General features: G+C 41.7%; 11 protein-coding genes and 1 long non-coding RNA gene across 13 annotated transcripts; 8 read left to right on the top strand and 4 right to left on the bottom strand.

Annotated features, from left to right (window-relative positions):
- The first annotated feature begins 51,358 nt into the window (after positions 1 to 51,358).
- On the top strand, positions 51,359 to 54,905 carry id4 (inhibitor of DNA binding 4). Its single transcript, XM_079562133.1, has 3 exons — positions 51,359 to 51,926; positions 52,456 to 52,521; positions 54,061 to 54,905. Exons 1-2 carry the CDS (start codon positions 51,525 to 51,527, stop codon positions 52,501 to 52,503), a joined length of 450 nt encoding a protein of 149 aa, XP_079418259.1. The 5' UTR covers positions 51,359 to 51,524; the 3' UTR covers positions 52,504 to 52,521; positions 54,061 to 54,905.
- Positions 54,906 to 127,899: 72,994 nt separating this feature from the next.
- LOC306966847 lies at positions 127,900 to 141,238 on the top strand. The gene is made up of 3 exons (XR_013793125.1): positions 127,900 to 127,978; positions 140,132 to 140,241; positions 141,077 to 141,238. It is a non-coding gene; the product is annotated as an uncharacterized lncRNA (long non-coding RNA).
- Positions 141,239 to 143,174: 1,936 nt separating this feature from the next.
- Positions 143,175 to 171,772, top strand: ncalda (neurocalcin delta a). The gene is made up of 5 exons (XM_079560966.1): positions 143,175 to 143,504; positions 160,739 to 161,159; positions 165,987 to 166,092; positions 167,441 to 167,560; positions 169,941 to 171,772. The coding sequence occupies exons 2-4, from the start codon at positions 160,782 to 160,784 to the stop codon at positions 167,536 to 167,538; spliced, it is 582 nt and encodes a 193-aa protein (XP_079417092.1). The 5' UTR covers positions 143,175 to 143,504; positions 160,739 to 160,781; the 3' UTR covers positions 167,539 to 167,560; positions 169,941 to 171,772.
- A 2,433-nt stretch (positions 171,773 to 174,205) lies between these two features.
- LOC306967173 (grainyhead-like protein 2 homolog) lies at positions 174,206 to 183,133 on the bottom strand. Its single transcript, XM_079562090.1, has 15 exons — positions 182,989 to 183,133; positions 182,147 to 182,330; positions 181,289 to 181,651; positions 180,437 to 180,492; positions 180,154 to 180,355; positions 179,875 to 179,986; positions 178,772 to 178,866; positions 177,361 to 177,519; positions 176,985 to 177,042; positions 176,236 to 176,375; positions 175,851 to 175,888; positions 175,684 to 175,772; positions 175,517 to 175,602; positions 175,339 to 175,403; positions 174,206 to 175,204 (listed from the first exon to the last, which is right to left on the bottom strand). The coding sequence occupies exons 1-15, from the start codon at positions 183,000 to 183,002 to the stop codon at positions 175,090 to 175,092; spliced, it is 1,776 nt and encodes a 591-aa protein (XP_079418216.1). The 5' UTR covers positions 183,003 to 183,133; the 3' UTR covers positions 174,206 to 175,089.
- A 2,684-nt stretch (positions 183,134 to 185,817) lies between these two features.
- LOC306966356 (14-3-3 protein beta/alpha-like) lies at positions 185,818 to 190,805 on the top strand. Its single transcript, XM_079561080.1, has 6 exons — positions 185,818 to 185,955; positions 187,064 to 187,370; positions 187,758 to 187,884; positions 189,186 to 189,343; positions 189,428 to 189,523; positions 189,927 to 190,805. The coding sequence occupies exons 2-6, from the start codon at positions 187,071 to 187,073 to the stop codon at positions 189,966 to 189,968; spliced, it is 723 nt and encodes a 240-aa protein (XP_079417206.1). The 5' UTR covers positions 185,818 to 185,955; positions 187,064 to 187,070; the 3' UTR covers positions 189,969 to 190,805.
- A 2,056-nt stretch (positions 190,806 to 192,861) lies between these two features.
- On the top strand, positions 192,862 to 199,751 carry LOC306966205 (polyadenylate-binding protein 1A). The gene is made up of 13 exons (XM_079560878.1): positions 192,862 to 193,620; positions 194,318 to 194,511; positions 194,626 to 194,741; positions 195,000 to 195,139; positions 195,212 to 195,306; positions 195,388 to 195,525; positions 195,629 to 195,724; positions 195,790 to 196,153; positions 196,236 to 196,358; positions 198,306 to 198,448; positions 198,528 to 198,612; positions 198,709 to 198,839; positions 199,225 to 199,751. Exons 1-13 carry the CDS (start codon positions 193,428 to 193,430, stop codon positions 199,312 to 199,314), a joined length of 1,908 nt encoding a protein of 635 aa, XP_079417004.1. The 5' UTR covers positions 192,862 to 193,427; the 3' UTR covers positions 199,315 to 199,751.
- An 8,521-nt stretch (positions 199,752 to 208,272) lies between these two features.
- Positions 208,273 to 217,126, top strand: LOC306966166 (E3 ubiquitin-protein ligase RNF19A-like). The gene is made up of 9 exons (XM_079560821.1): positions 208,273 to 209,239; positions 211,996 to 212,204; positions 212,514 to 212,658; positions 212,770 to 212,932; positions 214,132 to 214,246; positions 214,506 to 214,667; positions 214,864 to 215,074; positions 215,149 to 215,292; positions 215,375 to 217,126. The coding sequence occupies exons 1-9, from the start codon at positions 208,596 to 208,598 to the stop codon at positions 216,153 to 216,155; spliced, it is 2,574 nt and encodes an 857-aa protein (XP_079416947.1). The 5' UTR covers positions 208,273 to 208,595; the 3' UTR covers positions 216,156 to 217,126.
- Positions 217,127 to 219,012: 1,886 nt separating this feature from the next.
- Positions 219,013 to 233,311, bottom strand: LOC306966935 (sperm-associated antigen 1-like). Its single transcript, XM_079561795.1, has 19 exons — positions 233,285 to 233,311; positions 232,582 to 232,729; positions 232,344 to 232,503; positions 232,164 to 232,286; positions 232,021 to 232,091; positions 231,818 to 231,930; positions 231,584 to 231,689; positions 231,261 to 231,391; positions 230,746 to 230,852; positions 230,206 to 230,338; positions 227,112 to 227,552; positions 225,514 to 225,613; positions 224,941 to 225,093; positions 224,210 to 224,367; positions 222,665 to 222,806; positions 221,843 to 221,969; positions 221,567 to 221,743; positions 220,649 to 220,960; positions 219,013 to 219,876 (listed from the first exon to the last, which is right to left on the bottom strand). Exons 2-19 carry the CDS (start codon positions 232,725 to 232,727, stop codon positions 219,748 to 219,750), a joined length of 2,829 nt encoding a protein of 942 aa, XP_079417921.1. The 5' UTR covers positions 232,728 to 232,729; positions 233,285 to 233,311; the 3' UTR covers positions 219,013 to 219,747.
- A 1,603-nt stretch (positions 233,312 to 234,914) lies between these two features.
- On the top strand, positions 234,915 to 237,081 carry fbxo43 (F-box protein 43; the record flags this gene model as incomplete). Its single annotated transcript, XM_079560979.1, has 5 exons — positions 234,915 to 235,113; positions 235,194 to 235,928; positions 236,000 to 236,102; positions 236,384 to 236,572; positions 236,833 to 237,081. The coding sequence occupies exons 1-5, from the start codon at positions 235,067 to 235,069 to the stop codon at positions 237,079 to 237,081; spliced, it is 1,323 nt and encodes a 440-aa protein (XP_079417105.1). The 5' UTR covers positions 234,915 to 235,066.
- An 812-nt stretch (positions 237,082 to 237,893) lies between these two features.
- Positions 237,894 to 259,070, top strand: rgs22 (regulator of G protein signaling 22; the record flags this gene model as incomplete). Its single annotated transcript, XM_079560683.1, has 24 exons — positions 237,894 to 237,915; positions 237,979 to 238,007; positions 238,337 to 238,399; positions 238,523 to 238,696; positions 238,768 to 238,853; positions 239,660 to 239,745; positions 239,855 to 240,458; positions 240,747 to 240,908; positions 241,004 to 241,175; positions 241,455 to 241,577; positions 241,724 to 241,825; positions 242,972 to 243,166; positions 245,020 to 245,112; positions 245,482 to 245,666; positions 246,681 to 246,843; positions 250,736 to 250,903; positions 251,612 to 251,686; positions 252,476 to 252,634; positions 253,003 to 253,182; positions 253,259 to 253,435; positions 254,402 to 254,533; positions 256,877 to 256,976; positions 258,749 to 258,850; positions 258,927 to 259,070. 24 exons carry the CDS (start codon positions 237,894 to 237,896, stop codon positions 258,953 to 258,955), a joined length of 3,381 nt encoding a protein of 1,126 aa, XP_079416809.1. The 3' UTR covers positions 258,956 to 259,070.
- A 1,034-nt stretch (positions 259,071 to 260,104) lies between these two features.
- Positions 260,105 to 525,588, bottom strand: vps13b (vacuolar protein sorting 13 homolog B). The gene is made up of 68 exons (XM_079561422.1): positions 525,466 to 525,588; positions 524,819 to 524,977; positions 524,078 to 524,221; positions 512,596 to 512,713; positions 508,249 to 508,416; positions 507,903 to 508,084; positions 507,510 to 507,684; positions 504,334 to 504,596; positions 504,068 to 504,163; positions 503,332 to 503,454; positions 502,754 to 502,891; positions 501,211 to 501,298; positions 498,501 to 498,686; positions 497,015 to 497,184; positions 496,746 to 496,940; positions 495,557 to 495,681; positions 485,114 to 485,298; positions 478,175 to 478,309; positions 476,324 to 476,503; positions 443,294 to 443,403; positions 441,721 to 441,853; positions 432,292 to 432,425; positions 419,396 to 419,630; positions 418,117 to 418,331; positions 414,245 to 414,448; positions 409,795 to 409,966; positions 406,860 to 406,974; positions 402,656 to 402,797; positions 401,924 to 402,196; positions 401,550 to 401,706; positions 401,092 to 401,206; positions 380,792 to 380,995; positions 375,628 to 375,754; positions 371,963 to 372,106; positions 354,977 to 355,315; positions 354,478 to 354,895; positions 354,108 to 354,245; positions 345,454 to 345,837; positions 334,266 to 334,468; positions 332,561 to 332,774; positions 330,639 to 330,823; positions 322,298 to 322,494; positions 320,763 to 320,944; positions 319,873 to 320,093; positions 319,657 to 319,788; positions 313,748 to 313,909; positions 297,842 to 297,997; positions 293,783 to 294,049; positions 289,805 to 289,888; positions 289,552 to 289,727; positions 285,945 to 286,115; positions 282,808 to 283,015; positions 280,177 to 280,365; positions 278,560 to 278,706; positions 276,794 to 277,074; positions 275,925 to 276,052; positions 275,646 to 275,842; positions 274,066 to 274,184; positions 272,320 to 272,770; positions 271,730 to 271,876; positions 271,125 to 271,353; positions 267,530 to 267,706; positions 266,966 to 267,136; positions 266,124 to 266,300; positions 264,043 to 264,145; positions 261,012 to 261,180; positions 260,859 to 260,939; positions 260,105 to 260,449 (listed from the first exon to the last, which is right to left on the bottom strand). Exons 2-68 carry the CDS (start codon positions 524,963 to 524,965, stop codon positions 260,201 to 260,203), a joined length of 12,150 nt encoding a protein of 4,049 aa, XP_079417548.1. The 5' UTR covers positions 524,966 to 524,977; positions 525,466 to 525,588; the 3' UTR covers positions 260,105 to 260,200.
- A 2,974-nt stretch (positions 525,589 to 528,562) lies between these two features.
- osr2 (odd-skipped related transciption factor 2) lies at positions 528,563 to 535,084 on the bottom strand. 2 transcript variants are annotated; one of them, XM_079560732.1, is made up of 4 exons: positions 534,995 to 535,084; positions 529,486 to 530,165; positions 529,149 to 529,248; positions 528,563 to 528,826 (listed from the first exon to the last, which is right to left on the bottom strand). In XM_079560732.1, the coding sequence occupies exons 1-4, from the start codon at positions 535,073 to 535,075 to the stop codon at positions 528,752 to 528,754; spliced, it is 936 nt and encodes a 311-aa protein (XP_079416858.1). In that variant the 5' UTR covers positions 535,076 to 535,084; the 3' UTR covers positions 528,563 to 528,751. The 2 variants fall into 2 exon arrangements, with proteins under 2 accessions (XP_079416858.1, XP_079416857.1); XM_079560731.1 differs by lacking the exon at positions 534,995 to 535,084 and adding an exon at positions 531,551 to 531,802 and having other exon boundaries at positions 528,563 to 528,908.
- Positions 535,085 to 576,716: the final 41,632 nt, after the last annotated feature.

Below are 576,716 nucleotides of genomic sequence, written 5' to 3'. Positions count from 1 at the left end.
TTTTCACATGCGCTTCAAATGATAATTGAAGGACAAAGCCGTGATGACAGCTCTAAAGGCCATGATGAGGCTGGGCGCTGGGTAATTAAAGCTAACACAAGTGTTTTATGGATGGATCATGCAACTGAGTGTCATGTCAACAGAGCCAGATTGCATTTGTTACCTGAAAACTCTTTTTTACATGTGGGCAGTGAAAAGAGTCTCCTCGACCAATTCTGCATTTCAAAGCTCAAGAACTATGACTGGAAAATACTAGTCACATGCACAGATGTTAGTAGAAAAAGTACGTTGTCAGGATCAGGGCAGCATGGTATAGAGTGGTTAGCGCTCCCAGCTCAAAGGTCCTGGGTTCGATTCCCACCTGGATGGGGCCTTTCTGTGTGGAGTTCGCATGCTCTCCCTTTGTCTGTGTAGGTTTCCTCTGGGTACTCCGCTTCCCCTGCCACTAAAAGCAAGTACAATGGCCCTCATTTATCAAACTTGCGTACGGTGAAATCAGAGCTTATATGGGGTGTACGAAAAATCACCGCCTGTTTTGGCATTTATCAATCTGAGCGCACCGTACACCTGTCGTACGGTGCGCTCAGATCCTACACCAAGTCAGGAGGTGGTGTACATGATACACCAATTTTAACTAAACACTAAACAGCGCTGGAAAACAGTTTTTAACAGCATGAATTGCATTGCCACACCGCATAATCCACATTGATGATTTAAACATGAAACAAGGCTACAGCTTTAATGTTTATGGGCAGACTTGATTCAATGTTCCTCCACGCCACGGGCCGAGCTCAGGCTCAGCCCGGACCAGAGACACTAGAACCTGGACTGCGGGCCATAGACACTCATGGTGTTCTTTTTTTACATATTTTCTTTTTTTTAACAAAAAACACCGCTGCTTTGTGTGGATGGCTGCCCCGCCTCACGTGCGGCTGCCGTCGGGACACCGGGACTCACCTGGGTCTCCGCGAGGCCCTGCTCCGTGTTCTGGCTGGTTTGAGCGTCAAGTCTGTGGACCGTATTCCGTGGCGCGAGCAACACGAGTGTCAAATAAATCCCTCGACAGCACCACAGCTTTCTTCGGTCCGGACGGGTTCGTAAGGTCCAGGAGCGGCGCGCGCAGGGTCTGCTGACCGCGCGCTCTCCTCTCCTCAGGGGGAGGCTCGAAGCTCGTCCCGTCGTCGGGCTGTCGTCGGTCCGGACGGGTTCGTTAGGTTCCGGTTGGCTGTGAGCTCTCCGCGCACCTGTTCCCTCCGGAGGAAAGCTCTGCTCGGCCAAAAGACGTGCAGTTCTGCCCCGGCTCCAGCGCTGAGTCCGCGGAGCTGACAGCTGCTTTTCGCTGGTTCAGTTCATGGTCCAGAGTCTGCTCGGACTGCAGCGTTAGCCTACATCCACACTTTTCTCTTTTTACTACACATTATTATTTTTTTATGTGGTTTCATTTTATTCCCTTTTTATATAGGCTGTTTAGACCTAAAGCGTATTTAATAAACGTGTTTATTATTATTATTATTATTATTATTATAAACCTATTTCTTTTTAGTGAATGTGATCTTGGATTGGCTATAAGGTTATTGTGGGTTTCTAATAGATTCTTTAATTTTTCTCATGCGCAAAAATCTCATATTTGTTGTGTTAAAACAATTCTTTATCATTTCCTGGTTGGAGAAATGTTCCTTTTTTGCCGTGTTTCGTGCGTGCGTGCCGTAAAACCCGTGGGTGAGGCCTCCTGATTATGAATATTTTTGGGCGTTTCATTCAAATGACGCTAGGATTTCTCCGTGGCATTTACCATCAGATGCTTTTGCGTACGGAAAGATCTGAGCGTAAAGCACGGGTTCCTAAATGCCACGCGCACTCTGGCGTATATCGCAAATACACCTACACTTACACCGTTTTTGTACGCAATGTTGATAAATGAGGGCCATTAGGTGAATCCTCCAGCCAGGTGATTCTGACCATCAGCCTGGCTCCACATCTGGAGATGGGTCTCCGGAAGGGTGGGTCAAATGCAGAGGACAAATTTCCTCTTGGGGACAATAAAGTATACCTTAACCTTAAAGAGGGGGTATTTTGCTTTTTTCAATCACATAGCACCAGTCACTACAATGATGACGAAACCTTCTGTTGGCCTGTAAATGCAGTAAATTAAAATAACTGCCTTGTAGAAAATTGCTCAAAATGGCTGTGAATGTGAATGTCTTGAAATAGGCCTCTGTCTCTTTAAGAACCTCTGACCCTTTCCGACACGCCCCCTCCACACGCTGTCTGTGGCATCAGTGGGGAGGGGGTTCTGCTGAGGAGCAGTGGTTGGTTACTCGGCTGGTGACGAAAGCTCGGAGGCGTCTCCAGGAGGTGGGGGCGTTCCTAGGAGGACTCAGGCAAACCTATCCCTAAAATGGCCGCCATCAGAGTTTTTACAGATTACTCAAAAATACGTGAATGAGCCAAGGCAACACTTCAGGCATGTTTTTAATGAGGGAATGACATAATAGCATGATGTAAAGCTTGAAAAAGTCGATTTTGCATAATACCCCCACTTTAAAGGGGCTAGATGCAAGTTGGCCATTTTATGCTCACTACTGCCATCTCAGGTCATATGTGTAACTGCAGCTTCTATATTAAGCTTGTGCATGACGACAATTCAGACCCAAAGTAAAACTTTTTGAGTTTTTTAGAGGCAGCTGTGGTGAATAGGTCTGGGCTCATTCTACACTTTAGGACATGGGTGGAACATGTAGGGGGATGAAAATACATAATTTTAACATTTTTAAACTCTGTATAGACCCTTTAACTTTTGGAATTTTCCATCAGTTGCCAAAAGTGCATGCTTCTGGAACGATCTGTTGAACTGAGACTCACTTCATTGTACGCACTCTTGTTGTGGTTTGGAAAAAGTGGAACACAGATACAAGGAGAACATGCACAGAAAAAGGCACTGCCATGTGGCCATAACACCTTTTGAATGCTGTTCCCATCAGCTCTTGAAAGTTAGGCTATAGATCAGGCCTCATTAGTACCCAAAACTATGAGGAAATACCAGCAGCACCCGGCTTAGGCATTCTGGGATCTTCTTGCTAACCGCTGCACCATCATGTTGCTAAAAAGCTACAGGACTGTGTGGTGACCATGTCCTAATCCTCTGAGGACAAATGTGGTGCTGATGATTGTTCTCACTGCCATGTGTTGTATTTACACTTCTGTCTGGTGCCGCTCCGTCTCTTCTGACACCTCCACACGGCAAACCTGTCACATCACATCATCTCATCTTGTCACTGCCAAATCTCTCCCCTCTCTCTCTCTGTACCGCAGTGAGAGGAAACAGTCACAACTTCAGAAGACACATGAGCCGGCGTCTTTGTTATATTTGTGTTATATTGTCCCTTTAGTAAATCTCGGCTGGTTTGTTTAGCAGCTCCGGCAGTGGTTGCACATCTGTTTGGGGCTGATCCTGGTTAGCACAGGGGAGGAGAGCAGCGGTGAAAACACACACACAGTGCCTATTGTCTATTCTGTTCAGCTGTTTATCAGAATGTGCTGGAGATACTACATGATTGGCTTGTGTTTTAGTGAGACTTGATTGAAGGACTAACTGAAAGACAAAAGTTTCATTGTTTTGACTGGTACTGTGTAAACATCATGAGCACGTAAAGTTGGGTTGAATTTATATTACATTTGCTGTTGTCAGGGAAAATGTCCATTTGATACGACATGGCAATTCATCGCAAGGTTATGACTGTGCCACAGGTAAGGTAGTTGTTACATTAAAGGAATAGGCCACCGTTTTTACATACTGAGATATGTTCTTACCTAACCTTAGTCGTGTTAATATATCCCCGTCTGGTCTTTGTCCGTGCGCTCTGTCACGCAAACGGAGCACATACGCAGCCTCTCCCACATGTCATATAGCTCCAAAAAAGCTCACGATAGAAGCTACCAAGCTCTTCCACGTGTTCCCTATTTAAATAAAGTTACGTGAAGTGTTTTCATGGAAAGTATATTTACACAGAAATGTAACATGTCGATTTTATAAGCAGATAAAAAGGGGAACTATATTGTGAGGCGTAATGATACGAGGAGCACAGCGTCCGCGCAGTAACTCCTAACGGAAGTGAGCGGGGGAAGTCTTCAGGAGTTACTTGGTAGCTTACTTGGTTGCTTGGTAGCTTTCATCGTGAGCTTTTTTGGAGCTATATGACATGTATGTGCTCCGTTTGCGTGACAGAGCGCACGGACAGAGACCAGACGGGTATATATTAACTCGACTAAGGTTAGGTAAGAACATAAGATAAGATAAGATGGTACTTTATTGATCTCACAGATGGAGAAATTGCATTCGATGAGAGAGCATCCGGCAGCAGCACCCATTCAGTGCGCACCACTCTTTTTCCACTCTTTTTTTCTTTTTCTTTTTTTTTATATCTCAGTATTTAAAAACGGTGGCCTATTCCTTTAATGTACACATTCCTTGATTATTTTTCCACTTATAATGTTTGTTGTACAGCAGATGTCGATGTTTTTAAACGTGCTATGTAGTTAAGTTGATAATGACACTTGGGGCAAGTCTAGTATCTTGCCCAACAATACATGTCAACATATAACAACAATATATTTCCATCTCATTCTTGACTTAAAGAATAACTATGTAACTTGCTTACCTTAATAAATCCTTGTCAAAGTCCCTTGGGGGGTAATACAAGTGTTAATGGGATGATTGTGGGGTCAGAAAACCACAATTGCAACTTCCCTGCCACCGAGCCAGAGCCACCAATACACACAAATGGAATCACAAAGAAGAAGCTAGCAGGCTAACGGGAGCGCCACTTAAACAGTATTTACAGCCAAGTTTGAGTGAAAAAAAGTATCTCCATTGTGTCATTGGATGTACAATATCCCTCTCTCCCTTTGTCTTTTCCGTCAGCGTAGTATTTACTCTCATGGACAATTAATGAGTAAAAAAAACACAACTTGCTACGACACCTGCAGTGGCGTTTATGGCCTCTACTGGCATGATTGACTTAGTTCTGCTTTAATGTTTCATTGATAGATCTCTCTCTAGATAGTCTCTTCCAGCTACGCTACGGCCTTGTCACCCTTTTGTGAAAGCACTGTGTGAGTAAGTGATTGGTGGTGGTCGTTGGCGCAGACTGGCGGCCATGTCGCCATCAGTCACGCCGTTAAATCCTCATTCTTAACCTCTTAACCCCAACCTGAACTGAGCACTTTTTCACCATTACCCACATCTAAAAGCTTCTTGAAAAAAAGTGTCAAAAACAAGATGAAAATGAGGATGAAAACACACAAAAAAAGTCAAAACGTGACCCAAAAAGCCACAAAAGAAAAAAATGACAAAAATAAAAATAAGATGGAAAAGAATGCAAAAAATGACAACAGTAAGCTTCAGTTGAGAAGAGGTTAATAAGTATAATAAAAAGCAAATACAATGCAGTAAATGGCACAAAGTAAATACTAATTTTGACTATATTATATTATTATTATGATTATGCTGCAGCAGTTTTCAAAAGTTAAGTACTGGAGACGTATACTGTACCTACACCATCTTGTCCAGAGCTTCTTGGCAGCTGACAGCTTTGGTGAGCCAGCAACTGAGAGTGAACAGGCGGTCTGTGAGGTAGAATAACTGGGCCCATTCAGAGACGTGCACTCATAAATCACACACACACACACACACACACACACACACACACACACACACACACACACACACACACACACACACACACACACACACACACACACACACACACACACACACACACACACACACACACACACACTTACAGCAGAGCGCAGACAAACTCTTCCCGCGCCTCCATCTCATCTGCAGGTGAGACAGCCATTACTCACCACCAAACACCGGGCGACAGCAGCGAAAGGGGGACGATTAACTGGTAAACTTCTCCACGGGCTTCACGGGACAACACAGGAGGAGACGGGACACACACGGATCACTGTATGCGCCGTGGAGTGAACAGTGGAAAGGTCTTTTACAAGCTTTGCTGAAATAGACAAATGAATCAGAAAACAGATAATCGTGTGTGTCAAGGGTGTGTTGGACGAAGTGCAACTCAAAATTTACATTTGATATCTTGTGTACACTCGTGTAATGTAGGAGCGAGACAAAAAAATAGAACTAGATGGAAAAATGTCCATAGAAGAAAATGCTTGAGCAAGAAATATCAGTCCTTGTAGTGAGTAAAATAGTTAATGGTTTAGTGTCCTTTTCTTTGTTGTGTACTTAATATCTGCACTTCAAATGTACAACAACACTTGTAAAAAAAAAAGTTATAGAATTTGATAAAGTTACAAAATAAAAGTTCACAATAAAATTTCTGGATGTGACTTTCACTCATCTAATGTCTTTAAGTTTGAAGCGTCTGTCCTGGTAATAATCCGGTAATAACCAGTGCAGTTCCTCATCTGTCTGTCTCCACGTATGGCCCATGCATTCTCATTAATGACCTATTTCATGGCACATTGATTTAAATGATTTTAGGCGATGCAACATTAGCACTTCCCTCTGCTCATAAGTCTTTCTCAGGGGGCAATATTTGGACGTTTCATTTGGAGGAATCCCTCGCAGCTCCCGACCACAATGAGCTTTTGCATTACAGATGAATAAATAGCTCTAATTTCTGTATTTTATGTTGCTCCGAGCTTTGGCAAATTAGCTTTTGTGAAACAGAGTTTCTTTGTCAGCCCGTCAAAAGATCACAGCTCTCAAACAAAGGCAGTTTCTATTTATTGCAGACGCCATGCTGCTCCCGAACTGGAGGACTGCGGTAAGCTTCAGTCGCCGTGTGCCACGCGTTTCCTCCTGACAAAGATGATTCACACTTCGAGAGCGCAAAAGAATTCTTAAGCACTATAATATCGTACTGAAAGGTTACGTGACTGATCGCTTCTGAAAGATGTAGTGAAAAGAATGGAAGTAATGAAGTAATGAAAATTATAATGTTTCACATTTATGTTTTAAATTTGTGTTTGATCATTTAATCTGTCGGCCCAGTGATACTTCACCTTCATACTGTATTTCTGAGCATTACATCATGAAAAGTTCAATCTTGAAGCTCTGCTCTGAAGTGTTTTAATGCGGCTTCGGGACCTCTCTGTTTGATATATTGCTTCACTTTGCGTCAGTGCCCCCTGATAAAATCTGAATCTCACCGCATCCCACTTTTCTCTGTGAACCAAGCTGCTGAGTTTCTCTTTCTTTCAATCTCTCCCTATAAATTTCTTTCTATCTTCCTAGTTCCTAAATTCCTTATCTGCCTCTGCTACTCACTGTTTCTCGTCGTATTTCAATCAGGCTTGACTGATTATTTTGACGATTGGACAAACTACTCTACTACACAAAATATACTGTACTTGATGGAGGTTTAACTTCCTTAAAAAGGCATTTTATATTTATATGATCAAAGTTTGTACTGGGCGAGACCATTGCATGTCTTTTTAATTGACTTGTAGTGTCACAAAATGTCTCAAAATACGTCCGAGTTCTGATGAGAAAACCCCCAGAGGAGAGTGGTGGCATCACGCCTCTGTTCCCACGTCTCAGGAAAAACAGCCTGGACGCCATTTTTATCCCGCTGATATATTTTGACATTTTATGGGTTTACGATCAGCAGTTTGCCCCGTAACACCATAACTCACGTTAAAATTGGGCAGTAAAATTATAAAATTGTCGAAGTCGGGTATCGCTGGTCCCCATAATGAGATCCAGGAGGGAGGATCATGGAGGATTATGGGCCGTAATTAAAACGGTTATTTAATGTGGGCTGTCATTTGTGAGAGGTGGTCTTCATAAAATGCCAAAGACACTCAGCCATTCAAACTATACATACATACACAGCGATCTATTAAATGTAATATGAGGGGTTTAATCCTCATGTAGGCTGCTTTATTGCGACATTTTGGAATAATTATCAGGGATCGTGAAGATGGATTATTGGATTTAGTTATTTATTAAAGGAGAGAATGTGGCTTAAAGCAATGTAAGGTATTTTTACCTCTATATTTAATTGGTTAATTGCATGTTGAGATTGGAGACACATGACAAAGTGACATTTTAGATTTGAGTAGAATGGGTAACCGGTTGGTCTAATCTGCTTGTTTAGTCAATATTACAAAATAATAGCTTCATATTTTAAAAAGTAATACGGAAAAAGATACTGAAAGTACTTAAAAGGGATGGGACTTTTTGGACAGGCTGATCTATGTGCAAAAGATAAGCAGCATTGTTTGTCCTCAGCTGTAAATGTATTGAGCTGCACATTTGATATTGAGCTCACAACTGCCTCAATCATGGCAGGTAGTATTTTGTGTTCAAATAAGTTTCTGTTTTTATGTTTTGTTTATGGTTTGAATAAATATTTATTCATATCCAATCAAAATAATTAATGACAGGCAACAAACAAGACTGTGTTTTAAATCACAAAACTATTCAGCTGAATTAGATTCAAACCCATGCTGAAATAGGTCTAAAACTGTATTTTTGTTCAAACATGTCAATGAAGCTTAGTTGTAAATAACTAGACACTGTATTATTCTTTCTCTATGTTAAAATGAGCCTTTTTGCATATTAAATGAACACTAAAAAACATCAGATGCTATATTATCTACATTTCCACATGATCATCACTTCCCTTCAGTGAGTGAGGTCACTTGTCGGTCGCCCCAAGTGAGCATGGGCGGGGTAAAATCAGCGGATATGGGGGCAAATCGGGGCAGAGGCGGATTCTGTGTCATTTATTTCCTTAATGCTCACTCAGCTGCATATTCTGCCTGTCAGGACTCATGTTCATCCGAGGCAGAGATGTGGTTTCAGGGAACAGGGTTATTTGGTCATCGGTCTACAACAGGGATCCTCTGTGTGCCACGTGGACCAGAAGACACTGGAGACAATAGCAAGTATATAAATGTCAATATTTTGGATAGAGCCACTCATGTTCAAGCTCTAGTGTGGGGGCTTTGTTCATTCGGGATTAGGGAGTTCAGATCAGACCACCGACTGTCATGTTCATGGCGGTGAAATGAGTAAACTGCATTATCTTGCTTTGTGAACCAGTTTCCATCTCAAAGTGTTAAAAATAGACAGGGGTGTTAAGCTTCTACGCTCATCTCCCTTTACTTAAAATGAGTAAGAGAGTTGAGGAAACTCACGTTGGGCGAGATGCTGTTGTGATCATTTTGAGTCATGGTTTCGGACGTGAGCTTGTCAGCTTCATGTTGTTGAAAGGTAAGAGTTGTTGGAATGAAATTACTGCGTCCTTGTTGTCAAGTCAGAAAGTATAATCACAATGAGGCATACTGTATAAACCCCCGGAAGGGCTCCAGCCACATTGGAGTCCAATGCGAGTTTGGGTTTAACTAAACTCCATCTAGGTTTTTCAGCTCAATTCATGTTCAAAATCCAACCTCTGAGCACAACTGGAACACAGCATGAGTTCCCTTTAAGCATTGGTCTCAAATTATGAAAAAATTATCCCGGTTGTCATGGCACTTAGAAAATCCCACACAAAATAATCTGTCATTTGTTCAATGATAAAAAGAAGAATCACGTGACAGAAATCCATGAAAAAGTCACAAAGAAAACGCATTTGTGGCCATCTCCACTTTAACTTTGCGTGAAATAATTTAATAATAAATAATTTAATTTCACAGCCGCACATGGATCTGCCGGACGCATCACCGATGTTCAAAGCTCGATCAGTCAAGGCAGTAGAGTTCTCCCTGGACCTCTTTGTGCCGGCAACCCTTGTGAGCTTTACAGAAGGACTTTTAACTTTGCAGATCAAATAGCGAGGAGGGTCTCGGAGGAGCCGCATGTCACAGTGTTTGATGGTAAGAGTCGGTAACAAGTGGAAGAATGCAATTAACTTAGCCGGGCCTCTCCGGAGACGCTGCGGCACTTTGTGATTCTTTACCAACATAAATTAAAAGGATGACGCCCCAGGCAAAGTTAGACACTGACATCCTCCTAGGCCTGACAGCACGACCGCCTTCCCATCATGCAACGGGCGGACGGCATGGACCAACGCTTCTGCCAATCACCGATGTGCTTTCATAGGCGAAATTAGCATACAGCAAGACTATTACCGTTACAAGTTGTTCCTGAAATGTGACACAGATGTACTGCAAGTGAAAGTCGACTGCAGTGAATGTAATATCATTAACAACAGTACACAGTGTTTTATGTTTCCTTGTTTGTCTGTGCATTGAGCCCGGTCTGAACAATATGCTGTCGATTTCAGCGGTAGGAGCTCGACAACTGTTCGGGAGATCTTGGGGGAGCAGCGACAGTATGGCAGGGCTTACAGATAAGCTCCCTCCACAGAGAAGACAAACAGCCGAGACCAGTGCTGAGCTGGAGGCAGTGCTGCTGTTGACTTAGGATTTATCATCAAACACATTTGGACGAGAAAGAGATAAAAGACCAATAAAGTGAGTTTAGGGGTCTTAGAGATAAGGAAATGGTTTTGAAAAGGGCATTCATGAACCATCATTTATTCATTAAAGCTTGACTGGTTAGAACATGTGGAACAGAAGTCACTCTCACGTCCTTACAGTTGGAGTCCAAGTCATTTAGCACTACTGGACAGATCTTAGTGCAGGTCCATGTCTTTGTTACAACACAATGGACCCGTTGAGGCCTGATCTAGTCCTGTCTCAGGCCAGGGTTGAGTCCTCAAGTCTGAACATCAAATTGTTGCCCCTCAAAAACTCACAAGTCCATGATTCACAAGTTCCAGTTGGGTCACGAGTCCCAGAAATCACTTGGAAAATTAATCCTGGACTTAAATTTATTGCAACTCTGGAATGTTTATTCAAAAACTATTATCTAAGAGCCAGGGTGAAGGCGATGGATACAGCACACATTAGCTGCCAAAGGTTTGAAATATCTGTAAACATTATTACATGCATAGTACGCAGTTTCAATGCAACTCTAAATGCACTTGCCTCTTTTCAAGTCTAATGTAATGAGACTGATAATGGATTTTCTGAAAAGCCCATTTCGACTCCTCCTCAATAGCCCTCTATGGTTCGGGTATTTGTCACGTTTTCTGTGTGAGGAGGCTGAGGAGGTTATTCTCCGCTCTGATTTGCGATCAATAAGTCATATCTCCAAACACTACAGTCTATTCACGCTCGGATGAATACTGCACTGAACAGGCTGAGCGCATTTATGAAGAGCGTTTTAATCTTTTCAGAGCACAGTGACTTTTATGTAAGTTATTGATTAGAGCAAACTCAAAGGCGAACCTCTGCCACTGCCTCTGTGTGGCCGTCCTTGAAACCAGCTGTTTGTGATTGGCTTTTGTAAAGAGGGCAAATCTGATGTTAATGCACTGGCATACTAAGGAAACCCAGCCTCAAATGAAATGATTTTACATTCATGGATTACAATGAGGCGAGAAGGAAAGGAGGTGGAGACTCTTTTGAATAACCAAGGACGGCAAGGACGGCAGTGTGTTGAGAAGTGAAGCCACAGCAGGAATGTTGAAGGAAATTAGAACTTGAAGAGAAAGCATGTCATGGACAGTATCCAATATATACATTTCGACAACAGAATCATTTATAAACTGGTGCATAGATAAGACTTAAATGTGTGTTTTATTCACTCAAGAACCTTTGACAGCGTAACAAAGAATATTTGAAAGTATTTTACTTTTGCCAAGGAAAAATACTTATACGTGATTATTAAACACACTGTCAATTTCAGTACGTTCATACTGTTTTACCCCACCACAACCTTAAAATATTTTGAGGTAAAAGGCATTTTTACAAGTTTAAAGCATTGGCCGCTGGTTGCAGTGCCTTATGACCGCCCTTGCTGTAGTACCTCCATATGTGGGTGGCAAAACAAGCTAGTTTTCCATTAGAAAGCATTGCACTTTAGACACGTTCTTTAACGCCTGGTGCCTAATTTTTTAAAAACTTTCTACAGCTAGATATTGGTCCTGTGATAACGTTGGGTTAGTTACAATCAAATAAACCAGCCTGGTTTTCATAAGAAACATCTTAGAAATCTCATATACTAATGAGGGCAGGACTTTGACTGACAGGCCGGTAGCATTAGAGCTAATGGCGCAGGCGTGGCTACAACCGAACTATGCACCCCGCGAGGGCCGAGTCTACAGTGAAGATCCCGCCCTCGTGCCCTTTTTAGGAACATGCTCATGCTGGGTAGGAGGAGTCTGTAAATCCACCTTGATTTCCCTTTAGAACATGGTCATTATGGTAAACTAGCCTGGCATCCAGACTAATCTCCGATGTTTATTAATTAATAAACAGGAGACTAGTCTGGCGACCCTGTCGTAGAAAAGCTACTGCCTGAGGCGGGACTAATGTGGGACAACCGAAGCGCATAGCAGCCAATGAGAACATAGCGGATGTGACGACAGAAACAGCGGAGTTCAGTTAATGACTTCTGTCGTTTATGTCAGAAAAACTTAAGAATACAAGCATACCGGAGCATTACGTGAAGTGGTTGCTTGTGTTGAAAAACTACAAAACAAAGGCGCAACAACGTGATGCCCGTTCAGGGAGCTGCTCTGATTGGTCGGTAGGCTCCATATCGCTGCGTCACTTCCTTTGAAAGCGCGCAGTGGAGTGTTGCCAGACCCTCTTCTGTAAAGAAGTGGAGTCTGGTTGGCGAGACTAATGGTAAACGGGGAGGGGTGAGGAAACGGAGTCTATTAATTCTATATGGTTTAAAGTCCAGGACACACAGGAGAAGATTGTGTGCATGGACCACAGACATAAGGACATTTTTCTATAATCTGACACTTGTATGAAGGCACAGACCACACAATTCTGATGAGGTACGAGACCACACACCTGAGTGAGTTTTATGTTCCACAGTGTGGTTCGGGGGCAAGCTGGAAGTGAGCAGAGAGGAGTGAAGGCAAATAGCAGTGCCATAGTTTTCCAGATCTAATCTCTGCCGTATGGTATTCAACTCTTTTCTAAATCCATAAGATTTACCGATACCAATCTTTTACAACTGTTTTTGAGTCATAATTTGCCTCTGTGCATGACGCTTCCTGACTTAATTAATAAGGCTGAATATATGTGTTCATTTTTCCTCCCCGAGTCAATGTTTGTGTGTCGCCTAAAGTGAAATGTGTGTAATTAGCTCAAAGACTGAGCGCTGAATCCTCTCAGTGCGGCGCGTCGGAACCGGTGCCAAAAACACTTCTCACGTTGTTATCAAGCTGTGGATTTCTCTGTCTCCAAATGAAAATACCTCCGCTGACAAAAGCTCTGTAATCCCGATCACACACTACCACGGCTGCTCTCTCTTCCAAAAAACCCAAGCGCTATCGAAATTACCTAATCATCACGGAATAAAATTTGGCAGCGGTACACACACTGCGCATGGATGAGACTAATTTACTAAACATACCCTCCAGTCTGGTAATTGCATGTAATTTTACCGGCATAATTAACTAATTTAATTACTACTCCTCAAGAGCATCAATTATTGATATTACAGAGCATTCAGATGGCAGCAGGGCTCTCCACGTGGCACGCGCTCAGAGGGTGTAAACACATGCTGCTCTCCAAACGCCTTGGCCACATTCCTGCATACCATCTCTGAGCACTGAGCATGGGCGAGGAGGCAGAGAGCAGGGGACGAAGGACAAGACACAGAGAACAAGCAAACAGGGAGACGAGATTAGAAGTGGCTGGCAAGGGGAAATGGAGCAGAGACGAGTCAGAGTGCAAGGGAACAAGGAGAGGACGGAGGAGAGAAGACGCATCTTCACATCAAGAGGATACTTTGTGAAATTGGGCTAAAATTGGACAAAACTATTTTATCTTTCTGTAACACCCCTTAGGTTCAGATTAACGGGGTACAAGGAGACCACGACAATTGGAAAATTGGTTTATTACAAAAACTGTTTGGAAAGTCCATAGGGTTTGGAGCAGGTACTGTAGAAGCGAGGCGTGAACATTGGAGCTTGGAGGAGCAAGACATTGGTGGAAGAAGGAACTTTGTGACAGAGGGGCTCTTCCCCAGGAGTCCAGGCTGGCTGGTCGGCGTGCTCCACAACATGGCTCCTGCTCAGGTGCTACGACACCACGCGCCGTCCCACCGGAGCTGCCGACTTAATGCCTTCAGACTGGCCTGGACCGCTGGTGGACAAGACCAAGAAGGATGAGAGTGAGAGCATTACTGTGCAAATTAATGAGGGTGACTGCTGTAACTGACCTGGTGGACAAGATCAAGCAGAACAATGAGAGGGAGAACAAAGGTGCACAAAGTTTTTGAAAATAATAAATACGGGAAGGAACACGTAAAAGAAAACCATACCCAAATTAATAAAGTGTCCGTGGACTGGTTACAGCAAAACCTGTTATATTTTCCCCTTTTGGTTTTTGATCAGGAAAAGTCAGATAGAGTCAAAATCCCAAATCAGCAGCTTATAAGAAATAAGGAAATGTGCCTAATGAAACACATACTTCACTGCAAGCACTTAATAAGAAAATTCAAATAATTATCAAATGTATTATTATATAATCATATAATGGGGTATTGACAGTTTCTATGGATGTCAAGGAGAAGCCCCATTTTCAAGTTTCTAAGTGATAACACAAGGCGGGATGTGCTGGATCCTTTTGGGACCAACCAAAACAGTTTTATAGTTTTATTTGTGTATTTTACCAACGATTGCTTCGTAAACAAGGACTTATTGAACAGGGGGAAAATACGCAGTTGGTGTCAAACCTGGCGCAGTTCCAAAATATAAGACACTGCTGCTCCCCCAGAGCCCTACAACAGTGAGTAAAACCAGAAAAATTGTTACGTTTGGGTAATGTAATAAGCATTGAGAGGTTTGATGCTCCAGAAACGACTTCTCATAAAATTATTTTTTAAGTTGTTTTTGGTCAATATTGCCTCTCTTCTTAATTAATGTTGTGCAGGTAATAGATTTTTGACATTGATTTCACCACTCATAACAACTCAATTTAATTAAAATTTAAAATTGTAGAACTTCTTTTTGTTCTCTAAAAGCCTCTGCTCCACTTTGGTCTTTAGAAACAGCTGTTTGTACACTACATGAGAGATTAAGATGATGAACTGATTATGCTTTTTGGCCTGAGTGCGGTGGACACCTGCCCATTCCTTAAACACACCAATCATGTCTCAAAATATTCCTGATCCCCTTGTCAACTCCTCCCCGTGTTTCTATTAAATTTGACAAAGTAATCCGTGTTTGGAAGACGTCCCAGCTCTCGACATAAAGCCGATTTACCTCGTGTTCATTATTTATTCTCAATTGAGCGGCAACAAAACAAGTGAAATGGTATGCTTACGGTACTTGATCCTTTGCCAATGCGGTGCCCTGTCGATTTCCGCCATAATGGAGTAAAAGGGACCAAAGGCAGGTGTGAGTGTTGTCTAAACAGAGCAGTAATGACGGGTATTGGCAGAGCGCTCATATATAATATCCATATTGAAGTGTCGTGTGGAGGGCTGCTCACAGTTAAAGGAGCAGTTCGCAGTGTAAACAGCAGCATCTGTTGTGTTGGCAGACTGAGTAATGAGAGCCGCAAATCTGTTAAAGCGCCGCGACACGGGACTTTTACACCAAGCTTTAAACCCGCCTCATTACTGCAACAAGGAGACCACTGTTCCATCCATCTGCTCAAAGAGATAGTTGAATATTTTCATCATTTTTTATTGAGAGGGGTTGCACTTGATACTTACGCGTTAGATCGGGTTGATTTGCTGCAAAGTGAGTCTGGTTTGTTGCTCAGATTAGCCGTCATCAAAGCGGACATATTGGACAGTATATTTAGAGAGATGTAGTGAGAATTCCAATTTTATTTGTGAGAAAAGGTTATTACCGGCATTCAAGACACTGGTCTGTTTGATACGGTGACAAATCGTATTCAAACTGCCATGCTCCGGCTCGATCGGGGGATCAAGCACATTTGTCCACATGTTGGGCCAAAGTGCAAGTTTAGTGAGAAGTTTGAAAGACGAGCAGCATGAAATAATCAGAGTTTAGAGGCATGTCTGTGTGGAGCGCTCCTCTGCTGAGTTGTTAAAGCAAAGCAGCGAGGGCGAAGAATACGAAAAGTTTACCGTGTCGCTGTTCGCGATCTTCGATCAATACAAGTTATGCACGTTCATTTGTGCATGAGCTCGGACATGAGTGCTGTGCTCTCGCCCCCTTCCTCCAGAGCCGAGGCCTCACCTGTACACTTACACTTGACAAAACCAGGGCTTTCTGAACTTGAGGACAGTTCGGTTGGGCAATTCAGAGTGGACCCTCAATTAACTTCTATGACTCAGAAGAAAGATATGCCATTGTTTGATTAAGAATTTGTGCATCTGAGGTGTAGTCACAGATGATGATGAAGAGACTGTTGATTCTACTGCTGCAGTGGAGGGCAGTGTCTTTTTTTCATAATTTTGTAGTGTATGAGCTCTTTTTTATCCTCATAAAGGCTTTTACATGTATTGTCTGTGTTGTCTTCTACTTTCCTTGGCATTGCAGGATGGTCCTGTGGCTGACCAGCGTGAACTTGACTTGGAGAGGTGAGGATGCATGTTATATCATGTAATGAAGAGACTATACATTTTTAAATCACCATCAACAACATCCATCCATTTTCTTCCACTTTATCCGGGGCCGGGTCGCGGGGGCAGCAGTCTCAGCAGAGATGCCCAGACTTCCCAATCCACGCACACCTCCTGCAGCTGTTCTGGGGGGACCCTGAGGCGACACCAGGCCAGCTGGGAGACATAGTCCCTCCAGTATTTCCTGGGTTTTCCTCGAGGCCTCTCAATAGGACATGCCTGGAGCACCTCCTGAGGCAACCAGGAGGCATCCGGAGCAGATGCCCGAGCCACCTCAGCTGGCTCCTTTCGAGGTGAAGGAGCAACGACTCTACTCCGAGCTCCTCCCGAGTAACTGAGCTCCTCACCCGATCACGAAGGGTGCGCCCAGCCACCCTGCGAAGGAAACTCATTTCGGCCGCTTGTGTCCCCGATCAGAGATACTTGAACTCCTCCACTTGAGGCAAGGACTCCCCACCGACCTGAAGAGGGGAAGCCACACCACCTACAGGTCCCATACTGTATACATATACAGTATAGGACTGTATATACAGTACTTCTGAGGTATTCTGTATAGTCTTATTTGTTTTTTACCATGTGTTGTTTATGAATTAAATTAGTGTTAAATTAAGATGGAGCAGCTAAAATGTGGTCAGAAGATTATGGGGTAAATGAGCAAAACAAACACTGGCCTCTGAAATGACATCACTTTACTATGTCATCTTCCTAATATTTTGTTTTCATTAAATCAATTTATAAAAATGTATGCACAAATGTCTCTAAAATGTTCGATTAGCATATGGTTAATTAGTTGGTGGTACGTAATTGTATACAATGCTGTATGTAATAGCTTCGCTTGTGTTTTGTACTTTGCATGCATGACACTATCCGCAGCCTGTGACATATGTGTTTGTGGGCTGGCAGATGACTGAGGCGCCCTAACATCTCCTCCCTGCTCCTCTCTAATTATATTCATAACAGCAATCTGAATGTGCAGGGTCCATGGTGAATGTGCCACCCAAGTGTGACTGTCTCCTAATAGGATTCTGGGAGAGCACGACAACGGAGGGGCCCCGAGCGGCAAAACCTCTCTACATGCACTACTCCTATGCACAATGCCGCTAAAGTCACAGACAGTGGCAGAGATGAGCTTCATTCTCACTTAGTTTGCTCCTCATTAAACTTTTCTCAATCGCACTTTGACGGATACACAGTGTGATGTTCCCATCTGCAGATTGTTACACTGCTGAAAGGAACGGGAATGCACACGCAACATCAATTAGTATCATTATAGCATAGCATAAAAAGTTGAAAAAAGAGGTGAAAATACTAGAGTATGGAGTAACTGTTTAAGTTACTAATACAACATAAAATAACATAGAAACTCTTACAGAATGGTTTTGTCACTGATTAAATCACAATGGAAAGATTAGCCAAATACAGTTACTGTTACCTAAATATAATTTCACTCAAATTGTCAGAAAGTAATAGAGTAATGGAACGACTACCTAGCTTTAGTACTAACACGTGATAGCTGAAACTGTACACCTTCCATTGAGGTCCACATCCACTGTAGTACAAATCTGTATAAAAAGTGTTTTTAAATGGGCCGTGACACGGTGGTACAGCTGTTAGCGCTCGTGCTTCACAGCTAGAAGGTCTGGGTTCGATTCCCACCAGGGACGGGGCCTTTCTGTGTGGAGTTTGCATGTTCTCCCTCTGCGTAGGTTTCCTCTGGGTACTCGGGTTTCTCTACCACTAAAAACATGTACAATAGGCGAGGATGAATGTGAGTGTGTTTGTGAGTGCGCATGGGGGACGACGGATGGAAATTAGCCCAAGGCTACAATCCGGTGTGGCTTGTTTACATGCATGAGACCCATGTATGTTCATTAACATGCACTGTCCTGACCAAATAAACCAATAAATAAAATAATTATGACTTTCTCTGTCAGCAACATGATGGGGACAAACCTTCCTTGGTTTGTCGGCAGCATTTGGCAGTACATCTGCACAGCGCCACCTACTGTTATGAGTGTGCATTGTTTGGCTTTTGTTTTGGAGCTTTGGAGCCTTATAGAAATGTAATGGAGTATAAAGTGTTATAGTCAATTTTCAAATGCAGTGGAGAAAAAGCAAAAAATTCTCAACCAAAACACTATTCAAGTAAGATCCTCAAAAACTCCCCTTAACTCCACTTACTCTGCTACTGACCATCTGTGCATCTAAATAACTTTACACCTTACACCAGCTTACAGTGGGAGGAAAAAGTATGTCAACACTTTGGAATTTCTCACATTTCTGCCTAAATTGGTCATAAAATGTGGTCTGATCTTCATCAAAATCATAAGAATGATTAAACAGTGTTTGCTTAAACTAATACCTCCTACATTTGATCGTATTTTTATTGGCCATAACATGTAAACATTCACAATACAGCGTATTGTGAATCTCACTGAACTGCAACAGTTTTGTGAAGAGGAATTGTCCGAGATTCATCCTGATCGTTGTGAACGTCTCATCTGCAACTACAGAAAGCAGTTATTGCTGCAAAAGAAGAGTCAGCCAGATATTTAATACAAGGGATTCCATGCTGTTGTGAATGTCTCAGGTTTTTCTGCAAAATATATTCATAAACTTGTGAATAAATTCTTCTATTGATGATAGCGCGTTGTCCAGGCCATGAGGCAACAAAACAGCCCCAAATAATTCTCCTCCACATACTTCACAGTGAGCATTGTTGCGGTGACCTGCCCTCTCCTCTGCCATCCCCGTTTGGTTGCCGCCCTCCTCGTCTGAGGCCAGGTGGGACCAATTGGCAATCAGGTGCACACACCTGGACTGTTCAAAATGACTCTCACTCACTCCACTGTCATGCACCGGGAGCAGCCCAACACCACGGCAGGAGCACAGGAAAACTCCTAAAAGACTCTAAATCAACACAAAACGCTGAGCGGGAACGGACTCATTTTTAAAACCTGAAGAGACTGCCGGTAAGCGCCAGCGCGTGCTTCTGTTGTTAATCCTGTGTTCAGTGCTATTTTGTAAATATTGATTTTCATGTGGTTTACCTGGGTTTCATATATAGTTTAGAAATTCATCACTGCATTTAATGTACTGTGTATAAAGTTTAAGTCATAGTTTAAAATAGTGTAAAAGTTAAAATCCTTAAAGGCTTAAATCATTTATAAAAGTGAAGGGTAAAATGTGCTATCCGTATCTACATATAAAACGCTATGAACTCCATAATTTAAAATGCATGTTAAAAATGTTAGCTTTCGTACTGAAAACTTGTGTTTGTATTTTTACTTATTGAGAATTTCTTTTCTGTTTTCACCAAGGTTTTTTACTAAACAAACCAACGAATGAAGTAAATAAAAGGAGAAAGACAACTTCTGTTGGCCTAGAGTAAATTCCTGTACATGACTTCAGCAGTGAGCCCATCTCACGTCAGGTGTGGGAACCCGCCCGTTAAAAAACTAGTAAAAGGCTAGAAAAACCTGACAGTAAAAAACCGAGTCATAGAGGATCCAGAGGTCAGTGGAAGTAGCTGCAAGACGGATCTACTATCCAGACCTGTGGAGATCACCCAGAGTGCCTGCCGTGGTGTTGTCCCAAAAAAGTGCATCCTGTTCCAAAGAAGATGGCCGGAGTAAAGGCACTGGAGCAGCTAAAAATAGACAGGGCAAATGCCAAGAGACAATTTACCCGCCTTGCCAATACCATAACCCGCACCTATGCAGAGATGTCCGAGGAGGAGCTGAGAAACAGCCATTCGAAAATCATGCAAGCAGCAACCACAGTATTTGAGGCAAATGATGAAATAGAGGCCACACTGTGCTGTGCAGAAGATGCAGAGAAGGCACAAAGTGGGCAGCTTCAAGCCGATGTGGAAAAGGCTACAAAAGAATGTGAAGAGAGGCTGGATGAGCTGAAGGACATTCTAAAGAAGACTCTGTGGGCCAAATTTGGTGAGTGTGCATTGATGGCGGCTGTGAATGTGGCAGAGAGAGAGTGTGGTAAAGTCTCGTCCATTGAAGTAAAAACGGGCTTGGAGGCGTATGACTACATGCTATCCAATCTGGAAGTGTTGGTGAAAAGGGCAAAAGAAGCACTTTCCTGCTGGAGCAGATGGGCCCCTCCTGCAGAAAGAAAGGTCTACTACAGCAGATTAGAAGAGCTCGAAGTGAACTACCTCGAGCTGGTCTCCAGAAAAGCACTTTTCATAGAAGCCAAAGTGAAGGAGAGGGAAAACATTAAAGCGCGACAGGGAATCCCATCTGCCCATCCAGTTCCACTAATCAAGCTGATGCCAACCACTCTGCCAAAATTCACGGGCGTTAAAAGGGACTTTTACCGGTGGAGGAAAGAGTGGGAAGCGTTACAAGCTCAAGGCGAACCCACAGGCTCCAAAGAAGTGAGGAAGTTTCAGCTTCTGGACAGCCTGGATGAGAAGGTTACCCGGTCACTTCACCTCTCCACCTACACATCTGCAGATGAGATCTTCCGCGTGCTGGAGAACCGCTATGGTAATAAAACCTGTATTGCAATGGAGATTATCGAAGAGCTTCAAGGCATACCACCAGTTAGAGGTTTCCAGCCCCGCAAGATAGTCCACCTCATTCAAGCAGTGGAGAAGGCGCTGTATGATCTGTGGGAGCTTGGAGAGGTCGGAGCAATAAAGAATCCTCTCACCACATACTCCATTGAGTCCAAGCTCCCAGACATACTGAAGAAAGACTGGCTCCAGTATGCTGCAGATGATGGTAACGCTGTAAACATCCAAAACCGCTTTGACAAGCTACTTTCCTTCCTTAAAGGTCAGGAGCAAATCTATGAAACACTGGATCAACTACAAGACGAGGAGCCCAGCAGGAAGGACCCCCGATCAGAGCCCAAGCACGCCCGAACTAGAGCCACAAAATCCGGTGACTCTGCAAACTGCGTAGTCTGTGGGGACTCTAAGCACAGAAGGAAGCTTTATTTCTGCAACAAGTTTAAAACCCTCACACCTTCAAAGCGAGTGGAAGCAGCAGAAAAGCTTGGAGCCTGCAAAGAATGTTTAGAGGTTCATGACAAAAATGAACAATGTAAATCCTCAACCTACTTGTGCAAAAATGGTGAGTGTGATGATGAAGACATCCCCGACCACCACTACCTACTCTGTCAGAATGGAAACACATCCAAGAGGGCTGGATCAGGTTCAGTGGGAGGTGGCTTAACAGAAGCCCAAGAAGAATTCCTCTCACGACTGTCTCCTGAATTGGCTTTTCAATGTAGGAGAGCATTTTCCAACTCTGCCTCCAGGGTGACCAGTGTCTGCAATTCTGCAGAGAGTAGGCTTCTGACAGAGAGTGGACTCACTGAAGATCCTGTCCTAATGATGCTGTTAAGCGTCACAGCAAACTCAGGCAAGAAATTGGGCACCCTGATTGATCTTGCTTCGGATACCAATTACATAACCCATAAAGCTGCAAGAAACTTAAACCTTCAAAGTGAGTTAGTAACCCTCATCGTGAATGGAGTAGGTGGGATGAAGACGTCCATTAAAACCAAAAGGTACCTCCTAAAGCTGCGAGTCAAAGCATCTCAGGGCACACTGAAACCACATCAACTAGTGTGCTATGGCCTTGACAACATTGCGGAGGTCCATCAACATGCGTCGGCTCACAAACTCCGGAGCTTCTTCCCTGATGTCCCACTTCACGAGCTAGAGCGGCCCAGAGTCATCGACCTACTGATCAGCCACAAAGAAGGTCAGCTGGCACCCAAGAAGCTTCACTCCGTCGGGGACCTGGTGCTCTGGGACAGCCCGCTGGGCAAGACCGTGGGGGGCACGCATCCTGCCCTCTTTGAAAAGATAAGTAACGCAGCGCACCCGTCAATGACTCATTTTGCCCAGTGTATGAAAATCTCTGCCATAAGAACTGATCTCGCTTGTTCTCTCTCCTCCCAGATGCCCACTGGCCCAGCCATCCAAGTCACCTGTAAAGCAGAGTGTGGAGGCGGCTGCAGTAGCAAAACCTGCAAGCCAAAGGCAAAGTACCGTGCATCTAGAGGTGGGAAACCAGAGAGAACAAGCTGTGGCAATAGAGAACGTTGCAAGAAGCCACACGATGTCCAGGCCTCCCGCAGATCCTCGAGCCAGTTAAACCCTGCTATGGCTGAGATCTGCACAGCTCAAAGTGGGAGGACAAAGCCCAAGTCAAAGGTAACCAGAATAGTCCAGGAAGCAACTTGCAGCGCCAAACTTCATCCTGGCCCAGCTGATCGAACCTGGCTTCCAACTCAGCAAATGGAAGTGCAAGCGTCATCTGCCAATCATCTGCCCTTGCGTCCTGAGTGGCAGACGGGTCAAAGGTCCAGTCGTCCATCTGTGAGTGCTCGACTGTCCACACAAGATCCTGCTGTCGCCGCTGTAACGTATTCTAAGTTGCCTACCTGTCCTAGCCCATACTTACCTGTCCCGGGTCTTCACCTGAAAAAAAAAAAAAGAAAAAAAAAAAAAAGAAAAGGATACCTACCTGCAAGTCAACAAACTGTCCCTGCTGCGGATCTATCGTCAATCCCTCAAATAGAGCGGTGGGCAACAGATCACCTTGGGAGTCGTGCGACCTTCAAGAGGAAACCCCAGAAGCTCGAGTGGGAGGTGTTGCGGTGACCTGCCCTCTCCTCTGCCATCCCCGTTTGGTTGCCGCCCTCCTCGTCTGAGGCCAGGTGGGACCAATTGGCAATCAGGTGCACACACCTGGACTGTTCAAAATGACTCTCACTCACTCCACTGTCATGCACCGGGAGCAGCCCAACACCACGGCAGGAGCACAGGAAAACTCCTAAAAGACTCTAAATCAACACAAAACGCTGAGCGGGAACGGACTCATTTTTAAAACCTGAAGAGACTGCCGGTAAGCGCCAGCGCGTGCTTCTGTTGTTAATCCTGTGTTCAGTGCTATTTTGTAAATATTGATTTTCATGTGGTTTACCTGGGTTTCATATATAGTTTAGAAATTCATCACTGCATTTAATGTACTGTGTATAAAGTTTAAGTCATAGTTTAAAATAGTGTAAAAGTTAAAATCCTTAAAGGCTTAAATCATTTATAAAAGTGAAGGGTAAAATGTGCTATCCGTATCTACATATAAAACGCTATGAACTCCATAATTTAAAATGCATGTTAAAAATGTTAGCTTTCGTACTGAAAACTTGTGTTTGTATTTTTACTTATTGAGAATTTCTTTTCTGTTTTCACCAAGGTTTTTTACTAAACAAACCAACGAATGAAGTAAATAAAAGGAGAAAGACAACTTCTGTTGGCCTAGAGTAAATTCCTGTACATGACTTCAGCAGTGAGCCCATCTCACGTCAGGTGTGGGAACCCGCCCGTTAAAAAACTAGTAAAAGGCTAGAAAAACCTGACAAGCATAGTGTAAAGATGTTGATGTGCCGTTTCTTTGTTCCTCCTCACATGACATGTGTGTTCCTCCCAAGCTATTCAATTTTGGTTTGCAAAAGAGCACTTGGATGCTCCACAGCACTACTGGAAAAATATTTAGTGGACAGTTGGACCTGAAGTTGAATAGTTTGGGAGGAACACACAACGTCATGTGTTGAGGAAAAATGGAACAGCACATCAACATCTCTACACTATGCGCACTGGGAAGTATGGTGCAGGAGAATCATGGCACTGTTTATTCATTCTTATGATTTTGATAACCAATTTATCATCATTTAGTGACCAATTTAGGCAGAAATGTGAGAAATTCCAAAGTGTTCACATACCTTTTCTCATTCTTTCATGTTTGTTTTAAAGTCCACAACCTAATCATTTCAATGCATATTTTGCAAATAGCTCTTTTAACTGCATCAATGCGCTACCTGCTGCCAACAGTGTTTTGAGTGCATTCAAAAATAATACAAAATTAACAGTTATGTTTAACTTAAAATACCAACAAAAATGTATCCAAAGGTATTTCTAACAAATCATGCAATCGAACTTCAATAACAACAATACTACGATGATATTAATGTCACTTTGACAACATGCATACTGTATAAGACGACACAGAGAGAGATGATTGTTTCTCTCACTTAGTTTGCTCCTCATTAAACTTTTCTTTCACGTTTCCAATAACAGTGTAACAGATACAATGTGATGTTCCTGTCTGCAGCTTAAGAGCTGCTGAAGGGACTAAAACACCTCTCACTGCCACCATTTTGATTAGCACCTGTCTCCGAACCTGATAACTGCATGTTTCTGTGGAGCCTTGATGAAAACTGTAAAAGAAGTGTTGTCACTCTCCGGGTTTAGACATGATTCAAATACATTGTTTTTCATACGAACAACAGCCAAACTTACTATACCATGTTATCTTTATCCACCAATACCAATACGTACTGTATATCAAGTATTTCTCTAAGTTGAGTGCAGCTGATTTGCACTTTTGCACCATTATAGCAGTCGCGTCATAAATAGCAACCCGATTCAATATTTGTTCTCATTGACAAATAGGTGCAACTTCAATAAAGCGGTCACTTTTGTGGAGCCAGTGCTGTAGTGTCAAAGTGCTGCCTGGACCTGAGTCCTCACTTGACCAAGACATTTGAATCCTCTGACATGTGGAAAATCAGACATTGCGATATTTTCTATTAGTATAGGAGATTACTGTGACTCCCCATTGTCTATTGTTCACCCCCTACAGCCAGAAAAGAAAATGTTGATAAATTGGAATAACGAATCAAAAAGTGTTAAAAAAAAAAAAGTATATAGACAAAAAACAGTCTTCTACGATTGCCTGTGCGATATAGTCTCAGCAGACGTGTGGAAACACTGCATTGAATACATATAAAACCGTGTCTTTTACAAGTGACACAGGCAATAAAACTGGAGTTGAGCTGAAACAATAAACAGTCCTGTTTAAAATCTCCACCATATTTTTCATTACCATCTTCATGAATACCACAGTGTCCCTGTTGTATAGCCTATACCTCTGATATGGCATCTGTCTAATCTGCTGTATACATTGTGCTCAGTGCTTGATTACCATAAGAAAGAGCTTTGGGTCTTCTACCTTCAGCCTCAATTATGAAGGCGTACCTTTTATTCAGGTGTGTGGATGTATGGGGTAGTCCACAGTCCCAAGGTCTACCTCAGGGATGTCATTATGCCCCGGTGCAATGGCTTCATAAACACACAGTCTTCATATCCATCCGTCAAAATGTCAGCCGCATCGTCTCCACCGTCTCCTGTAGGAATGATCACAGAGAGGGAGAGCGACTGGAGTGAACTGGAGGGACTTTATGGAGAACAGGGCCGGGCCATATCCCCACAAATCAACGTCAAGATTAATTGGACACATTGATAGCAACTCATGAATGACTGTGTTGTGTATCTGCTCTTTTATAGGCTTGCACACAAGACTACTCTTTTTAAGTTTGGACTATTTCTCTTTTTCGGGGGTGGGGGGGCTATGATTTTGATTGAACTGCTTAACGGCCTATGGGTTAAGCTGCAGCGCACATAATATGTGGCCTGTGTCGATGCCGTCTATCCAAGTTCCAGCTCCAACAATTCGCTGATTTAAAGAATCGAGGTCAGGCCATTCATCATCTTTTGTTTCCTTGATCGTGGTGTTCTCTAGCAACCACCTCGTGAGACAGTATTGCCTTAAAGAAAAAATATCATACAAAATCAACTGTTTTCAGCTTTTAATCATGTTATAATGTTGTTGCAAACCTTTACAGTGGATGCTCTGATCTGTATTCCCTGGATTATGTTGCATCATGAATAGAATCCAAAAGTGGCCCATAAAACATCACCAAAGCCGATTTGCACTCAATGCTAGTTTATCGTGATGCCATTGGTTTGTTTGCATGCTGCTTGCATAATGTTTTAGCATATCTAATTCCCACGCCTACCAGCGGAGGGCGCTCCGACCAAACCTGGAGATGCAAATCAACATAGCCCAGCATGATCACAAACTCCACTTTAAAACAATATGTAGATACAATTTAATTTCTATCAAATTCCTGCTTGGGACAGATATGGCACAATGAATTCTCGTTCGTGTCCACATGTGTTTGTTGTCTAGTTGGTCCCAGCTGATCGGAGCAGAAGGTATGGAGTTGGTCTCTCAGGCCCCACAGCCCCCTCCACAGGCCCCCTCTGTGGTGCTGTGGCATTGATAGACCATCTGTAAGAGTGTCACATAGGATTACAGTGAGTGGCAAAGCTACACAAAGACACATGAAAAAGGAGAGGAGAGAGGAGAGGAGGGGAGACAGGGATCAAAACATCCCAGGACCCTGTGTGTGGCTTTCCCTCCGGAGAGCTGTCCTTATCCCTCCAGAAAAGGCCTAATCCCCAACACCCCTCCAAGCTGAACTGACCAATTTACCCCAATGGCAGAGTGTGGAAAGTGCCCCCAAACTTGAAATTATAGAAATGCGTCACAGGATAACTTAAGCGGTTTCATGCAAAATTATAGGCATATAGCAATGGTACAATCAAATACTACTAGGTTTTTACTCTGATATTAAAGATCTATATCTATATCTATATATCCGGACAAGGTCTTTTCAAAGAGACACTGAATGACAGCTGTATTGACAGATTTTTAGAGACTCTATTAGTCCCTATTAGTGTCTGTATTGTGTTTCAGAATCAATATCTCCTCTGTGTGACTTTTGGGCGTCATTATTCCACAATGACAGGAAACATGTGCCACTGATCCCACCATACTTTATATCTATATCATAAAGATGTCTGTGAACAATGTGATTGCACATAGTGGAATTGATTAGATACATTTAATAAGGTCACAAATAATTATTTGCTGTAGCATCATACAGTGATTGCATTATTTCATGGGTACAGTATAGCGCGGTCCCTAATCAGAAATGCTGACCTTATCCTCTGTATGAAAAGTTATACAGAATGTGCTTTGTACTGGATTAGATAGTATGTCATTTGTTATATAAAAGTCAAAAGAAATATTTAAATAATGGAAAAATATATATATTTATAAAAGTCCAAACCGTGTGCAGCGTGCCTGAATTTTGACCCATTTTGTGACCTGCCAACATTGTTTGGTCACGGATAATTGGACATTGGGTTTATGCAGATTTATGAGTCCATTAGGCTGCCAGTCTGCTTTGAAGGACAATATATGGGCTGCATCTCAGTGTCCTGATTTGCACCCGGATTATTCTTTCCACATCTTATGCAAATGTACCGTCAGGCATAAGGCATCTACCGAGCACCCATCTACTTGCCGCATAGTGTCTTTTTAGGCATAATTGGAGAAAGTTGCCGACTTCCCAGCTATTTCTTGTGATTAATTCCAAACTTTGCCTGGCCTAAAAAAAATCCTACATTAAGGTTTTATTTCATTCTCCTGGGGTCTTTTTAAGTACAGCTCACATAATTTGCTCCTTGACCCGCACACCTTGCTTGTAAATGCATGTGCTGCTGCTGTGTCGCCCACACACAGAGGGCTAAATAATAAGCACCTCGCGGCTGTGCCAAGGCCTCAGCCGCGAAGATAGATGGAGCTCCCTTTTCTCTATTCCACCTCTTTCCACTCTCTCCACTTTCACATCACACACACACGCACCGAGCTGAGCGCACATTCACATCTCTGCAGGGGCGGAGAGGCAAATGTGGGCAACCGCCCGGAGCCCCCCAACAAAAGAGGTCCGGTTGTCCCAAGACAGTAGCGCTATAGACTCTCACAAACATTTTTCCATTCATCTACTCGTATATAGATTACTTAACCTCCTGCATCTCCTCATGCTTTCACACAAGAGTGTCTTAGTTCTTGCAGTAAAGCGGCCAAGAGTGTTAATATTATGGTTTTCCTCCTGTAGACTTAAAGCCACACCGCGTAGAATTTTACCCAATAAATAAAATTAAAATACAAGCATTTATTTTATGACAGATGTTTTCATCATTGAAAAATACCTCATGAATGTCCAAACAAACATGTGATTTTCAGCTCTCCTAAGACGTGACTGTGACTTTGCTGGGAGCGGGACATCTCCGGCTCGTCTCCATGGAGATGTCGACTAAAGTCAGTACAATTTGAGATTTAAACAGGTTTGCTCCTCATCCAAATCCATTCTTTGATAACCCACTGCAATAATAGCATTAGGAGCATGTTTTGTACTGATGGCAACAGTATAGTCCAAAATGTTACGCAGTGTGCCTTTAATAATCATATATGCAACACTAACGTAGTCCAAACACTATGGTCATTCTGTTGTGTGGCACCATTTTGGTTTACACTTGTCATTGTCGATAGCATCTTGCACAAAAAGCTATTCAAAAATTAGAAGTAGTATTCGGTAGACTTTGACCTCACTGTTTCTACACAGCAAACTGATATGTTGATGATCAAACAGAGATGTGTAATTGTACAAGCCACCGTTACTTTATGCTTTGGTTATGAAAAGCCTGACAGTATTTTGAACTGTAAGCAACTGCCTTTCCTATTCTGCAAAGCCATTTCTAACTAAAACTCAAGTCCACATGCTTATTTGTTGGCTGATGTATCTAACATTTTTTTCCCCGCTGCTGCTGCCGTATTGTGAGAGCGGAGATAGAGGCCTGTCACTGAGAGCACAAGGTCACCAAACACATGAGCACAAAGGATCCTATCTGCGTCCCCCTTTTCCTAGCTCCTATCTCCTCTCTCCTAGCTGCTATCTCCTCTGCAGCGTCTCGTGTCTCTTATTCATTCACTCGACGAGTCATGGAGCAGACAGTCCCTTCAATGCGCTGACCTCGAATGTGCTCAACTAGGCCACAATAGGGCCCCTGACTACGGAATATCAGGCTTCTCTATCTGGATTTTGTGACTCGCGCTTCTATTTATCAGGCAGAGGAGAGTGTAGAGGACTGATCACATGGGAAGATTGGAGTTTGCGAGGGTTCGGAAGGGAGACAGAGGCGCTGTACGGGAAAAAGGTTTATCATAACAAAAGTGTCGCTTTGGGAGATGATGAGATCGAAAACAAGGTGAACTTCACTGAGTAAACTTCTGCCATAACAGTGCAAGATGGAAGAGATGTAATGAAGAGTAAATTAAACACTGGTTGTAGGTTTCAAGGAAAGATCTATGAGGGGAGTATATAGATCTCTGTGAAGGCAGTGGCCCTATCTTAGAATGAGGTTAGTGTCCAGACTGGAACATGGAGAAATTGTGATATTCTCGCTTGCATCAGGCAGCTAAGAATAGAGTTAAAAACATAAATTCATCACTTGAACATACTAATGATGGTTACCCCATTGTTTGCATATTTAATAATTGAGCAAGTTGATCATATCACTGTAGAAATTAATAGCATCAGGCTGATAACATTTCAGATAAAACAGGGTCACTCTCTTGTCACAGGGATAAAAATGCAACAAAAATATGCAGAAAAAGCAACAACAACAAAACAAGTGACAAAAACGCGACTAAAAAGTTAACCCAAAAACCTCAGAAGAGCATCAAAAACTTGACAAAAACGCAATTAAAAAAAGCAATGAAAAATCTACAAAAAACAAACAAGAAATACTACAAAAATGTTAAATAAACATGGTGACAACACAACAGAAATGTTGCAATCTTATTTGTAGGTCTTAGCTTTTAAATGGGGCGTTACATTGGCCTATAGGCTGTAAGCTCTGAGGTCAAGAAGCTTTTAGATTAGGGTAAAACGGTTTTACGGTTAAGGTGGGGGGTAAGAGGTTAAACTAAATCAGTCCACACAGAATGATCTATATTTCTAAACTAACATTTTTAAGTTATTTCTCTTTTTTTTTTATAAAGATTCAGTTTCCTCTCATTATCTGAAATGCTTGTGCCAGTGCTTTGCAGTGTGGACCATGGCCGAGTGCTGCCACAGGGTTTTCTCTACAGTCTGACGCAACATTTAACAATGACTTGGAGCTGAGCCAAACTGACCTGCCTCATGCACCTGTCCCACCTGGGACAGAGCACACATTTCCTGGGTCAGTGGACTTCTGCTGACATGGACTCACCCACCGTTCAGGCACAAAGCACCGGGAAGCACTGTGTGAAGAAGTGTCTCTTCTTGGACCTACACTACTCGACTTGATTACAAACTTTAGACGTAATTTAGAAAAAAAAATCCTTTCTGATTCATTGTGAAACATAGCATGAAACAACTGTGTTGCAGTGGTATAAATAGCAGCTTTAAAAATGTAATAAAAGCATCAAAGCCTCAGGCTCCATTGCTGACAGGCTTAGTGGACCAGACCATCTTGATATGTTACTTTGAGTAAATTCCTGACCTAAGATTGAAAGGTTGATAGTTTCAGAAATGAAAAACACTGAAGAGGCACCAAGAGCTCCTACACCTGCAGCATAGTGGAGGCGTCACAAGAGGAGCACCTGGTAACAAGGCAGGGGCAAACGAGGAGGTATCCGAGCGAGACTCACAGCTAAGCCACACATGCCTTCTTAGATTCTATTGTATTGTTCTGTCTTATGGACATTCACTGGAGAATAAAACAGATTAACAGCTAAGCTCTTCCCAGAAGATGGTGAAAGACTGTTGTGGCGCGGAGGGAGCTGTGCAGGAGGAAGAGGAGGTGGAGCTGACCAGTGCTGGACACCACGCTCTGAAACAGGGACAAACCCAGGTGGCCTGCACCGTTTCAGAGGATCAGAGGAGACTAAAGGCAGCCAGCCAAGTTTCTTCCGGGTTCTACGGTTTCCCCGACTTCCAAAAACATGCAGGTCAGGTTGACCCACAGTGAAAGGATATGAAGGATAAAGCACTCACTTACTTTTTTTTTTTCTTTTAGTAAAATGGCAAGTGCCCAAAATTATTCTTTTGTTTTTTGTTGGTTTTCTTCTCACTTCTGATAAGATGACTCATCAAAGATCATCAAGTACTGTATATGAATAGTTTTCCATGCAGTCTGTGCAAAAAAAGAAGAAACCCATTGCTTAAGTTCTATTGAAGCCACCCCACGCCCTTGCTCTTTCTTCTCATTACACAAACCCCGCAGCCATCTTTATGATCATTTTGTGTGGTGCAATATCTACACCATTACCTTCCACAGTACATCGTTACCATTAATGATGTGTAGAGTTAAACCTTGCTCTGTTACACTGAGAAGCATGTTGCACTACACAGACCACATAGGCTCCAAGTCCTTAATCAAGCATGCTTCCCAGGCCTACTCAGAAATATATTTAGCATCTGGGCTGTGTTCTGTGTCTCCGGCTTTCAAATAGATCATAGCAGAAGAGGGAGAAGCTGATCCTACTATACAAGTCCCATGTGAAGACGCCTGGAATAATGGCTGGCCTGGAAAGTGACATGAATGTGGGCCAATGCCTAAGAGAAAGTGACAGTGCTATAGGAGATATAACAGCTCTAGCATCTCTATAGAGCACCATGTCCCGCAGCCAAAGCTATGTACAAAGTGTATTTTGTAAACATGTGGTGAACCAGCTCCCCTAATTTTGTCACACCAGATGATTTATGAGACTTTCACAGTAGACAGACAGTTCCGGGAGACTGAGAACTTCCCACTGGAGCCGTCACCGCACGATGTTGACGTTTGTCCTGGTTTCGTTAGAGATAAGTTTGTGTTTACTGCCATGAAAAACTTTAGATATTTACAGGAATTGGTTGGTCTCAAAACCTTGCGACAAGACGGTCTTTGGTTCGATCGACGACTGTTTCAAGTTGATGTTTTCTTTGTGTCTGGGTGGAAAGACATGCACACACCGGTTGATATGAAGTCTTTTATCCACAACCTGACGCACGATCGAAACAAGGGCCCGTCCACTGCTCCTGACAGTTGTTTTGAGTCTCTGAGACAAGGCCAGCTTTTATTGCAAACAGTAAATCAAAAACCCTATGTACAGTATGATTACTTGTGTACCACAGTTGCAATTGTGGAGAAACAGTACAGACAATATAATATAAAACACTTTAACCTGGAACCAAATAAATTTACGATAAGCTGTTTCACTTATTTCACTGATTCACAGAGAAAGTAAGCAAAATAAATGTAAGTCGCTGATCTACAGGAGATGTTCCAAAGTGATATTTACATTTTTTAATTGTGTTTATTATTCCCCCCCCCATTCACTGGTCTGGGCCATTTCCCACTTTAGTCGCCGAAACAAAGCAGGTTGAATACTTGAATACTGTTTGTCCACAGCACTTTGAGGGGGATATGTGTTTACTGTCCATATGGAAAGTTGGCAGCCTATACAGTGTTTCATATTTTTGTGTGTCTTCACTGCTGCACGCCACATAAATATTGTAGTGGCTTCTTAACCATTCTCCAGAGTCTCCTCCTGGCAACTGCCAGTGAATAATGCATAATGGAGATGCAGGAAAGATAGTGCTTTATTGCAGATTTGAAGTATAATCTGAGCGGCTGGCCTCAGCTGGGGAAATGGTGTTACGTGTTGTGGACCTTTTTACTGTCTGTGTTTTGATACATTTAAATAATTGAGTTTATCCGCGTTTTCCCTGAAGCTAAAAGAGAATTGTTTTTATGTGGTAAAAGTAGCACACGTCGATAGCATCAGAGAGAGCTCTAATCAGAAATGAGGCGGATTTGGCATTTTGTGTTTTATTTCTCGCTGCGATTGGTGTTTCCATGGTGATATAAATCATTTTGTTTCCTCTTAACAATGGATCAAATGGAGCTAAAAACAGAACGAAAACAGCCTTCTGCAACTGGGCAGCTGTGTGCTCAAGAAAGTAGAACCAATATTTCTGTAATAAAGGATATAGATTACTTTAGGTAGCCTCGAGTGGCACTGTTACAAAGTCTTCAGTGTTATTAGCATGTGGCAGTACCTGTGAACATGTGACTGTCATGAGCAGAGAAGTCAAAGTCTTCGAGTACAAATCTAAATGCATAGTTCGAGGTTTGTTTGTTTGTTTGTATTTGTTTGTTTGTATACTTTATTGTCCCCGTAGGGAAATGTGTCTTCTGCATTTAACCCATCCAGGTTTCCATAAAAAACTGCCATGACATTAGCGAGAAATAAACACTTCATGTATTTTCAATTTTTGCACACTAAAATCAGCAAGCTTTTCAGCACTCAGTAAATTCTCACATTTAAAAGCTTTCCCATCTCTGTCTATAAGTCTACATTTCCTGTTTAATTTAAATAATCTCCCACAAAGCATCTGTGATTTATTTTTGCTTCTATTTCCGGATCATAACGGGTCACCCAATTTGTGCAGCAATATTTTCCCCATCCTTTATTTATTATGATACAGAATCCCACTTCCCCCACACACACACACACACCACTTCTGAGCAACATATCTTTAAAGCGCGATAACAAAATCAGCAGAGAGGAAAATAAGTGCATGTAGGGAAATTAACTGTGCGGAAATGGGTCGACACTGGGCTGGTGTGAGCTCAAATTGACTGGGTCCTCCTTGAGATATAGTGGCACTCTCTCTCTTTCCATCTCTCACTCACTCTTTCATCTAGTAAACAAATGTCGGAGATCTGAAGCTTTCCCATAGTTGTTATGCTAACCTTGGAGAGCACCGCCACTACATTAGCATTTGAAGGAGCTAAATATTAGCTAAGAAAGAGAGCGGCTCCCATTTAGAGGCATGAGAAAAAGTGAGCTGCCTTTGGTACCTCACCATCTGTGCTGGCTCCTGGCCCCGAGCTGAGAATACAAGAGGAGACCCGTAACCAGAAGAGGAATAGAGAAGGGTAAGAGTATTATGTACTCATGTAAAGTGAACATTGTTTTACTCACATACTTGTACACTGGTTGATCCTAATCAAGGAAAACAAGTTTTAAAGTCTTTACTAACTGTGGGACCTTTGATGTCTATCTGTAAACTTAAAATGAATTAGTAAAACTGTATGAAGTTGGAGTTTGAAGATTCAATCTGTCATCACATAAACAAGCTGTTCATCACAATTGCATTGCAGATTGCATAGATTTGTCTCTAGTCATGAGAAATTATACTATAACTAAGTAACTTGTTTACCTTGATAAATCCTTTTCGTAGTCCCTCTGGTGGTAATACAAGTGTTAATGTTGTTGTTGTTTTGATAATCTCCCTCTGTGTCTCTGGCCAGAAAACCCCACTTGCAGTTTTCCCTGCTCCGACCCGGAGTCACCAATACGCACTAATGGAATCACAAAGAAGAAGCTAACAGGCTAACGGGTAAAGCAGGGGTCACCAACGTGGTGCCCGCGGGCACCCAGGGGCCCTTTGGGGCATGTCCAGTAGCCCTTGGGACTTTTTCTAAAGTGTAAAACACTTCATTTTCTTGAATCTAATTCTTAAAATTACAGTTATTTCGGTTCTTGTGACTCAGTATGAGTTTAAAATAAAGCTATTTTAATATAATATGGGGTCAATATCCTATAAGTGAACAGTGTTCGTTTAAGTCTTTAGGATTTGTTTTTAACTGGTAGCCCTCGAACAACTTAATGCTTTTAAAGTAGCCCTCAGCTGAAATAAGGTTGGTGACCCCTGGGGTAAAGCAAACAGCGGGCTAGCGCCACTTAAACAGTATTCACAGCCAAGTTTGAGTGAAAAAAATGATCTCCATTGTGTCACTGGATGTAAAATATCCGTCTCTGCCTTTGTCTTTTCTGTCAGCGTAGTATTTACTCTCACGTACAATTATAATGGGTAAAAAAACGCAACATGCTACAACACCTGCAGTGGCGCTTATGGCCTCTAGGGGCATGAGTTACTTTGTACTGCTTAAAGAGTGGTTCTATCACACCATCAGTTGAGTTACACCTTAAAAAAAAAACTACCTCAGACCTTTTTAACTAAAATACTATTAACTAAGTAAATATTATGTCTATTCTAAAAAATAAAAATTCTCAAAAACAACTTAGAACGTCCACAGTAACAGCTAACTGCTAAATCATTTGGAAAACATAAAATCCCTAAAACCAGAGGAAGAAACCGCCTTGGAAGCATTCCTCGTGAAAAGGATGTTTTTGAAAAGGCTTCCTGCCGCTTGCTCCAGCGACACATCCAGCATTTCTCTAATTGGTTGATCCCGTTTGTCAATCACGGCCACCGGGAAATGGCTGAGATCACACTCGCTCCCAGATTACATCTTTGAAAAATCTTTGAAAAGAACGTAGTTCGGCAGGACAGGCAAACAGGCCACATTACGATTCAGGAATCAAACTCACCATCTGAGGCGAGAATATTCATCTCTGTGCCACGGTATGAGATTAGAAATATAAATACCTTTCATTTTAAAAGGCTACTCAAGTAAAAGTAACTCTTCTGCCCCCCTTGCCTCTCCCCTCTGTCAAAATAAGCCACATGTATTAAGTGAAGACAGGCTCCAGTGCCTCTCTCCATCCAAATAAAGCTGTTTGGACTCAAAACCAAGAAGGCAATTTTCCATGACAAGTGTGCTCTGGAGAAGGAACTGTGCGATAGTGGGAAGGCTGCTGGAATGTGCGGGATATAAAACTCTGAAATGAGACAGAAAGATACACACACTTCAAAGTACGTGGAAATGTTTAAACTCAGCTGGCTTTGAGGACATGCCATATTGTTTGGGCTTCACGGAGGAGATACTAGCTTTAAAACGCAATTCAGATCGAATTATTAAAAATGCTCCTTTTTTTAAAGTGCAAATGTATGATAAAGCTCATAATTTGTCATGTGCATTTGACCCATCCTACAATGGTGAAGGCGAACCCCACGTTTTTGATGTGCAAGGATAGTCTGGAAAATAAAAGGACATTCATTGATACATAGCTACTACGAACACTTGTTATAAATATGTATACTTGTATTTTAGAGCGTTGTCATCTGTCCAGGCCAGTATTGACACAGCGTGTCTGTGCTTGATGGTTTGACCTGACAGCGCCATGAGCTCCCTAATTATCTTCCCTGTTTGTGTTGTTTCAGACACAGACCCTGCAGCCATGAGAGCTGGTGAGGGCCCGGTGTGGGGGGTCAAAGACTACAGCCCTTCAGCTGATTACTGCTGCATCTACTACCACAGTGGACACACCTGTTACACTGCCCCTGGAGGTGTGGAGGGGAAGGGAGCATGAACACCCCTGAAGCATAAACAATGAACACATCCGACCAGGGGCACGCGGCAGCCACCCACCCACACACACACACACAATATAAAGGCTATAGGGCTGGTTTTTACTAAGAGGGCACAGACCATGATCCAATCTGTGCTGTATTCTCACCGCATTCCTATAATGGGATTTAAAAGCCCCTCCCCCATGATGTATGATCTTTGTAAAGGCAATGAGAAGAGGTGGAGTGCCTAATGTTATGCAGTCAAATTAAATACAAAAAGGAATGCCTTATTCTGTTGTTTTTTTTGTCACCCTCAAGGTTTTATTATGAAGGAACTAATACAGTGCAGTGCCACTTATGTCCATGGTCTTTGATGCAAATACAATCTGCCTATTGCAGATGATGAAGATTTGCGGCATTGTCACCATTGCAAAAAGTGAAAACATGTATAGAAAAATGATTGAATTATCTATAGACTCTTCTCTTCTTGTACGATGTCTCTTGGCACAGTTGCCCTTTTGCCGACTGCTGAACAGTGATAAATCAAAGACAGTGTTTACTGGCCGGACCAAGGATCGGTACGTCAACCTTCTGGTTAGAGCCAAAAAACACTCTAAACCCAATGATCAAGCCCAGATCTATGAATAAACTGCCTGGCCAGCCCGACGCTCCTCCTTTCTGTTCAAACGAAGAACCGTCTGGGCAGCTGCTGGCAGCCAAACATTTCACGATTTTACCCGTATTGGTCCACTCACGGACCGAGAGGTGAAAGTTCATTGCACCAAGTGATGGTCATCGCACTCTTTCAAAACATCAAAGATGGCGTGCTACTGATACACTGTTCTTCTGTCTTGATTTAAAGCAACAATCAACGTTGTATTGGCAGACATTAATATTTACTGAAAAGGCTTCCTGCAGCTTGTTCCTGTGTCATATCCGGTGTTTCTTGGTTGATGCCGTCTGTCAATCACGCCCACCGGGAAATTGCTGAGATCACGCTCGCTCCCAGACTACATGTGTTTAAATAAGCATGTACTTTGGCAGGCCAGGCAAAATAAACTTCATGACAAGGGAAAAAGATGGGATGTGCCCCCCTCAATGGGGCTAAGCTCTGGACTCTGTGGTGGCCATGTGAAAATGATGTGTCATGCTCCCTGAACCACTTTTTCACAATGTAAGCCCGATGAATCCTGGAATTGTCATCAGGGAATATGCCCGTACACATCGAACCCGGGACCTTCTTGCTGTGAGGCACGAGCACTGGGCTGCACCACTGTGCCGCCCAGGTAGTCAGCTGATCATTCTTAGAGCACATAACTGCAGACACCCCCGATCAGAACAGTTAAATCCAGGTGGCGACTTTTATTTTTTTGGTCAGGCAGTGTATTTTGAAGCGGTCAACTGAAGTTTGTTTATTAGTAAGAAGACAGTGTGTTCAAATTACTCACGAAATATTTCAAATTCCTTTCCTTTGACAATAATATTCTATTGGGATTAAGTTTAACCTATAAATCTGAAGTACTTCTGATGCCACGTGTTTGCTTATCCACGCCCTTCGCTGGGAAACAGTAAACCACCAGACCATCGAAGGAGCAGATTCAACTCTTCTGAGTTCACCTGCATGAAATAACACTTTGATATGACTCAATAACAACAATATGCATAACAGTATCCATTAGTCAATAGTTGTACACGATGTGCCGCAGTGGTCCGTAGGTGACTGGACACACAGTGTCAGTGATATAATGCAAAGTTTTCTTTTCTTGTCCTCTCTCCCCTTTGGGCTTCCTCTTTTCTCTTCTCAATGACATTCCTGTGAGCGATCCGTGGTGGTATCATGGAGAAGCCGGGTGTGTGTCCGCGTTTAGGGGTCGCCTCTGAGAAAGGCAGGGAGCAGATGGCGGGCTTTGTCATCGCTCCGTCCTTTCAGCCCTCTGCCAAACTAACCAACTCTCTCTTCCCTTCTGTGTTCGTCTTTTTCTCCTGCGTCGCGGTGGCATTACAGGCATGTGAATGGGCCCCAGCCTGGTAGGTATGGACCTCCGCGACCAGATGGTGAGATTATTTAGAGCAATTAATTCTTTGAGTGAATCAGTGGGAACATGTTTGCAGCAGGGATTTTAGGGGGAGCACAGCTGAATGTAGTGAATGGCATTCCTCCTTAAAGTCCCTCCAAGGAAAGGAAAGTTTAGAGAGGACATGGGTGAGATGGGAGGGAGTTTGTGGAGAGGACAAGAGGAGCGGGGCAAGAAAGCGCGCGCAAAGTATGAGGCGCCTATGGGAACTTTTCTTAATGAAAGGGACTGAAGGGAATTCCACATTCCACAGATGCATTCAGTAAATACATACATGGGGAAGACGGCTGTGAGAATGACGTGTCCCAAATGTTTATCAGTCAAAATGATGAATGTTAATTAAATAAGCGACGTTTACAAGTAGCATCTCGGTATAGTTTGTTTTGTTTGTTTCAAGTTTGGAGGTGGTGGATATGTGCAAACTTTTAACATCACAAAGTTGGTGGAATATCATTGTTAAATTGAGTTTGTGATTAGTTTAGCTAAACTTACAACTGGTAGCTTCTCTGTTGTTTGTACTGTGTATGAGCATAATACTTTGCATGTCGGCTTGTGAAACTTTTTAATGAATTGTTCTTGCATAATTCATTTGAATTTTGAACATCAGAACCATGCACTATGAGAGTAACTAGAAGCTGATTAAACTCTCTCTGATTTTAGAAGATATGTTTACTGTATATGCAGCATAGGGAGAGGTGTGGGGAAGGACAACGAGCAGTAAACCAGATTAAACCCAGGTGACCTGCTGTTTTACACACACCACCAGGTCAGGGCTTTAGCCGTTTGTGCTGCTTTCACTGACCTTGTACATGTTTATAAACCTACAAATAAAATACATTGATTTACCTCAAATAATTAACTTTGTCTTTTATCTCTGATTAATGACTAAACCAGGTAAACCATCAGAGAGGCTGCAATCATAAATGTATCAAAAACAGCAAGTAACTTTCAATGTTGAACAGCCACAGAAAATATCAATCCCAAGTCTTTAAAAACATATGAAGCCCATGTGAAGAGCTGTCCACTGTGATCAATCAACTTCTCACTCACCCAGCCTGTCATGTGCCAGCCTTTCACTGCGGCGTCTGTTGTGCTAAGTATCTGCGCGCTAACATAAGGGCAGTAATCCGTTTGCACAGGGCTTCATAGACCCCAGATGACACACGGGTCGTGGGGTCGAAGCCCTCATTGACTCCTGCAGCTCGTCCTCCTTCACAGGACACTGGAGGAATTAGCATCTTTTTGTTTCTGATGGCGTCCCACTCAAACCTACTGCTGGGGCTGAGAGACCAGGGTGATGGACAGACTCACTGAACAGGTCTACGGGAATGTGTGCGGCGAGATTCGCTTGATCATCAAACTGATATGAATGTATTTGAATCGAAGATAAGGCGATATTTTACCTACGAGTAAGCCCTGACTAATGTCTTCAATAAGATACAATCCTTTTCCCCTTTGGATCACTGTACCAAGATTTTGAAATCTACTTTAAAACATGTTCCACAATCTAAAATAATCAATAATAAGAACTTAAAGCCAGGAACTCTTTTGTTACTGCTTATTTCGAACTGTTGATATGTTGCATTGTTGAATTTGGCGTTAGGGTTTGGGTCATTATGTTATATCATATACTGTATATTATGTTGTGTCCACTGTAATGTGTCAATGTCTATGATATTTCATTTTCCTCATTAGGGGAAAAATAAAGTATAATATATCTGTCTGAAATACAAAATTCACTTGCTTTTAGTCAAGCGGACAATTTCTGTGTGAAACAAATCTGGATTTATAGGGGTTTCCCGTTTCATAAACAGAAACTGCTGAAATGTCACTTTCCACTTCAAGAAAGAACCTAAAATATTTGTAACAATGAGTTAATCCAAACATGTCCGACACCAAACTTACCGGTCCAATGTTTTTAAGAACAGGTTCAAAAGCAACGTGGGCTGCTGGGCAGGTCAAACCAGTCAGGCAGATACTTGAGCATAACACACAAAAAGGTGCATCGTTTTATATCGTTTGTAGAACAGGTTACTTTCTTATCCCAATGATGACATTTCCATTCAAGGTTCAAATATTTTTGTTCTGCTCATCTTCTGGAATTAGCTTAAGTTTATTAACTTAGTCCATTGTTCACTTTCAGATAATGTTAGCTGTCACTAATAATTAAGTCTTAGACAACATTTCTACAAATGACAAACTCATCGAGATTAATACATGTAAAACTGTGGATCTCAATCTGTGGCGCAAGTACAGGTTGTAATCTTTTATTTCATCCTTTTATTATTCTTGTTTTTAATCATTATGTAATCTTTATGATCTGATTCTTTTGAGAGTTCACACTTTGCCGTTGTGTGTCACTCACTCAGACCATAACTGAGACCGCTACAAAGGAACGAGATCATGATGTAATTTTACCATATCGCCAATGAAATCTGGATGAAACAGTGTGTTTTCTTTTGTTTCGTTCATTTTAGTTTGAATGGTCTTGGTTGAGACCACGAAAGACTGGCGTTTCATGAGGTGGTGCTCTCTGTTTAGAAAGTCCTGACAGCTTTCTGATTCATTCAGATTACTTCAAAGCTCAAATTACCTTCACTACAAATCAGTCCTTGTTAATCTATCCATGGTGGCAATAACATTCGATTTATCTTTTTGCCTTTTATAGACTGCCTCCTTTTGAGCCAGCAGAGTCCAGGGATGTTTTGTGGTCCTCATTACTCTAATCTGTTTTACATACACATTAAGTTACAAAGCATAAAATTCTAGGGCTGAGGTGAAGATACGTTTTAAAAAGCTTTGGGTGAAAAAACAGAAGATGTAAAGCGTTTTCTAGCGTTGTTTCTTGGTTTGGAATAAAAAAGCACTGGTCTTAAGTGCAGTGCCCTCACATCTTTTGTCTGAAAAGTAGGTTATGTGAAATCGACCTATTTGGTTTATGACGTATTACTCAGTGCTCTCAATGCAATACAAATCCAGCGTGCGCTCGACATGTCCTCCTTTCATCACGCGTCTCACGTGAACATGGCATGGTGTTCATTTTTTTGCATTTTTTTCTCACACATGTAGTGGATGAGTCAAAAAAAAAAAAAGAAGCAGGCCAAATTACAAAATGTTTCCTGGAGAAAAAGAGGATTGAATAGTGGCGTGTGATACCAGGCAGAGCAGCAGCTGTCCACGGGATGCAACAAAGAAGGTGCACCTGTTCAGACAGACCAAACAAAAGGCCATGCACCTCCATGTGGTGAGGTCTGCGCACAGTTTAGACTCCAAACAGACAGAGTATTACAGAGACAACATCCTGAACACCAGGTCAACAGAGTGACGAGGGCCCTGGTACGGATCTAGTTTTGGTCCGAGCTTCGTCAGAGTTTTAGTGTTGGTCCTGGTTAACTTTCTTGCTTTAGTTACCCTGATATACTCCTCATTCAGACAAGGTTATGGCTGGATTCAGTTGGTTTAATCCCAGCTAGTTCTGGTATGGGCCTATAGCCTTTTCTTCTTTTCCCTTTGGCGCAAACAAATCACCATGTTTCGGAGGTCTTTGAGAACAAAAAGGCCAAAATATTAGCCATCTACCACCCAAAGAGTTGGCCCACTGCAGTGAGTGATGTGACCAGGCCGGCTGGGCACTGGTGGATGCGGGGTGGTAGCAGCTGGGGGCATTCTGCAAAACTCCCATAGGCTCTGACACAGAGGAGAGCGGTGAAAAATGCTTTTAGACCGGACTGACCTAAATGAGTGTGGCCCAGAACTGCAGCTCCCAGTTTGAGCGGGACTTAGATGAGAATAGATCATGGAAACTAAACACGAACCCCACAGGTAGACTGCTGTCTGAGGTGGCTACTTTCTCTGTTCGAGGAACCATAGATTTTCAGTCAGTTTCAGTGATGAACAACAGAAACCGAAACCTTGACTGGAACTTTAGCTACGTTCAGACTTTTCATGTGTGGTCCTAAATCCGATGCCTGTTTTTATACGTCATCGACGCACGACAGATGTAATTCATTCTGTGATAGTCAACGCCAGCGGGAAGGAAAACAACATGTTGTCCTTGTCATCCAAAATTAAGTCTTTGTCAGTGAGGTCGCCTATCCCATCTCTGGACTCTACAGCTCCACGTTTCCCAGTACAGACCTCGCTGCCAAAGCCTTACAAACAGCCATAGCCCAAAATCCTGTTTCTCTTCCTCCTTAACACGATTTGCACCTGAATGTGTCCACGCCATTGGCTTCACATTTTGCTCAACTGTTCGACCCCCGGGGCTGTGGTTCCATCCATATTTACTTCTTCAAACACAGCACGCCGTTGTGTTCTCTTCTGCACATACGGCTCACTCTGGACACATGTGTTCAGATGGGAAATCATGATACAAGTCGCATTCAGTTAGAATTGACAGTGACAAAAGATTCTATTTCCACTACAAATACAAAGGTGGGAAGTACTTCTGAGCTAAATGGACACTGGTAGGCACTGTTCTTAGACTTTGCAGGATCCAGGTGTCGCTTTGAATAAACTCCGGCCACCTGTCGTATAATTTGGTTACGTTTCCTTTTTTGGATTACCTGTGATTGGCCGTCAGCTACGAACAGTCCCATAGGCTATACACAAAGTAGGTAGATTCAGAGATCTATTCATTCTAGGCCTACAGGCATGTCGTGGACCCAAAGGACAAAGGTACATTTTAATATCACTTCAGTAAATGTGTACCATGCAAAGTAGGACGCATATAATTTAGCAGATGTTGATCTGACCGAACAACCTGTTACTGTTTTGCAACCAAACTTTAAATCAACTTTTTAAAACAACTGTTTGTAATTTCAAGTGTTTGGTTGAAATGTGGTTGTTGCCATAGAAATAGTCTGCACTATCTTATTAGCTTGTTATTCGGCTCCATTTGAGAGTGGGTCATTGTGCAACTGTAAAGTGTGGCTCTGCGTAAAATGATATGAGGGATACTGTTCATTCTGATCCTTCACACTTGTATCCCTAAGTCTAATTCATACGTTTGGTAGTGTGTATAAAGTAGGTGTGGATGCGGCGCTGGTTACTCCGGTTGCGCAGTGTAAACAGTGGATGCACCTGTGTAAATGACAGAGGAGCCACGGTGTTTAGCCGGAGCCATGAGGGAGTAAGACATGTTGTGCAAACTGTGTCACCTGCAGAGGACAAGCACCGCCGTCACAGCTGAGGCGGACACACAGCTATATCCGCAAAGAAAGTCTACATTAATAACAACTTAAATGGAGAGACTCTGAAAATTCTTTTCAAAGTTATGTTTTCTGGGTTTATTTGAGGACATGTGCATAACCAAGGATTCCGAGCATTCTTTTGGGTACCAGCACGTTGATGTTTTCCATTTTAAAATTTTAAATAATTTAATTTATGAAAAAGCAGTACAGAGTGAGACTGGATTGGTCAGGATTTCAAAAAGGCCTAAAGCGCCTTCTGCAAGCAGTAATGGAAATGGCACGCTAGAAAACAATGAAAACAAGCTTTCACTTTCAGCCAAGTTTGTGGTGCCATGATGAACACATAAGGATTTTGGGCTTTAGGCCTTGAAAACACTGTTCACGTTATTGGAAGTGTTTTGATCATAGACATAATATTAATAGAGTCTGTCCCCTCACCCGTCCACGTTTGCCATAATAACTACGTTTGAGGGGGAAATCATGGTGGATTTACAGACCTCTCCTACAATGACGTAGCATGTTCCTAAACAGGGGATAAGGACGGGATCTTCACTCTAGACTCGGCCCTCGCGGGACACATAGTTTGGTCGTAGCCACGCCCGCACCATTAGCTCTAATGCTAACGGCCCGTCAATCAAAGTTAGTATACTTTAGTATACGGGAAAAAAATTCTTACAAAAAACAGCCTTTACAGTTGCTTAAAATGTGTGGAAAGTGCAATGCTAACTAATAGAAAACTAGCTTGTTTTGTCGTCCACATATGGAGGTACTGCAGTCGTGGTCTTAAAACAGTGCAACCGACGGCCATTGGTTTTAACCCTGGGCTGTGTATGCTTATGTATGCTTGTGTATGCTTTTGCGGTTTTGCTGAGCTTTTGTTGAGGTGGATCGGAAGTGGTCGCAGTGACGTGCATAATGTGTCAGAGACCACCACACGGCGGCAGGCGTAGCCACCATTTCAGAAGCTATAAACCTGTCAGAGTAGCCTCGTCTGAGAACAACAGTTGATTTTATTGATTTATTGGTTTATATTTGGTCAGGACAGTGCATGTTAATGAACATGGAAACATATGTAAAAAACACATCAAACACACTATTGTACATTTTTTTAGTGGTGCCTCCGTGCCGCAGGTCTGATGGAGGTCATATAGTCAACCATTGGGCAGAGCAAAGGCCATGCCACCTTTGCTCTGCCTGATCCCATCAGAGCTCGAAAACTAACAGGGCAGTGCCTGGCTGATACTTGGATGGAGACCATTTGGGAACACCCGGTAGCCTGGGTGAATTTAATGAGTGAGTGGTTGGTGGTGGTCGCAGGGGCCAATGGCACAGACTGGTTGCCGCGCTCCCATCAGTCTACCCCAGGGCATCTGTGGCTGCAACAGTAGCTTACCACCGCCGAGCATGGCGTGAATGAATGATTAATACAGGGTGGCGCTTTGAGAAACTTGGTAAAACAGGCTTGTAAAGCGCAACACAAGTGTAAGCCATTATTATTATCAAACGTGTAAGGCAATAGGCTTAAACTTTCATATCTTTTAAAATAGTCATTAAAAAAAGACACATTTTGAACAAGAAGACACAGTGAATATATTAAATGCAAAAACATCTCTGCACAAAATTCCTTCCTTGCATCAAATCCTGTGTGCTTTTTGCTTTGTTTTGTAAACTGTTGGGCAAACGGCAACAGCTGGGCTGGATGGCGACACCAGTGTAACCACAGACACACAGGAAGCTATAGTGACCCATGAGTCAGAGTAAAACTAAAAGGAGAGAAGAGAAAAGAGGAGAGGAGAGAGTTGGACTTGGGAATGGGAACACTGTCACCTGGGAGGCCTGCCCTGGCACACTGTAGGTTTCATATGGAGCGTTTGTGTGTGGACGGCTGACACAGTTTCAGATCATCGGTTCATTTAAGAATTACAAAGACCCTGTCATGGTTAACAAGCTATAGAAAACTTTAAGAATATTTCAAAGTCTAAATCAGAAGTATAATCATATCGGTTACTTAAGATGTCCACACAAAACAAGCAACATTCATTCACTTTAATAAGAGATCATGTGTGCTTAAGTAATGCATTTAAGAGAGACAAGTTAGTCTGAATTAGATCTACTTTAGACCTGGTTCAGTCCTGATTTAATTTTAGTAGCTCTTTGTATTTTATGTGGTACATGAAACCATTGTCATAGTGTAACCACAGCCAGATATTTGGAAAAATTACCATAAAGTCTTTTAAATATAGTGTATAAGTATTGTTATAGTGAAATAATATGATATTCACAGTACGTCGATTTAGCAATAGATAACCTCAAAGAATCAAGCAACGTATGAACCACGTAACCAATTCCTAAAAAGCCACTTGAAACACCGGTAGTCGTGCTCTGAAAATTAAATAATAGCTTTTGATCTATGCATGTTTATGTTCAGTGTATCACAATAATCACTGCCTTTCCAAACTCCTTGAGTGTGACTTTTCCATTAACTCACCATATTCTTGTCTAAATTAATGACTGTGTTTATTTACGCCCTTCTGTACTTAAACTTGGAGCTTTTGGACAGTTAGCGGCCTTCAGTTCAAATGGATGCATATGTGTTTTTTTACAGCTTTAGAGGAGGATTATTTATAATTGCCTTCTGCCCTTGCATCTGGATAGCACGCTGTACTCTATATAGTTGTACTTCGAGGTCTAAACTCATAAATCAGCTCACTATTTAACCTTCCTAAGTAAAGGCGTTTAGTACGTTTTTAGCTGTATGTCCTTGATGTCTCAGGTAAAAAAAAAATGCTTTCGGAAACACATAATCAACGAGAGTTAGGTGTTATTGAACTTTACTGTGGTGTTGGTCCAACTAGGTTTTACCTGCGTTTCATAGCCCGGGTGGAATAGGCACAATACAGGCAGATCTTAGACACAATTCTCCAATCACCTCCAATGCATAGTCACGAAAAAGTGTTATGAGCGGGTGGGCATCAATCTGCTATGGATGGATTACAGTCACATGACATTGGACTTTTTGCCATTCAAAAGATACACATATATTGTTTTGTACTCCTAATTGGAATTTGTGATGTGGTTGCCAGACTAAACTGCAATGGCACCGGTTATAAGATTTCATCACATCGGGTCGAGTGTTCCTCAAAGAAAAACAGAGCATCTGAATGAAACATATCAGCGATCAAAGATAAGAGAGAATTGTTTTACAGATAAAGCCAGTCTTTAAATAAGGCTTCAATTTCCAAATCATCTTTTTTGTCAAAAGGAAGTTATTTGCAAAGTCAGAAAAAATGCTAGCTATAGTTAGAGTATCTTAAAGGAACAGGCCACTGTTTCTCCATACTGACATATTTTCTTACTTGGGATTAGACGAGTTGATGCGCACCTGTCTGGTCTTTGTGTGTGCGCTCAGTCACGCAAAAAGACCAAAGATGTTGTTGGCATTTAGCCTCTCACAGCATATTCCTATGGGCCCAAATGGGGGTGAAGTTAGAAGCGACCAAGCGCTTCCACGTTTTTTCTATTTAAATACGGTTACAAGAGCAGTTACACAATCCAAGTATAGCTACACAAAATTAAACAAAAAGGGGTACTATATTGTAAGGCGTAATAACACATTAGCAGCACTTCAACGTCCGGGCAGTAATATCTTCAGAATTCTTCAGGAGTGAAGGTCTTTTTGCGTGACTGAGCACATGCACAAAGACCAGACAGGTACGCATCAACTCGTCTAAGCTCAGGTAAGAACATATCTCAGTATGGAAAAACGGTGGCCTGCTCCTTTAACACCTTTTAACATAAGACCGGTCGCACTTAACTGTACTGCACAGGAATAAGCATAGTTAAAGGATGGAAGAGAACAGTGAGGGTTTGCAAGACTGTTTCCATATCCAAGGAAAGCGGTCATTCCGAGTTAGGATTAGAATTTGGGTTAAGATTTATGACATTACTGGGAAATAAAGGTGGAAGGTGAGCATCCTGTTGCAATTAGCAATCACCATACTTACTATTACACTTTGAGGAATCATGCAATTTTCATCGTAATACCATATTCTTACTGTGCTCCCAAATGCTGTTGTCCTATGGCTTCTGGACACACTGAACTTAAGTGTTTGTCTGTGGTTCTCACTGTCGAAAGCTGTCTCTCGTACATGTGGGAATAGCAGGATCACATCTGTTACCTCGCACTGTTTACCACAACCCTGCGCTTTTGCAAACGCATCCCTTTGCAACCGCGAGGCCACATTGTGCCATTCATTTGGCACAAGAAGAGTCACAATTCTTTTTAGTGTAAGACCTTATCCATCCGCTATCTTTACAACTGCACACATAAGCAGGTTTTGAAGTTGCCCACTAGTTGACTGAGTTGTCTGCATCTTTTTCTGTAGCCACAACAAACGCGGAGGTCCACCTATCAGGCTTATCTCGTAATGAGTCTCTGGTTACCAACTTCGGTCCCCAGTCAGCTGCGCCATAAACCTTTGGGGAAGTCACAGCCAGAAGAGCCCTCAATTAGGGAAGTAGACGGCCAAGAGTGGCACGGGAAAGCAAACAGAACAAGCAGCGAGCCAGAGATGCTGTTCACTCATGGTTCCCCTTTTGTTTGTTTTTTAAGAAACTCCTTAATGTGTGGAAGTTGAGGTCAGTGCATGCTCCGCTGACTGGGTACAAGGAAGAAGACAGGGCGGAATAGATTATAACAAGGCTAGCGAGCACAAAGAGTCAAAGATCAGCTTGTTTACATTCCTGTCCCAACACTTGAGATAGATACACAAGGCTATTGCTTCGAGATAGTGTCAAAATAACGACGTGGGATAAAGGATACAGTGTACTTAATAATCAAGATAGGAACACCGCCGATAGAATGAGCTTCACTAATTCAAGGATACACCAGATCTAGAAAGAAAAAAAAACTACCAGACACGAAGATAGTGGTAAACCACGCCTCGACAAAGACTACTCTATCAACATGCGATACAGGCAAGAGGCACCAAACCTTTTACCAACGCAGGAGAAAATTTAAATGTATTAGCCGATGTGATGTCATATTTTACATGTAAAGAGTGTTAATGGAAAGCGATGTGTGAAGAAAATGACTTATTGCGCTTTTAGAAGAACAACGTGATCTCCTGACGAACTATTGACAATCTATTGAGTTCATGATCGAATCAAAAAGTGCAACTATAGCTTATCACAATCAAACCTCTTGAAGTTTGGCTCGAGGATCCCCACTTTGAGCTCCCCTGTTTTAGACCGACACTTGTTTGTTTGATTAATAGAATTCTTTGCATAGACACTATACACAACACTTGAGTTCAACTAGTCCCACCATTGCTGCCTGTAACTTCAAAGATGTGCAGACCACACATCCAATCTTCTATTTAGGCTACTGTTGTAATGGGTTGAAGAAGACTGGACTCTATCCCAATGAGCCTATAGCGATCACACCCACCACTTCCTTGCACCATACCCGGGGAGCACATGGGCACATTACTTTGCCCAACCCAAAACCGGTACAGGCAGCCTGAAATCTGTCTCTTGTGAAGTACACGAGAAGTGAATAATATGCTGTTTGTGTTGGCTCATTTGTCACCTGTATGCCTTGCAGCCCGGCGGACCCCATGTTGCTAGTGGAAAGGCCTCCATCAAACATTCATACCAGTGCCCTCTTTGAAGTCACCCCTGGACCGGTCGCACATTTCTCAGACGAACGGTGCCTTCGCCTGGCAACGTGAACCAGAGAGGAGGGAGAGGAGGAAAACACCCATTTCAAACTATAAACCCTTTCAATATTCATGACGGAAGAGGCTGTGGTGGTTCCCATAAAATTTGGGACATTGAACCTGGAAAGTAGGTGGGTGTCATCTCTGCTTAAGTCTTAAGCCTTGGGGCTCTCGCTTGTTAAGGCTTCAAACCACTTAAAACTGAACTGAGCTAAAAGGAAGAGGGGAAAGAAAGAATGAATGAGATACAGAAGAGAGGAGAGAAAGGGCGCCGGGTGTGAATGGCGGGACGTCCCGTGAGTGGCGCCGGGCAGTCTGCCGGGTGGACACTCAATAGGGAGCGACGCGGCCCACGGAGCGGAGGAATGCGGTCCGTACAATAACACACAGACAGGGAGAAGGACTGGCACTAACAGACCTCTCAGAGCGGCATACAACACACTGTCAGCAGCTGAAAGGATCCAGCAGGGATATGAAGTCATCTTTGTGCACCAGAGAGACAATCATGAACTGTAAATGTCCCTTTGAACTATACTTTAGACCATTGTCCAAAGTGGGAGAACAGCAGTGTTTTAGACAGTGAGTTTTGTACAACCCTGAAGGAAAAATGACAAAGCTATGAGACCCGTTACTGTAACACTCAGCGAACACGAGCAAACAGTTGATCAGGAGTCACATTTGTTCACTTTGGTCAGGTGGACTCACACACCAAAGGTATTTCACCACAAGAGGGACATTCCACCAGATCTTACTATTACGATTCTTAACACTAAAATGATGCTGTTACTAAAAGAAAACTGGTTCAAACTGGAAAATGTTTTACTTTTCATTCAGACTTTGTTTGCCAACACCAGTGATACTGATTACCCCAAAGTTTGTGCACTTAAATGTGTCTTGGCTTCACCACAGAGATTTTATCACTGGGTTAATTAACTAGGATATGCCTCATATCCATATTCTGCTGGCATCAGGGTTTGGTTGTGTTTAATTGCAGAATGAAGATCAGCTAACATTATATGAATATTGCAGCACTTGTAACAAAGCCAAAGTGCTCTACTAATTTTAAGTACAGAGGCAAAATGTAGAACGCTGCCTTAATATTTAATACAAGTGAAGAAGAAAGAGAAGAAAGAACTTTCACTGCATCACATAAAGATCCAATCTATCTAAAAGGTGTGCTCTGCACTGTGTGCCTGTGTGCCACTGCAGCCTGCTGCTATTGTGCATAAATCTATCTCGCTGTTTATTGATTTTCTATCCTTTGGCTGCTGTCAGGTCAGCTCCTTTGGGACTGCTGATGCGAAACAAGACCTCTCTCCTAACGCAGGTGCTTGTGCTCTGAGTACTGGAACAGAGGGCATTCTGTGCGTAATTACGCATCACTGACTGTGCAACAACAGACACAAATAATAGCTAGTCGCGGGGAAAAGGCGAAAGCATATCGCTAAATGGAGAAAATAATGAGATTGTGAGTGATTCCTTTGTACGGGATGGCAGCACTCAGTGGACTGCTTCGCATCATCCGCCTCTGTCTCAGCGCACACCTCCTCGCAACTGGCAGCCCACCGCAGCGCGCGCGCACACAGATGAGACACGCCTTTTTCTCTCTCCTGGGGTCTGTGGGCAGAGAAGGGCTCGCTGATTGACCAGCTCCTCTCCCTCTCTCTGCGAGCTGTCAGCCGGCTGCCTGGCGCCTCCCCCCACTCCGCTCGCCTCTATAAATGAACCAAACCTCTATGCACCGCTTCCACTGCGAGCCGTCGAGTCTGAGGAACTGTCCGCGGGATGTGTTGACTTCTTCTCCGTGCTTTTTTTATTAGTGCAGATTCTCCCGTGTAGCGTGTAGCGCGTTCATTTGGCTTTTTCTTCTTCTTTTTTTTTTTTACTCCTTTACCAGAAGATGAAAGCTGTTAGTCCCGTCCACCCTCAGGACTCCTCCCACTCTTTCTTATCGAGCGGCAGCGTTGGTGGAGCCAGTCATCCGTCCGCCGTGCACTCTCTGTCGAAACACAGCGTCAACATCTCCCGGTGCAGGATGGACGAGGAGGACCTGTTCTGTCTGCAGTACGACATGAACGACTGCTACACCCGCCTCAAGCGCCTCGTGCCCACCATTCCGCAGGATAAGAAAGTGAGCAAAGTGGAGATCCTTCAGCACGTCATAGACTACATCCTAGACCTGCAGCTGGCCTTGGAGACGCACCCTTCACTCCAGAAAACACAGCCGACCGGGACATGCCCTCCACACACGTCCAACCCGAGCCGGACACCCCTCACCGTCCTCAACATTGACCACCATCAGGTAAGCGCATGAAGCTCCCCCTCCTCCTCCTCCTCCTCCTCCTCCTCCTCTTCAGCCTCTTTGTGCTTTCCTTGTCACCCTGGTACTTGCCCAGACGTGCCCTCTAATTGTTCTATACGCATCATTGTTAACCAAAAAAAAAAAAACAGGGAAAAAAAAAGAAACCGCGAGTTCAAAATATAAACACATTTTTTACCCGTAAGATTGCGCACTTGATTGCAGACCCTTTTTGATTTGCATGATAATGACGGAGCGTGTCAGAGGCCCACCTTATCCCACGGATTGGTGAAGTGCCTTGGTCCGCAGCCCACTCCACTGCGCACAATAAGGGCAATTTGTTATTCAATAGCCTATAAGAGAATTTATTATGGGGAAGGGGAGGGTGGGCAAGAAGAAGAAGATATAGCCTTGCCTCATTTTCTGCCCGTGTGCTGTATTTCATTTATCTATCCGGGGGCCTCGGCGTGTATATGTTTGGTGTCACTCGCAGTCAGATAAAGCGTGTTTTCCTTTCTTCTGTGTCTTGCAGAGGACGTCAATAGTCAAAAAGCCCGAGGACTCAATTTTATGCCGCTGAGACAGAAGCACTGCATTGGTAAGTTTGCCTTATTCATTGTTGTTCAAAGGTGTTATTTTTGTGTTATGTGTTGCTTTATGGTTGCATGTTTTTGTATTTTTTTCCCCCCCCCCACGTCAAATTCCGCTTTAAAAAGGCCTTCAGGCTATATTGACAGCCTAAGTGTTGGCGATGGACAAAGAAGAAATAATTTCATTCAAAACAGACTTGTTAATATTCAGCTTTTTTCAGCTCACGTCAAAAATAAAACACACAGACGTTTCCTCCCGCTCGGCTGAATTTAATATTGACTTTCTTATGTTTGCTTAGAACAAGCTTAAGCTAATCAAACCATCTTTACACACTGCGTGCACAAATGTGAAGCGGCCTGCAGTCAAATTTTAGGCCGAGCTTCCCTAAATTGTAAATGCGAGGCTGTGCTAACAGTAAAAAAAAAAGAAATCTATTGTTGTCCTTAAACATTCAACTGTGGAAATGCAGAAATGAGAGTGAGGCAATGCAGACCCTTTTTCCTGGACGTGTCTTAATAACAAAACTATGCAATTTGGGAGGATTAACTCGATAAGCTATTGTCCAAAAAAAAGGAGCTTTACTTTGTAAAATCATCACTGGATGCATTACTTCATTGCCCCTAAACCCCCCATCTCTACATATCTTTCCACGTAAAGTGAAAGAAGCGTTTGTTCTTTGCTGTTTTAAAATGCACTGAGCAAAAAGAGATGCAGATGAGCACTTTGAAACGCTTTTAGTGTGACGTTCTGTCAAAATGTGTATATGAGATTATCAGACCAGAATGATTACAATAAAAGGTGAGTAGGTGTACTGCTTATTATAGGATTCTCTTTCAGAATGGTGCTAATATGTTTGTTAGGCAATGTGTGACCAGGCTATAATCCTAAATTAGAGACTACGTTTAGAAATTACTCAGCTTTTATTTTCATATATACTGCATCTCTTAACATGTCTGGAAATGAGAGGATTATGACGTGCACATTAGTGATCAGAACACCCTTTAGATCAAGATCCCACTAAGCTGAATCCAGTCATGTGAAATTGTAGCAATATTCACAGGAAAAATGAAATGGGATCGAATTCACTCCCAAACCCCCTGTATTATGTTCTAATCTGGAGTAACCTGAAATCTGCAGCTGTGTCTTTGCGCAATAACTGCCACTGTGGATGTAGCAATGTGACTCAAACCTCCGCTTTCCTCCTCGGTATCCACACACCAGCAGCTTCCCATTTGACAAAAAAAAAAAAAAAAAGTTCAATTTACAACTTCCTTTTTCAAAACACGGGGCAAAAAAAAAAAAAAAACAGCCTTTAACTATGGCCGCACATGCAGTGTAAGGGAATGTGCAGGGGCTGAACCGGCGCTGTGACCCGGATTGTTTTGGGTTGTTGATCAAGCATGGACTCTGTTTTGTCAGTGGCGCCAGTCAGTCTGCAAGCAGCTCCACTCCCCCCCTCCCTCCTTGTCTCGTTTTTTTTTTTTTCTTCTTCTCCCCTCTCTCATTCCACTGTCCTTATTTTGTGCCTATTCATCCCATCTTACAGGTGTACGGCGCGTCAGCATGGACTCAACCCCACTCAACAACTGGAGGCACTATCACAGCAGGACCCCCCTCCTCCACCTCCTCCTCCTCCTCCCCCTCCAAAAAAAAACACACACACAAAAAAAAGAGAAGGATCCAACAAAAACCAAAAAAGAAAATTGACATCCAAATGAACTTTTCTACCCATGTCGTCATACGAAAAAAAAAGAAAAAAAAGACATGGACATATCTTTACTCCCCCTTCCCTCCTGAGCTGAGAAGTCTGTGAAATGTGCTTGGAAATGAAAAAAAGAAAAAAAAAAAGAAATAATCGACATAAAGGAGACTCCAGTTTCAAAGCTTTACTAAAAATCATTGTTTGGGACGTCTATTGTTTAAAATAGATGCTTTTTCGGGTTGAACCACAACCTTAAAATGTTTGTAAAGATGAAGACAAAGAAGAAAATTCTGATCGGAAGATTGTACATATGAAACGGAAATGATCTATCTAATACACTGAAGGTACTATATGCTCCAAATAGACTATTGTAATTATAAGATATTTTTATTATTAATTTTTTTTGCTTTGTCTTATGTTGTCATGTAAATATTGTGTTTTAGTGAATGCTCTGCCGGAGACACTTTCCCCCCATTTTTTTTTTTCTTTCGAATTTTGTATTATTATTTTCATTTCAATGTAGCATGTGCGGCTAAAGGAGCAGAGACGTGGACAGTGCACTGAAGCTGTAGATACGGTTCCCCACTCTCCGCATCACGATGTTCTTTTTCCACTTTAGTCCTGCTAAGCTTTGAATTTTCGTTTTGCTCCGTCACGAGGGCTGTGTTTCCAAATTGTTCCCCCCCCCCCCAAGAAGGCCCGAAATTTGTTTCCTCTTATTTGAGCACTTCTGACTTGAAGAATGATATAAAACAGCTGTTAAATGGAAGCTACTTCTTCATTCCTGTTTAGTTTTTGAATGACTCTTGAAGGCAGCAGCCCCAGCGTTGTCGTTGTTGTAAAGTTTTTTTTCATTGAGCCGAATTTACCTCACCTCCCTCGTTGCCAGTGCGAGAGGGCACTTCTTGTACATTATTGTGAGCTGCACTGTTCTGACCTTCACTGGCTTGTGAGTGAGGAGTTGTCAAAACAATTAAAAAACGTTTCCAGGAACAATCGTGTCGTGTCTCATATTTTGTCAAGGTTGGCTTTGCAAATGTCGCAAAGGGGAATTTCTATGTTAAAGTGTGATGTTCAACTTCTTTTCTTACAGTAAATGTTGCTGCGGAATAACAAGGCAACACTGAGTTATTGTTGCTTGGAAGGCCAGGCGTCAATGAAACAAGTCAAGAAGAAAGATAATAAGAATTGTCTGTCTGGAATCGGTTCTCACATACAGTTTTGAAGTTAAATTCAGCAAAAACTTATCCGCATTACTTTTACACTTGATGAAGTTTTACACTTTACAAAGCGGAAAAGAAAATTACCATCCAGAGCATCTGAATACAGTTAAGGCCACGATGCATAGCTTTTTTTTCTTAGGAAGCTTTTCAAAACAGCAACAGGATTTCCACAGGACGTGCCGCTGAAAATACTCCATGCCCAATTGTTGCCTTAGTTTGGGTGTCGGTAAACACGGCACGGTGCGATTTTTGAATGCACTGCACAGTTTATGTGAAGCGGAGATAAAAGTATTCACTGCATGGTCTTTTTACTGCGCGTTCAACAATAAAGTTGTAGTCTTGTATCAGGAATAGTGTTAAAAGGGGCAGTCTCACTATGTCCAAGGCCATACGATATATATACGAATGAAACACTATCATATTAAAGTGAGATAGGTCTTCATTAACATACATACATTTGCAACATTTTACTGGTCTGCATCAAAGTCAAAACGAAACTATTAAGAACCTTCAAGAGCAAATGGCCTGTGGTCGTTTCTAACTTTAAACATACATAATGAGATCAAATAAGGCGATGAGGGAATGAAATATTAATGCCGCAGATGTGATGAAGCCGGTTTTATTAAGTTGCCAAGAGCTCCAACTATAAAAGTGTTACTCGAAGCGCAGAATCACCTGTTCGCGTTTAATGTGTGAGAAACAAACACCGGCGTCGGCAGCAGCAGCAGCGGAGGCAAGAGGAGTTTACGACCACCTCTTATCTAGTTAAACAAATCACACGCATAAATTATCATTGCGGACATTTATTTGTAGTGCCTTGTAAAAGCATAAATTAATAATCTGTCGGACACGTTGGTGGACATTTTTGCATGGGCCGATGTGGAGGGTTTTGCAATTGGGCAAGACTTGATTTATCTCTGTCTGACTCTCACTATTTTTCCGTCTCTTCATGAGGGCCATCACCTGAACGTTCAGCTGTCACCGTGGGTTTCTTATTCAAAGGAAAAAGTCCTTTAGATCAAGTTTGCTTTAGTGTTTGTTGCTTTCATTCTTGCGTCACTGAGGTGGTTTAAGCAGCAACTTTACTTCCCATCTATCTATCTGTCCCTCAACCAACCATCGATCATTTATTTATATTTCTCATCCGATATAGAGCTAACAAATGAACTTAACGCTTTAGCAACATAATATATTAAAATATCATTTGAATATTGTTTTAATGTGCTGTCGAAGCCAGTGTTTTTAGTTTGTGACTTTGTGGTTGCAAATCAAACTCTCGATTAGATAAAGACGACCGAACCTTTCATGATGCAAGCACTCACATCACCCAAGGAACAAAGTATCATTCATCAACAGGAGGCCGAATGGGTGAGCAAAGGAACACGTTTCTAATCATTGTCAAACTTTAACTGTCCTCTCATATTGTCAAGCTTTCTTCTCACACAATAATGATGAGATTATGTTGCCGGATCATGGGTGTATGAATCTGTCTCTCCCACATAAAGAGTCTCTCCCGGCATTCTCCCCTCTCCCTGCTCCTCCGTTTGTCCTCATCTCACCCCCTCTAAATGCAGGTCACTCGACACGGGACGTCCTGTGGGCCCCATACACATACACCCCTCTTAAAGACAAGCGCGCCGGTCTGTTTTCGGTGCGAGGATAAGCTGCTGGGCCACCTGCGTCTGCACCACCACCACCACCACCACCACCGTGTTTACAGTTCACAGACGGGCTGGTCCCTGCCCTCTAGTCTGTGTCCTTGTGACGGGACATGTGTGTTTGTGTGTGCATGTCCGAATGCTGATAAAGACCATGCAAAAAAAAAAACAGGTGGTCCCGCTTTGACGGTTAGGCCTGCAGGATATGCTCGAAGATGGACAGTTGAGATCAATGTGTTTCCAGGCCAAACGACGGTAAGAACTTGTAAGACTGTAGGCCAAAGAAGGGTCATGTGTTGGAGAAACAGATCGAGCTGGGATGATTTGAAAATACATTAGCGAGGAAAGTGCAAGCAAAGAAAGGAATTCGGTGTGTTTTACTGCTGGAGAAGTGAGGCGCGAACCAGGCAGCGGCATTTAAATCAGGCAAAAGCTTCTTTTAAAGATAGACTTGCGCAGATAAACTCGCTGACCCCGAGACCAGGATGAATGAGAGTGTGCTTGAGAGTGTGAGTGTGCGGGACAACAGATGGAAATGATCCCAAGGCTACAGTCCGGTGTGGTGGGTTTACATGAATGAGTCCCGTGTATGTTCATTTACATGCACTGTCCTGACCAAATAAACTGATAATAATAAGTAAATGACAGGATGTTTTTTTTCCAGCTATTAAAATACACATTGTTGTTAGATGAAACTTTACTGTACTGATGTCTTAACATCTTGTATCTAAATAGTCATAATAATCATTCCAGCAATCCAGTCAAGGTTATCCATGTATAAGAGTCAAAACACAATGAGGCTGTTGGAATGGGGTGTGCAAAAAAAAAAAAAAAAACACTCTGTAGTCATTTTAGGACCCTATCTGAAGGAAACCCACTCATGAAGAATATATACTAACTCCACACAGAAAGACCCAACCCATCGAGGGGATTCAACCCCAGAACCTTCTTGTGCCTACAAATATCTGTGCCACAGTGACACCAATAAACACAAATAATAACAATTAAAAGAGAGTTTGTTTGTTTATTTTTCCAATCCCTTTTCTGCAGCAGCTAAGCCTCCATTCCTCGCATCTCACTTAGCGATAATGTTAATTCTGTTACTTTATTTACAGGGCTGAAGATTCAAGTTTATCACCCGAATAAATGTGTTGAAATTAGTGTTGGAGTCACATATAATCAGCCCCACGCTTTTGTTCATATCTTACGCTCATGCATGCAAACGCGGGTACATGCTCGCCATACAATCGGAGGAAGTGCTGGCGAACGCAGCTCTAATACATCATGAGCCGGAGCTGGAGGTCTAATGCTCTCTATTAGTCAGCGCCCAAACTGCTGCCATCCACATGTATTATTCATCCGTTCGGCTCTGTCACTGCACCCAGGCCATATGTTGAACCACTATTCACTGTAGCGACATTAAGAGCGGGTGTTTCTGTTCTCTGTACTAATAATGCAAGAGGCTCGTTCAAAGTCTTTGGAAATAATTAGGCGTTCATTTAAGGCTGATGCAGGGTCTGGAAATTTGTTTTAAGGGAGGATTTTGATGTCAAGGAGGATCAAAGAGCACAATACTGAATAAAAATGAAAGTTGTATTGAATGGGCCACATGGAAAATAGAGCCCGCACATTTGTATAATACAGCGGTTGCTAGCCTATTTTGTGTTGAGTACTCCTGAGTGTGTTGTACATCTTACTTTAGGAGTGCTGCCAATTATTTATTCACCAACATCCATATGTATTATTAACTACACTCAAGTTCAAACCCTTTACTGCAAAACATCATTAGAATTAACTTTGCCCTCTGTTATGGCTCTGGTTGAAAAGCACTGGTATGATGTATTTGATGTTTTTAATAACCAAAGCGGGTCATTTTTCAAGGCATGTGCTAAATAGCGGGTGCAAACTGAAAAATAAAATGTGCTATTTTGTTGGCATGATGCACTTTATTTACCATTTGATGTTGCCTGTATTATTAACGCTGACCTGTTATAAGACTGAGATAAACAGGCATAAATGACTCTGATGCTGATCCACTTTTGCACATGAGCAAACGTTGAACCCCAAAATGATTAAAGCTGCTCTACCCATTTCGGAACATGGTTGAGAATAAACTGTTAGCTCTTAAAAAGCTGCTACTCCAACTCGATTCTAGCTCTCCTAAAAATGTGCTATGATAACAAAAGAAATGTATTGTATCAAGTAATAAATCAAGTAAACCAGCTTTAAGACATCATGAGGCTTTTTTTTCTTCTTCTGTACATGTGGCTGTTATTGTGGTGCATTTATGCATTTGGTGTCTGTACAAGGAGGACTAACCTTTTTGCAAAATTTTACCTCTAATATAGCTTGTCATTCATGCTTAACTCAATATAATATACGTGAAGGAATTTAAGCCGTGCATGTTCCATTGAGTGGATGCTGTGCCGGAATGCCAATAGTCCAATGGAGTTCTGTGACTGACAGATGACACCGGGCCGTGAGCCCAGTGACTCGGAAAGGGCATCGCTGACACTGTATAATATATGAGACTTTGCACAGGCGAGTGTTCGAGCTTCTCATATACTCTGAATACTTCATTTTTAAAAGCCTTTTACTTCAAGTACAGTAAAACCACAAATGCGGAAAATACTATTACACAAATTGGTTAGCACTTTTGTTATACTGATAAATCGTCGGCAAAATGTACTACTAGTAGTGTTCTTACTACCTTTAATACTATACAGTACTGTACTTTACTGTCACTGTACAGTACTTAACTGCTCCCATTGCAACAATCCAATTACTACAGTCACGACCCAATGCTGATATCATGTGTCTGCCCATCAAATTATAAAGCATTTTCATCAGTCATGTACTAGCAGGTTAGTTGTTAGCATCACTGTAGCGTTGTGGAAGTTGTAAAATGTGTTTCTAAACTCATCCCTTGAGAAGCAGTTTTAACGCACTCTTTCTTTTTGTCTTTCTTTGTAAATTTGAATGAACTCATACACGACTATGAAGTGCGACAATTTCCTATTGGGTCAATAAAATATGCCATGGGTTCAAGTATTAATTGTGTACAAATGTACATGTGCACTACATAAATACACTAGAAGACAAGAATACAGATATATTCACTAAAATAAAGATTATTATAGTTTATCTTGATTGAAAAAACAAAAACGATTAAGTAAACTTGAAAATAAGCGATAAGTCAGAAACATCCTGTGAAAGTATAAAAATAATATAACAATAATAAAAATAATAATAATAATCTCTGTCAACTAAATCTTAAGTGTTTAATATTTTGAAACTGGGTCAATTAAACTAATCTAATTAGTTTTCTTTGCTGTGTACTATCAGTGCAAAAAGTTATATCTTGATGAGTTAGAATGACTGGATTTAGATAATTTGAGTAATTTTGAAAAAATCTGTCAAAAAGTATTTTTGCACAGTGAAAAAAATGAAATCAAGGGAAAATATACTTATATATTTCAAGTATATGTAACTTATTTCTAGATTACTTTTTGTAGCGATGAAATTGAGTGGTTTTAGTTTTCCAACACACCCACTACAGTTTGTCCACCTTCCACAGGGTAGTTCCATCTCTGTGTCTTCTGTTCAGTAGGGTCCCTCCACAGCCTGAATCCTGGTTGTGCTGTTGTTTCACAGACGAATAACACCGACCGGATCTAATTCACAAATTGGCCCCGACGCACCGTGACACAAACCCACATTCAGTAACACTAGGATCATCTGCGCCTCGATTTAACCTGGTGCATATGTTAAACTACTGCAATAACAGGTTTAGCTGCAGCGTCTCCTCCCGATTTAACTCTGCATTAGCCTGTTCCACGGGGTCCCATCCCCATGTGTTAATCACCACAGATGTAGAAACGTAGGCAGACGTCTCGTGGAGGGGACAAAACGTGCTCGCTCCTGGACACTACTTGATTACCGACTAATTGGTCTAGAGTGATTAAATATCTCATGCTCCTCGCTAATTGCAGCTATTTAAGGCAGCTATTAGCTTCAAATGCCTGCCACCAGCAGACGTTTACTCATAAACAAAATGGGAGATGCTGCAATTCACCTGTACGCTACAAAGACGGAAGGAGCCGCTCCAGCGCGCTCACAGGCTGCTAAGTGGGAAACTCGCAGTAAATCATCCTATATTCTCCCGACTAGAAAGATTTAAGTAGGAACACACCTTTTTTCTTTCGAATTGTGAGGGAAATATTTTGTTTTCCTCTAGTTTACAATGACACAACTAATGACTGAGCTAAAGAATGTGATAATGACGTTCGTTCAAACTCAGCTCTGCTGTAGAACAAAGAGGAATCTGATGGCGACGCTTTAAGTACTGCTTGAAAAATGGTCCGTTTGTTCGAATCCATCTCCAATTCAAATGTGCAACAGATGTACATTCAACTGATGCCCCATTAATCAATATTATATTTGCTGCATTTATATCTCTGTGATGCGTAATTATGCTTTGGTTTGGCTCTGTGTACATTAACTACGATGTGACACTGGTGTTTTTATAAATGACTGAAAATATGAAGAAACAATAATAGTCACAGGACGGATCGTTCGTTTTCATTTAGCGCCGCGGGTCGATGGCTTACACAGACACTCGAGATGGTTATGCGATACCAGCTCTGCAGCTCTCTTTCCCTGTCAGGTAAAGGGACAGCCATATTTGATTGGATAACACTTTATCATAACAGTACATGAGCTCATGCATGATTTCATGAACTTGTGCATGAATTAATGTATGATTTCATGATACATTCATGCATTACTAAATCATGACTTCTCAGGAACAAACATGATCACATGTTGGTTCATGGATGAATTCATCCCTGAACTACTGTAATGAATGTACATGAAAATCTTAATAATTCATCATGATCATGAGGATCACATACGAATACCATAAATTCACTAAAACGGCAATGAAATGACAATAAAATGATCGACCAATCATGATCATGAGGATCTAGTTGCAAATTATGGACAAGAACACAAAGTATAAGTATCATTAGCTAATACTTAATACATCATGATTTCAGTATTATTGTGTCCCCTCAAAGTGGTGTCTTTTTGTGTTTCCATATATAAGCACCAATAATATACAGTAAAAGTATATATTAAACTTGATTATGAATAAATCATTAGATTCACACAGGGCCATGGAAAATAAAACTGTATATGAGAAAGTTGCAGCACATGCAAGAAATTTGTATTTGACATTTTTCATATTCTACTTTTTTCCCCCTCAAAAATTCAAGAATAAAACAACCGAACATTTGCAAATGTTTTACCCATGTTTATAAAATGTTTCATTCATTTGTTTGCTGTTGTGTATGTTGTTTATTCAGGGACAAAACGTTTAGGATAAGTTTGAAGGAAAGAATGCAAATTTCATCCATTTTGTTTTAGTTTGTTTGCTCCTTTTTGCGGCGGGTGAGTGGTTGACAGCGTAAGACTCTTTGGTTAACAAAGCTTCCATGTGTGTCCACACCCACTAGTTTAGATTTGTTTAAGCTCTTTTGAGGCGAACAACAAACAAACAAACTATCCAAAGGACCCTTGAGTGTGAAGAGAGGGGAGGCAGAAGGAGGGGAGACGGGTTAAGGACGACTTGGCATCGCCGGTGCCAAGTCCACGGCTCCAGCCTCCCAGGAGACGCACCGCGAATCATAGACAAGAGATCACACTCTAATGCCATGGATTTAGACTTTTCCACATAGTCGTGCATGTTTGGCACAGAAGCAGACAGAACAACAGACAGAGGACTGTTAGCGGGGTCTGTTGTTAAGAAAATGGGATGGATGAAGTGATCAGGCTTCTTCCAAAACGAGCCCTCCTGCCTCTGAACGCTCTGTACCTCCGCCCTGAGGGCAGAGGGCGAGGTGTTCCTGTAGGTGGTGTGAGGAGTCCTGTTCTATAGAGAGCGAAATGTGTCCCACGTTTGGTGTGGGGAGTCAACCGTTGCACCGGTATGCTGCCCCCTAGAGGATACAGTGATTAAAGGTCTTGGGGAGAGGTTGGCACCAATCTTTTACTTTAACATAGTTTACATGACTTGTTATTCTAACATAGGTACGCCTCTAACAGTTCCACTTTACTACACAGTGAAAACAATAGTGAAAGTATTATCGGGCTACACTTTATTTTACACATGATGCATTGTACCAAACTAAATTTAGTACAATGTAATGTACTCTGTAACAATGTGTAATGGGGTTAGATACACACCTATGGGTTAGATGCACAGTGGAATAATATGTATTTGGAGTTTGGAGGTACATAATGTAATAACACATAACTCTAACCCCAGCCCAATCTTAAGCCCTAACGCTAAAGGTTTTGTGTCCTATTACATTATGTACCTACAAACTACAAATACATATTATTCCATGGTGTATCTAACCCATAGGTACAAGCTATTACAGAACGTTATAGAGAACATTACATTGTACTAAATTAGTTAGGTACAATGTATCAAGATAGTGTAAAATAAAGTAGACTTGTAGCTATGTAGTACATCCACAATGGAATCATAAGTATTAGTACTTTGAGATACAAAATATAATAAGACATAAGACCCTTAAGGTTAAGGTTAAGGTTAAGGTTAAGGTTAGGGTATTATTTCTTATTACATTATGTACCTTCAAACTAAAAATACACATTATTCCATCCAAGTTATAACACATTAACAGCATATTACATTGTGCTATTGTACTACATTTTAATTTGTTTGGTACAAAAAGTATCAAGGGTAGTGTAAAATAGTGATTATATTATATATATTATATATATTGATTATAACTCTAAACCGTGTGGAAATTGTAAATTATCCCCACACATGGTGAGTATTTACTTGATTAAAAAAAACAAATCCAAAACAATTTTGATTTTTCCTCTATGGTTTGTACCAGTGAAAGTAAAGTTGAGTCAGTATATGTTCAATATATATTAATATAATACTTTAATGCCACAAAAATGTACCCACTTTGTATTTGCAAATGCACTCTGCAGCAAAATGCATTTATAGATCAATCTGGTTGTGTCTTTGGGTAATTTAAGCTATCAAAATAATTAGTCTGGCCTGTAGCACAATTATGATTTGGCTTCTTTCCCCGTCCCTGCACGTGGGAGTGTGTGAGGGAATGGGCAGGACAACAAGCACGTCACACAACACGACCCGGAGGTGCAGCCGCCAATATGGAGAGTTAAATACCGCCGCCATCCAACAGGTTTCTACACACCTAATGGGCTTAATTAATGAGCCTTGGTTTCCACCGCGCTGCATCGGGAAGACGTCCAAATATGGCTCATTTCCTGAAGGATACCGCACGCCTCATTACACCGGCACATTTTTATTCTTAGATGTTTTTTTTTTGAGGCAACATCTGAAGGAGGTCATGATGAAGTCTCAGAGTTAAAAGTTTGCTAAGTGATTCTTTTCGAGTCGATGTTGAATCGTGAAAATAATGTGTATCATCACAGTCGCTTTAATTGCATTGTAAAGTGCTGCTATTTTGAAATGCGCGTGGGCGTTTCGGACTAACAAGTAGAATTTGTAAACTTATGACAACTGCTTTTTAAACTGTGATTATATACAAATTAGAAAAGCAAAACCAATTCATTCCAAACATCCCTCAACTCGATGCGCAGAAGATTTCAAAACTGTTGTATTACACAAAAGTAATTTTTTTTTTTAGCCATCTGTCATTTCATAGTTTTTCCTTACTGTGCTTTGTTTTCTTCAAGCATGTTTGAATAATCCTGTATTCTCAAGAGTTTCTGAGTGCCTTCGTGTATCCATGACGCTGTCACCAAGGGCTCCATACATCAAGTCTGCTCTCATTCAATTACTGCACTCGTAGCACTGTGATAGAAACAGCATGTTACCTAAAAGTACAATAACATGGCATGGTGAATACTCACAGAAACAGGACACACACGTCTGTCACTCTACTTTGGATTCATCAAAACTATAGTATTAAGGTAAGTTCTGGTCACTCTGTAAATTGCAACAAAAGGCATGGTTTGTTGCTGCGAAATACACTTTTCCTTTGCCCTCCCATGTTAGCTGTTTCATCCCCTGTACCTAATTTTCGTTAAATTATGACAGAGAGACCAAACTCTGTAAGCTCCATTCCTAACGCGTTCCTCCACCTAAGTCTTTGGAGGGATGAGTTTATAAGCTAAGCACATTTCACGTGTTAACATGCTAACACCAGTGCTTTTCTTCAAGGTTTGGAAACGCTACAAGTAGAGAAAATAGTGCTCTTCTTTTCTCCACAAATGTTTGTCAATATAAATACTGCAAACAAACTTCTACTACAAACTGCAGGACCTAAGAATGTTGAGAAATTTGCAATGCTGAAACAAAGCCACTAATCCGACTTGAGCAAGACAGTTCTATTTGCAGAAGGACATTCAAACACAGAGTCCTTGTGATTTAAGCGTGAGCCGGAGACATAATTCTCAAGAACATGTGACACAATGAGGAAGTGCGTTATAAATGAACCGCATTGTTCTGCTCCGGTGTTAATGAGGTCCGCATAAGTTTAACACACTGCTGACAGCAAGAAACCGTCGAAATGTCGCTTCTTGCCATTTCATTATCACACTGGTTATTAGATTTTGAGGGATTAAGGGCTAAGATGAAGGTTATAAAGTAAAATGAATCCCAAAATAAAGACATGGTTTTGCTACAAGCCTAAACACCCAACTGCACACGCAGATGGTGCGTAACTGACACCCCACACACGTTTATGTAAGTTATAAGTATTGATACTACGACACCAACCCTTCCTGCTCTGTCCTTGTTCTTCTTTGTGGAGTCCAGGCCCTACCGTCTTCACCGTCCCACTTCCCTATATAGTGATATAGTGACCCTCATGAACACAGGTCTGCCTTACAGTAAAACGTATCACTTCTTCATTCCAAGGACAAGAATTGTAGATTGTATTCAAACATGTGTGAAATTCAGGTACTATGACTTCACTATACTTTTTTGTTGGTGTATTAATTAGATCGTATATGTTGTTAAACATACATAATATCCTTGTGAGTATAAAAGCTGTGTTTATTTGTCATTATACAGATAAATTGTTCCATAGATGGGATGGTTAGACCTGAGCCACCGCTGTAAGCCTATACGCAGACACAGGGGGTAGTCACAGAGTCCACACACACACCATCTTGTCCAGGAACGGAACCCGGGCCTTCTTGCTGTAAGTCGAGTCTTAGCCGTTATGCCACCGTGTTCCCTATAGTACATCATTGTATCAATAAATATGTAAACTTTTACATTACCCTTGACACATTGTACCTAACTTAATTAGTACAATGTAATGGGCTTTGTAATAATGTGTAATAAGTTGTTCCTATGGGTTAGATACACAGTGGAATAATATGTAGTTGTAGTTTGTTGGTACATAATAAGACATCATTCAAACTCTAACCCTAACCTCGTGGGGGTCTCATGTTCTATTACATTATGTACTTACAAAGTACTAATACAAGTTGTTCCATTGTGTACGTACTACATAGGTACAAGTTATTACAGATTGTTACAGAGCAGATTACGTTGTACTAAATTTAGTACAATGTATCATGGTAGTGTAGAATAAAGTGATACCAAAATAACAGTACAGGCTTTGCTGATGAGAAGTATACTATATCTGTTTCAGTGCGAGTGTCTTACTTCTGCTCACGAGTGTTAAAGAAGAAATATAACTTGTTTGCCTTAATAAATCCTTTCCGTAGTCCCTCTGGGGGTAATACATATGTTGATGGGATGATTGGGGGGTCTTTCATCTCCCCCTGGTGTCTCTGGCCGGAACACCACAATTGCAACTTTCCTGCCTCCAAGTCAGAGCCACCAATACACACTAATAGAATCCCGAAGAAGGAGCTAACAGGCTAACGGGCAAAGCTAACTGCGGGCTAGCGCCACTCAAACAGTATTTACAGCCCAGTTTGAGTTAGCAAAAATGATCTCCATTGTGTAATTGGATGTACAATATCCCTCTCTCCCTTTGTCTTTTCTGTCAGCGTAGTATTTGCTCTCACGGACAATTAATGAGTAAAAAACAGTAACATGCTACGACCCCTGCAGTGGCGCCAATAGCCTCAAGGGGCATGAGTTACTTAGTTCTGCTTTAAAGGGGGTATAATGCCTTTTTAAAAATATATATTCTCTGCCGACCTCCCATCCACACTTCCGCACAGTAGAACAGCTCACCACTCCATTGCAGAGCAGTGGTCGGCAAAAACATACATCAGAGCTTCTTCACAAAGCAAACAGGACAGTGGCGATTTGCAACACAGATTAGAACCAAAGCCAAATGAATCTTAAATCAATTTAAATAAGCCGTTTGCAATCGATGTAGTATTTCTTGAACCAGCACAACATAGCCACATTTGTCTAGCTTCAGCCTGACTTTATGCTGTTCTTTGTATTGAAATCCTCAGAGACACAGACTGATGGCATCCCCTCAGATGAGACGGTCTCTGAGTGGGAGCAGTCAAATGTAGATTTGGTTTCGGCTCGAGCCTGAGGCCAAACCACATCAAACCAAACACAAATTACATTGGCTCTGACATGACAAATGGAGACTTGAATAACAACATTACCAGCATTATATTTGGAAATGGCAAAAATTAATTTCCCTTCACTGCGACGGTTGAGTCTCTCACAGACGTGCAGCCAGACGCGGAGATGCAGTTTGATATAGATCATTACAGATTTCATTAGAAACACATTTGTGCACATTTACAACATGCAGGATTTGTCTGTGTTATCTCCACTTCACTGAAACGGGAGGATAAATGAATGTGCAATGTTTAGTTTCAGAGTTAATGGATGGTCTTTGAAAAGTTATGTGCAACAAAAAAAGAGAGATGTCTGGGGAAGCTCACAGTCGTCCAGGTGTGATTATGCAGCATTTGTTTTAATAGTCATGTGGGTTGTTTTTTGTTGTTGTTGTTTTTCAATTAAGACATTTTTGATTTGCAATACAGAAAATTAACTTGTAACGTATTATAACTTTTACAAATCTAAACAGGGTAAACTTCTGTCTTATTGTATAGTGAAAGTGTCGCAACTGGCTAGGGCTGGGACCTTTAACAGTACCTACTTGGTACCGACCGAAAGCTCCGGTGCTGGGCGGTATCGAAAACCTTTTTTTTTTTTAATGCAAATTTTCGGCACTTTTTCTCTCCAGACGTCAATAAATGATCTGCAGTGAGTCTAAAAAAAGCCTGAACTCATGAGTAGCTTCAGCAAATGCAGATGTTTTCTGAAAGCAAAGCCAAGCTATAACTTACAAACAATTAAGTCATTATCAGAGATGGAAGAGCCGCGATCTGAGCCAGGACTAAAGCAGGACCAGGACTGAACAAGAAACTAGAGCTCTTAGACAAAGAGAAAAGCGGTGACAACCTGGTAGTGACAACACAGTAGTGACAACAAGAAACACATTGGTTATTTATCTTTAGCGAAAACCCCGCAGAGCCTGAAGTTTGGCGCTGTTGTTTACTTAACTCCATGCTGCTCCAAATGGCTGCACCGGAGGAGCAGATCAAAGATTGTTTCTGGAAAAAGTGAGCACTTACTTTGCGTTAGCCATTTTTTGGAACCGTGTTGGTACATTTTTTGTGACAGAGTGAGCGCTCTAACTATGTGACAGATCTTTGACGTGTGGAGCGCTTTCACTTTGTCGAAACTTTTGTGTTTAGAAAAGTTTAGCTGAAAGAAAACGTGTCATGATGTGGATCTGGTCTGTTCCTGCAGATCAGGAGGTAATAATGTCCTTTCTCTCTTTTTATCGCTGGCTCAGTGGAAATTCTGCTCAAAAAATGAAGCTACAGGTGACGCTGCTGCGGCCTGTGTTCTTTCTCTTGTGTCGTTTTTGAACTTTCTCCCGAACAATACTTTTTATACACATTATTTTAATTAAATGAAAACAACATAGGTATCGAAAAAGTACTGTTAAGGCACCGGTACCGAAAAGCAGGTATCGTTAAAGTACTCATCCCTACAACTGGCCAAACATAGCAAAATAGTGTCCTCTTTTATGCATCTGTGACACTCTCAGATTTAATGTCAGTACTATTTTAATATGGCAACCAGTATGCTAGAATATTAACATATCATCCTTGTTTTAGTTGTTCTGCTTTCTGTAAAAGTATTGAAAGACACCCTGCTTGCAGAGCTGTGTATGCTGCACAAAACCCCCTGATCCTTAATCTACAAGATTATTACTGTATTTAAATGTCATTCTGCCTTTAATACCACACAGCAGTTGAAAATCTTGCTGCAAACAGGATCTAAACGAAGCATGGCGCGCTGATCCCCCCATATGTTTCCATATAGATATCAAGCCATCGATTAGGGAAATGCTGTCATCTCTCTGGCACCGATTAGGCTTCCGGCTTTGGCACGCAGTCAACAGCTAATTCACATGCTAATGTCTTCCAGATCAGGTCTCGCCCCCAAACTAGCTCCCCCTTATTGACTCTGTTCCCTGATTGGACAGATGGCCACACTTCAAAATCACAGACGTCTGCTTGTGTTTAGGCATGGGGGGTGTTTAGGCAGATTTTTTTTTTTTTTTTCCCCCCCCAAGCTTATGAATAAACAACAAACAATCAACAACATTATCTTGCTCCTGAACCTTGATGACTATCCATTATGGCCATTACTGTCACATCACGCGCCGGAGTCGAGCTTTTAATTGCTCTTATTCACAGCGGAGAACAGAGGAGGGACCGGGGCGCGGGATCGGTTGACGCTCTTAATTGATTTGTCCGCGTTTGTGCCAAGACCGCCGTCGATACGGAGCAGAGGAGTGGGCTGAAAGCTATCAAAGAGCTGCATCGGCGACTGAGGAGGGAGAGTGGAGGAATGAGAGGAGGGGACGAACGATTGAGGAGTTTGATTCTGCCCAGCGCACCGAGTCGGTTTCAGTGGCGTCGAAGAGCAGAAGAGTGAAGGGACTACAAAGATTGAATAAGGTTGTTGTCCATATGGGGAAATTTGGACATCGCATTTGCCCCAACCTTAAGCCCCATCGCAGACCACTGATGATCTTATAATCGCACAAAAGGGGTAAAGAAGGAAATGTTTTCACTGTTCTGACTGTCATAGAAAGACAGGAATATGTAGTGAAGCTTGAACGATTGAGAGTGCGACTAAAATGCAGTGGCTGGGAGAAGGTTGGTGGTTTTGTGAAAAGAACAGAGGAGTGTCAGCTGCAAGGGAGAAAAAACAGAAATCTTGAAGAGAAATTTGATAACTCCAAATCAATACTGTGTTTGGTTTGTGTGAAGCCAAAAATGGGCCAAACATGAACAGCATGTGTTTTAGGGGATTACATGGAGTTTATTTATGGAAATGAGTCCTGGGCATTATCATAAGGCCAGGATGTAGCATGAGAGGGAGTGGGGCTTCTTCACCTTCATTGTGATGAAAGACAAAACCTTTGTTTTATTTATGCAGTCATTCATTCATACATTCTCATTTATTGTTGTGAGGTTTCAACAAGTTGATTAATTTAAGGGCATTTATAGACATTTCAACCCATCTAATAAATGGCCAAATGTCAGCGATGTAATGTCAATGAGTACTGTAGCTGTAGTATTGTAAAGATCTGTTTCCTGTGACTGTAGACACTGGTGATCGAGAAAGAGTTTGGGAGGTGAGGTGACTAACCATGTCATTCCTTATTTGAAAGAACCTCACTGAGCTGTACTCTGGAGGCTGTGCTAGTTTGCTGTTGATGGGGAACGGTGTTGCCGTCTTTTTCCAGTTACAGGGTTCAAGTTGTCAGGTTTAAAAGTTTAATGACAATGAAACAAATAAAAAATATTTTAAGCTACAAAGCTGGCAAACTATGACAAAATATAGCTCTAGATACGGAATTAAAAAGCCAAACAGTGTTGTTATAGTTATGATCAAATAAATAATGTTACAAATTAATTGCAGAGCACAGTTTGCTTTTGTTAATAGCCTGTGGTGGACGTTAGCAATATTAGCATCACAGATCAAACCGTCCATTTTATAGCTGCACACTTGGTGAAAAATGCACTACTTTTAGTTAAGCTTAAGCTAAGGAATATTTTATTGATCCCGCTGTATGAAATTTGGCCCACCCTCTAATGCTGCTGGGGCAACTTGTGGAGCAGTGGGCAGGCGCCCAAGGACTCATCTCCAGATGTGGGTCAGAATCACCTGTTTGTTTGTTGGATAACCGGAGTGCCCAAAGAAAACCTACGCAGGCAAATTCCCGGTCACCGTGCCACATCTCATTTGCAAAGACATGAGATAAGATGGGACTTTATTTATCTCACAATGGAGAAATTCCCCTGTTACATACATCTGTATCACTCTATTTTAGCCATCCCAAAGTACTATGGGCATACATATGATATATTGTACCTCTACCACTATGGAGTACTATTTTTTGTGAGAAATATGTGAGAAGTATTTTCTGGGGGTATTTTGCAAACCCAGAAGACACAACGCTTTGATTCAATTAACTCCGCCCCCTCTCTCTGAGCAAATCTGCCCATGCATTATTAGCAGTAAGAAATATAATATCACAGCAATAAGTGAAGTTACTTCACGATGCAGTTATAAGGAGTTGACATCTGCAACACAGCTTCATAAATGGCTAACACACACAAGCTAACACGCATTTGGATTGTTTTGTCCGCAGGGGCAGTGCTGACCTGGAAGTGCCTTTTTTAAATTATTTATTTATTTTTTACAACAGAAATAATGAAAAGGCTGTTTTATAAATTAAAATCAGGCTGTAAGGCATAACATTACAGACGTCCTGTTCCTGTTTGACACTATGACATAAAAAACGTCACAACTCAGTGGTTTTCCAGGAGAGGGCGGAGCAGCCGCTCAGAGAGCAGGATTCAGGAGGATTGCTGAGAACTGCGTGAATGAAGCCATAAAACACTCTGGGGGTGTTTTTGAAATAGCTGGACAACATGGCTAAAAGCTCCAAAAAGTCGATTGTGCATGATAAAGATCCTTTAAGAAACACTCAGGGTGGGGCAAATAGGCAGGAAAATATGCAATCAAGTAATAGTAACTCGAGGTATCTTATATCCAATGAATATCATCAATCAATCAATCAATCAATCTTGATTTATATAGCGCTTTTCATACATTTCACATAACACAAAGTGCTTTACAGTTTTAAAAACATTCTCTCACACCCACGTCCTCCCACAAATACAAACACATTGTCGCATTCACACTCTCTGAGGTAAAGCTGGGTACAGATAAACCAGGTAAGGAAACACCATCCAAGGAGCCGTCTGCATCGGGGCGGCACCTCGGCTGCAGCCACAGGGCGCCAACACAGGGTGTGGTAGAAACACCACAACTCCATCCAGACACCCACAGGACAGCAGCCACAGCCAATCACCGCTCCCGAGGCAGAGGAAACTGGAAGAACAGGAAACTGGAAGAACATAAAAACTGTTAAGTTAAATAAAAAGTAAAATCGAATAATAGGATCGCTAAAATAAGGACGAGAGGTAAAATACATATATACAAAATAAATATTAACAACAGTTAAGTATCAATCAAATTAATTATTTTTTGACTTTTATTTAACCAGGATAGTCCCACTGAGATTAAGAATCTCTTTTTCAGGGGAGTCCTGGCCCCAGAGGGGAATCTATTGTGCATGTTTTTGTTTTTTGTTTTTTGTTTAATCATTTTTTAATTTTATAATTATATATTTTGTTTTATTATTATAATTTTCATTATAATGTGCTGAGATAAATAAATAGGCCTAAAATAAATATCAGTTAAAAGCTAAACTAAAAAGGTGGGCCTTGAGCCTGCTCTTAAAAACATGAACGTTCTCTGCAGCCCTGAGCTCCTCCGGCAGGTGGTTCCAGAGGCGAGGGCCGTAATATTGGAAAGACGCCTCGTCATGAATCTTTTTGTTGACTTTAAGAATAACTAGGAGACCCCTGCCAGAGGAGCGAAGGGGCCGCGAAGGTTCATAAGGTAAAAGCAATTGTGAAAGCTAAGAAGAAGTAAGACCATTAAAAACCATTAAAAGAACTTTAAAATCGATCCTGAAACACACAGGGAGCCAATGCAGCGATTCTAAAACCGGTGTAATGTGGTCCCGCCTCCCGATACCAGAAAGCAGGGCATTACAGTAGTCGATGCGACTGGTGATAAAAGCATGCATTAGCGTCTCCGTGTTGGCCCGAGAGAGAATGGGGCGGACTCTGGCTATGTTCTAATGTCTGCACCATTAGCCATAGGATCTGCCAACCCAATTCATTCTGATTTCTGATTGGATAATGATAAAAAATAAAATTAAAAAAACAGCTTTTACATAATGTAAAAAAAACAATAATACCATTGGTCCTTTACTGTGTGCATTTATAATTCTTCTGATTATTATTACAATAAAGTATAGATTGAAAAAGTATTTTGTCACCAATACTATCTTTTTTTACCATCTAAAAATGCTTTTGTGCTGCATTCCCGTATCTCTCCTTTACCCACTCAAGTCTGTTTCTGCTTCCATCCTGTCTCTGCCTCACCTCTGTTCTCTCTCTCTCTCTCTCTCTCTCTCTCTCTCTCTCTCTCTCTCTCTCCCTCTCTCTCTCTCTCTCTCTCTCTCTCTCTCGCTCTCTCTCTCTCTCTCTGTTCTCTCTCTCTCTCTCTCTCTCTCTCTCTCTCTCTCTCTCTCTCTCTCTCTCTCTCTCTCTCTCTCTCTGCTCTCAAATTTCTTGCCTTTCTTGCCTGGCAGCGATCTTTCTCTGGAGACCTTGCAGTGAATGTCAGCTCAGCGCGGCCCATAGTACCAATGTAATACAGTAAAATATGTGTGTGCGCGTCCCCTAGATGTGCTCATTAGCAAAACACAAGTGCAACAACAAGGCATTCTGGGTAACTGCCACTGTCTGCCGAGAGCCCTTTGAGTTTGTGAGCAGCAAATGATCGGATCCGGGCGTCATTTCGGAGCATCGGCTCTGAAGTTCAAAATGACCTTCCTGTGGTGTTACAAGGTTATTGGTATTCAACTTAATATTCTGATTTTATGGAGGGATCGGGCGGGCCTCGTTAGCCTGTTTTGAAACATCTCTGAAGGACATACAGCCGACAACATGCTCCACTCTGGATGCAAATGCTACAGCCACAAACGCTTTTAATATTTATTTAGTTTTTAATATTCAGTAAAACAACTTGAACTTTCTGGTTGAGGCGGGAGAGAGGTTTTGGTTGTAAATCCTTCAGCATTTCGTGCATAAATTTATCCCGAAAGAGTCGGAACAATAGTGCGTTGTTGTAGCCTGATTTTGGTGACACCCTTGTGCAGTTTGTACGATGAGTCATTGTCAACTGATAAACAAAATAGAACAAAATAAGGCAAAACTTTAATGAATTTATTTTAAGACAATAGTATGTTACAAGGTGCATTGTTCACCGAAACAATATGAAACAATACATGGTTTAGACAAACAAAACATCTAATTGTTAGCTGATGCATCATTCGTATTTGGATTCCTCAGCCTTGATATTTTATAACAAAAATAATTTCTGAGTGTGGATAGGGTGCTTTATCCCCGAGAATGTTATTGGTTGAAATATTGTTGTTTTGCTGTAGCACCCTCTGTAAGCAGCAGTGGGTATTGTCTGTCTTAAATGGAAAATATACGTTTTCATGTTAGCTATAATCATGCTAATTGATGGTACCGCAACAAAGGCTGAGGAATGTGGAAACTAATAGTGTTATGCTCAAAACGGCTCCAGTGGTGGATAAGTTTCGACTTGAAAAAGGGGATCACACTTCCGGGTTCTACCTGTTGCAGCAAATCCAGGTAATATATAACCTTTAGGACAGCAACCTGTGCAAATTATGCAAAAAAAATATAAATATATATATAAAGGTAAAAAATAATAAATTAGTGTTTATAAAGAAGGAACATTGTGGTCTTAAGAACTAAGACATTTTTATCATTTGTGATTCCATTTAATACATTCACTTGTTTTTTATTTCTAAAAAAAAAGACACACAAAACTATATTAAAGCAGTATTAAGTAACTCATGCCCCTAGAGGTCATAAGCGCCACTGCAGGTGTCTGCATTAATTGTCCGTGAGAGTAAATACTACGCTGACAGAAAAGACAAAGGGAGAGAGGGATATTGTACATCCAATTACACAATGGAGGCCATTTTTTTCACTCAAACTTGGCTAGTTAGCTTTCCCCATTAGCCTGTTAGCTGCTTGTTCGTGATTCCATTAGTGTGTGTTGGGGCCTCCGACCCGGGGCAGGAAACCTGCGAGTGTGGTTTTCAGGCCAGAGACACCAGAGGGAGATGAGAGACCCCCAATCATCCCATCAACACTTGTATTAGCCCCAGAGGGACTACGAAAAGGATTTATTAAGGTAAACAAGATACTTAGTACTGCTTTAAGAAAGACGAGATTTTTCGTATGTGGGACTTTCAAATTCCTAGTCTCTGAACAATGGGTGGGAGCTTTGGAAAGGCAACAGTAACACAGAGAGGACATACCCTCACACAGTAATATGTTACTTTGAGTTTTCAAATATTGTAATTGCTCATAAAAATAAATGTGCATGCTGCTTCTCTTGTTAAAATGTTTATTGCTGCTTGTATATATCTGAGGTAAATGAGGAAAGATAGTGGACCATACATAAAAGCCCGGTACTTCCTATACATCCTGATACTATACTGCATGTTGCTTGTAGTTTGAGTTTGTTTCTAAGTAGCACATTGTTAGTCCTCTCCCCTCTCTCTCCTCTCGTGTGTGCGTTAGTTATGTGTGTCCTACATCTGCTCCTCGGATACGTCTCTGCATCCTCCTTCATCCCACCAGACTTCCCTGCCTCCTTTTTATGGGCACGAGAACAGCTGGCCACCCCAGTAGGGCATTTTCACAACCAGACAATCACAATATATGAGCCTTAGTTTCAAACGCACAAACATACACACGCGCACGCACACACACACACACACACAGTCTTTTTGGGCTTTTGCTAATATGCTTCCTGTTGTGTGGTTGTGTTTTGGTGCCATCAGGATCGAACAGCCGGAGAGGGTGCAAATGTGTTTATCATATCACTTCTCTCTTTTACTGCTGAAGATATGAGCAGGTTTTCATTGTTATGGCTCTGGCGAAACTCTTAGCAGCGGGCCCCGATTTCCATCCATTTGGTTTTGATATACAGTGCAGAGCAAATGTTTTAGTGAAAAGCGCTTCAGTAAATATGGCGCTTTGAGTATACGTTTGGTCAATGATTGGTTGTACACATAAAGATTAAATCGATTTTAGACCTGTTTTGGACATTTTTTTTAACTGACTTAAATGAGCCACAAAAAAAAATCCCAAAGAGGTGCAATAGCCGTGTTCCCATTCATAAAGTTGCCCATGCTTCATAAGTGGGGCAACCTGTGAGAAGTGTAGCTGGAAACTCCTCTCTAAATCTTGAACGAAGATCTTGGAGCACCAACTTTTGGGCAACAGTAGTTCAGTTCCATGGAGACACGTAACCTGCCTTGCCTTCAGTATCTGTACAGTACACTCATATTCAGTACAGTTGTGCCGGTAAAGCCCCATTTCCACATGCAGGCGCCTACCAGCCCAATATCTGGTCAACCCGGCTAGATGAGCTTTTTCATAACAAAGGCCAGGACCAAACCGGTCTGACCAGTTGTAGGTTTCGGGACCAATCTCCGCTGTTCTAAAAGAGTAGCTTACCTTCATATTACGTATTTAGATTCCATAAGTCCCACCAGAAGGCAGCATTTGTCCACATGTTGTCATTATGCTAACAAAACATTAATGAAGATCTGTACAGCGTGCTCCTCTGTGGGGGTTCTGCCCACAACAAATGCGAGTGTGTTGCGCTACGTGCTATAGGGGCTTTAGTTTACACACCCCGGTTTCTTAAAGAATATGAATGAAAACACACACACACAAAAATCACTCATGGTCAGTGAAGAAAAAAATATTTTGACTCATTTAAAATCACCATAACAAAATAAAATACTAAAATGACCCTGTTGAAAAGTTTACACACCCCAGTTCCTCATTGTTGACAACAAGGCCAATGGTGAAAAGTGCACCTTACCTATTGTGAAATATGGAGGTGTTTTGCTGATGCCACTGGCTCCAGCAGAATAAAGTGAGGGTCCCATTGGTGATCTCAGTCTCCTCAGTAATCATTGAACCACTGTGGGGAGAGCTCAAACGTGCAGTTCATGCAAGACAGCGAAGGAATTTACAGGAATTTGAGGCTTTTTGCCAAGAAGAATGGGCCGCTTTAACATCAGATTATATACAGAACCTTCTCCACAACTTCCACAAAAGACTCCGAGCTGTCATGAATGCTAAAGGGAGCAAAACACAGTATTGGGAGCTGGGGTCTGTACATTTTTCAACAGGGTAATTTTGGTTTTATTTTGTTATGGTGATTTGAAATGAGTTCACACATTTTTTTCCACAATAAATGGCTTCACGACATCACTGACCATGAGTGAATAAAGAGTTGATGTGTTTTCATTCATATTCTTTGGGAAATGTCCAAAAAATCCACCCATGTGTGTAAACGTATTGGCACAACTGGTCTATGGCATATGGTCTATTTTTATGTCATCAGTGGGAACCGGTGCACTTGGATGAAACCTGTCCTGACATCGGGAGAACATATAGAAACGCCAACATAGTGTGGGAATCAAACCTGAGGCCGGTGATGCGAGTAACTACTTTTCTATTGTTCTGTACCATTGTGCGATAACGGTTTATGTGAATTGTGAGTTAGCGGAACGCGCACAACTAAAAGGTCAGGACAAGTTTGATTCGAAGTCTGGAAAATTGACCATTACCTCAGCAACTCGCAATTGCAGTGCCTTCCTTTGTTCAAAAATATAACGGAACATTAAATTGTTCGGTCACATCAGAATGACTTTGATAGATGGTAAAAAGGTGAATCTCCCTGCCATGGCTCTCACAATCTCCTGGTGCAACAATCACGTGCTGACAGTTCAAATGAGAAAATGATTAATAGGCCTTGTGATTAACATAATGAGTTATTATCCAGGACAGGTAGAGAAATTATTTCATCAAGCCGCAGCTATATTTATCTTGGTTCACCTATGCACCTGTTCGGCTCATTTCACCGCGCTTTATTGCATGTGAGATTACAGTGTTTTTTTTCTATTCGCCGCAATGCTGATTAGTTCTGAACAGCGGAAATATGATTGGGAATAAATTGTTTCCTTTTGAATGTGAAAATGCATATTTATGAGTGGCCATATACTGCTCCCTGTGATTCATGGTACATAACAATACTTCTTACACCTGGAAACTGTAAATCCTGTCATCTTTGAGACTTTGAAAAAGCTTCAGCCACTTTTCGCAAATAGAAGTCGCATTTCTCTGCAAGTGCCTAAAAAAAGTCTCCAGCAAGTGTCATCAAATGTATTATTTATAAAGCAAATATGAAGCAGATTATACACAACAAGAACTATTAAAAGAAAGAAGATACCGTATCCCATCTACATCACATTTTAGGCACAACACCAAATAAAGTGCATTTTAGCTTTGGTTTTAAACTCCTCCACAGAATGAGCCGCTTGCACATGCAGAGGCAGGCTATTCCACAGAGGAAACCATTGAAAAGGCTCGCTCTTCTCTGGACACAAGGCTGCAAGTGTAAAACGCTGGTAAATACAATCACTAGATTGATGAATACGGTTATACAACATGTTTTTCTGTCTCTGTCAGGGTCAGATGTTAACACATAATCTGATTATTAGTGTTAAACAATGTGTGGTTCTATTCTTAGTCGCAGCAATGTCAGGCATTTTCAAAATACAGCACAAAAACAAACACATCCACATGATAGTTAATCTAAGGATGTTTACCAAAAAAGTGCTGCGCCAAATGCCAAAGTTCATATAGTTGAGATGAGAAACATTATAACATGCAGCTGTAGTAATTTCTGCTCAATGTAGAAGTGTGCCATATTGATTTAGATTATGGTAAAGGTTAAACATGCAGCCACACGAGTGAACAGACACTCTGCAGTTGGAGCAGGCAACAGGGAGGAGGTGGAGCCGTTATCTCTCTGTATCTGAGCTGGGAGCCTCAGCAGTCTCCACAGCCGCTATCAGCTCAAGCATTATCTCTGTCTGAGAGAGAGAGAGAGAGAGAGAGAGAGAGGGAGAGAGGGCGCCACAGCATAGAGAGGAGGACCCTACCACCACCCCCACATACAACAGTATACCAAGAGCCTCGTTGAAGAGCCGGAAATGAAATGTGTGTCCCCAGAGCCGCCCCTGTGCCAGACATTGGCTGCTGTGGTAAAGATTTTGTTGATTGCTCTGGTAAAATATGGGGGAAAAGGGGAAAAACAGATTGTAGGAATAGGAAGGAAAAGGATGGGACAAAAACATCTTTCTTCACCAAACCGTTTTCTTAAGGAGTTAAATTCAAAAGCAACAAACAAGCCATCATAGAGCAGAACATCATCTGCAGTTCTTATATAGGAGACTCGTAAGATGACAATTCCAAAATGTCAGCAGACTGCCATTCCTCCTGTGACACATCAGACCTGTCCCACACGAGGATCTGCTGCCGTCTTTACGGAGCGGGACACGGGGACACAGGCTGGTGTTGACAGTGTATCAGGATATCGTCTGGACTGTCCCAGGACTGGCGCCGCACTCAAAGGGCCTTCTGTCCCACCTGAGCCCTGACATGGCTCTCAGAGACACATGAGAGGGATCTCAGACAGGCCCACTGCCCAGCATTAGACCACATACAGAGAACCGCCTTCCTGCTTTAGACTTGCAGAGCACGTGGCGTACTTGTTCATCGTGTTTAAAAAGTCTTCTCTTATTACTTTGCCTTTCAGAGATAACTAGTATTTGTTCTCCTTTCATTTTATTATTATGCAGCCCTAAAATAGACACTGTCCGTATTGTATGAGCTTCAATTCATCCTTAAAATAATATAAAAGAAACACACTCTTTGTATAGAATTAAGTATTAAATATCCAACGAAAACCAAAGAACAAACACTTTCCAATTGAAACATTTTGTCCTCTCACTGCTGCAGAGGCGATGGCAAGTAGTTCGACAATGCCAGCTATTGACACACTCACTTCCCTCACAATAGTAGCACTTATCTCTCTCCCTGCCATCCACAGTGTATCTAAACTGCATTTCCCCGACACTATCAATCCTGGCCTGCTAAGTGTAGCGTGTAAAACAAGCGCTCAGTAACGTGGCGCAGGACGGAGAGATGGTTCTTCATTTTGGCCCCCGCGCTCCGCTCCGAAACACTAACAGCTGCTGATGTGAGGCCTGACAGGACGCAGGCCTCAGGAACACTGCTGGGACACGGGACGCCGAGGAGACAGCGGGACAGACACACACCAGAGAGGAGACAAGAGGCGCAGACGGGGCAGGGAGTGAGGCTGCATGACTGCCTATGGTCATGGTAAAACGCTTCCTCCTCCTCACGATAATGCAGACGAGCAGTATGGATCTTGTTCACTGGGGGGACAAAAACGTTGGCCTACAAACCTTCAAAGCGTTTCTACACATCCCGATTGCTTGCGTGAAAATATAACACGTTTCTGCGCATACAGCTTTGCCGTTTAAACCTATGGAGACAAAAGACAAAAGATAAGAAAATGAATGGAGCACCCCAGCACTAATGTTCTGCGCGCTTAACCCAGATTTACTGCTACGTCCTTGGGCAAAACACGTCACCCTCTTTGTCTCGATTGCTTTTGCTGCACTGGGGGTTAGCATTGTCGTTTGTGCGCACGGGGATGCCATGGATGAATTTGGTTACCAAGAGTCTCGCTGACTGAGGTAACTCACTAGTGTGTGTCAGAGCCTTATGGAGTAATGGTAACAATCTAAACCAAATATGATTCCCAACTAGTGCCTCTCTATCTCAAAGCCCACAATGGGAAAAACATGCTAACACGAGTGCTAAAAATACGCTTTAGATCATATAATCACAAAGCTGTTCATGATTGTGTTTTGTAAATAGGAGTAGGGGAGACCGGGGCTATTTGTCACACCTTTTTCTCTAGAGTTCACTGCTCATTAACAGAAAATCCCACAAGAGCCAGACCTGCATTAAATGAAAGCTTGAACCCTTGACTTGAAGTAGACCTCGCTCTCTTTTATCTATCATTTTGCAATAAATAGTTATTAACCGGCAAACACAACTAAATCGACTGTGACGATGTGCCCCTTGTGCGGGGCAAGTTGTCACAATGTTTGGGGTTGGTTATCACTATTGTTTATAAAGGAGTTTTTTATATAAACCTGAAATTTGATAAACCTTTGTAACTGTTTTGCTTTGTGAGATAAAAGGACAAAATATGCTTTAAAACAGTCGTAAAAAATGTACAAATTCAATGTAAAATTTTCAAATTCACTGAAATGACCCAAACATACGGCCTCTATAAAAACTAATGTTATAATAAAGTGATCAGAAAAACATATTAGACATAAAAGAATATAATGTCCCACCATGTTGTACCCCATGTGACAAATGACCCTTCAGTTTTTGTGACAAATAACCCCGAGTGTCCACTTTACCAACAATGTAAGCCAGCTAACAAACGGCTTTAGCATCTTAGCTCTGAAATGGCTCAAATTGAAGCTAAAATCTGTCTTTCAGATCAGTGTCTTTTGTTTAAGGCACTAACTACAGGATCTCTCTCATTACAGAAAATAACCCAAACATTAAAGTTTGGGAAAAGGCATAAAAACAATTCAAATGTGCCCTTTAGTCCAAATGAGAAAATTCGTATTGGAAGAGAAGTGGAATACCAATGCACATGTTATATATCAGTACCAGCGTACAGCGCCCTCTACTGTGGATATAAAAAGAAATGTGACAAATTACCCCGTGTGACAAATAGCCCCGGTCTCCCCTACTCTCCAACAGCGTTACTGCAGTTGTGGATTGCAGATATTGCAGACGGAGCGAGTGGTAACTTTCCGTGGTTGGGCCTGACGTGTACAAAAAGCTCCAGTCTCTGAGATCTGTGCAGTGCAATAATTTGTCATGTCTGTTGAAAGCACCTTGATCACAGCTGTGTGGGTCCAAAGGGGACAGGATCTGCGGAGAGTTGCTTATCCTCCCATTACAGCACATTCAGTGTTGAAGTTAGCAGTTTCACCAGGCAAGGTTTTGTGTAAGTTAATGCGACACAAACAGCACACGCGCACATACACACACAGAGGCACACTGCGGGGACCATCTGACAAGGCCAAAGTGATGCTGGTTCCAGGGGACTTCGCGCCGGTCCCTCCACAGATGGGCCGGGGCCCTGCACCCTCTCCCTAATGCTCCATTCTGCAGCTGTGCCAGATTAGCTAGGTACCATCAATGCTAATTTGTGCTGATACAACCAAAACTTTTATTGAGATGAGAAGAAAAAAAGAGGATAAAGTGCACACTCACAGCCCCAGAACAAGATGTCTCCTTGAGCCAGCTGCAGCCACTAAAGGTAAAGTTTGTATAGGCCTAAGGTGCGTATAGACACTTACAGTATAGGTTGCACTGATCTTAAAGCCATCAGTAAGTTATTGTTTATTTCTTTGGGCCCGCCCCTAATTTGGACGATAGCACATGTGTAAATACCTCACTTGCTTCTGTTTCCATGGCTAATTGGTGACACAACTACCCAAGAAATGAGGCCACTAAGCCATCATTTGCTTGTTGTTCAGCTTGTCAGATTTCTCAGATTTTATACCACTAGTTTAACAACTCTCAGGCTACAGTTTTGTTGAGTTTTGTTTGACAACTATTTTAAAAATGATAACATTGTGAAGCAATAGTACCATTGTGATGGTGGGTGTACAATTATTTTAACATGCTATGACTTTTTTCTACAAGATTTTTGGGCTCTTATAGCCTTTAATGGGCAGTAGTCTATGAAAGGGGTGAAGAGCGGGATAGACATTCAGGGCCCGATCTTATGTCTCAAAATGCAGACGATAGCGTAACATTTTGCGCTTTGTAGGAGCGCACTTTGTGATCTTGCCACTCCAGACTTAACACATTTAAGTGGGTGGAGACACACTTTTTCCTCCAACCAGATCAATGCCGCGATCTGGGTGGGATGAACATGTGCATTTGTTTTGTTTCGCGTTCATGCAGGCCCACCCTAATGTACTCATAGGCCCCGGGGCGTAAACAGAATTGTAGGCCCCCACCCCCCCTCAGTGCAAACCCTAACGCTAACCTATAACCTTAGCCCTAAATCCCACAAAAACCCCAACCCTGCTACTCCTACATGTGTCCCTCTGGGCCAGGTAGGCTGGGCCTACTCCAGGTACACACATAGGAGCGCGTCACAATCATCGCATACGGTTAGTCATTTTTCTCTCCTTAATTCTGATAGGCCCTTGAATGGAAGGCCCCTGGCCTCCAGCTCCCCCTCTCACAAATGGCAAAGGTGCAAAGCATATAGCTCTGCCACTCGGAAAATAATTCTCTAAGAGCCTGCGCCCCTCCGTGCACCAGCACAAGATATGTCCCTCAGAGTCATTGTTAGAGCCCAAACCACGACACTGAGGACAGTTCCACCGTGTGACAGCACCGAGAGCTGGATGACATGGTAAGACTTTAGAAGAGGCAAAAAGAACACGTGGCTGGTTCTCTGCAGGTGTAGCTTCTACTATGCAACTTAAACTAAAAAAGAGAAAAAAGAAACCAGTGTGAGTCTGTTTTAGCATATTTATGAATGTGGCCTATTCACCCTGACACCGCTAAACATTTTCATCATGTCTTGAGATGTACTGGAGCTTTGTCAGAAATGCAGATTACAGTTAGAGTTTACCTGGACACATCAATCCCACGCAGAGGACAACAAAACATCACACCGCTCTCTTTGTCCTCATGAAAACACATTCATAGTACATTGTGTCCATAATGAAAAATTTCCCAGTCTGGCTTGTAAAGGCTGCCGTTTTTCTCATTGTGAACAACATAATGTATCACGGTGAGAAGGCAGATGTCAGGCCTGCCCTGCCACACTCATCTATGATCTATTCACAGCCATTTAAACATGACACGCGGATTCATTCTCCACTCTGTTCAATGTTTACCAATTGCAATTCACTGCTTCAGTAACCCGCCAAAATACGTCTAAGTTTCTCTCATTGTCCCCGCTACATATGGCTCCCCCTAATATGGTGACTCTAACTCAATATATTATTTATCATGTGCATAATGTCTCCCAGCTAGCCTATTTTCTATCATAAGTAATACATAGAGGGTTGCGTCAGCTGCGCACACTGCACTAGGAATAAATGGGAAGCTTTGCTCACTTTATGAAATACGATTCATCACAACACAGCCAAACAAATTTGATTTCGGCTCGGGATTATTCACTCGCTGAGATTGATATTGTTTTCATGCAAAACCAATAAGGAGGCATCATGTGAATGCTTTGATTACATTATGGGGGCTACAAATACTGGTAATAATCAAAGAGACTTATGAGAGAGTACCAGAGCTGCATGCTACTGCTGCAGGGGACGCTCTGATTTCAAATTGTGGGTTACAATCAGAGAAAGTCGAGACTCAGGTTACGTAAATGGTCTTACTTTGTATTGCGTTTTGAGCTGTGCTGAAAAGATTTGTTTGATTGGGAAGCGTAATGTCATTTCACACCTACACAAGAGGTTTTATGTTTTGTTTGTTTTTATTGTAGTGGCAATTTAGAGCTCTGGATTCTGCCTGAAGATACGGAGAAGAATCCCCAGGGATTGAGCAGAAGCATTGCTTTGTCACAATTTTATGGATATTGGACTTTCATAGCAATATCCAATTCCAGCTTCTGCTCCCTGTATGCAGGTGTGGGACATTAAAGGACACAAAGGCAAAAATGTGACCTTTTAACGGTCTTTAAAAAACATCATAAAATTGTTGATTTGAAATTGTAAAGAACTTGGTCTTTACTGTCTTTTCTTAAACTTGACTTCACATTTCAAACTGTAAATTACCATTACTGAGGTTCATAATAATGTTTTCATACGTGTCAATTATGTGTGATAGATCCACACACAATAAAGGTATAAGAACTTAATCGTGTAGCTCAGATCAGATGGATTGCTGATGGATAGGGAAACCATCGTAGACACGGGGAGAACATACAAACTCCACACGGAAAGGCCCCCGCAAGTTCACACCACTCAGCCACCAAGCAGCACGGGCATGGTTTTCTCTATTACAAGCTTGCAAACCAACTTTTTGCTTCTATTTCAAACTGCCTTTGTTGCAAGGTGGCGAGAGGTCCTAGTTTTTCCAGACACTGCACCGCCAAGGTGTTTTACGGCGTGAAATGTGAACTGATGCGAGCCTAACAGACTTTTGTTTGTTTGTGGACCAGTTTGAGGAAGCAAGTCACTAGACATGTGTTCAAATCAATCAGTATTTTTGCAAGCTTTTATCAATTTAGAGATTGATGGCACACATGTTCATAATTGTCAAACTTGAGTTGCCTAACAAATAATATTCTATGACAACAAAAAAAACATTGTTAATCTCCTGCTTTACCCAGTGCCTTTTATATGAGTAGAAAATAACAGGTACATTAGTTGAGCAGGCCTGTGAAGCATAAAGACATTGGGTACATGGGGCGGCCCTGAGGGGTGTTTTTTTTTGTCATTTTTTTTGTAAGACTGCGGGACCAGGTGCGTCCAATCACACCGACAAGAAGAACTGAGGGAGGTTGCACCTGCACAGAGCCTGTGAAGGACACGTGGACCGCAGGCACAACCGGCATGGCCCCTTGACTGGGTACATGCTTTTAATTGTGCTTCAATCACAGACAATTGTTCCTTGCTTACAAATGCAGGTGTCAGGTGTGGCTAGTGTTGATGTGTCGCTTAAACTGAGACTGTGACATGAAGACGGGTTGGGAGGGGAGGGGGGGGGGCAACTTAGCAGGGTGACTGAGAGATTTTTCCTTTTTGGGCCGAGGGATAGTATGTATATTATTATTAGACTTTCATTTAACCCAGGAAAGTCTCAGAGGGTTTGTTTAGTTGTTGAGGAAATAATCAAAGCGCTTAAGAAGAACCGTTATGCCACAGATATGGGACCTCAAGCTGGAGGAGAATGCTTTGAGTAACAGCTCTTGGGTAGTGTTTTGTGGAAGATGGTGTCTGTGTATATGGGAAGCAGGCAGGCAGCATATGTTGAGATGATGACACATTCATAACCACTAACAAGGCATTTGAGACAATTATTACTGCACGTCTTTATTCATTTTGCCATTTCATACACTCATGACAATACAATCAAACCACGCAAACAAACAGTCATCTAAGTTGTTCCAATGCTGAACTCACCCTTGTCTTTGTCTTCAGAATTGCACTGGTCTGGGTAGTTCTCTTATCTGTTTGTGCTGTCCGTATGAACGTGTTTTTGAAATCTTGCAGAGCGGTTGCAATTAAAGACCCTCCTTTTCCTGTAATTTAGTTGTTTATCCCCAATGAAAATCACTGCAGCAAACCCTGTCAGCGCTTCACTACGTCAAACTCTATGTCTCACTATTCTCTAGGCTTCAAAAAATGGACCGTTTTTCCGTTCACGCGGTTTGCCTTGATCTCTGGTGAGCGCACGTTTTGAAGTTAGTGAAGGAATGAGATCATGTCAGAGGAAGGATATTAGCAAGTCTCGGGTCGGCCACGGGAGATAGAACAAAGTGTGTTAAAAACGAATTGGAGAATATTGCTGTGCTTTTGATTTCCCAGATCTATAAACGTTAAAATGAATCAGTTTCAAAAGCGACAGAACAAGGCACAACACATTTATATGATTCTTCTTTCTATCCTCGCACTTATTACCATCCTGTCATTTACAGTCCCAGCGGTGCTCCTCTGCAGTCTGACACATCCACAGACAGACCCTGCGAGCGTCGCTGAGACGAGGGAGGCCCATTATACATTCACTGGAATTGCACTTCTGTGCTCTATTGTGACATTTTAATTTTAGTTGGATGTTATCATTTTTAAGTAAAAGCATTCATATTTAGTATTTTCATCAGTGTATTTTTGCTACAAGGTATGTTTGGGGGAGGGTTTATGTTCTAATTTAGATCATAGAATTGTGTGAAGCTTAAGTCAATTTCTTTCTTCATTCCTGTTCGAGGATAACATTAAATCGCTATTTATCCGTGGGTCAAGCTGTACAGTCGTACTATCTCTGTCATAGCCTTGACTGTGGTGCTCGGCGTCCACTCTCAGCCACTGAATGTTTTGCCTGGGTGTCAGTATGAGGCTCGAGAAGGTATTTATCCCTTTTCTGTGGAAGCATAGACAGACTTGAATGGTAGGACTAGCACAATGTCTCAAGTTCATGTCTCCGGGTCCCGCACCGATGGTAAATAAACTTCTGTGAGTGGTTGGTGGTGGTCGGAGGGACCGTTGGCGCAGATGTGCGCAGCCTCGCTTCTGTCAGTCTACCCCAGGGGAAACTGTGGCTACAAATGTAGCTTACCACCATTAGCATGGAGTGAATTAACCCCTCTCCCTTTCACGTGTGAAGCGCTTTGAGTGTGACTTGTGTCATATGAAAAGTGCTATTCAGTCCCTTCACCTGTATAAGACATCAAGACTGCTGCCTAATTTTCACCTACCCTCTCGAACACCATTGTTAATTCTCTAACAATTCCATTGTTTTTTTTGGTAATGTACCTTCAAAATCTTTGGCACAAATAAGGATTTCATTCTGATTTGACCGGAAGACTAAGTAAATTCAGAAATTAAACAGGACTAGTAGGGGACGCTGTACTAAACTGGAAATAAACCCAGAATCTTATGTTAGGCTGATGAAGTTATCTGCCGTAATGGACTGTGAAACTTGTTTGCCCGTCTTCAAGTCATTAGTGAACACAGGGTTGTCATTCTTCGCTTTGTTTGTCTTAACACATGCATCATCGTCCTATTTTTTTCCTTTCGCTATTTTTATCTCAGCCCTATTCTATATCAAACCCAGCCAAATTGCTGGCATGAGCGAGCTTCAGTTAGTTTGAATGCTATGGAAAATGCTATGGGAAAACCATCCTCACTGAGTCAATCTATTCTACAGTATATGTCCACAGATTCACAGTTGCCAAAATAATTGAAAAAAAATAGAGAAAAAAGTTGTGTTGCATCTTAGCCGGGTTAAATGTGTCCAATGTGTTTATATTCTTCACTCCCTCTCATCGTGTGAATTACCTGTGGTCTTCTGCCTGGTCTGACGCATCCAAATCACATCCGTGTGAGCGCTGATCAGCTGTGGTTAACCCCTCTCCGTCCTGTACTGGATAGGAGCCAGGTATAACATCACAGATGAAACCGTCTCTCCCTTGTCGTCACACCCGAACACAGCAGACAGGGATCGGGCCCTTGTTGATGAGAAGAAATCCACTAATTGTTTGATTATACAGATCTCTGTGATAATGAATCGCTCCTCCACGGTTCGGGAACATGGTGTGCACCCGAATTACAGGCCCAACACTCAAGCTGTGAGAGTTGATTACTCATTAGTGGGTGACTGAGTGGCACAAGCAGGCTGGCACCCTCCTCCTGGCTGCTCCTGGCTGGGGGTTTACTGTATGTATTTTGGTAATTGCCATACAGTGCACCAGGGCAAAGAGTGGGAGAGACTTGGCTCGGCCCCAAACATGGATAAGGCAGATTAACATGACATGGCTTCTCTTGTTCCCTGTTTTGGCAAGGAAAGAGCCGCGGACCATCCAGACTGAATGAGTTTAATTCATGATTTTGTCCCAAGACAGACTGTGTTGGACGACGCACACACGGTCGGAGACATCTTTGTCTGATCAGTTGATACATTTGATGGAGCAAAACATAACAGTCGATTTAAATCAGTGAAAGAAAAAGAGTTTTAGAAGAGTACACAATACAGACAAGAGGGATGGGGGTGATAAGAGCATTGTTTATTTGTTTGTTTCATGGTATATGATATTAGTTTCTAAAATTATGAATGGGTTTGGTGAGGTTTTGGTGAGGTTTTGAGGCAGGAAAGTTCACTTTATAGGGCTATGGATAGGGAGAGTGGTATCCTCTATCCGCGGAGGAACCCCTGCCTACGGAGATTCAACAAGAAGAACTGAAGCTCCAGCAAGCACTGGATGTTCTCCCGCGGTTTCGCCCCATCTGCTGAGGGACTCCCACCGGCCCTGGGTCTATCTATAGCCTGTCCGTCCATGGGAGTGGATCTTTCCTTCTGTGGTTCTCCCCGAGGTTTCTCTTTTCTCCCACTAGGTTTTGAGTTTTTCCTCGCCGTGTTGGCGGCTCTAAGGACAGGGGACCTTGTTTGCCAAGATACTTCATTTGCCTGAACTTCACATTGTCTTGTTTATAGTTTTTTTTTTATTGTTTTAATGCTTGGTGCAGCCCCGTGAGGCAAATCCCGTTGTGATATTGGGCTATACAAAACAATTGAGAAGTGTTGGACCCATGTAAATAGCATGCATGGAGGTGGTTATCTATCGCCAAGGACTTTTCTATACTTATGAATATGGTTCTCCTTTCCAACGATGTCAGCCTAATTGAAAGCTTTAAGACAGGAGTGTCGTTTGAAATTCAGCCCCGTGGGCCGCATATATTGTAACGGGCTGTGGCATCATAAATAACATCTTACACTTATTGCACTTTTTCAGCCTGTGTCACATGTTTCTCGAAGTGCTAAGTCATTATTCATTCACTCCACACTCCATGGCAGTAAGTTACGATTGTAGCCACAGCCATTTACCACATGGCTATAATATGCTGTTTATATCCTGATATCTTATTACGTCAGCTGGACATGTTTGGAATTCTTTCCTTTTTTATTATTTAAGCTGCCCCCTAGTGGCTGTTTTTTTTTTTTTCCGTTCAAAACTCCGCACAGGAATGGGCTAGAGACATGTTCAAGAATTCATGCTCCTAAAAGGGTCACATTAAACCATCTCGCCTTGACCTTGACACATGTGCTTTAAAGGGACTAGATACGAGTTGGTCATTTTTATATACACTTCTTCCACCTCAGGTCTTATGCGTAACTGCAGCTTCTATATAAAGCGCGTGCATGACGGCGCTTCGGACCCGAATTAACATCTTTTTGAGTGACAGTGCAGGATTATAGGGCAGTTGTGGTGAACAGGTCTGGGCTCATTCTACACATTAGGACATGGCTGGATCATGTAGAGGGAGGAAAATACAGATACACATTTTACATTTTTCAACTCTGTATAGACCCTTTAAGATGCAGTAGTGTAGTCAGGTTCCTCAAATAGGCAGAGTTGGCCTATTTGGATAGAGTCTTCACTCTCAGTCTCAAATTTAATGTTTTGTTCCACTGTGTTCTTGGGCAAGACACTTCACCCACTCTGTATGAAATGAGCCAGCATGATTGATGGGGGTTGTTGTTGCCATACAGGATATATTTCCCTAAATTATGATAACTATTGATCTCCTACAAAGCAGTGGTTCTTGACTGGGCCTGTGGAATATCTCCATCTTAATTAGCATATTGTCATCAAATACTACACAGGTGTACCCTACATTTACATTTTCTTTGAAGACAAAAAGACACCTGAATTTTTGTTAAGACGAGTAAAGGGGAGACGCTTCACAGGACACGGAGCAGACAGCTGCACAGCAACAACAACAGTAGCCATGTGTCCTAATGCATGTGTTTATGTGTCGGCGACTGAACTGCGTGTGTGTTGTTGATGGTTTTTTTGCATGTTTGCGCGACACATATGTGTGAGAGGGATGTGCATGTGCCACCGTCGCAACAAGACAAAAGTTAATGAGCTTTGAAGGCTGCGGCGGCTTTGTCTACGTCCTCTGTCTCCGGCTTCCTGCTCGGGCCTTTATTAAGAGCATAATGCGCCCGGCTCTTTAAGTGTGCAGCTGCGGAGAGGAGCACAAGATGGCCGATCAAAATAAGAGAGGGAGGCAGGGGGAATTAATGGTGATAAGGGATGGAGCGATGCAGAGGTAGATGGAGGAGACAATGCACTCAGATGGGGGATAACGGGAAACTGGACCAAAAAATAGCAGCAGCTTTAAAGAGAGAATGAGGATGTGAGATGCGACGATAAGGCTACAGACGTATGAGGCTTAGAAACAACTGAGGCAGCTGCAAAGAGACAGTGACTATTTTACCAAATGTTTGACAAATATGGGGTCAAAGGAGCATGTTGTTGATATTTATCATTTCTTTCTATTTAACTTTATTTTTCACTGTATTTATATAAAAGATGTATTTGCTTGTCTTTACTTTACTCATGTATTATTAATTATAAATATATTTTTGGCATGTGTACCTTGTACAACTGCAGTGATTAATTAAGATAATTTCCCTAAATCAGACTCGTTCTATTACTGATGTTAACTAAAACAAATAAGGAAATAATATGAAATGTATACATTTTAAGATTTTATGACAATGCGAATCTCCAATGAGGAATTAAAATGTTTATTTTTTTAAATGCTTTTCATGAAACATCAAGATTAACTCTTGCAACTTAATTTTCATACGTTTTGTTTAAATTGATTTTTTTTTTTTTTTTCATAACGAAGGTTTCTTACTTTTTTTTTTTTTTTTAGCAGGAGAGTCAATCGAGAGCAATTTCTCATTTACAATAACAACCTGGCCAAGACGCATTGCACAGCAGTACATACTGCATATACTATTGTACTTTTAAAGCAAAATCAAATCAAAGTATATCTTCATTTTATTACAGTTTTAGAGATAGGCGTGTAGATAACCTGGGATTTCAGCTGTTTCGTTAATTTGCACATTCCCACCATGCATTGCAGACAAAGGTCTCCATGGAGAAATGGTGGTGGGTAAAAAGCATCAAATGGGCTGCCAAAAAGGAGAAAGATATGACGGTATCATAGATTGGGGGATAGCAAATATGAAGTGAAAGGTTTCAGTTTCCTGCCACGATGCAATTCAAATTTTATGTTACAGTTTATAAATTCATCTCTCGACAAAATAAGCCCCTAACTATCAAACCCTGCAGCGAACATTACCTGGCACTGGGCTGACCCGCACTGTCGCAATCACTCTAATAGCACTCTTCCTCCCTCGCGGATCTATCAGTCCGCCCAATCTCCCTGTCATTTCGGTAATATCCTGCTCTGCTCGGGCCAATTAGTAACCTGTTAATTGGCGCAGGTGCACACATCTCAGTTCGGGGCTATTGTTATTTATTAAAGGTTGTGGGCAGACCCCCCGGTGGTGGAAATTAGCCCCTCTTTGGTCCGGTGACAGGCCTCAGGTGCTGCTGGTGGTGTGGTCGGGATGCGTGGATCTGGCTGCCGGGGAGTGCATTGTAATTAGTCTCTGTTGTAATAAGTCTGTTTTGGCCTCTCTGAACCAGCTGCCTCGCTCCCCCCCCCAAGCAGTGTCCGCGGTTTTCACTCCATCTGGCCTTTGTCTCCAGCTAAAACTGAAACACAGGGCTATTAGCGCCTCAGCTTAGGTCCTGCTTCCTTTTTCCTTATATGGTGAAGGCTGTATATGTTCTACTTTTCTAAATGAATAGATTTACCAGTTATGTGAAATAAGTGATCATATTGATCAAATGAGGATACAAAAGGCTAAAGGGCTCTCCAACAGGCTGCCAGCGGGCCAAATCCAGCCCAAGATGATTTCGATGATTCCGGCCCCTGACTTGTAGAGCACAAAGTAGTATGTCAAAAAAGTCTCGAACCCATTCCTGTGCGGAGTTATGAATAATATGAATATGAATATGAATAAATAACCAGAACGCTCACTCCAGCCACTAGGGGGCAGCTTAAATTAAAAAACGGAACGAATTCCACACGTGTTCAGCAGAGGACACTCACATAAAAGAGATCATGATATAAACAACACATTATAATCACGTGGTAAATGGACAGTCTGCCCCTGAGCAGCTGTGGCTACCATAGTAGCTGATCACCACCAAGTGCTGAGTGAATGAATAATGACTACAGCAGCAGAGTTAAGTGTATAAGGCTCATTATTATTCATTTGTTGAAAAAAGTTTCCTCAATAGTATATTCCCAATGAAAACATACTTTACTGAAGCTTTTGTTTATGGACCCGGGCAATACACTCCCGATATATTTTGGTCGGAAATAATGTAACCTTATACTTTTACTGGAGTAAAATTATTTCAAAAAAAGGTTGCGTGATTGTAATCCGTAAATTTGGTTATGGGGAGGCATGGGACTATAGACAGAGCTATTAACTGTTTTCCTAAATGTTGAACCTTATCATTCTTGTTACATAAAAAAGTGATCTATGTTATTAATGGTTATGCAGATGACATTCCAGTCAGTGCAATGTGTTAGCCTGAGATGCCTACACAAGTGTAGATGTTGCATCTTGAAAATGTTGGCATTTTCACTTTCCCTGCACCTCAATATTAAGCAATACTTAGATGTCACATGCATCACATGTATGTTGTATTAACCCAGGACATGTTCTAAATAGACCAGTGTATGAAACAGTGTAGTCTCATGGAATGTAACATTTGGTGCGATAATGAAATCCATCCAATTCACAGCAGGGGCCACATGGCTCATCAGTCACAGGAAACACAACGGAAGCTTAGTTTCATTCAGCATAATTCCATTGTTAGGTGAGGCACACGCCATTCATTTATGTAGGCCTATGTACAGTATTTAAGAAAGCCAAACATGGAAGAAATTCCCAGCCTTCAGTCAAATGTGATATACAAAGTGTGGTGCAGTTGTAATAACCGTGTAGACTCTCCTAACCTTTGAGGCTATTTCTTAGCCTGCCATAAACCATCAAAATCAAATCACGGCTTGTTAGCAATGATTTCTCACCACCTGATCTATATTAAATCATTTGAAAGCTGTTAACACGCAACAATGAATAAATTACCAACCATCGTAATGACCTAAGAACTCATAAGAAGAAGCGTGTCAACCAACAGTTGTTGCAGTGTTGATATAGTCTAATTTCTCGATGGTGTTGCTCTTTGCTTGGCTTAGCTTTCATTGCTAGCGCCGCTAACGGTAACTCTAGCAGATGTTCAGCTGCCAATGTCATAACATCGTCACCGCGCCGTTGTATTAGATCTACAGTGTGTTTTCTTCTTCGTAATTGAAGCATGGTGAGATTGTTTTGATTGGAGGTTAAGTAGACGAAGGATTTGCCCTTGGAGTGACTCAAAAGTTGAAAACTTTTCATACATTTTATGGATGACTACATTTGCATAAGCTACAGGCCTGTGTAGTTACCTAGTTTATTCTATATGCTTGAAATAATTTGTGTTTTAGATTAAATCAATATAAATCAATATATATTAAATCAATAATAAATGGTCTCTCAATTTTATATAGCGCTTTTCTATAGGAGGCACTCAAAGCGTTTCTACATTAATGAACCATGTACTCACCCATTCACACTCAGTCATGTGTACACAGACACTGGAGGCAAGGTCGGTAAAGTGTCTTGCCCAAGGCACCTGCGGGATTTGAACCATCAGCCTTCTGGTTTACCCCCTGGTTATAAGACGACCTGCTCTACCATCTGTATGTGTTTCAGTTTTAGTGTTTCATCTGTAAAAAACATAATCATATTTGCAAATACCAGCCGTTGGTTTATACCGTGCTACTGTGAAATGTGTTGAAATGATACGCTATTATCAAGAAGCAAAATAAAATGAAAATAAGTCTATAAGATATTGGCAAAATAAAATAAAATTGGGAATAAAAGTAAACAAGATATGGTATGATTAGCAAAGAGGTTATTTAGTGTTCATGATTCAGATGGCAGAGGGGTAGAAGAGTGTAAGCGTGTAATGTTTTTAGCATGTCATTGAAGTAGGACTGTTATGGAGGGCTACACAGAAACAGCCCGCTCCTTTAACCCAATTAAAATATTTCACTGAGGTCAGCACTGGCATTGATTAATTAAATGATACTCACAGTTAAAGTGGTTGCAATTAGAAATACCTGGCCTAAAAGGACACTGAGGGACATTTAAAAGGAATAGATAATTTTTTGTACTACTACTTTAAGGTAATTAGACATACCACAAAGTCACGCCATATTAGAATGATTCTATTGTACCACTGTCTGCTTGAATCCCAAACATCAAAACGTACATCGTACAATCGTGTGTAGACCGGTATCTTCTGCCTCAGGCCCAAAGATGTTAGGGTGAGCTATAATCATCAGCCTTCGTGTTTTTGCCATTTAAAGCAATTATCACCAAACAAACAAACAAACAAACATGTTTTGCACATATTTGTCTCTGCTCACTGATAAAACATGGCCACATGGTGAAATTAGCTGCAGCAGGAGGTCGTCAGCTGTCTGTCACCTCCCCCCACGGGCCCCTCCCCCCGCGCCCTGTCCCGTCTCTCTGTCCTCACCAGGGTTAATGGATCCGCTGGAGGCATCCATCCAGAAAGGTGAAAGCAGTGCTACACTTTTGATGAAATATGGGTCACACTCAAAAAGATTGGGAGTGTTTTGAAGTGCCCCAAGTGTGTAGTTTAGTCTTTATGCTGTATCATTGCGGAGTGAAATGTGGGCTCTGTGTTATGGATCGCACACGTGTTGTTCAAAAGACGCCTTCGAACCGTATAACATCAAGCTTTTAGGACATCGAGCAGTTTTAGACAATAGCCTAGTTCTGGATATTATGAGTATGCATGCAGTAACATTATGGCCTATGCTTAGTTAGATGCTGCAGTACCTCAAATGGCCACAGGTAGCATACTGTATGTTTGCATTCTATTCTATTATTCTACTGATTCGACTTTTCTGTGTCACACAACGTAGAATAATAAACCTAAAGGTATACTAGTTAAAAAATAGTGTAGTGTAATGGATTACAAGAGATTTTTCCTTGGGATCTGTTCTGGGCATGCCCCATCAGTTGGAGGCCCTGGTTGAGACATGTTGGAGCAAAAAAGGTGCAATTGTCATAGTTTTAAATGTGAATGGCTTTGTCTTGGCTGTCCTTGGAAAACCTTATGCTGGTAATTGTGTCGTCTTCCTAGTTCCTACTATTCACTTGAAAATCAGTGTAGCTCTGTCTTATTTGACCGGAGACAGTACAGGGCATTATATCTGCGAATAATGGTATATGATTTTCACAATTTGAAACGTCTCTGTCACTGAAACATTTTCCTAGTGCTTTTGTTCTTTTGTGCTGCCAGAATAATAGCAGCCAAAGAAACACAGAGTAATGTCATGTAAAAGATAAAAAAGCAGTATTGGAGTTTGAAGAAGAAGAGAGCGTATGCAGAGATGACAGTAATGGCACTGAGAGGAAATAGAACAATGTCTATTGTCTGTTTGCAAGTTGGAGTGTTGGAGGCATAATATCATCACATCTGAAAAACACAGTGTAGAGGCCACTGTGGGATGCCTGTTTGTCAATACACTGCCCGACCGATTATAGCACACATTCACTGTGGCATTGTTTTAACAAGCTTCTGCAATGTTGAGAGATTTATTTCCTTGTATTCATTTTTCGCCAAGCTCTTGTATTGATGATGGGAGAGTGTGACCGTTGCGCAAAGCCTTCTCCAGCACATCACAAAGATTCACAGTGGGGTTAAGATCTGAACTCTGTGGTGGCCAATCCATGAGGTAAAATTATGTCTCCTGCTCCCTGAACCACTCTTTTGCAATGTGAGCCCGATGAATCCTGGCATTGTCATCTAGGAATATGTGTGCACCAGGGAAGATGGTCAGGTAGTGTACTGTTTTTAGTACTGTATTATAGCATCACAAGTATAGACTTAGATCTGTTCCAATTATGGGCCTTTTCCACTGGCACAGTGCCCATCTACCCTTAAGTGCGTTTTAACTGGGCACAACCGGGCTCAACCATGTCAGCTGAGGGCCAACCAGTGCTCATTTTGGCACTGTCCAGGCCAAAGCGTGCTTCCCTGATACACATGATCTGAATAAAAGTGATGGCTTCTGATTTGCCAGAGAATAGAGAGGACAGCCCACACTAAAACAGGCATGTCTTACATCATTTAATATTTCACAACATCAGCCTGCTGGTGAGTTTGCTGATCGAAAACACATGCAGTAGTTAGCATAACATTAGCTGCTATTAGCATACAATTAGCACATAGCTTGCTTCATAGTTCATCTTTTAGTTACTTCTTTTCTTTTGTTTTTGTCTTAGCAATTTAGTATTATTTCATAAACTCTAATAAAAAGCAGTATTTGTCCATACAGTGTAACCATTGTGGCTCACAGAGTGTAGTCTATTCAGATTATGTATTTTAGCATTGCTCTGCTGCCCAGACCGCCCACTACAGCCAGAAGCCTTTTTTAGTTTTGTGAAGTAAATCTTTTTTCTGCGAAATGCATTTGTGGTTTCTGTGTCCCCACATTGTTTTACTGGATACTTTTGTACATCTTTGCTGTGTTTTTGTGGAGCCCCACACACCTGCAGCACAGTGGAGTCGATAGAAGAGGCACTACAGGAAACCAAAAAGTGACTAACGTGGAGGTATTCGGGCAAGACTCACAGCTAAGCTGCTCGCCATGCTTTCTATTGTTCTGGCTAATGGACGTTGTCTTCTGTTGTCTTCTGGTGGAACAGTCTTCCACCAGAAGATGGTGGAAGACTGTTCCACTGTTGTGGAGCGGAGGCAGTGGAGGGAGCTGCACAGGAGGAAAAGGAAGGAGGAGGTGGAGGAGCTGACCAGTGCAGGACACCACGCTCTGAAACAGGGACAAACCCAGGAGATGGCGCACCGTTTCAGAGGAGCACTGAAGGCAGCCATCCAGGTTTCCTCCAGGTGCTACGGTTTCCCCTACCTACATAATCATGCTGGTCAGGTTGGCCCACAGTGGTGACGCGCTCAGTCGCACAATTTTCTTGTACAGTTGTACAATGTTAAATAATAACTTACTTTCTTACTTAAATCCAGGTACTGTGCCTTGAAACGGGTTAAAGTGTGCCACATGAAACAAAAAATATATTATTTTGCTCCTTGCGTACATCAGTCACAAGGTTATTTGATGATGTGACAGCTGATTTGCATTAATGTCCTCTTCAACAATATCAAACTAACACAATAACACACAAATGGCGTGTTTCCACCGGCCAAACCGGTCTGACCAGGCACAAGTTTTGGGAGTTATGTGACAAGGCAAGTACTCAGACCAAGGCGTGTAGGACATAACCGTGGCTAATGAGTGGACTGAAGTGGCATGGCAGAGGTTTGATCACAGCTCCAGCCAATGCTTACAGTTGTTATGTCCTTGAGCTGTCCTTGAATCTGAGCAAATGTGGTGTACAAGTGAATGTTTTGGTTGGAGAAGCTGATGACAAAGATTAGCAGCAACATTTCTGTGAGTCAGTCATAAAAGCAACTTACCCCCCATCTTGTGTGCAAAAGTTAAAGTATACTGCTTAGCACTAAAACATTATTTTACGCTACAATATGTATTGATGCTTACATATTTGTGTGTGTAAATAAATACATTTAATAAAGTTGGCTGTTAGCTATACACAATATCTCTGTGTGAATTCCCTAATCTTTGTACTTCCATGCTTGAGACAATGGAAGTGAATAATTTAAATTGGATTCAGTGAATGAACAGGTTGTTGCTATTTCAGGTTGAACCCATATCTACAAGGAATAGGCCAAAAAGGTGAATGATAATTGTATAATTGTTTTATTTTGTGGTGTAAAGTGTGACGATAATGGATTATCTTATCCAACATTTACTTTGCTCATAAGATTCTGTAATATTCAGTCTGAGAATTACTAATATTGCATGTCTAAGTGTTTGTAAGTGTTTCCACACTTGCATCTCTCCAAGCGGTGACGTGCTTCGGAAAGAGGCCTCTTCAGCTCACTCCTTTGCATTCATTCATTCATGTCGGGCTGTATACGGTTGGTGAGCTGCTCTGTGCTGCTTGCTCTCTGCTGCGTCCCTATCACTAATGCAGCAGACATTAGCATACTGTTTGATGTCGAGTTAGGAGACGTTTAAAGGCTCCCTGTTTAACAACTGTGTCAAGTGTTTGCTGCGTCTATTTACTTCTACAACAACATCAAACAATGCACACAGAGAGGCCGCCGTGATGCTCGGGAGGTGCTGGAGGAGGAGAGGAGGGGAGTAAGAGGAAAATGGGAGCGAAATGAGACTTGAAGGGCCCCATTCTTATATTCTGTGTTCAATAGAAAGGCTGTGATAAGACGCTAGTGTCCAGCGAAGGCACAAATGAATAGCCAAGTGAGTGAGCTAGACAGAAGCGAAATCATGTGAGCATCAAGTGAGTTGAAACAGGCCAAGATTAGTGGTTACAGAAAATGTATTGGCATCTTATAGTATATGAACCCTTTTCTGCATTTTTTTTTGTGCCCATGCAGTGTCACTGAGGCAAGTTGTTCGACCACAGTGCAGTATCCAGCTCATGAGCCAGAACATTAGTGTGAAGGAATGATGCAGCCACAGTAAACTCACCAAAACACTTAATTCAGAGGAGTGGCTAACCTGATGGAGCTTTAGCATGCACCTGACTGGGACACTTTGTTCCTTGTCAGACCTCTCAAATATTTGTTCAGTATGTACTGTAGTATCAATAGACTCAAGGAATCTACTGTGCAAAGGCATACAGTATTTAAGATATAAAGAAACCACTGACTAGTGGGTCCGACTTTTCACACACTGCTCAGAAAAAAACATTCATCTTCCGAGCACCACTAGGCTAAATAATAAAATAAAATGCATTAGTTAAGCTTATATTAAATTATCTCTGAAATGAATGTCTTAAATTGTTAAAAACCCATTGAAGAAGCCCATGTACCATCAGTTGCAAACCTGCCACAGCTTGAGAACTACTGGTATATGATTATATTGAATAAATACTGGGCAAATACAGTTCACAAACAGAGTATCATTTCCCTTGCGAATCTGTGATTTAAATTTACAGCACTACAGGCCTAGATACATCAGGTGTTTGCCGAACGTTCACCAAAACGTCCAGTGAAAACTGCAGAAGAAAACACCAACAGTGATCGCTCCTATGGACCTCAGTGCTGAAAGATTTGATAATGATAGTGAAGTGAATAATTATACCTTGGGCACACAAACCCTCACACATTTATGTAGAAAGATGTTTTTATTGAGTGCACTTTTTAATGATGCACAACTAAATCTATTTGTGCCCAGTTAAACGGAACTTGAATTATCATAAAAATGGCATTGAATTAAAATAAATTACTTTGGTGGGAGAGAAGCTGCATGACAACGCTGCTATTTTAGTTTAGCTGGAAAAGAAGTTGTAAAAACATGGAACATGTTTGAAAATTAATTAACATCCTCATGCTTTTCATCAAAATACTCAATGTCAGACACCTAACCATTGTGCACATTGTGGTTGGTTACTATTGTGCCTTGTTTGTGCTTATCGTTATGAGGTATACTATACATTTAAATACTGCAATATATGGAGGAAACACATCAAACTTATTTCAACACAATACATTTTCTCCTTGCATGTTTTCGTCTCCCTCTTTCTCAGAGCTGAGTCCAAAGGGAGTTGGTGCATACGGAGACATTCAGGGATCAGAGAAAAGAGTGTGCTGTGGAGTGAGGGAGATAACGGTGGAAAGGTGAACAGCCACACTTGTCACAGCGATGCAGTCTCAGATTGGGATTGGAGAAGTTAATGGAATCAAGGCTGGATGGGGTTGCGCCTATGTTTCCAATATGTGTCTATAGGGAGAAAGACTACTCTATAGATTTTATAGTAGGTATGCAATATTTCTTTTTTCTTTTTTTAAATGGTAGTATGTACTTTAATGCCCTGTTTTACAGCATTGTCTTTGGGAGTGTCATTTCCAACCAAGTCTATGGTTGTTAAAAAAAATTAATAAAACCAGTACTGTGTCGGCACCTGGCAGCCAAACTTTTTCAAATGATCCTGAATCAAATCCCTGCACACTAGTGGAACCCAGAAAGGCATGGGTGACGTTAAGCACACATATAGGCATGGAGTGACGGTATCCTGGTTTATATCATTTCATTTTTGAACACAAAATCAATCAGACAAATGGCTGCCATCGCAGAGCCGTCTCCTGTCATGTCCCTGACTTTGTTCCATATTTACACCCATCATTATGCACGGAGCGTTGGCGCCACGGCCCTCAGCTGTCACTCACTCTGCCCTGTGTTTGAGATGTGTCCACTGCAGACAGGCGCCTCTCTGTTTGGACTCAAGGACAAATGGTGAGTGAAGGCAGGTCATTGGAAAGTAATGAAGCACAATCTGGGAGCCATCTCTGCAGCAGTCAGCCCTGTCAGCTCACAACAGGGCGACACAGTGTAATGAGAGCAAGTTTCTATAGAGCATGCAAGCATAGGTAATGTGCTTGAACCTATATTGGGTCATAACACTTCACAGCTAATGTAAAATTTAGTTTTGAAAGTTTGAAGAGTCACGTGTATAGTTTTACTCCTTGTTTATTTTAGTTCTTGACCTATAATAGTTTTGGATTTAGACACAGTTTGTCATGATTTGGACAGATAGGGTGATTAGAAAATAGTTTTGTATAGTTTATATTTGACCAGCATTTTCAGCAGGCTACAAACAGGTATATGTAATCATTTCGACCTTGTGGCAAACATCACTGCAGCTCACAACTCCATCCAGAGGTGCAGAGAGGTGTTGCAAATCCGATGTAAGAAATTCCTCCGTCAGTGGTGTAATAAACACAGTTTGAGTGAAGAAAAGGTTCCGTGATGTTTCATGGGCTTTAAAAATGTGGAAGACACTTTCGGATTCCGTCTATTTTGCAACAAACTCCAGGAGTTACAACCAGTGTAAAGTAAGAAACGACCAACAAGATCACAGAAACCTGTGTGAATGAAGCAAACAACAACCCAGGGTATGTTTTTGATGAGGGAACAATGTGTAGGTTCATGCTAAAAAAGAATTTGCTTTGCATAATTATGTCTCTTTTAAAGTAGTACTAAGTAAGACGTGCCCCTAGAGGCCATAAGCGCCACTGCAGGTGTCGTAGCATGTTGCGTTTTTTTACTCATTAATTGTCCGTGAGAGTAAATACTACGCTGACAGAAAAGACAAAGGGAGAGAGGGATATGGTACATCCAGTTACACAATGGAGATAATTTTTTTCACTCAAACTTGGCTGTAAATACTGTTTAAGTGGCGCTAGCCCGCAGTTAGCTTTGCATGTTAGCCTGTTAGCGTCTTCGTCGTGATTCCATTAGTGTGTATTGATGACTCCAACCCGGTGCAGGAAAGTTGCAAGTATGGTTTTCTGGCCAGAGACACCAGAGGGAGATGAAAGACCCCCCAATCATCCCATTTACACTTGTATTACCCCAGAGGGACAATGAAAAGGATTTATTAAGGTAAACAAGTTACGTAGTATCGCTTTAACAGATGAACACAACAGAGATGCAACCCCTTTTTGATGGATTTTCTGCAGCAAACTGCGCCCCACACCACAAACTAAATATGCTTTCATATTATATTCATATTTTCACTTATTTCCTATTGTATATTGCACTGGAACAGATTTGCGATTCACCTGTTTATCTAAATACTTGTGTGCCCTGCCCTCTGTCTCTCCTCCCTGTATGACAATGCATGAAGTCATGCTCCAGACAGCGGCCTCTATTCTTTGATATGAGAAGCAGCCTAAAGGTCTTTGGCTGGAAGCTGATACGTGTCAATCAGTTTTTCCTCCCTTTTTTGTCTCCTGCACTAGACCAGTTCTGTCTGTCTCTCACCTACAGCGGTACACCCCTCCTCGTACCCCTCCATCCCGCCGCTGCTGATAACACTCCACACATAACAGGTGAGAGACTGCTGGCAGAAAGGAGATTGCCTGACCTCATTGTTTGCCTTCGCCTCCTCTTTGTTCTTCACAAATAAAGGCTTTTTTTAATAAACTGAAAGGTCCTCCGCCGCGGCCCATAGAGTGAATGAAAGGGGGCAGTGAGCTATGGTACAATGTGGCGCGAAAAGAGAGCAGCTCATCAGAAAATAACAAAGGTGCAAGTTAAAGATAAGGCGTCTGTCAGAGATTAATCCAGGCCCGCTTGATTGTTTTCTTTAATACCGAACCTGCTACAGCCAGCGATAAGTTTGCTGAGTAATTTGGTTTTTCCTTTCGCCTTGGAGTGCATGGGTGGCTATGTGCTCGAAATAATATTCAGGTGTGCGCCATAATTGATTTTTTTTCTTCTTCTTTTTTGCCGCTGCTCAAAGAAAAATGAGATGAAACCTGAAACTGCTTTGACTTGCCTTTCTGTTCATCCTCCAGCCCGACTCCCTTCTTTCTTTCCCCCCTTTGGATTAATAAACTAGCTTTGTTGGAGACAATAAAGAGGCGCGAGTGTGCTTGAGGTAGCAGTTTTCTTATTCTCCATTGTGACGGGCAGAAAATGGCAAAAAGAAATTGAACACGCCTAAAGGAAAGACAGCGCCGGAGTCTGTCACGTTCTGATGAGTCCCGAGAAAATGAGCGCAAAGAACAAAAGATTACCATCTATTAGGCTGGTAATGAAAAACGCACATACAGTCGGCCTATGCTAATTTAGTACAAGGAATAAAATATGTAAATAAGTTCGAAGGGGGAGGATAAAGACCAACTTATCGGAAAGTACTTTTTAATTTTCTGCTGCAATTACCATGCGTTCCCATCTTTTCCCTGGGAGATGGGCTTCCTGCAGCACTTGACTGGCTCTATAGGAAATGCTCAGGGAATCAGACCGAGAATTAGATTACAGAAATTTCTTCACCATTTCTACTCCGCAACGCACTCCACTCTCTGCAGCAGCAGCAGCAGCAGCAGGGCCCAGCTCCAACACACCCTCTTCAGACACAGGAAACATAATATGAGAAAATGGAAACGTGACTTATTTCTACCACTGAGGCAAGGTTGTTTCATTACTGCATACCATTATTCTTGCTGGGAAAAGTGATTGAGACGAATGACTTTGAACAATATACTAGGATTGAACTACAGTGGCCTCTGTTGGAGTCCTCTGCCTTTGACCCATCTCACTATAAAGCTGCTGGCAGGAGTGCAGTGCAACTCTCCTTGATATTGAGCCAAAGGATCCTGTTTTTTTTTTTTTAATGTAGGTGATTATTTTATTATGAATAGCTGCTTGTATTTAAATGTTTAAGGGGGGACATATGCAAAAGAAACATTAGTAACACACAGCCTTAAAGGGACTATATGAGTTTAAAAATGTTATAATTAAGTATTTTCCTCCCTCTACATGTTCCAGCCATGTCCTAATGTGTAGAATGAGCTCAGACTTATTCACCACAACTGCCTCTAAAATCCTGCACTGTCACTCAAAAAGTTCTTCATTCGGGTCAGAAGTGCCGTCATGAAAGAGCTTAATATGGAACCTGCAGTTACGCATAAGACCTGAGGTGGCAGTAGTGAGTATAAAACAACCAACTTGCATCTAGTTCCTTTAATAAATGATGTATTAACACTTAATTCCTCATGGACAAGTCATTAGTTAAAGCATTACTAAGTAACTCATGCCCCTAAAGGCCATAAGCGCCACTGCAGGTTTCGTAGCAAGTTGCTGTTTTTTACTCATTAATTGTCCGTGAGAGTAAATACTACACTGACAAAAAAGACAAAGGGAGAGAGGGATATTGTACATCCAATTACACAAGAGATAATTTTTTTCACTCAAACTTCGCTGTAAATACTGTTTAAGTGGCGCTAGCCCGCCTGTTAGCTTCTTCTTTGTGATTCTCTTAGTGTGTATTGGTGACTCCGACCCGGTGCAGGAAAGTTACAAGTGTGGTTTTCTGGCCACAGACACCAGGGTGAGATGAAAGACCCCCCAATCATCCCATTAACGCTTGTATTACCCCCTACGAAAAGGATTTATTAAGGTAAACAAGTTACTTTGTACTACTTTAAGTGCAACTAACACTTAACTTAACTACTTAACTACTACAGTTAATGCCGGACTCATAATGAATAGTACTTCACATACTTCACTTATTAATTGATAAGTAGTTATTAAGTGTTAGTCACACTTAACTAATGGATTGTTCATGATGAATTACATGTTAACTCATCATTTATTAAGGCTAAATAAGGTGTAGTTATTATAAAGTGTTACCGAAACATTTTAACTATGTGATTCCCTGGTTTGACTAATCTGGTTTAATGTGGTAAGGTCTATTTCTACAGTGGACACACTGCATTCTGTATTTCCTGGATTTTGATAGTAGACACATCACAGGCTTGTCATTTACAGCCCATTCTGTGCAGTTGTGCCCTTAATCACAGCACCATTGATTTGTTAGCATTTAACCTTAAACTATGAAATACGCAAAAGCAGGTTAAGCCACAATTATGCACATGTCCACTGTAAAACATATGTAGTTATCTAATAGTTCAATTGCTTTACCTACTAAAACATTTTTGGTGATGTTAGTGTATGTTTAGGGAGCACCCTGCCTCAGGTTAGGGGGTTGGGTTCACTGAAGACACTCTTAATAGGAGTAAATAGAAAATAATGAATAACTGAAATGATTTATTAATAGTCTAGTGTCTAGTGTCTTCTGGTCCTCAGCCATTAGAGGACCACAATCCTAACGCATAGGAGGCAAACAGTAAAAAATAAAAAATGACTACCAGTTATGCACAGAAACGTCTTATTGCATTATTCTTGCTCACATCGATATTAGTATTTGTATACACCAGGGCACAGGCTACATCTCACTCAAGTACCCACTCTCTTATAATATATTCGAGTCCTAATGCATCGTAAGTACTCTGGCCATGAATCTCTGCCGACACAATATACTTCTATAACAAAAGATGAACCAGACACACTCCAAGGAGAAGTAGCACGTATTTTTTGAGCTACTTTCTTAGAACAGAATTGATCAAACCTCGCACAATCTCGCTCCTTCGCCACCGCACGTGCTCAATACCAGCCACTTCTGGAGATGATGGCCCATACTCTAGGGCTGTTTTCCAATTACGCCACAACCTTTCTCAGAGAAGGTCATTATAATTAGACATCCATTTAGCTTTGCTGTGAAAAAAGCTCAGAATCATTATTGTGATAAGAAGAAGCAAGAGGAAGGACGGAGATGCATCTTTGCGGTGCAGATCTGGTGGCTATTGGCTCAGGTTTGCGTCTGCTCAGAGTTAATTTAGTCAAGCGTTGAGGCTTTGTTTACACCGAGTTTAGTAAGTCTTGGTTTAGACCAATTTAGACATGATTAGACCTTGGACAAGCTACAGTTTGGTCCAAATATTTGTCACGGTTTAGTTCCAGTTACAGAGCCTGATTTACAAAGCCAGGCGCTAATTTGCACATACAATTTAAAATATACACATGCTATTTCATGGGCATGTTGCATCTGATTTACATTTAAAAACATTTATTATTATTAAATCTGAAATGTAGATGCGGCCTTGAGCTGCACCTGTTTTTTGCTCCATTTTAGCATGTATGTTTTCCTCGTGTAGTCCTGATTATTGACTCAAATATAAAGTACAATTTCCATATTTATTTACAGCTTATTGAGGTAAAACAACTAAATTTCTCCAATATCCATTTGAAGCAGAAAAATACAACCGATACAACAGCTAGTATGTTAATAAGATATGCTGCAAACCTGGTTCATATTTTGTCCTTTGGTGCACGCATTTAGTTTCATTATTGGCCATATCTTTTCTGAACGAGTACTGATGTGAGAAAGACTGCATTTATGTCTACAATTGGGGTATGGACTGGCCTTTTGCACATTGCTGCTGCATGAATGGAGGAAAGTGTTGAAAATAGCTGGCCAAATCAATAGCAGACTGGTGTGTTGATTGGAGTATAATAAGCAGGAGAGGACTTCATCTCAGAGAAATATAACCGTTGGGGAATAATGGATTTTCAATGGAAAGCCAAGAAAAGTTATTACAAAGGACTTACATATAGATAGATCTATTTGGACAATGTGTTTGTGGAAGTGCTGGAGTGTCACTGATTACAGACAGAGTGTGCAGTGGGATGCTACTTCACAAAAAGGTCATCTTTTTTTATTCTCAAGGGCAACAGCTCTTCAGAGCTCCTCTGCACTGCTAATCACGTCATGGCTTAGTAACTGTAACCAAGAACAGGGGGAAAACATCTTAAATGTGCTGTAAAGTTGTATATACGCTTTTCCTAGCCATTGCCATCACACAAGAAACAAAATTGTTAAAACAATTACGACAGAAATCTATTTATATAGCTTTTGTAGACATAGGGCATAAGCCGCTTTAAAATTTGGTAGATTTTTTATTCATCTCTATTTTTTTAAATTTAAGGCCTCCCCAACATCGACCAATAAGACAATAAACCACATTCGTCAAGAAAAGATGTGTAAGAGGACCTGCTTAATGACTCTGCGGCAGCATAACAGGCAGAAGAGGGACTTGAACAGGGCTGGGTACCGTTTTCGACACCGGTACCGTCATATGGAACCATAAAGAACAATAATGTTCATTTATTTATGTCTCTGGACTCAACAGGCATCAAAAGTTGGTCTTTAAAGATTTATGTTTTGTTCAGTACCTGTTTTTTATTTTCTCTATACCAGCGGTTCCTAAACTTTTTTCCGAAACCATACTGGTGTTGTTTAACCATACCCAGCCCTAGACTTGAACAATCTTTACAGCCGCCCTGTCGGGGTTTGACATTGAGAATGCATTGACGTGCAAAAATGTGTATATAAAATATTATCAGATTACTTTTTAAATGTATTCACCATTATGCTGTTCTTCTGTAAGAAAGGTCTTGGGTCATCAACGGGACCTTGTGGTTGAATGTAGGAGGTTTCTCCTCTCTCATCCCAGAAGCTTTGTCAACAACACTACAGAGTTCTGACCACAGGCGGGCTGAATATAGATCACTGGGAGGCGTTGGCATGTCCTAGTCCCGCCCCCTCTTTATTCCAAGGCTACTGTTTACTTGTTGATAAACAACCCTTGTTATGAAGTGTCAGTCTCAATGACCCTCCCAGTGGTCTGTCTTTAGTCTGCCTGTGGTCAGAACTCTTTAGTGTCACTAACGAAGCTTCTTGGATTAGAGGCGAATCGTCCTAAACTTCAACCACAGAGTAAAGATGATGACTCAACCTTTGTCTCTCCTGTGAGACCTTACTCAAACTTTTTCTTAAAGGGGTATGTTTTACAATCTATATTGTGAAATGAGAAATGGAACAAGGATGTGAATAAATAACTGTGATGCATCTTGTTGAGTGATGTAGTTGTAACTATGCTATGCTAATTTTTAACCTGTGTCCCTGGATGGGCCTTTATACACACTTTACAATCGTAAAATACGGTAATACAAAATCTATAAAACCTTTTCAATCCATGAGTCCAACCCATACGGTGTATGTATTAATTCATATTTTTTTGCATAATCAAATACATGGCTTTGTCATTTGGACAAAGCCATGTATTTTATTACCAATTTGACCCATTATATACAAAATATATTAATTTCATCCGGTCAGACTTTAGGGAGGAGACTGAAGATCAGCTTCAACCATCAGGATGAGATGCTGAACTCTCTCCTTCCCCGGCCCTCTCTGCTTCTACCTTCTCAAACTGAGGTCTACTCTAGCCACCTTCAAGGACACTTGACACCGTCCCTCCCACATCCATCACTGTTCATTTCAATCACACACATACCATGTGAGAAATCGTTCTTTCTTAATCAAATCCATTGATTAAATAAAGAAGCATCATAACAAGCTGACATTTATCATATTATATTGTGTTTTATTTCAAGTGATATTAAAGTCATACCTTGTTCATGTTTTATTTCTTGAGTCCAACCCAGGATTACACAAATTTTACAATTTCCGGTTCATTTCTTACAACGTGATATGTTTAACAGCTGTGTGATTTGTGGCCACAACGCCCCGTCTTCCTCTGCTCCCCTTGTAAACCTCTCAGCACAAACACTGCCGCCTATGTGCGCTTTGTTTAAGAGGCAACAATGTCATTAACTCTGTTTTATATACAACCAAATCCTTAAGCTGCACCGGAGTACACGTGAACCACTCCACAAGGCAATAAGCATACATTACCCATCAGAGAGGGTTACTCTGCACCTAAACCCATTCACAATTACAACATGAAGAATATGGCCACTTGAGAATACACCATTTCCTGGATGCTATTGCAGATAAGGCTAACCGTAGCTCTGAACATACCTTGATTGGATTATACCTCATGCTTGTTCGTATGCCAATATAAGAGACTGTCTTTATGGGCCCAGATCCTAATTTAGATTTTCTTCAAGGGAAAGAGCATTCACATACAATCTACAAGCTCTGGATTAAAAAAAACAGCCATCATATACTGTTTTGGCAATTCCATTGGGCAAAGCTGAGCGAGGGGGTCGACGCAACCCAAAAGGATTACAGAACAGAGACCAAATCCAGATAAGTTAGGATGCTGATTTCTGAAAGCCCATGATGTGTTGATTAATTTTTTTTACACAATCAAATACATTTTGGTCCAAATGACACCTGCAAAGTCATGTATTTTATTACCAATGCGACTCATTATATTTATTTCATCCGGTCAGGCTTCAGGGAGGAGACTGAAGATCATCTTCAACCATCAGGCTGTCAAGAAGCTGAACTCTCTCCTTCCCCGGCGCTCTCTGCTTCCACCTGCCTTCACAAACTGCCACCTCAAGGACATTACACTATGCCCTTCCCTCCCTATCCATTACTGTTCGCTTGAGGGTCTGTAAGTTTGCAAAGTGAGGAGAGAGAGATAGTGAAATTTGAAAGTAAACAATCAAATCCCTCTCCTCTTTAACTAGAAAGCTCTTCTTAGTTTGCAAACTGAGGAGAGCAAACAAAATTTTCCAAAGCAAACGATCAAGCTCCTCCCCGTCCCTCCTGAAGAAGAAGAAGAAGTACTAAACGTATTGGATCATTATACAATCAAGCAATAAAAATCATGGACAAAAAACCAATCCGTTACCATCACTGCAATGTTCTCGAGAAGCATAAACTGCTAAGCTTTGAAAACTTTGGCAAGTTGTGTTTTCTCAAACTAATATTCAAATGTGTCAATAATCTTGCACCCGAACCACTCAGTTCATTTATACAGAGACAGAACAGTAACAGAGTCACCAGAGGCTCCATCAATCACAACTGTACCATTCCACACCGTAAAACTGCATTTGGTCAGTCTGCCATTTCGTTCTCTGGTCCGAAGCTGTGGAACTCACTACCCACAGAACTTAAAACCATATCTGAGTTTAAAATGTTCACTTCTAGGGTTAAGTCCTGGCTAAAAACAAACCAAAGCTGTACCCATTTGTAAATAGCACTGAGTCTGTGTGAATGTAGGTGTGAGCGAACACAGTGTGTGTGAGTGTGACTGACAAAGTTTTATACAAATGTTGTATTTATGTATTTTATTATTGTAAACTGTGTAGAAAGGCCCAACCAGGGACATGAGCTGCGAACTAGCACTAGCTACAAGCTCTTCATGCATCGCATCAGCTGCAAATATTAATTGTAACTATGTTGATTGTATCGTCCCTGATAAATAAATAAATAAATAAATAAAGAAGAAGAAGAAGAAGAAGAAGAAGAAGAAGAAGAAGAAGAAGAAGAAGAAGAAGAAGAAGAAGAAGAAGAAGAAGAAGAAGAAGAAGAAGAAGAAGAAGATCTTTATTTATATAGCGCCTTTCACAGACATGGTCACAAGCGCTTTACATGAGACAGTTGTACATTCACTCCTGATTGGACCTGGCAGGCCGGTTCACAGGAAAACCTCGTCTCATTGGCCAATGCGGGAGGATACTAGACTCTGATTAGTTGCTAAGATCCGGGAAGGAGGGACTATAAAAAAAATATATATATATATATATATTATTACTTACTTTACATCAAAATGCAAGACCAGGTGGTTGATTTTGCACATTTTATAAAATGTGTAAAACATTTTGACTTCCAGACTATCACTTTAACTCTCTGTGGTGAAATTTCGAGCTAAACCTAAAATGAATAGATTTAATGATTGTACATTATGGTTTCACTGTACAGCTAAGCATTTCACCATATTGCACATAACGTGTAAAATCCAAGAAACCTTTTGCATTGTCTCCTTTTCGCAGAGCTGTAAGCACTTCTGCAGCACAGCATCGCAAACAAATGGAAAGTGCATGTGTACAATCTATATAAGTGTATACCCCACTCTGCCTATTACCGAAGCAGATGGCTGGGGACCAACTCACCAAAGTGGAGGAAAAGCGGCTAATTGGTTTGCGAGAAATCGATATGGTGCTAGTGCTAGCCCTCTCCACTCCCCATACAGTCCATCAGCCCGCCGTGCAATTACCCCATTGATTGGCCAGTGCTAATTGCAGGGCTCATTACTGGAGCCTTCAGCCTCTCGCTATCTGCAGCTGAGGCCGGCCATAAACACAAGGCCACAACAGTCGCTAGTAAATATCTAAATGCGAATTAGCTCCCTGACGCTAACGGGCTAAGGGTAGTATGAATAGACAGCGGGATAATAATAATAATCGAATATAGGCTCGAAGGAGGAAGGGGCTACTGAGAGGCTTGTATACTCTTTGCGCCAGTCCCAGGCCAGGACAAGGAGAACAGGGTGCATAAGGAAGGGTTTGCCATGCAGTAATAATGCAAATATCATGTGCTGAGGCAAATGACTTGCTGTGGTGAACGAGAAGCAAAAAAGACGGTATAGGACGGGAGAAGGCAACGTCAGGCCCATGGGTCAAATTTGGCCCACTACTGATGTCATGGGCAGCTTCCCCTTTTTCTTTTCCTTTCTTATTGCTGTAAAAATACCTGTTCTGGGAGACTACTTTTTTTATATATACATAGCAAGTCAAAATTTGTCAAAAATATTCTAAATGTGGGTTAATTTAAATGTATTAAAATTCTTTGCAGTGTAACATGAGCAAAATGTACTAACTAGGTCAGCAGACATAGTGGTTTGGTTTTGCCGCATGCCATGGTAAACTGTATTAACATTTCTCTGTTCAGAGGAGCTGTCCGTGTGCTAATGAAGTGTTGAAGGCTGCTGTCTAACGGCTTTGAAATATGCATGAAAATAGCCCTGGGCCTATATATAACAAGGCTGATGTATTCTGACTTGGGTTTTAACTGGCAATTTTTATTTTTATTTTTTTTATAGTTCCATGAAGATTTAGTTTTCGGTGTTTTAATGCAATGCAATAAAAGTTGACTTGTAACAGGGTAGTGCTGTATGTATTACAAGTATAAGTTGAAAATTCTCAAATATTTTTGCTAAGATTAAACAGATTTGTCCAGGAGTGCAACCAAAGACAAGTGTGGTATAATATCAGCATTTTAAATTATACAACTGTGAAATGACCTGGGAATACATGAATGCATAGGTACAGCAGAATCATTTTTGTCCTGCCTTCTTTCACCTTTCAGCTTAATATGGTGAGTTTCTTGTTCTGACGAATCACGGCTCGAGCCTTGCTCTGTCTTTTCCATCCCCCTGTTTTCTGCATGTCACAGCCCTCCTCCACACACCCCAGCCTCGCCATCTTGGATTCCAGTATGTCTCAGTGTATGAGGGAGAGGTTTTCATATCTACTTCCACTGTACCACTGGTTTAAACTGGTAGATTTGAAAATGAGGAGGGAGAATTTCTGAGACAAAATGAGAGAGAGAAAGAAATGTGAAAAGTGAACGATCAAGCTCCCTCCCACTTCCCTCCTGACTGCACCTGACGGGACGGTACACAGGACGGCTCATTGGTCTATTTAGATCAGCGAAAGGAGGGAGCGTAATTATAAATATTTATTTGAATTATCATTTAAATTACTTTTTGTCAAATTGCAATAAATACACAATTCATTGAAGTGTATTCATTCCAGAATTGGAGGACATTTTACTTCCCAGCCTTGAAATTTCCAAAAAGTCCATGTACAAAATATTAGAGCATTAGAGTAAATTGTACTTGTCCTGGGACCAAATTTAAGGAGAAGGAGATTTAAAGAGACAAAATACTTAATTAAAAGTACCAAATACTGAATGTCTGGAGTACCCCACCCCCACCCCTTGATCATTAAATTTAATCTAAATTTTCTTTTGTATTATTTTATCAATTAACTTTTATTTTTAGCATAGTAGAAGAAGAATAAAACCTGAGTCACATGACCAACAGCATATATGTTTTTGTAACTTTGTTGGCCTTGTCTGAATGTCTCTACCTCATGGAACACTGTCATGCATTTCTTTTCTTTCTTTTTTTTGAGGATAAAGCAAATACCTAGTCCTCCCTAAAGGAACATCACACAGGGGAGACTGTGGGACGCGTGGGATCACCGTCGACGCTGACGAACGTGTCGGCGAGAATACGTAAACGGACTCTAATCTCTCCTAGATGAGAGTGAAACAATGAAACAGTGTTTATACATGCTCTCTCAACAGGTCACGGTCCAGAGTACTTTTACAAACATGTCCAGAGGCGCACATATTTTTTCCTACCTCCATCACGTTATCTCTCATACACTCAAATAACAAACAACACACCCTACAGTCTGGGCGCGTCCTCTCTCTCTCTCTCCCCCCGGGCCTGCGTTCAAATTGACCTTCTCTGCCTTTCATCTCACTAAATATCACCCTCAAAGAATAACAACGCCCTGCACTCAGTAATTACTTGGCGAATATTTAGATCAACACAGACGGGAGAGAGAGAGAGAGGGGGGGGGTAATCATATTCAATAAGAAAATTATTAGAATATTTTTCATAACCCCATTTCTGTATTCAGCAAACATTGTCCATTGTTTGAGGGAGTGTTTTGATAGAAGCTGCTGCAGACAGCTGAGGGCATTCCGTTTAAAGCAAGAGGAATTTTAATTTTTACAAGAAGTAAACACTGAACAATGAGGATTTGGGAACAGCTACAAAACAAAAAAAATGAGTCAAATTAATTTGAGCAATGCTGGTGTCTGTTTGTCTGTCGTGAGATTAGACAACAAAGATTGTGTGTGTTTTAGTGGAGATACATTTTATATTCTTTGCAAATATAAAGCCCGTGTTATCCTTTATTCAGGCTTTGTTCGAATGATTTCGGGACTCCTAGGCATATATGGTTTATAAATGATGTGCATTAGACTTAACAAAACACCGGAGCCTGAACATCTGAACTTGAACTTACAGGTTTGGCGGATGTAAAGCTACAGCTGCTAAAATGTATTAAGAAATGATGAAGTGAAGGCGTAAGAGTAGGAGTCGGGCCCACAGAAGAGATCACAAGTTTGGTAAAGCTGTGTGGACGGAGTATCACCTCATGACTTCAGGATGTGAGGGTCGAGCGTTTTTAACTGCTAAGGAAATCATTGTGGAGCCATTGTGGACTCATGCATGAGCCAAACAAATACCGGTTTGTCTCTCGTGAGGAAACCGCATCACATCATGACTGAAAAGTCTCAATTAGAAGAACTGAAAGTGCTGTTAAAATCCAGTTTTTGAAGAACATATAATGCACTGCCATCTCTGACGCACAGTGCATGTCGTCTAGTCTGCTTTGATACCAATTAGCAGCTCCAGACTCGAGTCGAATTCTGTGCAAGACAATGAGGCCGACGGGAGTCACAAGTGGTCCCTGTTAAACAATTAAAATTTCATCTCAATAAATGAAGCCTCGGTTTTTCCACACATATTTCCCCAGGTCTTGGTTAAAGCTCCCAAAACCAGATTCATCTTTTCATTGAGCAGATTTCAACACGGCTAAATTGTGCATCTATGAGTCAGAATGTAGAAACTCTTTTTTTTTTTTTTTGCAATGTGAAAGCGGACCTGATTTTTGCACATAAAGCATTTTCGTTTTCGTACAATGCGATGGTAAAACACATTTCTTCATTGATTGATATCTGTGCACTTTTGAGGTCGGGACTACATTTTATTATGGCTGAATAAAGTAATAAACGACATAAACGACTGCACACACAGTGGAAGCAGTTTTTGATGTCCATGTCCTTCTTTTAAACATTCATAAATGAAATAGCAAACATCTTGTGTTCTTGGGAAATGTTGCCGTATTTATCTTTGATTAAAAAGTAAATCTCCCTCTTTTTTTTTTTCCTTCTCAATTTGTCAACGCTTTTGATCACAGTATTTTCCTTTTGCTACTTTTAATTAGCATCTCTCAGGTCACTCTTCTTCTATTGGTTGGAGCTTTTCAAAGGGCTTCTTTCCATCGTGGCATGGCCTTGAGTTATTATGAATGCGGATATTGTGCATTATTAGTGTTGTTAAAAGGAAACCGTTGCCTTTTTTAAGCTGTTCTTTGAAATTACGCAAACTTCTCTGGATTCTGGAAACATCTCTGTTGGACAAAGTAAAAGTCTCTATTTTAGTCATGGTTAGATGTGCACATTTAATAAAAACTACATCATTTTTTTACACTAAGATTTTTCCCTTACATTTTCAAATCAGTATTAAAATATATTTTTCCTTTTATGCACAGTACTAATATTCTGTACAGCCCAGAATGACTTTGAATATTTGAACACCTTTCCTTTTTCCAACTAATGTCCTGCAATAACAAAATTAAGAAGCTGTGCAGGTCACGTGCGCCATTTTTGCTCATGAAAGCAGTCAGAAGACAGAAAGGAGAAAAATAGAGCAATTACGATCTATATGTGTGTGTGTGTCTTTGAGGTGGCATAAAGTAGTGTGTGTTACTGATGTGTGCGTGTGATTGTGGGGGGGTGGGGGTGGAGGGGGGGGGGTGATTGTTACCACGGCAACAGCAGATATTTCCTTTTTCTCCTCTTCTACTCCTTTTCTCTCGTGCGGCGGGGAGTAGGGAGACTTTCATCAACTCTGGATGACCCCCCCCACACACGCAGACAAGAAAAAGAAAAAAAAATTTTTTTTTGCTTCAAACATCGCGCAAAAGATTTACACTGTAGAAAACCAAGGATTGATCGCGGAGCAGACATTTTTTTGGGGGTACATTGTGATATTTTCATACTCCGTTGGATGCCTCTCTGAAACAGCCACGCTTATTTGTTTTTCCGGCAATGCAGCCACTGACTGCATTTGTTGCCAATGTAAGAGACCACCAGCACATTTCTAACACCATTCTGTATAGCACCTGTTTGTATTCTTGGTTTTATGGTTCAAAGTAAATGTATCAGTGTAATCCAGTTGTTAGTTACACTGCCTTTTATAATCCCGATTGATTATTATAAGATTAACAGTTAAATCAGGTGCAACTGACTGTACTGTAACTTTGTCTTGATTACATAAAGTTTTTCAAATCACTGTGTATTCTCATTAATGTACCTGCAACAATTACACAATTACACCCGCTTCTGTTTTCTTTTATTTATGTATTTTTCTATCTCCAATCACTCACGCCTCTATCTCGTCTGTGATGACATTCAAAACCTAAATGGTCACTGTATCCCGAACACTTTCCCCCCCCCCTCTTTCTCTCCGGAAGCTGATTACAGTCGATAGAATTATCATATTTGCAACAAAAAAAGAAAGAAAAAAGACCTTTCCGTTATGTTGCTGTCTATTGTGTTGCTGATAGCGAGTGATGAAATGCGCAGGGCAGATGCAGCCTGTAAATGTCAGTGCAAATTGACAGACAGGTTTGAGATGACTGACAAACGAGGAACAGGGAGGGAGAAATGAGTCAGATAACACAGATTCTATCTAACTCTGATTTATATGCATATTAATAGGTTGGATCAGACATGAACAAGGGATATAAAAAAATATGGAACACTGACTTACACTCTGGGGTAGACCTGATGCGAGTGGAGCTGCCACCCTGCGCCATCACCATTCATTTACTCACACACTCATACATATAGGCGAGGTAAGGGTTTTGCCCAAGGACACAACAATAGACTGCACCATCGGAGCTGGGATTCAAGCCACCAACCCTCCAGTTATGAGACAACCTGCTCCACTATCTGAGCCACCGTCGCCCACATGCTGTGCTCGCATTACCTCGTTCTACCTAGCCCTGTAAATAGCAATTTTCTACTTCGGTTGGGTACTTCACGCGTTTCACATCAAGGAATCATTCACTCACACGCGCAAAGTGTTCACACAAGTGGGTAAGCGTCTTGCTCAAGGACACAACACAACAACAGCCTGCATTGACCGGATCAGTCCACCAATCAGTGATCAGTGAATGCTCAACCGTCTGAGCTACTGCTGCCCCCTCAAGTTCAAGTGCTTAGTTACATACTGTAGTAGTAGCATTTTAATATTTCATGATGTACTTTAAAGGTGCACTATGTAACTTTAAAGTGGAAAAAAAATCTTCATATTTGTGTATATTTGATCTTGTAGTGACTAAGTGAGTTTATGGGTGCAGCATGGCACCTTTGCTTTCCCTCACAGTGGCGTCTATGATGCTCCAGAATCAATTGTTTGGGGGATTCTGGAGAGTTTCTGGTATGAACCCCTACAAACAATTGATCCTGCAGCGTCATAAAGGATCTTTTTCATAAAAGATTTTTTTTTTTTCACTTAAAAAGTTGCATAGTGCACCTTTAAGCTTTTTTAAAGTGCTTCATCATCTCGCTTTCACTCCCATGTCACCCTCGATCATAAAACTATGTAGTCAGAGCTGCTCAGGGGCAGAGTGCCAGACAAGTGGCATCTTTTATTTGCCTGCAGTAGAGTGACTGTGCCATACATTTGATGGGTGTATTGCCCGAGAACACAACAGCAATGGTACAAGTATAAACAAACCACAGGTGACTAATAATTGTACAGCATTATCATACTGTGCAAATCCTTTCACCTCTTTACTTGAATTGAAGTTCAAAAACCTATTGTATTGCACAGCCTTCTGTTCCTTGAGTATTCCACCTTTCTCTTATTGCGCCTGGCTAATTTATTTCTCGCTAATTACGCCTGCCAGAGGTCAGAGTTGATAGTTCTCGTACAATCTTGTTGTCCCTGGTTGAGTTTGGCTGCGTCTCTGGTTGTTGTTGAACAGGCGCTGCTCGGGTCTGGCCCAGTTCTTGGCTGCGTGCCTCACAGTGTCATTTGGATGAGTGCAGCTCGCGTTGCCTTTGGGCTCATTAACAACAATATAAACAGTAATTACTGTGATCGCCTAATTAATTCATTTAAAAATGCCGCGCAGCATGGAAAAAAGGCACAGGCAAATCTTTTCGGGGAGATAAGTATTTTCGAATCAGTGTTGACGCAATTAGCAATTTCATGTCTCAAAAAAAAAAAAAAACAGAATTAATTGAAAACTTTTTGTCCTGTTTTATACATTGACTCTTATTATTCTAATTTCTCTTTTCAGATCCAAGCAATGTAATCTTTGCCTCTGGTCACAGGCTTTTGTTTACCATTTTTGCTATTGTTCCCTATTATTTTCTGGTTTTGTTGCCATGGAAGAATGGACATTTGGACTGTAATTGCCTATCTTTTTATGTGACTTTTCTAGTTATTTTAGAGCAATTACAGATTCAGCAAAAGTGGACATGTATTGTGACAGGACAATAGTCTGTGTGTGTACATGCTGGTTTGCCTGTACCACACCCACATGTATTAGAGATAGGCTCGGGAGACAATGTTTCAATTAGCCCATGCAATAAACGCTGTGGTGATGCGAGAGGGAGATGGTGGACTGATAAGTGCGTGTTATGGCTGCTATAGTACGAGGAATCAGATCAAATCAAGGCTAAATGAGGAGCGGATTTGCATTTCCATACATCCCACTGGTCTGTAATTGGACATGTTCATGTTTACAGCAGGAAGCGATGGAGAAAAAGGCCATTGTCGCAGTGTGAGGGTATTTGGAAACATGCATTAAAGGGAAGCTACGTTTTTGTATCTGTCAAGGCCAACAGCAAAAGCAACACTGACTTCACTTGATTTACACAAGAGAAAATTGGACCAGTTTACCCTCCTTGTGCACATCTTCTTTTTAAACAGTTATTTTTATGTCACCAACTAAGCATACATCCATAGTATTCATTTAATTAAAACAGTGTGAGCTAATGGCTGATGGTGAAGTGCTTTTCACATGACACAAGTCACGCTCTTCAGACAGCAGTGCAGGAGGTTGGCTACATTCACACCACACACGGTGGTGGTAAGCTGTATGTAGCTATAGTGAGTTTCCCCTGGGGACGACTGACAGAGGCACAGCCGCAACAGTCCCTTTGACCACCAGCCATTCACTCACTCACATCATTCATCCATGTTTTTCAGTGGTAAAGGAAACCAAAGCACCTGGAGGAAACCTAGACACAGGGGGATCATACAAACTCCAAGCCCCCGGACCCTGGACCTTCATGCCATGAGACACAAACTCTAACCGCCGCGCCCCCGTGCTGTACCAGAAGAACCTTTTCTTTTATATTACTTGTAGAAGCAAAAATATAACACTCCACACCACCATCACCCCACCCCTCTTTGTTATATTACTATATATTTATTGGGGAGAATTTAATGTAATAATTTGATATATTTTAGTAATCTACACTCTATTTATGTCTTTATATTTTGTTTATTTGGTCGGGACAGCACATGTTAATGAATATATATGGGTCTCATGCATGTAAACACGCCACGCCGGATTGTAGCCATGGGCTAATTTCCATCTATTGTCCCACACTCGCACTCTAAGGCCATACCGCCTTTGCCATGCCTGATCCTGTCAGACCTTGGAGGCAAAGCAGGAAAGGGCCTGGTCAGTACTTGGATGGGAGACCGTTGGGGAACATCAGGAAAGGTCTCGCTTCCGACAGTCTATCCCAGGGCAGCTGTGGCTACAATAATCACCTACCAACAAGTATGGAGTAAATGAATAATGCAACGTAAAGCATATTTGAGAGTCCAGAAAAGCGTTATATAAAACCAATGTGTTATTATTATGATTGTGACTATGATTATGATTATTATTAGTCCCAAACACCCTCTCTTACTCTTATAGAAATAAAAAACATCGGTGGTACTGATCTCCCCATTAAATTTAAATAGTTTAAATAAAAATAGTCTTTATAAAAAAAGTTTTTCTTTCTTTTCTTTCTTTTACTTTTTCCAACAGTATTTTCTTTGTATTTTTAGGTGAATGAAAGCCTCAAATGGCTTGTTTTGCATTTCATATGCTGTAAGTATTAGAAAACCTCTAGTGACCCCAATCCCCTGAACCCTCCCATCATCGTTAGTTTAGATGAAAGATTTACTATGGCGTCTGGCATCACTTCTTGTTGATTACCTCTGCTCTCATTAATGACAGGGCAGATTTATGGACAGGCATGGCTGATGGAGGGGCGAAAGGAAAAATCACTATGCGTCAAACCCCCAACACCTCCATGTGCAGCAAAACAGTGAGCCTTTTGTAATAAAGCATGACAGCGATTTAATGTAGAAGCACGATACGTAACCGAAACGAAGGTAGTGATTCAGGGTCAAGACTTGCCAGATTTTACGTTATTTATAAAAAATCAGCTGATTATACATTCTGCAGCAATATGCTTTTAAAAGGGTAATGTAAAGTAATCTGTTTTTCTAATGCAATATGTATAAACTAATAAATTATGCATCATTTTAATTACAAAATTAATCTGGAGAATTGAGTTTGCATAAACATTACAGTGGCATGGATGAACATGAAAACACCATGTATGACTCTTGAGCACCATCTGCCGGCTGTAGAGTGTACAACAGCTTAAAAGACTAGATTACAGGCAAACTTTTAAATGGAGGGATACATTTCAAAAGGCATCTTTAAATGCTGCATTGAAATTCGCCTTTACATGTAGCACACACGTTGCAATGTAAATTTTTCTTAATTTTGGTGATTTTCATTTATTAGTTTTTATTATTATTATATTTTCTGATATGGTAAAATGAGCAACAAAAACGCACGCATTACAATTGTACCATAATGTTTCTTTGTTTTATTATATTGTACGTTTGTTGTTGTTTCCTTAATTGAACCACTCTGACAACCCACATCTGATTTTAAAATAGTCCCATTGTGTTTTTGAACGTGTGAATGCAGAGCCCTTGATAATTAGCCATGCATTCAAAATAACGACACTACATGACACTTGATCGGTCTATATTTACTACACGGGGTGTACGAGGCACCAGTGTTTCATAAGCACTCACCTGTGGCTCTCGTAGCCTGAACCAGAAACAAATGAGTCAGACAGTGAGAGTGGGCGGGGCATGCACGCGCACACGTGGTTGAAATAGTTTAAATAATGAAATCAATACAGCAGGTGTTTTTGTTTTTTTACTGCATGGAAAGACCGGGGCGATGCTGGCAAATAAAATAAATAAATGAAAAAGGATGACGATGATGATGGTGATGACTGGCCGCTAGATGGCAGCAAAGATGTAGAATTGATGAGCTCAAATAAACGCCAGAGGTCTCACCTGCCCGACCGATCATCAAACGTTCGCGTCTGTGTGTCTGGTGCAAGAAATCGTCCTGTGAACAACTTTCTCACGCATTTTGGTAAGTCGTTAAAAGATCAACACCTGCATATCATTTTGTTAGAGACTTGTGTTTTGTTATACAGTAATACTTCAGGCTAACAAAGGCCTCATGTATTTTATAGACAATAACGCACGTGGTTGGTGCTGAGCCACTGCGTTAATGGCCACTAAAGCAGATAAAATAGATAATTTCATATACTTAAATATGACAATTATCTAGGGCTGAAACAACTAATCGATTATAGTCGACAACTATTTAAGTAATCGATTGACTCAAATAGAGCAAAAATGACATGAAAATTGTGGGGTTTTTTTTAATGAAAACCTACTTTGTTTTTCAAGGTAGGCTATGTACAGGGGCGGACTGGGACTGAAAAACAGCCCTGGACTCTGACCAGCCTGGCCCAAATTAGTGTAATTGTGCACTTCCACAAATACATATTTTAACCTCTTACCACCCGCCTTAACATTAACGAGTGCATTTCCCCCAGTTCGGCTTTTTATTATAATTTTTTTGATTGGCATCATCAGTAAAAAGAACGGGAAAGGTGGTCGTAGAAACAGAAGCAAAATCATTAATGTAAATAATAAATAATAATGGTCCCAAAATTGAACCTTGTGGCACACCATACTCCACTGAATTCCTCTTAGATTCATGTTTTTTTATACTAGGCTTTACCCAAATCTAAAAGCTTCTCGACTGGAGATCAACAATGTAACGCCTCATTTGAAAGCTAAGACCTGCAAAAGTGATGGAAACTTTTCGTCACGTCGTCACATTTTTGTCATATTTTTGTTGTTTTTTTTAAATATTTTTTCTATCATTTTTTGTTGTGTTTTTTTTGTCCGTGTTTTTCTCATGTTTTCATCCTCTTTTCTCGCTTTTTTGATGCTTTTCTTTTTAGCTTTTAGATTTGGGTAAAGCTCGGTTGAGGCAGGACTGGTGGCCCCCTAGCCCTTCTGTGCTCTTCCAGAATGGACATATGGCCAGTCCGCCCCTGGCTATGTAGTGTTTTGTACTTTGAAAATGTTATAAATATCTGTCTGTGTCTCATCCGGTCAGAAGCGCCAAAAGCCTCCAACAAACAATCACTTTAAGTTTACTCCAACATCTCTTCAAGCGATGCCACTTTAGCGTTATGTGATAGGCCTAATAAAAAATTCAAAAAAAAAATCATACACTATTCACAGCCAAGTAGATCAATCGATTACCAAATAATCGGTAGTTGCAGCCCTACAATTATCCCTAACAACAAATAATTTCTACAGATCATTGTGTGGTCTGTTCATGATACTGGTCTGCTATCGGATTTCCGTAAATGTTAAAAACTAAAATAGGTTGAGCTTGAAATGAGTGGTTGTGTTGAATGTGGTGGTGATCATTATCATTATCTATATGATTTTGCATGTATTTATTGTTTATTTTGTAAGTAAAAACAGAATGTTGACTTATACCTGTTCATAAAGGGAAGCATGTGGCCATTAGAGAGGTGTGAATGCATTTATGAGCAGGTTGATAATTAGACAACAGTGAACCTCGGGAGTTTTAAAGTGCAGTTCTCACCTCTGCTCTGGTTATATCAGGTGTGAGATCAGACAGATGAGGAAACATCTGGGCTGCGCTGCCTGTCTCCAGGAGTGAGACCTGATATCCGCAGCAACAAGTGGCTCGGGGAGTTCACATCTGCTGCTGCTGCTGCAAAGGACAAGGTTACAAGGTGTGGAAAGCTATGAGTTTGTGGATGCTCTGTTTGGAGCTGGTTTTCATTTTATTTCGTCCATAATCCACTTTTCATGTCTATTTGTCTATCTCTTACCTTTTTTCACTTCCGTAGTCCACTCTGTAGGTGCCACTATTATGGTCAAGAGTGCCTAGCAAGGTTTATGTTGGTGGTACGACTGGGCAATGCGGCAAATCATCCTTCTCCTTTTGCGATTTCATATTGTTTCACATTTTGGCATAGCTTTTTCAGACTGACACTGAGACCCCTGGCTGAAGTTCTGTCTAGTTACTATTGTGTGTGACATAAGAAAGTTCACTTTAGAGTTCACGTTGGAAGAAGAACATTCATGCGGATTATTCAATCTACAGGAAGCTTTCATTGCACAACTTTGTTTTGGCTTTGCCCACTCTGATTTGTTATTGTCTGAGTTTTCTCTAATGTATTCTAATGACTCTCCACTCCCACCTTTATTTTGATTTACATCCACCCACTGATGCATTAATGTCTTCTGGCACACTTATTAACCCACGGACAGACAGTCAAGAGCCTCTATAGACAAGACAAATACAGGATATGTTCAGCAGTATTACTACTTATAAGCTACTTATAAGAGTGGTTTGTTGAGTCTTCATGTGCTCCTTGATTTCGCTTTGTCCCACATACATACCGACATCAGTTTGATGAGGTGATGAAACCATTTGTTTTTTAAATAAAGTGAAACTGCTTTGCTATACTGTCCAAAATGTACCTCGCTCACCTGAGGAATATTATATTATAAAACATAATGATTCTACATCCAATTTTCTTCATCAGGGCCAACGATATAAAGTCCCATTAGACGGTAGAGGGTGGTGATCACTGCAGTGCAACCATAGACTGTAATATTAAGAATGGACTGGGGGAGCGAGGCTTCCCCAATGGCGTTCAACGTGGGTTAACTGAAGCTCGTTTATGCTAGCACTTTGACTGCGTTTTTGGAGCCAGCTCCATTATTTAGACCTGGGTGAAAATAAAAATAGTAAGAGGATAAAATTAGGACGATGTTGAACGTATTATAGGTTAGAATGACAAGCCTGTGTTCAATGATGACTTAAAAAAGGTTAAATGGAAAGTCCATATGAGGCAGGAATTTCCGCCATTTCCTTACAGACAGACAGACAGACAGATAGATAGATAGATAGATAGATAGATAGATAGATAGATAGATAGATAGATAGATAGATAGATAGATAGATAGATAGATAGATAGATAGATACTAGAATTAAAAATCTCCTTTGTGTGTCAAGGGTAGAATTTTAACTAATTGCTAACCCAATACTGTTATATCTATATTTTAAATCTTAGATTTGTCAGCCAAAGAGGCAGAACTCGCATGCTTCCTCTGGGTTATCAATGACCTTCAGCATATTGATTTTGCCTTAAAGAGGTCGTGGAAAACAGCGTGTCTGTGTTTGCTGTCCATGTTGTCATAACATGGTTTTGTATCAGATAGTGCCGCCATAAGCTGTGCTATGGTTTACCCTTTGGTCTTCCATATTGAGTAGATGTCACACTATGTACCCGTAACAGAGTCTCCATACAGTTTTGTCTTTAAGGTGTTTTTATTAACTATCTTTCAAAAAAAGAAAAATTTTACAGTCAGACATTTTCTAGCAACAATTCTGTGTGATTTTGCTTATTCTTTGGATGCGACTGTCCATTTAGCCGTATCTGCTGATTTCTCTTCCGAAGTCATTGTCATAACAGTTCAATTAACTGCAGTATTTCATTGTGGTCTGCAGTGATTTGTTAGAGATCCAGATCGAATGTGAGGCTTTAGTGTCATTTTCCACTTGCATCTTTTCCCAATGATTAGCTCAACTGCTGTGTGGGAAACAGCTCCTTCATTTGTCCTCGATTTTCCCATGATGGGTAGTTGAAATTGTTAGCATTCCTGGTTCAATCCAAGGGCAGAATATGTCAGTTAGTGGAGGCCCTTGCTCTGTGTAAACATGCAGGCCTCTGGTTACAGTTTTCTTATGTCGCATAAACCAGACCACTGAATGTAAGAAAACCATGTATAGTATGTTAGAGTCCCACAGTGCGGCTAAATTCTACAGCAGATCTATATTAATATGTAGCTAAGGCATGTTCTAGAGAACTTAGGGAATCAAACAATCCCAATGCCAATTACATTTCCACTTTCCCATGGCCTGCTCACATGCCCAAAGGCATTGTATACACTGGTTTATACATAAAGAATTGTCTCTTGAACAAAAAGAAATATTAACAACTTTTACATCATGTACCATTTATAGTATGTAATTGTGTATAAATCAAAATGTTAATATTAGATTTTAACATGTTTACTTCAAATCTGGGGACTCAGACAGTTTATGTTTAGGAAATATTAACAAAAAGATAAAATATTTACAAAATATCAGATTTCCAATGTCAGCGACACATCCTTCCTGAGACTTTTGCTTAGGTCTTGGGGCTCGTCCCACAAAAAGCTTTGCGGTTTCCTCTGGACTTTGTCTCCACTGATCCATAAGGTCTCCATGTCCCAAATCAAACACGCCCTCAGCTGTCAGTTCAAACCAAACACTCCCTCAGCTGTCAGCTTGAGCCTCCCACCGACGCTTCTCTGACAGCTCAAACCAGGATCACAACAGGCTACCCACCCGTCACACACACTGTTCCGTGTTCACAATTCAGAGTTTTTATCAGCTTTTATTACCAGTAAAACAATGTATTTCAAAAATGGGGATTCTCTCGATATTCTTAAGTTGTGGACATTTCTACAGTTTATAAAGCTGTGTTGGTACAAATCTATTTGTTTTAGAAACCGGGGAGAGACAGTGGTGCAGGTAGTTGAGCTCTACTGATGGGAAGGCTGGCAGATCGAATCCCGCAGGTGCACACTTACGTCCTTGGGCAAGACACTTCACCCACCTTGCCTCCAGTGTCTGACACTGGTGTGTGAATGAGAGAGTGAATGGGTGAGTGGTTCCTTAATGTAAAGCGCTTTGAGTGCATTATGTAGGTAGAAAGACGCTGTATAAATGTGACCATTTAACATTTTTGAATATTTGAGATGTCATGTTTTTGCAATGTTTTTGATGGAATAAATATTCTGTCAAACGAAGTTTGTGGGAGCTGTGTGCTGGTCTAACATCCTCTAACAGAAGAGAGATAATAAATATGAAACAATATAATACAAGATGGCCAAATGTACATCTTTCTTGATTTAGCTGTCTGCCATTATGTCTACCTATTTACATCACTTTAATCCTGTGCTATTGTATTGTGGCTACAGTATGGGATTCTTATATACAGGGCTGTTAAGGTGTGAATGGCTTGTATGTAAGTGATACAGTGAGTGTTATGTCACCGGTGCGAGAGCCTCTCATTCATTCTCACTGGACCAGTGCCACTGTAGGACCTGATTATACACTCAATATAGTTTGGTCAATAACCAGTTTCAAAATGTATCAAAACAAGGACTTCTTTACTGTTTTAGGTGGTTGTTTGTAAACAATTTTTAATATTTTAGAATTTGTGTGTTTTTAGGTCTATGTGCTTAAAACCTTGCCTGGCTTACGCCAGACTGCTGTGTGCGCTCGAATTATTTCAAACTGCGCAGCAGCCTGGGGACCATGGCTGAAACCTGTTGACCATGGCTGAAATTTTCGCATGGATTTGGGAACCAATCACAGAATGAGGAGGAACGGCAAGACGATGAAGAACTTTTCGATATACGGAAGCTTGTCGTTTATTTACTGATTTAAAAAAAAAGTTTATTTACGGATCGAACATGACAGCAGCAGACGCAACGCTATTATTCGATCAAGCTTTAGGCCGTGTTCTAAATAGTTTATCTCGAAAGTTTACAGCAGGTGCGTCATACGTCATCGGATACGATGATACGATTGGCTGTGGCTACGTGCAGACGCATGATAGACATTCGTAGCGCCCAATAAATGGCTATGGACGATCATAAACCACACCTCTCCTACGAGAAAATGAATTGGTGGTCCCCAAACTAAATTGTGATTTTAGTCTAAATAAAGTTAAAACCAACACATCAGTTTATTTATTTATGTATACATAAAATCAACACGTTTGGATCAGCTTTATTACAAGTTAGATTAACTCTGTTTCATGTTTGCCCAATGTTTTTCATCTTTCTGCTGTGCCTCCAATTCAAATTAACTAGATTTTTTAAAAACTGCTTGAATAAAATTTGTGAACATTATCATTCTGTTTTATTGTTCTATGTGGATATAGATAATGAAGCATAGGTATAGGTCCTGGATAAAGGATTGTTCTGGTTCCTGTGCCGTGAAATGCAGATACCGAGATAAAAAAACATTAAAATGATAATGGCTTGTGTGTAAGTCAAACAGTACAACATACAATGACAAAAATGCTCAGCAAATAAATGTGGATTACAAATAGATCATTCTTTTATGGCACTGACCATTTATTCATGTTCTTTTTATTGGCCCTAGTTTTTAGGTGACTGAAGCCAACACCGAACAATCCCGGACAGTTTGACGACATGAGGACTGAGCCTCCGGTGACTTAAGGTATGTGCACTTAGTACTACCACTGCTCTCGGGTCGCTAAGCAATGTGTAGGCCGGGGGATCCTGAAAACAACAGAAATAAACATATTCATTTATAGTGATTGTAACAGCAGTATTTTTACTCTGATGTGGAGTGTTGAGGACATTTGGGGGTCCTGGGGATTTTTCCTGTTTGGTAATATGGTTATATAACTCTGAAGACACCAAATCCAGTCCCTCTAAACGGATATTCCCTTAGTGTGTGTCCATATTCTCAATGAGGGCCTCTGTCAGCGTGGCCCAGGTGCAGAGCGCATCTTTCAATGAGCTCTTGATGTCCAGCAGCTGATGTCTTTCTGATTAGCCTCTTCTCTGCCCTGACGCACACAACATGGCCCACATGTCATCAGCAGTGATTCACTCCTATCATCAGGACATGGGGATTGATTGCATCGATCAGCTCATGTCCAGATCACCAATTCTTCTTGATTGTCGTGGGGTTGAAGAGAGAGGGAGAGACATGGGAACGAAATCAGCTCAGTGTCAATGTGCTCCGTTGTCTGTGTAGACTCTTGGCTCCACCAATATCACCTCAAAGGTGGAAAATATTGACCTGCCAGTTCGTAAGGTGGTTCTCTGTCACGAATGCTTACCTCGACGTTTGGTCCAGCCCTAAGTTCAGTCAGGACATCTTGTCCATTTATCATAGTAAACTAGTGTAATTTAGAGTGGCTTGTATTTGCATTAATTTCTTCTATAATTCTCATCAAATTAACTGACTCCTTAAGATCCCAGAGTCATTATTGGACTCTGAAAACAGCGCAACATGAACATGCAATACATTTGTTATACAATATGTGCCTGTTTTTTCTAAGGCAGTTGTTATAGCATGTTGCACCTTATCATAATTGTAAATAGCTCATAGTAGTGGTGCAAATCCGATATGTAAATAAGTGTGCACTGTGTCCTTTTAGTGTTTATGGAAGACAAACATACAGTACATGCATACGTGCTTACATTTAGTAAATCACTTATGCCCTATGTCTTCTCAGATGTACATTTAGCACTAGAATACTTAAGACACACCACATGTCAAGTGACTTACATGTTGCCGGAGGTGATAAACCTGTTGACATGTGTTGTAGACTTAAATCTAAAGTGTCAGAAAAGATACGTGCCCATAATCTCTCGGCATACCAAACTATTAGCTCCACAGAAATGGAGACTTGATGTGGGACACAGGGGTAGCATCAGTAGCAGTTGGTGGAGAGGTGGAGCTGTGAGGAGTTAAGCCCCTCTGACAGGCTTAGTCTGAGCCCGGGGTACACTCAGATTTAGCACAGGGCTTCCCCAGTGTGGGAACCACGCCTGTCTCTGTCGCACAAGACTCATGTGGACCTATGCTTTCTAAAGCCTGCAGGGCTGCATGACCCGCTGCTATGAAATGTTGATTATTCTTTTGATCTGAAAGGCATTATGCAACAACAATAAAACAAATCCACCAAATCCATCCAAATCAATAAACAACACACACTAGACACATTAACTTTCAGCTCTCAGTTTTGTTGCCTTATGTGCCCTATCAGATAAAAATACACTCTACAAGTCGGGTTATATATTGTACGCTTTATGTAATGATCGTGCCTGCTGGAGGAGAGGTAGGCCGACTCTCCTCGCTGCGATGGCCAAGAGAGAGAGTGGCGCGGTGAGTGGGCTGAAAGCGTGACAGCCGGTGGATAAGAGGAGGGGGACATGTGGGAGGACACCGCACAAATATGGAAGCAGGACAACCACAGTCGCAGCCCGCTTTGACAAAGCCAATGAGCACGCAGCGTCTGGTCCTGACGCCCACACCACCAAGGCTGTGGTCCTGTCATTAACGGCACATTGTTACGTCTCAGTCTGTGCATTTATGCTTCTCATGTTCTAATTTTGTCTGTACTTATGCAGTACAGTTTCAATTATTATGACAGTAGAAACATACGAAGTGAGTGACCTGCAGCACTTCTTAAATTTCTGACGTTATGAAGTTAAGTAAAATCTATAAATGGATCTGTGCATATCTGTTATGTGTCTGAACTAATTAATTAAAATCAATATTGAAACAATCTGAGACTCAGTTTGCTATTAGACACAAATGTATTTCTCTTGCAATGGGAGAGAATGCTTCAAACCAACTGCCTGACATGCCAGACTCTTCTCCTCTGTTTATTATACATACAGAGTGTTAAACTGGGAGGATACATTTCTAATATAAAGAAAAATAAGTGCTGTCAAACCTGTTGTTCCAAAGTGGACCACACATCACTCACCTAAAATAATTTGCTTTATACGCTTTGTAATAAGGTTACATGGATTCTTGTGTTAATTCATCATGACTTCATGCATGACATCACTCAACTTAGTCTTAGAAGTTGATGTCTTCATATGTAATTTGTATGTCCATATATATACCCCAGCTAAGGTGTTCAAAGAGGTTTAGGAGTAGTTGAGAAATAATTCAGAATATGATTCTTTTTAAGGAGTATTTTTTCAGTTTTAAAATGTTTGCTGCATAGTTAGTTACTCACCATTAAAGCATATTTGTTTCATGAGTAAGATCTGTTTTTGAACTGAGTTATTTATTAGTATTTATTCATGAATCGTGATGAACTCATGATAATTCATGATGTATTTATGCATGAAGCAATGATGAATGAATGCATAATGAACTATGTGTTGCAGAATTCTTTCTATAAACACTTTAAATGATAAATGTTTTTGTCTTAAACACCTGACTAGATCTAACACCGAAGATTCTAGTTCAAATAAAGGCCAAAATTGACTTTTCTCACAAATGCAACATAAATACTGTATGTTAATCCCTTTAATGAGACTCAATCTACCTGCATAGACTTTTCATTCACAAAAAACGCACAAGCTTTGATCCTTGATTATATCCTGTTGCTTGTCTGTCTCTCTCCCCTTCTCTCTCCCTTTCCGCTCTCTCTCTCGTTTACCCTCTCCTTCCCTCTTTGTCTCTCCCCCTCTGTCTCCCACTCTCTCCCTCGTTCTCACTTTCTCGCCCGCTCTCTCCCTCTCTCTCCCCCACTACCTCTCTCTCTCTTCTTGTCAATGAATCTGTTGCCATGGTTTCAGCTGAAAAGGCTGAGGTCTCACTGTTTCACATTTGATTCAGTGACAACAAGCTCCAAAAATCTGCTGCTCCTCCTTTCTGTGGTTACAGTCATTTTCATTTGTCCTTTTCCAACATCTTAAAGCTCAAATGCATTCTGAGGGATACTGTCACTGTGGCTTTTCCATATCGGCAGTTACTTATTAGATGTACTGACTAATCCTACTTGTTTATTTAAATCAGGATGAGTTAGTTAAGGCTTTTCTTGTCCAGCTTTACTTTTTTACAACTCCTAATTGGAGGGTGTTTGTTTCGCCAAACTGCGGTTAGTGACTGTGACTCACACTTGATGCAGCTGCAGGAGCTATAGTAGGCTACCTGTTTGGCAACAAAGAGTGATGGGCGACAGCGCATTTTTGTGAATCGATACAAAACCAATTACTTTTGAGGTCATTTCAGATTATACTAATAATTACAAATAGGTTTCTTTGGGGTGGAGGAGTTGAGTGCTCTGCATGTGGGCCTTTCAGTATCACATCTTCCTACCATGAACCTATTGCTGTAACCTTACTGAATAAATTCCTCCAGGGTGATGTCATGGCTTCAGGTCTGTGCCAGAAAAGCAAAGCTGGAGTCACTCATCCATTTTCACTTGTTCTATTTCTGCTTGAGTTTTGGCTCTTTGCTGATTTCCCCGCAGCGAAAAACAACATCAAAGTTACCGAGCACCGCAGTTATTGAGCCAGAAGTCGCACTCCTTTTATGGTCATGAGAAGAGGATACTTTTCGCAAATGGTGTGTGAAAAATGTTTGCCCACTCTCTGGTATTTACATATATGTGTGTTTGTGAGAGGGGCATAAACATAACTGTCTCTGCTTACACTCAGTGGACACAGTAAAATGACCTGAACCAAAGCAGCGCGCACAGAACCAGAAAATTCTGCTTTTTGATTCAGTAGAATTGAGCCTGAGAATGTTTGTTATTTACAAGCACAGTAACAGAGCTGGGTTTCAATGCACGGTTTTACAAATTATAGTTTCACAGTGATGTAAAGGACTATTCCCATATCCTTTAAGAAGTTTTAACAAAATACAGGAAAAAGTATAGGGACTGAAACTCATTTAGGCCGATATGTTTAGTATGTTAATGTATAGCAAATAAAAGCTTTTCAGGCCCATGGTTACCAAACTGTGGTACTTGTACCATTCAGGTGGTATTCTGGGTCCTCTGCAATTTCAGACTTTATTTTGATCGGAGATAATGGTCACATTTTATTTTACACTACCTTGATACATTGTACCTAACCGAATCTGTAATGACTTATCCCTGTGTCGTACATACACAATGGAATAATCTGTATTAGTAAAAGACAGGATTGAGGCACTCGGATTTCCTTTTCTATAATTCATTTCTGATGCCAATGTAAGGCATAAGACCAAGTCGGGCCCACATTAAATCCAGTCAGGGTCCGGTACGGCCTCCGCAAGAATTAAAAAGTCATTCATATCAATGTTGCAGACTCGCACTGCTTGGCGAGGTCCAAGTCTGGTTACCGAGGCCGTCCGGCGGAAACAGAAAAAATCCGCAAGGAGTCTATTCTATACTGCCTGATCAAGCTGACGGAAAAACACAAGCCAAACAGGAAGTTAAACAAAATTAGAAACCAGGCTTTACAGTTGTTTAAAACGTGTGTAAAGAGCAATGCTTTCTAATGTAAAACTAGCTTGCTCTGCCACCGCTAGATATGAGGTATTGCAACAATGGCGGGCAATGCCAGCCCCCTGTGTCGTATTCACGGAACTGTGCTACCCATTGGTCTGGTGCCGGAGCCGGCCGCAGTTTCAGCCGGAGTCACTGTGAGTGGAAATCCGGACTGGACCGGACCGTAGTAAATGTGTGACGGGGTCAAGGCTTAAGGTTAGGGTGTAGGGTCTTATTATGTACCTCCAAACTACAAATGCATATTATATTTTTGTGTATGTAACCTATTGGTACAAGTTATTACACATTGTTACATAGCACATTACATTGTTCTAAATTTAGTAGATACAATGTATTTAGTAGGTACAATGTATTAATTTAGTCCAGGGGTCTCTCACCAGTAGCTCTCCACCTCTTTCCAAGTAGCTCCCAAATGATTTTATAATATGCTTGATGAGTCACACAGATTAATATGCCTTTTGTTCTGAACAATCTGCAAACATTCAAGTCGCCTCAGCATAAAGGGAAACAAGTAAACAGAAGAATCTGTAACTCCACCAAGTGTCTTTGAAGCTTAAGTAGCTCTTCAAGATTTTTCTTTTGTAAAGGTAGCTGGGGTAAAAAAAGGCTCGATTTACTCCAATATTGGTCTGTTGCAGACATTTTTTAGACCCAATTTAGTCCTGATTTGATCTTGATCATGGCCTGGTAGTACTTAGGCGGTTGAATATTTTGTGAGGTAATGATGTTATGTGAGATGTTTATGTGTATATTTGAGCAGGTTAAAATACAAAAGATTTTTCACAAAGATTGGACAATCTACAAATGAGAAATCAGAAAGTTGCACATACTCGTTAGTATGTAGTAGTAACCCTAACCCAAGTATTGTTCCTGTGTGGTGCTATATATTCACCAATCATGTCAACGGGCTCCGTCTGTATGTAAAAGTAAGCAGGGTTTCAATTTTCGGTTATAAAAGGCTTTAACTTGGCTTTGGCAAGTTTTTCATACTAATTTTTATCCATTATGAGTGAAGTCTATAAAGGGAAAAAAACAACATGTTCTGGATATTTAAATGTCTGTTTCCAAGAAGCCTCTTTTGCCAAAGACTTGCATGAAACTGTTGCTCTGACTGCTTTGAATAGTTCCTGAAGTTTTCTAGGAATATCCAGCTGAACGAGTTTGACCCTTCAGAAAGATATACACACCACTTTATCAGAAGAAGCACTTTCTTCAGTCGGATGGGATTGAATTATGTCAGGAAGTCTAGCTATAAATATTTCCAGGGGGGATAAGCACCTCATCTGTTTCTAAATCATGTTTTGATTCAGCGTCTCCAAAGGAAAAAAGAGGATGTGTACTGCTGAGTCTTAATGTGCTGGTCATTTGGAAGCAAGTAAAACTGACCTTGACTATTCATTTTCAGTATAATGGCCTTTTCCCAGTGCCGTTTTAAGGAAGTGCGGAGTCATGAGGCCATTATAAGAACTGTTACAGACAATCGCTGACGACTTTTTGTTTCCGTTCCTGTGAATCACTGCAATAGGAAAAAGTGTTCCGTCCCATAATAACATGTCATTTAGTGGCGTAGGTAGAAGGCTGTAAGTAGCCATTGATTGTTAGATCAATCCATCTCCATCTCTTTCAGTTTGTAAAATGAATGTGTTCCTAAACCATAAACATGCTTCATTGCTTTCGTGTTGATAAAAGTTCTATATGATATTATGTCATTACCCAGTGTTATAAATAGAAATCCATGAACAAACTTTGTGTCCTCCACAGAGCCCATGGAGTGGTTTTATTTACCCAACAAAGTAAACACAGCTGGTAAATGCAGGGGCTGCGTGTTCCCCAGTCGTCGGTCTGACTTTAGTTGTCAAGTCGTCCCGAACCAGAACAGTTGTCTCTTTTATGAGGGCCACTGCCTTTTTAAGCTGCTGTTGTATCTCATCTTCAAACTCAACAAAGAGCATGGAAACACAATCCAAACGGTGGGGATGACAATGGCAGGGATTGTCATAGCAAACAATTCTCCACTTTATAAATCTTACATGGAGCATTATAAATGAGTGAGTTTAGGCTTAAGTGCTGTTAGGAATACATGAGTGGTGTTCAAAATAGATACAAGTTCAGTGTATTCTCCAACAGATAGCCATTATTTCCAAGGATTTGTTGCTGTGATTTTTATTGATTTTCACAAAGGAGCTTTCTACAAATCAGATAAGGCAACGTTTGGAGGACGACCCGATGATTTTGAAAAGGTTTTTAATGCAGGCTACTAGTTAAGATAGACATGCACTAGCCTAGCACAAGCCTAGCACCACTAAACTCCTCAAATATAAAGACTGCATGAATAAAAAAAAATAAAAAAAATCTCCAGAAATCAACAACACTCTGGATAACTAGGAAATGAGGCCCTATGTCAAAAATCCTGAAATATCACTTTGCATGAAAGCACTTCGGACCCGAATGAACAACTTTTTGAGTGACAGTGCAGGATTTTAGCGGCAGTTGTGGTGAATAGGTCGGGGCTCATTCTACACACTAGGACATTGCTGGAACATGTAGGGGGAGGAAAATACATAGTTTTAACATTTTTAATCTCTGTCTAGTCCTTCTCAGGCACCAGTGTGCGCTTGTGGTCACTTCCTGCACAAAGGCCCAGTGCATCGTTTATTGTTGGTTTAACGCTTGATCTTCGGGACATTCCAGCTCTGACTGCTGCTGTCTAAAGATAGAAATACTGGATGATACAGTCAATTTACTGTTCAGATGATACTGTTTTCAGTATTGGCTGTGTGGCAATTTAGCAAATCAGCGACAAACAGGACACCCATTTTGCAGCAACAGTTTGGCATTTGACATTTGACCCACGCATGTGTTGGCAATTGGCCTCTAGGGCTTTAAAATGTCATTGTGGAACTAAAGCAATGACTGTTTAGTCCAGAGCTAGTTGAAGCATGTAAAGCACGCACGTCTTTATTACTCTTCTGTTTAATTTCAATTGGAACCCCACCCCACATTGTTTATAATTATTCTAAAACATGTCACACGCCACTGTGAAAAATGTGTTTTTACTGCGGGTGTAGTTCAAATAGAAATAGCTAAAAACTAACCTTTCCAAATACTGTTGGACATGGTTTTCCTGGTTAGTTAGTTTGGTCTCCTGCAGGATGGTGCTGATTTGTAAGTATTGACTTTGTTTCACTGTTAGGAATTGTTGTAACAGTACGTCCACCTTTAACACAATAATTAAAGACTATTTTATCATAAATCTGTTTGCATTTGATCTTTCTACCTGCAAAACGTTATTGCTATCGGCCCATTGTCCGCAAATACGTTTCCGATTCGGCTATCATAATAATATCATCATATGTACAAGTAAAAGACCATTCACTCCTCAATATCACATGACATGACAATAAAATTCTTCACATATTGAATTAAGGGTTAATTGACTATTATATCAAATGACCCCTTGTCTTCTGGTATGCGCCGTTTCCCATGACTTTGCGATGAAACGGTTCCCAGGCCCCATGAGCGCCCCACCCCATTGCCGCCCAGAGACACTGTCCGGCTCATAAATCTGTGTGTGCATGTGTGCGTTTTGAGACTTTAAAGAGACAAATGGGTCGAACATCCTCTGCTCTTTGATATGGACATGCGCTCAGCTGGACTCCTGCGCATGTACACAGTCATTGGGCAACACTGAGGACAGCTGCGGCCCGTCCGCTGAAGTGGCCCGGTTTCAAAACCTCACTCCTTGTGCTCACTGCAGCTCATGTGGTGCCAGGGAAGACACTTGGATGACTTTAATATTGTGTCATGGAATAGACAACCCCTTGCATAAAACTTTGTTAACAAATACTGTAGAAGAAGCAGAGAAGAGGGAGCAGAGCTAAGGAGGAGGCACATGGGTTGCAGATGCCTGGTACAAGGCTTGGCCGCATTCAATACATGCCAATGTGCCTGCCTCAATATTGTGAGAATAATTTTTTCCCCTTTAATTTGCCAGATGATGACTCTTTGTGCAGCCCTTATAGGACCTATACCCTTTTGTCTTTTACGCAGCTTGTCTGTCTAATGTATATTTGTCTGATATATGATTTATATTGTGTTATATCTCCTTCAAGGCAACAGACAGTGATCAGTATGCAGTGACTGGCTCGTCCATAAATCTTGATGCGTGTGTAGGAGTGCCCTGCTGAGGCGGTTTCCAGTGTACAGCGCATACATGGATTTATATCTATATTTATGTTGAAGTTAGGAGCTTGTCGTGACTGGTGGAGGTGGTAGTGGTGATGACTTGACTCTCAAACCTGCTGCTTGGCACCGATAAGTGTGAGATTGGGCTAATCCGTGTGCGCCCTGCTGTCGGGCTACCGTGAGGGAACAATAGATTAAACAGGTGCTTAGTCTGGCCCCTGAGTCACTGAGGAGGGACCGGGCTGCTGTGGTCAGTGGACACAAACAAAGGATTTTCATTTGCAACTGATCAAATTGTTTAGTTTACTGTAGATTGTGAATTGTCCTCATTCAAGTGTTTGATTCTCGCCCCACTGCAGAACTATACGAGGCTTATTTCACCTGGCAAATAGCTGCGCTCAATTTCAAGTACTCTGCTTAGATCTCCTTTCCTTCGGAGCCTGTTCTGCGAGTGTAGTTTTGGAGACAGTTTCTATGATTTGACGTTGGACCTTTTGCAGGCTGTAAATCATTGGGATGAGTCTGTGGGTTGTTCCCTTAGTGGCACAGAGCATGACTCACCGCCTGTTGTTAGCTTTTACAAATATGGCTTCAACCAGATTCAGCACCAATGAGAAAAGCTGATATGTTATTCCACCGTTTAGTGCCTGATTCTGTTTCCTGACTTTTGACAAAATGATAAATAAAACCTCCCACGATGCTGTAAAGTTAAAGTGCGAGGTTTCGTGTTTTTCTGATGATTAATTTGATGGGATGATACATACTGTAAATCATCCAGTTCGGACGTGGCCAAGTGGCAATCACAGAAAAGGTCAAACCAAGGAAAACTGCAAAATCTGAAAAGTATTCATGTTAACTATTTTCTTATATCACTTATATGCATTTTAATGAAGACAATATGAACTTTTGGGCTCATAAGCTGACAAAGACAGTGCTGTTCAATGTGCCTTGACTGACACATTGACATGGAACACATGACACAAAGAACCACCACCACATCGTGCTCTTTCACTGAACATTGACAGTTACTCCGACCTCCATTGAAACCCTTCAAAATGTTTGTTTTTTTAAGAACTCTGACCGTTTCCTACACTCGCGTTCATTGATACAACACCTAATTTAATTGGAGTTTGCCTCCAGATTAAAACTGTAATACAGTAATAATGAAACCTTTTTAATAGATTATGCCAGATGATGCTCTGATGTAGTATAACATTAGGTTGATTAAACAGATGGAGTGTACTTTTCAAAACAGCAGCACATGCATTGATGTTGTGTAACTCTTGACATGCATAATAGTCATTAATCAATTAGTTTTACCCTCACTATGTGTTAATGCTCTCTGTTGATCCTGAAAAGTGTATGCTGTAAGCTGTTCATTACACAATCCCACGGCGCGCTAAGATGCTGCCGTCACTGTTTTTGGCAGAAGCTGAGGTACATTGGATTAGCCTTTTGAGCCAGTTGCATCTCTGCCCACCTCTGATTTCTCTCACTTACGTAATGCTCACTGAAGCAGGTCTGTTTTTAAACAGAGAATTGACCTACTGTACTGCTGTAAGGATAGTGAGGTTGGAAAGGAATTCAATTCTTTTGCTGATTACGGTTGTGAGAAAAATATTTCCTGTAATTACAATAAAACACATCAGAGCCACATGAACCATTTCGGGCTCTGAGAAGCTCAGGGACTGATCTCCTGCTGGTCCCAGAGTCAGGCCTTAACACTGTAAGACTGTATTAGACTTTCAAAAGACTTCAAGAGACAGGCCTCAACTGTGACAATGTTCAAATCCAGACTCTATTTTAGATGCACTCTTCTCTTTTTATGTCATTTATGAATTATTCTGTTGATGTTTCATGGATTTGTTTTGTCTGCCTTGAATTCTAATTGTGATGCTGTGCTTTAGTTATGCATTTAGGAACAATGTTTATTTTTTATTTAGACATGGTTATACCCAGTTCAGGAGACATTTCAGTCTATTTTAGACCTTTTCTTGATCTTGATTTAAGCCTGTTGGTCCTTAGAAGGTAAAATACTTCATGAGGTGGTACTTGGACGGTCAAATATATGATACTTTGTGTGAAAAGGTTGAGAACCACTTGTCTACGTAATCAGATATTTTTGTCACATGTTGAAATCACTGGAAAAAAAAGAAATGAAAATTATTTAAAATGTTCACATTTGTATGTTTGGTATTAAGTGTTTTTATGTGTGTTCATTGCTAACTTAAAAGAATAGAAGTTTAATTCAATCCTACCTCTCACCCGCAACTACTATTGTGGAGAATAAGTTGCTATTCTTGTAACTGTGCAACAGAGTGTGGTTGGAGTGTTCTGCAGGTGGGTAAACGATGCTCCAGTTTCCAATGAAGCTGCACCAAACCCAGAAGTTAACAATTGCATGAAACCCTTCCTACAATATGACTGAAACACTTGACACCTTGAATAAAAATGTCATTGCCTGTTTTACTTTTTTAAATGATTATTATTGGAGTTGAAGAGTCTGAGTATTGATTTTAATGACAGCAGTTAAATGAGTAGTTTTGAAAGCCTCATCAGTTCGTTGCTCATTTCAGACGTCACGCTCTCATGCTGCTGTCGGAGTCACCAGCAGCTCGGCGTTAAGCAGGATTTGTTTCGTTCGATGTAAACACACCGGGCGTTGCATAATGAGACTCTCCTTGAGGGGGGAACGATGACAATCCCTTTAGATGCACGTAATATGTTGCAAATGTAGATGCTGTGTTGGTGCAAAATATCGAGCAGAAGTTCAGCCTCAAGTTTAAACGTTTTCTGCAGTTCATGGGCCGCAGCAATGATGCACTTGTTAATAGACAAATGTGGCATACTTGAGATGCTTGCTTTACACCTTCCTTTACTTGCCCACTTTTGTCAGAACCCTCTACGGTACAATTAAGATATTATCCAGCAAATGTACACTACTCTTTGCTGGAGCTATTTGCGTCTGTCCAGTTGAAGCAGATTAAATTCTCCCTTTTTTCAGCCAGACCCCACTGTTATCTGCCACCCGAGTGAAAACCTTCAGGGCTCCCCACATCGATTGATTTGATAAGACGTCCTGGGATCTTGTTAACAATTTTTGGCTCCTCTGTGGATTATCCCTGTAATCTGCTGTTATCTAATGCCTCCAGATGCATCAGATTAACAGGACAGCGCTCTGATCCAGGTTCAAGGTTTTCCCTGCTCTCACCTCGGCAATGTGGCAGTGCCAGGAGCCATTCGGTTAACAATGGGCTGACAGGTGAATGAAGCATTTGGCACAGATTACATTTAGGCATTCGCGCCCGAGGTGGGAAGCGACTGACATTTTCACGAGTCTGTTTGCACATGATTGAAGATTTATTTTGTGCTCCAGTCTCTAATTAATGAAACTAAATCGTAAATCGGATTGAGGGCTGTTCTCAATCCGCCTTCTCACTTGTTTCTATAAGTCAAAACACAACCTCCTCAAGCCATTCATATAAAGGCACTCTCCCTACCCTCTGTTTTGGAACCTCCTTCAGTCTATGTTTGTCAGCCCACTTTTTGCTGTCTCTGATTCCATATTGTTTCTAGCCTGGCCAGCCAGCCTCTCCTGCTTTCTTTTCTAAAAGGGGAAAAGTCTGCTGGTTTTCTTGCTTTGCATCGCTCCAATCGCAGATGCAAATTCGTAAAGCGGAAAAATGAAATCGGGCATCATTCAGCACAAACTTCCTTACTCTCCCACCAGCAATATTTTAGTAGTTTGCATCTTGATCTGGCAGAAGATAGCAATTTTCAGTGAGATTCGTCGTATTTCTGAATGTTTTCGCACACCACAAGCCACCATGTTGGACGGACCATGCTTTTCTCTGATTGATTATTCTGCCTGCCAATCACGCCCTTCAAAAGAGATAACGTTGCCCACCAGACTATGCGTCTTTGTAAAGAACTGAAATAAGCATTTAGTCTGACTGGACAGGCTAGACTGTTTCTAAAGAAGGTGCAATATAGTCTACCTGCATTTATTATCTTTGTTTTACTTTATTTTTTGGAGAGAATGGTTCCTTTAGATTTTCCCTAGCATTTTAATTTTTCCATTTCCCTCCTGGTTTTAGCCCCAAACTGAAGACAATAAAGGTGTTTTTTAGAAGTGCACAGTGGCCTGCACGGCTTCCTCTGGACCCACTGAAGTCTGCTGTGAGCTGGAGTCGAGTGCTTTCTCTTCCTCTCTCTGCGCCGCGCTGCTTCCTGAGCCGCGAGGAGGAAGGAATTCCCTGTAGCCGGTAACACGCCCTACAACAAACACACTGAAGGGGATTGTACACCACGGGTCTGTGGTGTTAAATAATGAAAAGCCTCCTCATCGTCAGTGTTCAAAATTAAAACCAACACTGTTCCCCAAATATGAGCATGAGTGGGCTGCATAATTTGCTCTCAAAAGTTGGATGTATAACAGCATGAATTTGCCTGTCGCCCAAAATAGTTTGTTGTGTCTTGCGTCTTACCCTCATCATGACAGATTTTATCCACGGTGCCAATATAATGTTTATTTTAATGAGGTTTATGTTTTAAAAAAGAACTTTTGTGACCATATCATTACCTTCAAGATCGGCACAGTCTTTCCGAGTCTATAATATTTACATGCATACCTTCACATTCCCACTCACAGTGGCGCAGAGGGGTGGCTTTCACTTGACTGACCCCACAGTTGTCGGGGCCCCATTGTGATCTATTCAAGCGTCCCAGATGGTTTTCAGCTGAATGTGGCGGGACAGGGCGAGTGGAGGATGGGACAAGGAGGGTCTGGTCGAGGGCAGGACCACGCCACACACCCTTTGTCTGAGGAGAAAGGACTGGCCCAGATAAAGTGCGTGCTTTCTAAATGGAGGGGTCACTTTATGTGCTGCATTAAAATCCATTCACATCAGAGAGAGCTCGGGCTGGACTTACATCTCGACGCAAAGTTAGATTAATAAACAAGTGACTGCATTGTAATGAGCCAGGCATATTGCATGTTGTTTACAGGTATCTGATTAGTGCTTTTGGGGACATGTGTGTATTGTATTAGTGGATGTCGATGTAATCCACTAATACTTTTGGGCGCACTTCACTTTACTGCGCAATAGCATAGTATTTCCACATTATTACAGAGAAGGTGTTTTCTGTTTGATTCGGTTATGGTTAGTGTTAATCATATTACCATGGAATAAAACATGAGTAAGTACAATGTAATTACCATATGGTTGCATGTTTGGTGCCACTAGGGCTGTCACGATAAAAACTATATAGACATTTCGTTCAATAAAAAACATACTTTTTTGGGCTCGATATTTATCGTCTGTACATTAATTTGAATTTCCCCCATTCTTTCTTTGTAAAACTTTGATTTTTCATTAAAGCATGTTTTATGTTTTATGTTTATTGCAGGTTGTGTGGTATTTGAGGATATGATGATGCATATTGTTTATCGCGATATTTTCCTGTCTCAATATATCAAGCTTCCAATGTGTTATCGTGACAGGCATAGGTACCACGCTATGAAGTTCTTCCAAATCTTCAGTCTTCTATCTCATCAGTAGTGTTTTACTTTTGCCTCTGATGATCATAGCGATATAATATCATAATGGCTACTTGTGACTTATTATATCCTGTCCAAACAGGATTACTCACTAAGACACTCTGCTGCTTGAGTCACATTAACCACATGCCACCATTGCCTGTTTATTGAGTCTCGTCTTTTATACATTTTAATCAACCATGGCTTTACTGCTAAGAATGCCAGTCCAAATCTTATGTCATGTTCGCCAAACCACTAGTGCTTGCCAGTTACAGATTAAGTATCATGACTTGTGCTTGTGGAGATCATAGGTTCATGCACATTGTCCGGTGCACATTCCTCCTCTGATTGCATTAGTTTCCACCCAAAACAATTACCCTCCTCTATGTCCGTCTCTTTCGTTAATTTCCTCTCGATCTTTCAGTACAAACCTTGGCAATGGCCTCCTCTACTCCAGCCTGTAGCTCGTTATAAAACCCTCCGAGCGTGCGCGACCTATTGAAAAAAGCATTGAAATCATTGCCTGTTTCTATGGTAACCCAGTCTTTTCTCCCTTTCTCACTAGCTCGCCCACTCACTCCTTCCCTTTGCTCGGGCCCTGCCCCCTTTTGCAAGCCGGGTCATGTGATCGCTCTGACGTCAAGCCCGATTGGGGGAGAGTCAGAGGCAACAGAGAGCAAGGCAGCAGCGGCAAAGAGAGGGAGAAAGGAGAGTTTGTGTGCATTTTTCACCACACCGTCTGCGCAGACTATAGGAGGCTATCACAGCAGCTACAGGCATCCACCACCCCTCCTTAACAAACCCTCAAACTATTCACCCTTCTTCCTACCACTTCCTTGTTTCGCTCACCATAGCTTTCCATAGCTTTCTTTTCAAACTGTTGCTCCTTCCTCCTCACGAGCTGCTGCTGCGAGTAGTAACTTAGTTTACCGTGAAAGTGCTTGGGGATGGACCTCTGAGCCACTTTTGCAGTGCTACTAAGTGAGGTAAGCTCTTCCAAATGTTTATCAGTATCTCAAGCTTCTCTTGAGACATGTACATTGTGTGTGTTTTTTTCTTTTTTGCTCTGCTGGAAGCCACATACTTGCTACAAAAGGGAAGTCCCTGCTAACTTAAATGATTTAGCATGAATGTTTGCCTAAAGACACACGTTTTATTTGAGATGGCAATCTAAGCAAGGGGTCGGTGATCGTTGTCATAGTAGGTGAGGAAAATGTATCAGGTTTTGAACGTGTGTCAGCTTTTTTTTTTTCTGCAATTGTGAATCCTACTTGGAGATAGCTGGGTATGTGTCTTGGTTTTGCTTTTCATTCATTTTTTTTTTTTTTTTTTAAATAACATCAAATAGGTCTTTATTAATCTTACAATGGACAAATTCACGTGTTACAGCAGCTCTTTAAAACACTGTAAGGTGCAGGGAATGTACAAATAGAGGAATAAATGAGGTAAAGATAGAATAAAGCCATCTTTTGGTGTGTGGAATTTACGCTCAAAGAAAAAGGACACAACAATAAACTGTGCACTACATGGACTGTTTGGATAAAGTTCCGAGCTTGGTTCTTGGCCATGGGGGAATCGCCGCTGGAGGTGGGCGATTATGTTGCTTTCTTGCAGGGAAAACATACCCAGTTTTGTTTGAGCTCCCCCCTGCACAGAGCACAGTGGAGGGAGAGGAGGTGTGTGTGTGTGTGTCTGTTACAGGGGCAGCTCGTGCATGCATGCTCTGGCACTGATGGGCAGCTCCACATGGTCTCTCCTCCAAGAGCGTTGCTAATGTTAGAGGCACTATGTATTATGCTGGACTGGAGGCCGGAGCTCGCTCAGAGTCGCAGACGGGAGCGTGTGTTTGGTGAGCTGGGCGGGCGGGGGGGGGAGTCGTATGCAGCTGCCACCTGCCCCACAGGGAGAGCACAAGAAGTCCAAAAATCCCACAAATGTGAAAAAGTTATTGCAAGGTTTGTTATCGTTTACAGAAGTATACCCGTGTGTAGTGCAAGTACAAGTGTGAAAGATTGCACGGAATTTCAAATATTTGTACGCTTTCTCAAGAGGTGTACAGTCCATCTGTGTCGTGCATGCTGTTCATCATACAACTTGAAATCAATCTACTGTTCAGTAGTTCTCAGACGGGTACCACAGATGGTTCAAGACTTCTTCATCTGCAATTGTGAACTAAAGTTGTTTTTTTAATTAGAGATCAGATTCATATTTTCAAGACATAGTGTAGGGTGAGAGTCCCGGTTTAGACACGATTTCGTCCAATTTAGATTCACTGTGTTAGTCCCAGTTAAGCCCTGATTTGATCTTCTCCTGGTGGTGCCCCGTCAAATTATTTATGAGGTGGTTCTTGCTGTGAAAAACTCCTTTCTTTAGTACTGCTGTGTACTTTGTTTGAATATAAAGCTTGAGCATTTTTTCTCCCTTTAAAATTGCCCCTTTCCCGCTGCTCTCATCACCTCCCTCTGAGCCTCAAACAAAGATCCAGATTTGACCAAACCCAAGCATGAATATTCAGCCAGTATAGGCAACAAGAAAATCCTGAAATGCTTTTTTTGCCCTCCTCTGGCTTCTCCTAGAGTTCTTGTGCTGTCAGACTTTCTCTCCTCCCTGGGCTTAATGATGTGGAAACCAGCCAAGAGCATGTAACAGGTCTTTGTAAGTGTATGTGAATGTGCCTGGGTGGAGACTTGAAGCGATGCTATCTAATTAAATGCTAGGGGCTGTAAATAACACTGGGCAACTTACTGTCAAGGCGTTTGGTTAAGGAAAGGTTGCGCTGACATAATTCCGTACATGGGCTGCTGGTTTAGAGGTTGTGTTCAACGGGAAAAGATACAAAAAGAGAGTTTGTTTTGTAACTTTTAAATAGTGGTTGAACAAATTGGATTCATAACAGTAAATTAATAAAGCATTCAATAGAATTTTTTGAACGGCAATTAAATTTATGGGATGCTTTGCATGGACCGGGATCTCTTCAGTCAGCCCATGTCAATTGGTGTCTTGCAAAGAAGATATATGATACAAGTACGTCTTCATCTATTTGTTGGAGCTGATCACTCCGTCTCCTCAAACTTTCTTATTTTCTAAAGTTTTTTCCTCGCTGAGAAGGCAATCTCATTGTTTCTCATGTTTCTCTTGTTGCCACATTTAGAAACTGCTCTTTTGTTTGGTCAGATCAGCAGTACTTGGAAAGCCTTTTGAAGCGACTGTTTTTTTTTGTTTTTTTTTGTGATAATCTGAGCTTTACAAAAACAAATTTGATTGAATGAAATTTGATAAATTTCTAAAGTTAAATAAGCCTCTGAAAAGCTAAACTAAAAAGCAGTCTTCTTAAGCCATCATTTACATGAGACAAATCTCGTTTTCCCAGAGAACACACACAGCAGACTTTGTTCAGTGCTTATGTATCATGCTTTTGTTTGTATTGGCCATTCTAAGTGCTTCCAAATGTGCTGGAAATGGTTTAAATCTTCTTCCTGTTTGTGAAATGAGCTGCATAAATACCACAGGAGGTCATTACAGAAGATGATGTCTCACTGTTGCCTTGTTTTTGTGTTTGCGAATGTGCTCTTGCATCAAGTGTCTGTCGGTAGCTAATCGAGAAAGCTTCATCCCCCGACATGCGCGCAAAAAATGCCTTTATCTTACATCCTGCAGCAGCGACTCTAGTCACAGTGGAAGATGCTTGTAAAGCTACCAGTGCTTTCTATTGTCTTTATTAGTGTTGCAGTAATATTGGGGACATTGTGATTGTCCAGATGTTTCTGTTTTATTGGAATAGATTTTAATTGCTTGCCACACTCCTGTCAGGGAGAGGCTGCTTTTCAATTACGAATAGACATATTTTATACTATATCTTGTTAAAATGAAACAGCACAAGAACAAAATAAATAGGGGGACCCATGCGATCATAACATTTCAATTACGGCCAGACAAACATGTTTATTGTGCTGGTCTAATTAGCTCTACAAATGTGATGGATTTCACAGTCTCAAAGCAGAGGCTGCATCATTCGGCTATGGCTTCCTCCAAGACTAAAGACTTGCATGTGTTTGGGAGTAAATGTCTATCCCTACAATTAACTTGGCTCCTGATACATGGCGTCCACCTCCTAAGTTGTTGATAAGTAGATTGTATTTGCTTAACAGTATTCTCCCAACATTGCTCAGACTTACTATAGTGTTTTCATTTCAGCTCAGCCGTGCACACACAAGAGGATGACTGAGCGGTATTATACCGTTTCCATGGCTTTGGCTCAATTTGTTTCAGCTTCTATTAAAAAAACACACAGCTCAGACTGAGGTGTTCACATTGCCCTTATCACAGGGTCATGTCACTCTATACTATACCACTGCAAATGTATTGATCACACAGTGGAAAGACTAGTTTCCATGGATATTTCTCCTGTACATGAAAACAATGCCGACAGATGCGCAAAAAGTGTTAACATATGTGTAATAGCTTAAGCTTAAGTTAATTAGATTAATTGAAATTATAGTCCTAACTCTTTTATTTTAGTGGCATTTACAGCAAAGATCCGTAATGCATCCAGAAAGACCAATTACAAACTTAATTCAAAATGCAATACTGCTATAGTTTTTAAATCTGACTTTTTTGTGCAGCACTAATCTATGCATATTTCTTCTATGTGCATGTGGGTCTGTTGTTGATCGCATTCGAGACGTTGCTCTGTAAGTTGCATCTCAGTGCATTTGTGCACACTTTGTGTGGTGTACGCAGGTGTGACAAAGTAGTGCAACATCTGCTTCTCGCTGCAATTAGACTTGATTCTAGTCTTTTTTTTTTAAATCATTAAGACATGTGCGTGCTTTCAAACAAATCCATTTTCATCTCCTGTAGCCTCTCCGTCCGTCCCTCTGCTGTCTCTATTGTGCACATACAGTAGGTGTATGATATTGCGTTGTATAGTATACTATAACCTTTTATAACCCAGGGCTATAAAAGTGTTGATGAATGAAACTACCTCAATTTATTCACAATAGTTATGTTATAGTCAAACTTTCCCAGTGTTTTCTACGGAGCCCACACACGAGCACACACACACACACCCACACACACACACACACACGCACACACACGCACACACACACACACACACACACACACACACACACACACACACACATTGACTGATATGTTTATGCTGCTCAAAAGAAAACCAAGACAACATTGCCTTCATTTCGGTTAGCACAAAAGCCATAATGAACACGCGAGCGACAGAGGGCTTTATAACATCCTGTTTTGAGCTTGAGAGGGTCTCATGTAACGGCGGTGGAAACTTACTTGAAAGGAGTTTATGTAACGGTTGATTTATGAGCGAAAACTAGACCAGCAGATAGAGAGAGAGGGTTTGTGTGACATGTAGATAGTCATTTTGGGAGGCAGTTAGATATTTCCTCTTTGCTTTCGGGATGTGCTTGTGTTTATGCAGTACCTCACCGGTTTATGCCTAATTAATAAAGCTGGTCAGATTTTAAAGAAGGAAACAGATTTTGTTGTCTCTTTGATTTTCAAATTCTTTCACACCTTTTTCCGAAAATATTTGTCCATTAATATGTCATCCATCCTCTTGTGCAGACTAAACAGAAGCTGACATTAAACATAGAACTGTACTAAAGCAGGTCCAAACCCACATTTTGAACTTAGTCATGTAATGCAAGAAATATTAACTGATGGTTCTTTGGTTTAGTTTGAATGATTTCTGAAATACGTGCTAGGCCACATTGCGGCGCTAAGTGAGAACGGCCGCAGTTTGGTGAGAGACGTCATTCAATGAGCCAGAACTGTAAACGTATTTATGTGACAGGGGAATCACAGTCTAAAAGAATCTTCATTTATCATATTGGGTCCTGCTGTAAGGCCACACCATCTCTGTCGTACAGTGATAATAACCTTGATTCCATTATAAATAAATAGGCTTATCGCAACTCATCCGCTAATGCTAACGTGGCTAGTGCTAACAGCAGCAGCAGTCTGTGCACAGCAGCTTATAAATACTCTCACTGACAAGGGTCTGCACCTGCTAAAACGTCCTTATTGTTAGAAAAGCTTTAGCTTTCATGTCGCCTTTAGAGTAGAGTCAGAACTCTGCCATGTGAGCTCCGGCTGCGTCTCAGCCTTTCAGCTTAATCCAATAGAACTGGGAAGGCCTTTGGCCTATACGCCAATTGGACTGAAATAGCATGTGTCTGTCACTGTGAGGCTTATAATCCTGCATTTGCTACTGTGGTGTTTACAATACTGGGAAATACTTCAGGTTTATGTCCCAGTTAGCTGTGGCTTGATCTTGTTTGCACGTATCAAAATACCTTACCTCCATTGGATCTTACCTGTAGTTCACCCTGTTCACCCTGTTCTGAAATTCCTTTGACCCTTGTCTGTCAGAAATTCTTTATTCATGTGCACTTTGACCGAAATCTTGACTTCTAAACATAATTCGGAAAACAAATCGCCATTACAGTGCATGTCTAAAATAAAAATTACAACTGCTAAGTATTAGGTGGCACACAGAACAACACACAAGAGATTCAGTGAACACATCGTGATCTTTTTCTTATTTATTTATACATTTCTACTTGTGAAGGTGATTAGCGGCTACTTTAAAACAGTTGTTGGGCCAGTTTATGAAGTGGAGCTTCTCGGTGCTCAATCACCTGTTGGTTCAAAGTGTACAGGATTTCAAAGTCATATCAGTGAAGTTTTATGAGCCAGGCCGCTGAAACATCAACACTACAGTGCTGCGGTTGACAGGTGTGTTTCATTTGCACTCTGAACCCTTTGTGAATGTTGTGTAGAGGCGATGCAACGCCGCGACACGTACATCCTTACTGTGAGCGAGCTCGCCTTTTCCTCAGACCAGACTCGTAACTCTGTGGGGAGCATCGCCGCCTGTTTTGCCTTGACTACAGGCAACCACACCGAGAAGTAGAGAGTAAACTTCCCTCAATGGGAGTATGGAGTAGATATTGGTGTCATATTATGTTAAACTCATTGCATCCTAAAAGTGCAGGTCATTTTTATTTGCAAAACAATAACGCCCAGGCTTCACGTTGTGCAGCTCCATTCATATCCCATGCGTTCATGCTTTTACAGTTTGTCTGATGGGGGGCCTGCAGGGTGCGTTTGTGTGGCCTGGGATTTATCACCGTCGGTCTGTGGGAGAGTTTAGCGTGGATTATTACTGCTCTGGACGTCTGACAGATTGCAGAGTTAGTCCTCAGCCCAGCTCTGGAAAGAATGCGGCTACGAAGGCGACGTATGGAGCCGTGACGTCAAATTCAGCAATGTCATGACAGCCTATAGAAGCGCTTGCACCTGTTCTTGTGCTGGTTTTTGTGTCATGGAAAGTTTAGTCGGATTGATCCAGATGTTCCCGTTGATACTGAGTGGAGAACAAGACGCAAATATGTTTCAGAGTTAAAGCAAAAGCAGCAAACCAGGCATGTCTGTTGGATGTCTGTAAACACGTAAACAGTCTTAGTTTATTTGACTTGTTGCGCGAGTTGTCCTGGGACTCGGACGGGCAGCTGGTCAGCCTTGGTCATTGTCATCCTTCAATGGACCGTTTTAGCAAAGAAAAAAAGGCCATGGGTCACTGAGCTGCACCCCGACATCCTGGGACCCAGAAAACCCCAGGGGAGAGACGCACTCGCTGACACATTTTTTTGAAAACACCCTCGGCGTATGGAGTGTTAGCTCTCATGTTTAAGTCAGAACAACCATGAGAAGCAGATGGGCTATTTTTAGAACAGCGCTGGGGCAAGCAGGACACTGGAGACAAAGACAGGGCTATTTTCTGTCCCGTTCTGGTGAATTCCTGTCGGTAATGTGGTTTACTCTGCGCCAGAAACACCTCAGGGACTCAGGATTGCAGTCATTTCCATATCAACCCACCGGACACTGGCCATTATGCGTCACATTACATCATTTTTAGTCGTTTAACTTTGTTTGCTGTAATAAATAGTTCATATTGTATGCATTATGTTTGCATTTGCAAGTATCTCCGATATATCAAACACTTTCAGTTCTTTAGCTCTACTTGCAGGCAACAGGTGTTTGTGATGGAAGTAGAAATCCCATTTTTATTCCTTGCATTTGTGTACATATATGGATTTTTTTTTGCACTTGCCTTGGTTTATATTGTTTTGGCCAATCCTTATTTGTAGACCAGTAATGAGCATGATAATAATGATACAACCAAAAGAATAATACAAACAAAGGAATCTCCTCAAGCACATTTTTCTGCCTTAAAATCAGGATTTTCTCTTTTTCCCATCAGCCCCCACTCTACCCCACACATGCTCCAGTTTGTCATTCTCCGTTGCCAGCAGAACTCCCCCATGCCACGGCACTTGTCATTTTATGGCAGCTAATTAGTATGTGGGTTAAAGTGTGCAGTATCTCCCCCTTTGCCTGCTCAATTCAGTTGTGTCCAAACTAAAGATCGGCCAATATGGGTTTTTCTCAGGCCAAAGCCGATATTTTTTTGAGAAATGTCTCAAACTATATGATGCCTCTAAACTGTAAAATGTGTCAGTGTTTCCTGTGACAGCAGGGGCGCTTTATTGGGGCAAAGGGCTGATTTATTCAGGACATTCATGTTTAGTAGATACTTCAGAGGAAGCTCATTTGAAAGACAAAAATCAGCAGATTCCAAAACAAAAAAATATTAAGTCTCTGTCTCTTATGATTCCAAATTTATAAGCAGCTCCTTCGAGGCCAGAGAAGTTGTGGGAGCGCTCATTTTTAAAGTGGGAAGACTCATTTTAGCTGCATGATATCGGCCGACTGTCGATAGTGAAAAATATCCAAATATCGGCCTGATAGACCTCCAGTCTAATTATGTTTCCATCCAGCTCTATTATCTGTAGCCTCGTCTCTAATATCAACTAATTTTGTCCTCTTTCACTACATCCATAAATCTCTTTTTTGGTCTCCCTTTAAGCCACTAGAGCAGCTCTTACCTTGGCATCCTCATCAAGTGAATTTAAGTGATACAGAAAGAATATTGAGAAACTGTTTACTATACGCCTAACGCCCCTCCAAACAAACTCGGAATTTTGGTTCTAGTAAGAACCAACTTTCCCCTTCGTATTGTGTACATTTATTTCTTTATATATTTTCAGAGAGTAGAATCCATTTAGCTTTTCTATTCCACAATGCCTTTGAATCCACAAAGTTGGAGGCTTGTACTGAATAATTCAGGCGAGTATGTGACTATCGTCCCATAGGGACCGTACTGCTGCTGAACGTGATGCAGCTCAGATCCTCATCTCGTTATAATTCCTGAGTGCTTTCTGCTCTTCCACTGGGTCTTTGGTAGTCTGGGCGGGTTCTTTCCCTGCTGTTGCAACAATACCATTTTTACTGTGTCACAAAAACATGCTCTGTGATAAGTATGATGAATATTGCAGTAATTTCATAAATTCTGTAAATAAATGTCACTGTTTATTGTTTTAGCTGATGCAATGTCTGGTATGAGCTGCAGTAGAATTCAGTGAATGTGAGAGTGTGAGATTATCCATGTTTTTTATTTGCTACTTAGTGAATCTCTGGTCACAGTCCAGGTCACTCCTGCCTGAGGCCCAAAGTTGGTGGCTGAAGATGATGTATAGCTCTTTTCTGTTAATTTTGTGTGTCATCCTGCAGCTGAAACCCCAGACAGAAGTTTATCCATCCATCCATTTTCTTCCGCTTCATCCGGGGCCGGGTCGCAGGGGCAGCAGTCTCAGCAGACAGAATTTTATATTTTATTTAATTATTCTGTATACTTGATACTTGAGCCTCGCTTCCTTCAGTCTAACTCAGGGCAGCTGTGGCTTCAATAGTAGCCTACTACCACCAAGTATGAAGTGAAGGAATAATGCAGTGTAAAGTGTGTGTCCAGGGAGGCACTATATAAAACCAATGCTTTTATAAAGTTTAGGCACTAATGTGAGATTCTGTTCACATTGGAAGTATCAATGATGGATTTCCTCTCATAAATTTCTGCTTATGAATTTAATTTCAAGCAAGGATTTGTTTTGTTTTTTCATTAAATAACACGGTTCAAGAGAAAGCAAAACAATGCTATTGTTCCAATGACTAATTGCATTTGCACTCGGATCGTGCCACGCATTCTCTGTGGAGCTCGCCTACCAGTCTGCAAACGCTCCACAGCAATGTTTTCTCAGGGCTCCGTGTTCCGTCTGACCCCTGACCCCCCGCTGTGATGTCATTTCCTCTTCTATTTATTACTTTCCATGATGCTATTTCCTGTTTCTATATTTTCCTTTGAGCACAGGAAGTTGAGAGATCTGTGGGGTCCCTTGGGTATTCTCCTGTCAGTTCTCACATTCTGTTACAGTTTTTGATCGTGTACCTGTCCTGGACTGTCTGTAGTGACTTTATCCTTTTGGACTTGATGGTTTATATGGTTTAAAACTGGGACCCTGAACTGTTCTAGTTTTGTCCCATAGTTCAGTCCATGAACTGAATGAACTGAAATGAATGAGTTTGAGTTTCTCTGTAGTAACAACATTTTAAAAGTAATCATGTGGACAAGGTTACTTAGTTGAAACATGCCTACACGTTTCTCTATTTATCACACTTCACACATTTCTCCATCTGTTCTTGGCTGCTTTCTACCATATTTGATATTATTAGTCATTGTCATCTTTGCCCTAAAGCTTTGGCACATTGTACCACCATCCCACCTCAACTTGTGCACTGTATCTTCAGCTGGTGTAAGCGCGTAGGACGATGTACTTGATTTGTAAGGGAACGTTGTGCGCAGTGAGTTATACTTTATTGTCAGGAACCCTGGTAGATTTGTCCTCGAATAACTTAATTTTGTCAATATTGCATTTTTAAGCCAGTAACAAACAACAGAACCAATGTTCAGAAGTCAACACATAACGCCACTGGTAAAGCCCCTTTTTTAAGTACACTCTATTTGTCAAGCTAACTTATTTTTACTCTATAACTCATTGCTGTTGTGAGACTCAGTCAATCATCAGTGGAGTAATGCCAGGCTGAACCATAGCCTCCACCAGGGCACACCAGTCAAATCATACCAAACCAGAATGAGCAAAGCTAGACTCCTTTATGATCATTAATAAACAAGAAACACAGATGCACAAGAAGCTAGTGACTCACAGTGACTCAAGTGGCTTTATCCCTTTCAATTCCCGTCACACCAAATAACAGTATTACTTTTTGTAAGAGTTTTTGGTATGTAGGTTTTATAGGGAAAGTGGGTGAAAAGCAGAGGGAGACTTTTGTCCAACGCTGAGGCCTGAGCAGTGCTACGAGTACTTGTGTAGCAGCCATACCAAGTTACCAGACCATTGGGCACACTCAATTATATATTTTGCAATAATACATTCATCAGAGAACTGCAGTGAGGCAGTGGTTCCCAAAATCTTGGTTTCGCATACCGCATGAGTCATTCATTTACACTCCGAGTACCCCCTACCTCGAGAATCGTGCCAATATTATTACTAAGTACTAAACTAAGATTATTCAGTATTTAATAGTGTGCTGTGTTCAAAATGAAGCTAAAATACTCTCAAAATCAAACCTTTTACTGAAAAACATCATCAAAACTAACCTTCCATCAAAATCAATATTGAAATTCTACGTAGTTTCAGTCTCTTTTTTTAATCTGAAATCATTTCAAGTACCCTCTGCTAAGTGCCCCCCTACACCTGGTTGGGGTAGGTGTGCTCCGGAGAGGCCAGAACTGGTTACCAACTCACTCTGACACTGACTGGATTAAGTGTCTGGGATATGACACTGAATTGGCTTTTACTTTGCATTCCTCAACCTCTCCCTTTTCACAGAAAAAAACATGGCTTATTAATGTAAATAGCGTTTCTCTCACACTTGGTGCAGAGCAGCTGCACTGACTCCTGTGTAGAACAATTACATAACCCTGAGCTGATTACAACATTGACGAGAGGAAGTATGTCATCTTGTGCCTTTTTTGTTTTCTCTGCTGAATCAATAGACCCGTGTGGCGGCCATCTTCCTCCTCCTTCCTCTTCCTCATATCAGGTCTGTTTCCATAGTAACGTAATGAAGACTAAGGAGGTCTTTTAAAAGAGAGACACAGCCTCAAAGTAGCGCCTGTGTGAGTGTGTGTGAGGGGAGATAATGAGGTAGCAGCCCCAATCAAAGTGACAGGAAGACATCAGAGAATCCCTGTTTACAGAGATCACTGTCACGTTTTTGTCATCGTGATTTAATGATTGATGCGTAATGTTTTGTTCATTCAAAATAAATGCTTTTAAAATTTAAGTATTGCCGTATTTCTGTTACTAATAATTGTTTGCCTGTGAACTAAACGAGTGGAAATACAATCCTTTCCTTTGCATTATGAAAGATCCGTCTTTTATTGTTATACCAATCTCTTTCCCTTTTAAATAGAACTGTACCAAAAGTTGCAAAAGGCACACAATGGGCACTTAACACAGGAGGTGAATGTAGTTTCGAGTTTTTGCTAGTCCTTCAGGCAGTTCCATTCACATCAGTCGAGTTCATACTTTGAAGACTGGGAAGTTGTGAAAAGTATTTCTGTTTTCTCTTGTGAATAGGCAAAAGTGAAGAAAAGGAGTAGGCTGCACTGAGATAGAAAACAAAAATCTACAGTGAGTCATTCAATCCTAGCTCAGTGGCAATTCACTGTACGTAGATACTGTCCACCAAAGTAAAATATATTACTGATTTCATTGCATTGGTTAAACTTTTAGCGTTTATTACTGCCTTCAAAGCGATGTGCCAAATTCAGGTCATTGTGTTTTACTATGGAGTGACTGATGACTCCTAAATTGCAGTGACTTCCTGTTTGAGCGGATGGGACGGGAAGTGGGAGCATCTGTCCCGGCTTGAGCCATAGTTAACCTCCGCACATCAGCGCTTTCTTCATCGTTTTAATTTCTGACCTCCTTTGACCTGTGGCTTGGTGTTTATAAACTAAAGCCTGCAGAGCCATAAATTGTGATATCAATTGTTGAAAAGTCAATAGTTGAAAAGTCAATTGTTGAATCTAATATGTAGCTGGAATATATTAGTCATAAATGATGGAACTCCTTGTTTCATGCTGTTGAAATACTGTCATAAACGATTTCAGTCCCCTTTTACAATGACACAAAATTGTGCCAGAGTGACAAATTTTCTATTTTTATTCTCCAACTGTTGCATAATCTTGTATACAGACAAAATTATGCAGTTTTGGCACAGGCGATGGTCGGGTATGGCTGCCAGCTTGTACATGAGACACTGTTCTAACCTCAGCGTTGTGGGTTCTACTCCCTGCTCCGACAATTTGCTGAATGTCTCTACCCCACTCTGAAACCCCTTTCATGCAGAGATGTCTTGTCTGAGCCGACAGACAAAAAAACTCCCTAAAACCAGTATTACCGTTTCAGTGACGTACAATTTGAATTATCCATTATGCGCCTTTTGCTATTTTAAAAAGGAACTTTATTGTGATAATCCATTGATCCGTGATTTCTTTCATGCTTTCACTTAAACCAACACTATTTTGCAACCTGTTTGCCCTAATGGTTCTCTCTATTGCGTGAGCGCTAGTTCATTTAAAAGATGGAAAGAGTGTAATTTACAAGCTGTGTTGCCTAACCTCTGCACAGTCACTGCTCACAGTCAAAAAGCAACGTGCTCTCATCTCAGTGTTTTTGTGGTAATTAAGAACACATCGTACTGAGTAAAAGCTTTTGTCCCTTCGGTTTCCAGCGGCAGTTTAATCCTCTACAATAGAGATTGAGTACACTGCATACTCTGAAGCTTGTTAGGGACAATCTTAGTGATGGGATTAGGGAATATTACATGGGATTAATAGGGAGGATAATTCTGATAGATGCTCGACTCATGGCAGTTTGTACTCTTGCCTGTGTCTGCGCAACAATCCTGCTTCTTAGAAATCTTTTTTAAACATATTACAAGCGATCTGTAGGCCGTTCCTCATTCCTCAGAATCTCCAGAGTTGATTGGGGACGGATGCAGGAGAGAGTTCTGTACCTGTACCGCACAACCCTTCAAAAACGCCCACAGTGCAGACCATAGTAAATGCACGGTCTGTAGACGCACACACTGAGTGACACCAACACGAAGCTCGTCAATCGCAGCGAGGTTTACTCTGAAGGTTTCTATGGTAACGCAGTAAAATTGCCTCGGAGAGAGCAGAGAAAGAGTCGGTCATGTGTAGGTTTAAACAAGGCGTGTAGTGACGCATGTGGACAGGAGTAAAAGGTAAATGCTTGTTTCTGAAAGCTGGAGTCAGAAAGCACCAAGGCAACTGCAGCACAACTATGGACAAATACTGATCTCTGATGACTTATTGTCTTTGACCTTTTTGAAATGTGTTACTTCCCAAAATGCATAAGACTTTTCTTCAGTACAAATTAAACTTAGAACATATATATTTTGTGAAGATAATGGAGCTACAAGCAACTGAACTGAATCCACAGTTCCACAAACCATTCACCAAAAAGACTCAGATAACCCAAGCCTTTTGGAGCATTGCAATAACAAGCTGCACTCATTATGTTCTCGCGTCTGCATTTCACTGGCTTTTAGTGTGCAAGGGCTATTTCAGTGTTTTGCATTAGCCATATAAAGAACATAACCAATCCGGAAAAAAAATACTGCACACTGCCTAACTTGCAAAATAGAATTTCTTTTATCATGTCAACGGCGCTAAAGGGCTTTTACTAGAAGGAGCTGGTGAGTGTAGAGTAGTTTGATGCACTTATGGCAGAAGGCTGACCATTTTGGCTCCAATGAGACATTTTTTCCCCATAATACCAAATACATGTCTGTATAGAACCGCAATCGATATGTTCTAATTTTTAAGGAATTTAAACATTGTATTGCTTGTTGGCTACGTTTTACCACAACTAATGTGTGGACTGAACCATGGAGGTCATGTGGCAAAGTCCTGGTTTAGCCCAGGTCTCATCTGAATTGACTCCAGATGAGACCTGGGCTAAACCAGGACTAAATTAGGTCTTAACGAGAACTGACTCCAGAGCAAAAGCTTGTTGAAGCCACGACTTCATCCCAGACCACCTTTCATTTGGTAGCCAAAGGGCTGCAAGAGCTGGGCTAAAGCGCCACATGTTTCTCTAAAACCATAGGTTGCAGATGCTGACCTTATGTCAAAATCCCCCTCTGCCTTCGGTATACAGTGCACAGTTTAAAGCAATAATCCTTCGCCTTAGTACTAGTGATTAAGGCCTCTCCATAGGATCCCCAGTTTGCATAATGTAGATGACTAGACAGTTTGCACGTATCTACGATATACAGTACTATATGTTATGTAAGGCAGGCAGACACAGATGAGAAACCAGTGCACATAGAGGCATAGGATTAATTTATGGATTACTGGATGTGGTGGTTTAATAATTCCCACTAAACCCAAAGCATCCTTCTTGGGATCACTTTTTAAGCCACTGACATCATAATACTCCAGTGACCCAACCTGGCCCCCAACAAGCTACAGCAATGCCAAATACAACATGGAGATATGAGATACTTACGGAGCTGCCAATGTGCTAATAATAGCAAAAACAAAAACAAATCAGACAAATGCAGTAATTCCAGTTTAATTTCACGAATTAACCCTAACAAACATCTAGCTTATGAGCTAAAGTCATTTGAGACCTACAAATGTCTTCTTCTGAAACACTGAAGAGGCACCAAGAACCCCCAACCCGGAAGCACAGTGGAGGTGTTACAGGAAACAAAAAAGGGAGAAATGAGGAGGTATCCGGGCAAGACTCAGAGCTAAGCCACACATGCCTTCTATTGTTCTGGCTAATGGACTTTCACTGGAGAATAAAACAAAAGAATAAAGGATTAACTAACTGGATACTGCATACTAACTAACATAATGTCAAGAGACAATGTGTACGTATATTATAAAGTAAAAAATAATAGCTCAAGATCTGAAAATGGGTTCTGCTCCTGACAGTTACAATGAAGGATTGGCAAAAGACAGGGATCAGGTTGTAACCACATTTCAGTATTTACACTTGTTTCCTCTGGAGAAGCAAAAATAAGTTGCTTTGACACCACCAGTGGTGTCTGCACTTGTCACCAGCTGCTGGACAGTCCTGGGTGTTGTTGTCCTTATGCTTTTTTGCTCTGGAGACACAACAGTGAACAGGTGACAGCAGGCCCGGTGTAAAAAGCACTTCAGACTCCACTATTGGATTGCATGTGTGTGAATAGTGCATCGTAGTCTGTAGAGCTGTGCTATACTCTGTGTGCATATGTGTAACAGGGTCAGAGCTGCACAGGCTGTTACTGAGATGGAGCTGAGAGGATGGTGACAGGCTCAAGAGTCTCTGCTGAGAGGAGCTACTGTGCATTAAGTAATCGGTCTGAAGTGATATTTGAACTCCTGGAACACAAATGTCGTACATGTTCACTTTCACCTTTGTATTTAAGTGAACTGTTTACTTCTAAATCGTGTGATACAAAGAGTGTCATGGTTAAGTTTGGGGTGGTATGGATACTGGAGCCTCGTCAAAAACATGTTTCATCAATGCCCATTAGATTGGTTACATTTAATACAAGTATCAAAGTATACATTTTATTTATTATCTTACTGACTTACTCTGGCAATAAATTTGAATGGCGTACCACTTGCATTTTAAAGTATAATGCACTCGTATGGGTGTTGGATCAATATTGTAATTGTTTGATATTGGATTGAATCCAAAGACATAGGTATCAGCCATCCCTACATTTGTGCCAGAATGAGAAATTATTTGTTCAAATTCCCCAGAAAGGACCCTCCAGATTCGCAATATTTCCTTCAAATACAATCAATGTAGTTTCAAAGATTTTACTTGAAATGGGTTATTCATTATTTTTCATCATTCTATCGATAAAAAATAGTGAATGCTTTGTTTTTTGTCAAAAAAAATAATTCTATTGCGCCTCAGACCCCTGGGCTAAAGCATTAAAGCACATAAACTTGCTTTTATCCGATTGGGAGATTATGTTAATTTAAAGCCTTGATAATTATTTCTCTGCTTGTGTAAATGAGTTGAGAACTTTTACTTTCCACTCGTGCTTTGTCTTCCAAGGACTTGTGCAAACATTCTCACCCATTTTGCTGATGCTTTTAAGAGGAAAGCCAGTGAGGGATGCGAGTTCAAACATGGGACAAATAACACTATTAAGCTAGTGCTGCACCCGCTTGAGGAGTCCAAGATTGTCTTCTCTGTCTGTATCCTAGTAGAACACAGTTTGAAGTCGGTCAATGTTTTTCATACATAAAATTGACAAAATTGTAAACAGAGGTAGACTTTGACAAATGTATGCACTCGACCAGTTTCCTTGGAATTAGAAACCTCAACTGCATCTACAAGATCAAGACATTGTTGACATAGTTGTGGAAAGCTCCTATTCCCGGATATTGAATGCATTGAAAACATCTCTGCAGTTGCCTAAAATGCTTATAGTTATTCTTACAAATCATTTACATTCATGTTTTTGAGTGAGAGACTGCTGCGTTAACATCTTATCTGTGCTGTTGATGCAGTACTTGTACTTCTGCAGGGACATTTTGGCCCTTATTGTCAATTTTATAGAGTCCATTAAATCTACATCCTATTTATCCAGATATGCTGCCCAAACATTGGTCGTCAGTACTTTCTAAAGAGCTTTATTTCTGTTTGTTGAACCCGCACCTTCCCCTCCTCTGACATGTATGCCAGATGTATTTATAACGTGTGTGAGATTTTATGGGCCAATTAAATCCATAATGGACACATGGCACTTGGTTTACTCTGGTGTTTTCCATGGAAAGTTTGTTAAAAGGCCATCATTTCAGAGCTGACAGATACATGGTCTGAAGGGAGAGTAACTTAGGACATGGCAGATGGGCTGCTTAGAGCCTTTTCCCCTTGAAGCTCCCTCTGCAACAAAAGTACAGTTAGTACTTAGAGTAGTATTTTTCTAGATCTTTTCTTTACTTGATTGCTATTTGTGTAAGGAACTTTTTACTTTCACTCCACTACATTTTGGAGATAGTTATAATTCTTTCTACTCTAATACATTTCCAAACACAATTTCTGTGTTTTAGAAGCTGCAAAGTTTGCTAAGACTTACTTAAACAGATTGAATACTTGAGCATACAGGTACGGTCTGTCATTTATTCCTCACTCATGTCCTCTCTCCCCTCCAGCTGTGAGCCTCTTCCTCCTCGCTGGCCTCGCCGTCCCAGAGCCATGGGGAAGCAGAACAGTAAGCTGCGTCCGGAGGTGATGCAGGACCTTCTGGAGAGCACCGACTTCACCGAACACGAGATCCAGGAGTGGTACAAGGGCTTCCTCCGGGACTGTCCCAGCGGCAACCTGTCCATGGAGGAGTTCAAGAAGATCTACGGAAACTTCTTCCCTTACGGGGACGCGTCCAAGTTCGCAGAGCACGTGTTTCGCACTTTCGACGCCAACGGAGACGGGACAATAGACTTCAGGGAGTTTATTATTGCTCTGAGTGTAACGTCGCGCGGGAAGCTGGAGCAGAAGCTGAAGTGGGCCTTTAGTATGTACGACCTGGACGGGAATGGCTACATCAGTAAAGCAGAGATGCTGGAGATAGTGCAGGTGAGTCCTGTGGAGTGTGGCTCAAGGTGTAGAGTTTATTTTTATTATAGTTACCCAAAATATAGAAGTACAACCAACGACAGACTGACAAAATGCATGAGAATACATTTTAAAGGTGAACCTACACTACCAGTTGAAAGTTTGGGAACACTTTTTATGTTTTGCTTTTTCTTTATTTTTAACACTATTTACATTGTGTGATTCTCATTGAAGACATTAAACGATGAGTGAGCAGATGGAATTATGTAGGAAACTAAAAAGGGTGGAATAACTCAAAATATGTTTTATAATTAAAAAACTTCAAAATTGCCACCTTTATTCTTGGCATTATCTCAATGAGCTTCATAAGTACGTTACCTGAAATGGTTTTCAACAGCCTGTGAAGTCAAAACCATTTCTGGTGACTACATCGTAAAGCCCATTGAGAAAATGTAAAAAGTATGCAAAGTAGCAATCAAAGCAAAAGGCGGCTGTTTTAAAGAATTATTTTAACATTTGTTGTTTAACCCCTTAACGCCGTATGTTGCTAATTCATGACATACAAGAATTTAGCATCAGCTTGAAAGCAAAAACGCAATCTCTGAGTGAGAGGCGAGAGATGGCCACACTGCAGACCCTCCAGAATATCCTGAGGACAGTTCCTCTCCTCCTTCATGACTCAGACCCCTCGACTGGATACCAGCTCAGGCACCGAAGACCATATGCAGCCAAGAAGAGCAACACAAAAAAACATGAAATATCTTATATCCCACACACTTGAACATTGTTTTATAAATCTGTTTTATAGATTTATTTTATTTTATTCTATTGTTATTTTATTCTATTATAATTCAATGATTAAATAAAAATAATTAATTAAATAAACCTAAACCTAAAAACACTGATAATATTTTTTTTTTATATAATTGGAAATAAATTCAGGCGTCAAGGGGTTAAAACATATTTCCATACCTATTCAGAAATGAATGCCGTCAGTGAGAACCTGCAATGTAAATAGCCTTGAAATAAAAGAAAAACGAATATATAAAAAAGTGTTCAAACTTTTGCCCGGTAGTGTAAGTTGAAAGAAGACTTTTCACATGCATCCTTACTGCTGTGCTCCTCAAAACAAATACTTAAATATGTTTATGGAAACCCACTCACTGACAGCCGGACATGTTTCATGTTTTTAAGTGTGTCACCCCTGGCCTGTAGTGCAGTAGTGAATGTGTCAGGTGACACAGGGGTGTACACACAGTTTCTCCTACATTAACCAGCCCCTCATCTTTAAACAAGCAGCTCATAAAAGAGTTGTATACGCTACACTGTTGACCATACCAGTCTCAGAGGTGTCTGGTATGGTCACCTCTGAGTATTGGCTTTCCCCAGTGCATAATTACTTGTGGGACCCATCGATTTCACATTTAAATGTCTTTGAAAGAACTGTTGTTTGAGAGGAAAAAAGGTTTTATAATTCATATCCGTTTAGCTTGAATGGCCAGCTGTTCTCTGAAATCTCTTCTCATAATGTCATCGTACATTTAAGATTATGTTTGTATTTGCATCTTTATATCCTTTCATTCACTAAATGAGCCCATTGGGAGTCAGTTTTGTTGATGATTTTATCCAGTTTTGACATATACTATTGATATAATGCAGTACTTTGAGTAATATTCATCTTTACTCTGACATGTCACTGTTGTTGTGTTTCTTGGTTCAGTATTGCTCCACTGTATCTGTCCTATCTACCCACGGCTCTTAAGATCAAGGTTAAATGAATCTACAGGTCTCTCAAGACAGCAGTGAATCATACTGTCCGTGTCATCTCTCCTTTCCTCTGTGCTCTCTCTCTGTGCCCACTGCTCACTCATGTTTCATATTCAAGCACCAAAATGCATCAGGCATGAGTCACACTGTCATTTGCGTCCTTATGTCGGGATCAGTAAATATCAAATCTAATAACTATGTTTATGGAATATTAATCGTATTACGATCATTTACACTTGTGACCTTTCTGACACTTTTTGCTATTATGTCGCCTCTTGACACACTTGTTGCCCCAACTCACACTTTTAGAGCCATTTAATGCGACTCACATTGATATGATTTCATTACTTACGTTTCCCGCACTACATCATCTGCTCATTGAAAGACTTCCATCTTTGCAAGAGAAAGGCTTTTAAGGAAAATGTTAATAAATGTGTCTTCATAAAGTCTGGGTTTAATCTGATGAGTGCTTTCAAAGAGCTGAAGAGGATGCATAAAGCTCGTAAGGTAAAGGTCAGAGAGCGAGGTCATACTTTCTCTTTTCAAGTAGAGATCTGCTTGAGTGATACACACAACACTTTCTTTCACCTTTTTATTCCAACTCCCCCATTGTTCTTCACTTCTACCCGAGAGCTCATTTGCCTTTTTGACCATAACGCATTAAATAACGAACAAACATTTTCTGAAATACATGACATTCTTGTAGTAGGTTAGCAGTTCAGATTTTAGCTTCTCCTCAAATGTTAACTCTCCTGGACTGAAATTTGCAAATCTCATCTCAGTCGCAACACAAGTCAGGAGAAATACTATTTAAATTGTGCAGCCTTACAAGACACACAGTACATTAAAAGTAAACAATAGATATGAATGAAAACACCAGGTACAGCTTGTTAGACGCTTGGGATGAAGAAAAGTTAGAAAGGCCGTGGATAGTGGCAGTAAATACATATGGATATGGAGTATTATGTGAATAAAAACATCCGCAGTTTCTATCGCCAACCGAACAAACACAAGAATGTAGCCTAGAATGAAAATAAAATCCATAACTAGCTAGAAGTTTATCCATAAATTTTGATTCAATTTTATTTTCTAAAATTGATTGAACGAATGATACAAGGGAAAACTTTAAAACAGAACTTATTTTAAAAAAAAAACATAAACTGCTGCTGCTACTGACCAGTCTTACAGGTTGTTACTGGTGTTCTGTGTCCAGAGATTGTCCTGAGCTTTGTCCAGTCACACTCCTCTTTAATAACCCTGTCTCATGACCGTCATAGGTTTCCAGGTAATGCCATTATTGTTATTCATTCCTCGCCTTGGCTCACACAGTCTGAGTCTGTCGCCGCTCGGCAGGAGATCCTCTGCTGTGCTGACTGTCTGGCAGCTTCTCAATGTAGCATTTATTTTTTTGTCGGTTCCCACTTAGACCCTGTAAGTTGCCGTTTGAATCAGATTTGGACCATGAAGCCTTGGGTGTGTGTATTGGTGAATCAGAGGCAGGGATCAGCGTGAAAGGTCTGAGGAGGGAGCGGGCCTTTGAGAGGGAGCAGTGGGAGGTGAGCGGCTGCTGGGTGAACGTGGTCGACTACAAATATCACTGAGTTTGACATAAAGTATGACTGAAAGGTTCTGTGGAGGTTTAGATCATTGCTGAATAAGCTCAATATTTTGATACTGATCAACACAAAATCTAGATCTAAATGAGGTACTGAGATGGGCAGGTATTAATGCTTCTGTCACTGACAGGCACGGAGCAGCCCCTCCCCTTTGCTACGCACCTACATGCAGGGTTGCAGACGGCATAAAAGTTTGAGTGTAAAATAGCATTATTCTTTACAATTAAGTAGATACTAGCGAAAGAGACAACGATAGTTGTTTAGAATATACCACATACTGTACGTACTCACATTATAAATGTTGATTTAAAAGGAGCCTTTGTTTACCGTGGACGCGACATCTGTATGAGTGTCAGTTTGAAAATGTCGCATCGTGACATTACTGGGCAGTACAGTGGTGCAGGGGTTAGCGCTATTGTCACAGGAAATTGGTCTAGGGTTCGATTCCAGGCCAGATCGGACCACAAATTAAAATGAACTATATTCAACAGGGCCTCTGAGTCACAAAGTGAGCTAAGCAGAAAATGACATGATGCAATTGCACCTGAGCCAGTGTCTTGCGAAAGGTTGTTAAACAGGAATACAAAGCTATTGTGCAAGTTAGTGGTTACCTTTTTACTGTAAACATATAGATTAAAAGAGATTCTTCATCTCAGTGGGACTTTCCTGGTTAAATAAAGGTCAAATAAGAATAAATAATAAATCTCATCATAAAGGATTTCAAACGTCTGTATTTTGAGACAGGATTGTCAATGAAGGGCTCACAATCAGCCCTCCTCTGTTTTCATGTCAGATCTGACTCCCTTTTATTTCACCCTCAACAAACTGCAATATCACTGTTTACTGTCGATCACACAGTCCATATAGTAACTCAGCTGATCAGCAAATTATAGTCATTGAGTTTAAAATATATCGGCAGATCAGATTTTGTAAAGACATGGTATAACCTACAAATAATCAGCTTGGTTATCAGTACCAGCTTTGAGTCCTTAAATGTCTGGGTGAAACCAGAAACAAAGTAACAACCACACACGACCAAAGGAAGGTCACAATCAAACCCAACAACCACACATTAGAAATAAAAGGAACAACACAAGCGGGATTAACCAATGATCATTTTCTTTTGTTCCTTTCTCTCCTACAAATACATATTATTCCATCATGTATCTAACCCATCGGCACAAGTTATTACACACTGTTACACCAGACAACTAACTAACTAGATAGTACCTAGAAATTTGATTGGGTAGTTTTCCATTGTCTCTAACAAAAGGCTTCCACAGCCTTTATTGATTGGGCTGTATGGATGACCTGGTAATCCATTTTTATTTATTGATGTTTGATGCTAAAAATAGGCCCAGCATGTCCCTTAATAGTTTCTTTCAAATGCATGTGTCTCACTTATTTCTCTCAAGTTTGTGGTTGTGGATCTTTTGAATTCCTAATTGTGTAATGTGTTGTGCAGGCGATCTACAAGATGGTGTCCTCTGTGATGAAAATGCCTGAAGATGAGTCAACGCCGGAGAAGAGGACGGAGAAGATCTTCAGGCAAATGGACACCAACAGAGACGGTGAGATTTTAGACAACCTTTAAGCGCCTACACATTACACATACACTTGCCAAGTTAGTGTGCTTCACTGCACTTAACCAAAAACTATTATGGTACATTGCTGATTCATTATACATTATTCCACTCAGTGAATGTGGGAAACCGGAGTGTGTCATATGACCTCAAGATGATTTCCTTTTCCATTATGTGTTGTGGAAGGTCATTGCGTCAGTATAGATCAATATTTGAACAACTGAGCAGACTGAGGTAACATCTAGCTTTCGAAAGACTGATCTAATATTCACACACAACAACAGTCCCTCTAGACAATGTCAGGAGATTTCCCCAAACTCGTCCCAAAGGCCCAAAAGAGGGTGCATGAGAGAATTTGGCTCTGACCCTCAAGTCTGTCTATGTAACTGAATAAATAAACATCTATTGATTACACTATGCAACCTATCTGCACTGAAATATGAATATCTTTTGTCATTTCTTTTTTGATCTGTGGATTTATGAAACAAGATGATCTGAAAGACAAATGATTTATTATGATTAGCCAGTCAGTGGCACCTGGTTGGCTGATCATTATTCAGGCAGACCCGGTTTTCAGCTGGGATCCAAAAGGAAGCACTCGAGACTCAAGTAGCGATTGAGCCAAGGCACAATTACACCAGGCGCGAGGTTGTTTGGACCAAGAAAGCCACTCATGTCCCATGTTCCACACTAAGGATGTGACCAGTAACCAGTTTTTAAATGTTTGTCATTATTCAACAAAAAAACCTACCTAAAGAACCTCACCACATTAAAATGATTTTAAAACATGTGCAGGTGCTTCCTAGGTGACTCTACTACTCTCCTCAAGCTGCCTCAACTTTGAAGCAAACATAATTCTTTGACTTTTCAGGTAGAATAGTGCAGAGATGGAGAGGATTATTTAGAAAGGGGTGGATTGGTGCATTTGAGTGGCTTGTTATGTTATCAAAGTCTTCATAGCACTGCCATCTGCTGGTGGAGACTAGTAGTGACCACTCAAGGTCTTGAGTAAAGAGACTCAGAGCTGTTCAAAATGTATTTGGTAAATACTGGTCTGACAGATTTCCATGTCTGGTAGGTCCAGCACAATAAAAAGGTCATTTGGCAATTGGTAAAAAAAAAAAAAGTTGTTTAACTCAAAGTTTATATTTTATGAACATTACTATATTTGTGTTAATGGTTATTTGTGTTAATAATAATGTCCATAGTACAGGGAAAAGTGATTGCTTTAAACCAGGCATTTGTTAATAGAAAGCAAATGAATGTGCCCTGCCTTATTTAAATGTCAAATGTATTTGCTGTATTTTATTACATTTACATTTTCCCTATGTTGCAGGTAAACTGTCTCTAGAGGAGTTCATCAAAGGAGCAAAGAGCGACCCGTCCATCGTCCGCCTGCTGCAGTGTGACCCCAGCAGCGCGGGACAGTTTTAGACCAGAGGCATCAACAAACTGTGTAAGGCTCCGAACACCTTCCACTAAAACAAACTCTCATATGCCCATCCCAGGATCACCAGAGAGCACACACACAGCATCAGGCCAGAGGGGTAAACAAACGCAACAGCAGCGCTGCTCCCCATGCCAAATGCACGGTCCTAAAATGGTGCCTCTTTCCAAATAAAGTCGTTTTTTTACATTTACTAAAATGATTATTTAATGAAAAACCTGTGAAATACTGACTTAAGCTTCATTGTCAATTCTCCCACATGTAAAGCACATACAGAGAATGACGTTATGCTCAAAGCTGAGAACAGCAGACGGAGGGAAGGGGAGAGTTCAGCTGACATCCTGATGGATGAAGTATGGTATGCTTTTATTTGACAGGGACAGTGCACAACAACACATTGACCAATAGTCAGTCGGTACCAGGTGATAGCACAATATACTCATTTACACCTGTAGTCCCTGTTGTTCAAGTTCGTCAAAGATGAGCTACTTTTTTATTTCTGTGTTTTTTATTCTATTAATGACTTACCTTTTAGCAGGGCCGTAACCAACATTTTTGAAATACTGAGGTCCATATCCTAGTTCTTAAGTGGATGTTGTGGAGGTCCTTCCCCAGGACATTTTGAACTGAACAAATGTAATTTAGTGCAATCTGATGCATTTTAGATCATTTTTCGTTTTAATAATAATCTATGATTATGGTAATATGCCACTTATGGAATACTTATAAAATCAATGAGAAAATAAACATCTTATTTGAAGTGAATAGATATTTGCTATATAACTCATTAGCTTTTTTACTCAAATCAAGGGATTTTTTTCTTATTTAAAAAAAAATGTACTTGACGACATTTGCAGTGTTTAAAGCTAATGTTATGATTTTAATATTTATGCATTTATTTCCTGTAACAGTCCCTGTGTTTCCTGTAACAGTCCCTGTGTTGCCTGTGTCAGCTCCGTCCCCTGCTCCTGTAGAGTCTGGGAGCTGCTCCTTCAGGCTTCAGACAACACTAAAGCTAAAACCTTTGTCAGGACTCATGACTTACTCATGACTTTTTGTTGCTTTTATTACGTTCTGATACAAAGGAAATACTGAGTGGAAAGCCCCACATGATCGTAGAGTGTATTTCCACGCCGTGTGTGTGACCGCTTTGATACTTTTCACTCTTCAAACGCTGACTGATTTCATCTGGATATTAAATTGTGAATATAAGGAAGATTGTTATCAAATACAAAAGTGACTTTAAACTGGGGAATGGTTCCAAATGCTATTCTTCAGGATGCTCCCTTACTGTGCATTGTTTGTAAGGGCTGGATTGGCATTAAGAGCCTGGGCAAAAAAAGTTTGAGCTGCATCATATATCAAGCAAAGTTTAGTAGTAGATGAACATTTGTGTGTCTGTTTTCCCTCCGCAACCCGTCTGATATGGGCAGCGGAGACCTCGCTCTTCAACCCTTTCTCAAACGTATCCATTAGCTGCAGGAGTGCACTCACAGCGTTCCTTTGCACAGTAAACAAATGGAAAATATTCGTTCGTTCGTTATTTTATTTTGAACATGTGAGCAACACAACACCTTTACAAAATTTAAAACGTAAAGGCTGTTACAAATCAAAAAAGACAAAGCAAACTTGTCAGTTCCCTTGAAAAGCCAAATACAAATGCACATGTCCAAAAAGGAGTGAGGAGAAGTTAAACTTATTGAACCCCACCCCCTAAAATATTGGAAAAAATACCAAGGTCCGGACCTCGTTGATCTCAATGGTAAAATTGTAGCTATGTAATCCACACACAAATAAATTAGACAGGGGGAGATAATAAGAGGCCTGTAAAATGAAAACAGTTCATTTTGACTTTGCAATTAAGCTTGGAAACTGACGAAATGTAAAGTTCAACCAATTTACAAGACAAATACCACTGGGAATTATTCTTGTTAAGATGTTTAAAAACATTTTAAAGGATAGCTGGCTACCTGGATTCCCAAAATCCACAAAAACATATGGTTCACATGCACTTGCTGCTTGGTTGTTGTGGGATGGGTCAACCACAGTGCTTTGGGACTATATTTCGGTTTGTGGACTGACATTAGAGATGATGTAGGTGGCAGAAGGTGTTTCTTTGTCTTTTAAATCCTCCATGTGTGGGTTTTGACAAGTATTGTCTTTGGCTTCTCCTGTGGTCGATTATGTAAAAACCTATTGTTAAATTAAACTTTACTTTTGGAACTTGTGGATGTAAAATGTTTGCTTTCAGTCATCTGGGGATTTTCTTTTGCAATAGAGTTTTTAAGTAAATTACAGCAGTTTATTTTTCATTTCACAGTCCAATGTTAGCAGCCAGAAGTGGGTAGAGTGATATACATTTAATGACCATCTCCATATCTCTTTACAGTTGCTTCTTTCTGGCGTCTCCTTGACCCTTGAGCCTCCTTCGTTGGAGCAGATGATGACGATGAAGATTGCAGCTGAAGTGAATGAACGAGGAGCCTGCGTTGCGCATTCAGGACTTCTACTCTCAGCTATAGGCCACTCCCCGTTAAAACCACCCTTCATTTACCCATAAGCCCTGTTAATATTGACCAATCGTAGTACAGAGGCCGGATATGAACAGTTTCTACCTTTTAAGTATTGTGAGTCCTCCTGTAGACAACGAGGCAGTGGACAGTAACAAAGTTGTAAATAGTACAAACTGGAGTGTGTGTATCAATGTCTTTGTGTGGGCCCTGTGCCCCCACCGGCTGTAAAGGGAACTACAAGACTCCCCCATCACTTACCATGTACCATATCCATCGTGGGCATGACACAGAAGCCAAATGATGGTTAAAAGGTTCAAAGTGGACTCGTGAAGTAACTCATTTCGCTCAGTATTGCTTGTCTTTTCTACATTGCAAATTTGTTTGGTGTATTTTTGAAAATTTCTTTGACTTGATGCATATTTTGTGCAAAAACAAAAGATATGTACAGTATAGTACGTACAATAATGCCACTATGCACATGCTCCCATCAGTATAGGTTTTCTTCAGTTATTTTCTGGTAAGTCATCACAGCGCTTAGAGACAAATAGTGCTTTTTAATAGTGCTGTAGATTCTGTATTTCCATGCACGTCATTTGGTAATGCTGCTTTCTAAGTGGAAAAGTTTTAGTTGACAATTTTCTTTTGCAAAAATTACAAGGACGCTCATTATTGTTTTGTTGAACTAGAATATTTCTATTTGAATTGATTTTGCTGAAACACCATTTGACTTTTTTCTATCTTGTGCTGTAATTTGCTCAGAACACACATTTTTACAATGTTCTTAAGCCGCATGGATGCCCTCATCTCGGTACAGAGCTACAGACTTCTAACGCATGTGACCATAGGCATGTTTACATAAGGCCAGTCTCCCATCGCGCTTTCTGCTAACCTGTGTTTGTAAGTGTTGTGCTCACAGTAGTCAGTATTATGGACTTGCCGACGCTCTGCTGATTCCTATTTGTAGGAATGATATAAAAGAAATCCCATTTAAAACATCAAGTCAATAGTTACTCATTTGCCGCTGTCTTGAGGCATTTAAAATGTTCAGACTTTGAACAAACATCAATTTCATCAACAAGAGGTTGGAGAAGATGTGCACAGTATTCCATATACTGAACTACGTAAATTTCATATCAACAAAATGGCCGTTACCCAAAGTCACCAGGGGATGATCCCAGTGATGTACAAATGTATTTAAATATTTTCAGACTTTTAACATGCAGCTGTAAAAGTTCCCACATGCTTTTTACATATTAGCTTTGTCATCGTTTCCAAAGAGAAAAAGCTTTTGTCGTTCTGTTCTAGCTCCCTGAATGTACAGAGTATTGTTTTTTTTTCCAGTTAGAGATGCTTTGAATGTTTTATGAAATAACTACTGTTTAGTTTTGTAAAGAAAGAAAAGACACACAGAATTTACTGGCACAATGCGTATTGCTTTTATTGTATTTTATTGTTTGTTTGTTTTTTTTATGTCAAGTGGAACATTTTTATCAAACACAAAACAGCAACTTGTCGTAAAGTGCCAAATGAATACATAAGCAGTATTGTATAAATTTATACTGTACAATTGTTAAATGTGGAACAAATGTTTGTAATTGTTGCATTTTGAGGATTTTGTATGGTATCCTGTATTTAGTGACGGCCGCCTTTTGGAAACAGGTCTTTGTCTTTTGGTCCAAATTGAAAACAGACAAGAAATAAATTTACCATTTACTGTGTGCAAGATTAACTGTGGCGTCGTCGTCTCTACAGCCCTTAGATTATTCTCTACTTTTGACTTATCAGACCCTGGAAAACATGTCATATTAATATACAGTATTGAATAGAAATTAACTTTTTGGCTTGATGTCACTGAAAACCCAAAGGTTTCAGGTGCTTTTTTTAGGCTGTGTGATACAAAAGTCACAACAACAGAGCAAATATTATAGGAAATGGTACATGTTCCATAGAAAAAAACATAATATTGAGGTATCTCTCAGAAATAGACTTTCATATGAGATGTCCAATCTCAATTCAAAATATCTGGTTTTGCAAGTATCATTTGTAGAGGTATAAGCACACATGCACCATATATACTGTGACATACAGTACCTACGTGACCACACCTCGCGCACATGAATCATAGAAAACGTTGCAGTGCAAGCACACATATGCCTACAGTGCCTCTCTTTAGTATTCATACACCTTGAACTTTTGCACATTTTGTCATGTTTACAACCCTAAACATAAAGATTTTATTTTGATTTTTTTTACTGAACGTTCACACACAAGTAACAGACAACTGTGAAGTGAAGGCAAAATGATACATGATTCTGTTATTTTTCCAAAAATAGAAAAGTGAAAATGGGGCTTGCATAAGTATTCATACAGCATGAATTAATACTTTGTGGAACCCCCTTTTGCTCTAATAACAGCACAAATCTTTTGGGTTTGACTCTACAAGATTTGCACATGTAGAGACTGACATTTTAGCCCATTCATCTTTAAAAAAACAACTCCAGCTCTGTCACATTAGAAGGAGAGCGTTTGTGAACAGCAGTTTTCAGACCTTTCCACAGATTTTCAATAGGATTTAGGTCAGGACTTTGACTGGGCCATTCTAACACATTAATATGTTTGTCTTTAAACCATTCCATTGTAGATTTATCTTTGTGTTTAGGGTCATTGTCCTGCTGGAAGGTGAATCTCCGCCCCAGCCTCAGTTCTCTTGGTGACTCCAGCAGGTTTTCCTCCAAAATTTCTCTATATTTGGCTCCATCCATCTTCCCAACTATTCTTACAGTCTCCCCAGTCCCCGCTGAGGAAAAGCAGCCCCACATCATGATGTTCCCCCCGTATATTTGACACTGGGGATGGTGCACTCAGGACGATGAGCAGTGTCAGATTTGCTCCATACATAACGTTTTGCATTTGGGCCAAAAAGTTCAATTTTTGTCTCATCTGACCAAAGCTCCTCCTTCCACATGGAGCTGTGTCCTCCATATGACTTCTAGCAAACTTCAAACGGGATTTCTTATGGCCTCCTTTCAATAATGGCTTTCTTCTTCCACTCGTCCATGAAGGCCAGATTTGTGTAGAGTATGACTTATAGTTGTCCCATGTACAGATTCCCCCAGCTCAGCGGCAGTACTTCACAGCTGCTCCAGAGTTATCTTGGGGCACTTGGTTGTATTTCTTACCAGTGCTCTCCTTGTTCGCTCTGATATTTTAGGTGGAGCACCACGCCTTGGTAAGTTGGCAGTGGTGCTATACTCTTTCCATTTCCGAACAATGGATTGAACAGTGCTCCGGGAGATGTTCAAATCTTGGGAAAAATCTTTGTATAACTTAAGGCTGCTTTTAACTTCTCCACAGCTTTATCCCTGACCTCTCTGGTGAGCTCCTTGACCTTCATTATGCTGTTCAGTGACCAACACACTCCGACCACAGCTCTGAGGGCCTAAAAGAACAGCTGAAATTATACTGAGAGTAGATTACACACAGGTGGCCTCTGTTTAATGGTCAGGCCAAGGTGTGAACATTCTGGAGTCATTAGGAATGTTATAAAGGCAATTTAATGCACTCAGAAAATGCTGTATGAATACTTATGCATGCCCCACTTTTCACTTTTCTATTTTTGGAAAAATAACGGAATCATGTATCATTTTGCTTTCACTTCACAGTTGTCTGTTACTTGTGTGTGAACGTTCAGTAAAAAAATCAAAATAAAATCTTTATGTTTAGGGTTGTAAACATGACAAAATGTGCAAAAGTTCAAGGTGTATGAATACTAACGAGAGGCACTGTATATTGCATATGCATTATCTTACATAACTATTTCCCAATACACACCAATAATATCAAATAACTTGGTATAAATTCATGAACAAAGAAACAAAAATATGTTGTGGACTCTGTAATCGTAATACTTTTTTCATTGTTGATAGCTCCTTAGCTCCTTAGCTGCCTCATCATTGCAGGAGGTTGTGAGTTTCAGCCAGCAACACAACAACTTCGGATTATTAATTTTTTGTTATAGTTTTCACTTCTTCTGTACAACACCAACTTACTTAAATGATTTTCATGTAATAGACAAGGGCACACATGGCATGTTATAAAACTATATTTATTGTAAAACATGTAAATTACAACACACTAGAAACTGAAATGAAGCAATAAGCCACTAAAAATGTAAAATTTCTCAACTACATCTTCAAACGACAAGGACTATTGCTGGACCAGTTATGAGCCCCTGTAATCAGGTCATAATTACAAATGGCTACAGTGAATAAAACCAATCTACACAAACAGACGAAGGCACGCAGTGTGACTACGTCCTGGAGGCTCCATAATGACATTTCGTATAATTAGAAATGCACTTCACAGCCGCCTTGAGGAGCAACATTCACCTCACAGTGCAGAATTGGCAATACCAACAAAACAAGGGGCTCATTTCAAGATAAAATGTTCATACACAATGGTACAAATGAACAAAATGGTGGTTTTCAAACTGTGGTACACGAACCGACGTGGTACATGGGCTTCTTCAAGTGGTACTCGCCATCATCTGCAATATTTTAGGCTCTTTGTTTCACTTACATATGATTTAGTAACCCATTTAAGTCGTGTTTTACTGGTGTAGACGTGGTTTACACAGTTTAAATGTTTGAGGAGAACTTCTGATCTACTTCTAAAATGAGCATTACCCAATCCAGCCACAAGGGGTCACGCATTTGCGTCATTTGTTACCCCCCTCCCCCACCACCACCCAAAGTTTTACTTGGGCAGTGATGTGCTGCAAACCACTGTGTGAACCGATGTGTGAAGGTTTTAGAATCAATACTGGGTGATACTTTCCAAGAATGACATACTATAACATCCCAATCAAATATATTCACACAAGCTACATTTTGCCACCATTTTGAACCAACTTACTTCTCTCTGTGGCATGCAATAAATAAACGTCTTGTCACATATAAATGCTTTGTGAGCACCAGAGGCCTGAAACTGTGGAGCCGGACAGCGCGGGGCTGTGATGAAAGAGTGTCATATTTCTGAAAGAGTGACACGCAGCGGGTCTGCAGACGTGTCTATGGTCAAAATGAAGGTGTCCTCATTGGAATAGTGCTGGACAACGTTATCATCCATATTCACCAAGACCCTTTTAGGAAAAACACAATGTCAGTAGTTAGTTGACACCCTTTGCTAATGCTTCCTTTTCACAAACTTGTTTTATTCTTATTCATACAGATAATTAAAAAACACTTAGTGCTAAGACTGTAGAGATTTTCTCACCCTTTTTTGCTTTTCTGGTAAACTTTGGCCATTTTGTCAGCGGGAACTGCGTATTTCTCTGAGATCTGCACGACAAAGCCCACAGTGTTGGTCTAAAACACTAAGATGAAGACCGACAAGTGCTGTAACGTGTAAAAAAAAAAGAGAGAAAAAAAAAGACTGAATGTTGCCTACTTACCGCCTCCATGAGCGCTTTGAGAGTTGGCGTCCTCAGCATCAAAGCGTCAAAAACCTCGTCACTCTCCTTCCTCACATACAACAGGACTGGGGAGAAGAAAAATAAAATAAACACAATCAGTTTGTGGGAAATAAACGAACATAATACTGAAAGGGAGCCATTCAAACCTCTATTTTCTGGTTCGAGCTTGTGCCTTTTCTGCGGTGGGCACAGCTCGTCTTCAGAAACGCACGAGATTTTCCGCACCATGACACTCCTGGACAGAGAAATGATGCTTCCATTATTGATTTGAACAAACTAAGAATTAAGCTAAGGTACAGAAATGTGTACTCACCCATCGCCGTCAACCTCTTCGGTGTTAAACGCAAAAACCTGTCAAAACAATGTGTGCTGTATGTTAGACACAAGATACTTAACGGCAGACTAGAATATAGAACTATAGAAGGAAAAAACATGTCAGCCGAGGAGGGGTTTAAGTTACACAGCATTACATTAACAAGAGTTGATTGTAGTTTCATCAGTTCTTCCTGATTCAATATTTTCAATCATTGTTATGTATACCGGTACTTCTTTGATAATATTTTGTATTTGTATAAAGGATTATTACATCAACTTGAGTATATAGTGTGGATAGTCGATAACGTAACACTACCATGACTTGAGTATTATGTTGGTAGCTGCCCCCGCCCCTGAGTGTCAGTGATGTCTATAGCCCTGACCTGTCCTGATCGCTGCAGGTTCCCAAAGTGCGCGTCCGGGATGAAGAGGACCGGCTGAGAGGCCAGGTCTCGCTCAGATTTGAACAGAGTAATGTCTGATCTTCTCACTGGAGTCAGGGACGAACAGCTGCCACTTTTACCTGCAGCAAACACACATTTCCACTCAAAGCTTAGTAACACTGTCACAAGAAAAAGGACGTTTAGGTACAATACAAGAGCTGTGCAAATCAATCAATCATATCAAGTGAAAGTTCATCATTGAATCACTGAATAACTTTCATAACTCAACGGAGCCACTCTGCAACAATGCGAAACGTTATGGCATAATAATAATAATAATAATAATAATAATAAATTTGTTTTATATGCGCTTTTCTGGACACTCAAAGACGCCTTACATTGCATTATTCATTCACGCTCTACTTGGTGGTGGTAAAGTACTATTGTAGCCACAGCTGCCTTGGGGTAGACTGATGGAAGCGAGGCAACCAGTCTGCGCCATCACCCCCTCCGACCACCACCAACCACTCACTCACTCATTACATTCGCTAGGCTTCTTGTTGTTACTAAACGGTCTCCCATCCAAGTACTGACCAGGCCCTTCCCTGCTTAGCTTCCGAGGTCTGAAGGGATTGGGCAGAGCAAGGTCTTTTTTTTTTTTAAACAACAGAAATGACACAGACATTTGTCATAATATAACTAACAATATGACTACGGGGAGAGGTATTAGCACAATGAATATGCCCAACCTTTTGACCTTTTTCGTAGCTGCTTTTTTTCTTCATCACGTAGCTTCCTCTCGGCACCCTGCACAAAGACCAAAAGGCATGCTGAGAGAAAACACAAATGTTTGTACGACAAATACCAATGTGGCATTTAAACAAAAAGCACAGTCCCTACGCCCACATTCTCAGCCCTTGTCCCCCTTGTCAAGTCGTAATTGTTGCTAGTGCAGCCGTCAGTATCTAAAGCTCAGTGACCAACTCCTGAAGGAATGTTCTGATGTAGAGAAACGTGTGGTTGTGTCATCGCATGCAGCTTCAGACAAGTTCAGTTGTAGAAGCTGTGCCTCACTCAAACAGACATTACCTTTAAATGGCACATTTTCACATGTTCAATGCTCACCTTGTCACAGAAGACTTTGATTTCGGAGTATGCTCGGTGGATGGGTTTCCGGTTTGACCCGTTGTAGCTGTAAGTGTCAATCTGGATCTTCAGTGGGGTCCCTTTAACGCCTTTCTGCGATGAGAAGTCTGTGCTCAGGCAGTTCACTGAAATGAACACCTGATGGATAAAGAACAGAATGTGGTTGATGGTGATTAATTATAAGGTATTGGTAAGGTACATAAATATAACCTCTGTTGTGTGAACTAGCATTTAGCCCTATTGTAGGCACTCTGCATATTGCGTAATACACCGTAGCCCGGGGGGTGGAGTGACAGAAGCGAGGCTGCCAATCTGCGTCAGTAGTCCCCTCTTACCAGCAGCACATTCACACATGTGGGTGAAGGGAAATTAATCCATACTCAGAATCTTTTGTGGTTTGTGCATTGAGGCAGAAAAAGGACAACATTATTGAAGACCTCATACTTAATAAAATGCAATAATGAAAAAGTTTTACAAAAAGGGGGGGGGAAATGCTTTAAAAAATGTATCCACAGAATACATTTGAAGTTGCAATAGGATTGATGTAATTGCACGTTGTTAAGTAATTATTGTGGGAAGCATACATTATCCGAAATAAAACTGTGCCCCTGGTTGGATGATGATTACACAAGGGAACTTTTAAAGCCCCCATTGTTGTTCCCGCCCCAGATAGTAACACACGTACTCATTTTCACACATGGATTTATGACCCGACACATTCCCACGAACAATTAGGACATCTCTCATGAATTGCCAAACCAATGTCACCTATGTAAACTATACCCGTTAAACAGGACTAACAGCTCCAACAACAGGTCCAGGTATAACGGTAGACTTTCTTCATCAACAACCAACAACTATTTTCCCACTGCGCGAGTCGTGTCTAAACCCGCAGAGAAACGCTACTGGTTTGAAAGGCCTGGAGCGCAAGAGCAACCTCCTACACTGCCTCCATGGACCACTAAAGCCTCTGTGAGCGAGTGGGAAGTGAGCAGTGTTTTTTATTTTATGTTTTCTGCTAATATCCAATCCCTCAAAATGATGGTCTAAAAAGCGATTGAGTTCATAGGGGCACAGTGAAGTGTTGTGCTACTACCTGGGAACAAACAAACAAACAGAGAGGCAGGAACCAGGAAGCAGCTCATGTAAAATGCAATCACTGAACAATGTGCTGGGTATGAGGAGCTCTGCCTAGCAACATCACGTCAAAATAAAACAAAAAAACTATTTATACGGCGTGCCAGCCTTCGATGGGATGGAAATTTGAAATGAGAGGGAAATGCTAACAAAGCACAGCAAACATTTTTCAGAAATATATCCAAATGTCGCTCGATCAACTGTTACAAAGGGATTGTTACTTCATTATTTTGAGGCGCTAGACAATTTTCACCTTGGCTTCTTCTGCGACGTCCCACGTGAAGGAAACTGCGTTGTAGGCGATTTCTTCAACATTGGAAATAGTGCTGAAGCTTTCTTTGTAGTCAGCTGCAACGACAAAAAGAAGAAGTGTGTCATTTGTGCTCTATGCCGACTTACAGTCTTTGTTCTCTAAAAGAATAATAATTATATATACTGTACATAAGGCTTTTGGGTCTGTCTCCCATTCATTTCAACTTTGAACACATGGAGTAATGTAGAATTTATTATTTTCTATACGATGTTAGCAGGTCTCAATATAAGACAAAAGAACAAATTGCCGCCATAGTGATTTCTATAAGACAAGATATGGTTCTAACATTAATCTAGTGCTGCGGGCCTTGTCTAATTTGCCCCAGCCCCTTATACCTGCGTCAGACCCCCCGCCCACTTTAGCAAGAGCTCAGCTCATTCCTGTAAAGCTGCAGGTCTACACTTGTCTCCAGGGATTGTTCAGAAGATGGCCCTCGTCCAGACCCCACCCATCCCTCTTGTTAACGTCTATGCAAATGCCAAACCAGCTATTGCCTCTTCTCAAGGATCCTGTGGGAATCACAGACTGACAGTTATTCAAATGGAAATTTCGTGTTCAAAGCCTTTGAGGGTTTGCCAGTTGTTTACACTTTTTATCTGTGGCATTGGTTGAACTCTGATATAAAAAATAAAAAGCATCTTCAAATGATGTAGGTCTGTCATCATTTTAAAATGTAGTTTTGTCATTATGAGACAACTTTTTCTACTCGGACAGTCTTTGAAATTTTGTCTGTTTTACTCATTTTTACAATAAACATCTCCTTAGCTTTACCATCCGTTTTTTATCTAATAGCAGCTATGGTAGGTACAATTAATAATTAATAAATAACAATAACAACAACTATTAATATTGATATTAATATTATAAAATAAAATCAAATGTACTTGAATGAATATGTGATCAAGCCAAAGGCAAATTTCGTAGACAAAGTTTCTTCTATTCTAATTTCCAATTTCCAATTTCCAATTTCTAATTCTAGTTCTAGTTCTATTTCCAATTCCAATTGTGCATCCTAAGAGATTAGCGAAAGGCAAAATTTCTACCTATATCCAAAACGCGCTGTTTGGCAGTGTGTTGTCGTGAATGCCAATATTTCCAATTCTTTAGCTGCTCATCTCTGCACTTGTCTTCACCAAAGACAACCATGATAACACTCTAGGGAAATGGGAAGAAAAATCAGTGATATTACCAGAATCGATAAAACAAAAGTACAATAATGCAATATTTAATCATTTAATCAATGACGAGCAGAAACAATAGCCTCAGGTGCATATTTGGTTACAAGTTGAATGTTGTTGACAGTTCTGTAGGACTCATCTCACCTGAACAACAGTGTCCTGCTGCAGCTCTGCCTCTCTGGCTCCCTGGTTTGTCACGGGCGGAGATACCCCTCTGAGTTTACCCCTGTGCGTTTGGGACAGGGTCAGCGCATAAAACTGCCCTCGGTTCAGATATGCCATTGGCCCATCTCCCTGGCGTGGTCGCAGAGACATGCTGGCCTCAAGGCAATACTGGAAACTGTCACTGCAAAAAAACTATTTAGCTGCATTTCCAACGGTTTTTATAACTGAGCTGATGGAGTTTAATCAAAAAAAGTTTACTTACAGTGATGCGTTGTAGTGTAACTGGTCATTTCCCCTAGAGCAACTGTTTTGAAAAACCTAAATACAGAAACACAACACAATGTTGACAAAGATAAACACATTGAATAATAATAAAGTCATTTAGCCCTATCTAAATATAATATAGAAATAGACTAAATTAGTGCTGCTCACACCTTTTGACCAAGTATACCCCCATAAAAAACTTCGTCTCTTCAAGTACTATGACAGGGAGATCAAGACCACAACTGCACTAAAATAGGCCTAAATTGGACTAAATGATTTCTAAACTGTGTATAGAAAAAGTTAAAGGCACACTGCGTAACATTTTGGATTATACTGTTGTCAATACAAAACATGCTCTAATGACCAGATAGACACAGAAAATGCTATTTTTGCAATGAGTAATCAAGGAATGGATTTGGAGGAGGACCTAACCTACTTAAATCTCATATTTGGCCACCTTTAGTCAACATCTCTATGGAGACGAGTCAAGAGACGTCCCAGCTTTGTCAGTTCTTAGGAGAGCTGAGCCGCGCACAGAAAACACATGTTTGTTTGGTCATTTATTAGGTATTGTTTCAACAATAAAAATAAAATAAATACTTGTATTTTACTCCATTTATTGGTGTGGCGACCCTGACTACTAGCAGAACCCCAAGTACCACCAGTGTTGCATGTACCACCGTTTGAGAACCACTTTCATAAATCATAATATAAAATGTGCTTATGACTGCAATTATTTTCATTTGACAAAATATTTTCAAGAAACCGACTAAACAGCAGTGATTATGAGCCGGTTATGGGTGATGTTTTATAAAGTCTTGAAAAAATTCATTTGGGATCAGGGTCTCACCTCATCCTCGTAGGCGTTGTCTGGAGGGCTTCTCCGTTCTTCCTTTAAATACCGTGGAAATAAGGCATCATATCTATCTTGCTCATAAACCATCCTTATTGTGTCCCTGGGCTCTTTGTACACATTTGCAGGAATATTTGTAGTTTCAGTTTTGACCAATGCAATCCTGCCTCCGCATTTCCCAGTGTGTCCTTTAGTGTCTATTGGTGTATCAGGGGGCCCATATAAATGTTTTGAGTGATCTGTGGTCACTGCATTGTGCAGTGAAAGGTTGACAGGCATGGAGTGCAGAGCTTGATCTAGCACGTCGTAGTGATCCGGGATAACAGTGGGTTTGGTTGCACCCTTCTTCTCCCTAGAAACCTGCGAGGAGAAACATGACAAATGAAAAACATTTTAAACATTGTCCTTATCCTTAAAGTACAATGAGCAGAAAGAACATTTGTAAATTGCCATGTCGCTGTGAGTGCAAAGAAGTTGAAAACAATAAGAAGTTACAACAATAATCTTCTAGTTTAGGGGTTTTAGTTTTTGTCTGATTTGTCTTTATATACAATTAATATACTGGAGGCATGTTTACCGTTACAAAGGGTGTGTTTCTATGGAACTTCTGAAAAGCTCCCCAATGCAACGTTTGTGCAAAAGCAGCATTTTGAGTAAAAAAAATATATTAAAAAAAGCTTTAATTACCTAAAATTCTACATACACAAATTTGGTCAAAATTAAGCTGATATACTGTAGTATGTATGGTAGTTTATTATTGTGTATAAAGTAGGTCTTTTCACATTAATCAGAAAATTAAAAACATTTTGGTACTTCTAATTTTAGGTGTAAATCAAGTATTTGAAACGCGTGTACCTTGTAGTAGTCGTAGAGCATGTCCAGAGCTGCAGCGCTCTCCTCATCCCCGTTGATGCTTATCATGGCTTTGGTGGCAGCAGTCAGTGGGTTTTCCGGGTAACACCTCCAGGACTCATCGTCACTGCTGCCCTGCTCTTGGTGCTGGGAGACTTCGTTTGGTATCACCACCACGAGCCGTTTACTAAACCACAACAAGAAAGCCACAAGACACAATAAACTGTGTTGTTAACAAAAGCTGCATCTGCCAAGCCAGAAAATCTGCCCCAGGCAGTTTCTCACCAAACCTGCCTCAGTCCCATGTGACAATGTTTACGTTAGGAATAAGGATGGGTGATGAGGGGAGGAGCACTACTTTCTCTAAAGTCATTTTTGAGAAAAAACTCTTTATATGCCCAGTATTTGATACTAGCAAAACTCATCCATTTCTGAACCTGTGAGGGTAACTCTGCTAATGTTTAATATTAATAGAATTATTATTATAATAATAAATAAACAAGATACACTAAACTATATATACAGTCAATTGTATAGATTAATAGTAATACAATTGTGTTCGACATTATGGGACATTTTAATTATCTCTCATATTTCAGTTTTAATGGGAACTTCATCACTATTTGTATATTCAATTAACATTCACAATTTAAAATCTGTATCCTATTCTACAACTAGTCACAGTAATTGACAAAACAGCTAGGATAGGCCTAATGAAATACTTAACTGGGATCCACCACAAAAACAATATCAACATCAATATCCCAACAGTGACTCTATAAAAACAAACCCTCTGAATGAGTGTTGCGAGATAAGTTAGTTCTAAATAGACAACATTGCCTTACCTTTCCACGTCCATGCTGCTCCTGCTGCTCCTGCTCCTGCTCCTGCTCCTGCTGCGAGGCTTGACAAACAGGACTGTCTAGTTTGGGTCACACTCACTGATCATCTAATATACGCCAGGCCAACATGCTGATTGAAGGAAGAAAGTTTCCTCCTCAGCTTGAGAAGTGCCTACAATGGAGTCCAAACGGGGTTGAAACTGGGTCGAAAACAAGGAAAGATGTTTTGTGTGCTAATTGGCTTGAAGTTTTTATGCTCATTTCTAATTGGTGAAACAATTGGGGGCGGGCCCTAAAAGTAAAGGTGAGCAATGTCACCCCCCAAAAAATAGTAACTGGGGCTATTTCATCAACAGTAATATAAGGGTTAGAAAAAAGAAAGGAAAAAAAAAAGAATATATTTTCTTTTGAAGTGTTTGTCTTCTACTCTTCTACTGTTTTTGTCTGCTACTTTACTTTACTGTTTTATTGTGACATCTTGCGATAGACAAGTGTTACTACATGCGCTGCATAGTGTTAAAGAGCGCGACTACTTACTCACAATGGAAGCTTTAATTTAATTTAGTTATGATGTGTTTTTTGTTTTGTTTTGTTTAATGAATTGAGAACCAACTAGCTAGAAAACTAATCGAAACACCACCAAATCACCGACGTTGGGGGCATGATCCCAAAGTATTTTGGTGATTGAACTAAATGGTTGTTTTATTATATTTTTGAAAATAATTTAATCGTATTACGTTTTCTTTTGTTCCACTTTATTCCCAGTGATGCTTCTTTTAGCCTGAGAGTGCAGGTCATGTCCCATTATAATTATAACATGCCCTACATTCATCATGACAATGTGACTGACTCATTTTAGTTCATTTCATGTTACATTAGAGTTCATTTTCAGATTGTTTGTTCTCATTACTGTGTGGCAAATCGGATGTTTGTGAACATGGGCAATGTATTATCATCTGTATTACCACATAATTGAGGGTTTAAATATAGAGGAAGCCTAAGCTTAATTTCCCTACACAGTCCTGTGGTTATGGCCCTTCTCAGGTCTAACACCTGAAATGGCCCATGGGCACCAGAAGTTCCAGTCCCAACAGAAAAAGGCCAAAAACAAACAAACAGGCAGATCAAGAAGAGCAGAGGACACATCCAGAAGACAGCAGCAAAGGCAGCTCTACTATGTGTCGGGTAAGTTTATGCACAACCTCAGCAGTATATTGATTCTGTGTAGTATTGCATCGATGTGTTTACAATGTTTCAAAGAATATCTTCAAATTAAAGTTTTCCCTTGTGAAGATTTTTATACTAAGAACGTTTTTTTTCTCAACATTGAATATGTGCACAACTACAGTATCCTTTCTTGGGACATAGCACAGTTTTAAGTCAGCTCTAGAGCCAAACTTCTCCCCATTGAAATTGAAGGCTATGCTATATTTCCTTGACTGTAGTACATCCATATGTTTCTATGAACACTACCACAAACAGCATGTCTGCAGCAGTTACAGTGCTGCTTTACCGGAGGCCAGGCCCCAGAACTTGCAATCCTGCTTGTGAGACTCCTCCACTGGTCTACTGTGAACAAATCTGTAAAGCTAGGCTAGACTGATCTTCAAACAGTTACTACACATATTCTGCACTGTATTATAAAATACAGTGTTGTGGTATTAGTGCTAATACAAAAGTAATGGATTGAATTTCAATTTGGCCTTCAGCAATAACCACATGAAAGACAATGTTTACAATGTAATTGCATCTGTTAGTCTTATTTTTTTTTTTTGTCTGCAGACAGTGGTAACATTGTGACAGCTTCTTAATGACTCACTTAACCTGTTTGACCAAGTCACAGCAGTAGGGTGTTCACCAAAGTACAGTCAAGTCTTATAAGGCATTGGGTTTTTCCCCCCTGGGCCAGAGGTAAATTGTAACATTTTGAGGATACTGAGCTTTGCTATTCGCATGTTGCACTGGTGGATCATTAAAAGGGGTGTTCCCTGGTGTCACTTGTAGAAAAAGAGAGTTGTCTGCTGGTTGCATGTGTGTTCAAGTTTCTCAGATTACAACGATAACCTTGCAAAAAACCCACCAGACCGGTTAGGCTCCTTCCAGTGAACTCTTATCTGTGCATAGACTGTCCGTTCTTTGAAATCTTTTTTGTGTGGCTCGCCCTTTAGGTCACATTTACAAAACAGTTAGGACCTACTGAAACTAAGTAGTAAACCAGTCAATTCATGTTATTTTAAATTGTAGGCCTATTGGTTGTTGCAACGTCCTCAATGTGCCCCTGGGGTGAACAGTGACACACCCCAGCGCAATTTACAAACATATTAATCAAGGTTAAAAAGACAGATTTTCCAGTTCATAAAGCTTCAATAATTTGTGGCATTGTAGCCTACATGTAACATGAAATAAAAACCTGCACGCCTGATCTGAAAATAGCCTAATTTTAAACTAAAATAGGCTAATTGTGAGAATGGGAGTTGAAAAATTGTCAACATTGGAAATGAATGGGATGGGATAGAAAGAAGTCAAATGAAACAGTTGGACACCAATTTTAATCAGAAACTAATATTGTTTTTTAAGGCCGCAACTGGTGGTCTTTTGCCGACACAGTTTCTGTTTCTGGCAAATAGCTTTATGCTAAAGCTAACATGATACGCCTGCCAGTAAATGGCATATGTGGTTTGTTGTCCCTTAATTCTTAAACCATTCAAGACACATAAAACATAAACCTAAAATGGAAGTTTCCGGGTTTCTACTGCCCTGGTGTTGGAGATGAACTACAGCTCCCATGAGTACTTGCGCACGGTTGTCATGGTTACCTTTGACGTCATCTACCTCCTGCTCAGCCCGTACAATAGATGTGTACGGGCTGTGCTTCGAACCGGTGTGATTAGAGGGAAACCCCGTGGACTGCAGACTCAAACGAGCCCCGAGTCAGCTGTAGATTGGGACGCCGACATACTCGCTTACCAGGTATGGCAAATAATAACAAAATGCGTAGAAATGATCGGTGTTTGACATCATTTGCGAGGCGAACGGTCGAGTGGCTGGGGTTTACTGTATTTAGAGATCTGCGTTGTGTCACAATCGGTTTGGAGACGACTGGCGTTCATGGAAGGCGTGTCAGCTCAAAAGCAGCTAAAATAGCAACGAAAACCTCTGAACTGATGTGACTGGTTTCGGCTTCACGTAACATCTGCTTGGTTGTCGAATCTTGATTTGGGAGGACTGTCTTGTTATTAGTCACCAAAGATAGTGCACCTTCATACAAAGTGGCTCTGTACCGCAAGCCATTATCCTTTTTATCATAGTCGCTTCAGGAAAATGGCCATCCGAGGAGTCACGAGGTTTGATTGTGTTCCTCACTTTTTACAAACCTCTTTTTACCACCCTCTATCGAAAATATAGACTTATCTTTGCTTTACACGTCTGAACTAATACCATTACATAAAGGCCTTACGGAAGTTTTCTGGCACGGCTACAGGTATAGACATGGGTGTGGTGAATGGGAAATGCTGGCCATACTACCTCTTCTCTTTGCAATGTAGGCTTACTAGACTTGTGTAAACCGTATTTTATTTTTACTGTTTTAATGTCTACACCACTGAATACTGTTAAACAGTGACAGATAAAATGTGTACTAAGATAAAACGTGTAAAGTGTAGTCGTAACAAAGGGTTAGATGGATAAATGCGGAAGTAACTTTCAGTGTAATGCCAGGCTTTTCCCATAGGTGCTAAGTGCAAGTCGTAAAATGTCAAGGGTTTGGTTTGTGCTGTGGGGTCAGCAGCAACTCAGCATCTGATTTAAGACAAAGAGCAGATGATCAATATTGCACACGCCTTTTATATATAAATATGTACTCGGACTAATGCTGTTAATGTCTGGTATTCATGAATGAAAGAAAAAAGAGTTCATAACTGAATTTTGCACTTAACTATCCAGACACATTTTGTCAAACTAAGAGAGCATCCAAACTTGGCTTGTCGAGGCGTGTATACCTGCAGATTGTGTTTTTATTTGGCCTCATAGAGTCATCTGTTTATTTTTGTTAATTTTACTGTGTCTTTTTTTCCTACAGAGCCACCATGTGTGACGAAGCTGCTGCTATGTTCTTGGTTGAAAAGGCCAAGCTGGCCGAGCAGGCTGAGCGCTACGATGACATGGCCAAGACCATGAAGATGCTGACGAAGGATAAAAAAGTTCTAGGAACAGATGAGCGAAACTTGCTCTCAGTAGCATACAAAAATGTAGTGGGTGCTCGTCGTTCCTCATGGCGAGTGGTGTCCAACATGGACGGCAAAGACAATGAAAAAAACAAGACGACGATTAAAGGCTACAAGAAAGAAATTGAGGAGGAGTTGACGAGCATTTGCGGTGAAGTTTTGGTGAGACAAATTGCCTCATAGTAATGGCCAACGAGTGTGTTCATTTAAAAAAAGGTCCATATGTGAAACTTTAGGAATTGAGCCTTAAATATTGATCATATGGCTGGGTTGCAGGTTCTAGAATGTGATGATGTCACAGGACCCTGTTTTTCCTATTAATTGCATTACACTATGTATGATTTACAAACATCATTAGTATCAGTCACTGGGTCCATGATCTCTCTGTACAAGACCAAAAAATTACTGAAAAACGAAATAATTTTTCTTCTCTATATAATAATATAGGCCTTTAGAACGCTGTGATGTCACCTGAAACCCAGCAATAAAGCTAAAGATGGAGTGAATTTAAATATTAATAGAGATCCCTTCATTGCCCTCTGTTCACAGGAGCTCCTGGAAGACCCACTGATTCCTAATGCTGCAGATACAGAGAGCAAAGTGTTTTATCATAAAATGAAAGGCGACTATCACCGGTACCTGGCTGAGGTGGCTTCTGAAGATAATGACAGTGACAGTAAGTTTTTATACCAAGTCTTCACTTCACTTCTCTTCACGTTTTATTTGTGCGTAATTGACCCTTTTGTGGCCTGATGGCTGCATGGATGGTTAACACAACACATTTACGTTGCATCATGGCAGCCTCTACAACTCTCCAAGATCAATTGTTGTAGATTTTGATCATAGTGACCACTGTGATGGCAAGTAAAGGTGCCAGCGACTGGGTCACATGAGCCCCATGTGAGCGGACCAGTTCAGTTCACTTGAGAGACCAGTTCATTTAGGGAGGGGCAGCCAAGTTTGTGTTTCAAGTGCCTTTAGGGCAAAGTGGTCTGGGTCGTTATGGGGGTGGCCAAGGACATTTATATGCATGTGACCGGCAACAAACACAGCCTGATCACTGTGCTTTAACCTACATCAAAACAAGCAAAATTGGTCCATTAGGTGGAGCAGAGCACTCATCTGCAAGATATATGTAACAATTCTATATATGTATGTAACAGCAATAGGAACAATTATGTAAAATGTTTTCCAAAACAAATCAATAAAATAGGCTCCAAGCCTATACCAGCAGTGGTAAGTCTTTGATTGTTTTGAGTAGTTGGATTATCAAGCACCAGGTTAAAAGTCATTGAGAAAAAAGAAAACACAATAATGCCCAAAGGAAAAGCCGTATGTATTTTTATTTAATGTTTTCGCATCAAAATTGGGCATTTAAGCTATCTGAAGATAAACTTCTTTTACGGTACTTAAATGCCTGACCAATCAGAGAGGTGACACGCAACAATCCCCCCCCCTCCCCTTTCCCCACCAAACCGGTCTGGCTGGCAAACCACTCCAGACCCCAAGGCTGGACCCCTATTTGGGAAATGGAGCGGTTCACTTTTGCCTGTAGAGACACCCGCAAAATGTTCTGGTCCGCTCCTATAGAAATGCCCTTTTAGAGGTCAAATAGGCACAAATGTATACTTTTTTTTTTAAGTCTAAAAAAAGCACATGTTGGGCGACATATGAGCATCTTCACAGGGAAAGTCACTTTTAACTGTCATATGTCAAGTTATATTATTAAGGGTACAGCTGTAAGTGTAATTTTCAGGGGAAATTGCTTTATACTTCGTTACAGAACTGAACATGTAGTTTTGTATTTAGTCAGATTTCCTAATTTAGAGTCACTAAAGATGGAAGCAAATGTTAATCTACCCCAAACTCACTAGGGAACTGAAATCCTTCACTGTTGACTCTGTGTGTACTGTTTACAATGTGGTGATATGTTAAACATATGTTGAACTGAGTCAAACTGTTCCATTTTAATTCCAGGCAAGACAAAATCCAAGGACGCTTATCAAGCTGCTAGTGAGTGTTCTAAAGAGATGTCGCCTACAGACCCCATCCGTCTCGGTCTCGCCCTCAATTACTCTGTTTTCTATTATGAGATCTGCAACCAACCAGACAAAGCGTGCGAATTGGCCAAAAAGGTCAGAATATTTGGAGATATTATTGGTAAATAATATGCTGCGAAATATTGTATATGCTGTTCAACAGTGGTTTGCATTTTGCAGGCTTTTGATGATGCCATTGCAGAACTTGACTCACTCAAAGAAGATTCCTACAAAGACAGCACCCTCATCATGCAGCTTCTGAGAGACAATTTGACAGTAGGTGTTTTAAACAACTTTTACATAAATGTGGCCAAAGCAATTTCTTCATATGTTTGCTGTCTTTGATTTCTCCATTTTATATTGCGAAATTAATTGGTGTGAAAACTAATTAGGATTCCATTGTGTGACATAGTGATGCCATGTTAAAATGCCAAGCATGTCGTGCTAAATTTAAATGACACTTATTAATGACTCTACTCTTATCAAGGGACTATAAAAGTAAGAACACACTGCCCGGGGATGTCTTGTTTGAGCACATTTAAACATTTATGGCTTTTCATCAAAAGCACAACATTTATTTAAGATGCTTATAGGTTATACTCCAGATAGGTTATACTGTGTGTTTTGTCTTTTAAGTTTTCTGTTAAACTGTTGCTAACTAAAACGATGTGTCTTTTAGCTGTGGACCTCCGATAACCAGGCTGAGGATGGAGATGACTAAAGCCGCAAACTTCATTAGTCGTTCCTGTCTGCCTTTCAATGTCCCAGCTAATTTTCACATGATCCTCGGAGACATTCAGCTATCACCCTCCAAACTGTTTTACTGTTACACTCTTGTATACGATTGTGTCCGTTTAAAGTTACTGTAGTGAGAGGCTTTGGGGCGCACTTGAGTAGTAGAAGTCACCATCAAAATATTAACATGGGGCATCACTCTACAAGTCAGTGTAGTTGGCTTGTTTTCAGCTGGCCATTTTTTCACCATATTGAATATTAAGGATTTGAGGAAATGTTCTCGACCTGTATTGTTGGATACATATTTATAATGCGTTCACAACATTATGGGACTTTTGGTAACGCATCCGTTTTTAAAGGAATGGGTAAAGGTAACAGAGGAATAGCTATTGCGGACAAATGTTGGTGTATGGCAAGGTTTTGTCCAGGTTACATTCCCTTTGATTTATTATCCTGTTTGTTCTTTTTGTATCGTTGTTGTGAGAGACTTGTATTTGTATTTCTCTGCCTAAATTACCACATGACTTATATTTTCTTCCCAAGAACAAAAACATCACACACTCGACTTTAGTCCATCTTTGTCCCCCCTCAGCCACAAGTCCCATTTATTTTCTAGTTTCTTTCATTGAGTCGATGATTGTCCTCTTTTTCAATACTTGCCTTAACTGCATGTTGGTGAAAAGTAATTCTTAAAGGATGGGGAGTAATTGTGTCCATCTGGTTCGCTTGGTTACGGTCTGATTTTATTATAGTTAAACAGGACACTGACTCATAAATGTTTAGGGGTTTCATTTAAATGAAATAAAACATTTGGGGAAAAATACCTGAATATGTCCATTTTGTGCTTGGTGTTTAAAATTTATACAGATCTGAGAAATGTAGTGTATGGTATCATTCAGTATATTTAGGCCTACGTGTTGTGATGAATATCTTTCGCATATCCAACTTTCCTCAGATAAATACAAGTATTGGGAATGGGAGTGGCCCGGGCAAACCATGATCTATTTTCAGTCTAGTGTAATTGAAATCTCTGTAAAGCATATAATTTATCATTACAACTATTAGAATTTTAAACTTTTGCATGGGGAATCCTAGGAGATTACACAACTGGCAGGGTCACATCTACAAATATTCTTGAAAACTAGCCTTTAAGTTCATGAAACTGATACAAATGCTTTAGAATTAGGTGCATAGTGCTTTTCGACAACTGCCTGAATATACAATAGAAGAGGACAAAACATATTTCATTACACTACTTGATGGAAAAAATAGTTTGAGTTTTTAATACTTTAACGAAGGAACTTTGGGCAAGTTATTTTTATTTGAATTGTTGGGCTGCTGACAGGAAGTAACATAGATAAAGGTGTTAAGTGATGATGTCATCGCTCTACTTCCGGGTTCAATGAAACTTTAGCCCTACATAATGTGTACCCGACTAATTTGAGAGTCGCAAAGTACTCGGATAAATCATCAGGTTGCACTTTCTGTGAGACAAGCGAAGAAAACCTCAAACATCTATTCTTTGATTGCAGGTACAGTCAGACCTTGAATCATACGTGCGACAGAAAACATCATTTAATATTAAATTGAATTACCAAAACATAATAACTTATTATAACCACCCCAATTGGAAAATAAAATTTATGGTGAACCTATTTATTGTTTTAGGTAAATTCCATATTCATAAAGTAAAATTTAGTGAAAACTGTAGATATCCCCTCCTTAAAATATTACTAAATGAAATTGAAGTGTATATAAGATCTCTAAACAAAGGTTGGAATAAGAACTCGATCAAAATACTAAATATATATAACGAACTTTTTACATAATCTTTGCAGCAGCTCATATGTCGTATGGGTTGGAGTTCTGCCCTAGAAGCACTCAGTTTAAGCTCACCCCCTCTATTTGTGCCCAAGGTACACTCGCTCTATGTGACACATCCTTAGTTACTCATTGTTATCTAAATATTTAAAACTATTTAATGCCTCTCTCCTCTTTTCGTCATTGTCTGTGCTATCAGTTTGTATTTACTTAATCTCTTGTTTTGTTTTGTTCGTCTTTTATTATTGTCTTGTCTTCTTTTGTTGAATTGTTTGCCGTGAGTTTGTCTGGCTCGGTGTGCAACAGCAATGTGCTATGTTGAAAGGCCTCGTGCCATGTATCACCTCTGGCTGTTTTAAAATTAAAAATTAAAAAATTAAAAACTTTAGCCCTATTCACTATAATGGGATTTAGCTGATTGCAACCTGCTGTAGGGCCGACTACAAGGTTCTTTCTAAACATCTGATCACACAGAAATATCACATTTATCACATCTGGACTTTCTTTACTAATGCTTACTAATTTTTCTCATACACAATGAGCCTTTAAAAAAAAAATCTTTGTTATGCCTGCAGAAAGGGTGAGCTATATTATTCTAATTAAATTAGGTGAAAAACAGTTTTAGGGCTTCTGTCTGTTATTTCAGCAGGAGATTCAGGTAATGTTGCGTTTTTGCTGTGTTTGTTTATGGAACTTTCAACAGTTTGGACGCGGAAGTAGTTTATTATTGTTTCTGATGACATGGTTGGCACGGCAACAGTTTACAATTGTTTGCCTTCATCTATGTCACTTCCTGTCAGTGTCCAATAAGGAAGTGAAATTATAAACATCACAAAAATGGTCAAATTTAAAAAAGCTGGAAAAAAATCTTAACCAAAATATAATTGTGTTAACCATGTTTTAGCAAATATAATGTCTAATGTGTCATATGCACTTTAAGAAGAGATAAGAGATTAGACCATAGGCTGTGAAAGTCATTAGAAGTTTATCATAATTAGGTGTTTTCTCGCGAGTCTATGGGCAGTACACGCGCCGCCGAGACTTGGATTGGAATCGGGAAGCCACCTCTGCCGACCTTCCTTTCGCTCCCGTAATCCGTCTGCGTAGGGTGTGCACCGGAGCTAGTCTCGGCACACATTTTATTATTATGAAACAAACCAAAAGCTAGGGCACACGCGCAGACATATTTTTTATAAGAAAAAAAACATAAAAATCGGTGAAGCAGGATTTCATTTGCCAACTCAAGCAACGCAACGAAGACGCCGCATTCGAAACGAACGGGACCGAGTGTAGCCGCTGCTTTTAGCCTCATTGTTGGAAGCGTGGGTGACTAGTACAGAACGTCAAATTATTGGTATTGATGCAAGCATTTGAACGTTCTTTTCATTATAAGTATACTTGGAACATTGCTCTTTTGAAATATCAACGAATTGACTTTTATTGTAAGTCTAGTATTTAAAATTTGTCGTTTAGCCGGAGCGAATAGGCCTCGCTTAAACACCTGGAGCTAACTAGCCTCACGTTGCTAACTCTGAGACCAATAACGTGGAACCACTCGAGGAATTACGCATAGTATTTACTACATTCACTTAGAATTGGTGACATTGTTTGATAAACAACAAACATGAACCCCAGCGCGCCCAGTTACCCCATGGCCTCACTTTACGTGGGGGACCTGCATCCAGACGTGACCGAGGCCATGTTGTATGAGAAATTCAGCCCAGCTGGACCGATCCTCTCCATCAGAGTGTGCAGGGACATGATCACTCGCCGCTCCCTGGGATATGCATACGTGAACTTCCAGCAGCCTGCAGACGGTAGGTACAATGTTGTCAGACTGGTGACAATACTGTTCAAGGCTCCATTTTTACAGCAATGTTGCCGACTGAAGGCTGAGCGTGAAGTTTTCTGTAATATCCTTTGCTAGACGTTTTTAAGTGATAGCGATGGTGAAATATTCACATTTTCTCATGTCTGTAGAATGTTATAGTGGTGGTAACCAGGTTTATGCCCTAACTCGATCTGTTTCTGTAGTCAGGTCAAAGTATTGAGTTCACATTTTGAAATATGTATTGCATTTCAGAATTGAAATACACAGGGGTACAGGTTTTGAAAGAAATCTTCAAATGCACACAAGTCCCATTTGTCTATTGGGTAGTTTCTTCATCTTCATCAAACCCACCATATTATTGTCATGGCCCAAAGCTCTGTCATACATGTGTGACTGACCACTGGAAACTTGTTTGGAAACTGTTGTTTAAAATAATCTGCTTTATTTGTGTTGAGAGAAGACATTGAACTTATTTTTTTCCCCTTCATGTTGCCTGGTCCAATCATTAGCCTTAAAACAATAACAAACTATAGAGAGCTAAAGGAAAACTCTTGTGTGAGTGCAACCTATTGGTATTAAGTTATTTTAGTTGACCTTGAAGGTTAAATGTATGTGTCGCGAGAAACATTTACCAACATTGACTGAATTGTTATTTAAAAAGACAACTCTTGTGTTTCTGTTAGCTGAGCGGGCGCTGGACACCATGAACTTTGACGTCATCAAAGGAAGGCCTCTACGCATAATGTGGTCTCAGCGTGACCCTTCATTGAGGAAAAGTGGAGTGGGCAACATCTTCATCAAGAACCTGGACAAATCCATTGATAACAAAGCTCTTTACGACACATTCTCTGCATTTGGAAACATCTTGTCCTGTAAGGTAAGAGTTTGGTAATTGACTTTTTTTGTGTGCATGCTCTGCATCAAGGGTTTTGAAATTTGAAGATTGTAGTTTGCATGTGATTGTTGACATGCTCGAATTTTCCTCTTCAAGGTGGTTTGTGATGAAAATGGTTCAAAAGGCTACGGCTTTGTTCACTTTGAGACCCACGAGGCTGCTGAGCGCGCCATTGAGAAAATGAATGGCATGTTGCTCAATGACAGAAAAGTGTAAGTGTTTTAAATGCATCAAAAATCTAACTTTTTCAAATGTTTTTATAGCATTTGTTGATTATGCAGCTAACATTTAACTTGACTAACAAATGATCTACTTTTATTTGAAATAACATGATTGTTATAAAAAGTCTAATTACTAATTAGTTAGCCAGTTGGTTAAGAGGTTTGGGCTGAACCACAAAATGGCATTTACACACACACACCAAACTGCTTTTTTATCCTCCTCTCATCGTGCCTTCTAATACATCACAGATTTGTTGGCCGCTTCAAATCGCGAAAGGAGAGGGAGGCTGAGCTGGGTGCTCGTGCCAGAGAGTTTACCAATGTTTACATCAAGAATTTTGGAGATGATATGACAGATGACAAACTGAAGGATCTATTCGGCAAATATGGTAAATTAAAGAATGACATCATGATGGACATTTAATTGGGTTTGCTGTAGTATATATTTTTCTGTTGTGTAGGTCCTGCACTGAGTATACGGGTCATGACTGACGAAAGTGGAAAATCCAAAGGATTTGGCTTTGTCAGTTTTGAAAGGCATGAAGATGCACAAAAGGTAATTGGTAGATGGTAATACAGTGCGTAGTTTAACATTGAATTGATAGTGCAAATTTACCATGTCATACTTTGTTTTCAGGCTGTGGACGACATGAATGGATCAGAGTTAAATGGCAGGCAGGTTTACGTGGGGCGAGCACAAAAGAAGGGAGAGCGCCAGAACGAGCTGAAACGCAAGTTTGAGCAGATGAAGCAAGATCGCATGACCAGATACCAGGTCTGTACCTCCACTCTTCAATAAAAGCACACAAAGATTGCTCATATACAATTAGAACTTCCATTAGCAAGTAGATCTAATGAATAATGTCTTCTTCTTGTAGGGGGTGAACTTGTATGTCAAAAATCTGGATGATGGCCTTGACGATGAGCGGCTGCGCAAAGAATTTTCTCCATTTGGAACTATTACAAGTGCAAAGGTAAATTCTGTGCTGGGATTTCTTTGGCTGTGATTGAGAAATATTGATTTACTTTTTTTTTGTAGGTTATGATGGAGGGTGGGAGGAGCAAAGGTTTCGGCTTTGTGTGCTTCTCTTCCCCCGAGGAAGCCACCAAAGCAGTCACTGAGATGAATGGACGTATTGTAGCCACTAAGCCGCTGTATGTGGCTCTGGCCCAGAGAAAGGAAGAGCGCCAGGCACATCTTACCAACCAGTACATGCAGAGGATGGCCACTGTCCGTGCTGTGCCTAACCCTGTCCTCAACCCCTACCAACCTGCTCCCCCATCAGGCTACTTCATGGCAGCCATACCTCAGGCTCAGAACCGTGCTGCATATTATTCTGCCAACCAGCTGGCTCAGCTGCGCCCAAGCCCTCGCTGGGCCACACAGGGAGTGCGCCCTCAGCGTAAGTTTTCTCTTTGGTCTCCTGCTACATCTTGCAGAGACAATGTAACCACCATGCATGTCTTGATAATGTTTTAATGTAGATTTCCAGAACATGCCCAATGCCATGCGCCCATCAGCTCCCAGACCTCAGACGTTCAACACCATCCGTCCCACTGCGACCGCCAACACACAGGTCCCACGCATGATGACCTCCCAGCGCATGCGTAAGTATTACATGTCACACATTGTGATAACTTGGTGAATGGGTGGTAGCATGTTCAGTAAAGAAACTCTGTACACTAAAGTTCCCTGTTCCTACATGCAAATCTTTTGCTTTTCGGCGAAATTGCCGTTTACACCTTGGAAAATACCATTCATGTGAATCGTGTAAATCTGCAATTTAAAAAAATGAGGGGGGGGGGTCTATGTGGCGTGTAACATGTAAATAAACTATGCACTGGCTGAGGCTTGTAAAATGTTCACTGGTGCTGTTACGCCAAATATGCCATTTCCCAGGCTGAGTGAGCTCTGCTGCCCCGCACTCGCTCACGTCACCTGGGCAGTGTTACAGCTGCCCGCATCCACCGGCTGACTGTAGGCTCATCTACTCGCTGACGCCGCTCCAACAGACGCCACTGAGGGCGATGAACCGCATGAGACGTTGCGCTGACGTGAAAGTTATATTGCTTTATATTACGACAAGTACATTTTTACTGCTTTTACTTCGTTGCTAGCAGGAGCACGCTAATGCATCAGTCTGCAACAAAGTTACGCTGACACAGTGCGCAACTGTGCATGAGACTAAGCACAAAACTAATCCAAGTTTTGTGATTACTGTAGCTTTCATATTTGACGATAGCCGCGTGAAACGTGAGGGCATCTATAAGCTAACCTATAAAGCTAACAGCCACATTTACTATGAGGCTAAATCCTATGGCTAAATTGACCGGGCAGGTGCCCGTGGTTCTCTGCGCTCCTTTGACGCGCGGTTGCGGTTATTGAGGAGAGGGCTGACCTCTCCAGGTGGACCGTGTGGTCATTGAGGAGAGGGCTGACCTCTCCAGGTGGACCGTGTGGTCATTGAGGAGAGGGCTGACCTCTCCAGGTGGACCGTGTGGTCAGTGAGGAGAGGGCTGACCTCTCCAGGTGGACCCTGTGGTCATTGTGTGCACAGATATGAGTGCACAGATGAGATATGAGATTTGCAACTATTCAATATGCCAAACCATTTGTAAGCTTTTAGTAGCCCACTGTAGCCAGAAAAAACTGATAGCATTTTAATTTTTATGGTATAGGGTAGGGTTGAACAATGCAGACAAATTGTTGCATCTCGATAGTCATGCCAGATATCTCGATATCGATACGATATAACTATGGGTTAAGTGAAAACTAAGCATTTTTCAGAAAAATAAAATCGTAATACAGAAGAATGCAGTTTTATTGCACTTTCATTATATCTTTCTTTTTCAATTTTAATATTTTGAATTTTCATATCTCAATATCAATACGATAACGATATATTTTTCTTTTGCGATATATCTTGAATGTTCATATATCGATACGATAACGATATCTTTCAGCCCAAGTATAGGGTGGCATATCCTGCAGTGTATGCTATATTACTGTAAATAGTCAATAAAAGTTTAAAATCTATATTTAAAAATCGAAAATGTAACAATATTATATCCTTTTTTAATATAATTCAAATAGATGACACTATCTTCTGATGTATAGAACCTGATTTGGAATTCCACATTATGTACAAACCTTTACTCTGTTCACTCTGTGATGAAACTGAAGCCATTAGTAGAACTACAGTTCTATAACAAAATGAAAGTTTAGTGTTGAATTAATGTCCATCATAAGCACTACAAAAAAGTGGATTGTTTGAGTTCATTAATTGTAGAATCTCTGTGTTGTGTTTAAAAAATGCCTGCAAACCGCGCATTCCGCCACGGCCCCGTGAAGTGTCACCCTTTTCACTATATATGTGTTTGCATGTCTGCTGTTGCTTGTACTACAAAGTGACCATGGACATTAGACTTTCTGATGGTGAGATGTCACTTTGTGGGTGCAAGTAGTGAAGAGTCATTTTAATAGATGAATGCTTTATTGTCAGATGCAAGGATCTGAAATGTGTTGTTTAAATGAAGCATGTCCTCCTTTTTCAGCCACTCAGCCTTTGAGCCAGAGACCTGCCAGTGCGTCTGCTACTGCTGCCCCAGTGCGAGCCATCCCACAGTACAAATATGCTGCCGGAGTCCGCAACCCACAGCAGCATATCCCTTCACAGCCACAGGTCACCATGCAGCAGGTCAGACATAGCCAACACTTGACTGGCCTTTTCTGGAGTTTAAAGCAATCTTACTTAAAGTGGATCTTATGTTTGTCAGCCTGCTGTGCACGTCCAAGGACAGGAGCCACTGACCGCCTCCATGCTGGCCGCTGCCCCCCCTCAGGAGCAGAAGCAGATGCTGGGTGAGTGGTGCCTTGTGTAAATGAAGGTTTCTGGAATCCTTTAAAAAAGAATTAAAAGTTTGAGTGTGCTAACGTGTGGTCTGTGTGCCCTATTAGGTGAACGTCTGTTCCCCCTGATTCAGAACATGCACCCCAGTCTGGCTGGAAAGATCACTGGTATGCTGCTAGAGATTGACAACTCCGAGCTGCTTCACATGCTTGAGTCTCCTGAGTCTCTGCGCTCAAAGGTCAAATTTCTAGACTTCTATTTTTTTTGGTGCTGTTTCTGTATTATCACCATTACATGGGTTGTTTAATTTATTGGCTCCCGAGCTTTTATGACTTTTCTTTATACTTCAAGTCTCCCCTGCATTATGGGTTCGCCCAATTATATAAAAACGTATCAACTAAAACACCCATGTAGTAGTAAAAACTAAGAAGACCATGTGTTGTGTTAAAACCAAAATACTCTGAAATGCATACCTTTTTACTGTTCTTATTGACTTTCCTTGAACCATAAGACACAAGTTTTGTTTGTATTCAATTTGAAATAATTTGAAGTGTCCCCTACTAAGTGCTTGAGTACCCCTGATTTAATTCACTGATTCAAACTGTTCAATTTCACATGTTTAGGTGGATGAGGCAGTTGCTGTGCTTCAGGCCCACCAGGCTAAAGAGGCTGCTCAGAAGTCCACAACTCCGGCTGGAGTTCCCAGTGTCTAAGGTATGTTTGGTCCGTTAATGCTTGCATTTTGCTTTTTTAAAACTTGAGGTAGATAAATGTTTGCTCTCTTACAGAACTGAAATTTGAAACCTGCTTCACCGATGGAAAAAGAGAAAAAAAAAATTAAACATTGAAAAACCTAAAACTCTGAAAACATTGCAAAATGATAAATTATTTCTTAAAAAAATAAAAAAAACAATTGACTTTGCCAGGTCTAGGGATGGTTTGACTAGGCCTTGATCATAAATATAAAAAAATGTGTTTACAAAAAAATAGCAAAAATGAAAAAAATTGAGATTATACATTTGAATGCATTCCTCTGTTTTATGTCGTTTTACTATGTGCTCAGATTATCAGCCAAGTGCGAGAATGTGGTAGCTGAGCATTTTGGAAGGTGATTTGTATTGTGCTGGCTGTAATAAATTCTCATTCAAAATGTCTGCCTCCTTTTACTGATCTGCTTGACTGGACTTATATTTTGAAAATACCTGCAGTGCAGGCACAAGATTAGATTGCAGTTATTTCAGGAATAGTGTAACCGTGGCTATCCACAAGGTGTCATAGTTGTTCTTTTCAGCAAAACTAATAGTTTACCATACTCTTCAAATCATATGAATACGTTTGAGTACAATTATTGAATGTAATAAAATATTTATTACTTTGCCTTTATCTGCAGATGCTTAACTTTACACATGAGATTGCGTCAACATGTTGCAGACAGTTTACGAGCATTGGCCCTAAAAAAAAAAAAAAGACCGCAATTTACACTAAGATGTGTAACAGTCGTCACAAGTAATGATCAAACTGAAAACCTGACATAATCCTGCCTACATTCCAGTGTACAAGCAACTGACCTAGGCTGACGGTCTTTCATTGATTTTGTAATGGCCTAATCTTTACAAGTCCTTATTTGCTAATAGAACACTGGGTTCAAACCATGGCTTGGGCTCTTGAGCCATTACTCTACTTAACCTAAATAAATTTCTATTGGGGTTAATGATAATCCAGCTTTCTCAGTCAGCAAGCATCTACATCACAGCCATTACTGGCCTACCAACTCCCTAATTAAATGCATTATCAATCCATTATTAGTCTACTGGTGAGGCGTGTTTGTGTTTTGAACACTTCCTGACTCCTAAGCATAACATTAATGGAATGAATATCTTTTTCTTTTTTATTTGCTCAAAGTACACCAATTACTCTGCACGTTCAGGTGTGTGTTACATCTGCATTTACTTGAGTGACCTTGAATAACAGTAGTTCTATCACAATACCTTTTACTTCTACTTGAATTATATTGTTTAGAAGTCACTCTACTCTTCCTTGAGTTGTTTAGGTCACTCTTAACACAGATTAAATCTGTTGGTGACAAAAGCTTTGTTACGAAACTAAAAAAATGGTAGGCCTAATAATCATTTTCTTCTCTTAGCTTAAGAATTGTCTTCAATCCAATTTGTATACGCATATTCTTCGGAAATATCTTATTGTTTTTACATTGTAAATGTTTTGTGTCTTTAAATTTTAAAACCGCTCAGATTTTTACCCAAGCAGTTATTTACTTTGACTCTTGCTGGAGTAATATTTTTGGCTACATCCTGGGTAATGATTTCATTGCCTCACACAGAGTAAGACAAATCTCGCGATATAATTTGAATTTGTGAGCTAGAACGAGAGCAGGGAAGTGGGAACAACGGAGCAGTAGTGTAGAGGAGCTGTTGTCGTTTGGAGCGGATAGGTGGGACCGAAGCACGGGAAAAAGAAGTGCCACCCGTGGGAAGCAACTCACGGCAAGTGTCCTGGACAACATACACATCCTACAGAAAAGATCGCTGTAAAGTTGGACTTGTTCACCCCCCCTAATTTGTTGCCGTTAGAAGAAGTGTCACCAGCAACAGACGGTATGTACTCATCTTTTTGTGCTAACCTTGCTGCTAGCTGCTGCTAACCCTCGCTGTGTGTTTAGTAATGGGAGCTGCCTGGGACTCCGGTTACTGAAAAGCCAGACGGACCCTTTAAAACATTTGGCAGTATTTTGGTTCAACCTTTGTTTTAGGACAGCGTAGCCGTCGTTATGCTGCCAATTATTTCCTTTACCACGCAGCGTTTACTAGTCTAGTAACGTTAGCTGGAGGCACATTACACTGGCCATATGTTGTTTTATTATATTTCTTCAATATAATGCGCTTTTATTGATAGCTTAACATATGTGGGAATATCTTAACACTTGGTCACCACGTTCCGGTTTCAACCATTATAGTATTTTCTTCTCGGCAGTGTCGTATTTGAACAGCTGATCCTCTGATCTCACATGGAAGAAAGCGTAAAACAGCACATTAGGTTTAAAAATGTTTTTTCCGTGGCAGCTGATAATCTGATTGCGCTATGTAGGGCATCCTACCATGGAGAGGTTTATGCTCTTTTTGATCGCCTTCCCAGTGTTTTCTGTTTTATTTTTGTTTTGTCGGAGGGAAGGAGACGGTCATCAAGGGAACGCTTAGCCTTCAGTCATTTAACTATGTAGTTTTGTATCTGGTGGTTATGGCTAACAGGAGTCTGAAGCCTGCACCTATATCTGCATTTTGCTCATGACTTCCGCATGCCTTTAGCCATTAAATCGTATAATGTCAAAGGCAAAATCTTACTCTGATATAGCCGCAGCTCTAAAATAGAATATAGGTCCCTGCAGTCAATTTGTGTGTGGTCAGCTATGTTTCTACTTATTTGCATAATCTTTTCCCCAACTGAGCTTTCAAGTATGTAGCCTAGTTACTCAAGTTAGACGTCTAGTTTCACAAATGTGCTCTTTCATAGTGGTTCATATAATATGCATACTTGATGTTTCATTTCATTTTTAATTTATTTCAATCGTTCTGATTATTTCATTGAAAATAATACTGATGAGAAAAAATCCTCAGACAATTGAAAAGGAGCACAAAGAAGACAAACTTATTTTGTGTGCCCCTTTATCCAAAGGGGCACACGATATAAGTGACATGTCAGTGCCCCAAAAAAGAAAAAAATCACACAACTAGCAACAAACAGTCGCAAGTGTACAAAAACATGCAGCAAGCAGGGTTAGTTGACTCCAGAAACTGAGATGGCCATCCACTTCTGGGTGGTTCTGGCAAAAGGAAGAATAATAAGTTTGTGTTGGAGACGAGAGTTAGATTTAAATGAGAATAGTGTTTGTACAGATATGGTCATAGTGTACTATAAATATCTGCATTTTGCTGATGACTTCCTTGCCTTTCTAAAATCAAGGTTTTGTATGATGCCTGTGCAAGATAGTTTTCTATTTTTTGGTGAACTGTGGCCATTATAAGCTATATTAACATGCACTTGGTTAAATGAATCGAACTTTTAACTCACGCTTGCTTGCATATTTCCGTTTCATTTATCTTTTCTTATAATCTCTCTGTAGCCATTATTACTTCATGAGTGTGGTAATATCCTTCTTTTTGTGTGACTGCACGCATTACACGACTTGAAGTTTCATGTAGCTGTATTTAAATAGGGGAAACGTGGAACAGCTTGGTAGCTTCTAACTTCACCTCAGTTTGGAGCTATACCTATGCTGGGAGAGGCTAAATGTTAACAACATTTGCGTGACTGAGTGCACACACAAAGACCAGGCAGGTACGCATCAACTCGTCTAAGATCAGTTAAGAACATATCTCAGTATTGAAAAAACGGTGGCCAATTCCTTTAAAGGCCTCTTTATGTAGCTGATGGTTTTACTGATTTTACTTTATTGGTGCCCACTTCTTGTTTCTGTGCTTGATCAGAGCTAATGTTTGCTGTAGCTCTGAAGGGAGTCTTCAGTCTGTGTCTTGGCCCAACAGTTATTCTCGGGCTAGCAATGCTGTAGTCGTCCTCTCGGCAACTTGACAGTTTCTGGGGCAAGGACAGCATGTGCAGGTACTTTAGGTCAATCCAATGCACTTTGATTTTACTACACTGCACATGCTGCTCCAATCTGACAGTAACTGGCCCAGGCAGGTTGCTGATCGGTTCGGCCCGGGGGAAAGTCTGATCACCCCCCTCCGCCTAATCAAATGAAATGCCCTGGGTTTAGATAGGACGAGCAATCCTGTTCTAGTCAGGCTAGGTGAGAGATTTGACTTTCCCTTTGTCCATGTAACCACAGTGATTGTCCAGTGTTCATGGACCTACTCTTTCTGTGTGCAGTGTGTTTGTGTTTGTATTTGAGCGGGACCTGAGTTTGACCCCTGGCTTTGAATACACACAGCTGCTGCACCTCATGGGGGGACACCTATTACTGTTCTTCTGCCAACATTACTCAATCACAGCTCATCATCTTTAACTCTGTGGTTGAATGTAGTTATTTTTATTTTGTGCTTTACTACAAGAAATCAATCACTGACTAACTGTTTACAAATTACCCAGGACAACAGCCAATTAAGTGGGGATTAAACTGCCATTCCTTGGGTTAGTGGGAAACTGCTCAGCCTACTTGATATACAGTTGGGTGTGTCCACATTGCATGATTTTTGCTATAATAGGTTACTCATTGTGGCGAACATCGCATGTCAATGAGGGAAATAACACTGACAGTTACAGCGAAACCAGACAAAGATAGAAATGTCTTTCAGCTAACAACGAGCTTCTATCAAGTGCATCAGAATCCGAAACGCCTTTTTTACCATTGTGAGGGAAGGTGCATTCAGACACTAGGATTTTTTTGTGCAACCTGAAAAAAATAAAGATTGACAAGATAGCCTAATAGGGTTTTCAAGATTAACCAGTTTTGTTTTACTGCGGATATAAAAGCTCACAATAGGTTAATCGTAAGAATTTTAGGACCCGCGATAAACCACTGTCACGAGCCAGTGTTCAATCCAGCCCAAAACACATGAAGTCAGCGACAGGTTCTGCACAATCCAATGTACAAAGCAAATCATATCCATTTTCACTAAGGAAGAGTCCCAAAAGAACCATGTACACTACAGCTGCATTTGTTTTGTCGCAGTACAATTGAAAGTGAAACAGCCGATATGCTCCTTTGTTTAGTAACTCTTGTAATTCTAGTAAATTCATGAGACACAAATCAGACTTTTTATGGAAGATGTTTTGAAGACCTTTTTGCTTCTTTTAGATATGGCTAATAATATTGTATTGTCTGTATTTAATTTAGTTTTTTTGCATAAGGGTAAAAGCATATAAACAAAAGACAACAGGCTGAATGTTCAATAGGTTCTGGTATGGACGGACATCGTTAAGTTGGGTGCTATGGCAAAAGGAAAATCATACTTTTTACCCTAACCCTTACTATTGATCAATCATGACAGTCGACCTATTTGGCCATTTTTAGCTTATGTATGAGATTAAAAGTCTTAAAATGACTGCTGCTTTCACACAGTTGATAATGGAAAAAACGTTTAGTGCAGACTTGGTTATGAAAAGCAAGTCTTGTGTAAACTTCCCACTGTTGGAGCGAGTCTTGCTGAGCTGTGAATGTTTTGATAAAGTGATACAGCCCTACTCTCTTTTCCTTCACTGTGGCTTGTGTCTAAAGCCACTAAAAAGCATGGATTCGTTTATAATGTTCAGTTATACAGAGCTTTCACTATGACACTGTTTCCTTCCTTTGCTCATTTGGGGTTTCGCATTTGCAGACTAAGGAAGATGTTTCAGTACTGCTAGTATGGATTACTCATGTCAAGCTCTGGGTTTGCAAAATGAAGAAACTGTGTGTTATAACCATTAGTTATAAATTGTCTTAAACAGGGTTTACAGGATAGTAAACATGCTTCGATAATTGTTTTGCAGTTGCTTTTAAGTTGCTTTTAGCTCATCTTGAACCTGTGCACAAGTCAACCAAGTGACTTACTCTGTAAGCTGTTTGGGGATTGGGGAACTTGAAGAATACTGTAGTTGACTTTTGCTGAGCATAGAATCCTGTGTTAAAGTCCAGCAACTATAATTTTTATGTTGAATGCCACTATAAGGCGACAATACATACATTTTGGTTTTGAGGAAAGATGGGTCTCTTCATTAAATAAATACATTATCATATTTTGTGGCTTAATAGAACACCCCTGAACTTAAAAAAGTCTTAATATCAAATTTTCTTTCTGGGCACGATCTCTTTCAAGTTGACAGTTTTACTGACAGCCCCCCGGCATTTGTTATCCATTTTCAGTCCTCCTTGGTAGCAGATATCTTGTCCCGACTTCAACAACTTCTCATTTCAGTTCTCAGCTGAGCACAGATGCCTGGATGCTGACCTCATATCCTCCTCCCAGCTCAGAGGAGGGGGTGCCGCTGCTGCACACTGTACTCACTGTGTTTGGCTTTGGAATCGTTTCCTTTTCTTCTGTGCAGCGCTGCCTGCCTCTCTGGCCGTGCCTCTTTTTGTGCACTCAACAATGGGCTCCCTGTTTGGACTCGGACTGGCTTTAATTCATCCCCTGCTATACCCACATTGATCCTGTGGAGGGTCATCAACTTATGTAGAAATTAGAGCAAGAACGGTGAAATGGTCCGATATCCTTAATATCATGAACAAATATCCTAGCCTTGTAGTTTATACCCCCACAAACACGTTCTGATGTAATTGTTGGATTATAAAAAGAAGTATAATTCCCATATAGCAAAATGACCGTTAGATTCAGGATTTTTCTTAATGCCCCCGTTGTAGTTCCTATTTGATCGAACCCCTCTTTAAAATGTGCCCTGTGAACTGAATCTTACTGAAATATCGCTATACTTTTTTTTTTTAAATGTGCCAAGTTGGAGGAGCACTGTTGAAGGACAAGTATAATGTATATAAAATGTCCATTTAACATTGACTTAAAGTTTTGCTGCCTCTTCATCCAAGTCTATGTCTGTGTGTCTTGTTTATCGGGGCCATCAACCAATCAAGCAGCCAAACCATTGGTATATTTGACTTCCTTTAACTTGTTTCTTAACTTCCAACAACGGTCAAGCAGCATGTGTTGTCAGTAGATAATCACAGTGATGATGAGGCAGACAGGTAGAGCTGTGATGACAGGACAGTGCAGTGGAAATGCCTCAGTGGTGCAAGCGGCTGAGCCGGTCTCTGTGCATTCCAGTGTAATACTGTATGTTCAAGTGCAAACGCCCGTCCCCTCTGTCCCGGGTCGGTCATGTCCCTCTGTGTCTCAGGATGACTCCAGTAACAAGTGGGTTCACTGTTGACTGACGGGGTGAAGACAGACGGCCTTTTCCTGCTGCTTTTGGACTTGATTTTGAAAGCCCAATTTTTTTAACTGTAGCTTCAATAGATTTTGATGAACACATGATAATGGCTGTTTCTGGACCTAACTGTATCTTGGTGTTTGGATTGGTACATATGAGGCAAATAGTCTTTTTCTGTCGCTGTCAAGTGTTGACCTGACCAAGCCCAGTCTCGGGCTGATGCTCAACAAAAAGGAATGAGAGGCATTTACCTGCCGCCTGGTCACTGTTTGTCCCTACTCTCTCACATCCACAAGGAGAAACTCCAGAAGCCTCTTGAGAATATCAATGGGATTTTTACTTTTTCGTGGCGGGACGGTTGAGCTCATAGGATGCATATAACGGATAATGTTTTCACACCACACACTTTCCTGGTGTTGCCAGTCTGTGTCAGCAGCACATCGTCCCCTGACCTGTCGTCACTGTTCCTTTATCGCCTCTTTTTTTTGGACTTGGCCCCGTCCTGCTCCATTTGCACAGTATGGGCTGATATAGATTGTGCTAACGTCCTTAAATCAGTGAATGGAATGAAAAGGGCCTCTGGTGCTGACCGCAGCTCTGAGCTGACCAAGGGCTTTCCTTGGGAGATTTAGACCTGTGTGGGGTTTTAGATAAGAGGCACTGCGTCTTCAATCCTCTCATCCACACAGAGAAGCCCCGTCACTGTGACTAGTGCTAACCCCACCTGCACCAGGGGAAACCGCTTTACTTCTGCGACCTGTCAGCAATATACTTTACATTCACTTCATACACTGAGATTTGTTCTATTGTGAAATACAGGCTTGATGTGTAAAACGTCTTTTTGCTGAAGCCACCTCCGCTTTTAAAGATAATGTTAGTGTGTGGCGATATAACGGAGAATTCGTCCTATTGTGATTCTGTGGTTTCAAAGGTTAAAGCAGCCCTATGCTCAAATACAGACCCTTTCACCACTCACTGCTTCTGCTGCTGGATGAGCGACAAGTGGATTTAAGTAATCAGAGTGATGTGAGAACTTTCAGCAGATGCACCGGGCTGAAAGGGTAGATAGTAAGTGCACTAAATTCGTGGTAAAAATCATGATATGAATCTTTTTTCCATATCACCCTAATTGACAGCATGTATTATTAAGTTTAACTTTTACACTTGACTTATACGCGCATCACTTCCACTATAATCTCGACTCTATAGTTTACGGCAAATACTCCATCATTGCAATAAATCTCTGGTCTGCGTGTTTGCTGCGTGGTGTTCTCATTGACGATTATTTTGTGTCCTGCCCTTATCTGTTCCCTCAGCTTAATCAGCTGATGTGCGTCCAGGCCTTGTCACTGCTGATCTCTGATGAGTGCGCTGTGTCGGTGCGTCAATATTGTCCAAGGTCCTGTGTTCAAAGTAAAGTGACGTACATACTGCAACAACAGGACGACGATTATTATCATTGAGCAACATGAGCGAAGGCAAGACTGGTTTTGTCATGTAGCATTGATGATCGTACCAAGTTGTTTTTCTAATTTTTTTTTAACAAAGCATGAATCATTATTTCACGTAAGCACTTTTTGTACCATGGCTTGACGAGTAGATTTTGCAGTTGCTTGCCTCGCTCCTCACCGGAACTAAATTGGCAAAAGTTGATTCTCCAGTCTCTCCATAGAAACCTATTCCTTTCTCCACAGTTTTTCTCGATAGTCCATTAAATTGTAACTTACGTTTAATTGACCTTTTGCGTCTTTGTTTTTTGTGTTCCTTCAGGAGCTGTTGCCCCACTTTCGGCCCAGCTAACCCCTGCCCTCCCGCCAAAATCCGTCTCTTGGATGTGACCACGAGGCTGATCAGGAGAAGTCACCATGTCCTAAACGCAGATGGGCCGCCGGGAGGAGCCCTGTCTCCCTATGCCGGCCCTCACCCCTCCTCCCCCCTCCACCACCTCAGCTCCTCGTCCCCCGGCCCCATCCCGCTGCCGGACCTGTCCACGCATGCCCGAGACAGGCTCCCCGGTCAGGGCTCCCCTCTGTCCCACCCTTCCCCTCTGTCCTCCAGGGAGACCAGCCTCCACAAGCAGCAGGTCCTGGGCGGAGGCATGGGTTCCGACCGGGACATCCAGTCCACTGCCTCCTCCATCTCCCTGCCGTCTGTTAAGAAGGGCCCCAAGAAGAGACGCCTCTCGCTGGCCTCTCTTTTCAGACGGCGAGGGAAGGAGTCCAAGTCGGGACGCCACAGGTCCAGGGAGCCGCCACCGCAGGGGGTGCCGGGGCTTGGGGCGGCGGAGGGCATCGCCAGCATCGAGAGCATTCACTCCGAAATGTGTAACGAGAAAAACTCTGCCTTCTTCACTGCATCGGGATCCACTGTAGCAGCCTCCACCTCTTCGGCCTCAGGGCCCTCCACCGTCTGCTCCTCCTCCTCTAAAGCCGCAGGCGGGACGGGGTCGGAGCTGCTCGAGTGCCCCCTGTGCCTCCTGCGACACTCGCGAGACTGTTTCCCCGAGATCATGACCTGTCCTCACCGCTCGTGCATGGACTGTCTGCGCCAGTACCTCCGCATCGAGATATCGGAGTCCCGCGTGAACATCAGCTGTCCCGAGTGCTCCGAGCGCTTCAACCCACACGACATCCGCATGATCCTGGGGGACCACGCCCTCATGGAGAAGTACGAGGAGTTCATGCTGCGCAGGTGGCTGGTGGCGGACCCCGACTGTAGGTGGTGCCCGGCTCCAGACTGCGGGTAAGAACCAATGCTCATGTTCCCCCTTAGTGGCCACGAGGGAAGTTGTTTTGTGCCATAGTGTTATCAGGTTAGATCATTTCTGTCGCTTGATGCCATATGGGGGGAATCTTCTAAAGTTCATAAACATTCACCACAACTGCCTTCATTTTCCTGCACCCGTACGCTCTGGCATAATAGATCTACTTTTCTTCGTTTGAGTTAAGTGTAATTTGTTCATATCACACCTTCTATTTTCACACACATTAGTCACCAGACCATGAGGCTGTTACCCTCCTTTTCCTATGACTCAATGCTCATTGACTCTCAGCCTCTGTGTCACTGCAGGGTCCAGCGGTGTCTGTGGCTCTCTGACAGACCACAACAGCAGCGCATTTGATCAGAGTCTTTACTTAAACAAACATCACTGTCCCTGAGGAGTAGGCCATAGTGCAGTGGTGTAAAGTTCAGTCCAAATCGAAGCGAAAATGAAGCAACATTTGGAAAATCATTACTGAAACGATAATTTTCCAATAAATTGTGCAGCATTGATGAATTTGTACACTAGGCCTTACTTTGCATAAAAGCTGCAGTCCCACATACTCTGAAATACAGGTGCTCCTTGTATTAGTAGCAGTTTAAAATGTCTCCAGTGAAGGGAATCTTGATTTAAAAAAAAAAAAAAGAAAAAAAGCAAAAGGCCCATTTCCCAAATCCCCACAAGTGCAGAATGTTTTAGTAAATGTAAAAAAGGCCCTCTTCTCTCCCCCCTCTTAGCCATTTCCTTTTCTTCCAGGAATTGTTTGCCGTGAGGGGCTTGTAAACCTTGCTCTTCCCTCTCCTTGACTTCTGGAAGGGGCTTCTCTTGTGCGTCTTTCGTGGTCCGTAGTAAACCTTGAACAGTCGGTCAGCTGCGTCTTGCGTATGTCCAGTTCTGTAACCTTGACCGCAATGGTCACAAATGCACCGTGTCAAGCAGAGTCGCTGGAATGCCTTTGTGCAAGACGATTTTGGCAACGTTTCTCTTCTGGAAGGATGTTTGTTTTGGTGTAGTTTGACGTCATCGGTAGAGGGATTTTTGAGCTTCTGTTAGGGATGAAATGGTTAAGTGAAACCAGCTGTAACACTGGAATTAAGACTGTAAATAGATCAAGTGATTTAAACTGCAATGAATGTACACTTTTTTTTATTTATTAAAGTTTTTTTTTCTATTTCAAGTATCCCAAAAGTGTGTTGCAGAGTTGTTGAATAAGAATCACGGAACTGTAACCCAAAAAAAACATTTAAACGGTTGTAGTTTTTGTTTTTCCCAGTTACACGCCTATCAGTATGTTGCTAATTCATTCCATGGGTTTCACATTTTGGGTATTTGTTGTGTGTTATCTGGTAACCAACCATGAAAGCCTGCTTTGCCTTTGTCCCTTAAACCTAGATTAAGGCAAATGATTTACTATTTTGTTTCATTACCTAGTTAATAATTCATCCTTAACACGATTGTCTTTCACCTCTTTATGGACAAAGACTTTCAACAGCCAGCCTGTCTGCTGTCCCGGCCTCGCAGAAAGCTGATCCCGCGCAGAGGAAGCGTCCTGGGCTCTGTGCGCCTGGTGATTTGAAATGTAACGCCGCAGTTTGTGACGGAGGGGGACCACTCGTCTCCTGCTTCAGTTACAAATACGTCACTCGCCTCTGGGTTTCCCTCAGGAAACCAAGCCACTGCCACTCCACGCCTGCTGTCGTCATTTGTCTTAGTCGGGGCTTGAAAGGTTTATTGCAGAGTAATCACATGTATGTTATCTGCGCGAGACATTGTGCTTCTTCTTTTTTAGCCTTTTTGTTTAAATGCACTTCTACAGCATTTAACCAGCGGCGCAGCTCTCGAATCTTGCCCAGCGCGGTTTGCTGTTGTGTAAATAAACCAAAGGCAGCACCGTGTCTTACCTGGAAATGTCAGGCCCCAACATGCTGCAACTTGGATATTAAACAAAAATAATAAAGAAGAAATCAATTTATGAAGCTTAAGCATCATAAAAATAAATATATTCAGCTGTGGGTCAGTTTATACACTTGATTAAACATTGTAATGCTTCCATCTCTGTGTGAATATATCGTAAATAAACTAAATAAATGCTCTCTCTTCATCACACAATTTCCTCCATGACATAACTCCTCCCGACTTATCTAAAACATTTGACAGGACCTTTAACATGTCCCTTTACTTGGAGCTTGCATGTTGGTGACAAATCAAGCTTTCATGTCGTCTACAGAAAAAAAAGAACTTTCCTACGGAGTGCCGGGTTATCCCCCTGAGCTCGTCCCGTCCCACACAGAGCTGTATGACTTCACTTGGGGCCGACAGTAAAGTTTGTTATTTCATCCACGGACAAACAACAGCTTCACAGGCCTCAGTGTGTGATGTTATGGCTGACCGCGGGCACAGACAGAGAATAGGCCTGTGTTATTGTCGCTGAACGCCTTTGTGACACTGGCTGCAGAGAGGCCCCTGTCCAGAGCTGTGAAGAGCTGCAGCTGTCCCACGTCCAGCCCTGTTGAACCCGCGTTAAAAACGGCATCTGTCGACGTAAACAATCACTAGATAGACTCGCGCTTTGTGTTAAGAACTTCTGCCGATGGCGAAATGGAGCTTATTGCGATCAGACGTGTCAGCTTTCTCTTCAAACCACACTGTCAGCTGGTGGATGTGTTTCCAGCATTCAAAGAAAATCTTAATGGTAGAAAAAGCATTTTGAGTGTTAATGTTGTTCTTCTTCCACCAGGTATGCCGTTATTGCCTTCGGTTGTGCCAGTTGCCCAAAGATCACGTGCGGCCGAGAGGGGTGCGGCACAGAGTTCTGTTACCACTGTAAACAGCTGTGGCACCCCAACCAGACGTGTGACGCAGCGCGGCAGCAGCGGGCCCAGAGCCTCCGACTCAGGACTGTCCGATCATCGTCTCTCAGCTACAGCCAGGAGAGCGGCGCTGCTGGTGGGTGATCTGTCCCGGCTTTGTGAGACATGCAAGCATCGTGTCTCCTGCTTTTACAAGAAATATACTTAATGGAAACTCATAGATGCAGAGAGCCACTAAATGGAGATGAAAGATGAGATTTGGTAACAGAAAAGGCACATGACGTTAGTTTGTGTGAGTGAGGAGGAAGCAGAGGAATAGAGTTGAATAGCGGCAGATGATTAATTGAACTGCAGAAAAGGGAAATGGAGGTGACTCATGTTTTTAGTATTAGATTGTAGCAACTGTGTATAATAAAAGACATTCAAATATCTCTCTCGCTTCCAGCTGACGACATAAAGCCATGTCCTCGCTGTGCTGCGTACATCATCAAAATGAACGACGGCAGCTGTAATCACATGACCTGTGCTGTGTGTGGCTGTGAGTTCTGCTGGCTCTGTATGAAGGAGATCTCAGACCTGCACTACCTGAGGTACCTTTAGACACATGTCATTTAAATAACACATTAAAAAGACAAAAACTATAAATATTCAAGCGTGTGCTGTACCAGCCGGCGCTGATGTGTGATATTTTGCCCCCGCAGTCCTTCAGGCTGTACTTTCTGGGGGAAGAAGCCTTGGAGCAGAAAGAAGAAGATTTTGTGGCAGCTGGGAACATTAGTGGGCGCTCCGGTCGGCATCGCCCTCATCGCTGGCATCGCTATCCCCGCCATGATCATCGGCATCCCGGTGTACGTGGGGAGAAAGGTGGGATAAAACTGCCCTTATTGGTTGGATTTTATGTAGTGTTGATCTTTTTCATCCTTTTTTTTTTTCTCCCAGCAACCGAGTGAATGCTCATTGATCTCATTCATACATTTCCTTCAGGGTCTTTAGTAGATCTTTTCTCAGTCTCCACCTCCCACTTCTATGACTTTATTCATCAGAGGGATGATGCACTCATTCCTAATCCTATCTGTGCACAGTTTTAAATGTTTCTTCCATACAGTTACTGTGCTTAAAAAAAAGTCCTGCTTATACATTAGGCAAGACAGCAATGTTTTCTTGATGTATTTATTTTCCAAGGCTTGTGCAGTGCCCTTCGATGCTGCTTTCTTTCTTGATAAATGATGTAAACAGTGTTACATAACTGTCCATTTCACACTAATTAAACAAAGGCACAGGAACAGAACGCAGCATGTTCGTCATTGTATTTCTAATTCCTTGATGTAAAGAAAAGAGAACCAAAACCTCCCATCATGAGCTGACCATGGCCGTGAAATGGAAGTCATCTGAGGTCAACTTGGCCTGCATCAATAACCTGCTTTGTTTCATTTGTGTGTATCCGCGGAGCAGATCTATTTATTAAAACGCATGAGCGAGATCTGAACTGAAAGTATTTGAGCTGCGCAGAAATCCCCCAATAAACAAGCCAAAAAATGTTGCAGCCAGCGCCGCCTTCGTCTCTGGGAAAAAAACTCAGCCCAGTGTGATCTTATGTCACTCCTGAAGCATCTGCGAGTGAATCACCAGCTATAGGGAATAGAAAAGCACAGCATTTCTATGAGAAAATGACACACATTTTGTATAATGTGTCAATTTCGAAGCCATTGCTTTCTTTATTTGAATACTATTCCCTACACCGCTCCAAAACATACTTGATATTGATTGATTATGTTCATGTGTTTCATGTTTACTCTCCATTACTCTACAACTTGTTAAAGAAGCCTAAAACGTGTACTGCTAGCTTGGTTAATCGAAAACTATTGAATTAACTAATTAAAACTGTGGGGAAATAATGCAAATTGATGAGCTGAACGGTGTGAGGAAGTTCATAAGCCTTTGGAGGATATCTGTGTTCCCTATGGAGAGAGTGGTCTTGCTCTGCTTTTAAAATGTTAAAGAAGGAATTAACATGTGCTTTTAAATCTTCTGTCCTGATTCACGTGTGTCCATTTTGACTTCAGATCCATAACCGTTATGAAGGTAAAGACATCTCCAATCACAAGAGAAACCTGGTTATCGCTGGAGGAGTGACTTTATCCGTCATCGTGTCTCCTGTTGTAGCCGCAGTCACAGTCGGTCAGTCTGTCCTTCTTTTTCTCTGCTTTCTCTGTTTTCTTACCCAATGTTTGGCTTTACACAGCTTTTTCCAGGAAGTAAGTTTGATGCTAAAGCTTATGTTATGTAAAAAGTAATGAGATTTGGTGTGCGGTTACATAAAGATGGGAAAGTTTACAAAGATTTCTGTTGTTTGGTTTTGTAAGCTGTAGCAGATTGGCTTTTCGCTGGTCTGTTGATGTCTTGGTTTTGCTCACTTCCTCTCTGTCAACCCCCTCAGGGGTCGGCGTTCCCATAATGCTGGCTTATGTGTATGGAGTGGTGCCCATTTCCCTGTGCCGGAGCGGAGGATGTGGCGTTTCAGCCGGTAACGGGAAAGGAGTTCGGATCGAGTTTGACGACGAAAATGATATGAACATTGGAAGTGGCGCAGCAGTCACTGGTGAGTTTTTTTAGTCTTGGTTCACTGGATCTTTGAGAGGGAGAAGTGTTCCATGTTCCCGTTCTGCCTCCAAAATGTTATTGTTTTTGCTGTATTTCATTCTAAGCTGGATCAAGAATGCCTCATTTGAAACATGAACACCAGATATTGTGCCAGATATTGTATATCACTTTATTGTACACTTCCCTCTCTCCAGATACCACTTCAGTGGCGGACACCAGGAACAACCCCAGTATTGGTGAGGGCAGTGTGGGGGGCCTCACGGGGAGCCTCAGTGCCAGCGGGAGTCACATGGACCGGCTGGGGGCGCGGGACAACCTGAGCGAGACCGCCTCCACCACAGCTTTAGCGGGAGCCAGTATCACGGGCAGTCTGTCGGGCAGCGCCATGGTCAACTACATCAACAGGTGCGGTTCCTACCCCTGTTTTAGATCCTCGTTCCTAACCTTGTACTTGAATCCCTGATCCTTTCTGTCTCCAGGTTGGAGGTGCAGGCCGACGTGCAGAAGGAGCGCTGTAGTTTGAGTGGGGAGTCCGGGACAGTCAGCCTGGGCACAATCAGCGACAACGCTAGCACCAAAGCAATGGCTGGATCCATTCTTAACGCCTACATGCCCCTCGACAGGTCAGCTGTTAAATGATTTAAATTTAGGACTGTTTTATCCCAATTTTAGACAAAAAGCATTAAGCCCTTTTTCTTCTTGCAGAGATGGCAACAGTTTGGAGGTGCAGGTGGATATCGAGTCTAAGCCCGGGAAACTGCGTCACCACAGCGGCAGCAGCAGCGTAGATGACGGCGGCCATGTTGGTCGCTGCGGCTGGACCTGTCCCGCGACTGGCTGCTCCTCCGAGGGCAAGGGCTCCACCTCCAAATGGGCCAAAGACGCTTCTTGCTCCACCTCCAACGGCAAGAAGAGCAAAGGCAAGCTGCGCAAGAAAGGGGGCGGCACCAAGATCAACGAGACTCGCGAGGACATGGACGCACAGCTTTTGGAGCAGCGCAGCACCAATTCCTCCGAGTTCGACTCGCCCTCCCTCAGCGGGAGTCTGCCCTCCGTGGCCGATTCCCACTCGAGCCACTTCTCCGAGTTCAGCGGCTCGGACCTGGAAAGCATGAAGACGTCCTGCAGCCACGGCTCGGGAGGCGCTGGAGGGGACTACCACACCCGCTTCGCCACCGTCAGCCCTTTACCCGAGGTGGAGAACGACCGCCTGGAGACCTGCCCTGGATCTTCCTCCGCTCTCCCGGGACAGTGCGGCTTCGCGGCGCCTCACTCGCCCACCTCTACCACCTCGTCGCTAGGACACGGGGCCGAGATGTCCCCCTTGTGTTTCATCACGGAGGAGAATGTAAACCTCGTCTGTCCCGCTGACTCTGACTCTCAAAGCAACAACGGGGAAATGTTGAAAGAAGCGAATAACAACCACCAAGAAACGCCTCAAACTCAGCCGCAGCCTAAGATCTCGTGCATACAGACAGACATCTAGCATCTCGATACCTTTAAGTGCTGCACTTTCTACCGCGATCAAACCTTTGCGCCACTAATCGCTAAGAGTCACTGCTGACAGTTTATCATTGGTTTCTGTTGTCATCGTGTTACTGTGGGAATGGTGTTCTTTTGCCTAACATGGCCAGTCATGCTCATTGACTTTATAGCGCAGGTATCGAGTCCGGCAGCCCTTACGCAAAGCTTTATCTTTCTGATTGGTGGAGGGGAATAAACACGACTTCACGTTTAGAAATATCAGTCTTTAAAACCAAAACGAACTAGGACCATGCCCGTGCTTTAGACAGATTACAATGAGGATGACTTGCCAGGCTAGGATCACGGGATTGAAAAGTCCAAAATAACTGGTAAATGCCTGTAATCGCCGTTTGCCACTCGACGTCTAACAGCAGCCCTCTGTTTTCTCCTGTAATCCATTCAGTCAAAAGGAAAACCACTGTGCCACTTTGCTAGAACGATATGGGCTCGTAATGCGGATGCAACACAACGCTGGAGCTCTGTGTTTTCCTATGGGACCAGGCAATGTGACTTTACTCATCAATTCAGCTTTTTTTCTTTTTTTTTTCCTCTTGGACATTCTGTAATGTCAATATTATGAGGGGCTTTTGTGTCTTGTCTATTTATTATCATTTTGATTTACTTGTACCTTAAATGTTGCCTCTGAACCCTGTTTAGTTGAAGGCACAGACTCAGCATCGAACAATAATCTTTTGTTTTGAATAGTGAGGTTGTGTGTCATGTCGAGTACCTGCAGTAGATATTCGTCGCTATTGTTGTCTTTTTGGAGACTAATTGATTATTGTTTAAATTCCGAGCATGTGGCTTATATTTGGCTCAGCTTATTTAATTCAGTTTATCCTTTTTTTGCCAAAGACTAGTAGTTAACCTGTTTGAGTAATTATTCGATAAGGTCACGACTTTAATACTAGAATTTTTTTTTTTTAAAGTAAGTTGCAGAATTGGACACAATGAAGTCTAAACTGGGTGTATATTCAGAAAAAGGACTAACTTCAATTCATTTCCGAAGCATAAATAACTGATCTTCAATTCAAAAGAAGAAACTGCAGAAGATCCTGAATACAACCCGAAAGTGCTTTGATTGGTTGCGATATTCTATTCTGCATAGTGCCAAAGTGAATTTTAAGTTAGATTTTATTCAATTGCTCTCGCCTTCAAGCCTTTTCTACTGCAGGTAACACACCCCATACAACTTTGCATTTAAATTTAAAGACTGTGACGCGCAACAGTGGATGAATGAATATAGTAGCTAGCTCTTACCCCACTTTTGGGAGATGGTGCTTCATATACTTTTTGTTTAGCACTCATTTTTCAACCTGTAGCTATTCAATTGCCTAATATGACATCCACTCTTGTCATGTTAAACGGATGCTGAGTCTATTCCTACTTTTGTTTAGTTGAAGGGTTATACAGTTACAGATATGGTCTCTGGAAGGCCATGGTTGTTGAAGGCAGTGGTGACTAATACTGGGGTATCGGTCCATATCCTGACCCGGTGTCGATGGGTTTTAAGGTTTTGCGAGTTTGGATAACTTGGTCAAACTCATTGTGCCTTCTACAAGTATTTAACTTCTCCGTTTCCCTCATTGTGTCTTTGCAGCCGTGTCCTTTTTATGCCTGTTTTTGGTTTGTGTCCAAGCGATGGTAGACGACAAACTCTCTTCACAAAGGCCTACCAAAGACACCGCTCAGGCTTAAAATCTTTCTACCATCGATGTGGTATCTTGTTTTTTGTTTTTTTCACTTGACACCACGGGGACAAGAGATGCAAGGAGTAGCCCGTCAGCACCTGCACTGTTAAATGTATTTTTCCATTTACTCACTCTCTCTCTCTGCCATACAGGAGTCATGTTTTTCTCTGTTGGTCCTGTCGATTTGTGCCAAATGGTGCTGCTGAGTACACTTGAACGTTATAAAGTTGGGGAAAGTATTTTGTAAAAGTGTCATATTTAATGGGACTTGTTTTAAGCGGTTGTTCGGAGTTGCGGACCGGAGCAAAGGCATTTTTGGGGGCTAATTAAAATCAAATGCTATAGTTTAGGAGGGGACCTGATAAAAGAGCAATGTGAGATATTGTGAGACTAGACCCAAAGATCTTAAAGTTGCCCAACCTGCTTGAAAAAAACAAACTGCAACTGCTTCTACTACTACTGTTACTGTTTGCAAAAGCTTTATTCAATTGTAAATGGCCTCGTCACTTGTCATTGCTCTCGTCTTTATCTCCGAATATCTGCTTAATTTATAAAACCAGCCAAAATTATTTTACAGGTCCACTTTTACAAAATACTTCACTATTACTTCTTCTTTCAGAGCGTCGGCCTGAGTGCCCAGTGGCCGCCTTATCCTGTCACTGAGCTGACTTGGGTGAACCTCTTCTATTGAATGGCATTTTGACCCAAGTCTGTTAAGGAAGATACGACCATTTTGGCGTTTTGGTTCAGCAGTAAGAGGCTACATACACTGTAGTCCACTTTTCTTTTTTTCCTTTCTGGTTATGTTCATCCATTCTTACCGTAAGCCCTCATTTTGAAAAGAAAAAAAACAACAACACTAGTGCCACATTTGATTTGCAAGTTGGGCAGAATGGCATAAGGTATTTGTATATTTGTTTGGTAATTTTGCTTTACTATATGCGTGTAAATGCATATCAAAATTAAAAAAAAGGTATCCAACCTGGTGTTTTTGTTTCATCTGAAAGTTCGCCATTACTTTTACTACTACCACTGGATCATGCACAATAGCACTTTACTGCAGTAGGTTTCCATAAAACACACATTTCAGGACAAGCATTGCATCAGACAGAACTGTAATTACTGGATTTTTATTAATTTAGCCCTCTGTGAACATATTTACATCTCAAGTGAATGACGGAAAAAATAAGCTTTTATTATTACAGATAATTATTGTCCTGCGCCTGGAATCTCTGACTCAAATCGGCAAACACGGTACATTCATGAGGATCTCACAGACGGGACAAATACTCACCAGTGTCACAATTCTTAAATTAATTTCAATTTAAATACTTTGGATAAAACTATGGTACAACAGAAAAGTTCCTCATCTCAAAAGTCTAACCCAAGGCACACGTCTCACTGCCGCTTTTGACGCGGACAAAACTGCATGCAAGTTAAATGGGCGGATGATTCCAATGATACAATATTACAGAGATTGCAACCAGTTAAGAACTTCAATAGCTTCCTGCTTGGTTTCTTCTCCCTCGTTTCCCTGCACGAACCTGTCCGTAGCAGCTGTGTCTGTCCTGAGCTGATCTCGTTGCGTAACGCTGTACAATTGCACACACTTTAATCAATAAGTGAATGCTCCATGTTCCATATTGCACCATCTGTTACACAACCTGTTCTTGGATTTCTTAGTGGTAGAAAAGTAGCGTTGCGAAGAGAGAAAGAAAAAAAATATACACTTCTAGTCTTTGATTCAAGCACATATCGGAGGGGCGGTGTCCCGTTATTGCACGATGGAGTCCTTGTGCGTTGAGTTTTGCATAGATCCGAGGGGGTTGTCGTAGTTTGTAGGTAGGTCATGCACAGGGTTAGTTAGATGAACTTGTTGGCCAGGTTTTGGACGTCGTTTTTGGTGAATTCCGAGCTCTCTGCGGCTGAGAGGCGGTCGAAGAGCTGCGTCATGGTGCTGCGGTCGCTCTTCTCGAGGAGTACCATAGCAATCTGTCAATACAACAAAGATTTAGCATCAAGTTGAGAGTGAAACACAAAAGTAAGGGGCCGTATGATGGACGTGTAATATAAAATATGTCTAAAGCATTTTTTTCCCACTTGTATTAATGAATTTGGTGAGGCATTTCATAATTGTTTTTCATTTTACAGCTCTCAAACACAGTGAGAGAAATGTGTGGCTGCCAAAGCTATGCCAACAATCCCTCAAATGGGCACGAGCTGAACTGAGTGTGCCCAACACATCCATCTACACATGGGTTAAGTAAGTGTAATGACTGTTGCACAAAATGGGTGTGTTGTTGCAATCAGTAGTTTTCTGTCAGTGCGCCGCAGTGTGAGTCCTCTGATTACAAGCAGCTACATGGGATGTGCCCCACCCTTTCCACCAAAGCGCAGGAATGAGCTTCCCTTTGTGACACATCGTTAGAATGCATGACTAAAAGATTAATCCTGTTGACAGCGTGTTTCAACAAGACACGCTGCCACAACAACTTCAGTGAGCAGTGGAGTTTGAAATGGCCTCGCTATCTCTGCACCAACTAACCTCAACTGCATCCAGATCTCAGCTTTGACCATCTAGGCCAGTGGTTCTCAAGTGGATAGTAAAGCAGTGTCATAAGTAAGTAACTGTGGTGTTTTGGTTAAAGTAGCTCATAGGGTATAAAACAAAAGGTTGGGGGGGGCAGTTTGGCAGCTCAAACCTCAGAGTCTACTCTACCATCTGTACTACGCCACCCTTATGTTCCATTGTAACTTCTGTTACCTTGAACCTGTCGGCTGTGTGGAGGTGACACAGGTGTCGGTAGACCAGCCCGGGATCCCTCTGTAGAAGATGCGAGTCCATGGCTTTCATAATAAACGTTAGGTTCTGTCCATCCAGCTCAGTGCTGAGATACTGCGGCAGACTCTGGGGAGGAGTGGAGGCCAACAGATCTGCACAGGCCAGTGTGTTCCCGCTGCTGCGTGCCGCGTTCAGCGCCTGTCCGAATTCATAGGCGCTTGAAGGATTAAGGTTAATACTGGCGTCCTCTCCTCTGCAGTCCGTGGTGCAGGGCGTGTCCTCTTCACCGTCCACCTGAGGGGACAATATCACAAAATTAGTTGTTGATGTGCTATGCAAACATTAGCTGCTTATTCAAACAAGACAACAGAATCTGAGAGTCACACAACTAAATGGAGTATTGTTTTGTGATTTTGAATGCAAAAAAACATGGGTAAATGAAATTGTAAGATGACATAACACAGGCAACAATATATTCCACAAAGCTGGAGTAAATTGCATCAAAACCAGTGCTACCTAATTTGAACAGCTACAAAATAGTTACCTGATCCTAATCATTACAGACTTATATGATCCTGCAGATGATTTTCCGGATTCACCCCCGAAAAATGAAAAGAATGGGGAATATGAAAGACTGAAAATACTTTATAGGCAATGCGTTAATGCGTTTTGATGTTTTCATCCACTCCACTGTGAAACTTTGAATGACCTGGGAGGGTTTTCAACCAAAAATGTCACATCTATGTTACATATTTCACACATCCAGGACTGTATTACATAAGAGTAACATAGACACCAGACACGGAGAGAACATGCAAGCACCCCGCAGAAAGGCCCCGTCCAGGTGGGAATCAAACCCGAGACCTTCTAGCCCTTTTGCGTAATAAGCTGTAGACTTACCTCTGTGATGGGGACACTCTTCCTAGGTTTAGCCAATGAGGTGTTAGCGTTTGTATTAGCATTAGCCAGGCTCTGTCTCAGCAGCACTGTGACCTCCTCCAGCTCCTTCTCTGCCTCCTGGACGTTGGGATCCTGGTGCAGTACTTCCTGCAGGTCTGAGCTGCAGGCCAAGTAATCCTATAGCACGGAGTCAGACGTGTCAAATATACCAACATTGTCATACAAAATAATTGCTGCTAATTGGCCACATTCCTACAAGATTCTAGCCGTGTTTACCTTGAGACCTTTGTTGGCCATGGCGCGTCTGTAGAAGGCCTTCTTATTGGTTGGTTCTGACTTCAGGGCTGCGTCACAATCTTGTTTGGCTTCTGCAAACCTCTCCAGCTTCAAGTAGCACAAGGCTCTAGATGTAAAAGAGACTGATTTTATAACAAACACCACTCTTTCATTATTACATCTTAGCCTCCTGTGCTAGAATTTTGAACGATGTGATTGCTCCATTGTATTCTTTTGTGCCTAATTTCCTTATCTAGTGACTGAACAATTGTAAAACATGTTTTCTATGGATTTGGCTGCCAATACTGTACATTCAATGGCAAACAGCTCTATTGTTCACTAGTGTTTGCTCTACCTTCAATGATAATCAGTTCTCTTTTGTGAATGACCAGGTGAATGAGCATCTAGTTCAACCTGTCTGCAGCTGTGGGTCTATCACGTGATTGAGAACATAGCTTGGCCAACATGGCTTGTGGCATATGTAGCAGCTTTCTAAACTAAAACACTAAGATTGTGTTCAGTTTGAACAACCATTTTTGTCAATATTTTAGATTACGACAAAAACAAGATGGTGTGGCCAACAGTACTTCGCTCTATTGCCCAGAACTCCAGACAAAATTAAATTAAAAAACACGAAACAAGCTATAATGTTACGTAGCAGGACATAAAATTGTGGTCTTCTACAAATTCTACAAATGTGATACACTTAGGGATTCCTAAATGTGCTAGGCATTACACATATGGTATGTAATGAGTTACTGTAAAAGAAGATGCCAGCAGCAGGAAGCAAAAGCAAAAGTAAAAGCAAGTGCCGCCTCTGACCTGTTTGTGTAGATTGCACACTCCTCGGGCTTGAGTTTAAGGCATTCGCTGTATTTTTCCACAGCGTCTTTGTATTGGCCTTTTTTCACAAAGTCATTCCCTTCCTGCTTCAGAGCTGTGAACTGGACCTCTGCTCTGCGCTCTGAAAGACAAAAGCAAAGTCATTGATAGACGCTAAACACAGCAGAAAAACCTTCAAAGGTTGTCTGACCATCACAAAAGCCCTTGCCAAAACAGACTGACTTAATAAATGTGACGTAGCATCGTGACAAAGCATTATAATGACTTGGAATGTTCCGCAGTGTCGCTTTAAGGGCAAAACGGTCAAAATGCTGCTGCCTACTTCAGTTTATAACACCAAATAATAAACCTGTGTTGTTATTGACCATTATGTGTTATTCCAAGGCATTTTGTAATAAACCCCTAAAAAAAAGCCTTATGCCGTTTGCCTTTTAGCACAGAGGCATTTGGAAGTAATGGACCTTGGACTTGGCGCGTGAGGCTTGATGCATGAAAGTCAGCTCAGCGATCATTCACAGTGCGCACTGAGGGCTAATCAATTTGCTGCAGAGCGTCTAGAGGGAGCAGCAGTGTGCCAGCGGGGCTATTCTTCCATTATAGCGCTTAAAAATAACAGCTTTAGCCTGAGCCAGGGGAACGGGCAAACTGCTCGGTCAGTGAAGAGAGGTGACACACACTCTGGATCAGCAGAAGTGACACAGAGGATGAAGTGGTAATAGTGCACTCTATATGGACATGGGCACTATTTCTGGGAGGTAATTTGTTTAATAATTTATACCATTTATTTCAGGGATATTGATTACTATTACTCAGTGGGAACTACAAAGCAATTGTCTTGTTATTTATGGATTAACATGACTAGCCCAGTGATACTGTACAAAGCAAGCTAGGGAGCAGTAGACTCTGGTTGCCATTGTTTTCATAGATGAAGAACATGACTTTTTTTGTATTTTTCAATAACAAGCCAATTTAATAATCGGAAACTAATCACAGCATTGTCACAATTCTCTGTAATATTTAACTAAACGAAACAGCAACTACATGTCTGAAATCTTCACGCTGTGTTATTATGTGTTATGTGTGAAATGCAAATGTTTATTATGGTGAATGTGGGGTAGGCGCTCTTAAGCTTCTTGATTTAGCCTACTCCTTTTGAGCATCTGTGACTGTCTAATGTGTATTTTTGTAAATAAGAAACATGTAAGCTGCTCAAAGAAACTAAACTAAGTTGATTGAAAATATGGATAGGATGCATTGTTATGACCTCTCACCATAAGTCTATAATGCATTTCTCTGGAGAAACACATCTCACATTTTTGTTTCATCTGTTACTGGGCAAAAACTATGTCTAAATAGATGAGTCAGGTTATATGCTGTAGCAAATCCATAAGGAATAAAAAGTAAAGATTAAATTGTAGGCTCCCGGGCTGTGTAATAAGGACACACACCTAAATTATAGTGTGTAGAAGCCTAATGCCTTATGTGCAGACAGCCCCTCCCTCGGTGCCCCCACAGCGCACACACCTGCGTCCCTCTTCGTCTTCTCGGCCCGGGCCTTTAGCACCTCCTCACTCGGCTGCTCCAGTCTGCGGTGCTGCTGTGCAGACAAAGGCACCAATGGGATCTCAGGAAGTTTTTCTCGCCAGTCGACACCGTCCTCTTCAATCAGCAACCGTGTGATTCTGGAAAGGGACAAATATATTAAGAGACCAAATATATTCATCCATCTCTAAAACTAATTGATCATTTGGACACAAAGCCTTAGGTGATCTGCTGTGTTACATAAGAATGGAGAAACCTTGGGCTCAGAGCCACAATTAGCTTGAGGTTCCTAAATCAGTCAGTCTCTAATTAGATCATGTAGAAGTAAATAAGGTTCAAAAGCCTAATTTGTAATAAAGACAGACTGTATAATCAATGGCACAGTGATATGTGCAATCTTTTTGTTTATATATATATTATATTATCTTTTTGTTTTTAGTATATTTTTGTTTTAATTCCACAACACACAGGACCAATCATAACCTAAACCTTTTTTTTTCCTTCTTTATTTAAGATTAAAAGACTTTGGTATAAAGTATTTGCTGGGCAGTCCCAGTAAACTCACCTACAGTTGTGGAAATACACAATAACTCTATTACATAACTGCGTGGTAGCACATTTTTCAACAAAATGCTCCACTCCTCAGTAATAACACTGAGTACCAGGTGATGTTATGCTTCTATTTCCCCTCCTTTGAGTGGTGGGCCGTGTACCTGTTGACACTGTCGTGTGCTGCCTGGACGCTTGTGTCTATTTGCAGGACGGTCTTGTAATCCACATAGGCCTTTCGGTAGCGCTCTAGAGACTCATAAGCCATGGCCCGGCGCAGCAGGGGCTTGAGGGAGAACGACTGCAGCTCCAGAGCTCTGTGGTATAAATAGAGCAGGTGAGACAGGAGCAATCTGACTCTGCACTGAGGAGGCTGCAGTCTGAGAGGGACGCAAACAATAGGACCATGATCTATGTTATCACCTAAGTGTAGTTGAACATCTTTTTAAGTTAAAGTAAAGGTAAAAAAAAAGCCCTGATGATTCTATCTTATTTTGAAATGCAATCCCACTATGTACTTTGGCATTCACTTTGAGTTTGACCTGTTTTATGGAGAAGAAGAAGAGGAAAAGGAAGAAGAGGAAGTGGAAGTGGAAGTGGAAGAAAAAGAAGAAGAAGAAGAAGAAGAACTTAGCACCTTTCCCAGACATAGTACTTTACATGAGACTGTATTACAAATTATTAAATCATTATTATTACTACGTTGTAAACACTGATCTATGGTCTCAGGGACTCACTTGGTGCAGTCCTGTATGCAGTCCTGACTGTTGCCATCTTTCAGGTAGCAGGCCGCTCTGTTTGAGTAGAGTATACACAGATCCTCTGGACTGTCGATCCCTGAAGGACACACAAAAAGCACAGAGTAGTGAGAAGGCCACCATTTACTCCTGAAAATAGGCTTCTGTAGGGGATCATCAAAGTTTTACGAATGGATAAAGGAAAAGTGTGCACTCACAGTATTTATGTTCAATTATTCACCATCCACTCCTGTTATCTATCTCTATAAAGTATTCAGTAAATCCTCTTGTATATTTATGATTGAGAATAATAATTGTCTTGATAAACACCAGTAACTGATCAAACATATCTGCATCCTCATATGTGAATTTTCTCTTCAATCGTAACCTAATCGTAATCCAGGTTTGTGCCAGATTTTGTGTTTTCCAGCCTTTTTTGTGTCATGGCAAAGTTTCTTTGTGGTACCACCCACTAATGCACCCCGCATGACACAATGCAGAAAATAAAACATGGTCCAAATATGTCTGTACCTGAGTCTGACCTGTTGGATTAGGCAACAGTGATGGCTGTTTTGGTAACTTTTCTGGTTGTAAAATGGCAAAAATATCTAACTGAAGGAATGGGTTTAGTAAAATTTGAGAGTTTTTCAAGGCACATCCACAAAATAATCAATTTCATAATGATCGTATGGCTATAATGTTCCCCTACTGTTATTTCTTTATAAGTAATGTCAGTATGTGCGTGCTGCAATGTGAGGGGCGAGGAGGTCATTAAGAAGAAGCCATTATACCAATAAATGTACATTAGGATTGTGGATGTCATCAGATTAGATTAGATTACCAGTAGTAGCATATTATATGATGACCCAGTGCAGCAGCCACATCACAGTAGCTTCCATTAGTTGAACCGAACAGACTGAATGCAAGACGGGCTAAACGCGGGTCTTTGCATTTTAGATTTGGGATGTTTACGCCTGCCTCTCTTCCTGCACAATCAGCAGAGCAGAGCCCATGTTATGAATGACCTCCGGGAAACACAGCGTAAGCACGTGATGAGTGTCCTGACAGGCACCCGTTACACTTCCATCAATAGGCCACTTATTTTCACTCTCTCTTTCTCTCTCTGTTCCCGCTCTATAAGAGTTATAGTCCTGCAGATACAATTTCACAGTGAGTGGCTGTGGCTCTGGTCATGTGACCCTGTGGCAGACCTGAGCTGAGGAGCTTATCAGCAGGCTAAAACAGAAACGCGGTCTGTATCCACTGCATCATCGTGACGTAACGCACTTAGCATCAAGTCACTCAATCCGGGAGGTAAATATTATAGTGTCATTACATGTGTTTTAATCCCCTGTATATGCCCTTCCTCATTTCTAATATCTATACAACACTTGTGCTGTTCAGCAATGGAAAAGATGCATAGCTGTAGTAATGTATAGTAATAAAATAATAAAACACAGGTCCTCCTACTTTAACTACAAGGACATGACCTTTGAATTGCTTGCTGATTTGGCTTTATGGAAGAAACTAATGACTTGCTTTTCTTTCTATAACACAAATAGTCCCATGAAGCACATCCCATCTGATCCAGTCCTTACCTGAGTCTGTGTAGCCCTGAATGGCTTGTGAGTATTTCTCCAGTGCATCAGCAAACTGTCCATTTTTAAAGAACAGGTTTCCCTCGTTCTTGAGTCGGGACAGAGGCGGAGGTAGGGCTCCACATGGGGCGTCCAAGTTGACAGTGTTTTTAGCTTCTGCCTCGGCTGAAGTCCTGCTGCTCTGATCCGCCTGTGCTGAAGCGGTTGAGCCCCTCTTGCTGGTCCCGTTGGCCACTTTATCCTTGGACTCGTGATTGACTTTGTATTTGTCTGCGCTGCTGCTCTTGCCTTTCCTGGGGGCATGGTGGTGGTGGGAGCTCCCGTTGTCGCTGTGTGGGCTGCTATCCCCTCTGCCGTGGGGCTTCTTCTGAGTGTTACCCATGTCTGGAGCGGCTGGGCTCTCCTCCCCTCCCTCAGGCTGGATACGTTCAACCGGACGAGCTGCAACAGAGAGGGAGGGGCCAGAGGGTCAGAGACGTGTGCTGCTGACACTCCCACAGGAAGTAGTCACAGCATAAGACATCTTAGAGTAGACAAGAAAACAGAAGGATTTGAGCAAATAAGCCTATGACCAAATACTGTACAAAAAGTACTGTAACATAAAAAAACATAGCAATAATATCCTTATGTCTCTGTGTGACTATAACATTATTAGTAATAATAATAATAATAATAATAATGCATTGGTTTTATATAGCGCTTTTCAGGACACTCAAAGACGCTTTACATTGCACTATTCATTCACTCCATACTCGGTGGTGGTAAGCTACTATTGTAGCCACAGATGCCCTGGGGTAGACTGACGGAAGCGAGGCAACCAGTCTGCGCCATTGGCCCCTCCGACCACCACCAACCACTCACTCACTCACTACATTCGCTAGGCTTCCTGGTGTTCCCAAACGGTCTCCCATCCAAGTTCTGACCAGGCCCTTCCCTGCTTAGCTTCCAAGGTCTGACGGGATTGGGCAGAGCAAAGGCGGCATGACCACTGTGCTTCTAGCTTTGTAACTTCTATTGAAAATGTCAAAGTTCACGCTCTAGTGTACAAAGAGATGCAAAGATATGAGGAGCATTTCTAAATAAGTAGGTGCTTTTGTCATTGTACAACCGTACAACAAAATAGTGTTCAGGTATTAGTCCTGAGCCGCTGCGACTGAGCCGCGCCACCACTGTGAGCCAACCTGACCAGCATGTTTTTGGAGGTCAAGGAAACCGCACCACCCGGAGGAAACCTGGCTGGTTGCCTTCAGAGCTCCTCTGATCCTCTGAAACGGTGCACCGCCACCTGGGTTTGTCCCTGTTTCAGAGCGTGGTTTCTAGCACTGGTCAGCTCCACCTCCTCTTCCTCCTGCACAGCTCCCTCCGCTCCACAACAGTCTTTCACCATCTTCTGGGAAGAGCTTAGCAGTGAATCTGTTTTATTCTCCAGTGAAAACCATTAGCGAGAACAATAGAAGGCATATGTGGCTTAGCTATCAGTCATGCCCGGATACCTCCTTGTTTGTCCCTTCCTGGTATCCTGTAGCTCCTCTTGTGACGCCTCCACTGTGCTGCAGCTGTGGTGCCTCTTCAGTGTTTCAGAAGAAGAAATGTGTAGGTCTCAGATGTCTTTAGCTCATAAGCTAGTTGTTTGTTTACTTTTGAAAAGCTGCTTTCAAATAAAGCAGCGTCATCAGAGATAATTTTTATTTTGATTAACATATATGTACTTTTTCTGTCTTTTGCATTGTATAAACTTTCTTTCTGTATAGAATTATTATATATAGTATTTGAATACATAGATACTGCTTTGCAGGGCATGGCACAGTGGTTCTCAAACTGTGGTACAAGTTCCACTGGTGGTATGTCAGTCAGAGGTCTTCTGCCCCTAAACCCGCCACACCAGATAACGTTACAATAGTAAATTACACAGTGTTAACTGCACAATAGCATCTATGGAGCTTTGGCAGTTACTCCCCCGACAAGCTCACTGACAAATATATAAGAATATAAGAATAAAACTTGACAAAATGTCAATATAAATTCCAAATATTTCAAACAATCACTTAACATCATTTAACAGTGTTATGTTACTGATACAAAAAATGAACGGATATAAAGTTGAATAAAACTACCAAAATCATTATTAAATCATTTCTGGTGGATATTTGGATGGTCAAATATTTTATAATGGGTTAAAATAATACAAGTGAAAACTTTGTGAACCACCATTTTTTTGGTCTTTTTTTCTTTTTTTAGTTTGTGAACCACTGGCATAGCGGAAGTTGTGGCTTTTACATCACACTGGGGGAGGGCTGTTCGTGCCTGACTCACACCACATTAGAGGAGGGAGTTCCAGGAAGCTCCTCTACTCTCTGGGCTTCTAACAGCGCTGAGTGGGGGCAGGGCACATACCTCACACATCCACACACACGTTACCAAAGTCCAAAACGGGGTGTCTCCTCTATCTATAGCACTACAGCCACAAGATTTGTGAGAAAATGACTGGCTGGCTGTCCAGCTATTCACGGCTTACTCTGATGTTTGGCAAAACCATGCATGGATTAGAGAGCAAATCCCAGCCTGGGAAGCTACAGTGAGGGCTAAATTAAGCTCCTATCTGGCTGCACAGTGAGCATAGTGGTAAAACTGTAATCAACATTTAAAAACATGCAGAAGCAGAAAATAAGTAATATATATGAATAAATAAAGTAGAGTGAAGTAACAGCTATTGTTTTAATATTTCACTACAGTGGTGCGAGCTAGAATTGCCACAATAATGTAATATTAAAATGATTATGGTCGGTAGAAATAGAAATGGCAGCAGAAACGTTTTACGCTGAATATACAGGATGTAATCAATACATTTTAATTAGTGTAATTCACTTATACTTCCACCTACAATTAAATATTAGAGCACATAATACTTCTGTTAATTATTATTAATACTGACTAAATACATTGTATCAAATGCAGGAGAAGCTTTATTGAACTTATATTATATTGATTTATATTGATATGTGGCGGAATGTGGAAGTCACTGTCCTGCCTATTACAGCTTGTGTGTGTGTGTAATTCATGTAAATATTGATTTTGTATATTACCAAACACTTACCCTTTAGTATTGTTTCACACTGATCACTGAGATCATCCCCGTTCACCTCTTGGATGAGGATTTTCTTTCCCCTGCGTCTGGTTTCTGTCTGGCCCATCTCCTGTATTTTCTTTTCAGTTTCAGACAGAAGTTTCTGAAACACATGGAACATAAAGTCTTGAAATAATTTGTCTGTGTGGGCTCTCAGTCATCCAGAAATTATTAACTATAATTTATTTACAGTAGAGATTGTAGACTGGACTGAGTTGCTTAAGAACAAAACTCATTTCTCAACTCTTATTTCTGACAGCAAAATGCTAAGACACCAAATCATAGAAGACACAAAAATATGGGCGGAGGTGTAGTAATTTCTATGTCAGCTTTACAAAATAATTCAAAGAGTAATCAAATGGGATACTTTAATTGCCACCAAGAAAAAAGTTTTTACACGTGCCTATCCATTTCTACATTTTATCGTCAACAGTCTTAGATGAGATGCAGTGACACCTAGTGGATGCAAAACGCTATTCATGTGCACTACATCATGACATCAGGACTCACCAGAGCTGCAGCATTCTGTGGCTCCTGAATCAGCACTGTCCTCAGATCTTTGGCAGCCTGTCCAAAGCGCTCTGTTTGTGAATACACTGTAGCTCGACGTAGCAGGGCTGTGGAGGAGAAAGTAACGTTATGGCTGACCACTTCAGCTACTCTTCCTGGGAACATGCAAACACATACATGGCGAAAAAGGTGACAGTTGACGGGGCTGTGCTGTTAACAGAACACATGTAAATTCTATGCCACTTTCAGCCACTTTTGTGTTGTGCAAATATGATTAATTGATTTATTAATAATGAATGAATTGTTCTTTCAACGTAAGATATACAATAACCAGAGACTACAAGTTGCATTTTCCTGCAGTTTTGTTGACTTTATATTGGAGTAACATGTGCCTGACCAGCAACAAACCTCACTGCACGTCACTGTTCTGCAATTTGGTTCACCGAGACTAAAGCCAGCTTAAGTGAAAAGGTTATGAGTGAATGGTAAATTTAAATATCTTCAAAAACCTGCACCTTTGACATTTCCCTGCTCCATCTCGAGGACTATTTGACAGTCTTTCATGGCGTTGTTCCAGCGCTTCAGTTTGATCTCTGCCTGGGCTCTGTTGTTGTGAGCCGTAACTGTTGGTAAAATTGAAATGCTCCTGCAACAGATAATAAAGACCATATTTACTGCAAGCAAAAAGGTGAATGTTTAGGGGTGTAAGGGGTAAATATAATGTCGGCATTTTTTCTTAAAAATTACCTGCATTAGCCTACTTTTGTCATCTTTGGTTACAGTGGACATCCTCTGAACTTAGACAGTGTAAATGGATAAAGTATTAAAAAACTCAGACCTGGAGTAGTATGCAATGGCCTCCTCATAATCCATGGCTCTGAACGCTTCATTGCCTTTGTCTTTCTCACGTTTGGCCAGAATGAGCTGCTCCTGTTCTGTCAGTGCTGTAATTGGAGGATAAAATGCAATTTAGTATCAACGTATGTATAATGTATAATGTATAATGTAAAATGTATAATGTATAATGTCTAAATGAAATTAAAAAAAATATATATATATATGAAGATCATACATGAGACATCCAAGTTAGTTTGTAGTTTGGAAAACCGTGCTTTAATGACCGCAGGGGGATCGCTTGTGTTGTTGTTGCCGTCAATTTGTTCACACTCTTTCTCCACATTAAACCTAAGTCAATGATAATGCATGAAATTAAGGCCAATGTTAACAAATGTGCAGATTGAGAAAATTGCATATTGTATTATATTCATTACTCACTTGTCCCATTCCCGATAGTCACGTGGAAGAGGCCGTTTGGAAGGATTTTTGTTTTGCTTTTGCTGGACATTCTGGCAGAAATAAGTTTAAACATCCTTAACTTACACATAGCAAAGAGTATAAAGGTCACGTGTTGTTATTACCTGTGTGAGTGGAACTGAATGGTTGAAGCCTCTTACTGGTGGTATGTTTTCTTTTACATTATCAGTAAGAAGAGGTTGGTGTCTTAATGAGTATTCTGTCTGTTTAGATTCTTCTTGCCACATCTGTAAACATCACAGCATAAAACAAAATGTACAGAATTTAATGTAATAACTATCTACCTTTAGATCCTCAATAATTTGCCCCCACTCCTCTTTGGACAGACTGGCTGTTGTGGCGACAGGGTTGTCTTTTCTGAGAAGCCTATTCTTTGGGTCTATTAGTTCCAGACGGTTCTCGCAGAAATTGATGAGATGAGGATAAACGCCCTCCTCTCCGGACCTTAACATAAAATACCACAATGCTTTTTGAATGAAGAACTGTGTCATTTTGTCCGAGGCATACCAGAGTGATACACACCTCAGTACTTTCAAAATCTTCTCCAAATACTTCACATCTTTGCATTTTTCTATGTAACGGTAGTCCAGGTGCTCCACAGGAACCTTCCCACTGTAGTCAATGACAGTGGCTTGGTTTTGACCCGAGAACAGTTCCTCTGCACTCATGTCTGGAATGAAAAGTGTTTATAAACTATGTCAATCATATACTGAAATGTTTAACTAAGATTTAGCATCTTAAAGTCCCCACACCTACTCCTTTTTGTTAACAAACAATGAAAAAGTGAAATTGTTTTTTGTGGCGCAAACTCCTTCCTAACACTTCGAAGCATTTCTAATTACAGTTTATGAGGTTCACAACTTTCAGGGAGCAATACAGCAACAGTAGCCTAATGTTAACAACTAGCTAGCCTACTAGTTCACAACTGATACAAGACGGCTTTTAAAAAAAATATTATTAGATGCACAAAGATCTTTTGAAGTTTGCTTTTACAAGATAATGAAAGGCAAAACAAATGTAATTCCACTACTGGACGAAACATGTGTAACTACTTTCGATTTCACACAGATGCAAAAACTCAAACTGAAGATGTACCCTTTAAAAATATATTCTATTTTTCGTCAGCTGTGTATAATTAGCTCATGGAAATTGCCAGATCGTAGTTTCTAAACGTTGCAGCTATAAGTTTACAGTAGAAGTTAGGTGTGGAAATTAAATGAGATACCTGCTCGCGGTCCTTCGTGGCGGCTAGAAACACAAGCGCTCGTATCTTTCTGTTACCATGGAAACGTACACGGAAGTCTCGCGCAGCCCCAGATCGGAAATACGTCAGACGTACAGCAGTGGGCTCCAAATTTGAAAACGTGGCTCCCTCTCATTTGGCTCATTTCATCCAGGCTCAGGAACATGAAGCGCACAAGTGTGGCTACGGGTTAATTTATGGGCCTACTACTGTTTCGTGACTGATGTTCATACTGCAAACTGCTGTGCAATATTATTCGGCCAGGTGAGTGAAAGATTTAAGCTTCATAATCCCTATTTTGAGGCATATAGCTTATTAATTGAGTAGCCTATCATGAGATGCCTCCTTAGCATCCGAACAAGCGCCAAAGCTAGCGCCAAGTCACCAAACTGTTGTGTGTTTTCTTTGAAATAAAGACTAACTCAGTTATTATAAGCCCACACAAGTCAAGCTTTTCTAGCTTTCTTATCTGTGCAAATAAACGTGATTGATGGAACATAACGTTAGTTAACTGTCACGACCAATCATTAGGAAGACTAGTTTTTACAACAATGTACTTCTATTCACAATATTGGACGTGTCTAATGAGTGGATATAGTGGAGCAAAACTGCATTTAGGCAAATGCTGACCATATTGTGCAGCCTGTGCAGACATGATAACGTAGCGTCTTTTTTGGCGGTTCCTGTCGTGTTTATCGCGGCACGATCGCGGGGATTTAAAGCGTCTCTTGGCAACGCTAATGAGACAGCTGAAAGTGCGACCAGCTGAGCTAATTGTCAGTTTGATGCTAGCAAACATAAACAGCAAAAGAGTCAAAGTAGCATTAAACCATTACGCATCTGACTTTGAGAGATGGAGATGTTGCTAGTGTCGGTGATGTCTTATCAGAACTTGGCTAAATGAGTTGGTTAGTGTGGTTATCGCAGTGCTTTTTTATATTATAGATGTTATTTCTGATTTTAATCTAGTATTTGATTGTGTTTGTCATTTAAATGTAAACCTTTTATTTGTTGTTTGTTTTTCAGGTGTGCTCTATCATACTTGGATGAGTTTAGTATTTCTGACCAGAGGAAATGCAGTGTACTCCTGAGCCCCGTGTGTTCTTTAATGGGGACAAAGACCAGGCCTGTTATGATAATTGCTTTGACAGTGGATATTCTGGTTTACTCTACACCCCGCAGAGTATCACTAGAGATGGATCTTTATCTTTGGGTGAAGAAAACCCCAAAGAGAATGTGCAGCTCCCTGCCACACCTATGGACAGAACAGGATTTTTGAGCAAAGACTCCAGAGGAGCTGGCTGGGATGAAACTCCCAAACTATACAAGAAGGACACCATGTTGCAATACAGACTTGCTTTATCCAAATCCAGTTTTGACGTCAAACCTAATGCCTCAAAATCGCCACACAAATATCCATGGCTTAGTACTTCAGTGGACTGTTTAGACACTGTGATTGGCACTTTAGCAACAAGCACTTTATCACAGGACCAAGACCTGCTCCTGTCTGGGAGGAAGCGCCGTCTCCTTTTCTCACAGATTAAGACCTCCACTCTTAATAATGACAAACCCAGCCCTGAAAAGCTTTCCAGTTCTGATGGAAGAGTTTCACTCTCTGACACTGGTTTTAATGAGAACTGCTCAACCGGTGATAAACCATCCTTGGTGGATACCCCGCACACAAAGTCAATCCTCCCTGTTTTTTTAAAGAAAAATCTTCAATCTCCAGTCTGCAATGGGACAAATATTTTTTGCGATAGCAGTATGTTGTTGTGTACACCATCAGACCTGCAGACGCCTACATACACAAGGTATGTTTCTATAAATGTTACGGTGTTATTCTGGCAATTGTTTGGAATATTTACTCAAGTTTTTGCATGCTTTTTCTCAGTTCGATGTGTGAAGACAGTGGCTTCAGTTCCCTGACACTTGACAAGTCCCAGGATTCGTATGTGGATCATGATGGTTCGTTCCAGGATCTGCTGCTCTCTCCCTCCAAAGGAGATGGTGTAACTCCAAATCTGTTGGACAAAACCCGTCGCCCGCGGTTACAGCGTCAGAAGAGGTTGTCCACTCTGAAGGAAGGAGGCTCTCAATCTGAGGATGACCGCACAGATGGAAATAATCGGAGACAAAACATTTTGAAGGATGATGAGGTATTTACTGTGACTGCTACTCCACACAGAGTCCTGTCTCTTAAATTGGGAAACTCTGATGGTGCGGCCTCCATAAAACGGGACTATGCAACTCCACTACGGAGGAGCTCAGCCAAAGGAGAAGACAAAACACCCTTAAACTCAAGATCATTACATTCAGATTCGACTCCTTCAAGGAACACACCCCTCAATCTGTCCCTGACCCCAGCATTGGAGCTGGTCCATGCCATGTGTCAACAGAGGGCTCAAACATTAAACGGCCAAAGCCCAAGTCTTCAGGATGAATTGAGGTCAGTTGCAGCCCTGGTGAAGACCCCGGTCACATTCAGGACCACTATGCCCCTGGCTGGACTGATCGGCAGGAAGATGGGAGTGGGCACAGTTGATATCTTCACAGAACTGAATAAGAGAAACCTAAAGCACATTCTGTCACGCATCCTGGGACATCTAACACCAAAGTGCATCTACAGGTGGGACCTTTTGGGGACATAGGTGAGGGAGATGACTGAAGTGAAACTAACCTCATTTATCAATCTTGTAGGTGTGGAAGAGTGTGCAGGAGCTGGAAGAGGATCATACAGCAGGACAGACGAGCGAGCTTTAAACGAAGAAGTCATCTGAGTCAGCTTAACAACTCTCTTGAAGTATGTGCAGCCTCATGGCAAAGCTCAATTCATGTTTTTAGATGCCAATATCAAGCATAGTTGGTCTTAATGCAAAATCTTTTATTTTACACACATTTTATGAAATTAAACAAAATACTCATTCATTCATTTGTAAACTGCAGCACCTTGGTCATACTATGTTGCCCATAATTCTTCTTCCAATTCAAAGTATTTGTATTTCTGATTTCTTGCCAGCATGTTGGAGGATAGGAGGTAAAGTACAACAACACTTAGCTGACCATTTTGCTTTTGTCCAGCAGCCGGATGTGGTGTCCCATGTTCCTGAGGCAGACACCAGGGCAGCCCTGCTCACACGGTCAGCCCTGAAGACTGTCCAGTCCCAGTCCAGGAGCTTCTGCACCCCTAACTCCGGGAGCAGGAGTGTCACCCCGCTGCAAAACAGCACTTTACACACTGGGAGCAGCAGCAAACGGGAAAAGTTCCTAGAAGTGAGTTTACTCAGCACCCTGAGTTGTGCACTGTGAAAATCAGAAACTATGGTCTGCTCCGTATTTTACTGTTCTCTATCAAGAAAGAAAATAATATAATTATAAACGTCCTCCAGATCTGAATATTACCAATAACATTCCCTCAAATATTTTCACATTTTCTGAAGTAATGATATTTTGTTCCTGGGGCTTAGTTTGCCGCATATGGATGAATCATGAGACTATGCTCTGTTCTGATCCCTTTCTTTTTCTTTTTTTAGGTCGCCAAAACTCTCTTTAATGATGAATACCTAAAGCCCTGTCCCAGATGTCAGCATCCTGCTCGCTGCCACTCTGTGAAGGGTGAGGGGGTTTGCAGCAATGTGGACTGTGGCTTCCAGTTTTGCATATCCTGCTTTGGTGCTTTCCACGGCTCCAAAGAGTGCAACAGTTTGTCTGTGCATCGCAGCAAGAAAGACATCCTCATCCCGGGAAGCGCTCGGAGCAAACGCAACATCAAACGACTATGACCAAACATGCACTTTGCTGACCATCGATGAAATGTCCAAGAAAGAGCTTCATTATTGTGATGGCCGTCACTTTTGTATTTACCTGTTTTTTGTGTGTATTTTAAATCGAGATCTTGCTTTTTATTTTTCCTTTTTATAAAACGCATTTCTTGTGTTTTTAATTATGATTGTGAAGGAGAGTTACCAGAACATGCACTGAACGTTACTGTATTTTTGATGGTGTGAGTTTTTTTGAATTCTTGAATGAACTTTTACCGTTTACATGTTTTTTTCAGAAACATTTAAATAAAATGTTTTGTCTATTTTAGAAAATGTATACATGTTTCTGTAATGTTTCTTTTTTCCATTGTAATGACAAAAATATATATTGACCCATTATAACATTTTACATTACATTTACATTAATAAGAAACAATTCCTACTCAGTTCCTTCGACGCAGTGGCCACTATTTGCTAGTATGTGCCGCCCTCTGGTGGTATAGTTGCGTAACAGCAATTTGTGACTTTCTGAAAATGGTCTCGTATCCAGTTTTGTCACATTTACATGAGTATTCCATTCTGATGTCTTTAGGTTTACAATTTTAATGTAATCAGCTTTTGCATGGATATAAAGCTGGAACTGGAATGTCCTGTGTAGTTCCTAGTTAAACTTTTACTGGCCCCTGTGTTTTGAGAAGGTCTCTACTTCCATAGCAACCTGCAGTGTGTCTGTAATTACACTCAGTCTCTATAAGTGTGCCTGCTCGGTGCTCACCTGGACGAGCCGAGTAAGAAACACTCTCTATATGTGGGCTTTATTTCTGCTCTAAGCCATGTGTGGCGTCCTCTCAACTGGTAAGACAGACTTTGACAGGTCGCATTTTGCTCAACCCCACTTTTACTTGTGTTTCTTTCTAGATTGCCCTCATGTGACTGCAGCAAGTTTTGTGAGTACACAGTTTATTTTCTCTCAAGGCAGGACAGCAATTGGGTTGTATTCATTAATGTTGTTTTATTGTAATCAAATTTGAGTATTGGGTTTACAAACTAAAGCCAATGTAGATATTCTATGTATGACACAAGGGCTCAATCCCCAATTCACTTGCAGTGATTGTCATTCTGATTCGGGACACTGAGTCAAAACAGCGAAATAAATTGGATTGTTCAACTCTTAGTTTATTGACCCAAACTTGTTCGAAATGGGGAAAAAGACTGAGGACCGTGCATTTATTGTGCTTTCACTTATGGTATGAATAGTGTGTCCTCTCTCCTGCAGGAAGACACTCTTTCCTCGGATGATGTCTTTGTTTGCTTCTTCAATGATTTTCTGAGTCTGCCGGTAATGCAAACAAGAAGGTTCACCAGCACTGCACAAAGGCTAAACAATTCCAACAATTTACCACATTCCTTTTTGGCTTCTATACAAAACTATGCTCTCTTTTTTTTCTTCTTCCCCGTCCAGTCTTTCCCAGAGTCCCTGCAGTTTAACCAGGACACCGGGCTGTTTGAGGTGGCGAATGGAGAGGCCGCGTCTGTGTCCAGGAACATACGATTAGGTCTTTTACAACTGCTAAATACTAGAGACCCCGACGAGCTGGTCAGAACTCCACTGGTAGACAATGGATACACGGTCTATGTGAGTAAGAAACAAATGAAATTCATATTTTAAAGGATATTATTTTGAGATATGTGTCACTGCTTTCATAGTGTTTGGAGCCAGAACAAGGCATTGAGTGGGTCACACAAGAGAGACTGCCGTTCTTTCTCAGAAGTGATTTCTACTTTGAATACAGGTGACCTTTATATTATTTCACGTGACTTGGTTATTTGTAGACCTTGTTGTATTATTCTGTGATTATCAGCGTTCTCAAACTTTTCACAGAATTAAGTACCACCTAAAAATAGAGTACCACAGAACAGAACTGCATCAGGTCAAAGTTTTGGATGAAATCAGGCTTAGACTAGGGCTAAACCAGATCTAAAATTGAACCAATCTACAAATACAGTAGTTCTAAATGAGTTGTCACCTAAAAGAAGGCAAAAACATGAAAGACCAGCACTGCAGAGTAGCCTGTGTACCAACAGTGGTACCTAAACCAGTTTGAGAAACGCTGATCTACGGTGTCAAACATTCATTAAGTTATATACGGCTCAGTTCATGATGTAGAGATAAATTGTTGTCTTTTTTAGGGAAAAAAGGAATCTTAGGGTTTGATCAAATATTAAGCATGGTATTAAATGATCCAGTGAGGTCTGTAAACCAGACACTGTCTCCTGTCGAGACGTTAATTTGTTAATTGCTCTTGGGTTAATCAGCTTGATTTGCCACGCAACATAAACACTGTGGCCACACCTCGTCAGATCAGGTGTCTGACCCAGAACCTGACAACCTACAAATGACGCTCCTTAAAGTGACAGATTTACTGCGGACTTCGGTGATTGTGGTATCCATGTTCGTCCTCAATATAGTTGGAATTAATGTTAAAGAAGAAAACACAAACCTTTTACCTTGACCGTCTGCTGTCACATCTGAACAAAGCTGAAATGAAAACGATCCTAAAATATTTGCCGTTAATTTGGCTGCAATTTAATTTTCTAGACTTGCAAAGCTGTTTCTTCAATGGGAGCCCAAGCTTGGAGTTCAAAGAAGGGGCATCAGCTCAGCGCAAAGTGAACGGACAAATGGTACAGTATATGATATCAGACTGCACTCAAACGACTATATTCTATACTATATTCTTTGTTGACCTCATTTGATCAATAAGCATTAATCCTCTTACTCCATACTCCACAGGTTTATCTTCAAACCAAGCAAAAGCCAGTGACCATTTCAGGCGCTCTTTTAGCTGCGTCGAGCTGGACTTTCCTCGCCCCCTCTTTCCTCCTCCTCCTCCTCATCATCCCAGCCCCAATATTTCAGAGTCTTCAGACCACACCTCTGAAGACTCCTGCGTCAATGAACCCCCTAAATCAGAGCTGGACCAACTGGCTGCCGCAGTGGTCAGGCAGGTTCTCGAGGCAGCAGTGAGAGCGATGGGTGGACACGACCAGGCAAACAGCTCTCCATGTTTTACTGAGTCAGAGGAACCGCAGATAAATGACTATCCCGCTATAGACTGTCCCGCTGTGAGTAAAGTTCAACTCAGTTCCCCTGCCAAAAAACAAGGCCTCCAGGAGAGGGATGACCCGCGCAGAAAGAGCTGCAGCAAGGAGACGGGAGGCGGGACACAGTGGGCGAATGGACAAGACAATGGTAGTCATGGTAACCGTAGTAAGGTTGAAAAAAGATGGGCTCTGTTCAAGGAGTTTTTAGACGGGACGCCTGGAGAGGGGCTGCTGCACCTGTGGATGGATGTAGAGAGGATGAAAGCAGCAGAGGCCTGGGAACGCAAGAACAGGTGAACATTAAGTCAGGATCATTCTTTGGACTGGCAACAACAGGATCAAAATATGTAATTTAGATCAGTGTTTCCCTCAGTGTGCTCAGGCTCCTTCTGGGGGCCTCCTAAGGTTGTCTACTAATAAACAGCACGCATCAGGAAATTGAGTTTGTGGCAGGAATTTATCAAGACGAATAATACTTTGTCATTTGAATATTGAGTACATTTAATTGGGAGGGATAGACTTTCTAGTCCCTAGCTTTGACTGTTTTGTTCTAACATAAACCCGTGTGTTTTTTGTTTTAGGTGTTTAGCTCTGATGAGGAGCAGGTACCTTATGAGCAGCAGTCAGACCTGTTTGAATGTGGAGCTGCTCTCCAGACTGGGCCTCAATACCTCCACCTGCTGGACACAGGAGAAACTGCAGTCAGTCCAGCCCCAAATCACACACTCCTTGCTCTTCTACTGGTTAGATACAGTTTACATTTCTCTTTTCCCTTTTGGTTTTCACACTGAGAATACAAAAGGTGTCAGACATTGAGATTAATTGCTTTTCTCTATAGGGCTCCACGGTTTTGGACGTCTCACAAACCTTACGAGGACACCGATGATTTTCAAAATGCAATTTTATGGTCAAACGGACGCCTAAGCTCTACATTCACCATACAGACAAGCCTGTACAGAAACGAAACTGACCCTCCAAACCTGTCCACCTCCCCTTGCACAGACTTTGAAGTAGGCAATATTTGCATTTATTTTTCTTTTGACATCACAGATCCACTGTACACAACATGCTGTCAATATAAATTATGTAAAAAATATACAATATCAATGTATAGCTTAGGATTTACATGTTTTAATGACTATATCATAAGTTTAAAGTAAATTGGGTCGACCTGTTTTACTATTTTTACAAATAGTGTGATAGTAATGATTAAATAGCTTGTAAAGCTTTGTGTGCATTGAGACGGGCCACATGCTCCAATCATTTGTTTCTCCTCTGCTTTTTATAAGCTGTGTCCCAGCAGAGGACGCGTACTGGCTGCTGGACAAATGGAGAGGATGATCCAAGCACTCTGTGTTGAAACTTATGCTGGTTTATACTTTACACACTTCTGCGAACAATCAGGGAATCGGGTAAGAAGGCTGAAATTCATTTTCATATTTTAATAGTGCATTACAACATGCCCTGGCTCAAAACCGAGCTTGTTTGTAAGGTTACTGTTGCTATAGTTGATCTTATTGATTTAATTGAAAAGTAATCATTTGACTGTTACATCCAGCTTTGGGAGAGCGCTATTTACTTTTGGCGCGACCTACAAAACTATCACGAATTGTTTTATCAAAATGGACTGGACCCGTACAGAGTTCAAAGGGAGGCGCAGGTAAGACACCGTTCTAAATGTCCATATGTCTTACAATAGCTGTACAATATATAGCATGGGTAGATGATGTTTCACTCAGGGGCAAAATCCAGCCTTACTGCATAAATCTTATGATGAGTGAACTATGATTGCACAAAGAGATCTAAACACATATTAAAAACGCATGATAAAAATATTATTATTTTCTTTTCCCTGAGAGAGGACCCCCAGATCCCTCTCTTCAGTCTATGTGGGTGAACACTCAACTATTTCCATCATTTTTGAGTTTGAGAGAGAGAGTGTCATCCTTTACCTGGGACCTGGTTAGTTAGTAGGAGCTCTCTAACTACCAACACATCTACACTTTAACCTTGTACGGTAAATGTCGGCATTGAGAAATGTAGTGAACGATTCCTCTAATATAAGTTCAACTAAGAGCATTGTGAAATGTTCTGAAAAGCTCCAAAATCAAGCTGTCGTCTTGTTCTCGTCTCTAAACACTCAGTCCCCGTATTTTCCTGCAGTTGATCTGATTTAATTCATTTGTGGCCGTAAAAGCAGAGATTGGCTTTGACATTTTCTTCTGTTACTCTTACTCACACACCTGCTCATGTTTGCTTTTCGAGCATCGCCTGCCAACCGCGACCTCACCCTACACCAAACTAATGGAGAGGTTTAAATATCCATAAAGAGTGACTCAGAGTCAGACCCCCCCATGCCTGCCCCCCCCATGTCACCCCATGCCACACTGTTTTGGATACGGCTTGACAGGAATATGGCTATGTCCAGAAAATTTCAAAATCATTTTCCCTTTAGCTGACATTTAGATCTCTAGAGGCGGGATTTTTTCGCCGATCTTTCCGTAAAGGCAAAGCCAGCAGGTTCAAATGAGTGGCATTTATGTGGCGAGATGGCGGCTGTGAAATGAGATGATTAGGGTCCTCGCAGGTGCTTGTAATCCCTGAATTGTGAGGGATTTGTCACGCTTTCAAAAGTGATTTTAGAAGAATCTATTGAAGATCTGTTGGATTTACAATAACATAGAATACATGTATATGAAGGGAATCTCGGTGTATCTTACTTGAGGTGCAGATGTAAAGACAAAGCACTCATAGTATTGTTTCTTAAAATGAAATATCTCTCCTCCTCTCCTTTGACCCGGGCCAGTTGCTCTATGCCACCTTCCTGTGCAGCTCGGCCGAGAGGAGCCTGGGCATCGACGAGTTCCTCAGGAGGAACGTGTATGAGAGACTGACTCCAGCCTTTGAGGAGCTGTTCGACGACGTGGAGGAGCATGCACTGAACGTCCTGTTCGAGCCGTGGACGTTTCTGGTCAACAGAGATGAAGAATCATATCAGCAGGTAACATTCATGAGGAGCTTGAGAAAATGAATTCAAAAGGCTTCCTCCTATCAGAAAAGTTCACTTTCAAAATCGCAAAATTGTAGTTACTAAGGGCATGCAATTCTTCATCCCACCACTAGATGAAGTTGCGACTGTATGGTCATTGTTCTAAAGTTGACACCCAAGGATAAAGCGCTTATGTAGGGCAAGTTGGGTGATTTTTATTGTGGTTATCTAGCTATCTGGGTCAAATGTGTGGGTCAACTATACCTGTACTGAAGCCTTTAGCAGAGTTTTGACATTTCCTTTTACCTTTTATGAAAGCAGTGTGGGTTAATCTGGACTTTGCTGTTAAAGGACTGACTTTGTACCGCTAGATGGAGACGTAAAACTACCAATTGAAAGAAGTTTATTGGATTGAAAGTCGGCTGAAACACAAATGGTTTTGATATAAACTTGTGCATTATCCCAAGCATATACCTATACATTAGTGTTGGCAGTTTGAACATGGCATTTTAGTAATGGCTATAATAATATAAGCCTGATATCAGCAGACACCCGTGAAGTGTGCAGAAATATCCCAGGCCGGTCTGTAATCTCATTGTGGAGTAAAACGCCTCGGTGAAATTGGTAAATTGTGCGGCTACTTCATGCCCAGAGAATGTATGATTTCATTTAATAGAAGGGTATTGGCGGGGCCCGGCTGAGCAGATTTAATCAGAGTTGACTGTAGTGCGGTGAATGGAGTGTTTACAAGCAGTTATGTTGTTAAAGCGAACACGGGCTGGTCAGCGAGCCTCTACCAGGCCCAGCCACTGTCTGACCCCACCACACCTGCACGTCCAGACTCACTTTCCACAAGAGACGACACAGATCGTCAGACTGGGGCGGAACCGTATGTGGGAAAATGGGATATTTGATAACTGTAATACTTGAATACCCTTACGTCACAATCAGAAACAAGACAACGTATAATCTGTATTAAAACTTTACATCAAGACTAAAAGAAAACGTTTTTAGGGTCTAAACGTTGAAATATATATATTAATGTGTCTGTTTTTGTGATACAGTACTGCATCAACTGATTTGTGATTACAATAATGTGATATATTGTGCAGCTCTGCACACAGTGATATTGATCTGGGTTAACTTATTCAGTCTTATACTTTTCTATTGGTCTTAAAATGCAGAATATAACCTTCACCTGTCTTAACCACGTTCTGCTATAGCCAGGGCTTTACATTTACGTTTGCCAACCCTGGTGTGAAACCTCTACTCTATCTTGCTTCTTTGGGAAGCTGAGTCGCATAATAGATCTAAACATTTCAGGTAGTCAGGAAATTACTTGACATTAAAGAAATCCATTGTGTACATCTATTATAGGCCTAGGTATACATTATTAAATGTTATTACACAAATTCCCAAAAGCAAATCCAACAATTCCTCTATTATAGGCTGCTATTATTTATCATTATAGTAATGGTTCATTATGGAACTTTTTATGTGAAAAAAAAATCAAATCTATATATCAGAGCTTAGGTTTAGTGACCCAGCGGCTCTGAGTGGTGAGCATGGCACCTTTGCTTTCCATGGCGCTCCAGGGTCAATTTTTTAGGGTTTATGCCGGTTTTCACAGCTGACGGACCCTCTCCATGGTTACGCAAACATTCTATCCAGAAAACCTACCAGAAACCCTCCTAAAACACAACTGATACAATACAATTGTCGATATTAAAAACACTTCAGTGGCTAGTTATGTGATATAGTAACAACTAACCACAGAGGCCAATGAGCAAAAAAGTGCTGACTGCAAATTTTACAAATCTTCCCTTTCATTGTGTTTTTATTTGATCTATTTTTACTTCCCAAAGGTGAAGATGCAGGATCAGACTCGTCGCGTGGACACTTGGGAGTACAGGGAGCTGCAGAGCCTGTATGAAGAATCAGGGAGCCGACTCCAACAGGTCAGAATATATTCATGAAGGTCTACAGTTCATAAAAAGTGCTCCTTTATTAGCCAGTAAACACACACTGCAAGTGCACTACAGCTAACCCAAATAAAACTGTTAAAAATATGCTCCTTCCAATATTTATGTATCACCTAGTAACATGGCTGGCTCTCGCTTCAGCCTGCACTATATTACTTGGCATGACACGCATATTATCAATGTGGAGCAACTGCAGACTTTATACGGCAAAAATGGAATCTAAAAAAAAAAAAAACTTGAAATGAGGAAAAAGCCAGAAAACCAGCGAGAAAGTCAAATAAAAAATGTCTAATGATGAAGATGTGTGTAGGACATTTTGTGATCTTTGCCTCTTTTCTGTTACAGGGGCAAAGTGAATCGGCACTTTCTGTTCCCGAGTTTTCCCCCACGCTGTTTTCGACTGCTCCACAGCTGTCCAAATCCTGGTCCAAAGTGCCTTTAGATTACAAAGGCTACAGATTAGGCTCATTACTGCGACACAGACATGAGATCGGACACTTCATGAAGTTCCTCCAAAACCAAGATGCGGGGTGAGATAGAGTCCGGACGTGATGAATAGCATGTACAAGGTTTTCAAGCAGTTTGTAAACAAGTACATCATTACACCGATGTTCGTTTTTTACCAACAGTCCATCTTTTAATATGTTCAGTACAGTAGAGGCCTGTAAAGACAGTTTTCAGTGGGTTGGCCAGTGCATGGGTCATTAGTTACTCTGAAATGGCATCAGCATTGACCCAAGTATTTAATGCTTTAAAGGGGTATTTCAGGATTTTTGACATAGAGCCCCATTTCCTAGTTTTCCAGAGTGTTGTTGATTTCTGGAGAGATTTTCTTTTTATTCATGCAGTTCCTATATTTGAAGATTAGTGGTGTAGATTAGTGGTGCTAGGCTAGTGCAAGGCTAGTGCATGTCTATGGTAACTAGTAGCCTGCATTAAAAACCTCTTCAAAATCATGGGGTCGTCCTCCAAACGTTGCCATATCTGATTTGTAGAAAGTTCCTTTGTGAATTCCATGTGCAGTAATACCGGCCGCAAGTGAACAAACTACTGTAGATCCGATAACCTAGCAGATCACTCCACCGCTGCGTAGCTTACAACCAGGAAGCTGATGCTGCTCAAATATAAGTTATTTTAAATGCAAAAGGGTTACATTAAAAAAAAAATTCAGTCAACATAGACATTTATATCGGTATCTGGTGTTATAAGTGATTTTCCTCAGGTGCACTGTGTTTGGGTCAGACTGTTTTTAATGAAGGCTACTAGTTACCATAGATATGCGCTAGCCTAGCACTAGACTAGCACTAGCCTAGCACCGCTAAACTCTTCAAATTTAAGGACTGCATGAATAATAAAAAAAAATCTGGATAACTAGGAAATGACGCCCTATATCAAAAATCCTGAAATATCCCTTTAAGCAAAATTTGAATTGAGAATTGATTGACATTCTGGTGAAGAGGACGCCTGTGCCCACTAGTGTTTCTTCCTGTAGTCCCTTCACTAGTTTCTCTGCTGATTGTTGTACTGTGCTCTCTGATGTGTAGCCTGCACCTGTCCTGCTGGCTGGACCTGGAGCAGTATCGCAGGACTCCACAGACGGACACAGCGCTCCGACGCCAGAGCGCCGCTCACCTCATCAACAGATACCTCAACAAGAAGTACTTCTTTGGATCAGAAAGCCCCGCCTCTATCGACCAGCAACATGAGGTACGGACTGGGAAAGTTCATAAGACATAAGGACAAACAAAGTGCTTTTTCTAAAGTTCAGAGCTAATTTGTTTGTTTTGTGCATTGGTCGTATGTAAAAAGTTTCCACTTTTTACATACGGAAAAATATTGATTCTAACTCCAGCATGTGGACACGGGCCTGCACATGTGTTGTTCATGATGGGACAGTTGCTTAATTGTGAGTTTTTGATGACAGCTATAGCTGTGCTCAAACAAGTCTTTTTTTTAAAAAGTGTTTCTTATCCAGATCTCACTTTGGCACAGTGTGTATGTCACTGTCCCCTCCGACAGTGGGGGTCACGCAAGGGCGAGACGAGGGCCATTGATGATATAAAAAAAAAGATTCAGAGGAGATGAGCTCTGGTGTCACTGTCAGCTCATGATATTTCTCCAGACGGCTGTAAACTCAGATTAGGTTTCAGTTGGAATGCTGGTAAAAAGACAAGTGAGCAGAAAGGAATAGATAATTTAATCAACTTTTGAAATTTGTTTTTGACGTAATGGACAAAGCAGTATATCTTTAACTATCAGACTTAAACCTTTCTTAAAATGATTAATGCTTAACTAAAGACTCACTTTCTTTCATCTTTGTACTGTCGCGTTGCTGATTAAAAGCATGATTTTGGATTCAGTTTTATCTAAATTGAATCAAATCAAGTTAAAAGCTTTGCTGGTTGTCTCATCGGGGAGGAAGTTGTGAGAACGAGGACAATGCTGATGAGCACAAGCCAGGGTTCAAACTCAGACCCTTCTATACCTAAAATGTCAAACTGTGTATATTATGTGTTTAAAATGTCTGTTGCTGTAGAAAAATTGCACTTCTTTCTCTTAAGCTCACAATGAAAAAGAAAACGATAGCCTCAAAAAATATGAAGCCAGTATTTAAGTAAATTCATGACTTGTGCAGTGAGTTCACTCTCCCCCACTAATGGATTTGTTCTTCCTCCAAACCACTATTTAATGTTTGCATGCCATTTCTCCTATTCTTTATAAGTGCGTCCCGGCACTGGCAGCTGCTTCTCCATCTCGCCGTTGCTTCTTGTCTCCGTGAGCCATGTAAAGAGGCTGACAGCTTTACTGCTTTGGCCCGGGATGCCTTCACTCAGTCAATCGTCCCGTTTCAGATCGGACCCGCTTTCATCTGCTGCGTTCCCCTCTGCAGTGCCACGAATGGTTCTCATTTTGACATGCCCCAGAGTGTGAGAATGGGGGAGAGAACGCATGCACACGGAGATATAAAGGAGATATAAATAGTTGGACATGGCCAGATTTGAGTTTGGAGACAGAAAGCAGAGAGCAAGGGGAGGGCTGTGGGAAAACAGGAGAAGAGAGGGAGCTCCAGGGTGTTCAGGCAGGTTTTTGAAATGGGACTTTCAAGTTTAAGAGCCAGGGGTCCAAGTGTGGTCACTTTTAATGTCCACCTCTGACATCCCTCATGTGGTTGCTATTGAAGCCTTCACCGCGCTCCTCAGTTTTGTCTGTTTGAAATGGTACTGTAGGCTTTCACTGGTCTTACTTTACTGGTGGGAATAGTGTAGCTTTGTGGTATGTTGGTGAACGCACCGAACAGGCCCAGTCTTTTATTTATTAACTCCCATCTGAACCGAGCACATTTTCTCCAGTTTGGCTTAATCCAAGGCAAGGCGTGTTTATTTATACCGGGCATTTCATACACAAGGCAACTCAATATTCAAATCTAAAAGCGGAAAAAAAAACCCCATCAAAATAGCGACAAAAACGAGGATGAAAACGCAACACAAAAATGTGCTAGCAAGCAACAAAAACACAACAAAAAAAGGGACAAAAAAGCAATGAAAAAAGCAATGAAATAGCAACAAAAATGTGGCGAAAACATGCCAAAAAGCCACAAATAAAGAGATGAAAACTCTTTAAAAACATGACAAAGACGTGGTGACAACAAGACAAAAAAAAGTTATCACCAGTTTTGTTAGTCTTGGCTTTCAAATGAGGCGTTACACTGTTGCTCTCCAGTCGAGAAGCTCTTAGATTTGGGTAAAGCTGAACTCGACAATGCGCTCGCTTAAGGCGGTTAAGAGGTTAACTTAATATCTTTATAGTTGAAGCTCATATTCCCGGGCTACGTTCACTCCAAGTCCATGTCCAAGGGAAAGAAATTGCATGCAGCTGTAACATTCAGCTCTGAAGACGGATGAAACGATCTGCAGACTTGATGGTAATTGTATCATCTTTTTGTAACACTAGAAAGGTGTTTTAGACGACAGGTAAGCTTCAATAACAAAGCCAGACAGTCAGTGTGGGTCCAACAGCCCTAAGGCAGAGTTTATTTACAATTAAACACAAATACAAAACATGGTTGTTGAATTGGGACTGTGGTGGTGTGGCCTCGAGAGGGGTATGCTATTAGTGAAAAACAAACACAAGGTTAAACACAAATAAACACCATTTCCATAACAGAAATCACTCATATATACAGTGCCACCACCACCAAAACTACAAATAAAATCACCACCTAAAGTGAACCCCTGTCCCACCCAGCTGTTGACAGATTGGGTCCACACCAATTAGAGAGATCTTGTTTAAATTAAATAACACAGTAAACTAAAACTAACTCAAAAATAAACGGCAACCAGCACTGAGCCTATAAAAGCACAGTGCGATTAGTAAACAATATAACAGAACAATTGACAAGATAAAAGCATACCTTTAAAACTGGACTGTTAGGACCCTTAAAAGAATACAAAATAATTCACAATGTCAATGTTTTGTTTACAATAAAAAGAATATTGAACCTTATAACCTAGACAGTTGTTCAGCTCACCAGAAAGCAACGTGTGCACAGGCCTGCTCAGAAAGAGGAACTAGGCATGTGTTGCTCCTCCCTTTATAGACTTATGTGATGTGATCACAGGACCAGACCTGTCCCTGCCACATTTTGCTAAAAACATGCATAATAGGGTAATTCTCCAGCCAGGTAGCTGGAGATTAGTCTATGCTGCTCCTAACAGCACATGTGTCACGGTCAAAGCCCACGGGCCACATGCGGTCCCTGAGATGATTTAATGTGGCCCTTTGAGGAGCATGAATTCCTGAGCATGTAAAAAAAAAAAAAAGTAAGTCTCTTGCCCATTCCTGTTTGGAGTTATGGATTTTTAACGAAATAACCAGTTTGCTCTATCCCCCAGCTTAAATTAAAAAAAAGGAAAGAATTCCACACGTGTCCAGCAGAGGGCACTGGCATAATAAGAGATCAGGATATAAACAGCATATCACAGCCAAGTGGTAAATGGTCAGTCTGCCCCAGGGCCGCTGTGGCTACAATAGTGACTTACTGCTATCGAGGGTGGAGTGAATGAATAATGACTTTCTGTAGCACTTTGAGAAACATGTGACACAGGCTGATAAAGTGCAATAAGTGCGCAATGTTGTTATTTATGAGGCCACAGTCCTTTACCGCCATACCGCCTATGCTATGCCCAATCCCGTCAGACCTTGGAAGCTAAGCAGGGAAGGGCCTGGTCGGTACTTGGATGGGAGACCGTTTGGGAACACCAGGAAGCCTAGCGAATGTAGTGCGTGAGTGAGTGAGTGGTGGTGGTCGGAGGGGCCGATGGCGCAGACTGGTTGCCTCGCTTCCGTCAGTCTACCCCAGGGCAGCTGTGGCTACAATTGTAGCTTACCACCACCAAGTATGGAGTGAATGAATAATGCAATGTAAAGCGTCTTTGAGTGTCCAGAAAAGCGCTATATAAAACCAATGCATTATTATTATTATTATTATTACAATATACGCGGCCCGCGACCCGCCGTGGGGGCTGAATTTCGGCCCTCGGCCCAAACGAGTTCGACACCCCTCCAAAAGTGAGCCTTTACCGTTCTGCTTCTCTCACAGATCTTGCGTTTGACCGGAGGCCTGGAGAGGTTAAAGCTGGACTGTCTGCTGTCAAGCGCGGTCGCCATGGAGATCCAGGACATCGTCCGGAGGTACATAGAGACAACATGGCTGCCTGAGTTCCTGTCCACAGCGGAGTTCATGGAGAGGCAGAAGGACAAGCCGAAGGTGGGCCGTGGTACTTCCTCCACTTTAAGATACAGTAAATAGCTTTCTGAAAGTTGTGAAACACGCTCATAAACAAAAAGGAAACTGACAACTAACAATTAAAAATCCATGCCCCTCCTGTTTCATTGTTTGTGATTAAAAGCAGATAAATGGCCATTACATTGTTCACATAAATGCACCTAAACATGTGATTTAATTTTGGAAACCCGATCAGCACTTACAACACCTTAACAAAACTGATAATAAGAGACCTTTAGCCTGTTTTGACATAGTTATTTAAATGTAATTATTGCTGCTACTGGAGAAACCGCTAAAGACACTTCCAGCGGCCGGCCCGTCCGTCTCTCAGGTTTCTCCGATCACAACAGCAAACCACGGATTCCTCTGCCGTCGGCCATTATGTGATCGAGTTTACCACGTCCGCTCATTTAGGCCGTAATGAGACGTGGGCCCGGGTTAGGGTTACACCAGTGGAAAAGACACTTAGGAGGTGAAGAAGGCAGATGCAGAGAGAGCGGCTGCTGCGGAGATGCTCAGAGGATGTAGATAGAGGCACATCCAGGCAGCGGGTCAGAGGTGTGGAGCTATAGGTTACACTGACGGGCGGCTTCAAGGGGGTGTTCAGTGTCTCTATGCTAATCCAGGTTTTCTCGTTTTGCGACTTCTGACCTGAATCTTGGTGTCACCTTGGTGTCTTTTCTGCGGCAGCCTCACGCAATAAGCAGGTTCGGGGACAAGTGCAGAGGACGCAGAGGACGAAGAGGAAGGAGAGAAGTCTGGCAGGTAAGGGGAAGCCATTAAATAATTGCTTTTGGGTTCTCCGACTGGGGTGCAGGTCTCACTACAGGTGTCCTGCGAAAGTTCTATTCCTATGTTGATTGATTGATTGCAATAGTTAAGGCCGGGTTAATCCGAGTTTCACCCCGATTTGGAATTGGTTAAGCCTGTTTTCTGGTTTTGGTTAGTCTAGAACTAGAACTACTTTAGACCTTATTGAGAGATTCTTATTCAGAGTGTATTCCCTTTTGCTAATAGAGGTTGCCCTTTGTGCGATCTATAGAGATATAAGACACTTGCTGGCTGAACTTCCTGAGTGATTTTACTGCATGACTTGGCTCCACAGACTGGCTTTGTCGAGCACCGTTGTGGCCTTGTGGTTTCCACATCAGATCCAGGATAAACGAGATTAAAGCATTACTAACCTGCCTGTTACTCTCGCAGATATGAGACATGGATATTTCCCATTCACATGATTACAGGAAGAGTTTTTTACAATTGCGGCTATCATACAGTATAAAGGATTGTTATCTCCATGTTGGCAAAGAGAAGCCTTTCATAGACACTGAGATGATCGTATCGTGACTGTGTAGCTTTGCAGTAGTTCTCAGTGGTAAGAGGCAGGCTTACATTTTGATCATTTTTTTTGCAGTTTCTTCTCTAAACTGCTCCTGGACACGACTAGATTTGCTCTGAATCTGGATTTAAAAACAACTTGCTAATCAAAATCATCAAGCCCTGTTCCCCTGATCCCACCAAACAGCAGATTGACATTATATTATGTAACTTGCTCAGGGTGAAGGCTTGTGGATGAGCTCGTCCAAGGAGATCTTGTCTTTTCGGAGGGTCCTCCTGGATCCGGCGTCCTGCCTGCAGTTCCAGCACTTTGTCTCTCTTAAGGGAGACTTCTTGGAGAATGACGTGCTCTTCTGGCTCGAGGTGCAGCGATACAAGGTACAAGAGCAACCAGACACTTAGGCTTTGGATGAGCTGCTGCCGCTGGATCACTTACCACCTCCTCGCTTCCACCAAAACACTTCAAACATACTTCACTGGCAAAGTGAATGACTAAGTTTGAACTTCTGTTGGGCTGTTAGGTTAGTATTGCATTACAAGTACTACTAATCCTATAATTGAGAGGAGTTGGAAAGTGAATGGGATACTCTTGATACGTCAGGTTACAAAAGAGTCTTGTGAAGTTCAAACCAAAACTGGCCAAAAGAGTTGTGGCTCTGACGGTTTGCTGAATGCTGAACACTATCTTATCTAATGAAGCAAAACCAGGAGAGTGATGTTTTATCATTTCTCCTGTCGCTGTGCAGGACCTGTGTCACTCTCACAGCGACGAGGCCACGATCCAGAAGAAGATCTCCACCATCATCAGCGTCTTCATCAACTCCTCTCTCCCTCCAGCTCTGCAGATCGACATCCCCCACGACCAGGCACAGAGCATTCTGGAGAACAGGCACAAGCTGGGGCCATACATCTTCAGAGAGGCCCAGGTTAACACTTTTAATGGTCCCTCAATAACAAAGACTAGACCTGAGACGCATGGGCTAAGTGTCGTTTTCTCTGCAGATGTCGGTGTTCAGTGAGCTGCTGAGGTTTGGGCCCGAGTTTCAGGATCTCCGGAGCAGCGTGCGGGAGGAGCAGCTGCTGCCGCTGTTGGAGCAGAGACGGCAGAAGCACCGCGCCCGGGTCAGGCGACAGAAACGCCGAGAGGAAGAGGAGGAGCAAGAGGTGAGGAAGGCTCAGGTAACCAGTCACTGTCCCTGTTAAAGTTTAGTGCAAATCGATTGTAACATGCAACACCGTTTCTAGAATATACCTGCTTTAACCTCTGAACCCCACCTTAAAAATCCCAAATCTAAAAGCCTCTTCCCTGGCCAGTGTAATGCCTATATGCCAGTGTAATGCCTGATTTGAAAACTAAGGCCTACAAAACTGATCTAAGATTTTCCCTCGTGTTATTGCCGTGTTGTTGTCACTTTTTCCTTGCATTTTTGAAAGCTGTTCGTTGCTTTTTTGTCACTTTTTATGTTCCTTTTTTGTAATTTTTTAATGAATTTTTGTCACTTTTTAATTGCATTTTGTCACGATTTTTGTTCCTTTTTTGTATTTTTTTTGGTCACATTTTTGTTGCTTTTTTGATTCATTTTTGGTCAGTTTTTTTTTCACTTTTTTTTCAAGTTTTTTGCTGTGTTTTCATCTTCATTTACGTCTCATTTTCTCTACTTTGACACTTTTTCCAAGACGCTTTTAGATTTGGATACAGCTGAACAAGAGAAAATGTGTTCGGTTCAGGTGGGGGTTAAGAGGTTAAGCAAATAAATAACAGCTCCTCAATAATGGAGATCAATAAAAATGCTTTGGGGTCTCCAGTTGTTCAGGGAAAACGTTAATACGCTGCGCTAGACTAAAAGTAAATATAGTCACTAAATACGGCCACTTCTCAGAGCAGTTGTTTTAATTGGACCAGAGGAAAGCAAAGTCATTTCATGAAAGATTGATCAAATCCAGACTGATGGTGTTATCTGACGCTGTGATGTAACTGTGGTGTGATTCTTCCACTTGTCTCACACTCTGATGGTTCGCTGTTGGATTAATTGTCTTCTGAGTTGCTGGGAAGTGAGAACCGATGTAGAATAATGAATTTATATCTGCCGTTAAAGATTAAGTGACCAGTTAAAAAGGCTTAAGATATTCTGATTGCTTTGACAGGAGGAGCAGCAAAAGCAGGAGTCCAGCTTCAGAGATGAGGACGACGAGGAAGACGACTTTTCAGATGAGGAGAGGAGCGAGCGTAGGCCGCCGACGACACAGCTCAGACTCCAGTTCACACCCTCTCAGGCCGTGAGTCCGAGCCTTTTTATTCCATGACCGACGTGTTTGTGTAACGAATCTCTCAGAGCGAAGCCAAAGCAAATTCAAGAGATTTCCTTCCGATAACTATCTAAAAGCTCAGCGCATTAGGGCCAACAGGGGAGCGATGAGGGAGTAACTGTAGCCTCTAATTGGAGCGTTTTTATAATCCAGTTACAGTTGACTCGTCAAAGATGTTTATGAAGGGCTCAGAGTGAAAATGGCTGAATCGATGTAACATAATGACGAGAGGCAACTGGAGAGTCCCTGTATCACACAATGACAACAGCACTGTGCACATTTTCAAACTCCGGGGACTTCGAGTTCATAGGCAAATGTTTACACCACTGAACAACGAGACGATCCTGCTATTGCAGAAAGATACTTTAACCCCTTAACTGAGCGCATTGTCTCCAGTTCGACTTTACCCCAATCTTAACCCCTTAACGCCTATTGGCGTAAATCGGCAACATACCTCTTCTTGCCAGACTGTGGCTAAAATAACGCACGTTTTCCCTTGATACCTGTTTGCGCACATCCATGCCGTACCTAGGAACGTTTTGCAAGCACTAGTTTCTCGTAGGACCGGTCAGAGAAGGAACCACAAGCGGGTCATGGTAGCTATTTAGCGGAAATAGCATTTCTGCAAATCGAGGCAGCAACTTTGATGAAATCTTCAAATGTAAATTGAGTTGTGCTAAAATAAAATTATGCAGCAGCTCCTTGTTTCCATCTTTAGATTATTGATTGGAATGAACTTCGTGTGATGGATTTTTTTTTTGTTATTTGAAGATTTAGGTACGTTGCCAATCGGCAACATCAGGCCATAAAGGAAAACTGCAGTAGCTCCATCTGGTGGCCACAGTGACCGCATTTTAGTAGTATTTAGATGTATTACAGTGCTAAAACGTTTTTTAGAACATGCCATTTTAGTGAAATTCTATAATCATTGTAACAATAACATACAAAGATATAAAAAAAAAAGTTAGCCCTTTTTTTACACAGAACAAAATGAAACCGTTGGTGTTGTTTGCAAAGCGACCACAAGGTGGACCTACTGGACCACAAACAAGAGTTCCACGTCCGAAAATAATGTGCAATTATAATATAATTTGCAAATAAGTAATGGTACATAGAGGTATCTGATGTACAATGTATTATAAAACCTCAGGAAAGGGAGCAAAATCTGATAATTAGTCATAAAAATTGTAGATATTTTGTAGATAAATTGTCTGCACCTTTATAAAGTGCTTTTTTTTCACCTCCCTACATCAGGTGATGAAAGCAGCAGCAGCAGGGAAGGCACTGATGACAGGAACAGCAGTAATGAAGATGTTACTGAACATCCTGATGCCCTTCCTGTTACCAGTGCTGCTGCTGCAGGACGGCATCAGCTGCACAAAATCAACACTTTGCAAGAATTTAGTGAAAAGCGTTAGCTCTGTTTACTGTTCTAATATCCTAACCTGAATACACAAGTGTTCAGTGTATCTTACAGTGCATTTACATTTGTAATAATTGTGAATAAATACATTTTGTCATTTTCATACATTTACAACTTTTGCCTGTTGTTGCCGAATTACAACATACCCAAAATTGCACTTATGCCTGTTGTTGCCGATTGGCAACATACCTAAAACTATATCTATACTATGTGCGACATAAAAATTTACAATCTCCACTTAATTTAGCATCAGCTTGAAAGCAAAAACACTGATAATATTTTTTTTTATATAATGGGAAATTAGTTCAGGCGTTAAGGGGTTAAAGCTTCTCGACTGGAGATTTTACAACCTACAGGCCACAGTTACGGCCCTTTTGAAAGAAACAAAACTGATTTAAACTGATCTTTTCCCTCACATTGTTGCTGTGGGTTTCATCACATTTGTCATCGCTTTTTTGTGGCTCTTTTGTCACTTTACTGTTGCATTTTTTTGTCAATTTTTTGTAGAAGCTTAATTTGGGTAATGCCAAAATATATGCCAAATCGGTTCAGGTGAGGGTTAAGAGGTTAAGCCACACTGCATCCAGTAAATGAATAGAAATGTATCTCTAAAAATAACTCTCCTCCCTCCAAACCTGGCTTGTAACTTTTTCTGGGAACAGAACATCACTAACTCATCTGTACGGAAATGTTGCTGCTTTGCCAGATGATGAGGCTAACATTAGGTCCACTTCCGATTGCTTCATTTTGATAACAAATTGAAAAAAATTGCATTGTCAGTGTCTAGCACCAATGTCTTGTAACATACAATGAAATAAAAAGTAATACAACATAAGAATGATCAAAAATGCCACTAAAACTCATTGCCTGTTTTTGTATGTCGCCTTCAGTTAACGTGGTCCTACTCCAAGTACATGGCAGCTCTGAAAAAGGAGGAGATCCTGCTGAGGAGGAAGAATCAGCTCGATGCATCCTTCTCCACTTTCTCAGGTGAGAAAAACGTCCACTTTTGGGCCAAAACATTGAAATCGCATTAAGCTTTTTTTCCCACAGTTATGTCCAAGGTAAATTCGCCGGCTGCCAGCTTAAGCTCCGGCACTGTCACATCGCCGCGCTCACTTTCTCCCTATCGTAAACGCGAGCCAAAATATCCCCCAAAACCTGTCCGTTAAGCGCCTGTCAACCGGGCGAAAGTTTGGGCCCCTAAACGGAGCGTAGAACACAGGGCTAAAAGGCCCCGTCACAAGAGGAGCGCGGAGGAGGAAGAGTGGGGAAATCAAGTGCGGCGAAAATGAAGTTTTAATGCGATGTGACAGAGAGGAACACATGGACATCATCACGGCGTCTGTGCGGAGAGAAGCAGGTTTAGTGCGGACAGTTCGGAGGGGGAAGCCAGGAAACCCGCCGCTAACAACCATCAAATCTTTCTGGACCTTTTCAGTGGGGCATATGTGGAAAATGTGCCGTCAGAAAGAGTTATTCTGATGATGCTGAAGACTCAATAAGTGTGCTCTGGAAGACAATAGGAAGCTTTGAAGTTCTCCCGGTCGCCCACTGCTCCTGACAGGTTGCCCCAACTTCAGTGTAGAGTAGGCCAGAAGAACTAGATTGATGGGTTTTAGTTAGAGATGCACCGATCCAGCTTTTTTGCTACTGATGCCGAATCGGTACCAAGACTTTCTTAAAGGGACTACATGGAGTTTAAACATGTTAAAACTATTTTCCTCCCCCTACATGTTACAGCAATGTCCTAATGTGTAGAATGAACCCACAACTGCCTCTAAAATCATGCACTGTCTCAAAAAGGTGTTAATTGGGGTCCGAAGTGCCTCATGCACCAGCTTTATATAGAACCTGTAGTTACGTGTAAGACCTGAGGTGGCAGTAGTGAGTATAAAAATGACCAACTTGCATCTTGTCCCCTTTCTCTGAGTGAAACATTTTTCTTTCTACATTTTAAGATCAATAAAGTCATATTTTATTGTCATGACTTTACATATCAATTATATCTATTGACAAACATCAGGATCAGTTGACTTTTCTACACTAAATATCAACAACTCACATGAAGTGATCTGATCATTACAAATATGTTAGATCAGTTATTTTTTAGACTAAAATACAAAACACTTGGCTTCAGCAGTGGCCGATTTTATTTTATTTGGCTACTTTAGGTATTTCTATGTTAGTTTCTGACGTAGTCTTGACTAGTTTTTGTTAGCATTAGCATGCTCCCATTAGCTTTAGCAAACTGATGCTAACTGCGGCATTTTGCACAGTTAACTCGGCGATTGAATTCTCCAGGATCTTAGCTTTACAATAATATACAGCATACCCATATTCACTTCGATTTAGGTGGTCAAAGTTGTGTTTTTAAGGCATTGAGAGTCAAAACTAGCATCGGTTCAGTATCGGATATTTGAAGCCGATACCCCATATTGAATTTTTTCCAGTATCAGCTCCAATATCTGATACCATTATCAGAACAGGGCATCCATAGTTTTAGTCACATAACCTTCCTGTTGTTGATTTCGAGCACTCAAACTCACAATACAGTTTTGGCTCAATATCTATCAACATTTTTCTCATGCAATACTTAATTTCAGGCATTTGACGCTTTAGTGCAATATTTAAAGATTATGTACTTTTCGAGTTTGTTTCTGGGTCAGTATTTCCATGGCTCAATATATCGTGACTCAAAAGCTTAGAATCATTAGTTTGGAATCCTTAATCACGACTGTCAACCCTGTGTCCCTCTCCAGACTCCTCTTCCTGCAGCGTAAAGTCAGCCGGGACGGCCCCGAGTCAGAAGCAGCAGTCCCTTCGCTCCAGGACCAGCAGCCAGCAGCGGCAGAGACACAGCCGTGAGTGAGACTTCTCGGGTTGAAAAGTTTGATCTTTAGTGCCATATTCTGACGATTTTTGACGTGTTTATTGCAGCGGGAGTGAAGAATTTTAACATGAAGTAACTCTTGAAGAACAACCAAAACCTGAACCTTATAAAACTACGGCAAAAGCTTTTCAAATGGCAACATTGTTATCCATTATTTACAGTCTGTTAGAGATGGGCAGATAATACCTTTAGGTGTGTTTGACTCTTTTGTAACAGTATTGAGTGGATTTGCCAAAATATCAGTCAAAAATCCTTCAGTCTTTTTTTTTTATTAAAACAAATCTCTCTCCTAATATATATTATCCATTTACAAAGGCATTAGTTTTCATACCGACTTCACACAATAAAAAGGCAATTATATTTAGCACATTTGCATCATCAGGGATTGGCAACAACAGTCACAACTTTCAGTGTTATTGAGAAACTCGCTTACATCATCTCTAAAAACCTTTTGGTTGACAGCTGGTACACGGCGCGTCCGTCATCATGTTGATAATATTGCACTTTACATTGGCATCAGACGGACTCGGAGGAGGACAGAGTAAACAAGGGGAGCTTTAGTGAGGAAAGAAACAGTGCAGCAGTTTCAGGTTCAAAAGCCCCATTTAACGCAAAGACAAACTTGGTCCATCGGAAAGAACACGGCTTCAAACGTACAAAGAGTCATTACTGAAATGTGTGACCCTGAATGTAAAGTAGGGCTGCACAATGTGTCAATATAAAATTCGTTAATGGTTGTAGAGTTCATTCAAGTTCATTTTTATATACTATAAACTATAAAACTCTGATATTGGGGAAACCAAATGCCAAAGTATTCAAATGTATTTTTCTAATATCGTGCAGCCCTATAAATATATCAGTGTAAAATGTGTTAAAATGTCAATGTGCAAAAGGTTATACTGTAGTTATTGTTTGTATGGCTCATAACCATATCATGACATGAAGATTGTTTTCATAGTGTTCATCCTTGTATCTGTCTCACATTTTTTCAAGCAGAAATAAATACATTTGAACTTACAATCCCTCATATTATTTATATACTTTTCAACAACATGGTAAATTTGTCTCGGAAAAGGCTTTTTTGATACACAATACAAAACCGCACACATAAGGCCTCTAGATTGTAAAAAGTCTTTAACAAGCAGCTTTGTTAACGCTCTACAACTCGTCATTGCAGTGGAACAAAGCAAAGGGGACAGTAGAGTTCTCACACTGCGGTACAGGGATCACCGCTTTAAATGAAGTAGCAGACTGTTACCAAAGCTCTGCCGAGGGCACATCACGGTCACGACCAAACATGGAGAATATTTCAACGGATATCTTAGTGGAAACCAATCCTTAAGGCTTTGTTCTTGACCACGTTGAACTTGCTGACGAACACTGTGGCGAAGGCGGGGTCCACCAGGTATCGGTAGGACTTGGTGACAGAGGGAGGGGGCTCGGCGAGGGTGACCGCGGGCTGCAGCTGGACGGAGGCGACGGAGGGCGAAAGGAACTGAGAGGCGCGGGTCACGAAGTCCACCAGCCGCTTGTACTGCTGCTCCGACAGACGCTCACGCACGCCGTCGCCCTGCGCAGAGGAGGAGGCGGGGCTTAATGCAGCAGTATAACAAAGGGGGTCAGTGTAGCAAAGAAACAACATAATTCTGGCTTTTGTCTCCCTTTTTCGTCGGGTATTGCCACAGTAAACTAGTCACATGATTGATACATTATTTTGTAAGGTGGTGTTTTAAGAACCACATCTTTAGAGACCACTGCGCTACTACCACGAGTTTCATTCCTATTGTAAACTAGAACAATCAGAATTATTTATTATTAGTAGACTACAGCAATAACTTGTAATATCAAAAAAACATATTTGAAATGAAAGAGCCATATCTTGTCATTTGAGAACGGCCTTTTGTGTTATGAAAAAGGAAACCCTAATATCGCCCGTGTCATGTCTCCCGTTTATATCTGGTCGGGGTTGAGTGTGATACCTCCGAGTCTTTGGTGACCGTCTGCTGCTGTAAGGTGAGCGTCAGTTCGCCCCGTCGTGCCGGATCCTGCTCGCACTCCACCTGCGGCACACAATGACGTTCGGGGTCAGCATCGGCAGCATCGCCTCTGTTTCTCGTCTGATTGGAGGTTACCTCGGTGATGGGGAAGGCCTGCTGCTGCGTGTCCTCACTCAGGCTGACCACAAACAGGACGTCGGTGGTGAGCAGCAGACAGCCCGCGTGCTCCTGCCCCGACCCGCTCACGATGACCACCTCCAGGGCCATGTGCACCTCGGGGCGTCCCAGAGACTGCAGCATTTTCCTGGACACGCACAGAGAGAGGATTCATTAGACATGGGTGTGCATAAGTAAGCATCTATTGACATGTTTAAACCAGATGGAGAGAGTATTACCAATGCATTATTACTTTCTAGTTGGCAGCAGTGCATTCACAACTCAAAGACCACAACCATAATAGTAGGACAAGTGTATGTAGTGCATTTAGTTCTATACTTTCTATATAACAGTCTCTCTGGGAACCCTAAAACCTTTTCTCAAATCCACAAAGTGTTGAAAGTTTTCCTTGTGGTTTAGGTCTGAAAAGTCTCCCGTGTGTTTTGAGTGACAGCCGACAACCACTTAAACTGTTTTTGTTCTTGGCTCATGAATCACCGTCTCACTTCCTCTGCTGTAATGTTTTCACTTCTCTCATGTAAATCTAGATTTTAAAAGACCTGAAGATTGCTACTTGCTTTCCATGTGTGCATGAGTTACCGGCTTCATTTACATGCACGCGCTGTAATTTCAAACTTCCTCACTTTTGGACCACACAGCTACAACTCCTGTACACAAGCGGCCGCATATGTTGGCCGACGTCCTGTCATCCGGATATGTATGTGCTCAGGGTGGTTTCTGTTGTGTTCCACGGAGAAGTGATGTCTTATGTCTCGCTGCAATATGTAAATCTGCGGCAATTGAGTATATTCTGTGTAAGAAGGTCACGGGGCTTTCTGTGTGGGGGTTTCAGCGTTCCAAGTATTTTTTTCTTCAGGTGCTCTGGTTTTCCCCATCACCACAACACATGCACAATGCTAATCTGCCAGCTAAGTACTTTGGAGCTTAAATCTCACTCACAGTGTTGCTCTGGACAGGTTTCCGTCTTATTTCGAGTATCTTATTTATCTATATGAAGCCGTGTCACATTTGGATCATAAACGCTGGACATACAAGGGGCTACACACGCTGCGTCCTGTAATTTAGCCGTGTATGTGCCTGCGGTGGTTGCTATTAAGTTGGAGTGTGGAGGCCGTGACAGTTTGTTTACACTGGCGGCAGGTGTGTGTGAAGTGCACATGTGGGAGTGAGCGAGGCGTTTGGGACAGCGCGGCTCTGCTCAGTGTTATCCTTTTCGAGCGTCGGCGCTACCTGCAGTAGTAAAAATAATTGATGGATGCTTGATGGAAACCAGTCTGACTTCAACGCACCGTGAATAAAGCCACAGGGGAGCATTATCTCAGCATACATATATTTCTATCCTTTTCCCTTTCTTACATTAGCGAACACTAGCCTCTGCCGTGATGACAACTAAAGTGGGAATGTCCTGAAGAAAAATGGACTTTGAAATTTGTGCATATTCATCACGCGCTTTGACAGACCACTATTAGGGGTAAATGTTTTATAGTCATGGAAACCAAATGCGATGGTGGAAAATTAATTGATAACCTCTTGGAGACACCGCGCGTAGATTTGGACATGCTTACGAAGTGTCCCAGGGAGATAGTACATCGAGATCCTTGGAAAGCGCATGACGGGAACTCGCGCTGATGTTTTATGAAGGTTGTCAATAGTAGTAGGTTATTTCCAAGTTAAATATGGGTCTACGTTATTTTAGCAAAGTAAACAAAGAATAAAGAGCCATGAGCAGCAAGTAACAGATACAACTGTTATCATTCTGTGTAGAAATATACTCATAGTTTAAGTCAAAGTAAAAACTAGGGGTCGATTATAATATGGATTATAGCAAATGTTTTCAAATGTTGACACCTGGAATGGGTTGTTTAAAGCTGAGTGTAAATCAGTATGTTTTGCATCTACGTTAAAGTTAAACTGTTGTAACTTGGAGTTTACAACAACTCAGTCCAGATGAAAAGGTTTGGAGACCTGGACGACTAAGAGCTTGCACAAACTATTGAGCCATCAGACGGCAAACCCTTTTTTATGTAGTTTGTTAAGTTATGAGAGGAATAATTTAGTTTAATGCAGAAAGCAACATTTGTCTGCCACAACCTTTTTCAAAAACGTTTCCAGCTCCTACAAAAGAAAAGGTGTTTCTCCTCATCCTCCATCTCTGGACAAACTCATATTTAAACAACAGGAACACGTTCTCGCTGGCGGCTTTGGCACAGCGCTTACACAAACCTTTTAACATGGCTCTTTGAGAGCAGGAGAGGGCAGCCTGGATACCATCTGTGGACCAGGGTCAGGCTTCTCTCCAGATTTGTGTTATGCTTTTTTCATAGCGAATAATGATCCCTCCAAGGCTCTCTTAAACAAGACAGCGGAGATGATGAGCGGTGGACGGGTGAGAAAGACCAGCAGATCTTGGAGAGGGCCCAAGTAAAGCAGAGGGGGGAAGCACATGCATCACTTCTAAAGGATGGAGCTGAGGCTGGAGGGTCACACCAGAAATGTGTGGAGGAAGTGTGCCATATTTAACAGAGGAGGAGATAAAGTGGACTATTTTGTCCTATTTTTCCAGGGGAATCCCATAGCATACTGTATATTAATGTGTGTTGCATACGAATAACCCATATAAGGGACTGATTTTAGTTAAAACAATGGATGGAAGAGGAAGATTTCTGCACAAGATGCCCTCCCCATCACATTTTTGTCACTGGCACAAATCACACATCAACTCTCTCCCTCCTAAAGCTCCCACCAGAACCAGAATTCATGTACATATGTTTAGATTTTCTCCTGGAAGTGCTTTTCAGTGGAGCGCTCTCAAAACACAACAAGGACCCACTCACACACTCACACACACTGGAGGTGGGTGAACAGTCTTGCCCAAGGACACAGCGGCCGAATCAACAGACCTTCAGCTCAGTAGACTCCATTAACTGGGCCACTGCTTCTCCAAAATGTACATTGCACACAGATAAAGCTAAATAATTCCTGTACATACCAGACATATTTCAGGTGGCTGTTGGGGGCCTGGGCCGACTTCTCCTCTGTGGGCAGGTATAGCTGCTTCGGGAGCTGCCACAGTCCCGCTCCGTGAAGAATCCCTGTAAAAATATAAAGTGATGAGGAAAGGTTTATTTAGGAAAACATGATTTAAACGGTGTTGTGTCAGTTTTAGCGTTATTCCATAAACCATGTGGTCATTTGACACGTTTCCTCTAAAAAGCAGCAGCAGCAGCAAAGTCATCAAGTCGTTAACATGGCCATAAAGAACATACAAACTTACGCATGATGTAACTGTGCTGCTGTAGTATTTTGAGTGGGACGTAGTATGTGTATACAGTGCATGTCCAAAGTGAGATGTAAGTTATTTGTAACAATATACAACAAGGACAATCAATCAGTAAAGATTGTGTTGTATATGGATGATGTCACTAGTGTATATGGATTGAATCTGTTATGTAAAATACAGAAAAGAGACCAAAAAGGGAAAGAATGTGTGACGAGAACACAACAAAAAAGCTACAAAAGTGGCAACAAGTGATTTCAAGGTGACACAAACGGATGACGTAAACGCAACAAAAAAAATGTCAAAAAAGTAACAACAATGTGGCAACAACGCACGGAAAAAGATTTGTTTAGATGAATCTTGTAGGTCTTATCTTTCAAATGAGGCGCTACTCTTGCATGTAGGCTGCGACCTTTTAGATTTGGATAAAGCCGAACTGGAGAAAATGCGCTCGGTTTAAGCAGAGGTTAAGAGGCTCATTTCAAATAGTGGAAAAAAATGTGTTTGTCCTCCTTTAGTATATTGTGAACTCAGTTATTTGAGGAAATAATACTGAGCAATTAATTACTTACTTAATTTCATGAACTTACAGTTTTCAGTTTTTATCAGTGGAAGTGACCCAGAAAAGTGAACCTGCAAGTTGTGAAATGAACTCATCCCTGTGAGAAATTGGGATCCAACAAATGTGTTAGGAAAGTTAGGAACCACAACTAACAATTTAATTCACTGGCGTCCTCTTTCATTGTATGTAAACAAAACAAATAAAACAAAACAAATAAATTGGGTATAGGGCCTTTAAATGAGCCAATGAAGCTCCTTCTAACAGACTCAGGTTATGCTTTTGTAACTTTTCTGTAGAAAAATATGGAAATGTTCACTGGGAATGGGTCTTAATACACTAGATATGGTTTTGTGACAGAGATTTAGAGTTTAAACAACAGTAAAAGCTATCATCACCTGACCTGGAGTATCTTTTCTGTGGTGCCATGGGGAAATGTATATTAGCCCAACTGGACCTTCACTGAAAGCTACACTAAAGCAAGGCCCCATTTCTTTCCTCAGAGAAGTGCCCTTGGTCTTGGTCAGTCAATGGAGTTTGAATGTTCTGCTGTGTAGGTTTCTTTTCGCCGCTCCAGTTTCCCCTCCCGCTAAAAACATGTACAATAGGCCAGGATCCATGAGTGTGTCCATTAACAGGCAGAAAAATAGAAGATGTAAAACAAATCCCCAGTGTTGGAGCGCCTCTGGATGTTTCCCAGGCTCCTCCACATTACAATAAAACAAACTTGCGTTGGGTTTGTGATGTTATTGCTCACGTACGACTGACTGGGCATGTAAAAGTTAGTCTCGGGGCTTCTGGCGGCGCTCACTGGATTTACAGTTCACAGCATTAAAAACAGAAACGTAAGGTGATACAGTGGAGATTGCCCAGGCACAGACAGATTTACGACCTTCGCTCACTGGAAGTCCTATTGTGTTGATTGTAATGTTTTTGCCTCGGGCTCCGTTGTACAGCGCTTAATGACGTCTCTTTGTTGAATCAATCATACAACTTTATAGATTTTCAATTGAGCATAACCGAAAACCATTATGTAGGTGCTTGCATTAGAAAGCATACGTCACCGTCGCTGATTTGATCTCGTAAAATTAATCTAAGCCGATATCTCAAAGGGGTGATTCGTAAAACTTGTTAAATGTGCTTCAAACATGATTTCATTTATTAGGTCGCTGGAGCGAGTCAGTGAAAACAGTGGTATGTGTAATGAGCGTTGAGTGAGGTGTCCTGGACTGACCGTAACCAGTCTGGGACACCAGCTCGGCCGCTCCTCCGATGGGCTTGGTGAAAACTCCCACGATGCCTTTCCCCACTCCGGAGATGACCCCCTTGGCCGTGCTCCCGGTCGAACTCTGCAGCTCCCAGTTCCTCTGGAAGTTCTGCATGGGCTGGTCCACGATGCCGGCGATGGCTCCTACGCGGACACAGGACATACACACTGGTTCATCTTAAAACGTTTGGGCGGGATACCATAAAACTAAATCTCAATTATTGTCATTAGTTTTATTTTGAATAGGATCAATGAAAAAAAGTTTTATGAATCTTTATGCTTTTCAAAATACATTTATCTGAGAGCGATTTGATTCCTGTGTTCTGATGCTGACTCTTTGCACCTCAATCAATATGTAAAATACAATTGTAAAATAATTAGAATAGCCATCCAGACCACAGTGCAAATACTGCTAAGATCCTCGGACATGGAAACACCAGGCTTTTGGCTTGTTTACGATGCGACAGACAGAGCATCTCGAGGGTTGCATCTGCTGTAAGAGAGAATACGCAGCTGTTTAGTGTCACTGACAGTGTCTCAGGGCGATGACTGCAGTTTTACGGGCCGCTCCGTGTTTATGGAGTCCCTGCTGAGCTGTCGCCACCGCTCTCTCTCAGAGCGCAGTGGGCGGCTGTCTGAGTGTGGCCCGCAGTTCCGCAATACAGCGTCTCATGCATATCAGGTAGCCTTGTTTGGAAATGTAAATACCCCCACTCTGGATATTCAGGTTTCTATAAAGATTTAGTAATGTATAGAAAAACAAACAAACATCTGCGCATTGGTTGCTCATGTGTTGGTGGGCCACGGACCTAACAGGCTGATGCCCAGGCGGGACAGCCCCTGCCTGAGCCCGTCTCCCAGGCTCTCGGGCAGCTGCCTCCTCCACTCCTCCTGTCGCGTGTAGTGCTCCTCGTCCAGGGACAGGCGGTCCATGTTGCGGGCCAGGCTGGTCGCCAGGTTGGTGATGGAGGTCAGCGTGCCTGTGCGCAGATCAGGTGTCACCGTTAAATTCAAGCGCAAATCAGTGCGTCAAGTTACACATTTACCAGGATGGGACTGAAGGATACGATTACAACTTCCAATGCCAACTACTTAAATGCTCCACAAATGAATGATAATCGATTTGAATGCCGGATTAAAACAGTTTCTTCGCAGTACAGTATCCTCTTTCCTTTTGGCTTTTCACTCCTGCATGAAATTATGTGCAGTATTTCCTAGCTGAACATAGAATCCTTTTTCTTTTTAACTTTATAAGCCCAAAATAAACACATTCAGAACATAAGATGCACATTATGACTTTCTTGATACATTGTCACTTAACTGATACAAGTCTACATGATGATCTTTGAAAAGTCAATTAGGTCTTGGCAAACCTTTGGAGATGTGTTTGACAAACGAGGTAGTGCCCCGGGACACTCCGCTGACAAAAGCTCCCGGTCCTCGGGTTAGGCCCTCGTACGGCAGTCGGAAGAAGTCGGACACGCCGTTCCCAATGCTCCGCACCAGACTGGCCGGACTACCCAGGATCTCCAGGGAGCCCACCACCCAGCCTGAACAAGACAAATGTGTGTAATCATTGATCAGATCTTGGTTCAAATTCCTTGAAGAGCAGGGGTTGACTGGCCATCGGGAGCACTGGGAGTTTTCCCGGTGGGCCGATGTACTTTTGGGCCGGTCAGACCAGATGAGCGAACAGGCCCGTACAGCACCACACCGGCCCACAATAGAAAATGCAAGTTCCATTGACACTCTGATGTTTTCTTGAGTTATGGTTCCCAGATAACCTCGTATATAATGAGCAATGGGCCCTCGGATATAACATTACTCATGCCTCATACCATATTTGCTAATATAAGTGAAAAGAGTTTATTGTAACACCCTCCCGGACCCACAAACCCTCTGGCCTCTATTATTTACACGTTTTAGACAAATGTATGTAAAGAAGCGCACGTTGGGAGTTGTCAGGTGACTCACCCTCCTGCCCCTCGTCATCAGTGCCGCAGCGATTCTCGTTTCCATTGAAAGGGTTTACAGTGTTTTTGCCTATTTAGGACTTCGATTTTCCCTCCAGACTTCCCTAACTCCGTGGTGAGTTTTGACATTTCATTACCTAAATCTACCGTGTGATTATTTGGTTGGTTTTGTGAAATTTATTTGTATCACAGTCGCGAGAGGATCCTCCTTAACGGAAAGCGCATTTTAAGATTGCTTAGTATTTTTACAAATGTTAAAGCAACTTGTAAACAACAAGATTAAAGTCTATGAGGTGCTAGCGTGAATTCGGCAGAAACAACATGCAGCTATTGTCCTCTGTTTTGTAGCTTGTACTGTTTTAATTAATGGGCTTATTGTCTTGCTAATGGCCTTGACTGTTGCACTGAATATGATTTTTTAGAGGGCCGGTCTTGACCTAAAAGTCCCGGGCCGAGTCACTCACAACAAACATGAATCTGAATATGCTGAATAAAAGAATGAAAGACTGGCTTTGGTTTAGTTCTGGTTCACTCTCAAATTAAGACGAAGTGAAGCCCTGATTATGGACTGCTTTTGTTAATATGCTGCTCTCAACATCATCCAGGCTCTGACTTGGTTTAACCGCTGTTTAATCCACGTTAACTACTCCAGCATGGTTTTATTCAGTCGACATAAAGACTCGTCCAGCACACCTGCTCCTCTCAGAAACATTCCACATTTAGTGCATGCCCCGTGGGCCCAATCACACCCTGTACCTTTACACTGCCAACTGCAGTTAATGTTGGGAGGCTGCCGCAATAAAAACATTCACAGAACAACACGCACAGCTATTTACATCATCAATAATATTCCGCTAATCCTATTTATTTGCTTTTCCTAACGACACCAAAAAAAATCTTGCGTTAAAGCACTTTTGCACACATTTGCTTAAGAAATCATCCGTGTGGACATTTACCGCCTTTGACTATCTCATCTACTCTCACTGTGAAGTCCCCCCTTTGGAGATGGCACGGCTCATTGGCATTTATGCCCTGACAACTGCATGGCAAAAAAAATCAAATGACCATTTTTCAAGACGCCAAAGGGCCCGGTTCCGCTCCAATCTGCGTCGATTTGCACTTGAGCGATGGGATGCTAATGGGAGGAAAAGCAGGTCCGGTGGGGCCTTAGCGGTTGATCTGGCTTTGCATGGTCTTCCAGTTGTGGTTTTGGTAAAGCACTTGGCCTTGAGGAGGAGCCAATGTTTACAGGGCTGAGTCATGCTTTGAGAAAGACTTTGTTCATGGGTATTGCAGATATGCCTATGTGAATCTTTGGCACATGAAATGACTTCAGTATATGGCAATAAGGGCCTTTTTTCTGCGGTCTAAACTAATAGTAGTTTAAACTGCTGTGGTCTAAACTAATAGTAGTTTAGACCACAGCAGTAAGTGAACTAAACAAATGACACTAAACTCTGATTCTAGTCCCAGATTTATTTTCTTAGAGCACTTCAGGTTAGGGCTACTGTATAACTTTCAGGTTTAGTCCACCCTAAGTCTGGGTTTAGTCCTAATTTGAGCCCTTAGCCTTTGGTCAGTCTCTAACTTAAAGGTGCATTATGCAACTTTTTGTGCCCAAAAAAAAAAAGGTTTTGTGTATTTGACCTTGCAGTGACCCAGCAGCTGTATGAGTGGTAACCTGGTGCCGTTACTTTCCATTAAAGTTGCCTTAATAACGCTCCAGGATCAATTGTTTTCTAGGTTTCTGGTGAGAGGCTCAGTCACCTTCCAAACAATTGATCCTGGAGCATCCGAGAGACCACTGTGATGGGAAGTAAAGACGCCATGCTGACCACTCATACAGCCGTCTGGTCACTACAAGGCCAAATACACACAAATATAAAAAATCCACATAAAAGTTGCACAGTGCATCTTTCAGACTGAAAGGCTTGATAATCCGTTTTATCAAATAATGAATTTGAATGTTCCTTCTTCATAATCATGTAGGACACTGTATTTGACTTCATACCTGCAGAAGTAATCCTAAAAATCGCAAAGCTAATCATTCCCATCATGCAATGCTCCCCGCGGCCCCTGACCCTGTGACGGCTCAGGAGAGGGGAGAGTGACGTGTTGAAATACGAGCAGATTTGGGTGCTCTAACGAGAGGCAGCAGGAGACGCGTCCGGCCCGAGCGGTGATTTTTGATGTGGGGATGACTGCGTTAAAGCGGAACATGTGTGCAGGACGGCGGAGCGGAGGGGTAACGGTGAGCCGCACGTACGGGACAGTCATGGACCACAGGCCTGAGGCGTGAGTCACTGGTGATAAAAGCGATAAATTATGAAATCTCAATCTCCTCTAGGCCTCCAGTGAGCACGGCTTATTTCCTGGGGATTAAATGTTATAAAACTCTTTCGGCCACAAAGCAACAGGATCCCAGGGTCAGGAACGTTTTATTCAACTTAACCTCTAGGATTATAATTATTAAAGTGGAAATTGGGAATTTCCCATTTCTGCAGTTGTAAAAGGAATGATTTATGTCTTGAGATAAATGTAAAGTGCTGCTTTTAGTGATATATCGACATGTTATTACTGAACAAATAGTCGATATGTAAGCAAAAGTGGTTGCATAATGTACTTTTGTTAATTTAAAGGAGTCATGTTTGTGCTTTACATCAACAAACTATTCTGGAGCGCTGTCCGAGGTGCCCTCTTACATCATATAAAGCCTCTAACGGCAAAAGTAGCACTTAGTCACGGCAAAAATCACCATCATTATTGTTTTTCTGCTGCTGCTATTCAGAAATATTAACTTATTAACTGAACTTATGACATTTTATCAAGAGAAGATGAAAATGTGAATTTCCATAACCAACACACATTTAGAAAATGAGATAAAGCCTTTACTGCATCACAGACAGTGAGATATAGTGGAACAAAAAGGCCCCATTCACATTTTTTTTTTAAATGTCACATAATACTCAATGTGTAAGACAGGCAGCGCCCCCACCTGCTCTGAAGAGTGCCCCCGCGGCGTAGTGCATGGCCAGAGCGTGCACCAGCTGTCGGGCCGTGGTGAAGAGCGGCCCCCTCTCGAACAGGGAGAAGGACAGAGGCGTGTGGTCCGACGCGATGTACAGCTTCAGGGAGGCGTGGATGCTGACCAGGACGTTCACTGGCTCCAGGGTCAGTCTGTGTAGCCGCACCGGGTGGACCAGCGCGTGCACTGCCTGGAGGACCTGGGTCGAGATGAAGTTTAAAATATAAATCACACAATGACGATGGCACCATTTGAGCTGAAGGCAAAGCTTAAAAGAATCGGTTTCTCCTACAAGTAGAAATGAGATTCGGTCTATAAATAAATTACATGTTGGGGATTGATGACTTTACTCAAATATAGTCAAATCACAACACTAACCTTATTTAGTCTAGCTTTTCAAAGTTTTTCTCTATTTACCACAGGGAACCAGGCAATCTGTAACCAATTGGGTGCCCACACTGCGGCATTGTGCGGTCGTCTGGTATGTCTGGCCTGAACTGAATGTGCAGCTGCGGTAATGATGCCGTAACTACCTCATCAGGAGCTAAATGAGAGCATGATCTCACGACGTGCACCTGTTCAGGGACTCCGGGCGCGGGTCCAAGCCCCTCCGTGCTCCTCCTCTGCGCCGCTGCCGGGACGTACGTGTGGAACAAAGTCTTGATGTAGTAAACAAAGGTGTCTTCGAGGTAGACTCTGGCCGGCTGCAGATGGAAAATGACCTGAGGAGAAGCACAGGCTGGTGTGATTAGCATTTTATATTCAGGGTTTAGGTAATACCTCTGTAAGATCTTTAAGGCAGGGGGAGCAAAGAGAAGGGATGTGTTTAAACAAATGGAAAAACACTAAAGAGGACTTCTGTGGATTATCTGGCCTCACTTATTTGTCCAATGTTAAACCCTTCGAGTGTGTTAGTGCGGCAAGCAGGTGCCCAAAAGATTATAATAACAAGCCTTAAAATAGAAACAGCACAATCAATTTGAATGTTGAAGTTTAATTTGTAGTTTGGCCAGTCCCAAATCGAGACAAAGTGAGAAGGGTGCATAAGGAAGACCAAACAGCTGGTGCTAGCTCAGGCCACTACACTACAGCGGAGGCACTCTTATATACTGTATCGATTCTACAATTCATTTGTATGTACTGGACATGTACGACAATCCTGTACCTCCTCGACTGTGGTTCGGTCTGCAGCCAGATTGACCTGCAGCTTCAGGAAACAGGCCTGTTTGAACTCCTCCAAAGCTCCGGGACTCTCAAAGGGGTTTGTGTCGCTGCTCCAGACCACGTCGCTCTCCACTGCCCCCCTCTGGTCCTGACACAGCAGCACAGGGAAATGGAAGCTGGCCCGGTTGTACAGCTGGTTGTCCACTTGCAGACTGCAGCAGTAGACTTGAACCACAGAGCCGTCAGATATTAAGGGTGAGGGAAGTGCGCCGTCCGCATAAGGGTCATCCTGTAGGAAGTCTGGAGGTGGCGGGACCGAGGCAGGGGACAGAATCAGCAGCAGTTTGGTTAAAGTCAGTCTGAGCAGCTCCACTGATCCAGACGGGTTTGTGATATCATCATTCAGGACCACACTGGCTTCACTCAGCAGCACTCTGGAGGACAGCGTCAGACTGTGGGGAACAAAGCAAAGAGGAAGTGTAAAACTCAAAAAACAATAAAAGAGTATTATCAAAGTTCTATAAATACTATAAACTATAAATTGCACTTTTTTTTTCATAGTTTGGCTTATACTCCGGAGCGTCTAATATGTGAATATTTCACATGCCACTAGAGGGCACTGCAGGCTAATCGAGCAGAAGAAAGAAAGTTTGGAGTGTGCGAGAAACTGCGGAGGTTACTCTTAGAAACGAAAACAAAAAAAGCTAATCACGGGCTAAAAGCTTGATGGCCACAGCTAGAGGAACGAGTTTGCAAATGAGAACTTGAAAAACATGTTGCCGGGAGAGGCTTGTCAACGGTGCAGTTATATCGTACGTCTATTCAGCCTGTTATTTCTTCTCTTCATTACGCATATTTTGGCTGGTGCGTCTTATGCTCCGGAGCAACATATGGTCTGGAAAATACGGTACTTGAAAGTAAGCTGCTTCCTGCTTAGCTTCAGAAGTTTTAATAATTGACCAAGTTGTAATTTCAAGTCGTCTTCAGAAATTCGTAAATTAATGTGTGGATCATGACAGAATATGTTGGCATAAATTACAAATCTCTGTTGACTTTTAGATGTGTTTTACGTTCAGATTGTAAGAAAGAAGCTCTGAGCTCTGTGTTTTGTTGCTCCTGATTGGTCCTAATGACTTTAAAAATATAAATGCCAATGCAACTTTACACACTTATTACACTTATAAATTTTATGTTTACTAATGCGCAAGTGTTGCAGACTTTTTATCGCTTATTAAAGCTGTTAGCAGTGCTGTCAACAAACAGGTATTTTTACATGCTGAGTGTGAGCTGCTTGGACTGTTTCTGCGAAGGTGCTTTTTCATTCATCTGTTTGCCGTTAGCTTGTGTTGTTACTAATAGACTCTAAAGATTACTATCTGATGTAATTTGTTTACATTCAGCTAATATGTGATTATTTTAATTTCCTGCTCTGCCAAATGACAAAGTAGCGATGTGTTGAAGTCATGGAATAAAGCTGTAAGACTGATCTACTGTATTACTAATTTCATTTATGACAACACCGGCGCTTTTATTGCCCTCCCGTGGTGAAAATTATGTCTGTTTCTTCAATGTTTGGAGTTTAGCAACAACTGCCGCATGTAAAAAATAATCATAAAGCAATTTGGGCACGGCACATAAAAAGACACATGCGCTGATAGCTGTGGGTCAGGCATACCACATGTTTTATTGGTCAAATATGTCAGAAGCGTAACAAGCACTAAAAGAGCAGCCAGTGCATGAGCGGTACCTGCTGTGTGTGTTGATTACAGGGTCCGTGCTGCCCTCTGGTGCCAAAGACAAGAGCAGAGTCCCCCTCTCGTAAGACACATCGATGTAGAGGCAGCCAAAGCCCGGCAGGAACACCACCTGCAACAACAACACGCGAGGTGAGAGCAGAAATAATGAGCGAGCTTTGTGGATCAGGAGTCATGGGCTGAGAGCAATTAAGGACAACATGAAGTGATCGGCCAGAACATTACGACGGCAGATGGATCGCATTTGATATGGGAAGGGTTTTCCTCAATGATGTAGCAAAGAAATCGACTTTTCTTATGCTTCGATGATACTTTTGTAACTATGGGTTGTGGGTGGCGAATAACCGCTTAACTCTCACCTGAACCGAGAACATTTTTCTCCAGTTTGGCTTTACCCAAATCTAAAAAAAAATGTGACAAAAAGTGACAATACTGGGATGAAAATGCGACAAAAAAGTGACAAAAACATGCTGGAAAAGCAACAAAAATACAACAAAAAGGGGACAAAAACATGATGAAAACAGGACAAAAACAAGCAATGAAAAAGCAACAGAAAAGAGAAAAAAAAGTGATGAAAAAAACAACAAAAACATGACGAAAACATGAAAAAAGCCCAGTGACGACAAGACAAAACAGTTATGATCACATTTGTAGGTCTTAGCTTTCAAATGAGGCCTTACACTGTTGCTCTCCAGTCAAGGGTAAAGAGGAACTGGAGAAAATGACCTGATGTTAAGACTTAGTTGTCTCTTCTTTCTTTAGACTTCACTAAATGTTTTAAGACTGAACATGTTCATCACTGCATCTAGAGACAGGAGCGTAAACAATTTAAAGAAAGGCTGTTATGACTATCACTATTTTCAGGCAAAAACTTAAGTGAGATATGAGATGGTAATATCACAAGTAGACACATTTTTACACATTTCAAAATTAATTTGTTGCCAAACCCTCTTAGTCTTATCATTCATGTAATTTCAAATCTCTTGTTGGCATATAAAGCACCTGTGTGTCCTACTATAACCTGCCTCTCTCCGGGTTCAGAAACAAACTCCTCATGTGTAACCAGAGGAAGCTGATCTGTGCTGCACGCTTCACTGCGCAGTCAAAACAAGTCTCACCTTCGACCTTTCACCTCACCCACTGGGGTCACAGACAGACCTCGCCGTAACCAGAGAAACGCAGCCTGGCCCCCAGTTTAACCTGCAGCCCGGTAGACGCAACAGTAAACATTAGCCACTCCGCTCGCTAACATGACGCTGCTCGACTGAAAAACATGGGGAAGACTTTTGTTCCAGTTTAGCCTTGTGATCTTTTTAGTTATAAGACACTAAATAAAAGAACAGCATTAGCTGCTCCGGTTTTGTCATTTTTGTGAAATTGTTTTGACTTGGTCGCATGATCATCGCTAATAAAATGGAGATATACGATGATATTCTTGTAGTATTGCAGTGTGTCTTTGTGACCTCGGTTTGATCGCATATCACAAACTGTGCAAATAATTTTGGGCTGTTTCATGGAAGAAAAAGGTTATGAAAACTTGTGAAACCACCTTTAACCACAATGATGGCTTTACCTGAGTGCCGGGGCAGTTGATGTCTATGGGGTCGGTCCACTCCGTTGCGCTGTGGTCCGAGGAGGTCTTCAGCAGCAAAGTGGGCAGTGCATCTTTCTGCCGGCACTCAGGGAAACTGGAGAAGTGGTGGTACAGCTCATGGTGCCGGGAGCTGTTGGCCGGCAAAGGAAGGCAGTAGATCTCAGCCCGGGGAGTCTCTAAACAAAGAGCAGATCAAAAACATTTTTTTAGTTTTCACGTGGTTTTACAAGTGGCTTTTAATGGCAATATGTAAGTCACCTTCACAAGTTTCCTTCAGCAGCAGCGGGATGGGGCACTTGTTGTGGATGATCATTCGTGGGCAGTGGTCTTCGTTTAGCGTAATGTACGTCACCCCGAGGTGCTCCTGGTACGTCAGCACCAACGCTCTGCAGCACACGCATTATAAACATAGCCATAAATATAAATCATGAACAAGAATCGCCCAAAAACCACAAACTGATAAGAGTCCCACCCACCACAATGACCAAATCCCTCAGAGGGCCGTATGAAACCAGGCCAATCATGATCATTTATTATGTGGGCTGTGGAACAAATCAAAGTGGTCAAATAGCATAAGAATATATCATCTAGCTTCCATTTTAGTAGAGATACGTTTTGCTTTGGGCATTCATTTCTATCAAAGCAGCAAAATTAGGATTATATGTTTAATCTCTAAGGTAGTACATTTTGTAGATCTGGCGTACCAACTGTTCACACACAAGTTAATGCTTTTCTCATGTTTTTAAATTCAGTTTGAACGTGAGAACTTCAGTGTTGTCTCCATTGTTTCAGTCACTGTTCTTCAATGTTATGTTGGGTATAATGGTCAACACGTGCTCTCTATAGATAGACAACCCCAAATCACTGGAAAAGTAAGTATGCGCATCAATTGAGACCCGCGATAAGTAGAGATTGGCTAAGTTAGATCAAGTGCTCTGGCCCGGTATTGGGCCTGACAGTGGAAAGACTGAGGGCATTTCTCTGTGTGCTTCATGGCCAGACTTTAACAAGCTGTGACCGCTTACGGTGCCTCCTCTCCTTACTTCTCATGCCAGCTAAGAGTTCGGCAACCTGCTCTAAATCGACTGTCCCCGCCAGAAAAACCGCACATGTTCCACCGCACCCACCTGCTGCTCGGGCCACCCCGCGAGTCGGCTTCCCCGGGCACGGGCACGGACACGCTCTGGCGGGGTAGGTCTGGGCGCACCGGGACAGGCAGGCTCCACTGTGAGGACCCAGGCGGTGGGAGGAGACTGAAGAGCATGTGCTTCAGAGGCAGAGGGAACTCCGCGCTGCCCTGGACGCTGGTTTGGAGGAGGTCCCAGCAGGGCACGGAGCATGGTCTACCCCGTGACGACTGCTCACAGGGAGGCAGGGTGATCGCTGTGGTCTCAGGGATCTGACAGGCCTAGAACAACAGGACACCGTGGCAATTAGGAATTAAGTGTAAATCGTGTCACAAATGGCAACATATATACAAATAATCTCATTATTATGGAACTTAAAACAATCCTTATCCATTTGTATTGCACACCCATATGCTTGTATTAAGTTATGACTTTGAGTTTGAAGAAGTATTGTATTGTAATGTGAGAATAATGAATCTACTAAAACCTTGAAACCTTGTGCTTATACTAATTATTTTAACACACTGGCCTTGAATAAAAAGGCCAAGCTAATCTTGACTGAAGAATGTGTGTTTGTAGGCACTTGTATTTTGTGGTTTTCCAAGTGTTCCTCTGTAGTCATTTAGAGAAAACAAATGGAATGTGTATGGATAAAAAAATGTCTTTCATGATTACGATTACTGAGCTATATTGCTCAGCCGTAGGTTAAACGGGGTAAAAGGAAACATGGGACACTAAAAAGCAGGATATTGGGGAAATCCCAGACCAGAGTGACACGGAGGAGCATATAAGAGCAGACAGAGACAACAGAAGAAAAAGATTCCAGTGATTACAACAAAAGATACATAGAAAAACCACGTTATTATTGTACTCTCTTCTTTCTCCCACTAAGCTCAGCGCTAAATTGGTAGCAGAGAAGTCCTGCCGCGCTGGTTTAGCATCCAGTGAGCAGGGATTAGCCACTAAGCATGATGAATAGGGCAAGTAGAAAGGCATTCCTGCCCTTGTTTGTGGTCTATGTTATTGTTAAGACCAGTGCCTGTTATTTAGAACTTCTTTTTAAGGTTTTTCAGTCAATTAGCGGCAACTGGCAGGCCCCATCGCAGCCGTTTCTGAGGGGATCTGAAAGGAATGACATCACGGTATTGTTGGTCTCTTTGGGGACAAGTAGTAGATGAAAGCGAGAAGAAAAACCTGCATCCAATTCTGGGTGTTTGTCTAATGTCCCTATGAAGTGCCATTGCCACATGGTTAGAGCGAACTGGGGAGCAGCAGCGTGATCTTATGGAAAACGGCTTGCTACATCTCTGCAGCAAGTTAGCCTTCCCTTGGGAATCAATAGACAAAATGCAGGCCTTTTTTAAATACATGGAAACATAGACAAAGCACTGGGCTTATGGTTGGCGAGGTAGCACAACGGTATTCGCCTGGACACATTGGATGTTTTAGTGTTTGGGAGAATTGGTGCGAACAGATAAGCCAGTGGGAATAAAATACTGGCCTTGTCGAGGAGGAAAACTTGCATGTTTGGATAGTACGTGGTGCCAACTCAAACAGTTGTTTTACATCTTTAAATAAATGGAGTAACGTTTAGAAAAATAGCTGGGTTTGACAGCACTGCCATCATTTCATTAGTCAAAAAAGACATCCGCATATGCTTGCAAAACTTCCCTTTGAAACTTATTGCATTTTTGTCTCGCGGGAGGCACAAGTGAAGATGATTTAGGAGATTTTTGGAGAGGAGGCAGGGTGTTTTTGAGAGTTACCTGGTCGTGGCTTCCCAGAGAGTGCTTTGTCAGCAGAGGTCTGTACTCGACGCTGTGAGAAGTGTTGTTGACCAAAACCGTCCTATCCTCGATTTGAAGGATTTGGATGCCGTGTCTCACAACCGATGACACACAAAACTGGCAGAGCTGGAAGAAAAAGAAAACAACAAAGTGACACAAATGAATCAAAATACTTCGACGATAGCCTCATCACAAGGGAAAGTTTTAAGGAATCCATAAATTTGTCCCGTAATCGACGACACATGTTAGACAACAAACAATGCTAATGCTATTGTCCCAAAATTTTAGAGGGATTACATGAAGCTTTGACATTAACAATTGTTGCACTTATTAGCAACAGATGGTACTTTTTTTTTTTTTCAAGAAATATGTTTATAAAAGAAAAAAGATTAGGTTAAATTAGAAGTGACAGACGGATTTATATTTCCTCATTTCCTACAGTTCATTCTGAAAATATTCAGCTGGGAAAAAGTAACCAAGTTACCGATAAATATGACAAGAGCTCGCTACTCCATCTGGTGGCAGAGAACGGTAACTCTTCATATTGCACAACTGTAGAAAAGTACTGTGGAAAATATAGTCCATGTGTCTGAACTAGGGATGCACCGATCCGATACTGGTATCGGATATTGGAGCCGATACTGGAAAAAATACAATCGGGTATGAGCTACAAATATCCGATAGAGTTTGGGAAATTCTACAGTTACCATGGAGATTCGCCATCTTTGCAGCTGCTAGCATACATTTCCTTTGACTAACATTAGATAAAAACAGTATAAAAAGTGGAGAAAATAGCCGTGGAACAACTTCAATTAGCTGCTGAGTTACTGCTGGCAAATGAATCTAACACACTGTGGTGTCCCAGTTTTTTTAATGTGAACAATAACTCCAGTATTTTAACTTTTAAAACCTCCATTAGTTTACAATTGCTGCTACTCCCATAATGCTTAACGATATGACGTCAACAACTTTTACCATCTAAATCTAAGTGAATATGGGCCTGCTGTATATCATTTTAAAGGGGAGAAGACGGGAGAGACAGGAGAATTCAATCGCTGAGTTAGTTAACCTCCGCAAATGTGTATTTGATCGCCACGCGCAAAATTCCGTGGTTAGCATTAGCATGCAAAAGCTAGCGGGAGCTAACGCTAATGCTAAAGAAAACTAATCGAGGCTGGGTCAGAAACTATGATAGAAATACTAAAGTAGCCGAACAAAGAAATAACAGATTTGAACATATTGTAATGATTAGATCACTTCATGTAAGTTGTTTATATTAATGTAACCTAAAGCCTGTCATATACCCAAAGATATTTAGTGTGGAAAGTCCAGTGATCATTGCTAAATTTTATCAAAAGAGTTTATCAATTGATACAATTGATAATTGATCTGTAATATCATGACAATGCAACTTTATTGATCTTAAAATGGAGAAAAGAGTCAATTAAATGTTTCACTCAGAGAAAGCCACTATTAAGAAAGTCTCTTGGTATCGGTAAATATCGGATATCGACAGACACTCAAACCCCAATATCGGTATCAGTAGCAAAAAAGTTGGATTGGTGCATCTCTAGCCTGAACGGCATCTTTTTTTACCTTCTGTTTCCCGGGGAAGGCCCCCAATGTGATGTCGGCCTCCACAAAGCCCTCTTCGTCCAGTGTGACGACCTCTGGGCTCTGACCCTCCTTCCACCGCGGGGAGGTCAAGTCGTGCACCAGTTTCAAAGCGGTCGATTTGTGGACGGTGTTGGTGTCGGCCCAGTAGATGCCAATCTGAAAGGCCTCCTGGGCGCACAGGGGCAGAAAGGACTTAGAATTACTCAGAGGAAGAGCATATTACAATGTTAAGAGAAATAGAAATCATAACTCTAAAAAGCTCTACTCTCAGCTTTTATAATAACAGACTATTGTGGCGGAACACATATATGCTGTGGATTTGGTTCATGTCTTTTCTATATAAAACGTACAAAAAATGCATTAGTAAAAAAATGTCACATCCTATTCTGACCAACTGAAATGTTAGATCTCTTTCTAGTTTCCCTGACTGCAGTGGATACATAGCTGAGCTCAAACAGTCCTGGCATATGTCAGCTGTTGGCCATGTAAAAAGAACATAGCTTAGGTGCCCTGCAAATGCTTCACTGACAATTGCATGGGTTTCTGTCGTGCACCGAAGTTTGCCAGTCCGGCCTCATAAACCCATCAGATGTGAGTCCTCTCTTGACGTGCCATGATAAATAGCAGGCACTATGGAAACAATGCTTTATTTGTTTCTATTTTACAACCTATTGCACGTCTACACTGCTTGTTATGTGGTACGCTTCGTGCTGGAGCGTATCTGCACTTGTTCTTTGATACGTTGCCTCTTTTAGTTTAGTGAAAGCAAATAGAGAAAAAGAAGGGGAAAAAAAACATCTGGAGACTGCTTCTGATCTCGACAGCGAACGAGAAGACATGCCTACAATATTCAGTGACAGAGTTTGGCTACAGATGAAGACCAAGACTGGGAATAGGCTGCAGATCTGCAGAATGAGCTAAGAGTTTGTGCCTATTAGACGACACTGGAAATAGCAAAGTGGATTTAGATTAATGCTAGCGTCACATCAAAAGGTTTCCATCTCTTGATTGAAACAAAATATATTTTTAAGTGCAAATGCAATTAACAATTAGTGAACAGGAAGAATGAGTATAAATGAGGGGTACTTTAAGGCCACTGGTTTCGCGAAGAATGTAAGCAATAATACCACTGTGGAACAATTACACGGGCAGTTTGGCAAATACGGTCCCAATCAAAGGTTTAAGACCGGTTGAAAGATGGCATAAAATTCACATTTTATATGGTTGGATCTTATCAACGCTCCAAGTAGAACTTCAATATGCAACAAAAACTACAATTAAAGTGAAATAGTTTTGCAGCTGATCAAAAGTTGTTGAGCAGCATAAGCAGGGGCTATAGCAGCACTCCATCACTGCTGAGGTGGGAAGCAGTGGAATCAAAGATGGAAGTTTATTAGTAGAGCGCTTTTCACACAAGTCACCCAAAGCGCTTCAGACAGTTTTGAATTTCTTAAAAGATCCTGACGGAACAAAAAAGAAAAAAAAAATGTCCCCAGCACTGAGACGGAGGATTTGATTTGTCCGTCAAGACATTGGATGATCCTCGACCCAAATTAAAGTTGTTACTGGTGCCTACGGCAGCCCAATAGCTATCAGAGAATCAAAGGCATCGACAGAACTGCCCGTTTGGACTTTGCAACATGAGACATTGAAAGGTGGAGGCTTCAGGTGGTGCAGGCTCTGTGCAGATGTTACAGAGAGCATGACTGACAACCTTGTCTGTGCATTCACAGCTTCAACAAAACAATGCTACAGTTCACAATGCCCGCAGGACAAAGGACGTCTTCCAGCAGAAAAACATCACTCTTTTGGACCATCCTGTATGTTCTCCTGATCTAAAAGGTAGTTTACAAAAAGGAACAACAGTTCCAGACAGTAGATTTCGTCTTCACCACTTATAGTAATGTTCCCACTCACCTCCTGGAAACACTTGCATCAAACATGCCGCAACTAATCAAAAGAGGATGAGTTGAGGCACTCTGAATTTGCAGAAAATCTTATTTATTAACTGAATGACCTGCAACTCATGTCATGCCTCATGAACACTTTATTGTAGCTTCTTTTCATGCTTTTTTTTGACTGCTTAAAATGACAGAGGTGAGTTACCGATCATTTTACTACATGTTGTGAAAGTGTTTTAACATTGTATGTGACAAATAAATGTCTGTCTGTCTGTCTGTCTGTCTGTCTGTCTGTCTGTCTGTCTGTCTGTCTGTCTGTCTGTCTGTCTGTCTGTCTGTCTGTCTGTCTGTCTGTCTGTCTGTCTGTCTGTCTGTCTGTCTGTCTGTCTGTCTGTCTGTCTGTCTGTCTGTCTGTCTGTCTGTCTGCCTAATGTTGTTTTTAGTTTAATTGTTGTTTCAATGAAAGGTTTATTAAAAATGTTTTTGTGTCACTCTCATTTATTTTTGTAGGATATTGAAGTTCAATGTAGAACATTGATAAGATCCAACCATGCCAAATGTGATTAATAATAAAAAAAGAAGTCATCATAAAAAAGATCACACTTAATGTCATTATCTTGGAATATGCCCAAGCCATCAGGGAAGGAAAACTTTCATTTTCTCAGCCATTCTTCTGTCTCAGCATTGTGTTTTTATTTCACACTACTACCTTAAAGTTTGGAGGCACGATGACCTTCCCGGCTGGTATCTGCACCACGATGGTCTCTCCCTCAAAAAGCCACAGGTCCCACTGGGAGTGGTTGGCCAGCAGAGCCCAGGGCAGCAGCTCCACCAGCAGAGTGTTGAGACCAGGCTTCCAGCAGGACAGCTTCACCTGCATGGGACTGTCCCACTGAGCCAGGGGCTCCGAAACAGGCCTGCGGGACAAGGAAAACACACTAACCAAAAACCCACATCACTCACTATTAAACAATAATAATAATTACTGCAAATGAATGCACAAAAAAAAGCAATCCTTAGAAGTTCCTGGAAAGGTTACGTTTGCAAGCAGCTTATGCAACTCAAAGAGCAATTGACAGGCCGAGTGCAGAGGGACAGGCATAGAGCAGCAGACAGACACATCAAGTCCCTGACACAGCATTCATTTCACAGTCCTCATGTGTTTGTGAACCCTAAACAGGACCCAGAGCCAAACAAACAGCCTTCAGAAAAACTGTGCACTTCAAACACGTCAGATGTGGCCTCGCTTCACCAGGGCTGCCTCCGGCGCTCTGCTCGAATCAATAACTCAAACTTCAAATTCACTTTTAAGTCAGTTACTTGATTGGATGGTTCATTCCCAGGTATGGATAAAGGGTAGCTGCATCAAATGAATATGATATTGCTTGCTAGTTGGGAGGCAGTTAATTTGCTGTGGATAACATGCAAAAGAACATTTGAAGTTTCATTATTTTAGAGGTTCTTATGTTACAAATTCATTGTTCCCTCATGAATCATTAATAGAGATGTCCACACATATCTATTCATCAAACTGTATCTACTATACAGAGTCAAATAGAAATCAAAATTGTAACTTGGCAGCATCAGAGAAGGTCAAACTCGAGTGACCGCTGGCTCGCTCTGGTGATGGAATATGAGCAATCGGGACCATAGCAATTTCATTTCTCGCACTAATGATTGAAGACTTTGGCAACTTTGCCCACTCATGTAAAAATGGGACCCAAAATAATAGCGGTAATAGTCATTCTTTACAGTGTATTTTGTTTGTGTAGTTAGTTGTGTAATTGGGCTTTGACATTAACAGCGCGGGTAGCAGAGTGTGAGCTCATAAATCACATCACACGGCTCACAAACAAGTAATTGAAAGAAATGGGGCTTCTGTCAGAACTGCCAACTCCGAGGCCGAGGGCAAAATAGGTGTGAATGCGGAGTTTTCACACAAACCTCAGCAACTCCGGGACCAACCACGACACAAGCAGTTTGTGTAATGATCCTAGAGATGCCATTAAAAGGCCAACTGAGCAAGAAAAGTAACAGCTACCACTTTCAACTTCCTCTGCCCCTTTGAGACACAATATTTACACGCTCCACATCAAGAGCGGGTTTGGACTCTCTCCTGGTGCCCTGAAAAGAGCAGTATATAATGGCAATTGCATCAGCTCTGTTATCGACATTAGCAAAAATATACAACTTTAATCATGTTGTGTCATTTGTGTCCAAGTTTGAAGAGTGTTTAGGTACTGAAATCACTGCAATTAATCCTCAAGTAACTTTCTCACCACTGGGTTCCAAAGTTGAACGGTTATAGTTCTTTCTGCCAATTGACCACGCTATGCACCCAAGTACTCAAACAATAGCGTCTAAATCAAGCAAATGTAAACTAAGCGCTGTTGAGAATCTTGTTTTACCACACAGGAGAGGACAGAATGTTTTAACAAATGTATGACACAATTTGGTTACAAATTAGTAACTGTCCATAGTATAGTAAGTTTACCAGAAAACCAAACAAATATGGACAATAAAACAATACTCTGGTAAAATAAGTCTGATTAACACTCATATGGGATGACATGAGTTGGCCAAACTATTGGATCAAACAAAAACACTTGGAGCACGTAGCCAAATCACACCACCAGACATCAGTCACCCTGATGGCTTGACAGTGCATTGAATGCGACATGAAAAGGTAAGCATAGCTGCTCTTTGTTACTGAACAGTGGTGTAATGCACATGTGGTGTGGCTGCTGTGTGAGCTGCAGTGAGCAGAGAAACACAGCCAGGCACCTTCAGACAGATGGGCCACATGTCCAGCAGATCTAACTCTGAGGCGAGAGAGAAAGGAGAGAGAAACCAATGTCTTCAAGATGTGAGTTTGACTGGTGTGTGACAAGAGATGGCTCCCAGAGTGACACGTGTGGACAGCGTCTTAAATGAGCTGCTGTACGTTATGGTGCAGCGTGTAAAAAGTAAAGCTACAGCAACTTGCAAATCATACCCAAGTACATCCATTTTTCCTACACAAAACTAGAGTACACATGAGGGAGTTGCACCCCATACCACTGGCACCACTCACTCACGCTACATTCACACAGGCAGGCTGGAGAAGTGTCTAGTCCAAGGACACAATGACAGTCTGCAGCTGCTGGAGCCCGAAAGCACTCTACATTACTGATATATTTATGTTTTCATAGTTTTCTCCAACAGTAGATTGGCGCTTGCACAGTGTATATAACATTTGCATATCCAAAGATGTGCACACAACACTGAAACCGCTGGCAATAATCTGCTGCCAAGTTTTAACTGGATGCAAGGCCCTGAGAGCTGTGTGAGAAAGTGGGAAGGCGACAGTGACAGACTAAATCTCCGGTCTGTGGGGACACAGCGGTCGTCTGAAGCCCGGCTCGGCTTTGTCTTTAGACTGAACTGTTTTATGAAGTGAACAAAGGCTGTGCAAAGACAAGAAGCCTCTGTCATTAAAGGTCTGTTGTGCAACAGTGGTCGAGGCTGAAAACACAGAGATACTTATGCTGTGCCTTGCAGTACACCAATAAAGTACATGAACATAAGCAGGCTTACATGAAGTGATTTAGAGAATATGGCTGTAAACATGGACTTCAAGAGGGAAGGGACATTTTCATGTTTGCTTGCCTCAAGTTTAATTGTGTTTATTTAAAAAAAAATGTAACATTTGTCATGCTTTAAAAATCTGCGACAATCCAAATGGTTGTAACAAAAATATACACTGTGTTGATGACACATAATAGACAAATGAGAATCAAAGGGACTTTTGAGACATAACAGCATGTTACAAGAGAATAGAATCAATAGTTGCGGTGTAACCCATACCTGTCACTGTCTTTGGAGACGTAAGGCCACTGCAGCTCAGTGGAGGTCTTTGCTCCATAGAAGTCGTTTAGGATCAGGTCCAGGTTGGCTTGATTTCCAGTCTTGTTCATAATCTGTTTGATTAGGCTTGTGGATATCGGCACAGCACAGTTAGAGGCATCTTTGTCCTCCCTACAAAAAACAAAAACACAGACAATGTGACATATTACAAATTAAATCAGTTTTGTGGATTTCTGAGCAAGATAATTATGTATTCCAACCAGTTACATTTGTAATGGATACTTCTTAGTCAGTGATATCAAACATGTTCTGTCTTCTTAATTGTGCCAAAACCACCCTGCCATCAGCAGCGTTTATCTTCACTATCTCCTCATGATGTGCTTAGGCCCCAAATGCACTTGTATATTTTTCTCAGTAGAATTATGTTTACAATCTCCGCCAGAAACGATTCCTATTTTCTCTTATTTTGCGATTGAGGCAAATGCCATACGACAGCTCCTCCTTATCCCCATTGTTCCACATTACGACCTCTATCTAAACTTTGATTGTACCCTGAACCTCTTTTCAAAACCAGTTTGTCTCTGTATTTTGTCTATGTTCTAGTCTAGTTTTACAAATTCAGATACATCCAAGAAAATTACGAGTGTGACATTTTCCTGTTGAATCCTGCAGAACCAGACAGTGGTCAACGATGGAAAATCTCAATAGTTATGGCCTCTTTGATTTCTTTGGGCAGTATCCTGTTCCGCTGACCGCTTGGCTTAAGTCACGCGGCCAATGGCAGGCGTGTATTAAAAGATCTTTTGTGTTATGAAAGGAACCAAAGAGTGATCAGTTTTGGTTTTAGGGGGAAAGACAAAGTGGTGGGACAAAGTGTTGACAAGAGGCTTTTCATGTCAATATATCCTGAGGGAGAAACTACATGAGGCTATGATTTTAAACCTCTTTTTTTCAGATTGTGGTGACCCTGTGTGAGCCAGGCAGGACATCGGTCGGGTTCGGTTGTGTCTCTTGTGTCGCTAAACCACAGTTATGCTTTCTACCTTGTTCATTAGGAGCCACAGGCATGTATAATTACAGGAAGGGAAGACGAGCTGTTGACCAACGAAAAGGCCGACTCACTATTTGAATTTTTGGGAGCCATCTCGGCTGTACAAACGTCTAAAGGTGCAGTTTTACCATTGTGGCTTTGGAGTTGTACGGGATGAGGGATGGATTGAGTTTATGTGGTGAGCGGTGGTTTAGACGGGGGGGCGCAGTGTAAACACTAGAAGCATTGTGGTCACCAGGCAGAAAGACAAGACACTTACAGTTTGCTTTTTGCCATCATGAAAAGGATTTATCTAGAAAAACATCGACTAAAAATATTCCCAGTCGCTGTACGGCACACTGCGGTTTCTTTATGGCAGATGAAATGAAAACAAACTTTGTGACCAGATATCTAAACAAAGAAAAGTAATGTGAAAAAAAACGGGGAATCAAATGTACGCCGCGTTTATTCAGATCACCGCTAGTTGCTACCAACACTGTGATTTTTCATCCACGGATTATGTATAAAACAACAACCATTACAAACGTGGCGATAACAAGAAAACCATGTAGCGTGATTTTCCATCGGTGCCACCCAGGCTGAAAATACCAATCGCCACTTCAAGGATGTCAGACTGGAGAAACAGCTATGTAGACAACGCAGCTACACTAAACAAGAGGTGAGCTTTGAACTGGACGACAATAAACACAGGTTTGTAATGGTTCTTTCGCCACTACAATAGAATAACAGATTATTGACTGGGAAAAAAAAAGCTCTGAGAAAAAACAAACCCTTATTTAAAATTGTTGCATGGGAATATATAACTTTATTTTAAATTATATTTCTCTGCAATGGTCACTGTTATTTACCTCTTAACCCCCACCTGAATGGAGTGCATTTAGTATAGCTTTACCCAAATGTGAAAGCTTACAACCTACATGCCAGTGTTACGCCCCCATTTGAAAGCTAAGACCTACAAAACTTATCCAAATGGAGTGCTTTGTTGCCGTGTTGTCATCACGTTTTTTCTTCATTGTGTTTCTGTTGCTCTTTTACATGTTTGATGCGTTTTCATTCTCTTTTTTTTTAATCTCATCTTAGCCGCTTTTTTGTTGCATTTTCATCTTGTTTTGAGGCTTTTTTTTTATTTATCAAGAAGCATTTAGTTCTTGGGGTAAAACCAAACTGCAGAAAATGTGCTCGGTTCAGGTGGGGGTTAAGGGGTTAACTCAACATCATTGAGGGTAAAAGCAAATGCGCTGCTCCAAAGCCTGAACAAATGAACACGCTCCATTAAAAAGAGCACAAAACAAATGAAAATGCTCATTGCTCCACAGAAGAAGTTTTACGATTTACTTGGAAATTTGATAAAAGAGCAGTGGTGCCCTTAAATGCCCCATCTTTTACGACGGGTGCCTTTCCTTGAGCGGAGCATTGAATGAGGTAAGTGTCTATTAAGTGTATTGTAATACAAACCGATGGAAAGCATATTTTAAACCTTTTAAAAATATTAGCTCCAAGAGAAAAAATCCTTCAAGGTCATGTCAGGTCGTTCACTTTAGTTGTAAAATTAGGTGTTAGCCCAGGCCTTTAGCACGAGGGCCATGGGAACAGTTTCACCACCAATGACACTTTAGAGTCAAGTCAACCTGAGCTACTGTTGGCTCGGTCACATCAGGTCATGCAACTTAAACATATTTTTGTGTGAAAATGCACCTCTCATAAGAACGCAGGGAACTCTCCGATGTCCGTATTTTAGATCAGGATCTATGCTGCCTATGATTCAAGACCTATTTAAGAGTCTGTAACTATCTTTTCTGTAACCCATAGAGCCAGTGTGAAGAGGCAGAGGGGGGATATGTGTGACTGACTCTGCCCATGATGAAGTGGGGACTGCCACACTTCCCCTTGGCCAACCCTGACGTCTCGGGACGATCACAGAGGGACCACACACGGAGAGGACACATCTGCACGTGGCATTACTCATCAACACGCCCCTGCAAACATGTTCGCCATCACAGATAAATAGGTCCGCCGATACGTGCCAAAACCTGCTTTCTGTTAGGCCTGGTATCTAAATGAGCGCAATTATGGTTCTGATTTGACATGATGAAAATAGAGCTGGTTTGTAGCAACTGCCAAAATCGACTTCCTTTTGCCTAAATATCAATCCCTTAGTGTCGTCATATTGAGTCAGAGAAACCAGAGTCGAAGTGTCTTTTACCATCTGGCTAAATAGATGCAAAAATAAGTCATTGCAGGAGACAAGTGTCAGGGTTTTACGGCAAAACGAGCTGTTTGACAGTGAGATAATGTAGTACCACAAAATGAGCCGGCACTATAGCGTAATCGGATTTGTCACGGTTTTGAGAAAATGTCAAGCAGTTGGCAGTCGTTTTTACAATATAAAGATGGCGATTCTTAAGAGACCTAGTTTTTGTCCCCAATACAATGTTAGCAAAATATAATCCTTGATCCATCTGGTTTAAAAAGAGAGATTCAATTTTACACCTTCAAAGTCAAATTGTGCAAGAAAATAAAGCAATGATGTTCTTCGCTCATCCTCAGAGTAGTTACCTGGCCTGGAAGGTGAGGTGGTGTGTCAGATCAGCCTCAGTGTTGAGAAGAGGCTCCTGATGGCCCTGTCCCAAGACGAGCTGGCTCTCTCTCAGGCCCAGACTCCTCTTCTCCACATGAACCATGACAGGGTCGGGCAGGTGGCTTCGCATCACAAACAGAGGGCTGAACACCACCTGAAACACCCAAGAGACAAGGCAGTGAATATGAAGACAAACGTTTAACGGACGTAGTGCTTTTCCCGCTGACTCACCACTCTCTGCTGCATGTGAGTATCAGCTTCAAGTGTGATGAGGGCGCACCAAACATACAGCAAAGAGCCACTGGAACATGGCACCTGCAAATGCACAAACAACAGGTGATTTTTATTACTATCATTAAACACCTAAAATATGCACTTACAAACCACATAATTAGTCTAAAAACATTTCAAAGAGCATTTAAGGTCAAATCTCCATGTCTGAGAATGTAAAATCTGTATACTATACCCCTTACACGTCTTTGCAGTGTTTTTCTCACTGACAGCATGTTTATAGCCTCCATCAGTAACGCATTATCATGCTTTGTCCTACAAAACACTGTTTCTTGGCTTCTATTGGTGGTAAAAATTTGAGCCCTGACTCATAATCTCACAACTTAGAAGAAAAGTGCTGAGGCCAGATCTCAGACTTGCATGGGGCAGTAAAAATCTTTGTGTTTTAATGGCTGAGAATTTACCCATAGAAGACCAAGATGTTTTATAGTGTCATTGGTGTTTTGTGCTCGCTCCTCGTTTAAGGCCTGCTGATGCCAAAGCACATAACAAACTGGTCTGGTTTATGACGTACAGGGGATTTCACTGTTAGGGACAACAAAACAGAGGAGAGTGGCTCATGCTAAACAGCCTTGTTGGATTTGGGAGGTTCCAATCCTGGCTGAACAAATTGTTGAGATACGTCAGGGCCATCAAAAAGTCTTTCCCCTATAAATAGGGCCACGAAACTGAAATATTTCAAGGATTGTGTCTCACAAATTAACTGCATTAAATTCAAAAAGTGCTAACCCAGAGCAGGGCCCCACAAGTGAACAAAATAATATGCAAGGCTCATTATATTAGTCAAAAAAAGGAGATTGAAGTGCTAAAAATTTGGGAATCCGATCCAAACAAAAATATGAAATCTGCATTAATGTCAGTAACCGGCACATCCAGTCATCATTAAAATACTATTATTATTATTCACTGTATTCGATAAAACATTTCTAAAACAAACAATAATGGGCTACATCAGTTGAATTTGACCCATTGTGTTAAAGCAGTACTCAGACAAATGGAGAGAGGGATATTGTACATCCAATTACACAATGGAGATTTTTTTTTTTACTCAAACTTGGCTGTAAAAACTGTTTTAGTGACGCTAGCCCGCTGTTAGCTTTTCCCGTTAGCCTGTTAGCTTCTTCTTCGTGATTCCATTAGTGTGTATTGGTGACTCCGACCCGTAGGCAGCAAAGTTGCAATTGGTTTTCTGGCCAAGGACACCAGTGGGAGGTGAAAGACCCCCAATCATTTCTTTATTTTTTATTTCTTTATTATTTATTTGGTCGGGTGTGCATGTTAATGATCATACATGGGTCTCATGCATGTAAACAAACCACACCGGATTGTAGCCTTGGGCTAATTTCCATCCGTGGCCCCTCCATGCACACTCTCAAACACACTCTCATTCTTCCTGGCCTATTGCACATGTTTTTAGTGGTAGGGGAAACCGGAGTACCTGCAAATACAGTACATGCAAACTCCACACAGAAAGGCCCCTGGTGGGAATCGATCCCGGACCTTCTAGCTGTGAAGCACGAGCTCTTACCACTGTGCAACCGTGCTGGCCAATATCATCCCATTAACACCTGTATTACCCCCAGAGGGACTACAAAATGGATTTATTAAGGTAAACAAGTTACTTAGTACTACTTTAAGTAAACACTAAACATTGAGGTGAGGCTACTTTTCAGTTTTATGCAGCTTAAGTCTGGAACAGTCTTTCTGAAGATGTCAGAGGGGATGGAAACAGTTTTAGCTGTGCATGTGACAACCGTCCTGTTTTTCTGTCATGGTTTATTGTGTTTGCCTCAAACTGAAACTACATATCGCCTGCTTTTAACACAGTACCGTTTTGCAAATCTCTTCGAGCTACATTTTTGTACAAATCATGCTTATACAAATAAACTTGCCATATTTGTGTCAAGCAGTGATTGTAGCACAGTTTAATTAAGGTAAGTAATTTCCACTGTGGTCATGTCTGCTAAAGGCCTAAAAACAAGGTCACGTCGACCTCCTGTGCTTTGTCAAACCTTAAGGACAGGGGCGTACAGTGTTTTGAGTGGGAGGAAGGTGAGATACAGGAGGCTCTTCAGATGGATTATGGGACATTACAGACAGAGTTGGACAGGGGAGTGATTCAGCCCGTGGAGCAGGTGGATGAGCCCGACGCCAAAAAGAATAAAGTAAATACTGCAGAGGAGTTAACTGCAGCAAGACAGATGAGGCAGAGAGCAGGAGCACGGGAGGAAACCGGAGAAAGAAATAGCAGCGAAAGACAGAGATAGAGAGATCTAAGCGCTCAGCTACTACAGCAGGCAGCTCTCTCATAATGAGCCAAACTCCACATGTGAAATATGAAGGGAACAGATAACAGACTGAGCTGGAGGAGAGGCAGCAGTGCTCACATTCAAACTGGAGTCCAGACCAGATCAACCAAGACACAATCAGACCAAGAAGGATTTCAACAAAGGAACTAGTGTCAATGAAAAAAAAAAAAACAGCGACAAGACACAATGCATAATGCTTAAGTGGTCAATGTATGCAAAAAAATATATAGCGTAAAGTTGTACTAAAACTGTGTCGGATCTGAAGTTCCCCAGTATTACTAAACACAGAAGCTGGGGAAGTGGATCAGCTTGTGTTAACAGCATGGGCTCGTATCTGGATAAAGAAGCAGAAATACTTATCCGGAGAAGAATAATATTCACAGGGCCAGGAACAGCAGGGGGAAGAGATGGAGTGACTGTTTGGCCCGACTCCAGCAGTGTGAAAGTGGCTTCAAAGGCTTCTCCCTGTGCCCACATATCAGCCAGAGTTTCCTGTCCACGGTTTGGTGTTGTTATGAGAGAGCATAAACTGTATTTTCTGCCTCTCAACATCTTCCTGGTCACGGGTTAGAAAGTGCGGGACCGTGTGTGTGCGGCGCGCCACATCGGAAGGAGTGGATCTCGGAAAAAAAAGGAGAGTACAAGGACGTGCCACTGCGGCCACCCATGATGAACCCAGGCGCCCAGACCCGGTTGGTGGTCCCGGTGCCCGGCTTCAAACGTGTGAGCACAGAGCTGGTGGAGATGCCGGTGTTTGCCTCGTGTCTATTTATGTTTCTCTGTTGGAGCGCTTTTATGATTTTGGATATTGATAAATTCGAACCAAGTCTAACCATTTTTCCAAAACGTAGGACCGAAATACATCAAAGAGAAGCAACAGCTGTGTTATGTTATTTCTTATTGTTAATTTGAGAGAATATGGCACGAAACATCGTCAAGTCCTAGATGGGAAGGTCAGTGGTTCTTTATGAACATGAACTGAGCACATTTTGTCCAGTTTGGCATTACCCAAATCTAAAAGCTTCTTGAAAAAAGTGTCAAAATAGGAACAAAAATGAGAATGAAAACAGAACAAAAAAGTGACAGAAAAGCGGCGATAACTTGATAAACAAACAACAAAAACACGACTCAAAAGTGATGAAAAAGCCACAAAAAAGTGACAAAAAGCAGCAAATATGTGACGGAAAAGTGTCAAAAACATGATGAAAAAGTGTCAAAAAAGGACAAAGAAAAAACACAACAAAATTGGTTAAAAAATGTGAAATTGCCTTTTGGTTTTCTTTTATTTGACCTTTATTTATCCAGGATAAAACACATTGAGGTTAAGAATCTCTTTTTCAAGAGTTTTGGAGTTCTTACCTTTCAAATGAGGTACACAGGCCTATAGGCTGTAAACTACAGGCTAGAAGTTTTTAAATGTGGGTAAAGCCGAACTGGAAAAAACGCTCGGTTAAGGTGGGGGGTAAGAGGTTAATTGGCTGCTTGAGTGTATTTGCAACACACTGAAGAGAAATTGTTGGACATTTAGTACAAACTTTAGCTTGAACACTTTTGACAATGACATATGAAAGTTGTCTAATGATTTGTCCACATGTTGAGATTGCGTTACCTGTACGACAGAGCTGGAGGTGCTCTTGTCCCTCCTCTCCAGCTGGACGTCCTGAGACCAGTCCTCGTCCCCTTTGGCCCGCACGCACAGTTCGGTCATCTCAGCATCCTCCAGGACGTAAGACGGCAGTTTACCCCCGGCCTCCAAGCAATCGCAGTGCTCCTTCACCACCGTCTGGCTGTCCGAGCCCACGTAGTGCTGAACCACCCGCAGCTCGATGTCCTGGGTCAAGTAGCTGCACATCACCTGCCTCCCACAGATGATCACCTATACAGGAGACACAAGGTATTGTCACATCCAAAATGTATTAATAGAGCTCCCTTTTATGATCTCTGTTCTTTAGTTATTCAAAAATAATAATACAAAAAAAAAAAATTAGAGAGAGTCAATCCACGTCTTGTTCCACTGGATTAAGAAACCACATGCGAGCCACAAATAATGACCGATGTTTTCCTCTGTTTAGTAGCTTTGTGCCACTGGTTGGATGGAGATTTTTCGGTTTTATAAATACAGACAGATCTTCATGTTTTGAGAAAATAAACCCACGTCCAAATATTTTTTTTCCAATATGAAACGAGATCATAACAAACATTAAAACTGTGTCGACAAAATTCCTTCATGTGGTTTGTAAGCCTTAAGTAAAGGTAGCAATGACATGTTGTGGAAGGACTTGCTGTGGTAACATGGCAATGACGGCGGCAAATGTGACTATTCACAGAGACCGAGAGATAATTTGATTAAAGTGCATAATTAGAAATAGGTACGACTCAGCAAAACAAGGATATGCTCGTGTAAAAAATGTTTGGGGTTTAATGAAAGCCTGCACGAGCTTCTTCCATCAATGAAATCACTTCTTTCCTCAACTGGCCATGAGTAAAGTAAATTCTCCTGCTAATCATTGGACCTGAAGAGCCTTTTGAGGCGACTGTCTTTGTGTTGGGTTTTACTGAAACCAACAGATCTCCTCAAAGTCAAATTACAGAAACAAATTAATAAATTCACCAGAACCTGATTGATTATATACTCAAAAATAAACAATACAGCTGAAACTACAAGCAGATCTACCACTGATTGTGCTTGCACCAAACAGCCGGCACTTTGAGATTCATCCAAATCTCTTCCCAGGGCCACTGTTCTGAGCCACTACCCACTCATCCTGTTGGGAAGCCAGTTGCTGACGTTTGGCCCTGGGAAGAAACTGGAGATGCAGTGCAGAAAGTAAACTACAAATAAGCAACATTTTCTTGAAATGAGTCAATTCGCCCTTGATTTGAGTAACTAATTTCAAACAGTCTGTTCATGGGGCACGTTTTTTCTCTGCACATCAGCACAACTTTATTTTTAGTTAATGAAAGAAGTACTAGTAACTTGTGCCCCTAGAGGCCATAAACACAACTGCAGGTGTCGTAGCATGTTTTTTCACTCATTGTCCGTTAGAGTAAACACTACGTTGACAGAAAAGACAAAGGGAGAGAGGGATATTGTACATCCAATTACACAATGGAGATCTTTTTTTTTTCACTCAGACTTGACTGTAAATACTGTTTAAGTGGCGCTAGCCTGCAGTTAGCTTTGCCTGTTCGCCTGTTAGCTTCTTCTTTGTGATTCCATTAGTGTGTATTGGGACCTCCGACCCGGAGGCAGCGAAGTTGCAATTGTGGTTTCCTGGCCAGGGACACCAGGGGGAGATGAAAGACCCCCCAATCATCCCATCAACACTTGTTACCCTCAGAGGGACTACGAAAAGGATTTATTAAGGTCATTTTTGCTCATCTCATTTTGAAGGCAATGAGATGAAAGTGCAAAAAACTTTCAACAAACTTTTAACTTATATCTAGATTACTTTTGTCCAGCTGTTTTGATTGATCGGAAAATGGGTGCTGTAAACTGGAAAGATGCAGTTTAACACCATCACATTGTCATCATCAAACATTATGAATAAGTGGAGAACATTTTGTTATTCTGCCATAAAAATATTGCAGTGTAAGCATCACACAAGAAAGCGTCTTATCGGAGGGACTGATCAAAGTCACCATTTCCTTTTTGATCAAATCTGTCTGATGAGAATATAAAGCCCGGAGCCTGCTTCATATCAAACCCTTTGTGTGTGACAGATCTGAGTGCTCTCCTTTTTTTCCAAAGGTCACACTCTGTCTTTTTCTTTTCTGACATGTCTCTGTGGATATAAACCACATATAAACTTGATCCATAGTCGCTGGTACATAGCACTCTCTGATGCATGCGAAGCCACGCTCAGCCGCGCCGCAGCTTCAGGGGACTGGCACTTTAAAAGGACCGGGACATGCCTTTGTTTCCCTCGTAAAATGTAGGGGTTATTTGCTGTAGCAGGGCTGTGCGTGTGCTCCGTAGTTGGACTGTGGTTGTGATAATAATCTTGAATTGAAGTGTTTGCTCAGAAAGACATGCATGCCTAATCTCTGCATCCGTCAGTGCTGTGTACCATCTGCACACAACACACAGCGGCACAGCCAGTAGCGGAAACAAGCTAAACAAACACATTTTCTGCCCCGTCTATTACTCCTATGCATCATGGGATGTGGAGAGACATTGTCAGACATGTATGGTCTATGTGGCAGCCGTGAGACCCATTCACTTCAATAATGTTCACTTAAGTAATGAAGAATAGCCCTGGCTTACTGCAGGGTAGAAAAAGAGACTTGTTTTTCTATTGATTAACATTTGCCCACATGCTTATTTTTCTTTTTAGTACACAGGTCAGTATAGTGTGGAAGCTGAGGATGGAAAGTGACGTTCGGGGTGGAGACTTGAACCCACGACAGTCCAAGAAGAAATGTAAGAAATATAAAACACATCTGAAGAGTAAGGTAACAAGGTATTGTATAGACGTTGTGTAGTGCTTTATTCGTGAAATACAGTAAATGTTTTCCTCTTTGAGTCCTATGCCGTCTATTGGAGGTGTCACTCAAAACATATCAATGAATCACAAAGGGACCAACTTGTAAACAGGGTCTGAGATGAAACAAGAAAGTAATTTGAGTGTCCCAGCTTGTTTTGTCTGAGGAGAGAAAACGACAAGCGCCACACAACACACTATTTACATAACATTGTGTCACCCCCGCACTCTCATGGTAACTTTAAAAAACACAACAGAAAGCTACAAACATGACTAAGCGCTGCATTATTGGTGTGAAAGCTATTGGTTCTGACTGGCTCTGTGGAAAATGATGGAACACTGTGTTCGCACAGCTATAAAACAGATAAAGAAACACAACAACGACATCATAAAAGAAGATTTAGAAGGGCTTATCCCTAAAATGGTTGCTGGGAAAAGGCCAGGCATAAAAGGCATAAAAGTGACACATCACAGTGGCACCAAAGACAAAATACAGCAAATCAGCTTCTGCTTTTGGTAAAATCGCAACCACTTTAAAGATTTGCTGCAGGTTTACCGTAAGTGGTACCAGACTAACGCGTTATAATAATGCGTGTATGTATGACACGCACATGGACTTTCAATGGGAGATTAGTTATACAGCTTTCACTTTGACTTTACATCAAGACAAACATAAACAGAAGCAGCTCCGGGTTTTCAAATGGACACCAGATACAGCATTGTTCAACACAAGCTTTGAGCTTGGGGTGAAAAATAATGTGTGAAAGATTGTACAAATCTATTATATGGCTTGACTTGGCCACCAGATAAAAACACATACAAATAACTGTATAACGTATTATTATAAGGTCAGGGTTATTTTCTTTATAGGGAAATGAAGAACAATGCAACTGGTGCAATGAATGCAATGGGAGACTAAAGCCCTCAGTGCGTTTTGAGCTGAGGGAGAATGTTAGAGCACTGGGGTAAATCTGGTAGCCTGGTTTTTGAAACTTCATGGCCATTTTGTCACTATGGACACAAAATTCAACAGACATCAGCAAAGAATCCTCCCCAAATTGATAGTTAGATTCCCATAATTTACTGTATTTCCTCACATGACCAACTGAAACGGTCCTTTTTATAACTGAGTCAAATGCATTTTTATTATTTGTTGTGCTTTTGCTTACCACACTCGGACATACCTGTTTCTGTACCCCGGCGAGCTGCAGCACCTTGATGATGAGCGAGGCGGTGCGCCCCTTGTACTGGATGGTCCGGAGCAGAGTCCCTACATTGTCAATGCTGAAGGCCTCGGACCAGCGCCAGTTCCCCCAGCCCTCGATGCAGATGTGCAGCAGCTGTGGGCACATACAGAGACGGGGAGAGGAGACATCAGAGGTTAGTCGCCTTGGCCTTTATTTATCCCCATGCACGAGGAAAGCTAAACAAGTAGACCGTGTTTAGAGCAGGCTGGTAGTGGAGAGACCTGGTTCCTGTTTATTGGTGAGCTGGGCTGGCTGCATGTTGGATGGAGAAACGGCAGTGCGTGTACAATAAACCAATGGAAAAGACCTGATGTGGAAGCCCATAATAACTGCGCGGCTGGATTTAGGAGGCTGTGTTCTCCACGCGTCTAAATAAGAGGGAAAACAGTTTGGATGAAGGACTTTTTCAACTTCACTGTTTGGAGGAGCATCAGAGAGTGTTTGGATGTAAACACAGTGACCAACAAACACAGCACTCCCACAGACGATGCATCACTGTGGCACAAGTGGGTTAAGATTATGCAACAAAGCACTAATCATGTTATTGTGGGTCTTTGGTAATAACTTTTACCTAATGTAACAAGAATAAACACGCTGTTGCTTAGATATAATCATTGTTATTGTTATGACCATTTTTGAAAGGGATGAAATACATACATACACCTTACAATGAAAGAGCAATATAATATGCGTGTCTAAATACAAGGATTAGAGGTCGACCAGGTTTTTCTAAGGCCGATGCCGGAGTCGATTATTTTGGACATTTATTGGCCGATGCCGAAATGCACGGCCGATATTTTGGCCCATGTTTCCAAATGTCTGGTCTATAATCCTGGGAAAAACATAACATACTTGGCCACCTCTATTGTATTACTTTAGGTGATTCAGTCATAGCTTCTGTCCCAGCTTTGATTACCCTCCATTAGCATTAGCATCCTGTCGTTAGCATTAGCATACTGTTGCTTGCTGCGGCATTTTGCGCTGCGATCAAAAATACAATTGCAGAGGTTAAAACTGACTCTCCAGGTTCTGTGCTTCAAAATGGCATACTGCATGTCCATATCGACTGAGGTTTACAGAAACTTGTGTTTAACAAACATGTAGCTAACCAATTTTCATCGCAAAGTTTCCCCTGAGGCTGAGGAAGTTGTGGGAGGAATTGTTTTAAAGTCCTGAACTCGCTCTTTCCAATGCTTTTTTCAGCGCTAGATCAGCCGATAGACGATACTGTAAAATCCCCAAATATCGGCTCGATATACCGATATATCTACCTCTCGACCTCAAGGATGTCAACACTTTTACACCCAAATCCAACCATGGAAGTATTTTTGAAGCCATTTTAAAAGGTGAAAGAGTATGTCAAAATAAACAGTTAATTGGTTAATAGGTGAAGTTCTATCCAGGATATTTGCGAAAACATCACAAAAGCATTTGGAGATTAGAGGGAAAGGAGTGGTAAGAACATATGGGCTGCAGTGAGGTCATCCGTGCGCCTCTCCGTACGGGACGCCTTGCTCTACATGACAAGGAAACTCATTTGTCAAACAATGAACGTGTAGTCATGAGATTATGGTCACAATACAGGAGCCGAATCATAAATAAGAACAGAGATCTGAGAGTTTGTCCCCCTCCCGAAGCGCCCGGGGCGACCTTAAACATGACTGAACTTTCCGTGCTAGCCGACAAAACCCCAAACTTGTAACTAGCTTGGACAAAGGAGGAACATGAGAAAGACAAAGAATGCATGCGAGCGAGGGACAGAGGAGACAGGACGGGGGTTCGGGATAGTCCCACAGGAGGACGGACTAAAATTGGATGCCTGCAAAGCATTTTTGAAGATTTACACTTCGTCTCATCACCGAATGTGCTGAACGTTTAGCCAATCTCTTGAAAGAAAAACAAATTACTGCTGGGGTCAGAGGGCGCGAGGCGACCCTGGTCAGGACCCGGGATGTTGCTCGGCGCTGCACTCTCTCTTCACTGTTTGAAGGCAGATTTCTTTACAATAACAATCTCAATCAGAGCCCGAATCGCTGGCTCTCGGCGGGCCCTGTTGACTGTCGAGTGAGTGGAAGTGACATAATTTCTCCGATCTGCTCCTCTGTGGATTTGGTCACACAGAAAAGTGGCAAAGCACAGTAAACAGCAAAGTGCAAAAGGTTACAGTGAAGGCCTGAGGCTTAGAGACTGCTATGTGACTCTCTAGTACGGGTAAGCTCACAGTAGTTTGGAGGAAAAACCTTTAGAGGGCAGCATTAAGTTTAGTGCGAGCGGGTATTTGTTTTAGTTGTTGGAAGTACAAGTTGTAGACCAATAAAAAATATGTGAAGTTGCCTCGATGTTAAAGCAGAACTAAGTAACTCGTGCCCCTAGAGAGATTAGCGCCACTGCATGTGTCGCAGCATGTTGTTTTACTCATTAATTGTCCGTGAGAGTAAATACTACGCTGACAGAAAAGACCAAGGGAGAGAGGGATATTGTACATCCAATTATACAATGGAGATCATCATTTTTTTCACTCAAACTTGGCTGTAAATACTGCTTAAGTGGCGCTAGCCCGCAGCTAGCTTTGTCCGTTAGCCTGCTAGCTTCTTCTTCATGATTCTATTAGTGTGTATTGGGGCTTCTGACCCAGAGGCAGGGAAGTTGCAAGGGTGGTTTTCTGGACAGAGACACCAGGAGTTGAGAGATGAAAGACCCCCCAATCATCCCATTGACACTTGTATTGTGTATTGTACTCCCAGATTATTAAGGTAAACAAGTTACTTAGTTTTTCTTTAAAGTTGGAGGGCCAAACAATGAACTAAACTGGGTCAACAGGGGATTGTGGTTGGTAAAGACTACAAACTAATTCCGCATTGTACATACGCTACATATAAGTATAGTAGTATAAGTAATTAGTAATTGTGAGGAATTAGCTTAGCCAGTTTTCAGTACAGTAATTTGTAGATAAAACATTTTTTTTTAATTTGACCTTTATTTAACCAGAAAAGTCCCACTGAGATTAAGAATCTCTTTTTAAGGGGAGTCCTGGCCCCAGAGGAGACTCTATTGTACATGTTTTTAGTGGTAGGGGAAACCAGAGTACCCGCAGGAAACCTGTGCAGACACGGGGAGAACATGCAAACTCCACACAGAAAGGCCCCGTCCAGGTGGGAATCGAACCCGGAACTTCTTGCTGTGAGCCTCAAAAACAGTTCACTCCTGGATTACTCTGGCATTTCCCAATGCTCACTTCTAGTCCTATTTTTCAGAGTCGGGTTAGACTAGATTGAAACCATACAACAGTTTCAGTGCAGTCAACATCCCAAAAAGACAATGTATCTGCAAAACTTGGCATAACTATATAGTATCTTGGATTATTTGGTAAAAACATTTGCTTAATTTAAAAAAAGACTTTCTCTTTATGTTGTGTTAATTCTGTCAGAAATAACCCTGCCACAGTTGTGCCCGGACCGATTTGTCATTTCAACACTTGGTTCTGTTTTAACCCCGGTGCCCTCCCTCGCTCCCCTCGCCCCTCACTCCATCACGCCTGTGGCTCAACTTGACCCTTAGAGAGAAGTCATAATAACGTCTCTCCTCTAACTTCAAACAGCGACTGCCTCTTTGTTTGGATCCATCACTGCTCTGAGTCAAGCAAAAGGACAGAGCAAACATCGCAGTGGTGACGCAGATGAACAGGACACGTACAGCGTAAAGAATGAAAAATAGCCCCGTGGCCCTTTTGGGTACAATGAATGGACAATCAGCAACGTGCAGGAAAACCCATGAGTCACCAACTATACTGTTTTGTATCTAAAATATAAACAAAAATCCAGTTCGCATTGCATTCTGGGTCATTATTCAGTGCTTCTAGCCTCAGGCACGCTGCAAAACCATAATCCCATCTGTTTTCTAATTCTGAGATCTAACCTCAGAAACCAAAGTGACGAAATGCCCCCAAAGGACTTGCACAAGAGAGAAGCACGAAATGTTCATATTATGCTTTCATTATAGAGTGTGGTGGTTGGTACGACAGAGGCCACGGGATGAAGTGACAAACTAAACACTGGACACTTTCTCATCTAAAATATTGGACATTAAGAATTAATTAAGAAGCCAATAATCAAGTTTAAGGTATTGTCTGATAATCTTGGCACAATAGCATAACAAGATATACTTTTTTCTTTTACTCATCAACTTGATTTTTAAATCAAATAGATTTTTTGCCCAGCCCTACTTTATCACATAAGATTGCAGAGTAAGAAAGTCTGAAAGTCTAGTTTACAATGTCCTTCCACCATATGCGTTTCAGCCATCATTACCTTGCACATTATTTGTGTATAAAATGCTTTCTTTAAGTATAGCAAGTTTAGTAGCTTGTAATTGCAAATGTGTCAAAGTAAACAAAGCAGCACAGCACGATTATCAGCATATTTGCTTGCCATAAATGTTTTGGATCTAATGTTCCAAATTTCCCATTGATACTTGCCATGGCGACAGGCTCAAACCCTCATCCAAAAGCAGCTCTTAACCCAAAGCGTCAGAACAAACTTGGATCTTGACAGTATAAAGCAACAAAATATTGAATCTTTGATCCGGGCTCTCCTCTGTTGAATCTCGAGGTGACAGTGTGATTAGGGCTGGCTGTCAGTGAGCGCTCCGACTCCAGGACTGAAGTGGGCTCAGTCTCTGTGCCACAACGAGCTGCCGCGGGGTCATTAGAGAAAAGGAAAAATCACAATAACTGGGTCTGATCCTGGGCTGTTTGTCGTCTGTCAGGGGTTCAGCGATAGCTTGATTAGGGACCATCTCAAGATTCTACAGTCCTGAAACGTCAGCGTAAAAAAACACAATTTTTTGTTATGCTATTTGACAACATAATAGCATTACCATAGACAAATCAGATGCAATGCTCGACGCTGTGTGTTTTCCAAAAGCACATCAAGAAAGATAATTTAATACAAGCAATTTGAACGTTCAGACCTCCACCAAGATCTGAGTCTAGTGTAAACATTCAGTGACGCCTCGTAACTGAAGTCGGTGTCTGCACTGGGCTAAACAAGTTTTGAGATTTTGCTAGCAAAGCCAAACTGGATCCAAAAGATTAAAAAAGTAAACATTCATTGAACGATAAAATCAGAGTCACAGATTGTGAAAACTAGAAAACCAAACTGCATAGTAACCTATCTCTCTCAGCCTCTCGTTATCTCACGTACCCCTGGAGTCCATGTACCCCTGGTTGGGAAACACTGCACTATGTTATTTTGACGTAATGGTGTATGCGTGCCGATACTAATGTTGTTTTCCGATCCCCTTTGCACCCCTAATGATGACGGCTCATTATTAATAGCCTCCAGTGGCCTAAAATTGCACTTTGAAGCCTGGCGGTTTGATACAACTTGCATAAAACATGATATGGGCAGGTTTACAGTCTTTGCCACAATCCAATCAGTAGATACAACTTCCAGGTACAGAGCCGTGCATATCGAGCTGCCTGCGACATGTGTTTCCAGATGTCAGGCTCTGCAGAATTTGTGACTAAACTGCACCTAACAAGGACCACCTGTCTCCTCCGGCGAACATCAGAGCGAGCTACGGAGATGACGGTAAATCATGTACGGTCTTATCGGACGATCGTATGACGTTTTTCAGAGCCGCCATTTCCAAAACTGGCAGCCATGGAGACGAGATGCGAAACCCAAACAGTAAAAGGAAATGGTGTTAACGTTTTAGAGTGACCTCCTCCGCACGTCTCAACTCTAAATTATATGTGGTGAGTCAATCAGCAAGACAAACAACTTTGGCGGATTCTGTGTCAGTGTCTAGGCGAGTCTGCGACATGCTGCGCCGCACCACTCAATAATTAAAAACACAATTTCCAGTAAGTACTAAAATATCAAGAAGTCATAACCAAAATAGTGACTGGTGACTTCCTGGTAAAAGTCAGGCTGAGTGCAAAGCCAGAGTCGCAGACGGGAGACACACAAGATGAACTCTTTTCTGCAAACAAAGCGTTATTCAAGCCACCCCCAATTCCAAATCGGAGCGAGTCACCCCTGCCACTGTAACCGCAGCTCATCTACTGTCCCGGGACAGGAATGTGTGACCCGTGGACCGGATGAGGTGTCGGTCTGTCTGCAAAGAAGTGGTACTAATCAGTGGTCCGACACTACAGTGAGTGACTGATGAAACCGCAGCCGTTTTGGAGATGATTCAATGACTGAATGCTTTTCCTGAGAATTTGGAGGGACGACTACAGGAAACACTCTTAAATTAGGGTGAGTGCGTGACTTAAAACCTGGTGATTATGAATATGAATGAATGTTCAATGCTTACTTGCAACCAAAACATCAGAATGGAGTACAAGCTCTGGTTATGTGCACACACTTAAGCATGTAGATATGATACATGCACCAGGAATGGCATTAAATGTTTGAATGCAGGAAAGAAGAATCCTCAATTTAAAATATTTTGAAAGATTTTTTTTTGAAGATTTCTTATGTCTAACAATGATATCATCAAAAGGTACGTAGTAGAGGGGAGAACAGGTTGCTTTTTGCTTTCAGTCGGATATTGTTCATCAGGTCCAAAAACTCACAATCTTTCTGAACATGATAAAAACATGCAGTGCAAACTCTGTCCTCTTATAAGCATGTTAGTGACAGACTTAGCAATACTGGGATGTTCTCAAGGTGCATGTTCAACATGTGTCCTGGGACTACAGTGGAAAATTTGGCTTTTGATAAATAAATCAATACACTAAAACAAATTCTCCCATTGGAAAATGACATTAATCGCACATGTCCCGCCGCTGCCTGACTTTGGCACGAGGAACAGAGGCCGATCTGTTCTGGTGCGGTGTCTGTGGGACCGGGGGCTCACTGCAGCCACCTACAAATGAAAACCAGACACCAGAACAAAAGAAGAAGAGCGGGACAGAGTTGCAGTAAAAGAATAAGAGCTTCGCGTAAATGGGTTAAGGGGGAACAGAGAGACACAATAGCCTGCTTCGCCAGGGCATAGGGGGCAGAACTGGGTAACATGAGGGGCTTATGGTGGCTGTAACAGCTGTCTGAACTGCCTGACACAAGAGGCAAGGCAGCGCAACATCAAAGTCCACATTTGCAAGTCTAAGAAGCGGTTTTGCGAGGTACAGAGAGGAGACATTGTGTGGGTCTGGTGGTTGACAGAAGAGACTTTAAGAGGTTTCTGCTTGACTAACATTGTTCCATATAGGCCTAGTTTTGGTTTTGGACTGAGGCGTCCTAGACATCCAGGGCCCGAGGGGACTGGAGAAGACAAGTGCTCACAGCAGCGGGAGAAGGAGCGGACAAAAGAGGAACTGTCTGAGAGGAGACCACAGCTCGAGGGGAGAGACGAGGCAGCGGTCGGGACGGGACGGAGGACAGGGGACAGGAACATGTCTGACTGTCCACACAACAAAACACAAGTGCTTAGCTTCTGTGGAAAACAAGAGGGAGGAGGTTACAGTAACTCTGAGCAGATAGTGACGCCTTTTCAGTTTTCCTAAAAGTTGAAATATGAAAGAAAAAAAAAACATGCAGCTATCCCTTCAGGTCTCAAACGTGATCTCAGTTATTATTTTCTCCAGCATGATATTGATGTTTAAATAAGTCTGTTTGCGTACAGTTGGAGCTATTCAGTCGAGCTTTGACGTTCGGAAGCAAGAGTTGAAGTGAGGATCACTATGAGCCGTGCGATAACGTCTTGGAATGTCTGACCATAGATGTGAATATATCATACCCCCCACGACAACTGACAGCTTACTCTAATCTTTAAAGTCAACACTCGCGTGGCAATGTGTGTGTAGAAACTGAAGAGAGCAGCTTTAATCTATTGGTTTGCTTCTGGGCAGGGTCAAAGTGCACTGTGTGGCACTGTCCATGGTGCTGAGGCAGGACCAAACGAATGTGACCCAGACTGGCGTTCATAAAAGACAACGATTTGTCATAACCACACAACTGAGAGACTGAGATTGACTGTTTCAATCCATTACTGTGTGTGTATTTTATGAATAACCTTAGTGCACTGGGCGCACATTTAAAACCAAAGCCTTGATGAGCAGTATGTTGAATATCTGACATCACATGAGATTTGGCGATTTTGCTGAGAATTTGATTATGTGATTATAAAAAGCTGCAGTCACAATGTGGCACGTGGTCATTAGAGCATACCAACACTTGCGTCATGTGGCCAGCAACAAGGAACAAAAAAAAACACCCCTCGCATCTGTGGTGTGGGAGACTTTTCAAGGCCAAACGAGGAAGAAAACAGATTTTTCAAAGTGCTAACACATTGGCATGTTTGAAAAGATTTACATAGAACAACAAATATGACATTCTAGCTGCTCGGATCTCGTCAACATGATAATTAAATTAATCTCCCCATGTCAGAGAGAGGGATCCACTGGGACAATGTCTAAATACACACATGTTTACACACAGGGAAGATGAATCTGCTATCACAAATGAAACAACTTGTAAATCATGTGCAAGAAAAGTAAGAGAACAAACGTATTTAGTGTAAGGATGAGAAGACTTGATGGCTCACAAACATTGCAACATCAAAAGCGGTAACTAATCAGGATTCATTGTTTGCTGGGATTTACTCCAGCAGCGATGGGTTTAAGGTGGGGAATACGCACACACACAAGATCAGAGCCCGAAAACTCAGCTGACACTCTGCCCATTAAATAAAATAATGATAAATTGCAGAAGGAAAAAAAGTAGCTTGAGTACTTACTGGCAGCTATAAGTTATCACAGAATGACACAGTGTGAAAGCAGAATATCTCACTCCTCACTCCTCACTAGTGGGAATCTGCATCTTCAAAGACAAATAATGACAAATTAGCAGGACCCCAAGTTTTACAAATGAGCTCACCATAGAGTGAGCACTGGGAGTAAAGTCGCTGCGTCATCAGTCGACCAGTTGTCGCAGAGAAACTCATTTGAAAATGATTTGTCATATTCAGTGTCAGAGTCTCTGATAAGCTGAGGTTTTCTGGGTTATGAAATTGATAAGTAAAATAGTAGTTTCATTACTATAGCAACAAAGACAATACAAAACGTGAAATATATTTATATTAAAAAAAAAACTATCCCAAAAACTTCACGAGCACCTGTGAACCTTGCAGTGGGAATTTGATCATTGAGTCCAGATACGAGTGAGCTCATTCTGTAGATAAAAATGTAACTGTGTTTCCTATCATTTGCCTGATAAGAAAAACAGCTCTTGTACTGGCTTGTTGAGTTTTAACAAATCATTTATCAATGATGTTACACTGTACAATTGTGTGACTGCATATTAGGGCAACTAAACATGTCATTTCAGAATTTTAATGACTTTAGAGAGAGTAAAAAAAAGGTATAAAAGCTATGTATTTTTTTAAAGCTGCCCTTAGCTGTACTGGATTTATTTTTCATCAGTAAGTGAAGTAGTGAACCCTGGTCTGCTCAAAAAAAAAAAAGACCTGACAGCTCCCTGCAGATATTGGATTATTAAACAAATAACATGGACATTTTGTGAGGATTTCAGCTGCATCAGAACTGGTCAGTCCCATGTTTCTTTTGTACATTTCTGCCATAATGTTTAACTATGGCTGTGTTGCAGACGCTAAGTGCTGCTGTGTCTGTTGTTGCGGTGGCTTTGAAAACGAGACCAGCCAAAATGGACACAAGCCGATATATATTAAAAAATAGATGCTTCATCTTGATTTTAATTCATTGATGACAGTCTTCCCTTTAATATCAGGGCAGCCCAGTTTTCAGACTTTCAGACCCACTTGTTTTTACGAAGGCTATTAACCAAAACTGAGCAGGACATTGTTGATGGTATTTGTTTTTGCATCTTTATTTCTGCGTTCATTAAATTCATATTGCATTTTATATACATGTGCTTTTGTGTGCAGCACTTTGGGCAGGAATGTTGTTTTAAATGTGCTCTCTGTGAATAATAAATAAGCTTGACCTTGACGACCCAATATCAGCACAGAGCAGTTTGACCTTTGACGCAACAGAAGTCTCTCTGTGGCACTGTTTGTTTGCATTGGTGTGTAGTCTCTCCTCTGAGCTGACGAGGGAGGCCCAGCTCCTCCTTCACTTCTCATTTGCAAATCACTGCATTCTTCAGCCCCACTGTAACCCTGCCTAGAGATGACTTTGTGTATTTCTTGGACCCCGGGAGGCTCACAATCAATGATGATAATCCCGGACTGACTTTTGACCGACTGAGTCACACACCATTTGTATCTCGCTGTCATGGAAACCAAACTCAAAAAAATCACTCGCGGAACAATATTGGGAGATCTTTATAACGTAGTACCTGTCAAGTGAAAGACAAGCCTGGGCAAGTGTCACCGCTGGATGAATTACTTTCCTATCACTGCGCTGATAAACTTTTAAAAATGTCCCGGTGAGAGCAGAATTTCACGGGCCAGCGGTTCAGGTTACGCCGCACTAAATTGGACATCGCCATAATGAACGATCCAGTGAGTAGCCAATATTTAACCTTTGGCTGCATGTCGCTTCGAAATACGAAATAATACATTACCTTCACAGAGCGAGCCCTTTTCTGAGAATCTAAACCAGGAACAGGGTCTCCGGGGATCAAAGCCGTCTTCATCAGTGTCTCTGTGATCAGCCAGTCCTTGGGTTAACCTCATATAGCTCCGGGTTAACCTCAGCGCACAATGGATGAGGGAAGAGAGCAGGACGACTACAGACCACTTCACTTGAGGGCAGTGTTTGTTAAACAATAGGGTCAGGGCCACATGATGACGAGATGTTTCTGAGCATTTGAAGTCCAATGCATACCAAAGTTATATTGAAAAATGAGGTGTAACGTGATCTTAAGGACGACGAAAAAAAAACCCTAATAGCGCAGACCGAAGTTCACAGAGTGTCTGCAGTGAGCAAACAGAGCACGCATAAACACAGATGATAAAAGCCCTGCCAAGTAACCACGCTCTCAAAGTCTCCTAACAAATGTTCACTTAAGGTTTACTCCGTGCCAAATCACAACAACACACCCACTGTAACTCATGCTTTTAAAATGACAGAAAACATACGGCAGCCATTTGCATGAACCGGCCTCGTAAACTTAGGTAGTATTCAAGCCGTTTCACTGTGGTGTTTATTGGGTTCACCGTCCCGATAATATAAAATAAACTACATTATGCACAATGTACGCAATCTTCTTTCAAAAGCTCAGAAGGACGGGGTCAGTGCCTCTCCGTCATGCCTGCTTCCAACAACACGGCCCATCTAACCGCACACTAATGGTCCCGGGCCGCTATCTCCCACACATTACTCCTGGGAACCACTCATCCAAACACACACACAGACACAGGCCTGCTTGCAAGGCTAAATTACACTTTATACAAATTGTGAATATTTCTTGTAGGCACTTAAAAAGTCCTTTCTGAAATCCAGGGGGCTTTTTGACGCCCCTCGTCCCGCTCACCGCACTAACCACAGGGATTTCCATCAGTCGAGCTGCATCCTGTGAGGGGCAGCCAGATATTCCAACCATTCTTCCCCCTCACCACACGCCAGAAAAACACTCAGGGCGGAGGCAAAATGTGTGTTTGTGCCTAATTATTTAGTTATCATCCAAAAAATGGATCTGTATATCTTCAACGAGTCAGCGTCTTGCCTTTAAAATCATATGAATGTGGGTATTTATTTATGTGTATAGCCCTCTAATAGTTGGCTGGTGATGCTGAGGTGTGAAGGCATGCCTAAGAAACCAAACAGAGAGGGCTGATAGAATCCAGGACTAAGGAAGTGTTTCTATTATTGTTTATGAAAGCGCTGAAACGTGGTTATGGATGAGACTGAGGCGAGATCCGAATTGGTCCTTTTATCACACCTATGTTGTGGATGACGGGAGCAACAGAGGAGCCGGAGGGAGTGGTCCTGGGACAGAGAGGGGCGACCCATGTTAAGTTTCGTGTTTCGCTGCAATAACACGCGTCCGGGGGCTGCAGGAGTGAGAGAAGTGACAGATATTCGAAGGTATGTCAACATCGCCACAAGTGTACGCTGGGATAACACACTTACAGCACTCGTTCCCACAAAGCCACTCGCAAGAGCACGAGTTTGGGTGTCTTCAGGTTTTGAGAACAAGCTGAAACAACACGGGGGCCTGTTCATTTAGGGAAGGGTTCTCCCATAATTAATGTTGTATTAGGTCAAAGGTGCAGTGTATTTGGTGAAGTGAACAGACAGCTCTGCGAAGTGTGGTTTGATGCTTTGGGAAAAGTTACCAGCAATTAGTGCGACATCACTTTGTGGGGGCCAACTTTGTTCTCAAAGGCGACAGAGCATCTCCAAAAGCAGCTCGCATAATGTTATGACCCTAATTGGTAAGTTAGGGCTTCTATTGTATACAAAATCTACATGCAGTGTCAAAGTACATGATTCAGCTTGACCTAGCTTCCCTTTTTCCATGTCCTCCCATTTTACTCACTTGAGGCCTGCTCAGTAACTACTCCTTCCACCACTTCATGGCCATTTGACTTTCTATTTCACGCGCCTGCCCTTAACTTCTCCTGTTTTTTTGTTTTTTTTTGTGCCGTTCTACATCCAATGCTGCAATTTTTCAAGATGATCTCATGTCCAGTAGACTCTCGAGGGAGTCAGGGGAGAGAGAGGGGGGGGACAGATTACTTTACACGAGTAGCTCTGGGTTGTGTGTGAGCGCGGTGAGTGGACAGGTCAGCTGGGACGTCATACCAGAGACATGAGGACAGAGCAGGAGTTTGACAAAGGGGAGGTTGGCAATTATCAGCGAGAGAAAGAGAGATGGAAAGAGGAAACAGCAGCAGGTCACTTGCAGGATTATTGCATTACATTGGTGGCACAGTGGTTAGATTGTTAATGTGTTCCCAGGTGGATGAGAAGAGCGAGAATAAAATGATTTTTTGTTTTTAACTATATGCAGGAAGGGACTAGATTCTTTGTGGAGTCAGAGTTTACGGTACTTGACAGGGATTAAAAGCACACAGTTGCTTCTGATCCAGGACAGAACTGGATATCCCGCTGGAGTCAGGGATAGGGGGCTGGAGCAGGACAGGCCAGACAGGGGCGTGTGATCTCAGCCACAGCGGTCCCAAACAGAGGGGATAATGACTGGGGCAGAGACAGCACTGGGAACCCCATTTGCTGTTGTTGGACGTTGTTGAGAGGGAGACACAAAAGTCCAAAAGTGGGACCCTGAAATGAGAGGGGCAGGAGATAGTCCAGGTCTCCTGATCTCATCGAGCTGCTGGAGGCAAGAACCAAGACTGAAGGCAATCAACCCAAGCACATGTCATGGGAATACTGGAGTGAGACTGCAAACTGTGGAAGAGAGTGTGTGGCCTTCCAGGGATTTGGTTCACACTTCATGGGCCTTAAGGACTGGAGGGACAAAATAGTTTTATAGGCGAAGCAGCTGACTCCAGTTACCATGATTCAAAATGCAATAACTTTGAAGAAAGGCAAAATATGGGAATGGCACCTCCAAGTGCTTAATGCCCAAAATATGAGGGAAGATGTGACCGAGTGACCAAAGTGCAAGGCGGGCCGAGCAATCCATAGATCCTATGTATAACTGGTGGAATAAATGTTTTTTTCTTTTCATTCCAGTGAGACCAGTATTATGTATAAATCTGGTCAGTCTATAAAATCATCGCTTGATAAAAAAACAAGACAAATGATAATGATATCAAATCCAACTCTGCAACATTAACTACCCCCATATGAGCTAATTTTAGATCCCAAAAGTGTTCACGGCTTATGCAAGGGAGGGACTAGTGAATGCGTGTAATGGACTGGAACACAAGGAAAGGCAAAGACAATATAAAAATGTCCCACAGCAGTTAAATGTACGGTGTAAAGGGGGAAAAGATGATGAAAACATAGATGTCAGTATAGAGCTGGGGTCATCACTCACACAAACAGAGCTGCTATTAGCACTGTCCGGCCCATTTGCTCTAAACAGCCGTTGAGCTATGAGTTGTTCAACACAGCGTTTGGTGTTAAATTATAGAGAAATGTAAAATATATGGGCTGCGGTAGGAGGAAATGAGTGTGAAGAAAGACACAAAACAGTCAGTGCATCATTGGCTGTGGAGGACCTGAAGCCGGGTAAGGCAGCAGGTTAGAGGCTAATTGGGCTGGGAGTAGCTTTGGGTTAAATGGAAGAGCTAAAGTCATTGAAGTAGGCATTTCATGAGCGATGACCTATGGCGATTTGAGTAGTTTCAGACACTCGGAGGAATAAGGGACTTAAACAAAACAGCAGAACCATTTAAGCCACGATTCCTCGAATTGATTTGTGACTAAAACAACACATTGTGATGTACAGGATACCAAGAGAGAAATACAACTCTTACGTCTTATCAGCATGACTATTTGCACAACCTAAAATGCAATTAGATGAGGAGGACATCAACCTAAAGAAGTTAAATATTTGGCAAAGCAGCAACAATTCTTATTTATCTTCTTTCACAAATCACATTTGTCCAAAGAGCACATATTTTATATACCACAAATACAAGATGGAGGGAATAACACATGACAGAACCATCCTGGAATTGCATTCTTCTCCGATGATGACATTTGGCCCGTGGATGCACTTCTTCATCCAAAACATCCCGAAAAACACAGAGGTCATTTTGACTTTGAGAAAAATGAGGTTGTATTTGCCATAGAGAGCCAACATGCCACTCTTCACTGTTCAGAAATGGGTGGAGGTTTTTGAGAAGTATATGGAAATTGCTGTTGAATACACTAAGCAAAATGTTATTTGATTTTTGTTGTGCATTCAGGTCACAGTTTAAAGGAGTAAAGTGGTGGGTTTATTTGATTCTTGACCAGAGTTATGTGGCTCATTTACCTCTAAACTAGAAGATCTGTCCTTTATGTTGAATTAAAAGGACCTTAGCCTTGGCATCTAGTGTCTATATAAATGCATCGACTTTTTCTTTTTCGTATTGCACATACAGACACAGAGAATCAAAATCGCATCACCCTCAAACAATCCTTTGTCATTGATACACCTTGTTTTGAGCGGTGTGGGTGTGCTTTAATAAGAGTGAGGTAAGAGCAAAGATTAACCAAGGTGGATGATTAATACAACTTGACTTACTGACTTACTGCGAGCAATTATGGCCATGTCTTTTCTCAAGCCTGACTTTCTCACACTCACGGTGCAGCATATGGGGGTCCCGAAACATGTGCATACCAAACACACACGCAGATGCCACGGATCGCCACACAGCCCACCCTCCGCTCAACCTCAAAACCACCAAGGGTTAAATATAATCAATCTTCTTTAACAATGCTGTCAGGGGAGTGTCTGAGAACGCTGACAGACACAAACTGTTGTACGTGCACTATTGTTAGCCCAGGCCATAGCCAGTGTGAGGGATAACTCTCCATCAAAACAAGCTCAAGGATAAAAGCATGGCATGTGTAATGAGCAACACGCTCGCATTTTCCTCAGTGGATGTAGTTAGGAGTTTTCCATGTACACCAATGAACCATGTGTATTACATCCAAACCAATCAACGCACTGCTAGTCGCATAGCATTTTTTTTTAGAAAACTGACAAATAGAGCAAACAAAAAAAAATGTCCAAGAATGATCATAAAGAAAGCCTGCTGTGTATCCTTATATCCTTAAGCAGTTATGGCATAACCTGACACTTACTGAACGCCCATTGCGTATTTCATTGCCAAACCTCGACCTACAGATGTCAACCTATATTCACTAGATCATAAGGTAAACACTAAAAGATGTTCTTACAGACATAACCGTTTGTTACGCATGTGTGTGTATTTGTAAATCACCTGAGGGGACTTGTGAGACCTCCAGCTGTACTGATGACTGTGGACACTGGCCAGGAGCACATTCTCGTCTGTGTCCACCTGACCAAAGCGCAGTGTCTCGTGAGTGTCGTTACAGATCACATAGTGGCTGTAGACGAGCTCCTCCGCCTCTGCATCGCCATTCTGCGAGAAAAACACGCAATGAGGACACAAAGGGACGTTTACAAAAGAAACATTTTTTTTCTTTTTTTCTTTTTTTTTACGAAACTGCACCACATAGTATACAATATATTTCAATATATTTCAAGACAAAGGAAGGGACTTTTGAGATAGCAGCAATAGCCAATTTGATTTTTGTATCGATTTTTTTAGTGTTACTATTGTAACTTTAGAACAATACAGCCTGGATGAACGGCTGTCACTCAGGATCCATGCATTCAGGTGAGAACCTTCCTTCGCTGACTCGGAAGTCAGTGGAATATACAGTCTCTGAATGGTTTAGCTCTGCAAGCTTTACATGCTCCAAATACTATTAGAACCACCGTGTGGTGGTCAGTAGGGTCACAAATAATATTTCACATTTGCGTGATACCATGAAAGCAGCTTGCTCTGAACATGAAGGCCAAATACATTCAGTACAATAAGTTAAACTCAAACCTCCTGGAGGCCTAATCCTTTGGCAGGCCACCGATTTCCTCACACCCTTCATAAAACGACTAAATGTTAGTGTCTGCTCCGATAAACAACTTAGGACATGTCAACCCATTTCAAACAGCAACTCGCTTTTTCCTAAGTTTTTATTTTTCAACATGAAACAAGCCACTCAGTCCTGGTCATTCCTCGTAGTAGGAGTCATCAATATATTGTGGTTTGTTAGAAGAAAACAATATGGTGGAGGAGTCTGGCCCACCTACAGTAATGGGTCAGTGAGCTGCACAGCTCATGCAAACTGTATGAGAATGATGTCCACTCATACTTTGGCACACATGCAAGTGCAGAGCACAGGCCTGTGTGGAAAAAATGTGAACATGCATGTTTCAAAGTCCGAAATAGACTCTTTAAGCATTCTGCACAGTAAGTAATAGTGGTTATACTATAGACTCTTTGCTGAATATGCCTCCAAACCACATTTATTAAAACTGTCAAATGTCGATGTGTTTCTGATAGAGATAAAGGTTCCATTGATGACAGAAAGTTGAAAACATAGATTCTAATTCACTTTTAGTGCCTACATTTGATTAGCTGCTGTACTTTGCCTTTTCGTTAGAAACATCTGCTTGCTGGATGCTCTTGGAGGGATTTCAAACAAAAAGTCTTACTAGAGGGTCTGTCTGGTTGGCATGGTAAAATTGTGAAGTAACACAAAGACCATGGTTCGTGATATTGAGCCAATTTGTGAGAAGAAACCAGACTTTATTCCCCAACTGCGTCCTCTGTTGACTAAAAACGTTGTTATTCTTACTCAACTAATTATTGAGATGACTAATTTTATGTGGGTTGGGTTGGCACACCCATTTACCGACTATTCATGCACAAAGCTCTACTCTGCTTCTCAGCATCTACACCTCTCACTTTGGCTTGTTTGGTGAGGTGTCTGTGTGCCCCGAATGGCCCACAAACAAACAAACACACACACACACACCTGCAGAAACCAACCAGCCTAACTGTGAGGTTGGCCTGATGCGACATCACCAGCTGACTAAAGCCACAGGATAGAAAAATATGTTGCATTGCTGTATCCAAACACAAATGCTCCCCAGGCAGCTCTTGATTTTTAAATGGCAGGGGGTGGTTGATGCGTGATGGTTAAAAGAAGCTGGCAGTAACAGCTCTGAGTTCCCCTGCCAAGCACGTTCGGAGTCCCGGGGTTGTTGACACTATTGAAAACGGATGGGAAAGTTTACACCATTAAAAGCACACTTGATGATAGACGTGTGGGAGAGGTAAGAGGTGCAAAAATACAGACGGGACAGCTGTGAGAGTGGACCACTACTGGTTTTATAGCCGAACCCTATCTTTGCTGTCCCTCTGAATGTGACACTGCGATTTACAAACGTCCTGTTGCCATCTTAAGATGCCAATGCTAAGCCCAGAGTCTTTGATGGTATCGTCTTTCCGCTTCAATTCACAAGGCAACTTGATACACACGTCAGAGAGCTTCCTAGAGTAATAATCACTCCTCCTCTATCGGGGGACTTAAAGAAGACAAATATTAGGACAAAGGCATTTAAACAGTCAACACATCTTCCTTGTTAAAGAGCAAGAGATGACAGCTTGTTCCTTCCACACAGGCCCTATACCAGGCATCAAAGTATCCATTCCCCAAATCCACCCAGATGATATTACTTTAGTCTTTTACAAAGTCTGGGTCAGATTAGGCAGAGTGGCACATATATAAATGGTAAGGTACAGTAAAAAGTCTGGGATGTAGATTGTAAATAATGGCACCCACAACATAAGAAACATTACACCGCAGAGGAAGAGAAGTGAGGCATTGGTAACGGCATTACTGTAATACAGCGACAACATTAAGACACAGTGATTAGTCTCAATATCAACTGAATATCCCACTATACATGATCTGGAAGCATCTGTATCTGTTTTCCCCCCAAAACGTTTAAAATGTCAATCAATATGCATGATCCTTGGGTCATCAGTGTCGAACAGAAAATAATTTTACATGATTTTAGTATCAAACTACTAGATAATAAAACAGAAATAATAGAAAAGTGATTTGAAAACTTTATGAACCCACTGTAATGATTGAAGCATTCCTGTTGTCTCAATTGCACATGTAGATGCCTGTGAGAAAGCCGAATGGGTAAATACTACTGGTCTTTTGTGTGGTTTCCCAACAAAGCCACTTCCCCGGGGTTAAGGGCTCGGGGGGAAAGACGATTCCGAGCTGGGGCTGGGGATTCGGGATAGAGATGGAGGTATGGGTGAGTGAGGTTACAGTGGGAAAGCCTGAGGTCGGGGCCAGATGGGGCGCTGCGCTGGAAAAATGTCAACCAAATAAGAGGGATGGTTCAGGGAAAGCCTATGGGGAAAAGTGAATGTAATGCAGGGTAATGTAATGCTTTAAGGAACGCCGTGAATGTCAATGTGTTTAGCTTCTGGTTTGGTAAGCAATAGATACAAACTTTAAGTATGGCTTGAAATCTGCCTTCAGCTATAAAAGCTTATCTGCAAGTTTTTCAAATGTACACCTTCTTGGATTGTACATTGTCAGTAAGAGCTTCTCTCATTTTGTGTTGTATTTGTCATCTTACTTTAATGGCCACACTACATAATTTCAAGACTTACAAAAAAAATATATAGATAGATATAGATTTAATCCTGATTTTATGGATACAGGACCTTTTGAATACAGAGGCACACTGACATTCAGCTTCAAGACTATTTAAGCTACTATATACAACCATTCTTAAATCTGACAGTGATTAGGATAGGAGGTTGAGAAGATAATGTTAAGACAAATATTGTATTAATGGGCCTGTCATAGATGCAGGAAGTACAATAGCGGCTGCCTCACTGTGAACCATTAGATCAGCACAATTTGTGTCATTTCCAGGAGGCTGATTTCTTACAGATACTGATCCGGCCCCGTTGCCATGACATCGACCGTGCATTATAACATACTACCAGCACCATTTGAGTGCAAATTACAACCATATCCCAAACGGACCGTTTTATTTCTATTTGTGCATCTGGAACCGCTCCAGCTGCTCTGCCTGCGGCTCGGCGGTATGGCCATGGCCCGGTTGTGAGGTTTCGATTGTGTGGTAGATGAGGAATCTTCTCCATGGTTCACTGCTGACCCTACAGGCCACATCACAACGAGCCTGCCTGCCAGCCCTGACACCAGGAAACACGAAAATCACTCAAACAATTACACACGTTCAAGAAACATCCTTCTGTTGCGGAAGGACAGCGCCGGTTAACATTTCCAACTGCTTCTGATTATGCCTTTAATTACTTTTAGCTACGTATGGAAACATGGATGTTAAGTTATGTGCAGTAGAAAGATACATTTGAACTCCAAAGGGCTAGACTATGCTTTTTAAGTCGATCTTGGTTACTTCAACACCACAGCACATTTTCCAAGCAACATGATTTGACCAGGTCCTGACCAAAGCGATGATATTTTAACTCTTCAAAGTCAATTTAGCAATTTCCAGCCTGCAGCTCCTTTCTTCATCTATCATCTCTGTATCAAACCCACCAGACGACATGTGCTTCATCACACGCGGCGCACATTTTCTCATCATGAGCAGGATATTTCCAATAAACTAAAATATTCACTACTTCCTCCAAACGGCAAATGAAAAACCTTTTTTATTCGTGCATCCTTTTGTACTTGTCCTCTATCCGCCTCCTCTTGTGGAGAAAAGCATGGCCATATGCACAGCACGTTTGCCTACTATAATTATGGTGATTTCTCCCTTGTTTTGACCAAAGTGCCGTAGGCTGGAAGTAGTTTAAACTGTTGTACCAGTTGCCAGGCTGCTTCTGTTCGAGGCTAATCAAGATCCTAAATCAGGCTTAATCATTTTACAGATATGACAGATGAACAATGAACATGTTGACGTAGCGATCAGGATTGGATCGGACTCTGCATGCAAGACTTTTTAAAAGCACATTTTGTACAAATATGGTTGATTTTTTCACTGCACCTCATGTCTAAAGTATGCCTGGGTCTTAGGAACTGGGCAGCGATGGCATTGGAAAAGGCCAAACATATCACTCAATCAGTATAGGGGAGGCCTGTCTTAAGGCAATGGCCACGTAATAACCTTATTTTTCATGCTTGAAATGTTGGGCAAAGCCATGGATACCAGCGTGTCCAAAACAGTTCAGTAAAGCTGCAATGTAACCTTTCAATACAACAGCAAGCCTTATTTATGGCTAAACTAACCGTCTGAAATAGGGAACATTCGCTCAAATTTTGCAGCCAAGGGTCAAATGCATCCCATCAAACCAGCACGGTTGGTTAGCATCGCCTGATGAGTCAATGATGCCACTGAGTGAAAACAAAGGTATTAAATCTCCAGCGAGGTTTTAATGGTAGTTTTCTTCAGTTGGTTTAATTTTATTTTCCGCAGGTATAAGAGAGCAGCTGTTGGTAGAAAAAGAAAAACATAAGCTATTATTCCTTTTACCTGGCAGGAGAGAGTGCATGCATGTAGAAAAAAAAAAAAAAAGTATCGCAGGAGTGTAGCTCACGTCTCCCGAGGCCAGTATATGAGTCAGCAGCAGCGGCAGAGGCACAGCTGAGAGGGAAGGGGCACTCCGCGTATGTGCGCAATAGACACGCACAGAGAGGGGTGGGGGCCCAGGCCAGATGAAGTCTTGGCAGGTGTCAGCACTCAAGTTTTACCGTGTTTTCGTGGGCATCGCTTCACACACAAATGAGCTGGCTACTAGAGGCAGCGCTGAGAGCCGGGAACTGCGAGCTGACGAGGACCGCGGCATTAAGGAGAGGCCACAAACAGACACGGTATAGGCCCCGACGCGGGGTTTGCATCAGCCCAAAGGCAGTGTGTTTTACGACCCTGGCGTCACACCAACATTTTTCTCATAAAAACCCTCCATTTTGTTGTGAATTTGTTTAGCTGATACTCCATCTGGGAGAGAGAAGACTTTTAGCACCACCTATAACTATTTATATATTTTCTTATGATTTTGGGTAGATTTACGACTCCTTTGGTTGCAATATGTTCTCCATGTGCAATATGATCAACAGGAGGACGGTTAATTTTTTAAGAAGTCTTAGTTGTAATAGAGCTGCATCCACTGCTCCATCATATAAAGTGGGTGTAATTTAGTGTCCGACAACACGAGCAGGTGAATTTTAATTTATGTGATTTTATGGATATTATAAAGCTTATTTAAGGGACAATATTTTCATTTTGAAGAAAGAAATGTACCTGTTGCCAGCTTTTCAAAGCAGTGTCGACTGTGTGAATGGAGTACTGGCTGATCCTGAGAAAAACTGGATCCACAAACACATTTGCATCTAACATGGTGGACTGGGGACAGCACACAGCAGCGGCCTGGCCCTGAAACAAGACAAAAGGACGTTTCTATCATCGCTCTTTTCATACTACTCTGTATTTAGGGGAAAAATATATTGGAAGCCAAACCTGAAGCAGACAGGGCTGTAATAGCGGTAGCCGTGTCAGATTCCGGTACTCCAACAGCTTGCTTTCAAGCTGAGTGGAAAAGTTGAACTCCTGACAGTGGCGTGGGCCATCGCTCCATTGACGTAAAAAGATCCGGGGCTCACGTGCACTGCTCACCATGAACTCTTGCTCCTGTGGCAACTTCCTGTCCGGCAGGAAGGGGCGGAGTCTATGGGGAGGAACTGTAGGAGAAAGATTTGTAATAAAGGCATTACCTGCTTCCTATATGTCACTTATGCTCCTATAAATTCAGCTACTATATAATTAAGAGAGACAATGGATTCAGGGCCCTCATGCTTTCAATAAACCATGATTAAAGCAGAACTAAGTAACTCATGCCTCTAGAGGCCATAAGCACCACTGCAGGTGTCGTAGCTTGCTGTGTGTTTTTTTTTTACTACTATTAATTATCTGTGAGAGTTAATACCACGCTGACAGAAAAGACAAAGGGAGAGAGGTACATCCAATGACACAATGGAGATAATTTTTTTCACTCAAACTTTGCTGTAAATTCTGCTAAAGTAGTGCTAGCCCACAGCTAGCTTTGCCCGCTAGCCTGTTAGCTTCTTTTTAATGATTCAATTAGTGTGTATTGGTGGTTCCGACCCGGTGGCAGCGAAGTTGCAAGTGTGGTTTTCTGGCCACCAGGGGGAGATGAAAGACCCCCCAAACATTCCAGAGGGACTATGAAAAGGATTTATTAAGGTAAACACGTTACTTCTTAGTTCTTCTTAAACATAAATATAACAGGCTGTAATGTTTACTTTATATTTAAGCTAAAGGTACATTTTTTTGAAAAGTCTGATTTAACGCTAAGAATTCATACATTTGTCTTGAGTGCAGCTCCATACCTGTGCCCAGCTGCTCTAAGTGATGACAGAGATGCACTTCCAATTGGGCGAGTTGTAAGGACACACCGAGGGATGGGACAAACCATGGTGCAAAGCAGGAGTCCACACGAGCACAGGCGGCCAGGGCCATGGGGGAAACCAGCTGATCACAGTGCAGCCCCGAACCACAGTCACTGTCCAAACTGCAAGGAAATGGATTAGTCGTTAGCTGTAGTTACTGTACAAGTGAGCATACGACGACAGTAAAGAAAAGAAACCATGAAATCCATATTAAGAGGCAGTAACCCTCTGAGGCCTCCCTTGTTGGTTGGTTGGTAGCTTGACTATTTTGCTCCCACAGTTCCTCCGAAAACCTCTCGATGGACATTAATTGCATGTCATGGTTGATGATGCTGAATGGAAGGTAATTGAAGTGAATGACCATTTGCTCTGTAATTTGCTGCTACCATGATCCACCATAAAAAACTCCAGCAGGAAACGCTCAGGCCCCGAAAACGCTGGTGCAGCACAGCGCTCCTTAAAAAGATAAGCATCATATGTTGACAATTTTCATTACTTCTAGTTGGCAGGGCGGCCAAGTTATTTTTCTGGTGGAAACTTAAGAACGGGAGATGAAACGAGTCAGTAAGGAAAAGCCAATCATTTGTGATCAAAAAAGACAAATAATTTAAACATAAAGGAAATGTAGTGTTTGGAGTATGATTATAATGAAATGCAGATGTATATTTTGCTTCACACAGAATCCGGTACTGACAATTTCTTCACTGATATGTTTTTATATACCTTCTCCTCTGGGGTCTTCAAAGCCACACAGGCTGTAGGATTGGCAATTTTCATCCACTTCAGTTCATTCCATTTTGGGCAAGTTTCTTTGATCATGTAATACATTACATCTAAATGGCCATCTAAATCTAGAAATGTCCGGCTGTATCAATTTCATGAGCTCTGTTTGATCATTATAAACATGTAAAAGATTCCAGCAAATATCGATAAATAGCTGTAGCACCAGTACTTTTGAGGCTTTTACTCTAACTACTGACAGTTTTAGACAGGATGAGAAAGGATGATCGAAGTGGCCATGAGGTGAGAGCAGAGTACAGTATGTGGGCTAAACCCATCCCTGCCCAACCCAGTCCAGACCAGGCCTAGGAACGTATGAGGCAACCCAAAAGGGGTTTTACTTTTGGAGCTTCCCCCGATTAGATACACTCAAGGTAAGCAGGAAGGAATCCGGATGGGCCCTGACAGGCACTTGGTGTGCTGGGAAATCTCATTAGGCCGATCTGAACGCCTTCCAAGCCCGCTCCCAGCTCCTGCGCTCCAGATGTGGGGCGAGGGACAGCGCTGGCTCTTTGTACAGAGCCCGGGTGCACGCTCTGTTTTCCCTCACACCGGGCGCCACTGTTACTGTTGCTCCACACACACTTCCCTGAGCAAGATAGCCTCTTCACTAACATACAGGCAAGCACACACAAGCAAACCTTTAATATAACACATCACAATAACTGAAGAGCTAATGGGGAAAAAGTACTGACCTCTGCTCGTCTCCGCCCTCTGCATTGTTGTTGAGCACAATCCTCCACAGGTCTGAGGCCACCAGCTCCTTCTGTTGCTCCGTCAAGCTCAGGCTGGGCAGCTGTAGCTGGCAAGCACGACTCTCTGAGAGGCTGAACTCCCGATAAGGCACAAAGACCTGCTGCAGCTCATCCCAATACTCCAGGCTGCATGGCACCTGAAACACACAGCAAAGGCTTCACATTGGGCACATTTGGAAAGTAATAATGGTACTCAAATGGTTTGAGAAAATGTCATGGGATTCTTTTGGAGCAAAATGCCATACACCACATGTATTCCGCTGCTGCCGCTCCTCTTTGCCTCACTTTGAACTTTGAGCATGCTCATTATATTTCCCACAAAGCCTCTCTTTGAGACTACTGGATCTGCTACTACTGTGTCCCCTGTTGATCCATCAGTCCAGCCATGAACAATGTAAGTCTTCACCACTCACACACTGTATTTTTATTGCACAATAGGTTTTGTACTTCTTAGGACGCTCCCAAAGTTATGCATAAAAAATTAGACAGCTACAGTGGTCTGCTAGTCATCAGACGTGTCATATACTGACCCTTTTAAGACAAGGGGGATATTTGCCTTTTAGGAGAAATGATGAGGTGATTTTTATGGTGTCTGCATTACAACCTTGATTTCATGCATGGGAGACAAACCAATCTTTCTCATCTAGTTGGAAAAAACTGCAACACTTTGACCGCAGACCACCAAAGCAGTAACAAGACAAGTCACTGTGTGACCACAGCAGCTTCTAACTCACAGGCCACTGTGCGCTGCAGACGGTCATTAGTGTACGTCCTAGGGCTGTTCCTCACACTGAATTACAATCATGTTGGTGGAGACTTCTCACATTATGTGATGACTGGTAGGGGTCCAGTCGTGTGCTCACATTTGGCCAAAATATGCATGAAGACTGAGTTGCTGTGAACGGGATCAGGCCCTTGTCTGACCACCTGGTTCAAAATGGGCCTCTGATGGATCGATAGTGGCAGAGCTCTGAACTCCACACCTGCACGATGCCAAGTCTTAAAACACACCCCAGGGCAGGCGCTGTTTATCTGGGAAAGTTTGTCCACACAGACTGTATGGGATAGTCCAGCTCTTTAAAATCCACAGTACTCCATAGACAATTACCGACCAGAGTAGAGCTGTCATCACGTCGCGCTGTGTGAATTAGTTAGAGGCTGGGTGCTGTAAAAGTGTAGGGATGTGTTTTTTCATAGGTTCTACTGTAAAGGAGCACAGGGTGAGGTAAGCTTAGCTTACATCATGCACTAAATGCCACACAAGTTTTCCTGGAATCAATTTCTTCTAATTGTACCTGACAGAGTTGTGCACCCGCAGCCCCAGCACTAACCCACTGGAGCGGAAACTCACTGGGCTCTACTGAGAGTTCCCAGAGCAGAGCTGCTAACATAGAGGCCGTCTTTTTTCACCTGTGATACTCTATCCACATGACGGCATTACAAATGAAAATGTAAGGAACCTATATACGCAGTGAAAGACATTTGCATGGCTGTATGTGCGTCATGCTCGCATCAACAAGACAAGGCCTTGGCTTTGGAGAAGAGTGGAGACTGAATGATAAAATCAGGAGAAAAATGGAAAAACTTTAGTTTCTTACAGCTGGCACTGATCCCTGTGAGGAAAAGACACCTGTGTATGTGTCATATGGAGAGTGTACAGCGCAGGAGAAAGTATAATTGCTTGTATGAAAGAGAATATGTCTGTATAAATTGTAGTATACACAGGTGTACGCATGCTTATATATAACACAGTCCAGCCCGCAGTTTCCGCTGCCTGATTATGTGTACCTTATCTGATAAACAACCTGTAACCCCGAATAGCTGACATTCCCTCTGCTGAATGGCTCCAATCTCTGCTTCATATAGAAAATACACGCCGCAGGCCCTCTTATAGGACAAAGCAGCAGCCTTGGGTCTATGTAAACTCACAGTCACAATTCTACTTACCAAGTGATTCTGAAGCCTAAAAGCAATGTATCTCCGACATCAGTGAATACATTCTGATTCTGATTCATAATACTTATTTGACCAGCTATAAAAATAAATCGTATAAGTAAGGACATTACTCACCATCTAAACAGGTGTGTCTTTCATTAACAATATCAACATTGCCATTAGGTCTAGTGTTGTTTCTCTGATGCCTGTGTCCAGAGGGTCTAGTGTTAGCTACCCCTTATCAGCCGCCGGACAAATTGCATTGACATGAACTTGAACAAACGTTTACTCAGGACATGAAATGAAAATCGCAGTGAAAATGACTCCGGCTATGCTGTGTCAGGTGGACTTCTATACGTTAACATTAATCAGTGTGGAAAATCAGGAATCAACCCACGCAGAGATATTCTTGGTTGGTGTTTTTGTTCTGCGATGCCAAAATTTTAAGGGCCGACTAGAGTTTTGGTGGATGAGGTGTAAAAGTCCAGATCAAATTAAGCACACGGACAGTATTTTATTTTTATAGTGCATTAGCTGTGACTAATGCAGGTCTGCTTGAGCGCTGTCCCACTAAAATAATAGTTGTCTTGGCCACAATAGACCCCTGTGCTTCTCTGCTTCAGAGTGTGGCTCTCATGTGAAACAACCTACTGACTTACCTCAACTTCCACCTCCAGAAGTCGGAATACTTTCCCTAATTAGCCAGAGGAGAATGTCAGGGAGCCTTTTATTTCCAATTTGAAGCTGATGCTAATGGCTAATACCTATGTTTGCAATAATAGCAACAATACCAAAACAACAGCTGCTGCGGAATGGGAAGTGGCCAAAGGTTGCGCTGGTTCATCTCGGGCCACAGAGGTTTTAACGATATCAGACACAGCAGGCCGAGCGGGCGACTTGAAAGGGTGTCCCGAAAGTGGCACACATGCACATTAGGAACAGCAGGAAAGCAGATGGTGTGATATTGGTCCTAAGATGTGGGAAATTGCTTTGGATAAAATGTGGATGATCAAAATTGAACTTTTATTAAGACTGGGTTTGTTTGGAGTAGGCCTATAAAAACGATAAGGTCAGCACATAGAGTCTGGAGTCATAAGGGATCGATTATTTGGAAAACATTGCTAAAATTGACCCATAAATGGCCATAGCCAGCAATCTTCAGCACTTACTGACTTTATTCAAGCCTACACATGTTGATTTAATTTTTTGGGAAATTTCACCGAGAATTCCCCACTATGATTCAGAATATCTTTAACCTTTTGCCCTTTACTTCTTTGCGCCTTGAAAGTGGCATTTGACAGTGAGGTGAAAACAAACCAAAGCTATTTAAAATTTGTGTCAAAATGTTCAATGCAGTTAAACTAATGACACCCATAACAGTTGTCAATCACTTACATAAAACGTAGCACGAGAGGGATAACATGACAGCGGATTTGTCTGCTATTAATCTCACAATCCAAAGCAATAAGTTACACATGCTTTGTTGGAAAATGATGTTGAAATAAAGACAATGAGATCTGAATTGTAACTTTCCCAGCAAGGCCAATCATGGAAAAATGTGCACCTATCCTGTTCCATTATAAACTGAAGCAGAATTAAAGTTGTTACCGCGCATTTGAACATAGTACATCTCGTCTTTCTCCCCTGAGCTGAGGTCAACTTAAAGCGTAGCTCCTGTGTTTACTCCCGGTTTCTCCGGCTGCAGAACCCCACAGCGGCAGAGCAGGGGAAGACAAATGAGAAAAGATGGAAAAAGCTATTGGACACCTGCTTATGATTCAGAGCCTGGGACCACACGGCACTGGGGAAGGTGGGAATGACTCACCTTCTTCTCCTTACTCTACATATCTGCTTTCATCACCGAGGCCCTCTACAGGTGGGAACCGGTGAACGCTTCATTAGAAACCTCCATGTTACGCTCAACCCTGCAGGACTTTGTGCGAAAACAGCACGGCCCCGCAATTTGACTTAGAGTAATGAAGCGAGGGCTGAATTCCCCCTCAGAGATACTGGAACCAGCTTGGGAAACCACAACTATTTAAATGCAGGAAATCTTGATTTTATAAAATGTTAATATGATCTGCCTCTGGGACAAGCAGCAAGGCTCAGAGCAACCCCCCTTCGTCCTGTCCGACCCCACCTATTCATCTGTGCAGCAGGGTGGAGACTGCAGTGTGACAAAATTAGACTGAAAGTGAGATGGGGTGAAACAGTGGAATAAATGGATCGACTTGTTTTGGTAGCCCTGACATCAGTCCCTTGACAAATGCCAAGATTTCAAGCAAATGTGCCTTGAGTTCAAGAAAATGAGTCAGGAACGTTCAGATTGCAAAAGTAGCTGGAGAGGTTCTCTCTGCGAACTCTGCAGACCTAACATTGACAATGACAATAAAGAATGTACTCCGTCAGAGATTTTATTACATTAGACGACTTACTATATCAAACTGAAACAACATATGTAAAGTGGGAGGCCTGCTCCAAAATAGTTGAAATTCCTCCTTTTCTAATACGTTCCCCATAACGGCGTCTTCCAAAAATTCAGATCAAAATCAGTGGTATCCTATCCAGATGAATTGTGCACTATCGTCTATAAAAGTTAGCCTTTGCTTCGGGTCAAAATCATCTAAAACATTAGTGAACTTGTATATAAAATGTACCCATGTACTGAAATGCAACACTGAAAACGTACTGCTCGACTTTGGCCCTAATGCGTTAAGTACCAACACTATACTGCGGTAATGACAGCGGGCAGTGACAGGACGTGGGGGGGGGGGGGGGGGGGGGGGGGTGAGGGGAAGGGCGGGGGCACATTTGTCCTTATTTCTTTTTCTTTCCTTGCGCCTCTCACTTCCCATTTCTCAAAATCTATCAGCCTCCATCTCTGCGCGGCCACATGGTAATTTTAGAGCCCTGAGAAATTATGACTGCTTTCTTTCTCTCTCGACATGTAAAGCAAATGAAATTCCTCTGGAACACAAGCAAAGCCATTACTTTAATTTGTAGGGCAGCATTTCCGATCCCTGTAGCTGGGATTTCTCTCTGGTCTTGGGAGGAATAAAAATGAATTAATGAAGACTTTTAAGTTAGGAATAAAGGGAAAGTTTGGTTATTGTTTGCCAGGAACTGAAATCCATTATTTCTTAGATCAAGCATTGGCTCAGTGCCAACAAAACTCCTCGGTGTACATACAACAGGCTCATGTCGGGAGCTGTACGATACATGGGGAGAGGAAAGAAAGCGCCTTTTTAGACTAAATAATTCTGATATCTATTTTCTCACACTTATTCCTACAAGGAGCAACAAATACTGTTCCTAAATTTGTGTTGAGTAAAAAGTGTATATTCTGGACAATGGCCTTTTATCACAAACTTTTTATTTTGCACTTTCATTCAACATTAGAAGCTTAGAGGACTTGGAGAAAGGAAGTCAGAGAGGACACACTGTTCCTTCTATGACTTTCTGACCCCAAATCCAACAAATGTCAGCAGTTCTTAAACAGTGATTCATGGGTATTTTGAGGCAACTGAAACAAATTACCAACGTCCTACTAGTGGATGAGATGAGCATGAAATACATTTATTATTTGTCGATATGGATCACAATAAAATGTTGGATAGACTACGATTTAAGGGGGCACAGTCCGCAGACACATGCTCATCTCCTCCTGATGTGGTCTGGGAGCCTCCTCTTTTCAGCGCCTCCCTGTGGGCGCCTCATCACCTGCGCCCCTTTAACAGACTTGTCAGAGCAGAGCCAGCCGCAGCAGATGACAGTGGACTGAAGATGTGGATAACACATGTTCATCAGCCACAGGTCGATCATCTCCCGCTGTTCTAAACACTCACAGACAGAGGAGGGCACTGGGTACTTCACTCCACATTCACTCCAAGACTCTGACTAGCTTTAGCAGGAAGGCCGCTGCGCTTTTGTCACAAAAGAGAATAAGTGTGCGTCACTCTCCATTCCTTGTATTCCAAACACACCTTACTTTGAGTATAGATGCAGAACTCACACTCATGTCCAAAGCAGCTACTACTTTCCAGCTATTTTCACCGCGTTGTCATGCGGCTCGTATATCAGGGGCTGGAGTGTTGCTCACACAATAACAAACTGGACGGACTCTTGCACTGACCGCTCATTTCATCAGCTGCAGCGCACCCCTCCCTGTGTCCTGTCCCGAGCTGGAGACGGGATATTTTCACACAGCGGCTGTAAGCGTCGCTGAAGACACTACCTCCCCGAGTGACTATCCATCTTCATCTCCACAGACCCTCCTCCGTCTTCCTGCTCCACTCCTCTGTCAATCGAACCCCATTAACTCCGCTCTCCCCACTGCTGTCTATTACAGAGTCTTCTTCACTGTCAGTTCCCCGTGATTTTTTTTTTAAACTGTAACACAATACACAGCCAATCAACCCAGGGCTTAGAAGGCTTGGTCGTTACTGACTTAACAGCTGGGAGGCCGCGTTGGGATGTCGGACATCTGCAGCAGCAGCATCTTGTAATAAATTGGCCTATCTCCGACTCAGCACTTACAAAACAACTGAAGAAAACATCTTTTATAGAAAGGAATCAAACCCTAGAGGAACTGGCTGACGGTGTGTGAAGACTGCAAATGGATCCGTGCATTTTGAATTTCTTTCTTCATTTTGTTTGTTCAGTTTGTCTGTCTGCCTTTTCTTGTTATTACAATATAGACTTATTTGAAAATCCATGTAACAAACAATACACTGATTAGCATAGACTGGATTGGAAATGACTTCCTATATTTACAGTAGCTAAACATCAATGATAATGTTTTAGAAGTCTCATTGTTAGAGTGCTGTGTCTAGAAATATCTATATCAAGTAGGAGCTTTGTAAACGTTATGCCACTTCAATCAGACAAGATTTTAACTTTTGGTCATTTTTCAGAGGGACTAACACCAAAATAACTTTCATTTTGCTGTTTAATACTCCTCAAACGAATGTCAGTGAATGTGTGGGAAGCCAGTCTAAAAGCTGGAATGAGAAGCAGGCAGCCAACAGACAAGAGGCTAAGTGATGGATGGAAAAGTGGGATGTCTTGTCTCCCACTGAGGCCCTGTAGACTCAGTAGCTGCTGTAGACTGCCAAAATATAACCTCATCGGGGCCTGGACACACCTGGGCCTTCGCACCAGAGCAGAGATGGCTTCCCCAGCTGTCCGAGCGTGTATTACATGTTTGGAGGGACAGCGGGGGTCTGTGTCATTCAATAACATGGAGGGTATGGGAGTTCTCATGACTCATATACTGGGGAATCATAAAGGCACAGGGCCCTTCTCGCAAACGCTTTATTTCTCTTCATGTGCAGGTGATGTTAAGCAGTACTCAGTGCGAAGATCCTGCTTTTATTGTGGGGCTTTTCAAGTGTCCACCCTGGGAACACACTCCGCATCGGACATCAGAGCTTTATGTGGTAGCATGTTACCGGTTACATTTTTAAGGGAGATGTTTTTTATGGAACTATAGGACATACAAGAGAGGATGTGAAATGTAGACGGGAAAACTTCTGAAATGCGAACCTGCCTGGAGAATTGACAATGAACAAGATAAACTGTTACACAGAAAAAAGGATACTACATTTCCAGAAGGATTATGAAGCCCGATACCTTTACATTTCCCTTTAGCTGTAGCTCTAGTGAATCAGCTGTCCCCATTTGACCATGTCTTTTGCACCCTTTTTTCACACTAAGCAAACTTTGCATCCTTATGCATCGCGCCCACATATCTCCTTACATGCCTTGCTTTAAAATCATTCCTCTTATATAGAGTATGTCCTGTAATTGAAGAAAAGCATTTTAAAACTCGTCAGTTTGTAGTTGTTTTGTTTATTTGTGAGGAAACGAATTGTCAATTACCATAACTAAATATACAACATACGCTTTAAGAAACATCAGGTTCCTTTTCTGGCTTGTAGCATTGTGCCACCTTTAAAGTGATAGGGCATAAGTTTAATAAGTTCCTTACAATTGTCGGCCTGGGTCTGAAATTTGACGTTATGCGAGTAATATTAAATGATAATATTTTTTCTAAAGTCCCTATCTTTCCAGATTTCAGCAATTAATCAAAATCCATGGGCTATCGCTTTGACCAACAAGACGAGTGTTCCTGTGAACCGGCCTGTCAGGTCCAATCAGGAGGGAGGGGCAGGAAGCTTGATCGTTTACTTTTGAAAGTTTGTTCAGGCTCTCCTCATTCTGCAAACTAGGAGTGGCTTTCTGGTCCAATCAGGAGGGGAGGAACTTGATTCTTTACTTTCAAATGTCACTCTCGCCTGACTTTGCGATCTTACACATGATCACTTTAAGACAATGTGATATTTACTTGTAGGACATCGCCCAGGTCCGCAGTGCTGATCTCTGGGTCTTCCGTGGTGTTGAACGGAACAGGCGTTATCCTCACAAAGGTCAGGACACGGGGCTCGGGGTACCTCCACAGCATTACTCCAGGACAGTCTTCAGTTTCGCTATAAAACACCACCTCATGGGGTCCGGGTTGCCGCTGCGACGCTGCACAGGCACAGAAAGCAAATATTAGGAGAAATGTGCTTTGATCCAGCAGTGGTTACACTTATTTTAAGCCAACGCGCCAAAAGCATTGGTAAGGAAAAGATATTACAGAAAAAAGTGATATAGATTAAAAGGAAAGTCTTAACTGAATTGAAGCACATGAATATCATTTTTTATTGTCATGCAGCTTTACTTCAGGACTAAAATAGAAAGGGCTCTAATTTCAACAAGAAAAGCTGTTGAATAGATTAACACGCCTCTGGGAACTGTTTCAAAAATGTGGCGGAGTAAAAAACATTAAGAGGTTGAAAAAAGGTGATGAGAAATACGCTGTAATTGTACAGTGTGATGTGTAATTAGTGAATTCACCTTTTGAGGCTGTAACTCCTAAATTAAAGACCGGCTTGGCCATGCTAATAATGATTATTTTTACTGTGGTGTGTGAGCTGTGTGCAGAGAAAGAATGCTGTAGAAGTTTCCACGCTTCAGTCTGTTTATAAGTGTGTATAAACAGAGGGCCAGAGTAAACATTTTCAATATTGGATAAACAGTCATTGATTGAACCATGCCAAGCACCTGCAAAAAGTGGATCTAACTGGACCCAACTTCTGAGTGGTGTTTGACTTAAGTCGTGGCTGCTGTTTGGGATTCAAGTCCTTTGGAAAAATGTTTATTTGAAAAAAACAGTGAAGCAGAGAACTGCTTGTTTGGCCCCTGGGGTACCTGGGTGCAAACACGCGGCTCGCAATGCTGAAAACACATTTCAAGGGCTTGTGAAATCTGTCTGTGGTTAATAAGTCCTTTGTGTCAGTGGTGAACGGCTCAATTCAAAGTGAACAGTATTGTTCTTTTGAAATCTGTGTGGAAGAAAAAAACAGAGTCATGTTTTGCTGAACTCAGAGACACAGATGTACTCCGGGTGGATTGATGTTGTCCATGTCTCCTCATGTCCCTGCAGCAGCCCCAGGGGGACACACTGGCTGGTGTCTATTCCTCAGAACTACTTTTGTCGGCCACTGACAACATGTTGCAGACAGATTGTCCTTAGGTTCTTGTTCACTACTGTACGCTGTCCTGTGCAGGACATATAAAATGCATCAAAGACCAGAGGAACAGTGCAACAAACAAATCGTGAACCACAGCTGACAGAGTGGACGGCTGGTGTGCCGCCAGAGCAGTTTGATCCATGTGTTTGTGCCCAAAGACACACTCACAGCACTGAGGGAATAAACAGTGTTCCTCTGAGTGGAGCCAGGCAGGCAGTTCTGATGAAACATGCTTCTCTAACACTTTGATCCTCACTGACTTAAGTGCATGTGTATCTTACACTTGGCACCACGCTCTTTTAATACTGTAAACCTGTTCAAATTATTTTATGAATGGTTCAGTATTTTTGCTCATCCAACAGATTTACAGTGCACTCCACTGCTTCATCTTTCAAACAACCTTATCATGGAAATTAGCACATAATTCAATTCAGGTAAATGAGCCTCCTAAAGGACAAGTTAAAATGTTTGGCTTTGGAGCTAGGGATGCCAGATTTGTAAGTGAAAAATGATGGTCAGTAAACCTTTGAAGACCGAGGCTACTGCTGAACATCTACTGTAGTCTTCTGAGGAAATGAAAGGCTCCACAGAGCAAACATGTCACTTCAAACAGCAGCTCTGTAAGCAAAGCATTAGCAGCCGACCACTGTTTTCTCTGCTCTACTTCAGCCTGTCCCGTGTGAGCCATCACCTGAGTCCTGGATGTACTGGAAGTGTCCCGTGCGCAGATCGTCAGAGCTGTGTTCGGTGCGAGGCGAGGGGGAGGCGGGAGAGGCGGGTGGCTGGGTGTGACAGGCCTGTCCCAAACAAGGCTCTGCCGCCTCTCCTTTGTCCAACTGAAGGTATGACTGCAGGTGCTCCTCGATCATCTTCAGGCAGTTCAGATGTTCCTGACCCCAAAACATCTGACAAAAGACACAAGGAAGACATTAACTCAGTCCCAAATCTCAATGGTTGTTGTTCAAGCAATGTGATGCTGCAATTTCCCTTGTGTGGCCATCCAAGATCGCACAGCCTGGGATCTAATCTCATCTCCCTCAGTAACGATTGGCGTGACTGACAAGAAAATTGACCAATCAGAGAAACACACAGTCCGTCTGCATCAAAACAAACACGGCAGCAGGTGTAAGAAAATAAAAGACAAACAGGTGACGCACTAAACACACTGATATCGACGAGTCATGCGTTTCTAAATGTAATTGTTTTTGCTGGGGGCAGATGTTACAGGAATGTTGGTAAGCAATTTCGATCAGCCAAAGCTTCATGTGTACGAATTAACTTGCGTTTTCGCGGTTCACTCCAAACAAAGGCTTTATAACTGGCAATTTATTTCGACTTGACGACTTGCTTTTTAGAAAACAGGAAAAGCCACAGTCAGCGTTAACCCGACCATCACCCCTCTCGCACAACCCCACACAACCTTACATCCTGCACTTACCCGCGGCATTCCCCTTCCCCTGCCCCATCAAAGCAGCTCTGCCTGGGGTTTGGACCAAAAACCAGGAATCTCTGAGTCAAAAACGCTTCACACATGGAGCCGCCTGCCGCTACTCCATAGTTTTCAAGGCTGGCTGATGACTAAACGTTCAAAACAGGAAAATTTGGGGATTTTTTTTTTTTTGGAAGGCGAGCATGAGAGGAAGAAGTCGGAAGGAATCTCGGTGGTTTTTGTGCAGCACTTGATTAAATCGCCACAAATGCCAATATTTGCAAAGAGAAATGCATGATTACTTATTAAGTGTTGAGTTGCGAGTGATGTTTTATTTAATGGGCACGCAATAAAAGCATTAAAGGGCAGTCCGAGCGGGGTTGGGGGGGTTGTTGGGGGGGGGCGGGGGTTGGGAGAGGGGCTTCCCCACGGAGAGGTAATGTGGAAGAACGCATTAGTAATAATATCTCCACTTAGTCACATTGAAGAGGGGACTTTTGGTCATATTATGTAACTTATGAGGAAAATTTCACACAAGATATAACCACCTAAAATAGCTCCATATTATTCCATAAATTTAGCAGATGAGATGTGATGAAGTGAAATAACAAAATCCAGGTTTTAGTGTCAGCGGCGTAATTGCAGGGAGCCAGAGCCAGGGCACAATTTGAGGGGAAATATCGATTTATATAATAAGGAGTACGTGTGTGGACTTTGGTTCTGTGTGTCAGCATACTAATGTAGAGATGTCAGCTGAAGTGGAGTTTAGCTGAGGAAACGCTGGCTCATAATGTGATGCTGTTCTCATAGAAGACAGCGTGGAAGATTCATGCTCACGTCTTTGCTTCATACATCCTTGAACGCAACCAGGTGCAGAGGTGATGATCTGACCCGGTGCCTCGCTCGGGCTGCTCTCGGCCATAAATCTTACAGGACTGGACTGAATGCATGTCATGGGTATTCGAACCTGCAGCAGGCCTCCCTTCAGGTCCAGCAGGAGCTTGGGAGCGCCGGGCTCGGGTCCAGGGCTGCCGCTGTGCCGGCACCAGCGCGCCTCCAGGGACGTCCCGCAGGAGAAGGGTCCCAGCAGCACTCGGACACGGTCCTTCAGGCCTGTCTTCACCAGCAAGTCCTGCACCTCCAAAAGCACCGACGCAGCCTGGACTTGGTCTGCGATTACAAACACCACGTAGTTTACAATCCATACATTTCACCTGTTCAACACTGGTATAGATCAATCTTTTGAAAGTAGTTCATACAAAGGACATGCAGTTAATATTGCATGTGATTGACAATTTCAATATCACTGCAAAATGTTTAAATCACAATAACTAAACTTTTGTTTGTGAGATTTTCCAATGCAGACAGCCAGTCTCATTTTTGATCGCTTTAGTCTTTATTACATTGGTTTTGAAAAGGAGGAAACTTTGCATACCAGGATCATTGTCAAACACCAGACAAGACATTTTGTTTTATTTAACAATTTGACCCGTTCCTGCACGCAACAATGAAAGAAAACGTTGTCCACAAACTGTCATAAAAACAGAAAAAACAAAGAGAGAGAAACAAAGAGATGAGAAAAAAATAAATAAAGTTCAAATCGTGCGTTGATGAAAGCAAATACATATTTTTGCATTTGGTTCGGGATATCTAAAGTGTGGAATCTGGTTCCTGACAAACTGCCCAAAGTATTTTGAAGCCACAAGTTTACAAGGCTGTGACAGATACGCACTGACTGCAGATTTTTGGAGCGAAACACAACCACTTGAACCTATTGACCTTTTCAAGTAGCATGTTGAAAGAATAAAAGAGGAGGCTAGGGCTGAAAACAAGACTTGAAAGATTTGACATTTATACGTAAACATCAATTATTCATTCCATTCACCCTGATTGATAATAGACAAAGTGCAGCAAAAATAGCTTGTGAGAATTTGCCATTCGCTCCGAAAAAAGAAGACATTATTTAAAAATCAACACATCCCAAAAATAGATTACAGAGTCCTGTAATTATCAGTGAAAACTAACACAGTTAATTAATCCGCATGATTGGGAGCCAGACGAAACTGAAGCGTATAAACAATTTAACCACAAAATTCAGTTGCATGAAAACTTCCCTCTGGGTTTTGAACAGCATTCAACCTCAACAAACCGAGTAAGTAATGTCAAAGGAACAACACATACAGTACAATTAGACAAACCACAGTATTGGCCTCAAACTGTTGGGCCCCTCAGATGTTAACAGCATTGAAGCCAGAATGAGAGAGCACCGTTGTATCCGAACTTTAATTAAGACCCCTGTTGACCTTTTTAGAGGAAAATAAGGTGCAGAATACATCAGTGATGTGGTTGGGACAGTAATCAGTGGGACAAGACTTTACCAAAGACTTCTGTTGATAAATTGTTGTGACACTTTTTAAAGGTCTTATGGATGAGGAAGTACAAGAATGGTTGTGAACCCTAACAACACCACATCAGGTTTGTCCAGTGTTTTTGGTGTGTCCATATTAAATAAAAACATAAAATACACTGTAGGTGCCAGTGGAGTAGATTGATTGATTGATTGATTGCTCTCAAGGCAATATATAGGGATATCTCTGAATAGTAAAGATCACACACCAGAACTATTAATAACAAAAACAGTAAAGTCAAGCGTGTGTAGCTTGGTAAACTACTGTAAATGGTTGACCAGACATTCCAGAAGGAGCTTCTGATTCAGACAGTGGAGCCAAACACCCACTCATCTCTATAAGCCAAAAGTAGCAAGAAAACCAGTGGAATCAGGACGAGGCTTTCTGTCCATGTCATTTAGACTGAGATGTGTCACTGTGGTCTCAGGCCGTCCTGAGGAAGACAATTTAAGCCTCATATATCAGATCTGGAAGTCCTGCTGTTGACGCAGTAATGGCAGATGGTCAGTGAAGCATTCAGCAGCAGAAGCTTGTTTAGAAACCTCAAGCTTGGATAACCGAGAGAGGGTTTGAAATGTACTTCCAAAACTAACACTGGATAGCCAGTTAGTGGTAATAAAGTATAGTATGATCATTTTGTTCTGGTACACAAGAGGAGCTGCTGCCTGACCCAACAGCGGGTACACCATGGAAACATGCCAGTTAACCATGGAGTAAACATACACTGGTCAGGCATAACGTTTGGAACACCTGTCTGTTCCATCTGAAAGACATGGCCCCCACAAGTCCCAACTTTAGGATAAAATGTTCAGATCCTGCTGTCATACGTAATCCAGGCCATGTTAACAGTTCCAATGACTGTAGAAAGAACAATAAATACAACCTGAAATGTGAAATTCATGTGGATAATTTCAACTTAAAACTCAATTCACTGCGTTTACACTTACTCAGCCACAATATTGAGCACTTCAACTAGAGCGAGCATGGACATGGAGTGAAATTCTTTTATTGTGAGGCAAAAGTTTAAACCCATGATCCAATTAGTACATTTCCAAGTGACGACACATCCCGAATATGAACGTTTATTGCGTGCTTGTGATTTGGTTCATTCGAGGTAAAGCTGCAGAAGACGGGGTTTAGGGACAAATGGAAAGACATAAGCCCAAAGCGCGAAGAGAACGTGATGAACGAGGAGTCAAATAGATGTGGACAGAGTGGGAAGAGAGTGAAGGATGCAAATATGACAGTCACTGACATCATCTGCGGCCTTAATAAACTAACTGAGGATGGTGTTATGGCGCTACAGAGCCCAATATCCCGACAGGGGTTATCCGAAGAGAGTGTACCTTTTATTTTTTAGGTAACAATACACCAGGATGACTCATATCACAGAGGAAAAACTATTGATACAAATTGGCACTTCACAACGAATGTCTTCGGAGAGAACGTGTATAACCCGCTGCGCTGTGCATGGGGTTTATTTTCATGGTCACGATTTATTAGACAGCTCTTGGGAACTCCCCACCTGGCTGCGTAAACGGATGATCTTTCATTCACACAAACACATTACGAGACAGACGTAGATGTAGGCTATATCACGCACAGAGTCGAGTGGAAACAACTACAAGCCCCTTCACACAAGCGGCGTTAGTCTCAGGCTCCAGACGTCATTCACAGGCCTACGGATGACCGCAGCGTGTCCGCGTGAGAGCCAGCGGCAGCAGAAGCCAGCACACTCAGCTCGGTGATCACACTGATTTGGAGCGGTCTGACTCGGGGGGAATCCCTCTTTTTCTTCATCCGCTCTTTCATCTGCTCTGAATAATCGTCAGGGGAGAGTCACAGAACGTCACATCTTTGCTTTTGAACTGATGGGTCATTAATAAACCAGTCATACAGGAAAATTCCTTTAATGAGCAAAATTGTCCGTAGAAACTGTTGGTAATCTTTACAATAACACAAGGTTATTTGGGCGGCACAATCTATTGCAAAATTAATTGAGGTTTGTACATTTTTTGCTAAAACAGCCTAAGCTATTGGTTTTGCTATGGTTTTCCTAATGTTATAGATTTTTTTTTTTTTTTTTTTTGGCACTGATTTATTATTTCATGGAGGGAAAAAAAGATGATTATTGATTACACTGTGTTGAAATATTTATGACAATTTTCATTACAGTCGTTGAAAATGCCATGTTTTTTTTCAACATATGCAGACTTTATTCTCTATGGTATATTTAAAACGGTATACAGTATTTACCATGAAGTCCTTTCTTTTCTTTAAACCATGGACACATCTTATACAGTAAGTGTTTTGCCCAAAGACCCAGTATCCATTAACAGCATAAAAATGAGGACTGAAGCACCAACTTTGTGGTTAATCAATTCAATAGATTTTAGCTAATCAAAGCAAGAAATGTGTGACACTCTAGTTAAAGGTGTTATTGGCAAGTTTTATAAAGGGTTTCTGACAAAGCGGTCTCACTTCATCAAAGACAAATGAGAAAATGAAGGACATTTTTCAATATCTAATGAAGAATGGTATAATGTGAATCCTCTTGAAAATGTACAAATTCCCATAAATGGCGAGAGTTTAGCTGGAAGTGTTTGGTCCGCTTTATCCTAACACCAAGGCTAAAGGTTCACTTTGGCACAGGCACAGCTCGCTGTTGGAGGTTGTGTGGGGCTCGGGATGCAGAGCATTGGCAAATTTATTGTGAATGTCCAAAGATGAAACCCTTTTGGCGTGAATTTCATGAAGCTTTAACTAGTATATTTATGGTTAACAACATATCACTACAGTTTTCTAAAAATGTTTGGGGACATTGTGACAATATGCATAGAGAGGAAGATAAATACTTGTATACTATTTTGACAGTAGCAGCCAAAAAGGCGATTACAAGACGCTTAATGGAAACTATAACATTTTCAATTCGCCTTAAAAAGAGCACTTTTGTGAAACTATGGAGCAAATGGGTCAGATACATTCACCCCTTATGACCAGATTTTGTTGAGGTTAGAATATAGAAAATAACATTTTATGTTTTATCCCCTTTTGTGTTGAATAGGTGTTATTTTTTCTTAATGGCCAACTGTGCACGCTGTTTATCTCTCCGTACTTGTGTGTTTATTTATCCTTTTGTACAAAAAAAAGAAAAGAAAAGTGGATATTGTCTGGACTTGTCTTATTGTAACATTTTGTTAAGCTCCACTTTCTGAAAATAAAGAATAAAAAAAAAAGAAAAACAAATGACAATATGTGTGACATCTTGAAACATCCAGCAAATGTTTAAAAGATGCTGAGCTGGTGATGGGATGTCAGTGATTATGCTCTGAGTTGATGTACAAGCAAAATGTTGGCAGTATTTTCTTCACTAGGACTAGTCCTCTTACTGTGAAGACACTTGCTTTAGATCTCCACAACTCTTTTATTCTGCTCCAAAGTCATGTATCCCGACGATCACAAACACCTGCACCTCCAAGAGCAAAGATAGGGTGTTTTGTTTTTTTTGCTCAGCCTCCTCGAGGCTCGCATACGGATCAAGACACAGAGGAACGAAGTGGGTGGTGGGTGGAAACGCTCCCGCAGTGAAATACATCCCTGGCAGGCGATACGGTGAGATTAGATAGAACGAGGGATGTTGATTTACTGTCGGTTTATCCCTGGCAGCCGTTATCTGACCACTGCCTGGCTGATTTACACATTGGGACGACCTGGTATCAATTATACAAAACCTAAAGGAGTCATTACCTAACTAACGGAGGCCCCCAAAGACTGGCGGGGGTGGTGAGGAGTAATAGAAGTAATATGCTGTCACTCACCGCAGATATACACCACAAGACCACTACGGGACACGAGAGGGAACTGGGGTAAAGTGAGAGGACATTGACGGCCAACGACTATGGATCCCAGCGCCATTGAAAGGTTAAGTGTTGATGACTTACATATGATCCCGTTTGACAGTTGCGCAATGTCAGCAAGTGTTAATCGCTCCTTTAAAAAGGCTAGCTGGGGTTTAGATGGTCCAATTTCCAAACGTCTTTGCACGAGTGGGGAAAGAGTCAACAGTCAACAAACACAGAGTGTGGTTCGAGCTTTCACACGCTTCGGTTAGCTCTTTCGGGCCGAGCCTGCTAGAATTAATAATCTGTGGGTTATTGCTTGTGGATGTCATCACTCCTGGAGGGAGCTGCGATATTCCCTGACAGAAACGCATAAAAGCTTTAACAAAGGCGTGAAGTCCAACTAATATGAGCTCAAATGTTCCCACTAAACTACAAAACTCAGCGCGTCTTCAATTACGAAGCTGGTCCAAAGAGTCACCGTGAAGATTAGGCAGAACAGGCCAGAGCTATGACTGCATTGATTACTTCAAACAGTGACAGGATATCAAACTGTTAAAGAGCGTGAATGAACTCGTGTCTGAAAAAGCAACACCCAGACCTGGTAATAACGACGCACTGAGAACTGGTAAAGCATTTGTAAACACTTAAGCATTTGTAAACACTTAATCTATAAAACATTTACACGTCGTGAGCTGCAGCATGGAACTCAGACAATGTTGGGAAGGCAGGGCGGGAGGTTCACTGCGATATACAGTAGGGATATTGATTGAAATGTGTATGAAATGTTAATATAATGTCAATCTTGTTGTCATGGCAACGTGAAAACAGTAAGTGACCACCCTCTCTCCTGGTGCAGCTGGATTGTTTGCCTTTTTCTGCGATCTGCATTTGTGGTTTCTGCTCCACGTTGTTTCTCTGGATACTTTTGCACGTCTTTACCATGTTTTTTTTGGAGGTTTGGTGGATTGTTTACTTTGAGAGTCCAAAATGGTTCTGAAGAAAGCAGCTTTTTGAAGGTAAGTGAAATGCTAGCTTATAAATTAAACCCATTTGAGATCTACAAATTTCTTCTTTTGAGACACTGAAGAGGCACCAAGAGCCCCCCACACCGGCAGCTCAGTGGAGGCGTCACAAGAGGAGCTACAGGAAACAACGAAGGGTCAAACGAGGAGATGTTGAAAGACTGTTGTGGAGCGGAGGGAGCTGTGCAGGAGGAGGTGGAGCTGACCAGTGCAGGACACCACGCTCTGAGACGGGGACAAGCCCAGGAGGCGGTGCACTGGTTCACAGGATATAGAGGGCAGCCTATATCTATATTACTTACTTAATCTCAAGGAAAGTATGAAGTAAAAGTATTACCCAAGACAATACACTTAAGACTGACAAAGAAAATACTCAAAATTCTGCTGATTTCCAGTTTTGTTATAAATGACTTTTCAACAGGAAGTGACACATGAACAGCCCTTAATCTCATCCAAGTCAGATAAATCGGAAAGCAAACAACATTGTTCACGTTGTGATGTATATATTTTCAGTATCCAGGTTGCCATATTTCAACCTTTTTTTTTTTTTTTACAACAGAAACGCTTGGGCAAAACATCTGCTACATTATGTATTCAGGAGCGGTAACTAAAATCTTGCTGGTGGTTTTTCCCCTGGACCCCTCCATGACATACAATATTGATGTTATTAATGTAATGAATAAAATGACATAATAGTTGGTTCGACTTGCCAAATTATGGTGCGGTATTAGTCCAAAAAACAAATGAAAGGTTGGCTTTACTTCTCCTGTGATTGTTGAAATGATAAATGGAAAAGTGGCTTTCTTCTGTTAGAAAGTAAACAACTGACTTTTTTTTTTATAAAATTGGACTGAGAAACACAACGAACTAAGAAGATGAAATTACGTAAATAAATAGTAGCGTTGCACAGAAGTTTTCATTTACAGGTCCACCGGAGGAGATCAGTGTGAAGTAGTGGGGGTCCGAGTAGTTGTTGGATGCATATTAAAGAGCGCAGTGGTTTTTGTATGCGCTCGTACGGGACGGGGGCACTCCATGGGCAGTCTAGGGAGAGCTGAGAGATTAGGGAGGGTCTTGTTTCATGGACCTTAAGACATCTGTTCTCTCTCTCCCCCAGCGCTGAACTATAAATGCTCCCCTGTACCTCGGCGGACGCGGGGAGGAATGCGGCCCTTCCACTTGCTTTTCATTAGCACTGGATCTGGTAACACACCTCACTGTCAACCTAATCCCCTCTCTCTCCATCTTGTCCCGTGGCAAAGGGGGGCAGCCATGACCAGGTACAGGGGCCCCAGATGTTCCCTGTGTGGGGCGGGGGGCACTGGGGTGACACGGGCTGCATGTTTGCTGATGACGGCTGGGTGTGGTGGTGGTGCGCTCTGTAATGACACACTGCAACTCTGGCTTCACTCTTGTCTCGACCGTCTGCCGTCTTTTCATCGTTTTCATTTTTTCTCCCCAACATCTTTCTTCTTTCATTAGCGTTCGCTTCCCTCGTCGTCCAGCTCAGGTTTCACTGCATCATCCCCGGGATCTCCTCTGTGCTCCATCAATCTCCAGAGGACCAGTAGTCTAACATACTGTAGCGGTAGTCCATTCCTCTGTCCTCCATCCCTCATGCACACGTCTCCCACTGGGGTCATTCGCTCTGACGTGCTGCAGCAGCTCAAAGGCTCAACCTTACACAATGGGGATCCTCACCTCTATCTCTGTCAGATTCCAGAGTATTCTTTTTCCACGTCTGGAGTGGCCGAGGAAGCTGCGGTGGTGAGTGATGGAGGCGGCGCGGCTCAGGCTAAGAGTCAACGTATATGTCTATTGTCACCGGCCATCCATCTGTGTAATGGGAGACACTTGGTCTCGTCCTGATGGCAACAAATCTGGAAACACTATGTGCAGATACCCTGAGGACAATAACTGCGCGCTGTGATGAAGATCTATGAAAGGGCAACAAATATTTAAAAAACAGAAAAACCTCAGCAACAATATTGCATTAAAATATAGAACATGTCCTCAGTCACACATGCAGAACTTTTAATAACGTGTTTCAACAACAGCTCACATGCTCAGTGGGAGAGCACAACATTGGACTTTGCTGTTGCGGATATCAGCATTAAGTTTATTGTGGTAATCAATAAGTACGCTTTATGCGGTGAACCAGACAAGACCGTTCAGGTTTCCAGCAATGTCTATCAATATTAGGCCAAAGACAATGTTGGCCTTATAACAAGTGAGTAGTTCACTGTTGACAATAGTCACGTCGCAAACAAAAGAGAGAAAAAAATGCATCTCATCAATGCCCAATTTTGCAAGACAGAAAAAAAGATTTACAGAAAACGGCCATCAATAATCTTGTGCTGTCATGTTACAAAGGGAGAATAATGATTACAAAAAGCAGAACCCCCTGAGGCAGAATGAGTGGGAGAGAGGATTAGCTTTCGCATTAGCACAATTGTCTCTAAACTTTATTTCTTTTTCCATTGCGCTGCTTACGCATTTCAAGTCTGTTTATCAAAGTCAACACATCAAAGATGGATGAAAGCTGAAAGGCTGGTGGAAATCAGTGCGGGGAAGCGGCGCGCAGCATTGTGTCATGGCGCAGTTATGTAGATTTGAGTAAACAAAGTGCAAATTGTTTGAGGTTTTAATTAACATGTTCGACAATCATTTTATCTGGAGTAACCCTATATAACAACATCTGTAGAGCAGATGCATGCACTTAGAGCCCACTTCCATCTCTGTCCTCATCCCAGTAAAGGCCTGTTTTCTCGGGACGTGCTGCTCCTCAGCGCCTACATGTTTCATGTTCTGCACCGCACGCTACACCTCAGCCCTCTGTTTCCATCTGCCGTCCCGTTCAGAAGACGTGCCAGAGAAAAACAAAAACTGAAAAACAAACGAAAGATCCCAGATCATCTGTCACAGCGGTCGGCTCACACCCAGCGGCGAACTGAGCTTGGAAGCTTTTGAATTTACATTAGCATTAGCAGCTCTGATTGTCATAATGGAAACGCTGCGATGCCTCCTGGATAATGGGGAGTGTTGATGAAGATAGAGCTTGGACCAAACGGGAAAACAAACATCTCACATGAAAATCCTCAACCCCCCCCCCCCCAGACCTGACCCTACGCACACATCTGTGCAGCTAACGCACACCACAAACAATAAAATCAGGTCCAACACTAACATCGCACTTCAGGGTTTACCGACACAGCACGCTTTTGGCAGACGAATACTGTTAGCTTTGCATGCAGCACAGAAAAATATATCAATATGAAAGTGTTATTAATCTTTCAGTCAATACAGAGGTCAACCGAGGACAACCAGTTTGAAAATAGTTTAATTATTGTGTAGCTTGGTCACGTATGGCTTAAAAATATTTATTTCATTCATTCTAAAGGTTGCAAAATATTGCCAAATGTGAGGGGCAGTTTTGAGGTACATTATGCAACTTTTTATGTGGAAAAAAAAGTTAACGTTTGTGCGTATTTAACCCAGCAGTGACTCAGCGGCTGAATGAGTGATCAGCATGGCACTTTTACTTTCCATCACAGTGTTCTCTAGGACGCTCCAGAACCAATTGATTGGAAAGATTTCTCTGCTGACCAGAAAACCTACAAAACAATTGATCCAGGAGCGTTGTCGAGGACACCACGATTAAAAGTAAAAGTCACTACTGTGTCAAATACGCACAAAGGTCAACTTTTTTTTTCTGCATAAAAAAGTCGCATTATGCACCTTTAAGCAATGACCAGTAAAAAGACAGAACAAAAGGCAGAAAAGTGAGTAAAGGAAGTTGATTTTGCACCTATTGACGAAGGACAATGTAAACTATAGACTCAGAATTGCATTACCTGGTAGGTCTTCTTCAGTATCATCATCATAGAATACATTTATTTACATTTAGCTCAACCACTTATGCGCGTATCTGAGAGCGCTCACTTTCCAGTGACCCTCATAAACGTTGATTATGCCCACTTCATTTCATGGTACAAAAAAGCTTCCTCATCTCATTACTAAATTAAGCGGCACAAGTTCAGTCATTTTGTACGTTTTGGCCACAGTGAGACCCATGGAAATACTGGGAACAATCCTGGCTGCAATGCTTATTTGTCATGTATTCGATCCTAATTATGAACAGACGTTGATTAATTCCTATTGGCTGACCGGGCTGGGCAGGGTACTAAACAAATGACACAAGAATGTGCAGTGCCGTTTGTTTCTCTGGTTTCAAAAATGTTGTTTATTTGAAGGAGCATAGATTTGACCAAATGGATTGAAATCATTAGAGCAATTCCCATTACACTTGCACCTGCATGTCTTAAAACTAGTCATTGTTGCAGCCCAGTGAGATAAGGCGGATTTGAGTTACTTTTATGTGTTGTAATTAACACTTAACGTCTGTGACTCATATACTGCAAGTGTCTTTTTATGTGTCCATGCTATAAAAAAGTAAAAAAAAAAATGCTTTGGCTCGGAGCGCGGGACACTAAAAACACAGTCCTGTGTTAAAAGCTGAACGGCTACAAACAATGCGCTGGGATATAGACGACACACAGGGTCTCAAGGTCCTGCTGTGAATGAATGCGAAACTGCAGATCCTGCTTTTGGACTCATACTTCAAATATTCTGTTCATTATCTATTTAAAAACACACAAACCAAATCTATAAAGTAGTGAGTAATTTTGTCCTGCCCGCCTCGTCTTAAATAAAGCTTAAACCTACTTTTTTTTTCACATCCAAGCTAATTTCTAAAGCGCTTTTCATACACACCCTGTATTGACTTCCATATGGCTGCTATGGATTTATATGTATGATCTGTTTTCACCTGTAACAGACAATGCTCTGATCTAAAACCTTTGTGCACTGTAGTAGTCACTCACCTTCAAGCCTTGGTCCAGATTTGATGTTCAGACTTCCCTTCATTGCAGACACCGATACGGCCACACTTGGTTTCATCCGATGGGCTTCTGTCTCCATCACGACAACAATCTGCGCCGTGTGGAGGGAAACCTTGTGGAAAGTAATACCAAGCGCTCCAAAAGTGCCCACGGGCGCCTGGTGATGAGCATCGGATCGAGGGGTACTGGCCCGCGGAACCGTCTTGGAGGGTGAGGAGCGAGGGCTGAAGGAGCTGGGTGGCTTTGAGGCGCAAGTGTCCCATGTATGACTGGGAAAGACCTTCTTCAGGTAAGACTTGGCCTGCTCCAGCTTTGCCAGAGTGGGGTTGATCTTGAGGGGTCGTGATAGATCTATGTTGAGTTCAGCTGTGGAAGGAGAGAAAATGCTTTGGATGAATGCAAGAATCTGAAATCAAAATTATGCGTATTATTAGTGTATCATGCTAAGTATTTCAGACCAATCTTTATCTAATACTTAATACCTGCATCGCTCATGATCAAAATGACCTTGCTGGAGGTTTAACCAACTGTGCATGTTCTGGACAAGGTAGTAAGATAGTGATTGATACATTTTGTTAAATACACTTTTTACAATGTTACACAATTGTAAGATGTAAAATGAGAAGAGTAGCTCCTGTGCTCCCCATCATGTTTCTGATTTATAAAGGGGAAACAAACAGAACAAGGAGATGAGAAGCTAATGCTTACGTACAAGTAATAAAACAAGCATTTATTTTTAGTAAACCTTACGGCACGGCAGGTCACTGTAAAAACAAATGTTACTTTTTATGACTGGCAATTTAAGCTACAGCCTTTTCATCCTGTGCAACACTAAATCCCTTTAAATATGTTAGGCCCAGGACACAAATATAATAAATTCACTGTTGGCCCGGACCATTGCTTCGTCTCATTTGGAAAGTCACAGTAAACTGGAAAAATGCCATTAATGTTCCTAAGGAAAGGAAGTTTTCATCAGGGCTCCTTTGACAAAGATATGTTACAGTCTAGCCCTGGGGATGCTGTACAGTGTGTCCAGTAAATCAAAGTTTGGTTCTTGCATGCAACGACCTGTTGAGGGACAGCTGGGTCCACTCTCAATGGTGATTTCTCCTTGCTCTAAATACAGACATATGCACAAATGATGGTCAATCGTGCCGTATCATCCACAAGTAGCCTATATACCTAGTGCCAGCTGCTGCTCTCTCCTGCTTTACTTCTGCGCCTCAGCCTTCAAACACTCCACTGGAATTTACAGAGACACATGAATTAACTCAATGCCGTTTTACACCACTTCCATTCTCCCATTTTTCCACTTGGTCATGATGATCGGAGAGAGGAGTGCAGCTGGATTTCATGGTCTCATCAAGGCAGCGTGTTTAGGGGCATTTTAAAAGGTTTTTAGGCCTCCCGTCTGTCTCCCGTCTCAGGTAGGAGGACGGGATGACAGTGTTGGGAGCGCTGCCAAAAAGAAAAGAGAGAAAAAAAAAACAAGGAATAAAGTGTGCCCTCTGGGTTGGCTCTTGTTTAATCCAGTGGAAGTGAGGCACATGGTCAGACAGAGGGATGGCGGAGAACAGGAGGACAGAGACGAGGAATTTGCAGTGCAATGTAGCTTATCATTTCCACTTGACTTATCACCAGGAAACTTTCCAGCGGTGAAATAAATAGCCCTTGTGCAGCTGCTCCTCCAGGTTGCTCTGTCTCCTTCCAAACTTTAACATATTCCTTGAACATCCTTCCTAAATCCATTTAAGATATTTCCGAAAATCCCCACACCTATGACGCCCTCATCGTTGACAAGGAAGTTTTATACACGGATAAGCTCTGTAAGTTACAAATGTCACTTATAGCGACAGTCTTAAGGTCATCAAAGTTGCAACAGTTCAAGCCACAAAATGTAAAATGAAAAGTGCAGTTTCCTTGATAAGACTGTTGAAGTACGTATCAACAATTTAAACTTAAACGTTGAAATATTGCAAAACATATGCACATTGACTTTGGTAATGAGTAGAAAGCTAAAAGAAAAAGCACAATGCAAACAAAAAAGGTTTTGTAAATGCGCAGACGAGTCCAAATCAAAGCTGCCACTCCAACAATGCATCTCACTTGTGCACAAAGTAGTACGTGTAAAAATAGATGACTTCTACTTTGCATGGACACATATATTTATAAACAAAAAAACATTTTGAGAGAGTTGGCAAATGTCTATGAATTTCACAAATTTCTCTAAAAATCCCTTTCCAACATTCTGAAATACAGATGCAGCCTTAATTTGTTGATGTTAGTCTTGAGGTTTGTGAAGAGTCCCCCATTCAAAACAGTTAGCTCTGTTCCCTCCGGTTCAGCGGTTACAATGTATTTATTATTGTTGCATGGATGAGACAGGGACATTTTAGTTCTCCCTGAAGTGTGGCCTGAGATCAGGGTTACAATCAGTGCATGTCAACAAAGCAGCAACATCACGGTTGTTAACCACCTGCTGAGAGTAAGGATATTATCAGCCCATTTAAATGATTAATGTCCCTTAGTGTTATTTCAATGCACTGCAGACAACAGCATCACTGAGGTCGTGTGATAGGTTACAAAATTAAAAAGGCTTCCCAGGACAACTCAATAACAGTCTTATCTTTTGGTAAGGCTAAGAGGCTCTTGAGGGAGTGATAAGTCATGACGACACTGTTTCACATTACTTTGCACTGACCGAGGGGTAGGGGGGATCTGGATTTTACGTTGTGCGAACTAAAACATGTCTCGGTGGAGTGCGGTGCATCTGTGCGGCTTCCCTCCGGCTTTATCCGGGAACCAGTGGAGCACATCGGTGTTTTTACTGCAGTGGACCAATGTCAAGCGATCAATCTTTCTCAGAAGTCCAATAAAACAACCGTGCAGTGTTGTATGACTTCATGTCCAGGACATCTCCGACATTTCCTTGACTTTGGCTGGTTCCCTACAATGTGGGAATGCGAGCAGGGTGGATATCGCACCCGAGCTCCTCTTGGTTTTTTGAGCGCTTAAACATACGGAAGGTAACGTAATACTTACATTTGTAAAAGGATATTTACAGCCTATGACAAAGTACATATCCTGATACAAGTGGAGCAAGATGTAATGCGGCATGAAGTAACATGTTTACCAGATTCCAGTCTCTGCAAGCAACGGAGGGAATGAGATACAGAAAATGCAAGGTTTCGTTTTAAGCCAACAGCATGCTAGCAAATCAATGGCGCCGTAATAAACACACTTTGAGCCGACGTCCATAGTGGTGCACCTTTAATTACTTGTAAAAAGGCCAACGTAAACAGGACAAGGAGAGTGAATGAAGTGAAATACTGCCCCAGGTATGTTTTTGATGAGGGAAGGTCATCACAAGCTTAAAAAGTACATTATATTACAGTCTTTAGCTGCATTTTCTCTCCTGCAAATGAAATATTATTGGCATTTTTTTACTGAATGTCATAAATGTCCTCAATGACAAACCGCTTTTTTCCTCAATAATGTTCCATTGTTTGAAGGACACCCTGACACTTGCTATTTTAAGCATCAAGAGTGAGCGAGAGGCCAGAACACGGAGTGGTCCCGGGGCGCAGGGGTGAAGAGGTGGTGTATCTTTACAGAACAGGGCTAATGTGAACAGGCTGGTAGTGTTCGTGGGACCGGCCCGTCTCAGGTGTCAGCATCTATTAGCACCAGAGCGACTGGGAGATCAAGGTCTGACACACGAACCCATACACACTTATGGAAATATCTGCAAAGTGGCGGCCGAGATCAAATATGCTTATTACCCAGGTTACTTTGGTTTTTAGGGGAGGTCATGCGTGACGCCGTCCCTACTTTGAACCGGCAAAACACCACCAACATTGTTTTCATTTGCACCCTGCCTTTGATTTTTTTTAGGCTCAACTTAGGCACACTTTACTTTGTGCTTTAAGACGCAGGTGGCAAGAAGTTCAATTATAAAGGGCTGTGTATATGAAAGCTACACCTTTTTAAAACAAGATCTATTTTGAGGGCCATCTGCAGAATCCTACTGTCACAAAAAGGCCCTTGTACCAGGTGAGGTTAGTGACACCCGCCCCTCGTGCCATCTGACTCAAATTAGTGCACTTCGGGACAGTTCGGAGGGGCACCCGCTTGTATACAGTAACTGACAACTTTTCCGAGACGCCGGAGTTTGACGTGAAGCAGGGACGCGGTAGAGTAATGGTTCCAATTTGTTCTAGCTAATCTATCACCTGCCGTTTCGCCGGTGAAGGAGAAAGCCAATGTCTCATCTCCAAGTGGTAGCAGTTACATCCTGGACTCTCTCGTTGACCCTCTCAAAAAATTGGGCTGAGTCAGAGAGATGAGAGAGAGCCGGAGGGAAACCAGCATGTGGTGTGTGTTTAAAAGTCAATCAGTGGATGAGCTGGAAAACAAGAGCCCATCAGCGTCTTAGTCACAGATGAGCATCTTATTTTTAGACATCACAACCAAACATAAAATATCCGCCATGTGATATCAGTGCTGAGTCTACAAAATGATTAACATGGAATTGCAGAAGAAGATGAATCTGCCATGAAACGAAGAAAACTAAAATCAATGTCAGACGGTATGAAACTAGAAGAATGAATCTAAGCTCGCTTGATTTTAACAATACTTAGCGTCATTTTAAAATGAAAGACACTGAGCTAAACCAGATAAGGACTGAGGCTGTGAGACTATATTATAAACACATTCATTTCAAGGGCCATGCAAATAAAGGCACAAACATTCTCCCTAGCCACGCCCCAATCCTTCTGCTCGACATGGGGGCATGTCTGGAGGCAGTATACATCTTGTCGACTAAAATATCTAGTCATAATTTTAGTCAAAGTAATATTTTTGCAGACTAATATTGGACTAAAACTAAATTAAAAGTCTTTTATGAGACTAAAACTGTGACGAAAATGTCCAGATATTTTTGTCAAATAAAAAAATAATAATAATAATGAAAAGAAGAGACTAAAATCATCCAAACTTCCAATGATGAAAGAGCCTCATATCATTTGAAGTAAATAAGCCAAAGGAACAGGTCTTAGCTTTGTACATGAGGAGAAGCGCCATAAAGCAGAGGACCTTGATTAAACATGATTACAATAAATATTATAAATGCAAAGTTGATTAAATTTGCATGCAGTTTTAGTCGACTATAACTAGACTAAAATGTAAGAGAATTTTTTTTGACTGAATCTCTGCTACAATGAAATTACATTTTCATCAAGACTGAGACTAAAACTGAATTAAAATATATTGTCAAAATTAACACCGTCTGGATGTTTTTGTGTATGTGCTTTGCCTTGCGCAGTATAAGTAAACTTGCCTTGCCTTATTTGAATCACATTTGAAAATTTATTATTTTAAGACAATCCACAACAGACTTCAGGAAATGACCCAGTTTTGAGTCTTGACTTCAGCATGAGCACATTCAACAGAATTACAAGATCCAGTGTAATATAATATTAATTGAAACGGGTTCCAGATAATATCCACAAGGTTTAGGAACTGTAACGTCCATTGTCCCTTATACAACCTAAAGTTTGAGTGGTACAAGTACTTCTGCCGGGCCTTGAACTCATCTTCCTGGCTTCCTGTCTGCTTCTCCATTAGCAGTGTTTATGAGCCCGTGTGTGTACGTGATGAGCAGCTGTTGAGTGAGGGTCAGCTCTGAAACACCATCCGGTCCACTGTACACATGTTACCACTGGTTCCCACTCAGCATCCTTGGGAGGGCGGCTCTGATTGGCCAAGAAGAATAAATGCAGCTAAAATTGCGAGCATATTGTTGTAAACACATTGCAAGACGTGGCCTCGCGGCTCTCTACTCTTGGTTTGTGCCTCGTTGAAATAAATCAAATGTGAAAAGCTGTCGAATCAAAGCACGGCGCCAGGCATGATACATGAACATCAGAGCGAGAGACAGCAAGAGCAAACACAGCATCTGCTAAATAAATACAGGAGACACAAGGCTGGATGCACTTGTTCTTCATTATAACACTAAAAACCAAGTTTATTTTAAAGCGCTTTTGGCCAAAATGTTTATCAAAACCAAAGACAGGCTGTAAAGTGGACCAATAAACAATACACTTTTTGAAAACGTCAAAATATCTGGGAAACTACTAGATATACCCTTTGGTTCAAAGTATTTGGCCGCAAATCCAAACAACAGTAATATGACAGTGGTATTCATAAAACCGCTGTTTGTGATTTTGATCAGACTAATTATGACTCTACACAGAAGTATTTCATGTGGTTGGCGTTGGGCACCGGGCCCCATGCTGGCCACATAAACAGCATAAATGTATGGCTTTCCTTGGTCGGTCAAATATGTGCAGAAGATCAAAAAGTAGTCAGCTGGACTGGGCCACTTGCTAATGTGTCACCAGAGGCTCAACTGCAATAATTACATTTGTAGATTACACAATTAATGTTCGTTAAGTTCCTGAAAAAGTTCTAGTGTGTCGACTGTAATCAGACCATACCTGATGACAGTGGCTCCCAGTATATTAACAAAAAGGCTCTCCACCAAAGAGTCTCACAGCTGAACTCCAGAGCGCGCTTGCTCTGTGTGAATCAAAGGGAACCAGTAGCATATGCAGCCAATTCTAGTCGTTTCCAACAAAGTCAAACCTGGGGCTAAATCCTGCGCCTGGATCCTATCTGACTCATCTGGGGAGGCTGTAATTTGTATCTGTATACGTTTTTGCACACGCAGGTGAAGACAATGAATGTGACTCATTAGGAGTAAAGTTGGCCTACTAAAACAAAAGAAGCAGATCGGGGCTTTGCAACTGGCTGCAATTTATTACCATGCTGGTCAAATTAAACACCATATTAATATACAGTAAGAACAAAGAAAGGTATCAAAAACACACAAAAAGAAACTTGGAGAGGTACTGAATCAGCCCAGCACTTAAACTTGATACGTGTCCCTTATGGAAGTTTTCCTATAGCAACCACTCAGCGTGATTCTTACTTCTGTAGCAGCTAGCTTTTGTTGCCACCATGTTTTACACTTCAACAAATGCTGTACTAAATATACTGCACATCTAACGTAAGAGCAAATTGGTGAAAGCATTTTTATAACATTTTTGTTCCATACCAGACTTTTTCCTCACAGTGATCCAATGGGAGCTTAGGCAAACTTTGCCGCACACTGCAGCAACTTTCATCATATGTACACAGTTATTCCCATCTGAGATATTTAGCATAGGTTAAACCAACGGAAATGTTGATGTAGTTTTAGTCTTGGGAAAGGTCACGCTTGTTCTAACAAGACCACTTCCTTTATCGGGACTTCGCTCGGGGATAGATGGGCATTAGTAATGTGCGAGCGTGGAGGGGGCTTGTACAGAAGGCAGCATTGTGTTGTGCGGTTTCACTCCTGGTGGACAGAGACACAGAGGGGTTTTACTGAAAGCAGGAAGACGGGATGTATGTAGGCGAGACACCAAATTTATGTATCCTTTATTTGGGAATTGAATCATTTAAAGTAGATTCTTGGCCAACTACTGAGGTCTCCTTCAGGTTTTCTCTCACCACAAAAACCATGCATGTGACATATGAATTGGTGACGAATGAAAACTGTGCCAAATGAATGATTATCTGAGCACGTTTCTGTGTCATTTTCAGACTGTGGAGCAGGTAACACATTTGTTTTGATTTAATTTTACTTATGTTTTTCTCCTTTTGGAGCTAAGAGCTACTAAGTCATTGTTTAGATCATCCTAAGTTCTGCCTTTTTGTTAATCTGAAATAATTCCAAGAGCCTTTTGTTCCTCTAGCCCTGGTTAGAAAACTCGAGAGTGCCTTAGGCCCATTGTCACTGTTAAAGGCACCATAAACTGGCTTTACAGAGGGCTGCATTGTACTTCAGAGGTCTTACGCTGACAGCAGGAAGACGGGAAGTATGTAGGCGAGTAACGGTATGTTTCCCTAAAACTTCAACACCTACACTCTCCCTTTTGCATGCGTGCACAGTATGGTCCATCCGTGCCGCTTACATGTGGCTGAAATAACGCATGTCCGAGTGTGTCAGTGTGCATCTGCAGCATCTGGCCCGCGGTGTTCAGGGAGCTCTCACAAGGATGTTCTGCCTACACACACTCTTCATAAATCCCTCAAAGGAACAAGGCAGTAGCATGCATTTGGACACGGGAAACCCCCTCAAGCTTTTATTCACGGTTTTGTAGGGTTGCGATGTCAGCCACACCTTAAGGTCAACAATTTGAGCTAAAAATGACTCATATGGCAATGACCTCGGTCTAAAAATAGATGCTTTCTATTTGGATGATAATGAGCTGCTTCCCAGTAGTCCAAAGAAACTACAATTGAATACATGGAGAAATTAATTTTAGTTGTTTCTTATTCGTCAATCAATCAATTACTGATTTAGGGAACCTTACCTCTCACAACCAGCCAGATCTAACGTGACTTGCTCACAAGGCAGTAAGCAACAGGTTACCAAAGGAATCCTACTGTCAACCCTCTGGTGAGCAAACTGCTGAAGCCTCTACCCTATTGTTCAAAATGCAGAATCTTAAAAAGTAAATACACTGCATCACTAATAGCAGACTAGTGTGACCATGCTGAATAGTGTGTTTTGTGTGGATGTTTCCCACCTGGCCCATTGAGGAAGTCTTTGAGCTGAAGACAGAGCAGTGGGGGAGGGATGCCCGTTTTACTTTCCACCTCTCCGGCTACTGTCTGCAGCCAGGACACGTTGTAATCTAGAGATTCTGGCAATGTCTTCCCCAGGTCTGCGCACAGAAAGAGAACAGAACATGATGTAAGAAAACAAAGCCTGGACAAGACAAGTAGATGTTAAAAAAAAAGAGAGTGAGACTGACATCATCTGATTTTTGCTGTCCATTTGTGTGAAGTGCAGTATTAAAACTATATTTACTCTTACACTATATAGTTTTGAGGTGGGGCATAGTTCACTCCTGTCACTGCGGTACAATGTTGCTATGCTTTGTAGATGCTTCTTACCCAGGCACTTGTAGTCTGAAGCCACTCCTCTTAAGGCCACGTCAAACACCGACAGCTCTATTCTTTGCTTCCTGTGATGGCAGCTGAGCAGGATGGAGGGCTGCATCACCTGGAGGTACAGCAGTGGTTCCAGAAGTTGGTCCCCGGGGCCCCTGCGTCCTGGCTGCCTCACTATGGTCACCCCAAGGGCCTGGCGGGCGGAGGAGCGGCTCGGGGTGGGCAGACCCTCCAGGGAGAGCAGACTGCTCCTCAGAAGAGGAGAGGCGGGCTGGGACGTGTTACTGTTGAGGATGTCCTCAGCCGTAAGCGCTGCGAGAGATCCCTGGGTGGCGGCAGGGGGGGACTCTGGGGTGGGGGACAGGGAAGTTGGAGGAGAGTCTGACTGCAGCTCAGGCTGATTCAGGGCACTCTTCCCAATCTGAGAAGACAATAGAGGAAACTATGGTTTACAGAGTTTACTTTTTGGGGAATTTTTGGTTGACTAATTGGTCAGACTTACCTTATCAGAGTCCTTCTTCTCGGGAGTGCTGGGAGTGTCTGTGGATGTGGGGGGGACTTTCAGGGGGCTGGAGCAGGCGTAGGTCATGACGGAGAGTCGGCTGGCGGTGAGGAAGATGTCAAAGGGGACGAAGCTGAGGTTTTTGGTGATAGTGGACTTGTGCGAAGGCCTGGCGATGCAGTGGTGGCTGGCTCCACTCTGTTGCTCAATCTGAACGATGCGAATGCGGGCGCTGTCACTGCCGAAACCACTGTCCTGCCCGGTGCCGCTGTGTCGGGACGGCGTTTCCACGCCAGCTGAGGGATCCCGGTTACGGAGCTTCTTCTCATGTCGACGCACCTGCAAAACGACAGGCAATGTTAGGTTTCTGATGAAAGCTCAGGCTGTAGAAGCTGATGTCCTGGAGCAGCAAAAACAGCAGTTGAAGATAATGTGCATCTAATAATGTGTTCCCTATTGAAAAGAAGTACCACTTATTTATTGTTGTTGTCTCGAACCTGACTTTACGAGAAACAAAAGGCACAGACCAAATGGTTCGCTTAAAAACCAAAGAAACCAAAGAAGCGTAGAGACATTAAAGGCATGCTGTGGGGCTTTTTCTGTGGCCATACAATAATTTAGCACTTAAATTATTGGTAAGCTGTATGAAAAAAACCCTTACACCAGCAAATCAAATTGTTATGTACCGCGGCTGTGGCATTGTGTAAAAGGGAGCCGAGATTTTATGCTTGGGATGTCAGGAAACTTCCAGCCTCTGTGGCAATAAAAGGCTTTCAGTGACAGATGAAATAAATCAAAGCGGAGTAGGTTGAGCATTTCAAGCAACAATGAAAACAGGCGTCTTTATCCAGCTACCAAAAGCATGCCATCCCTGGGACTGTAAAGAAGCCGCAGCTGGCTCCCACGGGGAACAAATGGGACCAACTTATAAAACTAAATGGTACCTAGCAAATGATGGATGATTGGTGCAAGTGAATGTTTGAAATCAAGGAAAGCTGGGAACAAGACGGTCCAAACAAAAAGACTGTGTTTTCAAAATTTGTACCAGGCAAAGGTTTTGGAACAAACAAAACAATAGACCTGGGAAAGTGCAGCCCACCATTGGTGAACACGGGCTCAATTACTATAAATGAACTGGCTCTTGCCTAAAGATACAATGTGAGCATAAGCTAAAAAAAAAAAGACCAACTGGCTGTTACTGCTGACCAAACTATTAGGTGATCACTGCGCTAAACTGAATATTGTGATGTAACATTAGTCAAAAAATCAAGTACATAGTTGTGTGAATGAGATGAATGTCCACTGGTCAAAATGGACAGTTATGACATCACATACCAGATCTCTATCCATCCCTAATGAAGTGGAACAGTGTAACAGAGCTGCAGGTCGGCATAAGACTATATCTGCACAGAATGATTCTTGATTAAAAAGATCAGGCAAATGTTATAAAAATAGAAGAACCCTAATTATTCATTAAAGCTAGGATTAACCATTTCACGCTCAAGGTGTCCTGTCCGGCCTCCCCCAGCACCACTGTCCTACACGCACACACACAAACACACACACCTCATTCTACAGATGGTTGCTATTACAGCGTTTTCGTTCGGCTGCCCCTTCCCCTCTTTACATTGCTCCCGCGTGCTCGGATTTTAACTGTATATTATTGCTGCGGTGCCGATAGTGTTTCAGGACCTCCAGGCGGATACTAAAGCCACTGGCAGCACATTACACAGAATACTTGACTTATTAGATATTTCCTATTCTAAACAGTGTCATCAAAGGCTAAGAACAAGAGTCATATAAAACGCAGCGGCATGCCTGTTCAGTTCTCTTGGGTCGGGCCTAAATGCGGAGGGAGCTTCCATAGGATCTGCATTTGCCAGATCCCTCTCTGTTCTCTAGTCTAATGAGGACAGGATGTGTGCACTTCTTTCTTTTCGACAGAAATGTAAGAGTTTCCAAGCGTCGAGAGAGAAAAGGGGAGAGAGACCAGAGCCTGTGTCTCCATGTGTGTTGTGTTAAGCACTCCTGGTATTGGCCCGTTTTCAGAGGTGGATACTAATGAATTTTATTAACTCGAGTAACTCTTTGAGTAAACCATGAGAGTACACGTGGTCAATATTGATTTCAAGTTACAATACATCAAATCATCACTGGCTTCAAGGCTTCAGTGAGTTTTTCTTTCCTTTCCTTTTTATAATTTGGAAATACTATGTCACATGTTTTGTCTGGTAAGATCAGGTGAGCATTCTCTGTTATCTATGTGTTTATGGACTGTTGAATCACTTTTCCCCTCTCCATGTCTCGAAAACACATCCACATCCATTTGACTGTATTTATCTAAACAAAAGGCAGAGGAGCATCCCACACAAAAGGGACACAAACGGCAGCTGAGCCCAAAGAAGAACGGCCAGATCCTCTGTACGCTCGTTTGTGCGTCTTTGAATACACATGCATTTACAATTACAGCAAATACCCCGTCGTCTCTGTAACCACCACTACTAAGAGATTGCCCTCTAAGCAAATTGTGTAGTCTATATTTAGATGTGCTTACAAGTGGAACATGGCATAACAGGGAACACAATCAGGGGCATGAAGAGAGAAGAGACAGTTGTTCATGAAGCTTGAATCAGCAGATGTAATCAGAGTATTCACAAACATATAAGCCACACAGGAACAGGAATTTCCCAGGATTAAGCTTAGCCCAGTTTAAAGGAACACGGCTTGCTTACTGTAATACTTAGCTTAGTTCTGACTAAAGCTCTGTTAAAAAAACAAGTACATAATAGAAATGTGCAGCTTCCTTGCAAGACAGCATTGACATGAGCCACTTTTGACTGAGAGACTGCAGATGAAAACACAAGGTCCTTCAACCCCAATAATTCATTTTCCGCTGGACTACCAGGCACTGGATCTGAGATAATATATTTAATAATAGTGCAGCAGTTTTATATTTTGGATACTCAAAGATACTTTACGTTTAATTATTCATTCAGTATTCAGATGCACACTATTTTACTCACTGACATTTTCAGCATTTAAATCCAGCATTAAAACACAAGGAGCAGCTCCAGACTGAGTCTCCGCTGAACTGTCTCTTTCCAATCATTATGGTGGATTGTATAATGGCCAGGGTGAATCGTAGCTTCCAGATCCCAGTATAATCTTAGACTTTGTTGATTGTGATCTTGAAAGTGTGTGTTTATTGTACACCCAACGCCTCGTCCTGCCAATCATGAGGTCATCCCCAAAGAGGCGTCGAGAGGCAGGACATTGTTGGAAAAGGAATAATAATCCCCATATAACATATGTGGACCATAGTTTGTCAATACCATCATGCTCAAGTTCATGCTGTAAATGCTCCACGGAGCAAGCCACAAAGCCAATACTGAATAGAAACGATTTTTAAAATCCTGTCAAACAGCATTCATTATATAATTGGCAATACCACAGAAAATAAGTCAAACATGTGTGCCCAATTCCTTAACCATTTAAATTCTCCTTGCACTAGTTAATTGGTATAACCTAATCCCAAAAGTGTGTAACAATTTAGTGCATCTGTATGCCTTTTGACCCCTTATTTCTGTCAGTGCAACTCAGAAACAGCTTGGCCAAAATGGGGCTAATATGCGGAAGCAAATGTCACTTCACCCAAATGCCACCCGTTTTACAGTGCTGGCCGGCTGGTCCAACATGACAACATCCCACAGACGCTGCCAATTGGTTCCAGATGATTGAAAAGTAGGTTGCAATTGAGGTTCAGAGATCAGGGAACATGTGGATGTTTAAGATGACGAGGAGGCCCTTGGTAGTTGACAGGAAGGAATATTGTAAATATGAAGCCAGAAACAAAGGTGACCAGCATTACAGCTCAATTTAATAAGCAGGTTTACTCAATGAAGTGTGCATCCAGTCGTTTTATGAAGACCAGGCTGCGGGGAGAACTGGTGTAGTCCACGGAGGGCATATGTCATACTGACTTGAGAAGAAAATTGACAGTAAAAATGGTTTCAATCTTGGCTACCGGCCCAACATGAAAGAGAAACCACAGCATAGAAGGCGTAACTTATTGAGAGTGAAAAGTTTGTAAATGTTACATTGGGCAGTGTATACAGTGAGAGGGCGCTGTGACAGAACAGGAAATGACATCATTGGTAATTGGAACAGAGGGGAGTGAGTAGGTGACACGTCTTTGGGGACAGTGTTGTGTGAGGCTTATTATAAGACGGGTTGTCCAATAAAAATAATTGAAGACTTTGTTTTGACTTTAATAACCGGGATGATGAATGTAGTTGTTTATTCTCTTTTAACGTGTTATTATGGATTTGGCGCAGGTCAGACTCTGACAGAGGTACATTTCATAATCTAATATGCTTCATGTTTATCACAGTTTTCCCATGATTTGTCTCATAAACCCAGTAGAATTCCCCATTGAACTACACGGGAAGTCATAATCCTAAATCTTTCTGACAAAGCATTGACTTGGCTACTTGCTGCAGGATGCCTGCATGGAAATTAACTTCTGTATCTTGACTCCATCAGAGTTTACAGGTTATGTCCCTGCTGTGCTACCCACTATTGTTTACCAGAACCATAAACTTGAGAGCAGGACTCTGTGCTTTTGTGCACATGCAAGAAAACATCAATGCTGTAATTCCTCATCTTAATCCCAAATAATAACACTAATACTTAACCAAATGCCATAAAAAGGCTTTTATTTTCTTGTGGCAAACAGAGGGGGGAAGACATTTATAATATGAAGTCACTAGTCTTTGTGGCTGTAACTGCAGTCACAAAGCAAAAATGGGGCATCAAAGGCAGTCATTTAATACACTGAACTTTGTTTCAATAACAAAGGCAACCTGCTATGCACTTTAACTGAACCACAACAAAGGAGCAGGGGAAGGTCGTGACCTGGCGCTCGGCAAATGGAGGCAGAGTGCTTCGGAGAATGTCAACTGTACTTTAAAACACACAAGGCTCTGAGTGGGGCCAGTTTAATATGCTCTCCACAGCATCAGTAGCTGCAGGGAGCTCCAAGCTTCACTCCACTCTTCAACTCGTCTGACCAAGTTTTATAGCGTCTCCTAATTTGATCAAAAACAACCTCATAAAGGACAAAAATTGTGCCTTTTTCCTTTTCAATAGACCAATTGTTTCCAAGTCTGAAGTAAAAACATAGAGCAGTTATAAGCCTGATTGTCTCTTCATTTATTCTGGCAAAATTTACTTCACCAACCTATCATAGGCATTTACAGTAGTTCACGTACATAGGAAGATATAAACCAATGAAAACCATACAATGGTCAACCTTTGACTTGGGTCACCTTCACCTTTTGCGAATAACTGCTCTACACACTTTTCTCTCATGTGAAGCTCAAAGTCAAAGTCTCTCCCCTCTTTCAAAGTGAACGGAGTTACCAATAAATCATTCATTTTTCCTGGCGCGACAGTAGGTGCAGGGTTTTCCTAATTCCATGTAAACCAGGGAAAAGCAAACATCCAGGTGATGGCTCGGATTTCGGAGTGTTGACATTCCTGAAGCAGTGGGTCAGTGGGAAGATGGCTGATCCAAAATCGACAGGTTTATTAAATGTAGATTAAGGAAGGGAAATCAAGGAGAGGGGATTTGAAGAGACCAACCCTTAAGAGAAAATACGTAGATAAAAACAGACACATGAAAGTCATATGGATTCACCATCAAGAGGACAATGGCGTTCATCACTTTGCAGCTGGTTTATGGTTCGGGAAAGCCCTGGCTTGTAAACAAAAGATGCAAATGATAATGGCTGAGAATGAAAAGGCATAATGTGAAAAGAGCGAGCTAATGTTGTCCATGTGAGGGACTCCAGCCTTCTGCTGCCTCTGGGACCCAGTGGTCGAAAAAAGAAAAATCTGCTTTAAAATGGCTTCTCTCAACGCCCGCACACGACATCACTTTGCTTACAAATACTCACTGCAAATTGAACACAGATACGCCCTGCTGTTTAAAACAAAGCTTAAAGAAATACTAATGCGATTTTCGGCATTTGGTCCTTCTGGAGAGCTGTACAAACAAAAGACTCAAAGAAAAGTATTCTGTGTAGTGTTTGTTATTGTGTACTATTTCAGCTTTGTGCAGCCAAAAGTGCAAATGATTAATTGATGTCATAAAGTCGTGTAAGTAAAAAGGAAGATTTAGCAACATGTGAAATCATTTGAAGTGTAATGTTGTAGATCAGCAATGCGGTGCTGTACGTATTTGGATGTAAAAACGAGTGTTGGGTGTGAACTCCGCATACTTTCCTATTTTCTGTGATTCAAATTATGAGCAGCATTTCCTTGCGTGATCGCTCGGAATATTTTCACTGCACTACTTGGGTGTAAGATTGTTATTCAGATTCAGATCTAGAACAAGGCGAGTTGAACTTGTACTATTTCTTTCCACTAAGCGCGGTGGCAGATGTTATCCTAATTGAGTCATTAGTAAAAGTACATATAATATTGGGGAATTATTGATTGCTCTGGGTATATACTTCAGGAGTTAGAACTAGGAACTATGCAGAATAAAACCAGGCTGACGACTTCGCCAAACCCACTGTGCCCTGAGCCCAATATGTGGCAATCAAGATCCATTCATGAAGCCTCAGACCGCACCCTCTTCCCCGACAGGAGACATATTTCTTCCACGGATCCACCACTCTCAAACCAAACTCCTGATTCAGACGCTCCGATAAAACTCAACGGTGGGGTTAGGGGTGATGGTGAGGACACAGGGATTAGGCCATATCACTACAATAACACGCACTGTTTGTATAACCAAAGTGATGCAGTTTTTGTTTTTAGCACAGGAAATGTTCAAAGACGCCAAGAGACAATTTCTGGATTAACACCGTGCCTTTGTTAGTGAAAACAAAGAGCCTTTGGAGTCGTGACGCACGTTTTCAAGAATGATGCACACTCTTTCCAAACATTATGCGTTTGGCTGTGCTCAAATGGACTTTTATCACCAAATTAAAAAAAATAGCTAAACAAAATATAAGCTTTTAAGTAAACATGTATGAGTTGAAAACGCTAGATGTTAAACCAGAACAAATGGGTGATTGGCGATTGTACAGTGCAAAACTATGATGTGTTGTCAACTGCTCCTCCGCAACAGTGGACATACAAGCGGCTAATATCTCAGAGCACTTGTTGACGTCGAAGACAGGAAGATGAAGGCCAGATGTGGAAAAGGTGCAATTATAAGACATGGCTGACATTTAGTGAATGAAAGACAGAAGCACCCTGGGGTCTGCGCTAATTGCACCGACTCTGGCCAGTATAATCCTAGTTTAGTATCACCAGGCCTGCGTTTCTTTGTCTGCTCGTCTCCACGCGTCTCCTTTTTCTGCATTTTTCCAAGAGAATGAAGATGTAAACAACTGGCTCTCATTAGCTGTCACCGTCCCAATACAGTTAAGGGAATGCGCATGGGGGTAATGGTCTAATCCAATTTGTAGTGTTTAGACGTGCCAGGAGGCTCTGTGTGAGATGGGCTGGTGGTAACAGTGAGGCCTGAAAATGTTTGTCTCTGGAGCTACTGTCGCTGTCTGGGATTCGGAACAATGACTGCAGTGTAGAACAATTTGTACGAGAGCAGGTACGGTCAATGTCTTCCTCGATGGCTAATGGCAGTCGGAAATAGCACTTAGATGGCCCCGAGCTTCATGACTTAATGGAAATCACTGCTCATTACTGGATGTAGCATGCCTCTTGCACATTTTAAACAAGTAAGCATGCTTTGTTTTACCTTGCATGCTGAGATTCAGAACACAGAAAAAGATCCGCATAGCTTGTATGCTCCTTTTATGACTGAGTGACGTTTCGGGCGTCAAATCAGCCCTTCATCAAACATGTCCGTCCGATGATGGGCTGATTTGATTCCTGAAACATCAGTCTTTCAGTGCAAGTAATAAAAATTGTGCTGATCTTTTTCCTTTTTTGTCTCGCAGTTTATCAAAGAGTGCATTTTTCTTTCTAGTAAATAAACGTCTGTATAGCAAGGATATGGCCTTCGAACAATCACACTAGGTCCGATGAGTCTTTGAATTTGTAAATGAATAAATAATGTACAGCAGCGTAAATAGTTGCGTTAAATCCAACAGAAAGGCTGGAGAGATTATTCAGCTGCGGTGGTCCGTGAGTTGGAGTGTGAGTGATGCGGCCGTGATCAGCCCAGGCTCCAGAGACAGACCACTCACTTCACTGCTGATACGGAGCAAGCACAGTGTATAAGTGAAGAGAAACACTTGGTTTAACATCCACAGAGTAAAAGAAAAACACATACAGAACAGGTTTAAAAAGCATTGTGAAGCTGTGAACAATCCTGGCTCCAAGTCTATTTACAATAACAAGAGAATTGGTGTAATCTTCCTTTAATTTCTCTCTGGACGTGTTCCCATGTCTGAGTGCTGCATGTTCAGTCCTCAAAGGAGCGTGATGCAACTACCCCCCGTCCCATGATCTGGCTTGTTTTGGAGGCTTGGTTAGAGGGGACTAAACGGATAAAGCTACACAAAGCCTTGCCAAGATTAGATAGTACAAAAGGGTCAGACGTGATCTTTCGGTATTTGCTGGACACTTGCCAGAAAAGGATGTAGAGGACATTTAACATGAAAAACAATGTCAGGTGTCAAGAACGTGATTGCTGGCTTGCAGAGCGGGGATTCAGAAGCAGCTTAACAAAGGAGGAACACCTGTAGTGCTCTTAACTCCAAAAGGCACACACATCATCACGCACATTTTTTTTTAAAGGTTTCGTTCTGGCCCGAGGTACAACGGGATTATCAGAAATTGATTTTAGCTGAAGATGCGTCCAACTGCTGGAGCATGAGAAGTGTTTTAACATGATTCATCGCTTAATATCTAAAACCTCTGGATCGGCTCCAGAATGGAAAACCGAAACAGGTGGCACATACGTTCAAGAGCAGCCCTTGATTATACAAACCATCTGAGCCTCTATAATGCATTAGGCCCCGAGTGGATTCATGGCACCTATTTGTGAATATCTATCGCCGCCTTGGCGTCATCTGGGACAAAAAGCTCGGTCAGATTTCAGGGGCAAGTACTCGCCGAAAGCAAAAATCTGACAAACATACTGCAATGCTTAAAGAGGCTTTTTCAGTATGTACTCATCGTAATGAAAGGGTTTTATCTAATGCAATAAAAACAGCGCTGTATGTATTGAATAAGACGCACAATAACTTGATTTTTAGATAAAGCATTTAGTATGTCGTTTTCCTCATCCAGCAAAGTCACAATTGATGGCATGTTTAATTCAAAAAGTATTCCAAAATAAATGCTAAATATAAATACTAAGACTTGTGCTGTATACAGTAAGAGGGAAATTCTTAGTTCACTTAACAAGCTCTTGAAGAAAGAGTGGTGTTTTCTCAGTCCAAGTTTAAGGAGCCAGGCCCCACTTCTGTTTGAGAACTCCCATTAGCCCCTGGGTACAATATTTGCACTGTCTATGATCCAGAACTTCACACCCTGCCCTGTCCAGGTTACAAAGAGTAAACCCAATACTGCCGCTCACCTGTTTGTGTAGGTGGGAACGTGCTTATTCAGGTGTGAGGCAGTCTGCTTCCTCTTTTCACTTCTTCAGACCAGAGATTCTGGGCTTTCTCTCTCAACAAAGTCTATGTAGTAGTTGGCCTGGCGTGCCCTGCTTTTACTAGCCCCGTGGGTGCGTGACCCTCTGGTCCTCTTAAGGCACTCCCGAGTCCTCCTCACCTGAATCTGACACTCGATACGCGGGTTCAAGGTGGGGGCCCGGGCACTGCCTCTGGTCAATGGCACCATTTGTTTCTCGGCTCTTAATAGAATTCCTATGCTTGCGATTTTTATCTCAAGTTTTCACGCCAATTTCGCCAAAACCGATTGAGGAGGGGAGCAAATTCAGCTGCTACTGATCTGGAGGGGGATCGGGTTTCCAAAAGGGGCCAATTGAAAAGAATGTGCCACGGTTATGCTTTCCGAGTGGGGTGTGTTGTAGGCCAGGACAGGGAAGGTGAGTTGTTATGACTGGCTGTCAATTAGCAGTTGGTTCACATAGGAGGGTCAGCGAGACACGGGCTAAAAAAGGAAAAAAGATACCATTTCATAACAAGAGAAGGGCAGAGAGATGAACGCCGGTTACAAAAATATGTATGTTTTAGATAAACCGAGACAACGAGGCTTACTTAACAGATCTAATGTAGCCAAAATGGGAAAAGGAGATGGAGCTTTATTTATTATTGCTAACAGCAGAAACGGGGCGAAAGAAAATAGAGCTAGGTCGGATGGGTAAAGGTTGAGCTAAAGAGGATTCAGCCCAGAGAGAAGGTTAATCACGAAGCTGAGTAGTTAAGAGCAAACCCCATTCCCACTTTTATAGCCTAATACTTTGGACCCCTGACGAAAGCAAAAAAGTACATCCAAGCTGGACTTCTCTCACTGTCACTTCTCATCTGTGTGGATCCCTGGCTCACTGCTCTCCCGTGCATTCTCTGTCATACAGCCATCTCTTCTCAGCCGCTGTCTTCACCTCGAGTACATCTGCTCTGGACTATCTCTCATTTGATGTCTCCTTATTTCTGTTGGCTGATGGGAAATCATGAAAAGCTCCTCTGACACCCCGCGGTCCTGAAAGAGCGCAGGTTGAGACGCTTGACGGGGATTCTCAGGCTCAACAGCTACGAGACGATATGAAACACTCAGCGCCGAGAGGGAGCGCCGAGGAGATGGTTTATTTGAAATGTACACAGACAAAAAGTGGAGTCAAGGCGCAGGTTCCTCATCGGGCCAAGCTTGTCAACAACACCGCGCCGCAGATAAGCCATGGTCCGATTTTGACGTGTGGCTAAGACTCCTGCTGGAATTAGCAAAACTGGTTTACGTAGAAGCACAAAGGGTCATAGAGCTTCCATGCTCCCACAGGCAAAGGTTGTGTCCATGCTAATGGTTTTCATTTGACAACTAAACTGTGTTCGGAATGATCTTGCACTGTAATGTACACTATTCACTTTTTGAAACCAATGACGAAGTGAGTTTTCTGCATTTTGTCTTTCTAGTAGTTCAATGGTCAAGTTTACAGTACTCAAGTTAACCAAGATAATCAAGATAAAGTGACATAGTTAAGCAGTTTCTTCATCTCAAAGGTTCACACTACATTACAGACTTTATTCTTAGGGAGATAGATAAAATGTTTACCATATCATTTTGTTTTCCAGCAGTCCAATTTCTTCCTGCTTTCCAATATGCCATTTCAAACATCCAGCGTCGAAAAAACCGCTGTGCGCTGTATGCGAGTGTGGTTGAGAGGATGATGTGCTTCAAAAACAAGCATCAGTAAAACACAGAGTCCTCCCCACTAATAACTCCACGCTGCTGTCCAAACCCACTGACAAACCAAAAACTGCTACCGGCCCTGCGTTTTCGTGCCTACTGTAAATTCACTTCTCACAGTGGTTCGACTTGGCTGGCAACATTAACTGCTTTTTCCAAGTCCTGCATTAGGCCAAGTTTAGATGAGGGGAAAGCAAAGAGAGGGGCCTGGGATGTCCTCTATCCGGGCGCTAAAGACTGCGCAGATGTAATAATGTTGTAATATCATAATCTTCACTCTGTCAAAGTCTATCTGCATCAAAATAAGGACGTCTGCCCGTTCTCAGCCAGCGAAACTGCCGGACTATCCAGCGCTGGAAGAGCAGGACATTTTTCCATGCGAAGTCGTAAAGGAAAATAAGGGGTCATCAAAATCACGGAATATACAAGAAACTGATAAAACGGGAACAAATTGTGGTGGGAGATACAAACGGTTAAGTCAACAAAACAGCGGCATCTACAGACGTTGATAACTTTAAACATGGCTCATGAACTTGGCGCAGGCGTGCATATGCAAATTTTCCTTGAGTGCGGGAGGAAGTCTAGAGCCCGGTTTCCCAAGCGTGTAATCGTCCCAAGATGAGGCGGAGGAGGTGGAGGATAGAGCGGGCCGGGACTTCCCTTTCACCAGAGGGTATTTTCCTGTGCGCTGCTGTGGTAAAGGCACATGGGTGACCCGGGCTTGCCTTCATGTGTGGGCAGAGATAGGGGTGCGTACCAACATGTAGCTATTTTAAACTAGACATGATTCCAGTGCTTTGCCAGTTTAGAGGGACATGACTAAAATACTAAGAAGCAGCTATATAGGGATGCTTTCTACTCAAATAACCTTGTCATTTGAATTTTATTATGACGACCAAACATGGCAGAGTCGTAAGCATAAGGGAAAAGGTCAAGTCTGGAGACGACATCATCATAAAAACGCACACCTCCTGATGGAACAGCATGAACGTCATAACCAAATTGACACGTTGAAATCAGCACACAATGGCGGCTCAGCTGTCGGGTCATAAAGCAAGCATTACAGCCCGGCCTGCGAGTAAAGTCCCGGGTGCAGTGCGATCCTGGGAATGTGTGGGGCCGGGTGCTGGTGCGTGAGGGCATCCAAACGTGAGTATGCTGTGTGGCCTGGCTGGGTGACACCGCTGATGACAGAGCACTGAGATTAAGTCCCAGGAGCTGCTCTATCGTCTATTCATAGGTCCCCCTCTGGTTAAGACGCCCCGCTGCCGAAAGCTGCCTGATCTTTGCCCAGCGCCGTTTTGTCATCATTAACATCAATAGAAAAGACACAGGCGTGGAGTCAAACTGCGAGCGGCCATGGCTAATGCTGTGACAAACACGGAAATAATGCAGTGATTTGTAGAGCAGCAAATCACTGCGTTTGAAAGTCTATGACGAGAAAACTACTATGGGCAACATCTATAATGCCTGGCTCATTACAGTGTTTAGAGGAGACTGTGATTGTGGAATTCTCTCCATAATAGCTTCTAAACAAGCCAAACTATAAATGGTATGACAAATCTGTATTAATAAACATACTGAAGAAAATATGTTGAAAAAGGACAGCAGCTGTAGTTGTCGTTTAAACCAAACAGCACCAAAGTCTCCGCAAAAATATATTCTTACAGAAGCCGACTAGTTGTGAATCTCGTTTTATTGTCTTAAATGTATGTCTACCTATACTACATGGGTATGAATATCTATGCTATCAAAAGGAGTGGAGATGCCTGGAATAAAATATCATGCGACCGTTGCAGATTGCCCACGCGCCTCGCTCGTCTCCGCACTGCCAGGGAACCTAAAAGTCCCAACAAAACAAATTCATTAACCCGGGCAATAAAACACAGCTGGGACGACGGGCAATGGGAACTGTTTGAAATCAGTACTGAGAATTGTGGAGAATCTGTTCGGGACAAACACAAAAGAAAGAACACGAAAAGCTACGGATTTGGACGCGAGACAAAGCGAATGGGGAGCAGTGTTTAAATTAAAGTCTTGCGGGGGACACAAATCCTTTATTGAACAGAAACAATCCCACTTGTACCAGATGCTTCGGAGCCAAGCCTTGTTCTTGAGGTCTGAGCAGGTTGTTTAAAGTAAGACCAAACAGAACTGTCAAAAAGTATAAATATCATTAAAAACATAAGGTTGCACAAAAAGAGGGCATTCTTTTCCAAATTTCAAAAGTCATTGCAGCTATTATGTTGATTATTTGTTACTTGTTAGCAGGGGGAGGTTGTATTCCAAGCTGACCCAAAGCAGCGCTTAGTCTCTCCACCTGATCCAACCTCATAATCCAAACACTGTTGGTGCAAATACTGCAGCTATCGTTTGATTGTGCTGTGTCTAATGTGATAGCGGGGGGTCGACAGCCGGCTGGCAGAAAGCTCAGTGAGTGAGGAGAAGCAGCCAGCCACGCTCTCTCCAAATGCATGCAATCACACAACGCAGTAGTCAAGGCCACCACTAGAGGGCCCTCCAGCTTGTTGAATAGGGTTGGAAGCGCTTCCCTGCCCACTGGAGGTCTAGGACAGGCAGCTGGACGGGCAGAGACGCCAGGAGAGCGACGACACCGAGACCGACGAAGGTACAAATAGTTTCACAGACACAAATGTTATATCCATTCAAGTCGGTGAAGACACACAGACTGACCCAGTGTTAATGATATGTTATGCTCTCTAATGGCACCCCTAAAAAGCCCAATAAAGAAGGGGATATATTGCAATAGATATTAATACGGTGCAATAAAATATCAGGGCTCCTAACAACTGTGACCAGAGAGTTATATTAAAAAGAGCACACAGCAGGATTTTCCCAAGCATCTATTCCTCATTTCTCAACAGAGCACTGCCGACCCGCGCATTACATCACCCTGGACCTGTGGGTAATTTCAATTTCACTTAATTCGGCAGGAGGCAGTAATAACACAACATGTGCATTCCAGGAGGGAGAGACCATGTTTCCAAGCTGTGGATAAAATGGCAAAGATGGATAAAGGAAAAAGAGCATGCACTTCACCGCAGCTACTGTCAAGGTGCCCATGAGAAATTCCCATTCCGAGGTTTCTTTCAACTTAAAAAATAAATGAAGTACGGACATGAAATATGGTAAAACAAACACCAATTCGAATATACCTTTCTAATGGTGTACAGCATAACGGGATCGGATGTTTTATTATTTTGAGGCTAATGCTCAGAAGAGACCTCCCAGAATAGCAGCTTTGAACCTGCGTGAACCCACGGCAGCCTCCTCCTGCCCTTTAACAGAATCAAGCCATGAATCATTACAAGTCAGGGGTGACCGCTCCGAGATCACCCCAAATCAAGACCATATGCACGGCCGGCACCTCGCTCCCTCTCGGACCCGCTGACTGACTGGATAAATAACAACATAAATGGATAAATAAAGGAGCAAGCTGAACCTGACACCAGCAGCTTCCTCTCATATGTTTCTATGGAGTTACGCAAACACACCTCACAAAACAAGCACTGTCCGACGTTAAGGCGCATTACCTGTGTCCATCAAAATCTGTGGTTTCCAAATAGAAAGGGAACATTTTTGATTAAACATTATAGGCCTATTAGCATCCTACAGGAAAAAGTTAATGATTATTGCTGCCTATAATGAGCAATGAAAAACCTCACTGGACATGGTATTGCAACATAACATTTGAGATACAAATATAAATGTTAACGCAGTGAGGCTACAGCAAAGGCAAACCAAATTCTGAGGATTAAAGGTGTTCACATAATTATTTTAAATGGTTTAGAGATTTGTTGAGTTGTGTGAACAAACCCTGATGGAACGTTTTACATTTAAGTTTAATTACAAGACATTCTAAAGTTATGTAGAGCTCTTGTAGAGCCGAGTTGAGCAGTCAAATTTCCCTAATCTGTAAAATCGAATCAGTAATTTGTAAATACCCTGCACCCCGTTACAGAAGCCTACAGGATGTGACTCATATGAAGCAGTCGCCGCACATTGGAGCACACGTCGCACTGTAAAACAGGCGGACAGGAGATAACAGTAAAATCTCTCAGCTCACAGAATTGTATCCAATTCCCCCACACGGTTCCCCCTCTGTCCTCTCTGCCTGCACTACAGCCCCATCCTCAGCACAGCTGGTAAATATTTTTATATTGTGTTCCATTAGGAGGCTTTATTAAGCGGTCAGACGGGGCAAATGGCGCCTGGGAGCTCCCTGTCCAGTAAACAATAGGAAGGTTTCTAAAAGCTGCAGCTGAGTACAGGGCTGTAAACTAGGGCCACATTAGAGGACTGCCTCACTCCGAGCGAGTAAATATTTGAAATGTGTTCGTTTCACCCAAAAAACATGAAGGGCGAGGGTTACGGGCAAGACGTCTGAAATGGATTTGTGAACAAAGTTGGCACGGATTTGAGGAATGATTTGAAAATGGATGCACGTCAAGAGTTTGGAAGTGTGTCAACTTGTACAAAAGATTAATCACACTGGCGTGAAAATATCTTAGGGTCAGGCTTTATGGCTGTAATATGATGTAATTTTAAATGCAATTACAAAGTCCAATGGTGAAATTGGAAAAGCATGTTTGTGAACCTCTGAACTTGTGGTGTATGTGAACACAGTGTTACATGACAAGTACAGCAGCACCTAATACTGTGGAGAGAGAGCAGTACTTACTGTATATAAAGGGCATAACATATGTAGCTCTATTTGGGCTTTTGTTAAACGCTATAGCGTTGTCTAATGCATTACATTTAAGCATTTACTGGAGCATTCTCTACATCAACATTTCAACATGCTATCTCATTCGAGCAATATCTGCCTCAGTCATAGAGCAGGCATTTTTTTGACTACTGAAAAAATATATATGGATTAGAGGACCACAATCAATCATGAGGACCTGTTTTTGTCTCATAATTAGTAAGTAATAAGTCAAATTTGGCTGCTCAATTTGTCATTAAATCATTCAAAATTATGCATCAAACCAAGGTTTTGCTGTGTTTTTTTCTGCCATAGTACATTTATTCACAATATTGAAATGTATTCATTAATTGTGTGCACATTTTAAGTACTGCAACACTATGTGATACTATGAGTTTTATTGGGGGGGTTAATTTGTTTTTCTTAGATGTATTGTAATTTGGGAAAATTGACCTTTCGCAAAACCCGTCCCCAAAATGGCCATTGTCCAATCATACAGTAATAGCAAACCAGACTATCTCCTTGCATAGAAAGTGGCCTTCCCCCTTCTAGACAAAAAACAAAATCAGGTGACTGGTTATTTAGCAACAATAGTTGCGGTGTCCCCTTTGTTGCATATTTCAAATATATTCCTCCACTGCACATTGAAACCCAATTCAACCATCGATCTGGAGGATACTGCGCTGGTGTTGCACCAAAAATAGTCCCTAACACGCACTACTCCCCCATTATGACATGTGTTCTACCCACTTCTTGATGGAGCTAGCCAACATTTGGGCAGGGCTTTTGTGAAAGGTCAATTCAGCCTGGGACACGGCTAAAACTAAAGGGCCGCAGTTTGGACAGCCCCGTTATAGAGAAAAGCAAATTTTTCCTTATCTTATTGTAAGGACTCTTGGTGTTACATGTACCTGAGCTCCGCTCTTGCCGGTCTCCACCCCTACCACGTTGTCCCGGAGGAGCTGCTGAAGGAGCTGCACCTGGGCCACACTGAGGAAGAAATCCAGGCTGCTGGTCAGGTTCACCTCCAGAGAGTGGCCACACACCACCACCTCCTACAGAGACAGAGAGCACAGCGGGGTCAAGCACACGAGGAGGGGGGCCAGAAGCACACAGTATATTAACTGGAGACTTATTCAGGCTTTCTGCTTCTATTAAATTGGTGTTCCCCTGTCACACTGTCCTCTCCAAGGTTCCTCCCACAGAGGGAGTCAAACGTAGGCCTCGACTCTTCAGCTCAAAGACATAAGTTAAGTGATTTTTCTTGGGTTTAAAGTTAGTTAAAATTGATATGATAGAATTAGATCACTGCCACCTTTGATATAAGAATTTTTTTATATTGCTTTAGCATTTAGATTTCAGAAAACTTGAGGCTACAGATGCAAATGATCACCACTAAGAAAGACTATGGAGAGTAAGCAATAGTCACATTTCCTTTGCCTGTTGTACATACACATTTTCTATTCATGGACTCTATTCAAACAAAAGTCATAAGGTTATAGGACAATCTTGAACGGGAGGATGGAACATTCGATCTACAATCAGTCCGGACTCAAACTCCCATGATGCTGTAGTTGCTCTGTAAATTGTGTCCGCAGCAAATTTGTACACAATGCGACGCTTTACAGTCTGTCGTTTTGGCGTCGAGGAGGGCTGCCTTTTTGAACTCGCTTGTTCCTCTTCCCTCTGTCCTCTCCCGGGTCCCACCCACAGATCAGGTTCAAACACAGACACACTTCGGTCGGACCCATAACTGGTTCTCACAGAGCGACCACTACTGAAAGGAACCCTGTCATGGAGAAAATTACTCTTTGAAAAACAGAAATTACACTAAAATGTGGTTTAGATTTGAGCTCTGTCTCATGTGGCCTTCAACAATAGGTGAGAGGCAGGTTTGAGGGGACTGAAAGTATAATTTAATCATGGCCTGAATACAGGTTTGGTTAAGAAAAGATATGTGGCTTTATGAAATGAACAAAGACTAGATAAAAATGCTATGAGAGTTAGGTACTGTATTTATTGTGGTAAACAAAATGACATTATGTTTGAGGGATTGCTTTAAGTCTGGAGTCTTGATCTGCAATTTTTTTGGAAAAATACGTTCCTGAAAGAGTTGTGATCATGATTTAAAAATGCATGTTTAATAATCAAAATTCAGGGTAAATTCATTTTAATCAAGTCTAGAAGCATTAACAGGTTAAACGGCTTTGGTAACATTCATTTCACAGCCCCTCACATGTGTATGTACAGGGAACAAGAAAGTAATTACACATTTAAGTGCACGGCGCATATTTCATTTCTTAAGATTTGAAAAATTGGACAAAACGGGAAACGCAAAAATATAAATTTCAGCTAAAACTGCAGCTGAATATGTTTTAGCCCATAGTTTTCGTACTTTCAATGGACTTAAACGTTAAAAAATGTTGAGTATTGCCACAGTTTTTAGAGAAATTTAGATTGAATGCCAGTTTGAATCTAATTGAATGTTAATGAACATTTAAGGCCTCGATTTTGGCACAATTTAATGCTTTTTAATGACCCTTGGAATCCCTGTAATGCATAACTCTACGCGGGCTGTAATCTAAAGTGAGACGCAACTGTATGTACACCTTTGTTACGTCTTGCACCCCATTGTTACACACACTGACATGTTGTTCACCTTTATTACTCTTTGTAAACATTACACTTTAATGTTTACCTGTACTTATATCTGTGCAATTACTGTCCCTGTATCTACACATGGAACGTGCGGGCTGTAATCTAAAGTGTCACCCAGATTATATTTATAATACAATCACATATATTCTAAAATTAGGTAAAGGGACTATACGGAGTTTAAAAATGTTAAAATTAAGTATTCCCCCCCCCCCCCCCCCCCCCCCACATGTTCCAACAATGTCCTATTGTGTAGAATGAGCCCAGACCTTTTCACCACAACTGCCTCTAAAATCCTGCACTATCAGTAAAAACAGTGTTACTTCGGGTCCGAATTGCCGTCATGCACGAGCTTAATATAGAAGTTGCAGTTACACATATGACCTGAGGTGGCAGTAGTGAGTATAAAATGGCTAACTTGTGTCTAGCCCCTTTAAGAATTGCCGACTTGAACAGCTCAGAATGTTGCACTTGATTTGAGGAAGAAGAATTTCAAAACAGTCATACAGTATATTACAATTTATATTGACCATTAGAACTATTTGTCAAAGTGCAGCTGTAATATAAATACTTTAAAGTCACAAGGTCATGATATCATAAGGCTACAATAACAGTTACACACTATGTGACAGGGTCAATAAAACTTTACAGCGCTCTGTAACTCATTGGAATAAACATCTTAAGACAGCTGCTTCAGTACATCTCCACAATACATATACATTGGACGAGGCAGTGCCCCTATAAATCAATTTAATAAGGAATAGAGACATCCAAAAACATCATTAAATGTTTTGCATGTTGTCCTGCGTGCGTGCCTGCGTGTGTGAACTATGGATTAGCTGTTACACATTGTCAGGGGGCACGTTAGCGTGGACAGAGGCGGCATCAAAGAGGCAGGAAGTTTCAGCGCGCCGGGCCAGAAAACATCAGCTGTATAAGCAAAAAAGGCTTGGACTTGGAGGGTCAAAAGCCTCCATTACACGGTGCACCCACTGTAGGCTCCCGATAATGAGCAAGTTACTGTATGTTAAGACAAAATTTTAACCGCGTTTGACGTTTCACATAACCAATAACAGATTTTTATACAACAAGTGAATGGCTGCAACAGGTTATGGTCAAAGGGCATTGGATGTTAACAAGGTGGATTGGGAATACCATTTGTAACCTCTTTGTGACTTTCCGCATGAGGTTTCGCTACAGATTTGTTTTCTCGAATGCCTAAGGATTGATATTAAAATTTTAATTTTGTCATAGCTATTATGTTATTGCAATAATAACCACTGTGAAAGAATGTAATAGTTGCACCAAAAGGCCAAAGTCAAAAGGCTTGAGATATTAAGCACAAGGCAGACCGAGAACTGGACACTGTGGCATGGGTCCCATTGGTTTGCCTGGCCAAGACTACACACTCCTACTACATACAAAAGTGTATAGTCACGAACGTCTACCCTAGCTTCAAGTGCCTGATTGATTGACAGGTCAAGTAGCCAATCAGAGCAGCTTGTATGGTCCATCTGTATTAAGCCTTTCAATGGCTCAACACCGGTAAGTATCTACTGTTTTCAAACTCAAAGTAGGAAGGGCTGTCTTGCAGGGCCAATGGTGGCGTGCATAGGTTTGTTCTTATGGTGTGAAGGAATCTTAAATTTACAGTAGAATCATCGTGGTTTGGATCTAGCATAGGGTTTCTGATTGTTTACTCCTGCTCTACTTCTGGCTCAAGTCATTTTGTTGTAATTTGTGTAAAAAGGCCTCTCTTGAGAGCCAGTACTCTAATACTGAAGTGATATCAAAACCATTAAGACATTATGATTATACATAAATTAAATCTGTGTAATGGTTGCAATAAGTTCCTTGTCTCAAAATGTGAGAGTAAAAACATTTCGGCTGAATTTATACCAGGTGTGTCTGTTTCACTGACCTCTGTTTGGGGGCTATCAGGGGAGAGATTCTTGCTGAAGATTATGGCGGGAGCAGCGGTCACCCTCACAGAGAAGTCAGTGAGGATGGGTGTCAGGATGGCCCGTCGCTCCTGGTGTCTCCTAATGCTAAAACAGAGAAAACACTACATAAAAATGAATGCAGAACCCCTCTTTACAAGTGCAATAATTCCCCTGGAGTTGACTATGGAAAAACACGTCCCAGTCATATTCATAACCATTCAGAGAGATTTACACTTTTAATTAAGAACATGTAACTGAAGCCATACCTCAACTGCGGAAAGCAAATTGAATAGATAAAACATTCAAAGCATCAGGGGACATTTACTGACTAAAACTTTCCGAGCTTTATTTGTTATTAAAAGAAACAAAGCATTTTTATTATTATAGGTTGTCATAGTTACAAGCTGTAAAACTTTTGCATGACTTTGTCCCATCTGCCCGGAGACTGACAATTCAACACAACAAAGTCAAAACCACAAAATGTTCTCAGCTGAGCTATTGTTATGCCCCGACTCTGACAGACCGAAAAACCTCTCAGACTTGCCCTGGCTTTTCAAATTTAAAATAACACAAAGAGCTTCCAAATATTAGGCCTTCAAAAACCGTTGCAAACCGAGCGTACGTTTCCCAAAAAGTCCTGCTAACAAGTTTGAGGTTGGGAGCTTGAATACTTGGTTACATGAACGAAGAGTGAGCCGTTATTTGACAAGCTTCAATTGGGAACTCCCCTAATTGTGTATACGCAAGATCAAACCCGAAACCTCGCTCTCTATTTCGCTAATGCTCATTCCCACAATCAAGTCATATTTGCGGGAACATTTGTTAGCGCTAAAACAAATACACAAGTGAGCTTTATAAGGGGGTGCTAATTGCCACATCTGCTGCTATTAAAACAATCATGGACTACGGCTTCCAATATTTATAGTTGGCGAGGATTAGACATGGGCATGATTCTAGGTGGCCCGGAGTCCAGTGCTTAAGCAGATCCAATATCATATTCACTTCTGTAACACAAATGTTCATTACCAGTGCCCTGCAGGGATTATTATTTGACACATTTCTTAAAAGTGGAGACGTCGAGGGAGGCCTGATCCGGAGGAGAAGTGATCTGGAGAAGGCAATTGGTGTTTGGCTAATCTCTCCTCAGACTGGGGGGATTGAAACAAGCAGTGTCTCGTTGCATGGGACAGGTGCTATCATTCACCAGCAGGCCATGTAGGCGTAAAGCTCCGTTTACCAGTAATATGGAGGGGCCTCTAACTCGGATGAAGAAAAGCCTTATCCAGTGGTACAGTCGAGACCACACTAACGGAGAGAAGTCATGGGAGCGGGCTGGAGCCTAGGCTTTGAGAGACTGGAGCATTTTTAAGAGCAAGTCAAGTGCATTTAACATGGAATGAGATACAGGGATCGAGTAAAAGAGAACACAAGTCTGATCTACAAACATGTGGTAAGGTACTTAATACTTTTACAAGGAAAGATTTCGGAATCTTGTGGAGGATTTTGAAATTTAGCATTTAGGATGTTTAACAATTGAACTTTGCACCTTCTGAAAATCACAGCAAGTCACGAGCCTATTAATGCAGTATGCATTCATTACTTTGAATTGTAACGAAAGTATACACTAAATGCAAGGTCTTTGATAACTAGATACAAACCATGGGGCACATCAAAGTGGGTGTGTTCTAAAAAACAGTGTGAGGATATCAGTGGCAGGGGAGAGGCCAGCTGTAGGGCTGATGGAGGGAGGCACAGGGAGTTCACAGCTCCTGACACGGGGTCTTTCCGAGCCGACAACTCCACACTGTGATGAGGACAGATCCTGTCAGTGAATCTGCGAAGCAGGAATTTCCTTGCAAAACCTCAGGAAGCCAAATGAGGCCACTGTAGATCCACAACTACTGGAATTAAAGTTTTAAAAGAACGGAGCGAACATGCCACAAGCTCGACATAGAAACAGTAGGGTCTGAAGCCGTAAATACAGGAAAGGTGTGAACTTTGGAAGTGGTGTGTGTCAAAGCTCGTTACAGCCAAAGTGGGGTGTTTCTGTGGCTGATTGTAGCAGACAAGTAAAGCTGTGAACTTGACTCCCTTTCCTCTCTGTGTTGGAACATTATTGGGATTTCACTGGGGTTACAGTGGTGAAGGCTGGGTGTATATTGCACTGCACTACGTTACAGCAAAGCTAATTTTCCAAAAGAGTGTCCAGTGGTGATTCTGCCATGGCAGGAAAGAGGCGACAGTGTCAACTGATGGGTTTATAGGGAGGTCACCAGTGTCCCTAGCACTGACAGATATTTCAGGTTCTATACTGAAGTAGTCTAAGAACCTCTTTTATTTCACTTTAGTTGAAATTAGCCCCATTTATGAATAGTAATAGTAATAGTAGTAGTATATTTTATAGCAAAAGTATTGCTATAATTTATATCACAATAATTAAATACTCATTCTGACTCCAGGGAGGCTCCACAGATGGTGACACTGAACAGAGCTCAACTTTGTTCAATCATGTGTCAATCTTGGCATCAACAAAATGTTCACTAAGTAAGACATATATTTACAGCTAAAGTGTGGGTGTCAATCCTTTGAGCACAATAATAACTGCTAAGCTGCATGTTAGGTCATCTCGTAATGAAGTTCTGAATCAAAATCCAGACCCGCCAGTAACATGTCGAAGGAAACTTGAGTCGATTCAAAAGACATTCAAACACCCTTGTGGAGCCCCAAAGTGTGAGCCCAACATCTCACCTCATTGCCCTTTCAGAGAATCTGGCCCTGGCAATCATCCCGCCCCGCCACACTCCCATCAATAGAGACACATTGAACTGAAGAAAAATTGGAGTCGACGGAGCCCCAGTAGCCCTATAGTCGAAAACTGAGTGAGACACTGTTATATGTGAGTGCCAGGTTAAGTGTAAGACTTCTGCAGGGATCCAGGTCCGCTACCTAAATGGGCTCTAGTACAGCAGACCTGGCTGCCACAGTGTGAGGAGGTTAGGGCAGGGGAAGACTTTTAAATTAAAACTACTGAGGGTTAAGTGGAAAACCATCAGGGTGGTCTAATGCCTAGGTGCAGACCTGGAAGGCCTGCTTTGTTTAGCAGCCGTCATGGGCTTCAAAATGTAAAGGAATAAATAGATACAAATGTGCAGCCAATTTAAATTTGCATAATGTAACTTTTTATGTGAAAAAAAAGATATTTGTGCGTATTTGACCTTTTAGAGACTCAGTGGATATATAGGTGCAGCATGGCACTCTCAAAGTGGCCTCTATGATGCTCCAGAATCAATTGTTTCTGGATAGTTTCTGGTATGAAACCCTAAAAACAATTGATCCTAGAGCATCATAAAGTCCACTGTGAGGAAAAGCAAAGATGCTAAGCTGCAGCCATAAGGCCACTGAGTCACTAAAAGGTCAAATATACACAAATATTAAGATTTCTTTTTTTCTTAAAGAGTTGCATAGTGCACCTTTAAACATAGTGTGCTAACCAAACAACTAAAGGGGTAAAAAGGTTAAATGTTTGTTGGAACATCCATGGGGCAAATGGTATGGGAATTCACTGGACACTTAACGGGACAGCATGTTTTCCTATATAGTGCCAAATAGTGCAAAGGTACTGTCATTCAAACCTGTTAGCAACATTTCTATGTAGCGCATCAGTTTCACAAAATTTGTCACTTCTTACCTCTTACCCCGCCTTTAACCAAGCCCATTTTCTCCAGTTCAGTTTTACCCAAATGTAAAAGCTTCTGGACTGGACCTACAAATCTGACATACAATTTTTCATTTCACGTTGCTGCTGTGTTTTTTCATTGTTTTTTGTCTTGGTTTTGCTTTTATCGCTCCTTTGTTGCGTTTTGTCATTTTTTTGTGGCCTTTTTTCGTTGCACTTTCGTCACGTTCTTGTCGCTCTTTTGTCCTCATTTTCGATGCTATATTGACACTTTTTTCAAGAAGCTTTTAGATTTGGGTACAGCCAAACTGGCGAATATGTGCTCGGTTCAGGTGAGGGTTAAGAGATTAATCATTTGCCTCCATAAAACCACATCGTCTTCCCTCAAATGTAAATCCATCACTTCTAACTGCTTGGAATTGATCATTTCATTGTGTAATAATTGATACAAAATTAACTTTTTCTTTCATAAATCCAACTTGACAGGCTTTCATCCCTTTCGCCAATTACAATCAGTGACTCATATGTAAAAGGAAAAAAAAAGGACATCATACGTAACTTCTGATGGCTTGAATTTATATGTGAGAATTGTAGCCTCAGTATCAACATTAGCAGATTGTGTTTTTCTGGATGTGCGCCAACAGCTAGCATAACATGAGCCTGCATGTGCAAGATACTGTAAAAAGATTATAAATGGTTGTCCTGAGTTTTACGAGTGTTTGTGTAGAGCGCAATGCAGCGAACATACGACACACGGAGAGGAATGTATCTCAGCCAGCCTCAGTCCGAGCCCTGGTGAACCCAGAGTGCTCCGTCTCAATCAGAACTATGTTGATTTTTCACTGCATTCTTCCACAACGCTTATTTTTAGTTGACGGGGAACAAATCGGGAGACTTCGCCTGCAATTCTGTGATTTTTGGGTCTGTTCCCTCTCAAAACACGACTGGAAAAAAAAAAGAAAAAAAAGAATGTGGGGCCAAAGAGGCTGTTACACTTGTGCTTGTTTTAGCTCCTGAGTCTATAAAAAAATGGAGGGTTTGTAATTATGAACGTGCATGGTGAACAAAAATACTGCTCCCATGCAAAGATAGGGATAGTCATGCTCGGTAATGCATTTTTCAATTCTACTGGGGAAGGTGCATTAGTGAATAAAGAAGTTTGGAGTTTCTTTTTCTAATAGGCCACATTCTGGACCAGATGGATCCTACACAGCTTCGGTTCTCAGCATATAGTCTCTGCCTGAGCCCGTCCCCAAGACATGAGGGCGCTGAGATTCCATTGAGGAGGAGCAAGCATTTTGGTACCTGTCTGGAGAAAGCTACAGGTAAAAAAGAGCTTATTCCACCAAGCAAACAGAGGGTTTGTACCACCTCTCATCAGTGACATTCATCTGATAAAAGTCAATCATGAAGATTTACAGAATGCTGCTTAGTTTAAGTAGCAGGGACATGTGTGGGACTCTGACCTGCTGGCCATGTTCCACTCCAGCGCAGGGTTTTGGGAGCTCCTTTCGGTCTCCGCGGACAGGCCCCCCTTGACCCCCTCTTTGTCCGGTTTGAGCTGCTCCCACTGGGCTGTCCCGATGTTGATGGACGTGAGATCCACCTGGTACTGACGGTCCTCCACTTCTGAACCGGGGTCCCGCAGGATGCCAAGGTTTAACGCACGTCTGAAACAAGGAACAAAAAACAACAGAGGCAAATTGATTTAGTCATTTCACAAACCATAAAGCGCTCTCTCTCATGCAGTCAGTGAAGTTTAGTTTTGGTCGAGCACTGAGGGACCGGGACCAGACAGCTCCAGGCAAATCGTTCTAAAGTCAGTAAATCAGCAAATTAAGTAGCGTAACAAAAGCATGCTCCAAAAAAGCTTTTCATCCCTCATCAATTAAATCAAATCAGAGGCAAATGCTCTTAAGCAGTCATATGTACTGGGTTGTTTTATAACAGATGACAGAACTTTTGTGTAGAATGGAAAACATTTTCATCTTTCTTATCTTAATTAATTTCAATTGATGTTGCCCAACAGTAGCTCACTTGCCTGTGCCTCAGTCTGTATGTACTTAAAGGCCATTGTACGCTGTTTGGATGTCAAACTGGACCACGCTCTTCTCAGTGGACAGTGTAAGACCATGTGCTTTTAGCTCAACACTGATCTGGACAACGGACAGAAGGACAACTGCATCCACCAGTGAGCTGAACTCTCCCTTTCCCTCCCTCATTCTATACGTATGGATCTGATATAGCTGTGTATCGCGATGTCTTTTTTGTATCAAGGGTTTGAGTAACAGGATTTTGATTCTGATGCTAATGTTGTTGATAATTTGTACTAGGGCTGTGTCATACATTTATTTATTTTCTTATTACATTACTTATTTACATTTAAGTCCAAAACAAACCATTAATTACAAGCCTATTGAGCCGAGACCTTAAAGAGGGGGGTATTATGCTTTTTTCAATCACATAGCACCAGTCTATATCACACTACAATGATGACGAAACCTTCTGTTGGTCTGTAAATGCAGTAAATTAGAATAACTGCCTTGTATAAAATTGCTCTCTCAAAATGGCTGTAGTGAATGTCTTGAAATAGGCCTCTGTCTCTTTAAGAACCTCTGACCCTTTCCGACACGCCCCCTCCACACGCTGTCAGTGGCATCAGTGGGGAGGGGGTTCTGCTGAGGAGCAGTGGTTGGTTACTCGGCTGGTGACGAAAGCTTGGAGGTGTTTCCAGGAGGTGGGGGCGTTCCTAGGAGGACTCAGGCAAAGCTGTCCCTAAAATGGCCGCGATCAGAGTTTTTACAGATTACTCAAAAATACGTGAATGTGCCAAGGCAACACTTCAGGTATTTCTTTAATGAGGGAATCATGTAAAGCTTGAAAAAGTCGATTTTGCATAATCCCCCCCCTTTAAGCAGTATTTACAATTGTCCTGAGGGAAAGACTGGATTTGTATGTTGGGTTAAAGATAGATTCTCTGCCCACATTCGATCCTAGTTGGTGGCAAAATGCACCTCAACGTTGAGTGCCATCCACCATAAAAAGAGGAGAAGAAGAACAAGCGGCAGAGGGACAGACAGAGAGACCCTTTTTTGATAAGTCATTTTAAATAATTCTGGGCATCAAAGTTCCCAAATCCCAAATACAGTGTTACACAATGGCGCGCTTGTTCTTGTATGAGCTCAGGTGAAATCATGCACTATATTGAGTTTTATTTGTATGCTTTCCGCTCTGCTCTTCGCTATCATTGATAAACACTGAGCAAACTTTGGCCGCAATCTCACTTTTCTCATTTCGGGCTTGCAGGAACACAGGAGGTCTGCAGTGTACACAGTCCGTAACACAGAGGGGAGATGTGGAGATATGTCAGGCCTGAGCAGCTCTCGGTGCTTGAGCTGCTGAACACTACTGAGAAAACGGCGTCCAATCAGAGCCAAGAAAAAATGATGTCATGTATTTTGCTTTTTTGAGAGACAAGATCCCGAAGAATGGACTACCAATAATCAGAATTCAACATCTGCATATGACATCAGGCCCTTTGCTTCATTATGATATGTTTATTTGTGCTGGTGAATTCAAATGAGAGCTTAAACGGCATAAATAAGGGCTTAAAATGAATGCAGATGTATGGGCTGCATGAGTAGTAGATTTGTTTCAGCAACGTCAATGGTAATTTTCATATTCTGACTCCATCCCCTTCCCCACATCGGAGAGGTCTCAACCGGAGCGTGATGTTATGACAAAAAGCACAAAATTGAAAAACAAAGACAACGAGAGATCAGAGGGTTGTAACTGGATTTAGCTGGATTTGTTGACATACAAACAAGTGAAACAGATCCTTAATCAACATTTGGAACCACATTTATCAACAGACGATAATAGAAATCAAGCCGTGAGCGCAGCGAGATTTGGGTGGGATGTGTCAGTCTAGATTCATTATTGCTTTTGTAACACTACCTCCATCACACAAGCTGTCTTTTCGCATTCAGAAACCACAGTTACATCACGTGCTTTCCAAATGATCTCTTAACAAAGCTTATTCAGGAACTTTCTAACTCATAATCAACACAGCAGCAAGTGTGCAGCCAAGTCTGAGCCTTACTTAGCTGCAGGGTCATCTCCAATGACATAAATAAATATGATCAACATTTGTCTTGGTCATGCAGCCGGTGGAAACCAGTGTTATTTAATATCAAAAGACATATTTCAGCCAATCGCAGGAAACGAGAGAGCTTCATTTCTGACAAATGAGGAGGGGAGGAATTCTGGAAGTTCCCCTTGGGGTGCAATAATAATTGAAGCCAGACTTTCTTGTTGTACATGTGGGGGAACACACTGGCGGCTTGACATATTTGATTGGTCATGTGAAGACCACACTGGCAGGACGAGAGGATTCAGAGAAAGTCTTGGGAAAGCTCTCACTGCCCACCACTGAACACAACTCAAAACACAGAGACAGGAGCAGGTGGAACATGCAGTCCATCCACTAACACATGCCATTACAGGACATCTGCCTGCTGCCGGCATGTGGAAAATATGGAGCCAAATCAAAATAACAAGTCATAAATGACATGCTTTCACAGATGAGTAGCGCAGGGAGGGAGCCGAGTGGGGGAGAAATATTTCTCAAAGTCAAGTATGTCGTTCTGCCCTTGTAGCTGAGCCAACCCATCTTAATTGAAGGAAAAGCCAAAACATTTTTTACGACAAAATTCTGCTACGTATAAAAATGAATCAAACACAGAACAGCAGTAATGTTCTGTTTAATGGTATTTGGACTGTTTCATATAAAAATCTTAATCTTCTGACACAGTTTTAAACCACTGAGGAACTCGCAGGGATATGACAATTAATGAGATTATTAAGACTCACATTTGGGCTTATGGGTCACAACGTCATTCAAAACGATTCATGTTACTGGACAGAATGCAATATGAATTGATTATGATTTCACAAACTCACAAAAATACATCTTGAAAGACTTCAACCTCAACAATCAACATGTAATGTAAAGCTACGTATTCATGAAACAAGGTAAAAAAAAAAGAAAAGTAAACAACATGAGATAACATCTAAATTTAAATGAAATGAAATCCACAATGTTTCGAACCTATCCTGTTGCAGTATTGCCTACAATGAGTGGGCAGTTTTACAACAAAAAGCACTTTTGTCATACTACACAATGATGACCATAAACTATAACTAAAACATGCACAACTACTTGAGTTCAGACCGTGAGCCGACTGGTTGCCTCCTGACAGGTTACGTACAAAGATAAATAAATACATCTTACCTCTATTTATTCACTATGTAACCAACAATGGAAATGAAAATATACAGCAATAACAAGGGTTGATTGTTCATAATGAATATATAAATAAGCGGTTTGCTTAAAAACAGTGAGAATGGAGTCTCGGAGACCCTGATTACCTTGCTGTGGTTTCTGGGGCTAACCCTGGTTCAAGGTTGTAAAACTAACCACTGCTGCTCTGTTTGTGGCTGGTAGTGCAGGAGCTGTGCCGATGTGATCCTTTGGGTGCACTGCGAAACCATGGGCCTTATTACCATTCGCTGGCCTCCCACCTTTCCCACTCTCCCTCTCCCAGCAGCACACGCCCCTCGCGTCGCCCTCTGCCCCAGGCTAGCGGGGCAGGAAGCACCGGGGTAAAACCAAGTGCCGCTGGCTTCTGGATCTCGTCACTCTCAAAACCACAACCTGAACCCGCAACCCTCGGACCTGTTTTTCACTCCATTTCCCCCCTAAAAATCACATGCAATACTTGTCTGCTTACACTTTGGGCAGGGGCAAATATGACTATGTTTGAGACTTATGGGGCCTGCGTCTGCTCTCCCATACAACATACACACTGACCAGAGGTTTCATTCACGTCTCAGCCTTAATTCCACCTCGTCAAGCTAAATTAGTTTTGTACATAGAGGTGCTACACTTCGAGACCACTCCAGGTTCTTTGTTTTGAACCAAAGCCAACTACTGTATATTTGAACTGTGGGAACATACGCCATGTGAAATGCTAACATCGGATGTCACGAGGGCTACATTTTTCTTCATGAACGGGGCTGACTATTTTATTCAGCCGCAAAAAGCGCAACCATTTTAGACTACTGGTAAATTGTCCAAATGCTTTTACATGGACAGCAACTCCAGAATTTTAAAATCTACATTGGTTTACTATAATGAAATGCGTCAGAACTGAATTGGACACTGTGAATTGAGAGCAAATGGTGTGTCTATTGAGGTGGTCTCTGAACAGCTCCACATGTTACTTTACAAAGGTACTTTCAAATGGTTACTTTTTGTTCAACTCAAAGTCCTGCACAGTGGCTTCTCCATCACTTGTGCTCGACTCCCAGCGGCCTAATGCTTTACCCTTTGGGCTCTGGTGTGTGTGCTGAGGGGGATTTCAGAAGCATTATGATTCATGAAACTTGCAATTACTTAGTAAGTTAAGCACCCCTTGCCCACGGTGGTCTGCTGCAGACTGCCAGAAAGTCGCTCACTTCTGAGCGCTGGATTTATGACCCCAGTCAAGTCCAATTGCCGTTGATTTGCATCTACCAATTATAGCAATTAAGTCTGAAAATTAGGACGTGGAGAAGACCTCGGAGTAAATGGGGGAAAGTTGTGGCGTGGAACATAAAGGGTCAGCAAAAAGTAAGCCCCCATCACTCCACAAGCTTCATAATGTGGCTATTTTAATGATTTTTGTATAAAGCAGGAATGCTAAATATCAACAAAAACACAAGTGACACAAAGCACCAAATTTGTCACACTTGGCAGAGGAAAAAACCTGTGGTTTTGCACCAACTGCAACACATTCCATATAGTTTACTTGCATAGACCACAATAAATAGAAAAGGCAGCTTTTTTGAATCGACACAATGTACCAACAATTTCCCATGACAATGTTCTTTTTTAGCCCAAAAAACAGCATTACTCATCTGTACAAGGCTGCACCCTACAGAAGTTATTCATTATCATGATTGCACTTTAAAGACCAAGCGACCAATTATGTCATATTTACACAAGATTTGTGCAGGAAACTATTACTTCTATACACAAATTTATACCACCCTTGAGTCCGGGATCACAGTCAGGTAGGAGGAAGAGTGTGCCATGTATTACTAAATAATGTTTAATTTGAACATTTTGCAATTACAGCTGTCATTTATCTTCCATGTCAGAGACGTAATACTGTTATAAACACAAAGGATTGCACTGAAGACACTGGTAACATATGTTCGCCATGACTGTCTGTTAAAGCTGTCAGTCGGACGATGTAATTTACAATCCCATCATGCATTTCTCGTCCTAGATCTGCTTTTTGCATTAGATCTCCATGTTGCAGGGAGACCATGTGTGAGAGCTGAACAGATATTTCATTTGGCTTCGGCACATGTGAATTTAGTGGAGTTCGCACATGCCTGTGACTATACAAATGAGACCTCTCCTCTTTCATCATCCTCCGTGATTCATTGTACAGAAAGAGCCTATAGAGCGCTGCAGTCACGACGTGGATACGGGATCATTTATTAACACATTATGAAGCTAACGTGTTTTTGAAGCCCCGATATTACATTGTTCTTGGCCGTACATCAGTCACGGCATTGACACGACTCCAGGCTAACGCTCTCAAGTTTGTTCCTGCAAGAGCCATTTGTTTGAGCGCACACATGTCGCCCTCATCTTCAGGGCTTCTGTTCAGCTTTAGCTTCACACCAGCAGCCGACCAAGTGCACTTTTACAGAACACCAAGATGCGATTAGCTAATGGAATTTGGAGAAGGGCCCAAGGAAGAATAATCCCTACTTGGGCAAAGGCTAATGGTGATTCTTAAACAAAGAACTAAGAGGCCCAGGGCATTTTATCGGACAACCTTACATATTCTAAGAGGGTAATGATTTGATCCTGTTTGTTTTGGATTACTTTTTTTTTTTAAGGACTTACACTAGAGTTATAGCTGCCCAATTATCTCAAATGAAATTACACACAGCTTGACTAAACTCAGTATTTAGTGCGCCCATGCATTAAGGCGCAGAGTCTGACTGTAACTGGGCATGAACACCATCACGACTGGCCTGTTCAGTTTTACCTCTGATGTGCTCCTGGCTCAGAGCATTCCTGGATCACACCAACAACATTTTGGCAGCATTCAAAGCCGACGACTGCATTACGCCACGCACTTGTGAATGTACAGCTTGGATCTTGCCTTTTTAAACAATCTGCAGCAGCTCCTTGATATCAACGGCAGGCTTTCACAGCCTATGGTCCTGCTTTGTATAATCCCTATTGTCGCTAAAAAAGTCCAAACAGTGAAACAGTGAAGTGTGTGCTTTTCATGACTCTGACATGGCCGGACAAAGCTACCATTTTTCTTCAACAGTGAGTGGGCCACTGCTTGTAATCACACTTCCTCTGTTATAGCAGCAGATCTGAAATGCTTCCTCTCAATGTTAGACGTGGATATAATGCTCTTTTATAAAACATGTCAGGCAGAGTTTGAGGAGAGGTGTGAAGGGAAGGCCTTGTCGATTTCCTCTGATAGGGGATTGAAACCAGATTGAGATCCCCACAAACGGATTTCAGCAACAATAATATATGTAGTTGCCATTCTAATATACGGATCAAATATATTTATTGTTAATCCCGAACAATTGACTTGGCTATACAATTGGCTATTGTCACAATAAAATTTTGGTTTCTGACAAGAGCAGAAAGTTGATGTAACTTCAGCTTTTAACTTTGTGATACTGGATTAAAATTAAATTAAATAAGAAAAGTCGAAAACAAAAACAACAGGTGGGTAGAGAATAATGTCCTCGAATCATCCACAAGAAAGACAAAGTTTCTAAAGCTTTCATCTTAGTTTTAGTGGTTGACATTTCACTCCTCAACCAAAAAGCTTTGTCAGCACTAATGTTTGTTTGGCAGCAGGCCAAATATATACCCGTCCAGTAGAAAGGTTAAATTTGCAATTGTACTGCCCAACTTTAGTCTAAAATGCCAAAATTCCACTTTCCAAAAGCTCTTTTGCTTTGTGACTGTCAGAATCAGCTACTTCGAGTGTGCTGTCTTCTCTGTTAACTATTGATTCGACCTATCAAGTACAGATGACGGCTTAGAGACCTTTAACGATGACGGAAACCTCCTGTACAAATGAGGGCTGACAAATACATGACCACAAGTAAGGGAAGTTCAAATTCAAATGATTCAAGGACAAGTAAAAAGTAGACCGTAATAAATCAGCATTTTAGAAAATATATTTTTGTCAGTAAATAAAATCAAATGTGTCACTAAACAGGATCTACGTTTCCACTGGAGTTTCCTATATGCTTGAATATTTCGGGTAATCAGGATTAAAAAACTTGCTGAACTCAAATGTGTTTGGCAGCAGAGCCTTGTAAGATATGGTCTGTTTTAAGGCCATATCCTACAGGCGTTGCTTTGAGGCGTTGCTCATAGAAACGATTAAAACATAAACGTAAACCCAGGCAACAGTCTAAAATCACCATTCCCCTCATAGAAAAGCTAACACTAAGACACGTTTAGCTTATAGTCTGGTCCGGAGCTAACAGTCTTTTTTTTGTGATTTACTTGTGCACATAAATAGTTTAATTCTAGAGGCAGCGAGGAGGGTGTTTTATGGAGCAGTAAAATTAGGCCCACTTTATGGATCCAGCAGCTCGAAGCACTACTGTTTTTTCCAGTTTGATATTGACGAAGCCTCTCTGAGTTTCCAAGGCTGGTTCGCATTAGCACATCCAAAAACAGGCGTGTCGTGCGTGTTTTCGAAGATGCTCATTTTTATCTGTCCAAATGACGAGTCCTGGCAGCGCGCTTTGAAGTTGATTACACACTGTTTACTGCAATTATTGAAATCTGACAAATGTTTAAAGCAGCTAGATTACATATCAAGGCCTTATGCTTTTTGGTGATGAACACTGGAGTTTTTTTCCTAAACAATGTCAAGTAAATGACAGTCATATTTGATTGGCTTAATGCATGCTCCAGGTTTCGCGGGGCAGGCTGAACAAACATGTAATGAGATCGCGAAAACAGTAGGGTCTTCACGGCAACCTTGACCTTAAAAAACATTTTGTTCTGACTCAAAAAGTTTCCTCGGAGCAAACAAAGGCAGGATGAAACTGAATACTTGTTGCTGCTGGAAGCTCCCATTATGGAATTAAAAACTTATGTCAAAATCAGGGGTTTAAATGAGATACTCTTTGGACTTTGAGAATTTGAGACGACCCTTGGGGACAACAGCGCTGCATCCTTCCTTCTTATGACTCAATGCGCGAATACTTTAAAGTCAGCAACAACAACAAAAAAATAAGCTTTAGAAATTACAATAATCTGGAGCACACATGCTCCCTAAACCAGCTAATTCTTCCTGCCCTGTGAGGGAGTGCCATGGTTTTGTTTATGATGCTGAAATGGATCTTGCATACATCCAAGCCTCTGACTGTATTTATACAAACTGACATTTTTATCCAGGAGATTTGGTCTCTCCCTTTAAAGCAAGGTGTTCTCCTGAGAAAGAGCTCCTAAGATTAAAGCCATAGATTGCATAAATTTACAATAATGCACTTTTTCTGTACCGTAAAGACGATATTGGCTTTCTATCTCGATGCATTCTTACCACTTGTGTTCCTCTCTAGCTTTTGTTCTCCCCTAACACTATCACTCAGCTCCCCTGCCAGCCCGTGTTTTGTAATCCCGACTCCCGAACAGTGAAGAGGAAGTGGCCCCTGAAGGCAAGGCTCCTGAAAAACCGCAACTCTAAACAGACCCTCGCCATAAAACACAAGATTCAGGCAGCACCACGTCTCAACTTCTGACCAACATGCCGCTGTCCAAACATCTGCAGGCGGCTTCACTGGGGCGCGCAAAGACGAGAGACGGGGGGAAAATAAGAAAAGCTAACAGAATTAAAAACACGCAAAAAAAAAAGAAAAAAAAGGCAGCGCATCGGGGGCTTGCTTTCATTAAACTGCAATAGGATATGACAGAGATGCTAACATGACAACCCCCCGTGCCTCCTGTACGGGACATAAAAGACGAGCTGCAGGGGAATATTGGGAAACGGAGGAGAAATTTGGGCGGGTGCTGAGCGGGGCTTCTGTAGCTAGTGTCCAGGTGTAAAGAATTAGAGGACAGGCACATCAAATGAAGTTGTACTTGGCCTCTTTCCTGTGGCCCGGGTGGGAGGAAATGCACTACAGCATCCTGTGAGCTGACCAGAGAGAGACAGACAGAGACACACACACACACAAGCACACAGAGAGAGAGGAGAGAGAGAGGTGAGGAACAGTGGAGCAGTGTAGAAAGTGTTTAACAACTCTCCTACAGAGAGGAGGGAGATTACAGGATAGATAGGGGATTAGAAGCTTAAAGATGAACGGGAGAACATGCTGCAATACGCAAGACCGGGAGAAGTGAAAGGATAAAACAATAAAAAACACAGGCAAACTATTAACTTAAATTAAACTGAACACATGAAAGAGCATCCTCCCAAAGTTTACGATAACAAACTCAAATCTCCTCACCCACTCTGACACCATCGTGCGCTATTCGAACACATGTGAGAGTGTGCGCAGTTGAATAGCGTGATGTGACGGATTGTGTGACGTGTCAGTATTGGCCTCTCGTCTCCATTTACTGTCTCTCCAACATGTGCCCTTCATATGGGGCGCTCTCGCAGCCCCGCACTCCTTCAAAACATCTTCTTAAAATGATAATAACCCCAGTCCATTACCACGCTACTCATAATGTGGGGCCCTAAAAAAAAAAAAAAAAAAAAAAAACGAAACTACAAAGCCCTCCAAGTACCTTCTCAGTAGTTAGCGCTGAAGATGGAAAAATATCAAGGGCCGACCGTGATGCTTTAAACACTCCCTGTCGTCATCACTCAGGAATGGAAGGAGAAAGCTCCGCCAGTCCTTTCATTTCGGGATAAATAGATCAAGCAAAGCGAGGTTTCTCTCTTGAATGTTACCTCAGGAACATGTGTGTAACAAAGGACGCGTATGTGAAGTGACAAAGTGATGGGGCAGGGCACTGACTGGAGAGATGTTATGGAGCGTACTGAGAGAAGAAAGAAGACCACCAATGGAGAGGTGTCTGTGGTACTCCAAAACCCTGCAGATGAAGTAACACAACTGTCTCACTACACGGCAAGCTGAACATCTACTCTAGATACAGTACAACGTTAAGATAAGTCAGACCAAAGTGTGTCCGAAAAATAAAGAGAAGTATGGGTTAAATATGTAACTTACAGTGGGGAAAAAGTTATTAAAAGTAAAAAATGACTAATGTCTAAGTCCAGGATACACATTTGTTCATCTGAGGAGAAAGGTGTGAGCATATTCGGTGTAGAGGGACTTTCAAACAGAGAGTGTGCATTGGTGGCGGTGAAGACGGTTAGTGCCAGCCGTGGGGCTCTTTCATGTCGGGACGGGCCTCCTGGGCTTGTAATGTGCCTCTTATTACACAAGCATTAGGCAATTATGCCACTGGCTTTCCATTGACTTCTGGGAGCCGCAGAAGAGTTTGTGGCTTCACACATGGACATTTGAAAGCATCTGCACATTCCTGCCCTTTTGGAGTGGCTTTTTCCCCTCTTTGCTACTTTTTTCCAACTTTCAATTGCTTTTCATTTGGTCTGATGTTTTATTGTGCCGCCAACTGATAAATGCCATTTAGAAATGAAGCTTACACGCACAGTCAAGGGCCATTTGAGGGGCTGGCAGAACATTTTGAAGAGATATTCCGTTTCCAGTGAGAAAGTTAAATTGGACTCTGGAGTAGATTATTTGAAATTTTGGTGATTTTCTATTCTACAAGAAGACTATTTATATATAGCATTGATAGCACTTAAAAAAAATTGACAGTTTTCTTATGATAGAGTAGCTTTGCCCTTGACATCCACCTGGTCTGGGCTACTGCTGATTATGACGGGACAGCCCATCTGCTGACAGCTCAATGACAGCTCCCTCCAACCTCAGAGGAAGCATGAACATCAACATGTCACCAGCAAAAGAGGATCTAGCTCTATAAAATCACGCACACACCTCCCACTTGAACCCAGTCAAACATGAGCGCATAGCTTCCTCGTTAGTGAAATGTGTGTATTCTTAGAGCCTCATATCCTGCGTCAGGATGGCCAGACTGTCCCCATTGAGACGGGACAGAATGACCAGGTGGCCAACCCCTGGATAATGCCCTTTATGCGTATGGGACAGCTGAGGGGTGATCCCGCTCTCCTCTGTCAGCACGTATCCCGGCCCGACTGACAGAAACATGCCACAACACAAGAGCGCTTTCCGGGAAGTGCTCGAACAAGGCCTGTCACCTCAAATGCCACCAAATGAGGATAAAAGTTGGCTTCAAAGAGAAATGGACAGAACAAGGAAGTGGTTTATTTACTTCAGTGATCAATACAGGCGGCTTTTAATAACAGAAATGAAAGCTTCAAAACTGCTCTGTAAAAAACGCTTTTCAAAAAGAGATATCAAATAACGACTTATGACACATACAGTAGACACATCCTTTTGGACTTTCATTGTGGTCTAAATAATCCACAATGAACTGTGTGTTATCCTTGTGTCCGTCCCAAATTCCAATCAAGAGAGAACTAAAAAGATCACAATTGGTTTAAAGCATATTTCAAACGGTGTGTCCAAGATGAAGAAAAGAAGCAATTGCATTGAATTAGGGAAGCTCACCCGGCTATGAACGGTCATGTGGTTGTCACACAGACTGAAGACAGATCCAACTAATACAGAGTAATATTAACCAAAATACAAAATAATCAAGGAGACTAGAAACTAGATTTAGGCAATGGAAACAATGATCATTTTGCCTTACAATTTAATGAAGTAATATAATAAAGGAGGCACAGATAACTGTTTGGCACGTGATTGAAAAAAAAAATAACGCTGCCAAAACCTAAACGTTAAGCGACATGCTGCTATATTCCATGCAATTTACCAATCAGAGCTGTTGACAAAATCAAGGAGATGAAATAAATGTCATTGCTCTTTCTCAATTGATTTACATGTAATAGGTTCTGGCTAGAAGTGTTGGACCAGGAGACGCACATCTCCTCCACTAAGCCATGCACTAGTGTGGCTCTGCAAAGGGGAAAAAGAGCTTGTGGTCGACTCGTTTGATTCGGCTGCGGTGAGGCCTAATACCCTACTTTTTCCCTCCATCTCCAGAACACAACTTCACAATCGTATGCATCAAATGGTCATAAAAAAAAAAAAAAGAGAACGTATAGCGAAAGCCCGGGGTTGGGGTTTTCTCTCCCCCTCTCCCTCCCTAATCTCCCTAAACCTCTAAGTGCAGGCCCAAGCAATACAAGTGTTGTGGTGCAATCTTCTCACAGAGCGCCAGGCCTGAGAATAACTTCACAAGGCCCACAGATATTTATGGAATGAACCACAAGCCGTACACAGAAGTCGGCAGACACCACAACACAGCTCACAAGATGCAGCGCGCAGCTCCCCATCGATACAAGGAGCGAGAGACAATGTAAAGAGCGCGGTCCATTATTCACCAGGGAAGGACAGCAACACAGGAAAAAGCTAGGACATGATGTATAGACGCCGCAGAGAAGTTATATTGGTTCAATTTTAGGCTTAATAACATGCTCCGGGGACTTTAAATCAAAACAGGGCCTTTACAAAGACTGATAGAGAGCCGTGGTTGGTTTGATTGCACACAGCGGTCAGGTATTCTGGTTCACAGATCAAGGATCAAATCCACTAACATTCATCTGGTTTCCTCTGGGCTGCTTTTGTAACTTTAGCTCAACAAACACAAACCGACTTTTTCAACTGACTACGTCCTTCTCACACACGAAAAGGCAAAGGCAATTGTCTGCTTTTCCAGTAAGTAGGCGATTTGGGAGGAAAAAAATAATATTAAAATGTGTGTTGTGTTGGCCAAATGTTTCTTTCTGATCAGGATCATCCTTTCAGGGGTCTAATTTGTAGTATACACTCTCACACATTATACATGTTTTTGAACTAAAGTGCAATTTGATACAAAGCTATGACGGGAAGATCTAGATAAAGATTTGTAATTCTGTAAAACGTGATGAAAGATCCACATCGTCTAATCTAACTCAAATAAATAAAAGGGGGATTTATTCTACCTCAAAGCCATTCCAGGACACAGTAACTAAATCTCAACTTCCTCTTCACATTAAGGCCCTCCCACTCTTCTTATCTGTGGTCTTCACATGGGTCATCTCGTCACAATCAAAGCATACATTCTGGGACAAACTTTAATAAAAAAGAGAGCGTTTGATTTACTCTGCGCAGCCATTTGTAAACCAATTTGATGCCGTATTAATCCCGAGCGTCGAGGCCCCGTGAAATATGTCGTGAGCGCTCCCGCCCCCAGCACCAGGTGTTTCATTTGCTGCGCTGACAAAAAAAAAAACAATGTTGATTCTGGCTGACCCTTCAAACTGGCCTTATTTTATCTTCCAATGGGTCTATAGACAAAGAGCGCAAAAAGAACGAGGCCATTTAGATCGGAGCAACGTTGAATTTTGTGATTTCTTTTAACAGTTCAGACATGTGAGTTAACATTAGCAAACAATTAGGCTACAAATTCATGGTAAAGTGGTGAGATATCGAGCCATAAAAAAAAAAGGGCTAGGATACAGTTACATCATGACACTGCTAAAAAAAAAAAAAATCTGTAAAATGAGTGCTTCAAAGCAATTAAAGAGATTTAGCGAGTGGGTTTGGCTCTGCCCACAGCTCAGTGTTAATGACATGCTGGCACATTTTCACAAAAACACAACATTTAAAAGAGTAAGAGTGTATACTAGAAATTAGAGCCCAGAAAGCAGAGGCCAAAAAAAGACTTTAATAAAAATAGCTTGAGACTGGTTGGGTAATCCCCAGAGATAAAACAATTCAAAGAGTCCCCATGAACACTTAAACGAAAGGAAAAAATGAATTATTAAAGAAAAATAAATAAGTGAACATGAGTCTCATACTATACCAGACAGTCTGATTTACCCAAAATATGAACTACATACCATATTCCCATTGAAAAGCCCTGTGACATTTTGAGACCCAATGGCCTAAGTGCATGATTGAGTTTTAAAGCAATGCAGTGCATGTATATATCGGCATGTGGGCCCTGGGTGTCACTGTGTGTGGCCCGGAGCAGTCCTTATCCTCTGCTGCGGCAGCGGAGCAAAGCGGCGCACTTTGGGCTGGTGTAAACAAACGGGGAAATGGGGCACTTGGCAGTCGACTAAAGTGAGTGATGAAGCAAGTGTGCACTGAAGCATCTAATGAATCATTTGCTGGGAACTTGCAGTTTTATGAGGAAAAGAAAGATGAGGAGGGAAGACAAGAAAGACGGAGTCCAGCTGAGAGGGTCTGGAAAGAAAAAAAAAAAAAAAAGACTGGCATTTCTTATAGAATCTGAAGCACTATGCCAGCAGCAGCTGTCATACAGACATCCTAAAAGAGTTATTCAAAGCACAGGCACGACACAAGTACAGAAACTAAATTGTATAGAAGAGGAAAGGGCCCAAGAATCCTGTTTTTTTTTTTTTTTTTTGTGGAGCTCTGCGTGAACTTCAGTGACCGCAGCTGAATTTACAGAGGTGTTGCTGACGTCCCGACAGCGCCACACACCTTTGAACTGAGCTGAAATAAGCAGCGTTTTTCCTCACCTTCACACATCACACGTGATGAGGGCTAATAAATGAGGAAATACAAGCACGAACACGGCAGCCCTGCGAGTGAAAGTGGACATCAGAAGTCTAGCCTGGTTACCTTTAGGCTTTATTTGATTAGGTATTTGAAGGAACAACACAATATCTGGTTGCCTCTACAACATCTAGCAGCAAGGTTTATAGTCTATAACTGAGATGTCTTGATCTCCTTTTGACTGTCTCTCACATCCGTAAATTATGAACACATGAAAAGATAAGAGCACGTCTGAAATGCAAAGTTAATGCGTTCCCATCATTTTCATACCAGGTGAATTCACTTAATGTCAAGTTGAGGCAGGGAAAATACGTATTACACAACACGCACTACATGTCTTCCTCCTGTCCCCGCGGCCCCATGTAAATCTCCATTTCTCAGTCCACACGTAGCCGGCTGCAGCGTAGATGCTACTGAAGCTGAAGAAGGGCGCACGTAAGCCACTGCCAGTGATTTTTATTAGGAACAGACCCGGGTCCTGGCTTGAGAGTGCTGTGTTTATCTGTGGAAGGGAGATCCCCATCACAACCACTTATTAGGACATATATGTGGGCTTTACGCAGGCAGCCATTCAACAGCAATACAGGGGTTGGCTTTCTGACCACAGACTTTTGGGATTGGAACCAGTTTAACCATCGCTGGAGAAACACGGCGGGGGAAGCGAGACAGAGAGGAAATAACAAATATCTTTAGGAAAATGAAGAGATAAAAACGTAAAGAGACATGTTTGGGGGTAAAAGGACACAGTGAGGTGAGAAAAGGGCAGTGTAGAGGAGGTTTGAAATAGGTTTAAAACTAGATTCAAATTATGTTCAAGAGTCCAAATACAAACAAATATAAAAGATATAATGGGACAGAAGAGAAGATTTGACTGAGCCATGCCATGGGAACTGTCCTGTACTACAAGAAATTATAGTTATTGCTTCTTAAAAGTCACAAGAGCCCAGAAAGCCAGCTAGGGTAGGAATTTGGAGGCGAAAATGTAAGATTAGCTATGGATATAGGCCTACTACTAAATTTAGAAATTATTGAATTGAAAAAATTGATTCCAGAAAAGCATTTTCTCAATAAACAGTCCCAGTTTGGTACTCTGTCCCATGTCCCCTTGGATTTCTCCAGAACAAAACAAAACAAAACAAATACTGTCCCAGTATTTCTTTTCTTCTTTTTTTTTTTACTTGAAACCTAGTGACTTGTGCACATACAAGTGAAGCTTGGAAAATTTGTTCAAAAGTTCATTTATTTCTGTAGTTCAACTTAAAAGTGAAACTAATATGATTTGGACTGATTACATTTTTGTTTGTTATAATTTTGATGATTATGGCTTACAGTCCATTTTCAAAATATTATAATTTTACGATTTTTAATTTGGGGGTTTTATGGCTGAGCCATAATAATCAAAAGTATAACAAATAAAGGCTATGCATATTTCACATGTAATGACTCATTACATGTGAAATATGCATAGCCTTTATTTGAGTCTATCATATGTCACGCGTCTGAAGCGAACCGCACCAGAGTCTGTTTCACACCTGCATAAAAGGTCCGGACCAGTGTTCGAAACGAATCCTGGTCCGTTTAAAGTGGTGCAGGTCTGAATACACCCTTAGTTTCACAGTTTAAGTTGAATAACAGAAATCAATGCACTTTTTAACGATAGTCTAATTTTCCGAGTTTCACCTGTATGTGCATCAAAAACAAAGTTTCTATACAAACAATATCACCGTTCAACCTGAAGGGAAAAAGTCACTTTTTAACTCCTGCCACAAATTCCCAGTGTCCCAGTTTTTAATGTAGAAAATGTGGTCACCCTGTAATAACTTCAAAGTTCAAGTTCAAGTTTAGACCAGTTCATTCTGTCTCTGTGTCTCATTTATGTTATTGTAATCTTTGTACAATATTGTTGACAGTCAGAAGTGACCAAAATTAAAGCGAAAACAGTGAGTGTGTCGACACATTGTGTTATGACTCATGATAATCACTATGGTAAGGCACGTTCACTAATCAAACCAGGAAAAACAACCATAAACCACAGTGCAACAGGATGCTCCTCTCAGACGACCGTGAGCTAAGCCAACAAATGACGGAATCTAGCGCTGTGTCATAGGTGTGGGTTTGTCTGTCGGGAAATGTCCGTGATATTTTGAGATACACAGAGAAAAGGAGACAAGACAACTAAATCTATGAAGTTCAATCCACTACCACAAGAATCTCTAACCAGTCTTCACTCAGAAGCTATTTTTATGTGATCAAAAAGTAGCTCCAGAACTACTAGTTTAAAATCCTTGCACTATAATGTATTTCATAGTTTCAGCTTTAGTTACACAAAGTAACAACACAAAAAATTGTACAGCACACAATCAGATCAGGATGAGGCATGGTCTAAATTTGCAGATAAAATATTTCTTTCAGAAAGTGCACTTAACTACCACTTGACTTGGCGCCCTCAAAAAAGGGACTGAATTTCTTGCAGGGTATTTAGGAGGGTGGTCCCTGTTGACCCCCGAGATTCTCACTCTACAAGAAGCTTTCAATTAAGTGTTCAGGAAAAAAACTGGAGAGTAAAAGATCTGTGAGATTTTACGGCGGGCTCAAACCACAAGAAAGTGAGGTCTGGATGCGTGCTGGACATTCCCCGGGACAGACGCTTGTGGAGCTGGAAAAAGCCTGCTTTTCAAGACAGGAAAATGATTTCAGCTGTGTAAATTGACAGCGGCCTTGTAGGTGAAGATGGAGAAAAGAGGGAGAGCGAGGGGGAAGCGTGCAGCTCCGTGTCATAATTCTTGCTTCGTAAAAGAGTCGCTTGGGACCAACTCCTTCAGGGGGGAAAATGTTTTACCATCACAAGATCAAATGAGACGGTGTTAATTGTTACCAAATGAGCTCAGCGGTGGATGTCAGCTTAACACCGCGGCCCTACGGTTACACAGGTTTATTTTGCCTCCTTTGATGCAGCGTATCAGCGCTCAATGATAAACATGCCAAGCTCCAAAGTGTGTCAGAATCCTTTTCTGTGGAAACTTGTCAAGATAGCCTTCGCCGGGATGTTTACACTTGCTTTGCTATTTTGGCCTTGGCTTCTCTCTTCTCGCAGGGTGGCATTACAGTAAATCGCTGTGAGAGGGATTGCGATCATCTCATGTACAGTAGACAATAAAACCCAGCACGGCCCTTTCGGATCCGTCATTCAATTATGACAGCGGATGTAATTAGTGGCGGACTTAAAGCAGGAGTGCAGCGAATGGCTACTGCGTCTAACTGACATCCATCTTCAGGAAGCCGCAGTTGGTTATAGATTGTAAACACACATCAGGTTGCGTGATTACAGACTCGCACGATGACTTTCTCTATACTACTTGGGAGAGCACGCCGTCGGGTTGAGCACGGAGAGAGAGAATCAAAAGCGCTTATCACGAAACGTCAACAAGGCCACGTTTGCAGCTTACCCAATCATATGAGTCAGTGAGAATGCCCCAAATTGAAGGGCACTTGAGCGGAGGGAAAGGTGGTAAGTGTATAATGCCTAGTTGGGAATAAAAGAATGAACATAGAGAAAGCGGTTCAGTATAATTCCGGGGTTTCCGAGCAAAAAAGGGAAGTGGTGGCTCTTGGCTTCTGTGAGGTTCAAGGGGTGACTAAAATGTTAAGACAGTTTGTACACATTTGGAGAAACATGTGAACTTTTGTTGTCTTGCATGCGCAGAATATAACACGGTTTGCTGAAGCCAGGCCTTAAAATAGAGATCCTTGTGTGGCTTCTTGTATAGGTTGTTTGCATGGCCACAGGGATGCATGTTTAGTTCAGGGTGGAGACCCAGTTAGGGCATCAATGTCTGCAAAGATGATGTGGGTACAGTAGCCACAGACCCACTAGTCCTCTAACTACCAGCATCTGAACTTTGCAGGGCGATCTGGGGTGAAATTGCATGCCTGGCCTAACTTGCTTTGGGGGCAAAATCACAGGGAAAAATGGAAAATCGACCATAGCCACAGGACATTATTTATCATTTGACATGATAAGAACATGGCCGACATGTCAACAGTTAAAATCTAAGGCCAGTGTCCATAGAAACAAACATATTACAATCCTTTGAGGGTCATTGCTTCCACAAAACAAACAGCAAACATGCAAGTATGGTGTGCAGACAGGCTAAAAAAAGTCTGTCCAAAAAGTCCCTGCAAAACAGTAGCTATGGTTACTGATCAATCCCATACACGCTCTAATAGATCAAAAGAGTAAATGAAAGCCTTTAAGGGAGATAGCTTGGATACTCTGGAAGAAATTTGGACAATGCTGGACTGACTGTATTTTTTCTCCATCTTGATGCCTTAATGGTTACAGATTGCCAGACGTGCCCAAAGGCCCTGCAGACCCCCTCAGTCTCTCAGCTCGGCGCAGCCAGCTCGCATATGACACTTTCACTAACCGAAGTCAGAAGTGCTCTCTGTTGTCCACCTTTTTTCCTCAGCTTTACGTCGTGTGTCAGCTCACATCTCACTTGCAGCTGCACAAGGCATTAGGCCCTACTTTTATCTCCCTCATTACATGTGTTTGCCAGCTCCGTATCTGCCCATTCACACACACACATGCCTGCGGTTTTGAGGCAGCTATGACACAATCCAGATTCGCGTAGCTGCCTATAGAGGAGAAATGTGTTTTGCGTGGAGCCGTTTCCCTCAGAAGTGCAGAATTTCCCTGCCATCGCAGCTTTGATCCGCGTGGCACTGGGGGCTTGTGTCAACAGGCTTGTGTTTCAGCTGGAGGGCCTCGAGGACCCCCAAGGTGTCAATCAGTGGACGCGGTCAATGGGAACGACAATCAAACACTATGTGGCGCTGTCACCTGTTCATAGCCAAAGAGCTTCACTAAAGAGGCCAACTTCAACATATCCAAACAGATGTGAAGAATTTTGAAGACATATACCCAACTATGTCACGGAATTTGAAATGGTATGAGCTTAAATCGTTTGGTTAGGAGAGAAGTTATAAAGTATCTTACTGGTAGATATCTTTCCGTAGCACGGTGCGGGTCAAAGGATTATCAGCTTGAGGTGCCATGCTTAATGAACTCAGCTTTAACACAAGGGTGTCTTCTTTCTTCAAGTGTGGATCGACTGAAACAAAGCAAAAAAAAAAACATGAAATAATGTTTTCAACAACTATTTTCTTTCTCCAACAACAGCAACACATGTATTTAGGCTGAAAAAAAGTCTTTGTTTTCCACGGTTAGTCATAACTACATTCAGACAAAACAACCTCCTCGGCTTTCCAACAATAATTTTATGTTTAGCTCATCCGACCTCATCTATTTATCTTCACAAATGTCGGCATGTAATGTGGTGGCAATGCTATGTCTGGTCTGCGATGACCAGAGTTTTCACATCAGCACCAAAAGACTTTCTAAACACAAAGCCATGGCCTGTGACATCCAAACCACAAAACAAGGTCTGAACAAACCTGCCGGAGAGTGCTTATCCTGTGAGCCGGGGCAGAAGACCCGGATCACGCTGGTGTTGATGTAGATGAGCGGTAGACTGCGCGAGGTGAGTGTGTGGCTCCTCATTGGCTGACCAGCCGACTTCCCACGCTCCCTGTAACGCCTCGGCACTGTCGTCTGGAGAAAGGACTTTTGATAAGTTCAAGCCAAAATTATGGGAGTCTTTGACATATCTACGACAACAACAACGCTGTGGCTTTCAAACGGTGCGGTTGGATATCAAAGTTTCTATAATTATCATCATTATTATCATCATCATTATTCACAGTATCTCAATCTTCATAAAACTTTCTGTAAAAAAAATCTTGACTTTTGGGACAATTCAAATGATCACCTGAAAAACCCCAGCCACAGTCGCCAGTAGGGGACAGGAGAGCACAATGTCAAAGGGCTGCGCAGTGAGCAGGATCTCTCGCAGATACTGGGGCGCACTGTCGGCCAGGGGGTCAGCGGACACTCTATGACCGGCAGTGGCACCACCGCTCCGGGGTGGCCGCTCGGGTCGAGTGGTGAGTTTGTGCCGGACGTTTTTGGTGACGGCCTGAGTGTAGATGATGGACAGGAAGCCGTGCTGCTGGTGGGATCCCTCTAGAACTTTGGCTGCCGTCTAGTTAGTCCAAAGATAGTGAAAATGAGATGAAGGGGGGGGGGGTTGCATGTTGTAAAATCAATGGCAGCAGTTAAAAGATTGGTTTGGTTTTGGTAAGAAAGCAGATCTGTTAATGTGCTTTTCAACACAATAAGCCTTTCTAGCTGTTAAGTCTAAACAATCCAACTAGTTTAGCATTGTCTTGATTTCAATTGGAGCCACAAATTACAGCAGATCAACCTTGTTCTATGACAATGGCAGACCACAGTCTAAAATACAGCATACACAGTAGAATTTAAAGGTGCATTTACTCCAATTGAAGACAGTATGATTTATCTAAAGCACAAAAATTATTCTAAAGCAATTGAATGTTACAAAATAGCACAGAAGCAAAAAGCAACACACTTCTGGCCCTCTATTGAGGTTAGGAGTTAAGGAGAAATTACTGAAGATGATTAAACAAAGTGTAATTCTTACAGGAGGAAAAAAGCCAGAGAAATGGCTGAACGAGTCTTGCTTGCTGACGGGTCGAACCAGCACAGTACGTCTGTTCAGCTTGTCAGTGCAAGACAGGACCACTCCCCCGCAGCTGCCCGAGCTCCTCGCGCCCTCCTCTGGGCTGGAGGTGAGGAGCAGTGAGGGAGAAGATGGACAGGGCAAACAGAAGGGGTCCCAAATGGATGGATTCAGCCGCACAGCAGAAGGAAATTAAAGAGAGAGAAAAGCAAAACCATGAAAGCCATCAATGATACAAGTAAAATCAAAGATCAACCTGATTTGGAGAATTGAAAAAGTTGAAATAGCGAGGAATAGTCTTATACAATCTGTTCTTGAGTGAGTCATAATTTAGTACAAATAATGACATGAATTGAACCATTTCAGTTTTGTGTATAAGACCATTACCAGACACACTGATCAAGTGCAACATCTTTAATCTTCACCACATTTGTTAAAACCCTGCATGAATTTCTAAAACGTCAAGTTGACGACATATTCCATTTAGCATGTCAGTGGACATAATGTTAAGCTTGATCAGTGCATCTTCACTAGAAAACCTCTCCTATGCAGGTAAAAGGTTAGCCCAGAACCTCATTGCCTTAATAATTAAACCAACAGCAGTCACTGGAGAGACAGGAAAAGAAATGTAGATTACATTGTTTTCCCTGTCTGTCCAGGCAGAGCAGATACACTTTGATTGTGTTAGGAACAGAGTGGCAGGCGGAGGCCTATGGCTGCTGGGACCTCACCACAACTGTCTCCTTGCACTGCAGAATGACTCCTTCATTGTGGCCACAGTGCCAGCCTTGCCCTGGCCTGCGGAGACACATAAGGCCAAGCTCAAACTCAAAACATCTGGAAGCACTCATACCAATGTTTCACGCACTGATAGTATCGCTTTAATGGCAACAATAGTTAGAAAAGGGAAGAGATAACTCAACCACACACTGACAACTGCAGGCCCTGGTAGCAAAGGTTAACAATTATTTAGAATTGTAAAACCAAAATCATTTTGCATTTTAATGTTGAACTTTTTTGGGGATTACACAAATTCACAGCAACCCCTACAAAGAACTAACAAAAAGTTAATAGAACAACATAATTTCAGGGTAAGAAATCTTGATAATCTATTATAGAAAACGCTATCTCAATGGCCGCCGCCTGGGCGCCGCCATGTTTATTTCCCATACCGACTTTGAAGCTAAGCAGGAAAGTGCCTGGTTAGAACTGGGATGGGAGACCGTTCCTCCGATGCTAAGCAGGGAAAGGCCTGGTTAGGACTGGGATGGGAGACCGTTTGGGAACACCAGGAAGCCTGGCGACAGTACTGAGTGTGTGCGTGGTTGGTGTTATTACATCCGCGGCCGGCCCCCACGTGACGAGTCCCACCGCTCGCGGGCATTGGCCACGGGTCCATATGGACCGCGGTGCTGCTGTCCGAGGACAACCCGCTGTCACAAAAACCCGAGTGCACGAGATCTGACTGCCGTGCGTGTGCGCGCGTACAAACAGGGCGATGTGTGTGTGCGTGTGTGTGTGTATGTATGTGTGCGCATGCGCATCCAAACAGGGCCATGTGTGCGTGCGTGTGCGTGTGCGTATGTGTGTGCGTGTGCGTGCGTGTGCGTGCCCACAACCTCCTCAAACACGAGCCTCTAATCACACGCGCTGCTCCGACTGATTTATCCTCCGTGTGAGTAAAAGCGAAAATGACACTACAACTTAACAAGCGCATGGCCTGCACTGCGTAGTTTTTTTTCTTTTTATCTTTTTTTTTACTTTGCTGCTGTACCTTTTGTTTTCTATTTTGCTTTCACGTATTGAGCCCAGAGGTACATTTTATTCTAAAGCAGCTTGGAAAGCATTGCCAATTTTATTGTAAGGTTATAAATACTGTCTAACAACGATCATTAGACTATTTCATTTCTAAACCTACTCATTATTTTTTTGATTGTTCACTACCGTGATGCACCAAACCACGGATCCTGCACTTTGAACCAAAGCGTTAGAGCTGAACCCCTAATATTTATCCATAATTATTCCACTGTCTCTTGAATTCTATTCCCTGAGTTTAGCGAAAATATTGTCGTTGTAGTTTATAAGAGAGGAGCACGGGTGCATCAAACACTCCAATTGCAGTTTGTTTGACATTTTTTTTGGCATTCATTCTTTTACTCATTTGTAGTGGCCATAGTTTTTGGCATGGGTTGGGAACCACTGGTCTACAGCTGAACTGTGTGACGGGTTGGACATTTCTTTGTAATCACTCATAATCTCAGAATATCAAATGTGGAGACTAGCGAGGCCCGGCCAAAGGCCGGGTCTCAGCTAGTATGTATAATAAGAGACCAAGAATCCAGTGACTGAAGTGTGGACCTATACTGGTTAAAATACAGTATCCTCGCCCCTCTGTGAACATAGGACAATGGGGATAGCTCTTCATTCAAAATGTGACTAATGCGTATGACCCCACACATCTCTCCATCACGGGCTCCCGCGCTCTTCTTCCATCTACTCATCCTCTGCTCTCTGCCATTTGAGCCGCAGCTGGAAAACATCAGCTCCAATTTGAGTGAGCTGCTCCTTGGACCAAACTCGGGGGATCTGTCACTGGTCATCTTTTGCCGTGCATTTTTCCCTGTATTAAACATCCTCATAACTTCCAAACCATCTCACCAAACTAGAGCGGCCGAGCAGCAGATAGTCCTTCATCTGATACATTTAAGATTTCTCAACTGCACTTACTTTTTTCAGGTTTTTTTTTTGCAACTGCAATGTTCCAATCAGAAGTTCAATTACATTTAGCTTCATATTCCTCAGCACTTTCTGACTTTCCATTAATTTTCTAGCCGTGAAAAAGCTTGCGCCAGATGTGACATTTTGTGTGTCAAGCTTGATTTGATCCGAACCACAGCACACAAATAACCTGGCCTGGTGACGACATAGCTCACAATTATCTGTTCAGGATGATTAATACGGACTCCAACCCCTGTGGGCTCTGCTGTATATGTGGATGATACAGATTAGAGTGGGCCCGGAGCCCAGAGGTCCTCCACTGTGTCCTAAACAGCCGTGACTACAACCTGGGCTTGGATGATGGAGTGCTTCTGCCTGCCAGAATGCTGGCTGGTTCGAAGTGTGCTGAGACCATGTTGTTAAATGCACATTAAACTGAAATAACCTAGAAATGGGAAAATTGATCTATTATCTACTTAAGAAGGCAGAGAGGTCTACTAAAGAGATTAAAGTTGGCTTAGTCTCAGAAGCAATTGGACACACACCTGTGGAGAGCAAACTACGCAGATATAACGCCCTCCGACACCTCCGGGGTCTCACAGCCCCTCACCCCTGCACTGTCCTGGCTGATAGTTAAGAGTGCTCTGTGGATGTGCCACATGTGGCCTGACACCATATAAATCAACTCTGAAACAGGGAGGTCTGAGAAACGCTTGTTAGAGCTGCGTTCGGAGCCAACACTCACCTCAGTCCTCTGTGACCGCTGACATGACCCCACCAAGGTCATGCAAAAATCTGGCAAATCAAAAACTATATCAATTATCCTATCACTGCTCAGCGTGCTGATTAAGTGAAGAAACACAATCTGGGCGGAGGGTCCAGGATCTATAGAATATAGCCATTTTCAGGGTATTTGGCTGAAGTGATTTTATCCTCTCAGAGAAGGGGAACTACCTCCTGATCCTTGGTTTCTTCCCAACAGATCTGAACCTTAGCACGTACGCAATGAACACTTAGAGCTATAAATTATAATGACCAGTGTTGGGAAAACTAAAGATATAATAAGATGAAATAGCTAACCGATGAGGACAGTGTGTGTAGCAAAAATCGAGGAACAGAGCTGAATCTCTAGTCGCCTGATGCAATTCTGCTTTTACAGTTGAACAAGTGGGAAGTTAAGAACACAAACTGGACCATGTTCTGGCAGAGATTAGTGAGCAGTGGAACATCGGATGGTAGTTAAGTTCAATGCTTTAACCTTTCTTTGAAAATATTATGTCAACTCATGGACCAAAAGACCTTGTAAAATCTGAGTCAGAGCTGAACTCCGTCAACTGTCAGTCCACTTGGTTCATTTCGCAGCAACAGTGAATGTTAAAATAAGAAAAGCAAACATTTAAACAAGGCACAGCGACGAACCAAAACACTCCACATGTTTCTTTTTTACCTGGATCTGTAGTGGTCGATGTTGAAGCTACCGACTTTACATTTGATCTTTGTGTAGACATCCTGGACATCCACTGAGGCACTCAAGTCTTCTAGCTCGCTGATGACACAGATTTCTGTCAAAACAAGAACGATACACATTTTGTCAGTTTATTCCAAAATAAACAGGTGGTTACAAAGCATTTGAACTAATATTCTTAAAAAGGCAAATGATGAATGAATTTTGTCAGCATAATTCAAAGAAGTTAGTGTGTACAGGGACAGTTGCTCCATGTATTTTGCTCATATACAAAAAGCATAATTGAGAATGCCATTTTTTAGGACATAGGGGCTGTGACTTTTCCTATTATCCTGTGAGTGTGATGTACAACAAAATAAAACACCCCCAAAATACATTAATGTAAAAGAAATTGACCTTACACTAAAGCCAAATGGTTTCACATTTCATCCCTTCCATAATTAAGTTAACGGTCACTTGACAGCAAATGTATGCATCTACTTTATTTATACTGTACATGAAACCACATTTTACATACGCACAATATAACACTGCCTCAGAAATCTAAGCTAGGAAAACAGCCACATAGCTTTCATCTGTTCATTTCGAGGATGAATGTCCATGTAGCTACTAAATATGCCCTGCTCAGTCCGGTCCAATAGCCTTAGACGTTTTCTCATCAGTACTTAGGGCCTGTATCTGCATGCCTCGGTGCACCTCTTATAAAAACAAACCCACCCACTGCAGGGAAAGTGTGTAAACTCCATACAAGCACTGATTAACTATGTATTGAACGAAGCCTGGTACTTTTCCTCATTGTTTCCACTGAATAGGACCCACAATCAAGGGGAAGCTTGGGAAAAATGGACATCGAGCTTGAGAGACTGAGGTTGTTGTTGTACTGTTGCCTTGAAGTTATTCCGAGAAAACCAAAAAAAAAGAAACCCAAAGGCCCGTTATTGTTATTGAAAGACAAGGGGTGCCTGCTTTATTGTGGATACGCTGTGGAAAGGAAAGTTGTTAGGTACTGACAAATTCATATTTCCCAAACACATCATTGATTTTGACACAAGTTATAACTTATTGACATTCATTTCATCAATATATAATCATAATTCCAGCTTTAGTGCTATTCAAGTAACTGCTTGTGTTAAGGCCTCTAGACAAGTTATGGTTTAGTGTGTCACCATGTTGTTAAGACATGGTTAAGTCGTGATATCTTGTAAGGTTTTAATCCAAGTTTACGCTGGTTTACTCTGTAGAGAGCCAATTTCCGTGTGTTTACTGCCTTGGTTCATATCAGCAAGCCTGTAAAGAGCCTCTGGGGACTGGTCTTGTTTCTGTAATCTCCCAGCACATGATGGCAAAACACCGCATCTGAGCCATAGAGGGACCTCTTCTCAGCCAGAAAAACACATTACCTCATGGCCGATTAGCGGCAGCCATATCGGACGGAGGCTTGCCTATCTGCAAGAATGAAACTTGAACGATATTGGTCCGTTAATAAATTGCGCCCACCGCACTCTACTGGTACGTGACATGAAAGAATCTGCTTTGATATCCGCGCACGCTGCGTATTACGTCGCACAACATAAAAGACGTTGGTAACTTTATCTTGCGACTCAGATGGTACGCATTACATCAAATCCAAAGTAATGCCTATTTAGGATGTTTCTAAGTCGAACCATGTCTGTGAGGTCTTCAGATATGTTTCCTCAGTTGAAGGCCTTAAGCCGGGCGATCTGGCTGGCAGATGCTAAACATTACAGACACCAATTAAAGGTAAATCTAGCCTTTCATCGCCCTAGTAAATCTAAAGGGGACAAGAGGCAGTTCGCTTAGGATTCATCACCCATTTATTTATTTGTCTTTGACCCACCGTCCCCCACTTTCTCCCAGCTGCACCTCCTTTGCGCTCCAGAAGAGGTGATCACATCATTTGGAGCTAATGCAAGGCTAAGAAATATTAAATGCTTCCTGCAACCTTTAACAAGACAGACGGGGTGTTCAAAATCTGCGGAAAGTCGGCCTCAATCTAAAATACCTTTCAAGAAGATCAAAACGAGTGACGTGTGAAGTTGGGAGCATCTTGTAGCCGCTCTATCAAGTATGCGGATAGACTAAACAGCTTCCTTTCGTGAGATAGTTGCTCTCTGGACAATTCTCTCTTATAATCAATAAAACTGGTCAACTGTTAAAAGTATTTTGACATTTCAGTGAAACAAATGTAACCAAAGCTTTTTTTTATGCGTTCATTTTCACACACAATAATAAAACAAATGGCTGAGAGGTTTATAAAGCTTAAAGTGCATATGACAGCTTTTAATCCTTTTTGAAAACCTGATTTATTTAGAATGACAACATCAGCTGCAAGTTCATCAGTTGCATAATTAGCTTTCTAATTCAGTGAAGCAGCAATTTTAATGAAATTTTGGGCAGAAAAGTGACATAGAAGAAGGTAAAGTTTCATAGCAGTTTGACTAACTCATTTCCCATCGACTTAACATGGTTGGCACAGCAACAGTTTAAAATAGTTTGCCTCCTTCTATGCCACTTCCTGTCGCTCTCCAAGAAGGAAGTGAAACTATGAACATCACAAAACTAAAGAAAGCTGGGTACAATCTTTAGCAAAAATGTTAAATATAATCATGTTAACTATGTTTTAGCAAAAATTGTGTCTAATGTCTCAAATGCACTTTAACTCTGGCACTGAATGAATATAAGTGTGAAAAACAACCTAATCAGTTTACAGGGATCTCCAACCAATAGATATAATACATATAATAAGTGATAAGATACATTTTATATGCATTTTCACATTGTCGTGGACCCAATCTGCAAACATTTAGGTAAAACATAGCCGAGTAGGCAAGTGTCTCGGAAGCATAAGTGTCTCTCTGCTATTTTAGTGAAAATATCTCACGGGGTATGAAAGTACCTGTTTTCTTGGCAGTTGGGTCATGTGCGAAAAGTTTGACCGTGACTTTTGGTAACATCCACTGCATCCACAAGCTGACCTTCCCACTGGTGCCTCCGATGGTGCTGGTCTTCTGCTCCAATGTGACCGTGTCTGCAAAGGCACTGTCATCTCCAGCCGCAATGGAGTCGCCCTGAAGAATTAAAAAATGTGATGTTAAGCTTTTTACATGACTTAAGAAGCTGCTGAATTCAATAAAGTTATAGAGTTATAGGGATACTGTACATTCAATAACACAATGAGGATAATTGTTTTCACTCAAACAGTTTTTTTCACTCAAACTGGCTGTAAATACTAGCCCACAGCTAGCTTTACTCGCTAGCCTGTTTGCTTCTTCTTTGTGATTCCATTAGTGTGTATTGGGCTTCCGGGGTGGAGCAGGGAAAGCTGCAAGTGTGGTTTTCTGGCCAGAGACACTGCGGGATGATTGGGGGTGGGGGGAGTCTTTAATCTCCCCCCACCCCCCAACCATCCCGCTGACACTTGCATTACCCTCAGCGGGACTAGGAAAAGGATTTATTAAGGTAAACAAGTTACTTAGTACTGCTTTATGCAAAACATCTATGAAGAATCCTAATCACCAGTTCACCACCACTTGAGACAAAGAACAAAACACGTATTGGTCTTTGGCGCATATGTCTAATTACTCCACGGTGTTGTTGTGTTGTGCGTGTAGCCATAACAAAGCCACCGCAGTCTTTCAAAGCCTTTCCCTGCGTAGATGACATCAGTGTCTGGTGAGCAGAGCTGCACTCAACAGCACGGTGCTAAAAGGGACCACTGTGCAGAGCTGTCACTTGTGTTAACCCCAGAAACACAGGCCATTGTCACTCCCGCGGGCCGCTCTCACTGCAGCGCGGCCAGGACACACACGAGCAGCGGCCTGGGACAGTGAGGGGAAGTGCGGACCGGAGGCGGGGGCAGCTCAGAGGCAGCCAGGATACAGCAGATGAGGCCTTCAGCGAGCTCTTGACTCATCACAAAGAGGTTTGGCAGAGCGCAGCGGAGGACAGCGCGAGGGACCGGTCGGAGGATTTTTATCTCTTCCTGGCAAATGTGTTTTCCAAATATATCTGTGTGGCCGGCTTGGAAAGTGAAAAGACTGCAAACAAACATTAGAGCAATTTGAAGCAGTTGCTCTTTCCTTCGCAGTTCAGTTTGTTTGTGGTTGTGGGAGGAAAGAGATTAGCAACTTTCTCAATTAAAAAAACCCACAAGCGCTGGTCTATCACAGCACTGTAGTGAGACACGGATTGCTGCGCTACACTACGCTACTGAAGGTTTGGCGTGAATGTAAAAATGTTAAGAACCCAAAATTAAACACAACAATCATTTCTGTGTTTTGGATTAGGGATTAGTCCAGCCCAAATTTTTCATACCACGCGATATGCAATGTCATCGTTTTGTGGCCAATGATTGATATCTGCCAAGGTTTTAATGTTCACAATCAACCTTTATAAGATGATTTTGGAGATGTAACTGTGGAGAACAACTGCACTGCGTCATGAAGCAGAACTCAACGAGGACTAACAGTAGTAAAGACAGACAAATTATGTAGTTGAAACAGAGACATAATTCACTGTTATTTAACTGTGACGTTACTGGCTCTGCTATTGCGGGTACGGGTAACATGAGCGCTGTAATAATGATGGCTTTCAGTCCAAATGAGAGATATTGTAGTGTCAAGTGCCATTTGGGGCCTAATTATTGTTGAGCGAGAGTCAAAACAGGGACCCGTCTCTTGCCTTTGTGAGAGTGTGTGTGTGGTTACGAGTGTTTAGTTTATGGTTCTGGCCAGTCACTTGGATTAGGCCCTATAATGTCATGTGTGGAAACAGGAGCCAGCCGCTGGTGCTGTGGGAAGCTCCGAGCGCCGAGGAGGACTAAGGGATTTCACAGAAGAATCAGACACAGTTCTACGGGTGTCCCAATCTGAACCACTGCTGCCATAATGAAATTACAACTCATTTTAGTTGACCTCATATTTGGCAAGATAAACCGAGGATACAGGCTACAGTGCAATTGTTTTGATAATGCTTAAACAACACCCTGATTTTACTGACAAAATACTAATATGTCAAACTCAATTGAAAGTATATCAGAGTAACTAATGTAGATGAAGTAACAATACAATAAAGTTTAATACTGAGCGAAAGGTACTATCTTCTCCTGATGGATTCATTTTGAGAAGCAGATGTTACACAAGCTAAGGTGGGCTGTGGATACAATTGCAAGTTGCCAGATTGGGCCCCCCCACCCCCACCAAAAAACCCACCAATCCGCACAATTTGAGAAGCAGCTATTTTCCCACACCTTCTAAAGCCAAGCTGTAACGTATACAGTTTAATTCCTGGGCCTCTGTGCTGTAAACGGCCTCAGGATCTGGGTTTATTTTCTCTGCAGCGTTTGTCTTTGCTCATCAGGAAGACCCAAACACTGGGAGACAACAGCAAGCTGCAGGGTCACACCGTCAGGAGCAGAGGACACGTTGAAGAAGAAGAAGAAGAGAGGAAAGAGTGCCTGGTTAAAGACGTGTGGAAAGAGACAATTGATTGATAATGTGGACAATAAGAAGTAAAGCAAGATAAAACATACAGCTTCAGGTAAATCTAGGGAAACGTTGGCACCTGTCAACATGCAGCTCGCCCAAATAATGAAAAGGACAAAATGAGATCACATGCTGTATTTATATTATGCGACATTACAAGGTGACAGTGGACGTGAAATGTTCAAATGACTAAAAACTATTGCTTATTTGCGGATGTTTGATCATTTCTCTATCTCCTTCCTAAAAGATGCCTCACATCTGTCATTACAGTAGGCCCGGGCCCTGACGACACTGTGTGGAGGGCAGGGGATTTGGGGAGTGAGTCCTGCCACTGGTGCCGAGACTTATCAAAACAGCTCCTACATTCTTGCTCAATCACCCGGCCTCCCCGAGGACCAAACACTTCTACCAGTGTTTGTACTTAGGTAAACAGTGACAAGTGGGCTGTCAGGGGCCCCTCTCAGACGTACTGTAGCAGGAGTTCCACAAATGATGCAAGGAAAGCACTCACCATCACATGGAGGCAAATGCAGGCAGAGATGCATATCGGGTTATACAAAACACATGTGTCTCTGAGCAACAGTCTTACTATAGCTCCAGTTTAATGTATGAATAGAAGAGCAATACTTGAATGAAAACGGCTCTGAAGTAAATGTTTAGCATGTTGCATCAAGTGTATTCACCATTTTATTATTATAAACTCATGTTCAAAATATCAGGGAATCACCTTATAGGGTAAGTTGTTTTGGTTCCACTATTGAGAGACATAGTGTTTGTTTGGGTGTGCACATTAATGACAACATAACATTTAGATTTCATTAAATTGGCGCTGGTGCTGCTGTCAAGGCCCCAGTGGTCACAAAGCATTAAATCCAGTTACATTGTGCAAACACAAACACTGCCATAAACACTTCCCTGCTTATTCATTCATATTCCTAAAAACATAACGCAGATGCCACTAAAGGACTCTCTGTTGGGGAACCCCAGGTAGCAGTAGCTACTGTGTTGACAGGAGGCAGCAGCCCTGGGCCTTTGAGCTCGTCTAAGTATCACCTTGGGGCCCGAGGAAAAAGATTGGATAAAAAAAATGCTGAGCACAGGTTTTTTTTTTTCTGTTAGCTTTACGCACGGCTGCACGGATCACTGCCCGCCATATTTCTTCCACTCTGTTGGATATTTTATCAGAACAAAAATGTAAATACAGGTTATTGTTTTCCGCAAATTAAGAAGCAGGTTTATACTCAATCAAGACCAGGCTCACGAGATTCAAACAGAGCTCTTGGTTGATCTGCGTATCTGTTATGGAGAAGGAGAAAAATAGAAAGAAAACAAGGGCTGATTTAATTTTTCCAGCTTTGAACACTATTCCCAAATAAAACAGACTCCTTGGACAAAACGCAAACAAACGCTAAAAAAAATACTCAGGAAATAGTTTAGTTGGTAGAGTAGATGTCTTTGGATTAAGATTCATTCCATAGGCGGGACCTGCTATGGATTAAAATACTTTGTTGGAAAGGTTAGTATCACCATCAATCTGTCTAAAAATAAAATAAAATGTGGAATAATGTCATTGGTCAAAATAAGACCATGCAAACAACTTTTTCTCAGGATTATTTAATTTCAAAATACCAGGCAAAGCAATGGAAGGTGTATCAGAGTTAAGTAATCCAGACTGATAATGGAATCAATTTAGCAAATAAAACATTACAGGCAGCAAATGGTGTATCCAAGAAACTATAAACCTGAATTGATTAACCCTCCCTGCCAATATCTTTACATGTTGGAAAAAAGTCTAAAAATCTGAATCATAACTCTAGGCCTTAAATACCCACAAATATCTCAGATCAGTATAAAAAAACAAACCTCTGTGGGGGAGCCGAAGTCTGCAGAGGGGCTGCAGGTGCTGGTGTCTGGGGGGACAGTCCCAGTGCTGCTGCGAACAGGGGAGGATGGAGCGCCCCCTACGGGCGGCTCTGGAACAGTGGAGGTTTGACGAAGGAAGCCATGTTTCTGCAGGCGGGCCCAAGTGGAGCTCCAGGAGAGAAGCAGCTCATACAGCAGCTGCACCTAGAAGGGGACAAAGGGTTAGTTTATGGTAAATCATGAAAGAAAAAAGCTACAGATGCTACGGCAATGCAAGTGTACTGCCCCTGTCAAATAAACTAATAAATAAACTTAATACATATAATTTGTATGCTATCATACAATGCATAGTACAAAAATAGATCAATGAGAAGTGGCTTGCAACAAACAGTAAAAAAAAAAAGATTTCACAACGTTTTATATCATTTTATATGAGTTTTTTTGTGTGAAAACAAAGTCATTAAATCAACAAGAGAAAACACACAAGAAGCATTAATACTTGAAGACATTTTAAATGTATTTTGCCAATGCCTGACTCAAACTTTGTCATCATAGAGTTCCCATGTAAACTGACGTCTAAGGGTCATTTATAGGATTTGTTTTGGCAGCTTCACTGTTATTTCACTGTTAGTTCACTGTTAAATCAAACTTAAGTTAAGAAAGATGACAAAGAGAAAATGCAAAATATCCTATTTAATTTTCCCTCCACAAGTACTCGATAAATGTCAAAGGTTTTTGCATGCGTCGAGTTACTGCATGCACCTTGTTATCCTTAACAACACAACACCCACTGAGGAAAGTTGGGTTGTGTCATCAATTTAACCAAGAAAGTTATGGTAAGGAAAAACTAACTTTTTAACTATTCATCTTGAAATGAGGTCTAATTTTCAAACAACAGTAACAACCTTTAAAAAAAAAAAAACACCAGTGGAAAACATGAGGGCAAGTCCTGGGAATGCAACGCTTTTACTCAATATTCTTCGAGAGGCAAATGTGCGCTCTTTGACAGTGAGCTAATTTTTGGATTTCGAGCAGTTCGATTCCATTGCCAGCAAAGTGCTCACCCCCACTGCCCCCCCCCCACTGCTGCCAAATAGAAAGGTGCGCAGGCAGAAAACAGCAAAGTCTGCCCGAGACACATTTCTGCTCCGAGTTGCTCGCTCACTCGCAGGCACGGCTGTTAGCGCACACATTACAGGGAGGCCGTCCATAAATAAGCATAAATCAAACGAAAAGCAGCACAATACATCACAGCTGGGCCATTTCAAACATGTCCAGGAAGAGCTGCTAACGTTGATCCAGCAGCAGCAGTGCCGAGACGGGGCCAACAGCTGTCTGCCATACCCCACTGAACTGTGCTGCCGGCTGGAGACACACAGCCCAGGGCTCCCAAGTCTGGAGGGCTAACACAGCAACCAACTGTATTTAGAGTGAATGAAAAAACAGCCAAACTATTTCTGTCAATATTTCAGTAAGCGCACTGTAGACTGGAGTTTAAAACAAGAGTTGTTTTTTCAGTTTGTGGAAAACGTTTGCATATAGACATATTTGTTCATCATACAGACTCCACGTTTTGGTGAAGAGAGAAATGGATCTGATCATTTCTCTAAGAAGCTGTCAGTCATGTAGGTCAGGAGGAGCTGAAGCTGCAGTGGTGAGGACTGGAGAGCGGAAAGAGGCCTTCACTGTCATTTATGAAAACACACATAAAAGGCCTGTGTTTGTGTTTTTATCTCACTACTCGGCTGTGGTAGCAGCAATGGACAGGTGGACAAATATACTGTATCCTATAATAAACTATATAGCATACGTGGTCTGTGGGGAAAAAAGCTACATTTAAAAAAAGCTACAAACATACAAATTATTCACTGATCTGCACCTTAAAGAAAACCTAAGTAACTTGTTTACCTCAACAAACACCTTTTTGTAGTTCCTCTGGAGGTAATACAAGTGTTAATGGGATGACTGGGGGGGTCTTTCATCTCCCCCTGGTGTCTCTGTCCAGAAAACCACCCTTGCCACTTCCCTGCCTCTGGGTCAGGGGCGCAACACACACAAATAGAATCACGAAGAAGAAGCTAACAGGCTAACGGGCAAAGCTAACTGCGGGCTAGCGCCACTTTGTGTTTACAGCCAAGTTTGAGTGAAAACAATTATCTCCATTGTGTAACTGAGTTATGGTACAGGGCAGGCCCTCTCTCCCTTTGTCTTTTCTGTCAGCGTACTCTCACGGACAATTAATGAGTAAAAAAAAAAAAAAAAAAACAAGAAATGCTACGACACCTGCAGTGGTGCTTATGGCCTCTGGAACATGAGTTACTTATTTCTGCTAAAAAAAAAAAAAAGGAATGTTGTTAGTGTGAAATTACGCTTCGTAACTATTCAAGGAAAGAAAGTTATTCATCATGGATTTTTTTTTAATAAAGAAATAAATTAGCCTTAGCCTTATCATTTGTAACTGTATAGCATTTACATTCCAATGTTTGCCTTGACTCCAAACGCTGTGATGCATGTTTCCAGTACTCCAGCTCCACCCTTTGATTGCAGCCATCACCAGATCTCTAACTATGTTGGTGGTAAACTTTGTTGAGGAGTCAAGCAGTTCTCTGACAACCCAGTACACATACCACAAATGGAGTCTCTCATTAAAAGATGTCTAAATAGTGTGAGGTCCATTTTCTCCTAACGCTGCAGCCGTCTCTGGCAGCACATTAGAAGTCACATTTCACGCACATGATCGGAAAAGGGAGAGGAATACACTGGAGGCTGCAATGTGTCGTTAATTTGTTAATTCTACTCTAGATGATTGTCCTGACAGTATTGCAGTTCACACATATGCTAAAAGAACAATCAGTTTTTATTTCCGGTAAAAAAATATCATCTACAATTTCACAACACCACAAACAAATTTTTAACTGTATGTATTACTGGGACCAACTGCGCCTGCCATCAATCATCAATGTGGTTTGAGGGACATTTCAAAGATTGTTCAGTTCAAGTGTTTACAAAGAAATCTAATTTAATAAAACAAATTCAATTGAGAAAACAAAAACATGTGTTATGGTACATGTATATGCCACTAGATTCCCCTCAGCACAAAGAAAACTAAGGAATAATTTGGACAGCTCAAAACCTTTGCTATTCAGTCCATCTGTATTTGTTATGCAGTCACCAAAACAAAATAACACTGTGCAATAACAATGAGATTCCCGTTCCCCTGTTCTCCTTCACTCTGATCTGACCAAAACAAACACAGCAACACTCCTGTGTTTACAGATTGATTTTCATGACAATCAAGGCCGAGACCATGATGAACTACTTTGTGCAGTCAATCTACATTTGAAAACCATGTGGATGTGGACGCAGAATTTGCTTCTTGCCAAAACGATTTTGTTTGTGTTAATTAACCAAAGACACAAGTGAACATTTTCCATTACCCAGTTCCTGATTTGTTCTTAGCGATACACTCAGCTTACATTGAAACTGCAACATCCACATCATGTCTTATGAATATGTGTGGGGGCAGGGCGCCTAAATATAGATGACAGGTACTTCAAACAGCAACTAACTTTGACAGTAAACCACTCCAGTCTTTCAAGCTTCAAGCACCACTGCCGCAGTCGGTATAGAGTATAGAGTACAGAGATCTATGTTCCTGAAGCTATACACACTATATAATCGGCTTCCCAAGTGGCTCCAGATCTATAACTAACTATATTATGCAAAAACAAGATCTTCTGTAAACCACTACAGAGGTCTCCACAAGGTCTATCACCGTTTTTGATGTCTTATGAGATATTCACTTAGATCTTATGGCATTGTACAAAAATGGAGATCTCAGGGACAAGGCTTTATTACAGGAGGACACTGACCTGGGGATTGGAACACTTGACACGCACAGGCTGTAGATCAACGTGGAGGCACACCACGAAAGAGTGCCTCCCATCTGAGCCCTGCAGTTTGTGGGAAGTCACGGCGAGTGTGGAGGTGCAGCCCATGGGTTCCAGCAGGCTCAGGCTCTGCTGCTGTCCCAAGAGAGTATACACGCTGAACTGGCTCAGGCTGATTGTCCAAGGGAAAGCATCACCTGTGGGCAAACAATCAAAAGGATTGAGGGAGCGAGAGAGAAGAGCAAATGTGAGGTTAAAGACGCAGCAGAAGACAGGTCAAAATGCTGGGAAACTTGGGTTCACTTGAAAAGAACAAGTTACATGTGAATCAGATGCAAATGTAAAACTGTCACTCTATTGTAGTCCTAACACATAATGCCACTCTCCGAAAGCCGTCACTGATTTCTTTATGGAGAGAAGTAACTTACTCAGATGCACAAGGCCCTGAAGAATACATTTCTCTTGCACTGTGGGCAGACAGCTCTGATGTCGTACAGCGAGAGATGAAGACGTGTTCAAAGGAATGAATTACTAAAAGCACGGGTTGTTAATTTTAACGGCAACATTGACAAGGCCGCTGATGTAACTGTTTTTGCTGTCATTTTTCTCTCCCCCATTTTGAAACTTTGTATGCCCAGCTCTGATGTCATTCGAAAAAAAAAGTGGGGTGCCCACGCTTTTTCTTTTAAAAGAGAAAACAGTGCCTGAACCTCCTGTGTTGCTTATGTCAACTCTTCCAGGTGTGCACACCACATGTGCAAGATGTATATCTCTCAAAGTCACTCCACTTAAGTTTGTTTGTCTTTTGTCACAGTAAATGAGTGGTAGTGGGGCAAAGGTTTGCTCAGTGTTGAAAAGTCCATAATGATGATGAATTCACTAATGTAGCCTATTACTATTTTCAAAGCATTCATTTCAATTATTAATGAATTTAACATGTTTATAATACCACATGGGCAGGCCCCCACCAGCACGATGTACTTCACAAGGCTATTTTAACCACTTGGTTGGATCCTGTACTTAAAATTTGCATTAAACAACTATTAACTCATCAATATACGTGTAGGTATCTAAGCCTTATTTTTTGCATCAATGCAGCAATTGAAAAAAGTGTCCACTTGTCATGATAATGATGTAAAATTAAATTCAGACTTTAGGACCATGTTCAGTCACTTTATTTGGACAGTAATTTATAAATGTGTCTTTTATTTATCTCTAGATAATTAAAATTAATGAATGATTCATTGAACAGCGTGCCTACCTTCTTCCAGTATGGGCCTGGAAACCACAAAGGGCAGTTCCTGCAGTGGCTCCATGGACTTGTGCCCAGCACTGAGGACAGTGATGTGGGGCAGACAGACCACTAGAGTCCCTGGCATGGAGGCCTGGTTATGGTACCAGCTGCGGACTGTCCCAGGGATGTCTCCACAGATTAGGGTGCCGGGGGAGGGCAGGCTGTCATTGGGCAGAAACACGCAGCAGGCCTGAAGCTCCAACTGTGAATGAGAAAAAGATAAAAGTTTTTCAAAGCAGTTAATCTTGTAGACAGTGTAGGTTTCCCTTTCCAAAGGACCTGTCCCTGAGAAAGATACACGCTCATTCTCACAGCCACATTTCACATTAATCTAAGATGCTGATTGACACAGAGTACATTTGCAGAAATGACTGTAGGTACATTCTTTTGTGGTCTCCAAGGGGATTACATTTACGGTGAGTGAATTGTGGGCGTGAACCATCACAACAACCATTTGATGAATGGTCGGGAAATCTGATATAAATAATCACGCAGTCTGGAGAATTAGCTCTCATAACTATGCAGATCTCTCATTGTGTACTGTCAACATAAGTAAAATAGTTAAAGTGATGAATTTTTGAAGTTTAAGAGGAGAATTATGCTACTAAGTTTATATCAGGACAACTCTTGGTCTTGGTCATATTCATTTGACAATTAAGAAATAAACTAAAATAATGTACAGCAAATATGGGTCAGAGGGTTAAATGATTAGTGAAACGTCACAAATCCACCTCTCAAACGGGTCACTGTAGGAGTGTTTCCATTACACCTTTGTAATTATCTTCATTATTTCTTTAATTACATTTTGGAAATCATGACTGGTCGTTGGTTGTTTTGAACAGCTTTGCGAGTGCAGTGCATGCCTCAGATAAAAAAAAAACTGGCTCCTTAGTGTGCAATTTCTGTGGCGGGCAATTACAGTGAAACATACTAATAACCGTAATGGTGTTTGCTCATGACATTATAATGCTTTTGCGGTCATTTACCTTAGCAACACAAACTGCAAATGTAGCTACATGCATGGTAGCTGTGACTGGCAACATTATGACAAAATTGTCATAATCAGAAATCATTTCACAAATGACAACTCTCATTATCTCACTGGCACAAGCTAAACACATGTGTTTAATGTTTGCACAACAGCACAAAAGCTACAAATGCCTCAAAGACGATGTGTGTGTAATGGAAAACTAAATTCTGTGTGTAAAACAAACTTGGAAGCGAGATTTTAGTTTGGCTTCTGATTCTCCCTTTTGGTGACAGCCTACACCGGTCAGTGGTTTGTTAGCGAGGATGCAGAGCTGATCGTTCATCAAGTGTTTAAGCTTCACTTCTGTTTTCTTCCATCACTAACTTTATATAGGTAGATCATCATCACTGGTCAAATATCATCATGTTTTATTATAAAGTGAGGTGATATTTGTTCATAGCTCATTCACGGCTTATGTATATTGCACAGCTTGCATTGAAAACAATCATAAACTGTTTATATGCAACCTATAGGATTGAACTAAAATAAAACAATGCCAACTTCACTACATAAACGCATGTGTCTAGTGTGAAGACCCACTGCACTGGAAACCGCATTATTTGAGGTGAAGCAAACCACTGGCACTGGTCACTTAGAAACGTTTACACAGCGTTTGGGCCAAAGCTGCTGGGCCGTGTGGTTATGTCAGGAGTTGTCACGCTGTAAACCATGGGTCAGATCTTCCACCTTGTCTTTGGCTGCGGCGAACAGCAGGTGTCTGTGGTCACCATGCTCTCACACACAAAAACACCATGAAGAAAGGAGAACGAGCACTGGCACTAAACTCTGATGACAGGTCCAAACTGAGGAACAGCCTGAGGTCAGAAAATCCCAAAACATCATTGGTTTGACTTTAGCCAAAACCACTGACAGCATGTCTTCCCCACGACCAGGTCTTTACCCCATCATTACTGTACCCCCTGCTCCCTAGTGCATGGGTCCAAATGTCAAACCATTAAAATGCACATTGGCTTACAATAAGGTATACCTAAACAGCTTGGATTACAAGCAAAAGGACTATTAATTTGTTTAATTTACTTTGTCAGATGGCAGTATATTCAGGTTCACGTCTCATTTTGTGACCACGCACTAATCCAGGGCGAGGCGGGCGCTTTGGGAGAAGGTGGTGACCTCAGCAAAGCAGAGGCAAAAATACTTAACCAAAACAAAAAGGGAAAAAGTGCAAGGGGCAGCATGTCGGGAGTTGGAGCGAGCGTGTGTTTTATGTCACAAGTCGAGGTGTAAAAGTTCAGTTGAGGTTGAGCAGGGTCATGTTTGCTATTCCACTGAATTGTGTTTAACAGCTCTATAACAGGCCAATAAACATCGCACTAGACGTAGGCTGAGTGTGACAGTGTCCCGGCGAAACCATGTGCTCAGGACAGTTATAGAAAGTAAGGGTAGACCTCATATCCTAAATCGGGACAGGAAAGAGCCAGGTATATGCCAGGACGGTCTAAAATAGTTTGTTCCGTCACACGCTGGTGCTGCATTTGAAGCATGTTTCTGTACTCACTATGCGCTCACATGGCTCTCCAAGCGAAAGCTGCCAGTAATAAGATAGTGGAAATGGATTTTCTGTTGGGGGAGACCCATGGAAAGCAGGCTTTTCCAAGTGCTCCAGGAGGAAAAATATGACACAAATTTAAAATAGATCTGGGCACGGTAATATCTGAAAAGCCGGTGGGATAATTGCACTGTGGAATAAATGTTACGTAAGTGGTCTTTCTGTGGGGTATACAGTAATGTGGAATAAAACAGCAACGAAAAGATGGATGGGCTCTCGAGTGTCTGCTGTAGGGCTGCGAATGTCTTTACTCCTGTTAGAATGGGATCAGGGTCTGTCAACTCGCATCAGAAATTAGGATGTCAAACTGCACTTTATCAAGTTATTTTTTTCTGTTTTCATATCATAAACTGTACACAGTCACAACAACATATTCCAGTATAACATTTGGATCATCTATCACCTTCCTAGTACCACAAGGCCTAGATCAAGATCAAATCAGGACTAAATCAGGTGCAGCAGATAAAGTCTAAAAATGTCAGCGTAACATCAATGTACATGTGCCACAAAGATGTATTTTTCTTTCATTTTTTTTTGTTTATTAAATACCTAAAATGAAACATGTGCCTGACCCCCGTCGCATACAGCCTTTAATGACCACTTAATTCAGCCAAACCTCCTTTAGTGTAACCAGGAGCAGACAGCACGTTCTATTAATAAACTTCAAAACCAGTGAAAACACTTCTCAGTTTTGACCAGGAAATCTCCATAAGAAGAAGGCTGAAACCAATCAAGTCCTTGTGAGCTCGCGCGTGCCGGCTTATGCTGCGAAAACACGCTCCGGTGACACGCTTTAAAGTCGCACCTCCGTGTCATACAGTACAAACCTGAACATACATCCCAGCGCGGATCACGTTTCCCCTCCGACTGTTGTCATCGGGCGCAAGGCAGAAACTAAATAAACAAATTTAATAAAATAAATCTCTGGGCTTGAGCCAAAGCACCTGAGTTAACATCTCCCTTTTTCTTCTTCTTCTTCTCTTTGCAGCCAGAGCCCCCCCTGCAAATTTTAATATCCTCCTGTGCTTACCACTTCCTCTGAAGGATGGCACCTGCAATAGCACTGACCTCTGTCCCGGCACACAGAGGACCGGCTGGAGCTCAAACAGGGAGATTATTTGTTCGCTGTGTTACTGCTGTGATGGGTTATAGCAGTACAAGCTCATCTCAGTCCAAGTCACTTCTTTCATTTAGTCGCTGTCACAGAGCAAAGCACAACCGGTGATGTCTTTTGCCCCTAAACTTGCTTTAAAAATGTAGCATTATAAGTATATCTCATGCAAAGGAGTGGACAGGTGTAGCAGTTCTTTCTTTCTTTACTATGATCACCAAAAAAGTGATTGCAGTCGGCATCATGTTCCTTCAGTGATGCAGCAGAAGAACCAGAAGTCACAATTTTTTGATGACCTTTAGTTTCAAATGTATTTTTCTCCAGTTTGACTTTACCCAAATTAAAAATCTTGAAAAAAAGTGATCAAAATAGCGACAGAAACATGACAATAAATCGACCAAAAACACCGCAAAACAGGAGACTAATAAGTGACAAAAATTTTTTTTTACAAATCTTAGATGAGTTTTGTAGGACTTGGCTTATAGGCTGTAAGCGCCAGTCGAGAAGCTTTTATATTTGGGTAAAGCTGAACTGGAGATAATGTGTTATGGCGGGGATTAAGAGGTTAAAATGTGTATATTTCAATAGTTGTTCTATTGTCTGTTCAGCAGTTTGGGAAACTTTGGTTGTTTTAGGCGATGGGAGTTTATTTGTAGAGCACAATTTGAAAACCAAGTAAAAGGCAAGGAATTAAGATGCAAGGCTGTACAGCAAAGACTGTTCGAACAAAGACGAAGTTACTTTTAAATATTATTGATGCCTAAGGAATAGGAATGTTTTTCATAAGCATTGTGTGGCACATATTTGGAGACCGAGCAAAGAAAAGAAAAGTATACATTTGAGGAAGAAGGAAAAAAATAAAAAAGAATCCCCACTCATGCACTTTAGTCATTGAAGTCTTTCACTATTCCATCCATAAAGAAAATTCAGTTATCCGGCTGGCTTACTCACAGATGACAGTCACAGAGGAACAAAGGGTCTTGGGAGTGTATAGAAACCATGCTATTATACACCACTGGATTGTTAAAAGGTATACAGATGCACAAACCCGCGAAAGGCTGTTTAAAAGGGCAAGCGTCTTGAGTGGCAGACAGGTTGTTTAGTAGGTGACCATGGTTTATACCGGGATTTAAGATTTGATCCCTTCCTCTTTGGCTTTCAGATGAACGAGGATCCACTTACATTCTGATGTACAGTCACTCAAGCACTAATTTAATCAGGATTTTGGATCAAGAAGCCCGTCTATGCTGTCACGAGTAAATAAATACTATTCAAAGAGAGAGAGCAAAGAACAAAAAAAGACCTAAAACATGTCCATTTGGAGGATACCCTGATTAAATGTGAGATGCCTCCAGACATTTTTTTCATTTGTTTAATTCTTCCTCCTGATCCCAACTTGGCGTCACATCATAGGCCTTCTAAAAAAAAAAAAAAAAAAAGGGATTGTTTCATTTTGTGGTGGGTCCTGCGATGTTTTATTTCTGATTGTTTTCCCGCTTCATCAGATAGTGCTCACGATCCAGCCACATGTGCGGACGCTGTTTCAAATCTTTCAGTCTTAATACTCCCCTTTGAAACGAAGCACAAAAAAAAAAAAGAGAAGAGAATCCCAAACGTGGAGCCGTGGAGGGACCATCTCCACAACATTTCCTCTTGATTTCAAATGTGGATGGTTTATCTGGTTCCAACAGAGCAGGTTCTAATAGAGAGGAAGCAGAGGGCCAAACAGGCTTAAGGTTTTAAAAGCTGGCGCATGTGGAAATGGCCTATATAACCACAGGAGGCTCTTAGGGTCCGCCGGAGCACGCCAGTAAATGACACACCAATGATTTAGACGCAGGACAGACGTGTGCAAGAGCTCCTCCTAACTCGCATTACTTGCTAAATTTCCCACAAGTGAAAGCTATTTTAGTGTAATGCAAGATAATAGGACAAAATGAAAGACAAATTACCTGAATGACATGAACGAGTGGAAGTACTCAAAATCATTAACATGTAGAAATAGTCATAGTACAAGTCATGGCAGAAGTAGCAGTGGTCGCCTTGCTGAATGTAAGTAGCAATCTCTGTGATGGCTCCTATGAAGTTCCCAGACAATAAATTATTATCACTTTGGCTCAACAGATTTCCACAGATTCCCAGGGCCACTGCAAGTTTATATGGGTCACATCACAGTTTATTGGTCCTCTCGTCTTCTACTGTCTGGAAAGAAACTCGCAAGATAAAATCATGCTAGCAGTCATGTTCGGTTTCTAGATTGCTTTTCTCGACCGTGCAATTTTTTCAGCCACACTTCAAAACGCACACAGGAAATCACCCAGAGATAGAGGGGAGGAAATTAGAAACACCCTCACAGCATCCTTAGTGAAAACATTTGCAACTCTGGAGGAGCGAGGGCTGCGCAGAGGGATCGGCAGCAAACGGAAAACACATCCTTTTGTTTTGAAAAACCTGATACCTCTCCAAATGTAATCTTCCTGTGCCTGCACCAGACGGGACGCTGTGTTTCCTCAGTGGCCGCTCAGATGAACAGAAGGTCCACACAACATACCCCCCTCCTTTTATTGGACAACCCACCCACAGTTAAGGCCTTGAGCATAGTTTCTCAGCTATGTGGAAGAGTCATTTGGATTTGTGGCTATTGTAAAGTAAATAGTGTCTGGATCTCAATTCAGATGATTAATTCGTGTATGAAGATGAGACAAGGCAGATGTGCTTTCAAAATGCATTTCCTCTTTAGTGTATTTAAAAAAAGGCATCCAAGCATGTTGCCTCCTGACAACACATCAGGCTAGATCTCACCCATATGTCACCGCAACAGTAAGCAATGAACTGGCACAGCACACACAGGCACCAAGCCATCCCTGTGGCCCGCATTCCTCAGCACTAACACTGCTTACAGAAGCTGACAAGCGCTGGAGGTCTCCCTCGCCGAGGTGGAAATCTGCAAAAATAAACGCTTTAGGTGACATGAAGGCTTTGTTTGTTTCTGCTGGCCCGGCTGTTTGTGTTAGTGCGGTGGGTTAATTGTGACTTTGATCGCTGCGTTTATTGATCCAGCAGTGGCCTTAGGAGTGTGTCTGGCCTCGGTAGGCCCGCCACACCAGCTCCCGCCCCCAATCTCAAGCAATTACCCTTACAACACCCTAAGAAGGGTGGGCACCTACAAATGGAGTTTTAATTTAACAAGAGCAGTATCTAAAAGGAAAAGTCAACCTGATGACCACAACTAAATTAAAAGCATCATATTTTCTATTGCTACGAAAGTTCCTTTGTCTGAACAAAAAAAAAGAAGGCACACTCCAACTTTTGAGCCCACTTCAAACCTCCATTTTCTGATGATCACAACAAAAGACACTTTCAAAGACATCTTGAAATCAAAGCTCCGATGACTGGAGCAGTAGAAACTTAGGCCTTGGACTATGGTGCCTTAAGGTTGTAGACAAAAGAGTAAGCACTTTTCCAGTTGGGTCCAGACATAGGTCAGGTATGTGTGAGGTCATCTCTGTACTGACACAGGAGCTGCTGAGGATTCTGGCCACACAGGAATTATATACAAGCACACAACATATACTCTTTGATAGTAACAATGCCATGTTTCAATATGTTTTTTTTTTCTCCCTCATATTTACCACACACACACACACACATAAATATACACTGCTCACAAAAACTTAGGGCACACTCAAAAAACACAATGTAACTCCAAGTCAATCACATTTCTGGGATATCAGACTGTCCAGTTAGGAAGCCACGCTTATCGTGAATCAATTTCACTTGGTGTTGTGGAAATTTAACAGACAACAGGTGGAAATGAGAGGCAATTAGCAAGATCACTCCAAAAGAGGAATGGTTTTGCAGGTGGTGACCACAGACCATTTCCTTGTCTTCATCCTTTGTACCGTATTTTTGGAACACTTTTGCATTTGTCCAGTGTTCTCACCACTAGAGGTATCATGAGGAGGCATCTACAACCCACAGAAGTCGCTCAGGGAGTGATGCTCATCCAAAATGGCACGTCCATTCGTGCTGTGGCAAGAAGGTTTGCTGTGTCTCCCAACGCAGTGTCCAGAGCATGGAGGAGATACCAGGAGACAGGCCAGTACATCAGGAGACCTGGGGGGGGGGCGACCGAGGTCAACAACCCAGCAGCAGGACCGCTATCTGCTCATTTGTGCACGGAGAAACAGGAGAAGCACTGCCCGAGCCCTACAAAATGACCTCCAGAGGGCCACAAATGTGCATGTTGGTCCTCAAACGGTCAGAAACCGACTCCATGAGGGTGGTATGAGGGCCCGACGTCCACAAGTTGGGCCGGTGCTTACTGCCCAACACCGTGCAGCCCGATTGGCGTTTGCCCGAGAACACAGCGATTGGCAGATTGGCCAATGGTGCCCTGTGCTCTTCACGGATGAGAGCAGGTTCACCCTGAGCACATGTGACAGACGTGACAGAGTCTGGAGACGCCCTGGAGAACGTTCTGCTGCTGCAACATCATCCAGCATGACCGGTTTGGTGGTGGGTCAGTGATGATCTGGGGAGGCATTTCATTGGAGGGCCGCACAGCCCTCCATGTGCTAGCCAGAGGTTCCCTGACAGGCATTGGGTACCGGGATGAGATCCTCAGACCTATTGTAAGACCATATGCTGGTGCTGTGGGCCCTGGGTTCCTTCTGATGCCTGATAATGCCAGGCCACATGTGGCAAGAGTGTGTCAGCAGTTCCTGCATGATGAAGGTATTGATGTTATGGACTGGCCTGCCCGTTCCCCAGACTTAAATCCAATAGAGCACATCTATGACATCATGTCTCGGTCCATCCATCAATGCCACGTCGCACCACAGACTGTCCAGGAGCTGACTGATGCTCTAATCCAGGTCTGGGAGGAGATCCCTCAGGAGGACATCCGTGGTCTCATCAGGAGCATGCCCAGGCGTTGTAGGGAGTGCAGTCAGGCACGTGGAGGCCACACATATACTGAGGATGATACAGACTCGTTTTGAGGAATTTCTAAAGAATTTGGATCAACCAGTGACCTGATTTGTCACTTTGATTTTGACTATAATTTTGGATCCAGACCTCCAGGGGCTGAGAATTTGATTTCCATTTATCATTCTTATGTTATTTTGTTCTCAACACATTGCCCTACACTATGAATAAAGATTTTCAACCGAAAAATCGAATTGATTGACATCTAGCATGTGTTTTTTGAGTGTGCCCTAAGTTTTTGTGAGCAGTGTATATATATGGCGATTTCCTCCTTAATAGTTTCATGTCTAGCTGGAACATTTCTGACTTTTGTTACTAATAGGAGACTGTAAATTACTGGGGCTGGTTGACCAATTACTTAAATTTAGCTTAGTAGTTTTATAATGTAAACTTTATTGCAGAAACCATTGCTCCAAGTAAGAGGAATGATTAGGGTTTATATTGTACAAACATACTCCATTCCCTTTAGACTTATTCTAACCTTTACCATAACCACAGCATACATTACACTAGCTCTAACCTCAAACCAATATGTACCTTTCATGTAACAATTTGTATTTAGGAACCACAGTGTACATGTGAAGAAAAAGACTCCCCACAAGTGACTGGTTCAACAGATTTATTCCTCCACAAAGTGAGATGGACATGGCCACACTCAAATAGTCTATCCTTACAGATACTAATAATATATATTCTGTGACATTGTGGGCTACTATAAAGTTGCAAATGTAACCAAAAAGGATGTGAACTACTTGTTCAAATCCAGAGTTTCTCTTTCCCATAACTTCCTTTAGACAATTCATCAAAACAAGAAATCTGAAAAGAAATGATGTGACTGTATTTAATTAGAACTAATGTAATGCTTATGCATAATTATTCATTTGCTTAAATTATTACTAAATACAGTAAGAAGGCACGATGTAATGTACTTTTTTTGGCCTGAGGAAAAAAAAGACAAACTGCTCAAAATATATACGCATATGTGAATGTTGCACTCTGGGAGGACAAGGTGCTGAATGGAGAGGCGATAGTGCTGGGGCAGTGAGCAGATGAAGTAATGGGCAGCACAAAACTCCTTTTTATTAAAACCATGTGGTTGATTTCGCACAGACCATCCTCAGTGTCTCAAAGCTTACCTTCTGCCCTGCACTGTCACTGTACCTTTGTACCCCACTGCTTTGCCTCTCTTCTCTCTCTAAAATATATCCTCCTCATTAATGCATGGCAGCTGCAGGGAGCACTCTTACTTCATTTTTCCATGGCAACGGCCTCTCTGTTTCAGCAGATCCTGTTTCAGTTTTGGTAGCAACGAGCGGCTCTGCCAGCGTTGAACACATTCATGTGTTAAATAGAAGGAATTATTGCAAAATTCCTGAAATAGAATCACCATCCTCTTCACATACAATTATTCTCCGTGCTGCCGGGGAACACAGGAGAGAGGTGGGTGACAGGATTAGAAGGCCTGATTCATGCGGCCTGCTGCAGACAGACAAGAGCTCAGAGGGCAGAGGGCAGCTAAGGTATGACGGTGAAACCTGATCAGACCAGGAAGTGAGTGAGCTACAGCACTTTAGCCTGAGTGAGAAGTCAAACTGAGGGTCACTCATTCAAGGCCAAGAGCAGCTAGCCATATTAAAGAGGGTCGGGTCAGTCCGGCCACATTTACAGCATGGTCTTAAAGCCCTAATGAGAAGTGACAACTACAATTACACCATCCACACTTATTAATGACCAGCTCATAAAATGTCTTCTCTACGACTGAAGCTGACAATTTGGACAAAACTTTTGTATGACGCCACAATGTGCCAGAGCTGTTAGAGTGACACAGTGACTGTGAATCATGTTGTTCCGAACCTTCACTCCAACTCATAAAAAGCTTGCTTTGCCTTGCTTATTAAAGGAAAACAATATAATATACTGATTCCATAGATAACAGCCCCGCACTGTTGTGCAGTGTAATTATTGTTTAGCTTTTTAGACCTTGGTGTCTTTCCGCCGTCTATGCATAGGAGGCTTTAGTCTGTGAGACAGGAGCCAGTCAGTCTAAATATCAGTAAAATTACTATTAACATCACAGAAAAGTGAAGCAGATTGTTTTTTTGAGGTCAAAAGCAGGACTGTATACGACAGCTAAGCTACAGAAATTACCCCCTGAGGTCATGCGTAGAACAGCTCCACTGAGCAATAGTTTCAATATTAAGTTCTGGTGACTGTTCAGGATTTTAATAAAATGTACAAAGTCACCACAACTTTCCCAGCCCTAAGTGGATCTCAGCAGCTGTAGAATAATAAAGCTTTCGTAACCTTTTCCTCAATGCTGTGATACCACATCCTCACTTCTCTCATTCCTCTCTTTTGTGAAGGATGGAAAGCGAGTCCCAGGGCCAAATTGAGTACATGTGCAGCAGAAGTGTGAGCCATTAGGTATTCTGTTTACACCACACTAAAATAAATGGAGTAGTTTAAATTTGGGATATCCAAGGCCTAAGGTGCCAGCTGTCGGGCTGCTGGGCTTGGTTGGCTTCCACTCCCATGTCAACAGGACACACTGTTTCCTAATTACTGCAGCGCTGCACAGTGTGGTCCTTAGTCGCGCTGCCCAGGGGGACAGGAAAGTGGAGGCAGCGACGGGCTCAACAAACTATTAGAGGGTTGAGTTAACTTTTGTTGAAGTACTGTAAACACCTCAGCGAGCTGACATGGGACCAGGTCTACAGAGCATTATTTCAATTCACAGGCGTCACGCTTTCTTTCATGTTGGATTGACGTGCGTTTGTGTGGTCCTAACAAGAAGAATTAAGATGAAGGGGCATTGGCTTCAATGATTTAAGGTTGTTTAGCCGCTCTTTAAATACCCTGCAACAGTATCTGTGATGCCACAAACAAACAAAATCTGCCACATCCTGAGCATAAAGGTTCACTAATTTAATTATTTGGAAAAAAGGGTAGAGCAGGAGAGACTGCAAATAACAAAAGATGATCACTTAAGTTACAAAAAGTAAATACATGCTGTCAGCATACAAATGTGGTGGCCATATGTCCCAATCAGAATTACTAAAGGGGAAGTACAGTGAGTGCTTCCACGCAGGCACCTATCCATGCACCCTTAAGTCCTGCTCCTGCATCAAGGAGCACAGTTGTCAGCAGTTCCTGATGGACTTCAGATGAAGCCGGTTCTGATGTGGTCACATTTAACGTATTCAATCAAGATACAGCAAGCACACAACACAATGGGACCACTTAATTATACTGTTATGCACTTAAGCATGCAAACCTGAACCGACAGGCTGCCAGAGAAACTACCAGCCATGCAGAAAAAAAGAATGACAATGAGACATTCAAAAGCAGATTTTTGTTCAGTTGGAAACGGTAAACAGATGCTCCTTAAAGAAATGTGGGAACATGTAGATACTTTACAGTGTAATTATAACAGAAAATGAATATGTATATGCCACTCTATTCTACTGCACTCTTCTTAAAGAGATAGTCTGTAGGTTTAAATGTTTTACAAATTTAATAGACTGAGTATAAAAGACCTGGGTCTGAAATGTGACGTAACGTGAGTAATATTAAATAATAATATTATTTCGTGAGTCCCTTTGCTGGTTTCAGCAACTAATCTGAATCCCCGGGCTATTACTTTGACCAATGAGAGGAGCTTTTCTGTGAACCGGCCTGTCAGGTCCAATCAGGGGACGGAAGGAACTTCACTCTCAGTCTCTCCTCACTTTGCAATCTTTCAGACTATGATCTGCCGCCTGGCGCAAGAACGGGTTGGTACAAACAAAACGGTCATCTCGAAAGTGTGCAACTTGTGGCTAAAGGGCGTTGCTTATAACTAAGAGGTCGACTGAGGCGCGGTTTTCTGCTTTTCTTTCACAGCCTGATCATCTTCTCCTCCTTAACAACACGAGCCTCTTGCACTTCATTCAGCATTTAGACTTCATCCTTTTTCAGCTCTTACAGGACAAATTAGAAACTTTACTTATCCCACTGTGAGTTAAACACTGATATAACACAATATATTGATGTTCTTGAAGAGCACATGAATATCTCTACGGTGCAGAAACGTGATCAAAACACCAGCAAGTGCTGCATCATCATCAGTCTGTTCCATATCTAGCCATGTCAAATACATAAATACTATAAGGAGAATGAGAATCAACCTGTAGGGTTAGGCGTTTGACAGCGTCCCAGGCCTGAGCAATGAGCTCCTTCACTCTCTCTTCTGAAGCAGTCCAGGACTCCACAGCTGGACTCTCAGGCATCACCTTCATCGGGATCGACAGTGGACGGGACTCTGCAAAAATAAACATAAAAACACTTTTCAAAAAATGCCATCAATTTCTTGGCCTGGGCTAAGGGAAAATACTACAATAATGTACCCACCTAAAAAAAAAGTCTGGCTCTAAGATAAGACCTTGTAAAATATATAATAAAATAGATATGATACATGGAAACATACTGTATAGTGGCCATCGCTTTATTCCTGTCACCATAACTCACTGTTATTTTCATTTGCTGTACAGTATCATGTCGTATGAAGTCCCGGCACCTCATTGAGCTGATGTAATGTTGGCACTTAGGTTTCTTGTCTCCTTCAGAGGAACTGTGAGAGCTGCCTTACACACACTGTCGTACACATTATTCTAGACATGACATGTCCTTGTGAGCCCGCTGTGGTCCACACCAAATCCCATTGTCTGTGCTGACACTCATGGCAACAGCCAAGCAGAAAAATCAAACAGCAACAAGGCCCAAAACTACGCTCTGCTTGCAACATTTTAACCTAAAGAGTCAAAGGGGCAAGGTCAGATTTTGGGAGACACTAGAAAAACGCATCGATTAGTAAAATGATCAAATAATACAAGCAGCACTATCATATGGATGAACACAGCATCAATCTGTCTATCCACTAGAGGAGGGACTCCCAGACTTCCCGGTGCCCAGTCAACGACCAACTCACCCAAAAAAAAAAGGATGTGGTTCAGGCTCAATCCCACACCTTGTAAATCGGGTGCTCTCCTTACAAAGCAAAACCAGTAATACCTCCGAACATACACATACATTAATGTATTGGACTGACCCGTGATGTGAGAAGAGTAGAAACAGCTCTTGTGAATAACAGATTATATCTCTTGAATCATTTTATGATCACGGCAAATTTACCTGGGTTCTCAAAGATTTGGGTGGGTGCTCAAGCTCCGCAGCACCCACGGGATCCTCTAAGCCTATCTGAGGGGTAATAAAAAGCGCAGATTGGCGATCCACAATCTAATAAGACAAAAGCTTTGATCACTTAACACATAGCAGACACTGGTTTACTGGTTAATCTCGGATTTGTTAGTTTGTGCCCGACTAAGGGCAGGATCAATGTAGAAAGAATGGAAGAATAGTTAGATATGAAGGTTACACAGTATGAAGTCATATAGGCAACTTGCATTGTCCTCGCGGTATATCCATAAGAGTCTTAATGCTAAAGCCATCAGTGCAGAGGTGAAGGCAGGAGTGCAGTCTCTCCAAAGACACGTTAAGACATTTTCAACGATTTAAAGCAGTGCCTTACTCAGCTCTCTGTCCCACAATTATCATGAAACAGGGGTGAGGTCATTGAGACTTTTTCAGACACAATGCACCCAAATATCGGCAAAACATCTCAAACGTTTGTCATGGTAACAGGAGGAGGAGTGCATGTAAGGAATTGCGGGTTTTGTGGTCACAGTGGCAAGAAGCCCAAAACGAGTGGGCGGTAGATCGACTGACTAAGGTTGCAGGTGCACGTTTTAGTGGAGAATGCAACTGTAAGAGGAGCTCGACTGCATTTTTCTCACTGTACGCACCCAGGTGTCTATGGCGTTTTGGGAAAGGGGTCGGAATTACATTTGTCATAACGGATCTCTTCAGGATTACATCAGCAAGCCACATTTATCGGTTTATGCCAATGTTCGTCACACACACTGATACCTTCGTGCAACCCATGGTACCACAAGAGAGTCGGCATGGGCCGCGCTACACTGACGTGCTGATTGCTTTAACACGCACACAAAAAACAAGACATAGTAGCTGCTAAAACGCTCAAAAAGATGAACATTTAGGCACTTTTTTGATCAAGACTACTACCATACACGCACTATTGTTGCTTGAAGACTATTTACCTTTTTGTTCTGCCTATTTCCCAGCGACACTGTTCCCGTGAGCCATGCACCACGATAATTCCAATGGTTTTATATACAAGTACATTTTCCACACATTCGCTTATGGTAAGTATTGACTTTGACAGGACAGATTACGTTTCACAGAGTGTCTTTCATTGAGTAATGCGCATAGAGTGGTGCAAAAACCGCCGTGATATCATTGGGTTGTCAGTAGAGTTTTCGGTGCTTTCGGAGCCGTGCGTGTTTAGAAGCGTCCTGTCACAGCGCATTGAGGTGCAGTTTCCTTTAGGACGCTGTAGGGGACTGTACAGAACTCAGATCTGAGGGCGCAGCTTTCTCATGTGGTCCAACTTGTCTAGACCAGGAAGACGTTTCCTCGGGAGAATGGACATGCGGGGGAATCCAAACGTCTGTGTCCATGTGTGTAGAGATGTTTCTTAAATGCTTCTTTTTTTCAGAATAAAAGGCACAGAGGTACACATGCTTAGATGATACTTGAGAAACTATAGGGCTTTAACAGAGTGCACAGTGGACAGTCAGTAGCTAAGACGATATTTTTTATAAATCCTTTGCTATATTATTTTGCTTACTTGTTTGAACATCGTGCTCACCATATTCACAACTCATCAAATTAGTGCACTCAAAGAATAAGCATAGATAAATGTGACTTGTAATGCGAATTGTTTTGCCAGAAATGAAGGAATCAAATCGGCAGAAAGTCTCCCGGGAGCTACTTGGAAAGGCGTGGTATGAAGCCACTGGTAGCTTCTGGTGTAGATACATATGTCCCTTATGAAAGTTAATGGCAGTCAATGCGGCTGCACACAATCAGGAAAACGTGACATCTGAGACGGCTGTTGAAAATTGTGATGACATTCTGATTTGCGGTATCTAAATTTCCACTTGGGGAAAGTAAACGTTTGTGGACAGTTTTCAAATACAGAAATGAACTGATGTGACTGAACGATGCATGGATGCAACGTAAAACATGCTGGAGCGCTGGATATCAACAGTGTGATGACATTGTTGTTATGCTTTGAGCAACCCTGTTTAGATTCGTGTTGAGTTCAGAATGTCACTGTGAACCCTAGACATAAGCTTCTCGCAGCAATTTACCAACGGCATATTAGAGGTTGCACTTCAAAAGTTCAATTTACACAGCGTATTCATTGCATCATTAAAACTGGGTGACAGAACGCTCACACCCAGATCTAACAATAACCTTGACCCTAAAGAGCAAAGAGAGAAATTATTCACATTTTATTTCGTGGTTCCTTTTTGGGGTTGGCCAGACTGTGAAAGCCATTCCCTGGAGTGAGAGAATCTGCTAGACCAATCAAAAAATGGTGTTTAAACTCTGGCACAAGCAGTAACAATGCTGGAGCAGTCTGCCTGTATATAGCTCCCTACTTTGTTTTAAATGCCATTTCCCGACTGTTTGTTAATCCTGGGTCATTATTTGGAATGAAACTGCCATATCTTGTTATAGTGACTTGGCGGTCGGCAGCACTAAAGGGACTGGACTGAGAAAAAGTAGTAGTGTGCAGTTTGGGAAAATGAGAAAGACAGAAGTAAGAGGTAGATGTATAAATCGTAATGAAGTAGAAATATGACAGGAGCGCACCACAGCTCTTAAAGCTGCCCCACGTCTAACAAGTCCTAGGAGTCTGCTTCGATCCAACTCGTGCCATCAGCCTGTGTCCTCACGCTCACCCTCTGGAAGGCCATTAGGCTAATGCTTTCTAGTCCAACTCTGACCGAACACACTTTCTGCTCACTTTTTTTTCCCACAGCTTGGTCATTTGGGCCGCTCCCTTTCTCACCATGCCAATCTCCTGCCAGTGTTTCTGTCTATAAACCTTACAATCATTACATATATGGTGTTTAACAGTTCAATCACACTTCAGGGCCACGGAATGTGTCAAATGATTGGAGATACTGGAGGGGACCGTCCAGCTTTGGGGACTTTTTCCTGTATTTTCTCATAAACAAAATGGGCAGCGAAACCTGTGAGGGTGTGTGGCGTGCTGAGTGTAAATCACACATCATAGAAATTTGACAGTCTCACACAATTGCAAAAACTGTCAAAAAACAGAAACTCAAACTCCATAACGGTCAACTACATGCTACACATTTGCAATATTTGACACTCGATTTTAGCTGGGTTTGTCAACAACAGCATAACCTCTTGTATCCTATTTATTGTTTCCATACAGTTGATGTTTCAATAATACATTTCCTATGAGTACGTTTTCCTGTATATAGTACTTTGTATCTTTCTGGTAAATAAAATGTTGTATATTCTGATGTATACAGCTGAGTACAGGGGCTTAAAAAGGCTTTTGGACGCAAGTTTGTGCTTATTTAGATATTTACATAAACCCATTTGTTACAGCAGCTTCATTTGAGCCACAACAAATGCAGTATTATCGGTATTCCTATCAAATGGGGGAACAGGGAAAATGTCTACGTGAATTGCATGTGAAACATTAAAATTGAAACTTGGCTATTCAAAGTTTACTTTAAAGAGACTAGATGCAAGTTGGTCATTTTATGCTCACTACTGCCACCTCAGGTCATACGCATAACTGCAGGTTCTATATAAAGCTCATGCTTGACGGCACTTCGGACCCGGATTAACACCTTTGTGAGTGACAGTGCGGGATTTTTGTGGTGAATAGGTCTGGAACATCTAGGGGGAAGAAAATACTTAATTTTAACATTTTAAATTCCATATAGTCACTTAAAAAAAAAAAACGTTTTTTAAAATGGCACTAAACCTATTCAAAGATGAGATATTGCCTATGATGTCCATAACGTTTGTATGGACACCACAACATGCCACACTTCGTTTGAACGTTACAGAATTGAGTTCCCATATTCATTTTACACAGCACACATATGAGAGATTGGCGTAAAACAAACCGCATCAGTCTTGCTAGCTACAAATGTTCAACAGAGTGAAACCTGCACTTACTTGTCCAATTACATTAACATGAATCAATTTACCCCTTGCTATTCAAGTTGATTGCATCTGCTATGATCTCTCACATTTTTTAATAAAAGTAATGATGATGACTCCTGACAACCTGGGTCTCCACAGTGAGAATTCTATGCTTACGACACCATGTGAAACAAGTCTTTAGTGAAGCTGTGGTATTTCTGATGAACCTCAAACCCAGCTCTAACCCCAGACCCCGGAGCCAACATCTACAACAGCTAATGCCCTTATCATTAATAACAGGGATATGTGAGGACACTGCTCATTTGCGGTTTTTACAGGCTCATCAGTGCGGAGAGGCCAAAGAAACAGTAATCTCCACAGACAGCGGCCATTCTTCTCACTCGGGGGGCCTCCGATCTCACTTTCCCCCTTTTTTCAACTCCAACCGTCATTACCTTGATAAATTGTTGACTTTACCAGAAAAATTAAACTATATAAATAACCCCACAATGAAAATATTATCCCCTTCTGAAAAGCACACAGCGGCCAACACAAACTGCCTGACTTCCATCAAGCTACCAGGGTTTGGATAATAGTTATAGATGATGGTGTCATTCGACCTAAAAGTCCACTCATCAGACCCCTCTCTATTGTACACATTTCTATACTAATTATTTTCTGCCATTTCTTTCTTCATAGTGCATTAATCCAGCCCAGTGCAGGGAAATGTTCTCACCCGCAAAACCTGGATCATTTCCCTGTTCCCAAAATCACATTTATAGTGTACGGGGCCCCTAACAGGTATGCACTTATATGGTATGGTATAGCTGAGCCTGGATTTGATCTACTGATAGGATAAACTTTGCAGATACGACTTGAAATACGACCTGAAAACGTAAATATCACCGCACTATTAACATCTTTCTCATTTATTCCCGAATGCAAACTTCGAGAATAATGTGGGAACCATTTCCTCCAACAAAGACCTCACTCGGGCTACTCGCAATTTGGTCTCATCCTAAAGATTATCAGAGAGCGTTCCTTCTGCAAATATTTTATAATCTTTGGCACCACGGCATGCACAATGACATATCAGCTCAAGCGCTCCTCGCGATACACTGGGGTCTTTCGTTAACACAAATGTATGTGATATATAACGCAAGGTCTCCTGTTAATAAATAAAAACACATCTAATCACCAGGCCATGGGGATACAGTACTTTCCCCAAGCTTCAGGAGTTCAGCCAGATCGAGAAACGGGGCTTCTCAGGGAAAGAAGTATGCTGTTTAGAGGCCAGCAGCTAATTTTAGGATTGCAAAGTAAAGTCAGTGAGATCATAACTCTGGTACATGTTAGCGAACAATGAGAAGCTCGGGGCTCTCAATCAGAAACACTGCGCGGCTGCCAACAAGAACATTCATTAGGGACAAATAAAGAAAATACTTAAAGGCTAGTTTTATGTGAACCAATTTGTGGTGTAATTGTGCGGGCAGACGCGAACCGACCTCAAACAAGAAATGGCTCGTACAACAGTTGTTATTCTTTGGGGTGTTAGTTTAAGAAACAAACAGGTATGAAAAACAACAAGCGAGCACATGTTTGATAATGTAACTAAACAAATCTGTAAGAAAAAATATGTTAAATTTGTTTTACACAGAAGCCCTGGAAGAGTTAGATACAAGCTAGAACAACAGGAGAAAAAACAACACAACAGTCCGTGAGGTGGTGAGCGATTATTCATAATATCCAGTTACAGAGTTGCATATGAAAATTACATATGCAGAAGCTGTCTGCACCCTAATGTGGATGCCATTCATCACTTGACCAGATCACTTATGAAGCTAGATTTTCTAAGTTTACGCAGACTGAACACAAATACATGGTTGACTGGCTCTAACTCACAGATTGCTAGCCATTCTGCCGAAAAGGTGTCTGAGAGGGTGGTGTTCTTTGGACCGTGGGGGCCCTTCTGTGCAGTTTCCCTGTTCTTCTCATATCAGGGTGGATTTCCACCAGGCGCTCAATTTTCTCCCATCAACCCGAAAACATGCACAGTGGGCTAAAAGGTAGTCCTGACCAAGCTGAGCTCAAAATGGGTCCCAAGGCACCCACCATTCTGGACACAGAGGCATTGATATTCAAATGCAGAAGACACATTTTCCTACAATTACAATACAGCGCACAAAATCATAGCTTTTAATTAGGCAAACACACTTAATATAAGTGTGTGTGTTGCTTAAGATTTTGTATTAACCATGTGCATATTACTACACAGTAGGGAAAGTAATACACCAGGATCCCAGAATAAAATTTCCATTTTTTCCCATGAGATCAATGTAAGAGTTTGGCCCGAGCGAGTTTAGCCACTATGAGGTCTAAAGTCATCTCACACTGGCTCTGTGTATTTAACATCTGCAGTGACCAAAAGCAGAGGAGAGGGAGTTTGGGGGAATTATGTGGTTGGGCTAATATGGGTTTTTTGAGATTTGAGCTGCCCCATAGCCCCAAAGAATGATATCACCTTGCCCTCTGTGCTTTGGGGGGGAAATGATCTAGATTCAACCAGTTTGGTGTGTGTCTCCTCATTTGCCATGGCACCTTCCCTTGGCTTTCTCAGGAAAGTCCCTCTTGATTACTACGAAACTGTAGCTAGGCTGAATGTGGTAACGAAAACAACATAACACTTGCTTTACATCATAAAAGTGCCAGGCGTGTGTTCAAAAATGGCCAATTGGAAGGAGGGACGTAAAGCCAGTGCGATTGTTTTTGAACAAGCTTTGAAGTCCAAAAATGAGTTGGCAGATTTTGATTTGCTTTGCCAATTCCCCAAGGTGATTTGTGTGGGAAACTAATAGCCACAGTTGAAATCAATAGGGCAGAGAAAAGACTTGCTTTGGCCAATTCATAATCAGGCGTAACAAAACATAGCCCTATATCAATATCCCATAATTCCAACACATTGGGTAATTTGAGAGCATAAGCATTTCTCAAGCTCATTTTAGAAGCATAAGCAGTTACTTACAACTTAGCTCCTAATTGGCCGCTTTATAGAGCATGGTTGGTGGGCGCACAGTGGGCTGCAGGCTTTTTATAGGTACCAAAAGTTCAGCCCAAGTAATGTAAAGTTTGGAGGCATGCTTTGAGGCAATCGAGAAAAATTTCACTGCAGTAAGTTGTTAGAAGTCCTAAGTGTCTCCAATAAAGACTTATACGAGGAGCTCCTTTTTCAGAGTACTAGAGGGAAATCAACAAAACACGGCTGGACTAAATAGGTTCTATTCCACAGAAGCAGCATTTCCAGCCAATTTATATCTATTAGAAAAGCAAAGTACTATTTATGTCCTTGAAGCATTGCCATGGCTAATCACCAGTAAGAGTATAACAATTTGCCTTTTTTTTAGTCAAATACACCTTTAGTCTCAGAGGAACTGGCATCAATGTTTTTTGTAATGACTGAAAAATGGCATTACAACTTTATAGTACAGTATGTACCCCTTAACCCCCACCATAACTGAGTGCATTTTCTCCAGTTCGACCGGCCTTACCCAAATGCCTTTTCCTAGGTCACATTTTTTTTCATCCTTGTTTTTGTCTCCTTTTTTGTTGCTTTCAAATTTGGATAAAGACAAACTGGAGAAAACGTGCTCGGTCCAGGTGACACACGGTCTTTTCTTGAACGTAACTAAAAGCTTTGGTTGCGAAAGGTTATGGAGACCATCATAGATCAGAATTTTTAGTGTCATGATTTATGCATCTACAAACTGCTAGCCTTTAAATGTCAACATCCGCCTAATCACGTCGCACCATTGCGCAACATGAATAAAATGTCCGCTGCGTGGGAGAATAAAGGAGACGTGGACAATTAAGTTTAATGAATGTGGCATCTGCGCATCAAGCTCATGAGTAAAATCCATTTGTGCAGCCAGCGCAGCTCTGTGCAGTTTCATGGACAGCTCCTTTAGAGTGTGACTGCTGCCGCTATCCTCCAGGTAGAAATACAGGCTGTGGACTACTTTTATTTTTAAAACCACAGCACCAAATCTCATAGGAGTAATAAACAGATCTTTTATACTTGCTAAACATAGCGTCATGAGTGGTTTTGCACGGCACTGGTATACTTGTTAGAAACTGTATTCCCCAAACGATTTAACAGTGTGTTCCTTACAATGAAGCAGAGCGGCACGTTTTAGACAGAGATACATGAGAGACTGAATGACAGCGGAGAGCATTGAAGGGACAATACAGGAAAGCCTGGAAGCGTAATACTGTAAATTCAAAATGTCTAGAAAAACAAAATCATTCACAACACATGGTTGGCTTCAAGACACACTGTGAAAGATGAGCCGGTAGACAGTGTGTGTTTTTCCCCTACCAGAAGCCATTTACATTTATGTTGTGGTCTTATGGTTTTTCTATTGGTTGCAGGTCAACACGGCTGAGAAAAAAGATGTCTTATGTGACTCAGCTCAAATCGACACAGACAGGTCTAAACATACCTGTGATGGTCTTGGTTTTGACCGGACTGCTGGCGTAGTCTGACGCTTGGTTGGAGGTTTGCTTGGCCAGTGGCGTGCTTCCAACAGAAACCTCATCCTCTCTCCTCTTCATCAGTGGGACCGGTCCTGGAGTCTGCAATGACACCGATGAAGAGTTGAAAGTGGCGTTTTAATTAGCAGCAAACATACGTGTTGTAACATAATAAGTCGGTCTTTGAGCCCTGGGAGAGAAAAGAGTCTACGATAGGACTCATGTTGCACAGACCCAAACATGTTGAGATATAATGCTTAACACAAGGCGGGAGCAGCAGATAGACGGAATGGGGAAAGAGCCGAAAAAATGCTGCGAAACACAAACGTGGCCTCCAACACCAACAAGGACCAGTGACAGCTCTGTGTTTTCATTGAGCGACTCCCAAAACTGCTGGAAGGTCAGACACACAATCGCACACATATACAAACACATAGGCAGACTGTGTGATTTGTAGCAGACAGCAGAATGGAAGAGCTCGGTCTGGTATAAGGAAACACTATTAACATAGGCCAAGTAGCACCGCAGGCTCTGATGCAGCTGCGCACGGCAAGAGGCCAACGCCATACTACAGCCGCAGCACAGGGATATAGCAGGGATGCGTTCGAGACACAAAAGCTGTTCATATTTGAGCAACTAAATTACATTAGTGACTGCTGCTACTGGCTCAGGTGTGTTGCCAAATCCCTCCAAGCCAAATTAAATAAAATCCTTGAAAAATGTGCGTTCATATGGTTTGTATTAAAAAATTGCGTCAATTTCTTAAAAAGAAATTATGCACAATTTCTCCCCCCCGTCATACTTTTGAGCACATCCTCCGTCCTGTTGTTTGCCGTTGAATACAGCTGTCTCTTTCGGCATTTCCTACCACCTTGATCTTGTGTCCTTTCCTATGTCCTTCACGCTGAGTCCTTCAACTCAAGGCCTGGGATAAAGCAGCCAAGGCCTACGTGATAGGACCGGGACTGGCAGCTGAAGTACAGTAGGTGACCTTAAAGCGATGCAAGCATGAGAAAAATACCATTATTTTTATGTGCAGGGTTTTTTTTTTTTGCATATCCTTCGCTTTGGCAGCCGTTCAACTCATAACATGTGTTTACCCTGTAGAGAGTAAGGAGTTGGTGCAATTAACGTCTTTTAACTTTGTCTTTTACACACACATACATACACACATACAGTATATGCCAACATCCTGTCCAAACTGCAGGAGGCATGAAAACAGCAACCGTAAATGCATTATAATATGATGCTTATAGTCCTTTATATATTTTTGTGGCTTTATGAGGGGGAACCTGTGCAGTATCCCAGGCAATCAAGAGTGAATATGGCTGCATGTGTACGTCGAGTGGGCACACAGCCTTCAATGTCCATAACCATCACCGTGGCCCCTGTCAAATAAATACAGAGCGACTGGATGGAAGACAGGGAGCTGAGCAAAAGGAAAAGGCAAGCAGGGGGGCATGTCGTTACTCAGGTTCTGCAGAAGGACATAAAAAAGATGGATAAAAAGAAAACGTTAGCTAAATACAAGATCTTTCTTACCGTTTGCTGCTGTCTGCTGCTCCCCCGGTTAGGATTGTACAGCAGCCATGTGCAGAAGACTGGGTCCACATTGACAGCTATGCCCTGGACACTGACCAGCAGCACGGCACCTGAGAAACACAAAGAAAAATACTTTATTTTTGCACTAGGAATCTGGTAAATATTTAAAACAAACTTCCTTTATTTACGTTTCACTCATACATATCGGTATTGCAAGCATTTGAAGAAGAAAGATAAAGCCTTGACCAAAATGCCTGCTGCAGCAAAGAATAGGTTGCACATCAAAAAGGATCATTAAAATCAATGTAGAATAATAGCCTCACGGTGAAAGTGACTTAGCGCTAAAACTACACTGATCAGTGTTGGGTTCCTGCACTTCTGAAAGGTTTTATGTCGGCGGGATACGAACACCGAAAGCAGCAAGGAGCACAGTTTGTTTCAATTGTAACGTTCAAAGTGGTATCACGCAAAGCCAAGAATAACATTTTCTTTTGATAAATTTCTATGAAACACTAGACTTTCTTTGGGTTTAGGTTTACTCTTAAATAATAATCTGCACCAACAATAAGCAGGCCCTGAGGTAATGCATTAGGATCCTATCAATAATGAGTCCCATGCTGTTAGGATTAGTCCAGAGGCTCTGGCGTGCCGTGGAGCGTCCCAGCATGACGACAGGAGGATGTTTCAGCTCTACAAGGACTTTGAGCACTTTAATGCAGCTTTGGACTCGACCCCTGGCTTTGGTTTCAAGTCCTCAGGCAAAGCAGGACCGCGTGTCAATGCGTGAATGTATGTGTTGTGTCCGCTGAGTTAGCCTGATTGCCTATAGTCTTTCTTTAACTTTTCAAGTCAAAGTTTGAATTTTTGCATTTTTTAAGCAGCTACCACAGGTGCATCAGATCAACCCTAGGACAAGTGGGACTACAAGTATAAGGGTACCAGTAGTTGGCAACAATATAACAAACTATTTGCATCATCATCATCTTCATAATCATCAGCAGAGCAGATCAAGAAGTGAAAGGAGACACAACTAAGAGAAAGTAAGAGAAAACTGTTATTTGAGTGGTGGAGATGAACATGTAATGATTAAATGTGCACTACTCCAGAAAAGTGCTTATAGAACTATACAACTGTGAACTACGGTGCACTCCTGCGGCCCCTCCATGTCCTCCAGTGCTCCCCTCAATCTGCTTGAATCTACCTCTGCATCCATCTCCACCCTGCTCCATCAGACGCCCCTGTTTTCTGACAGCGAATCATAACCTCAGTCCTGTGGCTTGAACTCCTGCACCACAGTGCGGCTGCTTAATAAGCTTCGGCTGGAGCTGGAGCACTGGAGCAAGACTTCAAGTGGTTTCCGCCCCAAACAGTGTGAGCAATACAGAACCCAAATGACTGGGAATGGGCTGAAGAGTGAAGATGTGTTCAATAAACTGACCCTGAAATGTGGTTATGAGGCGCATTAAGCATGACACAGCAAGCACATTCAACATAAATGACTCAATGCACTATAAATCATGTGTTTTTTGGTGAAATTAGAGAATGATCATAAATCTGAGAGTAGTTTCAGATATCGTGCTGCTGAATTTTAAATGTAAAAATTAATTGGAGATTAGTAAGCAGTATAGTAGTATTGCAATGCTTGTGATGATGTATTAAATCGTAATTTCTTAATTAATGGCTAAAAACCAAGACAGGCAAAACACTGGAGACTGAATTATATTCTTTGCCTGCATTTGACAGCATTGTGGCATTTGCAGATAAAACAAACAAACCTGAAGCTAAATTGTAGGTTACATTTTTTTTTTTTTTTTTTTTTAAAGTAGCAATTGTTGGTATAAAAGCAAAGACTCAGGTGATGATGGAACGGAAGCCATATGTTGGTTTAGCAGATTGCATAAAGAACTTGTAAATGGGACTGTTTCAGCATTTGAAGCAGTGTTGTTTTAGGAAATGCCACCCTAAATCTGTCCATCACATTTGTTTGACTTCTGCCACTGACAGCCGTGACAAACAGATGCATCAAATCACAATCAGAAAGCTCTTTTTCTGAGATTAACCGTACAAAAACACTTTTTTTTCTCTCCTTTCCTCCTGTCTGCTGTTTTGACACTGACACAGAAACAAAGTATGTGTTGACCCGCCTTTTTGAGTCTTTGAAGACCAAGGCTTTACCATCCACTCTGTGTGTTCCCGTTTCATGGCGGTGTTGACATAACCGCTTAAGAGTGACACCTCCTTTGAAGCAGGCAGCACCGTGAACCGGCTTGGCATGCCTACAGGACGACCTCGGCAGCAGCGGACTGTTTTCTCTGCTCAAACTGGCGGCGTTTGGGTAATTACAGCATGTGATGACAATGATAACAGAGGTGTTTTTCTTACTTCCTAAATGATTCCTCGAGTAAACACAGTCACGACTGCTCAGTGGCCCTGACTGTGAAAATACATGCAACCACAGAAGGTGCAGGAATTTGGGACGACACATGTACCTAGCTCAAAGTGGCCGTCCTATTAATACAGCACGCACTTGACATGGGCACATACCATATTTAGGAATATAGATTATTGATGCAGATACTACAACATTTTAAACATGCATAACACTCTCTGATCAACAATGTCGTCAAGTGAAAAACATCTAACCAGTCTTGAGGACCGGCACCTTGATCCCTACAGGCTCCTTACACATCCTTCATTGCATGTGGCTGGTTGCAGTTCTTCTATATTGAAAGAAGGTTTATCATTATGCTGTGTACCTGCTATAAATGAACCACAGGCAGACACAGGGGGGGATAAGTTATCAAAAATAGACCTGATCCTCTGGGGTGTGTGTGAGGCCTGTGGCTATTGCTCAACGCGCACCAGCATGACGGATTACCTTTAACCTTTCGACCTTTTCACAATTTGGTCATTACTCTCATTTCAACAGGCAGACACCAGTGTTAAATCTAGGAGTGCACCTCCGTTATCTGCTTAATACATACAGTATTTGAATGTAAAAACTGCTTTTGTTCTGTTAACTCGAGCATGTAATTTAATAAACTGGGAGTGGTTCGGTCAGAGCGAGTTCAGAACCCCCACTGAAAGACCAAAGCCCTGATTGGGGTTATAGAGGGCACCACCTTCAACTGCAAGGCCCTGACCCGACAATCAGAGCCAAGGACAGGCTCGGGGAGGCATGGGGTGTGCACCGTCAACCCCCCAGGTGGGCAGATGTTATAGCCAGCTAATCGCCCACCTCAGAATCACTTCATTGTTGGCCGTGGAGTTGCAGTGAGACCAACAGAAACAGAAAATAAATAAATATAGCCCAGCCCGCGTCAGCCAGATGACTTGTGACAGGTTTGGTTAATTTCGAAGCCAAGTAGCAAAACAAAACATTACACCAGCGTGCAGGGCCTACGCTGACTTTAATTGCTTTTCCGATGAGCTCATGACTTGAAGGTGTCCTGGAGCAAGCTACGCAGCCCGACAGGTGTTCTGCTGGTGTGTTCAAGGGCCACAGGCTGGGAGAGGGCTTCAGCTGCGCGCGGGCGTATGAAGGGAACAGGGTGTGCAGTATTCAAATACAAACCAGGCTGAAATATAAGGAAGTGTTTCTATTTGTGTTCGTTTGCGCTCGTGCTGGGACAGTGAACAGATGTAGGCTGCTGTGACCCACTGTCCCAGGGCAGTGCCGCCACAGGAGCTCCAGGGCTCAGGAAGGACACGGGCAGCTCTGACTGGAAACAGACCCTGGCCTACAGAAAGCCTGTGCTCTCTCTCTCTCCCTGGGCCTAAACAATCCTCTGGCCTGGTACTGCAGTTTGTGTGTATGCAGTAGCTCGCAGCTGACAGCCTGGGCGCACATTGTAAAGGTTCATTCACGTTGGCTGTGGGTGCAGTCACTGCAACAGGCAGGAAGAGAGATGGAAATGAAACCATCCAAAAGGGAGTCATAAATATAGAAAAAAGACACTAAAAGATTCTGGGGAAAAACACACATTGAAAGAACAACACATTGCCTCATTATGTATTTTTTTGCCCCTAATCAAGTTGATAAGTAAATGCATTTGGAAAGACTCAACATGTCAGTTTGATTAATGCATAGCTGAGAAAATCTCCATATATGCAAAATCCCATGAGCAGCGTATCAGAGGGGGCTGGATAAGCACTACAGGAATCTGTAAGCATATGTGCGCTCTGCCGTTTGTGCCAAAGCTTAGAAAAACATTATACATATGTTTATGTCCATGTACACATGTAGACCTTCCTAGGAGAAGTTAAACAGGGGGCCAAGCGTTGATATTTACTTGTGCACTCATATACAGGGAGGTGTGCTAAGAGTTAACATGAATACAGATGGCACGCACATTCAAAACATAAGTAAACTGCATCATATATGTTGCTTCTAGAAAACGTTTCTTTTGGAGGGCAAAGTACTATTCACATCACAGACAACACCAGTGTTAGGAAAGATGATGGGTTTGAGGCAAAGGTATTTTTAGCAGACACATGTGAACAGGTTACATCATAGTAAACCTAAATGTGATCTACTGTCTTCAATTCCCACCGCATTTAAAAGACAAACCTAGACTTGGCCATTCTGTTTCTGGCCTCTTTTTCACAGTGGCCCAGCTGTTCTGTGTCTCCCAGTACTTCCATCTGAACACACTTTCCAACATTCACTTACAAAAATAGACTCTATCGCCTTCATTTCAAATCTCACCGTCGGAAATCTCTCAAAGTCCCGACCAATCTTGACCTGGCCGTTGTCAACAAGATAGCTTGCCTTCTTAATGAGAGACAAAACAGACGTAGCCCTGATTGCATTAATGCATCATTACCATATCCATCATGGGCAAACACTGCACTGTGTGAACTCTAACCGAGCCCGGCTGTAGCGTTAGGGGAACACGAGAGACACTTCTGTGCTCAATAAAATAAACAGACTTCTGCTTCTGCTGCCGCTTTCCCACAGAAAACTTCACTTTCGCGCAGTTACCTTGAAAACTTCTTATCGCGCTATCATTCAGCTGGCTCATGGGCTTTCTCCGCAGTTCAAGTCAAGTGCTCAGTTTGTCATAGGGCAGAGGGAGTAATGTCTGTCGTTAACTTCGGGTTTGCTCCAAGTATTTCTTCTATACAATATACATTACATTCTCACATACATTACACTGTAACTTGTAGAAATGAAATGAAAACAGCATTACTCAAACACGCAAAGAAAAAATGTCTGGGGAAAGTTATGCAACAAAATCATGGGAATATTGGGTAGAAAAAGAGCTCATAGTCTGAGAAATACTCACCAAATGAAAATATTCAATGACAGTGGTTAAAATACTGATTTATCTTCATTTTACATGAACAGCTGTACCTGGTGTCCATCCAAACACTGACCGGTCTCACGATGCAGCTGTATTTTGCAACAAACAGATGGTGCATGTGCGATTCCTTCAGCTCTTCTTGTCTTGTTCGTCTTTTTCCACCACTGAATTTTGTACAGGGCTTACAGGACAACCCAGGACAAGAGACTGTCTTTAATTACGCTCTTTCAGCTTGGCCTTTTGTCAATTCAGTAGACTCAGTAATGATCTCAATGACAGATCAAAGTGCTTATGCAGAGATCAGAGGGCACCCCTGAGATTGGAAATACGGCACTGAGGAATTCACTGTCTCAATGGATATATGCAACTTGCCTGCTGCTATCTGTCACTACATTTACTGCAATGGTCTACTATTATGCTGTTAATGGGGTGAAATGTTTCAAAAAGACTGTCATGGCTACATTTTGCTTTGCATTTATGTGCTTTTCAAAGGGACAAATAAGTAACAGGAGAACCATGTCTTTCCAGAGTAGTTCACAGGTCGTTTGACAAATACGCTACCGATCAAAAGTTTGGAAACACTTTTTTTAATGTATTGGTTTTTCTGTTATTTAAAGACTATGTTCATTGCAAATTGTCACTGAAGGTATTCATTCATGAATGAACACATACAGAATTATGTTCAAAATCAAAATCATTTAATATAGCTTCTGCTTTACACACTTTCGACACTTTCGCATTGAGCTTCACGATGTCATCACCAGAAATGGTTTTCACTTCAGTTCATTGAGAAAATGCTAAGAATAAAGGCTGGCCATTTCGAACACATTTTGAGTTATTTAACCCTATTTTATTTTCCATATAATTCCATGTGTCCATTCATAGTTAAAGCCTTTGTGAGAACCACACGATATAAATGTTGATAATCAAGAAAAGCCATAAAAAGTGTTTCCAAACCATTAACTGTTACTGTAGATATGCCATTAGCTTTAATTCCATTCCAAGCAAAGTCATCAAAACAGGTTCCTGCCAGCAGGAGCCATAGGAATAAGCTTAAAAAGCACCACCTAATTAATTAAGGAACTATTCAATCCTACAGAGGTCAGAATAAAAGCTTGGAAAATGATTTCAGCAAGTTGTCAGGTTCAACTCAAGTGTAATAGCTACGTTCTTTGTTGATATAAAAAGATATGCAGTGTATAAATACTGTATGAATGGAGACTACACTAGATCAATAGCCATGAATGTGCTTATGCAATAAATTCACCTCCTCATAAATCCCTCACAATCTTCACTAATGACTGTTTAAATACGGGGCGTGCGCTGGATAAGCATGAGCAAATGTGTTTTTTAATCTTCCCATTAACCTCCATAACTACTGCTGGGTCTGATGTTCCCATGAATGTGATCCTTCACAGCCTCCTGAAACCAGCAGCACAATCATAAATACATCATTTGGCCGTGAAAAAAGAGCAAAGTTAAACAAAGGAGCTGCTTATGAAATGGACGATATTTCTTAACATCCTTCTGTTTTGCTGCATTCTTCTCCATCTGGGTCTCAGGGGCCTGCTCAGCTGCTGCTCCCACTATCCACCTCATGCTCTTCTCGCTTGCCACAGTAGATTGAAGATTACTCCTCTTAAAGACATAGCCTTAAGTGGTTGCACATTTGAACCATTTAGCAATTTGGTCTAATGGTTTCAGGATGAGCTATTTTAGCAGCATCGCAGAAACCAAGCCATAGAGGAGTACATAAGGGCTATACAATATGGTGAAATGCTGGTACTGATTGGCTGGGGTTTGTTGAACCAGGAAGGGGGTCACTGCAGAGTCAACGCTTGGAGGGATGAGCTCAACGGAGAGAGAAGAACAAATGAACAATTAGACGTGAAACCCGTCGAGCATGGAATACAATTATTCAAAGCCGCATGTCCTCAAACATATCGTATTACAGCCAAAACAAAGGTAAAGCTTACAGCACTTTGTGTTAAAAAAAAAAAGCAACATTTGACAAAGCCATGATCCTCTTTTGATCAGTGAAACAAAATGCCACCATGGCCTTACGTCTAATTGAACTAGGGGAGGATTTGTGTACCATTTCCAGGAATCATTATCACTAGGCGTTTTCATAGAGGTAAAAAAAATAATAATAATGTTTTCAATAAAACTCATGGATGGTATTGTGTCTCAGGGATCTATGAATCACTGACATGAATCTCAGACAGCTGTGATGATTATTTGTCAGTTAAGCCCAGTTAAGGGAAAAAATACTGAAAAAGGATGTTCCACATTATTAAGCAGACCACCATTTTCAAGCAATATGGGGAATAAAAAGCATCTCTCTGCTGATGAAAAGCGTGAAATAGTTAAACGCCTTGGTCTAGGTATGAAGAGGTCATTTTCACACCTTCAGGGAGCCTAAAGGACCCGACCAGCTCTCTCCCCATGATTCCAGACCATAACATGACTCAGCCTTGTTGGAACACGGTGGCCATTCACTAACCATCCACTACTCAACCATCTGACCATCCAGGGCAACACGGTACTCATCAGTGAACAAGACTATTTGAAAATGAATCTTCATGTGTTTCTGGGCCCACTGCAGCCTTTTCGCATAGTCTTTCACAAAATATCGAAGGTTTTCATACCCAGTCGAAGCCATTCCGCTATTTCACGCTTTTCATCAGCAGAGAGATCCTTTTTCTTTCCCATATGGCTTGAAAATGGTGGCTTAATATTGTTTAACGCCCTTTTTCAGTGTTTTTTCCCTTAACTGGGCTTACCTGACAACTAATCATCACAGGCGTCTGAGATTTGTGTCAGTGATTCAAAGAGCCCTGAGACACAATACCACCCATGAGTTTCATTGAAAAACTTTTTTTTTTTTTACCGTTATGGCACTGAAATACAATTTGCATAATCATTCTTAACAAAGTGTAGTACAGACACTTATAAAAGTTCATATAGAATTAAAAGAAAAAGAAAACAATTTAACAAATTACATTTAGATTATTTGTTAAGCGTTAAAGGTCACTGCTTCAAAACATTGCAGTAGAAAATCCCCTGTTTGTAAAGCCTGTTATTAGCCCTGTGTTGAGTGAGGCCATGATATGAACACACCTCCCTGACTGCACAGTTAAGAGTTGGAGGATGTCTCTTCTGTCCACACGCTCACTGATGACAAGGTCAATGTGTTTACGCTCATCAGGACCTAATGCGGTTTGACCTTTCTGCTGCAAAATGCCCAAACAAAAAGCCACCTGCAGCGGGAGACGTAAAATTACGGTCAGTCATTCCACTTAAAACCACACGACCAAAATAGAGGTGACATAAGCACCGCATAATGGAGGAGGGCCAAGTGCAACAAAGCCAATTTGACTAAAAAAGGTCAGTCTACCCCAGGGCAGCTGTGGCAACAATAGTGTGTGGAGTGATCAAATAATGCGACATAAAGCGCTTTGGGTACCATGAAGAGCATATGATAGATAGGATCAAAAGTTAGGGCTGTGAGGGAGGGAGGGCAGCAGAGATATATGCTGATGGGAGGAAGAGGAGACGAGGAGGAGGAAGTCTTTGAAGGTGAGCGCAAGAAAAAGCACTGTCAGAGAAACGCTAATCTCAGAGTTATGATCAGGACACCAAGCGTATCTAGAGACATTCAAGCTTCACAGGGCGGCCTCCTACTGTCTACTTACTCATATGAAGATGTATTGCACAGGAAATACTGAGACAATATATGCTATAGGCTTGCACACAGGAAAAGGGAGCGCTGATTGTACCAAGCCAATAAAAAACAAACCAGCAAACCACAATCCATCCCACTGCCTTTAAAGGTAAACCCAGATTACGCATTTGTCCACAGTTGTAATCCCACGGTCTAGACTAAAGTACACAAAGGAAGTGGTTGGGTTTTGGGGAGTTTGTTGCGTCTATGTTCATTGTATTTTCAGATAATATGCCTCATACGTGTACAATCATCTTTTATGCTAGCATGATGGGGAAGTAATTCAACTTTTACTGACTGAAGTTGGCTTAAACAAATTAAAAGTTAATGACTGTGAATAATGATGGAATCTTTTGTGTCAAATCAGTAGCATAGTCATTTTCAGCAGGTGGATTGGTACTTCAAAACAGAGCCAGGAAAGGTGGAGTGTGCAGAGTGAGAGAATGGGAACAAACACATTTTATTTGAATGAAAAATAAGTTGTAGTAAGTAAGTAGTTATTGTAAATGTTGCATATTATATAATGATCTTCTTGTAGTTCTACATGCTTAATTTGTCATACAGTAGAAAACTGTATCCCAAAGTCAGACCAGTCGAGGACGGTCGGGCTACTTTTATTAGCAGTGTACCTTGGAAGCTGAACTTTTAATTATGAGTCAGTGGAGCTGGTGGGAGCGGGTCCCTGGTGACTATTAGTGTCGGGAAGCAGCTCTTTCATCTGCTGATGTTGTATATGCAGTGAGGAGCGCAGAGTGCTGCTCAGTCCGACTGTGTTTACTGCCTGTTTATCTAAGTGGGCATGTGGGGGCTGGGGGGCTGCAGAGGGTCAAACCACACACAGCGAGAGGAGTCCGGACCCCCAGAGGACCACTCAAACATGATGAGATTTTACTACTGCTGCTGCTGCTGGCTCTAGGACTACTGCAGCCGCTACTACAGTCAGGAGCGGGCCGCCACACACACAGGCCTGACTCAGAGTGATGAGAGTTTGTTACTACTGTGCTGAGGCTAAGTGCCCCTGAAGCAGGAAGACTGCTTGAAGGTTCCTGTGGACCTCAAGGGCTCAGAGGGAGGGAGCACAGGCTTTTAGGACATACGTATGTATACAGTAGACTGCTACTTTAAATCTACTTCATTTATGTTAGCTGATGGAAATGCTAAACAAGCCAAACTGAGACGCCGGCCTTCCTCGATCCACTATTTACATTAAATGGATATTATAGCCCGAGAAACATTTTTATTTGGCAGTAGCACAGGTTCTATGAAATCATTTATAGAGTTTAGCTGATATGATTAGATGAAGCTGCTGGGTCAACATTTAGGTGACAGTGCTAATATACAACACCTTTGTGAACACATATACAACAATAAGAAGTGTTAAAAAGCTTTGGTTTGGAAACCTCTGCGGGTTTCCTTTAATTGCAATAGCTCTCAACCATTAGATTGTGGTCCGAGTGGTCAAAGGGAACTCAACACAAGACATTGGATATATACGGGAACTACAAGGTGTGAAAGTGTGTTCATCTTTGGGATAGCTAAATCAAAACTATGAGCCTCCCAAACAAATCCCAGAACAACAGCCTGTTCAAATAAGACTTTGCATGCTGCTGATACAGTTTCTGAACTATTACCGTGATTCTGTAATTCTCATCTGGGTATTAGCACGTGGCTGTTTTCTGGGCCGCACCACAAACATGAGGTAACAAGTGAATCCAGCGCTAACACATGTGTAATGGCCGATGTGCATGTCAGATGTGTCGGTAATAGCTTGGCCCTCTTGCTACCACCTGTGTGACCATCAGCTTGAGTCCTGCTGCCAGCACAGAGAACTGCTTTGTGCCTATGGAGTAAGAGAGCGGGGGGGCATTTAGAAAGTCGCCAGCAAATCAAAGGCTCGCAGGCCAGTTTGTTTTTGCACCGCGCAGGGCGAGAGCTAAAAAAAATAGCCAAATAAAATAAACCTTTAATTTGACTGAAATTGGACGCAACAAGCACTGCTGCAAGAGAAGGCTCTGAAGTGTGATTTCTTGCGGTTCGGGTTAATCCTGATTGAGGAGGCCCTGAGTTGAAATGTCAGCAATATGAGACTAAAACAAAAACAATTACATTCAGGGTTAATGAAGACAACTGCCCAGCGGCGAATGGAAATTGAGAAGAGAGAGGGAGATATGGAAGAGAGAGTGACAAATGCTGACGGTGCTGCTGCTCAAGTAAAGTAAGGTCTGCAAGTTTCTCTATCTTAGGTAATTGCAAAAAGCCGCCATATACTGTAGTTTGCAAAAATCCATCTGATTAAAGTTAAAACATGAAGACAAAAATGCTAATGTCAAAGGTCCATTATGCAACTTTTTATGTGAAAATAAAAGTTAACATTTGTGCATATGTGACCTTGTAGTGACCCAGTGGCTGTATGAGTGGTCAGCATGGCGACTTTACTTTCGATCACAATGGCCTCTACAACGCTCCAAGATAACTTGTTTTATAGGTTTTCTGGTGTCAGCAATGAAAACCTTACAGTTGATCCTGGACCGTCCTCGAGACCACTGTGATGGAAAGTGAAGGCGCCATGCTGACCAGACAAACAGCCCCTGGGTCAAATACGTACAAAAAACAACTTTGTTTTCACATCAAAAGTTTTATATGCACCTTTAACTCAATATTGTGCAAAACATTCTGTTTCATGATTCATGATTCTCAATATTCCTACTTAACATTTTAGCCTTGTTTTGGTCCTGATTTAGACCTGATTTAGACATTAGGTCTAGACTCTATCTGATTTTTCATCTAATTTAACAAACAAAACTAATTGCTAAAGATTTTTGTTTATATTTAGAGGAACATGTGTTGAAATAGTTATGTAAAATATTGCAATAATCACAATTATCCAATATCGCTTTTTTTAAATATAAATATATATATAGCGTGCAGTTCTAAAATCCATGCAGCCAAATGAACTGATTATAGTGAACAAGTGAATTAAGTGTCCTTGTGACACAAGGTCATATATCTCTATGGTAAGACAAACTCCAAAGTTTACAAGCACGGGAACGCCTGTGCAAGTTTAGGCTATTTCTCTTTCATCTCGTCTGTTTTGTCTACACTGGAGATGGGAGCTGCCTCTTAGTAAAACATTAGGCAGCAACACCTGCAACAGCACTAATGAACCAAGTGTGAAATGAACACAATTTATCATGTAAACCAAGATGGGAAACATGACGCACATTTGTTTTGTGAATTCAAATAATGTGTCAGATCTACTGCATCTGTCTCATATAATGACAGATCCATTTCAACTCTAAACCTGGAGCTAATAATTTGTGTTTGGGCCATTCATTTTGAGGTGGTAGTGGATGTGTAAGAAAATACATAAAAAGGTGGCACAGTGGTTAGAGATCGTGCTTCACAGCTAGAGGGTCACGGGTTACTGTGACCCTACTGAGTTTGCATGTTCTCCCCGTGTCTGCCTAAGTTTCCTCCTGGTACTCCGGTTCACTTATTACTAAAAACATGTACAATATGTGAATCCTCCAGTCCAGTGAATCTGATCATCAGCCTGGCTCCACATTTGGAGATGGGTTCCCGGGCGCCTGCTCACTGCTCCTACAGGTCGCCACAGCGACATTGAGGATGGGTCAAATGCAGAGAACGAATTTCCCTTTGGGGGTTAATAAGTATAACTTAAGTTAGTTAAAAGTCCAAACCTATGGCTTTTTTAGCATGTAAAGAGATGCTTTGATTCTATTGCAGGAGTAGGCAAGTTTGCTCAATTGCGAGCCAGTTGGCAGTTGACAGTTAATCAAGTTTTGCTATGTTCAAGTAGTAATGATGGTCCTCACATAGATCAAACACGGTGGTCTTGTGGTCCTCCAAAGAAATTTTGAAAAGAAATTGACAATATTTTATGTATTATAACGGTATTTAAATCTCTGCTGTGTGCAATCTCAAAATAGTTTTTAGGGGCCAGAGGAGCAATGCCAAGGACCCACAGGCCTGACGTTGCCAACCCATGTGGTATTAAATTGTGATGGACTAGCAGAATTTGTGATGTAGTTAGAGAAATATAGGAGGGTCATGATAAAATTCAATAATAAAATATTCAGTAGGCTTTAGACTTCAATGTTGTTGTTTCTTATAAAAGTCTAATCTAAATAATACAGGAATAATGCCGTAATCAGTCTAGTTATGAAAACAAGTAAAAATGGCAATGAAACACTGCAGGCCTACAAAGGTTTGTTGTTATCTATAAAGCATCAGTACATTAAACAGGCTAGGGTTAAGGTAAAACAATGTAATAATATAGAAATGGCTGTGATGTAGAAGGACTATGAGCAAAGTGTATAAAAACAGACCATCTTTAGTCTCTAATGATGCACTTGTCCGGGCAGCCCCCACACCAGAGCACAGCTGTGGAGGGGGCTGCGTCCCGGCACTGAGCCCCACTGAAACAACAACATCCCACTTCAAAGACTCTCCATTAGTACAACATTATCATCAACCTTTATCCAGCTACGATCCCCCCCTTCTGTTTAAATATGCCTCACATGTAGGGAGGCGGAGATATGAGCGCTTTTTGTTCATGACCATTGTTTAACTTTGCTATAGCCAACAAGTTAGCAACATGAAAGACTACTGCTTAAAAGAAAAGGCTTAATAGCACATATTGAAATAAAGCTCTTTTTGACAATGATAGGGTGAAGTTACATATAGTTACCTATTTTTTGAGAGACAAAGTGGTTTTACTACTACTTATTTATCTCATAAACAAATTCTTGCCAGTATAGAGAAAGCGAGGGAGAGAGAGAGACAGGCTTCAGAAACCAGCTCGTTCAATTCAATCACTAATCCATCCATGCAGATCCTCAGGGGCGCATAAGTATTTCTCCTCCGTGAGTGCAGTTTCCAAGCGATTACTCACCGGCCGTCTGCAGGCCCAGTGCCTTTTGCAACAGTTGAATAAAGGTCGAGGAATGTGAAGTGGTGCCGAATGAACTCCAGCTTTCGACACCGGGACATGTCCTGGGTGTATAGTGTGACTCCTGCCGATCCTGCAGTGACCTACAACCCTGCGAAACGATTTCAGGACGAGCGACGAACGATTCAGCAGATGGAGACAGGGATAAGAGGCTCAAGGAACCAATGAAATAATAGGAGCGACAAGATATTACCAAAGATCTTAGCAGGCAATAGACATATAGAGAATACAGTGTGCTATAAATAATTACTTTTGCAATCTATAGAAACAGAACATTGGTCAAGATCTATTGATTAGCATGTACACTGTGGTCTTCAGACGTAACTAGAGATGGAGCTATGAGCATGGTCCTGCAACTATGGGACTTGTCAGGGTATCTTCCGTCAGTTTGCCAAGTTCAAACCCTTTTACTTCCATTCAATCACTATTGAAGCCCTTTAGCACTACCTTCTGCTGTTGGACAGTGGAAACTTGTTACTTTAAAGTTTATCATTTCTATTCATTCTCCTTACGGTGTTGAGAGTTTAACTGATGCAATTAGCTTTCCACTTGAAATAACCCTCAACTTTTTCATATTGGACATTTTGAAAAGTATACAATTTCAGTAGACAATCCTCTCAAGTTAATCCCCTTCGGAAGCTCGGGGAAATGTGACGTGAAAGCTAAGATTCTGTTACTGTTTGCCTATGAGTTAATGCAGTATAATCTCGGTGGTGATGCTCATTTGGGAGTTCAGGCTCGAGGCTGGGTGTAGCCTCTTTTTCATCACAGGTCCTGAGTAATAAAGACCAGACAAAAGCTAAAAATCAACCCATCTCTGATTCCAGGCCCTAGAGATGGTCAACACGCGTGCACACTGCATTACCTAAGTTACATGGATTGTGTTGGGCTCATGTTTTGCATTGCAGAGAGGTCAGCACCCTGAAACAAAGTTGGATCAAATGGGAGATAGTGTTGCAAAATAGCATTCTCTGCTGCTCAGTGCAGCCAAGACATGGAGCTGACCTGCATGAGCTAGGCCTTCATGGCAAGAACAACACTTCAATCACTGCTTGGGCACGTATCACTAATAAGCTAATGCAAGCTCTCTTTATAAACATTGAACTGTGTGTCGATGATGTTCAACACACAGATGCTTTCGAATTTTGCAAGACTAAAATTATGTATTGTTCTATTTTAATAAAACGCTTTCCAGAAGCTTTTGCTAAATGCTTCTGCACCCACATCATATCTAAAGCAGGGCAGCACATAGTGGACTAGTGGAGACAGATACAGGTATTGATTGCCTTGCCAAAGATTGTATTTAAAAAAAATTCCGAGCAGTAATAACTTCCCAATCTGCAAAAAGAAAATTTCCTGTAAACACCAACTGTGAACAACAATATGATATAAGATTACTTATATACACTATGAGATGACTTAGCAGTGAATATTCATAGCATAACGACAAATGCAAATCTCACACTAGAATAAGACTCGTGTTTAAATACATTGTTGCATCTCCTGTTGCACGCTGGGTATGGTGCCATTTAAAACATGTCCCGGCTTCAGCCCCAACAAGAAAACCCACTTCTATCGCACTGTGCCCTTGTGGTCCGCCGCACTGTCAGTCTCGGAGGTTACAGGGCAGAAACATCTGGAGAGGGCAGGAGAGGTGGCTACTCATTTAAAAAAAAAAAAGTTTAAAATGTTTTACTGAGTTGCCGTTGAGTCACAGCCCAAAGCATTAAGAGGGTAGACCGTGTTACAGACATGATTACTTTATGTGCCTTCGGGTAAAATGAGCGCAACATTTTCAAATATGCTTCATTACAGTCTATTACAGCTGCATACACCCAGTTATAATGTAACGGTTGGCACCGGCATGATTGGGGGGGTGGACATACAGACAAGCTGTGAGTAAAGTGCCCACAAAAAGTATGCCTTCATTCCTTCCATTCAGTGGAAACATTTTGGTTGGGCCATTTTTAGTCATTTTGATGCTACTTCGCTGAATATGTTGACCAGTAATTTTGTCCTTCAATCAAATGACGTCAATGTTGCAGTGAATTGAAATGGTCTAGAAACAGAGGGTTTCCTGTATACAGATAAGTATTGGGTAAACGATGGAAGACTGAGGTAAGTGTAGACATTTATTGTTGCCTTGACAAATTATTCATTTCTGCTTCAATAAATTAAAGGTAATAAGCAATGTTGGATGAAAGGATTTCCACCAAGATGGATAAAAAGATGTACCTCATGCAGAACAATTTAAAGCTAGATTTTTATCAGTCACTGCTAACAAGAGAGCACCTAATACCTTTTTCATACTGACCTTTGACTGCACAGACCCATCTTTCCTGAGCACCCAGCCCTCCATAAAGAGAAGGGAGGGACACTGTCTGATGGCTAACCCCAGTATGACCCGCTGAAAAACATTTACTACTTTTGATTAGATCTGGAGCCGTTACCAACAAAGACACTCCTATGAAGGGCGACATCTTGAGATTCGATCACACCCTGATATACGCTGCAGATGATGTGTGCTAAAGGTAATTGTCCACAGCAAAAAAAAAAAAAAGAAGTAATGCGTTTCATAAAGAGTGTGTGTTAGCCAGATGTCCGAGTGTCTTTTGAGAAGTAGCAGCGTGGTGCCTGGACTCGAAAGGCACACACTGCAGGAGCGTGACTTTGTGACTTCAAAATATATGTGTTCGATAAAAATCTTATCAATGGCAGAACAGGAAAAACAGAATAACGCTAGGTTTAAGAATCATAGCTTTTACCTGATACGCAAAAATGTTAGTTGAAATTGTAGACCAATATTCTCTTCAGACAACATTAAAAATGGTGATTTATCGTTGCAATTTCCACCCGCTTTGAACTCCATACTATGATCCTGGATTTAGATATTTGCACAGTATTTAGGATTTCCCCCTTTGTTAATAATATCAATGTGAAACAAAACAAAAGAGAAATTTAAAGCCACATCTGGCTGATGAAAGAAATAAGTATTGTTTGATACAGTAATGATCCAAAAGACTCAGTCTTTCTGAAAGAAAACTCCTCTTTAATATAACAGATCAAGCACTGAAGAAGTGAAATGTGGCACAGAAATCTGTATACTGTTAAACGCTCAAAGCAATCAGACTTTAATTTTTAACAGCACAAGGCAATAAAATTGTTAATTGTTATCACACGTATTAGTAGTAGTAGAAAAGCAAATTTTATTGATATTTTATGAAACAGAACAGAACTATATTGACTTTATAGTCCGCATTGCTGCATCTCTGTCTGCAGCATGTCTGACAAATGTCCCAAGTGAGAGACAGAATTAGTCCCATTTAGAGTAAAACAACACTGTCAGAGCAGATACACTGCACTCTGTCTCCATCAGCAGCTCCTTCTGTCAAGACCGAACGCCCATGTGCCCCTCGCCACCAACAGAGCACAGGTTTATTTGACTAGAAAATTACCCTCCTCATGTTTAACATATCTTCAATATTGTCATCACCAAATATTTATTTACAGAGAGAACCTCTGAATGGCCACATTCCTGTTCCAGCTTTTGCATAACTTTTTAACACTAAAACATATATGCACACATAACCACATCCACAAACAGAGTCAAGGTTACGCATGGACTTCACACCAGCAGCTCATATTTATACAACTGGGACTGGGCTGGAAATCAGTGGAGGAAAGAAAGAAGTATTAGAGTATTATTAACCTAATATTGCTGGACTGTTTATATTTTATTTACAGCATATACTAAACACTAAGTCAAATAGGCACAATATTATTTTTTAATTGACAAACTAATTATGACTCTAAATTTCTTACAATACACAGTCACATACTATCAATTAATCTGCACATTTATTGCAAATTAGAACAAAAACGGATATAACCCTGACAGAGTGAGACCAGTGCCCGCTCAAGTGAATGATAAAAGGCCACAAGGGGGCAGTGATGTTTCAAGGACCCAAAGGTCAGACAGCCCTCCTCATTAGGAGCTGGCTGAAGAAAGCACAAGGGCAACACAGCGGTGATTCCGCTCAAATAAAAAGACACGACTTGGGAAAACTAATACAAGCATAAACTCTACATTTGCTGCTTTATTTTTATTTATTGATTGATTTTTGTTTTTATTTGTATCAATGGTGTTGTTCTGCACAACTAAACTATACTGTAATTACAAGATAACACACCTAACATTGTGAGAAGGTTATACAAAGGACCAACTAACAATGAGTAAATAAAACAAATACAAAATGAACTGCACATTAAAATATGTAAAGGAGAAACACGTTCATTTGGGATGAGAGCCCCGTACTGCACTCCCATTGAAGGCAGAGGTCCCAGTGGGAGGCGGCCTGGTGTCTCGACTGACCTCTATCCAAAACAGCCCCAAACTGTGGAGTATGTTGCAAGGCTTTGGCTTGTAAGCACAGATTAAAATCTACTAATGATCTTCAGACGGGCAGCGGACGATCACAACATCTGGGCCTGTATCGCACAAACAGTTACTAACCGCTAAATAAAATATAATTCATCATAGTTCAGCGCTTACAAAGGCGGCTGAATGCACCCCTCGCTGTCCAAATGTTCGGCTTCAAACACTTGTCTTGCTTCATACCAGCTGTGCCACTCTTTCTCCTAAACTCCCATTTTCTGTGTTTGATACTGTGCCAGTCCAGATGTGGAGCTCGGCCTGTTTACTCAATACCGACATCCTCAAAGTCTCTCCTCTTTGGATTATTTAGCCTGTCAGTTTCAACAGCAGCCTGCAAAGGGTAAACCGCGACGACGCACAGCTCTGGCCAGTGTAACAGGGTTGTGGAGAAGCATGTATCCACTCATTCTCACTCCACCCAGGGCTGTGTCATCCTTCAAAGTGCGGTTAATAAACAATGCAGAGCTGGTCATGCATAAAGTAATTCCACAAAACGGAATAATGGGCTTGTTATTGATGAAGAGCACAAAGTCACGCATGTGAAGTCTGCTCTTCTTCAATACTGGGAATTCTGAATCACTTGAACACAGTTGTAAGTAATTAACGGAGCACACTATATTACTCAAACAATTATTATTTTATTTACTAGCAAAATGTGTAACAATGGGAATAATAAAGAGTAATTATGTTTTGCACAATTCACAGTCATTCAGTAAAAATAAACATCTTAAAAAGTTGATGTGACTTCGAATTAAAATTGCAGAGCTTAACAACCACAAGGCAAAAGCATTAATACTCTTGCAAATTTACAGTACACACATTCTATGCACTATAAATGATATTTAAAATAGATGATCGTGTATGAATGTGCTTTCGCCTCAAATGTATACAAAGACACAATTGAACAAGATAATTCCACAGGTAAAAGTGAGCAGAAAGAGTTGTTATCAAATCTCAAGTCTCTCCCCGTCAAAACAAACAAAATTATATGTATGGCTGACATTGTAGCTGCGGTGTGAAGTGACGGAGCCTTTACCACTGGCTGTGTGTCAGAGCAGCGTCTCCAGCTCCCCACGGCTCTGTCCCGCCTCTGCCATGGCTGACCTCATGTTCACACCTGGTATCAGGGCGCGGGCCCCCCCTTTGCACTCATGCCATTGATATATCACTGATAGGACAGTAGCTCTCTGACGGCCTCCTCAGTGCCCCAGTGTTCACCCCACCTCCTACTGTGTGCATGTCGCTTCACAGAGCCTGCTGCATGCCACGACAGATAGAGCATCTTCCCTTCCATCCTGACATAGATAACCGGACATTTTAATGGAATCAGGAACTTCTAACTGTGAACATTAGCTACCATTAAGCAAGGTCTGTACATCTGCGAGCCTCACAGCTTAAAAGGATCCAATTTGTGAGAAAGGGGAAAAACCAAGAAGATTTTATTTATTTTTTTAAGTTTTACTCTAGAATTTCAGCACAATTGTTCAATATCACCGTTAAATACTTCAATACATTTTGAAAGAAGAAAAAGATTTAGAAACATAGTTGTGGCCTGTGGTAACAAAACACGCTAATATTAACACTTAAGCAGTACTATAGAATGGAAATAAAATATCCAAAGAAATGTATGTGGTATCTGGCTGTGAGCATGTTGCTTTTTCTGCTCCAGAGGAAGCTCCTGTAAAAGTCCCTGATAGCAGAGGAGCAGAGGAGGCAGATAACAGAGGTGTGAACAGCAGTGTAGCTTGTCACTGCAGAAGGTTAGAATGACAGACCGCCTCAGGATGGATGGCACTACCATGGGCCAAAAGCAATGGGCTGTCAACACACAAAAGCTAAATATGCTCTTTTTTTAGTTCTCTTTGCTGTTGAAAAGTAATTTATGAAAAAGTTTAAATAGTTCTGAAAATGTTTGATCAGTCAGAGGACACTCATAAACATCCATCTCATGTACATTTGGGGTCATTCCAATTATTTCAAAAATGTCTAATAGAAAAGAGACAAAACACATTTCTTTAACACGCTTTAGGCCATGCGGAAAATAAGATAACAGTTGTGTTGTAGTAGTAGTAGTAGTAGTAGTAGTAGTAGTAATAGTAGTTCATTATATGGGGCGACGGTGGCGCAGATGGTAGAGCAGGTCGTCTCATGATCGGAAGATCAGGGGTTCGATTCCCACCTCCTGAAAGTGCACACTGTCGTTGTGTCCTTGGGCAAGACACTTCACCCACATTGCCCCCAGTGTCTGCGTACATTGGTGTATGAATGAGAGTATGAATGGGTAAGTGGATCCTTGCTGTAAAGCGCTTTGAGTGCCTAATGTAGGTGGAAAAGCGCTATATAAGTTGAGACCATTTACCATTTTACCATTTACCATTATATACTTATACAAGTGACTGATAACATAAGTATTACTGATAATTGTACTGCTGTATAGTCATAAATCTAACATGTGATAAGGTTTCTTTGCTTTAGCCCCTCCTGTCTGCTTCTTATCACACCCTTATTCCCCTCTTTACTTACACCCCCTTTCACATTAGGGAACGGGACGACAGCGTGACCTCTGACACCTTAATCAAGGGGCATTAAAGGGGCCCTTAAACGGAGCTGACGGAGTGGGCAGATTTGGACTGACGGGGCGACCGACAGACTGGCTCAGGGGCTAAGAGGGACCCAGCGGCGCTGAAATGCTGTCGGCGACACGTTCGAGGTGGCAAAGCGGTGGGAGAGTGTTGGCCATCACAGGGCTTAGAGATTAGCCGGGCCGCATTAGTTCACTATAGGGGCCCCCGGCTAAGGATTGTCACACATCGCTTCATCGCCTTCAGACTGGACTTGAACATATAGGAGTTTGTAAGAAGCCAAGCCGATTGAGATGAAAGGGCGAGTGCTGTAATGTCAGAGCCATGGAGCTCTATGGAGTTCAGTAACCAGACTTCATCAAGGAACATTACGCTAGGCCTCATTTATACAAAGACACCACAGACTGAAACACACCACATAATAAGAGCACTAGCATTAACATGTGTCGCAGAAATAAAACACTGAGGGTATCACGACAAGTAACCTACCAAGGCCGTCACAAATCTAATTCTTCACACACTAGAATATTTCGGTCAATGTGGTGATACACAGAACTTCTTTTTGACTATGAAACTCCTATCACATTAGTTCACCATTCGAAGGGAAAGGATTGAAGGGTTGAGAATCTCATTTGTATCGAGCCTTCCACTTGATACAAGTCAAGCAAAGTTCTTCACAAGGGACAAGTTTTTATTCACCCCATACTCAGTGTTGGTAGGTTACGTCTATAGCTACAGCCTGCCCAGGATCTGAAGGAGGAGGTGGAGGAGCTGACCAGTGCAGGGCACCATGCTCTGAAACAGGGACAAACCCAGGAGGCTGTGCACTGTTTCAGAGGAGACTGAACAGCCAGGATTTCCTTCGGGTACTCCGGTTTCCCCGACCTCCAAAAACATGCAAGTCTGGTTGGCCCAAAGCGGCGGCGCGGCTCATGACTAACACCAGAACACAATTTCGTTGCGCGGTTGAACAGTGACAAATAAAGCATATAATTAGTAGCATTCACTCACATACAACTTACTAAGGCTACCGGTTATTACCCTACATTGTAGGCCTGGTTATTTACATCCCGGTAGTAACCAGGCCCATCTCTACTTAACCTAACCTCTGACGAACTCGGGCGACAGTGGCGCAGTTGGTAGATCGGAAGGTCGGGGGTTCAAATCCCAGCTCCTGAAGGTGCACACTCTTGTTGTGTCTGGGTACATAGTGAATGGGTGAGTGGTTCCTTGCTGTAAAGCGCTGTGGGCCTGATGAAGGTAGAAAAGCACGAAGTTGAGACCATTTACCATTCACAAGGAGGCATGGCTGAACGGTATATAATCATTTTTGTGTCACTATACACTCATGTCTCCATGTTAATCCAATGCATGAACTCTTAGGTCTTGTGCAATAGACTTGCACCACACAAGTAGAGTCATTAATCTAAATGAAGAAGCTATCTGGATTTAGGGCCTGCACCTGGGGTGATATCTCCTGCCTGTCCAAACCAAGGCCTCAATTTAAAACAGAGCAGAACTGTGGCATTTTTTTTTCTCAAAATCCCATGACAAACAGTGAATCTTGCAACACCTCTCAACAGCCTCTACATCCTTGATAACGTGTGCCACTAACAAGAACCACACCTCAAAACAAATAAAGGTGGTACTTACAAACCTGCTGGTAATTTGCCTTCTGAAAAACAGGGACTTGATGGATGATGGTCAGTTATTAACCACTTTTTTATTTCTGTCGTAGTTCTATGTTTTTTTCAAAGTGACTAATTTGAAAGATTACCACACAAATTTGGAGATAACAATGTTGAGGCTTCTCTTGAGGCAAATATTAATATTTTTTAACCTTCCATGATAAACTGTGTTAGCGTTTCCAGCTTCACATTTACAAGTGCATTCTATATTCTGTTGCTGTTTTACCTGGTAATTGTAGGTGACATGGTACAAACAGTTTAGGGTATATATTTTCAATGACTACAGCCTCCAGCTGTTGGTTTACTATGTCACTTGGACTTGTTAAGTGACTTTAATTTATATCACGTTTATCTGTGCCACAAAGCTATGCTAGAGGCCCAGGCTCTAATGGTGTTGTCCACCAGGGACCAGGCCGGTGGTACTGGTTCCCAGCCCTGGAGCAATCTCTGCAGCTCGGCCGTGGAAGTTGACAGGACTCACAGGAGCACGGATGTAGCCTCAAGGCTAAGTGTTAAACCACCTTCACTGCCCAGACAGCCTGTGCGGCATGACAACTTATTACGCTAATACGCACAATGTGTAGGAACACACATTAGCAACAGCTTTCAAAACACAGGATCGTGTTACCAAGTAAAATGTTTTCCTTATTAATTTCTGTAATGAGTGCATGGGTAGGTCACTGTGTGTCTCCATCCTCACACCCTCACTGATCTTATAAAAGATATTAATGTCAAAATAATTATGAACCATGACATAATGACAACCTGGAGTTTAGTCGGCTCCATAGGTAAAACCCTATCCCATCAGTAGCTCTAAAATGCTAATGTTGCTGATAAGACAGAAATGACCAGGGTGAACAAGTTAAATAAGCAACTTTCTTTTTAGTGAAAGGAATAGCCATAAGGTATAGGTCAGCAAATGTAAGTTACAGTGTATTTGTGTTAAAGAAAGCATCGGCTGAGGATATAAAGGGGAAACAGAGGCTGAGAGAGAGTGTTTTAACTCAAACACTGACAACTGGTCATAAAAGTTTAGTGGATCTGAAGATGACCAGCAACACAGCCCTGCGTGGCCTTCAGAAACAGCCTGGCTCAGGTTACCCAGGAAGGCTGAGGGGCCAGGGGAGAGAGAGATGCTCCCTTCACCTAAGAGACATAACTCTCCTCGGGCCAGAGCCTCTCTCACATACTGCCTTCCATGGATGAAGCTTCCAATCACCTTTAAATCTGTTCCCATCCACGGTCACCATTAACATTCCTAGAACCAACCTGGCAGAGAGTAAATGCAGGTTAAGTGGGGTGAGAGCGGTGGGATACAGAGACACAGGGAGCGGGCGTGCATCAGGGTGACCCCACTGTGGAGAGACTGATAAAGATCGAAACCCAGAGTTTCACAGCAGGACAGACCTGGCGCTGCTCTGCATCCTCCACTTGAGTGCACAAGGCCACACTAAATCACTGACAAATAGCACCAGTTACAGCCCTGCCAAGGCTGTTAAGATCTGCAGCCGTAAACTGGTGCATGTGGGTGGAGGGAGGCCATTTATACGCACGTTTGCATTTCATTCATGAGAAAACTGTTTACTACTTCATCATATTCACCAAAAGCTAATGCAAGGACCACTATTAAGGCTTTACAGAGTACAACGCAAACCTATACAGACTAGAGAGTGAGCTGGAGCTGGTTTAGAGTAGTAGTAGTAGAGTAGAGCAGTATATTATGTAGATTTATCAGGCATGACCCCCGGCTGTCCGAGGTCAGCGGTGGGCAGCAGAGTGGACCGTCTGATATGAACCAGAGACCTGAGCGCCTACTCCCTAAACCATTACAGCACCTTTACGCCGTGACACTGGGGTTACAGCAGTGAGGAGGCAAACATTATAAAGATAAATCAGTATCAGGGCTCGTACCTACACCACTGCTTATGGCCTCACACAATGTCACAGATACACAAAACCCTCAGTCCTGCTTCCCCAATATCTAGAAGATAGGAAGATGTGTAAAATAATGTCATAATGTTGTATTTTTATTGCAGCAACATGAAGTAATACTATCATTTCTATAATCCCAGGAAAACGGGAGGAAACTGTACTTTGTCTGAATTTAAAACTTTTCTGAACGCGGGCCAATCGGTGAAACATTGCCAGGCCCTTGTAACTGGCACTATTGAGGGTCCTGTTTTGGGAATAAGCCTATTATATGGGAGAGTTTAACATCAGTGCAGGTTGTGTCACATTCCATTCTTGGCTGAGGTTCAGTGGAAGCCCCCCTTTCCTGCTCTGGTTCCTACCGGCTGATTCGCTTAATTACTTCAACGCTTTTTTTTTTTCTTTTTTTTTCTGGGAGAGTGGTGAGAACCCTCTCATCGCTACAAACTGTTCTGCCCAAACCACCAACCAAAGCCCCCAGCCACCATTAACCTAATTATCTTAATGAATTACATCTTTGCAAACAGCTTCAGTAATAATCCCCGCAGCAGCATCAAAGAAACACTTCCAAGAACTTTATTCATGCAGTATCTCAGAGCCCGGTGTTTTACTGCAGTACTTTTCATCTTTAGTCTCCGTCATCATCATATGACTGCTGCCCTGTAAAATCTTTCGAAAAAGCTTAATTTACTCGATGTTTACAATAACTGTGATCACCCACATCATACGCAACATGTGCAACTTAATCTACAGATGTGGAGTTAATGGGAGTGAATCATGTTCATCAACAAAAGCGCATCTCGTAACAATAAAAAATATATAGAGAAAAGCAAAATGCTCATTGATCAATAAAAAAAACAAAGTATAATCCATCCATTTTATTATCACTGTGATACTACTGTGTGCATCCAGATTTATTTGATTAATCGTGAAGCCTGGGAAAGTGTGCGCAGCAAATTGAGCACAAGGAGGAGGAGGAGGAGGATATGATGGGGCAATGGGAGAAAAAATGAAGCGATGTCCTGGTACAGCCATGGAGGAGAAGAGGGGGTTTTGCACTGTGGCGGTCGAGCTGTGAAGAGGCTAATGGGCTCTCATCCCCTTCCCACGCCCACCACATGTTTTCTGATGACTACTCAAGCGTTCGGACTGATACGGGCCTATTGCTACCGACGCTGGTCCACTCCGGGCCAAGTCGGAGCCCTCTGATGTCAAGCCTGTATGTGATTCCAGCGCTGGCACCGAATCAATCAGTAACCAGCTTCTAATAATGTGATCCCGCTTATGGTTGTAATAATGAGAGATGAAAGACAGAAGCATGGCTCAAGCAACCGACTGAAAAACTAGTGTTCAACTAGGAGCCACCGCAAATTAAAGTTTCATCTCTGTCAGCAAAAATAAGTTGGATTTTCCCCAGACGACAGATCACGAGCCCGCATCATATGACAAGGTAATAAAAAACATCAATGACACGAAAAAGCAGTCAACAAATGGTTTACCACCACTGTCTTTAAAGTGTGTTTGTGCTCTATGAGTGAAAACTACGTGGTGTCATTAAAGATCTAACTGAACAGCATTTTGTCAATAGTGAGTCACACACATACTCATGACTACCCTGTGTTGTGTATATTGCACAATCAACTAGTTTTGTACAACTAATCCTGCTACTACTGGAGGTCACTAGTCTGGCCAGTCAGCCAATTAAAGGAATAGGCCACCGTTTTTCCATACTGAGATATGTTCTTACCTGAGCTTAGACGATGCGCTACCTCTGGTCTTTGTGCGTGTCCGTGGAAGAGTGTGGTAGCTTCTAACTTCACCCCATTTGGAGCTAAAGGAATATGCTGGGAGAGGCCAAATGCTAACAACATCTTTGGTGGTTTTGCCTGACTGAGGGCACACAGTTCTTCCATACTGTGATTTGTTCTTACCTGAGCTTAGACGAGTTGATACGTACCTGTCTGGTCATTGTGCGTGCTCGTGGAAGAGCGTGGTAGCTTCCAACTTCACCCCCATTTGGAGCTATAAGAATATGCTGGGAGAGGCCAAATGCTAACAACATCTTTGTGCGTGCCCTCAGTCACGGAAAAAACGACCAAAGACCAGACAGGTGCATATCAACTCGTCTAAGCTCAGGTAAGAACCTAACTCAGTATGTAAAAACTGTGGCCTGTCCTTTAATGGCTTGGTTTTCTTATCAATCCAGTGACAGATGCAAAGTTGTAACTTGTCACTCAAATGTGCAAGACCCTCTCAAATCCAGTATTATTCAGAACAAACTTCATAACTTCTTTCATGTGTAATCCGTAGAGTTTAGTCGTTCGCCTGTTGATTTAGCAGGAGATCACACTGTTCACATTTCCGTGGGAGTTTCATTAGTTCTTTTTTTTTTATGTCTTCGTACTCGAGTAAGCCGCAATCTTTGCTTTGGTACGGACAACCATGTTCTCTAATTAGTAAGAATGCCTGTCAATCAAGCCCATCAGAAGTCGTGGAGACAACACCAGGTCACACATCTTTGAATAGAGTAAGCGTGCAGTCTGGCCGGCCAGGCACGACAATCCAGTCTACTCTTTGTGCCTGGACTGAAGACAAGGAAGAAACGGAAGGATAATAAAAGCCAACTCAATATCCAAAACATGATATAAATATTATCTATTTACTTAATCTGATTCTTGTCATTGTTCTGCAAATGGCCTAGAGAATATAATCAACACATTCATATTAAAAGACACAAGTTAAAACTGTGCTTCATCTGTCGTCCTGCTCGCTCCAAACACTGTTCTCGCTAATTGCACGGAATAAAACCTCGAGTCACAGATTTGTGGTTCCAGTGAGGCCAAGTGCTGTGATTGCGCTGCGTTGATCTGACTGGGAGGAATGTGGCCACCTTTGATCCAGTGACAACATTCAATTAGATAAGGTTAACTAAATTGACCTCATCCACTCGACTACTTAGTTCACAACGGGATAAAGAGTACACAGCCTGTGCACCATAACACCAGGGATTACCTCTGGCCACTTGAACAAAAAGTCACCCTATACTGTTGTTGCATGTACAGGTTTAACCTCATAAGTGCACGTATCAGTATTGTTAGAACTGGTAGGGGAAAAAAGCAATACAGAATATTATATTTGCACTGTATTTCAAATCTTTGTGCTGAACCGAAACATCAAAAAATCTGCCCTTATTAAAGAATACTGCATGTTAAGAAAGGTTTATCAAAAACATTGCATATTTTGGACTCAATACTCAACACTTTTCCAGTTTTTAATACAGCGTCTAAACTCATTTCAAATACAGTCAGAAAACATCTTTGTGGCATCACCAAGTCTGCAGTGAGATCATGTTATCAAAATGGGTGAGCTAATAACCAGTTTCACATGCTGAAAACAACCAATTCTCTCTCTTTCTCTCACCCGCTGACCTGCTCTACTGATACTAATGCTTTAGAAGTGAAACAGAACTGACCCAGAATGACCTCCTTCACACTCAAATACCTAAGTGTCAACCCTTATCAACTTCCATGCCAACTGTTGGGTGTCAACACAACCCCTATTGTAAAGGTATGAAGTGTATAATATCGACTAGCTGCATATAGTCTGCCTCACTCTCACCCAGGTTTAAGCACTTGCTGGGTTAAAGAGTGAGGTCCAACACTCTACAGATGAACAGCTCGTGCTGGGCACTGCTTGACCTCAGAAGCCATGCCTTTCAGCAGAGGGTCTAATCGACACAGACACAGACTGATAAAATACAAAGAGGGACTAGTAATAGTGAGATGAGCTTCAACCCATTCTCAGCCGGTCATTTATAAGACTTGAACAACGGCAGTTTACCATTTAAAAATGTGTTGATGAAGTCAGATCCAGAGCCCGAGAGCATCATATTACAGTATCAGTCATTTGTTGCATCTATTTTAGATGCAACATTTGGCTTCTAACATTTGGCAACTGACGTGCAATGTAATATAAGTGATGCAAAAAGAGGAGAATAATGGCAGGGATCTCCACGTTCACACCCCATTGTCAGAGTCACTTCAGCCCACTTGCAGAAACGAAAGACTGAAGGAGCATGTGTTGGAGTGCATATAAAAGTGCATGTGTCTGCTGCACCGCCGAGCCGCGCTGCACTTGTATGAAGTGTTGAGATCAAAGTCAGGTGGCGCCTCGTTTCCACTTGCTCTCATTACTCTTATACAGACTTCCACTGTAACATCCCACCTGTCTCTCACTCTGGCCGGCACACAGCTATATTCATGAGTATCACATGACCCCCATCAGCAGCACTTGACTTGTAAGTAGTAGATTGGGTTTGTAAACTCATGGGAGAAAAACAAGGTTCTACCACTAACAACATGTATTCAAGAAATACTTCCTTAGTAGATGGTTGGGGAACAAAACAAATTCGCTCAACATTCCTTCCTCCATCTGTTTAATGACAAACGCAACAATGGGGGTTTTGAGAATGAATAAAGCGTCTGAATATGCAAAGTGTTACAGGCCTGGGACACTCTCTAAGGATTAATTCCATTCAGCTTTCATAATTCGACCCAATATGTTTAAATGAAGATTAAAGATCACTTTGTTCCCCGATTCCCATTGCTCTTGTGGTATGGTAAATAGATCAAAACTGCAGGCCTTTATGGGGACCATCTTTAACATTTGCTCTGCTCGGAGTGTGCATGATTAAATGTAACATTTTGAGATCGCAGAGTTCTGAGAGGAGCATAAATCATTGTCTCGCAGCTGCTGGCGTGCCTGGGGAAAACACATGCGATCCCTCACTCTCTGCCTCTCTATGATCATGAAGCCCACCCGACCCGCCGCAGTCACAGTGCTTTAAGGTTTTCGGGGGGGAACACCTGCAGGCTGCTGCTCGGCCTGTACTTCAATACAAACCCCAGCTCCTCACACGCCCTCTGCCCCTCCACCTCCAAAAGCGGCCCCTTTCGTTCCCCTTAGTGTTCCCCATCAATCAGCTGTGACAAGACCCAAGACCAAGCCATATAGTTATAGTCATATAGCAGCCAACGGTGAGCTTGCAAGCCACTGTCCAGGCCTTTGGATAATCAAGCCCTCTCATGACTGAGAGCTTGCACTTGGTGAGCACTGGTAACTATTACAGATGACAAAGACCAAAGATTTTGGTCCTGACTGATCCATCCAATTTTTTTCCTCCTTTGTAACTTCGACAGTGACTTATTGAAGTCATGCCAGTCAGTGGGATACAGGCAGCAGGCCCAGTAAATGTTGGAGAGGGATGACAAGTGCTTGGCTCTCAGCTGTGCCCATGTGCAGGGCTAACCTGTGCCCTCTGGACGGAGCCTGGCAGGCAGAACTGTTGCCTGCAGTAGTCAAAAAGCCTCTTCTTCTGTCTTTGACCTGTTGAGGACACTTTTCTGTCAAGAGCTCTTGCTTCCAAGCTAAAATAGAACAATAACTGGCTGTAACATGACATGCAAGTATCACTGTCATTTTTAAGCTTTTCCATTGGAATGACTACAAAAATGGAGGAAATCATCTGGGAGCTTTGTACGGGAAAGGCAGGATTACACTGTCGAAATTGAAATCTATAAAGAAATTTCACCAAAGCAATCTATTTATGTCAATTCATGAGACTGTCCCAGCCTTTTGTTGGGTATAAAGAAGTGCATGGGGACTCCTCAAACAATGATTCAACACCTCCCAGAATCAGCCCATTGACTCTGTCTAAACTGGAATTTAGTTTTTAATTTTCGGGTAAACACTTTGACTGAAAGCAGATGTCATTGGCCACATTTGAAAGGCAGCTCATCTCTTTCTTCCAAGATTAAAATCTGGAAAATTTACATTGAACACAGTACACACCAACCAAGTTTAATCAAATTTACAATTAAACAAATATATGCCAAATATATGTAGTGAGCCTTTTTTTAATAATAGGTTGAAATCAGCCATCAAAAACTTCTGGTGTACATTATATAAAATACTGCTGATTTCCAGAGCCTGTCACATCCTCTAAGAACTGAACTAGTGCAGACAGCTCACATTCGCTGTCAGTGAGAAACACGGATGGCAAGAGTTTTGTGGTGTAAAATCCAACTCCAGTCGATCAAACACAATGTATGCACATAATAAGTGCGAGACATGCACGGTGGCATTCAGACCATGATTAGACGCTTTAAAGCGGGCCAACTTTTTGACAAAACCTGGCTTATTAGCGCCTGTCACAAAAAACTTACAAAACACAGAAGCCCATAATTTCATGTGAACTAGAATGAAAGATTGATTAAGCTTCAGTGTTTGCAGCATACATAATTCATCCTATTGTACTCCGCTTGGTACAGGGCTGTGCAAAATAGAGACAACACTTGGTCTTTTGGAGCTTAGCCCCAACTTTCATCTACAAATGTAAGGAAGCATCCATCATTTCATTAAAACTACGCTATACCCCTTTGGATGACAGCTAAAACACGGGACATGTGCAGGGACACAAGACTTTGATCTGCTCTTGATTAGGACATAACACAGACCTGGGACACACAGACGTCCCGGGACAGATGCTCTAACCTGGCTGCCTCGTTTCAACTGAATGCATGAAGTTACAAAACAGGCAGTCTGAAGCACAGATCAAAGTTTCCCTTTCGTGTGAAAGCTGTTATCTCATCAATTAGCTACTTCTTCACACTTGTAAAAATGGTATACTCCAATTCAACATCTGTCTCATTTGTTGTGCCGATGTCCCAAGGTGGAAATGTGTCAGAGCAACAGGCAGAAAACACACAATAACAGTACAGTACAGTACAGTACAGTACAGTACAGTACAGTGAAAATTATGCTCAAGGCAGGTTCTGAGACAGTGCTATCGAAGCTGAACACCTGATAGAAAAAAACTCCAGATGTGTTTTTGTTTTTCTTTCCTGAAATAATTGAAATTTGCTAATTGATTTAGCTCATCGTTGATTTAGCATTAAGATCTGAGTAGTGGTTGTTGTAGTGGGTAAGTAGTGGGTGTTGTACTTTTAGCTTCTTCTATAGTTAATAGCTATTGACCAGACAGAATTACCTCGGTCCCCTAGTCTCACCATGATCCCGTCAAAGTGAAGCAATTTGTAAAACTATATACCCAGTATTTCTTTCAGAGTTGTCCTTTTACTCACCATAAGCATCACATTGAAATATTTATTGTGCAGTTTTATCTTCCATTATCCCATAAACGGGATAATAAATTAGAGGAGATGTATGGGAAAGAAATATCAACCGGAAGAACCTGTTAGAGATTGACATTATTTAGGTAAGCTGCATCTGTGGGTTATCAATACACCAATATATCATAAGGCTGCGGGACCTTCGAGTTCGCTGTGTCAAGATTTTCCATACAAAACTCTGTCTAAGATGACAAATGATTATATGCTTTTTTCATTGATCCTACATAGGATATTTTAAACACAGTGTTTTTGCCAAAGGTTTCTAAAAAATCTCAATCAACATGGTGTATAAGGACCATTACTTTGATTTAGGAGGTGCATTATTTCAGCTCATAAAGACATACATATTTTTTAATATTAAAATCTGATCTGAACACAAACCAGACAAGAGTGAAAGGAAACGGGAGAATGGAGACGGAAAGATAAAGGTAGAAATGAAAGCGTTCTTTGGGGCCGACCCCAGGAGCAGTGACTGTATCTCCAGCAGATGTGAACCAGGGGAAGCCTGCACTCTCTCTCATCACTGCTTCAATACTCTCTTCATTTTTTTCCAATATGTCCTTCATATTTTTGTTCAGTCCACATTCTGCTGTCTGTTTAGCCTTACATTAGTCATGTTTTAAATAACTTCAAGAAACTATTTCTCAATATCTGGAAATCCTGCCTATGTGGTCGTAAAAGAAGAGCTAGTTAGAATGCAAATGGCCTATAACTGTTCATATACAAAACTATACATTATGATAATCAAATATTAAATTATAAATTGATAAATATACCAAGAATCCTGAATGACAAGGAAATTACACATATAATTCATGAAACTTAATGTTAGTGTACCTGATTTAACCGTGAAAGGAGAACAACCTGCCTCAGCTCATTTCTACCTCTCACTATAACCATCTTGATTGCTCACATTAATTGATCAAATGCATCCTTCGTGTACAGCTTTAGGAGACTGTGAAGCAAAACAGTGCACTGCTCTTCCATGTTAGCGGTTAATCTATCAGCTACTCCAGCTTCAAGAATTTACAACTGAATGTCAAAAATACAGTGGAATTTGTATTTCAGCCTGTCACACACAAACACCTCAAAAGCGTCCTGAGAAATAAGTGATTGTGATGATCGATGTGGTGGAAGGCGCATTGGACACATAAAAGGGAAAGGCAAAGCAAAGTGAAGGAAGTAATTTCTTAACACTTCTTACCGGAGTTCCTGCAATCATCTGCGTGGTGCGGGACTTGCACAGAGAACGCCAGCAGGTCAGGGGCCAGCAGAGACTCGGGCTTGCGGATCTCATTAAGCCAGCGGCTCATGTGCAGCTCTTTGGTGTCAGACGGGCCCTGGATCAGAGGAACCAGCTTCTCCTTCACCCCCTCTCCCGAACCTGGTCAAAGCGTTTAGAAAAGAGAGCATTGAGGGAGATGACTGACATGAGTTTTGGACATGTTATTTTAAAGTTGTGGGGTAAGAGAGGAGCTGCTCGGGGTTTGAGTGATGTGTGTTTGCGTGTTTGATCAAAGCACTAATGGTTTGCTTAAACGTCAGTGGCAAGTCTCGAGGATATTGAATAACACACACACAGTAACTACTGTTCTATGATGAATTGCATGCAACAGGTTACAATAGGCATTTTCCAACCACAGGAACCATTTGCCGTTCTTTGTGCTTTTTAAAGGAATAGATCCCTGTTATTGCAAAGCTTAGATGAGTTGATGCGTACCTGTCTGGTCTTTATGTGTGCGCTCAGTCACGCAAAAAGACTAGGATGTTGTTAGCATTTAGCCTCCCCTCCTCTCCTCTATGGGGCCAAACGGGGGTGAAGTTAGAGGCGAACAAGCCCTTTCACGTCTTCCCTATTTGAATCTGGTTACGTGAGGAGTTACACGATATAATTACACAAAATTAAACATGTCGATTTAATAAGCAGATGAAGAGGGGTACTATATAATAAGGCGTAATAACACCTTAGGAGCACTTTGACGTCCGCACAGTAAAGTCGAAGTGCTCTTAAGGTGTTTTTATCGCTTTATAATATAGTACCCCTCTTTATCCGCTTGGAAAATCGACATGTTTAACTTTGAGTAACTATAATTGGATCGTCTAACTGCTCACGTAACCATATCAAAATAAGGAAAACGTAGAGGAGCTTGGTCGCTTCTAACTTCACCCCCATTTGGCCCCATGAGGAGAGTAAGAGATGCTAATAACATCGGTCGCGTTAAGACCAGACAGTTACACATCAACTCGTCTAAGCTGAGGCCTTTTCCCCAACAGGGGAGAACTGCAGTACTGGGCCGCTTTTGGTTTTCAGCTCCTACCTTGGGGGTAATACTAGTCCGACCAGGAACTCTTTGGTGACGTGATTACATAGCAATATAAGTATGTATGGCATGTACGTGTGAATCGCTGCATTTGGCAGTTATCTGTAAGTATTTATTAAAAACGCACATTCCAGCTGCTGATTTCAAGAAATTAAGTGATATAACTCAGAGAATCCTTGTTTTTCTGTAAACTTCCAAAGTCCGCAGATTGAAAAAAATTATGAATTTTCCACGGTGTAAAATGCGATGTGGATGCATTCGGACCCATTGAGGCCCGTCCTGTCCAGAGATTTGGTTAGTCCCGAAACTCAAGTGTCCAGCTGTATCAATTTAATGGATTTAATGGATAAACAAACAATACTGTAAAAAGACAACGCTCGCTTTTAATGAAAACTTGAATAGCATACTATAATATTAATTTACTATACTATACTATTATACTGTGCAAAGGAATACTGCTGCTTAACACAGTAACAGTACTGTGCAAGTTTTTTATATTATTTATTACATAGCAAATCCCAGTAGAATTAATAGGGCAATGGTGTTGAAAATTATCTGTTCTCTTCAACAGGATTTTTGTCCATGCAGTGGAAACAAATGAAATGTTGGAGTGAATAAAAGATAAACCAGAAGTAGGTAAAGGAGGAACCTGGTCATTCTTAGTGTCTGTCTGTCTGTCTGTCCCTCCTACACAGTGGAGCAGTAAAGTTTTAACTGGCCACAGCTGCACACACCTGGAGTTCTGGCACACACTTTTACTGCTCCCACGGTCCCCGACGCACATTTCACCGTCGCACGACTGCACAACTTCAGCTCCAGGTTTTGGACCGAACCCTCGAGAGTTGGTGACAGGCTTTGAGATTTCACACCTAATAAAAGAAAAAAACACAAAGCGAAAATGAAGTGAGGTCCAGCGGTGTTTAATAGCTGCTGCTGGAGCTTCTCTTGATTGGTTCCTAATTGGTCTTGACCCGGTCTTTGTCAGCTGTAAAAAGTAACAGGTGGAGCGAACACTTTGCAAGATTACGCAGATAAAAGATGTATATTTTGTTAACAGAATGCATTTAAAGTCATTTTACAGGGAAAAAACAAACTTTTTTTTTTTCCACATGGTTCTTAAGAACAATAGATTTACACCATCCAGTGGTGCATAATAATGTGGATAAACTGTGCTTATTCTAAACCAGAGACTGTGTTTCAAATATAAAAAGAAAGAAGTGTGAACGGCTGGCCAGGATATGGTGAAACAGTTGTTACAAACAGGCAGACAAATAACTAAACCAATCACTATTATGTCAATTATATCCATAAGCTACAGTTCTTAACTGCTGTAGGCTCGAGAGAAACCCACCTTAAAATTGGTAAGCCACCACCCAAACAACAAGCATTCATTCCAACAAACAGTTTAATAAAAATATACTGCACCCCTCAGATGAGACCCACTGCCTTAAAGTATAAACGTATAAAACAAAAACACTATGATTTGAAAATGTGGGATGGCTAAACTGTCCAATTGAAAAGGGATATTCAGTTCTCAGTAGAGGACATTAGATGTTTGTCTTGTGTCACAAAATGCAGTATTAATTACTTTTCTTTTCACTACAGTCTACTTTTGTTTGATTTATTGATGAGGGTAGGAATAATGAAGGGAGGAAGTCTTCAGACACATAGAACAAAGATCTTTTAACCTCATGAATTACTGCCAATTGCAGATTTTCCTAACCACTGACTTCCCTCCTCTCCCCCAGACAAATTACCCAGCATCCTCTTCACCTGCTGTCTAAGAGGCCCTGAAAGGACACTAATAGCACTGTTTATGTCTTTCCGCCTGCTGCTTAATCCACCTGTAGGTTATTGCCATAATTCACAAAGGGCTTTTTTGAATGTTCAATTTACCCTTTTTACAGCCAATCTTTCCAATTTAATTTTTGTCTCACCAACAATATAACTTTTACTTATAATTCTACGATATTGGACAAGCCCCTGCCTCAGATATTGATGCTAACCCATTATATCTCAACTATTCCATGTATAAAATAGTGGTCCCTGTTAAATTACTTTGGAGATTCATATCTTGCACATCTGAGGCTAGTCTGCTCTTTGGTGCTGGTGGGGTATCACGATAACATGAAGCCCGGGCCACGTAGATGTCCTAAAGGCCATGGTGCACCTGCTAGGGGTGGTAACTGTTCTGCAGAAGGGGGGCTCTGGACAATGTTTTGGCCAGCTGTTAAGACTATAAAAGTATGGTACACAGGAAGAGGGGAAAGGCAGCGGTAGTTTCTCGGCTTTTATTCCGTTTTGTGTGTGAGAAGCATTAGCGACGTGTGCGTTTGGAGGTCTCTTTGAGTGACTGTGAGTGACTGACTGAAATGTGTGGGGTGGTGTGGCGGTTCCTCCACTGAAGGGCAGGTGCAGCCAGAACATAAACACACAGCTAGGGGCCAGAGGCTACGGCACTCAATCAAACTGGTGTGAGGGCAGGCGTGGGCAGCTGGATTTGCCATCCCATGAGCTCGAGAGAGGCAAGAAAACAAATGTGAAGAGGAAGTACATCAAAAACACTTCGAATCATGTCTCTCTCACATTATTATTCACAAAAAAATAACACGGCGGGGCACATATTTGTGGGTATGTGTGTCTGTTTCTGTGTAGGACGTCTGCAGACTTAACAGCCACGTTTGACACATTCCAACATGTCCTGCACTCAGAGCTTCGAGAAATGGTATGAGAATGTCGCCTGCTTATTAAGCTGTGGCAGAGAAGTCAACACGCCCGCACAAGGACAGGCAAAAAGAAGTAAAGAAATAAAACATTTAGTGAAGAACAGCAGTTTTTACTTCACCAACGTGTTGAACTGCTACTAGATGAAACAGGAAGCCCAAGTGAGGTGTTAAGTACTACTGCAGAACCTTATATGTCGGTCTAAAGCCACGATCGGTGAGCAGAAAATAATTTGATGAACAGACGCATGCAAGTCTTATTAGAATCAATAATAGGTGCATTTAAATGAAGAAAAAACAGTACCACCATTGCCCATGAATACACAGTCGAGACAGCATTAAACTGAACTTGGCATTGGTCCCACAGCAGCGAGGGGCCCGACAGAAAGGTGGTAGTCACAGACAGGTTAGGTAGACTGAAAGCAGCCAGCTGAGCCATTAAGTGCTGATGCAGAAACAATAACTGTCTCTGCAAAGTTAGGAGGGGCTCAGGGAAAAGCAGTAAGTAGGAGCAGGAGGTCCCGCTGGCACCAGGCCTGGCCCTGACACACCGAGCCTTTCAGAAACACACACACACACACACACACACACACACACAAGCAGGTAAAGCAGTGGTGGTTTACTTGGTTTTCCTGGTTACAGCAAAAAAAAAAAAAAAAACAGTATGATTTTGAGCACATTATCATTTTAATTGATCGATCTACGAAGCTCATAGCGTGTAGAGACAGGAAGAAAAAAAACATAAATAGACCCCACACGGCCCAGGAATCGAACCACAAACGCCTCGCTGTTAACTGAGAGCACCATCCACTGGGCCATCGTGCTGCCTCTACGCTGGGCAGTGGTAAGTGTGTGTGCTTCCTGTGTCTGCCGGTAACAGTGGTGGAAGTGTCCGCGGTGGCAGCCCCGACGGAGGAGGTCTAATTTCGTTGATTACCAGCCCTTCCAGGTGCTGCCTTGCCTTTCTGTCTGCCGCTAAAGCTGTGACACATGTTCTCTGCTCATTCAAAACTTCTTTTTGCCACCGAATTACCACAATTAAGGGGACCTCATACGGAAGCAATTTTGGAAACGTTAATGGGTTTAAAGCAGAGGGGATTTTAGTGAAAGAAGGATGAAAAAAGTTGTGATACGAAGCTGAAAACATGGGAGAGATAAACATGTACAGTCACAGAGAGGGTTGCCATATTGCCACTTGTAAAGAGATAATTAGCCAGTGGTAAGATAGGCCAATAAAACACGGTTCTGGATGAGACGTACCGCCTTTCAATCTCCCTTTATCCCCCGTCACTAATGCAGCCCTGACAAGTTTGGTTAGCGCACAAACAGGGGCAAAGCGGCTTTGAAGTGGCAGTCAGTGAGGAATGCCAGTGTGGTCAAACCATGAGAGGGATGCTCCGAACAACAGACCACAGCTAATGACGCTAAACCAAGCTCTCAAATACAGCCGCAGATTCAGAGTTTCTCTTTATTCTTAAGGAGATTTCAGACCCATATGGGGACAGCACATCTTGTTTACAAATGATGGCAAACTACCTGAATAAGTATAGTATTTTTGATTTGCCAAATGCGACCATTCGAGTATTGCATTACAACCGAAAATTCCATATCCAGGGCACATTGGTTCTACTATTGTTCATAGAAACTTGGCTCATAACTTCGTAGCTTCGTTTTGTTTTTGTCAGTCTACCAATGTTTTATAGAAAAACAAAATCTCTTCTGAGCGAGGCTTCCCCAATATCAATCTGTAAACCGTGACCTAAGTGAGAGGCAGTCATGCTCGATATTTTCAAGTACAATCTACCTGCTTTACTGACATTTACGGCCTGCCTGCTTGTCTTTTACTTTTACAACATTGAAGAAGTTCTACGGATAAATAGTAGGTAATGGCCCCTTGTGTGACAAAATAGGGCAACTTGTCAAGATAAAAAGATTAAAAAATGGTTTCAAATTTAGGCCAGACAAAGGGGAAATACAAATAGAGGATAAATTAACTAGACTGGATGTCTCGCTATTACTTTGGACCCATTTTACTACTGTTAATATAAAAAAGGAGAGATTTTTCTAATTACTGAGAATAATCTATAAATTGTATCCGACATAACCTTGAGTAGACCAGCCCTCTTTATTTTTCTTCTGCCTTGAGCCCTATTTTATGTGAAGGGGGACCTTGTAAAAATAAAGCCCTGTTTTAGTAATGATACTGTTATGACTAAGAGAATCTGTGCTGTGAGAGAACTCCATGTCTGTGCAGAGACATTCATGATGCAATGTCCCCTAAATAAGTCCTATCGCTGTTACTTTTTGATACAAGAAAGTCAAGTCAAAGCTCAGCGCACATACACATTTTCATCTATAACCGTAACTAAAAACTGTACATTTTATTCAAGTTTTGATGAGACACTTTTAAGCCAGTCCTATGCTTGTACAAAAAGAGAGACACAACAACCTGAATGGAGCTGCAGTAGTGGACGTTGCAAATCCTTACAAATGACATACACAATGGAGTCTGAGGTTTCAAAGTGACCACCACAGAGGAAGTTTAATGGATGTTTAAGATTATGTTGTTGTAAGCGATATAAAGGGAGCATAGAGTTTCACACAAATGCATGCAGACTTGTGGAGTGTGTGGGAGGTCAGTGTGGTCAGTGTGTCGCTAAATCTGAGGTTAGTGGTTTCTACAGCCTGTGGAGAAGGGCTGAAGTGCTGGCACCGTTCGGCTGCTATTACGGCAAAGTAAAACGCAGTCTCTTCGCAGGGCTCCCCAGAAAGTCAAACAGAGACTAGATCAGACAAGGAAAACAAGCAAATAGACAAATGTGTCTCTCAGGGCATCGTGCAAACAAAACAGCTTTCAGTGAACTACTGCGCAAAGGTAAGGTAGTGGCTAAGGAGGACATGTAATGTAAGTATGAGAAAGTCCAGTGTACTTAAAAGCCTCCCTGTGGACAACTTCTCAGTTTTCACTGTACAACCAGAACCATAAACCATGACACACAAGTTTTTTCAAACCAAACTGATAAAATTCAACACTTGTGTGAGCCCCACTTTATTATACCAAAAGGGAAGGCTGGTATAGTGTGTCAGCACAAAAACTATAGACACTACAGCAGCATGAAGCAGGATGACAATCTGCATATGCGATGTGTTAAGCAAAGAATAAAAGAAGCAATTGTTCAGTATTAAGTGCTACGGCTGCAATTGGCTCTAACAAAAACGGTGAGCGGTGATTAATCTACATCTCCTCAGTATCTTTCTGTGTTTTTATGCTCAATTGCATAATGAATTACAAATATTTTTGACAAAGGTTGCACGTTACACATCTTGCATCCTTTCTTTTTATAGCCTTCTTCTGTACAGTATGTCAGTCAGTTGTTAAGATTGTGGCTGAATTCTTTCTCTAAATGGAGTGATTCTCCTTGGACATGAAACAAATCAATCAAGGCCTCCCCCACTTCACCCACTGTCCATCTGTGTTATCAACTACAGCTCGATATGAAACACCTTCAATTGAAAAAACCTGCAACATCACACGAGCAGAGGGAAGGAGGAAACAAACTCCTTATTTTAAGTTAAATATGGGGTGTTAAAACATTTTAATAACAAATACAGTGTGTTGTTTTTGTAGCAACATTTTAGTCGAAGGACTGCCTTCTAAGATGCATTCGAACTTTAAAAGATAAAGAAATCTCCACAAAGAGAAAGACTGCTGGAAAGGATGACCAGACTCCAGTTTGTGACCGATGATTGTGTTGAAAATGCATCATTATAGAAGAGAAATAACAGTCAAACTTCCTCCAAATACAGCAAGCAAAACATCCAAAACATATAAAGATGTAGTTAAAAAACAACCTGGAGAGAGCGATGTAATAGAGAGGCAGAGGTCCAGAATAGCAGCTGTCAGGTTTTCATCATCATACAGTGTGGACAGAACCACAATGCCCACAGGAACCACAACTATTTGGCATGGTTACATCACATGTGCAAGCAGACGGACATCGGCTCACACCCTTCAAAGCACCTCGCAAATATGTAAAGTTAATCGTTTTACAAACTTACTCCTCTTCTACTTTTCCATTGCTCATATTGTCAGTGAGTGAAAGCGTTTGGGCAGCACACAGTGCGCCTTAAAGCCTGTGTCACCACAATTTCACAGACAGATACATTAGACGTCTTTGGTTATGTCATTGGGGTTATAGCAGAGTTTACTCCTGCTAAAGTATACTTACACAACACATTACCTATTTCCCTTCACTTTTCGCCTCCTCAAACCATACCCATCCATTTTGAACCTGCCAGCACTCGATCCAGATGTGCAAACGCTGCTATTCAAGTCCTGTTCCAAGTTCAGGCTGAGGCAGCCGGAGAGGAGAGGAATATTTGACTTCACTCCACGGGAGACCAGTTTCATAAATTTTGGCAGCGACACATCCAGAAAAAGGTAGCGTGGATAGCCTGGCGTACAAGCAGAACGTTGACGGCATACCAAACAACATGATCCTAATGAGTTGGAAAATCCTGGGGCCTCCAGAGGACTGTCCAGATGCTACCATCATGAGAAACGCTACTGTTTTATTGAATTAAGCCTCCCCTCCCTTTTTAACAAGAGGCACAATTTATTATTTGACCATTAAGGTATCCAGGATGACATGAAGCGTGAAACAGTTTTGAATAGATTTTTTTCCCAGTTGGAGATCTAGTGCCCCATGACGGGCATGGGATAGCTGTGCTCCTTGTGTAAAAACAACCTGAACTCTGGAGCTGTCTGAGAATTCTCTCCACACCAAAACATAGTAAAAGTAATAATCTGACTTTACACATACGGTTAAACACACATTTCAAACTGGAATGGACATGGCAGTTCATAAAATGTTACAAATATATGAAGAACATTCATAGAGAAGACACACTGATAAGATCAAAAACAAACAAACAGTGCTTGTAGTTTACCTGGAGCCTTGAACACTTCATTGAGTAGACTCTCGTTGAGTGACTGAGGGACCCCGGTCACCACACTGTGTGTCCAGCTCTGGTAAATGGCCTGCAGCAGGAGGGTCTGGGCTCTGGTGGCCTGGACCGTGAAGTGTGGAAGCTCAAAAATACACTCTGCCGTCGGGACGGAAGATCGCTTGGTCCTGAAAACGAGCCACAGGGAAAGCCAGGGTTACTTCAAGGACAGTAAATGAGGAACAGTTAAGATATATTGAGCGTTATAAATGAAGAAATGGAGAATTGTACACAGGTGCCAACACACACTGAATCGAACAGACACCAGTGGAAACTAATGAATCACAACTTCCACAAATCCATCAATATCACATTGCAATATAAAACAGCTCATTGATAGCAGTGGAGGCCAAATAGGTAGAATAGCATTCCAGCAGCAAGTTGAACATGCACCAAATGCAGGCCAAGCTTTCCTAGTATCTTGGCAGCTGGGCGAAGTTTGCCTATTTGCTGCTGAGCACTTTTCTCCTCTGTCAAAACTGTGATGATGATTTATGTGAAGAGATGCACGGCCCAGAAACCTGACCCTGAAAAGAGTATGTACGCATTAACATTTCATCTGTCTCCAAGAGCGTGCACAAAGACAGTGTGTGTGCGTGTGACGGGCTGATGAGCTGAGCCTTCAGAGCAATGAGGTAATAGTACATTCGGACGCACATCTTCAGGCCACTGTCCATCACAGCCCCAGTGGACCAGCGGACCATTTATCTTTAAAATAAGCAGGGTTTTTTTGTTTTTTGCCCCCTTTGAGTTTACATCAGTGTTTCCCCTGTTCACTCTAACCACATTACAAGCTTCCCTTCCTTTATCCAAATGGTCTCCCATCTCATTTCAAAGAGTCCAAGCTGTGTAGTCATAACTCTTGTGCTTCATCCCTGACATCAGCAACAGAAAATAAAGGGTTTCCCCAACAAACAGTTACATGTCTTGCTTTGTTTATGCTCAGAGAAAAGATCTATAAACAAAACAAGTATGATAAAAAGTGAGGGATTAAGTAAGTAACTTAATGGTGTTTTGTCAAGCTCCACAAACACAAAATTAAAGAGAACACTGTGCCATAAAAAGCACCCAAAAGCAGCTTGAGAACATGTATGCTTTAGAATGTAATAGATCATAATCATAAACAACTACAAAATAACCAAGAAACAATCTAGTACTACTAGTATCCCACAGAGCACAGACGATGCTGACGACTTTTGCCAACGATGGAAAACTCCATTCTACATTTTCCACTTATTTAATTTTCTAAACATTAATTTAATAATTCAATTTTTACTTTATAGTGCATAAGCGTGACTCCAGAAATGGCTGTGTGGCGTGTAAGAAGCCAGCATCACAGTTTATTTATCCTCCGATCCATTTTGGTCTGGTCCCAGCTGAGAGTGTGGGATATGTCACCAGGTCCTGCCGTCTGAACGCGGCTCTGCAATCGTTTAGCGCCTCAGCTTCTCCTGCGTACACGTCTCTTTATCTTTGCCTTTATTCTGCTCCTGGGTGGTTCAGTGGTGTGACACGGGCTGCAAGCTGCGCACGGGGCCAAGTTTGAGACTGCTTAACTGCCTTTCTGTCCTGGGGGAAACTATTTTGAAGCTACAAGCGGGGGAGAATTTGATAGAGAAAGATGTAAGAGGGACAAACAACAAAGGGCGTGCAGAGAAAGGCATTTTCAGCCTGGCAGGGTCAATGGGTTTACCTTAACATAGCAGACAATATGAATAGAATAACTCCTTGGTAACATATGGCAAGATTTGACCCAAAAAAAAGTGCAAAAGTGAGTTTCATCGTATCAATATAGAATACCTTATAGTACATGTAGCAAGGAGTCTCGATCCTTACCAAGTCCAACTGACTGAAGAACAGCCTCATCCACCAACATAACAAAACGTAACATATTTTTGATTCTTTGTATGTGCTTTACATGTGGTAGAATTAACAATAAAACTAACAGAACTGAATGAACTGAGGGAACAATAAGTCGTTTTAAACCAAGAAGCTTTTTCACAACCTTTTGTCTTGTCCTCGTGTACAGCCTGGCATACGCAAAGCATGCAAGCATACAATGTACAGTTAGGGTACGAACAAAAAACAAAGTGAATGAGATCAAGCAAAATGTCCCCACATGCTGAGCAAATGTGCCTGCAAAGCCACTTCAATGGGGAGACTGGCAAAGGATGAAAGTTTGTTGGCTTTTTCCAGTGTTTATAGCGTTTCAGGGGAGCTGTCATGTGCATGCGGTCCTCTAAAACTTTAATTATGCACCTGTTTTTATTATATTACACCCCAATTCTTTGCAAACTTGGATTCTTGGGGCTAAACGAGAAACAGAGTCTCATTAGGATGTTATGGGAATGCAGCTTGCTTAAAGACAGCCAGACACTCATCGTATTTCATCAAGTAGCTGGCACATTCACTGAAACTGGTAAACAGCTTTTTGGCAAACTGCTTTATTTTTTACCATCACCACACGCTTTATGTGCCAAAGACAGTGGTAGGAACTAAGGTCATTTAAGAACTCAGCAATAATGCTTCCATTGTCAGCAAAATGTAGGAAGGAAGCCTCAAATGCAAAACACTATCGCAAAAAGGATAATTAGAAAACATGTATCTAATTATTGCACAGACAGGACAGCAGTGAACTCAACGAGGCACTTAACATTTCTGATGATGGGAAAATTCTTCAAGACCGTTTGATCAAGACTGAACACAAAATGATGTGTTACGTGATGGTTTCTAAGTTGATTACCGGATATATAAACTCAAGATAAAAAACACTCAAAATAATCACAGTATAACAAACAATACAGTCCTACATGTTATAGCTTAATTAATACATAAAGAGAGAATAAAAAGTGGTGGTGAAAACACAAACTTCATTCTGAAATGCTGAGGCCTGAGGCTGAGTGCTGTTTATATTTCTTTCTTCAAATCCAGCAGAATTAAAAGACACCTCTTCGTCCGGATCATTGTAGAAACACTGAATCAAAAAACTGTAGCAGTAGTAGTAGCAGAAGAAGGTTGTGTGGTCATAAGGCAACTTTTTTTGCTATAATGTGTCTGGGTAATAAATGGTGACCAAACATAAATACAGGTATTTGGATTCTGGTACGATTTTAATATGGAGCTATGAAATGCCATATTAACCAGAGGAGAGCACTCACAATGTTTGTGAAGCAAACTCCATTGACAGACCAGGCTAAATTGGTATGCTCCGCTCTCTTTCTCTTATCTGGCCTATTTACAAAGTTTACTACAAAGCCAACATAATCCATTACTGTCTGACATATTTGAGAGATAGACTCGGGAGATGGCCACCGTCGCGGGACTGCAGATAACTCTAATCTCGACTTTCCACAAATCATTCACTGTCACACCTCGCCTTAATTAGGAAATCTAAACATCTTGAGTGTAATTGTTGAACTAATCCGTTAGTGCTATTGTTTAAGGAGGATCTGTGGAGGGAACTGCGCTGAAAAGTGAGGGAAGAGACGACTGACCCCGTCCAGCCTGTGACTGTTGCTCATAGTTGAAGGATTGCAGGATTCCCCTCATCTCTCCAAAGGTTAATGAATCGTCGGGAGGATAACTAGTGAATGAGGAAGCCCAGCTATTTTCATCTGAAGAGAAAGACTAGCACCATCAAACAATTTCAATACACCAGAGCAGCACAATCTGAAGTGCACAGTTGTCAAAAACAGCAAAGGCAATATTTATTTTTCTACTGGAAAAAATATATGAAGTGAATTAGATTAATGACAATTCAATTCATGAAGTTGGATCAAATTTAACCTCTAGCATGTTTGTGCAGGTTTTGAGTCTCAAGCTTTAATTTACATAAACATTAATGGTGGATAATAAATTAAGATGTACATTAGCATGACTAAATAGTGCTACCTTATGTTGCTTCAATTGAGGAAAAGCAACACAATAGGGTCACTATTTGTCGCCTGGATTCTGCTGTAAAATAAGACTCTGAATCTTGTGTGGCCTTTCAATAGAAAAAAAGAAAAGAAAAGCTGACGTTCATTTAAAACATTTATTCATTATCGTTGACAAAACTACACCCAGCTTTATACACAGCACAACACATCATAGCACATTTCCACTGCTTGTATCAATTATAACTAGGATTTTGATGGTGACTGACTTGTGTTCAACAGTGCAAAGCCTTCCAGAAACACTCTGTGCTCACCCAAAACTGTCCCCTTCCATCCATCTGGACAGAGCGGCCCTCAAGTATACACAGTGAGAACAGCTCACACACACATGCACTGACTGAGGTCCCATCTCAGGAGAGGGCTTCATTACACAGGGATTACTAAAAGAAATGTTTTAATCAACTTGTGCAGACAGCTGTGGAGTGCGAGGCGAGAAAATGGCAATGACGTGGTTCATCGGCAGCGAAAGAAAAACACTGTAAGAGTGTAGCTTCCTGCCTCTGTCCAGTGACTACAGCTGTGGAGGACATGTAATACCTTTGTCCAAATATAATAGAGGCTGTGTCATTTCAACTTGATTTTCAATCACACTTAGATTAGTGGTATTGTCTTCCTTTCTTCTTGACAATTTTCAATTCCATAAGTATGGAATGAATGGCTGGTTACTTCATGACTTCATTGACTGGCTCAGAATGTTTGTGATTGATGTGTCATCAATCAATGATAGAAGTCTGATAGTGACCGTCATCATTTTTAATTGGTAGAATAGATTGTTTATTTCTCTTCTAAGGAGCATATGTATAAGGAGTTGCGGACCTGTTCCTGGGAAGTGGTATTGCAGTGCGTTGGCCTGGACTTGAGGACAGAGGAATGTACACCACTGAAGATGATAATCCACTCAGAGCTGATAATCCATCTCCCCTTCACCATTTCCCACTGTTCCCTCCCTGCAGCCCCACTCATTCAGATGACTAACACAGACATTAATATACTATTTCAGGCAGGTTTCAGACCCCCACAGCTGTGGTGGAGCTGGTTCAGGCATGGTTCAACGCAAAAAAACAAAACATACTTATCACCAACATTTACCACTACTTTCCGTAACATGCGCGTATTGAACACTCAAAGATGCTTCACAATACCTGACTCACTGTAGCAAAGTGGGTAAACTGACACAAATAGAAGCTGTGATGAAAACCGCCAACCTTCCAATGACATGCGTCTCTAACATCTGGGCCGCTGTCGCCCCATTTTGCGTGCCATTTCTTCATTTACCCCAAACAAATCCGTAGTTTTGTGACACTGAACAATATTTGTCGGTAAAAGTCAACAGTAGATTCTTTATTTTTGCCCATCGATCTATATTAAACACATGTCAAAATAAAACCGTCCGGCTCCAGATGTTGTAGAAAAACACAGGCACCTTTATAGACTGTTCAACATGACGTTTCGACATGATCCTCCACCCTCCACAATTTCAGACCAGAACCTGGAACAATATTACATCACTGGCCTGTCCACTGTCCAGCTTTATAATGCGCACCTGTTAATACATTTGGCTACTTGTTTGAGCAGACTTCCTTTCAGCTGCAACATCTCGTGAAAAGTTGCTCGAAAAATACTGGTTATACTGTACATGTTTTGGTGCCATTGAACCGACCAGTGTCACTTTTCTTTGCATTTGCACAGACATTTTACATGCAATAACTTACTACTCTTATTTAGCGTATGCACTGTATATTTTCATGGGTCAAGGGTTGCATAAACTGTTGTTTTAATACAAAGACACTTGATGTGTATAAAGTAAAGTGTTTTTTTATGCACTTTTGTAGTTTGTTCAAGTCGTGTTGCCATACAGGAGGCAAGTTTGGGTGCAATCTTTATATTTAGGTTATTATATAAAGTTAATATTCCCCACACTTAAACTGACTTGCATTTTCGACTTTGAATACTTCAGTACTTTAACTTGATTGAGAAACTTTTACTTTTATTGGAGCAATAAAAGCAATTTGACTAATAGCATTTGTACTTTTACTCAAACAATAAAATCAAGTACTTTGACAGCTTCGCAGCAAGAAGGTTCCAGCCTTTCTGTGTGGAGTCTGCATGTTCTCCCCTCCCACCCTAAAAACATGTACTATAGGTTCCAGGACTCCCCTAAAAAGAGATTATTAATCTCAGTGGGACTTTCCTGGTTAAATAAAGGTCAAATAAATAAAACAGATTTTCCAGGAATGTTCTGCTGCCCCACACGGGTCCACAGAAAGTTCTCCTGCTTTGGTCTCTGCTTTCGGACGAAGACCAGAAGCTGCTATGAATAACTATGAACAGAAGTAATGAGGCATTCCCACCAGAAGCCTCAGATGCCTCGTGCACCCTTCATAAATCACATCTCAGGCCTAAAGTAAGAGTCTAGACTCCTGGACCAGACACTGTAATGGACTTCACAACTTGGCATAAAAATACTTCAGGTGGAATACTAAAATATGACAATATAATGATCTCATATCAATAATGACATATCTGGAAAAAGCAGTTGGTGAGATTCAGGGACATTTCCAACACAAATCGTCTCTCTCGAGGCTATAACACATGCACCTGTAATGCCATATGCTTTCAGAAATTACCCCCTCCGAAAGGGCTGAGCGAGGAACGGGGGCTGTTAAAAATGCCACATAAAAGCTGGTGTGGCGCTGAATTATGGCCTGTAATGCGACGAACCACACTGCGCTGCTGCTGCTGCCGGGTTTCTTGGTGGGTCCCTGGTCCCATATGCGGTTGCTGTCAGGTGGCCCGACATTAGAAGTATTATGTGGTGTGAGCTCACATGTGCGGAGACTGAGGTTAGCGTTCAAGTGGCACATCTAACCTCGCTGTCCTTTTGCTACCACCCTCATTTATAACATATGTGGATAATAGCTGTAGTAACCAGACCCTCAAAGACTCCTTATTGAGTAGTTGCAACACTTCAGCAGGCCAAAACAATAGGCTTTTTATCACATTCAAAAACCTGTCACATTGGGACACAAGTCACTGTAAACTTTGTGCCAGTTCCACAGTCAGGTAAATGGATGAGGTCGTGACAGGAAACTCTCTAAACATTACGCATAGCAAATATGTGATACTTGCATCTCCGTGGATCTTCCCTGCATGTGGCTAAAGACATTGATTAGCTAAAGACATTTTGACCATGCGTGAGACTTAATAACATCCTCGTGGATATCTAAAAAGAACTCTTGAACTCATCCACATTAAAGGGATATTTCAGGATTATTTTTTTTTACATAGGGCCTCATTTCCTAGTTATCCAGAGTGTTGTTGAGTTCTGGAGATCTTTTGTTTGTTTTTTTAATTCATGCAGTCCTTATTTTTGAAGAGTTTTGTGGTGCTAAGCTAGTGCATGTCTATGGTAGCTAGTAGCCTGCATTAAAAACCTCATCGGGTCATACTCCAAAAGTTGCCATATCTGATTTGTAGAAAACTCCTTTGTGAATTCCACGTGTAGTAATGCCAGCCGCAGGTAAACAAACTACTGCAGATCCAGTAACCTTGCAGATCACTCCGCCGCTGCGTAGCTTACACACCAGAAAGCTGATGCTGCTCAAACATAAGTTCTTTTAAATACAAAATGGTTATATTTCAAAAATCATTCAGTCAACACAGACATTTATGTCAGTAGTCTGGTGTTATAAGTGATTTGCCTCAGGTGGGTCAAACTGTTTTTAATGCAGGTTACAGGGTTACATGTTACCATAGACATGCGCAAGCCTAGCACTAGCATAGCACAGCTAAAATCTTCAAATATAAGGACTGCATCAATTCAAAAATAAATCTCCAGAAATCAACAACACTCTGGATAACTAGGAAATGAATCCCCATGTCAAAAAATCCTGAAATATCCCTAAAAGCAGGAACTCCCCACCAAACTGAACCTTTTCCAGTCGAAAACTATGGCCTCAGATTTGTGGGCACTTGAAGCATGCCGAAGGTCAAGTCCCGATGAAGGAAACAGGACAACAACACCCATTTTACTCCAGGTTTAGGGTGGGTTCTTTATAAAAAGCAATGATCTAACTTTTTTGCGGTGTAGGTCAGCTCTTGATCAGCTCTTGGCCCTATAGATGCCTGTCTAAATTCAATACAATCACCCACACACAGCCTTGGTTGTCTCCAACACATTTACTTACAACGTGAGGTGGCATGAGAAGATACTACATAGTGGAAAAAGAATATGCCTGAACAAAAAACACAGTGAAACCACACAAAGAGAAATGGTCATGACGTCAACTTTAGTGTGTCCAACTGTGAGCTACTACACCGTCACTCAACATGCTCTTCGCAGCAAGGGCCAAATGCATAAAAAGGGAAATGATCCAAGAACGTATATATATAAACTACCAAGGACTTTCTCCAACATTTACCGACGTCTCAGGCATCTGACTTCATAATGTCTCACAACTTCAAAGCGCCCTGGCCCCTGCTCAGTGTCTGAACACTGAGTGGGACCCAGTGTTGTTACAGTTACATCAGAGCTGAAAGGCAATCCCAAACAAACATCAATGCAGTCAAATTAAATGCTCCCACCTGCTGGAGTGCATCTCTTGGCTCTTATCTGCCACTTTCACTTTGGTTTTAAAAAGAGCATAAACTTATTACTAACTGGCTGGTATCATAGTATTTTACAAAAGCAGCTTCAGGGGCATTTCTACTCCCTACTTGGATCATGGAGAACACATTCACCGCATAAACTCTTTACTCCTTACTGAGTCAGACGAGATGATCTTTTCACCTCAGTACTGAACTCGTTTGTCGTCATTCTTCAGGAGCACAGTCAGCTGTCAATGCGCACACGTCTGGAGAGAAGACATCCATAACTAACAAGGTCAAATATGAGCCAGTCAAGAAGTCATGACAGGCTTCAAACCCTTAATCCTACAAGCTAATACCGAGCACTATTAACTTGTACAAAAAAGCGCACGACAGTCAGTCAACCAGGCAACAGTTACTGCTTTCATTAGTTCCAACCTGCACACATGTCGGAAACATCAAGCCAAGGTTAAACCGAGGGAAAAAATGGCCGTGGCAGTTATGACCGCAATGTAAATGCTGGAAAGAATGCATTGACAACATTCTGATGCCTGAAGGAAAAGCACACGCTGTTGCATTTCACAAATATATTATCAATTTAGACTCGGGCAATTTTGTTTATCCCAGCAAACAAATTAAACAAAAAGTTCCTTTGAAACACTCAGTAATTTGTAATATGAAAATAGCATGGCTGGCTTGATGGATGAAGCACATCACAAAGGTAGCAATGACAACATACAGCATGAGAAGAAGATACAAATAATGTACAGCAACACTACACATTGTCTAAATCCCAATTGTTTGGCCATACTGACACGATTAAACTCCACTCGCCAATGTAAATCTATAGCGATCATGTTAAGGACAGATTTCAGCGGTCTTCATAGGTCTCTAGGAAAAAACTGTTTTCTACAATTGTCATCATAGCAACTTTTTGTTCTGGGAAGAGTTGGTCCCCGGAGGATCTTAAATGTTATTACAAGATGGTAGATATCCAGTATCCAAGACATGTATGTGGCACGATAAGGGTGTCACAATAAAAGTATGAATGTGAAAGAATGAAATGAATTATTTTACATCCAGGCAACTTCAAACAATTTATATACCCTATAAAGTCTAGTATGTAAGCTTTTGTCTGGAGAAGTCATCAGCAAAAACGTCTGCTGTGCTTTGACAAGTTTAGTTATAGACTAAAAGTGTCGAAATGGTTCAAGAGACTGTGTATTCAAAAAGGATTTTTCTCTCCAAGGACACACTGTCTACAAGGTGTTACTAAGAAGCCGTCCTGTTTTTGAACGTTTTCCATCTTTGAGTAGGACATTCAAAAGACACACACTCAAAAAGACACTCTGATTCTTTGTATCAGTATTCCTTTTGTGTCCTCTGTTAACTCCAACCTCCGTGTTACCTCTCTATGGGACATCCCCGTGACTCATCTTCTGTCTGGTACATGACCACGGATTTGCGATATTATTTTCTCCGCCATTGACAGCATCTTTCCTTCATGACGGTGTGAAACCATGTGAGAAATAGACGCAGTTACTCAATGTGTGTTGTTTTCACAATAACGACTGCCTGAGAACAGTCTCATCCGTCATTTAAATACCCTCGGATTGTGTGCCAATGAGACCCTATAAACACAAGAATTGGGCTAAAAACATAAATCTGCTGGCTGACTTTTGATACAGGAACAGGGGTTGAGTGGAAAAGAGTTGTACATTCTATCACAGTCACAGCTTTACTACAGCAATGCCTTTGATAGGAAACCAGAAGATTTTCATTCACTTTCATTTCATGTAAATTAATTCCTTCAATGAATTATATGTTACGGTCTACATTTTAAACATTAAAAAGTGGAACTAACCAGTATCCAGGCAGCTGCAACAGCTTGGCATAGAGTGCGGTGCTGAAGGAGGGTATGATGGTGATGAGAGGGAGGAAGGCCCCGGCACTGTCCTGACACGTCAAACCCGTCTGAAAAGCAAATACCTGCGTAAAAGCAAAAGAGAACATCAGCTAAATACATTAGTAAACAATGGTTCTTCTGTTTTAATTCAATAGCCTTCTGGTTGATAATTGGGATTTTGTAAACAACCATAAAAGAGAGAATTGCACCATGTCAGTCACCCTAGATCTGACACCATCAATAAAACAGATAAGATTGGTTAAAACCCACTTCAAGTGACTTCCTGTTCTGTGTGAAATGTAGCCACACTGACCTCCACTGTCATGATCTCACTGCCAAAAGCCAGAAGGGGGGAACGAATACCATCGCAGATACAGAGGCTGATTAACAGCATGGCCAGTGTGGGCCTTGGCCACTGACTCTCATGACCCTGTGATAAGAACTGCCAGCATGAACTCCACCAGTCTTTCACTCAAACAGCAGTCTGGGCAACAACCTGGGACTTTGGTGCTCAAGTCTCCAAAAATAGAGATTTATCGTTTAAAAACCTTGTTCTATTTCAATTTTGTAGTTTTTTAGTAAAAGTACAAATTAATTATGTTCATTTGAAACTGAGAGACAATCAGTGTTTTAAGCCTCGAAAGAATCTCACTGATTTCTATGCATTCTAGTTTTCAATGACAAGTCCTTGAGAAAGTCCAGAGCTGGACTGATGCGTTTCACAAAAACAGTGGGGAGATTTTTATGACCAGGTGAAAGGGGTCGTCAGAACCATTACAAGGTCCTCGGGGTCACGATGCAGTGAAGCTGTGCAAAGTGCTATATGACATGTCTATAAAACGCTTGTGTTTGCTTTGGTACATGTAGTAATGTACGTAAATGAAATCAGTAATATGTTCATTTAAGTTTAAGCTTACGGTGGTGTAAGGATAACAATTAACTACAGTGAAAGAGGATGGTAACTTAACAAAATAACAAAATTAATTCTGTGTTCTGCTTTCATACAATTACCATAAATTAAATTAATACAATGTATAGTGTACAATGCTTTCCATCCTATTACTGTGCTGTAAAGTGCTACAATGATCTACAAGGGAAAAGATCATCTTCCCTTTGTAGAGCCCTGTTCAGAGGGAAACAGTCTCACCTTGAGGTAGAGGTGTGCGTAGCAGTGGTGCAGGAGGTTGTCTGAAGGCTGGCTCAGACTGCTCACAGTGCTAATGAGCTCCGGAGCATACATGGGTACAGTGTGTTCAATATTTACTCTCTCCACTTTAAACTGCACCGAGGGAAGTGGACGCACAGGCTGAAACACCGGTACATGAACAGGAATATGGACAGCCTGAAGAAAAGAAAAGAAGCTTATAAAAAGCACAAAACAAGGTCCTGTTAAGTCGCAGTTATCTGTGTGATTACCTTTTGTCCCATGATGATGGGCATTAGGGTGTGAAGAAGGTTAAATTCCGCCATCGAAACAGTCAAAGAAACTCGAAGAAAGGTCAGACACGTCAATCTAGTTGGAATAAACTCTTCCAGCTTTGATATTTCCTCAGATGCAGGCGGCGCATGCCTCTCCTCAATGATTTCTAGAATGAAATTAAGGGACAAACAAAATGTCTTACTTGTTATGGCACAATTTTAATTGACATGTCATACACATGTTAAAACACTACATAGTATACCCAGACCATAGGTTAGAATAATAAGTAATACCTTAATTAGACTTTTCTTTTTTTATATTCTTTTGTAGATTACTTTGGAGTACCCCCTACAAATTGTGCAACACAAATAAATGTTCAATTACCGTCAAACCTTACCAAACATAATCTATTCTCAACACTGCAAATTTTGCAACACACCAAAACTGTGTGTTTCAGATAAATATAGCAATTACAGGCATTAAAAGCTCTGGAATCAATTCATAAATCATTTGGTTGGAACAGCAGTTCTCCACAGCCTTAGGAGGGAGACTCTTGACCCCTGCTTAATCCTAAAAAGGTCCACACATCCTGTCTGAGGCTTGTTAGGATTCAGAACTAATGGTGTGCACCAGTGATAGTGGACACATGAGAGGAGTAGGCAATTCTTTGGAAAGAAGTTGTTCCTGTTATCTCCTTTGAATTTCTCAATCTCTCCTGGGGGTCTGTATAAACTAACCCTCCTGCAACATGTGCCAAAAAGACAGACACATCGAAACAGGAAGAACAGAGTGACCTACCTGGCCCTACTCAAAAGCTCTACAGTAATTATTCCATCATTTATTATCTGTTGCAGATGCTCAAACAAAAACCCGCGGATGTTATCGTTCACAAAAATTTGAGTTATTGCAACAAATATTACACAAGGACACACACTGAAAGTCGTTTCACAACATCCACAGATGAGCTCATAAAAAGCCGTGCGAGACTGATCACCAACAAAGGTGTTTGGCTAAAGCACCCCACTTTGGTCCAAGAGGTCACTACTTTCATGTACAGCTGCATGTTGAGGGATGAGTTGTGCAAGGAAATAACAAAGTAGTGAGGGTATTGCAAAGTGCCAAGATTTTTATGTTTTACAACTACATCGTTTGGAGAGCAGCATAGAGACATGAGGTGACAGAACTGAAAATCATTGTTCAACAATAATGATAAAAGAAATTCCACCTTTAAATGTCCTTTAGTACGGTACTTCTACAAAAAATATACATGTATATATATATAATTTTGTTTTGTTGGTCACACTGTTGTTTTCTGCTTTTAACCCACGCCTTGATGTGTGGCGACAGTGAAGTTGCTGGAGTCTCTTCTGTAGATCTTTAGCTTGTTTTATGTCTTGAGCACCTGGCTGAATGTTTTAGGGATTTTAAAACAACAACATGTATTGGTGTAAGCCTGTATGTCTGCAGTAGGCATTGACTAACCTGGCTGTGGTTTACAGTAGGGCTCATACTCATGATCCATGGCGCACGTGACCATCTTGAAGATGCGATGAACTGCGCTGCTCTGAAGCCGAACGTCCAGAGGTCCAACCACAAGGCGTTTAATAGACGTTTCATGGAAGGTTGGGACAACCTCCTCAGCACTCAAGAGCGCAATCTCCTGTGTGTCTGAAAACAATAAGATGTACAAAAAACTTTAATGCGCCATGTCAAAATATGTTAATCCAAAAGCTGACTCCACTGGAGACTTAACATGTTTTTACTGTATTATTATATTTAAAAGCTCAAAAGCTCAGAATGTCATGAAATTAACGAAATGCTGAATAGAACATTTAGATTCCTGCTATATTCCTCTATATTTAAGAATTTAAATCCTGTTTTTAAATGAAAGCTGTGTCCTGATGAAGTGTTGAATGAACACACTACAAAAGCTGCTCCGGTGTAACGCGGCAGCAGCGGCTCACAAAGGCCTTAGCGACTGGAATGATGAATATTCCAAATGTCCACCACTCGCTCACAGCTGTCCCTTCATTCAGCGCAGACCTCCACAGCAGAGGTCGACTTAAAAGACTTCCCCGCAGTAAAAGAGAGAAATTAAAAATAAAGGAAGGAGAGGATGGATGACAGAGGGGACGGAGAGGACAAACGGCCATAAGTCGGTTTATTCATGTTACATTACACTATCAAAATGTATCGACAGTGCCGTGCAAAAGCCAGGTGTAAAAAAAGCATTACACATTTTTTTTTTGTGGAATGAAAAATGTGAAGATATTGCCCAAGAGATGCTACAAACTAAAATAATTAATTATGAAAAGACAAGTGTGAGATGTAGGATGTTTTGCTGCGTCTTAATCCCTGGCCCTTTCTGAAAACAAAGACAAAGCAAAATGTTCTTTCTATCTCTGTTTGAGAAGTACTGAAGATTTGTGAATGGCATTGGGCACTACTACTTTCCCTCCCAATCTTCAGCATGGTTTGGCTGCAATGGATTAGGCTTAATATCAACCATATGGCAGCAGTTAGACCGGTCAGTAGAATAATGAGGAAGCTGAAATTAGCCAGGATTTAGGTGATTTAGAAGTGTCTCCATTTCCAAAGAATAAAACTGAAAAAAGAATCTGCTGCAATGCTTTAATGTGAAATCAAAGTGACCCAGGTCAGTTAGTATTATGGTGAACTCAAGAGTTTACGCTAGTCCCGTGGCAATGGGGACTAATTTGTTTGCTTGACACTAAATCTGCTCCATGTACAAGGGGAAAAAAAACACTGACAGAGGAGAAGGCATTCCTATTGGCAGGGTTAAAACCGCACAGACATCCTGCCCGGAGAACGAAACTGACACTTATCCCGCTGTCAAACACCCTTCTGCCGTTCTGACGGTTAACGATGACACAATCAGCATTTATTTTAATTTAGATACCTATCTGAAGCTGACAGGGGAGGAAACAATAGACTAGTCATGGGGAAAACAGAAATAGATCAGTTTGAAAAGAGAAAGATCAAGTCTAGAGTTGCTGCCAATAGTTTAGTGGTGGAGGTTGCTGCACATGGTTAAGAAACAGTTCTGTTCTCAGTTTAGTGAGCTTGAATCCTAACAATTTCTCTCTGCTCTTCACCCCCTTTTACTCTGTGCTGACCTGACGAAAAAAGCCTGAAAAAAGAGGTGGTGATTTTGAATATCTTCTTTCTTTTTTTTTTACATAACATGACTTTCGATTTTGTATACACCTGACACCTTCAGACAAGTGTACACATTTCGATAAAATTCCTTTGCTAGAACAGGTGTCGCTGAATAGAAACAATAAGAAGCAATGCAGAAAATACTGAAAACAGTCTTTTTTTGGAAGACAGACAAGAATTACTGACTTTGAAAGTAAAAGAAAACTATAGACCAGCCTCTTTCCTTTTAAGCATTACATTTCTGATCATAGAAAATCCATCTTTAACACTGGAACTTTGACAAATGAACTCTTAGCAATCACACATCCAAGGCCTGATTGTAGAGAGATTTTTTATTTGTTTGCTGAGGTGAATACTTAATCTGTACATGGTAACTTTTGATCTTTGCGTTTTAAATAAACATTGTGGAGTGCGTTGACTGAGGACAGAGGAATCCTGCCCGTCTTTAACCGCAAGAGTGACACCTAATTAGGCAAAGGGGGCCTATTCACTTTCTCAATAGCTTACAGGTAGAGACACAGTGTTTCAACAAGCAGCTAGGAGAAAGAAACTCAAATATGTGTCAGCACAGACTAAACACTTCTGACAGTTGCCCTCCAGGTAAGTTTGGGGTGAGCGGGAGGACAGGAGGGGTCAAGGACCAGGTGGCTGTGGCTCAAACAAGACAAACTCTTTTATTCACGTCTCCAAGGAGCTGCTTTGCCTTTGACCAACGGAGGTGGTGAAGCAGAAAAATAGGACTGGGTAAAACATGGATAGAAACATCATTCTGTACTGAATAAAGATGAATTATATATTTTAAAAAATACATAAAAAACATGCAAGATAATGGTGCTGAATATTTGGATATCAAATTAAGCAATGAAAACTTGTACACTGTGGAAAAGTTACATTTTATTACGACACTGGTAAATTTCCCCCCATGTTCTGATGATGACAATAAATCTGCCCCGGGACATTCAAGAAGTGGTACAGTGAGCACACAAACCCCACAATCTAATCTAAACTTTACCTTTGCCGCTGCTGTTCTCCATTGTGTAGAGGTAATCCATGTAGAACGCACCAAAGCGCTGCATGCCGGCAATCTCAGTGTAGGTCTCCTGCGAAACAAAAGCAAAAGAAGAGGGTAAACATGGCGGGACCCGTGCAAACACTCTGATAGCCTTTGATAGTGCCGGTGATAGAGGTCGTGCTGATTCAACGGATGGGGTCAAAGGAGAGACAAAATGAATGTAGGAAATTTACTCTAGCAAGCAACAACTGAATTTTTCCATTGTTGCACAGATTATTGCACCAAAAAAAACATATTTTTTAATTATTGTACCAGATAGTGAAATATTCCCACTTATGCTACAACAACTAAAAAATTGTCAAATACATTTTAGCCACAACTACCAAGCAAATCATGCCAAAGAAACATTACACACAAAATGAATAGGATGACGACTCATTCGGCCTGTACTTGGACGCGTGCCACCAGAAACACAACTAAGTAGGTCTTATCTTCTAAAAACAGGACTGAGAAAACAGATCAAAATGTTCTAACAGGGTTGTGATCACTGTTTCCTAACAAATTGTGAAATGCTGTTTGGTAATATTTTTTCACTACATGTTTTAAAATGAAAGCAGTCTTACACACTAGCCCATCCAAAGTGCTGTGTTTTTTAGAGCAGACTTTAAAAGCCATATAAGAGCAACTAAAATATATAGTTTTTTTATAAAAAGATAAAAAAAAATATATTGTATTTGTATGTGTCTAGTTATTTTCCATTCCTTGCCATAAAAAATCTATAATACCATACCGAAACATCAAACAATGAGTGAACAAGCAAACAATAAAAAGGGAGTGGGAGAGAGAGACTCACTCAAACACACAAGTTATTTAAACAACCATCTCAATAGGTTCTTATCAGAAAGGCAAGTTAATCAGTAATATTTATTAGCGCACCTCTAATAGTCCTGGAGGGCTCTTGGATCAAAGCCATTGGCTGTTCGTGCTGCTAATCAATTAACAGCAAAACCTTTGAGTTTCAAGTATGGGCCGATCAATAGCACGACGGATGGATGTTAGTGCAAACAATTGCTTCATTGAAAGTCATTAACATTTCTGGGTTTGAGCAAACACTCAGGGAATGACTGCTGACGAGGAGAGCGCCGTTATCTTGAGCTATAATCCTAATAGCATTAACAAGATTATCAAGTAGTAGTCAAAAATACAGCAGCTACGTGTGATATCAAATCAAAAAAGTTTAGTTTATCAATTTTATGCAAACTGAGTGCATTTTCTAATGATATAGAGATGTACAGTACTGTAAGAACAGTATAATTGTGAATGAAAATATAAAAGCATGTGTTTACTACAATACAATAATTTTACTAGTCTTTCTGAGTGAACTTTGTCTTGATTTTGGATGCAGCTGAAATGCATGTTTCACTTGAATCAGTTTTGTCCCAGATTTGGCCTGCATCTTGCAACTTAATGTTAATGTTATATCAGGAGTGAGCTACACAGAAGGAAATAGCAGGTGCAGCATAAAGTGTCATTTGGTCGTGACCTTGTGATTAGCAGAATCCAGGATGAACTCAGCCCTCACACCGTTGTTCTCTGGGCTTCTGTAGTCGAACAGGGAGTTGGTGAGATAGGTCATTCCTTTACTGCTCAGACTGTCCCCACAGGTGAAGAACACTGCATCCTATTCAGACAGGGAAAAACAACAAAAAAGTCATACTTAGAAGATATCTAAATGAAGCTTTGTTTTGCCTCGTGGACTTTAATGGACAGAACAGTGTGAGTGAGATAGTGCTGAGGAACATTGTGCAAAAATGTCAGAGCTGAGAATTGATCCCTCAACGCTCAGGCAAACAAGGAGCCCTGAATAAGTACCATGACCATAGCCTGGCAAGTCCAGAATGATAACCCTCTGTATGTTTTGTACACAGTCAGGTCGAGCCAAACTCCATCGGACCCGTGCAATCAGATTTGTTTATGTGCAATGACGTGTTATTCGTGAGCAGCATCACTCTTGGGATGCAGAAGTTCCCTCAATAACAATCTACGATGATGTCTGGATTTTGTGACCGAATCCTAATGCCAACCTACATCACAAGCTTAATGATATTAAATTGTCTTCACCTCTGTGTTTCGGTTCAAGTTTTCTTCGAAGTCCCGAACTCCCATGATGCTTTTTAGGCACAGCGCCCGGCAGCCCACAAAACCAATCTGACAATTGAAGAAAGGCTCTCCCATCATCAACACCTGAACACACATTAAGTTAAGAGATTCAATCACACATTCATTTGCGGTGTGGTTGAGCATACATTTTTTAAAAAGCCTTAAAATAAAGTAACAAACATGTTGAACAATGTATTCTTGTTGAATAATCTCTTAGGTGCGCAGAAACAATTGGTAAAAACTCATGGATTAAGTTATTAATGTCTTTTTGTCTGGGCAGTGTCCAACAATTCTTCCATCAATAAAAGTGAGGTGTACTCCCCCAATTGAGCAATAAGATTAACAACCATGTGGACAAGATTACGAGAAAACCTTTTGTTTTATCATGCAAAAACAAAAAGGCATATTTATAATGTTTTACATTTCTTGCCTTTCCAAGACCTACATAAATTAGACAAATTACAATGGGAAATTTGTCAAAATTTCACATCTGGTAGCAAGCCTTGAAGCAAAAAACTTTACTCAAACCCAAGTAATTAAGGTTCAACAACATTTTTCTGATTTAAGTACAATCAGAGGGCAGGGCTGGCCCGGCACATGTTTCCATTATCCCAAAACATTATATACCCACTATAAGCATTGACAACAGTACGGTAATTATGAGAAGAAGAGAAACAAAGCAGCCAGTGTGTTTCACCTCAATAGTAATTCCTTCATTTTCCAAACATAAAACCTCTCGAGACTTGACTTTCTGGGGACTGTAGTAGCTGCTCTCTGATTGGGTCTCTGTCAACTAAAAGAGAAGAAACAAATAAATGCAGAGCAGACACCACCAAACAAAAACTGTTATGAAGTAATGTGATTGACAAGTTGAATTACTAAGGAGGCAAACTAAAGAAAAAGTAATGGGGAGGGATGTGAACATTTATGTGAATGAATTTTCTGAGGATTAATCCTAATTACCTTAAATGTAACTGAGGCCTTGGTGCAATAGAAACCAATAGACACAATGGGGTCCTTGGGAGTGTGTTGGTGAGGACTCCTTGCAACGCCTCCTCCTTCTCTTTGCAGATACAGGTCTTCTTCACCTTCCTCCTCACCTACGATGGCTGGGACAAAGGACCAAGCCCAGGACACCCAGCCCTCGTCCGGGTCAGAGGGACTACTGTCTGTGTGCATGTATATGTCAGGGCTAGACATGGGGCTCTCCATATCCACATCCATACCTATGCAAGCAAAACACAAGGATTACTAGAACGCATTTGCACACAGATCTGGCAGAGGATTAGGAACGAAAGCAGGAGTACTGAAGTCAGAGAAAAGAACAAATGGATAAAGATGGTATGTAAGCAGATGTTTTGCTTTGCTTTGAAGGGAACAACCAAAATAGTGAGATTCTGCTTCTGATTCAAGAATTGTGAAACATGTTTTTAGGCTACACCAATACAAGCAAGATGTTATACCTGTTAGCAAAAAACTAACCTCATAACAGGGGCAGTGAGACAGAAGTTGTGTGCTACTGAATGCAGGTGCGTGAGCACATGTGCCCCATGCCATGAACTTGTGAGAAAAAGGATGTCTATTTAGATTTATGTGTCTTTGAATTGACATTATCAAAGTCTACCCTTTGGTGGAGCAGAAGGCACGTATGCTGGATATTTAGAGCATATTATTGCTTTATGTTTGTATGAAAATAAAAAGTAGAGACAACTCATTACTTCACTGAATGTTTCAACAATTCTCTTACTGGACGGCAATAAAAGGGTGAAAAGAAATACAGCAGATTAGAGCAGATGAACAACCTTGAACAAGGATGCATGTATTGTGTGGTCAGGATATACCTCACAGGCCCAACCAGGAACAAGAGTTGAGGAATAGCAAACTGTTTGTGCATCGCATCAGCTCACTTTGCTTTGTAAATATGTCTAATTAATTGCATTGCCCCTGTCAAATAAATAAACTGGCAAATCCACGTTTTACTACAAGCAGTCATTGCGCTTTTCCAAACAATCCAACATCTTGCAAGCAACACCGTATTTGGTGCTGAAAATTACAAGCAACGGTGCAGGTTTCCTTGATGACTTATTATCAACACATTTAGTTTGGGCTAATGTGGGGTGTCACATGTTCCTCAATATGCCACCCCTTCTCCCTGACACTGACCCTTGAACTCATCCCATCGTGTCTGTTTCCATACGCATCGGGAGAGAGGAAGCTGAGCTCAATACACAAGAATGTGTAATACCATTCCTCATGGCCTCACGTCCTCCACCAGAAAACAATATCGCCCGTTAGGTCACAGCTCAGGAATCCCAGAGGCTAAGGCGCTGAAAATTATGACACACTTTAATTAAATCTATCAGTTTGTGCATTGTCAATCTGGAAATCCCTGCCATGTCTTTCATTCATCTAACATTCCCTTTCAGATTTTATCTCATTTTCCCCTCTTCCTCCATCTTTGTTTTCACTACATTGAAGCCTTTGAGGTGTCAGTTCTACAAGTTAAGCTCTTTCGCTTCATACAACACCCTGACGACACCTCACTTCGATTTAAAGCGATCAAAACAAAGCGCAATTAGCAACCCGCTGATCCAAACAGACAGAGGAGAGAGATATCTGAAATATTAAACATAATAGTGATGAGGGAAACTGGACTGTGCAAGTACATTATGGAAATTGAATCACACATCAGGGAAATTTCCACCACCACTGGGCTATAGTGACAAAATAATCACAATTTGTAAGTTTAATTAAACCTTCAGCTAAAATTTTACAGATGAATCTATGCAAGTACATCTGCCACTGCTTTAATGCTTAGATCTAAGGTTGCCAGTGTCAGGGTGGACCGGGACTTATTACCGAGTAGGCAGTGCCCATACAGGCCAGTAGGTGTCCCCCCATCTTTGAGCAGGAAGATACTGTACCTGACCACTATTTTTAGCCCTCTTTTGCATAGGCTATAATTTCAGCCTAATTTATTCTATGCCTACTCTACTGTACATTGACATTCTGTCCTCACCTGCAACCAGGCTCTCAAGACCACATCATTTGTCTTGGACACAAAGTCATTTAATGTTATGATTTCATGGATTTATATAATGTACAATAAATAAAACCATGCATCTTGATCACTGCTACAGGGCCACAGATAAAATCTCCAGCTCCCGACTCTTCACATGCACTCACCAGCTGCCCATTTCATGCATGCTTGTCGGTCTGAATCCAAACCTTTTTACAGAGTTTCAGTGACTATTAAATTTTACAGAGTAGATCGCTCAGTTCCGCCGGCTGCAGGAAGAAGTGGTGTTTGCTCATGTTTTGTGGTTCTCCCAAAGCTTTTCCGTTTTATTTTAGTATCCCTGCTCTTGATATCTAAACGTTCTCTAATTAAAGCTGTTGTTTCTTAAGAAGAAATGGAAAATATACGCTTACAGTTTAACATTTATAGTTACTGTATCTTTTGACTACTTATAAATCAAAAGAAGTATAGACACAATTCTCCCCTTCTCTATTTGACCATCTCTTCCTTACTATTCGGGCCACTCAAATTTCAAGAGCTGATCCCCCTTGTATATTTTAGAGATGGGATCCTAATTCATTCAGGCTTTTGCATAGCAGCAGCATGACACTGACTCTTACATCTGGCATTGGTCACCAAACTGGAACCGGTGCCAGTGAGGAGAAAACTTCCAGGCCAGGAGTCAGACCCGAAGGAAGAGGAGTGAATGAACGGGCCGCATTGTGTGAAACTGCATCCAGCTCCTCTGCCCACGACTGCAGGAGGACAGGACATGTGTGCCTGGCCAGTGTGAAAATGGCCACTTTAGTTTTACTTTTATGGGCAATTATGTAAATGAGTGATTGCTTCATAACATGGACAAATATATGCAAATATTTAGGATGGAGGAAATCAGGCTTGTAGACAGACGCCTGTGTCGGGTTAAGCAGGAGGAGCACACACCGTCCGGGACACGTTTGATTTGAAAAATATATGCAGATTCATCATTATAAGCTCCAGACTTCAGCATGGTGGCAACTTATCTGATTGGCCATAAAAATGTATCTACCACAGTAATGTAATGATATGAATGCATAAATGTGTTTAGTCTTACAGCAAAAATAGAGAAAAAAAAACTTACCGGTCAGATTTAGTCCAGCCTCTTTGACATGTCCACTTCCCTCGTCTCCTTCACCATCTTTGTGTCCTCCAATCTCCCCGTAGTAAAGGGCAATGATCAACTCTAATATTCGAATGAACATCGGTAACTGCTGGTCAGTGATAGACAACTTTAGGCTCTCAACCATGGTTTGGATCTGAAGAAAAAGAAGTTAATTTTATCTGTAAAAGTGTATGTATTGTTGCAGCAGAAACGTAACAAAAAAAATACATTTTAATAAATGTAAACCCTTAATTCAGTTCTGGACAAATTGCAAAATTACATGTAAAACAAATACCATTTGACATAAATTGAGCTTTAAAGTTTCAGTGAAACATTCATTTATATATTTACACCAATATAATATATGCTCACTTTGATGACAGCTGGGATCTTGGAGTTGATGTTGTCATATGTGAAGTGAAGTCGGGTCCTAAAGGAGCACTTGTACAGAAGAGGGTCCTGGTAGAACTCTATTTTCCCACTGGCGTTCCTCTTGTCCAGGCAAACCGTGCAGTCGGCAAAGTTGATGACCTTCCTGAGCACAAGTTCTGGGGCTACAACAGACACATGTATCAGCTACAGAAATGATGGTTTCTCACTGGTGATACATGACGTTTTATGACTCTGTTGATTATGGTTAAACAATATTTAGTGTGATGTTCAATAATCAATATATCTGCACAGTATAAAAAGAGTTTTAAATCTAGTGTATTGTTACCAGCGATGTCCATGAAGGCCCTCTCCCACATGTCGTCCACAGTGTAGCATTCGGCCGCCGTGATGTTGACAGACAGCACAATGTCGTCCTCCACGTATTTCAGAATGAGGTTGTTGACCACAATATTAACATTGTTCACCACACGCCTGATCAGACTCTGCACGTAGCCTGCAGTACACAGAGTTGAAAGTTAGTAAATAATCAATTAAATAAACCTAGTTCTCTTTCCCAATGCTGCTAGAATACTGATGATGATTATTACAATAATGTTGATAAACTCCCAAGGGGAAATTATAATGAAAATGCTTATCTTGTTTAAGAGTAGATGACATGCCAAAGAATCGTTAAGGTACCGTTTTTGTGATCCAGTTATTAATATATTTGCTTGAATCTTGAATTAAAAGCCTGCATGAGTGAAAGGTGCCAGGGATTGTAATAAAAGCCAGAGCAAGGCAGCAACAAGGCCCCGTCTAAAGCCTTGTCTGGCAGATTAAGTTTCAGAGTTGGTTACCAGTCTGTCTTAATGGACACAGTGACGCCCAGAAACAGAAGCTCCACAAGAAAAACATACAGTACATGCTCATGTCTTTACTCAAACTAATACAGACATGAGAGTCTAACCATAAAATATGAAAATATACACTCATAAATCTTCCAAACCACAGAACCAACAGCATTATTCATTCCTCACATGCGTTATTAAACACTTTATATGTGGATAAATTAGATAAACTTTAAAGCTTTGCCACGATTTTCCAAGGTAAATATTAGTCTTCCTGTATCTACAAGTCTGGCTGGAGCAATGGCACTACCGATAATTAGGCTCAACTAAATGGTGCTGTTGAAGAAAACCTTTGGGTGAATTTTTGAGCTGCTCTGCTGTGACTTGTACACAGGCCTAGATACACATTAGCATAATCCAATTGACCAAAGTGTCTTGAATGTGCTGCCTGAGCAAACACAGCAGCAGGAAGAGAGGGTGACATAATGTAAACTCCACTCATAAACGTAATGTGTGTTTCGTGACATTTGTGAGAGGCTGGGCATGCACGCCGCGTCCTGGTGGAGGTAAGCCGGGCTCCTCTAATGCGTGCATGAATGTAGCAGTGTGTAAGCCCGTGTGTGCGGGTTTGTGGTTGTGGGGTCGCTCGCAGCAGTGGAGTTGCACCTGCAGCTCGGGCAGTAAAACCCGCGCTGTGCCCCCTGCTATTTCCCTCTCTGGATCTAATTTACCCGTGTCAGAGTGTCCTTCTATCCCTCTTGTGCGCCATTTCACTTGCTATACCTCCTATCCGCTCACACTTCTAACAGCCCAGCGGCTCAAGACTTCAATGCGCAGACCTAAACTTCTGTAAACAATTGACACAGTCGGCACCTGTGCTGCGGCCCACAGGGAAGCGGCCCACTTAAACCTGTTCAACCATAAAATCACTGGAAAAATGGTTCCTTTATGCCATTTTCAGAGAAGGCCACATACTCTCCTCTTTGTAATTTATGAAAGAAATTCGCGGCCAGTCATTTCCCCTGTGTTACGAAAGCATAAGCAGCTATTACTGTGCCAGTCAATGGCCAAGGCAAAGTTATAAGACTAATTATGAAGTCTATTAGTGCTGGTGTGCAAAGGATCAGTGAAGTTGAGCTAAACAGAAAATATGTTTCAAATAAACGACTGCCCAGTGGCTATTGATGTTGCTGCTATTTTGTGCCAGTTCCAAATTATAGGCCTTATTTGCCGCATACCTTTAAAAAGAAGGAACGCTAATATCGGCATGAGAAATACAGTTTTATGTTCGCCATTCCGGTAGCACTTGGGCCTTTCATGCTTCTAAAGTTACACCTGAAAGCTCAGATGAAGATGGTTCTCGAGTTAACCATTAGCGTGTGTGCACATACATAATATATCACAATAATACCCAAAATGCTGTATTTATTTTCTTAAGATTTTGGGAACCCCAGTACCAGAGCTGAGTTAACACTGCACTGCGTCTCGGGGGAGTGTTTGGGTTTCATTGCTCACAAATCTTCATCTTCGCCCAATCACAAGCAGACACAGTCTGGCAAGCTAAATTTGTGAGACCCTCGGAGTCATAAGCATCAAATATCAATCTCATGTAAGTATTTATACACAGTAGCAACGCAGCAAGGATTGTTTAATATGGTTGGGTTACTGTAGTTCAAGTAGTTTTACAAACAAATTGAAAGATAGATAGAGAAAGGCATTATATTATAGGTGTATAATAGAATATGCTATATCGCTCGCTCTCTCAAAAACAAAAACAATGGCACGCAGTCAGGACCGTACACTTCCATGTAGCACCAAGGTATGTCTCAGTGCAAATCGGGCCAAACTGGAGACTATCCTTGCTCTTAAAAGAAGCGGTTCTCACAAACGGTGGCCGCTGGTCCCCCACAAGCAGCTGTAAACATAATCACTTGCAGAATAACCCAAAGGTGGAAGCACTTGGTCTTTGGTCTCTGTGTGGCTACCAATCCCATGGCATATGAATTAACATCACTATTTTCCACCACAGGCAGAACATGAAGGATAAATTCATTCAGCATGTGAGAGCTTAGGGCCAAATGACTGGATAATTGCTGGTGGCTGCTTTTTAGTGTCGGCCATGTTTTGTTTTGGTTGTTTTGAAGTGGGGGCAAACAGGCGCATAGCAGAGATTTTAAGATTGTGGATGTCGGCTCATAACTGCGACAGGTGGTCCTTGATGTATGTTAATGTCATGGCTCCTCCGCATTTACACTCACTTTAGTTTGTTGTACGTTATATTTGTGCATCTTTGTACTTCAACAAACATTTATCGACACTAAAAATTAACCGTTTTTGAAAGAAAATAATAATATGATTTATGCATTTCAGTATGTCGTTTCCACACTGTACCTCACAAAATCCAACGATCAATGGTGAAAATGCACTTCTTGACATAGTTAAACACTGTATCTTAAATTGATACCCTTTCACTACTATAATTTAAATTCTTTAGTAAATTGTCACTATATTAGGAAAAGATCAAATTGACAGCTGTGTGTTTGGATGAGGAGACAAATGGGTAAAAGCTCAAAAGTGACCTACTGCAACTAAAAAAACATCTAAAAGTCTTGGCATATTGTTCTTGTATCTAATTTTAAGAAAAACATCCTTTGTCTGAGTCATAGCAGGTTAGTTTTTCTCGGTCTCCCTTTTAACCTCAACCTTTCATTAGAGAAACTGGGATTACAGCATCCACTTACTTCCTCAGCTTCCTCAGCCTCACCGAGGTGTCAGCCTTTGACCCCAGAATTATCTTAATCTGCAATGAGTTAAAATGTGCTTCATTCTATCCTAAATAAGGTAAATTGATTGTAGATTCTATTCTATATCTTCCTCCAACTTTTTCACAAAAGCATGTAGGACACTTGGGATTAGAAGCCTCGGAGTCAATGAAGAAAATCCCAAAGGAAATGCATTGTGAGACGAGAGATTGAGGTTCCATGCTTTAACAGCTGGGAAGAGATATTATCTCATAACGTCAGACATGGAAAAGTATCCTCCCCAGATACAACCAGCAGAACTGCGGGGTCACTAATCCATGAAGCGTAAAGAGCTCTGCGATGTGTTTTCCTGTTTGATTGACCTATGACATCTGAGAATTTAGTTCACTCACATCCATAATTAAAATACCCCAAATCATGGACAGTAGAAATAGTTTTACAGCAACATGTTTCACCTGTGGTACAGCGTTATTCTGAAGTCTACTTGGTTAGTCAAAACTTTCAGGCCAAGCCAGTGGAATCACGGTTAGTTGTCTTGAAACCAATTTTCCCTTATAGTAGTCCGGGGCTGGAGTACATGAAATAATGAATGTCTAAAACTCTGGAACTGCACTTTCTGCTGAACTTTTGTTTACACAAAATAATGTTTAACACAAGATATTTTCTTCAAAATCAGCAACATAGTCTCTATTTATCCAATCAGTCATTCATTCTTACAAATAAAGAGGTGTGCACTTATTGACTTTAAAAACAAGGTCTACTCTGAGCCAGTAGGAGGTATGTAGCCAAGTGGCCCTGTTGATAAGAGCCATCAGTGTGTGATTTATAACAGACACGTCCCCCATATTCATCAGGCTTCATCCCCATGGCACTGGTTAAACTTAGTCATACAGACTTGATGACACTCATTTCTATTCATAGCTTCATTGTTGTTTTCATTTAGACGCAGGTTTTTTCTTTTATATACCTATTGTTTTATATCAACTACATTTGGGAAAGGTCAATGCTTCTCAAGTGTGCTATGTAAATAAAGTGGATTTGCAGTGGGAGATCTGGCACAGTGGCCCCACAGCCATCACTCACCTGGGGGAAGGTCTGGGTCACTCGGGGCCGCCTGCTGGATGCGCCGGGGCTTGGCTATGGCCTTGGAGTTGTCTGAAACGCTGCGACTGGTGGAGCTGGAGCCGCTTTCATGGTCATCCTGAAGAAAAAACAAATAATGATGATATCACAACAAATCAACTTCAAGCACAACAGATGGTGACACTCTAGATCTAGAAACACTTTGAAATAGATTCCTTTTGTGCATGATACTGCATCCATGCAAAAAATGTTCTTCTTGGGCACCCCGTCAACACCACAGGCTCAGCAAATAAATTGTGGTCCATCCAAGTGCTTCATGTCACACAAACTCAACACAGCAGAACAAATCCAAACAAATGCAAGCACAAACATTGAGCTGGTCAAAGAGATGAAATTGACAGCAGTAATTGAGCCAGTATTTAAAAATAAACACGTGGAAGTCTTAAGGTTTTGCTGTGATAACAAGGCCAGATTTATGGATTTGTACTCTAATTCCAGGAGTTTTGGGGCCTTAAAAATGCTGTCTCTTGGAACAGAACATTTTTAAAGCTTGACAAACACTGCACACATTTAAAAATATTCATAACAATCATTTAAGTTTCACTACAACCAACAAAACTAGCTAGGCTCATCTCAAGGCATCTGCTACTTCTATCATTGCCTAACTACTGTCAAAACCAATACCTCATATCCATGATCACTGTAGGCATAATCCTGCAAAAGAAAACGTTAACAGGAACAAGTGAGAACATATAGTTCACCATAAAAGGAAAGAGTTTGTGTTATGGCTCTGCTCTAGAAATATTACAGAACTATTTGGTTGTGTCCTGGGCATAGGTTAGTTTGAACAAAGCACGGCAATGGTCACATGTGTTTAGCCTTTAAAGCAGGGGATCAGCATAGCACAGCGTCTCAGGAGTCACTCTTATCTAGGCTAATGTAAACAGTCAAAGTGTCAAAACTAAATATATTCCGCTAATCCATTCACACATACATTATTAACACTGGGCTTGAAAAGGCGAATCAAAACTCGCATTCAGAACATGCAGTACATCCAGCTACCACAATCACTGAGTGGTGCAGCGTTCATTTCTTTGTCAAACATATTTGAAATTTCTGACTTTCTCCCATGTTTTTACATTTGATTGTGGTAAGTATATGAATCACTGCGTTTGTCATTGGTCACGCTTCGACTTTGTTTGAATACAATTTAGGAGTGAACTAAAACATTTGTCTGTAGATGTCATATATTTAGATAGGAACTGCAGGCGCTAAGTTTACATCACAATGCCCCTTTTAAACACATTACAATTGGAAACAGTCTCCAGCCTCTGTAAACTCCTGTATCTATACTTTTAGGAATGCCTATCGCTGCAGGCCAAGAAAACTTGGGTTCAACAATTCAAACTGCCACAAAAGGACAAGACTGCCAAATTTGGAAGTAGCGCAATTAAGCGCTCAATGTCACCGTGGGCAGTGAGTAATTCTCCAGAGATGAAACATGCCTTTTCGGAGGGAAGCCCTGGGACAAATGAAGTCTGGTTCAGCTGCTGCGGAGTAAACCGATCTCCCCCAGTGCCACAGCAGGGCACAGCGCAGGGAGAGGAGAAAGAACGCACAGCGGACAAGAGAGAAACTGGAGGGGAATGAGAACAAGGGGGGGGTTGCTTCCCCTAAAGGCATGTCAACTCAGCAGCTGACCAAAGATGACTGTGGCAAAAAGGAAAAGAGGGACCAGAGACAAAGAGATAAATGGAAAAAATAACAGAGGTAGAGAAAGTGAGACTTTGAGCAGCAGAGAGCTATGAGATCAGATGAGAGATACAGGCCTGTGAGCAGTGAGTGGCAGGCGAGTGGACCCCCTACTCAGAGGGTAAGTGGGCAGCTATGGGGGGTTAGGGCACAGGAAGGCCAGGGCTGACCCTGTCCTGCAGACGTCTGGCTTAGGACCAGAGGAGTGGGCTGAGCCTGTGTGGAGGGTCCACCCTCATCCGAGCTGCTGAATCCACCCCACACTGTGAGGCTGCTGGCTATTTACCTTTGACAATTCTGTTTCCAGAAAGATGGAAATAAAAAACTTACACATTAACACAAGTTTATTAGATGGCAAATGGTTCACAGGACAAGAGAACATGTGTAGCACAGTGGAGAATTCTTAATCAACTTACAGCATAATGTATATATATATATAACAAAGTTCAATGCCTTTTTGATGGATCTTTTCTTGTGTGTGTTTTTCCCCCCTAAAGCTAACACTGCTGACCACTTCTATCACCGGTGCGCACTAACCGTACACACTTAAAGATTTTCAATGCTCTCATTATTGAGGGATTGCTGAGTTTTCTACATTTTGTTTAACGTGACCCTGGTTCTCATAAGAATTGTTTCCAGCTGGCACCGCTCGGACCAAGAGAAAAATAGCTCAGACACAGTCACAGTTTGGTGTGGTTCCAGTAATGTCAAATGGTATGTGGCCACTTCTCTTACACTTAAGCTGTTCGAGTCATTGATGATTGGCCCATTGCAGTGAGTTACACCGCTCATCACAGTACACTCAGATTACCTTTTCCTTAACTTCCCCCTAGCTTTGGTCTCATCCATCAGGTCGACTAAAAATTAGCTGCTAATGGCTTTTAAATGAAACAGTAACAAATGCACAAAGCCATTATATGATGATTAAAGACATGAGGTCTCATTTTTGACAGAGGATGCAATACAGCATACAAACAACCCTGTTCATATAACCTATAGAAAAATCTCCACAATTCTTTCAACAGTGGGAACTGAATGATAAAGAGGAGAAATTCACAACTTTGATCATTCTGAAGAACTCCAACTATCGAGACCGAGCTGTAAAACTCTCTGAATTTGCACAGTGAAGCAGTGCAGCTGGAATCCATGGCCGATCGGAGGGATTAGAAAATGAAATGGACCCTGGTGAATATCAGATTGTGTGACATTGTGAATAATTATCTCAATGAAAACCGCTCATTACAAAAATGCGAACACCCCTCCCCCCGCCCCCCCTTTTTTTTCCCGCTCAAGAAATAAAATCCTCCTACTGGGAAAGAAAATTCCCAATTGCTACAAATGTGCTCCACTAATGAAATATTGCAGCTATGAAATGGATACAATGTGCTGGAGTATTTAACGTGAACTTGGCGTGTTACTTCTACAAGATTGGTGCAGCAGGAAGTGCAACCGAACACAGCTAAAATTAATGTTAATGTGCTGCTTCCTTGAGTTCATCACCAGAAAATCTTTCATCTGACTTTGAAGTTGCACACCGCAAGTATGGCAGCTGCTCTAAACACACTGCAGGGCTGTGAATATGGATGTCCCTGTCATTTTAAATGTGGCTTCCAAAAGATACAATATCAAACTGCAATAAAAACAGGTGTGATGAAAGCTCACGGTTCACATACATGTCTTTCAGACGAGGAAGGGCCATTGTCATAAAAAAGACAGATAGTGTGAATAATTATCAAACTAGTCCAATACAAATCAAGGGAACATTAAAAAAAACAACTGATGAAGAGAGTTCTTGGACTTGGTCCCTTCACTTTAACATTGATCAAACAACCCACAGACCACAATAATACAAGGATCCCCAGTGGGACAAAGTGACCTCACACTGAACTGAAAGGAGATCTTGTACACAAAAGTAAATTACAAAAAGATATGCTTATAAAATTAGAAGAATCCCACACAATGACAAAGGCTTGATGTATGATGTACAGCACAGCTGCAAAACACATCATGTTATTCTTGACTTGACTCTTGTAGTGATATATTTACCTACCTTTTGCTTTTAAGGTTTTATTATGTTAGTGCCTCAGATTAACTTCTGGTTGAGACATTTTTAAAAATGACTATGTTACAAGAGGGTGACATTTGCTGTCCAGTAGAGTGACTTCATTCCCATAGGAATGATTTAAAAAAACAAGCGTATGATGATTCACTTTGATTTTTCTAAGTCTCTTACAGACATGAATGGAGAGCTACTGTTAGGCTACACCTTTGTATTGAAATCATTAAAATAGCAGAAAAGGCAGGTCTCTTGAAATGATTTCCATGGGCCTCCCTCACAGTAGCTCCTGATGAAGGTGGCGTGGTGGAATTTGGAGGGAGCCAGAAGTCCTGATCTCAGGTGTCTCCATTTCTTTTTATTGGAGCAGAATGAGATTGTGCCACTGAAAGCTGACATACCTGAACTTTTAATGTGGACATGTCGCCCTAATGATCGGGCTAATTGAGAAGAAAAGCTCAGAATTGCAGAGAGCTGTGGAAAAGTTAACAAAAAGGGGGGTTCAGAAGCCAGGACAGGAAAAATGAGCTCAGGACAGGAAAGTGGTGGGAGACAAAAGGAGTGGGAGAAATTGTTCCTGATTTAGATCTGAGAGGTTTGGTTCTTCAGATGTCTCCATCAGAAAACCACAGGCCCAGACTGAGCATGTGAGGCATGCTGCTGACGCTGGCACGGCTACCCTCCATGCTAATAACTGCAATGTGTTAGCAGTAATAAAACTCTCCACAGAGCTCTGACGGAGACGAGACGCACACTCATGCTTAAAGTCAGAAGATTATACAAAAACAGTGGCCAAAGACAGAACATAACACACAACAATTAATTAATTCGATAAGAACTCCAATTAGAGAAGTGTGCAGATGAAGCTCCAGTTTTCACAGCACTCCCAGTAGCTAAGGCTGGCCTCTGAATGAGTGCATCTTGCGAGGTGCAGCAGGCCATTCTTGTGTGTTCTTGGTGGGTATCGATGTGCTCAAACCAGTGAAAGAATAAATCAGACCAAGGGGAATGGGAGAGGGCTTTCCATCAATGTTGAGAAATACCAAAGCTATATTGTAGGAGGTTTGAGCACGCGAGAGGAATGCAGCGGGACTTATGTTTGCATAGCTTTTATTCTCCGGGTTTCAAAGCGGCTGGAGTTCTGTCAACATTTATCAAGCGTTCTGAAGGATGGAGAAGTGTCAGGCTCACTTCAGAAACAAATAACGTTACCTACATCCTCGTTAGGTCCTGAAGAGACAAACCAGGCCCCCGGCTCGAGTGTTGGCCGGGATCAGACTTAACAATAGGAGAAGTTCTACAAGTCAGAATGAGTTTACTCTGGCCCTTAAGACTGAAAAAGGAACTGAGAGCTCGTCTTACACAGTTGTTTTTCTACAACCTTTTTCCCAAGTGAAGCGCCTTAATTGTGATGGTGTGCATATCCATTTGCAATGCTTTGGTAACCAACAAATTAGCTTCATCATACACGACACAAGGAAAACTTACGAGCTGCTGCTGTTGTGTATTTGAAACCTTATTTGTATTTGAACCTGACATCCTATTATTGACTTTAAGTGTTATGTTAGGTTCATTATGGTCATTCATTAGGATAAATCTCAAAAATCTCTATTCATTTTACATACACTCAAAGGCTAGTTTTGTCACAATGCATAAAAAAAGCTACATGACAATAGATCACATCTATTGCTAAATCACATCAAAATAGTCACTTAGGAAAGTGGTGTGCTCAACGTCAAAGCCGAGCAATAAACTCTTTCAAAAAAGATATCCCGCGTGTTTATTTTGTTTTCAGCTGACCACATGCCTCTTCTACACACTCTCCCCTCACTCTCTCCCCCCCTCTCCTCTCTCCCCCGCTACGCAGAGTGACATGTTGGGCAATTATTCATGTAGCATTCTTCAGCTCTTACACACATTTAAGGGCCCTGCGCCGACTGAGATTAGAGCCAACACTACCGACTCTGGCACACTCATGTCCAAGTGCCCACACGCAACACGAGGGCTACTTCGGGTATACCTCCAGGAGATCTGGGCTTCTCCCACTGCACATGAAAAGAGTATTAAAACCGTGGTAATAACGGGAAGCGGTGCCAGATATGCATTTCTTCCTTCTTGCTGAACATCTTGTATTATTGGCAGTGGTGTGCAAAGAAAGTAATTATTCACAGGCCAAAGGTGTGCGAGCATCTGTGGAATCGTGAGACATAAAACACAGACCACCCACAGTTTGTGTTACATTACACTTCCCCGATTTACCTTAATCTACAGAGAAATTACTCGCACATTTAGCTTACCTTAGGTTACATTAGGTAAAAGCGAAATCCAGCTAAATGGACATCATTTGGTGTGGTTGTACAATATTAGGACTTGAGAGCTCGCGGGAAGTTCCCAGAACCTGAACAAGCTCTATGTAAGTTTCCGTATATTTAATATTCAGTCACTATTTACAAAAAAAATTAAAAAGTCATCTGCAGACCAACATGACCATGCTATGTTCAAGGCAAAACCCTAAATAATAATAATAATACAAAACAGCAGTCCAATATTTTTAACAAGAAAAGTCAACTTAGCGCATCAGCACAGTTGCATACTGTACAGTAACTTAATCTCCTGTGTTTTTATGTCAAAGGGAAAGAGCTAAAAGGCCTGTATTAGTCTTAACTGCCCAGTAATTGTTTCCCAGACTTGAGCATCTCAAGGAGCAGCCGAACACTAATTCTTTAGTCTGAGCGCTTGTGTCCCGGATGGCCTCAGAGCGAGGGATTAAACGGTGGAACAGCAGCATCCTGCACACAGAGGATCGATCGCTCTTTGACTCACGGGGTTTAATTTTCCCTCAGCGCTTTCCTGTGTCTGAGGACTGTCTGAGGACACACGGTAACCTCATCCCACCAGGAAGAGCCTCAAAGACACAGCAGGATGATCTGTATACGGACTGCGGGTCGCTGCCAACTTAAGTAGTAGGAACTTTTACCGGATGTCACTAAGGTTTAAAATAGTCAAGCCTGGTTCATACTAACTATTACCGAAGCCAAGTCGATTTATTGAGGGCCTCAATACCAAATTATAGCCGTTGTTTTCCAAGGTCAACTTAACACACATCTTTTCCTTCTAAAAACAGAATTAAACATCACAATAGTAATGACAGTTGCCCATCTTTTAACTGATTTACAAGGGAATTCAGTGAAAGTGAAATTTCTTTTACGACTAACCACTCACTCACTCAATGCAAATGACTTTTAAGAAGACTTGGTTGTGTCTACCCAGATGTTACCTTATAGCCCAACGTAAAATCATAACCAAAACTATCTCATAAATGTAAGCTTAAAATCGATAGTTTGAAATCATTGGCAGCCTCACCACTTGTATTCCAACTACAGAATAAGGGATTTATAAGCAAATCCATGTTAACAAGCAACATGGAATCAAATGAATGGTCATCATTTGAGGACAAGGCCCCTCTGAGCTGAACATCACATGGATTTATGCCTCAATCTCTGTAAGCCATTTGCTCCCTTTGCCCTCTGAATCAAAGGCCAAGGCTTCCGGATGGCACTGGGACAGAGATTATCCCATTTGTGCTATCTGATTACCAACTTCCACAGGCTGTTTAGGCCCTTAACGAATTCCAAGATGCGCTGCAAAGATGAGAAACAATCCCCACTAATAGACAAACAGATTTCGTTATTTGGATGTTTCCAGAGGTGGCAGACTTCTAAACCGGATTACTCTACTCGAAATCAAAAGTATTTGTTATTTAAGGCCTCTGAAGACTGGTGGACAGCCCTCAGACCAAGAGCCAAACCAACCGGCCACAGGAGCACCTCCCCAAATCGTCTCGAGGCAATGCATTAATCAGAACCTCCACATTTGTGGCAAACGCTCTCGCAGCCGTAAAACTCCCAGATCAAGCGGTGAGTGGAGCCAAACCCAGAAAGGCTTTCCTCAGTAAAACACAAGCCCTTATCTCCGACTCGTAAAGAATAAAGCCTGCCTGGGAGTCAACACCATGATCCAGTTAAATCGGTGTCCAGTCGGTCCCCCTCCACTGCAGCCATCACACCTCATCTACAACATCTGCAGCAGCTTGGTGCAGCTCGCTCACAAGGGCCAACAAAGTCTCTAAACTATTGAGAAACAATGACTGTCTATAGTGTTAGACAACATATTTATTGGACCACAGCTGAGCTAAATTAACAGCATTAGTTATTACCAAACTCATTTTTTTTTATGTTTGTGCATTGGTTAAAGCAGTACTAAGTAACTCATGCCCCTAGAGTCCATAAGCGCCACTGCAGGTGTCGTATCATGTTAGAGGGATATTGTACATCCAATTACACAATGATTTTTTTCACTCAAAGTTGGTACTGCTTTAACACATCAGCTCTTTATCCGAAATGACCTTGTTGATGCTAAAATATAATTAAAAGTAAAGCACATTGATTAATATGTCCAATTATAGTTATAGTTAGTTATTTACTTGCATTCCTGAACAGAAAAGTACATAGAAACAATGCCAGCAAGAACGCAAGCTTCTATCAAGGCCAAATGAGGCCATACAAAGTGTGAAGTGTAGTTGTTTCAGTATATAAATAACAATGTTTTCATTTTTGAAAGATTTCTGAAATATTTATGTTTCATTGTTTATTTTTTCTATTACCACTTTTTTGCACTGCAAGTCCTCATTAAAGCTCATTTGAAGCAATTATACTGTCAGCAGAGCCTGTAATCTGCAACTCCTGCTAAACACCCCATTTCTGGAAACAATAATTGTGAGGTGCATTTAGAGCTTTGCAGACGGGTGCTATTGGGCAATCGGAATATCGTTAATATTACCCAGTTCCTCCCGAGGGGAAACGGCGGCATTAGAAAGGGCTGAATAAATCCGGTCAAGTAACACAAGCCTTAATGAAGTTCAAAAGACGTGCGGATGTTTTTACAGGCCAGCACTCAGCCCCGAACAGTAATTAAGAAAACAAACTGGATTTATCATATCATTTATCATTTCCACACTTAAGTCGCAAGAGGCTCCTGCAAGTTCCAGTCAGTCTCAAACATTCAGACCATTGGCAATTCACAGGATTGTGTGAAGCTATATTAAAACATATGGGAATAAAATGGGCCAAGTTATGCATGCATTTAGACAAAACTATGCAACCATTTTCTTAATGGCCCTACTATGGGGATATTGAGATGTAAGTATCTCGTGTAATTGTAAAGGTAATCAGCCATAAGTTACCAAATTACACAAATCTAAATAATGTAAGGAAGCCATCTGCATTTCTTGGCAGCAGAACACAGTAGTTGGCCGTGGTCACAAGTCTCCTTCACACAGGAGAAAGGTACAGTGGCTCATTTAAATTCCACATCCTGGAAGAATTTCTGCTTTAACACTGGCACTGATCCAAATGATGTCCCATGGGTTTACATACCACTAAATAATTTGTCTACATGTCATTTGCAATTCTCCCAAAGTCTTCTCATGATCGCATGTCTCTCAGAAAACATCTGTAACATAGCTTTAATGGGGCTACACACTCTCCATCAGCAGCAGTACCTGACCTACAGTGTATGAGGAAGTTACAGCTACAGTCAGAAATCTGAACTCTCAATCAGTCAGTCGGCTTCTTTTTAAGAGGAATTACATTTAAGCCACAAGTCTGATTGTATAATACATTACGAGCAACTGTGTGAAATGCTCAGCACCCCACTAAAAATCAACACACAAACTCTTTATATTGTATGTTTTGTGGTTTGTCTGATGTTTGCTTTACACTAGTCTCTGAGCTGAGTAAACACATCGCTATTATGTTAATTAATTAGGTCATGTTTAGATTTGGTACATATTGGCATTGATTCAGACAATTGTGTTGGTCAGATGCAAGTCAATTTAAAGAGTCCTCCAGCTAAACCCCAAGATTCCACTGTACAATAAGCAGATCAGACATAAAGGCCAGCTTTTTTCAACTCAAGGCTCCTCACTAAAGTCAAACCATTCTTGTCCCAAGCTGACCACGAGGACACACTACAGCAACGGCCTTTATGCTGGACTTAACATCCTCTCAAACACCTCCAAGCACTCGCCTAGTACCCCAGTCCTCTGCTATCTCCACTGGCTCCTGGTGTGGTTCGGGGTGGTTTAAGGTCCTGCTGAATGTGTTCAAGGCCATCAATGCTCTGACCCCGGACTACCTCGCTGAAGGATCTAGTAACGATCTATCAACCAGTCACATTTCCCAGCACACCTCTTTGGTCAGACCCTGTACCAAATATAAAAAGTTTGAACTGTTCATTTGCTGTTCTGAGTCCTAAGTTGTAGAACTCATTTCCAGCACATCAACAATCCCACACTGAGCAAACTTTTCTCAGACCACCGTTAAAGTAAGTAAGTACACACCTAAAGCACATGGCTACTTAATTTGTAAAAACAAAAGGACGTACTTTAGCACTTCGGGCCAGGGCATAGGTGACCTAAATCTCCCACCATCTACAACATTGCCGCCTTTCGAACATAAGTTTGAAACGGACAGTGACAGAGACTTGTGGTCTTCAATGTAAAAAACGAGCCCACCCTGGTCCATCTACTCTTCCAAGGAGTGTGTCACATCACAGTGAAAATTTGTAAACACTGCATATATTCCAATAAAAAGCATAGACAAAAAAAGACAAATATTGATCATAATCATTAATAAATTAAACTAGGCTTTTCCATATCCAAAGTGTGTCTAAAACATTGCAAAAAAATGTAATCCATGAAAAACGATGTAATGCCATTTTGTTCAAGAAATTTCAGAAAAGGCTTTGTCCATGTCTTCCTGAGTTAGAAAAGCACACACAAGTATAAATGCTGCCACTACAACAGGATAACTGATCATAGTTTAACTGATATGAATTGTAAGATTGATTGACTTTTAATGAATAATTTGTTTATTTCTGCCAAGTGCACCAAAATGGCTAAGGCCGGCCCTGGCTCCAAGCTGTTGAGTTCAATTCTACCAGAGTTCTGACTCTACTCTAGGCTACATAAAAGCACTTGCAACAATGGTGTTTTCAGCAGGTGCAGAGCCTCCCAGTGAGTATATAAGCTGTTACTGGCTATTCATTTATTAAGGGACCAAGGTTATGACTGTACTACAGAGATGGTATGGCCGTACAGCATGACTCAATATGATAAATAGCTATTTAAATTCGTGGTCACAGTGACTAACAAGCAACAAACAAGCCCTTTGCCTTTTCTTCTCCGTTTGTTCTTCGGGATCGAGCTCAACTTTTCACTTATCTGCTGCTTTGACTAGGTTTTTCAATTTTACTTTACAATACTTCTCGACTGTGATTCCCCTGTAGCACAAATACTTCTACAGTTCTGAACCCTTCAGTTCTCTACACAGACGTTTGTGTCTAAACTTCGGCCTCTCTCCCATGTTTGCGCATGCACAACTCAACTCAACATTGACCTAGCATGTAATTTGGAAGTGACGAATAGGCATGGGGTGAAGCTACTGCAGTCTTTTGATAGTCGCCATGAACACAACGCTGCCTAAATTTGTCTGTTTGACATGGTTAAAGTGAAGTATGTCTGTGACGTGCACAAGAAACATAATTCCAGGAGACAAACAACGACAAAGATGAAATTCCTCAAGAAAGCAGGTGAAAATGGGAAAACATTATTACCTGAGCCCCATCTCGTAGCTTGAGGATACACTCCATGGTGTTGATTGTGATGACAACAGGCTCTGAGCCCAGTTTGGTCCAAGGCACATGGATTCGCAGCTCATGTATGTGACCGCTCATGAAGGTGAAGGGCAGCTTCAGCTCCTACAGATGAAGAAAATGACAAGCAGAGGAATATGAATTTTAATATGTACATTTGGTGGCGCAGATTTTATATAACCGGAATGATGGTCATTTTGAATCGTGCCCTTGTCCAGTGGTTCCCAAACTTTGATGTCTTGCGTACCCCTTAAGTCATCTATAAGGGAGAGTGGGGAGGGAGCGTTGGGCCACTCAGTGTTTTAAAGCTCAACTGAGAGGTCATGGTCAAAGAGTGTGATGTGACTAACTCTTCATAAAAGCTAGACGGCAACTTCCTGAAATCTGAGTAATCCAGAGCAAAAAGACTAAAACATGCACAACTTTTGTAAACTTTTGGTTGCCAAGTGAGAGTCAGCTTTCACACAGAAGAACTTAACTTTAATTTCTCATAATTTCCAGGATCTACATCTAAAGACTAATTAGGTACCTTGATCATTGACTGAATTCCATGTGTTTATTCTATCAATATAGGACTGTGTGCTTCTGCCACTACCAAATCGAGCACATTGTTCAACCTTGTAGGGCAATAAGTGTGGAAAAAATGATTGTATTTGAGAAAGACTTGAATCATGGTGAAGTTGGTATAACCTATGTGAGTACCTGTTCCAGGACATCCAGTTTGAGATCGAGTTTGCTGAGGACCACATCCCCGCCCCACAAGGAGAGCTGCAGGTCAGACGGCTTCAGGTTCTTGATATATTTGTTGACATAGCTCATCAGGAGCGGTGTAACATAAGACTCCAACATCCTGCCTCATATCTACAGACAGAAATATATTTTAAAAAAAACAATAGAAGCTGCGCGCAGAGACGGTGCAGATGTGGAAGGTTTGCAGCCACTCAATGCTTTTACGTGGCTTTAACATTACACCAGGATCATTTTAACTATTTGTATCAGCGGTATGAACATTATACAATCATTACAATAAACAACAACAACGATGCTTACTATTTAACGTTGGACATTGTGCTCTGTGACTACGAGACACACACACAGCGAAGAAGTTTGAGCTAATCCTATGCATAACACATAAAATGTAGCCACAGCAGCTTAGACACAAGGCATAAACTACGGTAACCTCGAAACAAAAGTCTTGTTTGTGGGGACTGGTGCTAGTCTGCTCGTCTCCTCCAACTCATTCTAACAAGAAAAGAGAAGCTAAGCTAACTGCTAAGGTATATAGAAGTGTCCTACGAGACGCTACATCATTTTGCCATGAGTATGATGGAAAGAAAAGGCATGATTACCTTAAAACAGCTTCTCCTATATGGCTATTTTACTAAAACAGAGTGTCTATTTCTCCATTTCATCCTGAAAAAGTCAGGCTAGCCACAACGTTGTGTAGCTCCTGTCAAACGTCATCAGTAAACATCCACACGCAGCTTCCGTACTTCCGCTTTGCGGCGTTCACGGCCATAGGAATTTTCCTGCTTCTCTTTTTTTCCACTATGTGCTGCAAAAAGTACAGTTTGCAGACAAGGAAAGACCGATCTGTTGAGATGTAATAGTGGCTGCGCAAATTTTCATTCGTATTAAGTACGTTACTGTCACTTATAATGTGAAGAGAAATCCTGCATCAAACTTTCAGGGGCATTCAGTTTGATGGCATAAAAAAAAAATGTTGGACACGCGTACACATATTCAATCATTTTGGGGGGATTCCTGGTAGCCTGGTGCTATAAGGGCTTTATTATGCAGAAATTAATACACATGATACAAATAATAATAATAATAATTACTCAAAACGCAACCAGAATCCGTGGTGCGTAAAAGTGTTTTTTACGCATGGCCTCCTTTCATATGGCGCAGGTTCACATTATTGGCTGGTGAAAATAAAGCCTAACCCAGTGGTTCTTAACCTTTTGTGCCGGTTGGCTACCCCTTAACATTCATTTAAAAATATAACGACCTCGAGGATCCTGCCAATACAAAGTGATCAACTAAACTCAAATTATCCAGTAGGCCTATGTTGCATCTATATATGCAATTTAAAAAAAAAAGAAGCCAAAATACTCTCAAAATGAGACCTTTTACGGAAAAAACACTTTCCTTTTAAAGTTATGGCCTAGCTGTAGAAATGTGTTTTCTTTATTTTTCTTTTCTTATCTAAATATAGCCTATATTCTTTTTTTTTTTTTGGTCATTCCAAGTAGCCTACCCAAATAACTGCTCCAGTTCCCCCGTTCCCCTGGTTGGGAAACACTGACCTAGACTAGCCTAAGCTTAAAAAAGAAACATTAATAGGTTTACAGTAAATTTAAATTTAATTTCTAAACAATCAATCAATCAAAGTTTATGTGGGCTATGTCGCACTTCACAACAACACCAAGGAAGACTATTAGTGCTCCACGCGACACGTGCGTCTATGGTCTATTTTGCAATATGATAATGATATTTTAAAGTGCATTGGTCAACGTTGGTTTTAGTAACATTCACTGTTCAGTTATGATATGGTATAATAAGCCAGCCATTAGTGAAGGTTTAGGCACTCCAGGGCCAAGTGTTCCTAAAGTGCGACCCGGGTCAAATGCGACCCTCGGACCAATTTTTGGTGGACCTCGGGTTACTTGTTGAATTGGCACACATTGACAGAAATGGTTGCCGACTTTTTAATGCAAGCTTCATAATTCTGCACGATTAAAAAAGTAACATTTTATTGTGTGAAAGAGCTTGCATTATGGTGCCATGCCTAAATAAAGGTGCGAGCACGGGTCAAATCTCAGTTGAAATTTTCATTGCGTTGACCACCGAGCCCGACCGCTTCAGCATGTGGTTCATGATGGAAAAAAGCTTGGACACCCCTTCTTTAGGCTTATGTCCCGTTACTTTACAATAGACGCACGCAATCACTGTTTGAACATTATTATAATTCCTAATTAAATGTGTCCAATTGCTGTTGTTTACTTATAAAATCCACGTCCTGTTGGAGAAGGACCTGAAGACCATAAAGTGCAGCCGTGGCCCGCTGCCCACCGCCTGTTCCTCTGCGTCTTCTATATCTGTTTGATAAGACAAAACATGGTCCACTGCCGCACGCCACGCTTTTTCCTGATCACTCCGACTTGTGACGCTTGGGTGATGGTAATGTGATTGTTGAGAGTCTCGATAACACTGCTATTATAGGCAACATAAATCACAATTGAAAATGAAACATAAACAGCAAATTAGTTTTGTCATGTTTTCCCCAGATCAATGCTATAGTCTGTTTGTTCGTTGTGTTTTATTTGTTTTAATCCTTTTGGGGCTATTTAAAGAAAAGAAAAAATAATAATAATAACTGCAGTGTAGGCCCATTGTATTGTGTCGGGCAGGCAATTTAGTCTGCGCGTTTTTAAACTTGCTGGTTTTAAGGCTATTCGTGTTACTTTTATAAAGACAGGTCAGCCGTATTATTAGGCTTTTTTCTCCATCTCTTTCTCTTTTTGGAGCTTGATTTAGCCCTATGTCTACGATCTCACTAAAGGACTACAGCTCCGATGAGCGACCATTGGCTAAGTTTTATTGCCAACTATTTCTCCAAGTGAAGTTCATTAAACCCTGCACTGCACTTTTCCCCTTGCGGTTAACAGCAGGTGGAGGCATGTGGTGAAGTGACAGAAGTAAAGCATGAAAGAGGCCTGGAGGCCGAAGGACAGTGAGGTAAATGTATAATTTGAAATTAGTTTATAGTTTAAAGCTTTTAATTGGCGCCAATTAAAGTCAGAAAAAATACAGCGATATAAATCGCATTCTTCCTGACAGGAATTTGGGCTGTGTCGAGCAAAGCGCACAACACCGTCAAGCGCAACAGTTATTAATATTATAGGCCTATATACCATCCTCATTAAAGCAGGCCTATTTAATTCGAAGCGTTTCTTTGCAATTATCTTTACTAAGCGAAAAGCTTTCACTGGTTTGATCTGAGGTTATGCAAATACAAATTATATATAAAAAAAAATGTTATGCCAATGACTGCGAATACTTTAACAACTCCAAGAAAACAACATATATTTCAAACAAAAAAGTCAGCAAGCGGCCTTTTAAACTTGCTTCTTTTGTGACTCAACGACGCTCATAAAACACATATATTTTATGTCTTCGTTTGCTGACTTCTTGAGCTAAATGCGAAGTTAAAATGGGCTGCGAATGCTTAAGTTCAGTATAACCGTATTGGCGAATTAAGAGTTATTGGCTGTAATATTAATAATATCAAACTTGACAAGTAAATTCATATAAACAACCTTAAACCTTGACATTGTACAAAATCAAGCATGCGCCACTCGAATTTATATGACCTTTTTTATTTCTGAAATACAATTTAACATAGTTTAAGCTTTATCATTTTAAAGACATAGAGACATAAAAAACATATGTACATATATTTACAGGTGTAAAAGGCTCCATTGTTCAACCATATCTCTCTGCAGAAATAGAGCAGTCCGGGCATGGTCAATGTCTTTGACCAAAATGCAAAGTTGTCCTCTTTACGCATTTGTCCTTTGTACGTTTATAAGTCTATCCATGGATACTAGTAGTCCTGGTATGGGCTGTGCGTCAAACTGTGCCGTCGCAAGTCACAGTTGCGCCGAAACACCTTTCTGCAGCGGCCACAGCAGTAGGGCTTGATGTCTGTATGGGTGAGAAGGTGAGTTTTCAGGTTACTTCTTTGATTAAAGGTTCTTCCGCATGTGGGGCATTTGTGGGGAGACTCCTGTTTAGATTTAAAGCAAATGATTATTCCTTTAATTTTATGAAATTGATATATCTTTCAGTTACTCAAATGAAACTAACTTCTATTTGTTAACCGTTTTCACAATATGGTGGCTAAGCAGTACTCCGTCCGTATTGATTGGTTGCTAATTGCCTCCCCATGCATGCACCAGTCTTTGCGTAATTGTTACGTTCTCAACATTGGTCAGGTTGACTTAATATTTTGTGTCGTTGAGCTTACCTGCATGTGTAAGGTTTTATGAACGGCTAGAGTCCGAGACTGACAGAATCCCTTCCCACATTCTTGACATTTGAATGGCTTTTCCTTGGAGTGGATGTATCTGTAAAACAGAAGCAACACTTCATTAAAGCCTGCCCCTGCATGCATTTACAAAAGCGGCTGTCAGATATACTAGCTCTGTGTACAAGTAGAGCAAGTGCCTCTAAAAGCGCTTTAGCGCCCTCATGGAGTGAAGTCTGGAAACATGCAATCCTGATAATGTGGAAGGAAAAAGTATTTCACAAAGCACTGCGTCTGTGACCATGATGCGTAAAGGTGATGACAAACGGTGTCTTACCTGTGATCCCTAAGGTGGTCCTGCCTCCGGAAGGCCTTGTGGCATATGTCACAGGTGTATGGCCGCTCGTCTGTGTGGGTCCGCTCGTGGATGAGCAGGTTGTACGACTTAGTGAAATGCCTCCCACAGAACTTGCAAATAAATTCCTTTTTAGTCTTGGACGGGAGCCTGCCCCGCGTGGGCTTTCTATCCGGGGACAGCTTGGTCAGCTCAGAGATCGTGCCTCCCAACCCTGAGGTCAATTTGGACAGATTGACAGCTTTTGGGGGATCTTCCTGCGTCGCTGCCAGTGCCAGATTGGCGAAGTCAAACCTCGGCCTGTCTTTGTGTAATGACTGCACGCCGTGTGCACCCAGGCCTTGTTTGGGATGAAAGAGTTGAGCTGCGGCTGTGAAGGGTAGCGCGGGGAAAGGAAGACGGGGGTCCATTAGCCCTTGTGCTGCTGCCATCTCTGTGATGGTGGATCGTAGGCCCTGGATGTGTGGGTAGCCAAGAGTCCAGTGGTTCATATGCATGGTCTGCACCGCGCTCAGGCCGTACAGCCCCTGCAGCTGGTCCGCCGGGAACGCGTTGAACGCCTGCAGAACCGAGTAGTTGGTGAGCTGCAGCGCCGGGTGCAGCGGGATTGGTGCGTGCAGCGCCTTGCTCCCCATGTTGATACCAAACACTCCAACACCGTCCTGAAAAACAAAAAAAACATGACAATATAATTAGTGTTTGGTGATAATGCACTCTTGTTTCTATCAGACTTCATTCCGTATTTGTTCCGAATGGCCTGCTTCAGGGCACCTGCTATTCACTTCAGCATGCCATTTTCATAGATTTTCTCGTTGTGTTTTAATCGGCCTACGGGCTATTGTGACGGAAAGTATATATTAATATAATGCGTTATTATTAATTGAATGTATGTGACTTGACACAACAGGTGCAAGCGAACATTTTTATACGGTTGTAAAAATGTACAGCAGTTATTGAGCTTATTTTCTGTGTTAATTTTAAAAGCAACGCGTGAAAGAACAATTGCAGCAGTAGCCTAATAGAATAAATAACAGTTCAAAAGTTTATTTTTATGGCTAAGAAAAATAAAAACGTAGGCTATTTATCCTTCATTGTTGGATTTTACACAAGCCGATAAAGATTTTAGTTTTCATGGTTTCAGATGCATATTGTCACATGGGTTCACACCAACAACGAAGCCCGTTTTTTTATGTATCACGGTCGAAACGAAGGCTTCCCGAGTCATTAACGCATTAAAGCAAACTGATGCTGTGTTTTTTTTCCTCACCAGCGGACATGAAAAGCTCATCAACTGCACGTCCAACAAGCTCCCGCACTCAGCCCGCAGAAAGCGGGACTCATGGGGTTGGACGATGGATGCAACAGCACTTGTTCGACCGTCACATAGACCTAATATTATTTTAGGTTTTGTAAATTTAAGATCAAAATAATAATTGCATTTCAAAAATAAAGTAAAAAATCCCCGACATATCGATTGAATTCAAGACACCTCGCCACCTCAAAGGGCCAGAGCAGACATGGGCACCGGGACTTCTCTCCAAAACATCTAAAGGGCCATTTCTGTGTCGCTTAATATTTGTGCAGATTGTGCTGAGAGGGTTAATTTTGCACAGGTGCAACATAAATAACCACGCGAGCACTAGTTGTTCTTTGCCCATACGTCCAGCTTTGTTTGACCTGTTTCTCACTCAACAACCTTTGGACTTAATTTCCACTCTGACAGCAATCTAAGTGCCTCGTCTTCTAATACTTGAAGCCCTGTCACTTAGTATTTTTTGGCACGAGCTTTCCTATAAGTCGTGACACGTCTTGGCGCGCGCCACGGTCACCGCTTGTTCATGTTTCGTGCTGTGGACAGAGCTCAGTGATGTGAAAACATGGCTGAACTATGACCTCCAGCTGTGGATAATCGCGAGCCAATGTTCCTCTGTCAAAAACAATGTTTTATTTCTTGTCTATTTCGTTGGGACACCGCGTAAAGAAACATATTGATTTACTCCCAAAATATTCTATCATGAAATACATTTCTAGAAGCAATAAATCTTACCAAATAATTAGCTGGCAAATGTCCTTCAGTTTGTCTGTAATCCACAACAACTAAAGACGTGACAAGCTCCCAAAAAGCCTCGCTTTTCCAAATTCCAAGTCCATGAAACTTTCACGTTGGTGGCGCTGCAAGAGTGTCGACACTGCCCTCAGCAGAGATGCAACAAGTTTCTGAAAAGTTGTGCAAAGTAAAGACGCACGGCTGTAATGAGATAAAACAGCGGCAGCACAGGAGTCCCGTTTGGAGCTGGGACTGGAGTGTGCGATTGTGCGTACGCGTCGGAGTCTTCGGACTTTGTAGGGCTTCGGGGCTCTCCAGCGCTCAGCCCGCCCTCGACACGCCTTCCACCCTCCTCTGCTATTAACTCCAGTGTTCCTTCTGTTTATTTGTGTTTGGATAGCAACTAAGGCTCGAGACCATCGTGAAGAACCTGCCTCCTCTGACACCTCTCGTGCACCTTCTTTTGGAGACACTTTTGGAAATTTAAGAGAAAAGGTGGGATCAATATCCTCTCGTGTAAACGTGTAAACGAGCTCTTGGATACTTCTTCAAATACGTTTTAACCTTACATTTTATTTGAACATTGAGGGCACATGCACTAGTCACCACATTAAGTGGTTTTATTTCACTGCGGTTAGAGTCGAACAATTGTGGGGTTTGTGACAAAGGAGGCCCGTAGAACAACAGGAGAAAAGTATAGCCTACCGCCTGGCTTGGACATGCCCGAAATTAAAAGACCCATTTGTGTAGGTCTATGTGGATTTGATGTTTATAATTTAAAAAAAATAGGCAAGACTTTATCAACAAAGAAAATCAAGTTCATATTCTCTAGGCTTATTACAATTTGTCATACGAATAAATTATGTTGATTCGCACGGACGTGCATTGTTAAGCTTCAGCATTTGTTTCAGTATTTTATCGTTTTGTGTAGCGTTTTGTGCCATTCAGAATGTGTGTAGACTGGTACGGATATTGTTAGTGTTTTATTTTCATGTAACATTGTACTGCAGACAACACTAATTGATGAATTTGGTATTAATAACATCGCAATGAATTAAATAAATTATTATAGAGCTCAATCTCTTATTGTATTGTCCTATGCGACAGAAAGGCGACTTAGACGGACCACAGCGCAGCAGGGCGCGCAGAGGTTTGGCACAGTGCAGCTCCTCCACTCGGCTCAGAGCTGAGCTCTGGCAGAATGAAAGTGCGCAGCGTCGCCTATTGGCAAATCACTACAACAACAGGCTGCGTGCTTTATTCAGACATGTCTACGACTTCCCCATCATTCAATAAATTACTCTCAGCGTGTGTTTCTTCTAGACTAAATGATGAGTCGATTTAAAATTATATGGTAATAACAATCATCCTATATTGTCAAAAAGTTAAGTTAAGCAGATTTGGAGGCCTAGTGAAGGCTTCATTTTACCCTTAATTGACCTTGATTTATTGTTTTAATTTAATTTAATTTTTTATGCGTTTGGTTTGGTTTTATACTTCAGGAAAAAAGTCTTACATTTTCTCGACGCAGGAGTTGATGAAGCCTAAATTTCGTTTTCTGTGACAGTTGCAGTTTTTTTTTTTTTTTTTTTGTGCGCAACATGCTTGTGGTTTTCATTGGGTTTCATATCACCGCGCCGCTATTCTCACTGTCAAACACAGCACAATTGGGGGAGATTAGATGGCACTCTATGCCGAACATTCTTGCATTACACTTGGTGGTGGCCTTTATCCAACACGTCATTGGGTATAGTTGTGGTCTTGTCTGTTTCTCTAGTGCGAATGACTGAAGACCCCAAGAATTGCTTGTAGTCTAGACTATAGGCTGCAATATAGCAATTTATTTATTGATATAATAGGGTTTTTTTTCTCCTTAATTGCTCAAGAGAAGCTAAATGTTTAGAGATTATATCTTTACATTTTAAACAATACTAACATTTTCACTTAAGTGTAAAAATAACAGTCTGCTCACCCCCCGAATTAGGCAATTTCTGTGGTTCATTGATTCATTGTGAAATCCCTACAGTTCAAAACATTTCCAAATATTGATGCTTTTACAGTTGACTAATTTCCAGACAGTGAGATTGGCAAGACATTGTTTAGTGATATGAAGCGTAGAGCAAACACTTACAGAGGCTCAAGAATCTTTGTTTAAGAGTAATAATTTTACAATAAATATTGTTATTGTTTAATTGGCTAAAAAAATAAAATTATGCTTATAAACCTTAGAATATTGAACACTTTAGACTCCTGTTTTATATGTTGTATAATAATGGTCAAACTCACACAACATTTGCAACACTGAAATCTTCAGCAATCGCTTTGTCTTGTATGAAAATAATCAATCCATTTTGAAACATATAATAGAATCATGCATGCCCATTTTGGGCCATGACTGGAAGGTCTGGCCCCTGGTCTTAGGAAGAAAATTGACCTGCCATCAAGCAAACTTGCCTAACTCTGCTAAACATTAGTGTATAATCTTTATTATTCATAGCTTAGAGAATAGAATCTCCTCTTCAGATTCCAACTTGTAAGAAATATGAAGTCTTTAACATCTCTTACAAACTCCCTTTTTGCCATTTTGTTACAGTGTCAACAAAGTTGAGTGGAGTTAATGTTTTGCTCTTTGACCCTTAACTGAGTCCTACAGCCGCCATTGCTCTCTCATAATCTGACTCCCACAGACTGCGCTGAGAGAGCAGCAGCTGGCTCTGTAATGGCCGACACTGTTGTTCCATAGACTCAGTAACAAGACGATCTGCTGGTGCAGAAGGAGGTCATGGTTTACCAGAACTGGCAAAATTTAAGTGACTTTTGTAGTGGCCTGTTTGAATAATGTTGTTACCAATAATTGTAAAGTATAAAATGGAAATACTGAACATTTAAACTGTCTGAGATGCTGATGTTCTGTTAAGAGTGAGAACATTACATCATTAATTTATATTAAACTACTAAATGATAAAGAAAGGGATACAATTTGCCAAAAGACATTTATTCTTTGTCTCCTGTATATCTATAAAATTCCACCATGACCAAAACCCAGCACATAAACGTTTGATACAAGTTATATTTTATCATCTTAAGTTACATAGTCTTTACAAATTAAAAACAAGCTTCTTGAACAGGAAAATGCCTCATGCTGGAGTTGATCACTTTCAAAGTTCATCTCATGAAGCAAATGTTGAAAGCAAATGAAATGAATCTTATAAAGTCTGCTTTAAATATATCATTTTAGTTCTTTTGGGACAGTATCCCATGAAACAATACATGAATGAGTAAAATGTTTATAAAACAATGTGGAATAAAGAGGCTTCGATGTACAGCAACAGGAATCAATTCTATTAACATTAACATAATGTAGGTGTTCATTTGGCTTTTCCATGACAAAACTTTCCCTTTCATAAACCCTTTCCTGCAGTTGTTTATGTTCTTATGACTTACCTGTGAAGGGTCCTTGTCCGACAGAGGAGACCTGGTTCGGGACCTGTTGGGTTCGGATCTCGTCGGGGTGTTGCTGTACATGATAGAGGCAGACAGGATGTAGGTCCATGAACTGAGCAGGAGGAGTTAGACCTGAGTTACCTGTGTCTGTGGTTTGGGGGGCCCACATCCCCCTCCCACACTCCCCACAGCAGCTCATCCTGTCCCGGAGCACTTTCACTCAGCGACCCCCAAGTCACATTTTCCTCCACATCACACTGTTTTACATGAAACACGGTGCTTCAAACAACACGGGGTTAAACCTCTCATATTGCAGGCTGCTGTAACGTGGAACCAGACTCAGCCGGAAGTGAATACAGAGAATTTCATTTCATTTTATGATACTCATTATTTGAGTAGAATATGACATTTCTGTTAAAGACTGATACAGAGACAGGAAAACACAAATAACATTCACTACAGTGTATTTTGGCTCAATCTGGGATAGGTTTTGATACCACAGAAACGCTTTAACAGTATTTTTCGAGTGATGTCTCAGAATTATCTGGGATTTCAATCCGTCCGCCTTTGTACCCACGAGTGTATCGATTTTATTCAAAGGTGGGAGTTCCTAGTTTTATGTGGTTGGATGATGTACTGAGATGACAACACCGCCACGAGGCATTTGTCAAAATTTCTGTCTCCATTCACGATGACGTCAATGATGACATCTTTGAGGTTTTACATGAGTGGCATGAAGGCACATGCATGAACAACATTGTGTTTGTGTGAAATTAAGTGCACTGTGTTGATAAGCAGGCATTTTAAATCTATCTGGGTAATTTTGACATGCTCTATAAAGGCCTTTACATTCAGAGCTATGTCCTTCAGCCTCCTTCCTCCTCACACTCTCTTGTAAAGGCTGCCCCCTATTGGCCAACACGTAAACTACAATCTCCTTCTCATGTTCGAGTTTATCAGAATAAGCTGTGTCAGTCCTTGATGAGCACATTCCTCACCGTTTAAGACTTTGGCTCACGCACGTGGCTCTTGGCTCAGGGAAAAACAAGACATTTGTGGCTGTGTCCAGGAAATCAGATCTGAGAGATACAAGAAAGTACAGTTACATTTGTGCTCTGAACTTATTACCGTCATCAGTGCTGCCTCCATTGGACAAGCATAGATGTCAAATCAGATTGCAAAGCGGCCCCTACAAAGTTGTTCCAAGAGGGCAAATAAGCAGAAAATGATCAATATTTGTTCGAGTCGAAGTAGTTCTATAAATGAGAAGTTGCTGTTTCTCATAAATTGCTCTATAACATGAATAATGTGTTTACTTTCATTGAATCGTCATTGAATGGAAATATATATAATCAGAAACTAGAGACAAATTTAGACATTCTTGGACCGTACCTTTCTATAACCTTGTACACAATATGCTTTTTTAAATTCCTTGACATCACAACAGCTGTCACCTTATGCTGCATATGTGACTTTTCCAATGTTTTGCACCAGATCCTGACACAATAAAAAATGCCTTGCACTCGATAGAGCGCTTTTCAAGATCCCCCAAGTCACTCACACAAACATCTCTTACTCTATCCCCCAGACGTGTTGTATCTGGATAACGGAACGCTTTTGCTGAGATATACCTATATATTTCAAAGATCGAACATTATTTCTATTTTTCCACTTTTCTGCCTGCCTGGCTGCCTGGTGTCTAAGTTCATGTGCAAGTGTGACCAGATCTGCGCGGGGCACACATTCCTCTGCTCTCTCATGATCTCTTCTCCATCTGCCCTCCATTGCCACTCTCTTCACTGGTCTCCTGCCATGTGTTTAACAGCAGCCGCCCGGCACCTTTGCGTGACCCAACACCATTCACTTTCACCAGAGAGCCGCGGAGGAGAAGGAAGAAAAACCCGCCATGATATCGTGCTCTTTCAAACCAATAAAACCCACCAGTCACTGCAGCTGAGGCCAAGCTCCAAATCCCATTAGTCAGCAGATAGCTTCCCCCCCGTTGTCTGTACGGGCCAGACGCTTCTGTAACGCTCCCTGCCATTAACATGACAGCCTCACTTATGTGTTGTCTGCTGTGACGGCGTGCAGAGGGGAGAGCCATGATGAGAAGCAGCAACAAGTGGGGCCTGGGTAGACTCATAAAGCAAGCACAGTGTCATCATTCAGACACAAGATAGGAAGAGAAATGAACAGAAGCTAGTGTCTGCTGTACGATTTTAAATATCATATAGGTTCATTCAGGAAGCGTTGTTTCTTTTTTTCATCAGTGTGATACTGAAATCAACAACAAGCCACTCGATTGCTGTCGATGAGTTGAAAAACAGGTCAATCATTTTAAAATACTAAAGGAAAAAAGTCAGTAGGAGATTGGCAGCCTCGGTTCCACTTCCTCCTTGGTTACAGGCAGAGAGGGCCTTATCAAACTGTCTCATGCTTGTCCTCCTCCATTCCTTGGTCAGTGTGGTTTCACATTGTTCACTGCAGGTCATCACAAAGGTATTTTCTCAGCGTGTTCTGTGGCTCGGCTGTGCCAGCAGTGACCTTTTTGTTGCTGAAGTGGGATTTCATCTGGACCGAGCTGCAGATCTGGTGTGGGGACTGGTGTGAGGACTGGAGGCTTTTTAAAAGGTGTGTGTGACCCCTCATGCCCTCAGTGTTGCATCAGGACTGGGCTAAGCATTACTCCCACTACTACTGGAGAAATTCAGGAAATGTTTATCACTCCACATAAGACAAAAGACTTTTTAGAGCACAATACAGAAACTTTAAAGAATCAATGCACTTTAAAATCATGCCACAACTTGACCATTTGTGTTACAACAGAGACAGAGGGGTAAAGGGGTAATGGGAATTCCTTTAGCACTTTAGAGGCTTTTGCTTACTCATGGCCAAATCTGGAGCAGCAACCTTGTCATTTCGTTCTAAGCATCAGCTATATTAGCCCTTTATAGAGCAATATAGGATATTTTCCGCACACTTTACATATGGCCTCCCTGCTGCACATCAGTATAAGGTAAAGAAGTGTGTGGTCCTCACTCAGCCAATCAGAAGAGATCACCCTACATCACAGATCCCACCTCTGTGGTATTTGACCAATAAGCAGAGACTGGTCGCGCTCTCAACTTCCTGTTTTCTCTGAAGTCTGAAAGTCTGGCTAAATTTGTGGTACATTTCTTTACATAACTTGAAAACTAACCATTATTATTCATACTTACAGTATTTTCTAGACAAAAGAACCAAAAGAACCTATGACTATGTTTTTATGTTGGCCTCCCCACTGCATGTAAAGCACGATCACATTACAAAAGTTCTTGCCTCTGACAGGTGTGATCATTCAAACATCAATATCACAAAACACAACATCTCCTAAAATCAGCACCCCCTGAGACTTGAAAGTACTTTTTGTTTATTTTATATATAAACCTTTGTTTTTTTTGTTTTTTTTACCACTTAAAGGGCAAGAAACCAAATATGGTAACTTCGGTCACATTGATTTTCTTCATGATAATTTTGAAAAATGTTTCAACAGAAATAAACCTGTGCTATGTCCCCCCAAAACACTTTGAAGTTTACAATTTTCAGGTTTAGGCTTTCTTCCAGGATCAGAAGTCATAGTTTATACTGTATATGCTTCAGTTTGATCAGAAAAAAAAAACAACAACTCAGGATCTTCAAGCTGAGGGGGCACATTTTATTGCAGAAGCTTTAAAAACAGACGCACCACATGCTACATAATGGCTTGATTGTACGTATACGTCCACTCCCTGCGGCTGGACAGCTCCTGTGCAGGTGATGGACAGTAAAAGTGTCAGAGCACCTGCTTCCAGGCCACGCTCCAGTGAGGTTAACAGGCTGATGAGAGACGTTAACATAGTCACTGCAGCACACTGGAGGGATAAATCACACGGGGCTACAGCGCGTCATCCAGACATACACTGACAGGAGGAGTGACGGGTTTACAGGGTCCAAGCACCCTACTGTCCTGTACCTGGGATAACATGAAGAAACGCAGACGGCCAGAACTGAGCGGTGGAAGAGGGGTGATTATGGGTTAAATGGTAGCTCATGTAGGAGACAAAAAGTTACGATACAAACAAAATAAACAATAAACAACCACATCAAATGTACTCACCACTGGCTGCAGTGTCGGAGTAGTCATGCCTCGGTGCAATTTGGACTGAGAACTCCTCTCTGATCTTGTTGAACGGGAAATTATTCACACAATGGGCCCGGTCAGTTTCCCACATCAACAGCAAACACAATAACTCTCATCCTGTGTGAGTTCATATAATTTCTCTATTCCCCTGAATCTTTCTCTGCCTTTGTGATGTGCCAGACGTTTGTGCATTACAAAGTGGGGCTGCAGGAAATGGCTGTCCACTTAAAAACATGAGCACTGATCTTGACACCGTTATACAGGGAGGACCTCAGGCTGGGGAGGGCCGTGGGGATAACTGCAAGGTTTGGACAAATGAAAATTACCCGCTAAAAGGGTGCAGTTTTTGGACGATTATCATTACCAAATACTGAAAGGCTGATTGTTTTTCCTCAGTAAAAATACCACCGGTGGCTCAGATCCAGCAGTGTTGCTCTTTGAACTGAAATAACATCAACATTTGAGCGGAGGCATGTGTTATTGATGGATCTGCACTGTGGCTGCTGTACTTAGAATTAATTGCCCGGATTCCTGTTGCATTCGGTATGCAGACCCTCACATTCTTGTGGACAAACAGAGAGAAATGCTCGGAGGCGCTACCACGCACTGAGTAAATGGTAATGCAAGCAGGTGCGGTCTGCAGGGAGGCCGCCGCTGTTCTCTCATCAGTCACTCGTAATCACTTCCTCTCCTGCGCTTGTAAATCACCGGCTTTAACCATGCATTTATAGGAGCCATGTTCACAGGTTGATGCCAGGAAAGACTTTCTGACTAGGTTGACGACTCAGTTATACAAAAAAGTTTTGTTCATCCTGAATACAGACTGGATAGGACAGTGGAGAGACATTCAGCAAATTGTCGGAGCAATTTGTGCATCAGCCTTAAAGCAGTATTAAGTAACTCATGCCCCGAGCGCCACTGCAGGTGTTGTAGCATTTCGTGTTTTTTTACTCATTAATTGTCTGTGAGAGTAAATACTACGCTGACAGAAAAGACAAATGGACAGAGGGATCTCAATCTTGGCTGTAAATACTGTTTAAGTGACGCTAGCCCGCAGTTGGCTTTGCCCGTTAGCCTGTTAGCCTCTTCTTCGTGATTCCATTAGTGTGTATTGATGACTCTGACCCAGTACAGGAAAGTTGCAAGTGTGGTTTTCTGGACAGAGACACCAGGGGAGATGAAAGACCCCCTAATCATCCCATCAACACTTGTATTACCCCCAGAGGGACTACGAAAAGGATTCATTAAGGTAAACAAGTTACTTAGTTCTTCTTTAAACAAGACAATCGTCAGCACTCATGTTTTACTCATACAGAAAGATGAGTAAATATTATAGTCAATTTGTTCTTACCCACCTCTGCATACAACCTTTCATTCACAGACAGGAAATCTTGTTTTGTAAATGTCAACTTAGTTTCTGCCATGTATTTATGCTTTACTAGGGTTTTAAGCTGTTTACGACATGAGGGTGAGAGTGGAGTTATTGGTCAGATGGGGGCTCCCGGGCGGCTGTGGATATTGGCAGGTTCGACTTGGGTCCTGGGGAGGTCCCAATGACCTGTTTTATACCAACACTGGAGCTTTGTCGTAAAAAGCTGAGGGAAGTCGAGTCACTGCTTCACTATTTGTTTGAAGTGGGTGGAAAAAGGTCCTGAGTTGCGGAGTGTTGTGAGCTGCCGATGGGAGAGGAAGTGTGGAGAAAACTGTAGTGTGTCTTTACATGGCGGTTAGATGAGTGCCCAGGTTCTGGTAAAATACTCTCAATACTACTGAGGCCATAGAACAACATTGCCCTCTCTCTGTGCTGAATGGAAACGGAAAAGGGAAGCTTGTTGTTGCTGCTGCTGCTGGTGTGTGAATGCTGTAATTGGACGTTCAGGGGTTTTGAGTGAAAGGTGATGGAGGAATGGTAAAGGGAAAGTGCCACTGCACCTGTGCTTCCAGGCGCAAAGGGCAGAGCTGGGGTCAAGCATGGATTGGCAATCACTCTGCTCTATGTGTGTTTCTTGAATGCAGCTGAAGCATAAATACAATCAATGCAGTATTTCCCTTCCTATTCATTGTCACCTGCTGCTTTATATTTTCTTTTTAATGCTTTTTGAGTTCTTCTAGCGCAGAAGCAGAGCACCAGTCATCTCTGCCTTTCAATCTATTAACCTCTTAAACCCCACTTTAACCGACTGCATTTTATCCAGTTCGGCTTTACCCAAATCTAAATGCTTCTTGACTGGAGTTTACAGCCTATAGGCCAGTGTAACGCCTCATTTGAAAGCTAAGTCCTACAAAACTCATCTAAGCTTCTTCCTTGTTATGATGGTCAGTCTTTGTCCTTTTTGGTTGTGATTTCATCATTTTTTTTGTTGCTTTTATTTGACATGTTTTGGTCACATTTTTGTGGCTTGATCACAGTTACATGACACTAAAATGTGGCCAAAAAAACCACAACAACTAAAACGTGATAACAAAAACAAGGAAGAAGATTAAATGAGTTTTGTAGGTCTTAGCTTTCAAATCTGGAGAAAATGTGCTGGGTTACGGTGGGCGTTAAGGAGTTAATCTTCACCACCAGCAGCATCTAGAAGAGACATCATTTTTCTAGTGTGTATATTCAATTCATCACTGATGTCTTAACCTGCTGTTGATTCATGGGAAACTATTTTACTGTAGCTGCCCTGAGGCAAAATAGCAGTGACATGGCTGCCTTTCAGAGCATGCTACAAATGCTACAAGACAGTTAACATGCAGTCCACCACACAAGAGGAGTAACTTGTCTTCCTGCATACATTTTTTTTTTTTCCCCCAATGGTAAATCCTAAACCTAAATGCAGTTAGAGATAAGATAAGATAAGATAAGATAGGACTTTGTTGATCTCACAATTCAGAAATTCACTAATTCAATTACAGGTTCACCTTTTCTCGTCTTTTTTCCCCCCCTGGTATTATTGCTTAATTTCATAAACAAAAAATGTACACACTGCAAAAACAGAAACCCCAGAGCAACTGTACTGTCTCAGGGAGATGACTCAGGATCACCCTTTGAATTGGCCTTCACTCTACACTAGTGTAACGTAGTGTTCAAACCCCACACAAATCACATCTTTCTCAGGTTTGTGGTGGTTCTGGCTCCCCCGTCAGCAGCCACGCCCAATCAAATCCACTTGTGAAAATTTGTGCACAAGACAGGTGAAGAAAACTGCAAGAGGTGGGCAGTATTTTTGCGGATTTAATATTTCCTCAAAGCCTTGAATTTTGTCTGTCACTGCATGTGTCAGGGTGATGGATGGTGGACGTGTGTTTCAGGATTACTTTTTATGAAAATTCGGGGCCCCTGGGGTGGGTCTGTGAAGCCCATAATCTTAGCAGAAAGTCTGGTCTGGATGAACCCAGTCTTTATTATTAAACACCTATGAGAGGTCTGGAGATGGCGCATATCGAGGTCCCACTCTCTGGCCGCTCTCATCACACGTCCTGCACATTTGGAGATGAAATTTTCAAAAATCCACTCAGCACTAAGATGGAAATAAAAACTGTGGTTTCATGAATGGATACAGATGAAAGCAGAGCCACATTCGACACTCTTTATATTCTCAAATGTCACTGCTTTTTGCCATTGCTTTTTGGGGTTCTTGAAGCAACGTTGGTCTTTGAGGAGGAGTGTTAAAAATGGTAATACTTCTGGCAATATGTTCCAGATTTGATGTTACATGTGAGGATTGGCTATAAATGAGGCTGTATTGATTTCACATGTGGACTATAGTACCAGGGTGAGGCCTGTGAGCTGGAATGTGGTCCCTGGGATGTGCATGGAGGACTGGGGCTCTAGGGGCCAAGGGCCAGGCTCCACTGCACTGGGAGCTGTTAAATATACTATAAAAGCTTCATATCCACAATTATTCTGACTTTTTGGATTTATAAATCTCAGGTCATACTCATGGTAGATGGTTTAAACATGGAAACTGGACTGCTGCTCTCTTCGTAACACATGGTACTTTTGAAGACCATGACCATAATCGTGAATGTAATGTATAGCTCCAGTACGGTTTCTTGATAGAATTTGGCACGGTAGTTGGTAGTAGATGGTGACATTGAGAGGTCAGGATAAATCCCACACAATGAACGGGTTTACTGAAAAAGATCTGGAGATAATGCGATCAGAAGTGATATGAATTAATGAAAGACAGTATTAAATAATAATAAGATGGAATGAATAGTTTTAAAGATGTTAACTGTGACGCACTGAAGGGAGACTATAAAAGATTAGAATGGATATAAAAAGTTAAAAATAAAAAAAAAACACAAAAAATGATTGATTGCACATTGTTGATGATAGAGAAGAATGATTCTGCCATTATATGCGTGCATCCAGATTCCATTGTAGCTTTTAACCGTTTCTTTATTGTATCCCTGTGGACTTGAACCAGCTGTATTGGATGTGACACAGAGAGACTCCTCTAGAAGTCCCCTGCTGCAGGGAACAGTGAGCATAAAGCTCATGTTTGCGGCAGGATCCAGCTGGCCTTCAGAGCTGGAAATGTTTACCATGGCGCACATGGCTAATTTGTGTGTTTTTATTTAGCTGTTGTCTATCTGGGACTCTTGGTAGGGACTGAAAGTGCAGCAGCGGTCCCCAGATGGCGAGGGAGTCACCGCAACAGGAAGCCCAAACAATTACAGCTCATTAATGGTGTCTCTGCGGCCAGTGGAGCTGATCTCTGTGTCAACTCGCATTCACCTTTTCTCCTCCTGACCCTAAATGGCTACAACTGCAAGCTTTCTTGCAACTCACTGGGGTTATTCTCAATCTACTACATAAAAGCTTCTGATGTATATAGAGCGGGGGAGAGGGGGTAGTAGTTTGATAGATAATGCAATGGATGCCCTAACACCGGCCAGTATAACAAGAGCAGCAGTGCATCTGATATAACAGGAACACACAACGGAAGACAACAAGACCAAGGGAGACATGATGGTGCTGCCAGGGCCATGGAATGAAATACATTCGAACATAAGTATACAAGCACAATAATACAGTTTACAGAGCACAAAATAGCAACAAAGATCCTACCAGGTAGCGAAATGAACGTGACACCCGACGAACCCGCAGACCCTGGACATTCAACCATGTCCAGCTATAAACACAACAACCATTGACGTTATAGCCACAACAAATGCGAGTCCCGCAGCAGATGTGCAGTCGGAGAGGTGAGAGGATAGGTGAAAAAATGCTCTTTTTTATACATTCCATTGGGTAACTCCTGGGACACCTTTGGTGAAGCTAACCCAGGGTACAACCACCCCCTCAAAACACAAAATGAAAGTGTATGGTTACAGTTGTAGCTTGTGCATATGTGCCAAAAGTACAGATGCTGATGCATTGTATAACATTACACATTTTCTATATTAATGTTGCCCCTGGACCCCTACAACATTAGTAACCATTGCATTCTTTCATGAGGCCAGCTGGTTCCTGTTCTTATGATGAATTAGATGATATTATTTTTCATTATACCAATTATCTTTTCACTCACTCTCTAAGTGTTGCAAGTTCATTCACATGCTTTTTGTTACTGAACAATTCAAAAAAACATACACATTTTCCCCTGCTCCTCCGCGCTGACTGAATTAACAGCACAGAGCGGCATGTCCATGGGGTTGGTTTAATTGGGCTGTGAAACCAACGTGAGCAATGTTCCTGACCCCAATCAGGACTCCGGCTGTGGGACGGGTGTGATGAGGGGTTACACCAGGCCTCTCTGGATGGACAGGCTGGGACCCTTAAACCAGCAAAACCGGGAGCCCGAGTACTTTGTGTTTACCTCTGCGCTTTTACAAGTGATGTCACCACGCTGTAAAAAGATACAGTTCTCCGCGGCCCGGGCCTTTTGTTACTATTGAGAGAATAAACACAAGCTAAGTGCATAGAAGACATGGAAGTAGCGGTTGGAAAGTATTGGAAAGCAAAAGGGAAGCAGGCTGCTGTAGTGCGTGGTGTGTCCAAACAGTGGAAGAGGACTTTGGGGATCTGTAACTGTCCAGGTGCTGTGAGCCGAGCCCCAGTCTTCACCAGCTAATCCCTCCACTCTGATGAACACACCGCACTTCCCTATAAATATCCAGCCATCTTGCCTTTCCTATGTTCCTGCCTTCAACAGAAACAAACCCTCCTGTATTAATGGTCCCCCTGGGGCCTTCACCCTGTGTCCACATGTGTTTGTCTTTGCTCTGTAGCGTGTGGAGCGAAACCTACTGTGAATTAGTGTTGCAGCACTTAATCTTAAAGCCACATTTTAAAGCTCGGTATCTAACTCACACTAAGCTATTACTCTAAGTCATATCGTGACTACACATGATGTTCCTTCATTCTTCAGCCTATTAGTGTATATAAGAGGCTTGCTCTAGGCAGGTTGCACATTTGATAATTGTCAATTTGCTGTAAGAATAAGATTTGTACAGCGCAGTATTTGCTCTCACATTTATTCAAAGTTAGCAGGACTGACACTCACAAAGAGAAGATCATCAGAATCTGTAATGGGAATAAGTGCTAGTTTGTGTGTGTATAAGTAAATATTGCACCTCGGTGTTGGGTAAGGTTCATACATGTCTTGCTTTTAACCCATTCCATTCGGTCACTGTCAAGACGCACTGTGGTCTTTGTCCTTGTAAGGATTCTATGGCTGTAATAAGCTGTCCTCTACTTGAGGCCAAGTCACAGAATATACATAAATAAATTCATATACTTAATATTTAAGTCCACTTTCTACATGTTTAACTTAAAGACTTTCTCACAGCTCCAGTGGAGCTCTGTGTGGTATAAGTGAATTGGTATGTGCAGAAGGCAGTGAAACAGCTTGTGTTTTATGTGATCTCTCCTGTCGAGGCATCTGTGTAGTTACGGCCTGTCTCTGCCTACTGCTTCAACACTCCAGCACTGTGTGGTGCAAGTTAATCTGTGGAATTCAACACACCTGCAAAGGCAAATTTAATGGACTCCTACAAAAAAGAAAGAAAACTGTTTGTTTTTTTCATATTTAAATACATCTCAAGTAGATCAGTCAAACATTTTCTCTCTCATGCAGCCTAACCTTGAAAAACATGCCATTTTAAAAAGTATTGTGCAGTTTAAGTTTTTAATAACAAATTGGAGACAAATTCTCTATCTGTTACATTCTGCATAGAATATATTTGTCACCCCAGCTCTTCATTTGGTTCATTTGACCCACTCTTGTTTTTAAAGGAAACACTCGGGAGTTGAGTCGTGTTAAGAGCTTTCATACCACACCAATAATGATAAACATATTTCAAAGTCCAAAGTGTTGCTTTAAATGCATGGAGCTCGAAACCACGTTTTCTTTGGTCCGTGATGGATGATGTCATATGAAGCCTCCAGTCAAAGCAGTCAAACACAGTCAGTTTTTATGCCTCTCTTGTTCATACTCTGATGAGACCTCTGCTGTCTCGCTGCCTTCGCTCCCTGTACTTGTATGTTTCCTTGGCGAACTCTTTTATGAGCTTTTCTCGAGCCTCAAAGAAGTTGGCTCGGGTCGGTTCTCCCCGGCTCTTTCCCACTAATGAAGTGCACATTCTGCAGCAGATTTTGGCTGCTCCCTGGCCATCCCTTAATGGGAATTTCCCTTGCTTCCATGCACCCCTGCCTCCTTGCATTGCCGCTTTGCCACTCTGGACTGTTTGCTGCACATGGGCCAGGGGACGCTTGATTCATAGACCTTACAAGTTCTTGTTTGCCACTGTTGGACTGCTTGGCAAAATAACTGAGTAATAACTGCGGTGTCATAGGCCTAACTTATTGCTGGACTGAGTGGCTCAAAACAGGATAAAAGTAAGAACCCAAGCAATGACTGACAATGAGCGGTGGATTTGAGAAAATGTTCGGTTTGTACGATTACAGATCCAAGAGAAACAAGAAAACATTAATTTACACTTGTGGCTTTATTTATTCTAGGTCATTTGTAATACTTTTCAAACTAGCCAAAGCAGCAGACATTTCATTTCCCCAACTCTGACAAAAGAGTGTTTAAATTAAACAGACTTTGATGGATGAGTAGATTTATACGAGTGACCGCTTGCTTCCATATTTATATAACAACTACTGTAAACTGGGGAGAGGGAGTTGGTGACGGCACCTGCTGTTCTGAGAGTCAAAGCAAATCCATCCATTTTCCCTCTTTATTCCCCTAGAATCTTTTCTTCTGCGTACAGTTGGTCACCACTCCTCAAAACCTTCACAAAGCATCGAGCAAATGACTGCACAATGAAGGCAAATGATTGGTATTGGTCAGATAGCTTCACCAGGGCTCACGATCTAAAGTAGTGAAGAGCATGATATTTGCCCCTTGGTTTTTTCCCCGACATTACTGAAAAAGGGGGTCGCAGGCAGAGGACAAATTTGCAGGGTCTTAATCACTGGAAAATAATTGTATTCTGTTTTTGTTGCACAGCTCAGCGAGGATGAGCTAGTCCACATCTTCAAATCAACCTTGAAGGCTCCATGCTATCTGCGTTTTATAAGGGAAAATCCACCGGGACATGAAAGCTGGGAATATACTCTGCGACAGAAGAAGGTCATGCGAAACTGGCTCAATCTGGTCTGGCTGGACATTTGACGGTGAGCGCTGGTTCCACTGGGCCTTCCAGTCTTTAAAAGTCAACATAATAAAGTCAGGTCTCCCTCCGAGATTATGGCATCATAATCATTTTGTCTGCTCAAGTTTCCCCGTTTAAAATGAGCCAATGTGAAGTGAAACGGTTGCACAGTGAAAGCAGAGTAATAACATGGTAATAGGATGGAAATAGGATGGTAACTACGGAAACAAGGGATCAGCCATGTTATTGACAAGCAGATTCTAACCATGTTTCCTTGTAGTTTAAAGTCAAATTACCAAATATTGCCCTCCTGCTATCACCATCCATCAATGTAAAGTAGTACCAGTTAAAAACAAAAATAAAATAGATGGTTGCAGTTTGGAGATGTGAATTTTTCATGTTTTGTCCAAAGAATGTTGTTGGGCAAGCAGCAGCGTTTACAGCCCCTGGTGAGCTTTATCCTTGTCAGAATGTAGTAGTATCTTAAATATACTCTGCTGTGCCAAAGAGACAATGTGTGGAGGACAGAGTAGAAGATTTAGGCTCATCTGGCCGCGCACTTAATTCCCGACCGTCGTGTTTCCAACAGCAGTTTGTGGTTTGGGCGCACACTGAAGGCATTTTACTGTTCCCACAATGGTGTGTCTTCATTGCCATCATCATCATTCTGAATGTTCTCCATAATGATTGACCAGTGAGTCCCAGTCGAGGGACCGGTGGGCAACCCCGAGCTTCCTCTGGATGGGTAGCCAGTACAGAAATGTGTGTGGCGATGGGGCTGAGGCCAAGGGACATGAACCAATGAAAGGAAAATCTTCTGCAAAATATGCACATTTTACTATCACAAATCAAGTCCAAAAACAGAACAGGAAACAGTTAGAAGAATCTCACCTCACATTCAGAAAATATTGCATTAAAGAGTTGCGAGATGTTTTATTCATCCAACATACCTGCACCTTTTATTGAGATTTCTTCTCTATCTGCCACAACACAAGCTGTTTGTGGCAAGTGTTCAGTGATCTCACATTGGCCTTGAAGCTGCTGCACGCTGACATGGATTCCTCGGCAGTAATCTTCTTGAGCAAGACATTGAACCATCCCCAGCCCCTGGACTGAAGCCTGTGGCCCTGAGTCAATGATGGACACCATTTATTTTCAACAGAATGCAGCTCTTTGGCAAAACGGTTCCAAAGACTCCGGGCTTACCGCTCAATTTTGGTGTTGTGCAACTCTTGAGTGTAATGTCTGTAACATAGCAACATTGTAAAATAAGCTGTTAAAATGACTTTTTCATATTTTGTTTCAGCTTGTTGTCCGATTGAATTACGCCGTGCATAGGCTCAGATAAAGCAGTTGCGAAACAGAGGCAGAACATAGCAGATGACCCCACTCACATCCTGCATCTAATCTAGTGAAGTGAATTCAAATCTTATATCAAAAGAAGACAATGGCAAGCCTTGTTTAATGTTGTGTCTTAGTTGATTGTGAATTTTTATTTGTAGATATACTTATTTATAGGTCACACCTGACAATGAATTGCCCTTTCCACAGCATCCTTTAAAGGAACAGGCCCCTGTTTTTACATCCTTTGATATGTTCTTACCTGAGCTAAGACGAGTTGATGCGTACCTGTCTGGTCTTTGTGCCCGTGGAAGAGCTTGGTCGCTTCTAACTTCACCCCGTTTGGAGCTATAGGAATATACTGGGAGAGGCCAAGTGCTAACAACATCTTTGGTCTTTTTGCCTGACTGAGGGCACACACAAAGACCAGACAGGTACAGGCAAGAACGTATCTCAGTATGGAAAAATGGTGGCCTGTTCCTTTAACAGAGCATCGTAAGATACTACATCTAAAATGACTACTGCTTTTTAATTTTCCATGTGTGGCCACTGGCGGACACAGGATTGCGACATTGTCAGATCGCCATTAGTTCTCATAATTCATCTATGACTCTGCTGCTCCCTGTTTGATCTTGACCTTTGGCCTCACTCCGCAGTGGGAACAAATTTGAGACAGTTTCCTCTCATGGGAACATCCTGAAAATAGAAACTAACAGGGTTTGATGACACCTCTGGGAGAAGGCACAGAAGCTATTTGTGTCTATCTTGTTTTAAGTTTCTCCATTACAAGTTCAATGTCCAGCGTGATGAGATTTGTCCTTTTTCGAACCAAACAGCTGCACGTTGTGCACGGCTGCTGGGTGGTCCACGGCATGAGCGCCCCATTACTTACCTGGCTGTATTGTTTAAGTTTTTGGACATTTAGCCATTTTTTGCTAAGCACTTGATGATTTAAAGACTTCTATAAAAACTGCAGGACCATGACCCTTAGGAACCTGCATTGGCTGTGAGCAAAGCATTGGGAATACATTGGAGCTATAAGAATGGTGTTAGGCTTTCAATTTAGTGTGGCTGGAATATACATATGCCCAATGTAATAAAATGGTTTATACCCCAGATTTAACACATAGAAATATTTTAAAAGAACAGGTTCATAGGGTGAAGGGGAGAAAAAACGTGGACTAAAGTCTCTTTGTTTGATTTACGGCCAGCGAATCTGCAAAGTTCATGATTTCTGCATCAAGGCTGGAGGGACGGGTGTGAGTGAGGGTGTAAAAGTGATGAGTTTCTGAGGGTCATCCTTGGTCTCGTTCAGATTCCTGCAACCAATTTAAAGACACTCACTTTTTTGTTTGATCTGATTCCATTTTTCACTATACAGTAGACCTAGAGACGTGCAGAGTTGCCAAAAATGTACTGTGGTTGTTCTCTTAAAATAATCTTACAGACAGCAAGAATCAAAACTTGTAATACGTGGTATTTAGGAGCTTAGAAACTCTTTTGCATAGTTGGATAATGTTAGGTGTTTGGTTTAGTAATACAGTATTTAGAGACCACATATTAAAATATTCATGTTTTATTTCCTTTTAATCTGATCATTTTGCTTTGGTCAATTATTATTACCATTATAATTATTTTTGTTTTCTTTTATGACAATATTTAAACTTATTACCTTTTAAACCAACCTAACAGACATGCACAACAGAGAGTGTGAGAAGCAAAGTGAGACATTATGGACATAAGCCAGGTTGGCGGAGATGTTTTTTTATACACGATTTTTACAAGAGTAGATTTTCTTTGATGGTAGGAATAGACCAATAAAGCAGTGTTGTGGATGAAACTGTGTATGCCAGGTGGCTGCTGGATGCAGCTTCTCTTACACATCTTTTTTCTCACTTAACCCACGGCGCAGCTCTATAAAAGTTGTGGTCGGAAGCTCGAAAGTGTTTGTGCCAATGCTTGCACTTCAATCGAACAGCAAATAAACTTCACATATGTGAAAATTTATCCAGTATGGGTTGCCAAACAAGCAAGACTAAGTCATGACTATAGGCTGGACTCAACATTTGCCCATTGTTGGTACAATGTTCAGAGGATATGGCATTGGCAATCCAGCCAAAGACAACATTCAAGAAGCCTGTTGCAAATGACTTGCCTTTTAGCTTTATGTGGCTGTATATTTTGATAGCTGTGGCATTGCATACTGTCGTTATGTTCTAGAGTTGTTACACACGGCACCTATATATTTTTATATATATATTTTTTTTTGTGTTTTTTTTTATCTACTGGCCCCAGGAAGAATAGCAGAAGCTTTTGCTGTGGCTAATGGGGATCCTGATAAATAAACAATAAACTTATACCTTGCCAGTGTGAATGTGTTGTGACTATGTTTGGCAGTGGTTGAAGAGCCTTTTTGTGCAGGGTGACAGTGGCTATAAAAGCAGCTTATCACAATAAAATGTGATTGACACGTGAATGAATAATGAGCTAATGCATAGAGTTTTGAGATAAAAGCACAGTCTACGTGATTAAAACATAAAAAGAACACAACCTGCCGTTTTAATAAACCTGCTTATTATTAAACTACGTATCGTTGAGCATGAGCAATGTCCGTCTGCAGCGGCATCACAGGAAGAGTGTCTCACAGAATGATGCATGAGTGAGGGAGTTATAAACAAATGACGGTGATGATCTTTAAATGTGGCTGTTCTTCATGTGGTCAGGGCGCTGGTACTCGGAGCTTACTGTTCTCTCATATCCATATGCAATCACTGAAGCGCTCCCAGCATGAGCCACTTTTATTAGATCACATAAAGTAAACAGTCTCACCGAGTGTTTTTGATAAATGCAATTTGCTGCAACGCTCCTTTCCAGGCTGCATCTTGTGTTTGGCCTGCTGTAAGTTAATTTGCCAGATCAACTGAAAAAACAGAGAAATCTAATAGAAAACACTGCCCTGGCATCCGCTCGACATACCAGTGGCCGTCTAAAGAATGGTGTTCTTTGATGTGGTGATGGCATGATTTCAGTTCGAAATTTAGTTTCCGTAAAAAGAACACACTTTTCCGTTCCCTTTATTCTAATTTCCTTTCAATTGTTGTTAAATTATCAGTGTTTGTCTTCATCACTTATGAACTCTTCGTCAACTTACCGTATTCAACCACATGCCTTGCCTCGAAGACTGGCGAGAATGGTAACTCAAGTGGCAGCAGCTGGTTTCATTGTAAAGCGAATTTTCAATGTTGAATAAATATGCAATATTACAGTGAACCAGGCCACAAATGTGCTTGACAACATCTCTTCTTAAGTTAAGTACAAATGATGAAAGTTCAGACAGAACAAATACATTGTGACATTGTGAGATTGTTAGGATGCTTATACTTCTCTCAATTACGACTCACTTGAATGGTTGGGACTAGCTGAAGAGAACCACAAGAGTCCAAGGATCCAGGGCCAATTCTTCCCAAACATTCTCAATTCTACAGAGCTGTAAACAACTTTTATTAGTGTGTTTACTGCGATTCTGACCTACCAAGGACAAATCCAGATATGAACAAGGACAAAATTAAGACTTAACAAGGACAGAGTTCAGACGTGACCAGGACTAAACTGTACTTTTGGCACCTTTCAACTTGTGGTTCTATAATCATAGATTGCAGATGCCTGGCTACACGAGGTTCTCTCAGTAGGTGTGCACAGAAAGGTGCGCTATTCAATTCCTGGTTTAGTCCTGGTTAGTCCTTAGTCTGTCCTGGTTTAGCCCTTGTCCTGGTTTAACCTGTCCTGTCCAAATCACAGAGATCGGATGCAGACGCCCTCAGAAAGACTGTGCTCTCAGAATTGAACTCCTAACCTCTTTCCCCCCACCTCTTTTTCCAGTTCAGCTTTACCCAAATCTAAAAGCTTCTCGACCGGAGAGTTTAAAGCCTATAGGCCTCATTTGAAAGCTACGACTTACTTGCATTTTTACATATTTTTGGTCATTTTTTGTTGCTTTTTCCTTGCTCTTCTTTTGTCACTTTTTGTTGTGTTTTTGTTGCTTCTTTTATTGTGTTATTCTTGCTTTTGCAGGTTAGTTTTTTCGTGGCTTTTCTATCACTTGGGTAAAGCCAAACTGGCCAAAATAAGCTCAGTTCAGGTGGGGGTTAAGAGGTTAAGTGTTGGACGTTTCTCCAAGCATTCAAGAGGCTTTGTCAGCAACACTAATGAGCTTTTAACCCCTCCCATTGGCCTATTGCCCACAGCCAGATATCATCAGTGTGAGGTCACTCTGGAGATACATGCATTTACCCCTATTCTAAAAGCTTCTCGAAAAAGGGGCAAAATAACGAGGACAAAAATTCAACCAAAAAGCAATGAAAGGGGAGAAATTGCACTCGGTTAAGGCGGGAGGTAAGAGATTAATCACTGAGCTTTAGTTCGGAGGTGAAAGTGCTTACAATGAGACAAATCCAAAATGCTACGATACAGCACAGCATCTGCGTAAAGAACTCAAAATGTAAAGCAAAGAGCTGCAGTTTTGCTTTGGCCTTTTTGCTGAACACTGTATTCTTGCATAAAGTAGCTCAAGTTCAATTACTACCATCATAAGTTGTTCAACCCCGTAAGTTCAGCTCATCAGGCTAATTCTTAAAACACCGCTTGTCACTTCAAGGTATTGAGATGGATTGGCTGCACGGCTTAGTGTAAAGCTCCCATTATGATATTTTCTTTACTTACAGTATTACATATGCAGTCCCAAAATCTAGCTACTGCTACATTTCACCATGTACGCTGCATTCTCCCAATCGACATGGACACCAAAAGTAGGTTCCTTTGTTTTCTCTGGACTGGTCTCCTCACTTGTGGTTATAGGTTGTACGTTTTTATCCAAGCGCTTGAATATTCGGTGTGTATCGATTGCTTTTGCCCCTGCAAGGCTTGGACCGGCCACAGACGCCTCTTGCCAGTAGGAGCATTTCAGCTGCACTTACTTTAATATGAGTCTAACATGACGTCGCTCCCTCAAAGTTTCAGCTGGATTGAAAGTAAACACGATTAGCTTCTCTCCTGTGAGGTGTATACAGCTGGTGCTTTCACACACTTCCTGACTGATTTGGTACATGCCTTGAACTTGAAACAGCGCTGGGGATGTCAACTTTTATTTGTCACTATTGTGCATGTTCAGGATGACGCCTGGCAGACCTATGAAAGGCAATTAACACATCGGCACACAGACCTATGAGTGACTGTTCAAATGTTCACACTAATGCCACTTCAAAAGTAACATCTATAACTGGATAATCAAACTAATGCAGGTCTTGGATTTCATCTTTATGGAGATCCACTGACATTTTTGAGCAAACCAAATAATAAAAACTCATCATCTAATAGTATTAACCTTTTAACCCCCACCTTAACCAAGCTCTTTTTCTCCAGTTCGACAGCATAGCGACAAAAATGAGACAAAAGCAAGGATGAAAATGCAACAAAGAGCTACAAAAATGTGATGAAAATGTGGCAAAAATGGGACAAAAAAAGCGATGGAGACAAAAATGTCAAAAAATGACGAACAACACGAGGAAAAATATCCATTTAGCGTTACTCTGACCTATAGGCTGTGACCCTTTAGATTTGGGTAAAGCTGAACAGGAGAAAATGTACTCGGTTAAGGTGAGGGTTTAGAGGTTAATAAAAAAGCACTGTGTCATAAAACTACAAATACAATTTTTTCAAAAGGTAACTCAATGTAAATGTAAATCGAAATGGAGTAAATGTAAAGCGCTTTGTGACTGTGAAGGGCGCTACAATATATAAATAAAGTTCTTCTTCTTCTTCTAAATACTCTGCCTGACCACCCTCAAAAAAGTCGCCCTCTGGATTTAATCAACTGTTATGATCTTAAGTCTAAAGACACTAAAGAGTGAGATCCGCTGACTACTTGAGCATCCTGAATGACCAGGTTATTCCATCAATGGATTTCTTCTTCCTCGATGGCACGGGCATATTCCAAGATGACAATGCCAGGATTCATGGCGCTCACATTGTGAAAGAGTGGTTCAAGGAGATTGAGCTATCCTTTTCACAGATGGATTCACCACCAGAGTCCAGATCTTAACTCCATTGAGATTTGGATGTGCTGGAGAAGTCTGTGCGCAGTGGCCACACTCTCTCATCATCAATACAAGATCTTGTAAAATAATGCGATACTGGAACTTTTGACATTGCAGAAGCTTATTGAGACACTGTCACGGTGAAGTGTAACCTTTAGAGCGGCCCCACTCTCTGCTACATCTTTGCCACACTGTATCTTTGCCCTCCACGTCTGCAGCCCATGGTTTTGCTCAGTCGGTTTAGCCATCACTGCCTAAATATAGCAGATCTGTGCAGCTCTTTCTGAACATGCCCCACCTGCCAAAATACACCAACTCTGCTTTCTTAACCTTGCACTGTGGCCGTGTGTGTTAGCGGTGGAAACGCGGTGGAAGGAGCAGCAGTAATGACGCAGTCCCACACACTCGCACTCGTGTTTTTGGAAGCTGTGAAATCACTGCAGGGAGCTGTCGTTAGCCGCTTTGTGCTCACACTGCATCATCATCATCACTTATGTCCGGGACAAAGCTGGAAAGTATGATTTTATCAGAGGAATTTACAAACGTGTTCTTGAGTAAACGTACTGATAACAAACTGTACGAGGAGGAAGTGCCTGAGTTACATCAAGTAGCAGTGCCCTGTGGTCATTGTGTGACAGCATCACAACAATGTTTGTGCACGCTCTAATCATCCAGGAATTATAAATAATATCATTGTCCGGACTGGATTGGTTGAGTTGTGGCTTCTTCTTGCTCTTATTAAAGCAGTACTAAGTAACTTGTTTACTTTAATAAATCCTTTCCGTAGTCACTCTGGGAGTAATACAAGTGTTAATGGGATGATTGGGGGTCTTTCATCTCCCCCTGGTGTCTCTGGCCAGAAAACCACTTCACTGCCACCGAGTCGGAGCCACCAATACACACTAATGGAATCACGAAGAAGAAGCTAACAGGCTAACAGGCAAAGCTAACTGTGGGCTAGCGCCACTTACACAGTATTTACAGCCAAGTTTGAGTGAAAAAAAAAAGGTCTCCATCGTGTTATTGGATGTACAATATCCCTCTCTCCCTTTGTCTTTTCTGTCAGTGAAGTATTTACTCTCATGGAATAAGTAAGAAATCGCAACATGCTACAACACCTGCAGTGGCGTTTATGGCCTCTAGGGGCATGAGAGTTACTTAGTTCTGCTTTAAAATGCAAGACAAAAACACACAAGCTAGAGGTTTAGGAGGAGTGGTCAGAACTTCCATAACCCCATTGCTGCACTCCGTGTTGACAAAGTAATATGGATAAAAATCAAATTGAAAATGGACTGTGACGTGGCCATAAGATAAGAGCGAAAAGAAGCTTCTGAGGATAAAAGCAGAGCATAGTCAACTCTATCAATACAGTCCAGTTGATGATGATTCGAAACAATTGATATGCTACAGCAATAGAACTACTCTAAAACGTCGTCTGGTGATAAAAAGTCAATTTGTGCCTTTTATTGTAAGTGAATTTTCCTGCACATGACAAAATAGCAACAGGTAAAACAGTAGCAAATTTAGCACTATCAGCAGTCGTGTGTCATTTGACAAACAGTAGAGCAAAATCCCTGACGACTGACAGTTTGAAGTAGCACTATGGGACCTAAAGTTTGACTTGAGTGCAGAGCTAGTGTACGCCGCAGTGTTGCTCATGCTTTACTCGTCTATGTGTTTTCTGGGAAATTCTGGCTTCGCTCAATTGAAGCAGAATTGCAGCAAAAATATTTTCTTTTGGGTAGTTAGCATCAATAACATTCAAGCGGTATAGTTCATTGAGCTCACAGCCATCTAGCCCCATTTGTCTTCAGGAGAGCCCTCTACTTACAATTTGTTATACTGTATGAAGTATGAAGTCATTTCTGCCCAGAGAAATGGTAATTGTTAATGTTGTTATTTTAAACAGTTAAGTCAGATGCTACATGGTGCAATCTATGTGAGCGCTGCATCAAAAGATTACGTGCACACTGTATGCAAACTGTTTTATGTTTGCTTTAGCACATGGGTGACAACAAAACTCTGAAAAGTTCTGCTATAGATACTGGATGCACTGGTGACTTGGTATGGTTGGCATTTAAATGTTTAACAGACCAATAGGAAAACATGCATAAGTCATGTGTGACCTGTCGTATCTTCTATTCAACAGTAGATGGAGTCAAGAGCAATAACAAATTACTTTTCCTGCAGTTTGTATTTGCGCCGGCTTTTGTTTCATATGTTAAATGTTGATTAAACGTCTGATACATAAGACCTTCGAAAAACAAAAAGAAGTAAATCCGATCCCGCAGGAGGTTTACTGCGGCGAGCCTGAAGCCAAGCGAAAATCAAAGCTACAAATGACATAGTATTCTTTTAAATCATTTACAGAGTGTTTTACTGTGTTTTTTTGATTCTATTACTCCAAGCAAAGCTGTGTCCATCATGTCTCCTCATTCTTTATGTATTATTTCTGCCTCTTTACGAGACATCCGCACAGCAGTAAGTAATACCACACTTGACTCTGAGCAGATTTTAAACTCCGCTCTAATGCTTGGAGTGTAATCAGATGGAAATGTCCACAATAATCTGCTTGATATTTTTAAGAAATGACTGCATCGCTTTGTTCCAGATGCAGCCAGTTGCTCTGTAATCACACTCAGCGTTTTTACAGTGGGGGCTCATCAATGCAGGAATGTGACTGACTTCATGAGGCCACCAGAAACAAACGCTTTATCTCGCGTTTCAACACTTTCATCTTAGGCACAAATAATGTCACCAGGGCATCTGCTGTTGATTGTTGGTTATCAGCGTCATTTGGTGCTTGTTTGGAGGGATACTCTTTGGCTAACTGTGCAGGGAGAGCGCAGCACAATTATGAATTAATATCTCACATGTGACAGAAAGGAAATGTGTAACCAGCAACCAGAGGCGGATATTTCTCAATCACATTTCCGAATGTACATGTGGTTGAGTAAATATTTGCAGTAACAACAGTTCCTGGAGTAGTTTATCACATGGAGCTTTAGTCATTATTAAATCTTACTTGAGTAAAACGTTTGGTTATTCTTTTCAGCATGGGTTTATCTGTAAGTGACATATGTGAGTGAACAAGTGTTTAATTTATTCAAACTTTAGTTGCTATGCTGTTACTTATCACACGATCTTCCTTGTCCTCTTTCATCAAAAAGAGATACTCATTGCTTAAGAGGAAAAACTATTTACATCACGAGGTGAGATTATGTAAATAAGGGTTTATATCCTTTTGTCTTAATCATAATCTTATTTTAATCAATGATAATTCTGGAAGCTTGACAGGATTCTTGCTCTGCTCCAGATGCCCCATTCTCACGCACATTGATTACAACCATTCCTCTCTTTTTCACTGACGACTGAAATAGCGTGAGGCCTATAATAAACGATGATTTATTTAAAAACGTAACTTTACACCAGAATGAAAATAAACACCATCTCCAGCACTGGCATGTGATACGAGGCATTACCGAGCTGATGAGATTTCTAATGCGTGTGTGATGAGTACTGTGTTCAGTGTGGCAACAGAAGTGAAGCATAACCTCACCTATTACTTCAAAGTACAGTCATTTTGAGTTCCCCAAATTTAAAGGCATTACATGTATATAAAAAAGTAGTACAAAGTCACATGTTGCATATTGTGCTGATCAAAAACTGAATACTGTACTTCAGTTACAGATCCTACAACAAGTATAGGCTAACATAATGTGATTCCTTCAAATAGTCTTAAGAAAATGACTATAGTAAAAATATCTCCCCTCAATATGCCTCAGACTCCCGCTCCAATGCGCCCCCTCTCTTTCCCAATCCTCTGAATGTGTCCGCTGGGAGTTCAAGTAGCACATTGAGTCGTCCACTCAGTACCCCAGTTTAAAGGGATTCATTGCAGACTAATTGGGATAACACGGCTGGAAATGTTGACCTTGGTATTTCTAAACAAGGTTTCAATTAACTTGCAATAAGCCCAAGGAGCCGGGCAACAAACGAATCTTGTGAAAGAAAGAGGAAATGCAAAACATGCCCCAGTTGATGGTTGGTTTTCTCTAACTTTGATTAATCACTGGGAGACGAGGCAAGTGGGACTGGTAAAATAATTAGAAGGAAAAACACCCTGTTCTTGCCACAGTTGCATTGAGAGCCGCTAAAGGTTGAGTTACTGGCACGGACGTCAAAAAGACTTCTTTCCACTTAAAAACATGTGCCTCCTTCAAACACATTACAATGAAAATCTATACGCTCATATAACCAGTACTCACTGAACATTTTGATCTCAGATCTGAGTGAGTAAAAAAAACATATGTGGTCAAGCTTTTAGTTTCTGAAGGGGCACTTTAAACATTAAGTTAGGTTCATCAATTTTTGTATTCTTGCAGAGTCTGAGGTGGTGGGAAAGTTCCTTGTGGCACGAGATGGATTATCTGTTCTAAGTATCAAAACTCTTTGGATGTAGTGGGAGTGTCTCTCTGGCTGACTTTTCTCTACAACATTATGGTGATCTGGATTAGTACATCTGGACGTGTGATCCTTCTGTTTAAGCGGGGGAATCGCACAGCTCAGTCTCCCCGGTAATGTTTCAGTCATATTCTATAGTGTACCAAAGGGGAGAATTACACCAATGGACAAACTTTGGATTCGGGAGGAGCAATGGAGTCTTCATCCTGAGATAATCAAGGTCCTCCAAGCTCGATGGTTCATGGGAGTTCAGAGACCACTTTTGCTTTGTGGATCTAGAGAAGGTGTTCGACCCTGTTCCTTTTGGTGTCCTGTTGGGGGTGCTTTGGGGTCAGATGACCACTGTTCAGGTCTACTCGTCCCTGCAGCATTCACATTGTGGCAGTTATTCAGAACTATTTCCAGAATGTCATCCACCGAGTTTACCCTTTGTCACTGATCCTCTTTATGGACATTATTTCTAGGCCAGGGTGCATTGGGGATCTGGCTTGGAGACCCTCATCTCTGCTGTTTGCAGATGATGTTATCTTGTTGCTGTTGTCAGGCCAAGCCCTGAAGCTCGAGGGGGGCCTGAGGAACTGCCTGACAGATAAGCATAAAAAGTTGTCACTGTTGACGCTCCTTTGCTATTATTATTATTATTTGTGCAGTGTGCTTGGTTCGGGGCATGGGTCTGAGTGAGCCGCTTATCGGATCATCGGGGAGTGATGTTTGGCTCGTTTGACTCCTCGAAAAACAAAAACTAATTGCACATTGTTTAACCATGAATGACGGCTACACACAGTGTTTGACCACAAAAGTGCAAATTAATGGAGTTTACATTAAAATGGCAAAAATGGACAGGGAACACTTAGTCTTAGAACACCATAAGAGTAAATCGGTCCACCTTAGTCTTGTGACGCAAGTGTAATTCAATGTCATCCCATTAAAGTAAACTAAAAATCCTTTTTAGACTGATTTGTCTTCAGCAATGTGTCTTCAATTCCCTGTCAATAAACCACATGCTGGACTGGCTGAGGCTTACAGAACTGATACTCTGAGGAAGTTTATTCTTTCGCATTACTATATTGTGTACAGACACTTAGAAGCCGGTGCCAGTATAGCTCCGATCCAGCACGCGGCTTTTTAGATGTCAAGTCCGAGCAGGAACTGAAGTTATCCACCTGATGAGAGACAGAGAAAAGTCATGGGACGTTTTTAATTTCTTTCTCCGTTATTGCTGAGTCAACACAGATTTTTTTTTTTTTGCTGCTTTTTTTCCGAGCTGGAGGACACTACCCAAAACAACCTGCATTTAATCAAGCACGGGTAAAAATGCATGCTGAACAATTGAGGGTCATATGAAGGGGAAGTGTTTCATGCTTGAAGGAAGATGATTGAACCATGGAAAGACAGCCCTAGAGCTGTTTGTTTTCAATGCAGCATCTTCCATGTTTAGGTCACAATGTTGCTTACCCAGCGCTGCTTCATCGGGGCCCTTTGGAGCTAGATAACGCTCCGGCAGTGGATTATGGGTACCTCAAAGGGCAGCAGTGGAGCGTGAATCCTTGGGCAGCTTGTCTGTCTGGAGAGGAAGACCCCGGGATGAAGAGATGGATACTGGAGATTAGACAAGCGGCTCTCGTGCTTTCATGTAAACGTGCTATCATCAGCTCGACAGTTTTGTGTGTTTGGCTTCCTCTCCACTCAACTTCCTCCCTAATTCTTCACTATTTCCATAAGAGTCCAAAGAATGTGTCAGTGTTTATGCCTTTGAAGAGCTGTCCAAATGGCTGCTTTGTCTGTGCTTTGTTGTTCTAAATGCGAGCAGTATTAAATCACCTCCCCATATCCCCGAACCGTGTGCTTCATCATCTCAGAAAAGCGCACGTACATTCTCCAGCAGGAAGTCCTGTTCTGCACGGCTGCTGGAGTTGTCAGGAGACTTGGCATATTTATACAGGTTTTTAATGTGTTTCTAATAGCACCGTGACACTTTAAATAGTGATTTTTGTTGCTTTTGGAGCAGGTTGCCTCAGAATATATCATCGCGCTTGGAGACAGGAGCTGACGAAGGGAGAGCGGGTTGCTTCTTTGTCACTTCTAATAAGTGCAAACATACGTTCTGTTGCTCCCCGCTGGATAATCTTAGACCAAACATGTGTTGCCAAGTGTACGGTGATGGAAAAGGCTTGCAGGCGGGTTCGCTGAATGATACACAACATGCACAAATATATGTTGTAATCCTAACGAAGGATGGAGAAAAAATGGTCAGTGGTCATTCAAGCTCAATGGTTGCGAAATGTGTTATTGGTTGTTTTGTGAAGAAAAGAAGGTTGCCAGGTGCTATGGCAAAACCAGTGTGGTAGACTCTGCCTTACTTCTAGCACAATGCCCTCTATCAAATCCTAATGAGTGTTAGTGCTCTCCAAGTTAATGAAGGTCTAAGACTGAACTCAGCAAATGTGGAAATGCTTTTCCTCATGAAACTTGTGATTGTGATTTTTATGCAGCTGCAGTTGCCTTTTTCAAACCACTGGAGCACATCCTACAAACGTTACCTTTAAATCAGTGGATGCGAGTATATCACAATGCAGTGTGATGAATATATGCTCTCGCTGAAGTTGAGTAGAAAATAAGCATAAGCTACATAAACCAATTTAATTTGTCTTTGATTCATTTTCTTAATGTCTTAAAGTTTACAAAAACAAAAATCATCGTCTGTCTCTCTGGGAAAACACACCTTACTTTTACAACAGGGACATAAACAGTAGTTTATGATAGCACTTTTACTGTCATATTGCATAAGCAGCCCCTCTTTCTGTGTAAAGAGGCTCTCTTTAGGTGATCTTATGAAACTTTTGGATGTTTTACTCCCACAGCAGGATAAATTTGACATGGGGTGAAGGTGCTGCAAGGCCATAATTCACAAGGATTAGGTTGATCCTAACTCCTTTATTTTACAAAACATTATCATTGTCCCTTTTTTAAAAGGATTTTTGGCCCACACTTTATGTGACTGGACAGCAACAGAATGGGGTGAAAGATGGTGAAGAGCTGGGAGAGACATTTAGCAAATTATCGCAGCTGGGAAGACTAACATTTTATGTTGGTTTGCATCGGTGTGCCCAAGTATTTACCCCCAATTATTTAGGCAAACCAGGACAAAACTTAGGCGCACCCTGTAAGAAATGTTTCAAATAGGATTCACTGCCAGTATTTATTATTTAATATCTTTTGCTCGCTGAAATCTTCCATAGTCATACATGTTATATGTTATAAAATGTCTAATTATCTGACTGCCACGTTTTGTAATCCTTGTTTAACTGCGATTGCCTAATTGCAAAAATACTTTTAACTTGGTGTCCCTTCCAAAGTGACTTCAGTAGCTAGAAAAAACAATGTAAAAGACCATAGTATTTAGTCAATAATTTATTAAAACCCGATTACAATGCTACATATTTTCAGAATCCTCTCACTGTAATTGACGATGCGTCACAATTATGAAAAGTTTGCTGACATCAGTAAATTAAAGTCTGTGTTGGCCATGTTGCGCTTGAGATTGTGTGTATGGTCTGAAACCGTTCTATTGGAACGAGGAGTCTTTTGCCATAACTGTAGTGATCATAAAATGATCATCTGAGTAAATTCTCCTTTGTGTTAGAGCTGGGCACATCCTGATCAATGTTTACAGTGATAAGAGTTTTCTGACTAGGGGGGTGGGGCGGATCAGGGCAGGCACACTGGTGCGACTTAGGTAAAAGGTTTTACCAAAATGGTCGCACTTTTGAGCCCTGACCACTCGGAAATTATTGTTTTAATGCCTGTGCTGTGCATTTGTTACAAGAGTTGAAAAATGCATGCATATAAAAATCTATTGGTAAAGTTTGTAGTAATTCTGAACACATGGTAAAACTTTTGCAATGATATTCTCTCCAAATATTAGAACATATTATTCATTAAGGATTGAAATTTCATTTGTTTCATTTGTTACTCAGATAAAGTTTAAACAGAGGCTCTTCGCTCACTGCCTGGGAGAGATGAGCAGGTCTTATCAGCTGTAGCCTTCACCTCTGCCTCATACTGGCCCCTATCTGCCTTTTGTCAAACAGCTCCCCTAATTTTATGGCTTTACCACCCTTTGTGCGCGTCTCTTCACCTGTGATAGCGTTCAAAGGTGCATCCACCCAAAGATAACAGTTTACAGTAGTTAATTGGTGATTAAACGGCAAGATGTCCTTGTAAAACGTTGCTACCTGTGTTATGGTCTTTTACAAACCATTTTAAAGTTTTTCATTGGGTTTTAAAGTCAACATTTATGCATTTAAAGGTTTATGAGCTTGTTATAGATCATACGGCAAACTGTAAAAGATATATAGGTCTCACAGAGTGTAAACAAACTGGCATTAACGCGGCTGCACCTCAGTTTTACGGGTGAATGTCAGGTGTCACTTGGAAGATTGAAGCTGTTTGTCAGACCTGAATTACTTTTAATTTTGCCATCCTTTAATTTAGCTGTATTCAGACTGTTTGATATTTTATGTCTGGAAAATACCAGGTTTTGATACTGTAAAATGTATATAATATTCTACCAGAGCGCGCACAACTCATTCCTACTGCAATCAAATGGGAAGCGCTTCAAATGGGCTGGGATTGCGGATGAGGGAAATCTCTTGGTATTACTTATTATTCAGTGCAGTAATATTGGTACATAACTTTGGACTTGAGCGACTGTGCCCGTCATGTTTAGAGTCTGTTGTATCAGGCCCACTTGTGCCAGTGTGAGATTTGCGGCCAGCGCGGCCTCAGCCAAAGCTTTAAACCCATGTAATTACATTTTAAGCAGCGCTGGCTGGTTCAAATACCGCCAGTAATTAGTTTTGTTTTTCCACTCTTCCTATAATCACCTCCTCTTGTGCCACGAGCGTTTGGGGCACACTTTCTAAGGGGTGGGTGGGGGGGTCCATAGAGTATGGCTTGAATTTAGAAGAAAAAAAAAAAATCGGACGACGTCTGCGCATGTAAGAATAGACTGACCCCGATCTTTTATGTAAACCACTTGCGCAGACCACCTGAATCTGTTTTGGGGATGTTTCCTTTGATTAGCGGTGTTATGGGAGTGCTACACAAATATAAAGCTATCCAGGCGCATTTACTGTGTTTATTTGTGGTACCACCTGTGTTTCCATGTACAAGTGCGAGCCAGCGATAATGATGGGGAACATTAGCCTCAACTAGGTACAGCTTTGATTGGCCCAAACATTAGCCTATAAAGTGCATCCTGATCTATTCCTGCGTCGGCTAGACCAGCAAATCCTCAACGTGTCCTGGCTTTTAATTTGTTGGAAATCCCTTAAGCGCGGTTGTCACTACCACCCCAGCCCCCACCCCCCACTCCCTGTCACTCCACCCTTGCTCTTCCTCAACTCTTGTCAAATATTTATAGCTGATGGCCTGATAAGATCATTTCAGCGGTGGACCTCTCTGTGCCAGCTGCTGCAGACCTTTGGCCACAATAAAAAAGCAGAAGATGCGTTCCAAGCTGAAGGAAGGATTGTTTTATTTGGAGCTCATCCTAGGCATTCATTGATGGGGAGGCTTAGGTGCAGAAAGGCGGAACATCAACTGGAAACTAACGCCTATGTGAACCATCTTTTAAATTGTAGGCTTTTTCCACAATGGAATACAGTGATAATAGCATTTAGAGACATGGGAAGTAATATAATTTCTATCTGTGACAATCCATCATTGTTCTTTACATTAAAGGTGTATTATGCAACTTTTTTTGTGGAATAAACAAGTGGGTGGGTGGTCAGCATGGCACCTTTACTTGCGATCAAGGTGGTCTCCACAACGCTCCAAGTTCAATTGTTTTGTAGGTTTTCTGGTGAGAGGGTCCGTCAGCAGTGAAATCCTTCCAAATAATTTATCCCGGAGCGGCCTAGAGACCACTGCGATGGAAAGTAAAGGTGCCATGCTGATCACTCATACAGCCGCTGAGTCACTACAAGGTCAAATATGCACAAATGTTAACTTTTTTTTTCCCCACATAAAAAGTTGCATAATGCACCTTTAAAGTGCAGCAATTTTTGAGTGAACAGAAAAGTTGGGGCGTCTTAATCAAGTCAAACTTTCACAGGTTTGGTCGAGGAGGGCACCAAACTATGCCAGATGTTGCTGGAAAATAAAAGAAAGATGAAGAGAGTTCACCATAAATAAACACAGTGAAACTATGTGCCATAAAATGTTCATTCATGAAATTTAGCTGGATTGTTCAGTCAGTACAGATATTGCAGGGTCCATCCATATGCTCTATTTTGTAGCTTTTAACATTTTACCACATGCATCTATTGTCTTCATTCATAGTTAATGTTTCGAAGATAGAGCTGCATCTTGTTCATTTTCTTTATAGGGATCATCACCTTCGATTATCTGAATCATGCTGAAACGGCATTAGGTCATAAGGAGGCACTCAGCACTGCTGTGTTCGCCAGTTCAGGGGTCTCGCATTGTAAACATATTTCACATCACCGGAGACACATGTGCAGATATACAACTGACCACAGCACATGCTGACGGGCATTTATCGAAAGACATGCCTCATACTTCATCTTAGATCTTGACATTTTTGCTGTTTGTAATACTTTATTTATTGTAGTCATAAACAATATTGTAAGAGCTGATGATACTTTGTTCAAATAGAAGTTCCCGAAAAGAGAACATTTCATGAATTGCTTGAGCTCAGAACAGGAACTGGAGTGAAAAACTTTAGACACATCCACGTGTCCAGGCAGAATCAGAGTTATGAACATTGATGCAATGAAAATACTACACAAAGGTCTCACAAATTGCCATTAATGTTTTGTAAGTAACCATTTCTTTGTAACATGGAGGTGGACTCCTCATCCTCCGCTATTCCCCTGCTGTTTCCACTAACTGTCTACTGGTCTTGGGCTTGTCCCCGTCTCCTTTGGTGTGGTCCTGCCAATAACACTACATCCACATTGGTCAGCAGACGCAAACGTGTGTAATGAGATGCCAAGACTAATCCAGCTGAACACACCACAATCTGTCATAGGCCGGCCCTCAGACAGCTTCATAGAAAGTCTGCTCACACATGGAAAATTTATCTTGTTTAATAAAACTGAACACCATCTGGACGTTGGGTCAGAATTGTTACAATATGTGAATGGCTCAAAATAAGGTTTGATTAACCTCAAGCAACCCCAGAGGCTCTGCGGCTGTAAGAGCAGTGTGAACAGAACATGATAGTGGTGAGTGCAAGTAACCGGGCATTTTTATTAGGCTTTTGGAAACTACGTTTTCATTTGAAATTAAATTACCTTGATAGACTTCATTAGCAGCAACAATGTTCTGCTCTCGTTGTAGCGGTATCATCGTGGTATTATAATTTCAGCAGCAGTAGAATACAGTCAGTTAGGTTTCAATGCAGTAGTACGATAGGCTTATGGTGAATAAATGACTGAATATTTTATTTTCATTTTTTTCTTATCAGGTTTTGGGCCAGTTTGCTCTCTTAAACTTTCACCCAGAAACAAATAAATTACCTGAACTTCATGAGGTGTTATTCTTGCACTAATTCGACGTTTCTCCATAGATTTATAAAGGAAGTTGTAAATTCATTGGCCATTTTCTCAAAATGCATTTTTTTCCCCCCACTTTGTTGCAACCAAATGTCCACTTTAGTCGCACCTACAGACACTGCATTTTCTTGTGCTTGTAAAGTCTGCTCAGAGGGATTTTTCAATATCTAATTCCAAACCAGATTTTTTAACTGAATGGCAAGATTTTTATTTTTCTAAATACTTCAAACAAAATAAATGATAAATTAAAACCTGGCTCTGTCCATTATTAATACCGTATTTGGGGGTAATATGCCTTTTTTTTTTGTTATGGAAACACAATGTTTACAGTGTTTCCTACAGCTTATACAAAACTATAGCCTAATCAATTAACTCTACTCAATTAACACTATAATCAACTACATTGTGAGAAGATAGAGAAAAACGTGTTGCTTATATAATGAACTCTACTTTCCTTATATGCAGGGGCGGACTGGCCATGTGTCCATTCTGGAAGAGCACAGAAGGGCCACTGGCTCGAGGGCCGCCGATCCCGCCTTAACCGAGTTTTACCCAAATCTAAAAGCTAAAAAGAAAAGCATCAAAATAGCAAGGAAAAAAAGAGGATGAAAACAAAACAAAAATGTGCCGGAAAAGCATCAAAAAAATGTGATGAAAAGTCAACAAAAACACGACAACAAAGCAACGAAAACGCCACAAAAACATGACAGAACCATGACAAAAAAATTATAGAAAAAATGTGACAAAAATGTGACCAAAAAATCAACAAAAATGTGACAAAAAAATTCAACAAAAAGCCACAAAAAGTAATGAAGAAACAACAAAACTATGACAAAAAGTTGCAATCACTTTGTAGGTCTTGGCTTTCAAATGAGGCGTTACATTGTTGCTCTCCAGCCGAGAAGCTTTTAGATTTGGGTAAAGCCGAACTGGAGAAAATGCGCTCCATTAAGGCGGGTCCAGGGCTGTTTTTCAGTCCCAGTCCGCCCCTGCTTACATGAACCCAAGTATGTTCACATTCACTTTGTTTAATATTCTGATATGACAGACCTTCTCCTTGAGTAGGTTGAGTAGTGGGCTTTCATGTGCAGCATCTTCAGCAGCATCAGCGCAGTGTCTTGTATTTGTTTGGTTGTCCTGAGCGACGGTTCACCGCGATAATAGCGCGTGAGTATCTGCAGGTTCGGGAGCAATTCGACGCGATAGAAGCATGTCAATGTTGTCGCTCTTATCAGTCACAGAGGGCAGATCCTTGTCCACAACATGAGTTATTTCTGATCAAACTTTGAACCGTGGTGTCATTAGTCACTTCGCAGTCCGTGTTGACGTGTTTACGATTCAAAACAGCAGCGGTGGTGCCCTCTAATGGTCAACAACGCACACAAACGCGCACCTGCCAGCTGTTATCAGAGCTACTGTCCATTGATTTCTTGATGTAACTTTGAACTTTTTCACTTCTGCTTCCTGATTGTGAGAAACACTTCGCCGGTTATATCAGCCACTATCAGTGCCTTAAGATAAAGGTGATGAAAGAAAGCCTGTGTTCTTTCTGGAGCAGTGACTACAGGTAGTTTCACAGTGATCTGTTCAGGAAATGTTTTACTGCATCACTATCTTATTGATATGAATATGTCTACTTATTCACTGCATACAGATAGGCTTTTAAAATATAAAGCTACATTAAATAATACAAAATAATACATGTTTTGCATATTTTGAAACTGTATTCTCATGTTTGTTTTTATGCTGTTTTCCATAGTTACTGTCACAACCACATGCTGTTGTCAGTGTGGTTCATAATGTCCAAATAGGTTTCCTTCTAGACTGGAGCCAACTGTTTACCTTGATGTTTGCAGTCCGTTGCCTCTTCCTGCCTCGTTTCTCTTTCCAAACACAAACATGCATTTAAGAAGACATCTGGCTGTGTGTGTAAGTCGTCTTTACTCTGTATCTTAAACAATGTGACATGAGCAGAAACGCTCACATGTATTTCCCCTTATGGCTCTCATTATGGCCCTAAGAGAGCACCTATGGGAGTATAAAAGGAGCTGATAGTGAGCGGATCCTCTATGCCAGCAGATGCTTGTGATAAGATAATGATAAGGTGACGAGCTATCTGTGACTAGCATCAATGGCCCGACCATGGCATGTCAACATTTAGCATGTGTTGTTGGCAATGGCAGAGACCGACCAGCTAACATGGCCATTAGAGCAATGAGCCCTGTATGGACAATGTGTCAAATTGATGGACCAAATATAAAGAGCATTTGTGACTCCTCCGGGATGTACTGAAGCCGTATAATATTGACTGTAATGTGATAAGCAGAGGTGGTGCACCCATAAACAGTCTCTGGCTAATCCCTTTTGTGTCAATGGGGCTTGGTCTATGATGCTTTCTGTTGTGCACTTTCTCATCCAGTTTTGATCTGCCGCATTTTCCCGAATCAATCTTGCATTTAAAGTGTCTTTTAAAAATGAGTCATGAGGCTAAGTTTGTTGACTGTGAGGAGCTGTGTCAATATGCACTTCTGCTCTCATGCTATCGGCCTCCCATCTCCGTGCCATCAACGACACTAACACCACTGCCCAGTACAAAGGTGAGCTCTTTATTGGTGCCATTCGGAATCGTGTGGAAGACGCTGATGGCTGCGAACCGTTGCATCTGATTTAGTTTTTATCTGTTGGTTAGGTTATAGATAGCTGCTACCTTCTTTGGAAATCTCTCATTATCTTTGGAGATAAGGGGATGTTACTGTGAGGCTCAAAGGGTATTAGGAGCAGAGCTCACCGACTGTCAGTCCCCCAGCTAAAGTTATCAAGTGATATCAGACATGATGGGTGCACTGTTTATATTATTATTTTGCATTTGAAAAATAACATTTTAGACCGTTTTAAAGTGTTAAAAATGAAAATTGTAAGGCAAGTTGAATACGGAAACTGTGAACTCCAGGTACAGCTATTATAATTATATACAGGTGCATGTTATTAGTTTTTAACTTTTTGACATTGTGCATAAGCATAACTTTATGAGATAGTTTTTATTAATAGGCTATTGTTGTCATTGAAAATCTCTGGAGCAGAATATGTTTTGGCTGGCTTTACATTTTGCCATTTGTACCCTGTGCAAGTTCACACATATTCAACACTATTTTCCTTGTTTTTAGCTCAGTAAAATCACTTTTATAGCCCTGTATATTTTAAGTAGACCTATTACATGTAACAACATTGGGCAAGTGTTTAAATCATTGTTATTTTACTAGTGGTCATTTAACGTTTTACAGGGCGAAGTGTGCTCGTGCCCATGCATCTAACGACTTGTCTCTCACACGTGACAGCGCCCTGAGCCTTTCTGAGCCGCTGTTTGTGTTCTGGCTAGACGTGGGCTATAATGAGCCTGATTAGTTAACTTGTTTAAATGCCTCTTCTATTTCAGTGCGGGTCATTCATACAGGGTTAGCCCGCTGCCCTCAGTGTCCACCCACAGGGGACATTCTTCAGAGGTGTCTGAGCTGAAGTTAGAAAGTTCAAGTTCAAATGCACTAAAGGGAAAATGATTTACTGACATTTTTTCAACACAAAACCACCAAATTAGCTATTGTGATATATAGAACATACATTATATGACAATTCATGTGGAATCACTTCACACAGATTTGAATTGCAAAAGCCTAGTTATTCATTTTAATTGCAGCTTTTTCTTTCTGTGACACAGCCACTCGAGCATCTAAGTGCAGTGATATGGATTCTATTTTCCAGATTTTGACTAACAACTCTGTGATTATGGCTTGGAAACCAAACTCTACAATTGATATATTGACATTAGATTAATCAAAACAGGGTGAATGTACAAATAGTTTGTTATGAATGTTTTTATTTTGGTCGTGGCCCCAATGATGTTGAAGGAGGGTCCGAAGCTTTAAGAGTGGTGGTCGTGGATGCTGGTGTTTGTAAGCCTCTTCACTTATTTCACTTATGCAGGCTTGAGAGGAAAACAAATAACGAATATTCTCTAATTAATTCACTTTATCTGTGTAATAACGTTATAGGCAAGTGCTAGAGTAAGTAATTCAACCTGGTAGCCTATTCTCAAATGTTTGTATTGACAGACTGGTGCCTGACTTCCCTCTTCCTCCGAGTCCCTTCCTATTCAAACAGTGCACAGATGTGATTAAGTGTGGTTGGGCTCTGGTCTGTAGCCCTCCGAAGCCACCTACACAAACTGGACCTTGGCCTTGCCTGTTATTCTTTCCACTGTGGAGGCGCTTAAGTTTGAGAAGGCCCGAGAGTGGGACTGGGCTTGGGTCTTCCTCCTGGTTCTGGGATGTTGAGTGCTGTTTATTTGTCAGCCTTCAGTCTGTCTTTCATTTCAACCCGAGGGAGCCAAACGTATTAGCAGCCGAGTGGCCCAGGCTTTTTTCGGTTTACTCAAGAATAGAACCTATTTTTATAATAAGTGACCTGCACTTCACCCAGAAACTGTGAAATGGGTCATGTCACTTCTGTCTGGACTGGAGTCAAGGGCCTGACCCTCCACTAAACTATTTAGCCTCACCCTGTATCAAATAGCAGCCTACATATCCTGCCTATGTAGTGTGTGCGGTCGCATCCCATTCCGTTCCTTAGGGATCTCAATCTCATGAGCTTGTTTTATTTCTATCAAACCTGTTTCTGGACACTTTCCAGAAGAGGTTTGCTATATTACAAAAAAAGCTGATAGTTGAGAGGCTACGCATAACCTTAATGGTACTATGAAGTAACTCATGCCCCTAGAGGCCATAAGCACCACTGCAGGATAGGTTAGGTTAATTTATTTGTACCCGTGGGTAAAGACAAAGTGTGAGAAGGATATAATTAACATCTATCTATCTATCTATCTATCTATCTATCTATCTATCTATCTATCTATCTATCTATCTATCTATCTATCTATCTATCTATCTATCTATCTATCTATCTATCTATCTATCTATCTATCTATCTATCTATCTATCTATCTATCTATCTATCTATCTATCTATCTATCTATCTATCTATCTATATTTATTTCACTCGGCACTCATGACGGCACTTCGGACCCGAAGTAGCAAGTTTTTGAGTGACAGTGTAGGATTTTAGAGGCAGCTGTGGTGAACAGGTCTGAGCTCATTCTACACATTAGGACATTGCTGGAACATGTAGGGAGAGGAAAATAATTAGTTTTAACATTTTCAAACTCCATATAATCCCTGTAAATTACAGCTACTTTATTTATCCCCGTAGGGGAATTAGTTCTGTGCATTTGACCCATCCTCAATGTCTCTGGGACGACCTGTAGGAGCAGTGAGCCGCCAGCGTAGGCAACCCATTTCCAGATGTGGAGCCAGGTCTGAAACACCTGGCTGGAGGATAGTTTATATGTGTTCACTGGTAGGGGAAACCGGATTTTTGAGCATTTAAAAAGTTGTTCATGTCCTCAAAGTTTTACTTGATGGGGCTCTCTGGAGTATCTCTGGAGTAGGAGGGGATAGTTGGAGGAGGTGAAGCAAACAAGGCGTTTTTAACTCACAGACAACAGATCAAAGAATTATCAAACTGTGTGATTGAAACCAGGCACAACTCGATTAGGGCTGACAAAACAAACATGTTTCAAATCTGTTAAAAATACAATATAGCCCCTTTTACAGTGTTGACACCTTTTGCAATATTGCCATCTAGGGATGATAAATGCTAATGGGTAAACACGATATACAATTCCTTTAAAGATGAGCCAGTGAGAATGTGAAGCTATATCAAATGATATACTTCCTAAACATGTAAAATCTTAGCTGGCCAAATCTTCAAAGGCTATATTAGCATAAAGTGGTCAGAATTTTTTTCTCCAAAAGCTGCATGTACCTATAAGTGAACTAAAGATAAAGTGTCAGGGGCAGCGGGCCTGGTGTGATGTCCTTCTGTGAGAGGAAATTTAATGGAAGTGGTTACATTGGTAGCAGATGGGCCAGTTTCCTGATTCCCAGTCACGGTTGAAATTTCAGACTACACCAAGCGCATATTGGCTCTTAGACATGCTCACCCTCCCCTCTCACTCCTGCCATGAAAATTTGCTCACCAGATTTACAGTAAGATTGCAGCCCAGGGATAGAATGAGGAAGCGTTTATTTGACTATGACTTTTAAGTTCACACAGTTCATATTCATCCTCACTTGTTGCTGTCTTCTCTTGTCATTGTGCGCGTCGTCCGTACACACTTGGATTCTCACATGCCCTCCTGTCTCGTCTATTTTTCTTTTTGGCAGCTTGTTTAAAACAATTCCCACAAGAGCCTTGGAGAATCTCTTGGATGGTGGATGACAAATATAGTGACTGGTTGAAGAAAGGCTTAGGGGAATGATAGATTATCGTTTATTTATTCACCAATTTTACTTGGGGTGGGGGATGCTGTGCGGTCTTCTGTGAGAGACTTGAGAATCAGGGTTTGTGCTATATTGTAAACTATTAGAAGGAGTTTACTAATCTGCAGTCATATTCCAAGATCCTGGCTGATGATGGGTACCTGGTCAAAAGCAGAGGGCATATTTCCCTAATGGGACAATAAAGTCTACCAATACAAACAAGTCTGGATTATCATTGTCAAACATAATCTGTGATGGTTACAGTAGTAGCTTGTACATGGGGTATTGTGACGTCTCCAGCGCATCTGCTAACTGTTGCGCATGAAGGATAGTGCTGTCTCTTTTATGGAGAGTTTGTGTGGGTCTGTGTGGAGGGGCTGCTGCTCATGCGTGGGTGGTAGAGATGTGCCTTCAGTGAGATGACAGTAATAAATTCACTCACTTTAGGGCCTGCTGATGCCTCCATTAATCAGTTTTATTGATAAAGTGTCTAGCTGACAAATCCCCGAGTGGCCATGACAAACTAACTAACACATTTCACAGGCCTCACTGACGAAGAGGAGTAGAGAAGCATCAAGCCGTGATTTATTTATGCACGTATGAGCAACCACAAGACACTGCTTTTACATCACCTCCTCGGTGCAGTCTTCTGTGTCTGAATTTAGTTTTAGTTTTCATGTGTGGATGACATAAAGACATAGAAGGCCATGAGTTTAGTCACACAAGTCCTCAAATGCCACACATGTACATGTTTTGTTTTGTTGTCTTTTTCTTTACAAGACTTAGGGCACATAGGATTTTTATTGGACAGGGCGAATGGAGAGACGTTCAACCGTTGCTTGGACCCACTAACACTGAGGCCTGAACAGCAGCCGTAACCACGTAGCCAGTGGTTCTCAAACAGCGGTATGTGTACCTGGTGGCACTTAGGCTTCTTCAGTTTTAGACTTTTTCATGAAAAAATTGACGCAAGGGAAGCAATGTCCTGTTTTGTTGTTGCCTATCATAGATAAGATCAGTGCTCAGTCTCAAAGACCAAACTGATGATGACAGTTGGATGACAGTCGAAACGTCTTAAGTGATACAACATCAAGTCAAAACAAAAAGTCCAGTTGAAATATTTAATTTTTGAAGCATTTATGTTACCTGGATGAAAAAAAGAGCTTACACAGACTATGATAAAACTATTATTATTTATTTAAAACATTTTAAAGCCGTTCTCACACATGTTGGAGCGCATTGTAGGTCGGCCCGAGTCCGCCCTTGTTCCAACTGCATTTACTCCAAAGTGAGTTCAGTCTATGTTCACACGTGCCCGCACCAGACGTCGCACCATCAGCCACGTAACAACGATCAGCTTAATTACAGTGGAGCGAGGAATAATGCACTTTAATCAGCTCATGAAGAGGAAAGTTTCACTGCAGCAGGAAGGGAAAGACGGAAAAGAGAGGCGCACCTTGATGATGCAAAGTTGATCCATTTTGCCTCGTCAGCGCGGATTCATTCTTTCTTCACGCAAAAAAAAGGCGTCAACTTGCACTCGGAGCAGCTGTTTAGACTGACTTAAAGTGCGGTGGTTGGATTCACACTAACCTAAAAGTGGATCAGTGTCGGGTCGAAAATCCTTTTAGGTCGACCTAACCTAGAAAATGCCTGTGAAAATGCCCTACGTTAGGTGTTGTTGTTTTTGTTTAGACATTTACAGTTGAGACACAATTTAGTCAAATTTAGGTTTCTTTCAGATCAATTTAGACCCGCTCTAGTCCTGATCTGATAGTGAGCTAGGCCTGGTGGTGCTTACAAGGTCAAATATTTTATAAAATGGTACAGGTTAGTTAAGATGGATGTAAATGCAGTCCACTTAAGTCTGCGGAGAACCGTACGCATATAAAAAGCACAGTTATTTGAACGCCTTTGTTTATTCTGTGAGCGCTAACCCCACCACTAGATTCCACTGCGAAGTATTTACTGATGAAGAAGATTAAAATGATATTAATCAGTAGAAAAATCGCACAAATGCAGAAGTAGTAGCTGGACTGATGTGGTCTGACAGTTTGCGAGTAGACTTGTTGATATTTTGAGGCCTTTGCTATTATCACAAATTCCAGCGTGTCTCGCTCCAAAACGTCCCAGTTGAGTTCAGCTAATTAGGCCGGACTCCTGAATGTTTTGATGTAAAGTCCATGATTAGAGGGTTTTGGGGAAGGTTTCTTTGAAATAAGAGCCAAACACATGTACCCCTGTTCCCTTGAAGTTACAGTAGTTCTGGTGAAGTACATGTCATAGCCCACCATACCATTCACAACATTCAGCTTCTATTTGGAACAGTAACTTCTGTGTTTTTGTAACCCCTGTGATTTATTCCAGTTTTTGAATCACAGAAATTTAAGATCCAAGTCGATTTTTATCTTAAAGTTGATAAACATGTCAAAAAGCAGCAGAGCACTCACCACCTGCTTCCATCAACGGTCAAACACATGGCCGTTAGTCTAGCAAAGCAGGGTTAGTGTTGCAATAAATAGCCCACACTTAAAACTTCTCTTATCACATTCTGAAGGTGGGGAACTGATTTTATTGACTGCTGCTTTGACCTCCAGGAATCATCCCGGTTTCTCCGACTCCTTATCTCTTGCGTCTCTCCTCTCCTTATCAGTCGTCTACTTTCCTATGTCCTCCCCTGTTACCTCCACCGTTATAATCTACCCCCCCTTTTGCACAGAGAGGGGAATGCCAAACTTGTGACCCCGTCGATGACCTTCCAGAGAGGTCATAAATTCACCAATCAGAGATAATGCCGTGTGCAGAGCGATACAACGAGAGGAATGAGGGGATGGTAGCTGGGTCATCCATCACAGGCTTCAGTGCAAAAGTTGCAGAAATGTTTCAAATATCAAGGCCATTTCTCAAAAGTGAAATATGAGCCATGTTCTAGTGTCACATGACGAGGGGAAAAAGGCAACAGTAGTGTGTAAATATGTCTAATTATGACCTGTTTCCTATTTTGCAATATTTCTGCTGGTGTTGTACAGTGACAAAAAAATAAAGTGTTGCTAACTCACCAAGTTAACAACACTGCACTGCTGCTTGAGGTGTAGATAGATAGACATTGAG

Source organism: Gobius niger (assembly GCF_951799975.1).
Source record: "Gobius niger genome assembly, chromosome: 8".
In the NCBI taxonomy this organism is placed as follows: domain Eukaryota; kingdom Metazoa; phylum Chordata; class Actinopteri; order Gobiiformes; family Gobiidae; genus Gobius; species Gobius niger.
This window is presented reverse-complemented; position numbering and strand designations above follow the sequence as displayed.

Bases quoted from the DNA above. Each gene is read 5' to 3' on its own strand.
- id4 (XM_079562133.1), top strand. From the start codon at position 51,525: ATGAAAGCTGTTAGTCCCGTCCACCCTCAGGACTCCTCCCACTCTTTC. The intron at 51,927-52,455 runs GTAAGCGCATGA...TGTGTCTTGCAG, and splicing joins TCAACATTGACCACCATCAG to AGGACGTCAATAGTCAAAAA.
- ncalda (XM_079560966.1), top strand. From the start codon at position 160,782: ATGGGGAAGCAGAACAGTAAGCTGCGTCCGGAGGTGATGCAGGACCTT. The intron at 161,160-165,986 runs GTGAGTCCTGTG...TGTGTTGTGCAG, and splicing joins AGATGCTGGAGATAGTGCAG to GCGATCTACAAGATGGTGTC. The intron at 166,093-167,440 runs GTGAGATTTTAG...CCTATGTTGCAG, and splicing joins AATGGACACCAACAGAGACG to GTAAACTGTCTCTAGAGGAG.
- LOC306967173 (XM_079562090.1), bottom strand. The intron at 181,652-182,146 runs GTACACGCGTTT...TTCTCCTCGCAG, and splicing joins TGCTCTACGACTACTACAAG to GTTTCTAGGGAGAAGAAGGG. The intron at 175,773-175,850 runs GTGAGTACACAT...TTCTCTGTCCAG, and splicing joins GAAGAGGTTGACGGCGATGG to GAGTGTCATGGTGCGGAAAA.
- LOC306966356 (XM_079561080.1), top strand. From the start codon at position 187,071: ATGTGTGACGAAGCTGCTGCTATGTTCTTGGTTGAAAAGGCCAAGCTG. The intron at 187,371-187,757 runs GTGAGACAAATT...CTCTGTTCACAG, and splicing joins GCATTTGCGGTGAAGTTTTG to GAGCTCCTGGAAGACCCACT. The intron at 189,524-189,926 runs GTAGGTGTTTTA...TGTGTCTTTTAG, and splicing joins TTCTGAGAGACAATTTGACA to CTGTGGACCTCCGATAACCA.
- LOC306966205 (XM_079560878.1), top strand. From the start codon at position 193,428: ATGAACCCCAGCGCGCCCAGTTACCCCATGGCCTCACTTTACGTGGGG. The intron at 198,613-198,708 runs GTGAGTGGTGCC...GTGCCCTATTAG, and splicing joins GGAGCAGAAGCAGATGCTGG to GTGAACGTCTGTTCCCCCTG. The intron at 198,840-199,224 runs GTCAAATTTCTA...TCACATGTTTAG, and splicing joins CTGAGTCTCTGCGCTCAAAG to GTGGATGAGGCAGTTGCTGT.
- LOC306966166 (XM_079560821.1), top strand. From the start codon at position 208,596: ATGGGTTCCGACCGGGACATCCAGTCCACTGCCTCCTCCATCTCCCTG. The intron at 214,668-214,863 runs GTGAGTTTTTTT...CCCTCTCTCCAG, and splicing joins AAGTGGCGCAGCAGTCACTG to ATACCACTTCAGTGGCGGAC. The intron at 215,293-215,374 runs GTCAGCTGTTAA...TTCTTCTTGCAG, and splicing joins GCCTACATGCCCCTCGACAG to AGATGGCAACAGTTTGGAGG.
- LOC306966935 (XM_079561795.1), bottom strand. From the start codon at position 232,727: ATGAGTGCAGAGGAACTGTTCTCGGGTCAAAACCAAGCCACTGTCATT. The intron at 227,553-230,205 runs GTAAGTGTTTGG...TCTCTGTTGCAG, and splicing joins GTGTGAAACAATACTAAAGG to CTCGTCCGGTTGAACGTATC. The intron at 220,961-221,566 runs GTAAGTCTACAG...TTGTCCCCTCAG, and splicing joins AGAGTGTCCCCATCACAGAG to GTGGACGGTGAAGAGGACAC.
- vps13b (XM_079561422.1), bottom strand. From the start codon at position 524,965: ATGTTGGAGTCTTATGTTACACCGCTCCTGATGAGCTATGTCAACAAA. The intron at 334,469-345,453 runs GTGAGTGACTAC...TTGTAATCGCAG, and splicing joins ATCTGGACCAAGGCTTGAAG to ACCAAGTCCAGGCTGCGTCG. The intron at 275,843-275,924 runs GTGACTTACATA...CTCTTTGTTTAG, and splicing joins GCTGAAGGAAACTTGTGAAG to AGACTCCCCGGGCTGAGATC.
- osr2 (XM_079560732.1), bottom strand. From the start codon at position 535,075: ATGTACAGCAACACCCCGACGAGATCCGAACCCAACAGGTCCCGAACC. The intron at 530,166-534,994 runs GTAAGTCATAAG...TTTGTTTTTCAG, and splicing joins CGGACAAGGACCCTTCACAG to GACGGTGTTGGAGTGTTTGG. The intron at 529,249-529,485 runs GTAAGACACCGT...TCTGTTTTACAG, and splicing joins GACCACCTTAGGGATCACAG to ATACATCCACTCCAAGGAAA.